Genomic DNA, 576,716 nt, shown 5'->3' with positions numbered 1-576,716 from the left:
TTGGAATTACACTTAGAGAGCTGTTTGCTAAAGGTTCATCAGTACACCATGGCATATGATTTGTTATCTACCTGTATCTCTGTCTTTTCCAAGTTTTATACAACAGACATTATTACTTCCGTAATTTGTAAGTTTTTTTTTTAAAGATTTTTTTTGCTATGGCAAAAAACAAAAAAAGCAATTGGTTGATGTCAAATTCATGACTTTTGAATAATTAAAATTACATTCAAACCATCAGATAATCAATCACTTTCTGGAAATAGTAGGCTATGGTCAAATCTAAATGTTATTATGGGGATGAAAGTTCTCCAGAATCCTTGCACGGACAGCAGCATGTACACAGCTTCAAAAAAGCTTACAAAAAGAAAATTATCAAAATCCCTTTTGCTCCAGCATAAAATATAAAAAACCCAAGGAATTAACGGTCAAATTAAATGAACATAAACATTTAGAATTTAAAAGTCATTAAAGTAACTATTATTTCCTTAGTGTATTCTGTGTTCCAGAGATTCTTCTAGGTGCTGGGGACAAGAGTTAAAAGGACGAGCCTCTGTGTTCAAAGAGCTTACAGCAGCTTTAGCACTATAAGCTAAAGGAAAGGAAAGGAAATCATAAGCAAAACAAAATAACAACCTATGGAATAGGAGAAAATATTTGCAAATAATGAAACTAACAATGGTTTAATTTCCAGAGTATGTCAACAGCTCATACAACCTAATAACAAAAAACAAACAACCCAATCCAAAAATGGGCAGAAGACCTAAATAAGCAATTCTCCAAAGAAGTCATACAAATGGTCAATGAAAAAATGCTCAATATCACTAATTATCAGAGAAATGCAAATCAAAACTACAGTGAGGTATCACCTCACATGAGTCAGAATGGCCACCATTCAAAAGTCCACAAACGATAAATGCTGGAGAGGGTGTGGAGAAAAGGGAATGCTCCTACATTGCTGGTAGGAATGTAGCTTTGTACAGCTGTCATGGAAAACAGTATGGAGATTGTGGGAGCCCATGACTGGGTTAACAAATTGTAACAGACCCCAGCCGCTTGTCTTCTTAAAGAAGAACAACTGTGCTTAGTAACTGCTTTGCAAGCAGGCGCCTGTGCATCTGCACTCTGGTCTCCTTGCCATAAAAAGCAGAGACAATGCCTTGTTTGCATAGTTGAGGTTTTAGATAGCACTCTGCTTGTGGCAAACCAACGACCCAGGCCCTCAGCTATAAACACTGGGCGTGCCTGCTGTTAGATAGTCTTCTATCCCCAAAACAAGGAACTGGCTGGTCTGGTGGTCTGCTTTAACATATCTATAAGAATGTATCTTGTTCCCCTCTTCCCATGACTTCACTAAAGATAAACTGTAGCCGCCCCGCCCCCACCTTGCTCCCTGACTGTGGGAACAAAGGAAGGAGCCTTGGGCTGGAATGGTAAACAAGTTATAAAAAGTTGCACACTCAGAGGTGAGAAGGCTGGTTAGCCAATGATGGGTAAGATCCCCAGACGGGGGCAACCTAAGACAGGCACAGCCACCTGAGTCCAAGAAAAATGTTGTTAAGCAGCTGCTTCTCATACGTTCCACCCTGATAAGCTGTAAGGCTCGCTGGTGCCAACACGAACATGATTTACCAAAACATAAAGGGTCTTCTGACCTTGAGCTGGACACTGCCTGTTAACCATTTCCCTTATCATTCTTCTTTGCTATATAAGACTATGTAACTTTAGAGAAGCCATCAGCTCTCTCCACAAGGTGTTAGTGTGTACATTGATATTGCAACACCAACAATAAACAAAGCTTTGTACTCACTGTGATTTCTACAATCTCTATCCCACCCTGTCTTTCCTTAAATTCCTGCATTCCATCACACAACTGTTAGTGATTTCTCCTTTGATTGTACACAGTAAATGTGGGAGCATTTGAGAGGTTCATGGAGTTGGCTCCCAACTCCCTCTCGCTCTCTTGAGTTTTTCCACAGAGTCTCGAGTAATTCATTCCATCTCAGTGGGACTTCTGTAGGCCAGAACCCACAACTGGTGATGAACTCACAGGAGATTCCTCAAAATACTAAAAATAGACTTATCATATGATCCAGCAACCCCATTCCTGGGCATCTATCTGGAGGGAACTCTAATTTGAAAACACACATGCACCCTACTGTTCACAGCAGCACTATATACAATAGCCAAGACATGGAAGTAACCTCAATGTCCATCGACAGATGACTGGATAAAGAAGCTGTGGTGTATTTATACAACAGAATACTACTCAGCCATAAAAAAAGAATAAAATAATGCCATTTGCAGCAACATGGTTGGACCTAGAGATCATCATTCTAAGTGAAGTAAGCCAGAAATGGGAAGAAAAAATACCATATGATATCACTCATATGTGGAATCTAAAAAAGAGAGAGAAAAAGAAAAAAAGAGGATACTAATGAATTCATCTACAAAACAGAAACATACTCACAGACATAGTAAACAATCTTATGGTTACCAAAGGAAAGGGGTGGGAAGGGATAAATTAGGAGTTTGAGAATTGCAAATGTTAGCCACTATATATAAAAAACAGATTTAAAAAGCCTACCAGATTTCTTCTGTATAGTACAGGGAACTATAATCAGTATCTTTTAATAACTTTTAATGAAAAAGAATATGAAAACAAATATATTTATGTACGTGCAGGACTGGGACACTGTGATGTACACCAGAAACTGACACATTGTAACTGACTGTACTTCAATTAAACAAATAAATAAAATAAAAAAGAAATCCAGTGGGGAAAAAGAAAAGAAGTTATACTTAAGTGGAGAAGACAGAAAAGTAAATAGGCAAGCTCTCTTTCTTTCTAAATCAAGCCATTTTAATACAAATTAGAAAGTGGGGAACAACCTAAGGATATCTGGAATCTTTAAAAAAATCACAAAAATAAAACAAATCATGAATGTCAATTCAAATGAAATATAATTAAAAGAGAGGGTAAAGTACAACAAAACTTTAAGAAGTAATAAAATAGATTCTGAGTGGCAGGACTGTGCAGATATGAATAGTTAACATTTACCTCCCTGCAGCAGCCAAAGCCAGAGCCACTCCCCAGTCCCCCGGCTAGAACTGGCCTGACACAGCACTCCAGGCCTGATTCAGACTTCCAGTGGCACTCAAGATCATTCTGCTCACGTCTGCCACCAATGAATGCCTACGTCACCTTAATAATGTCTCTAAGATATGCTAATTGTTTCCCGGGCCATGGCTCTTCCTGTTACAAGAACTCCTTACAACAGAAATCAACTGAAATGAACGTAAGGATGGACAGACGGATGGACAGGTAGGTAGGTGGACAGACAGACAGGCAGACAGATGGATAGACAGACTTGATTTTTCTTAACCTTACTTTCAAAAAAGAAGATGTATTAAGTCCCACTACCTTTCACCCCACCAAATATCATTCCTGTTTTATCAATGGAGTGGCAGAGAGAGGACAGCCCCCCGAACACCTGAAGGTGGTGTGAGAACATTACATATTTTGCTTCCAGACAAACACTCTGTTAAAAATGGGGCCACAGTTTCCCTAGGAGAGATGTACAGCTGTTCAGTGTGAGCTGAACCCAGTCAGAATGGTATTTAGGATTCTTCCTGGAATTTGAAAAGAAAAGAAAAGGAAAGGAAAGGAAAGAAAAGGAAAGGAAAGGGAAGAAAAGGAAAAAAAAAGAAAAAAGAAATAAGAAGGTGGAGACAGGAGGAAAGAAACATAACTGCTGACGATGGGGGTCAGTATCTAAGACATGTCTCCAGTCTCTATTCCTAATCCCACCTCATTCCCATAAACCACAACCCAGACACCAACAATCTAAGAAAGACAAGGTGGGATTCCCGTGACAGGAATCCACAACAGCAGCAAAAGATTCCTTCATCTTCGCCACCAGCACCTTTACCAGAAAGTTAGCTGATGTGGGACGATCCTTGCTGGTGGGGCGGCAGCCTGGGGAAACAACAGTGTGTGAAGACAGCCAACCCACAAATACAAATCGGAAAGGGTTTTTTTCTGCCTCATTTATTTACTTTTGATACCTCTACTCTAAACAGTTCTAAATGTGAAACTTAAAAAAACTCCAAGATCTCAATTTAAATTCCCTCAATAAGAATCAATTACTTAATCGAACTGAAGTGAAGGGAATTGGACCTGATAACCACCTCGATCCAACAGCAACGACAGCTAACCTTACCGAGCACTGGTCCAATGCCTTGCACCCACCCTTAGTGGAAGACACTATTATTATCCCAGTTTTACAGATAAGAAGAGAGTTTATGTCCAAGGTCTCACAACTTGTAAATGATGAAGCCAGGGTCTGAACTTGGATGGTCTGGCTCAAGAGCCTGAGTTCTTAGCTACTGTACTTCACTGCCTCACAAAAAGTTCACCTACAACCAAATGTTGAGAGGAAAACACCAAACCCCCCCCAAAAACAAAAAAACAAAAACCCCATTTATGTAAGTGAGAATTGTGAATTAATTACCAAGGAACCTTGAGACTTGTCTTCTTTCACTGACTATCCATGCTGGAATATTCCAATCAGAGGAAATCATGAAATCATGGAAGAATGGGGAAGATGTCTTGAAGAGTATCAGGAAATAATTTAAGACTCTCATTGCTTCTGGGATTTATTCATAATATATAACATGGCAAAGAGTATATGCAAACATACGCTTGAAAATTCATGGGTCTGGCTATTTTTTGTGTTTTAGGAGATCCCACATTAAAGAGGTTGGTTTGTTTGTTTGTTTTGGCTTTTGCCTTTTGTTGGTTGAAGAAGAAAAAAACAACAAAGCCTTCTATTACTCACCAAGGCACAGGTCTGGTACCAGTGTTCGTAAGAGAAGCAATACATTTCCCTTTCCACACAATATATTATACGGCAGGGCTTTGGTTTGTACATAAATGCTTCAAAGTACTGTTCTGCTCTGTTCTTTCAGTATACTCGTGGCACCCTAACCTATGTGGAAATAAATCTTAGAATCAAAGCTATAGTCCGGGATAGTCCTAAAGCCAATGTAAGTAAACAGCTGTTATTTCTAAATTACAATATTGTTATTTCTTCTGATGTCATTATATTATCTTGTGAGGTTAATAGCAATGAAAACCCTTTAAACTGGAATTAAATAAAAGGGATTTTAATTATGAGCATATAAGGGTATCTCAGGAATTCTCCCAAACAGGAAGTGCAAGCTGAGCTTCATGCGGCACTGGGAAACAAGGCAGCTTCTTACACAAGCTCTCTTCTTCTGAGACCACACCATCCCTGCTTCTCCTGCTACAACTGGACTCTTTCTGCGTGTTCATCAGCATACCTGGCCAGTGTTCATCAGCATATATGCCCCACCGAGCCCCAAATCTAAATAATTCTCATGGCTCTCAGCTCTATCTTTAGTTTAAACTTTCAAGAGGAAGAACTTGATTATCACAGCATGTAAGTCAGAAGTCCACCAGATACGGCCAAATGGAGTAGGGCCACGTGGAAACCTGGTCACAGCTGTCTATCCTTTAGCTGGGAGGCAGTACTTACGAGAAGCAGGCAAGGGCTGGTTGCATTGCAACCAGCGCTATTTAATGAAGCAAGATTAAGTCTTACTGCATTAACATTCCACTGTTCAAAACCATGGAAACAAACACTGAAACGTAGGCCAAAGGAACCCACAAGAGGATCAACTACAGCGGTTGTTTCCAGAATGACTGTTAAACGCTTTGAAACCTAAGACCACCAGGAAGAGCCCAAACAACGTCTCCTGTACTTTTTCCATCAGCTACTTTACTTCTCAGGTGGCCTACCCTTTCCTACTGTGAGGGGACGAACGAAGACATTCTGTATTCAGACTGAGGGGAGGTTAGGGTTTATCACTCAAAGGAATGGAACTAACTTCCCCCAGAGAAGTTCGTCTGCTATGTGGGAGAATCAGCACTGGGGAAAAGAGAGGACTGAATGTGTATCTTTCCTACAAGCAGCCAAAGCTATCTCGTCACTATGTCAGAAGGCTGTGGGACCACTCAACAGTTCCTGACAATCCCAGACTTTATCAAGTCTGCAGAAAGCAGACATGCAGCAGTGTGCTTATCCAGGCACCAAGGGCAGCTCGACTGTGCGCAGAGCAGGCGCCATGCAGGTCAGGGCATTCATGCAGATGCAGTTTATGCCCCTCTGTAGAATCCTGCTACGACCACACAGTGTGGCTCCAGTGGAGAGAATGCTTCGGGATCATGAATAATAAAACTGTACAGTTACTTCTGACAAAACTAACAGATATCAAATAGATTTGCCAGACAGAACTTCTCAGTTGTGGAGATTTAAAGAGCCTTGATCTTGAAAAGTAGAGATAAGGCTGAAACTCATTCCCAAGTGGGTTCAGCTTGCTTAACTGAGATCCAAAGCAACTATGATGGTCAATTTTATGTGTCAACTTGGCAAGGCTATAGTCCCCAACTATTCAATCAAACATTAATTTACATTTGCTGTGAAGGTATTTATGTAGATGTGGTTAAAGTTCATTATCAGTTGACTTTAAGTGTGAGAGATTATCCTAGATAATCTGGGTGGGCTGGATTCAATTGGTTGAAAGGCTTTAAGAGCAGAGCTGAGTTTTCCCTGATAAAGAAAAAATCCTGCCTGTTGACATAAGCTTCAGTCCATGTATGTAAGGTCCAGCCCCTTCTCGGTGTATCTGCCCTATGGATATCTGACTTGTCCAGCCAGCCCCACAATCACATAAGCCAATTCCTTACAATAAATCCTTTAATATACATCTCCTACTGGTTCTGTTTTTCTGGTTGAACCCTAACTGATCCAACAACTAAATAATCATCACAATAACCCTAAGAGACAGGTACTATTATTAGCCCTGTGTATAAATGAGAAAACATGATACAGAAACATTAAGAAGTTTGCGCAGCGGAACCCAGCTCCTAGTGGGGAAGCTGGATTCTAATTCAGTCAGCCTGATGCTCAGACCAAAGCATCGCACTTTCTATTCCACAGCTTCTCTGAATGATTCTACCAATTTGAGCAAAGCATAAACAGCTAAAAAAGTGTTTTTTAAAAATTCATTTTGGATGGCCCCCAAAAGTTCTCCAAGCTTGATCTGGGAGTATTTTTTGTATTCGTCTGAATTATCCTAAAAGTTCCCCAAACTTGAGCACAGATAGTTCTAATTTCAAATACAGGCTCAAGGTGTGTGCACTGATGTCTTTGCCTCTAATCCAGGTGACCCGACTCCTGAATGCCCTTGGATGGGCCTCTGAAAAGCCTGGGCAAGGGGACCTCCAGAGGCTGTGGATTAGTACAAGATTCCTTTGGAAGTATTGTTTTGGGGCATGAGATAAAAATTACAGAAATGAGTCATGGTTAACAATCTGAGCATTCTAACATAAAAATATGAGGCAAATTGTAAGAAACAATATTCCTATTGGTTACTTCCTTCTGGTTCATTCATAAGCAACACAGGGCAAGGGAAGCTCTTTGAAGAAATTTATACTGGTAAGAATGTCTCTTTTACTGAGGCAATTTGGCAGTATGTATGAAAACTCTTATAATGTTTCTGATCTATTAATTTTGATCTATTAAATCCACTGCTAGGAATTTATCATAAGGAGGTAATCAGGGATGGTCCATTAAAATGCAGGTTTAAGAATCTTATCACAGTATTGTTTATAATACCAAAAATTGAAAATAACCTAAATGTCTGAAAATAGGAAAATAAAGTTTGGCATACCTACGTAATGGAATACCATTAAAAATCATATCATGGGAAATGTTTATAAACTATTGTTTCATGAAAAAGCTTTTATACATTATGTATGTATGTACAGTGTGATCCCAATTATGTCTTCAAAAAATACACCAATTATAAGAGTATTTACTGAAATGGGAAAATGTTCATGATATAATGTTAAATGAAAACAGTAATTTAAAAACAGTATCTTCATGAGCCTTTATGTTAAAATTATAGTATCTTTTTGAAAAGATAAAAACCAGAAAGAAATACATCAAAATATAATAGCAATTAATTATGAGGAGGTGGGATTATATATGATTTTCTTTTCTTTTATATAGTACTTGTTTTTTCCAAATTTTCTATCATGAACATATTCTGCTTTATAATCAGAACAAATGAATATAATTTCACTTAAATTTTTTTTAAATGGTGTTAAAAATAGGAATTCACCATATGGAAAAATTCTGAAGGGTGCAGTTCAGCTTATAATGACTTTTTCTATTTGGACCTTCTCTTTGGAATCTGTAACCAAAAAGAAGCTAATGGGCAAGAAATGGTGATAAACTTTGAGGCCGCTTGTCTTTCCTTGATAGCATCCCCAAACCACCTGCACAAGGCAGGGTGCCAGGGACAATTTTATCTCCAGGAAAGGTTTACAATCGGTGGGATGTTTGTATTTTAGACACAGTGTTACTCTGAAGCATTCAGACAATCGATACTTTCCTTCTATTCTTTCATTTTTCTTAATTACCAAAGGGTACTGATTCTCAATCCTCCTTTCCAAATGGAGAGAGAGTCACACACAAGTCCTTCTTTGGCATGCCTGCTTTATTTTTGCTGCACTTAGAAGTGCTGTCCAAGGGTGGCCAGGCTCACTCTGCATCTCCTGTGCTGCTCTACAAATGGGGTGAGAAGGAAAGTGACAAAAACTTGTCACAGGGCAGAACTGAAAGCTCTGATTTGGTACCTAGAGAACCCCCTCATCAAAAAGGAAGTCCTCAACCTTGAAACTGTATTTTTGGGACCAGGGCTGATTTCTGGTTTAAAGACCGGTTTTATGACATTATGGAAGCTCCTCAAAAACCTAAACCTAAAAACAGAGCTACCATATAATCCAGCAATCCCACCCCTAGGCATGTATCTGGAAAAGATGAAAACTCTAATTTGAAAAGATACATGCATCCCAATGTTCACAGAAGTGCTATTTACAGTAGCCGAGATGAAGAAACAACCCAAGTGTCTGTCAACAGACAACTGGTTTAAGAAGATGTGTTACACACACACACACACACACACACACACACACACACACATATACATATACACACAATGGACTATCAGTCAGCCGTGAAAAGAATGAAATATTACCATTTGCAGCAACATGGATGGACCTACAGAATATCATACTAAGTCAGTGCAACAGAGAAAGACAGATATTATATAATATCACTTATATGTGGAATCTAAAAAATAATACAAATGAATCTCTGTACAAAACAAAACCAGAGTCTTAGACAGAAAACAAGAGTATGGTTACCAGAGGGGAAAGGGAGAAATGGAGGGATAAATTAGGAGTATGGGATTAACAGATACAAACTACTACTAAACATAAAAGAGATAAGCAACGAGGATTTACTGTACAGCTCAGGGAAGTATATTCAATACCTTGTAATATCCTTTACTGGAAAATAATCTGAAATATATATATCTAAATCACTTAAGTGTATACCTGAAACTAACACAATATTGCAAATTAACTCTACTTCAATTAAAAAAAAAAAAAAGAAAGGCTTTATGTATCAAACAAGACTGAATTTTGATCAAAAGCAGTTCACTGTTAACGGTATAACAGGTGCTTAGGTTACCGAGTGACTGTTTAAGCAATTCTGTCCACATTAAGATTCTTACAGGAGTCAGTGCGCTTTTGTCACTTATAGTCCTATTCAATATCTTTGAAGAACAGTGATACATTCTCTGCCAGTAGGGAAAATATATAAATAAAAAATTAAAGTCCAGTTGTGTAAGAATATTGATTAGTCGAGGTAAAATCACAAACTAAGGGCAGACCAAGATCCACAAAGATGTATACAGAGTTCACTCAACTAAAGGCTATTTAATATAGATTGTGCAGAACTGTGTAAATAACTGCTTCTAAACTATACTGTAGAAAAGTAAAGAACTAATATAAAATATAGCCCAAGGGAAAGAGAGAAAAGAATCAGGATGAAAACATCTGAGGGCCAGTATGTCCACATGCTCCCTGGACTGCTGACAGGTGGGTGGCTACCCGTGCCAGTCTTGAGAAAAAGTCACAAACACAGGACCAGCTGCTGTTCCAAAGTTAACTGCCTGCTGATAGTTTAATTTGAAACAACTTCAGAGAAGCCCCCACACGAAATACTATGGTAGTGGTAGGCCAGCTGATAAAACTCTTCAATTACCCAACTGATAGACCATACAAATGCTTCATTTTCATTCCCATCACATTAGGGGGAAATACTAAAGTCACATTTCTTAAAACCATGATAAAATACATATATTCTCTGTAGAATGACATAAAATGTGGGTAATCCTTTCACATCGCCCATTGCAAAAGGATTTTTTCCTACAAAACCTGTATACACTTTAATTTTTCACCTCGTTTACAGCATTACAGAGTCTGTAGCAAAAGTAATGTTTCTCTTACAGCTGAGAAGACATAATGCCAGAAAGTAATTACATACAGGCTATAGTTTATAGAGGTACAGAAATCAAAACATATGGGCAGGGAAACGCCGCAGAGTTACAGTAGCTAAGCCAAGCCCAGCAGAGCGTGACATTTTAATAGACATATTTAGAAAGGAGAAAAGCAAAGACAAGTTACATCTTCTGCTTTTAGCTAATCTATTCAAACCATAATGTGATAATGGTAAAGTGTCATAATAAAATCTTCAGCATCTTTATAAGACCAGCAACAGGGTACCAGTGCAGAAAACCAAGCCCCTTTCAAGTTGTTAATGATAAAGTGGTTGCTCTGAGTTTTAACATCAACTATTAATTCTGAGCGCACTAACCTATGTGCTATAAATATTCTGCATGTTGAGTTCGAGTACTTCCCTGCATGGGTGACATTTCAGGCCACGTTATGGGGACGGGGGTTGAAACAGGCCCTACCAAACCTGCATTGGCACCAAACCACCATGGAGCCATCTGAGATTTGGGAAGAAAAGAGAAATGTAAGGTATATAAAATTTCAAAATTTAATTATGAATGAGAATAGGAGTTCAACAGAAACTCGAGAAAAAAATTTATCTTGGAAGAAGCAATAGAGGTTTCCTCATATATATATATATATATATATATATATATATATATATATATACACACACAAAGATATGAACATAACAGTGTTTTCTGCAGCACCTTTCCTGTGATGCTATCAATAAGCAATTCAAAGGCTACCAATAAAGGACTGATTAAATAAATAGTAATATAACTACACTAGAAAACTCTATGAAGCAGTTAAAAAATATAATGAAGTGTATTTCTAAAATACAAGTGAAAAGAGCAAGTTGGCATAAATATATATATATGAATATATATACACATATACACTACACACACACACACACATATCCCCATTTATTCTAAATATTCCTTGAACATATACTATACATGTGCATAGAAAGCAGTCTAAGATAGACACTGAACCACTAGACTCTTTCATTAAAAGTTGCCTGTGGAATAAAGACAGACACCACATATTTCTGTACTACTAAGAAATGTTTTTATGTTACTCGTTTACTCTTAGGTAACAAAATAAGATAAAAATCCACAGAGCAATAAACAGTGCTTCGAGTAGAGGGAATTACAGGAGAAGACTATGAATAGAGATGAAATGGAAACAGTGTTTGATCATGTTTTTTTCTGAACATTCTTGATTATTTCCTCATTTTTATTTTCCTATTTCAGAAAAAACAATCAAAGGAAATTTCCCTCAATTTTATGTTCATGCCCTGTAAAAACATCACTATTGGTACCAAAGAACTCAAGTTCTTCTTGGAGACCTTTTAAATTAATTATAAAATTTTTCAGGATTTAAAAAAAGTGTAGATAGGCAAAGCCCAAAACTTAGCTTAAGAAATAAAGTGGTATAAATTACATTTAATATCTTGTAATAACCTACAATGAAAAAGAATATATATATGTATAACCAAATCACTATACTGCTTATCAGAAACTAATACAAGATTATAAAGCAACTATATTCAATAAAAAAAAGAAAGCAGTATAGATACACTTCAGGCTCCCTGTGTACACTTTCCTAACCTATTCCTTTGATAGTCAATATCCTAAATTCACAATTTATCAGTTCCACGTGCATTTTTGTATACTTTTACTTAAAAAGTATACGTAGTCATATAAAATACATATACATATATATGTAGCCATAAAATACAATAAAGAACATATTATTCGAGTCTCACCTGTGATAAAGGGAGTGTGCAAACTTTTTCTATGTCTGGAGTTGGCAAACTTTTTCTATAAAGGTCAGATAGTAAATATTTCCAGCTTTGAGGGCCATATGGTTTCTGCTGTCACCAGTCAACTCTGCTGTTGCCATGCGAACGCAGACAGTGTGCAGACAAACAGGCATGGCTGAGATCCCATAAAACTTTATTTACGATAACAGGTGGCAAGCCAGATTTGGCCCATTTGCTGACCTCTACTTTATATAAATGGTATCATACTGAACCTATCTGTCTTCTACAACTTGCATTTTATCATCCAAAACTCTGTTTCTGAGATTCCTCTCTGTTGTCACACATAGCTGTAGTTCCCTTAGTCCGAACAGTGCTACTCTCAACACTCCAGTACACGTTCCTTTGGCACATGAGACAGAATTTCTCCAGGGTGTATGATAGCGGCTGGGTTGTATGGTTATGGGCAATTACTCAGTTAATCTCTGAACAGGATATACCACATTATTCTCACACATACTTGTTACCATCAGTCTTTGAGATTTCTGCACCAACTCAATGGAAGTGAAATGGTGTCTCATTATCACACTGGTCCACATCTTCTTAGTAGCAGCAAGGTCAGGAATCTTTTCAAATTATTAGTTGGCTCCTTAGGTTTCATCTTTCCTGAGCTCCCTGCCCTATTTGTCTTCTTCTTTCTGATGGGCAGTTTATTTATGTTGGACATGCACTGTTGCTGCCATTGTGCCGTGCAGTCATGACTTTTCACATGCTTTTGCTGAGTTCATGTACATACGTTTTAAATTTTCACTTAGTCAAATTTATCAGTCTTTCTCGTTGTGGTTTGTAATTGTTGATCCTTGTTTAGAAACTCATCCCCTACGCGAAATTCATAAAGATATTCTCACGTATTTCTTCAAAATATTTGTTTTACTTTTTATTTTTATGTCTTTAGATTCTACCTTACATAAGAAAATGATTTTTAAAAATATGGGTGATCAGTTGTTCCTGCAACAGTCGTTGACATGTTCACTTTCCCCACTGATCTGTTCTACCACCTCCATCCAGCACACAGTACAGAACTGTGTGTCTCCACCTCTTTGGTGGATTCTCTATTCTGTTTTCTTGACCCATTTCTCTGCTGATAAAACACCGTCTTAATTACTTACAAGAGTCCACCTCCCAGTCTTGATCTTCAAAATTGCCTTGGTTACTTTTGTTCTTCCTTATAAAATTTAAAATCACTTTGTCTAATTCAAAAATATTTGTGATTTTTACCAAACTTTCATTGAACCTTATGACTGGACATCAAAGGGGATTATGCAGGTAGTTTTAAGAAGGCTTTAGGAAGACTAAGATTGAATGTTAATTTTTGAGAAATAGATTCAGGGTCCTCTGTTTTTCTGTCTTTTTTTTTTTTTCCCCGCAGCTGTAAATTATTTCCTTGTAGTAGGCAAAACATTTAAGACAAAGTAGCTGGTTTTTCAGCCCCATAAGTCATGGGGATCTAAGCTGGTGGGGTGGTAAAAACAGCTCCTAACTTTCTGTCACTGGCACTGATTGCCACAGGGCTTACCTTCATTATCTTTAGCTCCTACTTCGCTCTCAATTAGTTTCCCAACTTGCCATCCCATAGTACATTTTTCTAGATGTTATTCATAGCTGTGTCTGGGAAAGGAAGTCACAACTTCAAACAAATGTTTAAAATCCTTTATAGTAAATATCTCACTTGGTGTTTTGTAATGCACTTTAGTTTATCAAAGACTCAGTACAGAAATATGCCTAATTTTGTTTTGACTCACATTTCACAAACTTTTGGGACGCACTAGTGATTTATTTCTTGTATACAAAGTAATTTCCTACAAAAAATGTTCCGTGGGCCATCAATTTGAGAACTGGTATATTTAAACTAATAAGGAAAAGACAAGAAGAATTCAGATATTCTGACTTCTACACTGGTCAATCAGCAATAAGAAAAAAATTTAAAACACCCAACATCAAAGCAAACTGATGAAAAAGCTTAAAAATGCTTACGTGATGTTTTTTCGGTTGGTGTCTTAGTGTTGCCCTATACCTGATAAAACTTTGACTTGACAAGAGTTATACTTTCCTTCTTATTTCAGCACCAAAATGAAAGAATAGGCAGCCGTTCCAGATTTATTCGCCTCTCACTGTGAAAACTATAGAATAGTTTGGCCTTATAAAAACTCAAACAAAAGCAATGCATCCCTCTTATCCTTGCTGGGCGTCGAGCCCATGATCTTGCTGCCAAGTGGCCTGAGGAGAACCAAAACAAGAAAAAAACAAAATTAAGTAAATTTGGTTATATTTTCTTCCTTCTGCCCTGTTGATGCAGCAGGTATTACTCTGCCTGACGCACTGCTGGACAGGTGGGGTGGCCCTGCTCAGCTAAGGCTGGCAGTAGAAGGGCGGGTCACTACCAATCTCAGCAGACACCCTGACAGACAACAATGGCCTTTCCCGGAAAACAGCTCTCCTTTCTCACACGACGTTGCTCCTTGCTGCTGTGGTAACAAACATTCAGTCACAGGCATGCGCGAGCATTTGAGAGTCAGGTTCTTTTCAGTTTGCAAGAGAAAAACATTGGCATTTTCTTTCTCTCTTCGAACTACATTTGGCATTTATTCAACGAACACTTATTTATTATTAAGTGCTTACTGTGGACCAAAAACTGCATGAAGTGCTGGGGTTACTGAGACCAGCAGCACAGTCCTTGAGAACCTGAAAGGTTAAAGACCGAGTGCCACAAGCACTGCCGGAAACAGAACTATGAGGACTGGGATCCTGAGGTCAAAGAGGCTCTCAGAGGTTGGGAATGTAAATCCCAAACAATGGGCACTCTGTGCTCCGTGAAGCTGGAGACTTTTTCTTGTTTTCTATCATATCTGGAGCCTGGATTAGGGTCTCAACAAATAGTTATCGGCTGCTGAATGAGCAAGGGGCTGGAGCCACCTAGAATCATAATTTAGCCACGTGTGAATCTTTTCTATTTCATTCCCAGCACTAGCTCGTCCAGGTTTTCCTTGACAGTGTTCCTTCACAGAATGGCCCATTCCATCCTTGACCAGCTACGCCTGGAAATCCTTCCTTGCACTGTGCAGAAACCCACCCCCTCAAAGTTCCAACCGCAGCTGCATACTCTGCCCTCTAGAACTCCACAGAACACACAGAACCCTTCCCTCCACTGCTTTTTATTTTGAAAATTTCAAGTCTACAGAAAAGTTGAAGGAACAATTAACACCCATATACACTTTTAATCTATTCACCCATTATTAATATTTTCCCATATTTGCTCTGTTTTATCTCTTGCTGTTTTTGTCCCTCATGAATTATTTGAGAGGATGCTACAAACATAAGCCGGTATCACCTCTAATACGTCTGTATACATCTCCTAAGAATAAGGACATTCTCCCACATAACAGCGTTCTTATTATACACCTAAACAAAGTAATATTAATAAAATATTATCTAAAATACAATTTGTATCTGAATTTTCTTAATTATCCCCAAAGTATCTTTTTTTTAATCTGGATTTTAAAATTCCAGATTAAAAAAAAAAATCAGTCTCTTTTAATCTAGAATACTTTCCGAGCCTTTCTGTATTTTTCACGACATCACCTTTTCTGCCAAGACAACCACTGCATAAGCGCTATCTATGTGTATTGCTAATGCGTCATCTGGAGCCACATACTGTCCGGTTGTCTCACGAGTGGGATATATATAAGTTGACCACTTGATTAAGAATGTGATCACCACATATCTTTATTGAAAAGGTGCATTTTTCCCTTTCTAATTAAAAACTTAAATATCATTTTAAGTCAGTATGAATATCTATTCCTCCAACAGTTTTTCTACCCAAGTTTTAGGAGCCACTGATGATCCCTGCCTGAATCAACTATTACACTGAGGATTGTAAAATGATGATTTTGTGATCCTATGATTTCTTCTATGTGGATTTTTAAAAATCCAGTGCATTATCATTCAAAATGTTTTCGCTATTCAAATTGTCCCAGATTTGGCCAGCCTCTTGACGCTGCCCTCTGGGCCTTTATGACATGACCCCAGCAGTCGGTCATTCCCTTCCTTTCTGTCACCAGGCTTACTTGTGCCTCCTCCTTCCTGAGACCTGAAATTAGCCATTCCTCCAGGGATCCCTGGTTCCTCTTAGAGGGGAGGAACATTTAGGAGGAATATTTTTTCTAGTCTCTGCTATATGCCAGCCCTCCAGGTGTCTGAAGCCAGTTATTTCTGTCCCATATTCCTCCCTGACTTCCAAACCAAGGCTAACTCCACCCGGATTCTTACACAAGTCTTCAGTGTTTCCCAGCCTGGCTCTACATCAGAATCACTGGGAGCCTTCTTTAATATACAGATTCTCAGGATCCACTCACTCCATTCTTACTGAATGAGAATCTCTCAGGTAGAGCGTGGGACTGTTTTTGTTTTTTCAAGTTCCCCAATTAATATCAATATTATTATCAATATCAATCAAGTACTTCAATTTTTCAAGGCCTTGTGGGACCAGAATTGGACATAATATCAAAAACATGGTTTAGAGCTATTTTTCTTACACTGCAGACATTATAGTTACTTCAGCATAATTAATCAATGCTGACATTCTGGGGGAGGTAAAGGTAAAGGCATGAAATTTTTGACTTACAATGAATTTATGAAGTATTAAATCCTCAAGATTTTTTCAAACATATTAAGTCACATCTCTCCTATCTCCTATGATCCACTGATCTTTCAGACCTAGGTGTAAGGATTTACATTTGTTCCAATTAACACTCATATTGCATAATTAAGTCGGTATGTCAAGGGTCTTACGGATCCCGATTTTACCATCCTAAGTATTTTTTACCCTTGCAACTTTATGACACTCATAGCATCCTGTCAAAGTCCTCTTCTATTGGTTTTTTCCTATATCTTACACACTTTTCTATAATGTGTTCATAGTTACATAACTGTGTTTGTCAAAACTCATAGACTCATACACCAAAAAGAGTGAATTTTAATGTATGAGAATTACACCTGAAAGAAAAAAATCAGCTTTATATTCCAAATACTCAGCTACATTTTTTTCCCAGATTATGTCTCACTAACTTACTCTGATTGACAATCTCTGCAAAATGTATTGCTATTCTAATTAATCGAGTTTTCATAGATTTTGTATTTTTTTTCATCCCAGGTCAATGTATTCTAAGGTTTGACATCTGAAATGTATCAAGATTTGGTTTACTAGGCCAGTCAACCCAGTGAACACATTGTTACCATTTCATCAGTTCTCACAATCTAAGATGCAAAGAAAAAGTGACAGAATGTAGAATAAGATGGAAATAATATTTAAAAAATTACAATCTTTCACAAAACTGGGTTTCAAAATGGAATACAGGTCTGCCATTCTTGCCTAGGAATAGAAGTTAGACAATTTTCCGCCTATAACTTTGACAAGGATTTTAAAAAATACTCTTCAGTGCTGGTGAGAGCCTTGTGAGATACATTCTCAGACGGCGAGAGTGAGAGGCTGAGACGATATGACATTCCTGGCTATTTGAAAGTGTCTAACACGAACTTAAAGAATTCAATTGGAATACATTTTTCTCAAAAAAAAAAAGTCTAGAAAGAAATTACATCAAAATTTTGGCAACAGCCAGTCATCCTAGCTCATGAAAGACATGCTGTTTTGTCTTGTTTTTAATGCTTTTTCTCTTAAAAAAATAATTTTAAAATTTCTACAATGAGCCCATGTTAGTTTTATAATTAGGAAAAAAGTAGCACACATTTACATAATTACCAATTAAAGAAAAGGAAGGAAAATGAACCAAGGAAGGAAGGAAATAGGGCTAAATAATTTTTTTGTAAAGATATACCTGTCACTGATAGGAATTTTCAAAATAAAATGTCTTCCAGGTAGTCAATAATTTTATAAAGAATTTTTGTTCAGAGAATGAACAGTATTTCCCTTGTGAAGCTTCTCTTGAGTGCTACAGAAGATTCAAATATACAGTATTTCTAAAAGGGATACTTGCACTGCCAAAATATTGGAACAATATTTTCCAAACGAGAGGCTTTATACAGTAATTAAATACTATAAATTCATACCTTGAAGAACGATGCTCTGGTTTATTTCGTTCGTTTCGATCTGTAAAGAGAGAAGACAGTTACATGTCAAAATGCTCTTTAGAAGTCCTAGAAAAGAAATTCTTAAGCACCAGCTGCCATACCATTAGATTCACAAAGGACTGTTCAAAGGTTGCTGTGACTTCCATGTATAAGGCTCTCCTTCAGAGCTGAGAGGATGTGTCTGATAGAGGAGGTAGAAAAGATATAAAGAAGGACAGGCATGTAAAGTTTTTACAGTTTGTGAAAATCATCTACTTAGAAAATATATCATTACATGTATTATTTCATTTTCAAAGATCTTTGCTGTTTAAAACACTTTGCTAAAACCAAAACAAATTTAGCTAAGGAAAGAAAGTAAGGGAACTGAAAAGCCACAAATTACTCAGCTCGAAAAAATCATTCCATGAATCATGGTTGGCAAAAGCTTCTAACAGGATGGGGAGGGGAAAAAAATGAGCAGTCAGCTACAGCAACATCTGCAAATTCACTGAGACCAGGACAGCCTCATCCTTAACTCTCTATCACCCAGAACTTCTCAGAAGTTGGATTTCCATGTTTCACAGATAATTAGGCCTGACGTGCTAACAGTGGTTCTCAACCATGGGCAATTTTGCTCTCTCTCCACGAGGGGACATCTGGCAATGCCTGGAGACATTTTGGTTGTCACAACTGGGGAGGAAGGAGCTACTGGCATCCAGTGGGTAGAGACCAGGGATGCTGCTGCCGTTCCACATGCACCCTGCAACAAAGAATTATCTCACCCAAAATGTCAACAGTGCTGAAGTTAAGAAACCCTGCAATGGGGTAAGAGACAAGAGCATGGCTGCTTGAAGCTCTTAAAAGTGCCTCTTTGGACTGCTGTGAAATGCTGTTAATCAAACTGAAGACTTCTACATACAAGACAAAAGACCACAAAACCCAAAGGCTATCTTTCTTTGACTCTGAGTAATAATTTTTTTTTCAGTACATGCTTATAAACAAATATAAAGTAAAAAGATCTTAGTGCTATGAAAAAAACTAGCAACAGAAAGCAATGTGTAAGCCACAATAAATTCCTATACAATGACATTTTAAAATCCTATGCAATGTTAACAGAGTTTCATTTTCTAAAGTATTTTCTGAATTAATACTAACATGATATAATTTAATGGCAAAACAAAGATTAGACAGGAATTATTTTTTTCTTCTTCTTAATTTTATTGCTGATGGAGCAGCATAAAGATAATGAAAACATTCTCTAAAACGTCTAGAGAGAATTTATGGAAGAAAAGGAATCAGATTTACATGGTTAAATATAAATTCTCTCTGAATGGGTTCATAATAAAAAAGAAATGTCTTTTTAAAACAAAGAGCAGACAGGAAGACACTGTTCTCTGAAACACTAATAAGTAAGAAGAGTCACAATAAAAAATATTTTGCTCTTCAAAACACACAATGTTAATAATATGCTTCTGGTTCCAATTTCTCTACACAGTGACTTAGTGTTACTGCCGCTTTTAAAACTTTCGTTTTAATTTAACTTGGTTTTATCCTTCCCTTAAATAAAAATATGTTTTTTCACTTGTTGAGCACTAAAAATTTTAAGTCAGCAATAAAGAACGCGCATTTTAATCATTTTTTTCAATCGTTCTTCTTCAGCTTTTAGCCTGTTAGTTTTGCTATCAAAAGTTAAGTATAATGTCCCAAAGTAAAGCTAAAAACTAGATGCAGATCAGCTGTCCTCATAACAAAGCAACTCTTACCTGTGGATACAGATGAGCTAAAAGTCTGCCAGTAATACCATTGGATGTGGCTGTGGTCCTAGTTTTGAACAGTTTTCTTTAGGCACATAACAGCGAGTTCCCTTACAAACTTCCCAGTCATACAAGACACAGGAGGAGGGGAGAAACAGAGTCACAGTGCATGTAAACAAGACTCGGCATCTGAGGGCTTCCTTCCAGGGCCTGTTCTGATTGGCAGATGTGCTACGACCAGTCTGCACAGCTGGAATGCGGCCACTCAGGAAGGGAATGGCTCATAGCTCTCCTTCATTCTTGGTTAAAACAGGAAACTACAGTCATTTTAATACTTTCTGCTCTAGTGAAATACAAATGTCTCCCCACTGTCCTTCTCTATTAAGAAGTAATTAAAATCCAAGACAATAACTTGATAATCTGTTGGAGGATAGTTTAAACGTTTCCTCCCAAATTCACTCTTAGGGTTGTATGTGTTACATTTCCATGTAAACATGCACACACAGTGTTTATAACATGTTACTGCTATGACCCATATATTTGATAATTTGAGGGTAAGGGTAAATTACCAATTATTCACAATTTTCCCCGTCCCCTAGCTCCCGGCAATAGAGAGAAAACGAAAATACATGCTTTTGGCTTGATCTTTTTTCTCAAAGTATACAATTAATTGGACTTCACATTGTGCCAGAAGCCATCTTTTAGCTTGAAAACATGGAAATATGTAGTGTGTGTATGTTGTGTATCTGTGTCTACACATACTTTTATATACTTAATTTAAGCAAAGTAATTTTCATGACAGCCGAGACTATTGTGCAATCGTCAAGAAATACATTAGTGGTAATGCTGAATTTCTGGCAAAATAATAAGTAGTTATTTTGGTCCAAAAGCTAAGACTGAACAAAACAAAGCACTGAGGGCTGATTTGGGATCTGGATCTTGCCAACAATAATAAAACATTTGGATTAAAATCCCCTTAAGAAAAATGAGAACAGATCTATAGCAAATATGGAAATTTCATCTTGACTGTATATGGTGCTTTAAGCGTATGGATTCTATTTATTTCAAATCAAGTACTCTTTGGCACATCCCCCCAGTTTTTTTTTTTCAGAGTTTCTTCTAATTTTTAAATAATTAGGAGAGAATAAGCTTGCAAAGGCTTCCCAAATTTTTACATACTTAGAAATCACACAAATAACTTACTAGCCCAAAGTCTCACCATTTCTATGAAGAAAAGAGCTATTAAAAATAAGAATGCCCTAACTCTAAAATTTAGTTGCCAAATGGTGCACATTTGCTGTAAACAATGCACCAACTCCAGGGGCCCACTAAGCAGACCTGATGATTGAGGTCACCCAAAGATCAGCAGGACACTCTCAGTGTGAAGGTCAGCATGGCTGGACGGCTGTGTGAAAGTCTGCTGGTTTTGTAGGTCTGCATCACACATGTGCACAAAGGCACAGAAAGAGGCACAGAGAGAGCTTGCATTCCCTGTCCCTACTCATCCATGTCTCCTGGTTAATAAAGCTGATTGAGGAAATGGAAGAATACCCTGCAAGCAGAACAAAGGCAGAAAGCAGGCAGAACTGGTGCACAGGGTGTTGAGGGCTGTATGTGCGTAAATGTCATGGCGGGGTGGGGGCAGAAGGAGAATCCATGGCACATCGAGGGCACTGAGAAACAGGAGAGCAGCAGGAAGCTACCATGGGTCAGTGACTTTGTGTGAGAACTTCGGAACCTTTCCTTCCCTGACGACTTCTGGTTCCAAGTAATCCAGACATGCACGATTCCAGTGTCTATACAGTTAGGCGGTACACGATCTTTGTAGAAACAGGCCCCTGTTCTCACAGGCTTTTGGGGAGTGGCTAGACAGATTCTACTGACATTATTATTCAGAGTGATTCTGAATCTAATATGACAAACACTTTGAAATGAAGAAGACAAAAATGCAAATGTCATCTTTTTCTTTGATTAAAACTAAAAAGGCCAAGTCATTAGAATCTATTGTAAACCGGGGAGAGGGTATACCTCAAGTTGTAGGGTGCATGCTTAGCATACACGAGGTCCTGGGTTCAATCCCCAGTACCTCCTCTAAAAATAAACAAACCTAATTAACCCCCCCAAAGTAAAAATAAATAAAACTAAAAAAAATAATAATCTATTGTAAGACATTCGGCTTTGAGAATTTGGCTTTGATCACTTAATGGGAAAGAAAAATCACCCCCACTGGGTAGGGACTTATACTACTAACTCAAGTCAACAATGAAAGGTCCTAAATCATTCTCTGAAATTAGTGGGAAGACTCAGTCCATGGGAATCAGTATTTATAGACACCCTCACAACAGAGTAGGAATGTGTCTTGTACCTCATACTGAAGTAGTAAAATCTCTTCTCAGAATGAGTATTACCCATGAATGGATTTCGTATCATACCCCAAAGCATTACTTACATACTCCAGCTTGGGTGTATATACAAATAGTTTATGTTATTCTTTAAAAATGATCAATCCCACACAAATGCTTTATGCCACTCAGTATTAACTAAAAGATCCACACATTCTGAAGAACTCTTTGCAGCAACAATGTCATTACCTCTTTACTTATGATAAGCAGGATAAATAAAACAATGATTCCATCCACTAGAAGACAGAAGATATTCAGGGTTCACAGATCTTACTTTAACGACTCTTTAAATGATAGCAGAACTGGTTCTACTCAAATAGAAAGCGGAAGGAATTTTACATATCTGAGATGAGAGTTTCAGAGGATTTTTTAAAATCTTCAAATGGTTCTTACATGCAGGCAGAGAAAACAGCAAATATGTCGCCTTGAAAAGAACCCAGCATTCGTTTCACAAATCACTGACACCAGCTGATACCTACTCACCTCCTCCTTCCAATTCCATTTCACCACTCTCCTTCAGGTGTGTTTCCAAACTGACTTTTAGCCACTTTTGAGACTCCCACAATGACTAGAATATTTCTTCTTTAAATGGTAGGTTTTCAATAAACATATTTTTGTTGTTAAACTTAAGTAAGAAAGTTACTGTGCTCTCTGTCCAAAACACCCAGAAATGAAAGTCAGCTTCTGAGAGTTACACTACAGGAGAGCAGAGAGGCAGATGAGAGAGACGTTTATGTGAGCGCTGCCTGTGCTTCTGTGGGTACGTGGAAAAGTCTGGTCTACAGTACAGTCAGTGCTGACGCCTTTCATTAATTCTAATTATAAAGGGCCTCAACTCGTTAAAATGCAGCACCCTCATCACAGGGAGGGGGAAATTAGAGAGAGAAGGGAAGTTTTTTCAACACAGGAGTTCTGTTTCATAAAAGAAGCAGACTGTGTCTGGAGTCTGTTTCCTCCACCCCGTGCCCACTGCCTTTCCTGGTATTTTAGGCTCTGATCAGCACTTATCTGGATGGTTGTATCTCACCTGGTTTTCTGGTTCCTGTCTCTTCCCCTCCAATTCAGCCATATTGCTGGACAGATAAGTCCATGCCTCAGAAAAACTACAAATCACCACATGCCACAGACCCTGAGATGATTCCATGAGGTGACGACAGTGCCATCCTCCCTCAGTAACTGCAGTAACACCGTCACGCGTTAGAAGGCCAGCCGTTAACTAGGTGCAGTGACTGGTGCTGCACGGCAGTGGTCATACAGGTTCCTCAGCCTCTCTAAACCTCGGTTATCTCATCTATAAAATGGGGAAGAATCCTATCTTCATAGCGTTTTTGTGAGGATAAATGGATTAAAGGGTATAAAGAACTTAGCTCAGTACCTGGAACACACATTTTACGACTCTTATTCTGTTACCACTGCTCTTATTATTATTATTCATTAATGTCTGGCTCAAGAACCACCTTCTTTGTGAAACCACCCCTGATTCCTCTTTCTCTTCAACATTCTTGTATTTTTTTTTTTATCATTGCTGTAACAAATTCCCTCAAACTTTGTGGCTTAAAACAACAAAAATGTATTATCTTACAGTTCTAGAGGTGAGAAGTCGAAACAGGTGACGACTAGGCTAAAATCAAGGTGTGTGCACAGCTACATTCCTTCTGGAGGCTCAAGGAGAGAATCAGTTTCCTTGCCCTCTCCAGCTTCCCGAGGTCCCTGCATTCCTTGGCTGTGGCCCTTTCCTCCAACAATGCAGCGTCTTTAAATCTGACTCTGACCTCCTCTCCTGCCCTCCTCTTCCACTTTAGAGGGGCCTTATGAATACCCTGGGCTTGACAGGATAATCCAAAACAATGTTATGTCAAGGTCAGGTGATGAGGAATCTTAATTGCTCTTTGCTATTCAGTGTAATGTGTTCACAGGTTCCAGGGGTAGGACATGACTTCTCTGAGTGGAGAGCATTATTCTGCCTACCACATCCTGTCTGAACTCTCATGCTATCTGTACCATTCACTTGACATTTAGCACAGTATTGCATTATTATTTAAAGTTTTAAGCGTGTGCCTATCCCCTTACTAATCACTGATGACGGCAGGACTCTGTCTTAGATTCTGCCTCACAGTCAGCCCTCTGCAAGTGTCTGTTGATAATGGTGATAGCCAATGCCCTCCCATTCCCTTTTCTGACCTGCATCCTTTAGGCTGTAAGTTGGTTCACTGATATATCTGATATTGCTAAAAAAAAAAAAAAGTCTTCCTAAGAATTCCCATACATTTTTATTTTTTATAAACACCTTAGTATTTAAAAGGCACCTTTGCCCTAAAATGACCCACATTTGGTCTATTCTTCTGTCTCAGAGTAGCTCTCACCCAACGGAACTACACACAGGAGAAAAAATTACAGCATACTTGAACTGGAATAAGAATCCGCTATTTAGCAATGGCTAGTATTTCTTTTTAAATAACTCTTCTTTAAAATGGTTCAACTGAATCATTTTGATTTTTTAGTTCAACTCACTATTAAAACAGGCTTTTTATGAGTTGAGTTTTTAGGGTTAGTTTCAGAGATGAAAAATCAGAACCACCACCTATACTGCTCCTTTACACCCCAAAGTGAATTTGGTAGAGACTTTAGGAAGATGGACATTTCATCAGTGCCACTCATGTCCCAGGAGGCGAGGTGATGAGGGAAGCAGAAACAGAAGCAGGCTTAGCGGCAAGGTGTCATCAAACTTCCTTGCTGCTCCCACCTCAAGCTCCCTAGTGATTCTCTTAACAATTACTTTCATAACTCTTCCTGTTACAAAAATCTCACTTCTTTTCAGCAAGTGAAACTTGTGATTTAAGAAGAAATAAAAAGACTTTTTAGTTATATATAAATCTCTATTCCTTCAATTGCCAAATCAAAAATATTAGACCCATATTCAAAATATTAGGCCAATCCTAAAGGTTTTTCTAAAGGAGTCATAATTTCACCTGGAATAAGATATGCTACAAGAAAGGCAGCCTAAAAAGTGACCCAAAAACAGAGACTGCTTTCAGTGTTTTCCCAGTTGTAAAAACCTCTGGGATAGTCTCAAAGTATATTAGTATATTAGCTTAAGAGTATATTAGCTTAAAAGCTCTAAGAAATCTTACAATGAAAACATCAGTTTAAAACTTATGATCACCAAAGGGGAAGGGTGGGGAGGGATAAACTGGGAGTTTAGGATTAGCCGATAACAAACTATGATATACAGAATAGATAAACAACAAGGTCCTACTGTATAGCACAGGGCACTATATTCAATAACTTGTAATAACCTATAATGAAAAAGAATATGAAAAAGAATATATATGTATAACTGAGTCACTGTGCTGCACACCAGAAACTAACACAACATTGTAAATCAATTACACTTCAATTTAAAAAAATTTGTGTAACTTTAACTAGCATTTCTCAAACTAATTTTTTTTTAACTAAACTTGATTTACAATGCTGTACTAGTTTCTGGTGTACAGCATAGTGATTCAGTTACCATATATATATATTCTTTTTCATTATAGGGTATTACAAGATATTGAATATAGTTCCCTGTGCTATACGGTAGGACCTTGTTTATCTATTTTATTTATAGTAGTTTATATCTGCTAATCCCAAACTCCTAATTTATCCCTCTGCCCTTTCTCCTTTGGTAACTATACGTTTGTTTTCTATGTCTGTGAGTCTCTGTTTTGTAAATAAGTTCATTTGTATCATTTTTTTTTTAGATTCAACATGTAAGTGCTATCATGATACTTGTCTTTCTCTTTCTGACTTACTTCACTTAGTATGAGAATCTCTAGTTCATCCATGTTGCTGTAAATGGCATTATTTCATTCCTTTTTATGGTTGACTAGTAGGTCATTGCATACATATACTACATCTCCTTTATCCATTCATCTGTTGGTGGACATTTAGGTTGCTTCCACATCTTAGTTATTGTAAACAGTGCTGCTATAAACACTGGAGTGCATAAACCTATTAGAGTTTTCTCTGGATATATATCCAGGAGTGGGATTGCTGGATCATATGGTCACTCTATTTTTAGTTTTTTAAGGAGTCTCCATACTGTTTTACATAGTGGCTGCACCAAATTACATTCCTACCAACCATGTAGGAGGGTTCCCTTTCTCCACACCCTCTCCAGCATTTACTGTTTGTGAACTTTTTAATGATGGACATTCTGACTGGTGTGGGGTGATACTTCATTGTAGTTTTGATTTGCATTTCTCTGATAATTAGTGATACTGAGCATCTTTTCACGTGCTTGTTGTCCATCTGTATGTCTTCATTGGAGAAATGTCTATTTAGGTTTTCTGCTCATTCTTTCATTGGGTTGTTTTTTTGATTCTGAGTTTTAAGAACTGTTTATATATTCTGGAAGTTAAGCTAGTGTCAGTCATATTGTTTACAGATATTTTCTCCCAGTCCATATTTTCAATTTGTTTATGGTTTCCTTAGCTGTACAAAAGCTTATAAGCTTTATTAGGTCCCATTTGTTTAGTTTTGCTTTTATTTCTATTGCCTTGGGAGACTAATCCAGGAAAACACTGCTATGATTTATGTCAGAGAATGTTTTGTCTATGCTCTCTGCTAGATGTATGGTGTCCTGTCTTATGTTTAAGTCTTTAAGCCATCTTGATTTAATTTTTGTGTATGGAGGGAATGTTCTAACTTAATTGACTTACATGTGGCTATCCAGCTTTCCCAACACCACTTTTCTGATATTTCGTTGTTAGTATAAAGAAATGCAACTGATTTCTGTATATTAATCTTATACCCTGCTACCTTGCTAAATTTGTTTATGAGCGCTAGTGCTTTTGTGTGGAGTCTTTAGGGCTTTCTATATACAGTATCATGTCATCTGCATACATTGATAATTTTACCGCTTCCCTTCCAATTTGGATCCCTTTAATTTCTTTTTCTTGTCTGATTGCTGTGGTGAGGACTTCTAATACTATGTTGAAAAGAAGTGGTGAGAGTGGGCATCCTTCTCCTGTTCCAGATTTTAGAGAGAAGGATTTCAGCTTTTCACCACTGAGTATTATATTGGCTGTGGGTCTATCATAAATAGCTTTTATTATGATGAGGTATGTTCCCTCAGTGCCTACTTTGGTAAGACTTTTCACTATGAATAGATGTTGAATTTTATCAAATGCTTTTTCTGCATCTCTGGACATGAACATGTGGTTTTTGTCCTTTTTTTTTGTTGATGTGGTATATCACATTGACTGATTTGCATATGCTGAACCATCCTTGTGACCCTGGGATGAATCCAACTTGGTAATAGTGCATGATCTTTTTTATGTGTTGTTGGATTTGGTTTGCTAATATTCTGTTGAGAATTTTTGCATCTATATTTATCAAAGATATTGGCCTATAACTTTCTTTTCTGGTAGTGTCTTTGTCTGGTTTTGGTATCAGGGTGATGGTAGGTAGCTTCATAGAATGAGTTTGAGAGTCTTCTCTCTCCTTCAGTCTTTTGGAAGAGTTTGAGAAGGTTTGGTATAAGTTCTTTGTATACTTCCCAAACTAATTTGAGGATGAAACATTTCTCACAAAATCAGACTCAATATCGGTTACCTTAGCATGAACAATTTTATCTCATTTTTACCATCCATTCCCCTGGAAACCAAAGGTCCCTTTACAGAGCTAGTATTTACATCTCCATGTCCAGCACCATGCCTGACATGTAGGTGGCACTTCTCTAATGAACTGAACTCCAACTGATGGAGGGCCAGGTACAGTATCCAAACACAAAAGGGAGCAGGGAGTAACATGAACAAATCTCCTAACCCAATCAGGTCAAACCCTGATCTTTGAAGATTATATTAAATGTGTACTTTCTTTAATCTTATCACAGATTTATCTTTGATTCTGCATTATTTAGGTTAATTAGTGCATCTTAGAATTACAGGTTCCACCCCTCCTACACTGTTGGTGGGAATGTAAATTGGTGCAGCTGTTATGGAGAACAGTATGGAGGTCCCTTGAAAAACTAAAAACAGATTTACCACATGATCAGCAATCCCACTCCTGGGCATGTATCCTAAGAAAACTCTAATTTGAAAACATACATTCATCCCAGTGTTCACAGCAGCACTATTTACAATAGCTAAGGTGTGGAAGCAACCTAAATGCCCACCGACAGATGAATGGATAAAAAAGATGTGGTGTACATAAACAATGGAATATTAGTCAGCCACATGAAGGAATGAAATAATGCTATTTACAGCAACATGGATTAACCTGGAGATTCTCATACTAAGTGAAGTAAGTTAGACAGAGATAGACAAGTATCTTATGATATCACTTATATACGGAATCTAAAAAAATGATACAAATGAACTTATTTACAAAACAGAGACTCACAAACATAGAAAAGAAACATATAGTTACCAAAGGAGAAAGGGCAGAGGGGTAAATTAGGAGTTTGGGGTTGAAATATATAAAATATATAACCAACAGGGGCCTATTATACAGCACAGGGAACTATATTCAATACCTTGTAATAACCTATAATGAAAAAGATCCTGAAAAAGAATACACACACACACACACACACATTTACATAAAAGTGAACCACTTTGCTGTACACCTGAAACTAACACAACACAACACTGTAAATCAACTATACTTCAGTTAAAAAAAAAAAGAATTACAGGTCCCACCAGGGAGGTGAGTGCATGCAGTGCCTCCATGTCTCTACTCCTTGGTCACCCGCATAGTGGGAAGTCATTTGCTATTTCAGGATGACAACCTAGATGCAGGCTAAGAGCAGGAACTCTAGGTCAGACAGGCCTTGTTTTGAGTTCTTGCTCCACTGTTTATTAATTACCTGAATGACCTTAGTAAGAGATATTTAGCCCATGTAAACCTCAGCATCCACATGTCTTAAAGGGGATACGTAGTAGTAGTGCCCACCTTGTCAAGCTGAACAAGGAGTAAATAAACGAATGCACATAGAGGATAGAACGGTTGCTGACCATGATAAACGCTCATAAATGTTTACTATCATGATAATATGAGGGGTACAGAATATTCATAGAGTTCATAATACAGTGGGTAAAATGATCTAAAAGGTTAACTATCCTTTGCTCAGTACAGATTTTTTAATTCTGTAGGATATTTTTTTCTTGCTTATTTATGGTCAAGTGGACAGTCCAAATCTTTCCTTATCCAATGGCTCCAGCCTCTTTCTCTTCCCCTTCCTTTTGAACAGAGGGTTACTATGAAAAATTAATAAATACGATTTTCACTTTTTAAAAATTTTCCCATTGCAGCCTCTGACAGAAGTGATAAATAAGCCCTAAAAGTAAGCAGCAGAAGGGAGAAAGGGAACTAAAAGGCAGACAGAGGTAGTTCCTTCCGGATGGAAACCTGTGCCAACCACAGGGCGCCATCCCTCTCGTCCCTTGAAGTCTTTTCCGTTCCTAGTTCATGCTGAGGGTGTTAAGCCCTCACAGTCATTTTCTGAGACTCAACAACTCTAACATGAATTTCCTGAGTAGGATGAGTCGGTGATTTAAAAAATTAACCAAATACGTTACAAATATCTGCCTCCATATTTTAGAATACAATGGATTTCTTTTACAAGAATCCAGAAAACAAAGATTTAAAGTATTATTTCAGGTGGCAAAAGACAGACAACATCTCTAACCACAGGCTGCTTTTTCAGTTGTTAAGGTAAAAATAAAGATGATTTTTTTACCCTCCGTAAACAGCAAAAGGCCCATTCTTACTGTCTCCTCTTCCTTTACTTCGGCATGAATTTGCAGATGTCACAGTAAAGTTGTACCTTTGTAGAACTGACTGCAAAATGAGCAAACATCAGAGACCACTGTAACCAAGAGTCCATATTTATCTGGGGAAGCAGGAAACAAAGGGAAGACCACATTTTTCCAAATACCAGGCACCTCACTCTGACGTGCAAACCTTTCCTACGTAGTTGAGGATTTTTCTGATCTCAGTCTTCAAACAGATTTTTATCCACAGTGGGGCAGTCTTGGTCTCTAATCTGGAATAATGAAAAACTTTTTTCTTGTAATCAAGAAAAGGTAAAGCCGCCTCCAGGCCTTGCCACGTCACTTTACCTAGGGGCAGAGAAAGCATTCTTCTTGCAAGTTCAAGCCTACCCATCTCCTTCCTCTCCACTTTATTAACAAAGTGCCATCCACACAACCTGCTTCAAAAGGCCACGGAACACAAACCAGGAGAATGCCTAGTGGTCCTGTTCTGCTCTTCAGCCACATGGAATGCCTCTAAAGTGCTCAGTTATGACTCTTCACAGTGCACAGTGCACAGGACCTCTGGGTGAGAGGAACATGTCTGCTTTGAAGCCTTATTTGTTTACCATATTCAGAAATAAAGCTTCTCCTCCACCCACCCCACAAGGCACCCGGTGCCTATCACCTGTCAGCACTTAATCACTTTTTAATCCATGTTATAATTCTCTTTATCTAGGCCTTAATGCTTCCACCACTATAAGCTCCTTTAAGACAGAGCTTTACAATACCCTACACACAGTAGGTAAGTCTAAGGGTTTGTCATTGAATACACCGGTGTGAAACCTCTCCAACACCAATGCAAATTGGACGGCCTTTGTGTTGTGTGTTTTAGAAAGGGCTATGGGGGGGGAGGTTGTTATTGACTAATAGAGAAGAGAGACTGTGCATTACCTAGAAAAGGTGTCAAATAATTTTGATTTGGAATGAAAGTATTTTGAAGTACTACTTCAGAGTCGCAGAATTAGTAAAAAACATATTCATATAATGAAAAATGCACTGTTTAAGGGGGGAGGGGAGGCAATACAATGATCACAAAGAAGCACAGGAAACTGCACAAGGGATTCGCTTCTGTGTCTCCCAGGTCATAAAAAACAGTTGAGATAAATTCAAGAACTGTCTATCAGCATAACACCACCACCACCACCACCACCAATGACAGCTATTATTCATCCAGTGTTTACTGTGTTAGAGGCATTCTTAATACATTCTCATTTAATCTTTACAGAAATCCCATGATGCAAGTCCTTTTTATTTTACTGATGAGAAAACAGAGTCTCAGAGACACTAGTTAATAAAAAGGGAGTATGAATTTTAAACCTGGATCTGAAGAACCCCAAAGTCCCTGCTCCTTCCACTACAGAAGGATAGAGGTCCCACTTGTTTGATGAACTACAGGGTAAATGCACAGAAATGCTGTTCACCACAAGCCATACTTACATTTCAGTATCAGATGGTATGTTGTTGAGAGACTGAATCTGGGGCCTCAGATTCCCTCTCACTGTTTCTGAGGTTTTCTTCAGGCTCCACAAAACATGTAAGCACCCTCTCATAAATTCCAAACAATACAGAAGACTTTGACTTGGGCACCTTATGACAAGATGTCTGCACTGGATAAATAGTCCCAATTCACTACCCAATGCTATCAATAATCTTATGCTACTGACATTAAGTTTATGGGCTCAACAGAGTATGAATATAGGTACATGATGGTAGGGACAATTCATTTAAAAATGAACAGATTGTGAGACAAGCTTGACTTCTGTTTGGAATATTGTTTGTTGTTAATTCCTATACCCTGAGAGTAGAATTTTTAAAAAAGAATATAGTGACCTGAGAGAATGATTATATTTTTATAGGATTTTTGTAGAATAGCAATCTGGATGTTGCTCATTTTCTTTCCAAATATAATTAGCCATCTTTTCATTGCAATGCAAAGCCCACTCTCAATTATTACTAAAACACACAAACATTGGGTGAGGAGGAGGAACTGTAAGATATATTAGCTGCATGCCAGAAATTGGCTTTGGGGCAGCTTATGTGTCATTTATGCAAACCTGACTTTCAGATATCTTGGGTTTGCCTGTTATCACCACACTACTCTATACCCAGACTCATCAACACATGGAGAAATACATTTGTTGGCATCATTCATGGGTTAACTCATGCACCACAGGCAATTAAAAATTAGGTCTGAGAAACAGAGTGATCATTTGGTCAGGGGACACTTCCAGCAATACGGGGATGAAATACAGGACCTCGTCTGCTCTGTCAGAAATGAAAGTAAGGTGTTGTGTGCTTTCTTTCCAGAACGGTGGATGAAACACCAGCAGATGCAGGTGAGTGAGACGGATCTTAGCCACCTTATGGCTCAGTTTGCTCAGGGAGAAATCCCTCTGATCTACATGACTCTGGGGCCAGAGAAAAAAGAATCAAAGATGATGCTGAATGTCTTGGAGGATAAGAGATTAAGGGATAGAGTTGGAATACAACAAAATCTACTTTCAACAAATTCACAGTCTATGTTGAGATGCAAGAACCAACAATTTCTAAATCATGATGCAAGTACAAAAAGTGTGGAAGAACCTTAACATTTTGATTGACATATCCATGAGAATTGTGAGAGTCTGCAAAGTCTTCAACAAAAATACTCGCACAAATCCCCAGACTTCTCTCAAATAACAATTTGATCAAAATCCATGTGTTTCCTGTATATATCTTTGTAGCATGATTTAAGTGCGTTTTTCACCTTTCAGTACAGTTTTATTAGTCATTTGCACAGGCATACTTGCCTTACAGCAGAAATTTAAAAAAAAATCCTGCATCAGCTGACATGCAACTTACTTGGCCTACAGGGTTGCCAGTGAATAATCAAATGGTGAATATTAAATAAATGAATGCCCAAGAGCTACTGAAATATAGAAGTTTAAGGGAAGGTCTAGTTGTGACTAAGAAATTGCCAAAGGCTTCCCAGAGTAGATAGCATTTGATCTGAGCATCATTTTAGGGAGGCAAAATCTGAGCAGTAAAAGGGATGAAGGGCATCTAAATTTAGAAGAATCATATGTACAGAAGCATGAAGGTGCTAAGAACTGAGGGAAAGTGTTGAGTAATCCAGTTGTAGGTAGAGCTCAAAGTGTGAGGAAAATATATTGGGAGATGATATTACAAAATTAATTCAGGATCACTTGAGGCAATTCATGTATGTTATGCCTTAGCATTTGTACTTTTCTGTAGGCAATGGAGGAACGGTAACCTGGTAGGATGCGCCTGGTAGAAGGGTGGAGAATGGAAGCAGAAGGACCACTAACAACAGTACAAACCAGGTTTAAAAGCCTGACATAAGGAAAGAGTAAGAAGAAATGAAAGTGGAGGGTTGAGTGGAAACAGGATTAGGAATGGACACTATGTGTTGAGGGAGAAAGCAAAAGTAGTGAAGTACTACATGGTATACGCTGCCATTAACTGAGGTTAGGAACAAAGCAAGATAAAGCAGCAAGATGAGAGGATGGGCAGGAAGATTTTATGTTTAGGATATATTAAGTTTGAGGCTTCTCAGTGAAAAATCACATAGAAATGTTTACCTGACTCATTCAAGATGGCTGGATAGGTAGTTACATCCACCTTCCCTCCCTCTAAATGCGAAGTGACAATAAAATAGAACTTAAAAATTTGAATGGAACCATAACAACAATAAAACAAACAAACAAAAAGCCAAGAATGTGAGTCATAAATAGATCAGATTACTGAGAAACCAAGGTAAAACAGGGAATTCTCCCCAGGGAGATCCGTCAAAGAATAAAAAGTGGGCCGTGAGCAACCGAGAGGACAGTGAATTTAAACGCTGTGTTCAGATTACCAGATCCAGCTATTCAGCAGTGCCCAGCCCACCCTACACCAATTACACCCAGTAGCCAGTCCATATGAAGTCGGTAATCTGTCTGGGAAGACTTTCAGTGGGGGACTTGGGGCTTGAGAGGGGCAAAGAGTAGAGTTTAAGGTAACTTCAGTTCCAGAAACTGAGATGGAGAAGAAAGACAGGCCCTTGACGCACAATACAGTAAATTACTCTATCTGCAGATACATCTAATGCCTACATGTAAAACACATCCTCATTTTGGCAATTTGGAGCGCCTGAGCTTGCCTTCCTCCTCCTCGACAGGAAAGCCCCCTATTGGTACACTCACTGATACACCCATTGACACAGGCAGTTATATCTTCCAGAAGAAAGTATTTTTGGAGAAACAAACCTACTACCTATACCAGTCAATTCAGTCTTTTATTCATAAACATGTACCTACAACCAATGACAAAAAAATCTACATAAAATCAATAATATAAAATAGGAAGAACAAGATGTACAATCATTCTGGATCAAAGAGAAACAAATTAGGGAATAGAAGAGAATATTTAGGATATTCTAACTGGTATCCTCATAGATGAAAAAGCATATTACATCTATTAAAAAAGAATATTCTGCCATGAAAAAGGAGCAACCAGAGAACAAGAAACAGTTCTTGGAAATTAAATATGATTGTAAATATAAAAATTAAACAGATAGGCTAAAAAACAGAACAGGCACAGCTGAAAACTGAATTTGTAATCTAAAAAATAAGCTGACAGAATTTTTTAAAGCACAAGTCAAAACCACAAAGAGATAAAGATAAAAACTAAGAGCAATGGAGAAAGGATTCAGGAGGTGCATATCATTCCTAAAATTAGCATTTCAAGAAAAGAGAATAGAGAGACTAGAGCAGACAAGGTGCTCAAAAAAATGACAGATGAAAAGTTATCAACAGGAAATAATCTATCATGAGAACTTAGCATATAAAAGCCCAGAAGGATATTTATTTTAGGAACATGCTGTAAAAGTCTGTTAGGAGAAAATCTCTCAAGGAGAAGGATGGACAAAGGTAAGGCAAAAAGATAAGGTTGTTATAGATCTGCTCGTTCAGCTGTAACATTTATTAAGAGGGGTTGCTGGAGGAGAGCTGATGAGCCCAAGAGAACTGCTGGAAACAGAAACCTGCAAATCAGAAGACGAAACAGAGATCATGGGAATAAAACAAAAGTTTAGGCGAGTTCTGTCCATTAGGTATTCAATAAGGAGAAAGTTCTGTGATATGAGACTTCTTAATCACTCTCAGCATTGACCAGATATTACCAAAGCATGAGTAATATGATTTTCAGACTGGGATTTTAAAATTTGTAGATACCGACAGGCATATGCAGAATAGATAAACAAGATTATACTGTATAGCACAGGGAAATATATACAAGATCTTGTGGTAGCTCACAGCAAAAAAAAAATGTGGCAATAAATATATGTATGTTCATGTATAATTGAAAAGTTGTGCTCTACACTGGAATTTGACACAACATTGTGAAATGACTATAACTCAATAAAAATGTTAAAAAATATGATTTTCATATATTTAACTTTAAGAAGTGGCTAAGAATCCACAACAAAATACCAGTTGACACCTACTAGGATGTCTGTAATTGAAAGGAGAGAAATAAGTGTGGAAAAGATGTGAAGAAAATGGAAGCCTCATACACTGCTGGTGCAAATGCAAAATGGTGCAGCCTCTCTAAAAACAGCCCAGCAGTTCCTCAAGAGGTTAAATATAAACTTATCATATGACCTAGAAATTCCACTCCCACTTTTTATTCTTTCCAAGAGAAATGAAAACATATGTCCACACAAAAACTTGTTCACGAATGTTCATCACAGCATTATTCATAATAGCCAAAAAGCAGAAACAACCCCAAAATCCATCAACTGGTGAATAGATAAGTAAAATGTGATCTAGTCACACCATGTGATATTATTCAGCAATAAAAAGGAATGAAGTACTGATATAGGCTACACATGGATGAACCTTGGAAACATTATGTTAAGTAAAGAAGCCAGTCACAAAGAGACCACACAGACAACGATTCCATTTTGTGTGGAATGGTCAGAACAGGCAATCTATAGAAAGAAAGACAGGAAGTAAATTCGTGATTTCCTAAGGCTGGGAAGGATGAGGGGTGAGGGCAAAAGGGTTCAGGGTTTTTTCTTGGGGTGAAGAAAGGCTCCAAAATTGGTGATGGTAATGGCTGCACAATTATGATTATGCTACTAACCCCTGCACTGTACGCTTCAAAGAGGTGAACTGTATGATATGTGAGTTATATCTAATAAAGCTTTTACCAAAGAAAGTTGCTAAGAATAACTGATTAAATGAATGAGTAGTTGAGATTTTTATTTTTAGTATTTATGGAAGTATAAGATCACATGAATTGGGACTCTGAATATCCAAATTTTAAAATTTCAGATTTGCATTTCTCTGGTAATTAGTGATACTGAGCATTTTTTCATGTGCTACTGGCCATTCGTATGTCTTCATTGGAGAATTGCTTGTTTAGGTCTTCTGCCCATTTTGGGGTTGGGTTTTTTTTTTTTTTTCTTATTAAGTTGTGGATTTCTGGTTCAAGAAAAATGCTTATGAAGTTCACACATTGGCCTGACCACCAGATCTATGCCAAACTGAAAAGAATTGATGATAATCAGAGTTGCGCATACTGACTTCCATTCCGTGTGCTATGTGCATCAACCCTAACCCTCACAGCCCTGCAATCTTTCTCATTTTAAAATGTGGAAACTGAAGTTCCCAGAAGGCAAGTAACTTGCCCAGGGTCACAAGACCAGCAAAGGACAGAAATAGGACTGGAACTCAGCTTGGTCTAACCCCAGTCTAATGTTCAAGATGGCTTTTCACAACAGCACACTCCTGATCTATCTTTTTAAATAGTGAAAGTAAAAATATCACATTTTTATTAACAAGTCAGAATTTTGCTTGTAAAAAGGAAAAAATTGCAATGGGATAGAAGGGAGAAGGTGTATTTAGAAAGACAGGGTTTATATGACTTTAAATGCTTCTTCATATCCTTGGGTGACAGTTGATTGGCGAATTAATGACAACATTCTAAGACACAAAGCCTTTGGTATAAAGCTTCAATAATAAAGGGGATTGTATTTAAGTAGGACTATAAGATTCTTAATCTCTAAATATGATACATGGGAAATAAAAAAGATAAACGATCTTTCAATAAAAAGTCATAAGAAAGTCTTTCAGACATGGATTTGGCATTGATAGCAAGTAGTACAACTGATTCAGCTGGAGGAATCAAGGGGGAAAAAGAAGCAGAAGAAATTTCTCAATAATAACTGCAGGCGACAGACACACTGATAATTCCATGGGAATAATTCTGACTATTATACAAACTATAAAAAGATTTAGAGAGAACAAAGTATCTCTACACTTTTCTCCCATTTTCCCAGTAACAGCACTGTAAAGAGGAAAGACCTCTCACTAGTTATCTTTCCTCAGCCTTCACGATGCTAATCAGCAAAGGGCAAATAAAGCTGCAACCAAGAATTTGTATACTTCCTTAGAAACCTATGCCCAAGTATTTATAAGAAAGATCACTTAATATGTAAGTTAAGAGGGTACTCGGTTATGATCAAATAAAAAGTACAATAAATAGCAAATAAAAATGTAAGCCTTTACACTATAAAAGGGAAAAAGAAATGTCTCTTGCTTTCTCTTTTCATAAATACCATTAAGATGTGGGAGTCAAACTGTGTAAGCTGATGTTGTAGACCCTCAAAATGAACATGGGGGTAAGTGAAGTGATTTCCGTCTCTGGTGAGGACAGGCATTCGTATTATGTTGCCCACTGCCAGAAATTAAGTCAGAAATGGAAAAGAGATTAATAAATGGTAATTAATATTGTTATTATTTTTAAAGACTAAAAAGCACGAGGTATTAGATCAATACCATGTGTACCCAAGGGTATTTCCTAAGTCAATGCATCATAACTGTTGGAGAAAAACTGAATATTCAAAAACTCTTAATTTAACACTCCTTTCCTGAGTACTGAGGAAAACTGCCATTGTTTGACATAAGCTTAGGGAAGGCTGAGTAATGTGATTTGAGAATCGCTGCTAAAACAGAGACAAAACCATAAACAAAGATTTTCAAATCTTTGCAAGAACAATAACTGAACAGGGAGTATATCTCCAAATATATCTTCTTCAAAAGTGAGCAGCTCAATGTCAAGGCTCATTTTAGAATTCAGCTTCTAAAGTGTTACATACACTTCAAGGCATCAGCAGGGGCTGACTGCTCAGTGATTTTTGTGGGTTAGTTATTGGTCCCTGAATTTAGAAATTAAGTCACAAAAGCTGATTTGACATTCAACGGTCTAGAGTAAACAAGACATAGACATCTTACTGTGAAGCAACAGAATCTTTTCACATGCTTGAGGATTTTCTTGACTTCAATGACAGAGTGTACATGAGTTTGGGGAACTACACCTTTGGATTTTAGAGAAATTGTTCAAAACCTTACTAGGGCATAGGGGGAAAGCTCAACATCCAAGTTAACCTCAGGAAAGCAGAATTTGCAATAAAGTCAAGAAAGGAAGATGATAAGACTAACTCTAATTGTTTCTTTCTACACCTGAGGATCACAGTAATTACTTTTTCTCAGAATTATCTTAAGAAAAAAAAGGGGGTGGGGGAGGATGAAATCGGCCAAGGAGGTTAAGAGGTACAAAATTCCAGTTATAAAATAATTAAGTCATGGGCATGTAACATACAGCTCAGAGAGCAGAGTCAATAATATTGTAATAACTTTGTATGGTGACAGATGGTTACTAGACTTGGGATTAATTCATAATGTACATAAAGCACTATATTGTATACTTGAAACTAATACAGTATTGTATGTCAGCTTTAATTCAATTAAAAATTTGAAAGGAAATGACAAAAATAAGAACATTAAAATTGAGATTTAAACATAAATCCAAGGTTTATTTGTAAAATGCTGAACTATACCATGTTACAGTGAGAGACTGTAAGATACATATGTCAAGTGAAACATACATTCTGGAAGAGCACGAGGTTTTAACACACATCAGAACCTGGTTGTCTCTTAGTCGTGCCATCCAATTTAAAATAATTAACCTGCACAGAAAACATGTTTTCAATATTGGACTGAAATGTTAACCACATGGCAATGGGTGTGGCTGTCTCCAAAACATAGCCATAGAGAACATGACAGGTAAGAAGGAGCATCTCTATTGTACAGAATTCAAATATGTACAAGAATAATTAAAATGCTATGGAATTTTATCACATCTGACTTTTCTGAGTTAAACTCTTTAAAGTCACTAATGTATTAGTATTAATTCATTCAAGTCTTGAATAAATAGTGTAACAAGATGGAGTTTCCTGTTAATTTGTTTTTTAGGGAAAAGACTCAGGAGGCATCACCATTTGGCAAGATTTCACATGAAGCTCTCTTATAGGAAAAGGGACTCCTCCCTTAGCAGTGTCAAGTCTGCAGCAGAACAAATTCAGGACAGAGATGGGTTCTTTTCTGCTTCCCAGCATTTAGTAGTGATTATACCCAGGGCTCTGCTAGATAATCCTAGGACAGACATACCTGTTCCTTGTAAAACATCATTTTAAAGTTCCTGGTTTGTTCTAGCTGAAAAGTCATCTAAATTCAAATTTAATTGGATGGGTTTGCAATGGCCCAATGCAGGCTATGAGCTTTTCTCTGAGACCTGACCCATTCTCACTTCCTCTAGAGATCAAGAATTGGTATAAAGTTACCTGGAGAAGGAATACTGGAAAGACACATGACTTTAACTGTCTTAGAGGCAAAATAAATAAATAAAATAAAGCTGAAGATACAAAGTTCTTCCCTGGTGGCAATTGTTTTGGTAGATTATTTTTGAACTATTGTTTTTAGGAAAATTTCTCCATCAGATTAAGAAACTAAAGCAAAGATACAAAAGGCAAATACTTAAACATTGGGTAAAGTTTAGTATGAAAATGAAAATGAAAACTCCAGGTATCCATCTAGAGGAGCATGGACAACATTTCTCTCAGAGTTTCAGGTATTTTGGGATAATGTTTGAATTAAGGTTGTGCTTGTAGGCTCTCAATATATGAAGGCTATAAAATCATTATGCTCTATTTTTGGCTTATCACATTACCTAAGATTTTCTTTGCAATGATGATGTTTAATACTGATGCAAGTAGTGCAAAAACTCATGTACCACTGATAGGAATGGGTATGATCTTTCTGGAGAGCAATGTAGGCCTTCATAAAGTTTATGGCTTTTTCTCCAAAATTCTACTCCTTAAAATCTATCTTCAGGAGCAGAGAAGTGAGGGAAATTTCCATACGAAGACATTTATTGCAACTGTTCTTTATAAAAACAAATCCAAGTGGTCAAACAATACTGGAATGACAAAATAAATTTTGACACATTCATAATTTTTTATAAACTATGCAGTTATTATCATATTCAACATTTATTGAATGACAGGTAATAACCTAAGTATTTTATTCACAAGAACCCTATGAAGGAAGTTCCCTTTACTGATGAAGAAAAAAAAAAAAAAGAAATCTGAGTCATGGTGCAGGTCCTCGTTCTGGGATTCCAAACCAGTCCAGCTCCAGGGCCGAAACTAGTCAGCACTCCACTGTATTGCTGTTTTGTACGTTACTTTTCAAATGTGAAACTGAATTCTATTTTATAATTTTTCTTCCAAGGATTTTTGTTTCAATATTCACAGCAAAATTGATCTCTGGTTTTCTTTTAGGAGAAATAGCTTTTCCTTGTTTCAGTATCAATGTTCTCTTCCCTTCATGAAAAGGAATTTGGAGACTTCCCTTCATTTTCTATATTCTGAAACAGTTTAAAATCAAATTGGGATGATTTGTTTCTTGAGGTGGGGTAGATTTTCCTTGTAAACTTGAAGGAGAGCTCTTTAGCAATTTTCTCTATTTCATCAAGAATAAATGTTCCTTTAGATTGTCTGTCTTCTGGGGTCAGCTACACTCACTTACCATGTCATTAAAAAAAATTAACAGCTTTATTGAGGCACAATTTACATGCCACAAAATTTACCTGCTTGAAGTATACAATTCAATGATTTTTAGTAAATTTACAGAGTTGTGCAATAATTATCACAATCATTTTAGAACATTCCCTTCGCCCTGAAAAGATCCCTTATGCCCATTTAGAATCAATCCTGCTGCTATCTCCAGCCCCCCGTATCATTTTAATAGTACAAGTCTATAACCTTAACGTATATAAACAGATGCATCTATTTCATACGGATTAAATAAAACAGTAGAGTCAAACCTTGGGTATATTGCATATAATATGACTATACTATATTAAAAAGTTATTTACTTTTGAAAAAACAATGTGGTGCTATGCACAAATGTTATAATTTTTCTCATAGCTCATTAAAGCTACCTGGTACCTATGGGAAAGAAAGCAGCGTGATTGTTCTCATTTTCTTATCTACAGTACTGACACTTTCATGAACACTTATTCTCAATTGTCTCATTGGCAGCAAGCAGTGGGAAGCAGATACTAAAATACAATCACCCTGCCTCCAGACACATCAGAGACTGACATTCTTCTTTATTTCATGTTAACCATATTTTCTAACAATCAGTTTTACATAATTTTCTTTTTAATTTCTATTTTTCCGCCCTAAAAAAAGTTGGGGGAAAGTCTAGCTTTTTCTAAACTAGACAAAGTGTTTTACCCATAATGTTCAGGAATTTAGTGCTGAGAATTAAGTCCAGCAGACTAGAAGTCCAATATATTTTTCGTTAGCATTGAATAGAGACTTCTTTAACTAGAAAGCATTAGTGTCATTTGATTTGTAATCCTTGCTTCAAAGTTCTCCTCATACAATAGAGAACATTAAATATAAGATTAAACTCAACTTAACAGGAAAATATTTTTACATGTTCAAACATGCATAATCCAGTCAGGAGCATATTTAGAGCTAAGATTAGCAAAACTTATTTGAGCATCAAGAATTTCTTCCAATAATAAAAGTCAACAGAAAACAGACTCTTGGAGAAGTGGAAAGAGCACTGACTTTGGAACCATAAACATGGGTTCAAATCCATCTTCTTCCTCCTGCCTCTCTCCCTTCTTGCCCAGCAGGCTCCCATAAAAACAAAAAACAAAACAAAACAAAATGCAAACAAAACAATTCAGTGGAAATATACTCCCCAAATTTTCTTAAAGTGAATTTATACTGATTTAATTTTTTTTAATTCAGGAACCAAAGTAACTAAATTAAGTTGCTTCCCTGTCAACTTAATATCCTTATTGGCCATCTGTTACTTCCTTATCATCTTCTCCTCAAAGACATAAAGTGAGCCTCAAAGACATTTAAGTGCGTATTACAAGATTGCGCTGAGTTTTAAACAGATGTATACTTACATGAAAGCCCAACTACAAAGCACTTAAGGCTCTGTAAGTATTGTGCTGACAAGTACAAATCCACAACAAAGGTGTCCAAAGCATACACATACTCATGTATATGTTCAGTCTGTACCTAGCCTTTGTCCTCAGCATATGTTCATCATATCCATAAAAGTTAAAATATTTAAATATTTTAAACAAAAGAGAAAAAATTATACTTGGCTCTTCTAGTTTCATACCTAAAAACTTATGTTCAAATGTTTCTCTGAAAAAAGTAGTAGAAAGCTATCAAGTCATCAATAAGAAATGAGACTTTTAACTAGAAGATTATAAAGTTCTATATAGAATAAGCATGAGAAAATTAAAAAGTAGTACTAAATCTATACTACTATATATTAAATATGTACTATTATTGCAGGTCTCTCCTTCCAAAAAAGGTTAAAGTTTAAAGATCTGAAAACCTGATCACTGATATAAAATTTCTTTCCAAGTTAGTCACTGGAAACTCACGCTTAAACTCACAAAATCTGAAATCAATTCCTTATGAGGGTTTACCAAAGAACTTGAAATCTTTGCAAACTTGTTACAAAAAAATAATTTGGAAACATTTTCTGAAACAAAAGAAGAGAAATCAGGTCTGCTCTTTCATTTCGATAACTTCCATTACTCTCCAGCTCTGCCTCTGAGCACTATCCTCTTTAATATTAGTTAAGGCCCTCTCTGTTTTAGCGAAGTCTCAGAATTTGGAGAAGCATTACTATTCCATCCTCTGTATAGGGAAAAAGCGTGAAATATCTTCCTATTTTTCTTATTCCCCAATTACAGTTACTGCCGCCAATTAGTACAGTATTGTTTGGTTGAAATGTTTTCTCCTATTGGTCTTATCAGACCAGCTAAAATGGGGTGGGGGGAGATTATCACCAGTCTGAATGAGTAGGAGGGAAAAGAGGTGCCCTCAATCAGGGGTCTTTTGGGGGTCTTTTTCTGGAGGATGATTTGGCAATACAGACTAGACTTTTTTTCCGTGCAGGTAACTTCAATGAGGCCTAGGCTGACTTTTGTTTCTCAGACTTAAAGGTCAAAGAGGAGGGGCATCACACTTCTTCTTTGGTCAAAGAGCCATGGCTGGCTCATGCACTGGTGTATATTCTCCAGCTGAGTGGAGACTGAGGGTCAGGCCTCTTCCACAAAGGAGGGATCTCTCTGTCAGTCAGCTTCCAGAGGCAGGATTGAGGACCTGCATGGGCCCCAACCTGCATGCTGACTAGCACTTTCTCAAAGCTGTCTCTGAAACAGAGACTGTGACAGATGGTAAAACACACTGTCTTTCCTTCAGTAATTCCACATCAGATCAATTCATGTCACAGCAATTGTACAAGTACACAAGAAGAGTGGTAAAGAATATACATATATATTAGTATAATTTATAATAGCAAAAAATAAAGAAAACCTAAGTGTCCATCAACATGGCCATGATTTTTTTGTGGGGCATGATTTTAAAGTTATGTTACTTCTGTACTGTGTACTGCTATGCAGCTGTTCTAAAAAAAAGTCATCAGATTGGTATATACTGGCATGGGAGTAGGAAAAGTTTGAGTAGGAGAAGTTAAGTTGCATATAGAATACTTCCACTTTTTTCTGTAATATACATATGCACAGATATGTATATACGAACCCCACACAACTACATATGTATAGGCAGAAAGAAAGGGAAAGACAGGAAGTGAGACCTGGAATAATGCTCAAAAACAACCCATAAGTTGCTAGAAGTAGAAAAATGAGAAAAGAACTTTCTATTTTACTTTATACACTTTCCTGTTTAAATTTTCAATAATGGTAAAGAAAAAACAACCATACATTATATCCAGCACGCAGCGAGGAGGGAACCAGGCCTATTAATATTTTAATAACAACTATTAATTCTAAATTTCTTCCCATCTGCCTGCCTGGAAAGAAAGGGCGCTCTGCTCTGGTCACATGTGCCCTAGACCTTACACCGTCTCCCACAAGGGTTTTGTGAACCAAATGGAAAACTGTAGCTGAAAAAAACAGTGGTTCAATTAGATTAATCACCAGCTGAAGATCACTCAACAAAGCCTGCTGACCAATGGATACGTTCCAGCCTCAAGTGGCCCTCCAGCCAGGGTCCTGGTCCTCACTCTTAAGGACTCAGGGAAGAGTGAAAGAAAGGAGAGCCACAGACCTCTGCGTGCCCCTGAGAAGCCTAATATTTAGGACCGTTCCACCATAATCTGCTTTCAGGACTAAATGATCCTTCCTCGGCCTCAGGTGCTACTTCTGTGGACCTCCCTAGCCTTGGGATCACCAATAACTGCACCCTCTCCATGATCTCACTTTTAAGCACCTCACCTTCCTAGCACAAATATCTCTCATACACTCCTTCTAGGAAGAATGCCAATTCCAATATTTTTCAACCCCATTAGGATTTATAATTCACTGATTTTTACCTTGCTTTACTCTCTACACTCCCCGCCCCATTCCTTCCTTTCCAGATTAAGTCCATGATTTATCATTATAATCAGTCCCTTGCCCCCTCCCCCCTCATTACGCACACCTCAGAAATCCTCAACGTGGTTACAGGCCACTTTCTACCCTCTCTGTGCCTCCACCATGTTGTTTAACGCTGCTTGTGAACACACAACTATGCCAATTTCACTTAAAATCAAGTGGATAACTTCTGTGCCCAGCAGTCACACTATTATTTCTCTGGGCCGTTCATCTCCCACACTTAGTTCATTCCTTCTTCTTAAGTCCTCAACACTTCCCTTCCCATACTTAATAGATGACTTCTTACCTAGTTCACTGAGTAAATGAAAACCATCGGCAGAGAACTTCCATCACCACATCTCCCACCAACCGGCATCTGTGCCCACATACTTGCTTTCACCCTTGTAGGAAAGGCCTGTCTGTGCTCCAATCTAAGGATCCTCATCCCCAACTAGTGAGTTGGGCTCAGTCCCCTCCTGTCTGTCAAGGACACCACTTCAGCACTTCTCCCACATTCTCTCCCATATCACCAATTTCTCCCTTCTTTCTGGGTAATCCCATCAGCACACAAACATGATGTAACCTCCCTCATCTTAAAACAAAACAACAAAAACTAAAAACTCTGCACCACCCAGGCTCTTCCACCAGCTATTTCTCTACTTCCTTTAACAGCAAAGCTACTCTTAAAAATTGCCTACACTTGTTGTCTACAATTGTTCTTCTCTTTCTCTTGACTCCATTCTGTGATGCTGAATCCTATGGTCAGTTCTTCATTGTTTGCAGCATTTGGCAGCCAATCACTTCTTCCTCCTTGAAACACTTTCTCTACCTGGCTTCCAGAATATTACAGTTCTCTGCTTTGCTCATTGACATCTTCTCAGTCTCTCACTGGTTTTTGCTTATCTCATCTAAACTTTTATGTGATAAATCCTTAAAACTCGCAGAAGGTTTTATTTATGCTCACTCCCTAGGGAACCTTATCTCATCCCTTGGCTTTGAATACTATGACATTCTGACAACACCCTGATCTAGCCCTTCAGTTTGTGGCAATCTCCTGATTCCAGAATCATATATTCAACTGCCTCATGGACATCTCCAGTTGGACATTTATCGGGTATCTTAAACTTAGAATGCCTGTGAATGAACTTCTTATCTACCTCAAAAACCTGCTCCTCCTACCATGTGCCCCATCTCAGTAAATGGATACACTTTTGGTGGCTCAGGCCAGAAATCTTAAGAGTCACTTTTGACTCCTACCCACAACCAATTCATCAGCAGGTACCACTGGCTCTGCCTTCAAAATGCAACCAGAATCTGCCACTTCTTACCACTTCTATCTCCATGGCCTTGGTCCAAAGCCACCATCACCTCCTACCCAAATTATTATGATAGTTTTCTGACTAATCTCTCCCTGACCATTCTCAACCCATAGCCAGTGGGATCCATTAAAACTTTTAAAGTCAGATCAAAATCTTGCCATTCTACTAAGAATAGAAACCAAAGACCTCAAAATAGCCTACGAGGGCCCGTTCCCTGCCTGACCTCATTTCCTATGGCTGGAGCCCCTTTCCCACTCTGCTCTAGTTTCTGCGTTTCTTAAATGTCCCAAACACACTCCTACTCAGGGACTTTGTAAGCTATCCTCTGTGCTTCAACCCTTTTCCCTCAGTTAACCACCTGACTCATCGCGTCTCTTTCCTCAGATATCTGCTCAAAAACCCCCTTAGTGATGCCTTCCCTGACCATTCTATTTAAAAGTTATGCCCGACCCCAGCATCCCTGTACTGTTTTATTCTTCTCCAAAGAACTAGTCATGATCTGACCTAAAACTAGAATATAAACTTCCTGATGACAGGGCTTTTTCTACACTGTCACTCCTCTGTTAGAACAGTGCCTGGCATGGGCACTGAAAGTAGGATTGCTGAATAAATGAGTGATGTCTCCTGGACTTGGGAGGCTGCTGGAGCATGGAGGCAAAGATTACTAGACAACAAATCAGAAAATCTAAGTTTAAATCTGATTACTAGACTGGGAAATAGAAGCAACCCCTAGCTTTGCTAGTGAACAGTATGATACAACTAGTTATTTAACCTCCAAGGTCCTCAGTTTCTTCACTAATAAAATAGAAATAAAAACATGCTTCCCTCACAGAGTCACCATGTGGATGAAAATGTTATACTGTCAAGCTTCTCTAACTGGTCACTTTGAACTGTTTAGAATCAATTTAACATTTATAGACCCTGGTTTGTTCTCTTTGTAAACTAAAAACTTGAATTCTAACAAATTTTAAACTGTCATTCCCTGTCTAGAGTTTGTAATTGTCTACATTATTAATTATACACATTAGTATCTTAATACTAGTATCTAACTTTTGGGCCTTATGGGTATAATTATCTTTGTTTCTATTCTGAGACCTTATCCATTCTCTTCTAAATAGGGAGAGAAGAGTCTTGATATCTTTGAGATCTTTGGTACTTTTATTTAGCTCTGGAATTGTCTGTCTTACAGCCAATAACCAGACAAAAGTGAGATGGGGTCTCATAGAGGCGGCAAGACAAGCCAGTCTCCTTCATCAGGACATAAAATGTCAATAAAATGTCAAGACAGTCCAAAGGGCATCCAGAGAATGTAGACCCCACCGAAGCACAGATGGAAAGAGTGGTATTTAAGAGAGAAAAGAGGTATTTTCTGTAAATTCTTTTATTTCAAGTTACATAACAAGAAATACAAATACTTCTTTTAAGTTAGTTTAGTTCTTCACAGAAATGACTTAATCATGATTTTAAATGATGGTATCACCATTTAGTGAGAGATAATATAAAAAGCAAGAAATGTTGCTGAGTCCTCTATAAAACCACTTATTATGTTACGTAATGTGCTTTTAACAGTATTGTAACAAACTCATTGAATTAACTGCCAAGGGGAAAAAAGTTCTCTCCTGACAAAAGCATATGGTTCTTATGATCAGAAGACGTGAGCTATGTATGCAGCTCATCTTCCTTCCTTTTTTCTTTTTTGGTGTTGTGGTCTCTTGAAAGCTTTAAGTTAAATTAATTCTTGATTTGAATAATTATAATAATCCCATTCTCGATTTCTGGGTATATAATCTCCCCTTTATTTCTACAGGCCTTCTAATCCTGTTCATTTTTATTGTACCCATGATGTCCGCCTGTGCCAAACAACAGGCATGGAACATTAAAGAGTCTCCAGAACTATTTCATCACTGCCATGTTTTTTAAAATAGCAACAACGTTTGCTCAGCATTTAGGTTATGTGCCTCATCTAAGTTAAAAAGTTCTCAAAGCTAGTCTGTAGGGGTGCCAGGAATGAGGCTCCACATCTTGGACCAGCACCTAGGGCTCCACATTCGGCTTTCAGAGCCACCCAGCCCTCCTGTTTTAAGGACCACAATACCAATTACAAATCAACACCTCTGCAGGGAGTTCCTTCCTCCCTCTGCCTCTCTCAGGCTAGACTGTCAACTCCTCGGAGGAAGGCACCCCTCTCGCCTCATGATTCATGCTCCTTTATAGATCTTGCTCCACGTTTAGCACAATAGCTTGTACACAATAATGATCCAGTAAGTATGTGCTGACTTAGGAAGGCAAAGAACAAATTTTAACAGGTGGAGATTAAAGCAAAAAAGAGAAAGCGAGAAAGCAGAACATATTGGTCAGCTAACTAGCTGGCTTCTTTCCTCTTTTTTATCTTGTCAGTCCTGTAGCTGTTCTAGAGGCCAAGGACTTGGGGCAGCCCTCTGCACGGCCCTTGGGGATCCAAGCTTAGGGACCTGCCCCGACTGGTTCACCCACGGCCAGTGAAGAAGTAGACAGGAGCAACTAGAATAGGCCCCTGAGATGTGGCAGATAGGGCAGAGGGAGGTTCTAGGAGCCTGCCCCCACCCGACGCCAGGGTCACAGTGCACTGAGAGAGCCCTGCTCCTTCCAGGGCCCACCCCCAACCGCGCCTCTTCCCCACCCCCCTGCCCCGCTCCTCCCCCCTCCACCCCCCAGCAGGAACCCCAGGCACCGTGCTCTGCCTGGGCAGCAGGGGGCGCCTCAGGCCCTAGCTCCTCCCCCTGGGTCCTGCAGCTGCACCCTTCGGTATCGGGTCTGGCCAGGGTGAGGACCAGAGGAAAGGAGGGGGTGGAGCTGAGGAATCCATCTAGAAGGAGACGCTGTCCCGCCCCTCTTCTCAGGCTGCTCTCCAGCCAGCCTTTCCCTGAAAGCCTGAGTCCAGAGAGCAGGAGGTGCTGACTCTGAGGACAGAACCATGGGCCCTGCTGGCTGTGTCTTCCTGCTGCCCATTCTGTTGGGGATCTCAGGTGAGCTCTTGGAGCTCAGGAGCCCCGGGGGCGCTGCATAGGGCCGGGGGGGGCCGCCTTGGAATAAGAACCGTCGTGGTATCCCCCACAATCTCCCTTTCCTCTCCCTAGACACAGATGAGGAGGAACCAGAGAACCTCGTGAGTCAAGTAAGGCGCCCCATCCAGGGCCAGCATCCCTGGGTGGACCAAGGGAAGGGAACTGGAGCCAAGGAGGAGAGCTGAGAGGACACCTGTGCAGGAAGTGGCCAGGGAGGGGGCAGGGGGCAGGGCGCAGGTCTCTGGGGCAGGTCTCCCACGCCTTTCTCCTCTTTGCTGGCAGTCTGTGGGCGGTCCACGGTCTTACCTGGCATTGCCTCAGGCATGGAGGCCAACGTGGGGCAGTGGCCCTGGCAGGTCAGCATCTGCAAGGGCTCGTTTCACATCTGTGCGGCCAGCCTCATCTCACAGCGGTGGGTGTTGACCGCCGCAAGCTGCTTCCGGTGAGTGCTGGCCTTGCTTGGGGGAGACCCATCATGGGCATCAGGTGACCTGAGCCCCTAGGCTAAGGTCAAAGAGTTTATCTTGCAGTGCCAGATAAGTATGCTGTGACTTAGAAGTGGGTCCAAGCGGAGAGGGTATAGCTCAAGCTCTAGAATGCATGCTTAGCATACACAAGGTCCTGGGTTCAATCCCTAGTACCTCCCCTAAAAACAAACAAACAAACAAACAAACAAACCTAACCACCTCCCTCCCAAAACAAAATGAAACAAAACAACAACAAAAAAAGAAGAGGGTCCAAATGTTTCCTGCCTGATTCTCAGTTCAACTACTTTTAAGACTTCAGGTAGCTTCATATTTGACAGTCATCTTGACTGAAATGAGTGCCTAAAAGAAGTCTCTATGCAAGGAGACATTCCTCAGGGAGGGCCGCTCCCTTTACAGCATGCCCACATCTTCGTATCACTCCAGATACACAGTCCTGAGCCCTCTTCCCTTTCCCAGGGTGGCCTCATCCATTCTCATGATTTAAAACATCATATATATACTGATAACGTCCACGTTTACATCACTAGTCCCAAACTCTAGTTCTGATGCATTTCCATTTGGATGTTTCACTGGTATCTCAAAGATAATGTGATCAAAAGAGAACTACAATTTTACCACCACCAATATCCCCAAGCCTAATTCTCTTCCTCTCTTCCCATCTCACTCAATAACATAGCCAGTTGCTCAAGCCAGAAATATGAAGCCTCACTTTCTCTCACCATCCATATGCACTGCACACACCAATTCTTTGGTTTTACTTCCAAAATATATATTGACTCTAGCATAACTGTCCTGGACCACTGCAATACCTTCACACACACAACAAAGTCAGAGGTAAGATCATGTCATTCCTTCCTTCAAATCCTCCAGTTGCTGCTGAAGCACCTAGAATAAAACCTGTAAGTCACAAGCTGACAAATATCTGCTCATTTTTCCAACATCATGCCATTCTACTCCAGGTTTATTTAACTCCTAGAAAGCTCTTTCTTATCCTCAGTGCCTTTGCATATGCTATTCCTTCTGCAATGCTTTTCCTTATAGCTCTTCTCACAGCTGACTCCTACCTTGTGGGACTCAGTTGAAAAGTTACCTCTTCAACGAAACTTTCCCTGATCACCAATTTATAGGTTCTCCTCCAATCTTTTACTCTCTACTTTAAAATCCTGTTTGTTTTCTTCATAAAATTCATCACAATTTAAAACTTTTTACTTGTTGACTTGTGTGTTGTCTCTCCCTTCCTCCCTCTCTGTCTGTCTGTCACACTCTCTCTCTCTCTCACACACACACACACACACACACACACACACACACACTTGGTTCTTAAGACCAGACACCCTATGAGGGCCAGATCATGTCTGAGTCTCATTTATATTGTCAGGAGATGCTCAGGACTTACAAGAGGAACAAGTGCTTAGGAAGAGCTAGAGGAGAAATGCCTCCACCAGAACCATGGGCTCCGCTGTGACACTCCATGGCAGAGCCACAAGAAACCCATGGTACCTGTTCTGCTCCTCTTCTTCTCAGGTCCAAGGATACCAGAAAATACAATGTGTTGGTGGGGCCGCTCCAGATCTTTGGTCACCAAGCCTCCAAAACAACGATGATCCCAATAATCATCCAGGATTATTCCCTACCCTGACTTCCCGGGAAGCACATGGAGTACAATCACTGTGGTGGAACTGGCCCCTCCAGTTTCTTTCAGCCCTGTTGTCTTGCCCATCTGCCTCCCATCATCTGCTGTCCAGCTGAAGAACTCGTGCTGGGTGACTGGACGGGGCAATGCTGGGGTATCCCACTGTGAGGATAAGTAGATTTTCTGAGCTTCCTCTACTGACATTCCCACCCTCTACTCTCCATCCCACCCCAAGCACCAGACGTGGTTCTCCTTGACCCTGCAGCCTCCCTTTGCCTCCTTCATATTTCTGCTATGATCTTTGCTTATTTATATCTGCTTTTGCTCTTATTTTGCAATACTACTAAGACCTTAAAAGTGAAAAGGACAGCTTAATGCACTGAGAGAGAGGCGAGTTCTCAGTCCTCCCTCCACACTGGGATAGAGCATGTGAGTAGGTGAACAGAAGCAGATGTGTAGACGGATCCAGGAAAGAGACCGCTCAGCAGGTCCTGAGTCAGACTAGGAGAATAGGGCTTCTTGTATCAACAGACTTGACTCTTTTCAGTATATCAGATCCAACTTTTTATGTTCTATGGCACACAAAAATATGTTCCAAAGCCAAACAACTTAACCCTGTATCTTTCATTATTTAGATTTTCCTGAGTCAAAAGATTCTTCTGTTATTTGTGGTTTCTGAGCAGGAGCAACTGCCCTCAGTCTTGTTCAGACTCAGGGAACTCAGCCTTTAGACTATTTGCCAAACTAGAAATAAGAATGCTGTCTATCATGGGAGCAGAATATCTGAAATTAGAGCTATCCCTGAAAAACAAAGGCATGAAATCTGTATCTGTAGCTGAAAATGGCTTCCTAATTTTTAAAGACAGCTTTGATTCTTTTTGACCTTACCGCTATGAAACCATCTTATACCCTGAAGGAGCTAAAAGTGCCCCTCCTTGATCTCCAGACATACAGTAAATATTATCAGAAAGAAAGCTTGCTGCATGGAGTCAAACCCATCAGTGAAGCCATGATCTGCTCCAGGCTCCCAGTGGGGCAGATGGATCGGTGTATAGTAAGAATCCATCCTATAGGCACTTTTCAGAGCCCTTCCCTTCTCCAGTGTGCTTCCTCCAGGTCTCACAGCTTCAGAGAACCCAGGAGTGGTCCTAACTCCACAGTTCTTGCCTAAACTATTGGAGTCTTTCCCTTTGCCCCATGCATGGTCCAGCCATCTTTCCTCTCTCCCCCAGGGCAGGAGAGGAGATCTCCTGATGTGTAAAGTGGAGGATTTCTGCGTCCTTGCAGGTGTGGCGAGTTGGGGATCATACTGCATCAGGACCAATGAGCCTGGAGTGTATACAAACATCAGTTTCTACAAATCCTGGATTGAGAAGTCAGCCATCTCACATTCTGACCTTTCTGCTACCCCCCGTCCGGACTTCTCCGGGCTCGTCCCTGTTATGCTTCTGCCTCTCATTTTCCTGGGGCTGTGCTAACTGGCTAAGGTCAGTGTGGCCAGGGTGACGTGGCAACTGAGAATGAGGGAAATTCTAGAAGCTGAGGATTTTGAAGAGAGATTGTGACAATTCAGCAAGACAGATGCAGCTCAGCTACCTCTAGGCACAGCCTCCAGGAGCCGAATCTGCTTGTTGCCTTTTCTCCTGCAGGTCAACGTGGAGAGTAAGGTCCCTGGTGTGAATAAAGTTTGGTTGATTCTAACTTATTTCTCATATTCATTCTTTTGATGAAACGGGAGTCAGGACTTGGGGAAATACAGAAGCAAAGAACTTCAGGCTTGAAAGGTATCTGGAAATCACCTGACCCAATCAACCCCTCACATTCTAAAGAAGCAGCAGCTAGGGTCCAGAGAGAGAGTCATTAGTTTGCCTTTGACTGAATTCAAGACGAAAACCATCCAATCTGGGACTAGACTAGGTTCTGAAGAAAACGCAGGGACTCAGCAGATTAGAAGGTTTTAGTTGAAGCACATCAGACAAGAGGAGCCTAGAGCAGTGTGTTAGTTATCTACTGCTGTATAACAAATCATCCCAAAACTTAACAGCTGAAAACAACAGACACACACTCTTGCTCAGTGTCTGTGGGTCAGTAATTAGGGAGGGCTTAGCCAGGCAGTTCCGGCCCAGGGTCTTTCAAGAAGCTGCTGCTGTGAACCACAGTCATCTTAAAGCTCAACGAGAAAAGGATCTGCTTCAAGCTCACTCACACAGGCCTCTCTGCAGGGCTGCCTCAGGGCAGCTGGCTTCACCCAGAGTGAGTGGTTCACGATAAAGTGAGAGAGAACACCCCAAATGGAAACTATAGTCTTTTTATAACCAGATTAATCTTAAACAGACATCTCATTCCTTCTGCTGTATTCTGTTCTTTAGAAGTAAGCTGACAGGCTGTGAATATCAGAAGGCAAGAATCACTGGGGACATCCTAAAGGCTGCCTTCTATAAGTGGAATATGGGAAGGGTCTGGATTGAGGAGCTGGGAGGCTAAAACTGACTGTGTTTAGCAGTCATGGATTAAGCAGAGGCATGGGGGAGTTAAAGCAGAGGTATTGGGGGAGAAAACCTTCTGAGTCTCCTGTTCACCCCACCCACTGAGAGCACTTCATGGTTGTGCTCATAGGTGTACTGGGGTTAGGGAAGGTGTTTATCAGAGAGATTTCCAATTTGCAATATCCTGTGACCAGAGAGGAATCTAGGAACATGTCTCATATGCGTGGCTGATTTATCCTATCCTTTTTCTGAGCCTGTGGTATATAAAGAGCAGTTAAGCACACGGGATCCGACACTGGCCAGCACTGAGTTAATTTATGGATTTCATAAGATACTGATTAAAATTATGCAAGATGCTCTGTATTGCTTGACAAATAACAGTGAAAAATGATTAGAAGGAGTTTTGGCAAGAAGGTGGAATGAACAACAACAAATTGAGTATCTTTTGCTCAAATTTCATTAAATACCAATAAAATCATTATTTGAAAATGAAATTTTTCATTAATAACTGCAAAGATAAAATAATTACATAAAAATAAGTAAATTAAATCTGGACCATTAAAAAGCTTTCCATACATATGAAGAAAATAGTAATAAGAACTTTGAAAAAAATTAATTCCCCAAATGCAAAAATTATACAAAGTATAAGCAGGATTCAAAGAACGATTACAATTTATTCTCAAAGGAATAAGGTTCATGTTAACAAGGTCTCCTGAGAATTTTTTTTTAGATGACAACACTACAGAATTGCAAGCAAAAAAGAAAAGATAAACCCATTAAACATGTGAGATGCTAAGTAAGTGCAAAATGATAAAAGAATATGAACAAAGAAGATGGATCTAGATACCAAAGCCAAGAAATCCAACAAAGAGACAAAAGCAGGTTTTAGAATCATAAAATAAAATAGTTGGAAGGTACCTTACAAGTTATTTGATATACTCTCAGCTCAAGACATAAGTTTGCTTGTTTCACAGACTTGATGGATGATCTTATACTTCTTAATATAGCAGCCCTGGAAAACTAACCAACCAATTAACTAACTAACTTTTGGTACTGGGGGAATGGGAACTAATTCCACTACACAGCACTGTCCCACAATTTGCCCACCAGAATCCTCTAAAACTGAAACTTAACAAGTAAAACATATACATAAAGGGTCAGATGGAATGAGATCACTTTCTGTAGAAAGGACCCCCAAAATGTCAGCAGATACATGCCTTATGTGTTTTAGAAATAAACTAAACTCAGGGGGAAGCTATAGCTCAAGTGATAGAGCACATGCTTAGCATGCATGAGGTCCTGGGTTCAATCCCCAGTACCTCTTCTAAAATAAATAAATAAATGAACCTAATTACCTCCCTCCCCCACCAAAAAAAAAAAAAAAAGAATTAAAATAAATAAATTTTAAAAAAAAGCTAACCTTGAAGCTTTGGGTATAATCTCAAAGCAGCATACCAGGAATGATATCATAACTGGGAAAGCTTCAATATAATCAACAGCATTTGGCACTAATTGAAGAAAATCAGTATTAGGAAGGGGAATGGTTCGCATGGAACCTAAGAAAGCAAAAGCCAGATAACTCTGTGTTCATCAGACCCTAGGCCCTGAAGGGAGAGACTCTGAGTCTGGTGAATGTAAGTTTGGATTTATTTAGAAAAACATGTTCTGTTATGGAGGAGTGCTCTTTCACTCAGTCTTTGCAAAGAAGTGATAGTTCATCCTAGTGAGTGAAATGCTTATGGTATCAAGCCTCTTCCACTCATTCTGATCCCAAGACTCTTCAAACCACCCCCCTACCCACCCACATACTAATTTGGTCTCCCTACTCAATATCAAGATGTGCCCTGGTTGGGAAAAATGAAAATTCCAAATGACAAAAATGAAGAGTCCTTACTGCAAATGAACATTCTCATTCATACACAAGTTCTTAAGTTTCAGTGAGTAAGTCTCTTGACTTTGATCTTTTCTAGGTGTTCTAACAAGAATTTCAGAAGCTAAAAAGCTAAGAGTCCAGAGCCTAGAGTGAGATAACTTGAGCCAAATTAACAGGCCTGCCTAAGTGGATTCTTTGGGTGCCATGATATCTTTATCTCACTTCTAACTAGGGCAGGAATTTGTATTTACTTTATGCCTTCTCTATATCAGTTACTATTCTGGTCACTTTAAAAATTATCCTATTTCGCCCTAACAACTCAAGAAGGTACTATTTATCCTACTTTTACAATTAAAACACACACACACACACACACACAACTGAGGATCAGAGAGCTTAAGTAACTTGCCTAAGATCACACTGCTAATATTAAACAGATTTATCCAGGATTGCCTGACTCAAAAGATTTCTCTCTTTCCACTACACCAAATTACCCCCACTTACTGTTAGAAAGTGCTAATAAAGGTCTTCCTTATAAAATGCCAAAATCACATCTGCCCCTTGGTTCTAGTTATTTGTACCTCTTATAGTTCAATTTCCATTTGTAATTATTTGGGTGCACACAGCTTTACTTCTTCTGAATAGGTAAGACCAGCCTTGAAAAGAGAAATTGCTGTCCTAGACATCTTCATGATCTTCTAATAGCACCTGTTTTGGTGTCTTGCAAACAGAAAGTATCAAATCTTATTTTCTGAATAACAAAATGAGAGCAATAGACTATAGAAAGCCAGGCTGTCAAAACTGAAAGCAAGAATTCATTTAGTATGAGCACAAGTGAATACACATAAAAACATTTTATTTTACTGATCAAAAGAACAGGACCAACTCTTACAAAGGGGGACTAGTTAAAGGGCAGTTGGACCCCAGGCAAGTACGACGGAGCTCAGGGCAGGATCACTCCCTGTGGAGAAGGTGAGTGTGGACAAGGGAAACTATAGATTGGCCAGTAAGGCAAAGAGCGGGAAGAGGAAGGCGGTCTCTGAAAGGCTGTTCAGGCCTCGGCCTTGCATAATAGATGGCAAGTATACAGACTAGTTCCGGGACATACTGGTTAGTGGAACTAAAGCTGAACTAAAAATTTCTTGTCCAAGTTCAAGAACTAAGACTAGACTGGATCTTTTAATGGAGGCATAGGCAATCGACACTGCTGCAAGGTGACAGAAAAGGCAAAGGCCAGGGACTGCTGCATATGTGCTGGAGAAATCAATTATTCTTTAGGAGACTGTTATTCATTTTCCAACATAACAGATTGATCTGATGGACTGAATTGGAAAAGAAACAATGGAATCCATTTGCTCTTCCTGGAACTACAGAGAAAAAGCTACAAAACTTGCATATCTACTGTTGTCCCTGTTTTAATCTCAGGGTGCTCAAGAGAAGATTGCATTCCTAAAGTGGAATCCTTACTCTACAGCAGCGTTCTTAACCAAAGGTGATTCTGCTGCTCAGGGGACATTTGGCAATGTTTGGAAACATTTTTCACTGTCACAATTAGGTGTGGGTGGTACTCCTGCCATCTATTAGGTTAAGGCCAGAGATGCTGCTTAACATCCCACAATGCACAGGACAGCCCCCACAGGAAAGAATCATCTGGCTCAAAACATCAATAGTGCCAAAGATGCCAAATCCTGGTCAACAGGCACCACCAACGTCAATCTAAGCTATCACCAAGATGACCTATTTGCCCAGAATTAAGTTGATACTTAAAACTGGGATATTCAACAGAAACAAAAATAAAACAGCAGCTACTATTTATCATTGTGTGCTGAAAAGCCCGAACCTAAGCTAAGTACTTGCCCTCTATCTCATATAATTCTTAGAGAAATTTTGTGGGGTATTATTATTCCCATTTTGCTGAGATGAAAAGGTTGTAACTAGGCAACAGCCACATGGCATGTAATAAAGCTCTTACCAACACCACGACATTGCCACTTTCCAAACCAATAGTTACTGCATACAGTACAGGTATTTAAAGATTAAACTTTAATGATAACAGGGTAATGATCTGGGAACAGAGAATCTAGTGCCTAGAGACAGAGCATGATGAGAGAAACAGAAAGCCGTTAAGAGCTGTCTTCAGGAAAGTCTCTAGAGTGGACATTAAGCACCTACTCTTTTTTTTTTTTTTGAAGTGTTTTTTATTTATTTTTTTAAACTTATTTTATTTAACTTTTTTATTGAGTTAGTCAGTTTACAATGTTGTGTCAAATTCCAGTGTAGAGCACAATTTTTCAGTTATACATGAACATATATATATTCTTTGTCACTTTTTTTTTTTTTTCGCTGTGAGCTGCCACAAGATCTTATAAAGCACCTACTCTCTTGCTTTCAACTCCTTGGTACTTCCTTATCTTAGAAGAAGCAAGGAAGCATGAAAATGGCAGAACCAACATGTTTCCTGATTGCTAAACCAAAAACAAGAAAATATTTGTAGAGGGATAATGGAAGCAATAGACAAAGATAAATAAATACAGATAAACAGATAAGCAATTCATAATTCAATGTTACATCTGTAAAGAATCTTCCAGATCATCAGCTGATTCCAGTGCCTTCACAGAACAGTAGATGAACACAGGCCACATGGGAAAGGTGATTTATTTAAGGTCATGTAGTCATCCGCATAAAAATGAAAGAATTGCTGTGGAATGAAAACCGGAGTACGTTTCTCCAATATGATACAAGTGATTAGCTTAGATTTAGAGAGGACTCGTAGATTCCAACTCTCTCTTTAAAAATGGACATTTTCTTACATAGCTCAATATCATTATTACACTTATCAAGATAAACAATAATTTCTTCATACTATCTAATATCCAGTTCCTTGATATCAATACATCTATGTCCTTTATTGTATCAAAATGTCTTCTTAGAAATGGCCATCATTCAAAAGTCCACAAATGACAAATGCTGGAGAGGCTGTGGAGAAAGGGGAACCCTCCTACACTGCTGGTGGGAATGCAGGTTGGTACAGCCACTGTGGAAAACAGTATGGAGATTCCTCAAAAGACTAGGATTAGACTTAACATATGACCCAGGAATCCCGCTCCTGGGCATATATTCAGAAGGAACCCTACTTCAAAATGACACCTTCACCCCAGTGTTCATAGCAGCACTATTTACAATAGCTAAGACATGGAGACACCCTAAATGTCCATCAACAGATGACTGGATAAAGAAGCTGTGGTATAGTTATACAATGGAATATTATTCAGCCATAAAAATGACAACATAATGCCATTTGCAGCAACATGGATGTCCCTGGAGAATGCCTTTCTAAGTGAAGTAAGCCAGAAAAGAGAAAGAAAAATACCATATGAGATTGCTCATATGTGGAATCTAAAAAAACAAAAACAAAAAAAGAACATAAATACAAAACAGAAACAGACTCATAGACATAGAATACAAACTTGTGGTTGCCAAGGGGGAGGGGGGTGGGAAGGGACAGACTGGGATTTCAAAACGTAGATTAGATAAACAAGATTATACTGTATAGCACAGGGAAATATATACAAGATCTTGTGGTAGCTCACAGCGAAAAAAAAAATGTGACAATGAATATATATGTATGTTCATGTATAACTGAAAAATTGTGCTCTACACTGGAATTTGACACAAAATTGTAAAATGACTATAACTCAATAAAAAATGTTAAAAAAATTTCTAAAATTTTTTTTAAATAAATAATAAAAATTTGCATAAGCAAAAAAAAAAAGTCTTCTTAGAGTTAATTTGTTAAATCAGGATCCAAACAGGGGCCACACACACTTGTGTCTCTTAAGTGTCTTTTCACCTAGAGGATTTTCCCTCCTTTTGTACCTTCATACCATTGACTTATTATAGAAACCAGGTTAGTTGTTTTATAATATGTCTCACATTCTGGATTTGACTGTTAACTTCTGTGTCTTGTCATTTAACTTATTCCTTTATCCTCTGTATTTACTGTAAGTGGAAGGAGCTTTAGAGATTCCAGTTTCACTTTTTTGGACAAGAATTCTTCACTGGATATTCCTTCCTATTATGTCACATCAGGCTCATGTCTGCCTTATCCCACTTTTCATAATGCTAGGATTGAACAGAGGGTTCAAATGGTGACAGCCTGAGCACTCCATCGACCTTTCAACTAAAACTTTCAACTACTGATAATCATTCCCTGAATCAGTTATCTCAGGAGGAGCTGTATGTATTGCTTTCAAATTCTATCACTCCAACCAATAATTTATTAGCTGAAATTCTTCCCTTATCTACTAAATCCATTTTGTTACTCTGAACTGCACTTTGGACAGGACAAGCAAGATAACTTTAATTCCTTCCTTTTACTTCCAATTTTCACTGTAAGGAGCTCGTCTCTTAGTTACTTTCAATAAAGTTTATTTCCAACTAAATTGGAGCCAAAATCAAAAATATATTTTTATAAAACATTTAAACAAAAAGGAAAAGAAATTCTGTGAATAACTCAACAAACATGTAAACACTGTTCAGTGACTTCAGATTTGTCCAGGGATATAAAAGTCCAAAGGCCTAGGACAATCACAGGACCCTCAGAGGGAGAGGAGTGTCAGGTCAAATTTTTGTTCCTTTGATAAATCAACATAAAGACCTGTTCAGAGCTTTAGTATCTCTGTAAAATGACGACTTTTATTCCAAACATGACTTGAAGGCAAATCTCAAACTGAGGTCTGACTTTTTTAATAGCTATACTGAAGTAAACTGACTAAACAGTTAAAATTGCCTATAAATACAATAAATTAATTGGAATACCAAGTGTGATGTGAATAAGAAACACCAACTGTGATATGAAAAAGAAATACCAATTATGATATGAATAAGGAATCTTTTCTTCAATTAAATGAACAGGACAAAATTGCAGGCTGCAATATTAATTTCAGAAAAAAAATTAAGGTGGAAAGTACTAAGAGCATCATTATATACTGATAAAAAGCACAGTGAGTGATAGGCACATAACCAGAATGAATGTATAAACCATACACACACAAAAATGCCATGCATAAAACAAGAACCATTAAAAATGTACGGGGGAGCAAACATAACTGTAATAGTAGTAGATTTTCGCCCCTGTCAAGCCGTCACAAATGAAGACAGCTAGATCTAAAAAACAAAAATTAGGTAAAAATTCGTAGTTGTGGCAGTCAGGAAACAAGCAGCTGAAGAATTATTTTTTCTCAAGTGTTCACTGCTAAAATCTGAAAAAAGGTATTGCAAGAGGCAAACATCTTACTCTACTGAGATGCAGCCAATCTGGCATCTACCCCACCACAACAGTCCCTGCTGCTTAGCTGGCCATATTTCTGCATCCTCATGATGCGTAAGGGCACTTAACTGCAGACCTTAGTCCACAACTATGAACCTATGGCCTGGTAATAAAAGGTAATCTGTTCAAAGTCTTGGGAATTTGAACTGAAAATAAGGACAAACTTGTGTAGTTTATAGTGGGATAGAATGAACAGGCGTGGAACGTGGTTGAAACACACCAACGGCAGAGGACCAGAGTGGGGATCCAGAACTCCTGCTCTGCGCTGTCAAGCTGTCATGGATCCAGAGCCCCCTTCCAGCTCCAGTCTCTGCTCTGGTCTCCAGGTCTGTCCTACGATAGCCCCAGATGTCCTTGTTACCCTGTTCTCCTTACTGTCCCTCAGATACCTGTATTGGTTTGCTAGGGCTGCCATAACAAAGTCTCATAGACTAGGGGACTTAAAACAGAACTGTATTTTCTCCCAGTTCTAGAGGTGAGACGTCTGAGATCAAGGTGTCAGCATAGTTGATTTCTCCTGAGGGACGTGAGGGAAAGATCTGTCTAGATTTCCTTGGCTTGTAGATAGCCATCTTCTTCCTCTGTATGTGTCTGTGTCCAAACTTCCTCTTCTTGTAAGGACATCAGTCATACTGGATTAAGGCCCACCTAATGACCTTTTTACCTTAATTACCTCTGTAGAGATACTATCTCTAAATATGGTCACATTCTAAGGTAGTCGGGGTTAGGACTGCAACATACAAATTTGGGGTGGGGAGAGACATGTTGCAGCCCATAACAATATCTTTAAAATAATCCCTCTTTAAGCTAGTTTAAGGGAGTCTCTGTTGGAACTGAGTAACTTTAACCAAAACAGCTACAGGTTCTGGTCTTCTATTATTTTTAAAAATTATTCATGTGTTTCTTTCAAACTTCCCAAAATTTTAAGCTGCAAGAGAGCAACAACATGCTTTAACACTTCACTGAATTCTGCCTCCACAGACCTAGTACAGAAAACATAAAAGGCACAGAGAAGAATTCTGTGGCAGATGCTATGCTGCACCGCACAGACCCCTCTTCAGGACTGAAGCTTTCAGTTCCCTAGCAACCAGGGGCGTCTGCTGCTGACAGTTCAAAGCCAAGTCCAAATCCAAGAACTGCGGCCAAAGCCACCTCACCCAAAGCAATGCCTGCTCCATGGAGGGAACCTTCATCCGGTCATTCAGAAGTCCAAGGGCCTGGCCTTCTAGTCTCAGTTGAGGACATCTTCAAAGGGCCACCCCAGCTCAGAGCAACTCGTGGGATTGGCTGAGGCCTCTTCTGCAAATACGTTACATCAGCTCTCTCTCTGCCCTATCCTGCTTCCATCCTCCCTCAAGGGGTTGATCCTAAGACCACTCCCCAATAAACTTCTTGCACACAAATCTGTCATAGAGTCTATTTCCCAGAAAATCTGACTCGCAGTATATTCTATGGCTAAACATTGTAAATAAACACGAGAACAAAAAAAATTGGAAAAAATAAGCCAGGTTACTTTGCTCTTTCCCACTTCTTGCTTTTAAAAAATCTTGCCCTCTTCCGTTTCTCTGCTAGAGAAAGGGTTCTGTTCCTTTCAGTGCCCTCCAACCTGCCTTGGGGAGGCAGCTACTGTACCCACCCCTCCCCACCTCCTCTTGGCTCTGGAGGCAGAAGCTCCAGACACCCTGCTCTCCCTGGACAGCAGGGGGCACCTCAAGCCCCAGCTCCTCCCCCTGGGTCCTCAGCTGCACTTCTCAGGCTGGTCCCTTCAGTGCCTGGCGCAGGGTGAAGACCAAAGAAGAGGAGGGGGGTGAAGCCAAGGAATCCATCTAGGAGATCTAAGAGAAGCAGTCCCGCCCCTCTTCTCCAGCTGCTCCCCAGCAGGTCTCTCCCTGGGAGCCTGAGTCCAGAGAACTGGAAGTGCTGACTCTGAGGACAGGAAAATGGGCCCTGCCGGCTATCTCTTCCTGCTGCCCCTTCTGCTGGGTGAGCCCCTGAGGTGGGGGTGGGGGCAGGGGAGAAGGGAGAGGCATAGGTTTTTTGGCTCAAGAAGTTACCATGTAGAGTAATACAATGCTTCACCCACGGGATGTGACTTTTGAATACGACGCCCCGAGAGAGTCCTGAGACGACCCTCTATGCCAGGCCCCAAGTGTTCCAAGGCTCTTGGATATAGCAAGCAATAAACACAACAAAGATCCCTGCTCTTGTGGGGCTTATAATCAATGCACATATTAAATACACAAATTATAAGGCAGGTTGGAAAGTAATAAACACTGTGACAAGAATGGGGCATCTAGGTGCAGGGACAGTAGGTATTATTTTAAATAGGGTGGTCAAGGAAGGTTTCACTAAGAAGTTATTTGAGCAAAGACATGAAGGAGATGAGTAATTTAGGTAAGAGGACCTAGGAAAAGAGCATTTTAAGCAGAGGGAACTGGAAGTACAAACGCTGTTCAATGATTATAGGAATAAGTTTGTTCATTTATTTTTCTGGCTCACAATGACTTAAAGGCAGGGTAGGCTAGGAGTAGCAAAAAGATGACTGCTAGCAAAAAAGAAAGCTACACAAATACTGCAAAATGCTAGTTTAGTTAAAGAAAACTCAGCAAAAGTAAATAGCTTATAAACCTCAAAATCATGGGAAGGCATTAATGTATTTACAACCTCACACATTTGATATTCCTGATGGCAACCATGAATCATCAAGTAAAAGTTCAATTACATTCCATGTAAGTCACCAAAGAAGAAAGGTATTTATGTATTTATCAAGATTCCCACTAATGTGTAGATATTTATAAAAATTTGGCCTTTAATACCAATCTGAGAAATTTAAATAGGCAAAAAGCCTCTCTGTTCAGTGAGTCTAGATATAAGATGTGTTATTATATATTAATGATATGGTGTATTTGTCTTAGGGTCTTGTCTATCCTTTTCTCTCCAAAAGAAGTCTCTGCAGTCAGGTAAGTGGTCTCCACTTGGGCCCAAGACTGCTGGGTTTGAAACTGGAATAGAATGGAGTGGGGAAGCTAGGGAGGACTCAGGTTGTGGGCATAGATGGGAGTTTGGAGATGATGAGAAGACAAGGATTAGATTAGACTTCCGTATTTGTCTCTTTCCTCTTTCTCCAGTGTGTGGACGACCCGTGTACTCAAGCCGTGTTGTGGGTGGCCAGGACGCTGCTGCCAGGCGCTGGCCTTGGCAGGTCAGTGTGCAAATAGGTGGGACCCACATCTGTGGGGGTTCCCTCGTCAGTGACAGGTGGATACTGACAGCAGCACACTGCATAAGCACGTGAGTTTTGGCTGATGGCTAGCACACAGATACGTTCTCAATAAATATTTGAATGAATTCATGAATGAACCAACAGACAAATGAAACCTAGGTTACCTTGGACTAGGGACAGGGCACAGAGGAAGAAAAAAAATGACGAAGATAGTCATCATATTAGAAGCTTTTCTTACTTTTCACCAAATCACTTCCTAAAGTCAGGGAATTTTGTCTTAAGCTGTTTTGGGTCACAACCACAATCTGTGAGAGCAAGGTACCATGTGGTGAGCTGTCACAGAGCGGACCATGTCAACTTGATGTCTACAGCCAAACAGCTATTGAGGACACAAGAGACCCTCCCTGAGTCAAGTCTTGAGATGACACTGCAGCCCACCTTGATTATAGACTGGTCAGAAGCACCCAGATTCCTGAGCCACGGAAGCTGAAATGTTTGTTGCTTTACGCCTCTAAGCTTTGTGGTAACTTGTTATGCCACAATAGATAACATATATACAGAAATCAAAGTGACACGACTTTTCAATAACAAACTGAAAGTTCAAAGAAAATAGAGTAATAACTTCAAAATGCTGAGAGAATTCCAACTTAGAATTCTACCTGTATTTACAAACTATCAATAAAGTGTGGGATAGAAACAAGACATCTTCAAATATACAAAGCAGCAAAAAAATTTCCTCTCATGCACATTTTCTCAGGAAGCCACAGGAGAATGTGCTTCACCAAAACAAAGTGAGGGAAAACATGGGGTCCAGAAAAAATAGAATACAACATAGAAGAGAAACCCCAAGAAAATCGTAAAGAAAAATGCCAAGATTGGAGTTAGAGAGCAGTGGGCTGAAAAAAAAAAAAAGACAGTACTGATAGAATGCCTAACTGGTATCAACATGTTGAGAGATTTACACTCCGGCAGACAGTTTGGGGAACAAATGATTAGTTAGTGACAGGTACAAAGAAAACTAAAAAAACAAAGAAAGTAAGATCACATTATTAACTCCAGGAGAAAACAAAAAGTTTTACATGAAATCTAATTACAGTACCCAATATAACCCAGTAGTGAGTCATGTTTTCATAGTCACAAGAACATACACATTAAATACTGATCTAGCAAAAAGTTATACTAGGTTAGGAGGATGGTGAAAAGGAACTGGGGGCGGGGGGTTGTCAGCAACTGTTGGTTCAATCCTCACCTTCCACAGCAGGAATACAATATTCTAAAACTGAAAGAAAAAAAAAATAACGGCAATATATAAGGTTTCTTGAAAATACTAGGGAAATGCCAAAATAAAGAGCTAAGAGTTGAAAGCAACTGCCTTTGGATAGCATGGATTGAGGGCAGTAGGGCAGAGAACTTCTGTTATTTATTTTTTGTAAATCTTATTAAATTACTTGACATTTTAAATTATACACAGACACACATATAAAACTTTGGTGATTATATTTTGCTTTAATTTTTATTTAGAAATAAAGGTCTAGTGCTCAGAAATCAAAAGGGAAAATAAAACAATGACTATTCAGCATATAGTTGATGGCTGAACTTATGAAGAATGAGAGAGGTGAATAAGAGAAGCAGAGAAAAACTACAGGACAAAACTCTGGCCATAGACATATAAAAGGAGACCACAGGAACAGAGGACAACAAAAGAAAGAGTGGTCAGGGAGGGAAGGAAGGAGAAAGGAGACAAACCAACCCCATGCCAAGTTGGAAACAGCCTAGTTAATTTCAAGTCTGTTACACTCCTTTCTTGCCTGAAGGCTTAGTGCTACACATAGGCAGCTTGTTTTGACTCAGCACAAAAGCATGCTCCACTTTCTTTCTCTGCCTTCTCTTCCCCTTAGGAAATGGATTCCTTTCTTATATACTGTGTGGCTTGGATCAACTGAAATAGGCAGTTCAAATACAGGTGTGAGGCATCAAGTGTCCCGAATCATCCTCCATCCCAAATACCAGGGTACCACTGGAGACATCGCCTTGTTGAGGCTGCTCTCTAGAGTCACCTACAGTTCTTCCATCATGCCCATCTGCTTGCCCAATGTCAAACAGAAGTGGAAAGTTCCAGACTTCTGCTGGGTGACTGGATGGGGAAAACTGAAAAATGAAGGTGAGAATGGATGGAGAAAGGGGCTGTTTTATATATCGCCTTTGTATACCCACGCCAGAATAGTCACATTCTCGGCATCACATTACTATGGCAAATATTTTCAACAAAACCAAATCAATCTATTGATACTATCTATAAGTCTTCAAATAAAATGTTTATTTATATGTTTATTTACTCTTATATCCTGCCTAGAGTCTAGTATAGCTGCAAGAGCAGATACTCACAATTTAAACACAATCTATCCTCTCTGAAACAGATGTTAAGAAACCTTATTTAAAGTTTGGAAAGAGTCTAGTATTTTTTTTTTAATCTGTTTTTCAAGTGTTGTGTCAACCCTTTCCCAGGATGGAGTAAAGGTAAGCCAGGAAATGATCTGGGAGCAGAAAAATGGGAAAGGAAAAAGTTAGAATACTTCAAAATACACACATCTTAACCAAAATGTATCAGAATTTCTCTTTATTTAGAACATTAGGAAAGCCCCCATGTGGCACATTAGGAAAAACCCAAATAGAATTTGAACTACTCATTATTTTAGATTAACTGTTACCCCCGCCCCCCCAAAAAAAGACTCTTCCATTAGCCAACATGATTGGAAAGTGTATTCTGCTTTTGGACTCCCATTGAGAGATTTCAGTGTATCATGACTGAATGTTGTCCCTGCACCTTTAGGTTGCTTTTCCTTTCATTCCTATTTCTCTCTACAGATTCTGATTACGCTTCCACCCTTCAGGAAGCAAAAATACCCATCATTGAACGCCAGACTTGTGAAAAAATCTACAATCCAGTTGGTTTCTTATTGCCAGAAACAGAGCCGGTCATCCAGGAAAGCATGATTTGTGCTGGTGATCTTAAACAAAAAAAGGATGCTTGCCAGGTTAGGGTTTGCTCTTGAATTTTTTTTAACATGAGATCTTAATTTGGATCCAGTTTCTCCCATCTGTAACTAACAGTGAATTTGGAAATCAGGAGACAAGGGTTCTGACAATAATTCTTGTCTTAACCTGGGTAAGTCACTTAACCTTTATCAATGAATTTAACCTCTTCAACTATTGATCTAGAGTAATGCTTACCACTGGTGTTTGGGTTTTCACAATCTTGTATATTTCTGTAAATATATTAAGAGGTTAATGTAGAACTGCCAACCTTCTCATTGTTTCAAGTAAGAAACATTTCATTGTACACTTAAAAGATGCCATTCCATTGTCTCCTGATCATAACTGTCTGATGGAAAATCAGCCATCATTTGTGTCTTCTTCCACTGAGTGTGATGTGTTGTTTTGCTCTGGCTGCTTTCATTATATTATCCTTCATATTTGATTGTTACAAGTTTGACGGTAATGTGCTAGGCGTGATTTTCTTTGTCTTTATCCCACTTGGAATTCACCGAGTTTTTCTTTAATCTATTATTTTACCTTTCATCAAAACTTCGGAAATTTTCATTCACAATTTCTTCAAATGTTATTCTGCTTCATTTCTCTCTTTTCCTCTTCTTGTTGAAACAGGAAATTTATAAGTTACACCTTTTGGTATTTTCACACTGGGCCCTGATACCCTGTATTTTATTTTTAAAACCTTTTTCTGTTTTTCAAATTGGATACTTTAATTGATATTCACAATCATTGTTTCTTTCAACTGCAATCTACCTTTTACTGTTAAGTTCACCTAGTAAAATTTTTATTTCATGTATTTCACCTTTTAGTTCTAGGATGACCACTTGGGTTTTATTTCCTCCCCATCCTCCACATCTTTCTATTTCTCAGCCAAAACTTCCTATCTGTACTGTATATTCATTATTTAGAAATCACAATGAGACAACTTCACACCCACTAGGATGGCTATAATCAAGATAGGTAATAGTAAGACTTGACAAGGAATGTGGAGAAACTGGATCTTTATACACCTAGTGAGAATGTAAAATGGTGCAGCCACTTTGGAAACCTCAAAAGATTAAGTATAGAGATACAATTTGATCCAGGAATTCTACTCCTAAATACTCACCCAAGAGAAATGATAACATATATCTATATAAAAATTTGTACTTGAAAGTTCATTGCAGCATTATTCATAATAGCCAAAAAGTAAAAATAACCCAAATGTCCATCAATTGATGACTAAGTAAACAAAATACGGTATATCAATTAATGGAATATTATTCAGCCATAATAAGGAATGGAGTACTTATACATGTTATAATATGGATGAACCTTAAAAAGAGTATGCTAAGTGAAAGAAGCTAGACACAAAAAGTTATATATTACATGATTCCATTTATACATAATTTTGATAATATGCAAATCCACAGAGGCAGAAAGCAGATAACTGGCTGGCCTAGGGCTAGAAGGAATGGGAGGTAATGAGGGTGATGGCTAAAGGGTATGAGGTTTCTTTTGGGGGTGATAAAAATGGATTGTGGTGATGGCTGAACAACACTGAATATACTAAAAACCACTGAACTGTACACTTTAAATGGGTAAATTGTACAGTATGTGAATTACATCTCAATAAAGCTGTCACAAAAAGAAACAGCAAGATTGAATCATACCACCAACTACTATCACTTACTTTATATAAGAAAGGATTATTTTAACACTAAAAAAGGCAGTAAGAACCTAAGAATAGAAAAATAAGGACAGTTCATTCAACTGAATAAATTTAACTTAAGTGAAAAACTCTTCTTTCTTTTTAATCACAGACGAATATTTCAAAACTACTGATATATTTAGCTAAGGTCTCTGCTAATTTCAAAGTCTGTGATTCTAAATTTCCATGTCTCCTCCACCGCAGTGGGAAGTTCAGCTCCCTCCAGAGATTTATGGCTCCACAGCTCCACTGCCCCATTCTAGGGAACACTCCACCCCTTGTGACCACTCTCCTCTACCTGGTCTCTTTTCTCTATGTTAATGACCTTTGTTATCTTTTCCTTAGGGTGATTCTGGAGGGCCTCTGTCATGTCAGATTGATAATATATGGATCCAGATAGGACTGACAAGCTGGGGAGTGGGATGCAGTCAATCTTTTCCTGGAGTCTACACCAGTGTGATCTACTATCAACAATGGGTTAACACCGTTATCTCAAGAGCTGAGGTCTTGGCTGCCAACAATCTGGACTTACTTGACTTACTGTCCTCTATTGTACTGCTTTCTCTGGCTCTCCTGGGACCCTCCTATGCCTTTGGGCACATTTCCCTAGGAGAGTAGGCAGTATAGCTGAAACTCCTGGCCAAGTACAGAGCTAGAAAGGGAAGGCACTGAGAATATACCTCAGGGGCAGAGAACTCATAAGGAGGGTCACTGGGAACTCTGGATCACTTCAATAAAATAATTAGAAATAATTTCTTTTTGAGATTCTTGATTCTGGAAGTATGTTTTACTGCTTGGAATGTGAACAGCTGAGAAATAAGGATGCCACTTCAGTGCATGGCATTCTTTGTCCCTGACTATGCATCTTGCAAGGCAGGAAGGATGCTTTCTATGAATAAGCATTTATGGACACAAACTAAATGGCGACAGAAGCAGGCAAGAAAACAAGTATCTGTGAAGGCAAAAGGAAAGGTCCTCAAGAAAGTATATTAAGGGCTCACTTCATGTCCATGGGTTGCATTACGAGTTTCTTGCCAGGTCTGTGTTTTTGTACTTCCTCCACTATCTTATGCTTCTCCTCTGTGGCAAGGTGTCAAATAAGAAATCCATGTATGTAGTTCAGCTCTGTGTATTTCTGAAATTTTTACTTTTTGAAATATCAATGTGATACCACTAAAAATGGGTTAATGCAATAATCTCAAGAGCTGAGGTCTTGCGTTTCAATAATCTGGACCTACCCAGGTTGTTTAATGTCATTTCTATTATAAAGTACCTTAAATGTTTATAAGGAAAAGATTATATCCCTTGCTTAACTAGCATGCTCCTTTTTGTTAAATAATTACATGACCTATTCTATTTCCTCTTCTGCCTAGGCTTCCAGGTGTTCAGAGTTAAGCTCTATACTCGATTTCAGTCATTATCTTTATCCTATAACTATCTGGTATAATTCTACTCATACCCCTTTTTATTTCAATCATCCTTTCTCATTTGAATGAATTTAGTTTCGTTGCATCTGTGTCCTTTATGGTAAGTCGACCTTCAAAAACAATTTTTTGGATAAATACACTTAATAGGAAGTGAGGGTAGGTCTGGAAATTTAAAATCTTTGCTAACCCCCTAACCTCACCTCTCATCTAGACTCCCACTAGAGCCTCCTAACTGCCATTCCGTTTTGTCACTTACACTTATGCTCAACTTCATTTATTCTCCACACAATTCAGACTAGTGTTTTAAAAATAAAGATTTAAAAAATACTTTTCTACCCTTTCCCCTGTGTACAACAGTCCAGAATGAGAACCGAAGTCTCTAAAAGGACCTATGAGGCCCTGCTGGATCTGACCCCAGTCTGCCTCTTCAGCCTCATTCGGCCTCACCCCATCTGCTCTCTGTGCTCTCACTTCCTCAGATACTCCAAGCCTCTTCTAAGCACTGGAATTTTTTTTATCTGCTATTTCCTCTTCCTTACTGCCTTTGCCTACTTAGTTCTTACTGTGCCTTCAGATCTCAACTCACTCTTCACTTTCTCAAGGAAGCTGTCCCTAGCTCTCCTGATGAGAACAAATCCTCCCAATACATATTCTCATAATACTATGGAGCCCTCCTTGATAGGACTCCACATAGCTGTCATTTAACATTCATTTGTGTAACTGTCTAATTAATGTATGTCTGTCTTACTAAAATATAATGAGGTCCATGAGAGTAAGAATTTTAGTTTTTGCCACCAACTATATTCCAGTCCTAATAAATATTTGTGGAATGAATGAATGAAAAACACAGAATCTCTTTGTTTCCCCAACTAAGAACCTGGGCGTTTTTGTTCAGAGATAGCCCAGAGCCCAGTACAGTATCTTACAGAAAGGAGGTTTTCAAATACTAGTTACATAAAAGGATGAAGGGAGGAAAGAATGTTTCAGTGCCATTCTCCTTACCTCTTTCCAGCTATACGGCACAAAGGAACAAACAGTACACAAAGCAGGTAAATTGAAATGTTTCTCAGAGACAACAATTCAAGCTAAGCAAGCTCTGGAATGACATAGAGGGCAAAGCAAAATGGCAGCTGAGAGAAAAGAACAAGAGAGAGAGCAGGGGCAAGAAAGAAAAATGGAGAAGAAAGGACAGACTAAAATCAAGAACTGGAGAATAAACAGGAAGAGAAAACACACAAATGTATGAGCCAGGATAACAGCAAGAGGACATAAAGGTCAAAAGAGTCAAAACACTGCTTCCTGTCATTCCTCCAGACCCTTGGGAAGCAACTGTTCTGCAGCATGGAAATCCGACAAAATTTTTCTCATGAACGAGTTGAAATTTAAAACTTTTGTAGAGACCAGCCCATTCAAATGGAAAGAAAGTGGTATCTAAAGAAGACCACATGACCTCACTGTCCAGATCACTCCTGGCTGGACTTACTAGGGATGAGCACCTGACTTAAGAGCTGCCTAGCGGGTCATGGGGCAGTTGGCCTAGCATCTTATTCAACTGATGCACTAAATACTGGACAACCCAACAGACCCTTCTCCTGGGAAATCTGAACATGGGCCCTAATGGTATGTCAGTATGCAATCAACAGTATTAAGTGCCCACCATGTTCTAGGCACTGTTCTAGGTACTGAAGATACGGCAGCACATGCAACACAACAGAGCCTGTGTTCTAGGAGTTTATATTCCAGTGGTGGAGAGAGACAGTAACCAGATGCAAAATACAGCCCTCCCTCCGTATCCATGTGGGTTTGTCCTAGGACCTCCACGGATACCAAAATCCATGGATGTTCAAGTTCCTTATATAAAATGGCCCCAGTAAGTCGACTCTCCATATCTGTCAGTTCCAATTCAACCAATCCCAGAGATGCAAAAACCCTGGTTACGGAGGGCCAACTGTAAATGTTTATTATACTGTTAAGTACAAGAATGTCTGGTAAAGAAAAATAAAACAAAAGCAGCAGATAAGGTATCAGGGTGGGGGAATTCCACTTTAGATAGGGTGGTCAGGGAAGTATCTCTAAGGAGGTGACATTTAGAGAGGCCTGCATGAAAGAGCGAAGCAAGACAAATACCTGGGAAAGAACATTCCAGGTAGACAGAACAGCCAGTACAAAGGTTCTGAGGTGGGAGGGCACTAGGTGTGTGTGAGTTAGAACAGAGGTCACTACCGGAGTACTGTGAGCAGGGGGATTGGGTGAGAACTGAGAGGGGAGCAGCACCCTGGTAGGCCTCAGTAAGGACTACAAATTGTATTCTCAGTGGGATGAGAGGTCTGAAGGCAGGGTCAAGGAATAGAAGAATAGAAAATCCCACACCACAGCTCATGCGGGTATGCAGAGGCCATGAGGGAATTAGGATGGTAGAGAGCGTAGCTAGGATGGCAGCAGAAATAGACAAGAAGCAGAAATAATGAGACTCAATACAAATGAGCTAACAAGCAAAACACTAGAGGGCTTTGGTACCCAAACATCAGTGAGGAAGGTTTGATTCCATGAGGCTGTGTGCTGTTTCTGGTCTTCTCTGTCCCCTACCCGCACGACCCTTATAATAAGGCCCCATTAACCAAGGTGAAGAAAGGCACAAGCCCAAGTTTTTTTACCATTTACTTTACAAATCATCTAGGACACCTACCTTACTTATTTGCTTTTCCCCTTCTTACCCACAGCAATATTCTTCCCATTCCGTCATCCCATTTCTACTTCAAGGTCTTAATCTGTCCTCTGTACTTGGAAAACCCTTCTCTTATACACCTCAACCCACTTATTTCTGTCTGTTGATTATAAAAGGAGGCAGTGAATATCTGAGAAACACACTGAAAGGACCCAAGGAAATGGTTTTAAAAACTAACAGGGAATGGGTGAAGTATATGGTATGCGAATTATATCTCAATAAAGCCGTTTAAAAAAAAAGAACAGAGATATATGCCCAGGAGAGGGATTGCTGGATCATATGGTAAGTCTATTTTTAGTCTTGAGGAATGTCCAAACTGTTTTCCACAATGGCTGCACCAAACTACATTTCCACCAATACTGTAGGAGGGTTCCCTTTTCTCCACACCCTCTCCAGATTTATCATTCATGGACTTTTGAATGATGGCCATTCTAACTGTTGTGAGGTAATACCTCATTGTAGTTTTCATTTGCACTTCTCTGATAATTAGCAATACTGAGCATTTTTTCATCGCCTATTGGCCACTTGTATGTCTTCACTGGAGAATTGCTTGTTTAGGTCTTCTGCCCATTTTTGGATTGGGTTGTTTGTTTTTTTGTTATTAAGTTGTATGAGCTGTTTATATATTCTGGAAATTAAACCCTTGTCAGTCTCATCTTTTGCAAACACTTTCTCCCATTTCATAGATTGTCATTTAGCTTTGCTTATGGTTTCCTTTGCTGTGCAAAACCTTGTAAGTTTAATTAGGTCTCATTTGATTATTTTTGCTTTTATTTCTATTGCCTGGGTAGACTGTCCTAGGAGAAAGTTGCTGAGATTTATGTCGGATAATGTTTTGCCTATGTTTTCTTCTAAGAAGTTTATAGTGTCTTGTCTTATGTTTAAGTTTATTTTGAGTTTTGAGTGTATTTTTGTGTTTATTTTGAATTTATTTTTGTGTATGGTGTGAGGGAGTATTCTAACTTCATTGATTTACATGCAGCTGTCCAGTTTTCCCAACAGAATTTGCTGGAGAGACTTCTTTATTCCATGTTCTTTCCTCCTTTGTCAAAGATTAATTGACCACAAGTTTGCAGGTTTATTTCTGGGCTCTCTATTCTGTTCCATTGATCCATATGTCTCTTTTTGTACCAATACCATGCTGTTTTGATTACTGTAGTTCCGTAGTACTGTCTGAATCTGGGAGGGTTATTTCTCCAGCTTCATTCTTTTTCTTCAGTGTTGCTTTGGCAATTCTGGGTCTTTTGTGATTCCATGTAAATTTTAGGATTATTTGTTCTAGTTCTGTGAAAAATGTCCTGGGTAATTTGATAGGGATCACATTAAATCTGTAATTACTTTGGGTAGTATGGCCATTTTAATAATATTAATTCTTCCAATCCAAGAGCATGGGATGTCTTTCCATTTCTTGAACCTTAATTCAAAAAGATACACACACCTCAATGTTCACAGCAGCACTATTTACAATACCCAAGACATGGAAACAACTTCAATGTCCATCTACAGACAACTGGATAAAGAAGTTGTGGTATATTTATACAATGGAATACTACTCAGCCATAAAGAAATAATAAAATAATGCCATTTGCAGCAACATGGATGCACCTGGAGATTGTCATTCTAAGTGAAGTAAGACAGAAAGAGAAAGAAAAATACCACATGATATCACTTACATGTGGAACCTGAAAAAATAAAACAAAAAAAGACAAATGAACCTATTTACAAAACAGAAACTGACAGACATAGAAAACAACCTTATGGCTCTGGGGAGGAAAGGGGTGGGAAGGGATAAATTGGAAGTTCGAGATTTGCAGATACTAATATATATATAATAGATAAACAGTAAGTTCATACTGTATAGCACAGGGAACTATATTCAATTTCCTGTAGTAATTTATGGTGAAAAAGAATATGAAAATGAATATATGTATGTTCATGTATGGCTGAAGCATTATGCTGTACACTAGAAATTAACACAACATTGTCAACTGACTATACTTTAATAAAAATACACAGAGAATAAAAAAAACAACAAGAACAACAACAAAGAATTTTTTCTCCCACTTAAACAAAAAACAACTAGTCTGCAGTATATTTAGGGCTTTCTAAAGATCCTCTAAATAATTCTTGTGACAATATTTCAAAAAAGGCTCAAACCAACTATATACATTTTCTATTCCAACTGCTAAAACACAAAACACAAAACTTAACCCAATATATGAATATAGCACCTGGAGGACACATTACTAGAGGACAAAAGAAATCAATAAACATTTGTATTCACAAAACTAAAATGTCACACTTACTGGTAAGGAATTTTGTCCATAACACCACCACTGACCAAATGAGAAGAAATTAACAGGAACATCTTTATACTCTATTTTGGAGCGGGGCTCAACAGCAGTTCTGCCTTAAAAACCTATTTTAATTTGCAGAATTGTTTATTCCTTGGAATATCTGGTTTTAATATGCTCCAATTTTCATTTTCTTGTTTTGAGTAATTTTAATTAAGGTGGGATTTCCTAGGGTCACGTTTAACAAATAAAGCTATATGCTAAGGTTGTTGAAAATCCAATCAGAAAATTTTTTCCTTAAAAGTGAGGAAATATAGTTATTTCCAGATCTTCTATTTACATAACAAATAGACTATTTAGAGTAATCACCCATTTTTTATTTCACTAAATTGTAAAGTCACCCCCCAAATACGGCAATATTATAGAAAAAGGATTCAGAATAACAAAACGTAGATATTATATATTCTTGTATTATTTCAACAACAGGTATTTTATCTTTTCAGATGCTTGGCTTCATTCTAAAGCTATAATATTCTCTATACCAAGCCTGATTATGCTCAGTTTATTTATATACTAGAAATCAGCTGCCTGAGAATTTTGTTAAACATGTTCCTTCTTCAGGAAGGAGAGAAAGGGAAGGAGTCATTCAAAATAAGAAGAGAGTAGATTAATTTTATCCCCTACAATCAGTAAATGAGAGGAAATATTCACTATCATAAGAAGAAAAAAAAGACTGAAATCTTTAATGGGAAATTCAGTTGTTTTTCAGGATAATTACCTCTACTGACTCAAATTCTCTCCCCAGCATCTTCTACCATGCAAGTCTTTACTTCCTATCTCCATGTGGTTGGAATGAAGTGACTGGGGTCTGGTCCCATGGCTCTTTTTACCACTCTTATGACACCTAGCCCACACTGTCTTGTACCATAATTAACTGTGAACACCAAGGCATAAAAAGAATAGGATAGGAAGAGAGCCTAAGGCTCCAAAATGCTAAAGGTATCCTGATTTTAGTGGAAATTAGTGAGAAGAGAACAGATTCTAGACACAGTAGGGTAGTAGAACTGAGATAACATTCAGATTGAATTCGGATGTGATTCAATGGATTGGACGTGGGTGGTGGGAATGAGGGGAGGGATGGCTGGGATAGGAGGATGGAAAAGATAAGGATTTTAAAAGAGAAATCAAGAATGATTTCTAGGTTTTTGGCCTGAGGACGGCCATACTATTAAACAAAATGACAAAGGCTGAAGGAGGAACAGATTTACTGGGCTATCAAATCAAAAGAAAGGCGGAGTAACAGCCCCCAAGGGTGTCCCTGTCTAACCCCAGAACCTGTGAGTATGTTACCTTACCTGGTAAAAGCAACTCTGCACATGTGATTAAGCTAAGTATTTTCAAGATGCGGAGGTTATCCTGGATTATCTGGGTAGGCTTAATATGATCACAAATCTTTTTTAAGAGGAATGCAGGAGAGCTGGAGTCAGAGATGTTTACGAGACTATGCAGAAGACAGAAGAATGGAAGGAGAAGAGAGGAACAAAAAGACTATGCTGCTGGCATTGAGGATGGAGAAAGGGGCCACAAGCCAAGAAATGCAATATACCTCTGACTCCTTTTTATTTTTTTTAGTTTTTTTTGGGGGGGGGTATAATCACTTTATTTATTTACGTATGTATGTATGTATGTATGTATGTATGTATGTATGTATGTATTTATTTAAATGGTGGTACTGGGGATTTGAACCCAGAGCCTCATGCATGCTAAGCATGCTCTCTACCACTGAGCTATACCCTTCCCCCTCCTCTGACTCCTTTTAAAATGTTTATACAAATGTAGTTTTTTTAAACCTGTTTTTTTTCTCTTTAATTAGCTTGCTTTTAAAAATTAGCTTATGATAACAGAAATCTGTGGTTACAACAACTGCAAAGCTTCAGAGTTGAGACTTCTGATCCCTTTTATTAAAAATTCCATGTAAGTAGGCTAGATAAAAAGGAAGGATAGCAGTTGGTTGATCAAAGAAGGTTTGTGTCAATGAATTTTAAATAATGAAAACATTTTGGCCTGAAAAGTTAAAATCATCAGAGTGTCTTCAAAGGCAAGTGTTTGGATTTTAGGAGAAATCGCCTATACTCCTATGACTTCAATGAAGCTATTTTTATTTCTGAAACAGAGAGCTAACATGAAAGACCTAGAGGATATAGTATTTTTAAAAATGCATTTGTTTTACACTCTTTTTGTCCAGAAGCTGCTGAGTTGGTATCATAAAGAAAAATGTTAGCTTAACTTAAAGAGGTCCAATAAATGACTAGTTCCAAAAATGAGTACATTTTAAACTTCTAAAAACAGTTCGCAGAAAAAGTAAAACAAAACCAAAGTGACCAGCCTTTCGTTGGAGCCCATCTGGCTTAGTCAAGCCCTTGGAAGAAGGAGCAATCCACTGAACATCAGGATGGGGGAGCAGAGCATTCTGCCATTGGACCATGCTCAATCCTGCACACAGCCAGCTTTGCACAGTACTTTTCAGCAAGTGTTGAGTCTCTACAAGTGAAAGACATCTACCAAATACTACATGAGTTCATAAAATATGCTCTAGAAAAATCTTTCTAGAAGAAAGATTATGTTATTCCAGCCATGAATGTAAACTAAGTATATACAAGACAGACCTGGGGATACTCAGGAAAAAAAATAAAGGAAAAAAAGGTGCAAGGCCATGCTAAGAAATTTTGAGCTTTAAGGGGAGGATAAAATAAGACACTGAAAGGTTTTAATGCAGAGGAATAAAATGATCAGTTTGCATTTTAGATGAATCACTTTGGTGGTTATGTAGAGAATGGACTAGAGAGAAACAAGCCAGGAGGTAGAGAGGCTAATTAGTTACAAGGCTGTCGTGAATGGTGAGAGATGCCTGGACCAGGATGGTAGCCATGAGGATAGAGAGAAGAGGACTGAGTCAAGGGCTAGGTATGGGATATATTCAATAGACTCTGGTAACTGACTGATTGGATATAAGTAGTCACGGTAAGGGAGAATTTCATCCAGGTTTCTGGCTTGGGCAACCTGAGTTGCATCATTCTGTGAAATATGGAACCTTGGAGAAGATAACTTAGGGATGAGAATTTTAAGTTAAACACATCAAGAGTGTATAAAAAAGAAATTCAAACAGACATTACATTTTTACAATAGTATTTATTAAAGAAGCAAGTTGATAAAATTAGAATATATTCCAAAAGCTCAATGGGCCAACTTCTAGTTACTCATTAGTTGCACAGAGTTCATAAAAGATACAATACACAAAGAATTCTAAAAATAAGTTTTTGCCATTAGTTTCAGTCTGCTCACTCTAGTTAACCTCTGAGAAGGCTGTGGTGGATGATGCTGTTACCAGTGTTTCACAGCCCTCCCTGCAGAAGGATTATCCACCCACTCAAGGTACCAGGTGACTTACAGGACCTCCTACAGAAGGATTATACCCTCCTGCATCACTACATCAAGTTGGCAAAAGAAATGTGAATAGAAGTAATATATGCCACTTCTGAGCCTAAGTTTTAAAAGCTGGCACATGGTTTGTCCACTGCTCTTTTTCCCAGTTAGGGATTGCTCCTCCCGCCAGGATCCCAGAATGAAGAAGACAAGTGAGGCTGAGCTATAGCTCACCAGTTGAATATAAGCATTACATGATACTGAGCTTTACAGATTGTTGGAACCACAGCATTAACAACGAAATATGCCAGACTTGGGATGGATGTAGGTGTCTAACAAACAGCAATGTGTGATTTGTGTTTCCTCTCTTTCAGTTGAATTTTTCTGGCAATCTGACAGCAAAAAAGAAATAGTTAGCCCAAGTATCCAAAACTAAAACAAAGAATTTTTAACTTGAAAGAAAACTTAATAGAGCTAAACAGTAATTATTTCAGGCTCACATGGACTCTGTTGCAACTACTCAATTCTGCAGACATCATACAAAAGCAGCCATGGATAGTATGTAAATGAATGAGCTTGGCTGTGTTCCAACAAAACTTTATTTACAAAAACAGGCAGCGAGCCAGATTGGGTCCACAGGGTTACAGTTTCCAGACCCCTGGCCTTCATATTGTCAATGAGGAAGCTGACACCCAGAGAGATTAAATCAAGGACAGACAGACAGCTGGTTAGTGGCAAGTTTAGCATTAAAATGCAGGTCTTGTGAATGTAATGTTCTAGAATAGGTTCTGCTGGGTCACAAGATGGAGATGAAATACACAGGAAAAAATAAGGCAGAGAATGCTAAGGGTAGGTTTTGATTAGTTAAACAGCTTTCAATGTCATAAGATGGAATAGGTGAATGAATGATAAATTAGCCAGTGTTTCAAAAATGATCTTCAGAGGAAACATAATTTTACACTTCCTACTATCATTTCCTCCAAAACTTTATCATTTCTTTTATCAACAGGACAGCATTTGCTCTGATCACAGTAGTAACCTATCTGAAGGCAAAACAAGTTTTTTTAAAAAAACCACAAAATAAGCAAAAAATACACTAGACCAGCAGGCAATTATTTCATATGGTATTTTAAATTTATTTTCCTTTCTTTTAATTTCCAAAGTAATATTCATTGGAGGAAACTCAATACAGAAGTATATAAAGTGACACACTCAATGCCCTCCTCAATTCCACTCCCCAGTGTTAACATGTGACTGATTTATAACAGAACATTGCAATAAAGCTACTTTCTCTGAGTCATTCTTTCAAAAACAAAGAGGAATATGGGTTCCCCTGGCCAGATACCCTTTGGAAATCATGTTTTAAAAGGCAACAGACAGTTTAGGGGTTGTCTGTGGCCTAGAATTGAGAAAAGCAAGCTGCCTCTGCAGGATTTAAATGGAAGGTCTTGATCCCAGCACTGTAACCAGATGAGTGAGGCTCCTCAAATACCTTGATAATGCTACTGTAGGATACATGAACACTTCAAAAATGCCTAAGAATATCCATACCTTCTCTTTTGGTATTTTACTGGGAAAACTTGGGCCTATTTGCTTATAAAAAGATCAACAATCTCAATCAGTCTTTCCTTTTTTTTAATCTGTACTTGGGTGACATCAGTGACAGTGGGGCAGAATAAAGAACTCCAAAAGTCTGTCCTCCATAAAAGCAATTAAAAACTGGCAGAATCAACTTTTTTGGAACTCTGAAAATTAACCAAAAGTTTGCAACAACCACTTGATGCATTTAAGTACAGTAAAACACTTAAGAAAAACTAGCTGGGTTTTGGTTAGAGTAGTGAGCTTTGTGGCATTTTAACTTACCCTGGTCCCATCCTCCTTTCGCTAGCTCAGTGGTAGCCTTGAAAATAACAGCCTGCTTTCCTGGTACCAGTACCAGTACCAGAGGGTGCAGAACAGACCTCATTCTTCACCAAAGATGACCTAATGTTTATGCCAGTTATAAACGTCTGGTTTTTGAAGTGAAGAAAAAAAAGTGAATGAAGAGCCGTAAGTAGTAAAACTTCCTTCTTTCTTTTGCATGAGCTGTATTCCACTACATATATATGCTGCACCTTCTTTATCCATTCATCTACTGATGTGCACTTAAGATGCTTCCATTATCTTGGCACTTACAAATAATGTTGCTGTTAATAGCAGGGTGTATGTATCTTTTTGAATTAATTCTTATTTTGTGGCTGGTTTTATTTCTTTGATAACTATGTAAGTTTAAAAAGCTAAAGCTCTAAACGTTCTTAGAAACAATGAACAGTATATAAATATGTAAATTTAAAAAATAGGTGCAGCATATTGTGTATATGTATTTACATGCAATATATTGTGTATGTGCAGTCAAATGGTAACAATTCTACCTAATAAAACTGAAAAATGGAATGGGAGGCAAGATGGCGGAGTAGAAGGATGCTTGTAAGTCACCCTCTCCCACAAATACACCAAGATCCACATCTACAGACGCACTCAGCCAACCAGAGCACCTGCGGAACTCCCACAGAACATCGCCCTCTTCAAAAGATAAAGGCGCCAAAAATCTGGTAGGAGAAAAGGAAAAAAGAAAGAACAAAAGGCAAAGCAGCGCGGGACGGGTCCCGCGGGGAGGGAGCGGCAAAGGAGGACTGGCGCTCGCTTGCTGGGTCTCCCCTCTCCAACTGAGAGGCCAGCGGGACGGAGGGGGAGCCTCCGAGACTCGGATCTGTACAGAGCAGCCCTTGTCTGACAGAACTAAGTTAAACGGGCACAGAGCGTCCCCCCGACACCCAGCCTGAGACGCGGGCCGGCAGCGGCGGGCAGGGCCAGGCTGCACAAGCCGGGCGGAGGACGGGGGCGGCTGCACGGAGGCAGCTCCGGGGGACTGCAAGGGGCTGGGCGCCGGGGCTGTGGGTGTACAGGACAGAACAACCTGGGCCCTCCATAAAACAGCAAGGCTGATGTGCTCTCAGGGAAGGGTGCATACCCCCATCTCTGAAAACCCGCGGAAACTTTTCAGGGGAAGAGAGGCGGGGCCCAGGCACAGCCGCCATATTCTCCGGCGCTTAGCACCCAGGCGGGGGCAGGGGCGAAACCTGCATCCGCACCGAAGGGCTCAGCAGCCTCAAGGGCCAGACTGAGACGGGCCTACAGCCCGGGGCAGGTGGGATCCTTCCATCCTGGTCCCTCAGAGAACTTGCTCCACAAAGACAAACAAGGAGCTGGGTCTTGGCTCGGAGCAGGGAGGAGGCTTCCCCTCGGTCTTCCCCGAGCCCACCCGCGGAGCGCTGCCAGGACGGAACGCAGGCCAGGGCGGAGCGCGCAGCCGCACAGAGCAGCGGAGCTACCGGCGGCGCAGGCAGAGGGAGAGCGGCCCCCCCGCCTGTCGGGCAGGAACACAGCCCCTGACCGAGGTGCTGGGAGGGGGCACGACCCGCCCTCCTGCCTGGCCAGTCTGCAACATCTGACTGCGGCATCCGGAGGGGCAGTGACCCGCCTGCCCACAGCAGAGGAGAGCTGCATCTGACCCCGTGTTAGGAGGAGGCGCGATCTGCTTGCCGACAGGTGCTGGGAGCAGCACAGAAGAGGGCGCCAACGGAGGGCCTATGAAAACAAGCTGAGCTTCCAAAACAGGACGAAGACAGAAGGACTTCACATTAAAAGCACACAGACTCCAGGAGAACACCGACAACCCCTTTTTTGTTTTGTTTTGTTTTTTGTTTTTGTTTTTGTTTGTTTTTTGTTTTTTGTTTTGTTCTTAAATCTGTTTTTACCTGTTCTATTTTCAATTACTCTCTTAATTTTTACTTCTTAATTCATTTCTATTTCTCTTGGGTTTTGATGTCCTGTTATTGATTAGACACAGGCTTCAAATACATCTATTCATCTCCCCACCCCTTTTTTTTTCTTTTTTTTTTTAAAGGTTTTAAAAGGACGTCTCAACCCGATTAATACTCTGCTTCAACTCACTCTTCTATTATTCATTATACACTGTTTTCAAACCCTCTTTCTCCCTTCTTTTAAAAATCTTTCTCTCTCTTATTATTTCTTTTTTTTCCTAAGTTCTATTCATAAATAGGCATTAGATAGATAAAATCCTTAAGATCCAAAATAGACAACTGATACTCCATAAACCACAGTGCCAGAGAGGTATGAGCAAGATGAAGAAGCAGAGAAACCTTTCCCAATTAAAAGAACAAGAGGAATCCCCTGAAAGAAAGATCAATGAAATAGACATCGATAGCCTACTAGATCAAGATTTCAAAAAAGGAGTGATCAAATTGCTGAAGGAATTAAAAAAGATACTGCTTAGAGAGATAAAATATGTCAAAAATGAAATTGAAGCTATAAAGAAGAGCCAAGCAGAATGGGTAAACTCATTGACAGAGATGAGGAATGATCTAATAGCTGTGCAAAGCCGACTAGTTAATGCAGAGGAACGAATTAGTGATCTAGAAGACAGGGCAATAGAAAGCACCCATTCAGAAGAACTACAAGATAACCGAATAAAAAATAATGATAATAGCATAACGGACCTATGGGATAATATAAAGCGTCCCAATCTTTGCATAATAGGGGTCCCAGAAGGGGAAGAAGGATCAAAGGGGATTGAAAAGGTTTTTGAAGAAATCATGACTGAAAACTTCCCAAACTTAAAGAAGGAATCAGATATCCAAGTACAGGAAGCTCAGAGGGTCCCAAACAGGAAGAATCCAAATAGACCCACACCAAGACATATCATAATCAAGATGGCCAGAGTCAAGGATAAAGAAATGATTCTAAAGGCAGCAAGAGAAAAGCAAAGAGTGAATTACAAGGGAACCCCCATAAGGCTCTCAGCTGATTTCTCTACACAAACACTACAGGCCAGAAGGGAGTGGCAAGATATATTCAAAGCCCTGAATGAAAAAAAGATGCAGCCTAGGATACTTTATCCAGCAAGGCTATCCTTTAGGATAGAAGGAGAAATAAAGAGTTTCACAGACAAAAAAAAGCTGCAGGAGTTTGGCAACACTAAACCCATGCTAAAAGAAATATTGAAAGGGCTATTCTAAATAGAAAAGCAGCAGGATGCTACAGAAATGAGAAACTCACAACTGGAAAGGCGATAACTCATGAATTACAAATAAAGAAAACACGAAATTATAAAAGAAGACATACAAATCACTGAGAGTGGGAGAGGGAGGCAGGGAAATATAGAATTTTTTTTTCTTTCTCTTTTAAATTTTTTTAACAGTAGAATGGGTTTGAGATCATGTTATTATCAGTTTAATAAAAACAGGTATAGGTTAGTAGATTTACAAAAAAGGGTAACCACAAGTCAAAAATTTACAAGGGAGTCACAAAAATTAAATAAAATCCATGATAATACAAAGGAAAATTACCAAACCACTAAAGGAAGAAGAAAGGAACAAAGAGGATATACCAATTCAACTGCAAAGATAAGTTCAAAATGGCAATAAACACACATCTATCATTAACTACTGTAAATGTTAATGGACTAAATGCTCCAGTCAAAAGACATAGGGTGGCAGACTGGATAATAAAGCAAGAACCTTCAATATGCTGCATACAAGAGATCCACTTTAGGGAGAAGGACACATATAGATTGAGAGTGAAAGGATGGAAAAGACTATTCCATGCAAATGGAAAAGCCAAAAAAGCAGGTGTTGCAGTACTGATTTCAGACAAAATAGATTTTAAAACAAAGGCCATAAAGAAAGATAAAGAGGGACATTTTATAATGATTAAAGGAGTGATACAAGATGAAGACATTACACTCGTTAATATATATGCACCCAATATAGGAGCACCTAAGTACATACAAGAATTACTAACAGAGATAAAGGGCGATATTGATGGGAATACAATCATAGTTGGAGATGTTAACACTGCATTAACATCACTAGACAGATCTTCCAGACAGAAAATAAACAAGGCAACAGAGAAATTAAATACTACAATAGAAAAACTAGATTTGGTGGATATTTTCAGAGCATTACACCCCCCAAAAATAGAATATACATTCTTTTCAAGTGCACATGGAACATTTTCCAGGATCGATCATGTACTTGGACACAAAAGAAACCTCAACAAATTTAAGAAGATAGAAATTATCTCAAGCATCTTTACTGACCACAATGCCATGAAACTGGAAATCAACAACAGAGAAACAAAGGAGAAAAAAAGAAAAGCATGGAGATTAAACAATATGTTATTGAAAAAACAATGGATCAATGAGGAAATCAAAGCTGAAATTAAAAACTACCTTGAGACAAATGATAATGAAAGCACAACCACTCAAAACCTATGGGACACAGCAAAGGCAGTGCTAAGAGGGAAGTTTATAGCGATACAGGCCTTCCTCAAAAAAGAAGAACAATCTCAAATAAACAAGTTAACCCACCACCTGAATCAATTAGAAAAAGAACAACAAAAAGCCCCAAAACGCAGCAGAAGGAAGGAAATAATAAAGATCAGAGAGGAATTAAATACAATAGAGATTAACAAGACCATAGAAAAAATCAACCAAACCAAAAGCTGGTTTTTTGAAAAAGTAAATAAAATCGACAAACCTCTGGCCAAACTCACAAAGAAGAAAAAAGAGAGAGCACAAATTAGCAAAATAAGAAAGGAAAATGGAGAAATTACAACAAACAAAATAGAAATACAGAATATCATACAAGAATATTATGAAAAACTATATGGAACCAAACTGGATAACCTAGAGGAGATGGACAAGTTTCTGGAAACATACTGTCCACCAAAACTGAATCAAGAAGAAACTGAACACTTGAACAATCCGATCACTAGAAAGGAAATAGAAATAGCAATTAAAAACCTCCCTACAAATAAAAGTCCAGGACCGGACGGCTTCACCGGGGAATTCTACCAAACATACAAAGAAGAACTCATACCAGTCCTTCTCAAACTCTTCCAGACGATTGAAAAGGAGGGAATACTCCCAAACTCATTCTATGAAGCCACCATCACCCTGATACCAAAACCAGGCAAAGACACTACAAGAAAAGAGAATTATAGGCCAATATCACTGATGAACATAGACGCCAAAATCCTCACCAAAATTTTAGCAAATAGAATCCAACAACACATAAAAAAGATTATATATCATGACCAAGTGGGGTTCATCCCAGGGACACAAGGCTGGTTCAACATACGCAAATCAATCAATGTAATACATCACATCAACAAGAGAAAGGACAAAAACCACATGATCATCTCAATCGATGCAGAAAAAGCATTTGATAAAATTCAACACCCATTTATGATAAAAACTCTCACCAAAGTGGGTATAGAGGGAACATATCTCAACATAATAAAAGCTATATATGACAAACCTACAGCCAGCATAGTTCTCAACGGTGAAAAACTCAAAAGTTTCCCACTAAAATCTGGGACAAGACAAGGATGCCCACTATCACCACTCCTATTCAACATAGTCCTGGAAGTCCTAGCCACAGAAATCAGGCAAGAGAAAGAAATAAAAGGGATCCAAATTGGAAAAGAAGAGGTAAAAGTATCATTATATGCTGATGACATGTTACTATATATAGAAAACCCTAAAAGGTCCACACAAAAGCTACTAGAGCTGATTGAAGAATTCAGCAAGGTAGCAGGTTACAAAATTAATGTTCAAAAATCAGTTGCCTTTCTTTACACTAACAATAAATCAACAGAAAAAGAAAGTAAAGAAACAATCCCCTTTAAAATAGCACCCAAAATAATAAAATATCTGGGAATAAATCTAACCAAGGAGGTGAAAGAATTATACACAGGAAACTATAAACCATTGATGAAGGAAATTAAAGAAGACTTTAAAAAATGGAAAGATATTCCATGCTCTTGGATTGGAAGAATCAATATTGTTAAAATGGTCACACTGCCCAAGGCAATCTACAGATTTAATGCAATCCCTATCCAATTACCCAGGACATATTTCACAGAACTAGAACAAATCATAATAAAATTTATATGGAACCATCAAAGACCTAGAATTGCTAAAGCATTACTGAAGAGAAAGAAAGAGGCTGGAGGAATAACTCTCCCAGACTTCAGACAATACTATAGAGCTACAGTCATCAAGACAGCATGGTATTGGTACCAAAACAGACATATGGACCAATGGAACAGAATAGAGAGCCCAGAAATGAACCCACAAACCTTTGGTCAACTCATCTTCGACAAAGGAGGCAAGAATATACAATGGAATAAAGACAGTCTCTTCAGCAAATGGTGTTGGGAAAACTGGACAGCAGCATGTAAAACAATGAAGCTAGAACACACCCTTACACCATATACAAAAATCAACTCAAAATGGATTAAAGACTTAAACATAAGACAAGATACAATAAACCTCCTAGAGGAAAACATAGGCAAAACATTATCTGACATACATTTCAAAAATTTTCTCCTAGAAGAAATAAAAGCAAGAATAAACAAATGGGACCTAATGAAACTTACAAGCTTCTGCAGAGCAAAGGAAACCAGAAGTAAAACAAGAAGAAAACCTACGGAATGGGAGAAAATTTTTGCAAGTGAAACCGACAAAGGCTTGATCTCCAAAATATATAAGCAGCTCATACGACTCAATAAGAAAAAAATAAACAACCCAATCCAAAAATGGGCAGAAGACCTAAACAAGCAATTCTCCAAGGAAGACATACAAATGATCAAAAAGCACATGAAAAAATGTTCAATATCACTAATTATCAGAGAAACGCAAATCAAAACTACAATGAGGTATCACCTCACACCAGTCAGAATGGCCGTCATTCAAAAATCCAAAAATGACAAATGCTGGAGAGGCTGTGGAGAAAGGGGAACCCTCCTACACTGCTGGTGGGAATGCAGTTTGGTGCAGCCACTATGGAAAACAGTGTGGAGATTCCTCAAAAGACTAGGAATAGACTTACCATATGACCCAGGAATCCCACTCCTGGGCTTGTATCCAGAAGGAAATCTACTTCAGGATGACACCTGCACTCCAATGTTCATAGCAGCACTATTTACAATAGCCAAAACATGGAAACAGCCTAAATGTCCATCAACAGGTGACTGGATAAAGAAGAGGTGGTATATTTATACAATGGAATACTACTCAGCCATAAAAGCCGACAACATAACGCCATTTGCAGCAACATGGATGCTTCTAGAGAATGTCATTCTAAGTGAAGTAAGCCAGAAAGAGAAAGAAAAATACCATATGAGATCGCTCATATGTGGACTCTAAAGACTCATGGACAGAGAATACAGACTTGTGGTTACCAGGGGGGTAGAGGGTGGGAAGGGATAGACTGGGATTTCAAAATTTTAGAATAGATAAACAAGATTACACTGTATAGCACAGGGAAATATACACAAAATGTTATGATAAATCACAGAGAAAAAGATGTGACAATGAGTGTGTATATGTCCATGAATGACTGCAAAATTGTGCTGAACACTGGAATTTGACACAACATTGTAAAATGATTATAAATCAATAAAAAATGTTAAAAAAAACTGAAAAATGAAATAAGTAAATAAAAAGATGACCTAATGGATGGTAATTAACCACATGAAAAGATGTTCAGCATTGTTATCCACTAAGGAAATGCACATCAAAGCCATAATGAAATATCACTACACATCTATCAGAAAGGCTAAAACAAAAACAAACAAGAAAAACCTGACAGTACCAAGTACTGGTGAGTATGTGGACCAACTGGAACTCTTACCCATTGCTGATGATAATGCAAAATGGTATAAGCACCACTCTGGAAAACAGTGTGGCAGTTTCTTATAAAGTTAAATATACACATATGGTCCAGCAAACAAATACCCTGGTGCTTAAACCAGAGAAATAAAAAACTTATGTTTATGCAAAAAACCTGTATACAAATATTTATAGCACCTTATTCATAAATACTAAAAACTGAAAACAACCTAAACATCCTTCATTCGGGGTAAATGGATAAAAAACTGATGCATTCACGCGATGGAGTACTATTCAGCAGTAACACGGAACAAACTATTGATACACAGAACAACATGAATGAATCTGCACAGCAGCATGCTGGGTGAAATAATTACATTTGTATCATATTCTGGAAAAGGCAAAACTAGAGACATAGAACAACAGTTCAGTGGTTGCCAGGGGTTAAGGGTGTAGAGAAGGTCTGACTGCAAGGGGTAGCACAGGAATTTCAAGAGGATGAAACTGTTCTATATTCTGACTATGGAGGTGGTCACATCAATCTACACCTGTATTTAAGCTCACGGACCTCTGTACCCAAAAGAAGACAACTTTGTTGTATGTAAATTTAAAAATCAAAGGAGAAAAAAAAAAAAGACCTCAGGGGTTCAAGTCCCAGCTCTAGTTCTCTCTGCCCCATTTTTCTTATCTTAAAAACAGAAACCGACTTAATGATTGTTAGATTCCACGAGTTCCTGACATAGGTTAAGCACTAACTCGTGACTGAAAAATAAAATGTTTTATTCAGACGTGCTAAACGGTTGGTACTTTGTAAAAACCTACTGCAGGAGTTAAGAAATCTAGTTTTCAACGAACAAAGCAAAGGATTACAGGACACTGGAATTAAAACCCCCAATTCTTCATTACTTTCATTAAACATTCACTGGAAACCTAGGAGGTGATGAGGTTTACAAAATCCTTGCGCTCAAGTTTTGTCGCAACTGCTACATCACTTTACTGGCTCCGATATTTAATACTAATAGCAAACGCGCTGTAATTAAGGTTTAATACCACATGATTGGTATCACTGTCCCTTTCCTGGGGAGGGTGTCAACGGGCCAGCTCCTCGTCCCCAGGCAGGGCACGTCAGCAGCGCTGGGCCTGGCGCTCGCGTCACCAGCCGGGTCATCCCTCCTCAGAAAGAGCTCTGGCAACGCCCACCCTCCACCCATTCCACACAGACGGGGGGGGGGGGGGGGGGTGTTTTGGCGCTTTTTAAGCAGCAGCTGCTGCTCTGACTAACGGCGCCTCTCATCTTCCCACTCTCTCTCTTTACCTGAAAAGCAGCCTCCTTTCCATGGCCAGACGTCCAAACGCAAACTCGAACTTTCACGTCCGATTCAACTGAGACCCAAGACGGCGGAGCCGTCGGGCCAGGAGTGGTCGCGCGACGCTCAGAGGGAGCAACTGCGGCTGCGCGTGGAGCCTGGGGGCCGCCTCCGGGGGGGGCCACCTCGGGGGGGGGGGGGCCACCTCCGGGGGCCGCCTCCAGGGTGGGGGGGGCCGCCTCCAGGGTGGGGGGGGCCGCCTCCGGGTGGGGGGCCGCCTCCAGGGGGAGGACCTCTGCACTGTCAAGGGTTCCAGGCCCTGCGGGGCTGCTTCACTGCCGCGGCGGCCAAGAACACTCTACAGGGAGGCCGTTAGGAAGGACTCCTGGCGCTGGACTTGACATCCATTTGCTGCCCCCCTAGCCCAGAGCCTGCCGCCAGCTGTACAGAGAGCACCAAGGGGCAAACGTTGAATGTTCTTAAGACCAAAAAGACAACAGGAAAATTTCTTGTGCGTTAGAACATACTGGTTCAGTGAGCCACGGACAGAGTAGAAAGTCACTCTCCATCATTGGGTCCACAAGGATTCGGATTAGAATAAAATGTGATCAAGTGAACAATAAAGACAACATCACATCATTTTTTAAAAAATTCTATTCTATTCTGACAGATACGTATTGAACATATGTGCCAGGCACCCTTCTGAGTTATGGGGCTGTAACAACGAACAAAATAAATTTTCCCTCGTGGAACTCATTCCTGAAAGTGTTCAGGTCACGCATGAAATCTGCCACTTTTACCCGTTCTCCATTCTAAGAAACCTCAGAACACCACCCCAGACCCCAAGTCCCATCTAACAGAAGCAGCCGCAGGTGATTCTCAATTCTTGCGAGCAGGGAGCCAGGTGGGTACCACAAGACCAACCATCCTTCTCCAGGAGAAGGGACCAGGGATGGTCTGGAAAGGTAGCTATCTATAGTATGTCACTGGCCTCTGAGGTCAACCAGCATGAGAACCTGCCCAAAAAGGGTGCTCTGTGCAGGGCTGTGGCTGGCCAACCTACTTGGGTCCTCATTCTTGGGGAGGCTGAGTGTAAGAAAAGCAAAAGAGGGCCAATTATTCAGTAGGTTCAGAAGCCATGGAAGCAGATAGAGGTAAACTGAGTCACAAAAATGGTGTTGTCAGTGACATAAGGAATAACCATCATCTCAACTTGCAAAGGAGTGTTCTCTGCTGTCAGTTTCCTAGAACTGCTCCTATTTCCAAATGACTTCTAAGGCCACTTCCTGTGTCTTCCAACTTACTTGTGTATCCTTATAGTAAGCCTCCCATCAGCTAAGGTTAGCATAACAGGCCTGTATTCCTTGCAATCTGAAAGAACGTAGCTATTATGTACATTGCTTTCCAATTACATCAACAATAGCTCCTTACATCATTCTTTATGTGGAGTCTTTTTAGGCTATGGATCATAGCAGGACTGCATAAAATCTGTGTATAAAATGCACAGTGGATTCCACTTATTTCTTCTGCTTGACTCAAAGGCATCACAGCATGAATTACTTACGATGGAGAAACATTACAGTTCAAATTACAAAGAAAGCGCACTGAAACTGCTCAACATCACGTTTTTTAATAGGACACTAAACCCATGAGTCTCACTCACCTCACACAGAACTTCAAAACTTCAGCTCTCCAACAACTATTCCAAAGTAATTAATCAGGAAATCTGAGGGTGAGGTCACGAGTATACATCTTTTTAAAAACTCCCCAGTCAATTCTGATGTTCAACCAGCACCGAGAACTCTGGCACTGAGGTAGAAGTAACTGAGGGCCCTGTTACTCACAGTGTGGGCCAGGGACCAGTCACAGCAGCATCACCTGGAGCTTGGTAGAAATGCAGAATCTCAGGCTCCACCCAAAACCTGCTAAATCAAGATCTTCATTTTTACAAGCTCACCAGGTGATTTATAGGCATATGAAAGTTTTAGAAGCCCTGTTTAAAGGTTCCATTGCTATAGAAACAGTGAGAAATACCACAAAATGTTTGAAAGTTGAATACCACAAGAAGAAAGAAGAATTAGGAATAGAACAGCATAAAAGATAAAATGTTCGTGATTATTAGGCATTTCACATTATTAAGCATCTAATTAAGAGTAATCAGTATTCAAATACAAGTCTGCACATTTTAAAACTCGCAACACCACTCCTTACTCCAAATGAATTCCACTTACAAACCACACCCTCCACTGGCAGGAGTTATACCTCAACTGAGTAACACAAATCTACCTGATCATCTCCAGCTAGCTTGTCATCTCCACTGACCTAGTGTGTGTTCAGGGTGAGTCCTTGTGAGGAAATAAAGGGGAGTGGTGACTAGACAAGAAACGAGCATTTACATGGGTGGCCCCTGCTGAAGGGCCTTCCAGGTTTTTAGTGAACAGCTCTACTGGTCTCAAAGGACCATTTGGAAGTGGCGATATTTATTGCCAGAAAAACAAATTCTCCACATGTTGTGCAAACATTTTCTGTGCCCCTTGTTCTTGGCTAGCTCTCAGAGAAAAAGCACTTAGCTTTCTTCCAGTATAGCGATTCCTTGATTGATGTCTCTTGAGAAAACAACGCGCCGGTACAATGAAGGCAGCTGTAGCGAAAACAAAACTCCGAATCCTAAGCAGCAGCCCTGGCGTGCTTTATAAGCTCATCCGTGATGCCACTGCTAGTCTGCATGTCTGCTTCAGAGGAAGGACAAAATCACCTCCCTTCACAGCTTCTAGTTATTTATTCCCCAAGAAGGATTCAGACCTGGCACCCAGCCAAACAACAAAATCAGAAAACTGTGTTCAGATTCTACAGATTTCCTTTTCAATGCCCTTAAACTTGTCCAAGGATGACTGTGACTCTCTTCAAGAACCGTACATCACACATGAGAACTTGAAGTTTATAAGCATGTTTTCCATAGTAAACTTGTAGAGAGTAGAATGAATAATTCCCTTTCAAAAGATGCACAAGTGGGGGGAGGGCTATAAGTTATTTGTCCAAGGTCACAGCACAATCAAGTACAAAAGAGCAACAGCAACCTATGTATCCTAAGGTAACCTCACGTTAACAAAATCCACGATAGCCTGGTGGTAGGAGAGAGAAACAAGACCAAGTTAGAATCTTTATCAGTCAGGACTTGCATTTGGCTGCTAGTTACAAAGACCTAAGATAACAGTGGCTGAAATAAGATAGGATTTTTCTCCAATAAAGGAGGAGGCAGGTAATCAAAAACTCATACGATGACTATATCCCATCCACTGAGATTCCATCCACTTTCCTGCTCCACCATTCTCAGTGCATGGCTTCCAACCTCAGGTTAACCTCATGACGCAAGTTGGTTGCCGTGAGATACACACCAGTGTTCCTGGTAGGAGGGGGAAGGAAGGTGATGAGGGCAAAGGGATAGTCTGTGCAGTTAAGTACCCTTTGAAGAAATTTCCTAGAAATGCTGCTCAACAACTTTTACTTGCATCTCATTAGCAGGCTAGGTGAAGCAGTTTCCTAGGCGGGTAGGGACATTGCCACATTCAGCAGTGCCGTTTCACTGACTAAGGAAGACAGGAATGAGTGTTGGGTAGGCAACTACAAGTCTGCCACTAGTGGCTGCCTAGGTACATGGCCCTGGGTAGATTATTCCCCGCTCTAGGCCTCAGATTTCTCATCTGTAAAATTGAAGGAAATCATCACACCTACCTCATGAGATTGCTATGAGGACTAAGTGAGAAAAATGCATGGAAAACAATTAGAATGCTACCGTGGGACCCAGGGCACAATAAATATTAACTCATTGTTATTGTTTGATGATCCCTGTCCAGTGCTTTTCCAAATTCTTCTCAGACACTACTTCCTCTCCATTTCTAAAATTGGAAGGGAATTCGTATTAGTACATGTTGATACTCTAGTGTGATTTGAGTTTTCATCAAAGGTCACCTCGAGCAGGATATGCATTTCATGCCCTTCCTTTCTAATTATGAAGAAAGTATGTGCCAGACTCAGCACACATCAGATATTCTGGACAGAATTAGGGTCGAGGAATTGAGCTTACATTCCCCAAAAGACAGAGTCTAAAAACAATCCCAGTGTAGATGTCTGGAGAGCCTGAAGAAACTAAGGTGAAAGTAAAAATCATCATCATCATCATCATCTTTCGTGTATAGAAGAAAATAAAAAAAATGTATGTAGATATACTATCCTCAAGAAGGTGGATCATAATTCCTCCCTTCTTAAGTGTGGGCTCCACATAGTCCCGTCCTTCACTTCCTGTGGTATGGAAGTGGGGGAGGTGTGCAGGGAGTCACCTGGAAGTAGAGGAACCTGCCAGACACACCTCGGCTAGGTGAGCAAGGTCAACATCAACAGTGATGAATGATGTTCCTGCTGTATACACTTAACATGTGGTAAAAATGGTACCTTACCTCCCAAACACCCATCACTCCAGCCTAAACATGAGGAAAACATCAGACAAATCCCCAAAGAATGACCCTCTACAAACTATCTGGTCAGTACTCCTCGGCGAGGTCAAGGCCCTCGAGAATAAGGAAAATGTGAGAAACCATCCCAGCCAAGAGGAGCCTGAGGAGACAGGACATCTACACGCAATGTGGTGCCCTGCATAGGGTCCTGCAAAGTAAGAAGATGAATTAGGTACAAACTCTGGTGATCTTAATGATAGGGGAATCTGAACGTGGGGTAGACGGGAAACACTGTACTATCGTCACATTTTTTCTGTACATCTAAAACTATCCTAAAAAACAAACTTTATTTTGAAATAGAAAACAATGGTTTACTGCCTGTGCACCTCTTCCCCTCTAGGCACCCATCCCCACCCAAAGGCAAGCTTGGAGCCCCTACGGCTGCTGGGGGACAGGAACCGATGTTCTACCTTCATATAAACAAGGAGCCAGCCTCCTTCCTCTCCAGCCTTAACCCTTTCCCATGCTCTGCAGCTACTAAACATATATTTACCTCTTGAATTTACTTGATAGCATTTTCCTCGTACCTCTGTTCACGTTCAGTATTATAAATCCCCTCAGAACATGTCCCATGCCTCCCACATTTAAAGTGGGGTATCAGTGGCGTGCCTACCTTGAAAGGCAGATCCTTGCAGGGCAACTTAACCTAATGTGACTGCCCTCTCCGGGTGAGGCAATGTCTTGAGCTTGACACCTTTGGCTTTTTCCTACCAATACAGTACTTCATAAGGGGCCTGGAGAACTCCCCCTAGATCTGACCTACACATTGGCAAACTTCTGTAAGCCAAGTTAGAAGTTATTTTTCCTCTCATCTCTTAGAATCATAAAATGTAAAGTTGGAAGTCTCATCCTTTCCATTAATAAGGCAAAAACTAAGGCCCAGAAAGATGTGGTAAACTGCTAGTTGCTGGAGGACAAAGCTAACTGAGAGAGACCCAACTGTTTAGAGGATTAGACTTTAAGTACCATTGAATGGAAAGCTGAAATGATCTGAGGGAAAACAGAATCGCCCCCAGAATGTAAGATGCCAATGCAGTTATAGAAGCACTGGATGAATCGTGTCAAAGTTAAAAAAAAAAAAAAGTAAAAAAATAAAGGGATGCACCCTGGTTAAAAATAGGATGTAGGACCATCAACTTACATTTGATTTGCTGAAACCACTGTGAGCACAACTGCTTATGTTACTAGAATGAGGTTTTCATTTGTGATGTTGAATAAAAGATAAACACCATGACAAGCCATGTTAAAACTGTCTGTGTGGTGCAAGGAATGTCAAATGAAGAACTAGTCTCAGTCTTTGGGGGTCTTGTAAGATTGACAGATTTCAGAAAAATGCATGAACTCCAAAGCAAAGCAACTACATTTGATTAGAAATGGTAAAGCAGTTTTACCCCCCTTTTCTTTGCCAACCTGAAATCCCATAACTGTTCCCAAACAGAGAAAAATGTAGACTCAACCAAGGGTCAGATAATTTAACAATAACAAAAATACACATACATAAATGCTAATTACTTTATAGGTAGTATTTACTACATGCCTAGCCATGTTCTAAAGGTATTACATATACTAATTCACTTAATGCTCAAACCCTAGGCAATAGGTTTTATTAATATTCCCATTTTACAAATAAAGAATGGATGCACAGAGAGGTTAGGTAACTTGTCTCAGGTCACACAGTAAGAGGTGAATCAAGACAGTCTGGTTCTCTCATGCTAAACTCCATTTGATAGTCATCATGGACTACTTCACATTATTATTTATTTCTTTAAAGTATATTTGTCTTATCTTTCCTAATTATACGACATGTTCTTTAAAAGCAGGGAACCAATTTGATGTATTTCCTTGTATTCCCTGTATTTTCTACACCATTTTGCATGCATCATGTTATTATGTTAGTTATCACGAGGTAGGTCTTAAAGAACTCGGTCAGTGCAGGATTTTTAAACAATATGTACATATGTCCACAATTTCTATTGGACTTAACTTTCTCAAAATAGATAAACTTTGTAATCCTAATACAAAAAACTGTAAGATGGTGGCCCAGAAAAAATTAATGCAGTCTTCAAAACTATATAACTTATAACACAGAGCCACAAACTCTGGGCCATATGACCAAGAAACTATAGTTTATGACTTGAAACACCCAATAGAAATAACAGAGGTGCAGCTATATCTGTCTGCGTTACTTTAGATTACGTCTTTTAACACTTCTGAGTCTCACTTTACTCTTTGAAATGGGGATAATAAAAATGTACCCTCTTCCCTCTCAGGTTGATGTAACAATCAAGTCCCATGAGGCTGTGAAAGCCCTTCCTATAGTAGAAAAGCACCAGATGAACATAAAGCATTTCTAAAATGTAACAAGCACCAAGTGGGTACAAATGAGTGGCACATTCGCAGCAACTAACTTTTATCAGTAGCCAGAGGGACAGCTTGGAAAAACATGGCTTTTCAGGCCACGCAGACCTGGATTCAATCCCCAACCTGCCATTTACTAGCTGAGGGATCTGGGGCAAGTGGCTTAAATATTCCTGAGCCTCACTCTTTTCAATTATAAAATAGAGAATATAATGCCTCCCTCATAGGGGATCACATGTAAGAAGTACCTAATTCATAGGGAACACAATGAATTTTATTCTGTGACCTCAGACTTGCAATATCAGTCATTTCCCTTGAAATATATTGGAGAAGTTATACCTGTCCTTCCAGAGTTTACCATAAAGACATCAACAGGTAGAAAGAATAAATGTATTTAGTATTTATTAAACCCTATGAAATGCCTACCACTCTTCCAGGTGACTAAGGGAGCCCTAGAATTTTGTATTCCCTGCCCTTTGGAGAAACAATATAAAAATGCTGCATGTCAGTCATAGGTTCTCAAACTCATTTGAGAATCCGAGGAAAGCGACGGCACCTCTCCTCAAAGAAAGCTACAAAACTTTTAGGAGACAGCACAGAAGATATAGGAGAATATCTTCATGCCCATGGGGTAGGAAATGTCTTCTTAACCAAGGGGGACAGTGAGGGGAAAAGTCACACTAACTATAAAGAAAAAGATTCATAAATATACCTATATTAAAATTAAGAATTTCCACATCAAAAGAAACCATAAACAAAATTTTTAAAATAAACCACAGAGTGGAAGATTTTGCAACACATGCAACCAATGAAAGCTGGGATTCCTGTGCAAATAAAGAGCAACAAAATCAATAAAAAATGATAAGCAAAAGTGGGATATATTCATACAATGAAAAGAAACTTTAGCTGCATATAACAATATGGATAAATCTTACAAACTTAATGTTGAGCAAAAAAAGCAGGACACTAAAGACTATATACAGAATGATTCCATGCATATGAAGTTGTAAAATATGTAAGGCTAAATAATATTGTATAGGGATACACATACGTATGCATATGCATACAGGTAAAACTGCACGGGTAAAATTGTGCATAAAAGCAAGGGGAAAAAAAGTGATTCCCTCATGGGGAAGGAAGAAGCCACGCCTGGGAGGGACTGAAGTTTACTTCTGTGAAAATGATAATATTCTATTGCTCAGCTTGGGCACAAGTTACATGAGTTTTATTTCATAATGTTCAGGTTTTATACACTCTCCTGAATGTACACTGCAAAATTAATCAATGCATTTCCACAAACACACCTCAATTTAGCAGGGAGAGGACTTCACAAACTCCCTCGGGTCCATAAACCCTAAGTTTATGGTGTCAAGCTATGTGAGAGCAAAGAAAAAGAAAATCTTCAGGTTATGAAGCGGTGGAGGAAGGAGGGAGCAGATGAGAACAGGAAACGTGAAAGATTAGAAAGATGTTAAAAAGAAGAAACATTAAGCCTCTGGGTCAGTTCATACTCTCTCACTTGGAGAGAGAACGTCTAGCTTGAACATAACTAACAAATGCCCAAGCTTGGTAAGGAATGCGATGGAGTCTGAAAAACACGGGAACTAATGAGGGGAAAGAGGAGCACAGCCAGCAAAGAAATGTAAACTATTAAATACTGTATCTCAAAAGAAAGAAGACCAACAGCGGCAAGTTTAACCCTCTGCCCACTCCATAAGATCTCCGTCCCTCACCACTTAACGGAGACAGGGTATATTAAACGGTCAGAGACTGCGAACATCAATTTCTGTGTGAAAAAGTATACTATGTCATGTTTCAGCAAAATATTATCACGGAGCCTGGAAAAGCTTCTGCTAGCGTGGGGAATTAAGGAACTGGTGAAAACAAGTTACAAAATGCCATTTCCACCAGCCTTGGAATAAATACACATATTGCAACTAAATGTTAAGTATATATCTGGATCATATCTAGTCTGACCTCTGGTAGACTTCTTCACAGTACAGTCCCTTGCAAAAGAGAGTGAAGCTTTTTGCTGCAGGTAATAGGAGACCAAGGTATGTTTAAATCAGTAATTCAATGAAGGAACATCTTTGTAAAGTTTTTTCATTGTATTCTTGCAAGAAATACTTACTCATGTCTACAAATAAATATGAGAGATTTATTTCATTAGGTCTTGGCTTACACTGAACAAATTTCATTGGTCTTGCCTTATGCGGAACAAAACTATCAAATTATCTTCAAAACAGTTGGTGTTCTTGTGGATAGTCAAATGCTTATTTTGATGGAAAGAGTAATGGGCAAAAGGCATTATTTTTAAAACTGCAAGACCTTACCAAGAGCATCAAATTGACTATTTTTTTCATGTTGCATTCAAACTCTTTCCTTTCATTCCATTTTCTACCCTCCATTGGTTCCCAACAGACCTATTGTCTTTAAATTCTCCAACTTTTTCTTAGGTTAAGGGAGCCACAGAGAAAAGATTGTCCCTGGCTTGATAAGTCGTTCGCTATTCTCCACTTTCTAAAGCGGTGTTAATAAATGTTCACATCTGAATCTGTCTCACTTCTCTATCGCCCTTTTGTTTGTCATCTCCGTAGGTTTGTTCTTCCCTCTTGTTTTCAATAACTGGCTTATCCAGTTGGAACCAAAGGCTGAAGAATTTCCTCTCTACTATGTTTAATTGAAAAGCTGCCCCGGAAAGAAGGAAGGGGTGTGGATTTACACTTATTCACTCTTCCCCTTATGTGCCAAACTATTGATCCGTGCCGCCTTTGTGCACCCCAAAGCACAAGATCATTAAAGTAGTTATAGGCCCAGAAATGATTCTCAGTCCAAAGGATGCGCCTTTTGGAATGAGATATTCTGGACCGGGGGTTGGGGGTGGGGTGGTGAGGTTGCCCACAAAATGACACTAAAGCAAGTTCTGTAGAAAACTGGTGAGCTCAGGCGATGGGGGGTTGGGAGGACTGTCGCAGGTCCGAAGTCCAAGAGGCACCGAACCCCGGCTGGACAATCAGCACGTGGTTCGACCTGGTTGCGAGAGCGCAGGCCGACCTATCGGGAGGGGGTATTCACCAGCCAGATGGCCAGACCCAGCGAACTCTCCACCGGCCTCTGACTCATCCAGAGATAAGTGACCACCCTGGCCACAAGTTCCAAGCCAGCAGCTCTTGGATTTAGTTTCCACGGAAAACGTGTAGTTTAGGCTCCAGGGTCACTAGCGGATAGAGACAGGTTTGAATTTCTTCGGGCTTGGCCCGAAAGTGAGGATGAGGATGGAAAAGCCACTCTCTCTCCCTCTTCGCCTCTGAGAATTGAAGGTGCGGGTGCCCTACGGGCCGGTGAGGGAGCCGCTGGCGTCCGGGGCAGGATCTGCGCGGCTCCGGGGCGCCCACCCCTGGGTCCCCGGGTCCCCGGCCCCCCCGACGCCCTCGCGCTGCCCGCGCCCCTCACCTGCGGCCGAGTGGCCCGAGAGCGCACGGCCCCGGGCGCGGCGCGGGCCCCCGAGCTCGCGGCGCTCGCGCAGCTCTTCGTCCTCGTCCTCCCGCCGCCGGCCCTCAGCCATGGGCGAGCTGCGGGCTCCGGCGCGCCGTCCGCCGGCACCGCTGTCCCGCGCCAGCAGCCTCCGGGCCTGGACCGCGGCCCCGGGGAGGCGGTGGCGGCGGCGGCGGCGGCGGCGGCGGAAGCGGCTACCTCCGCGGCTCCACCTGCAGCCCGCGGGGGAGCGGCGGGGCGCGGGCCGAGCCGGTCTCCCCGCCTCCTCGCGCGCCCCGGCGGCCGCCTTCTCCCCGCTCTCCCTCTCCCACTGTCTCCCCCTTCCTCTTCCCCTTCCCCTTCCCCGCCCCGCGGATTCGGAGCCAGGGATCGGGCGGGCTCCGGCCGGGCCGCGCCTCCTCGGGGAGGGGTTACCGGCCTCTGGGGCCGCCCCGCAGCCGCACACGCTGGAACCACCCGCTCCACCGAAACAAACGTGTACAAGATAAATAAACGGGATAGGAAGGGGGGAAAGAGGAGGCGGCCTGGCCTCTTCCTGCCCTTTCACATTATTCCGGTGTCAACAGGAAACCCATTTGCTTGACACTTAAACAAAAGGAGGAGGAGGAGGAACCTGCCTGTGGCCGGACTTGGGGAGATGGGGCAGCTGGGAGCCGCTGAACTTGGGAACAAACTTGGCTTGGAGTTTGGTGGCGCTTCAGCGTAAATCACAGGCTTTTTTTCTTTCTCCCTCTTCTCACCCTTTTAAATCGAGCCTCTGGGCAGAGCGCAAAGAATTTTTAGGGCAGTGACACTTCTCTGTATGACACTATAATTGTGGAGACATGTCGTTAAACGTTTGTCCAAACCTATAGAATATACAACAGGAAGAGTGAACCCTAATGTAAACTTACTGTAACTCTGGGCGATTATGATGTTTCCATGTAAATTCATCAGTTGTAACAAAGGTGGGGATGTTGATAATAGGGGAGGCTGGGCATGTGCGGGGGCAGGGAAATATGAAAAATCTCAATCTTCACTTGAATTTTGCTGTGAACCTGAAACTGCTCCAAAATACAAAGTCTAATTAAAAAAAAATATTTTTTTTAAATCGAGCCTCTCTGTATTCTAGTTGGTTTAGGGTTAGGAAATGGCCACCAACCCTAGAATAAGATGTATTTAAGTGTCCAGTACCTGATTATTTGTAGACAGGCGATTTGGTGAAGTGCCAAAGCACTGGCTCTGGAACCAGAACCTGTCATTTAAAGCACTTAGCTAAAGCTGAAAGGACTAGGGTAAGAGGGTTGTGATGCCTATCTGTATAGTACACACCTTAGGTTCCGCACTTGCTCATACACACGTTCACGCAGAGAAGGGCAGATTCCGAAATCTCAGAGAAAGGTATCCGAGCAGCAGGCAGAGACATTGCCTGGACATGAAGCCGTAGGAAACTCCCTGGTGGAATGAACAGGCCTTTATCTTCAGCCTCTTGCTCTATTTTTGAGAGCTTGTGAAGGCTCCTAATGTTCAGCATGTAAAAGAGAAAAAGAAAGGGAGAAAGGGGTCACTCAAAATAGAACCGCCTGCCATCCCTGCGAGCGGTCTCTTTGCCTTTTTGATAGCGGTTGTTGCGCCAGAGAAAATCTTTCTGCTTTTAGGTAGATAAGAGCTACCGTCGATTTTGTGGAATTGAGGTCAAATTCACAAGTGAAACCTTATTACTGAATAAGCAGTTAAATAAGTGGACATCTGGAGAACTTGAAGTTAAACTGGAAAGAAAAAAGTTCTGAAACTTCCGGGTCATTTTAAGCGGATTTGTCACGTATCTTTAAGTGAAAGCATATTTGTTACTTACCTTAGAGGATGAGGAATCATTTGGAAGCCCCCACCCTGCTAGCCACACAACTTCACAAAGCTGTTGGGGGTCAACCTCCACTATTCAGATTCTCAGTTTGAAAAGGGTGAAAAGTGTTCCAGACCTCCCATCTGATCCGACCTTTAGGAACTCACACCCTTCATTTGAGGTGTAGACTCAAACTCAGTTTCCGTTCAACAAACACTTATGTAACTATTTACAACAAATACCATACTAAGTACTGCTGAAGATTCAAAAGAAGGAAAGAAATATTTACTCTGGGTAAATGGTAGGTGTTTTCACATAATTTTCTCATTTTAAATGGACAAAACATATTTCCTGTCCTCTAGTGAAAAAGGAGTATCTATCCAGTTTACCACAACGCAAGGCAAAGTTTAGTAACTTCTATAATAAAGACAGACAAGAGTGCCAAGATAATTCAATGGAGAAAGATTTGTCTTCCCAAGTAGATATTCACATCCAAAAGAAAGAATTTGAACTGCTACTTTATGTCATATAAAAGAGTAACTCAAAATGGATCACAACTCTAAGTGTAAGAGCTAGAACTATAAAGCTCTTCAAAGAAAACTTCAAAGTAAATTAAGTTAAAAAGATTTAATCCTTAAATAGAATTAAACTATTGTGACCTTGTGTTAGGCAATAATTTCTTAGAGACCAAAACGTATAAGCGACAAAAGAAAAAATAAATTGGACCTCGCCAAAATTAAAAACTTTTGTATTTCACAGGACATCATCAAAAAGGTAAAAAGACAATCATCAAAATGTGAGAAAATATTTGTAAATCATATATCTGATAAGAGATATTCTGAATGTATAAAGAACTTACAACTCAACAAGAAAAAATTAGCCCAGTTTTTAAAATGATGTTCTCCAAAGAAGATATACAAATCGCCAATAGGAACATGAAAAGATGTTCAACATTATTAGTCATTAGAAACAAGTAAATTAAAACCTCAGTGAGATACCACTTAACATGTGCCAGGATGGCTAAGATAAAAAAGATAGCTGATCATAAGTATTGATAAGGATTTGGAGAAAATTCAACCCTCATATATGGCTGGTGGGAATGTAAAATGGTGCAACCACTTTGGAAAACAGTTTGGCACTTCCTCAAAAAGTTAAACACAGAGTTACCATATAACACAGCAATTCTACTCATAGGTATATACCCAAGAGAAATGAAAACACGTCCACACAAAAACTTGTACATGAATGCTATGACTGACATTATTTATAATAGTCAAAAAGTAGATATAACCAAATATTCATCAGTTGGTGAATGGATAATCAAAATATGACCTATGCACACAATGGAATATTATTTAGCCATAAAAGTGAATGAAGTACTGATACATGCTACAACGTGGATGAACCTTGAAAACATTACACTACATTTAAAAAGCCAGAGACAAAAGACTGCTATGATGTCTGATCCTGTTTATATGAAATGTCCATAACAGGTTAATCTATGGAGACAGGACACAGACTAGGGGTAGTTCTGGGCAGAGGAGAATGGGGAGTTACAATTAATAGGTTATAACATTTCTCTTTGAGTGATGAAAATATTATAAATCAGATATTGGTGATGGTTGTACAACTCTGAATATATTAAAGGATGAATTTTATGGTGTGTAATTGTGTATCAATAAAGCAGTTTTTTTTAAAAAAAACTATAACCCATTCATCATGAAACCAAGAAAACAAAGGGAGAGGACTGCATTCTGAAGTCATGATACTGAACTAGAGAAACCAGACAGGAGCAATAACAATTTAATCGTATGAAAGAAAATGAAAGGTGTGGCCAACTAGCAACTAAACAAATGTGTCAAAACACCCTACCCAGCCAAGTGACACAGCAAGAACCAAACCCATAGAAGGAAAAGGTTAAGAAACTCAGAATGAAAATCCACAGACCAAGAGTAGAACAAGATTTGCCTTTAAAGCTTCAAGGTATTACAGGGTTTTGGGGGTTTTTGTTTGTTTTTTGGTAAGAGGTATTGAAAAATAGCTCCCATTACAAAGGAAAATGTTCTTTTCTTCCCACTTCAGATATACAGCCTGAAACAAAATGATGTGAGAATAAAATATGACAAAAAATAAGAATATACATACATAGTGCAGTGCTTGACAAATTGAAGACAAAATAATATTTATTTAATGACTATGTGCATGCAATTCCTTTTTTTTTCCTACTAAATCACCAGATGGCATGAGTCTCAAATTTTTCAACTTAAATAATAAGTAACTACCTGGGATTAAAAAATTTATAACTGAAGACCTCAAAATAGAAAAAGCAAGGATAGACAGGAGTGTACAGGGGATTTTGAAAGTATAATATCTTCAAAGTTCTGTTTCTTAAAATATCTGAACCAAATAGGACAGAATTTTAAGATTTGTTAAAATAGAATGGTGGGTTCATGAGTGTCTGCTATGTTGTGCTCTTCTCTGTATTGTCTGTGTACTTTTAAATTTTCATTATTTTTTTAAAAAGAAGCAAAAAGCACAGTATAGTAGACTAAAATATCTATCGTTTCTGTTTGTCTAGTGCTCTTCACACCAGGGAATTCTCCCTGTGGTAGATAGCTTGCAAAAATGTCCCCATTTCTTTATCTTTCCCTCTACCTGCACACTTTGTAGTGTAACTTAGCATCTCTTCCAACAAGAGGTGGTTCCCTTCCCCATGAAGTTGGGCTGGCTTTGGGATTTGCTTAGGCCCATAGAATATGGCAGAATTGAATTCCAAGTCTAGACCTCAAGAGGCCTTTTTTGCTTCATTCAGTTTGTTCTATTGGAAGCCTTCCACCACCATGTACACAAATCAAGGTGAGACCAGCAGACAATGAGACAATCTTTGAAGGAAAGACCAGTTGTCCCCATTGAGACACGCCCATAGCCAGCCAACCCCCGAATGTGTGAAAGGACCCAGTCAAGACTGCACAACTGCTTATCTGACCAACAGCTGACTGCAGACACAGAAGTGACCCAGCTAAGACCAAAACTGCTGCCCAGCTGGACTCTGAACTCATAAGCAGTAAGAAATGCTTCATGTTTTATGCCCCTGAGGTTTTGTGATTGGTTGTTATGCAGCATGTGCTGGCTTTGGATACCTGGGGAATCCACTGCTGAAACAGAGGTGCAAAAAGTATATCAGAGCATCACACATCTGAAAGGAACAGGAGAGACAGAAATATTGATCAAGGGGAACTGTCGTACCTCTGTGCAGACCTGACAAAGCCTCTGCTGGTTGGGTGGTGTAAATCGCTGGGCCCTTGAGTCACCACCTTACTTAGTCATTGGCTCAGGCTGCTTGAAAGCTGAGGCAGACACTGAAGGAGCTACTGTTGGCTTACCACATTCCTTGTAATTGGGCAGCAAGAGCTTTCTAGAAGGGAGCGGCACACCTCTGTTTCTGCCACAGTGTGGTCCTTGCACCATGCAAATCCTCTCCGTACACGTTCAGCTCAGGTTACCCTCTGTCACTGCAGTTGGTTCCGAGCCTTCACTAATACTCAGAGCCTCCTTTCTCCACCATCCATTCTCAACTCCTCTTGCCCTCAGCTACCACCTCTGCTGGTCTTGGTGGCATGACCCACATTTTCATTTCTCACCTATCTTAGCCCCAGGAATCACATCCTTCTCAGGCAGGGTTGCTTCACTTGTCTGTTCAACAGTTACGATTGATCAGAGGAGAATCAGGAACCAAGGAGCACCCAGGTGAGTCATCTGAGTTATGTACCTATGCCTCCCTGTTCCCACTGCATGAAATCAACCTTACCTCCCGCTGTTCATCTGAATGAATTACCCCTGCCAAGATAATCACTCTTCTTACCTGCTGGTCCCTGGCCCCAGAGAGCTCAAAGTGCCCCGATGGCAGCCATAGTTTGTAATTCAACTGGACCCTTGCCATGTCCTCTTGTGAGAACATGTCCCCATTGACAATAAGAACCTCTAATACTATACAGCCCAAGAAGCATAACTCAGTAGGTCATTGGGAGTGGTAGTCAGTGGGGCCACTCCTGCTTCTACTCAGTTCCAGATTCATATATTCTTCTGATTAAAGATATACCACCATAAAAAGAAGAATCCCTGATACAATGTGTACTGCATTCTGGAGGATTTAGCCCCATCTTCACAAGGTATTGCCTCCAACTTTGTTCTTCAGCTATGCCGTCTTTCAGCAAAAATATATATATGAATATACATGAAACTAGAGGTAAGAAGCATAATATGTAATATATAAGAGCTTTTTAAATTAAGTACTATTTCATCCATCAAAAACAAATCCATAAAGTATATGAGCATAAAATTCAAATCTCCCAAAATCACATTCATGGAACAAGCGATTATTATTAGTCCCTCTCTTCAAATAAAAATGAAGCCTGTATTGCAAAATCAAGACCAGGGTTCTCAGGAGCTGTAGCTTCAGGTTCAAAATATAATAAAATACATGGAAGTGTCAAAAATGAGAATTAATTTCCTGGTGGAAGAACATTTTTATTCAAACTCTTGACACATCTGCAAAAGAAAAATGTTAGTGGTTTATATATAATGACCTACAGCGTCTAATGTCCTTGGGCCAGGTCAAGCTGTAATCTTTTTCCTTTGCTCCTTCTTTCTCTTTATTCCTGTCCACATTTTGACTTTTCAAAAATATCACCTTTCCCTCCTCTTTCCTTCTTTCTTTCAGTTTGTCTACATTTCTTTCACTTTTTTCTCCTCAGAACTCTCTTTGGTTTTCTTCACTGCTGTGTGCCTCGGTTTTCTCATCTCTAAAACAGGAATAATCATCATCATCACCATCATCATCATCATCAACTATCGCATGAGGGAGCTGTGAAGATTAAAATGAGCTAATACATTATGTTAGGTGGCTGGGGCTAGCATAACAAAGTAACACCGACTGAGAAGTTTAAATAACACAAAGGTGTTGTCTCACAGTTCTGGAGGCTGGAAGTCCAAGATCAACTTGTTGGAAGGGTCAGACTCCCCCTGGAAGCCCTAGGGAAAAATCTTTTCAAGACTTCTTTTCTTATTTTAGGCAGTTCTTTGGCTTGTGCAGCAAAACTTCAGTCTTCACATGGTATTCTCCCTGTGTGCGTGTTCTGTGTCCAAACTTCCCCTTTTTATAAGGACACTAGTCATATTGGATTAGAGGCTCACCCTCCTCCAGTGTGACCTGATCTTAACTAGTTACATCTGCAGCAACTCTATTCCCAGATAAGGTCACATTCTGAGGTCCTGGGGCTTTAACATAGGATTTAGGGGCAGAGAACATACTTCAACTCATAACACATATGTAAAGCACTTAAAAGGATATATTTGCTTTTTAAGTATTTGCTATTATAATTACATGTGTGGAGAACTGTACTGAGGTTGTAACAGTGAATCAGGCACATGTCTGTCACTCAAGGAGCTCATAGCATGATAAGATCCATGGTAGAGGCGATGTAGGGTGACTATTGTCCCAGTTAGCTTGCCCATGACTGGGGGCTGGGGGTGTGGGATGATATTCCTGGGACTTTTAGTGCAAACACCAGGAAGATCCGGGGCAAATCAGGCCAAGTCAGTCACTCTAGATATGAACAAGATGGGAGGATAGAGGATCCAAGAGGAAACAGAAGAGGCAAAGCTTGCACCCCTTCCCCCCAATATCTGTTATCTCCTTGGCATTTGGTAGTCAAGAACAAGATCTACATTCTCCAGTGTCCAATGGCACTAGGCACAGCCATGTGACCAGATTCTGGCCAATGGGAAATGGTGTGCATAACTTTAAAGAAATATATTAAAGGGAAGGGACATGCTCTTCTTCACACCTTGTCTTTGTTGACTAGAATTTGTGAAATAGGAAAGGAGGGCACAGCCATTAAAGAAATGACGTGGTAATTAGCACTAAGATGGCAGAGAATTCAACTCAAAGTAGACCCTGAGGCCCAAGATGGAGGGAAATTTGACTTCCAGTACACCTTGAGCTTCATTATATACTCATTGTAATATGTTAGCATGGTAAATGACACTTCCAAGGCTGACCATAAAAGGTCAAAAAGAGGGCAGTGGCCCCATTCCTGGGGATCCCAGCTCCTTCCTCAAAGTAGTTGGAATAATCCTCCCACTTGTTAGCTTACGAAATCACCAAGCCCATAAAACCTAGCAACACCATGCTTTGTGGCATCTCACTTCCTCTCCTTTGGAAATGGCCTGCACTCTGTCTATGGAGTGTGCACATCTCTGAATAAATCTACTTTTACTCAACTATGGCTCACTCTTGAATTCTTTCTTGCATGAAGCCAAGGACCCTCACTTGATGGGGCATGTCTCAGGGACTCACCGGAGACCTGGGACATGACTATCCTCTTGGGCCCCTATTTTCCTGTATCATTCAGGTGTAATGGCTGGAACTGGATCAGCTGTCTTTAACAACAGATATTAAGGAACTAGAAACCAGGACCCCTGATGATCATGGAGAAGGCATACCTATCAGATCTCATACATCTGGTCTTCATTTACATGAGAAGTAAAGTACTTTTAAAGATATGATTATTTTGGGTTTTCTGTCACACAGTTAGTATAATCCCAACTGTTACAGACATTGAACTCTGTCTTTAACAGTCATGAAAGGAGGTAAGAGGGGAGAAAATAGAAATCCCTCTGAATAGAAGAAACATTATATGTAGAGGCTTGCAAGCAAAAAAGAGTCTAAAATAACTTTTGATTTCACAATAGCGTGAACTAAATATTTGGAAAAGGTATTTCTATTATAAAATACCCCTACAATTCTGCTTCCAATTCCAATGTGTGAGATTTTCCCCATGTGTTTCCCATGTGAGGTGTTTTCTCAGACACCATCTTGTGTCCTACAATTCAACTCAATTCTGATACTACTTGCGTTACCAAACTCAAAGTTGGGTCCACTTGCCAGCGCACAGTAAGGCTGTGGTGAAGGAAAATGTAATGTTTACTGTAAGGCGCTGTATAAGGATTTTGGGACAGCTAGTGCTCAGAAAGCCCAGCTAAACAGAGTACTTTTTGAATCCATAATGTCTTGAAAATTAGTGAAATACGATTACGCAAAATCTGCACTTAAAATTTAGCCAATGTGTGTTGAGCCTCCATTAGGTGCTCTCTGGGGGACACAGAAGTAATTAAGGCAGACACAGCTCCTCATGGCTCCTCCTCACAACTCTATCTCTTTGTCCCCCTCCTTTGCCTGTGTCCTGCATATTCAATCAGACTGCAGCCTCACATGCTTCCCAAGGATCAAGTACATAATATAAATGAGAAAGACAATAGAATCTGGGAAGATGGAGATGAATGAGAGATTTCACATCCATCGAACAGGGGCAGCAGGAACTCAGCAGGGATGTGGGACAAGTATTGCTATGTGTTCTGATTATGAGAGCAGAGCCCAACTGAGTACTCAAATCAACAGTTCACGGAAAGGGATCTTAGGGCCAATGTGAAGAAGTCTATTACCAGATACCCCGTCAAAAGCAGAGCCATGCCAGAAAGGGAAACCACAGGGACAGGGGAGGTATGGTTAGGGACCACAGGAGCTGAACACAGGGATACCCAAACTAGACCCCAGACAAAGCCCTGAGCAATAAATCTAGGTATTGTGTGCAATGGATGCAGAGAAAATGCAGTAAAAAGAAAGGTCAGGGTCTTTGCGTGCAATCATAGGAATGCTGGGTTTGGCCTTGCTAGAGGTGGATTTTATCAGGCAGGGCTTCCTATGAATGTCCGTCCCAGTCTTATCACTCCTGCTTCTCTGCATGGAAGAGCAACTGCACAGGATCACTGGCCGGTCTCTGAACAGGCCCTGACCTGACCCTGGAAAACAGCAATGCCAACGCTCAGCCTTGAGCACCTTCCTGCCCTCTCCAGCTGCAGACATTCTCCACATCTTCCCGGCTCAATTAGAGATGCAACCTTCCCTGGGAAGCATCTCCAGAACCCCCTCCTCTCCCCAGTCTTCATGCTGTTTCTCTTCTGTTTGGCTCCCATACCACTTTCTACCTCCCCTTGTGAACACTTCATATTTGTAGATGCATCCCATTCCCCATATATTATTACCAAGTGCTCTTACCAGGTGCTCTCTATGCCCCAAGAAAATAAAAAATTGTAATATTACTCTATGCTTTATATCTTAATATTACATTTTATTATCTTACATCTTAATAGTCTGTGCCTTTGCTATGAAGTGTGGTCCTTGGACCAGCGGCATCAACATTACTTGATGGCATATTTAAACATAGAATATCAGCTCCACCCCAGACCTACTGAATCAGATTCTGTATATTAATAAGATCCCCACGTGACTCACATGTGGAATTTGAGAAGCACTGTTCTGTGCACTCACAAGCCCAGTCCTCTTGCATTTCAGTGATAAAAATGTCTAACTTTAATCTTTTGATACCATCGCTTGTAGTTTTCTGGTATTATTAATTAGACTAGAAACTCCACCAGAACGGGACCTGTGTCTGCCTGGGTCATGACTGTATTCTTAGTGCCCAAGCTGGGTACTTAGTAGATCCTCAGTAACCAGTTTGGTTAAATAAGTAAACGAGTATTGGCAGAAAACAGTTATTTTAATGGCAACAAGAAAATACGGTAAAATGACAGCCATTGGTTTGCTTTCGTTTAAGTCATACTTTAAAAATATGTCAGATTTGTAGGTATGGGTAATGTTCTTGAATTGTTCTGAATTGAAATTCAATGCTAATGTTTTTCTATTATATTAAAGTCAATGCCAAACGCATTATTAAAAATAACTAGGCAGAAATTAATTTTCATTTTTTCCCCAGAAGAGTACAAGGAGCATTTAGCTCTTTCAGTTTAAAGCATTTGAATGCTTTCAAGGGTATAATAGAGATCAAAGGTAAATTTTTTATTTATTTCTGTTTCTCAAATCAAGAAGCTGTTGGTTGATAGAAGGCAATGCTCCCACAGGTGAGCATTCTAGTCACCTAGGGGAGAAAGGAGAATGTGTCTTGTGTAAAGACCTGGACTCGGTCAATTTTAATTTCATTTCCTGAAGTTTCTCTTCCAATTGGTGTTTATTTGCAAAACTTGTTATGTATGGAATCCTGATTGTGCTTTCCTCTAATTTTGCTTTCAGAAGACAAACATTTTTGCTTATCTTTGCTTATGTAGCCTCTCAATAGCAATTGTCAGAATTCTCCCTCAGCAACAAACCCACCACACTGACCTCAGCCAGACCAAAAATGTCTTACACAGAGCGTGTCTTATTCCGCACACTCTGAAGGGAATGCTCGACTTCAGCAGTTCTTAGAGCTAAATATCATGAGTCAACCAGTGAGAATGGCACACTGTATGACCTTCAGCACTTGGGCTCCGTTTATAGCCTGACTGACCAGCCTCCACTGCCTGCTGCTCCTGTCCCCACCCCTGTGCGTCAGTCATACTCAGCTTGTCACTGTCCCCAACACACCCTTCTCTGTAATGTCTCCACCTTGGGACATGATGTCGCTTCAGCCAGAGTCAGCAAGAATGCAGAGAGAACATGGGCTTTGGGGCAAACCCAGATTCACTTCCTTATCCTGTGATTTTGAGCAAGTTAATTAATTACTCTGAACTATTTACTAACTAGAAAAAGAAGAGATAACAATACATAGGGGTTAGGACGATTGTAAGGACTAAGTGAAAACACAGTAATAGTTAACATTTAATGAGCACTTACTATGTGGCATTATTGTGACAAGTGCCTACATTATCGGAATTAATTCTTTTTGAATTAGAGTTACCTCCAGATATATTCCCAGGAGTGGATCACATGGTAAGTCTACTTTTAGTTTTTTGAGGAATGAATTAATTCTTTTTTTTATCAGCAGGATGCCTACCCTTTTAGTAGTCCTTTCCATACGTGAAGTGACGAGTTTTTTCATATACCTGTCTTAGGAAATTACCTTCTATTGCTCTTGAAATCAAGCAAACATGACATTGATGCAAAGCAGGGGCTCAACGAATGTTTATTTAATGACTGATAGTGTGGAATTATTAATATTTTGGCTATTCTGCACTGTCACCTTCTCTCTCCAAGACTCACGTGTTCATCTACTAAAAATAATACTTACCTTGCAGAGTTATAATATGCCACAAAAAGCCACTTAAATGTATCTTGTTAAGTGAAAGAAGCCAGTTAAAAAAGTCTACATATCATTTGATTCCAATTCTATGACATTCTGGAAAAGGCACAATTACGGAGACAGGAAAAAGATCAGTGGTTTCCAAGGGTTTGAGGGAGGGAGGGAGGATGAGTAGGTGGAGTACAGTGGATTTTTAGGCAAGTGAAACTATTTTGTATGATACAAATGTAACTATTCATCACAACCCGTAGAATGTACAATATTATACATTTGTCAAAACTCATAGGCTGTACAACATACAATGTAAACGCTAATGTAAACTGTCTGAACCGGGTGTTGAAAATAAGCAGGTATTAATCAGGCAAAGAAGAAGGGAGGGTGTAAGAAGAGACGTCCAGGCATGGTCATAATAGTTGTGAACACCATATTCAGGGAATTAGAAGTAGTTACATATTGCTGTGGACAAGGGAAAGGGTCTGTAGGGGACTAGAGGTGAAGCTGGCAAGGTAGAAGAGGTGATACTATGAAGAGCCTTTGTACGTCATGCTGAAGGATCCATAGATGGGGCAGTTGGGATCAATGGAGGATTTTTAGCAGCAGAGTGACCCGGTGGCCAGGAAGGAGATTGAGAAGGGTCAGTATTTTGGATTTAGCTTCCTCCCTTCATTACACCCTTAGTCTCTCTGTAACATCATTGCTACCACTTGGGTATTCTGTTTTGTTTTGTTTTGTGTCTTGGAAAGAGTCTAGGTGCTGGCAGAAGGGGAAGATTTGGAATTGGAGATTTGGGCAGCCAAATGGAGATGATGTGGGGCTTGAAATGGAAGCCGAGAAGATGGATACTTTCTCAAGCTGCTCAGCACCCTCTGAGGCTGCTTTTCTACAACAAACTCCTTCCACTTCCATCCAGTACTTATTGGCTGCATCCTCAGGATATCATCTCCAAAGTTTCAAAGGGGAAGTCATCAAAATATGTAGCGAATACTACTATTGAACATCCCCTTTTCTCAAATATTTTATCAACTGCTCAATGTAGTTAATGTAAAGCTGAGCAGCAAGCAGAAGACCAGGTGTGTAAGAAAAAGGGCATGAGGGCCCTGGTAGAGGAAAATCTCTAAAAAGGTAAGCTGAACAGAATTTCTAGCCTGTAGTCTGGCTCCAGCTTCCATGAAATTGTGTAACAGCCATTACTAGAGAAATCAGTGGACAAGGTCATGAGGGAGACCTGGAAAACACAGGACTTATTCCCGTTGGGACCATTGGCAGGTGGTCTGGGTACAGGACACCTGGAAAGACTGTGGTGGGAGACATGCTTCTAAGTTCACCAAAGCCCACCTCCAGTTCCGGAGAAGGTCAAAGCAGAAACCTTCCCCAGGGTTTAGTGAGCATCTTCAGCTTATCCAGGCTGTACGTTCTAGTGTAGGGTTCAGGGTGGGCAGGTGGGCAGAAATGCCATGAAAACATGGGTAAGGAAATACAAATAACAACCTGGATCAATCTCATCCAGGCATTCCGTTGTCAGATTTTAAAAAAAATAGTACTGTGGCATCGTAGTGATAACCTGCCTCAATTATGTCTTCTCTTTGGAGTCACATTGTTCCAGTTTGTGCTTTTTGCCCCCCATACCTGGTATATAGCTAGCACACATCATCCTGAGGACTCCCGTCATCCATTTCCTTACATGGATTTTCTGTTTTCCTTTAATTCATACCTTCTTCTTTCTTGTTTTACTCTCTGTTTCTTCTTGATTCAGCACATCATCACTTAGCTTCTTGAGAAATGGTGCATAGAAGGTAAACTTTAAGAATTTATGTATATTCTATCTTTTTTCCACTTTTTTTGTGGGGGGTGTGGAATTAGGCTTGGTTGTTTCTTTGTTTGTTTATAGTGGAGATACGGAGGATCGAACCCAGGACCTCATGCATCTAAGCACTCTCTCTACCACTGAGCTATACCCTCCCACTTTCTACCTTTATTCTTGATGGACAAGAATTCTGAGTAAGAAATCATTTTCCTTCAGAATTCTGGAGGCACTGCTCTACTGCCCTCAGAGTTCAGCATTCAGGGTTGTTGAGAAGTCTGATGCCATTCTGATTCCTACTCCTTTGCATGCGCTTTTTCTCTTTCAAAGTTTGGAGAAATTTGTCTTTGTGTCTGGCAATCTAAAATTTCAAGATCATGTGCTTGGTATAAGTCTGTTTCTATTCACTGAGCTGTGTATTTTGTGGGTCTTTTCAATCTGGCAATTTCGGTCCTTCAGTTATCTTTCACGTTGGTATTTCCTCGGATGTTTGGTAAGCCTACTTGCCTGCTTACATTTAAGGGTGGGAGAGCAAAAAACTGATGAGAAGCTCTGGGCTTTGGGAACCTATTGACTATAACTTTACTTAAAGGTGACATGAGTAAGCTCTTTGTTAGGGAATCCCTTCCCCTGCCCCAAATCCCACTATATACCATTACCTTTAGGGATTTTTATTTTCCCTACTTGGGCTAGTCTTTTTCCTTAGAGAAGTCTTCTCCAATCTTCTGTCTGGAGGGTGAGGCTTGATTTCCAGCATATCAGGAATTGGGAGAGGATCTGACCATTTGGTGTGTCTACATAAATTAATCCCTGTTTTCTTGGCAGAGTTCCTAAGCCCTTTCAGCTTTGGGGAAAAAAGTGGATAAATGTCCACTTCTGTTAGGGGAGGTGGAGGTAGGGGGGTCACTCAGTGGAAAAGAGTGTGGGAAAAGGACATAAAAGTAGCACTACTTCTCAAGTGGCTTCCAACCTCCAACCAGTTCCCTAATGTTAGCTCTCTTGCATCTTCACTCCACATCTGAGGGATCTTGCAACACCATAAACTTAGCATTTGGTTTTCTCAGGTCTGCCATGTCCTTTATCACTGCTTTCTAGCCTCCAAAATTCTGTTGCTTTTGCTTCTTCCTCTCTCCCCATCCTAATGAGTTTTCGTGGGTTCTGGAGGAGTCCAAACAGCAGCGTTTGTTTAATCTATCACCTCTACTTGGAACCAACTGTCAAACATTCTAAAAAACTGAAACTCATTTGTCTAATAAATATTGAATGCCTATGATATTCTGGGCACTTGGATAAATGCTGGAGATGAAGTATGATTTATCTGCCATCAAGATGACTGATGCTCCAAGGTAATGGTTTGAGAGAAAAAGGTCTCTTTCTTCTGAAGTCAGGAATTTATTTTTTAGATATTTTTCTCTGCTGGGGTTACATGGGCAGCTTCATAATGGATCCTGATTGCAAACCAAATGTTGAAGCCTTGGATCATTCCTGATGTCACTCATCCATTCCCTTACCCTGGCTGTGTTTCTGCGTGTCTGTAGGTTAATCGGCCTACTACCTAATTCCAAGGACATATGTGATGTCAGGGCTGGTTTGCCTTAAATACCATTCATTCTAAACACTGCAGAAGCCTAGGTCAGATGCCTCAGGCGCTGACTGAAGGATGGGTGTGCAGTTGTCTTAACAGGATCCCTACATGTCCATGATTGTGTTTCTATTCCAAGAGGCACCTTATTCTAGATCTTGTCTTCAAACTTTAGCAATAGACGTCAATGATTACAATAGTTGAAAGAGGCTGGGGGGTGGTATGGCATTCATTTATTCATTCATTTACTTTATTTTATTGAAATATAGCTGATGTACAATATTATGTCAGTTTCAGGTGTACTACTTAATGATTTGACATTTGCCTACGTTATAAAATGATCACCATGATGGGTCTAGGAACCATCTCTCCCCATACAAAGTTATTACAATATTATTACCTGTGTTCCTTATGCTGTATATAACATCCCTGTGGCTTATTTATTTTATAACAAAGGTTTGTACATCCTAATCCCCTTCACCTATTAAGCTGCTGCCTCATTCCCCTCCTCTCTGGCAACCATGCTTTTGTTCTCTGTACCTGTGAGTCTATTTTCATTTTATTTTGTTTGTGGTTTATTTTGCTTTTTAGATTCCACATATGAGTGAGATCATATAGTATTTGTCTTTCTCTGTCCAACTTATCTTGTGTAGCATAATATCTTCTGCATCCATCCATATTGTCATAAATGGCAAGATTTCATTGTTTTATGACTAATATTCCATTGAGTGTATACACCACTTCTTCTTTATCCATTCATCTGTTGATGGACACATAGGTTGTTTCCATATCTTGGTTATTATAAATGATGCTGTGATGAACATAGGGGTACAGATATCTTTTTGAATTAGTGTTTTATAGCCTTTGGATAAACACTCAGACGTGGGATAACTGGATTATTTGGTAGGCGTGTTCTTAATTTTTTAAGGAATCTCCATAATATTTTCCATGGTGGCTGCACTAGTATACATTCCCACCAACAGTGCAGGAGGGTTCCCTTTTCTCCACATCCTCATCAGCACTTGTTATTTGTTGTCTTTTTGATGATTGCCATTCTGACAGATGTGAGGTGGTATCTCATTGTGCTTTTGATTTGCATTTCCCTGATGATTAGTGATATTAAACATCTTTTCATGTGCTGTTGGCTATCTGTAATTTTTCTTTAGAAAAATATCTATTCAGATATTTCTTTCAGATATCTTTCAGATTTCAGATATCTTCTGACGATTTTTTAATCAGATTGGGTTTTTTTGATGTTGAGTTGCATGAGTTCTTTATATATGTTGGATATTAACCCTTCATTGCATATGTTATTTGGGCAAATATTTTCTCCTATTCAGTAAGCTACCTTTTGTTTTGTTGAGAGTTTTCTTTGCTGTGCAGAAGGTTTCTAAGTCTGACGTCATCCTATATGTTTATTTGTGCTTTTGTTTCCTTTGCCTGAGGAGACATACACAAAAAATGCTAAGACTGTTGTCCAAGAGTATACTGCCTATGTTTTCTTCTGGAAGTTTTATGGTTTCAGATCTTACATGTAAGTTTTTAATCCATTCTGAATTAATTTTTGTGCAGGGTGTGAGAAAGTAATCCAGTTAGATTCTTTTGCATGTAGCTGTCCAGTTTTCTCAATACCATTTATTGAAAAGGCTATCCTTTCCCTATTGTATATTTTTGCCTCCTTTATTATAGATTAATTGCCCATATAGATGTGAGCTCATTTCTGGGCTCTCTATTCTGTTACATTGATCTGTGTGTCTATTTTTGTGCCAGTATCATACTGTTTTGATTACTGTAGCTTTGTGGTATAATTTGAAATCAGGGAGCTAGATATCTCCAGCTTTGTTCTTTTCTCAAGATTGCTTGGGCAATTCAGGGTCATTTGCATTTCCATGACAACTATGTAATTATTTGTTCTAGTTCTGTGAAAAATGCTTTTGGCATTTTGATAGACATTGCACTGAATCTGTAGATTATCTTGGGACTTATGGTCATTTTAACAGTATTAATTCTTCCAATCCATAAATATGGAATATCTTTCCATTTGTTTGTGTTGTCTTCAATTTCCTTCATCAATGTCTCATAGTTTTCAGAATACATGTCTTTTATCTCTTTGGTTAGATATATTCCTAGATATTTTATTCTTTGTTATGTACTTGCAAATGGGATTGTTTTCTCAATTTCCCTTTTATTAGTCTATAGAAATGCAAACAGGTTTCTGTTTATTAATTTTGTATCCTACAATTTTACTGAATTCATTTATTTGAATTGTTTTTGATGGCATCTTTAGGATTTCTGTACATAGTACTATATTATCTGCAAAGAATGACAGTTTTACTTTTTTCAAATTTGGATGCTTTTATTTCCTTTTTTTGTCTGATAACTGTGTCTAGGACTTCCAACACTATGTTGAATAAAAGTGGTGAGAGTGGGCATCCTTGTCTTGTTCCTGATCTTAGAGAAAATGCTTTCAGCTTTCCACCACTGAGTATGATGTTAGCTGTAGATTTGTCATATATGGCCTTTAATATGATGAGGTACTTTCCCTCTACCCATTTTATTGAGGATTTTTAAAATAAATGGATGTTGAATGTTGTCAAAAGCTTTTTCTGCATCTATGATCATATGATTTTTATTCCTCAATTTGTTAAAGTAGTATATCATGTTGATCGATTTGCAGATATTGAAACATCCTTGCATCCCTGGGATAAATCCCACTTGATCATGGTTTATGATCTTTTTTAATGTATTGTTAAATTTGGTTTGTTAATATTTTGTTTAGAATTTTTGCATCTATATTAAATGATAATGGCCTGTAATGTTTTTTCTTTTTTTGTAGTGTCTTTGACTAGTTTTCTTATCAGGGTGATGCTGGCCTTGTAGAATGAGTTCAGAAGCAATCCATCCTGTACAACTTTTTTTTGGAATAGTTTGAGAAGAATAGATGTTAAGCCGTCTTTAAATGTTTTGTAGGATTCACATGTGAAGTTCTCTGGTCCTGGACTTTTTGTTTTAGGGGAGGGTTTTTTGTTTTTATTTTTTCTTTTTCTTTTCTTTCTTTCTTTTTCTTTCTCTTTCTGTTTTTTTTTTTTATTATTGATTCTATTTCATTACGGATAATTGGTCTGTTTATATTTTCTATTTCTTCCTGATTCAGTTTTGGAAGATTGTACATCTCTAGGAATTTGTCCATTTTTCTAGCTTGTCCATTTTATTGGCATACAGTTGTTTGTAGGAATCTTTTATAATCTTTTGTTGATTTCTAGTCTCATGGTTCTATGGTCAGAAAAAATTCTTGATATGATTTCAATCTTAAATTTATTGAGACTTATTTTGTGCCCAGCATGTGATCTATCTTGGGGATGTTCCATATGCATTTGAAAAGAATGTGTTTTCTGCTGTTTTGCTACAAGTATTAATAACATTAAAAATAAGATCTTATCTTTGCATAGTATTCAGAGTTTACAAAGTATTGTTACACACACTAGTTCCTCTAAATAGCCTTGAACTATGTTTTCTTTGACTTATCACTGTGTGATTGAAAATTTTTTTTGTAAATTTATTAATGACTAACACAATGAACATGCTTTACCAGCTAGTAACTTCCTAATCTCAGTTTAAAGGTATGGTTTATATTGAAAATCCCTCCCCCTGTCCAACCTCTTGCAATAACAACACCTGAAAAAAATCAGTACCACAAGAACTGTGGCAAACAAGCTACTTGAACCTTAGAAGCAGTACCTTAAGACAGAATTGTAAAATCTCAATGGGGGAAGAAATGCTAAAGATCAGCTAGTTCAAATCTTTGTCTAATCCTGTTCTACATTCAAATATCCTCCCGCTATGGAAAGGCTCTATACTTTCCTGAAAACATTTTGCATTTCCTAGATAAGCAGATTGCTCCCCAGGGCCAGAGGGCAATTTACTGCAGGAGGTAGGAAAATAAGGGTCAGCGGATAAAGAGTTGGAGGAGGAGAGGAATGGAGAGAAATGAGAACTACCTTGGGAAAGAAGAGAGAATAGAGTTTATTTTTTCAAGAGGTGAGGCACTGACCCCTCACCATGGGCCTCACACAAGTGGTGTTGTGCTAGGGAGGACAAAGCTCACCTTCATGGAGTTTACAGCCTAGTAAAGGGGGAGGAACTTTCACATAAAGCAGTTAAACGTGGGGTGTGCCAGTGAGTCACCCCTTGAACTCTAGAATTTGACTAATACAATAAAGAAAAATCTGATGACACTGGACACAGGTACTTTAAAGAGCCCAAAAAGGTCACAGACCAAGTGTGTGATTTGTCTAGAAAAGAATTGGAAATTTTGCTTATCTAAAGAAATAATTTATTAACCAATTGGAGGGGGTTGCAAATTAGCCCCCCCCAAAAGTAACTCTGAGTGGGTCTTAGACTCCTAATCCCATTCTGAGGAAAGACCCAAATTCAGGCTCCAGAATCTCAGTTGGGGCAAGGGTGTCACAGGGGTCTGGAAGTGTCACACCCAGGACAGCCCACCACCCTTCACTGAGAGTCCACTTTTAACAACCTTCTAGATGATACTCCTCTGTGAAGTTCTCCTGAACATAGTCCCCTACGTTCCAGGTAGAGTTAACCACTCCCTCCTCCATCTCCACATTTATTGTGTATGTACCTCTCTTACATCCCTACCATACTTCATGGTATCTATAATGCTCAACTTACACACCTGTCTCTCCTACCATATTGCAAGATGAGGAGCCAGTCCTGGACATTTTTGTGTCCTTGGTCCCTCTGCACAATCAACAGATGCTCAGTGAACATTTTAGTGATAGGATGAATGAGTGAGTGAATGAGTGAATAAATGTATGAATGGATATATGATTGAATAAATGAAAAGGTGCATGAAGAATTGATATGAGCAAAAACTTCAAGCTGACAGAGTATACCCAGGGAACAGTGGCAGGAATGACCTACAAGAGCCATATTTAGAAAGAGTCAAAAGAAAATGGATTAACAGAGTTAGGCTAGATAATGGAGAGCCTTGAGTGCCAAGAAACATTCCTTTGTTTATTCATTCATTTGACAAAAATTTACTGTAAATTCTTTTAGGTAATGTGAATAATATAAAGCTATAGTCTCTAGTCTAAGACAGTACATGGTCAAGGAGGAGAGGATGCCCTCACAAGAGCCACATGATAAGCAAAGGATCACCAGAGGAGAGGCACAACCAAGGAGCCCTAGGACCTCAAGGATCAGTAAGTCACTTCTGGTTGTGCTCGTAGGAAAGCATCTGAGCTGACCTCCAAGGGTAAGAGGACCAGCAGAAGGCATGGCATGATCAAGGAAGCAGAGATGGGACCTTGCAAGGCATGAAAAGGAAACTGATAATAGTTCCCCAAGGCTGAAGCAAATCAGGAAACAGCAGAGTAAGGTAGAAATTAAGATGTAAGGAGAGGTTGAGTGAGATTGTGTAGGGTATTTGTCAGGCTTAGGTGATTACCCTCTATTCCAGAGGAGTTATGGAACGTGTGGTGACTTGCTCTATGTTAGGGCAGGGCTAATTTCCATGAGCGCAGAGAACTGCCAACCTAGCCCTAGATAAAAAGGTGAGTAAATCTTTCTGACAAGCCTACCAAGGTGTTGAAATTTTTTCACTCTATAATTAAGCTTCAAATGCTGAGGTGGTTTCTGAGGTTTTTACATGGTAACTCATTCTCTGAGCTGCCCTTTCATTGCCCCAGATCCTATCATTATCATTGCTAGTGTCCTAGGGCAGACCTCAGCTGAGACAGATAACCACAGCCTGGGAATATGGTGGGTTATCCCCCTCCTAGTTATGATATACTTGATCATGGGGTCAGTGAAATGTTAGCAAAAGTAGCATGGAAACTTTCAGTTTGAATTAACAGAACCTGGCACTTATTAAACCCTCAGTTACTATTAGCCATGCAGAACTATATTCTACTGTGGGAAATATATTTTCTATAGTACTAGAACAGAATCCAAGTGTATTTTTCAGGATTCTATTGGTTGTAAGTGACAGAATGCCAAACCCAGCTTAGTCTCAGCATTAGATTTATTGGATAGATACTGGCTGAAAGAAAAGCCAGGACCAACAGAGGATTCTGGGAAGATGGCAGAGTAGGGAGCACCAGGAATCAGTTTCCCCACTTAGACAATAATTGCACTGATAGAATCTGACTGCTGTAGATATTTTGGAACTCTGGGGCCTATTGAAGGCTTGCAAGTTATAGAGAAAGTTTGGATGGTAAATTGTGGTCAGTCTCAGATCTTAGCACCGTGGCAGCTACCCATCCCCCACTTCTAGTTCCATGGTACAACTGCCTAGCTATGCATGTGTTCTTGGAGCAGTTTTCACATAGCTTCTGGAGCCAGGGTGGTCAAAAAGGACCTTGTCCTTGAAATATCAAGGATCTGTGCTTTGATTGCTAATGCTCTGTCTCATCTCAGAGGTGTAAACAAAGCGGTGGGTGGCCATTGTTTTTTCAGCTCCCCCAGTTGTTGCAAGTCCCTCTCTAACTGAAGTGTCTTGTAGGGAGCTTAAAAAGCTAGTGCCCTTCCCCCTTCATTTTTCTCTTTTCCCCTTTTGAGGAGCAAGACATTAAATGATAGGGAATTCAAGAGCAACTGCTTATTTGAGGGAAGTTAGACAGTCAGTGCACATACTCATGGAAAGGTGTAGGCCTCAGAAAACACCTGAGACGACCTTATGTTTACACCTCAGGCTGATCCTTGGCATGGAGATAGCCTACAACAATTTAAAAACAAAAACAAAAACAAAACACCCAGTAAACTCTGGGGAATGAGGAGAATCTAATTTCCAGAGTTAACACATAACAAATTCAAATGTCCAATTTTCAACAAAACATCATGAGGCACACAAAGAAACAAGGAAGTAAGGCCCGTTTAAAGGAAAAATTAATTAACATAAATTGTTGCTGAAAAAGACCTGAGGAGACTTCAAAACAACTATCTTAAAGATGCTCAAAGAACTAAAGGAAGATGTGGAGAAAGTCAAGAAGTAGTTCTATGAACAGAATGGAAATTTTAAAAGAGATGCAGAACCTAAAAAGAAACCAAAAAGAAATTTTGAAATGGAAAAATGCAGTAACTGAAATAAAAACTTCACTAGAGGGATTCAAAGGCAAAATGGACCAGCCGAAGAAAGCATCAGTGAACCTGAAGAGAGTACAAGGGAAACTATTGCATCTGAGGAAAAGAAAGGAAAAAAAAAATAAAGAAAAATGAATAGAGCATGAGGGACCTATGAGACACCGTCAAGCAGACCAACGTACACACTGAGAGAGTCTTAAAAGGTAGTTCCAGAACGGATTTCAGAAGATCGAGCTGCAGTCTGCTTTAAGCCCCAGGTGGGAGAACTGTGGCCACAGAGGCTCTGAAGAGACATCCAGCACCTTTTCTATTTAGAGGAACACGGGGCAGAGGTGGGGGGCTGAAAAGAGAGTACACTTATTTATTCACACTTGGATGGCACTTGTGACCAGAGAAAATGTCTAATGTCTGTAAACGGAAGCACAGTGAGTGCCGAGAAGATGAAGGACCACACAGCAAACCATCATTCCGCGGGGCTTCTCCTTAAAATGAGAAGAGAGAGAAAAAGGAGCAGAGAGAATATTTGACAAAATGATGACTGAAAACTTCGCAAATTTAATGAAAGACATGAATATAGACATCCAAGAAGTTCAATGAACTTCAGGGTGAACTCAGAGTGACTCACACGTAGACATACCAATGATCAAACTTTTCAAAGACAAAGAATCTTAAAAGTAGCAAGAGAGAAGCAACTAATTACTTATAGGGAATCTTCAACAAGACCATTTCTCATCAGAAACTTTGATGACCAGAAGATAATAAGCTGATATATTCAGAGCACCAAAAGTAAAAAAAAAACAAAAAACAAAAAAACCCTGTCAACCACGAGTCCTACATCTGGCAAAACTGTCCTTCAAAAGTTGGGGAGAAATTAAGACATTCCCTGATAAACAAAAACCCAGGGAGTTAATTACCATTAGATTTTCCTAGAAAGAAATGCTAAAGGGAGTCTTGGGGGTTGATATGAAAGGACACTAGACAACAATTTGCAGCTGTATGAAACTATATAGCTGTCAGTCAAGGTAAACTCAGGGGCAATTATAAAAGCTAGTATTATTATAACAACTGTCTGTCACTCCACTTTTTGTTTTCTACATGACGTAAGAGACTAACACATAAACAAAAATAATTATTAGTCTAAAAGCCAATATTATTTTAATTTTGGCTTGTAACTCCACCTTTTGTTTTCTACATAATTTAGAATACTAATGCATGTAAAGGGATTATTAATTCATGTTTTATGTATACAATATATAAAGAGGCACTTTTATGATATCAACAATTGAAAGGGGTCAGGATGAAGCTGTAAAAGGGCATAGTTTTGTTTATTGCTGAAGTTAAGCCAGTATAAATTCAGTTTAGATTGTTGTAAGTTTGACATGTTTAATATAATCTCCATGATAACCACAAAGAAATAGCGATAGAATGTACAGAAAAGGAAATGAGAACCAATTAAAAGGTTTAATGACAAAAAAATGTAGGAAATGAGGGCAAAAGAGAAATAACATGTGGAAAATAACAGCAAGATGACATAAGTAATTCTCTCCTTGTCAATAATTACTTTGATAGCTTAAATTTTCCAGTTAAAAGACAGAAACTGGCAGAATGATCCAATTCTATGCTGTCTACAGGAGATTCACTTTATGAGAAAATGTCTACAAATCATATCACTGATAAGGGATTAAAATCCAGACTATATAGAGAATACCTACAACTTAACAACAAGAAAAGTAATCAATCTGATTAAAAAATAGGCAAAGGACTTGAACAGATATTTCTCCAAAGAAAATATTCAAATGGCCAATAAGCACATGGAAAAACGCTCAATATTATTAGCCATTAGGAAAATGCAAATCGAACTACAGTGGGATCCACTTCACGCCTATTAGGTGGCTATTATCAAACAAACAGAAAGCAAGTGCTTGTGGGGATGTGGAGAAATTGGAACCCTTGTGCGTGGGAATGTAGGAATGAAAAATGGTGCAGTCACTATCAAAAGCAATATGATGGTTCCTTACAAATAAAGAATTGAATTACCATATGATCCAGCGATTCCACTTCTTGGTATATATCTATACCTTGAAGGCAGGGTCTCAAAGAGAGATTTGTATCCCCATGGTCATAGCAGCATTATTCATAATAGCCCAAAGGTGGAAGCAACCTAACTGTTCATCGATGGATGAATGAACAGGCAAAAATTTGGTATACACACATAATGGAATATTATTCAGCCTTAAAAAGGAAGGAGATTCTGACATTTGCTGCAACATGGATGAACCCTGAGGACATTTTATATTAAATAAAATAAACCAGTCACAAAAGATAAATACTGTGCATTTCCACTTATAGAGAATATTTGGTCATCATATAGTCTATGGAGAGTATACAGATTAGTCCAAGTCATAGACACAGAAGGCAGAATGTTGGTTGCCCAAGTCTGGGAGGAAGGAAGGAATGTGGAGTTATTGTTTAGTGGGTGTTCAATTTCAGTTTTACAAGATGAAAAGAGTTCTGGAAATGAGTGGTGGCAATGGTGGCACAACATTATGAATGTATTTAATACTAGTGAGCTGTACACTTAAAAATAGTTAAGATGGTAAATTTTATGTTACATATATTTTGCCATAATAGAAACAGTTTGGGGAGGAAACATGAAGTACGGACAATGCCACAATATTGGTGAACCTTTAAAACGTTCTGCTAAGTGAAATAAATCAGTCACAAAAGGACAAGTATTGTATGACTCCACTTTTATAAAGTATCTAGAGGAGACGGAAAGTAGGGGAGAGGCTACCAGGGGTAGGGGAATGGGGCAGGATGGGAGTGGAGAGTTATTGCTCAATGTGTGCAGAGTTTCAACTGGGGAAGATGAAAATGTTCTGGAGATGGATGGTAGTAAGGATTGCACAAAAATGTGATTGTATTTAATACCACTCAACTGTATTCATAAAAATGTCTAAAATTATAACTTTTATGTTATATATATTTTACCACACACACCAAAAAAGTTCACTACCTTCTGGGCATGAATCCACTAGGAGTTCCAAGCTAAGAAATTTGCTTAGATCATCTACTCCCAAATTATGGGAGAGAGGCGAGGGCCCCCTGCTAGGGAATTTTATTCCCTAGTGCCTGGCTGGTACCCTTAGTACCCTCCTGGGACAGCTCCTGCCTTGGCTGGGGAGACAGACCCCAAAACAATTTTAAAACAGTGTGAGAGTAGAGTGAGACTGTCTAGAAAAGGCAAAATTCACAGAGCCAGTAAGCAGACTGGTGACTGCCTGGGACTGGGGGAGGGGTCATGGGAAGTGCATGCTAGCGGGTACGGGGTCTCTTTTGGGGGTGATGAAAATGTTCCAAAGTTAGACAGTGGTAAAGTTTGCACAACCTTCAGAATATACTAAAAACCATTGAACTGTACATTCTAAGTGAGTGAATTTTATGGTATGTGAATTATATCTCAGTAAAGCTAGTATTATTATTATTATTTTTTAATTGAAATGTAGTTGATTGACAATGTTAGTTTCAGGTGCACAGCAAAGTGATTCAGTTACACATACACATATATATATTTTTTTCAGATTCTTTCCCACTATATATTATTACAAGAAATTGAATATAATTCCCTGTGCTATACAGTAGGTGCTTTAATAAAGATATTATTAAAAGTTTGTTTTTAATTAAAAAAAAGGAAAGTCAGAACCAAGCAACTCTGGATTCTTGGAGATTATAACTGGGCTCAAGGCCACCAGGACGCCTGTTTATCCTTCATGTCATTCCCCCTCCTGGTGGGGAGCGTGGCTTCTGACAGCCCTGGATTCACCCAACAGACAAGAGTGAGATTCTTCCCCACAGCTCCAGTAGAAAATTCTAGGTTAGGGCTGGAAATGACTTGGCTGGATTCCTGTGTGCATCTGGGGCTAATCCTGAAATGGGGTGGGTGGTGGGAATGGGGCTAGGGCACCATGATCAACTCAACATGGGGCTGAAGAGTGTCCAGAAGGATTGGAGACGAGCATAAGACAAAGACGACAGTTGCTTTGCAAAAGCCAAATGTCTCTTCTAGATGCTCAGTTGATTCTGGCTGGAACTCTGAGAATTTCCTGATTCAAGCTCCAAGGGCTGAAATTTATGATTGGGTTCTGCTCTACTGAGTATGAATTAACTCTGTCCCTACACTTCAGAGTACCTTAATGATGTCTTAATTACTTCTGGGTCACTGACACATGGTCCTTCAAATTGTTTAATTTAAAAGGTGGTCCTTTTTTACCTCTAATATCTGTTTTATCTTGAAAGACCTTTTTTTTTAACTTCCTTAGTTCAGAATAGAAATTTCAATATCTAAGAGCTAAGCTGACACTTTAAAGACACCCACAGTAGCATTTGTGAGGTCTTCCCTGGAGATGAGGCAGTAGCTTGAACGTGACTCACTAGCTGCTGCCAGTGGTAGCTCCTCCAGCCTCTGAACCTGGAGCTGGTGTCCCTCTTGCTGGGTCAGAGATGAAGAGGGAAGAGTGGGGGAGAGTTGCATTGCTCATTCTTAAGCATCCAATGTTACTTGGCTCCTGTTACAGACTGAGTTGTACCTTTGCAAAATTCGTATGTTGTTCTAAGACCCAATATCTCAGAACATGACCTTATTTGGAGAGACGGTTTTTACTGAGGTAATCAAGTTAAGATGAGTTCTTTAGGGTGAACTCTCATCCAATATGACCAGTGTCCTTGTAAGAAGAGGAAATCTGGAGGCAGACCTATGCATAGGGGTAACATCATGTGAAGATGAAGGCAGAGATGGGGTGATGGTTCTACATGCCAAGGAGCACCAAAGGCTGGCCACAAACCACCGGCAGCTGGGGGACAGCATGGAACAGATTCTTCCTCGTGGTCCAGAGAAGGAACCAACTCTGCCGACATCTTGAACTCGGGCTTCTAGTCTTCAAAATAGTCAGGAAATAAATTTCTGTCATTAAAGCCTCCCAGTCTGTGGTACATTGGCAGCCCTAGCAAACAGATTCTTTGAAACAATAGTGTAAACTTAACACTATTAGAGACACGCCTTTTCCCTTGCCTCTTTACCCTGTGAGCATGCCCCTCTCTGCCTAGTTTGGGCCACACACTTTTACCTCCCCCCCCAGCCTTATTCTCCTCGGACCTTGCCTTCTGATCCTTATCTCCCTTTGCCTACCCTGTGACCCCACTGTTCCCAGCCTCTCTGACATCTGTCCTGGGTCCTCCTCTATTACCCTCATGGGTCAAAATCTGACTTGGAAGTGATTGGGCTGCACTTAGGTGTCTTAATGGACTTTCAGTCGGCATACAGAGGAGGAGCTCTTCAAAGGAGCAGAGATGGGATGACATCCCCACAACTGTGAGTGAGAAGGGACCTCATGTCACAGCCATCATCATTCCTTCACAGCAACCCCAGTGGGGTAACCAAAGCCATCTTTCTGGGACTTTTTCCCCCTCTGGGATTATGGATAACTTATTTCTTCTCCTGGCTTTGGGTCCCTTAATATGGGAGTTAAAAAAAAAAAGGTTAAAACATAGTCGAGGCCAGAAAGATCTGAGTTCTAGAGGTAGTTCTGACGTGTTCTGATTGTGTGACCTTGTGGAAGTTCCTCTGTTCTCTGAGCCTTGTCTGTAAAACAGGAATAATAATTTATACCTCGAAGGTATGTTATGAGGATTAAATAAGATAATAATAATCATTCAGAGTTACTGAAAACTAACATTTATGGACCAGATACTATGCTGCATGAACCCCTTCATTAGAAAATGTGTTTAAGTCCTTAGGACAGGATCTGGGTCTACAGTGCAAACTCCTAGTAGGGCCCAGTAGGAGAGACAGGCAGCGTAAGAAACTTTTTTCTTCCTTATTCAGATGTTTTGAATAAAAGCTGAGTATATCAAATAGGCTTGATTAAAAATGACAAATTGCAACAAAATTTAAGGGTCCATTCGATTTTTTTAATACTCTCATTATGCTGTATTTTACATTTCTTGAAATAAAAATGACTCTCAGTTGGAAATATTTCAGTTCTAATGAATTTTTATGTGGTTGTACATTGCCTTGGATTGTGCGTCTGCACGTGTATTCCATTAAGACCTTAATTCAAATAATTCGCTCAGCATTACTCTATATCAGTGCTTCTCAACCAGGGACAGTTCTCCTGCCAGGGAACATTTGGCGATGTCTGGAGACATTTTGGTTGTCGTGACAGGACAGTCCCCAAAACAAAGAATTATTTAGCCCCAAACATTAATAGCATTGAGGCTGAGAGACGCTGCCCTCTCCGTTTCTGTTTCTGTCTCTGTCTCTCTCTCTATATATATTTATATAACAGACTTTAAAAGATTTATATATAATACATAACATATATTATATATATGACATGCAAACATACAGTCATCATAGAAACAGAATGAAAGAGAGCTACACAGTGAAAAAAAAACTTTTCCAAGGAAAATTACTGATGAGATGAGACTGAGATTGAACTGTGTCAATTCTGTCTGTGGAGGCTGGAGATGTCCAGGATGTCAGGTTTCTGAACAAGTCAGCCAACTTTCCAACCCATCTGCCAAGAGCACAGCCCAGTTCTGCCTCAGCCGAGTGACCCATCTGGGAGCCCTGGCCGAGGGAGACAACAGTGTTGTTATCTCCTCATAGAACTGGGCACGACTGCGGAGCAACACACACTAGCATTTTTGTTAGGAGTTGGCAAGTTCACAATTAGCTCAATTGTTTCAGAAAGTGCGCAAATGTGCGATGGCTTCGTGTTGTTAATGTCTGCAGTGTGCGGAGAATAAAAGGATGGCTGGGGGAGGGGGCACACCAGTTTGAATTATTCAAATACATGCAGAATTATACAGCCCTAAAGACTCCATTTCAGAGCCTCCTTCCTGCATCGACATAATGTATTAGATTCTATCAAGTCTTCCAAATAACTCTCTTGCTTTGAGTTGGGAATTGAAAAGAGGTCCATTCATTCATTCGGGCTAACAGGTGATCATTTTTGTTGTTGGCAAAAGGAAAAAAAGATAGAAATGACACAAGACTGGACTGGTAAACGTCCCTCGGTCACCCTGCCACGTCTTTTTTTTTTTTTTTTTTTTACATCGCAGCAGCTCGGAGGCTGTCAGTCTTTCATTGTAAGTCCCACGGTGTCTACAGTCATGCTTAGCCATGGCTGCTATCATTATTTTTCCTTCTAGTATTTTGAGCTAAAATAAATAGTTGGGGATCTATCATCCAATTATCAAAAGACTCACTCTCTGATAAGTTAAGTTCTTGTATCTCCAGAGAGCGATATCAAGTCAGGCCAGCAAGATGCTCTTTTGTGTTGGGTTTCCCAGTCCAGGAGCAAATCAAAGTAGAATAATGATCAGTCCAGGTGATTAATCAACAAATATTCAATGAGTGACCACCGGAACTCAGCACAGAGCTAGGTGCTATGAGATATATAAACATGTGTTACGGATCTACAAATAAGAAGGGAAGTGTAAATTTATAAAGGAAAATAGATATTTGTGGTGAAAGGGTGTTTGGTAGGGAGTGGATCTAAAAACTGTTAGAATTTTGAGCTTTCAAGATAGCATAATCTAGTTAGGGAGACAAATTACACTGATAGCAGAGAATTAATGATTGCTAAAGAGTTTGGTCTTAGTTATCAGTGAAATGTAAATTTATAAAAGGAAAATCTAGATTGGCTTAGGTAAAGGGTTTACTCTATGAAGCAATTTAAAACAAGACAGGATGAATAATTCATATTATAGAGTCAAGCTAAGAAGTCTGAAATTGATACCACACACACACACACACACACACACTGAAGCAACTCTCCTGAGCAAGGGGACGACTGTCAGTCAAGAGCCATAATTGTGCTGGGCACTGTGCCAGGTGCTGGGGGCACCAAGATGCCCAGTGTGCGGTACTTGCTCTGACAGAACTCACAAAGAGGTATTTTAGGAACCGGATTCAGCTGCCATCCATGGGACAGACAGGAGTGGGAAGAGTCCAGAGCCAAACAGACCAGCTACGAGGATGGGCAGGCTGGTGTTGAGGACCTGGGCTACTCTGTTGGTCTGAGGAGAGCAGAGAAAAATGAGTCGGGAAGGCACTAACGTACTTGGAGCCTGGAAAAAGGGAATGAAAGATAGGAACGCTCTAAGGAGGGAGGGACACGGGCTCCGTGAGGCTGCCACCAACTGAAACCGGGCAATTGTGAAGGCAGCTAGTTGGAACGGAGAAGGGTTGAAGATCTTGAAAGTGAGCTAGTGGCAGGACGTACATGTTGGAATAAATAGTGGGAAGAAGGAACTATGTAAGATAGATGAGAATGGATGAATTGTACAGGAACTGAGGACTGAGAGAGACAGAGAGAGAGAAAGAAGCTCAGAGCCTTGTGGGCATCATCCCTGGAATTAGGAGTTGGGAAGGGAGAAGGGACTCAAAAGTCTTTGAAAAGATCAAGAAGAAGTAGGGAAATCAGTGTCACTGGATCTAAGGGAGGAAGGAATTTCAAGGAGTGGGTTGTCAGGGTGGTTAAATGCCACAGAGAGGCCGAAGAGAACGAAAACCAAGATAAAGCCATTCATTGTATAAGGTTGCACTCTATTAAACAGCATATGGGGGTTTTTTTGTTTGTTTTAAAATTAAATGAGAAGTACCAGATATTAATAAGCTCTGAAATAAAACACATATGCATATGAACAATGTCAAAGTTTCAGTGACCAGAAAGGCTGAGATAACAGTACCTTATAATCACATCGCATTTTTCTTTTCTAAGCACCTTCGACCACATTATTTCAACCGATCATTTACAACATTCCTGAGATGATCACAGCCTCAAAGGAATCAAATTTCCGTTTTTTCCATCATTTACTTGCTCAGTTACAGTTTGCATTTGTATAGCTTTCGATAAATAACTCTCCAGCATCTTTGTTGACAGAAAATGAAATATGATGCTAATAAGGATGAAACCCATGGTAACAATACCCAATATTTATATGGCATAAGGTGATTTCACATGTTATTTCATCTTACCATCAACAGTTCTGTGAGATGTGTCATTGTCTCCATTTTATTCGTGTGGCAGCTTTTAAAAGCCCATGTCAAAAACAAATACACTGAACAGAGCTAAGCTAGACCAAATATATGGGCTTTTCATGTTTAATAAACTTAAGCTCCACTAAGAATAATGAAGAAAATCTTATCAGAGAACAAGAAAAAAGAATCTCAACATAGCAGGACACATCAATAAATGTATCCCCTTTCTATGAGCAGACAGAATAGAAAGTTGCATGTCTCATTTGAAAGTCTCAAAGATTTCTGTTCGTTAGAAATTTTGTGGCTGCAATGACAAAACCCACCTCAAACTCATATAGGGAAAAAAGTGGCAGAGGATTTATTGGCTCAGTAGTTGAAAAGTTTAATAAGACTAGAAGTTCAGTCTAAAGGTTCAGACATGGCTGGATCCACGTGCAATTCAAGTTGAAAAAGAAAGTAGCATCAGTACTTGGGTGGGCTGTGCGTGCAGGTACCATGTGAGTGCCCGCGCGCACGTGTATGTGTGTGGTGGCGGGGAATTGGAAGTGACGGTGAGAATCAGCCCTACCTCAACCCCAAGGACTTGGAGCAGTAATTCTCATAAACTGTGAACAGTAGTTCCTGTAAAGAAGGGATTTTTCTTCAGAGGAAAATCAAAGGGTTCCTCGCAGAAGAATGGATAGCTGGGCAGGTAAAACCAGCAAATGTTCCAAATTACTCCCGTCTTCAAATAGTGTTCCACCGGCTCCCTTGATATTGTCACTGTTACTTCTCACTGTTTAAGAATTTGGGACTCAGGAGTTTCTTACAGATACTCTGGGGTCAAAGTTCTTAATGCTAGCTACACATAGAATCACCGGGCGACAAAAAAAAAAAAAAAAAAGAAAGAGAGAGAGAGAAAGAAAGAAAGAAAGAAAGAAAGAAAGAAAGAAAGAAAGAAAGAAAGAAAGAAAGAAAGAAAGAAAGAAAGAAAGAAAGAAAGAAAGAAAGAAAAGAAAAGAAAAGAAAAGAAAAGAAAAGAAAAGAAAAGAAAAGAAAGAGAAAGGAAGGAAGGAAGGAAGGAAGGAAGGAAGAAAGAAAGAAAGAAAGAAAGAAAGAAAGAAAGAAAGAAAGAAAGAAAGAGAAAGGAAGAAAGGAAGGAAGGAAGGAAGGAAGGAAGAAAGAAAGAAAGAAAGAAAGAAAGAAAGAAAGAAAGAAAGAAAGGAAGGAAGGAAGGAAGGAAGGAAGGAAGGAAGGAAGGAAGAAAGAAAGAAAGAAAGAAAGAAAGAAAGAAAGAAAGAAAGAAAGAAAAAAAGAAAGAAAGAAAGAAAGAAAGAAAGAAAGAAAGAAAGAAAGAAAGAAAGAAAGAAAGAAAGAAAGAAAGAAAGAAAGAAAGAAAGAAAATGCATGTGTGAGCCTAACGTCTCAAGTCTGGACCAATGTCTGGACCTCAACACCTCAAGTTTTGTCCACGCAATAAGTGTTTGAAAGGAATAACAAACTGCAGAGTTAATAGCAGGAGATACCAGTTCCTCATCTCATAGCTTTCCTCTCCTCCGTTTCCACCTCCCATGCTATCAGTGAGCACTCTTGAACAGAGTAGGTGCCCCATCGATACTGGCAGAACTGAATACAGTGGAACTGAATGGAGAAAATATACTTTATTATCCATGTTTGTGTGCTTTCCTCCTTTGAACAGACTAGACTCCTACTATCTGTTCGTGATTTACTGTCTCCACGGCAAGAAAAGTGGTGAACAAAATGAGGAGGAGTCACGTTTGTGTTCAGAGACCCTCCAGTCCAAAAGGGGAGAGAGTGATGCATTTATAGGAATTACTGTTTCCAGCTGGGGAAGCTCCCAGCACCAGTCAACCATCACCCCTGTCTTAGGGGATTGAAAGGAATCTAAATCTTAAGGGGATTTAGGAGTTAGGCAGAGAACAGGGAGTCTGGGGTTTGCTCAGCCTGTATAAAGTCCCGTGAGCAAAAGGAAGCCTAGCTCATTTGGAGACTTGCAGCAAGTGGTTCATAGGGCTAGAAGATACTGCCTAAGGGCGGAGTGGCCTGACGGAAGCTGTAGAAAAAGAGTCAGGGATATAAGGGGGAACTTTATTTTCATTCAAGCGCTTAGGGCTCTAAAGAAATGTGTATTACAGACCACAGTCCCACACAGCCTATCATTTTCTGTTTGTGTGCTGAAAAAAAAAATTACAGCTTTAAACTGGATTTTAAAATCAGTTCCCCAAATAAACCAAATGGCCTCCCTAAAACCCCTGCGATTTGGTGCTTTTTTTTTTTTTTTTTTTTTTGATTTGGTGCTCTTGTGCTGCAGTGCCGCGGCTCGGCCACAGGGGTGCAGTGCAGCTCAGCGTACAGTGGGAACCGGCGATGACTGTTGAATGGTCTGGGGGCGGGGTCCCAGGGAACCCCTCCCTAAAGTGGCAAACGCGGTTCTTCTTGAACTAGATGGAGCGGATTACCCCCACTTCTACCCTCTACACGCCCTTCCACTATCATCCATTGCCCTTCCTTGCCAAAAACAAAACCAAAACTCATACATAGTGTGTGTGGAGTACGAAATTGTAAATTGATGGTTCTTACAGGATTTGCTTATCTGCACCCGTATCCCAGAGAACAGTGGACTTGCCTCGTAAAAAAATTCGAAATAACCAAAATGTTCAGTGATCAGGGACTGACTAAACGACTTGTTATGTATTCATACGAAGAAATACAATACGCCCTTTAAAAGATAGGAGAACTGATAATAAGAAAATGTTAAGTGAAAAAAAGCAAAATCCTAACAATACATGGGTTTACATAAGTGTTTATATTGCATATATTTACACAGAATAAACCCCTGGAAGTTACAAGTGATAATCCTTGACGGTAGAATTACTGTTGTTTTTTGTTTTCTTCTTTATAGTGTTTTTAATTTTTTTTGTATATATGTGTTTTTTTATTAATCAGTTTACAATATTGTGTCAATTTCTGGTGTACAGCACAGTGCTTCAGTCATACATGAACATACATACATTCATTTTCATATTCTTTTTCATCATAAGTTACTACAAGATATTGAATATAGTTCCGTATGCTATACAGTATAAACTTATTGTTTATCTATTTTATACATATTAGGTAGTATCTGCAAATCTCAAACTCCCAGTTTATCCCTTCCCACCTCATGCCCCCCTGGTAACCGTAAGTTCATTTTCTATTTCTGTAAGCCTGTTTCTGTTTCGTAAATAAGTTCGTCTGTCCTTTTTTTTTTTTTTTTAATATGGAGCACTTCACAAATTTGTGTCATTCCTGCTAATCTTCTCTACATCGTTCCAATTTTAGTAGATGTGCTGCCGAAGCAAGCACTATAGTGTTTTATATTTTACAAAATGGTGAATATGGATACTTTAATACTTAGAAGAAAATTAATGAGGGAACTTCCAAAACAAATAAGTAAATATCCATCCCACCATATACAAAAGGAGAATTTTATAATTTTATCATGGTTACGTGAGGCTGTGTTGGCTCACGGGAGTGATTCCATGTTTGCTTATTAACATTAATGGGTCTTCCACTGATACAGGCCAAGGACTGAGAAGCCCACTCACAAGTCCTTGAAAGAATAATAAGACATGAGAACATACTAGTAGTGATTACAGATAATTGTTTATTTTCTTCTGAATACTCTTCTGTATTTTTCATGTATAGAAAGCATGTACAGATTTTATTTTAAAATATAAAAAACAATAGCAAGTATAGGCCATAAAATGAAAACAAACACAGTTAAATGAACAGGAATGGAGAAACAAAGATTTTAAGGTTTAATTTCCAGTCATTTAGAGAAAGATCTTCCTTCTCCAGTTTGAAACAGAATCTTAATTTGTCACATGTAATTTGAGGTAGCCATCATTTTTGCATGCTAAAAATGATTATTTTGATAAATACATCTTTTCAATGATAAAACTTTAAAAAATCTAAACTTTAAAACTTTTTAAAAATTACAAAAGCATTATACAATTTTTGTGAAAAACAACTGATAACTTCTTCACTTAGAACTGTAAATATTTTGCTTTAAATTCTTCCAGATATATAAACAGATATTTTAAAACAAAGGAGGAACCTATCATTTTGTGACCTGCTAAATTCACATAACTATATAACCTGAACTTTCCCCCACGTCATTAAATACATGATTTTTGATGCCTGGCCTGCATACTTATCTTAACGTAAGTGTATATCATAATTTACTTAACCACTTTCCTTTTGTTAAATATCTGTTTATTTTCTAGTTTTTTTTCCCCATATACCTTTTATCCAGTCCCCCCAAAGTTAACATCTGACAAAACCATGTCAATACTGAAGCCAGGGAAAATATTGATATAACACAATTAATCTACAGACGTTTCGCACATGTTTTCCAGTTGTCCCTGTAGTGTCCTTTTTTCTCATTAAAGAGCAATCCAAGATTTACATTACATTTAGTTGTCTTGCATCCTTAGTTCCCCCTAGTTTGGAAAATTTCTGCAGTCCTTCTATTTTCTAGTTTTTAGCCACTGAGAATAAGGATGATTTTAATATCTTTGTTCTTGTTTGTATGTGTTTGACCACTTTTCAGTAAAAATTGCTAGAACTGAACTGCTCAGTCAAAAGCGTTTCAGCCATTTGCTAATTGATACATGGAAATGGTGCTCCAATCTGCACGTCCCTCAGTAGCATCTATTTTGACTACTGTGGCGTTATTATTGGTCTTCAAGTCAGGTAGTCTTAGTCATTCAACTTTATTCTTCTTTTTCAAAGTCCTTTTGGCTCTTTCAGGTCTTTTGCATTTCCATATGAATTTTAGAAGCCCTTGTCAATTTCTACCAAGGAAAAATCTGCTGGCATTTTGACTGGGATAGCACTGAATCTAGAAATAAATTTGGGAATAACTGACATAATTTAATTAATTGTAAGTTTATATATTAGTTTTTAAAAATTGATAGATTTTTTTTAAAGAACGGGTTAGTTTGACAGGAAAATTGATCAGAAAGTGCAGAGAGTTCTCACCTACTCTCTCTACTCCCCAGTTTCCCATATTATTTACACTGGGAACTATTGTGGTACATGTGTTACAACTGATGAACCAGTACTGATACATTATTATTAACTAAACTTTATAGCTTATGTTACATATTCACTTTTTGTACATTCTGTAGGTTTTAACAAATATATAATGCCATGTATCCACCATTACAGTATTATACAGATTAGAAGTTATACAGACACAAAATTATACAGATTACTTTCATACTATTGATTTTTGTATATTGATCTTGTATCCTATAACCTTTCTAAACCCACCTGTTAGTTCTAGTGGCTTTTTTGTAGATTCTATTAGATTTTCTAAATAATGACCATATTGTCTGACAGTAAGAGCAGTTTTACTTCTTCCTCTCTAGAACCTGTAGTTCACTGTTGAAAAGAAGTGTTGATCCATGCCTGGCTCCTGATCTTAGCGGGTAATACATTCAGTCTGTCACAGTTAAGTATGACGTTAGTTAGATTTTTCATGGACGCCTTTTATGAGGTTGAGGAAGTTCCTTAGTTTACTGAAAAAATGGATGTTAGATTTTTGTCAAATGCCTTTATGCATCTCATGCTCAGATGATCTTACGATTTTTCTTTTTCAGTTTAATATGGTGAATTACAGTGAATAATTTTCTGATGTTAAGCTACTTCTGCATTCCTGTATTATACCCCACTTGGTCATGATGATGTATTATTAATATTGAATTTTGTTTAGAATTTTTTTGTATGTATATTAATGGGTGATATTGATCTACAGTTTTCTTGTAATGTGTTTGTCCCAATCTGGTGTCAGGAGAATGTTGGCCTCATGGAATTAATCAGAAATTAAATTTAAATTTTCTGGAAATCTATTTACAGTTGGTATTATTTCTTCCTTAAACGTTGGTAGTGTTCACCAGGAAAGCTCTCTAAACCTGGAGTTTTTTTGTGGGGGAAGATTCTTAACTACATATTCAATTTTGGAAATAAATGTATAGGGTTCTTTAAGTTGCCTAGTTCTTCTTGAGTGAGCTTTGATAGTTTGTACCTTTCAAGTTTTTCCTGTCACTTATGCAGTTTCCTCACATGCATGCACTAATCAATACTCTGCTGAAAACTCAGGGGGCCGCTGTACACCTGCAGGGTTCTCTCTCTCTGCAGCTCTTTCTTCTCTGGTACCCTGGCCTGTGACTGCTAAGCGTTTTGGTTTCTTGGACGGTCAGCTCCATCTCAACTCTGGGAGTCCGCTGGGCTGAGTTGAGAGCTCTGTCCCTGCACAGCAGCCCCGACCCCCTCCCAGAGCAGTAAGCTGCGGCAAGCGTGGGCCTCCCCTTCCTTGTTTCCCACCTTCCAGGGGTCATTTTTCTTCATTGTCTGCTGCTCGTTGACTTGAGAACTCTTCTTAAATTTTACCTTTTTCTTTCTTTTGGGGGATTTCAGGTGGGAGAATAAATTGAGTCCCTGTTACTCCATCTTGTGTGGAAACAGAAGCCCCTTACATGTTTTTATATCTTTGTAGCAAAGCTTTTTCATAGTCCAAAATTTCTTAATTTACATTTGGCAGAGGCTACGTACCTTTGAACAGCAATGAATTCCTCAAGAACTGTTTAAAAAAAACCTCTGAGAATCCCCTGTAAGTCTTTATTACTTAATCTGTGAAAGTGCTATAAACTGTAAAGCTCTATAGAGTTATGATGTATTATTATTGTTATATGTTCCATGCTATACAAAACTTTATATATATTTTAGGCTTACATTGTTCTGCTTTCACATAAGATTTAGGAACAACTGAGTAAACAGTATTATGAGATGCTTAATTTTGGTAACTTATCCACTTACATTTAATAAGTATTTCTAGTTTAACCATGAGTCATTACATATGAAGATCCTTGGGGGAGGGTATAGCTTAGTGGCAGAGTGAGCTTAGTATGCAGGAGGTCCTGGGTTCAATCCCCAGTGTCTCTGTTAAAAGTAAAAACAAACAAACAAACAAATCTAATTATCTCCTCCCCATCCCCAAACCATCACCCCAAATTTAAAAAACATGAGAATCCTGGACAGGACTATTTTAAAAGTTTATTTTGGAGAAGGCTTTCTCTTAATATCTTGCCTTTACAAGGTCTAGAACTTTAGGAAATGTTTAAGTGAAAGGAAAGTTAGCAAAAATTATAGTAATTAATGAACATTAAGGACAAAAATTAAAATACCCATTCAGAGCTGCAAACGTAAAACTCTGTCTCTTATCACGGCTTCAATTGACTACCTTCTAGTGAACACTGAAGTCTATCAAGTTCAATTACTTTATAAGTGGCAAAATAATTATAAGTTTCCAAAAATGATGGCAGGAATCTCAGTAAGTGCTTTCGGAGCTTGGAACTCTATTCAGTTTTTAAATTTTTCTCTTTTTTAATATATAACTTGTAATCGTTTAGTGATTAGTTTAGCAATCTCTTTCTTAAAACCTTTTTTCACCCATGGTAAATATTTTAAATGTATCTAATGAATGGTAGGAAGGCTTTCATAAACATATGAAAGTCTGAAGATAAAGGTTAAGCCAGTGGGAAGAATTTCCCTTTGCAGAGAAATGCATTCGCTCATTCCGCCACTGTTCGGCAGAATAATAACAACAAACCAGCCAATCAGCCAAAAAAAAAAAAAAAAAAAAATTAACAACCAACTCTTTCAAGATCACCTCATTAGTATTCTCAGGTAACTGTCTGCAGGCTTTAGAGATAAATGAATTAACTGTGAATCCTTACTTGAGAAAAATTCTCTTTTCTTCATGATGAAAAAGGAAATAAAACTAACCCTTTGATGGGTGAAATTTAATACAATGTGTATTTTAAAAGGGTAAGTTTGCAAGTTGTCATAAACCAAATCAATCAAATGTAGTAAAGGAACTAAGATTCTGAATCAAACCCTCTTCTGTATTTTGATTCATCCTATTTTGATTCATATGGTTACCACGTCCTATCAAATACAGAAACCAGTGAGCCGCATTAATTGGACACCTGACAGCTTTCTGGTAAAGCAGTTACAGACTCTTAACATTAAAATGATCAGGAGATGTCAACTCGATTTGAATAGAACTGCAAGACTGAAGTTTCTTGTAAGAAAAAAATAATTACTGACTGTTGTATCAATTTGGAGACTTCTGGATCCAATGAGAACAAACATGATATATTTCCTTCATGGGAAATGCACCACATTGGGCATGGAGTTTATCCTAATCTTCTGCTTCTTCCAAACATGTCCTGCCGCAACTGTGAGGATGCTGGCCACTGTGAATTATTTTTTAGGAGGGAAATTTTAATCTTTTCCTTTTAAAAAATCAGTCATGCAAATGCTGGAGAGGCTGTGGAGAAAAGGGAACCCTCCTACACTGCTGGTGGGAATGCAGTTTGGTGTAGCCACTGTGGAAAACAGTATGGAAATTCCTCAAAAGACTAGGAATATACTTACCATATGACCCAGTAATCCTGCTCCTGGGCATATATCCAGAAGGAACCCTACTTCAAAAAGACACTGCACCCCAATGTTCATAGCAGCACTATTTACAATAGCCAAGACATGGAGACAGCCTAAATGTCCATTGACAGATGACTGGATAAAGCAGATGTGGTATATTTATACAATGGAATACTACTCAGCCATAAAATCCGACAACATAATGCCATTTGCAGCAACATGGGTGTTCCTGGAGAATGTCATTCTAAGTGAAGTAAGCCAGAAAGAGAAAGAAAAATACCATATGAGGTTGCTCATATGTGGAATCTTAAAAAAAAAAAAAAAGAACATAAATACAATACAGAAACAGACTCATAGACATAGAATACAAACTTGTGGTTGCCAAGGGGGGGTGGTGGGAAGGGATAGACTGGGAGTTCAAAATTTGTAGACACTCATAGGCATATGTAGAGTAGATAAACAAGATTATACAGTATAGCACAGGGAAATATATACAAGATCTTATGGTAGCTCACAGCAAAAAAATTTGACAATGAATATATGTATGTTCATGTATAACTGAAAAATTGTGCTCTACAATGGAATTTGACACAACATTGTAAAATGACTGTAACTCAATAAAAAAATTTTTTTAAAAATCAGTCATGATAGCTCTGTCACATGCTATGGCATGATGAATCTGGAAGACATTATCCTATGTGAGATAAGCCAGACTCAGAAGGATTGATACTGTATGATCCCACTTATATGTGGTTCCTAGAGACATCAAATTCAAAGTAGAATGGAAGTTGCCAGGGAGGTGGGGAGTAGGGGAGTGTTGTTTAACTAATATAGGGTTTAATTTTGCAAGATGAAAAGAGATCTGGTGACCCATTGCATAACAAGGTGAATATACCTCACTCTACTGAACTGTCACGTGACAGTGGTTAGGATGGAAATTTTCATGTCATGTGTATTTTACCACAATTTAGAGTGAAACAAACAAACTTTCAGTGACTTCCCGTTGTTGATAACAGTAACTCCTGGTATTTTTTTTTCATCAAGGCACACATGGAAATGATCACTAGCATACTAGGGTGCATAAACCAAGTCATTCAAGATCAGAGGTGAGCAGCTGAGGTCTGTGGCTGTTTCACACTCCATGTTTGCCAAAAAGGCTGACACTTCAGTAACTCTTTCATAGATTCCTAGTTAGTAATATATAGATATAGATATTTAAATATATAAATTTAAAAAGCAATGTAAATTGACATATATCTAAATATCAGCCTACAGGCAAGGATGCTTTGAGGGGTGCAAACAATTTTGTTGGAACTTTGCTCACCTACCATTTGACCCTGCATCTTATTCAGAAAAGCTCTAATTTACTGATTTTCAGTCAGAAGTAGAACTGCTTTGCAAAATGTTTAGCATCTCTAGTCTGAACCTTTCGGTACATGCCTTCTGATTTATAAAGGAAGAGTTTCTCCAGGGAAATGGTTCTCAGCAGTTGGTCCTACACTGCTTCTCACACTTTTGTGTGATTACCAAGCACTGGATATCTTGTTCAAATGCAGTTTCAGATTCCCTGGGTTTGGGGTGTGCCTTACTCTTTTTTTGCATCTCTAACAATCTCTCTAACATTTTTTGAGTATCAAGGCATTAGGGGATGTTCAGGAATGTGCAGGGGCATTTTTGGTTGTCACACACCTGGGAACACTCCTGGCAACACTCCCTGGTAGGGAGCAGGTATGTTAAGCTTCTTGCGACGTGCAGGAGAGTTCTACACAGTGAAAAATTATTCCACCCCAAATACCAGTAGTTCCCCCTTTAAAGGGAGAAGCAGTGCTCTCAGGCCTGATAGGTTGCATGCCTAGTGTTGCCCTGAATATTTTAGGATAAAACTCACTAAAGTTTTTATGCCACTTAGAATGTGACACTCAAGAAAAGTTTAAACCACAGAAAAGGTTTAAAGGTCCTTCTTTAGGGATTTTTCTTTTGGGTAGGATTAAAAATACCATTAAGATTTTAGCATCTATTTTTCAGGTGCTTAGGCCAGAAGTCAATCTGATTTCTTTTTTCCTTAAGTTTTTTATTTTTTATTTTTGTGGGGGAGTAATTAGGTTTTTATTAATTTATTTATTCTTATTGGAGGTACTGGGGATTGAACCCGGGACCTTGTTCATGCTAGGTATGCACTCTACACTGAGCTATTCTCTCCTCTCAATCTGATTTCAAATCCTGTTTTTAGTTTAAAAAAAAGTATTGAGGAAGCCAGATTTGTCCTCCAAATTTTGTGCAGTTTACACTTTAGTGATACAAGTATAAATGCCGTATATACGGCTGGAGCAGGTGCTTTGAGGTATTTCAGAGAAAACGTGGTTTCTGTGCTTGGTGGAAGCATGTCAGATGGAGATTAGATTCCATCTTCACTGCACCCTTTCCTCTCATTCTCACATTGATTTCTGTTGGGATGCACCAGCCGTTATACTGGGTTCTAGAAATTAACCCGAAATGGTATGGTCTATGTTTCTGAGAGTTTGTGTGATGGTAAGGAAACAGGCTTTAGTCCTAGACAGACTGGCTTCAAATCCTAGCTCAGCCAGATACTTTGTTGTGTGACCTTGAACAAATTACTTAACTAGTTAATTTGCAGCTGTGAAATTGGATAATACTGGTACGTACTTTCTGGGTTTTTATGAGTAATTAATAGATGAAAAACATTTAGAATAATGTCAAGCACATAGCCAGCATTCAATAGATGTTTGTTACTACTAAAATATCCACTTGAGTTTGTTAAGGGGTGTAACCAAGCAGGACCCTATGGGACCTTCCTGGAACAGACTCCACCCCCATGTCCTCTACCTGCCTCTTGTCTGCAGTAAACCTTTAGTCTCCTAGGCTTCCCTGAGTTCCAAAGAGTACATTTAATCTGGGAAGTGAAAAAATGCAGGAAAAAGGAAAACAGTCAAGCAAGACAAAATAATAATAGTTTACCATTAAACAAAGTCAAGGACCTTTAGTTCCTGCTTAAGGACTATAGATAATATTCTATCCTTTGAATTGTTTTACAAATACTGAAACTCCCACCAGGTGGAAGACGTAAACTGTATGCTGCCCACAAGCACGTAGCTCCCAGGCCGGTTGGAACCAGAAGGTTGAGGATGTTGACACTCAATTACCTCACCATCAACCAATCAGAAGAATGCTCATGAGCGGATCACACTCCCCACAATGCCCCTTCCTTAACCCTGTCTTTGAAAGCCTTTCCCTGAAAGCTTTCGAGGAGTTTGGGTCTTTTAAGCACTAGCTGCCTGGACTGCTTGCTGGGTGCCCTGCAACAAAACGCTGCACTTTCCTTCACCACGACCCGGGGTCAGTAGGTTGGCTTCACTGCGCAGGGGCAAGCAGACTCAAGTTTGGTTCGGTAACAGGGTATTAGCATAGGAAGACAAAGGAGCATCATAGTACAAAGAACACTGTGTTGCCTAATAAATGTGAAATTGTGCCAAGATAAATTAATTGGGGTGCTTCTGTACAGCGGGATGCTATTTAGTAGTTTAGCTCAGTGGTTCTCACTTCGGTGTGCATCAGAATCACCTGGAGGGCTTGTAAAACCATAGTTGCTGGGCTCCACCCCCTAAGTTTCGGATTCACTGGGCGAGGGGCAGTGTCTTAAAATTTCTAAGAAGTTCCCAGGTGATGCTGATGCTGCTGATCAGGGACCACATTTTTGAGAATCACTGGTTTGGATTAGGGATTCTCCACCTTGGCACTATTGGCATTTTAGACCAGTAATTCTTTGCTCTGGGGGGCTGTCCTCTGCCTTGTAGGATGTCTAGCCGTTTCTCTGGCTTCTACCTACTTGATGCCAGTAGCACCTCTTCCTTCTTCCCTGTTGTGACAACCCAAAACATCTCCCCAGATGTCCCCTGGGGAGGCAAAATTGCCTCCTGTTAAGAACCACTGGTTTAGAAGAATGAACATGAACCGATTTTAAAAATTAGTCTATAGTTAAAGAACTAGGCTACAAAAAAGACATACAGAAAGTATGCATCCATTAATGGAAAATTTGGAAATACAAATATAGTATATTTTTATAAATACAAATGTATATATTAACAGTATGAAAACTATGGAATGGAAGGACACACAGCAAAATCATGAAAATGTTATTTCTGTGGGGAGAAAGGAAAAGAAATGGGCCTGGGGCTGGGTGTTCTGTCTGTAGTGTTAAGTGTACTGTTTTATTACTTAAATGTATTTAAAAATCAAGAGCTTTTTTTTAAAAAAACCCAATTATTGTTTTAAAATTGTGAGTAATAGGTATGTGGGTATTTATTATACTATTCTCTGTATTTTTCTATATTTAGAACATTGTTTCCGAAGTAAAACACACACACATATTTAGCAAGTGAAGGAATCATCTACATTAATATTTGTTTCTCATGTGCTGGTTGAAGTGTTGGTTTTAGAGTCAGAAAGATTAAAGTTCAAATCCTGATCCCACCACTTCTGACCTCTCTAAACTTCAATTTTCCTATTTATAAGGTGGAGGTGATCATGGTATGACTATTATACAAATTGACTGAAATAATGAATTTACTGTGTTGGGCCAGGTTCTGCAAGAAGCAGGATTAAAGATGTAAGGACTATTTTTTAGATTTCCCCTGAAAGAGAAGATAGAAAGGAAACTGGGAAGGGTGGGGAGAGCCCTCAGACCACAATGCCGGGTCTGACAGGGAGTGAGGTAGAGAAGGAAGGCAGGTTGAGGGGCGCATCCTAGACCACCGTGTGGGCTACGGAAGTTTCGGCAAGGGTGCTGGTTAGTTGCCTGCCAGGGAAGTCAGGAGTCTCTAGGACTGGGGCTGCCTTTGTCTCTCTACCATGCTCAGGCATAGGCTGGAACAGCCCACAAGAAGCTTGGCCCAAGCAGGACATCATTTCAGAGCCCAGTAGCTGAGTCCCAGATCGATGTGGTTGGAGATCTGAGAGGAGCACCTGGGCCACCATAATGCATAGCATTGTACTGAGCACACAGTGAGCACTCAATAAATATGGTGCTATGAACAACAATACTAATATCCTAATAACAATGATGCTCTGTTGAGTTTGCCATGTACTCAGAACATAAATGAGTACCTTTTCCATAGTTTGTTTATCCATTCATCGGTTAATGGATATTTGGGTTGCTTCCACCTTCTGGCTATTGTGAATAATGCTGTTATGACCATGGGTGTACAAAAATCTTCTTGAGATCTTGCTTTCAATTCTTTTGGGTATATGCCCAGAAGTGGAATTGCCAGATTACATGGTAGTTCTATTTTTAATTTTTTGAGGAACCCCTAAACTGTTTTCCACAGCAACTGCACCATTTTACATTCCCACCAACAGTGTACAAGGGTTCCAGTTTCTCCATATCCTTGCCAACACTTGTTATTTCCTGTTTTTGATTTTTTTTAATAATAGCTATCCTAATGAGTGTGAGGTGGTGTCTCATTGTGGTTTTGATTCTCATTTCCCTAATTATTAGTGATGTTGAGCATCTTTTCATGTGCTTGTTGGCCACCATGTGTATATCTTTTTTGGACAAATGTCTAGTGAAGTCCTTTGCTCACGTTTTAATCAGGTTATTTTTCTGTTGTTGAGTTATAGCAGCCCTCTTTATACTCTGGGTATTAACCCTTTATCAGATATATAATTTGCAAATATTTTCTCTCATTCTGTAGTTTGCCTTTCAGTCCATTGATTATGTCCTTTGATGCACAAAAGTTTTAAATTTTGATGTAGTCCAATTTATCTATTTTCACATTTGTTGCCTGTGCTTTTTGTGTCATATCCAAGAAATTATTGCCAAATCCAATGTCATGAAGACTTTCTCCTATTTTTTTACAATGTATTGTTATATGTTAATATATGTGTATTACAAATATGTATATGTACATATTTACATGCACAGATGTATCTATAAATGTGTCTACACTTACACATACATACAGATATCTATATAATGTATGTGTATATATATATTTTAATTTTAATTTTTAATTTTTCTCTTATTTTTTTTAAAAGTTTTAGGTGTTTGATAGGTTTCAAATTAAATTTTTTATAGCCACTGAGGATTTTTGAATAAATGATGTGATGTGAAATAAGGATTTCATAACCAGTAATAACCACACATAGGTGCCTCATACTTATCGTCAGATACTGTGTCTAGTGTTAGTCACATCAAATGTAATCCTTTCTGTAAAAGGACCTTGATCAACTTAACAGTGGTTCTCATCTATGACTGCCGTGGAATTAGGTAATTAGGTGGAGAAGCTGTAAAAAAAGTGGTATCTGGTTCCCACCCCAGAGATCTTTATTTAATTGTTCTGGAATATAGCCTTGGCATTCACTGATAGTCTTAAAGGCTCTCCAGACGATTCTAATATGCAACGAAGGATGAGAACTACTGTGCTAGAGAGATTTCCACCATTTCAAAAGTAAGCAACAGTTCATTGTGTGATGGTCACTGTGTATTTGCTTCACTTAGTATAGTAAAAGACAGCTTGTACAGTTAAGAAAAGGAAAAAGAAGCATGCCTCCCAGTATTTCTAATTCAATGTCTTTCCTTCCCCCAAATTTAGTGATATTAGAGAGTCCAACTTCAAGGATTTATACATTTTTAAAAGAGCTCTTAAATGATTAATGCTAATCATTGCTAGTCTATGCTATTATCTTTATAACTGTATCATATGCCTCTCTGAAAAATAATGGCAATTATTTTATTGTAAAGGCATCATATCCTGACTCCACAAAACGTATTCAAAAAGAAAAATACTTGCAAATGAAATATGCTAAATAACTGTAAACAAGCCTAGAATAAAAAATGGAATTCTTTAGATTGCTGAACTGAATAGCCAGGCTGCAGATAACATCCCTTACTTTTTTTCTAAAGCTACTTAGCTTTGGGTATTTCACTGTTCATCAATTATACATTCACAAATTCTGGGAAAAGAGTTAGGAACAGAAATTCATTGTCAAAGACTGTGGACACAGAGAAGCCTGAAGGGAGGTAAGGGGAATTAGAGGATAAAGGGAGGGATAAGAAGGTTGTGTGTTTTTATGTCCCAGAGTTAAGCACTGATGGCTGAGATTGAGAGAAGCTTAGATCAGGAATTGGTTTTGATAACAGGGCATCATACATGCCTTTCTTTAGGCTAGATCTTATAGTTTTCACTTTGCAAAATCATAGTTAAGCTGCAGGGAGCAAAATCCCATGGCTCTTTAGAATTAGAGGAATGTAAATTAGGTATGATGAAGAGTCGCCCTTTAAATATTTCCCCTGTATTTTACATCAGTGGGTCTCAAACCTCACTGTGCATCAGAATCACCTGGCAGGCTTGTGAAAACACAAATGGCTGAGTGCTAACCCCCAGCGTTTCTGATTGGCCAAAGTATTTCCACTCTAGCAAGTTCACAGTGATGCTGATGCTGCTATGGGAGGGGAGGATGCTCATTTTGTGAAACACTGTTTTACGCTGAGCCCCACCTGGCACACGTGTCTCCAACTAGTCCTCATTCTTGAGTTTTCAGCACATATTTCAAACTGATTTTTTTATTTGATGGAAGGACTGCTTTTTTTTTTATGCTTTCCTTTGATCATTGTTTCAATCTGATAATCTGCTTTTATTTTTCAACTGAATAAAAAGTCCTGCTGAATAACTTCCAGGACTCATATACTTAGATATGAGTCCGGGTTCTAAAGTGAGTTCCTCTGATTCTTCATATGGGTACATTTGATGTATAAACAATAATCCCTTTTCTAACTACAACAGTGAATTTTATTGTCCTGTCACCTTTCCAGAATTTGGATGATCAGAGTTGTGAATCACAGGAGTGGGAATTAAGGTAGGAAATGAGGGCTAACACCACAGAAGGTGTTATGGTTTGAATGCATCCCTCCAAAATACGTTGAAACCTAATCCCCAGTGTGATGGTGTTTGAAGGTGGAGCCTTTGAGAAGTGATTACATCATAAGGGTGAAGCCCTCGTGAATAGGATTAGTGCTCTTATAAAAAAGGCCTGGAGGATCTCTGTCTCTTCCATCATGTGAAGATGTGATGAGAAGTCTGCTACCCAGAAGAAGGCTCTCTCCCAACCACTCTGGCACCTCGATCTCAGAATTTCAGCCTCCAGACCTGTGAGAAATAGATTTCTGTTGTTTTTAAGCCACCCAGTCTGTGGTATTTTGTTGTAGCAGCCCAAGAGGACTAAGACAGAGGAAACCAGATTTCATGAGGATAACCTGTGGATTTCAATTATTCATACAATTTCATTCTATGAATAATCAAGAGTTCACTGTGGGTATAATTTTCTGTTGAAATTTTCTTTTTAAAAGCTCCACATAGCAGCTTAATTATAATCTCTCTCTGCCTACTCAGAGAAAGCTCTTGAAACCGGCTGTAGGTTTCCGAAGCATCTGAGAGTTTAATGTGTCATTTGGTTGCCTGGGACTGAGGATAAAACATCCAGTGTAAAATGTATGTAGTAAAGCATGAAGAGGATGCAATTTGTGAGAAATCCGAAAGATAAATGGCAAGACTGTAAGAACAACTTTTTTCAAAAAAGGTTATTACTGATCAGTTAGAATGGGTAACTCCTGTGAAGAGAGGAAGGGAAAAAAACACCCTCAAATGTCATGAAAGCTTGAAGAATATGTTAACAAAATACTGGACCAACTGATATCAGGAAGGGCGACAAGAAGGGGACCTTTAAAAAATATTTGTGGACCCAGCAGTCATCTTCCCTCAGTGAGAAAGTGAGGACTGGGCTTTGTGGCTATCACGTTAAGAGCTGTGAGCATAAAACAATGAGACATTCTACAAATCACACATAAAAACCAACCTCAGCAGCTTAGCAATTTATATATACCCAGCCCGGGACATGGCGATAATAGCACATACCTAGCTGGGTATTCCTAGTCTATATAAATTCCTGCAAAGCTGTTTGTTGGTTTTTCACTTTTTTTCGGTCCACCTGGGCTATTTCTCATCCCTTGAATATAGCTCTTTAGCTCTAGGTCATTGTTGACATTCTTTTTTATAGGAGATGTTTTCCTTACCAGTCTTGATTTATTAAAAATCTACGAACTCCGGCAAGGTTTTAGTCAAATACTATTCTTCTAAAGTTTTTAAAAAATTGAGGTATAACTGATACATAACATTGTATTAGTTTCAGGTGTACAGCATAATGATTCAATATTTGCATATATCACAAAATGATCACTATATATATATAATGTGTAGTTAACATCCATCACTGTATGTAGTTATAAGTTTTTTTTCTTGTGGTGAGAACTTTTAAGATCTACTCTCTTAGCACTTTCAAATATGCAACACGACATTGTTAAATATCATTACCATGTTGTACATTACATCCCTCGGACTTACAAGGGGGAGTTTGTATCTTTTGACTCCTTTCACTTGTTCCTCCCACCCCCAACCCTTGCCTCTGGCAACTACCAATCTGTTCTTTGTATCCATGAGCTCAGGATTTGTTTTTGTTTTATGTATTCCACATATAAGTGAGAATCATATAGTATTTGTCTTTCTCTGACTTATTTCACTTAGCATAATGCCTCCAAGTTACATTCATGTTGTTGCAAATAGCAAAATTTAATTTTTTATAGATGAATAATATTCCACTGTAGATATACACCACATTTTCTTTATCCATTCATCTATTGATGAACATGTAGTTTGCTTCCGTGTCTTGGCTATTGTAAGTTATGCTGCAGTGAACATGGGAGTGCATATATCTTTTTGAGTTATTGTTTTCATTTTCTTTGGATAAATATCTAGAAGTTGAATCGCTGGATCAATGATAGTTCTATTTTTAATTTTTTGAAGACACTCCATACTATTTTCTGTATTGGCTGAACCAATCTGCATTCCCACCAACAGGGCACAAGGGTTCGCTTTTCTCCACATCCTCTCCAACATTTGTTATTTCTTGTCTGTTTGATAGCCATTCTAAGACGTGTAACGTGATAACTCATTATGCTTTTGATTTGTATTTCTCTGATAATTAGTCATGTTGAGCACCTTTTCATGCACCTATTGGCCAAGTTTAGGTCTTCTTTGGAAAAATGTCTATTCACGTCCTTTGTTCACTTTTTAATTGGGTTGTTTCTTTTTATGCTATTGAGTTGTATGAGTTCTTTATATACTTTGGATATTAACCCTTTATCAGATTTGCAACTATTTTCTCCCATTCAGTAGGTTGCCTTTTCATTTTGTTGATGGTGTCCTTTTCTGAGCAGAAGCTTTTTAGTTTGAGGTAGTCCCACTTGTTTACTTTCGCTTTTGTAGCCTTTGATTTTGGTGTCAAATCTACAAAGTCATTGCCAAGACTGCTGTCAAGGAGCTTACAGTCTATGTTTTCTTCTAGGAGTTTTATGGTTTCAGGTCTTACATTCAAGTCTTTGATCCATTTTTATTTGATTCATTTTCATGTATGGTGTAAGATAATGATGTGGTTTCATTGTTTTTTACGTGACTGTCCAGTTTTCCCAACACCATTTATTGAAAAGACTGTCCTTTACTCATTGTATATTCTTAGCTCCTTTGTCACAAATTAATTGAAGATATTTGTGTGTTTTTTTCCTCTGGGCTGTCTGTTCCATTGGTCTATGTGTGTGTTTTTGTGCTAATACCATACTATTTTGATTACTATAGCTTTATAATATATTTTGAAATCAGGACATGTGATGCCTCCAGCTTTGTTGTTCTTCCTCAAGATTGCTGTGGCTGTTCAGTTTCTTTTGTGGTTTCATTTGAATTTTAGGATTATTTGTTCTATTTCTCTGAAAGATGCCATTGGAATTTTGATAGGGATTGCACTGAGTTTGTAGACTGCTTTGGTAGTGTGGACATTTTAATGATATTTACTCTTTCAATCTGTGAGCACAGAGTTTCTTTCCATTTGTATCTTCTTCAGTTTCTTTCGTCAATGTCTTATAGTTTTCAGTGTACAGGTCTTTCATCTCCTTAGTTGTATTTATCCCTAGATATTTTATTCTTAATGGGATTGTTTTCCTAATTTCTCTCTCTGATAGTTCATCATTAGTGTATAGAAATGCAACAGGTTTTTTTTTTGTATATTGGCTTATATCCTACATCTTTATTAAATTTATTTATTAATTCTAATAGTCTTTTGGTAGAGTCGTTAGGATTTTTTTTACACATAATATCATGTCATTGCAGGTAGTGACAGTTTCACTTCTTCCTTTCCAATTTGTATCCTGGTCCCAGAAAATGTCTTGATGTGTTGCCTCCTCTTCTACTTTTTGGGAAGAGTTTGAGAAGGATTGGTACTAATTCTTCCTTAAATGTTGAATTCATCAGTGAAGCTGTCTGGTCCTGGACTTTTCTCTGTTGGGAGGTTTTTGATTTCTGATTCAATCTCCTTACTGGTAATCTGTTCAGATTTTCTATTTCATCATGATTCAGTCTCAGTAGGTTATATATTTCTAGTAATTTATCATTTCTTCTAGGTGGTCCAATTTGTTGACATATAATTGTTCATAAGAGTCTTATGATGGTTTAAATTTTTCTGGTGTCAGTTGTAATGTCTCCTTTTTCATTTCTGATTTTATTTGAGTCCTCTCTTTTTCTCTTGTTAAGTAAAGGTTTGTAAATTTTGTTTATTTTTTCAAAGAATTAGCTCTGAGTTTCATTGATATTTTCTATTGTGGGTTTTTTTTTTTTTTTTTGGTCTCTATTTCATTTATATCCACTCTGATTTTTGTTATTTCTTTCCTTCTACTAACTTTAAGTTTCATTTGTTCTTCTTTATCTTGTTCCTTGAGGTGTAAAGTTAGGTTGTTTGCAATTTTTCTTATTTCTTACTTAAGCATTTATTGCTATGAGCTTAGAACTACTTTCCTGCATGCTATAAATTTTGGTATATTTCCATTTTCATTTGTCTTAACGTATTTTTTCATTTCTCTTTTGATCTCCTTGTTGACCCATTGGTCATTCAGCAGCATGTTGCTTAATCTCCACATATTTGTGAATTTTCTAGTTTTCGTCTTACATTTCTAGTTTCTAGTTTCATAACATTGTGGTCAGAGAAGATGCTTGATATGATTTCAGTCCTCTTAAATGTATTAAGACTTGTTTTGCGGCCTAACTTACGATCTATTCTGGAGAATGTTCTATGTCCATTTGAAAAGTATGTGTATTCTGTTGCTTTTATGTGGAATGTTTTCTATGTATCTGTTAAATTCGTCTGGCCTAACATGTTGTTTTAGGTTGACGTTTCCTTATTTATTTTCAACTGGATGATCTATCCATTGATGAAAGTGGAGTATTAAAGTCCCCTACTATTATTGTATTGCTATTTCTCCCTTTAGGTCTGTTTATACTTACATTATATGTGTAAGTACTCTTATCTTAGGTGCATAAATATTTACAAATTGTACATTCTCTTTTGGATTGATCTCTTTATCATGATGTAATGCCCTTCTTTACCTCTGACTACTGTCATTGTTTTAAGGTCTATTTTGTCTGATATAAATATAGTTACTCTGCTTTATTTTGGTTTTCATTTCCCTGGAACATCTTTTTTATCCTTTTACTTTCAGTCTATGTGTGTCCTTACATCCGAAGTGAATCTCTTATAGGTAGCATATAGATGGGTCTTGTTTTCTTTATTCATTCAGCCACTCTATGTCTTTTGATTGGGGAATTTAGTCCATTTACCTTTAAGGTAATTCTTCATAGGTAAGTACTTAATGTGATTTTGATAATTGTTTTCCGGTTGTTTTGTTATTCCTCTGTTTCTTTTTCTCTTACTCTCTTTTGTGACTTGATGATTTCCTATAGTGATATACTCAGATTCCTTTTTCTTTATATTTTCTGTATCTACTATAGGTATTTGCTTTGTGGTTGCCATGAGGTTTACAAATAACAACTTATATTTATAACAGTTTATATTAAGTTGATAAACAGCTTAAATTTGGATGCATTCTAAAACTCTGTATTTTTACCTTCCCCTCTGCCTACATTTATGTTTTTAATGACACATTTTACATCTTGTTATTTAAGTAATTACTGTAGTTATAGTCATTTTTACTACTTTTGTCTTTTAACTTTCGTACTAGCTTATACATGATTGATCCACCACCCTTACAACATTAGATTTTTTCTGAATTTTACTATATATTAACCTTTATTAGTGAGATTTATACTTTAATATGTTTTCTTGTTAAATATTTTGGTGCTCTTTCATTTCAGCTTAAAGAAGTCCTTTTATCATTTCTTATAAGGCTGGCCTAGTGGTGATGAACTCCTTTTAACTTTTTCTGCCTGGAAAACTTTAACTCTCCTTCAATTCTGAATGATAATTTGCCCAGGTAGAGTATTCTTGATTGAAAGTTTTTTCCTTTCAGCATTTTGATTATATTGTGCCACTCCTTCAGACCTACAAATTTTCTGCTGAAAAATCTGATAGTCTTATGGGGGTTCCCTTGAATGTAGTAAGTTGTTTTTCCATTGCTGCTTTTAAGATTTTCTCCTTGTCTTTAACTTTTGACATTCTAACCATGATATATCTTGGTATAGGTCTCTTTGGGTTCACCTTATTTGGAACTTTGTGGGCTTCCTGGATCTGGATGTCTATTTCCTTCCCCAGGTTAGGGAACTTTTCAGTCATTATTTATTCAAATAAGTTTTCTGCCCCTTTCTCTCTCTCTTCACCTTCTGAGACCCCTATTATGTAAGTATTGGTGTGCTTGATGTTGTCCCATAAGTACGTTAAGCTATCTTGAATTAATTTCTTTCTTTCTTTCTTTCTTTCTTTCTTTCTTTCTTTCTTTCTTTCTTTCTTTCTTTCTTTCTTTCTTTCTTTCTTCCTTCCTTCCTTCCTTCCTTCCTTCCTTCCTTCCTTTCTCTTTCTTTCTTTCTTTCTTTCTTTCTTTCTTTCTTTCTTTCTTTCTTTCTTTCTTTCTTTCTTTCTTTCTTTCTTTCTTCCTTCCTTCCTTCCTTCCTTCCTTCCTTCCTTCCTTCCTTTCTCTTTCTTTCTTTCTTTCTTTCTTTCTTTCTTTCTTTCTTTCTTTCTTTCTTTCTTTCCTTCTTTCTTTCTTCCTTCCTTCCTTCCTTCCTTCCTTCCTTTCTCTTTCTTTTCTTTCCTTTCTTTCTTTCTTTCTTTCTTTCTTTCTTTCTTTCTTTCTTTCTTTCTTTTTTTCTTTCTTTCTTTCTTTCTTTCTTTCTTTCTTTCTTTCTTTCTTTCTTTCTTTCTTTCTTTCTTTCTTTCTTTCTTTCTTTCTTTCTTTCTTTCTTTCTTTCTTTCTTTCTTTCTTTCTTTCTTTCTTTCTTTCTTTCTTTCTTTCTTTCTTTCTTTCTTTCTTTCTTTCTTTCTTTCTTTCTTTCTTTCTTTCCTGATTGAGTGAGTTCCACTGTCCTGTGGAACTCTTTTCTTCCTCTAGGTTGGCTGTTGAATGTATATAGTGTGGTTTTTAGTTCAGTTACTGTATTCTTCAGCTCTTTGACTTCTATTTGATACTTCCTTATATTATCCATCTCTTTTTTGTAGTTCTCACTGTGTTCATCCATTTTTCTCCTAAGTTCAGTGAGAATCTTTATGATCATTAAGAAGAAAAATCTCTTTATTAGGTAAATCACATCTCCATTTCATTAAGAACTTTTCCTGAGATTATATCTGGTTCTTTTATTTGGAATGTATTCCTGTTTCTTCATTTTTCTTGACTTTCTGTGTTGGTTTCTATGTTTTAGATAAAATAGCCGCTTCTTCAGTCTTGAAGGAGTGACCTTGTGTGGGACATGAACCTTATTGTTCAACACTGCCCTTAGCTATCTAGCTCTTGGTTGTCTCTCAAACCTTTGTGATTGTTCAAGCAACCTACTTTAGTTTTAGTGGCTCCCAGTAGTTGAAGTTGTGCCCAAGGGGAGGTTCTCAATCAATGCCTAGGTTCAGGCTGATTGGAAACCAGACTCTGAGGTTTGTTTTTAAAGTATGCAAATATATACAGTCCTGTGGGACCACATATATATATCCTGCTGGCACCAGAGCTAGGTGATCTAGAGGTGTCCCTTAGTGGTAGCTACAAAATTGGGGCACCAGAGGAAGGTACTTTCTCCTTTCTGGGTGATACCAGTGAGCTGCAGTAGGAAGAAAGAGAGCACAAAGATGCACCTGCTGGCCTCCATCTTTGGAAAGTAACCCAGTAGGTCCTTAGACGTGTGTTAAATTAGATGTCTGCCCCTTAGTCCAATGCTTTAATAATCAAACAAGCTTCTTTCACATAAGATCTGGACACTTCACAATTGGTTGCCTCTCTGCTGGTATATGGGGTGGGTGAGTCTGAATGAACTAGCCCATTTTTAAGAGTTTTTTTCTCAGATCACTGTAGCCTGGCAGGTCTCATGGATGTGAGTCCCATTAGTTTTCAAACTAGATGTTTGGTGGGGTGGCTCATGTGTCTCAGATGCAGGTATTAAAAGTTAAAAGTACCTGATGGGGTTCAAACTCTTAGCTCCCCAGGGAGAAGCTCTGGGTTTTGAGTTCCCTCCTGATTTCGGGTTACCACACCACCATTGGTCTTGAGCCTCTTCTACCCACTTCAGTGTGATTTTTTTCTCATTTGCCTGATGTGTAGGAGTTGCTTGGTAGTTATTGTTTTTCCAGAGGAAATTGTTCATATGTAGCTATAGATTTAGTGTGTCTGAGAGAGGAGGTGAGTTTAGGATCTTCCTTTGTCACTATCCTGAACTGAAATTTTCAAATATGGGTCTTTGAGACCTTCCCAGATAGCACCAGCTAAAATTACTACCCTTTAAAAATGTCCTATAACTCTAATCATATTAAACCTTATTTATAGTGGTTAGGGCTGATAGTTTATTTTCCTTACTGGATTACAATCGTGAAGATGATGCTGTGTTCATTTTTATGACTCCCTCAAGGACTAATGGAATGTTTGGAATTTGGTGGGTTCCTGAACTGTGTGTAAAATATTGAGAGGCAGCAAGGGAAGGAAGAAAATAAATGTATCTATACACACACACACAGTATCTTCCTTATCCTCAAAGCATATAGTTTATAAAGAAATATAGTTGCATTCATATTTCATGCATTAAACCGGAGACTTCAGGTTCTAAATAAGATGGTAAACTAAAAATGGTTGCTGGCTCTCTCTCATGTACAATTCTGGAGATGTCAGAAAGGAAATCTCCACAATCTGGAATAAAAGGGGAAAATTTCAACCTAATGAAGGACAGTAACCAAAAATCTACAGCAAATATCACGTTTATCAGAATCTCTAGATGTGATATTATCTAGGCATGTGTTTGCCATACGTAAATGAAACCCAAACAGCAGTGGTATAAACACACAGGGATTGCTTTTTCCTCATAACAGACAGGAGGTCCGAGGATGGGCAGCACAACCTCATAAAGCATCAGTGGTGCACAGCCTCATAAAGCATCAGTGTTCTAGGTCCCTTCCACCATCCCACACACTCAGCTTTCATTCTCAGCTTCTTAAGGTGCTTTCTGCCCCTCTAGGTAACCACCATCCAGACAGGAGGAAGGGGATGGAGAGAAGGGTAAAGGGATGAGGACCAAGCCAGCTGGGCTTTCTGAAAGCACACACCGGTTTGTCCTCCTAACATCCCATTGGCTTGGACTGTGTTACACAACCACCTTTAGTTGCAAAGGCAGTTGCATATTGTTTCTATAAACAAAATTGGTTTCTGGTAGAAAGCGAAAAATAGAGACTTGAAATTGGATTGACAACGGGTAGTTTCTGCTTTGTATTTGCTTTAGTTTTGAGAAAAACACAGTGATCCACACCATGACCACTACCTTTCAAATTAGTATTTGACGGCTTGGCCATTGCAAAAAGACAAAAAAAAAAAAAAAAGTGACATATCACTGTCATATTTCTGCTACAAACTGCAGAAACTATATCTAGCTGGCTTAAAAGAAAGTAACTTATTAAGCAATATTAGTTACCTTATTGAGTCTATAAAGCTGACCACAGATGCAAATTTGGAGCCTACGCAACTAGGAACAACACCCAAATCCAGATCTGCTCCTCACAACTCTACCAATCTGGGTACTGGGTGTTACTGGGTGTTACGGGGTACTGGCAAAAATTTCTGCCACAAGCCAATCTGTGTCTTCTGCCTCTCTTCTGCAATGACTCCTCATAGAGCTTTATTCTTTACATCAATCTCCCTTTCAAAGTCTGCATTCTAGTTGCACAGGAGTCTGGAAAAAGCAAATTTCTGTCTCTTGTCATGGGAGCTGGGAATTTATCAGGAGAGAAACCTCTTTGAATATCTAGGAAGGATGTTTAAACATGCTAGGTGGCTGGAAAGAGTGATAAATATCTGTTACAACATAGAAGGATGGGAAAGAAAGGGACAAAATTCTCATTTTCAGATGTTTATCTTTTACATAAATACCTCTTCAATTCAATCAATCTTTAGAACTAATAAGAGAGTTCAGCCAGACAGCCAGATATGTGATCAATATATAAAAATTCACTCCTCTTTAACAACAGCAACCAATTAGAAATTTTAACACAAGATATTTTAATAGCAACAAAACCCTATAACATACAGAAATTAAGCTAATAAAGAATACAAAAATACTGGAAATATTGCATGACTCTGTTAAAGGATATTAAAAATACCTAAAAAGCAAAATACCATGATAATAGATAAGATGATTTAACATTTTAAATGTTTAATTCCTCCAAAATTAATCTGTAAATGCAGTATAATTTTTTAAAAATTCCAGAAGGATTTTGGGAGGTAGATCAATAAAATGATTCTGAAATATATTTGGTGAATATCTAAAGGCAATTTTGAAAAATAAACCAAAGCAATTGAAACAGTGTCACAGGATCAAATCTTTAAGCCAAGAGGGCAGAGTAGAAAGTCATGAAACAGGCCTGTATACATACATATGGGAATTTGTTATATGATAGAGAAATAAAATCAGAAGAATTGATGGATTATTTAGTAAATAGTAATGAGAAAATTTTCTCATTGTAAGGAGGAAAATACAATCAGATCCCTATTTTACATAAAAGTAAACTCCAAATGTATTTTTTAAAAATCTAAAGGTCAAATGTAAAATGAAAGAAGAAAATACAGGAGACTATCAGGAAAGGAAAGGATTTCTTTTTTTTTTTCTTCACACTATGACAGTTGTATTTTATTTGTTCAAGGACTCATATTGCAAGCATTAAACCAAGCATGGGCTTTGATTCTGTGAACCCAGATTCAGAGATTTAGGAAGATAAAAGCAAACTGAGCCCCATGTACATGGATGAAAACTAAAGGCTCATGGTTAATTACATTGTAGTTTTTAAGTTTCTACAACCTAGAACTAGAAGCCAGTAGTCATGGGTCCTTTAGATCCTTCTGGATGTCCCATAGGGTGTCTGCACTTTTCTTGTGTTGGGCAACCTCATCATCCTTCAGCTTCTGGTTGATAAAACTGGTTAATCCTCAAGCATTCAGGATACATGGAAAGCTCAGGAAGACTTCATTCTCGATGTCATACATCCCCCTTACCATTGCTGGCACTGGGTGAATCCTGGAGATATTTTTCAACACGGATTCAATACTATCAGCCACACTTAATCTAATAGCCCAGTTGGTGTACCCCTTTAGGTTGATGACTTCATAGGCACTGTTAACCACCATCTTATGCACTCCTTCCAATTTTCACTATCATTGTCCATTCCCATTTCTGGATTCAGTTCCTGGAGAGAAACGGCTGCCACTTTCACCCCACTCCACATAACCACACTTGAGTTGCCATGTTCTCCCAAAATCCATCCATGGCAGCTGCTGGGATGAATGCCAACTTTTTCCGCCATAAGATAACGGAATCTAGTAGAATCCAGACTACACCCATTTTCAATCACACAGTGTTTGGGTAATACAGTTAGTCTCCAGGTAATATATGTGAGAATATCCACTGGGTTAGAAACCACAATTATGATGCAATCAGGACTGTACTTGATGATCTGAGGAATGATGAACTTGAAGACATTAACGTTCCTCTGCACCAGATTGAGACAACTCTCCCCCTCTTGCTGGAGAACTCCTGCAGTCAAAACCACAAACTTGAGATTGGCGGTCACAGAGTAATCTTTATCTGCCACATTTTTTTGGTGTCTGAAGAAACAAGCCCCATGCAGAAGATCCGTCATTTTGCCTTTGTGTTTATCTTCCAAAATATCCACAAGAGCAAGCTCATCAGCCAGAGACTTTCCCAAAATGCTGATGGCACATGCTGTGCCAACTTTCCAGCACCCACTACAGTGATCTTACTGTTGGGGACCATTGCCTCTCCTTCTGCAACTGGTGCGATCAGCTTTTCCTTAAGAGTTGCCATTGTGCACACGGGTGAGAAAATTCTCTAGATGGCTGTAAGGGTGCCACAAAGAAGACAAGGTCAGCAGCATGTGTCTCCTCCAGCACAGGATCTGCAAAGAGCAGGATTTCTTTAATAAGGTTGCAGGTTGGGTCCTCTGGGAAACGGTCTGTAAGATAGAGATTTCACGCGGGAAGTTTATTGGGATATGGGCTCAACACAGATGGAGGAATGAAAGAACCAGGATCCTTCTGAATTGAAACTTGAACTGGGGCAGTCTCAGTCTGATTCCATGAGGAGCTCTGGAGTTGGGACAGCTCTTCTGATTTGGACTGAGTAGACTCAACCTTTATTCTTTGCATAGACTAGTCATTGGATGCAGGCTGTCCCCAAGAAGTGGGCATGACCCTGGGAAAGGCAGCTAGTCAGGGACATTGCCAGAGTTTCCCACCTCCTCCTCTTGGCTATTGGGTACAAATGCTGCTAAGAACATATGTATACAAATATCTCTTTCAGATCCTGCTTTCAATTCTTTTGGATATACACTCAGAAGTGGAATTGCTTGATCATATGGTAGTTCAATTTTTAACTATATGAGAACTTCCTTAATATTTCACACAGTGGCTGTACCATTTTTCATCCCCACCAACAGTGTACAAGGCTTCCAATTTCTTCACATCCTCCCCAACACTTTTATTTTCTGTTTTTGGGATAGTAGCCCTCCTAATGGGTATGAGGTGATATCTCATAGTTTTGACTTGCGTTTTTAAATCCAATTAAAAAAAAATTCTTCCAATCCAAGAGCATGGGATATATTTCCATTTCTTTAAATCACCTTTAATTTCCTTTATCAACATTCTATTTCACTTCTAGTGATTGGACTGTTCAAGTGGTCTATTTCTTCTTGATTCAGTTTTGGTGGATTCTATGTTTCTAGAAACGTGTTCACTTCTTCTTGGTCGTCCAATTTGTTGCCATATAGTTGTTCATAGTATTCTCTCTCTCTCTCTCTCTTTTTTTATTTCTGTGGTGTTGGTTGTAATTTCTCCATTTTCCTTTCTTATTTTATTTATTTGTGTCCTCTCTCTTTTCTTCTTGGTGAGCCTGGCCAGAGGTTTATGTAATTTGTTTACTCTTTCAAAAAACCAGCTCTTGGTTTGATTGATTTTTTTCCTATTGATTTTTTAATCTCTATTTTATTTATTTCCTCCCTGATCTTTATTATTTCTTTCCTTCTGCTTATCCAATTAATTTTTTAAAAGTAAAAATTTTGTCTTTTATAATTGTAAAAGCAATACATGCTCATTGTAGAAAATTTGGAAAATTTAAAAAATCATAGTGAAAAATATCTCAGAATCCTGTTACTTTAAAATAATCAGTGCTAAAATTTTAATAAACTTTGAATAGTTTTGAGAAATAATAATAGTAGTAAGTAATGGCTTGTGCTTAATTTATCAAACAAGTGTTTAGCATAGGAAAATAAAATTTCCATAATTAAAAAAAAACAATGCTAATACTTTGGTTTGTATTTGTGTCTTTCCAGTCTTTTTTCTGTCCATATTTCTGGATGGCTGATGCTAAGCCATACTGCCCCTTCTAGGTGAATGCAACCCTGCACCAGGGTGTGTGGCTTGATAAGCAGGGCACAGCTGGATTTCAAATCTCACTTGTCCCTAGGGCAGGGACACTGTGCAGTGAAGGACTTGTACACATATGTTATAGTTCTGAATATACCTATGGATTTTGTTTTATATATATATTTTTAATAAAATATGAGAGCACACTATTTGGTAAACTATGCTTGGATAGAATATAATTAATTTCAGTTCGTTCCTATTTGTCAGTTAAATTGTTTTCAAAGTTTGGATATTACAAAATCTTGTTGGTATGACAATACTTGTACATAAATCTTTATATTTAGAATTATTTCCTTATGAAAAATTTACTAGAAATTGCCTTGAAAATTAAATTTACTAAGTGCTATTATGTGCCCTAGACTGTACTCAGAAATACATAGATAGAGATATACAATCCTCATTACAGACCAATGATGTAGGTAGGTACTCTGGTTATTGTTTTTGGAGAGAAAGCTGAGGCACAACAGAAATGAATAAGAATACTTAGTTATCTGATCCAGGTCACAAAGCTGGAAAGCAGTAGAAGTGGGTTTTGAACACGTCTGTCAGCTGTATCTGCTGTAGAGCCTGGGCCCTTAACACGCTATGGTGATTCACTTTTAAAGAGAAGACAGATGGATTTGAGAAGAGTTTTAATAATAAATAAGCCTTACATCATCAGTGGAGTAGACCCTGACCACTTGACAATTTCCACAGGAGACAAGACGATTCAAAAAGCAATAGGTTTTTATTAACGTATTTGTTAGAAAGAAGAATTTCTTGACAGGATGATTGGTATTCTAATAGGATATACATGGTTCATTTCTGAGCTCTTCTTAAGAAAAGCAACTTTAGAAGGCAATTTAAATTTAGATTGAATTTGACTACAAATGATAAATCTTCATGTTTTTTTAGTTTAGATTCCAAGTTATCTGGGTCAATGATGGGATTGTGTTGATGTCCTCATCTCAGACGGTTCACTTCCCTAAGATACACCTTAGCTTCTGTTTTTGTTAAACAGAGGGTGATACCCTTTGTCCGCTTCCTTACAGAGATGTTAAGATATTGACTTCAGTCTTCCAAGCTCTGTGAAAGATGAATGTATGCAAGTGCATGCGTTAATGAGATACTGCTCTCTTTTATTCATATAATTCTGGATTTTTGATATTTTAAGTATTTAATAGCTTGAGAAATGTATACAATTTAAGACATAATTACATTTTTAAGTTGGGCTATAGGAGGTAAGATAAAGGAGGAAGTCTTATCTGGCTTCTAAGAAATCTAATTTCAGTACTTACACATATTGTATACACAGCTAAAGAGGGTAAAAATAAATAAAATGAGAAATTAATGAAAAGTACTAGTTAGAAATGGTTGATATTATGTTATTGACATATGCATTCACAACCAATGTGCTTATTTCTAACTTCTTAGCTAATTATTGTAACTTCTAAAGCAGTAGGGTTCAAATCAATTGCTGTTTCCTGGATGCATAATATTAAAAATGCATCTCCAAACCAGAACCCATATCTTGCTGGTGGGAGTGAAAATTGGGATAAGCACTTTGAAAACCTGTTTGGCAGTATTAACTAAATCTTACTGATATACACAGCCTGTCATCCAGCAATTACACTTCTAAGAGAATGTATACTTGCTTATGGCAGAAAACTTGGAAATAGAGAAAAGCACAAAGAAGACAATAAAAATAAACTGTCATCCTAGTATGGAGGTACAACTATTGACATTATTAAGGAAAATCATATTTTACACACTGTTTGGTAGCAGACTTATTTCATATAATAAGGTATTGTGAACATGTTTCCATTTAGTAGATATTCAACAATATTTAAAAAACATGTTATAATATTATAACATGACTAAACCATAACATATAGTACTTATCATAATTCTGTCTTGTTGGATACTTAGGATCTTTCTAACTTTTTCACTACATTTAAATAACATAGGTCAGTGGTAGAGTGCATGCTTAGCATGCACGCGGTCCTGGGTTCAATCCCCAGTAACTTCACTAAAACAAAAAAGTTAAATAACATTGTAATGGACATTCTTATATATACATTTTTAGCAAACATTTGAATATTAGAATAAATTCCTAGAAGTGAAATTTCTGATAAGTTTTAAATATTTAGATATAAATTGCTAAAAATTACTGTATCTTATATTCCTTTCAGCATGGTATGTTATTGTCCAGTATCCAACAATAGGCATAATTATTATTTCTAATCCTTGCCAAATTTATAAATAAAAACAATTGCCTCTTTTTATAGCTTTACTTAATATGGTTGGATTTTTTAAAATATTGGCTTTTTTTTTTAGAATTCTCTGTTCATTTCCTTTGACTATTTTTCTATTCTTACATCTTATTTGTTTGAAAGAATCCTTTATGAGGAATAGCAACCAACATTCTTTCCTTATTTCATGTGTTGTAGTTTTTTTTTAAGCTTTACTACAAACTTTCTATATTTCAAATTTCTTTTCCAAGCCATCAAAACAATAATACTTTGATTTGTTCCCTTGAGGAAGCAGAACTTAGGAGAAACTATCACAGATAGATAGCATTAGGCACCTTTGTTGGACTTCATTTCTTATGTTTTCATTTCATGTCCTTTCTCTCCCATTTTCTTTTCCCTCTTCTTTACTTTTAGGAAAACTATTTCTGCTAAAACAATGACTGTTTCACTCCCAGAGGGCATAATGGGTATATATGAAATTCATATTTGCAGGGGGGGAACTAACATTCTTAAGTGCCTACCAGGTGTCAGGTACTATACCAGACACTTCACTACATTAATTCATGTCATCCTTAAAACAACCCTAATGAAGTAGGTATTACTTCCTTCATTTTATAAGCTGAGGAAATTGAAGATCATTCAAATTACATGTCCTTTCTTTCCTGTCTTCTTCCCTTTGGCCTTCTTTTTTAAATTTAAATTTATTTTTTTTTTAAATTGAAGTACAGTCAGTTACAACGTGTTAATTTCTGGTGTACAGCATAATAGTTCAGTCATACATGTACATACACACATTCATTTTCATATTCTTTTTCAACATAGGTTACTACAAGATATCAAATATAGTTCCCCTGTGCTATACAGTATAAACTTGTTTATCTATTTTATATATAGTAGTTATTATCTGCAAATCTTGAACTCCCAATTTATTCCTCCCCCCCATCCTTGTAACCATAAGTTTGTTTTCTGTGTCTGTGAGTCTGTTTCTGCTTTGTAACTAAGTTCATTTGTCTTTTTTGGTTTTACCTCCAACTTACTCCTTCTGAAGTCTTCACCATCTTTGTTACTGCAATTCTATTCTTCCAGCTGCTCAGGCCAAAAACCTCAGAGTCAGCCTTGTCTCTTTCCTTCACACTCCACAGCTAGTCTGTGAGGAATCCTTGTGGGGTCATCACTGCCAACCCCATCTCCATGGTCCAATTGCTCCACTCTTACTCCTGGATTATTTCAGTAGCCTTGGGATAGGTTTCTGCTTCAGCCTTTACCCCTTACTGTCTACTTTCAACCCAGCAGTGATCCTATTACAGTGTGTCAGAGGATGTCACTTTTCTACACAAAACCCTCCAATGGCTTCCAACTCACTCAGAGTAAAAGCCTCATTTGATCCTTCCTACTCTTACCTCTCCGACTTCTCCTTTCTGCCACCTTGGCCTCTTGGTTGCTCCCAGCACACACAGGCACATTCCTGCCTCGGAGCTTTTGTACGTGCTGTGCTTTCTGCCTCAGAAGTTGCCTGCCCGGATATCTTGTTCCCCAAACTCCTTCAGGCCTTTGCTCAAATATTATGTCCAGAGGCTTTCTTTGATCATCTCTTACTCTTTTCTCCCCCAGTCTAATTTTTCTCCATTGCGTTTCTAATTATATGACAGACCACATATTTTCTTTATCATCTGTCTCTGCCGCCTGGAAGGCTAGGATTTTTATGTTTTTGTTCTCTGCTGTGTCCCCGAGCCTTAGAGGGATGCCTAGCACGCAAAAAACACTCAATAAATATTGGTTGAGTAAATGATCCTCCCACTTCCTAATTGTTAGAACAGGCCAAGGGGACTCGCTGGGCAAAACCTCCCCACTCCTACCCCAGCTTTTTTTTAGGAGCCGCTTGTCTGCACTTGTTATCGGTGGAAGGCTGATAAATCCCAAGAAGTATTCGCAGCAAATGCATTCCTGCTGCCTTCATCAAGTACAGCAGTGGTGGGAGACTTACAGAAGGAAGTGTGAGGTTTGCATCCTCTGATTACCATGGGTGCAAGAGAGAACCTGAAACTAGATATACTTGATTTTGGTTGTCTCCGGGTGGCATTCATCGAGAATGCAAGGAGGAAGATACTTCCTCCAAAGGAGAATCTGATGCCGTGCCAGCAGGGTGCCACCACAGTGGGAGAAGCTCCACATCCGCCTTTGCAAGACATGGTGTGGCCCAACCTGCTCAGATTGAGGCTCAGCTCAAGTTTCAGCCACATCAACTGTAGGGTTCTGAATATGTCAAGAGGGCCTCTAACCAAGAATTTGATTCCTCCTCCGGGATTTAAAGTCCAGAAAGCAGACCTCTGTCTTTGCCACCCAAGAACGGAAGGTGTGTGGGAGGCGGAGGAATGGACTGGGGAGGTGGCGATGCCAGCCTGGCAATGGGCACCGTCTCTGGTGAAGGGCAGCTAGCTGGCCAACCAGCGGACGGGCCGTCCAGGGTCCGAGATCTGGGCTCTGGGAAGGATGGTGAGACAGGGCAGTGCCAAAGGCCCTCACCACTCTCGGGGTGGTGCGGAAATTGATCCCGACGTGCTCTCCCATCTTCCGCGGAGTCCTGAGTTGGGGAAGCTTCCCTTTCGCCCTAGAATTGTCCGAATTAAAGAGCCCTCATTTTCAGGAGGAAAATCGCTAGTGAACTGCACACATATCCTGACGGACAACTCCGATAACGCTGACTCCCCTTGAAAAACAAACCAGCCGCCCCGCCCCGCTCTCCTCCGGGTCCCAGAACCTGGGCACGTTATTAACATCTACGAGGCCTCGTCTCCCCCTGCCCACTTCGGGGAGTTTGCCAGAAGTGCAAGGCGAACGTTTCCATCCCTCAATTCGCCTCTCAGCAGGCTGTAATAACATTTTAGGAAAAAAAGAAACTGTAGTGGGGAAAGGGCGCCGATGGCTGCCGTTAAACCTCTGGGAAGTGAGAAATCTAAAACGTCTCAGTAGGAGTAGATCTAAATTTCAAAGTAGAGTCGTCTGACTTTCTCCACTCAGCAGAACCCAAGAAACGAGCCTTTTAGACGTACTGTAAGGCTGATTTATTTTCTGCGTGTGTGGTGAGAGGAGTAGGGTGAAGGGGCGCAGTGCCGGCGAAAGGCGAACCCCCAAGGGCGAGGTGTCCTCCATTCCGCAGGGTTTAAGTTTCGGTGGAAACTTTCTCTCAGAGACTCCTCCTCCTTCACCTTGGAAACGGGCGCCGGGGCGGCCTTGCAGCGGAGCCCGCCGCCCCGCCCCCTCGCACCGCGCACCTGGCAGCCGCGCGCCCCGGGGGCAGGGGCGGGGCTGAGGGCGAGGCAGAGGGCGGGGGCAGAGGCGGGGCTGGGGGCGGGACGGCGCTGGTGGGGACAGGGGCGGGGGCCGGGCCGGACGCGCGCTCCCCCGGGCCGGCTGGGCAGGTTGGGCCCCGCCCCGGCTCGGGCCCCGCCCGCGTTCCCGAGGGCGCGGGGTAGGGCGGGAGAGACCGGCAGGAGAGGGACGCCCGGGAGCCGCGCGGCTCAGGTACCCGCTGACGCGCCGTCAGAAAGTTGCGCTCGGACCTTCTCCAGCCTCCTACTTTCTTCCCGGGCCCGGCTGTTGAGTTGGAGCCGGGCGGGGAGGAGCCAGGCCGAGACCTGCGAGCGGCCGCCGGCCAGGGCGCGGAGCGGACTGTCGGGACCCGGCGAGGAGCCCGCTGCCCCTTCCTCGAGGTAGCCAGCGCGGGTGGCGGTGCCCAGGACCGCGGCACAAACTTTCTGGATTGTTCCCGGACAGTCCTAGAGAGCCCGGCACCGCGCGGCGAGGAGGAGCCGCGGCCGCTGACAGGTACGTGGTATGCGGATCTGAGATTTGCGCCTGAGGCATTCTTTTATTTTAGGGGTCAAGGGAGGGGTGAGAGAAGTGTCCCTTCCCTGCATTCTCGGACTGCGCGGGAGGAGCAGGAATTGGGATGGGGGCCCCGCTGGGAGTACCTCGAACAAGATCAGTGTGTCAGGCCGAGGCACGGGCGGGAGGAGGTGGCTCCCAGAGCTGTGGAACCGGGCGTTACTTGGTGACTGATCCCGGGGGAGAGCCAGCTTGTTTTGACGGAGGAGGATGGCACCAGGGCCCTCCACCCCTTTCGTTGGTTCCTGGAGCTAGAGAGCCGGGAACCTACGGGAGGAACAGGCCAAGGAGAAGAGATGTGGGGCTCAGTTTTCCCTCTCAGAACCTCTTTTTTACACAAGAGACAGAGGCAATGCCACTCTGAGGTTTGCAGCACTTTTCTGTTGTGAGGACTTACTTGCTGAGTGCCTCTTGCTCAGTGTCATCGAGTTCTCTAATGAAACTGCGTTCGAGTCGTGGTGGTTGTTACTGATGATGATGATGGGGTGTGTGTGGCCGACTCCAATCTTAACAAAGGTCCCTTGTTAATTTCATTTGTGCTAAGGAGTGGAACTAGCTGCTGTTCTATTTCAAGTCTGGCCAGAGCGAGGTGTCGGTGGCAGCGGTAGCCTTGTTTGCTTGGGACTTTGCGAATCACGTGGGCAGGTCTGATGAATTAGCTCAGCTCTGTCCCACCCACTTGGATCCATCCATTCTTAAAAGACCCGGCTTCCACCAGTCAGCAGATGCTGCAGCGTTAGCCATCCAGGTGTGGGGAATATTCCCTGTGGAAGGAAGGACCCTCAAACAGAGGAGAGACAGCTGTGAGGAGTAACAGTAAACAATGAATACCAGTTGTTGCTTCCCTGTGGATTGAACCCACTCCCTGACTTCTCTGGAAGGGTCCTGCTATCAAATTCATCTCATTAGGAAGTCAGCTGCTCTCTGCTAATAGCCATAGCAGCCCTGATGAAATTATGTAGGTCATTGAAAAATAATTCTTGCATAATCACCTTTATCCTGTTGATTAGTGAGAGAAAAGATTTCCTCTCCTTAATGTACCATGCCTGGTTGGCAGCATCACCTGCCTGACCTCAAGTTCACTTGTACACCTGGCACTGGACAGAATGTTTTCCCTGAAACTGCCCAAACCACAACCGAAGTCTGCATTGGGGGAACTTTAGTGGTCTTCTCTGGACAGAAACTGAGCAGGAGATTCAGTCCATTAATTACATTAATGCAGCATACTTGTTGGCTTTAGATAACTTTTCTGATAATTAACGGCTGATTTCTTTTAGTTCCAGTTACTCCCTTTCCACAGAGCTCGTAAGAATTGTGCCTATGCCTGCCTTGAAATAAATAATGTTTGGGGTGCCATTTATCATTTGTCCTGTAGTTTTAGGAACAGGATTAAATTGTGTGGGGCAGGTGGAAACGTCAAGAGAAACTGAGTGTCACTGAACTAGGTTCAGAGAGAGGTTTAGAATGGTCTAATAATCTTGGCCCAACTGCCCAACTAGCTTCCTTCTTACCTCTAAATAGAGACCCTATGGTTGTATCACTTTTAATGTAGGCCTTTGAAGACCATAAATGAAAGGGCTGTTTTAGCACAGTGTCAGTAATGCGTTGCTGGACAGTTCTTCGCAATAACTTACCCTGTTTGGTTCAAAACACTTTCTTTGCAAAGTTATTTCTACCGTGATAGGAAGTCAGTAGATTATCTCTGCAAATCAAAAAGCAGATGTACAAATTATGTAGAAATAGAGAGGTACGTATTAGAAGCAGCAAGGAAGAGTTGCCTGAGGAGTGACTTTTGAAATTATTTCTTGTATTACTTTAAAAATGAAAACATGATAAGGAAGCTTCCTCTCTCTGCAAATATAAAACAGAATTGCTTTCTCTGATCTTTACTTATATGCTTGATCTTTATTCTATGTATATTTGTCTCATAGGGCAATGCATAAGCCCTTTGAAGAGCTGGACCCTCAGATTCTGGCCTTGGGACACAATTTACAGCTATTTCACTCTTATTCTCAGCGACTTCCAACTCTTAGTTTTTAAGCCTACATACGAGAACAGTGCTCAGGAGTGACCAATAACTTCATTTATAGGGATCTCTTAGTGAAGACAATAACAGAAGGTCACACGTTTATAGTGCTTTATGAGCATCAAAGTACTTTCACAGGTACCACATTTGTGCTTTGTGATTTAACCATTTCATAGCTGGTGCTATTATGTTTGGATTACACATGAGGAAAGCAGATGAGATTCAGAGAAAATAAGGAACTTGTAGGTGCATACTTTGTTCCTATATATGGTGGACTCAGACCCCAATGCAGGATTTCTGATTTAGAGGCCAGGCTTTTAATTTTTTCTCTTCTGCATTTTGTGAAGTATTTGGTTGTGAAATGGGATCTTATTTCTCATTTATCAAAATGTGTGCTCACTGGGGACAGGACCTTATATAAACATGTACTTATATACATGTATATATGTGCATGTAATCTTTATATCCTTCCCATTTCAACAGTGTAGCTGCACCCCTGGAGGTGGGATGAGTGAATAAATGCCCCAGTTGTTGAAGGAACTTTTGGTAGGGTCTAAATTGGAGGGGAGGGAATCAGAAAATAGTAATTCAAGTATGTGATTTACAAATATGGAAGTAATTATAGGAAGAAACATCTAAAAGAGTTGAAGGAGCATCTTTTGGGGAATGGAACTCAAGGGTGAGGAAGGGCTAGGCAGGAGTCTGCTGTTTTTGGCCAGATACCTTTTAACCTTATACCATATATTTGATACTATTTATACATATATTATTATTATGTTTTTAGATATCTTTTGGCAAGGATGAAGATTCATTTTCAAAATTTTACAGCCGAAAGGGATCACAGAGATTGTTAATTCCCAGTTTTCTCATTTTGGAGATGAGAAAATTGAGGGATAGGAGTTTAATTGTTTCACCAAGGTCACATGACTGTGGAGACAAACCACTCCCAGCGCAAGTTCACGCCTTTCCCCAGGCAGGTCAAAATTTCCCCCATGCTTGTGATTCCTCAGTTACCTTTCCAGGCACTTCTGTTTTCTCCTTTATCTGGTTTTTATAATGTTTGAAAAGGTTACAGGACTGTGGATTCAAAAGCGGGTAGTTATCTCTAATTCCTTGAGTTTCCATTATGAAAATGCTTCAAATCGTTTCAGAGTTTGCAGGATCTATACTTCTTTTGGAGATTAATTCTGCAGTATTTTAAAATTAGAATTAGAGACACTTGGCAGTTTGTCTGCAACAATTTTCAGGAATTGACAGTGTTCCTCCGTTGAATATGATAACTACTGGAGTTTGGGCTAAACTTTTATCCCTAGAAGCTATTAGTAACGGGAGATGCTAGGGGGCCTTTCCAATATCCATATGTATTGCTTAATTTTGAAGTTCTGAGAATAAGGAAACAACTGTCTTCCAAAGGAGAGGTAGAGGTAGATGATATTTTAGAGCTATAACAGAACAATTTCTAACACCCTGTTTTCCCTTTTCTTTATACATAAGATTTTCTCCTACTTCCCTTCTAATTGTATCACTAACTTAAAATAAAAGTTTATTTTTCTAGATAATGAAAAGATAACTTTCAGGTATAGGATTTAGCATTTTTATATTATTTACTTAATTATGATATGAATCCTATCTGTTCCCTTAGAATAATCATGATATGTAACTTCAAAGCTGAATAAAATTCTTGATTCCATATAGTAATATTTTGAGACACTTTCATCAAAACTGGATAATACTTTCCTATGGTAGAAGCAAATTAAACATAGTTGGTTTAGCCTTGAAGAATTTATTTTTACAGAGAGTTATCTGTATATGTAAATAGATAGCTAAGTTTTGGCCAACAGTAGGTTGATTTTTTTGTATTGTACAGGGAATTTTGTCTGTTTCATGTTTTATCTAAAAACCAAAAACAATGTATTTCTGAAAATGAATATAAAATAAAACATATAAAAAAACTTTATTTTTTCTGATTATACACACAAAACATATTCATATTCAACATTCAAACATTACAGAAATATGTAATGTTGAAAGTTAAAGTGCACTGTAAGCTTGTGTTCTAGAGAAACTGCTGTAAATAGGTATATGTTTCTTCTCCCAAATTTCCCTATACTAAAATATATTTGTTATTGTGATTGTAATGACAAATGGGGTAATATGAAACAACTTTCAACTGGTTTTTATTTTTAACATAGTAACTTAAGAGTGTATGCATGAGCATACATTCAGAGCATTCTGGCAGTATAGTATTGCATCACAGGTTATTTGAACAATTTCCTATTGTTAGAAATTTGGGTTGTTCCTCACTTTTCCACAGTAAGAACAGTGCTTTAGAGAACATCTTTTAAAGTATATCTTTGTTAAGAAAAAATAAAGTATATCTTTGTACATTTGTGTAAGTGTTTTGTGTAGGAAAGTTTTATGAAAGAGTCAGATATGAAAATGTTAAACTTTTCTAGTTTATACTTTTTCCTAATAGTGTCCCTAGATTTTAAATTATATTAATAGCTTTTTTCTTTTTGAATGTATCAGACTGAAGGTAGAAATTATTAATATTTGACCAGACTCTGAAACAAGAGCCCATGGTAACAAAAGGCACTGAGCTTTTAGGTTAAAGCTCATCTCATTTCTTCACATTTCAGGTTTTTGCTTCTAATGTTTTCCCCAAGAGAAGAAAGTAATTGATAACAGCTATAAAAATACCCTGCAGTTGTTGGAGGAGCTGCTAATTATTTTTTATGGAGCATAGTTTTTAAAAAAATTTTTCTTAAGAACACTATTCTAGGACATGCCATTAAGGAGTTCAGTGAACCCTCTCGGTTTTGCAGAGTGCAGAGTGAGTGTATTTTAGCTCTTCATGTATTTAAGTTTACTTCTGTTGAAATGTTGGTCATGGGTCAGTTTTAAGATCTTTACGCCTGTAGAAAGTCCCAGGAATTGATTTCACTCATCTGTGTGTGCAAAATGTGAAATAAGATACTTTGGCAAAATTTCATGACTCAGGCTCCTTGAAACAGGAACATTTCAGGAATTCCTGTGGCAAAGTTTTTTATTGACCATCTTAGAGAGTTGATTAATATTTTCGTTGAGTCCAAGCTCTGTTCAAAACCATTCAATTGGATTATGTTTCATTCCTCAAGATGAGTGTCTTCTGTTTTGTTTGTGTTCATGGAACTTGTACTTGGAGTTCATTCCTGATTTTCTTTGTATTACATCAGAATGAGTATAAAAATATACTAATAAGCATAAGTGTCTGTACACACACACACACATACACGCACAACCTATTTGAATAGACACACGTATGTATATTTATGCATAAGTGATATAAGCCATACTTTAAAAATATAATCATCAGTAGGTCATCTAGCTTGACTACTTTGTGCGTCCTCATAATGAAGATGATGTCTGCCCATATTTATTTTATTAGGAAAAATGGTTCTTGATATTTTTCATATGAAAAATTCCTTAATAAAATAAAATTCCTTAGGAAACAGGGAAACTTCATAGGTTGAATATAGTTCTTGTGTTTTGATTTTTTTGTGTACTGACCTTGCTTTGCTTCAGGAAACACCCGACAACTTGCTGTTTACTTAATGGTGATTGCTGATTTCTTATCAGTTTGATTTAAGTTTGAGCTTTCAGTTTCCTCTTTGTACTTCTCCACTGGGTTACTGTTTAGGACTTTGTGTGTCTGATTCAGAAGGTGGACCCTGCAGTTGCTGTTGATAAATCAGCTTGGAACTTGTGTTTAGGTGTCTGGGGGCTGGTTTTGTTGCCTCCTGCCTTTTGTTCTCTTAAAGTAGCCCTACGTCTTGATCATGTTTTAGGATTAGTTTGCCACCTGGGAGTGGTTATTTCTCTACAGTGAATCACAAAATGAGTCGGTTTGATGAGGCTTCCTGACTCAAGCCTGACTGACTCAACCTGCTGTCCATGAGCTTCTGGCAGGGTAGGCATGCCCGGGGCAAACTCTGAGCTTGGCCTCCTTCCCTACATGGGTAATCTCCACATCTGCATCCTTGTGGCTGTCCTTTGGAATCCTGAGCTTGCTTCTCCATTCCTGATAGGTCTCCATTTGGATCCTGACATCAAAGTAAAATATAGGGAGACAAGAGTAACTCATCTTAATCACCTAGCAGAGAACTTATTTTGGACAGAATCCTAGACATGTTTGTTGTTGATGGTTCACCTCTTACTATCACATGGGCAATTGTAATATTTTTGACCTTGTTTTTGTTTCCAGTTTTTCCTTCTATGATCCATTTTCACGCCATAATCAGTTTGATTTTCTAAAGTATAGCCTTGCTCATGTCACTGATCATGGTCCTTGTTGCCTGCTGGGTAATGATTCAACTCAAGGTGTGATGGTTGAATTTAGGTGCCAAACTGACTGAGCCACAGGGTGCCCAGAGACTTGGTTAAAGATTATTCTGGGTATGTCTGTGAGGGTGTTTCTGGATGAGATTAACGTTTGAATTGGTACAGTGAAGAAAGCAAACTGCCCTCCCACCATGGGTGGGCCTTGTTCAACCTGCTGAAAGCCTGAATTGAACAAAAAGGCTGAGTAAGGGAGAATTCGTGCTCTCTGCCTGTCTTTCAGCTAGGATATCCATCTTCTTTGCCTTTGGCCTTAAACTTGAACTTGCACTTGAACTGTATTACCAGCTGTCCTACTTCTCTGGTTTACCGACTACTGATCTTGGGTTTTCTCAGCCTTCATAATCACATAGGCCAATTCCTTGTCATAAATTCTGTCTCTCTGCCTCTGCTTCTGTCTGTCGTCTCTCTATATATACACAATTCCTTCATATTTATATCTCCTATTGACTCTGTTTGTCCAGAGGTCCCTGACTAATACTCAAGACATCTATGCTCTGGTGCCCCGAGCAGGTCTTCTGCTCTGGCTGCCATGCCGACCTGTTCCTCATTCCTTAGCACACCTACCTGTTCCTCTTTCTCCATCTCTGCTGGGACCAGTCCTTCCTCCTTCCAGTTATATCAGTAATGAGAATTCTTCAAAGCCCAGTTCAGAGCCTGTGTCCTCTGTGAAACCTTTCTTGGTTATCTTTTCCTGTAGCAATTTCTTGGCATCCGAATCTCTGTACTGAAATTTTAGGAATTTAGTCATTTGCTGCCTTCTAGTGTTATCTTTTATACATTTGTGTTTCTTCCCAAACGTATTATAAACTCCATTAGAACTCAGACCAAGCTCTGTACTTCTAAGTCCTCCAGTGTTCTTGGTTTTGCTTCATGTAGTGGAGTGTTTACTGATTTTTTTTTAAGCACTCAGCTCTACCAAGGAAAGGAAGGCAAGTGTGGGGCATGTGTGCCCAGTCCCCCATCTCCAGCCCATGGAAGAAATGTCTAACTCATTTCCCACAGGACCCAGAACTCTTTATCAGTGCAGTGCTCCAGGGAGACTCTGCCAGTTGTTTGGAGTTGTTACTAGAAATGAAACTTATATATCATCCTTGACCTAGAGCCAACTTTTCCTAAGAAAAAATTGAGTCATATTTAAAGTTCTGTTGAATTGGCCCTTTTCTGAGGTGCTGGTTTGCAACTGTTTTTGCTGCCATCTGCTTTGCTCTTGTCTCTTGCAATTTCCATTGCCCTGCCTCGGGCTAAGTCTTTTCATATCTTCCTCTGTAAATATGTTACGGAGCATATTTGTGTCAATAATTTTGAACAAAAGTGAAGGAGATGAAATATGGGAAGCGAGTTGTATGTTCCTAGGCAATTTGGGTTTGTCAAATTTTATGCACATTTCATTCAAGCTCTGTATGATTCTCCCCATTTTCCTGCAATTGAATGTAGTTTTTGAGGCATGTCATTGGAAATCTGACCTCACCGTGCTCTTTGTTGGGTCTTTTAAGCTAAGAATATTGCAAACCCTCTGCACTTTCCATCCTCCCTACCCTGTTCTCCAGCACTTGTCTTCTAACATATTACAGTTTACTTATTTCTTATGTGTGTTGTTTATCATCTGTCTTCCAGAATAAGAACATAAAGCTCCAGGAAGGGCCGGGGTCTTGGCTGGATTAGTTTTGACTGTCTTTGGCTTATGTCCCAAGACGTAGACCAGCGCCTGCCATTCAGTAAATGTGTGTTGAATTGAGTGGGAGTTTGCTGACTTGAAACCATTCACCCTCACATCTCCTTGTTGTCTAGGCTTTCTGATGCATCCTCTGGGACCTCTCTTTCTTTTTTCCTTCTTGTTACTGAAGATCCCTTCTATCTGGATTTTAATTCTTTCAAACCACACAACTACCTCTTCCCTGGGTCTGTGCCTTTGTAATAGCCATGTCAGTAGCAGGGGTAATTTAGAGTCCCTTGACTGTTCATGGTTTACAAGGCAGGATGCCTTGTACCGTCTCATTGGCAGTTTTTCTGAGTCTGTGACAACAATGAATTTTTTAGGGTCTGTCTTTCACCAGAGCATGCAAGTTAGCAGTCTTGTCCCACCAGGGGATGCAGCCATTCATCAGTGTGTGCTGGGCATACCCAGTGCCAAATTGTGTATAAGGAACATGCTTCTTCAACAGCATCTTCTGGCTTTCCAGGAACAATCATTATATTTCCCAGAAGAGTGTGTATATATGATATAAGGTCCTCAGGCAAAGTGGTAAAGATGAGAAAGGGAAAAAAAGAAACAGGCAACCGCCAGCACGTTTATGGAACACTTTTCAGTGGAAAGTGTTTGGCTAGATGCTGAAAAACTATTGTTGCCTCAAAGTTACTTTAATAGCAGGAGTTCCATGTGGACCTGTCCAGCAGGAATTGGAAACACAAGCATGGAACTGAAATAGTTGTCCTGAGGACGCAGATCACGTAGAGATGAGGTGACTTTCAGGTTCTCCGCCAGTAAATTGCTGTTGCTGCCCTCCTGGCCTTTCTCCTTGCTGAGCTACGAAGGTGGAGCCATTTTCTTCCTCAAGGCCTCTGTTCCTGCCTCCAAGCCATGGGAGTGCTCAATAACTATTAGTGTCTAATGATGATGCCGGAATATTCCTCTGAGCAATTGGAGAGCTGAAGTCATGTCACATATTGACAGGTGCTCACAAATCTCCTTTTGCTGTTTTGAATTATCACTGCCAGGGGAGTTGTATACAACTTATTCTGGCAGAGTGGTCTTAAATATTCATTCCTTTTAGCTATTACTTTAAGAGAAATGCCAGCATTTAGTCTTCAGGCTGCCAGGAGCAATTTTGGAGAAACTGTATTATAACTTTTTCAAGATACTTACTTCACGTAGCTCATTTATTTATACATTAATGTATTAATGTTATTTTTAATAGTGGAGGGACATGCACTTTCAGGTTAGTGGAAAGTCAGGGGTGAAGTGGAGGTCTTCAATCATGTGTACTCCCTGGTAAGTTAATTTGCAAGTATTTATTGTTGTGGGAGGCACCATGGGAATGGTGGAAAGAGGATGCAATTTGGGTGCAAATCTGTTTCAAATCCCTGCTTTACTGTTTAGTAAATGTGTGTCTTTGGGCCATTATTTTCCTATGATGAACTTTAGCTTCTTTGTCTTTAAGTGGTGATAATAATGCCTGTCCCAAGAACATGACACGTGCAAACTGCTTAGCAAGGAAGTAATAATCACTACATGGTGGTTGTTACTTATGTACTGAAGCTCTATTAGCACTATTCTAGAGATTGTTTGGGGAGGGTCTTTCAAAAGGTAGGTAAGATATCTGTCTGCAAGGCCATGAAAATGGTGACATATGTATTTGACACACAAAAAATCAGGACAGCATGTGATGAAGTGTTATTTGTACAGAAAGTAAGTACAAGAAACCAGAAAGGTAGAGGTCACTGAGGTCATAGTCTTTAAGAATCATGATGGGGGTTGTTGTATTAGGATTTCTTTGGTTGCAAATGATAGAAATGTAAACTGTACGGAAAGGGGATGTATTGGCTCACGTGGCCAAAGGTATGGGAGAAGTTTTGGTGGAAGCCAAAACTGAAACCTCCTATACCACCAAGACGCCCTGTCTCTTACCCCTACTTCTCTCTGAGTCAGTTTTCTCTCCACAGCTGAGGCATGGCTGGCATGGATCACCCAGAAAGAGCGCCTGACCTTCTTCTTTTAGTCTCCATCTCAAAATCCCAGGAGTGGCTCTGGTTGGCCTCGTTTGGGTGACACCTTTGTCCATGTGGCCAGGGGCACAAATTATTTGGTAATTGGCAACCCCATCTAGAATTACATAGTTAGGATGAGGAAGAGGAATTTGGTCATTCTCAGAAGAAAGGAGGGTGTTGGACGCAGGAGCAGGAGGTGTGTTTACTTTGAGGGGGAAGAGGACAGCTTTAGCTGGTTGCAGGGAGAGAGGCAGGTGTGCAGAACACTGAAACAAAGGCACTGAGTCTAGAATGAGAAAATGGGTTGTATTAGTAAAACAGGATCAGGTAGACTCAGGGTGACTAGTTTGAAGGGGTTGGTTGTGGATTCTGGACTGATCTGATAGGGCATAAATCCTAAGAACCGACATGGAATTGACTTAGTCATGTTGGATCCTGGCTTTTATTCTTTAAAAATTGGTTTCATTTTGTAAGCAGAGTATTTGAATTGGTAATTTGAGGACTAAGTTGAGTGCACTTGAGAAGTTACACTCATTGAGCACAGACAAGGTAGTCTTTGTAGTCAAGAGGCGGATGTCCATCCTGGCAGAACCTTAAAAATTACATGTTATCAAGCATTTATCTTACTTTTCCTATTAAAAAAAAAAACAAACCAACCCTATATTTCAGAGTAACCAGATAGATGGTTTGAACAAAAATTTTATTTTTAGAAGAATTACAGCTAATAAATGCAGAAGGAATGATATAAAGAAAGTATTATCATTTTGTTACCCCGAATGAAATAACAGATCCAGGGAATGATCACCAGTGACTGCTACAACTATTAGGTCGAAGGCTGATGGGGAACTTTATAATTGATGGATCAGGCTAATAACCCCTGAACCCACAGATTAACCCTAACATTACAAAAAGAGAAAGAAGGAGATAATTCGTGCTTCCCAATTTGATGCAGTAGGAAATATACAGAAACCATCTGAAGTTTCTTGCCAAAAAAATGTAATGTGCTTCTTTTTTTAAGTTAATCTCTTTTTATTAAGCAGTTACTCTATTAGTAGCTATTAGCAGGTACTGAAAAGAACAATGTGGGTAGAAGCATAGTGCAAATCACAGCACTATTGTTAGTACCAGGAATATACATGAGAAACCCCATGATTTTCAAAATAAAAGGTGCCTGATTTTCAACTTCCAATCCAAAGATTAGATCAACAAGAGAAAAGCTAAATATATGATTAAGATCACAATTTTTAAAAAAATTTTTTTTTGAAGTATAGTCAGTTTACAATGTTGTGTCAGTTTCTGGTGTACAGCACAATGCTTCAGTCATACATGAACATGCATATATTCGTTTTCATGTTATTTTTCATATAAGTTACTATAAGATCTTGAATATCGTTTCCTGTGCTATACAGTATAAACTTGTTTATCTAGTTTATGTATATTAGCTAGTATCTGCAAATCTCAGACTCCCAGTTTATCCCTTCCCACCCTCTTCTCCCCTCTGGTAACTGTGCGTTTGTTTTCTATGTCTATGAGTCTGTTTCTGTTTTGTAAATAAGTTCATTTGCCTTTTTTTTTTTTTAGATTCCACATATAAGTGATATCGTGTGGTGTTTTTTCTTTCTCTTTCTGGCTTACTTCACTTAGAATGACAGTCTCCAGGTCCATCCATGTTGCTGTAAATGGCATTATTTTATTATTTTTTTATGGCTGAGTAGTTGAATGTGATTCTGATGAAGACTAACTACTGGCTTATATGAAGCACAGGAAACAGAGGACCATGTTAAACAACACCCTGGAGATGACAGCCAAATCCAGAATGTAGAAATTTCTATAGGACAGATTACTCAGTTTGTTCAATTAATAATGGCAAGAAAAACAAAAAAGGAAGAGGAACTATTATTAAGAGACATAACTAGGTTTGGGTCTTGATTTGGCTAAATCAACAAAGTTGTAAATTATGAATATAAAATTATGAGACAATTTAGGAAATTTAACTCTGGATAGGAGGCAAATTAAGGGACTTAAAAAAAGGAATGATAATGGGATTATAATTGAAAAAGAGTCCTTATTTAAAGATACATACTGAAATTTTTTTCAAATTATATATAATATGTTTTCTATGACTGTTATAACAAATTACCACAGACTGGATGGATTAAACAATAAATATTTATTTGCTAGTAGTTCTGGAGGCTAGAGGTCTAAAATCAAGGTGTAGGCAAGGCCATGCTCCCTCAGAGATGCTAGGGGAGAATTCTTGCCTCTTCCAGGTTCTGGAAGCTGTCCTTGGCTTGTGGCTGCATCTCTCCACGCCAACTCACAGGCCCTCTCTTGGGATGTCTGTGTCTAATCCCCCTCTGCCTCTCTCCTATAAGGGTACATGTGATTGTTTTTAGGGCTGACCTGGATAATCCAAGATAAATTCTTCCTTAAGATCTGAAGTTATAGTCACAGTTTTTTTTTTTTTGCTGTAAAAGTAATATTCACAGTTTCTGGGGATTAGGAAGTGATGTATCTTTACAGGCCACTTTTTCTGCTTATCTCAGATATGATACGTGAAATTTACTTTAAAACAATCCAGCAGAGGCAGACAGTGGGAATGGGAGATTCTGGGTGGCTATACATCGTTCATTCTTTTTTTTTTTTGAGTTATAGTCAGTTTACAATGTTGTGTCAATTTCTGGTGTAGAGCACAAGTTTTCAGTCATATGTGAATATACATATATTCATTTTCACATTCTTTTTCACCCTGAGCTACCACAGGATCCTGTATATATTTCCCTGTGCCATACAGTATAAACTTGTTTATTTATTCTATATATACCTGTCAGTATCTACAAATTTCAAACTCCCATTCTGTCCCTTCCCACCCCTCTCCGCCCCTGGCAACCACAAGTTTTACATTGTCCATTCTTGAGCCGAGTCAGGCCTGTTCATGTACTACTCTCTCTACTTTGTATGTGTTGAAAACTTCCAGAATAAAAAGGGGAAACAAACAAACAACAAACAAAAAAGATAAACCAGAATGCCTTAGTAATCAGTTCCTCTCAGAATCTGGAATATCCTGTATTAACCCCTAGTAAGTATAAACCTCCAATTTTTTCTGTTCGTAAAAATTAGTTATGAGATGTCTAACATTCTGGTTAGTCCATCAGGCTTTCACTGCCTTTTCAGACATACTTTGTACTTCTCAAGAAAAAGAAAAGGATGAATGGCCCTTCATTTGAAATTCAGAACTTGTAAGATGGAAGGTGACCTGAGGCTTAGATAAGAACCCCCTTTTCCCTTCCTCACGAAAATACTGGTGAGTGCAGGAGGCGGCCTGGTCGTCTTTGGAAACTCATGGGCCAAGTAACTTATCACAACATCCTTGTCAAGCAGATGGAATCATGAAGGGGTCAACATTTTTACTGGAGGCCTATCTTTCAGGTCTGTTTAACTGTGATCATAAAATGTCCAAGTGAGCTGCAGCTTGGCGCATAGTATCCTCCTTGGAGTAGTTCAGTAGTAATGAATATTTTTTCTGTGAATTACTCTTTTTAATGTTATAAGGCTTGAGATTTTAATTATGAATTCTAATCTGTTTTATTCTGTTTTTCCTTTAAAGTGAAAAATAATGAGATTTTCATGATTTCTCTTCCTCACCCCTGTGCTGGGACGATTTCAAGGCATACATTTCAAAATAACCACACAAGGCATTTCTCAAAGAGCTGTTGTGGCTTGTGTATACAAGTATATTTCTTAAAGTACCATCATATACCCAGTTCCGGCTTAGGTGTATATGTTACAAAGGGTAATGACTGTCGACACTGTTTTAGGCTATTCAAGTTATGTCATGTGTATTTTAGTTCCGTAGTGACTTTTCTTAAGGCAGGAAGCAGAAATTCATATGCAGAGTCTCCGATCAAATAATGCCTGGGTTGTGACTTAAGTTTACCAAAGCAGCATGTTTAAATGTGAATTTAGCCTTTAGAAGCCAGTTTGTTAACATGCCATGGTTTTGTATTCTTTCCTCAGTGACTTTCATACTGAATTTGTTTCTTTTCAAGTTAAAAGCTATATTTTGAAGGGGTGGTATAAACTCTAGTTGTAAAATCTCAAAATTAGGCCATCTTTTTTCCGCTCATGGGATTAGAATTTTGTATGTGTTGTTTGTTGATATATGAGACTACTGAAGCCCGGTTCCCTCCTGTATGTTTGTTCTGAGTGTGGTACCGGTTGGCCTGTATACATCACACACAGGAACATGTGGCCAATTCACTACAAAATTCGACTTTTGTGGTATATGCGTTCATATAGTTTATAAGGCTGACGGCATTTTGAACTTATTATTATATTGCTATGACATGGAAACCCAGGCCTACCAGAAAGATGGTGGGTGTGGACTAGAGGTGGTGTATCATAGCAATGTAGATATAAAAATAACTTTTCCATGTGGATGAAGTCATTGGTGAAGGAATAGATTTAAATCCTTGCAAGCCTCTTGGGCATTCTAGTTGCTTACTAAATGGTTTATTATAAAGCTTGATGGTGATTATTAAATCTCTCAGCCATTGCCCCTTTTTAGAGTTGCAAAATCACCTGATTTATGTACTCTGTAATAAAGGAGAAAGGATGTATAGAAATAATTGAGATAATGGTTTACATTTCACTTGATATAGTATTATGATAATCTGTTCTGCATTTTTTAGTGTATGTTTTTGTGCACAGAAGAACTATTTACTCAGTAATCGTCTTTAAGGTACAGGTTCTTTTATTACCCAGGTATACTTTAATTTTTCAAGAACACACATCTTTACATAAAATGAGATACTTCTTAAGTTTTGTTTTCCTCTTTGCTACTTTTTCTTCTTTATCTTAAAGAAGATAAACCATGATGCAGAAATCTGATTGAAAAAGAACTCTAAGGCTTGCATGATTTTTTTTTGGTTTGCAAATAATTAACAAAAAAGGAATCATTATGCAAAAACAAAGCATTGTCTTTGAGTGAATAACAAATACAAAATACCATCCAAACCTTTACTGATTTTACATCCTTCATGTCTCTCAAATCCGTTCGTTTTCCCTCATCTGTGTTAGCTCCACCCTCTCTTCTAGATCCTTACAGTAGCTTCTTAACTGGTCTTCCTCCTTCTCCTCTGTCCACTCTCTCCAGTGGGTCCTTTGCTCCAGCCTTAGTAATATAAACAATATCGATTTCATGGTGTCATTTTCCTTCTTCTTCCTCCCTTCCATTTGAAAATCCATTTGAGGCTTCCCATCACTCTTTTTTAAAAAATTTTATTTATTTTTTATTGAAGTACAGTCAGTTATGATGTGTCAATCTCTGGTGTACAACACAATATCCCAGTCATGCATATGCATGCGTATATTCGTTTACATATTTTTTTCCACAGAGGTTGTTACAAGATACTGATCATAGTTCCCTGTGCTATACAGAAGAAACTTTTTTAAAATCTATTTTTAAATATAGTGGCTAACATTTGTAAATCTCAAACTCCCAAATTTGTCCCTTCCCACCTCCTTTCCATAAGATTGTTTATTAAGTCTGCAAGTCTGTTTCTGTTTTGTAGATGAATTCCTAGTGTCCATTGTTCTTAAGGTAAGTAAAGATCCTTAATATGTGCCAGGCGCCTGTGGACTCTAGTCCACTACCTTGCCAGCCTCACCTCTGACCCTTCTCTCACCGGCTCTCAGTACTTCAGCACCACAGGCTTTCTTTCATCTCTTCATGTGCCCCCATAGTCTTTAAAAAAGCCACAGAGCCTTTGCACATGCTGTTCACTCTACTTGGAACACCATTCTCCTCCACCCCACCATCTCCGTACCTCTCCCCTTTGCTTAATTTGTTAACTCCTATTTATCTTCAGCTAAAACCACATTTCCTCAAGGAAGCCTTTTTACACTAGTTGGGTCTCTCTTTTATAGGCTTGTTGACATAACTTTCTAGGCCCAAGATGGAGCTATGCCTGTTCAGGGTGTCATATCAACAAACGACACTTGGATGATTTTGGTGTCCCTGGTCCGCTTGACCAGAAGCGTGCTAAGTATACCTAGTCACCAGTCTGCAAACACCAAGTCGGCTCTGGGTCTTCTCACCCCAGACGGGGTTGACTGTGTGGCCCCAGTCAATCATTAATTTTCTGCTTTTCTCTTCTTTGTTCTTTATTCTTCATCCCGTAAAAGTTTCCTGCCTTCTGTCCCATTTTGCCGAAAGGAGACTGTCCCCTTCATGAATTGTTAAAGTTTATTTGTGCCATCTAAATTGTATTATTTAATCATTTTTAATAGGCCTTTGAATCACCATGTATCTTTTTCCCCCCATTGGACTGACTTACTGGCTATAATTTATGTGGTACTATAAACCGTCTTTATGAGTGCAGGTGGTGGACCTGTTTTCGCTCACCATTATCTCCCCAGACTTAGCACAGTACTTAGCACGTATTAGGTGTCCCATAAATATTTGCTGAATGAATGAATAACTTGAGAAAATGGAATCCATATAGCTGTTACCTAATTAAGTGCACACACAGTGCCAATACCAGAGACATCAGAAAGAGTGAAATGTGCCCTTGCAAGAGGTCATCTTTGGAGGCTGGCTCCTTAATCTGTAGCCGCTGTTGTTAGAAAGGGAGTTTGGAACAGTTTTAAAGAGTGGTCTTTGGAAGTAGTTTATGAGCCACATAAGAAAAGCGCTTGTCTTTTTGATTAAAAATAATATCCAGCTTGATGATTCCCTTTATTTTCTAAATGTATTTCTGACTCACAGATATCAAATTCCACTTTCAAAGAACCAAATTTGTCACAGTTGAAAATTTCAAAAGAATGTTAAATAGGTGATGGCAGCCTTAAAAGAGTTGTTCCTAAAACGTTTTGAGCATTGGCGGGCGTTTTTGTAACTTTGAAGGGGCTGCTACTCCCGTGGACGTGCGCGCTGTGCTGTTTCTGTTCGGATCTTTCACGAAGTCGCTCTTCACGCTTTAAGGATGTCTCAGTTGTGCTTCTGGCAACGAGGCAGAGGGAGGCATTTTACTCTCTTAAGTCATTCACTTCATCTCGGTGCTTTCCATCCTCCATGGGCAAAATGCATCTTGCAAAATTTGTTTTTTTCAACCAGGAAGGAATGTACTAGGGAAGTGAATTGACTATTATAAAGTGTTTTAAATTCCTTAGATGTTGAATTCTGTGTTTAGAAAAAGTCCCTGTTAGCGTGAAAGATCACAGAACTGGGACCACATTATTCCACCGAAAAGTATCAGGGATTCTTGCTACATTCTACTATTCAGGATGATTTATTCGATACTTTTATTGATTTTTTTTTTTTTTGGCCACTACCACTTAACCTCTTTTGTGCTAGGTATTGCCCCTTTAACCTCCTGATTTTGGAAGAAAGTTGCTTTGTGTACTCCCTCTTTCTAACACTTTAAATCAGCATTGACTTTAAGGGGGAGTAACTGAATTTAAAATAACACACATACATCTGCACCTTTAAATCTATGAGAATGCTTTTGGATATACTGAACTGGTAACTGCAGCTCTTGAAGATTATCTTCAAGCAGAACATTTGTCACAGATCCATTCAGGTCACCATTAGGACTGTGCTTTTCCTTCGTTCACCTTTGGGGAAGTGCACACAACTCAACGTGGTGTGGGTGCTTTTGGAATAGAAGATGGCACTGCAGGCTAACATTCTGGTGGCAAGCCTTAGCTATGCGGCCAGGAACAAAAGTTCTATTGACTTTTTGTTCTCAAGTGTTCTTGTTTTCACCTGAGCAACAGAGAATTGGCTTTCATTTGCTTTTTGTTTCGTTTACTACTTGCCCGTAAAGGCCTACATTTTCATATGCTTTAGTGTTGGCAGTATTTGCTTATACAAATATATGTATATATTTTTTGCAAATATATTTTTGTACTTCCTTCTGCAAATATTTTCTGTGCCTAGCAATAATACCGAGATTCATGAGAGAACAATCTTTTGAATTTGGTCTTGTAAAGAGTGGTTCTATGCTCATTACCTTCTTTGGCAGGTTACCACTTTTTGTTAAATAAGGCTCTTAGAAAAAGACCTTTTAATGTTTGTGCAGAAGAGTCATCGTGTTCTCTGTCTGTTTGTGTGAATCTCAGTGAATCCTGTCTGTGACCGAGGTCCAACCTCATACGTGACCACTGACACTCATCTGTGTGAGTCCTGGCCAGACACTCCCTACTTCCCAACAAAATTGTCCCCAGAGGGATTTGAATACTGTCAAATGCATTTTGATGTAGATGCACTCACATTAGCATTAAGCCCTTTAGTATTATTGTTATTTATTTATTTATTTTTTACTAAATCATCCAATCTTAAGCTGGGGTCATGTTATTATGTAATATATTTAATGCGTACAGTTCTTGTATTCATCACTGATCATTGTGCTGTTTCCTGTGTGGGCAAGAGAATTACTGTTCTGTGTAAGGTGGTGGGATATTGTGTAGCTGGGCCCAGGGAAGTCTTAAGAATGATGGCAGTAATGCGCTCAAGTCAACTGCGCCCTCTGGGTGAGCACTGAAGTGCTTGTTGTAAGGTCTTGAAAAGTTAATGGAAAATTAATACCTTGTAAACATAATCCTCTACTGTTCAAAATAATGACCCACTCAGGTTCAGGCGGCTTATATTAAAATATTCTAACATGAGTTAGAAACTGGTAAAGAAGGGGTAATAAAGGATTTGGAATGGCTTTTCACTTAGTTGTGAAGTAAACAGGCTACTGTGCGTGAGAGGTCTTCGCAGTCTTTATGGAGGAGGCAACTGCAATGAGCAGAGGTCACGTGGCACGCAGAGTCATGTGGGTGATGAGTGTGGGAGCTGCACCTGGACCCAGATGGCTCCTGTTCTTCCCTCCTCCACAGTGCTGCCTTTCCCTGGACGGAGGGAGGCGTCACGTGTCGCAAGAAATGTACGGTTTCCTCTTTTTGATAAGCTGAGACAAACTGAGTTTTAGGAGATAAAAGCTCAAGTCATTTATTAACTTACTGAACCACGAATTCGGTTTGATAGAAATTTACCAAGGCCCTCCTATGTGTGAAACAGTACTCTGGGTGCCAGAGTAGGATATCAGGATCTCCAGTCGTCAGAGCTTGTAAAATATGTATGAAAATAATTTTCTACAAGCCAGAATTCATTCATTCTGCAGATTTTTTGGCACTGTGGTGTGTCAAGCCTGGGCTAGACCCTGAGGATTGTTCATCTGTTTATTGTTTATTTTGGGGGCGGGTAGGGATGTAATTAGGTTTATTTATGTATCTATTTATTTTTAGAGGAGGTACTAGGGATTGAACCCAGGGCCTCCTGCATGCTAAGCATGTACTTTACCACTTGAACTATACCCTCCCCCTCATTCATCTGTTTATCTTCATCCTAAACTTCTGATCACCACTATGTGCCAGGCACTGTTCTAGATGCTGGGAGGATAGTTGAGAACAGAGCAAGCAAAGCCTGTGTTTTCAGTGAGCGTGCATTCTAGGGGAAGATAGACGAACGGTAAATACATAAGAAAAGACCCATTCTGCAGGGAATTAAGATTGGACTGTGTATGGAGAGATGGCTATGTTAGATTGCAGAGTGATGTAAGATTTGATCCTTGCCCTAGTGGAGACAGAAATGAGGATGGAAACTTAGAAACATCATAATTTTGGCTATTTATTTGAATTTTTTGTTTTTGCACTTTAGTGCTAATAATCTCTTGATCAAACAATACACTGTTGGACTTTCAGCCCTTTACTCTGAGCTCAGTCCCCTATGTTGCTTGAAAAATGGGCTCCTGGGCCATGTTATCTTGACTCCATTGTAGAATTCAGTTTTAATTTGGGACAACTTAAGAAAAAACAGTTTTTGACTTTATTTGCTTTTGGAGTACTATTGGGAAAATTTTCCATCACATCTTGTGATGTGATTATATCTCCTAGAGCAGTTCTTTCACAGTAAATGATAGGAAACAGCTTTGCTTCCCTGGAGAGGTGCAAATGTTTGGTTCTTGTAGGAAACCGTATACCTAATGATATTTACGTTTTCACCTTGGCTGTTAGGAAGCACAGACTCAAATTCTCTGCTTAACTGTAGTAACTGTGTAGGACTCAAATGGGTCTCCGTATTTGAGTTCTATTCTAATATCTCTTATGTCAGCCACAGTCTTCATTTTCGTCTCTAATTCATACTTTCCTTGATCATGATGTTTAAAAAAATATGTAATGGTTCATGAATTGGCATGTCATCCTAGTGCAGGGGCCATGCTAATCTCTGTGTCATTCCAATTTTAGTGTAAAAGCTGCTGAGCTGAGTACTCGTTGGTCATGATTTTTAATTTCCTTCTTTAATATGTGCATTTCTCATAAGCCATCTCAGGTTCTTTGTAGAATTAGATGAGGGCTAAATAAATAATGCCCCTACACTGTTCACTGTATGAACAAGATACACTTAGAATGTTATAGATCAGTACATAAACACAAGGACCCATCATATTTTAAATTTATATGTTCTTTGTTCTCTGTGAACTTTTGTCTTCATTGATAGTTTTTAGGCAATGGTACATATAATCATAGACTGTAAAACTAAATGAAAAATGTTGCAACAGCAAGAGCCAAGTTCATGAGTAAATATTTGCACACTGACTGAGTCCACTCTGCCTCTGATGAGTTATTCATTTCCACGTATATGAATCTTTGCAATAAGAATTGGAATTTTTTTGTTGTTGTTGGTCATTCATAGATTTTAATGGTTGGTCCATTTGGAGACTTGAAGTTGCTATTATTAATGGGCTGGGACTAATCACTGGACCTTGAGCTAACATGATCTAGTAATGCTTTTATTTCCAATCAATGTGTGCATACCCTGCCTCAGAGGACTGTGTAGTGTTCAGTGTTGAGCAATGAGCAGATCACTGGTTAGGTAAAATGAATTGACGTCTTACGACCAATCATTCTTAGATTCTGTCTAAAAAAAGATCTTTAAAAGTTAAAAAAAACGTTATCTTATAGAAGAAATTTTTGTTTTCAGTGACCAGATAAAAAACTGGACTCCTTAAAACAGAAATCTTTTCAATTAAAATAGTGAAATAATTAAAGGGATAGCTGTGCTTTTTGAATTTGCCTTATGTAGCCTCCAGTAGAAATTTCTTCCCCAGTTTTAAACTTAACAAAGTATCACCCATCCCTCAGACAGCCCTGTCAGTTCTTATAAAGTGAGAAGACTGTGAACCTATGCTGATATACATTTAAGTGGTACAGAAAAATTTGTAGAGTTAAATGAATATCAGATGTTTTTAGGAACTTTGTTTTAAAAATAGTAATTCTTAGATAAAAGTCACTTTTGTCTGTTTCAGACTGATGACCTACTTTCTATTTAAATGAAGTGTCAAATGTTGACATCAGAATATCTTTGTGATTCAGTCTGTGTGAGGATAAATGAATTCAGTTAAATAACACAGTGGCGTTTGCTTATTTGAATCCCATCTCATTCCCCCTCCCCGAGAAATAACAGTTATTCTCACAGTGTCAGTCATGCTCCAGGGTCTTGTCTCTGAATACTGCAGGTGTGGAGTTTGCAGTCACGATTGAGCTGAGGCCTGTTCTTCTGCATCATGTTCATGTTAGATTTCATGGTTTTCATTAGAGCTTCTCAGCCCTCCTCAAAACTTACCACTGTTTATTGTAAAATAAAAATCCTTAGGATTTTCATTACATTGAACAGAATCTCCTCTCAGGAACCGTAAGTTGAATTGCTTTTCTGAACAAAAATAGTTGTTCTTTCTCTGAGCCACTGGTTTATTTTTACCCCAGGGACACCGCATCTTATAACAGATCATGTTTCTCTCTACAGGACTGTAGAGAGAGGTCATGTTTCTCTCCACACGGCTGCAGCGAAGCTTTGAGTCCCTGTCCTCCTCCTCTCTTCTCCTCCTCCCCCTTCAATGTCTACAACACCTCAGTTCTGGCTCGCATTCTCCCTTGTGGCTACAGGGATTGGTACACTTATCTAATTCTACTAGCTTTAAAAGCTATTTGAAGACAAGGATTCTATTTTTGTTTATATTCCTTATGGGGCTGTCGCAGTGTCTTGTACCCATTTGGCAGTCGAATAATAGCTGAATTAAGTATTATGAGGTCCCTCAAAAATATGAGGTCCCTCAAAAATATGAGGTCCCTCAAAAATCCATGTTGGGCTGTTTGCAGTGATGAGGGCTAGGAGAAAGAAACACACAGTGTGCCAGTGGAGGTTTTGAACACGCTGAGGATCAGAAGGTTGTATGTTTGAAAATCCTGCACCATGAAACAGGATGCTCCTTAGGGTGAGAAAAGAATGTTGAATGTAGGAACCAACCTACGCTACTTCCCTCTTTGTGTCTTGTCTGAATACACTGCTGTATCAAAGCTGGGAGCCTGGCGTCTCCTTACTTTGCTCCAGTAAGAAAGGTCAATTCTCTTCTGTCATAGAAAAAAGGTAAGGAGTTGGTTGGGAGAGGGACAGTTTAATCAGTGAAGGTTTAGAAGTCACTTTGAGATCTAGGCATACAAGTCATGTAGACACACCTACCGTGTAATGCAGATTACATCAGCTCTAAAATAGTTGTGAGCTGTAGCCAATGGTCCATGTGTTCAGCTTTTATTCTGTATGATTAAATTCCAGTACAATGAAAGAATGTGGACAGATCTATGGAATGAACTGTAATAGTATGTGACATACAGTCAAAACTCTTTAATGGAAAAGTCCACTGAAATAAAAGTGAACCAAGTTAACTGAAAGCCAAAGATCATCAAATTGAGATACATAGTAACATTTTATTTTATAATTAAATTTACAAAATCTGTATTTGGTGTGTTGAGAAAGAGAACCTTTGTTTTATAAAACTTTAAAAATTCACTATATTTTATCTGCTATCACGTTACCATATGTTATTAGTAAGAGTTGTAATTCTAATCTTTCATAAATCTAATCTACAATTTTAAATATCAGATGCTTATAAAAATACTAACCAGAGAAAGAAGTTTTTTTCAGTGTATTTCTCTCTCCCTTTCCCATCTCTGGTGGGGAAACAAAGCATAAAGTTTGTTCAAGTAAAAAAAACAAAACAAAACCCAAAACCCCTACCTTACCCAGAATTTCATTTTTTAAAAACTTTGCTTAGGGTCTTGAAATGGTGTCTTTGAAGTAGTATGTAGTTGAAAACATACCCTTAAGGACCTTTTATTGAATTAATTAAATACCAGTTATTCAGCATAATACTGATTTTATTATATAGTTTCAAATTTTCTTTACTTTTAAAACATGTTTCCTTCAAATGAAGCTTACATGGTTACATTTTTGACATACACATATGATCTAATTCAGCTAGGCCCAAATGAAAACTCTAGATCTAAGTTTCCTAATTAACGATGAAGATTATGCTCTATGAGAGTGTGCATGAGTCACTGAGGGGGTGGTGCGGCATAAAAACCACTCACTCTGGAATCTGCATCACAGGCTTGTTGTGAGGATTAAACGAGTTTATTATTCATGACGAGGATTTAGAAGAGAGTCAAGTGCCATGTTAAGTGTTTGCTATTTTTATTATTGCTATTATATGGCTAAGACATCTTCATCTTTTTTTGTTCAAGTATCCAGCACATAGTAGGTAGCCAGGTAGGGATTCAATAAACATTGTTGAATAAATGAATCTTCAATTGCCTAGTGGACATTTCTATTAATTGATCACTTCTGATTCTCTTCTAAACAGCTCCCTTTCATGGTTTTATTTCTACCAAGGAATCCTTTCATGTTACCAAGAGCAAAATCCTAGCGGAATTGGCAACCATACCTGAGACAGAGCAGGTTGAATGATTTTCAGGGAAATTAAGACAGTCCCTGCCCCCAAGGCTTTAGGTGCAGAAACAGGGACAGAATATTTTCATACAAGGTGGGTGGGCCTGAATCTTCTCAAACAGAACGTTTTGAGCCAGAATTAGAGGTAACTGCTTAACTGCCCAGGAAATTACCAAAGTCACCAAAAATTATTGCTAAAATTGTAGCTTCTGCTGAGTTAGTATTGCTGGGTTAGCAAACTTTCTTTGTCATGCTAGTTCCATTGGAAAGTCCTTGTTGCTTCTAAACGGAGTCCCAGCTCTGCAGCCTGGCATCCAGTGTAACCCTCCAGAAATTTCCAGTTCCGCCCCTCGTCAGATCTCTCCTCAGCTGAGGCCTCTCCCTTCGTGTCTCCTAAAGCATTCCTGTTCCTACTTTAATGTCCCTCTGTTCACACTGTGCTGTGTTCATTATGCAGTCGGGCTTCCTGCATCCTCATTCATCCAAATCTTCTGTCTTCCTTAATCGACTAGAGAGGCTTTTCCACCCTTACTTATGTGAAGCCATCTGTGTCATGTTTTAACGGCTGCTAAATGTTGCATTATTCTTAAGTGTTCCATTTCCATATTTACTGCTTTCCCTACTTTATGATAACCTTTTTGAGGGGAGGGACTGATGGAATAATGCAATTGGGGGTTAGGGGAGGAATCACACATCACAGCTAAAGCAACACCTACTAATTGGAAAAATTAACAATGTAAGTTTATTTTCTAACCTGTGTAGTTTACAAGGGCTTTAGAAAATTCTAAGATCAAGTCCTTCCTATTTTTTTTTTTTGGCATTAAAATGTTCTTTTAAAAAAATTAAGTGATGGTCGTAACACCTAGTAATAGTAATGGCATGAAATGAATGATCTTTACATGGAAAAATAAAAATTGGAGTTGAATTGGTTGTGTATGTCTATATGTAGTTTCACTGGTTTCTGAAATTGCAAAGTCTAGAAAAGACAAGTCTTGCTGACTGCTGATCATGGGAGCATATGTACTCCATCCCTTTAACTTCATCTGGTGGCCATTCTATTCCCTGCTCAGTTGCACAGTTCAGATCTTCCTCATTTTTCGACGGGGTTAATCCCAATAAACCCATCGTAAGTTGAAAATAAGTCGATAATGCTTTTAATACACCTAACCTACCGAACCTCATAGTTTAGCCCGGTCCACTTTAAATGTATTCAGAACATTCACCATAGCCTACAGTTGGGCAAAGTCCAGCATCACAAGAGAGTATGAACTGCCTGTCACTAGCCTGGGACAAGATCAAAATTCAAAATTCCAAGTACGGTTTCTACTAAGTGTCTATCACTTTTGTACCTTTTTTCATAAAGTTGAAATTGTAAGTTGAAGTGCTGTTTTTCAAGGTCTCAGACATTGGCTTAAGATTCTCATGCTGTGATTTGATTCTGTTTATTCAGCTAGGGAATACATGAAAGTTACCTTCCAAACATCCAAAAGTGTTTCCTTCTGTTGCTTGAACTTCAAAAAATATTTTTTTCTTGTTCAGTTCAGATTAATCTAGGCAGTGGCATTCTGTGCCCTTTCTAAGTCAATCAGCTTCATTCATGTCATCAAAGGAGAATTTTTGCATGGCTTTCTAATTTTTCAGGTTGATTGAAAAACTCAGTGAGGATACAAAAGATATTAATTTGTTCTTTTCCTTCTAAATCTTGAACCATTTGTTTTCTTGCTCCATATTGTAAGGCAAGTTAACATTCTCCTTTTTTCCAATTGTTCCACAATTTCAGGCTTTTGTTGAATACACTGTATGTTTACTTTTAGATTTTGACATTTTAATTACTAGGAGTATTTGATCACATGGAATTGTAATGATGTTCAACACCACCACATGACTTCCATTTGCACACAGTGCTGACGGAATGACGGGCGGTGGGTACCCTGGTTGGGTTCTGACAGCCGATTGGTGAAGGAAGAGGCAGGGTGTTCCCATGGTACCACAGACGCATTGTACTGTCTCTTGGTTACTGTGCAGTTTCAAACAGCAGATAGCTGTTGTTTCAGTCAGAGTTCATTGGTTGCAAAGAACAAAAGTCCTCTCAAAGTGACTTAAAGAAGCTAGAAAAAACTTAGATATGTAGGATTTTACAGCCCATTTCAAAGATACGTGTGGCCCTACCAGGGACTATGGAATGGGCAAAAAAGTCAAGAATCATGGTCACATCACGTCCTCTCTAGTTCTGCCTTCCCTGCTTCTCTGTCTCCTCTTTGACATGGGCCAGCATACTGACCTTTTGGTTTTAGGCCCAAATATTTTTCCTAAGTCAGAGTCTCAAAAAGACAATTCGATTGGCTTAATTCAGCCTATGGATCTGTTCCCCTGAATCAGGCAGCTACCCTGGTTCTCGGACTGGTTAGGGCTGGGAGCATTTTACACGGTACAAGCGAGGCAGCCTTCAGCCGGGTCCTGCACCTCCTGCACTGGTTCTTTGTTTCTAACCTATTCTTGCCTATTTTCTATCCTTTTGTCTTTTTGTTCCATATTTTGAGAGATTTCCTCGCTGTTATCTTGGAGTACTTTTACTGAATTTTTATTTTGGTAATCATATTTTCAAAAATATTTTTCAAGTTCTTTATTTTTCTCCAGTCATTTTATTTTCATCTGTCTCATTCTTGTTTAATGTTTGTAATACTTCTTGAATCTCTTTGAGTTGTATTAAAGTTATTTCTTTTTAAAGTGCTCTTCTGTTTCCTGAGTTAATTCTGGTTCTTCTCATTGTCAGTTTTCTCCCCCCTAATGTTACTGATTTTCCTTGTAGGCCTGGTTGCCTCTTCATAATTAAGGAGGAAGAACTGGGGAGAGTTTTCTCTACTATCTTGAAAAGATCTATCTGTAGAGTACTCCCCCCCCACCTCTCCTTTGAGCAGGAATTCTAAACAGCGCTTAGTGTGTATGTGTGTGTGTGGCAGGGATTGGGGATACTAGGTGGGCACCTGGCCAGCTTTGCTTCACCCCAAAAATGCAGAGGAGGATTTACTCTGAGGAACCAGAATTCACCTTGGAAACCTTTATAAGCCATGTCTTATTCCCTGTTGCAAAAATTGGTTGTGTTATTTTAGAGATGAACCCCCAGATGTTTGTCTGTCATTACACTTGGCTGTGCCACCTGTGGGCTCTGTTAGGGGTCAGGGAGGTGGAGTGGTCAGTGTCGTCACTTCACCCCCCTGTTTACTGCTCCGTAGCAGCCTCCCCACTCTGGTACCTGTTGACTCGGAGCCTGGAGCCTCCCTGGGATTCTCTTGAGCAGATTGTCTCCTTGGTGGCCCATGGGTAGTAGCTGTCTCCTCATTGTTTCATCTGTCAGCACCTTCTCATCTCTTGCTTCGTTTTCCAGAAATTTGATGAAATCTCTCATTTATTTAAAGTTCTTTTCCATGACACAACATTGTAAACTGACTATACTTCAATTTTAAAAAAAGGCAGATCATTAGGACTTTATAGGTAGAATGATAGTCATTAACAGTTTTTAAACAGTGAGCTGAGTGGCCTTTATCAGAACTGCAAATGAGAAATATCACCATGATTACATAAGGAAGAATGAATTAGTATGTGTGCATTGGCTTGGGAGTGTTGAGGATGTCAAAAAACTAAAGGGAGTTTCAAGCATAGCAAGCAAAGAAATATAATGTTGCTTAGATAATCTAGAAGTTAGATAATCTAGGGCTATTTAGGAATTGACTTTATAGGGGAACTTTTAGAAGAGAGGAAGACATGATTGAAAATGAAATTTAAGTTTCAGGCCTGGTCAGTTTGGTCAATGCGATCATTTACCTATAATGCCAAGACAGAAGACCGAAGTGGAAGGAAGTTTACAAAAGATGGAGAACTTAGATGAATGGAAGATAATATGTTCAATATGTGTATTAAAAATGTACAAATATGTATTAAATTTGAGGCACCTAGAATACATCCAAGTAGAGCTGTCTTGCAAATACATGAGAATGTTGTAAAAATTCTCTTATCTGAAACAAACAAACAACAAAGTTCTTTTCCAGCAAACTCTTTTTGATCTTACAGAATTCTTCGGTTTTATTTTTCGGTCCATTCACTTCATTTGGGATTCAGGTGGGATGACCAGGCTATCAACCATGTGGAAACTGAAACCTCAAGGTTGTTCTTTTAAAAAATAGCATTTGGCTTTTGGCTTTTGTTTTACTCTTTAAAATGAGAGATAGATCATACATACACACATACATATAAAAGAATATATATCAGTTGTGGGGAGGATATAGCTCAGTGGTAGATCACGTGATTAGCATGCACGAGGTGTTGGGTTCCATCCCCAGTACCTCCATTAAAAAAAAAAAGTATATGTATACTTTAAAGAAAAATAGTAAAATGAACACCGGTGCCTACTACATGGCTTAAGAAATGGAATATCACGTTGTCAGTAATCTTAGAGGTCCCGTGTGTCCATCCTTGATCTCATCTTCTTTATCTCCTCTGCCCACTGTGGTAAACGTTATCCTTCGTTTTTTAAGTCTTTCCCTTGCTTTTTTTTAAAAATGGATTTGTCTTATGTATATTATTCTCTGAACAACATGTTGTTTAATTTTAGCTGCTTTTGCTCTTTGTATAAATGGACTCATATAACTTGGACTCTTTTGTACTTTGCTGTTTTACTCCGAATAGTTTTTGAGATTCATCCATGTTTTTTCATGAAGCTGTGTTTTATTTCTTTTAACGCTATATAGCACTGATTGTAAGAATATACCACATTTAATTCTCTTTCCTGCTGCTGATGGACATTTGTGTTGTCTGTGTAGCTTTTTGCAAGCAAGAGAAAGATTGGTATGACCATAGTTCCTATTGCATATATGTCAGCGTTTCTCTAAATGTATAAACCTAGGAGTGGAATTGCTGGGTCAGAGCATATATACATGTTTAATTTTACTAGTTTATGACAACTCTGTGCCCGAGTGGTTGTACCAGGACACACCACACTGGTGTGTGAAATTGCCTGTGGCTTGATGACACTTAGTGTGATTGGATTTTAAATATTTTTGCCCATTTTGGGGGTGTGCAATCATATCTTACTGTGTTTTTAAAATTGAGATGTACTTTATGTATAGCATAATTTACCTTATTGTGGTTTTAATTTTAATCTTCCTGATTATTAATGAGATGAAAGATATATTATCACATGGATATTAACCTTTCATACTTTCTCTTCTGTGAAAGTTTGCTATGTTCTCCCACTTTTCTCTCATTGATTGGTGGGTGTTCCTTGTATATCCTGAATATATAAGAGTGTATATGTATCTGTAATATGTGATGGAATTTATTTTTTTGTGGGCAGGCCCCATTGCGCCAGGAGGAAGGGCAGAGCTCATGTCCAGTGGTCAGTTTTCTACAAACATGATTACGGCATTTTCTCTTTTCCTCTTTTTAGTTGTGGTTAATCTTTGACAAAATTGAGAAGTAAGTTTTGGCACTTTAAAAAGTTTGGAATCTTTTTTCTGTCCCTCCTCCTAATCTACCCCTATTGTGAAACAATTTTGGTTGAAAAAATATCCTTGATATTCAGTAACGCAGAATGTTTTCTTTGGAGTGCGTGCTGTTCAGGTTGGAGTACACTGCTTATGATGCTTGATGCTCTCAGACCTGTCTCAGTGATATCAGACCTCAGGCTGGCCAGCAGAGGAGTTGGGTGTGGATGCTGATGCAGATCTCTAATGCATTTTTTTAATTGAAGTATAGTTGATTTATAATGTTGTGTTAGTTTCTGTTGTAGAGCATTGTGATTCAATTGTACATATATATATATATATATATATATATATATATATATATATATTCCTTTTCATATTCTTTTTCATTATAGGCTATTACAAGGTGTTGAATATAGTTCCCTTTGCTCTAGAGTAGGACCTTGTTTATCTATTTTATATAGAGTAGTATTTGCAAATCTCCAACTCCCAGTTTATCCCTTCCTATCTCTTTCCCCCCAGGTAACCATAAGTTTGTTTTATGTGTCTGTCTGTTTCTGTTTTATAAGTAAGTTCATTTGTGTCTTTTTTTTTTTTTTTTTTAGATTCTACATCTAACTGATATCATGTGGTATTTTCCTTTCTTTTTCTGGCTTACTTCACTTAGAATGACAATCTGCTGGTCCATCCGTGTTGCTGCAAATGGTATTGTTTTATTTTTTATGGCTGAGTAGTACCAGCCATATATAAATACACCACAGCCATAAATATACACAGCCCTTCTTTATCCAATTATCTGTTGATGGACATTTAGGTTGCTTCCATGTCTTGGCTATTGTAAATTGGCTATTGGCTATTGTAAGTGAACATTGGGGTGCATGTATTTTTTTTGAATTAGAGTTTTCTCTGGATATATGCCCAGGAGTGGGATTGCTACATCATATGGTAAATCTGTTTTTAGTTTTTTAAGGAATCTCCATATTGTTTTATAAAATGGCTGCACCAAACTACATTCCTTCTAACAGTGTAGGAGGGGTCCCCTTTCTTCATACCTTCTCCAGCATTTATTGTTTGTAGACTTTTTAATGATGGCCATTCTGACTGGTGTGAGGTGATATCTCATTGCAGTTTTGATTTGCATTTCTCTGATAATTAGTGATATTGAGAAGTTATTTATTTTCTATTTTTTTAATGGTAGAAATGATATTACTGGGTATCAAAGTTCTCAGAAGAAACCAGTCTTGCTTATACCTTGATCTCATACTTCTAGCTTCCAGAATTGTGAGAAAATTAATTTCTGTTGTTTAAGCCACCCAGTCTGTGAAACTTTGTTATGATAGCCCTAGCAAACTAATATAATACATAACATGAAATTTACCATTTTATCCATTTTTAAGTGTACAGTTTAATGGCATTAAGTACAGTTGTGTTGTTATGCAACCATTATCACCATCCATCTCCAGAGCTTTTGTTGTCTTACAAAATTGAACTCTGTACTCTATTCGATTCTCCCCACCAGCCTCTAGCAACCACCAATCTACTGTCTCTATGACTTTGAATACTCTATATCTCATATATATGAAATCATACAGTGTTTATTTTTATTCTTTTGTGATTGGCATATTTCATTTTGCATAATGTGTCAAGATTCATCCATGTTGTAGCATGTGTCAGAATTTCCTTCCTTTTATGACTGAATAATATTCCATTGTGTGTATATATACCACATTTTATTTATTGAATGGTCATCTGGGTTGCTTTCTTCCTTTGGCTATTGTGAATAATGATGTTATGAACATGGGTATACAAATAATCTAAGATTTTTTTTTCTTTTGGGTATAGATCTAGAAGTGGAACTGGTGGGTCATGTGGTCATTCTACTAATTAATACTTTATTAATTTTTTGAGGCACCACCATACTGTTTTCTATAGCATCTGCACCATTTTACATTCATACCAGCAGTGCACAAGGGTTCCAGTTTCTCCACATCCTCCACCAATATTATTTTCTGTGTTTTTTAATATTAGAAATGATATTACTGAGTATCAGAGCTTTCAGGTATAATGCAGTGCCCTTTTGATTTTGTTGTGGGAAGGAGGTGATAAAATTATCACTGGATTTAGTCAGAGAGTTGATTCTCCAAGGGTTGTGAGGTGGCATTCATATGCCTCTTGATTTCAGGCAGAATACCGTGGCAGCTCACCAGGAAGCACTGAAGTTACTGGTGTGAAAGACTGGCAGCCACTTTTTCCCCTGTTTGGTCCAGGAGCTCAGTTCCTGTAGTAATTTTGGGTCTGCTTGTGTGATGTAGGACCAGCTATGACAAAATGCAAGCATTTCTAACTACAAAGACTCTGTGAAATCGCTCTTTTGCCTAACTAAAGAGACTAGCAAGTTTGTTACTTTTTTTCCCCAGGGCAAATTTTCATTTTCCTAAGTGTTTACAGCTGTGTTTGTTTAAAACACTCTTGTAGCTAACAATTACAGACCTGTGAAGAAAACAGAGAAAGTTAGGCAAATTAGGCCTAAAAAATCTCAGGCAAAGGCTGTAGTAAGACACAGAAGCCTGAGAGAGCATAGGAGCTTCCTCAGGGCATTTTTGAAATCATGAAAGAGTTATATGTTTGACCGTAAATGTTGCATTACAACCGCCTAAAAGATTATGTTCCAAGAGGTTTTGAATATTTACAAATACATCCCTTAACTTCTAGTTTGTGTATGAAAATGGAAAGTTTTTTTGTGGGTGTATTTTTTTTTCTTGCCTTGTCTACTTATGTGGATATCTCTTCCCTCCAACAGCAATTTTTGGTGGCTTACAGCGGGAAAACAAAAATTCTTTACTGTGGTTTGGGACTGACAAAGCCACCTAGTCTCATTGGGAGGTCAAATCCCAATCAACTCCCCCGCACCCCTACCGCCACTTTGCCATTCTAAACTCATTTGTGTACATGATAATTTGACTTGGAAGCAGCTCAGTTTAACAATCACAAGTTAACAGCACTAAGGATTAACAGTAGCATTACCGTACCCAGTACAATTAATTTTACACACACAACTCATATTTTTCTTTGTGCAATTTGTACACCTACTGGTTTGAGAATTCACAGTAAATATAATTAGCACTATTGAAGCTAAAGAACATAATGATGCTTCCTCTATTATTAGCCAGTCCTCAGCGTCACTGTAATAATAGCGCTTTGTCTAAGAACCCTGAAAACTCTGCCAGTGCTTCGCAGGCTGTGTAAATGGAGATAACCATGGCCGTCATTAAAGGCTACAGGTCATCCCCCAGCAGGGATCAGCTACTCCTGCCTCATACCGTTTGCTGATATGGTTCCCTTTGGGATAGTAAAGCTGGATTAGGAGCCCCAGCTAACAACACATGCCCTTGCATGGGAATGATACAAGGAGCAGGAGTTGATTTCATGGCTCTCTTGAGATGTGGCCCCCCCAGGTCTGTTCCCCTTACTTTGGAAGTTCAGAGCTGACTCCGGCAGGAGCCACTTCTTCATTTGGTGCTTTGGGTGTTTTCTGAAGGCCTTCCCATCAGTAGTCCTGATCTGGGTCAGTGGGACCACCCCTCAGTCTGTGTTATTGCACATAATGAAGCACTGCCTCTAAAGGCAGGGAAGCAGAAGGCTTGCTTTACTTTACTGTTAATTAACTGACAAGTTATTTCATTAAGTTTAACAGATAGATATCTGAAGTCTGCTGTGTGTTGGCAGAGCCGTGCTAAGCTCAGTAGAGGTCCATAAAATACATGTAAAACATAGTTCCTATTGAAAGGAGTCTGGCGTGTAAGACGGAAGCAGGGCGCCCAGGAGAACACGACCAGCCAGGCAGAGAGGACTGCGTTGCGTGTTCGGAGCCTGAGTGCTCAGGAACTACAGGGAGGAGACGGAGCACAGGAGGTATGCCAGGGAGAGAGCTGCTTTCTGCACGTTGACTCCCAGTTCCTTAAGGGACTCGGCCTTCTGGCAAATTTACCCTGATCCTTTAATCATAGTTAGGTACAGGACTGCTAAAATATATAAATAAACATTTTTCATCTGATAGTGGAAGTAATAACTTTGAGGAGCAGAAGACTTGGGAAACATACGTATACTACACAAAAGAAAAATGAATCACCTATAATCCGGCTACCTAGACATAGTCACTGTTAACATTGTGTAACATTCCCCCTGCCCCCTCTTTTTTCCTATGTAATTGACTTTAATTATTTTTTTATTTTTTATTTTATTTATTTTTGGGGGGAGGTAATTAGGTTTGTTTATTTATTTATTTTTGGAGGAGGCACCGGGGATTGAACCCAGGACCTTCGTGTATGCTAAGCATGCTCCCTACCACTTGAGCTATACCCTACCCCTGACTTAAATTATTTTTATTTAGATTCTCAAACCAGAGGGTGTATAGATTCCATAAAGAATAAATATGAGTTGGATTCATAGAAGATCATTGTATTGGTTATTGTGATGATAGTTTTGACCTTGCCTACCTTTAATTTTGCAGTTATATTGGGAAGTTTTTGTAAACCTTGAAAAAAGCCATTTGATTTCATTTTAGAGTATTTTAAAGCACATGACCTTATTTTAAAGAGAATGTTTTTAATGGACAGACTTTTGGGAATGATAGAAGAAGATGGAGATTTTCTAATAAAGAGAATTATGGTTGTTTAATTTTATGATAGTAAGAAATCTCTGTAATAGGTTAATATCTTTGTACTCTTACAGTGTTTAGATTTTTTGTTCTTTTTATAGTAGTATTTTTTTCCCAGAAATTATGTATATGAAGAAGGTTTGTGTTTCTTATTTATTAGTTATATCTTCTTATCCTCATGGAAAATTTATGTTATTAAGTTAATTAGTAAAAAAAGTTAGGCTAAGTTAGTAAGAAAAGAAAAATACTGAATGTCAGACAGCTTAATTTTTTGGTATGTGCTAAACTGTTGGTGACTTTAAGACCTTAACATCTGACAGGAACATTTAGAGCAAGAAATTGCTGGGCAGTGGCCTTCACACTTAGGGAAGAGGCTGGCTTTTGAAGTATGTTTTCCAATCTGCCATTATTATATTTGTTCTGTCCATTTTGTGCCAGACTAGGAAAGCTAACAGCGGGATTCCATGTTTTATAAGAACCTCATGAATTCTCCATGTTCTAGAAGGTGTTACTGAATATAAAACTACAAAGTAGAGTTTATTCCTTTTTTCCCCTACCTGTCACTTATGCACCTTTTGACTGATTGAGAGGTTTTAATCTTCTTGGAAATTGGTGACTCCTCGCTGTGGTTTTAAAAAAGGCATTGTTTTTAGTATAATGTGTGGTGGACCTGGTTCTATGGCGTCTTTGTTAAAAAAAAAATCCCTTGGTGCTCTAAGACCTTTTGTTTGAGGGGGGAGGGGTGTCACAAACTCAGGGGCCAGACAGATATATAATGAGAATATAAGATTCTAAGGAGGAGTGGTGAGGACTTTGACAGGCTGTACATTGCTCGCCTCTCCAGTGGCAATAAAACAAAAACACAAAATACATTGTGATGGCCAAACAGAAAGCCCAGGTTTGCGTCGAAGCCTACCAGTTTATGCCTGGTGATGCCTGTGACCCCTGCAGTAATAACAGTGGTATGTAGTAGTACAGTGATAATTAAAACAGCTAACACTTTTTGAGAGCTTACTCTGTGCTGGACGTGTACATTATCTGATTCTGTCTTCACAATAAAGGTAAATAATATTGTTACCCCTATCTTAGAGATAAAACTGAGGCCTAGAGAGGTTTTTTTTTTTGCTCATGTCACAGAGATAGTAAGTAGCAAAGCCAGGTTTGTCTGACTCTGGGCCTTGGGCTCTGTGGTGTGTTTTGATTTTAGGCCACAGAACTTTGAATTGCATTCATTGGGTAGGAAAAAAATTGTCAGTCAATGGCTAAGCTGCTCAGCGTGTGGGCAGCGGCCAGCTTTGTGGCCTTGGAGGAAGGAGTCAGGCCTGGGAGGAAGAGCAGTGTTCTTGGGCCTAGAGAAGAGGAAACCAGGGTCAGGTGCTGCGGTGTGGACGGGCTCTAGAAGAATTCGCAGAGGCTGATGCGGTGAGGCCTCGGGAGGGGATAAAGTCACAGTTGGTACAGAAGATGTGTGTGGGGTGTGCGCAGCCTGTAGGGGTTGGAGGTCAGACCCCGTGGAGGGGCTTGTGATGTGGGTTTTGGCAGACGTGAGTCAGGCCTCCCGGGATATTTTGTACCGTTGGCTTCCTAGCTGGGTACAAGGAAATAGAGCTGAGGAAGAAAGATCTAAAAGGTATCGGTCTGAGACTTAATCCAGGGCTTCCTGTCACAATACACCTTAAAACTAAACGAGGTTTTCGTTGGGTGGAGGGGATTGTTTCTCTCACTGGCTTTTCTTTGGTGGCCGTGGCAGCTCCTCTTCCTGCCTCAGAGGGTGCGTCTCTCTCTGGACCCCTGGCATTTCCCTTGCTAGTTAGTGGAAACCAAGTATCCTCACAAACCTTTGGTTGTTGAGTTAGAACCAGAAACGTCCAGCTGTCACGTAGCACCTCTAAACAGACAAGTCACTGACGCGCTGCTCACTGTAGCTCTCAAAGCCTCTCTGTCTAAGTGCCTTTAACTCAGGGACATGGAATGTAAAGCCCCAGGTATTCCAAACCAGCTACACGTGAACACGAACCCTAGGAAACACCACAGCCTCTGGGAGAGGCCTGTGTCCATAAACCTCACAGAGCCCTAAAGAGAAATTTTTTAAAAGTACACACATATACCACAAAAAACAAATTAAAGGGCTGTATCTTGACCTTTTTTTTCCTTAACAGTGTGAGTATACTACAGAAATACATGAGGAAGTAAGACTGATGAATGGAGTTTGCTTTTTGTAGCCTAAGACTTTTAAATAGATACGGAAGGAGGAGGAAGCAAACTTAGTTACAAGAAACCTAACACTGCTAGAAGGAGGGGTGGGGGGACCAAAAATAGAGCCTGAGCGGGTCCTCGGGAAGCCCTTCTGTTGAATTGTTTGGTTTAAAATGATCGCTTTCCTAGAAGCAACAAGAAAAACTGGTCCAGTTTGTTTTCAGAGTTGGAAGAAGATTCTTAATGTAAGCAGCTCCTGGCTTCACAGTGTTTCCATCTGGAATATCATTTAAGAATTTGGCCAGATCTCAAGTGATTTATGTTTAGTAAATAAGATTATCTTCAGCTTCCTATTGTGAAAGAGCAAATGGTTTGGCTTAGTTGCTGCTTTTCAGCCTCTTTTAATTGCTTGTCAAGGTAATACTGCATTAATCTCCGTTATTTATCTCGGGTCGGGTTTGCAGTGGTTTCTGAAGCAAGAAACCAAAACAGCGGTTGAAGAGAGAATGGCTTAACATGTTAGTACCTTTGTTGTAGAGCTACCAAATCTACAACTTTCTTAAGGTTGTCTTTGGTGATGTGTGTGTGTGTGTGTGTGTGTGTGTGTGTATGTTTGTGTGTAGGATTGGGGATGAGTAGGGGCTTTTACATACACTTGAAATTCAGCTTTTTACATTTTTCCTGTTACAGGACATATGCTCTTAATTTTATGAAACAAATGAAATAAAGGGACTCTCGTGTCAGCTATGTTGAATACTTACAATTTTTTATGTTTTAAGAGTTTACTTTTCTCCCCCCAATATGGGAAGACATTTCTTACTGAAATTATGGATATCAAGTGAAAAATGACATTTCTTTCTGGTGTTTGAGAATACATTATTATGAAAATGTGAATACTGACATACTGTTTTTTTTAAATGAGGATAAAATTGTAATGTTTTAAATTTAAATAGTTTTTATAGGTCCCAGGTTAAATTCTTCTGATTATTAGGTTTGAATGTGTGTGTGAGAGAGGTAAGCATTTTGGCAAAGAAATGATTTTATCCTGCGAGACAAAAAAATATTGAAGTGTTTCTGAGCATAAAATTTAGGAAAGCAGCGCATTATGTAGTTCATATTCACTGTGGATAAAAATAGTTACATCTAGTTAGTGAGTATTCTGCTATAGTAACCTCCCCCAGCACCTCTTCCTGAATCTTGAATTGAAGGTTTCTTCTTAAACTGGTATCTTAATATCTTGAGTTTCATATCTTGCACACAGTGCAAACTAAGCAAAAGATAAAATGTATGGAGGTCACTCTGTCTTTCAGATCCTATCAGCTAATTTGAATCTAATTCTTAGACTGTTCATGATACCTTGGCAGCGAGCCATGTACTTGTCATTTTATCTCATTATAGTTAAGTCTAGTCCTGTCAAGAACAGGTTTACTGGTCTTTTTTAGTTGCCTGCTTAAAATTTTTCATTTCCAAAATCAGCTGAAGAATTTACGACGATGATACTTGTAGACGGAGCTCAGGTCAGAGCTGTGAGCAGGTGAGGAGCTGCCTGGAGGAGGGAGTGCGGAGATGGGTGGTTTGAGGCTGGGGCGGAGGATGGATGGAGTGTTTGTGTCCAGAAGAGCAGAGCAGGGCTGAAATTGGGAGGATGTGTGGAGATGTATGTGACACTGACTAGTACGAACAATTTTCTTTTGTACATTTTGCATTAAAACGTGTCACCTACTCTTCTGGGATTAGGCAGTTGGAAGGTTGAAGAAGAACAGAGGAAGTTGAGGTGTCATCTGGAGGGGACAGAAGGCAGAGGGATGTCCACCCTAAAAGCTAAAAATGATAACAGGAAGGTTCTATATGGGCCCTGCTCAGGGGCAACACTGGGAGAATCTTCCATGTGACAAAGAGCAGGGAAGGCTAAAAAACAATGAAGCGGGGAGACGTGGAAGGAGGAAGAGGTAGGAAGAAGAGGGAAAGGTGACAGGGAAGTCTTTGTCTCCTGGGAAGACATGTGTCGTTGATGAGATAACTTACGTCAGCGCCTCCAGGATGGGAGGGGCAGGTTTCCTGGCAAAGGATCAAGTCAGGCTGACGCAGAGGGTCTGCTGTGCGGTGTGGGACACGCATTCTCACGGCTGTGTGAGAATGGAAATGGAAAAGGATGCAGGGACCAAGTTGGTCTGCAGGGCTGTGTTCTGAGCCACAGCAATGTGTGTGACCTTGGAAGACACTAGCAGTTGGGACTAATGGAATCCATTGGACGGGTCATCTAGTGGAGTCCAGTCAGGCAGCCTAACAGGGCCATCTGTTTTTCTCAAATCATCCCTTACCTGGAGGACTTTGGGAATGGGGTTTACTTTGTAGTTTATTGAGGGCATTGACTGATTAGGAGGGATTTTGGAATTTGTGTCATTCGCCTCCTCCTCCTGCTCCCCCCAGCCCTTTTCCCGGGTGCACTGCGGGTTCATGCTGTTCCCTGACAGAGCCCCATTCGCTGGGAATGTATTTCCTATTCTGAATCTTTCTCAATTTTCTTTCCATCTACCAAAATTTATGCTCACTCTCTGGTGTCTCTAGTCTCTGCAGATAACTGGAGCTAATTTAATGAAAACATTCATTCTCTTGTGTAGGGTTAATATATAACCCGTTTCCTGTTATATATTTGCATTCAAAAGAAGGATTCATGGTATGTTGACTCAAAGAAGTGGTGGCATTTTGGGCAAGTCTTTGGGTAAATATTAAGATGGTGATATTACAGAGGAGTCCTATTATATGCATATTTTACTCACGGGCAGTAAACTTGAACAAAAGAACAAGAAACGACAATTGGAATAGGGTGAGCACAGTGCTGGAGTGAACACCAGAGGGTAGAGATGAGCCAGCAGTTTGTGGGGAGATTTCATTTCCTCTCAGACTGTGGGCATGTGGGTTTAACAGCACGGCTCACAAAATGCAAGCCAAACACTTCATCTGCTGTTTACCTGAAGAGATAATAGTCTTTCCCCAAGGGCAGGAACAACTGGTCATCTTGGACTTGGTGAGAAACAGCATAGTGTTGTATTTTATGAGGAATTTCAGGGACTTTTCAAAGGCAGTTTTGACTGTTTGTAATTGCTGCCTTGAGTTTGACTTTGGGCTCTAACCCAGTTCCCTGTGCCATTAGGTGTGACGTAACAGGATCAGTTGGCTGAGAGTAGGTCTTTCAGGGCCCCTGTGAGCCCCTTGAGATTTGGGACTGTGTGTCATTCATTGTTGCCAAAGGAGCTCAGAGAACATTTTTTTGTTGAATGAAATAAAGAATACATAACACTTCTGCCTAAAGCCTTCTCCACCCAACTGTGTCCCTAGAACAGATATGAGTAGGGACATTCTGACTCTTTGATTTACGGGTGATGGGGCTTCCTGAGTGGTTTAGATTACCTGTTGGAACTGGCTTGCAAGTGATTGACTTTCGGAGAGGAACTTGTCTTCTTACCTCTGGGTGCTGCCCTCGCCAAAGAAGATAGCGTCAGGGATTGGTTGAAAGGACGATGGGTGTGTATGAAACCCCAATGGCTTTGAAGATGCTATTATTATTATTATTATTATTTTTAAATACCGAACCTGTATCTTCCATTCCCTGACGGGGCACCCTAGTCGTTGCAGATGGTTCTGGCATCCCAGGGATGGACGGCTCCCCGCTTAAAAGATTCCTTCTCCTCATTTGCCCCTTGAAAGTGATTTTGAACTTGGAATTATGGGTGACTTCTAAGTTAAAGCATAATAAAAGATATCTCTTTCTCCCCCAAATTACCTTTCCCACCCCAGCCCCCCGTGCTTCATTCTGTTCTTTCAGCTGTGGTCCAGTTGTTGACTGCAGCAGTGATCCCAGTACTGGGTGCACAGCTTACCTGGTAGCTTATAAATATATGTCATAAAGAAAAGTTTAGCCAGTTGAGTAGGTGGCCTTGTTGATAACAGCCTTAAACATGTGGCATCTTGCTCTGTCTCTCATAGCATTACCATGACAGTTAGTGAAAAGACCCTGGTTTCTGCAAGGTGTCTACTGGACAGGGTGAGTTTAAGTAGAGATAATCACCACTGGAGTTTGTTTTTTATATGCGTCCTACAGAGGTTTGGTTGCTGCCTTCAGTGAATTTGGAAGCTCCTGGGTACACCATCCAGACCTTCATACCAGATGTAAATGGGATCTGACTGCTAAGCATTCATTCGGATGCTATTTTTAGTGTTTTGTCAGCCTCCTGGGCCGGTTTGATATTTTTATTTTTGTAATGTGCCACTCAGTCTTTTTTTGTATTAGACTAGAATCGCAGAAATGGAGGGACTCTGAGAGGTAATCAAATCTAGTGTTCCTTAAACTCTTTCTTCCTTCAAAGGGACAGTAAAACCACTCATTTACACCTGTATGTAAATCAGAGGAAAGCTGAATTTCTGGTTCAGAGAGGCATGGAAATGGGAGGCCGAAAGCCTCTCTCCTTTCTCTGCTCCCTTTCCACCCCAGCCCCTGAGGTATTTGGATATAACACCTGGGGCTCGTGGAGCTCGGTTAGAAAACCACAGTTCTGGAGTGATGGATGTTTTGCTAAGACTTAAGTAAATCTTCCTGCCACCAGTTTGCTGTTTATTGCTTCCTGAGAGTAAAAATTGAAAACAGAACAGCTCAGGATTCTTCCTCTGCATTCATCTGTAGTGTGAGTTACCTATAGACACTCACCAGTCATTAAGAAGCTCATTCTGTGTAGTGAATGTTCAGCCCAACCAACGTGCACCGTTAGGTACCACAGGTAAAAGGCTGGCCTGAGGGGGCAGAGGGCATGGCTCAAGTGATAGAGTGCATGCTTAGCACGGATGAGGTCATGGGTTCAATCCCCAGTACCTCCTCTAAAAAAATAAATGTAATTACCTCCTCCCCCCAAGCCAAAAAGAATTAAAAAATAATACAATAATAAACAAAATATTCAAAAAAAAAAGAGAAGCTGACCTGAGTGACAGGTTGTACTGTTTGTTTTAATTTGGTGACGAGTATGGCATCTAAATGAGACTCCGAATATGCCTAAGAAGCTGGGATGTCCTTCATGAGACAGGCTCTAATTGTATAGATCAGTGATTCTCAAAGTGTGGTTCCCTGCCCACCAGCCCCAGCTGCCCCTCAGACTTGTTAGAATGCAAATTCTTGGCCTCTACCCAGACCTGCTGAATCAGGAGCTTTGAGGGTGGAGCCCAGAAATTTGTATTTAACAAGCCTTTTGGATGATTCTGCTGCACATTAAAGACTGAGAACCACTGGTGTTGGAGAACATAGTGACGGTGCCAGGGGTTGGCTTGGGGGTGTTTTAACACTACTTCCCTCCTCCCCCTTCCTATAAGCCCTCTTGTTCTGTTATGGAAAATTGATGTTTTCTCAATCTTATGCGAAGTCCTAAGCAAGTTTATCTTAAAAAAGGAATCTGAAAAGAATATATATATATGTATGTGTATAACTGAATCGCTTTGCTGTACACCTGAAACTAACATTGTGAATCAACTACACTTCAATACAAAATTAAAAAACAAACAAACAAACAAAAAAACCCCAAATACCCTAGCTCTGACGTTCAACTAGATTACTACTCCTTGCTCCCTTTTATGTGGAAATTCTGAAGCGACCACTGAATGTATAGGAACACGATTTCTCAGGTGTGTGTTGGAAGACCACTTGTTTACAAAAGGAAGTGATTTTCTGCTTGACCACCCGGGGCCTCATTTGTCTGCCGAGGTGACTTGGAGTCACCGTGCTTTCAGCTTCACGTCTCCGGTGATGGTCCGAGGGAGGATTTCCTAAATGCAGCACTTATGTGGCCCAGATCATCTTACCCACGTTTGCTATATAAACCTGTTCTTTTTCTCTTGTGACTTCCTGATTAACTAGGCATTCATTCAGCAGCCTGTAGCTGGGGGTTCCTAAGCTGAGATCCAAGAACCAACCCTGATATCAGAAAAATAAGCTTGCTTTGTGCATATGGGTGTGACTTCTTGTGGGTAGAGGGTCCATAGTTTCCAACAGATTCTGGAAAGGATCTGTGTTCTCCCCACCACACCGCCCACCCCAAAGAGGGCTGATTAACTATTGCTTAAGCTACTTTTGGATACAAGTTTTAAGAAATCCTGGTAAGATTTGCAGCCATTTGTGGTCGAAGAGCTTTTATGGGGTTGGCAATCATACTTGGGCTGCCTCGTTGTCTCCTCAGGTGCGCTGGTCTTGTACCTGTGCCTTCATGCTTTTCTATTTCTGGTGATGGGGACAGTTCATACTAGTTGCTGTCAGCAACATGCTTATCCAGTAGGTTCAGGTAGTTTCTTTTAAAAATTCGATCCTTTGAGGTGTATAGAGCAGGAAGATTGTTACCCCTATTTACAGTTGATGACACTGAGGCTGAGAGAAAAGCCTGAGACACTATCACTAGGTTTACCTGTCATCCGAACGTGCTGGACACTGCCACTTGGCTCACGCTTGGGTAACCTCTAAATACACCTGGACAAAGCCTAGAGAAATCTCAAAAGTTCATTGTGGACAAAAGGCCAATTATTCATCTCACACCTAATGTCATTATTCCCTTTCTAAGGGAAATGGATCATGTTAAAATTGTGGCTTTCCTTTTGGCTATTCCTCATTTTAGTGATTTTAAAACAAAATTTCATAATCTCCCCACTTCACAGTCAAATAAAAGCTGGCCCTAGCCCCTCTTCTTTTGTTCTCCAGAAGGATCATAGAAAAATCTTACCCGATCGTATTTTTCAGCATGTTGGTTCATGAGAGGGCAAGTCATTGGCAGCCGGTAGCATCACCTCATTTTCATTAGATTGTTCGTTGGGTTTCAAAGACTAGTGCCCTTGTAACTTACATTATGCAGCCTTAAAATTGCTCATAAAAGTTTGCTGTGGAAGAGCAGCAAATGTAAGGTAAATTGAGAAGGTTAAAGGGAAAACTGTGCTAAGAGCTTCTCATAAATGAATTCTCATCATAAAAAAGCACAGTGATTTCTCCAAGTGACAAATTAACTTGAGATTGTGCTTTGCATTTTTAAGTAATGTGTGGTAGCGTAATTCCATTTGTGTTCAAGCCAGAGGTCAGTGCCTTACTTATTCCACTTGTGCTTTTTGTCTAATAGTGTAGAGAAGAGAGCTGCATATGTGGGTATTAATTTACTTTTATTTTGCAAATGCATCATGTCAGGATTCAGTCAGTACTGAGATTCTAGGGGTTAAGGCAGGCTGGCATTTAGAAGGTGTCTGTGCTGAGGGCTTGGGGCCAGAGCATTTTCCGAAAGGAGTATTCGTGTTTAGAACACTTCTTGTAAAGATTCTTGTGCTGACTTGACTTACGCTTTCACTCCAGTGGGGTCATGGCAAAGGACATCAGGATGTCAGTCATTTATTTCACTTCCCTGGCATTGGCTGGGTAGAAAAGGCATTAGTGAGTGGAGTGGTGGTTCTTTCTGTCAACAAGTCAGAGGTTCGATTAAGAAAATTAACTGCAGTGGGTGCAAGTGACTCCATAAAAATATGCATATTAATGTCATTTGGACTCTTTGGAGGGAGATACAAAAATATCAGTATTAATTTTAGAGTTTGTACATCTGTGATTTGTTGAATAGTAATGAGAATAAAGAGAAAAAGTTTCCTGCCTAGTGAAACTTGACTGATCATGTGAAAACTCTTAATTCTTCAGGCCATGGTGTCAGAATTAGGAGTTTAGACTGGGTTATTAATAATAATATATTTGCCCTCTGTATTCTTCTGCTAAATTGTTTTCTTCTGTCTGTGGCTCATTGCATTTTTGCTTCAGGGTTTTAATTCGTGGGGCGTGTGGGCTGCTGTGGACTTGTCCTTTCATAGGCAGAGCTCAAGGCCAAAGATCACATTTTTACTTGTGTGAGATTTTCTGTTGTTTCGATCTCAGGGGACTCAGTGGGTGCAGGTGCCGAGGAGATTAAGGGAGAGGAGGGTGGGTGCCTGGTCAGGACCTCTGAAGGGTGTACAAGTCAGTCCCGCAGCCCAGGATGGTGGTCTTTACATTTCTTTTTTTTTTTTTTCACATTTTTTTCTCTGTGATTTATCATAACATTTTGTGTATATTTCCCTGTGCTATACTCATGGACAGAGAATACAGACTTGTGGTTACCGGGGGGGCGGGTAGAGGGTGGGAAGGGATAGACTGGGATTTCAAAATTGTAGAATAGATAAACAAGATTACACTGTACATTTCTTAGAATAAGCAGAATAGATGCAAATACTTGAGGCCAGAATGGAGCCTGAAGCAAAGCAGGCCTCTTCATGTTCCCAAAGTTCAAGTTCCTTTTAACTCTAGGTCTCTCCTGGTATCATTCTTTAAAAATAAAAAATTAGTGTATTTTTTTCCATAAAGAAAAAAAAAAACCAAGCACTCTTAATCCATGTTTCCTACGATGAAACCTAGTATTATGGAATCTGTTTGCCTCTAAGCAAAGAAGGTCAATAAGTTTCAATAGTATGTCAGTCAGCTGTCCCAGAAACCACACATAAGTTAATGGGTGTTTTGAGGTTGTGTATTCACTCACCTGTTTGGACAGTTGAGGACTCTGGACATATGTCAGGTTAGGAAATACTTGTTTGATTACATGGTTTATTGTTTATTATAAAACATATTACCCTTATGTTGGAGTCCAGTGACTTATGATCTGACTTTAAAATACTTTTGCCATAATAATTTAAAAAAAGCCCTTTTCCAGCTGTTTGGCTTTTAACATATGTTTAGGCCATGATTTTTTTTTTTTGTTATCTTTTTAATGGAAGTAAAATTTATATAACAAAAGGCCATGAAAATTTTTTGTCAAGAGGATTTAAGAAAGGTTAATTGACTCAACACTTGGTTCATTTATTTGAATTCAGTGGATGATATAAAGCCAGGTCCTTGCCTTGAAGGAGATCCCAGCCTCCTAGGGATAAAAACATAAACAAATATTAATAAAGACATGTACAAGGTGCCCCGTGACTACTAAGGACGTTTACTGCACTTTGTTTTTTGAGCCCACCTCTGAAAGGGCTTTTCCTCTTGCTCTGGTTTTTGTGTGTGTGTGTGTGTGTAGCCAGTTGTCTCACTTCCCTTGTCTTAATGTTTTCTGTTGGGGATTTCATATGGAAGTTAGAATTTTGTCAGCTACTTTGTGCTTCTCAAAATTTCTTGCTTCTAAGACTCAAATACAGAAATGTTAGTGGTGATGCCGGATGTTAGTCCATTTGTAAGAGTTATAAAACTTGCACTTGGTATAAAACTTGATGTGAAAAAGGTACTTTCATCAGCTGGGATTCTGCCAAGCATATTTTTTCCTGTAAGCCTGTGGTAAGACTGTTGGCAATAAACTCCAGATCTGTTTGCTTAACTTAAGCCGGTCCTGTATTGCATATATTTTCATTTTTATTGTATGTTTTACCCCATCTCCTTAAAAAAAAAAAAAAAAAGCAAGCCCCAGCCAAAAGAGTATACGTCCTGTCTTTGCTTTGAAATATCCTGAAACTTCATACCTCATCTTTTTTTGGTGTTGTTACTAAAATCTCTTGCATGTTTGAAGTGATAATAGCAGTGCATTTTCTTTTTATACTTGTAAATGAAGAGTTAAGTGGACAATATTTATAGAGATCTCTAAAATTCTTAGAAGACTAAATGAAATGAAACAGTATTATGCAGGATGAATACAGTATTTTCTTATATTAAACTGAGTTTTATGAAGGGGAATTTTTCTCAGTACTGTTTTTAATTTTAAGACTTTAGTCTCCTTTTTTTATAGTTATACTCATTAGACTCCCTCACTTCCCTATTCTAAGGCATTTCTGAACTGGTACAATTGTCATTTTCTTCTTAAGTTGGCAAAGTATGGTATCTTTTAAATGTTATTTTTAAGAATTCTTCTTTAATGTCTCTTCCTTGGCCCATGAAATGTAAGAATTGACTTCAGTTGACTTCACTTTAATAATCTTGTTTTATTAAAATCTTGTGACATGCTGGTCAAGGGCTAGAACGTAATTTTTTTATGGCCAAATTTTAAACCTTACCTGGAGTTTTATTTTACTTCTCTCTATGTGAATTGCTTAAAGGACAAGCTTATCTGATTACACTTTACAGTTTTACAGAAAGGACTTTTTCCTCCTTTCACTATCTTGACAGCTGAGAAAGTCAAGGCAACAATCAACAGGCTGGTTCAAGAGAGTGAGGATTTGTCCAGTGCACTGGAATTTGCTTCCTCTCCAGTGTGAAAGCTTGTATTTGTGGCATACAAAGTGACGTTGTGTAAAAATGTGAAGGACAGGTGTTTACTCTGGCCCTGACCAAGGTGAGAATTTGAGATGGGAGAGCTGGGCTCTGTCGAGGAGGTGATTTGGAACTAGACCAGTCTGTCAGTTTTGTTACCTATCATTGAAACTGGGGACTAAGTGAAGAAGGAGATTTCAGTTCAAAACTCATAATGTAGCTTTAAAGACTTTTTTCTTTTGGCTGATGTATTTTAAGGAGTTGAATACATTTTTCCATAAATTTTACTGCCTTCTATTTACCTTTGAGCAGAAGCCAACGGAGAAATATTTAGAAGGTTATGAGCAACAATAAAATGAACTGTTAAAAAAACCCTTTTGTGGCATTCTTCAAGTGTGTGCTGGTAGAAAAATTACTGTAATTTGATAGTGAAATGTTGGAAATGATTTTATTTACTATTTAGACATAACATAAACGAGCCTGGCTTTGTAAATGCACAGGTTCAAAACATTTAGTTATGCCTCACTAGCTCAAATTTTCACTCATTATGCTTTACACTGATGGAATTAAATATGACACATTGCATCGTTGGATCAGCCCCACAGTTCTAAAATACAGGGTTTGACTGAATTCTGAAAAAAAGAAATTAAAGAGACTGTTTAATGTCAGAAATGATTTGTGAAATTTTATTTGTAGCATAAAGTTGGTTCAAGGAAGTATCCCAGTGCTAGAAGAAGGAAAGCCCATGAACATGTAATTGTAAATCACCCTCACTGAGACCAAAAATGATTATTAGGCTTTGAAGGAGCGGATAATTTCTCAAAGCCAGGTCCTTGGTGTCTGTACTGGTCATAACATGGCCAGTCCCTGGGAGAGTGCACGTCTAGTACTTGTGTCTGCCAGCACCAGTAGGAGTCATGTGTTCAATGGCCATTCCATCTTGAAGCATCTGGTTTTACCTCCTGGATATCCAAGGACATGTGTGGAGGAAGGTCAGAGCTTCGTGATGCTTGCTGTGAGGCTCTCAGAGAGGAGAGCTGCCTTAATATCATGCCTATATGTTCCAGGGAATTCTTTGGAGGCTGTCTTCTGATTCTCTTGCTTCCTTTGTACAGGGACCATCTACTTTCAGTGGAGTCACTAACTTGCACTCTGGTATGAGGAAGATTTTATGAGCGTTTTCTATGCCCTAAAATCACCATCGTCTGTTTCAGGGTTAAAGGCAGGGTATTGGGAGTTGAACTTGGGTTTCAGCCCTATCTCTGCCAGTATATGGTTTTCCTTAATCTCCTTAAGCCTCACCTTTCCTGTCTATAAAACAGGTGTTCATTCATGCATTCGTTTGTTCATTCAGTCATTTGGCAAATAGTAATTTCTCTCTGCCAGGTCCATTCTTGGTGCTGGGAGGTGAGCAGTGAGCAAAGCAGATGAAACTCCTGTTCTCACGGAGCTTACATGCTCCTGGGGAAAATGGAACATAAATGAATGGAAGTTAGATAAAATATATGTGAGAGAGTGGTGGCTGCTACAAATGAAAACAGAACAGGGTCAGGGGTAGAGTGACAGGATCAGAAGTTGGTTTCTTTCGGGTTTACGTGGGTGAATAGTAGACGGGAAGGCCTCTGTGTGCAGGTGACGTGTCAGCAGGGAGAGGAAGGATACATGAGGATACGTGGGGACAGAACATCTCAGGGCCCAGCAAGTCTGGCAGGCACCGCACAGTCATGGAAGGGGCGGGCAGGGGTTGGGGGTCAGCGAGGAGAGTGGGCATCTGGCGGGTGGGGGTCCACGCAGCCCTGGACGACGCACACCCAATGGGGCTGCTGAGACAGTGGAGGGAGGGGACAGGGCTGACGTGCGTTCTGCACACAGTAAAAGAACAATATGCTGGAACAAATGAGAATGGCTTTAGGAATCCATGAAGGGTTCAGTAGTATGATATTTATTGCAGACATTCATCATCTTATGTTTAATGACATATGATCATTTTTTATTAAAAAAAGGCATCTGATAAAGTTCAATATTGATTATTGATATTTTAAAAACCCTCAAAATATAGTAGGAAAATATCCTTAGCAAAGTATGTCCATCTCAATCTAAAAACCATCTCCGACTTAATAGGAAATTTGAGACCATTCCCATTTCAGTTAGGAGCACAATAAGGTCGACTGTTTTTACTATTTATTAATGGTGTTTTGGAATCACAAGTTAATGGAGTTGGACAACAGAAAGAAAATAAAGTTATAAAAGTACACAAACCAGGAAGGAAGTAAACAGATATTATTTGTAAATAATAGGTAGGCCTATGACTGGAATACCCAAGAGAATCAAGTGAAAAGCTAATTATAAAGAATAAGATAATTTATAAATGTGCCTGGAAACCAAAGTAATGTGTCAACATTCATGGCTTTCATATATACCAACAATTAGTTTGAATGTAGTGGAAGAAAAAACCATTAGCTTGAAAAAGGATAAAATACCTAAGAATAAACTTAAGAAATATGTTTGATGTATATGAAGGCATTTAAAAATGCTCCTGAGGGATACAAAAGAGATGTGAGAAGGCCTGTCATATTCTTGGATATAGAGATGCAAGTTCTCTAAATTAATGTGTATGTTTAATGTAATTCCAGTAAAAATAACAACAGGATGTTTTGGGGGGCTAAACCAACTTATTCTATGTTCACATGGAAAAATAAGTAAGCACGAATAGCTAGGCCAGTTCTGAAAAAGAGATTAAAACATACTGTAAGGCTACAATAATTAAAACATTGATGTTACCAGATACCATGGTTGGTATATTATAAAGATGGCATTTCATAGACTTAACATAGGAACCAGCAATACCACTTCTGAATATGTATCTGGAGGGAACTCTAAGTTGAAAAGACACATGCACCCGTTTTCACAGCAGCACTATTTACAACAGCCAAGACATGGAAGCAACCTAAGTGTCCATCGACAGATGACTAGATAAAGAAATTGTGGTGTATTTTTACAATACTAATCTGCCATAAAAAAGAATAAAATAATGCCATTTGCAGCAACATGGATAGACCTAGAGATAAGTGAAGTAAGCCAGAAAGAGAAAGAAAAATACCATATACTATCACTCATGTGTGATATCTTTAAAAAAAAAGGACACTATGAACTCATCTACAAAACAGAAACGGACTCGCAGACAGTAAACAATCTTATGGTTACCGGGGAAAAGGGGTGGGAAGGGATAAATTTGGGTGTTTGAGATTTACAAATGTTAGCCATTATATATAAAAGTCGATTTTAAAAAAAGTTTTTTTTGTACAGCACAGGGAACTATGTTCCATATCTTGTAATAACCTTTAATGGGAAAAATACAAAAGCAAACATTATTTATGCACATGACTGGGACATTATGCTGTATACGAAATAGAGGCACTGTAATTGACTGTACTTCAAAAAAATTAATTAATTAATTAAAAAAAAAGATGGCATTTCAAGGTAATTAGAGAAAGAAGCCCTGTTCAATAAATAGTAGTGGGGTAACCAGGTGGCCATCTAGGGGGAATGGAAAAAGCTACTTAGAGCAGCACCTCAAATGTTTAGCCAAAATTGATCTATATTAAAGAGAAATTTAACAAATGAAATTGTAGAAGAAAGCATAGGAAGGTTATTTTATAATCTTGGAATACATATGGGCTTTCTAAGTAAGACAGAAAAGAGATTGATGAACTTGATTACATTAAAAACAACCTAACTGAAAAAAGTCCTGCATAAGGAAAGACAAAGAATAAGAGAATTGGGAAAATTTTTTGGTTCTTTTATCACCAACCACTAATTTCCTTAATAAAGAGCTTCTACAGATCTATAAGAAAGTGTCCAACAGCCCAGAAAAATGGACAAAGGATATAAATATTGTAAAGAAAGGGAAATAACAGTGTCTTTTAAAAATATGAAGAAGATGCTTAAGCGCTACTCATTATAAGAGATATGCACACTACAGCTGACCTGCGGTACCATTTATCACTATTAGGCAGGAAAAGATTAAGGAGTTGTATAACCTACTCTGTAAGAGTATGAGTGCAAAACAATAGTCTCTTTAGTGGGCAATTTGACAAAATCTATAGTATGAAAAATCTCGTATCGTTTGACTAGGAACTCCAGTTCTAGAAATTTATCTTAGATACAAATACATTCTTCTAGATAAACATTCATGTGTACTATGAATGTATCCTATATATGCATACCTATTACATGCATTTATGTACAAAAATATTTTTTGTAGTAGTGTTTATAAAATAACTAAAGATTGGAAACAACCAAAATGTTCATCCATGGGAGACTGAATTAATGTGTGGTGTTACAGCTGTATGTTAGAAAACTGCAGTCATAAAAATACCAGTGAATCTCTTTATGCGTCACTTTTGGAAACATTGCCAACATATGTTGTTTGGTGAAAAATACAAGGTAGAGAGCAATGTATGTGATATGTTTATTTGTGTTAAAAATACTTTGCTTGTCTATGAACAAATGCAGAGTCGATGCAGGCTCTGGGGAGTATAACTTGAATTATTTTTAATTGAACAAAAGATTCTTTAAATTTTATAGTGCTTCACCATTTTCGAAAGTTTCACACACATGATTTCATATAATCCCATAATAACTCTTTGTTCCCCTACCCCTATCTTGCCCCTCTTTCTTCCCTCTTCTTACTAGTAACCACTAGTTTGTTCTCTGTATTTGTGAGTCTGCTTTCTTTTTGTTTTATTCACTAGTTTGTTGTATTTTTTAGATTCCACATATAAATGATTGAAGACGACCCCACTCCTTCTCAAAAAAATGTACTAATCACATTACCTTGCACTTAGTATTTATTACTTGGTGGTTATTTTCATTGTAATCACAGGTTTCCTTTATCTCTCAAGTTGATTTTTTAACAGTTGGGTCTGGAGGAGGAAGCTGTTCTCACTATAAATGCTGCTTAGTGGGTGCCCATACTCATGTTATTCATCAAAAATGCTGTATGTGCTTCCTGAAGGATGCTTCTTGGAGGATGTCAGTACAGGCTCTGCAAAGCGATGTCCGATAAGATTGGGAAACGTTGGATTAAACAAAACTAAGCATATTTCTTAGTGATATGCTGCAGCTCACTTATTTGTTTCGTGGTTGAGACCTTCCTAAAGTCATCCAAATTACACTGGATGTCTTGGGTAAAGAAAAGAATGTATGTAATTCATGTAAAATCTCAGGGATTGATTGAATGGAAATTGCAGATTGAAGCTTCTTTTGATTTAACTTTTCCCAAAGCTTAAAAGGTTTTGCTGTTTGGGGGAAGGAATGAAATCTACCTAATGGGTAGAAAGTTGAGGAGTTGGGAGTTTAATGTGGAGAAGATAGCGTCACCGTGGGTTAGGAGATATGGGTTCTACCTCCGTCTTCATGGTTTACCAGCTGTTTAATTTTCAGCAGGTCCCCTAGCTTCCCTGGGCTTCATTTTTATCATCTTTGAAATTCAGGGACTTGGTTTATTTATTTTTAGAATTTATTTGTTTATTTTAATTGAAGTATAGTTGATTTATAGTTGTTTCAGGTGTACAGCAAAGTGATTTAATTATATATGTCTATTATTTTTCATTATAATTATTGCAAGATCTTGAATAAGTTCCCTGTGCTATACAGTAGGTCCTTGTTGTTTATCTATTTTATACATAGTAGTTTGTATCTGTTAATCCCAAACTCCTAATTTATCCCTCCCCACCTTTCCCCTTTGGTAACTATAAGTTTGTTTTCTATGTCTGTAAGTCTGCTTCTGTTTTGTAAATACGTTCATTTGTATTTTTGGTTTTTTTTTTAGATTTTACGTATAGTGACATCATATGATATTTGTCTTTCTCTGATTTACTTCATTTAGTATGATAATCTCTAGGTCCATTGGGATAGGGTTTAGGTCCATCCATTTTTAAGACTCTTGAGTGATTATCAACATGCTTAAATGGAGTCAGTGAAGATTGTGGGCCTACGTAGAGTATTTTATTCTACTCTGCAAGTTTCCACACGTGAGTATAACCTGTCTCAGTTCAGCTCTTTGGAGAATGAAATTATTCAATAATTAGCTCATAGCCAACTCTGTGTATTTGAAAACTTCTTAAATTGTTCAAGACTTGTACTTGATTGATTGATTTGTTAATTACCCTCCAGGAAGGCACTTGATTATAACATGGGTCAATTAATACAGCACTGTGGATAAATCCACAGTTCCTGTATAAACGCCCCTCTGCATTCATTTCACCAATACAGGGAGAAGTCTGTGATGTGGCTGTTAATTATCTTACCCCCTCCCACCCCGCCCACAGCACACACAGTGTTCATTCGGTGGCTTGCTGTGCTTTTTGCGCACTCGCTGCCTATTAGCAGATTTCTGAACTCAGCACAGTAGAAGTCTGAATTCACTGCATTTATGCTATCTGGCAATGAGGTTTAAATTTTGTTCCTCTGTTGAAATTAGGGATGTGACATAGCTCTTGTGCAGAAGGATTATGGGCCTGAAGTTGATTTTATTATGTGGAAGTAGAATGTTTTGTTAGAAGTACTTGCCTGGGCAGAGATTCGAATGTGACTGAATTGTTAACCACCAGCTCCCCCACCCCTTTTTAGAAGGAGACATATTTTGTTTTTAAATGAGATGACAGTGAGAGAATCATCAAGACCCAATGAATTTTAAGAGTCCTTCCTGTTCACTTAAGTTCCATTTAACCTTCCTTTCCATGTGGTTCTGTACATTACCGTCAAGGGACTCAGCTTCCTTTGAAGGTGTTGCTATTGGCGGAATTATGATGGTAAAATATGAGTAGTTCCCAGTAAAGCCCTTACTGATACACAGGGATGCCTGATTACCTAAGTAAAAGTACATGTGTGTGGGCGCCTAAAATGTAGTGTAAGGGGAGAATGTGTGATAATGGACACAAAAATGGGAGAGGAATTTCTCATGAATTAGAGATGTCCTTTCATAATTCAAGAGCCACAGAATGAGAAAAGGCTTGAAATCACCTGAAAAGCATCTGGAAGCAATCTGTAGTTCTTAAGAGGCAGTAGGAGAGCTTGTCCCTTTCCAGTACATGATGATAAAACTATTCATGTGGGATTATGAAGAAGCAGAATTCTGATACTTGTGAAACCTCTTGCAATTAAATGCCCAGAGATTTGGTTATGAATTATATACTGCAAGGTCCCAGGTGCTTAATAATTACTTAGTGAAAAAGGCAGATTTGAAGGTACTGATGAAATTGTAAGGTGAAGAATTTGTTTATTTGCATGGTGAAATGTTATCCTTTGCTTCTCAGGCCTTGTACGCACTCTTCTTGTGCCTGGGGAATTACCACTACTGTGCTCAGGTTTGAAGATTTAGGTCACGTTGAGGTCCCGCCCCCCGACCCGACCATTTTTTTCCATTTCATGAAACATTTGTTATAAGAGAAGGTATTCCATTCCAAGTCTTTGTGGTGTCTATAGGTCAAACTCACACACACACACAAAACCCCTTATGGTGGCTTCTAGGGAAGCATCTTTTAATATACTAGACTACTGCAGAAAAATTATTATATTAATGAGTGCCTCATCAGAGAGAGTGAAAGGCCTGTTTGTTGTACTAGACCCTGGTTTACTTACTCACCTTGGCCCATCTAAAGTTGGGGAAATACTTATAAATAATATCTAAAGTTGGGGAAATACTTATAAATAATACTTACAACTATATCAGAACAAACTGCTTCCTGTTTCTTGCTTTGCAGAAGTGGTTGCGATCCTGTTTAGTTACAACATTGTACTCTTTTTTTTCTCTCCTCTTTACACGATAAATGGCATTTTCCCATTTTATTGAAACTCATTAAAATTTTCTAATGGCTGACAAAATAGTGGTTAAGTAAATTATGTCATTTTGTCAAATTTGTTTATCTCTTCCCCAGTTATTGGGCATTTAAATGGTTTCCATGCTTTAAATATAATATAAGTATAGTATTTATTGTTTTCTTAAAAAGGTTTTTTCTTGGACATTTTCTCTAGCTTCCACCTGTTTTGATCTAGAATAGTGGCTTCTTGCAGTTTGTTTAGCATTTGCATTAGCTTCTGACTTTTATATTCTAAGTGTCTGGAGTAAACCTCTTTGCTCTGTTGTCCAGAACATCTCTACGGAGTGTTCTCTGTACTATTTCTCCCAGAGAGGTTAATTTCCCAGCCTTCTTCAAGCTCATGTTTTTCTGATTGTACAGCAGGGATTAAGTCATGCATTTGTGTTGTGAAACTGATCTTCCCAGATAACCCTGATGATATGAGATGTGTGTCTAAGACCAAAGTGAACTCTGCCCATGAGATGGCAAAAACTGAACTTTCCACTGTCAATCTCTAGATAGGTCAGAGGTGCCAGGGACTATTTTGGGAGTACTGCACATTGAAAAACAAGTAGGTTATGAAAGTTATCTCTGGTCCTCTCCTTGCTCTTTTATATTTCTTTGTCATTATAATATGATGCTGTTGATGCATGGATATGGATTTGTTTTGTTTCACATTTTTTTTTCCTCTTCTGAAAGAACTGTATTATTACTAACCGTCTCTCAGAGGATAGAAGAATTCTTTCTGTTACCCAGTGGGAGTCTCTCATTTTTGGCTAGCATTCATATTTCTAAATAAATATTCACTTTTTGCTTGTAACTTTTTTTAATTGAAGTACAGTCAATTATAATGTGTCAGTGTCTGGTGTACAGCACAATGTCCCAGTCATGTATGTATGTATGTATGTATGTATATACACACACACAAACATACATACATCTATTTGTTTTCATATTGACTTTTTTTTTAATGATAAGTGCAATATGAGAAGAATGCTCCCATTCAATGCACTACAAATGGTGGTAAATTGGAGGAGAGGAAAAACTAGAGAAATTTAGATAGAGTTTTTGTGATTTATTAATGATTGTGGGACTTTTATTTATTCCTTTCTATAGATTTTGGAAGTCTTCTGGGAGTTGCCAGCAGTGCCAAGTGTTGGAGCAGTCTTCTCTGCCCCTCTGATAGACTGAAGTGAGCAGATACAACCCAGCAGAAGGCTGTGCAAGAGAGCAGTCATAGGTAATGTCTTCTTTTCTTCTTACTGGTGACGTGTGTTCAGTAATGGTCAGTAATAAACTTAAAACAAATAAGCCTAATTGAATTGACATATCCAAGTTTCCACTGAAGAAAAACGCACTACCTAAAAGTTGCCAGTTAAGTTTTATTCCGATACCTTACTGAGGACCATCGCCTGGGAGACAGCCTCTCAGACAGCTCTGAGGAACTGCTCCAAAGAGGTACAGGAGGAGACAGGATATATAGGTTTCTCTTTTTGTAATTTATATATGTTTGAAGGCTTATACAGTATGTTGAAAGTTAGTTCTAAGAGTTCTGAATTAATTCTAAGACTCTGAGTTTCAAACAATGGTAGTATTATTAAAATAAGTGATTAGACTTGTAGCTTAAAGAGAAGCATATGCTATTTGTTTGTATGTAAATATTGATATTATTTCTTATAAAAATCAATCAATATGTCAATCTGTCAATATTGTAGGAAGGGTTCCTGTGTGTATCAGGTTGAATAAGATGAGATTTAACTTAATTATTAAAGTGTATGTCTAAGTCTTTGTAATTTTCATCTTATTGAAGGTGTGTTTTGCAGTGTTTCTTAAAGTGTTATTAATGAGTGCTTGTTAAAAATGCACATTAAATCAGGGAGAGGGTATAGCTCACTGGGTAGAGTGTGTGCTTAGCATGCACGAGGTCATGGGTTCAATCTCCAGGACCTCTGTTAAATAAAAAATAATAAATAAACAAACAAACAAACTTAATTACCCCCCTTAAAAAATCAAATTAATAGGCCCCAATCTAGTGTGTCAGAATCCGCATCAGTGTGGTAGAGAGAAGGATTTGGGAATCTGCATTTTACAAGTAAGTACGTCCAAAGATTGACACCCCCAACTCAGTAAAATTGTACTTCTACCTAATCTTTGTATTTTTTGATCAATCACCTTGATTTTTGCTTTGAAAAAAACAGTGTCAGTATTTTTAGTATACTGTTTGGACACAGGGTTATGTTCTCAAGCAGTTTATTATTAGATCAAATTGACAATATAACTGAATAAGCTGTACTTTGAACTCTGTGTCTGGATTCAGAATGGATATATGTTTCCTTGGATGCAAATGGATAAATCTGTTTTTGACATCTGGGTACCAAATACGAAGTTTTATGAAGTGTCTGCTCTTCAGATTTGCTAGTGATTGTACCTCAGGTATCTCACTCAAGTAAAGGGTGAAGAGTAACAGGGTAGGTGTTGGCGGCCCCTGGAATCCGTGCTGCGCTACACTAGCACCCAGTCCAGCACTTTCCAGTAAACATTGTGATGAAAGCTTTGCTGTGCAATTTATGGTTTAAACGAATGAAATCCTTTCTTTATAGCATACTGAGATTTTACAAAGCTCTTTGAATGAAAGGGAATATTAACATCAACTATTAGAGTTTGATAGGATGTTATTTTCATTACCATGTACAGTCTTTAGTACTCCTTCCTGTAGAGTTATTAATTTTACAGAAGGTAAGCTTTGTGTATCAAGTGTGTTATTTTTTAGATATTTCAATTCTACAGACATATTATTCCTTTACTTTAAAAGCTGTACACAATTATATGTTCTCTTAAGAGATAGTGTACTTTGTGTAAAATAAAAAAGTAACTATAGATTTATAAGTTAAGGCTATTACCTTCAGATACTTGTTTCCTTATTCAAATATTTAACTTATTGGTATAAAATATTTTGTTAAGTTTACACCTAAAAATTGTGTTAAAATACACAACAGAAAGCTACCATTTATTGGTATAAAATATTTTATTAAATTTATACCTGAAAATTGTTTTAAAATACATAACACAAAGTTTACCATTTTAACTATTTTCAAGTATATAGTTCAGTATTGTTGAGTATATTCACATTGTTGTGCAAATGATTTCCAGAATGTTTTCATCTTGCAAAAACACTCTACCCATTAAACAGCTCCCCATTTTCCCCTCCCCCAGTCCCTGTTAACCACTATTCTACCTTCTGTCTCTGTGAATTTAACTGTTCTAGATAGCTCATGGAAGTGGAATCATGCAGTATTTGTCTTTTTGTGACTAGCTTATTTCACTTAGAATAGTGTCTTCAAGGTTCATCCATATTGTAGCATGTGTTAGAATTTCCTTCCCTTTTAAGATTGAATGAATGATATTCTATCACACATACACACACATGCACACATCACATTTTATGTATCCATTCATCCACTGATGGATGTTTGGGTTGCTTCAACCTTTTGGCTATTATGAATAATGGTGCTTGTGCATGTATATAAGTATCTGTTTGAATTCCTGCTTTCAGCTATTTTAGGTGTATATCTAGAATTGGAATTGCTGGATCATATGGTAGTTCTACTTTTAATTTTTTGAAGAACCACCATACTGTTTTCCACAGCAGCTACACCATTTTATATTCCTATCAATAGTACACAAGCATTCCAGTTTCTCCACAACCTCAAAAAAACCGTTTTTATTTTAATAGCCATCCTAATATGTGTGAGGTAATAGCTCGTGATTTTGGTTCACATTTCCGTAATGAATAGTGATGTTAAACATCTTTTCATATGCTTATTGGCCATTTGTATACCTGCTTTGGAGAAATGTTTAGTCAAGTCTTTTGCCCATGATTTAATTGGGTCGTTTATCTTTTTGTTGTTAAGTTGTAGGAGTTCTTTATATATTCTGGATATTAATCCTTTATCAGATGTATGGTTTACAAATGCTTTCTCCCATTCCATAGGGTGCCTTTTCACTGTGTTGACTATGTCCTTTGATGCACAGATGTTTTAAATTTTGATGAGTCCAGTTTATTTTTACTTTTGTCGCCTATACTTTTGGTGTCATATCCAAGAAATCATGAAGCATTTCCCCTATGTTTTCTTCTAAGAGTTTTGTAGTTTTAAGTCTTACCTTCGGTCTTTGATTCACTTTGAGTTAATTTTTGTATATGGTGTAAAGTAAGGGTCCCAATTCATTCCTTTGCATGTGGATATCTGGTTTTCCCACCACTGTTAGTTGAAGTGAAGTTTATATTTTTAAAGACAGTTTAGGTTAAAGAAAGGGCAAGCAGACAGTCATAAATGTCTATGTTGTGTCTACGTAGCAATTCCTATGAAGTCTCTTGTTTCTAATTAAGAATGCATTTCAGAAACAAGAAGACGTGGCATAAGATTCACAGCTCACCTTAGAATAATTGTAGGCAGGCATAGAGCCTGTGTTTAAGTTTTATGTTAGTTATTTGGTGGACAGTGACTTCTTGTATTTGGAACTTGATTATGTTAAACTCTCAGAGTTTTGGTCTTCTGGTCGAGGTGTATTTGTGTGTGTGTATGTGTGTATCCTGTTACAGTGTTAATCACAATGAACTCTGGCCAAGGAGAGATCCTCTAACATCTTAGGGGACTTTAGTTTCAAAGCCGTAAGCAAAATCGACATTCTCATGGTAAAGAATAGCCAGTAATAAGTCTTGGGAAGAACTAAAGCCAGCTCAAACTATTCACCTGTCTGTGTAGCAGGAGCTACTTGGAACCTGTTTTGCCTCTTAGTTCTGAAAAGTAGTATGTGTGTTGACAAAATGATATTTACACTGGCTTTGAAAAGGTCAAAAACCAAATATTGTGTCTTTGGAAGTAAGGTTATTTTTTGGAGGACAGAAGGGTGTTGGGAATTGGGTGGCGAGAGGACAAAAGCAAATAAATGTAACAAAGAGGACAGCCTGGGCAAGGATACTTAGAAGGCAGAGGGAGCAGCTTAACTGGGTGTAGGAGTAACACGGATAATGCCCGGATCTAACACTCAGGTGCATTACCTTCTTCGGAGGAAATGACAGCAGATACTAGAGGTAGCACAGCAAGAACCACAGGCAGAGAATGGGCTTGGAAAGGATTGAAAACAATATGATGTAAAATGTGTATGACAGTCTCGAGGAGATGCTGTCAGTAGAATTCATCCGTTACAGATTTTGGATGTGTTCTCAGAACAGTGAGACAAATAGCAAGTAGACAGAGGCAATTACAATTATTCTGAGCTGTTGACAGAATTATGTATCTCAATGCAGTGTTTCAGGGTTAAGAGCTGTCTACCTGAGAAAAGAGTAGCAGTTAGAGCAGTGTTAGAATGCTGTTCTTTCTAATGTAATACTGGAATGTCAGAGTCATGCAGACGTGGGGTGGCGAATGTTTCTCTGTGGCTTCCATGGCTTTGTATGGAACCATTGGGGAACCATTTTCCAAGGTGGTTTTGAATAAAAATCTAGCCTCAAGACTGGCTTGAGCTTAGATTTTCTGAGTAAATAATGAAAAGTTGCCTAAGAATGACTTCTTAGAGTAAAATCAAAATAGCTGCCTCATGCTGTCATTCTGAAATTTGTTCATTCTGCATGTGTCTTTCCATACTTTTTATAGATTTTAAAATCATGACCTGTCTCTACCTTATTTTGTGAATTTCATCTTTTTATTTATTCAGTCATTTTTGTTTCTCATCATGTCCCCTAGCCCCTATCATTTCATTCTAGGGTAGTCTGGATCTTTTCCAGCTTTCTCTGTCTCTTCCAATTGACCAGAATGGCTCATGTGTGAAATTTATATTTTTTCATGTTCTCGAGTTCATTGTCCACATCATTCCTGAAATACCCTCCTGCCTTTTCTTTAAGGGTATGGGCTACATTGAATTGATGTGCTCAGAGAAAAGTCTTTGATGACTAGTCCAGAGGTTCTCAAAGTGTGGTCCCCAGGTGGGCAGCAGCAGCCTCACCTGGACACGTGTTAGAAATGTGAATTCTGGGCTGAATCAGAAACTCCGCGAGTAGAGCTCAAAAATTCATATTTAACAAGTTCTCTGGGTGATTCCACGCTGCATGTGAACGTTTAATAACTGTTCTAGACACTCCTGTTAGCTGTGGGCTGTTGTCCCAGCCATTCATTTTCTCTGGCCCTTGGTCTCCTGATCAGATAGATCAGGGGTTCTCAAATGTTGGTGTGCACATGAATTATCTGGTGAGCTTGTTTAAACAATTTCAGAAAGCAGTACATTCTTCCTAACCTCAAACCCTGAGATTCTGATTCAGTGGTCTTGGATGACTCAGTTATCTGCTTTCCGGGCAAGCTTTCCAAAATAGTTCTCATATCTACGATCTGGACCAGTGGATGTCTCTGAGTTCCCTTTAAGCCTCAAAGTGAGGTGACTTAAAGTGGCTTTTTTAGGTTCAGTAACTGGAAGCTTGGGGGCCAGAACTTTATTTTCACAATTGCAGTTTGGATTTTTTTTTTCCCACAGAAGCCATTATGTTCTGGTTTCTTTCCTTGAAAATATGATTCTTTCTTGCCCACTCAGATTACATGAGATTTTACTGAGGTTTATATCCTCACTGGTAAGGCAATTTGTATGCTGAAAGAGCTTTCTGACTCTTATAAACTTGGAGATTTCATTATGTGGTTCCTCTAGGTAATTTATTTTAAAAAATTAACAATCTTAAATACTGGTTCTTGGGGAATGCTACTTTCTATTGAGATCTCTTTATCCCCACCCTTTATTTCCAGTCTCTAAGCTGGTTCCCTGTGCTGGTTCCCTCATCTCACTGTCATTCATATTTTTGTCTCTTTAACAGAGAAGTATTATTTTTTGAGTCTTCCTCTTGTCTCAGCGGCTGCTCCTTTCTGGTCTTTCTTCCCTCTGTCTACCCTTCATGTGTTGGCATTCCCCAGGAACTGCCCAAGTTCTTTTCTCCATGTCCCACTGCACGCTGTCCCCTCGGGGCCTGCTTCTTCATGTCTGCCTGATCCTTGCTCAGATGTCACCTTAACACCACCCTTTATAAAGCAGCATCTGACTCTCGACTCTCCTCTGAGCACTAGCCCCACATAACTGGCTGCCTCTCGGATGTCCTGCAGGCAGATCAGGTTAACATACCCGAAACTGAATTCATCATTCTTCTCCCCTGAAATCTGTGCTCCCACACCCACCCCGTCATGTCCTCTGTCTTGGAGAATGCCATCACCGTCCCCCTTTACATGGCTGACATTGACCCGGCATCTTCTATGTGCCAGGCTCTTTTCTAAGAACTTCTGTGTAACTCCTCACAAAATCCTTTGGGATAGATTTTATGATTATTCCCATTATAGAGATGCAGAAACTGAAGCACATGAAGCTCAAGATCACAAAACCATTAATTGGTGGAGATGGAATCCCAGAGTATGGAGTCTTAGTCGCCGTGCTCCGCTGCCAGCCTTTCTCAGTACCCCATGCCAGACATCTAGGACTACCCTTCACCTCGTCTCCTGCCCCTGCACATCTGGTTAGTCCTCTCCCGCCCACCTCCTAAACTCTCTTAAAAGCACATTTCTACTTCTCTGCACTTTCAGTGGAGTAAGTATTCTAATCCTGGTCTCTTTCATCTCTTGCCCCTACTGTTCTAATTGGTGTCCTCTTTCCATCTATTTCTGTATATTATTGCGAGGGTATTGTTCTTCCTAGTAGTAAACCGCATCATGACACTTGCCTGCCTTTGCCAGCCCCACCCTCCACGATCCGTCATCTGGTGTTGGGCAAACGCTCTATTATCCACTTCACTATTGAGCAAGCTCCACTCATTTTGAGGAACAGGACGGTTCAGACTTTTGAAGAATCTTGCCATAATGCAGAGAGCTGAAAGAGTCTTTGCTGCTTTTGGTCCTTAATTTCTATTTATTGTAATGAAAGAACAATAAAAAAAATTAAGAGTCTAGTCTGGCTCAGAGAGGGGTGGCATCTCTAATTTTGGCAGCCCCTCAGTGGAGTGCTCTCCCACGGCTGCCCCAGTTCTGTGCTCCAGGTAGTAAACTGCTTGCACTCCCTACAGTGTGTCATGTTCTCTCTCCTTCCTCTGAGCCTTCGCATATGCTCTTCCCTCTTCCTGTATACTCTTCCCTCACTGCCCCATTTGCGTGGCTCACACTACCATCTCCATTTTCAGGTCTCAACTTAGATTTCATTTCACCTGGAAAGCCTTCTCAGATCCCATTTACCTTCCAACCAACAGTTTGGGTTAAGTGCTTCTTCTTATATGCCACTATTGCATACCATTCTTCCCTACCATGCGACTCACTAAACCTTGTTTTAATTGTTCCGTTGTTTCATTTAGGCTGTAAGCCACATCTTATTTATTTCTGTGCTTCTGCCACCCAGCATAGATGTTCAATAGATATTGATTGCATGGAAGAATAAATGGGTATTTAAATGAGCAAATTGATTTTACCCAGTTCCGCCTGCTTCTTACCTTTGTGGAAAAACTCTTGTAGGTGATTTATCAGTTAGGGTTAGGTTCACACATAAGTAACTACCAAAATCAATGGCTTAAACCAATTAGGGGGTTATTTTTCTTCCACACAAAATAAGTCTGGGACTAGGCTCTCCAGGCTTAGTAAACTGGCTCCTTCTGTCTTTCTGCTCCACTCTCCTGGGGCGATCCTTGCCCCTACGTTCTCATCTTAAGATGACCGCCAGAAGTTTAACATCTGTGTGATCTCATTCTGGGACAGAAGGAAAGATGAAAAAAGCAAAAGCGAGCTTACTAGCATTCTGCTTCCTGCCCCCACACCTTTTAGGGGCTCTCCAGAAAGGCCTTCCAAGGATTTCTCCGTATGCTCAATGATGGAACTGTATCACAGTATCACCTCTGGCTGCAAGGAAGGCTGGGAGATACTGTTTTTTGCCTTACTGCAAAATTGGGGTTCTTTTAATAAGGAGGGAGAGGACAGATACTGGGCGGTAACTGGAAGTCTCTACATAGCTTAGGATGATTTCCCTCTTATGTAACCATGGACAATTTTAGTAAGTAATTTGAAAATCAGTATGTCAGTGCTTAAAATATATGTGTGTATATATATATATATATATATATATATATATATATATATATATAATGTGGATTTGAAAGAAGTTTTACCTTTTTTGTTTCTTGCCACTTTACATAAAATTAGCAACCTTTTTGGATATTTTAAGAAAGTTAATTATAGGATTCTGAAAAAAATCTGAATAATTACTTTTATGAATCTTTATTATTTTTTCTAGATATTTGCACTTGTTGATTTAAGAGTATACCTTCTTAAAGTCTCATTGAGAGGTACCCCAGAATCTGCGAGTAGGAGTGTAAATTGCTAGAATATTTGGCAAAAGATTTGATAATAGACATTAAGAAATCTAAAATCTAATTCATAGAATTGGATTCTTTTTTTGGGGGGGGAGAATTTAATGGCTTGGCAAAATACTCATGATGAAATATTGAATGAAAAAAGCAGGAATCAAGATTTAATCCCAAGTCATAAAATTCTTCAAAAAAAAATCCAGTTTTAATAATTGTCCATCATTCCATTATAGGGATGTTCCACATATATTTAATCCTTCTCCTGTTGAACACTTAGCCTGTTCCAAATTTTCACTATTAGAAATATTCTTCAGTAAAAGACTTAGTACATTTTTACATAATTTTATTTAACATTTCTAGGTTTTCATGATAGATTTATAGAAGAATGAACAGAAGAGATTAAAAATGTAGATGACTTATTTATTATCTGTTGCCAAGTCTTTTGCCAGATGTCTATATACACACATGTATTATGCTTCTGACTTTGTAAATATATGAATTTATTGGAAAGTATAGAAAAAAGACTAGAAATAAAGATATTAAAGCTTTAAAAATAATTATCTCTGGTGGTGGTGCTTTGAGTGATTTCTACTGTCTTTATATTTTTGCTACATTTTTTGCAATGACTATGTATTGCTTTAATGATTTAAAATAGTTGAAAATAAAGACTCTGACTTTTATTTTGATGATCAACTATTGCTTTGCAATTTAGAGTGTTGGCATCAAGTGTGAAATTTTAATGTTGATGTTTTAATCAAAGAAGAGTAAGCACATTGCAGATATATCCTATAGGATTTGTAATTTATATATTAGACGTGTTTTCCTGCATTTGTTTTGAGCTGTTTCTCCATTTTTCCTAGTGATTTAGACCTTACCTAATGGAATCTAGTAAATTGAAATAAACAAAAGTTGCTGGGTCTTTTTTTTTTCCCCCCAGTAACATTTGTTGTAACTGTTAAAAACAAGAGCACCACAGAGCTTAAATTCTCACATTCAGTAGCTGGATTGTAGTATAACCTTTAGATAGTCCTGGGGTCATTTTTAGCATGTCATCATTTTGTAACAAACTGACCCTTAAGCAAGATAAGGTGTCCCAGTGACCTGTTTCACATTCATAGACTCCACAGCCAGGAGTAGATTAATTTCAGAGATGCATTCCAGAATGTTGGCTAAGGAGAGAGAGTATGAAAAACATGTTATATATAAACCAAAGTAGTGCCAGTTAAAAAACAACAACAAAAATAAACCTCTGAATCAAAAATATGTAGATTTGGAGAATAGGGCTGAGGATGCAAGGTTTGGGTTATAATTAGATGGTTAGATGTTAGACGGGAAAGGGCAGATTTGCAGAATTTTGAGTAGTTTTCCCCAGGCTATTGAGAATTTGCATACTTTTCTAATGTAAAATCTTATGTGGACTGCCGCAACATTCTGTCTCTCATTCTGTTCTCCCTCATTTGAGAAAATATTGATAGAAAGTTACCAAGACCCAAATCATAGTTTTAAGTAAATTGTATTTTGTTAAATATAATGCCATTTATGTACTGTCTCTGTCTACTTGAAAAGTGGTATTTAGTCTAAAGTAAAGTTTGGCAAACAATGGCCAAATCTGGCCTGCTGCACTTTTTTTTATGATCCACCAGTTAAGAAGAGTTTATAGATTTTTAATGGTTGGAAAAAAAAAAGGAGAATATAATGTATAGAGAGCGTATATGGATCCTTCAAAGCCGAAAATAATTACTATCTGGCCCTTTACAGAAAAAGTTTGCCCACCCTTGGTCTAAAGCAGTGGTTTTCAACCAGAGGCAGTTTTGTCCCCAAGGGACATTTGGCAGTCTTTCAAAGACACTTTTGATGGTCACAACCAAAGGGTTGGGGGTGCTACTGGCAATCAGTAGGTAGAGGCTGGAGATGCTGCTAAACACCTTAAAATGTGCAGAATGGCTTCTCAAGGCAAAGAATTAACCTATTGAAGACGTGGACAATGAGACTTTCCTTGCTCAAATTTTAGTTAGGCTCCTCTGAGCCGCCTCTTGACTAGGCCTCAGGCTTGGCCCCCATCCTGTCTTTGTCCTGCCTATCCCAGTTTTAGCAAGAATTATGCTAGGTCAGTTTAGTGAAAACCTCCCCATTCTTAATATCTGATCACCCTTGATGTCTGATCAAATGCCTTATCCCCACCCTTGATGTCTGATCACCCTGGTGTGTGTTCAGCAAGAATCCTGTTAGATCAGTTTAGTACGAATCCCCCTACCCTTGATGTCATGTCATAGTCAAATTTTCCATCTAATGAACCCCTCACTTTGCTCGTTAGTATAAATTCCCAGCTGTCTTTCGCTATGTTTGGAATTGAGCTTGATCTCTCACCCCTATTGCAGTCGTCTTCTCACCCATTGCAGTAATCCTGAATACTAAAATCTTCCTTACCAGTTACACAAGTTGTCAGAATATTTTTTCTTTAGCAGTATCAATAGTGTAGAGGTTGAGAAACCCCGAGCTAGTATTTGGTATGTGTATGAATGCAGGGACCACCCCTGCCAATGACTCTACAGCAGCCCCTTTCCTGTTTTATAGGGAAGAGGAACCAGCCTGCACAAACATGCTTTAGGGATCTGTTGCCTTCAGGACTTGAAAGAGGCCAGTTGTAGACATATTTTGCCTCAATGACATCTCCAGGGTAAAATAAGGCAATCAGGATGGGTTTGGCCCTGGCTCCTTTCCCTGGGTATCCTTAAGAATGAAATAAGATTTACTCTCTCCAGGGGGATTTCATTATCAACCTTTCTTCCTCCCCAATATTTTTTTTATTGAATTATAATTGACATACAGTATTAGTCTCGGGTGTACAACATAGTGATTCAATATTTTTATACGTTACAGAATGATCACTGAGATAAGTCTAGTTACCATCTGTCACATACAGAGTTATTACAGTATTATTGACTATATTCCCTATGCTGTACTTTACATTTCTATGACTCCCCAATATTCTTCTGTCTGTTGGAATCTTCATTAAAAGATGAGACCTTGCAATCTTCAAAGTAAAATACTAAAAAGCAAATGTATGAACTTGTTAAAACAAGTTTAGACAGTTGTTAATCAGTGAATAGAAGTGATTACTGTGTCTTTCCTGGTTCTCATTTAGAGGTGTGGTTGAAGAGAGCAAGAGTACACATGAGGTCTGAAAATGTGTTTCTGTATTCTACTGTAAAGTTTAAGGAGATTGGATATCTTCATTGGTGAGTGAGAGGCAAGAAAAGGCTAAAAACAAAGAAAAAAGTTCAAAGCTATAACTTGACCTCACCTTTCTTGTGTACCTGAGTCCCAGCTCCCCTTTTCTTTTGCCTGCTTGCTTCCTGAGAACTGGGACCCTGGTACCTATTCTGTCCATGTGGCTTTCCTGTTAACAGAAGCATCCTTCTCTGGGCAGGAACCTCTGGAGCCTGTGTCTTACCTACTGGTCTGAACTCTCTCTTTTTGACATGAAGCCAGACCTGCCCAGTATAAGTCCAGCCTTCTCACTCCAGCTAATGGTTCAGATTCTCCTGTGCCTCTCATTTTCTTTGCCATCCTAATTTTCTGTGACCATGTTATTCCTGATTGGTTCTGATAGAAGACTTCAGAAAGTAAGCCTAGTTACAAAGTGGCCACAGAGTCTTTATGTGTGCCAGTTAGAACTTATCTCTACATTTCTCTCCATTCTCCACCTGGGTTTTAATATTTTCCCTTTTTCTTCTGGAAATCTTTCATTTTGATGATTGGAAGTCACAAAGCAGACCCTGCTACTATTTATATGTCTTTGTTGTCAGATGGAATCTTTGCATAGAGACTTTATGGCCACTGTCAGGTCATTGTTAGAGACTTGTAATTGCCAATATAGAAGTTGTCCAGAGGACATGGGGAAAATTTTAAATTTGTAGGAGAGCATATAGATATTTCTAATGAGCAGCATAGTGGACTTTGGGGCTGCTCTTTATTTTTCTAGGTCCCAAAAGGACCCTTTTAATGTACTAGCAACTCAATAAAAGAAAGCAATCATTAGTTAAGTAACTACGTAGAACCTACTAATTTACTATTCATTGTTAATAAACATAGAAAAAATTTTTTTTTCTTGGATTGGACTAGGAGCAGTCATTGTCTTCAAATAAAATTCTTCCATTAAAAAAAAATTAATGAAGGATTGGAGGAGGGGCAAGATAAGGGTAGAAGATAAGAAGTCCAAACTGTTAGATATATAATAAGCTACAAGAATATATTATACAGCACAAGGATTATAGCCAATATTTTATAATAACTATAAATGGAGTAGAACCTTTAAAATTGTGAATCACTATATTGTACACCTATAACTTATATAATATTGTATGTCAACTATACTTCAATAAAAAATAAGGCTGCTATTATATCCCAAGAAATACTATATAATCTAGGCAGAAGAATACTGATTTTGGACACAGTGCACCTGGGGCAGAATCCTGGCTCTGCCCCCATCACCTCTCTCTGCCTCAGTTTCTTCAGCTATGAAACAGGGAAAATAATGTATACCTACCTCATAGGGTTGTTGTAAGGCCTGTCTCAGTTTGTGTGTGAAGTACTTAAAATAGTGCAGGCCACACTTATAACTGCTATCTAAGCCATAGCTATTGATAGTAGTATTTATTTTAGTCTTGTTGTTAATGACCTAATCTAGAGAAATATATTTTTTGGAAATTCAAGGAAATATGTTCAGACATTTCCAGAAAGAAAAGTCTAAGCACAATTCTTTGGAATACCTTAAATCAGAGAAAGATAAATGTAATAGCTGGCAGTGCTAAATTATATGTTTCTCAAATAGGTTTCTCACCACAGACACACCAGTATATCCCTTTATGTTTATGAAGGTGTTTTTAGCTGACGAAAGTTGCCAAGGCACTGAAAAGTGCCGCTGCCGCCTGGGTTCCTATCCGGGGTGTTGGTTAAAATGGCATTGGGTTGAATAAGGTTTATGTGGAAATACTGATTTGCTGAGGAGCACAGGAATGAAGCTCACTATGGGGTTTAGTTTTGGAGAGGATATCAAAATGCATTGAATTTGACTTTTGGTGACACTAGCAGTCATAAAGGTAATATAAACACCCTCATTTATGTCAGAATAATTTGGCCATTTAGGGAGGAGGCAGTTTTCTTTCATTTTGTTCAATAGACATGAGTTCAGAAGATTTTTAGGATGTACCGAAACACTTCCGAATGAAATGTGCTTTCCCAAAACATCAAAGGAAATTCCTCAGGCTTTATCTTCATATTTTATGACACTCACCTAAACTTTTTTAATGTGCGTGTTTATAATCAGGTGCACCTGTGTCAACATGTGTGTACATATGTATAAAAGAATGTAATTATGGTGTAAAAAACACATTTAGGAAAGAGATTATGGACTTCTTTTTCCAAACAGAAATATAGCTCATTTCTCTGAAGATGGTTCTCTTTAAGCACACCAGAAAATCTGAGTAGCATTCTGCCAGTTGCTTTTTTATAAAGGGATGAAACAGATGCTCTATTGATCCCTGATATGGTTATTTATGTGGCTGGTTTTCTACATGAAGGGAGAAAAGTTTGATTAATTACCATTAACTGTGACATATCCCGTGGGTAATGAATTTTCTGTGTGTGTGTTTTTTTCTCCCCTTTTTGGATAAATTTGTGGCTAAGTTCTGCTAAAGCAGTTTGCCAGAACACTTGGCAGAAAATAAATGCAGCTTCTGTGAAAGCATAGGATGGCAGTGTTGTCAAGTATTTAGGTGGTGCCTGAGCGATGTGGTGTCCTGCCACTGTCTGTCTGCAGGATCTGAATCTGGAGGTCCTTTTCTTGGGAGTTTGTGTCAGGCCCTGGTGGTGTCTGTGCATCCTCCAGCTGGCTACTTAGGCTTGGAGCTGCAACCTGTTGCCATGATCACCGGTGTGAATTTGAAGCCCATCCAAGACTAAACCGGTAGCTGATTTCGCTAACTACCACTCTTGACTCTTGTCACTCAGGGTATCGTTGCTGCTGTTAATTAAATTAGTGCTTCCTCATTTGGGGTAACAATGTAATCTGATGTGCTTCTGCACATTTTTTCTCATTTGATTTCTTTAATACTGTACTGTAGCCAGGCAGGTTTCAATTATGATAAAGTAAGTTCTAGTGACTTGCTCAAGGCCACTAAATAGTATGTGAAACTCAGACCCAGACCTTCTGAGCCCAAGCTGTTGCTCATCCTTCTGTGCCAAATGCTTTTTTATATGTTGTTGGATTTGATTTCCTAATATTTTGTGGAGGATTTTTGTATCTATATTCATAGCAGGTGTTGGCCTATAGTTTTCATTTCTTATAATGTCTTTGGTTTTATTATTAGGGTGATGCTTGTCACATAGAACAGGTTAGAAAGTGTTCTCTTTCCTTCTATCTTCTGGAAGAGATTGTAGAGAATTGGTATAATTTCCTCCTTAAATGTTTGGTAGAATCCACTGGCAAACCCAGTCTGGGCCTGGTGTTTCTGTTTTGGAAGGTAGTTATTGGTTCAGTTTCTTTAATTAATATAGGCTATTAGATGATCTCTTTTTCCTTGTATGAGTGTCGGTATAGTCTGTGTTTCAAGATATTGGTCCATTTTATGTAGGTTATCAAATTTGTGGACCTAGAGTTGTCCATAATATTCCTTTAATACCCTTGTAATGTCCATGGGATCAGTGGTGATGGCCCCTTTTTTCATTTCTAATGCTAATGATTTGTGTCTTCTTTTTTCTTAACGTGGCTAAGAGTTCCTCAGTTTTAGAGATGTTTTCAAAGACAGCTTTTGGTTTCATTGATTTTTTTCTCTATTGATTTTCTTTTTCAATTTCATTGATTTTTACTCCAATTTTTATGATTTTCCCTTCTGCTTACTTCGGATTTAATTTGCTCCTCTTTTTCTAGTTTCCTAAGGTGGAAGCTTATATTATTGATTTGAGATCTTTCTTCTTTTCTAATATATGCATTCAGTGCTATTAATTTTTCTCCAAGCACTGCTTTCTCTGCATTTCACAAATTTTGGTAAGTTGCAGTTTTAGTTTCATTTAAAGAATTTTTAGATTTCCTGTGAGATTTCTTCTTTGACTCGTGTTATTTAGAAATGTTTAATCTCATCATATTATTTTTTTGTTCATGAATACTAGTGTACATTTTCCAAGATACAACTAGAGACAATTGTGCCCACTGATAAAAATTATACACATTGAGCTTCTAATGGTGAAGGAGGGTGGAAAGGGAGGAAGGAAGGAAGCACTGACAACTGAGTTACTCTTTTATTATTTGCTTAACTTTGCTTATCTTCAAAATGGATTTGAAGCTGACAATAAAACATAACGTAATTTTATATAGATAGGAAATTATAAATATATGCATTATTAAAAGGAGAAAATATATGATAAAATGGAGGAAACGGTTGTACCAGAGACCAATTCTCTCCAGTATTGGTGATTTTCCCTTGTCTGCTAATGGAACTAGACATAGATAACTTGAGATTAAGGTTTCTGATAAGTGCCATAATTTCAAATTATTGATTGAAAACTGAGCTGGTAATTTTGTAATGAAAGTTAAAGAATTTATATTAAATATTATTACCCAAATGGTGGGTCATCTCACCACTGCACCGAGGGGGACTGCAGTTTTACTTGTAGACAGGTTGCTTATTTTCCATACATATTGTAACATGACACTCGTTTTTATTTTCCTGTTATTTACAATCCTAATAAAAGATTGTCCTAATAAAAGATTGAGTGGTTAATAGAAATATAGGGAAAAAAGAAAGATAAAATTGTGAAAGTGAAGATAAGGGTATACAGTAAGTTAAAGGCTGCAGAAATGCATTAACAAGGTGTGCCTCTGTTATTGAATGTGGACCATAAATTTCTGTCTGAGCTTCATACAAACAGCTGGCTCAAGTTAAAGGGAGCCACAAGTTGAAACTTCACATTGATTTAAGAGCAGGTATCCTGAGGGAGGCTGCTCCTCCATGAAGCTGGAGTTGGGGTCTGGGTTCATAGTGTTTGCAGACTTCAGCTGCAGGAGTTTTAAGACCTTTACCTCAGTCTCCTGTCATTAGTGTGACTTAGTTTTGTTTACTTTGTCTGTCTTCTCTCTTTTTCTCCCAGCTCAAATACTTGAGAAGGTCTAAAAACCCCCTCTGGAGATTTGGGAGAAGGTGATGTGAGTGGTTTCCCTAAACACCTTGGTGCAATCATTTCAATTTATACAATGTCTTTAAGGTTTAAAGACATACTGTTTATCCAGGAACCTTTTTAGGATTTTAGGCCTGTGAGGACTTACTCCTATGGGTTCTTGTGAAGAGGGCACTGGGTGACAGGGAAGACAGCATTCTTCCAATAGCATCCTTACGACAGCGACAGTAATGATTTTCATACAGCTGATACTTGTGATGCTGCTCAGTTTGAGCCAAGTACATACCATCAGAGTACGGTTTAGTAGAAGTGATTCTTTCAGGAGATAAAGCAGTGAAGTTAAAATATGAAGCTCTGAAGCTTTGAGTTGATCTAGAGATATAATTTAAGCTACAGTAGAAGTTTTTTTTTTCTTTTTAAAATTGATTTAAAGTGCTGAAAAAAAAATCAACTAAGAATTCTATATTTGGCAAAACTGTCCTTTAAAAATTAGGGGGGAGAAATGAATACATTCATAGATAAACAAAAGCTAGGGGGATTCATTGCTAGTAGACCTGCCCTGCAAAAAATGCTAAAGAGAGTCCTTTGGGCTGGAACAGTAGGGATACTAGACAGTAACTCAAAGCCATATGAAGAGGTAAAGAGCACTAATAAAGGTAACCATAGATAAATATAAAATCAATGTCATTGTAATTTTGGTTTGTAACTCCTCTAAGACAAATGTCTGAAACAATAATTATATATCTGTTAATCGGCACACCATATATACAATACAATGTGCGACAGTAACAACCTAAAGCTGGGCTACCGAGCTGGATAGGAATAGATTTAATACATGCTATTGAAGCTAAGTTGGTATCAATTCATACTAGTTTGTTATAAACTTAGAATATTAACTGTAATCCCCAAAGTAACCACTAAAAAAAAAATCAGTATAATATACCACATTAACAGAACAAATGGTAAAAAAATTCACATGATCATCTCAATAGATGCAGAAAGAACATTTAAGAAAATTTAACACTCTTTCATAGCAAAAAGACCCAGAAGACTAGGAATAGAAGAGAGCTTCCTTAACATGACACGTTCTGCCAACAGCAAAAAAAAAGGCAAAGTGGCCTTTGGAAGGGTAACCAGTAATTAGTTACAGGATAGCAAATTCTTCATGTCACCTCCTCTGAATGTTATTTCCTAAAACTAATCTTTTAGTAAGAACCAAGCTGGAGAAATTCTAGGTTATTCTCTTTTTCTGAGCATCTAGAGTTCAGCTGTTTAAAAATTTTTTTTTGAGGTGATGGATTTATTAATTATCTAGATTGTGGTAATCATTTCACAATGTGTATGTATATTAAATAGCACATTGCACACCAGTTAAAAAAATCACATTGTATAAGCTTAAAAAAAGAGACCTCAGTTTGAATCTGCATTTACTAGCTGGGAGACAGAACTTAATCCCTTTAAATAACAGGTTCCTCATTAATAAAACAAAGATAATAAAACTTGTATTTTACTGCAAGCATTAATAAAGAGGAAGGAAGTAAAGTCCTGGCACTGCATAGCTTTGTTCTGCCACTCCCTCAATGTGGGTCCTTGGAGAGATGAACCTCTTTTTTTTTTTTTTTTTTCATTAAGCAAATATTTATTCAATACCAGGCATTGAATTATTAGTGTAGTGAGCAAGACAGATTAAGTCACTTTTCTCATGGAGCCTGAGATTCTTTACAAAGAGATGCATAGTAAATACGATCATTTCAAATACAGATTAATGCTACCTTTTTTGTTTTGTTTTCCTTTTTCAGTTTTATTAGGTAGAATTGTTACAGTTTGCACATATACATTATATTGCATGTAAATACATATATACAATACACTAGACTTTTTTTTAGTTTAAATATATGTGCTAATCATTGTTTCTAAGAACAGATTAGAGCTTTAGCTTTTAAAACTTAGATAATTATCAAAGGAATATAGCCAACCACAAAATCAGAATCAACAGAATGTGGTAATCCAATCATAAAGGACAGTCAGATGTGCTTACACATATTCAAGAAATCAACTAAGTTATAAATAATAAATAGTTCATTTGTGTCCTTAATATTATTATTATTTTTAGATTCCACATTTAAGTGATACCATATGGCATTTTTCTTTCTTTTTCTGGCCAACTTCACTTAATGGCGATCTTCAGGTCCATCCATGTTGCTGCAAATGGCCTTGTTTTATTCTTTTTTTATGGCTGATTAGTGTTCCATTGTATATATGTACCACATCTTCTTTATCCGGTCATCTGTTGATGGACATTTGGGTTGTTTCCATGTCTTGGCTATTGTAAATAGTGCTGCTGTGAACATTGGGTTGGAGGTGTCTTTTTGAATTTTATTTTTCTCCAGATATATGTTTTCTTCTAGGAGTTTTATAGTATCTGGTCTTACATTTAGGTCTTTAATCCATTTTGAGTTTATTTTTGTACATGGTGTTAGAGAATGTTCTAAATTTAGTCTTTTACAGGTATATCTGTTCCCAGGAGTGGGATTGCTGGATCACATGGTAAGTCTGTTTTCAGTTTTTTAAGGAACCTCCATGCTGTCCTCCATAGTGGCTGCACCAATCTACATTCTCACCAACAGTGTGGGAAGGTTCCCTTTTCTCCACACTCTCTCCAGCATCTATCATTTGTAGACTTTTTCAATGATGGTCATTCTGGCTGGTGTGAGGTGATATCTCATTGTAGTTTTGATCTGCATTTCTCTGACAATTAGCAATGCTGAGCATTTTTTTTCATGTGCCTATTGGCCATTTGTATGTTGTCATTGGAGAATTGCTTGTTTAGGTCTTTTGCCCATTTTTGGATTGGGTTGCTTGTTTCTTTGATATTAAGGTATGTGAGCTGTTTGTATATTTTGGAAATTAGTCCCTTGTCAGTTGCATCATTTGCAAATATTTCTCCCATTCTGTAGGTTGTCTTTTCATTTTGTTGATGGTATCCTTAGCTGTGCAAAAGCTTTTAAGTTTAATTAGATCCCATTTGTTTATTTTTGCTTTTATTTCCATTACTCCAGAAGCTGGCTCAAAAAATGTATTGCTGTGATGTATGTCTGTGACTGTTCTGCCTATGTTTTCCTCTAGGAGTTTCATAGTATCTGGTCTTACATTTAGGTCTTTAATCCATTTTGAGTTCATTTTTGTACATGGTGTTAGAGAATGTTCTAATTTTAGTCTTTTACAGGTATAGCTGTTCAAAATTATTGATAAGAATATATCCAGTGTATCATCTGAGTGGGTGGCAGGTTGCTCCCCCTTTCTCAAAATTTATAAGAAGTCTGGGCACCACACCCGAACAGCTGGGAATAGATGGCCACCGCATCTTTGCGTGAAAGAGGTCAGTGGTAGACTACTGATTATGGTAGAGATAGAGGTAGTTAGTGATTATGGCTGCCCTGGATGTTTCTTTCTCATCACTGTTGGTAATAACAGTCCTTTCCATTTGGAGACTTCTTTCCCTTTTCGCCTCATTTTGATAAGGACAGCAATCATGTTGATCTATAACCTCTCCATTCCCTGCTTCCTATTCCTAGCCACAAACGTAAGCATGTGACTGAGGCCTAATTAGAGATTCCCATCTCCTAGGCAACCCCATCTTCCAGGCTCTAGTGATGATGTGATCAGATGAATGTGACTCGTCCCCAGGACTTTTGCGATACAGCAAATGGGCAAGACATTCGTGTCTTTGAGATGTAAGTGCAGGACAAGCGGTAGCCTGGAGTTTATTTCCTGGATCACATGGAAGGCATGCATGAAGCAGAGAGAGGGAGGCCATTAGGCAAAGAGACGCAGAGATACGCAGAGACTCGGTAAGGTGAGTGGTGGGCGAGAGCAAACAAGTTTCCTGACATTGAGTCCTGATCCAGTTTTCTTCTGTTCTAAGTGCTATCTAGCTAGATGAGCTAATATGCCTTCTGTTTTGCCCAAGCAGATTTGAGTTGGCTTTCTGTCACCTGTAAATTCAGACATCTGGATTAACACACTGGGGAAATATCTGAGGCTAGAGGCATGCTTTAAAAAAAATGTTCACTTTAATAATTTGCTTAGTGACCCGCTGAGGCCCCAGTGTCCCATGCTGAAGGACACATTCATGTTATGTCTAACCCAGCTTTTCCAAAGCTTTTATTACTAATTGCTAATCATGACCATAGAGGGAAAAATACCTCACCCCAGAAATGGCTACTGGCCAATTTTAAAACACTGTAGCTTGTTCCTGATAAATGTTTTAGAATAAGTGATTTGCAAAGAATTTTTCTAAAAGATCTTACTCCAATTAAATGCGGGAAGATACATACTTAAAAATATTTGGGAGAAGCACTGAATTGAATGGAATAGCCTTCGAATAGTGGATCTTGAATTGCTTTTGGTGACGCGAATTTGACGTCAGAAGTTGTCTCTCATCTGTTCAGTGTGTAAAAACATAACCATATTATCAGTGTGGCCACACTTACCTTCTGGTTCTCTGTAGTTGCCATTCATACACCCTGGGGACATTCTGATTGTTTTGCCTCCAAAGCAAACCTGAGTGGGATTCTAATAAGTAAGGCTAGAGGATGGGAACTAAGTTGACTGGAAATCTGAGGACAAAGGAGATGAGCCTAGGATCTGCCCAGAAGTAGTCCATGTTGTGGAGGAAGTCTGGCATCGTCACAATAAAATAGGCCGTTGGAACATAGAGTGTCCTGATACACTTGGGGAGAAGCACTGAACTGAACAGAGCCTGGAAGGAATAAGTATACCGAAAGGATCTAGCATTTTTCTATCTGTGGGATTGCAATAGAGTTATAACTTTTACTTATTTCCTCAAAGACAAATAAGGGACAAATACAGAGAAACCAAACGAGCGCAGTCCAATTTCAGAACAAGGATATGAAGTTAATGTAGTAAAACAAATGTTTCAGCATAGCAGCCATTTAAAGTCTCTCACTGTATTGGAAATGTGGGCTGACAGCATCCTTGGAATGACTGCAGGAGGCAGGAAACAACGCATCTCCGGCACTGCCTGCAGCGCACCCGCTGGAGCGTGTTCAGTTGTCCTCGTGTGCTGTGACTGACGACAAAATTGTGTGTCGTTCAAGGCCATTAATAGTAAACTGAGTGTCCACAAACAAAACTCTTCTTCTGTACTTAATGGCTAGCTAGCACTGAATAATTTGGAGTTTCCAAAAATGTGAAACAGTTTGATAATTTTCCGAGCTCTTGACCATCTGCAAACCAGTTTCATTTACTGGGCACTGGATGTTGAGAGAAGCAGTAGTCAGACTTGAAGAAGCTTTGCTAATAAATAAGATTATGCTATACCCAAGGGACTGGTAGTCTGCCGAGGTTTGGCCACTGACTTTGATTTAAATGGGTTTTGCCATATGGCTTTCTCAGAAAGCTAAAGGTCAGATCTCAGGTTCCAGCACATTTGCATTAATATATCATGTTTCCTCAGTGAGGGTAGGCATAAGCTGTATTTTGGGGATAGAATTTGAATGGGGTCATGAGAAATGGGAGAAAGGGATTGATTTGGGTGGTGACTGTGTAGAGAGGGGTGATTTTTTGGACAGGATACTTAATAAATATTCACTGTGATTGTGAGGCTCTACTGAGTTTTCTGTGACCTTTGCTAGGGAAGTATTTCCACTAAATTAAAGACAACCCTTAAGAGAGTGCTGAATTTCAGAATGTAAAATATGAAACCAGTTCTGTAATATGGGAAGAGATTTAGAACTGTGGTAATTATTTCTTATTTACAAACCAACTCTGTCACCTGGGACAGAGGACAAATCCTCCTACTTTTATAAAAGAGAAATCAAATAGGACATTCCCTGGCAAAAACAAAACTTTCATAATCTTCAACAGGGAGTATTTGTTTCTAGCTGAGATTTCCCACCCAAAGTACCGCTGCTCAGCTCAGTGTCCTGTACCACTCTCTGTTTATGCTGTGATAGCTGTATCTAATTTTTAAAAGGAATACAGTAAGGAGTGAGATAGACACTAGAAAATAAGAAAAAAGGTTTTCAAAAGTTTAAATATGTCTAGTATTATTTTGAACCCCAATTCTCCACTTACTAACTTCTTCCTTCTAGTCAGTATATGCATTTTTTAGTATTTGAAAATTATCTAACATGTTTTTACTTTCATATCATTATACATTGTTAAATGGTGTGGCAGATGATCTTAGATCCATGTCATATTTTGTAGGAAATGTTTTCTTGGACTATTGAATGCACAAGGGTCATCTGTGATCTTTTTATTATTCATTTTTGAAGCTGTAAGGGCCTGTAGAAGAGCCCCGCTGGCTCTCTCTGCCCCTCCCCCACCCCCATGAATGTAAACACTTTGAGAACCACAGTTTTGACTCTGGAAGATAGAGATATTCAGAGGGAGAGAGGTGATCAGGAGCCGAAAAGGACAGCATGGGCTAATGCTTACCAAAGAGACTGTGTTATATATTATTTAAACAGTGAAGGTAAATGTTGCTCCTGGAAGCAGAAGTGGTATTGAAATTAGAGCCTCTTTCCTGAGGCATTTCGAGTCTGAAAGGTTCAGGAGGAGAAGACAGAGAATATAGAATGAAAACTGAAGAGGCCCTTTCAAGGTGAAGACAAGGAGGTACTGTGGGAAGGCTGAGCATCCAGGAAGGCCTTACCCAGCAGGTTTATGAAGAGATTTGGACAAGACTCAGACAGGGAACAAGGAAGAGAGTGGAAGTTCTGTAACAGGATTGCATAATTTTATGTGGCTCTGTGCTTTTGAGTAACTCAGTTTTTATTTAAGCTCAGAATATCTCAGAAAAGTGCAACATTTACAATGAACAGTATCCTCTTGGGAATTAAGATCTAGGAAAGAGCAAGGCAGGCACAGAAATTTAGGGGAGAAAGACCCTGGGGACCTGCCTTCATGCACAGGATGGTAACAGTGAGTGTGCTGAGGTCCGATCACTGGCCAGCATTGTCTCCTTGGGTTGTTGGCTCAGGAGTTCTTAGCCTTTTGTCTTGGGGTGGGATCTGGCCTGTCCAAAGGTTCCTCATCAGAATATAGGAGCTGTGAGTAAGTGAATGGCTGTGTGTGGCCCCAGCTGGAGCTGTGGGTGAAAGGATGAGGGGTGAGGTAGAATGGGCTGTCTTCTCCTCGCCCTCTAGGTGAGCAACATCACACTACTGATCCACAGTCATTGGCTGAACTAAGACATCAGCTGTGTACTTGCGTAGATAGGCTCTCAGCATCAAGGTTTGACTTTATCGCTCTTGCAAAGCTTAGAACTTGGGGAGAAACAAAAATTGGTAATTTGAAATTGGAACCCACTTTGAGCCTTGAAATTGGGTAACGCCAGTCCCTCAGGATTGTCTGGACCCTGGCGGGGACAGCCGAACGAACAGGCAGCTCAGAGGTTGGAGCTGCCCACTTCCCTCCCTGCCAGCTCTCATATACTCTCCCCTTTCCCAGCCAGCCTTCCCTAAAAACTACCTACTGTAACTTGGAAGGAACATTTGTTCCAAAACTGCCCCAAGGTAAACCCAAGAAACCCTTAAATAACAGTTTTTCCTCCTTTTGGATTTGGATGAAATTCCTCCCTGCAGGCAGTATTAGGCATTCTTTGGGAAGGGTACAAATAGCCCCTAGCTTGGGGTTCCCCTTGTGCATGTGAATATTTAATGAATATTACGTGAGGACAGTAAATGAGATGGGAAGCAAATTCTTGCAGCCATTGGTACCACTGAAAGCATTTATTAAGCTCTCTACCTTCATGGGGCACTGAGCCAGGGGTAGCACAAAATACAACAGCAGACCTGGCTTCTGCCTTTGGAGACTGAGAGCACCATTTGTGAGCTTATTCTTGTGTGAAATCTACCTCTGTTGTCATTCTCAGCTGACAAACAAGTCAATAGTGGTTGTGGTGAGGAATTAATAACGGTGGCCAATAGAAGGCCAGCATTGAGGTCGACTGCACCCCAGGGCTCCTCCTTTGTTCATTTCATGTTTCTTTCCCATTGAGCTGCTGCAAGTGCTTTTTACAGTTAGTTACTCCTTATGTAGATATAAATACATTTAAAGAGATTTTTTTTTTCCATCCCCACTTTACCTCTCTGTCTTAATGTATTTGTGATCTGGCTTGGAAACCTCAGTTTGGTTAAGGATTGATTTATCTTTCATTTTTAGGGAAGATACCTTTTGGGAGGCCCAAGTATTTTTCTTACAGCTGAAGGTATTAAAGCATGGATGGTCCTGGGCAAGGCTGGGAACTGAAAGAAAAGCTTTCCTTTTCTGTGCCCTGCACATCTCCATTTTCTTAGCTCCCTTGGTCCACATGTGGTGCATTCCCCACCCCTGAGGCCGACAGCATTTTTAAAGACTTTTTATTTTGAAATAATTTTAGATTTACAGAAAAATCACAAAAATAATGTGGCATGTTCCCATATACTCTTCCCCCAGCTTCCCCCAATGTTAACCGCTTAACTTAATGGGTCAGGCATTTGATGCACGATTTCTACTCAGCACCCTTTTAATACCGCTCCTGTGCTGGGGACTTTGCTGTCCTCAGGATCCAGCCATGGCACCATCCTTTTCTCTTACCTTCAAGGAGCTGGAAACCTATTAGTGGGTTTGAGTGACTTAAAGTTTTATCTTCTCAGAAGAATTTTTACATTCTAAGACATTTTTTGGGTAACATCAGTAGTGAGTCCAAGTGTAACGGTTTGTAGTGATCAGTTTTCAGTGGTAGTAGAATTTGGGTGAAAGAGGTTTTTTGAATTGAGGGCCTCTTGAAACCGCTGTTTGTTCATTTATTGAATTTTCTCTTCACTAGCACTTATTGACTGACTGTTCCATATGTGCTAAATACTGTACTTATCTCTGGAGTAACTTGAACTTCAACTTGTAACTCTTACCTTTAAGGAATTTATGATCTGGTGGAAAATATACAGTTGCAAAACAGTATGAAAATGTTATGGTAGAGATATAAACAGGGTGCCTGGAAACACAAGGATAGAGACCCCAAAACTGATCTGACAAATCCTCACTAGGCTGCCCTCACTAGAAGGAGCACTGTCTGGAGACCATGAAATACATACGTGCTGTTCAGTTCAAAATTATAATTAAGATGGTCTAGGTAAATCCAGGGAACTGTCAGTACTTTGTTATTTTACAAATGGATATTACATTGTCCCTCTGTGAAGTGGAGTTAATATATACTTATATTAAATACACCAATGTGCTGATTGTGATTGTCTTCCCAGCCCTTTTTCTGTACATGTTTGCCTCAAAAAAAACTAGAATGCAATCATTTATAGATGCTATCTTGCATCTTGCTTTTTATATTTAACTGTATGTGTGTAGATATGTGTGTGTGTATGTCAATAAGTACACTTTTCACACGTTTTTCGACATTTTACTGTGAAAAATTTTATCACGAAAAATTTCAAATGTAGCAAAGTTGAGGGAATTTGACAGTTAGGACCCAAACCTATCATCTATAGTCTACTGGTAACATTTTTCTATATTTGGTTTATCACATATATATCTCTTTATCATTCTACTTATTAATGTATCTTAATTATTTAATACATCTTGAAGTACATTGCCTATATTAGGAAATATCCTCTAAATAGTTCAGCATACTTATCATTAACTAGAGTCCAATATTTGTTTACAGATTTTTCTTTTGATAAGAACTGGGATTTCAAAATTGTAGAACAGATAAACAAGATTACACTGTATAGCACAGGGAAATATACACAAAATGTTATGATAAATCACAGAGAAAAAAATGTGACAATGAGTGTGTATATGTCCATGTATGACTGAAAAATTGTACTGAACACTGGAATTTGACACAACACTGTAAAATGATTATGAATCAATAAAAATGTAAAAAAAAAAAAGAATTTGTTTTCAATGAGATGCACACATCTTAAATGTATATTTGCTGAGTTTTGACAAGCACGTACACCTGTGTAAATCACACTCCATCATGACATAGACTGTACAACACCATTATCACCCTAGAAAGTTCCCTCATTACCCTTCCAGTTATTCCCCACCCGCTACCCTTCCAGGGGCAACCACTGTGCTAATTTTTTTCACCAGAGATTAGTTTTGCCCATTCTATGGTTTCATCTAAATGGAGTCAAATAATACACATTTGATCCTTAAACAACGTGGGGGTTAGGGGCACTGACCCCCTGCACAATCGAAAATCCAAGTATAACTTTTGACTTCCCCCAAACTTAGTTACTAATAGTCTACTGGTGACTACGAGCCTTACTGATGACACACAATTGATTAACACATGGTTTGCATGTGTATTATATACTGTATAAAGTAAGCTAGAGAAAAGAAAAATGTTACTAAGAAAATCATAAGGAAGAGAAAATATATTTACAATACATACATGTATCTATTGAAACAAATCCTTGTATAAATGGACCCATGCAGTTCAAACCTATATATACTTTCTTCAACGTGGTCCTTCTTTCACTCAGCATAGTGTTTCTGAGATTCATCCAGATTCCTGTATGTTTTAGTAGTTTCATTCCTTTTTATTGCTGCACAGTATTTCTTTGTATGAGTATATCATAGCTTCCCTATTCTTCTATTTATTCATGGACACCTGGAGCATTTCTATTTTTTTGGCTCCTGTGGGAAAACTGCAATGAACATTCTTCTACAAGTCTTTTTGTGGATATATGTGTGTGTGTATTCATATATATGTGTATATATATATATTTCCTGTTTCTTTTGGGTAAATGCCTAGGACTAGAATGGCTTGATCATAGGGTAGGTGTATGTTTCCCTTATAGGAAACTGACAAACCTGCTTCCAAAGTGGTTGTACTTTTTTACATTTCCTCCAGTAATATATTAAATTCCTGTTGCTCAACAGCCTTGAGTTTGTCAGTCTTTTTAATTTTGGTCATTCTGGTTGGTGTGTAGTGATACAATGATATTGAGTACTTTTCATGTGCTTATTGGCCAGTTGCATATCTTCTTTTGTCAAGTGTCTGTTTAAGTATTTGTCAATTTAAAAAATTGGATTGTTTGTCTTTTCTTATTGAGTTGGAGTTTTCTATATATCCAAGTACTAGTCCTTTGTCATCATGTTTTGTAGATTTTTATTCCCAGACAGTGATTTGCTTATTTATTTTCTTAACTGTGTCTTTGATGAGATGCTCTAAATTTCAACAGTCATATTTATTATTATTTTAAAAATATGACTGCTTTCTGTGACTTTACTGAGCCCCAAATCATGATGATAGTCTATATTTCCCAGTATAAGCTTAATGATTTTAGCTTTTATGCATGTATCTGTATCATATCTCTTCAGTTTGTGTGAGTGATGTGAGGTAGAGGTCAAGGTTAATTTTCTCTCCATATAGGTATCCAATTATTCCCACACCATTTGTTGAAAAGAGTTTTCTTTAACTATTGGATTGCTTTGGTGCATTTGTTGAAAATCATTACTGTATATGTGGGGGTCTACTTCTGGGACTTTCTGTTCTGTTCCATTGATCTACTTTATTCTTGTCTTGCACCATTTTAAATAATTGTATGAATGTCTGTAATCATATAGAATCACTTTGCCATTGTTGGGAATTTTGAAGTTTATAATTTCTCAGTGTTAATAACAATATTGTTGCTAGGTGAAATAAGTCAAACAGAGAAAGACAAAAACTATATGATATGACTTATGTGTGGAATCTAAAAAAAATACAACTAACTAGTGAATATAGCAAAAAAGAAACAGACTCACAGATATAGAGAACAAATTAGTGGTTACCAGTGGGGAGAGGGAAGGAGTTGGGCAGTATAGGAGTAGGGAATTGGCAGGTACAAACTATTATGTATGAAATAAGCCACAAGGATATATTGCACAACATGGAATATTTTATAATAACTATAAATGGAGTATAATTTAAAAATTGTGAATCACTGTATTCTACACCTGTAACATATAATATTATACAACAACTATACTTCAATTAAAAACATTATGATGCATATTATTCTGTTGTTGAATCTTCGATTATTTAAGTTGTAAGTGGCAGAATTAATTTATAAACAAAATTCAATGCAGATATGTACAAGTGCAACGCTGCTGTTTACCTTTACATAGTAGATTCTGATGTTTAGTTCTGTGACGAGTGAGAGTGCCTGCTATTGGCCAGAAGGTAGAGTGAGTCCTCTGACCAACAGCCGTGAAGTCCTCATCAGCTTGGAGAAGAAAATTCACTTGCATCTAAATGTCATTTATAGATGGCTTCTATTATATATCATCAACCGAAGTTACTAGAGTAGAGAAGTAGAAAGACTGAAACCTTCAAAAGGACTTTCTTAGAACATACTATTCTCCACGGGTCCCTAAGATGTTGTAAACATGCATTTGCATGCATGTCATGTTATTGAAAATGAGAGGCAGATATTTGACCAGTTGTCTAAAGGCAACCACTCAATTATGGAAACAGAACAGCGGTCATAACTCATGTCCTGTGTACTGTCAGATGTGAGAGGTCATCTGTCTTAAGCTTCTTTGTATGGTAATCAGCAAGGCATTTAGTTGTGTACATGATCCCCAAGGCACTTGTTCTTATTTTATGTGGTTATGTTAAGTAAAAGTGTACTACTATATGAAGTATTTCTACATTCTTAGCTTCTATACTTAATAGTTTATCCACTTACAGGAGCAATTGTGGTGGCTGCCTTAGACATAATTTCCGGTCTTTGTGATGCTTTTCTTGGGGAAGATAGAGTTTTAAGGGAAAAACAGATATTTGGGGTGAATATTTAATTTTTTTCCCATGTTCTCAAAACTTTGAAATCATTGTACATCATAATCTTTTAAGAGGTTTTCTTGTGTTTACAAGAATAAAAATTAATATATGTGGTGGAAAGACTACGGTACTGGAACACTGCCGTTTTCATGAGTTGTTAAGTCCTGCAGTGTGTAATCAAAGTTTAATAGCTGCAGCTTGTATCAAGCTAGATTTTGGCAAAGCGGAAAGACAGAGGACTGTATGTAGAAGAATATCATAGGAATTCTGTGTGTGAATGGGTTCTTCGAAATTTTATACATGCTTTCTCATTTGTCAGTAATTAGAGATTCCCTTTCTGGGCCATGTCAGTTATTTTTAACCAAATATGAACTCTTGTCTGTGTGATGCTCTCGTTAGCAGACCATGGCTTATTATAAATAAATCAGAATCTTTCAGAGGGCTGTCCCCTTTTTCTCTCTTTCTGAGAGATGTCAAGAAAGAGCACAAAAAGTGAGTCAAAGAGTCATTTAGCCTCCATTCTGGCCGCAGTTCTGCTTCAAGCCTTCAGTGCTGATCCTGTCACTGGTTCATTGTGGACACAAGACACAGGGTCCACCCTAACCAAGCCCTATATGGATTAAACTCACCAGTTGGTTTAAGATAGCAGTGTTGGATCTGGCTGCATTGGCCTTAAGGGTTTGAGGTGTGTCCCAGCGTGAATTGCAGGAGTCCTGCACGAACTCAGTCTCTGGTTATTCTTGATGAGAGGCTCTCTCCTTTCTACCAGAACTGGGTGGAGGTCCTCCGTCGTTTTCTGTTCAGGAATCTTCCCGGGGGAAGTCCGTGGAGATTTAACCAGGTTGAGTGAAAGGACGGTCATGGCTGGCTGCTAGGTGACGTACACTCCCTTCAGTATCCAATTTCCAGTCCCCTGCCTGCTCTCCTAATGAGAAATAAGCCAGAAAACGGGACAGAACCAAAACCAAAACCAAAACTAGAAAACAAGTTTAAGACGAATTTCCTCCGTTGGCTCTCTGATCTCGTCACATCCTCCTGTTCCCTGCAACTTTTGATAGCATGTGTTATATTATATAAAATCAATTGATGTGTTTCCCTTTGTTAAAAGAAAATAAGAATTGTGAGATTCATGTGCTCATGTAATTCTAAAGTGGAAGCTTAGAATGAAGAACATTTAGTTTTCCCTCCTTCCCTTGGCGCTGAGATATCTAACATCACCATCAAGGTGTGTGTGTGTATGTGTTTGGTTTGTGCTCAGTTTAGCTGTCTGGCATTTGTGGTTTTCTCAGAGCTGACTCTTGCCGCTAATGAACATGATCATTTATGCAGTATCGCTGTGGTAGAGGCATGTTAAATAATTGATGGGGCATGGCAGGTAGAGAACGGCTAATGTAGTCCTTTTGTTGCTATGGAAATGCATTTGGTTTAAGGGGACTGTTTGTCATTTGGACTGCATGGATCTGGTGCACGTGACACAATTGCCTGTGGTTGAGGCAGTTGGAGGGGAAAATCAACTTAAGAGGAAGTGGCATTTTGAAGCAAATTAATATATACTGTTGTCCCTTGGTATCTGTAGGGGACCAATTCCAGGACCCCCATGGATACCAAAACCCACAGATGCATAAGTCCCTTTTTTTTATAAAATGGCCATGGCACAGTCGACCCTCTGAATCGGGTTCGGCATCGGCAGATGTGACCAGCTGCGGACTGATGATATGGAGGGCTGACTGTGTATCAGGGTATTAGCTGGATCTGGGCTTCACTATGCTGGAGTGGCCTATTCCTTTCTATTAAAAGGCTCATTCTTGGCTAATGCATCAGCAGAGAATGAGGCAAGTGACAGATTTGTTTACTTGCTAACATGGTGAGATTTGATCATTTATTGTATAAAATGTTATTGCATGAGGTTTACCTTCTTCCCTCTATTATCCTAGGAGGGCTGCCTTGAAGGGAAATTAATGCTATATTTATTAGTGTTCCTGAAGGGAAAGGACAACATATTCTCTCTCTTTTATTCTCCATTAAAACAAATTGTTAAGTCCTTAAAGGCAGGGGCTGTATTTATGAATTCTTTCACTAGGTGTTTATTGAGCATTCAGCGGGGTGCTCTTAGGTTTGGGAGTGCAGTGTGAGCAAGGCAGAGAGGACAGTGGCAGGTGGACCACGTCCATGTATTTCTGGTTCCACTTTTAGCACTGTCCCTTGCCTTAGAGAAACCTTTCTCGATAATTGTTTGACAGATTTTTTGGAACAGTTCTTCTCTTCTTTTCCAGTACAATCTATTAATACATGTGTTTTCCTAAAGGTTTATTAGTACCATTTGTCAACAGCCAACCCAAAAGTAAGTGAAAGGTCAAGTGACATGAGCATGTGTCATTCCACTGACCCCTGCCCTGCCTCTCCTTGGCTTAGCCCAGCTTCTCCCTCTGCTGCAATGCCAGCCAAGCCTGCAGCAGCCTCTTTCTGGATAGTCTCCTCAGTTAATATGACATGTTTTATCTTGTTTCTTTGTAACTGTGTAATTTTTCTTGCGTTCTCACCACACCTCTTACGTGTATTGAGGCAGAAAAAAAAGCTAAAAGCTGGTGGTCAAGTCCCAGCATCTTTGTGTTATAGAGAAGAGATCAGGAATTAAAAGATAACTGGTTAATAGAAGAGCCATGACCGATGGTGAAGTGTCCAGACTCTGGGATCCCTTCTCTTGACTCAGTTCTGGGAGGGCCTCACTGTTAGCGTGGAGTAGGAGTCCTGTGACAGTGGGTGATGAACAAGAGAGCTGACTCTATGACCGGCTGCGAGTTTAGGCGTAATGGGTTATGACAGTGGCCAGATAATGTGGAACTAATGGATGCAACACTTTACCGGGTGTTTTCATTTGGCACATCAAGCAGTTGGAAGCCGCTGAAGGCTTTCGTGAAGGAGCTTAATATGAGCAAATTAACACTCGAGGGAAGATGCAAGAGATACTGCTGTGTGTCAGTGCAGCCCGGGGCAGGGAGGACAGCAAGAAACGACCTGGGGAGGGAAGGGTTACCCATCTGACACGAAGAAGCTTGAGGCCCTTTGATTTTGAACTGAGAGGCTGTAATAAATACAGGACAGAAATAGGAATCAAATTCTCAAACAGTATGTCACTCCATCTTTTGTGATCACAGTTGGTTTTCTGACTCTGAATTTTGATGATGGTCTTATTTTCAGTTGCCCAAGTGATCATTCTGGTATTATTTAGCTCTCACTCCACACCTGGGCTGCCCCAGCCCTAGCCCTGACTGAAACAGGCTGAAATTAACAGAAAACCTCCACCAGATTAAATAAAAAGGGAACTTTATGGAAAGGATCCTGGTATCTTAAGGAACCTGGGCTCAGCCTGCCCTCAGAGCAGAATCTGGGATGCCAGCTCAGCACTTTCTTCTGTTTGCTTTCCTTCCCTCGCTGAATTGGCGTTCATTCCGCGTAGCTAACCTGGGCTCTTTGTACCTCCTGCGTCATGTCCCAGTGATTGCAGCAACTGGAGAAATCCATTTAGCATCTCTAGTTCTGATTTAAATTCCGAGGGGAGAAATTTATTGGCTCAGTCCAGTCAGCAAAGGCAGAAGGCAGGGCAGCCAGGCCCACGTGAGGCCAGAATGGCAGCAGATCCGCACCTTGAACTAGAGGTCTTGGGGAGCAGAGAAGGGGACCCTGGCAGATACTCCAAACACGTTGAAAATCCCCGCTTAAAGTTACCCAGTTCCTAAAATGTTATTTGCTCTTTGTGGCATTGATGTTTTAAAGTTTCTTTGTGGCGTAAGGAGGAATTCGATCTATTCAGCCCATTTTATCTACTTCATCATATAAAAATAATGCAGAACCCTAGCTTTTCCTCGAATCTGGTGTTTTGCAGCTCACCTCTGTTATTTTTCATACCCTGCTGGAAAATGAGCTTTTTTGGGGTAACATAGGGAGTGAGAAGTTAAAGGTCTGCAAAGCTTTTAGTATAATGCCTCGGACAATTAAAACGTGGATTTTCATGCATTAAGAAATTTCGTTCATCAGAAACCACGTTTCTCTGGATGATGTTTTTATCCTTCCCAGAGAGGTTTAGAGATGAATAACCTTGAGGTATTCAGGCTGCAGATGGTTTACTAGCTTCAGAGATTCTGATTTTATTTATAGGCTGCAAGAAAACACTCAATGAAGTTTGCTGTGATTCACTGCTTGTCACCTTGAGCTGTTGCCACTGAGTGCCAGGAAGGCACTGAATCCTCTGCTCCGAAACCGCGGAGCTTGGAACAGAATCAAAATGTTATCTCAGGGATTTCTCATAACATATAGAATGGACCCAGGCCAGCGGCTTCAGATCTGAGTTTCTCTGCTCACTCCCACCCCTGTGAGAAGTGAATACTTTGTCAAGACAGCAGCTGCTTTGAGCCTTGTCCTTTTGGTGGCTGAAAGAAAAGCTAACAGGAACAATCCTCCAGCTCAACTGAGTAGTGGTCTAAGGAAAAGTCAATCTAGATAAATTATCCTTTGGCCTGTTGGGGTACCACTGACTCCCTCCCCAGATCTGATTTGTGCAGCAGTACCTGTCTGCTGCCTCTTAAACACACAGCCAACAAGTTTTCTGTGTTATATGCAGATTCGAGAGAAGCCCTGAAGCAGGTAGCTGTGAAATGTACACCGAGGGCGTCTGCTGAAGCCTGTTGTCTGTTCTGTTGAGATACAGAACTCACATATTTCAACCAGAAACATGAAGTGGAACAAATTGGGTTGCACAAAGCCAGATAATAAAATGAATGATAAATGGAAAGGGACCCCAAAGGTGCTCCAGAAAAGCTGGCATGGGACCGGAGGCCTGGCTAGAGGAGGCGGGGGCTGGGAAAGGCTCCGTGTAATGACTCCTGCGTGATTGATGCGGCTGGTTGTTTTGACTGTCATTTTCTAAGTTATGTATTTGGGTAGGGAGAAGAGGGAGGCTTTGGCTGAAGTTCCTTTGTTTTGTTTTGCTGCTTTTGTTTTGAGAGGGCTTGGATTGTTTGCTTTGTTTTTTCATTCCTTAATGAAAACTTACCCCAAAGAGAAAACCAGGAACATCTGTCTTCATTTCAACCTCAAGAAGCGTTAGAGTATTATTTTTCCCCTCTCAACAGAGGCCCCAGTGGTGACAAAGGAGTGAGGGCCTTGGGGCTCGACTCGGTGTTTCACATCATGAAACTTCTTGAAGACATCAAATACCTATCGTAACAGGGGTCCCCTTCCTGACTGTTTTCTTGGCGAGCCTGGATCTCTGAAAGGTACCCTGAGCCTTTCTCTGCCGGATGGATCCTGTCCTTTCTCCCCCTGTCTGTTCAGTGAGGTCCTGCCAATCAGTCTGGTGACTGATTCTCTGCCCCTCTGCCTCTTTCACCGATGAGTGGACATCTTTACCTGCCTTCTCATGGCTTACAAGGAACCTGAGGTCATCGGAAGTTTACTGTTAGATCCTAGGAGAAAGGACCAGCCAGGCTTAAGGAAGGGCAGGGAACTGAACCCCTGGAGGCTGGAATTAGAAGGTGCCTGGGTCCCCACTGGTTCCGGGGGCCTCAGCTGAGGGGTTGGGGACTGCTGTCCTGGGCGTCTGCCCTCGCTGCTAACCCAGCTCCTCTCCCAGTTGCTGTTCTGTCTTGGGGATGGGTGGGCCGCACTCCCTGCTGACAGCTGGCTTCACTTCCTAGTTGAAATCTCCGAAACAATTTGAGTGGCTGAGCGAATTCACCACCGTTGCTGGGATTAAACCGTGTCACAGGTTGATGGCCAGCCTTGGGATTAGTTGCTTTTAGATCATCCTTGGGTCTATCAGATTCTGTTCCGTATAATTAGCAGATCGGGGTGTGTGTGTGTGTGTATTTACAGAAAAGCATTGCCGAGGGCCGCCCCCAAACAGTGGTTGGGAATGTTACCAATTTCCTGTAGAAGGGGCCGTGGGCAGGGCAAGCACCCCAGTGGGGTGAAAAACCCACCCTCAGGTAATGCCCACAAGATACCAGTAAGATGGAGGTTATTATCCCTGTTTTGAAACTGAGAAAATTGGGTCCAAAAGAGGTTAAATACTATGCCTCAAGTTATTGACTAAGGAGGTGAAGGAGCTGGGATTTGAAGCTAGATTTATTTGACTCTGCTGAGCCATAATGCGTTTTTTACTTTTGAGTTCTTCACAGATGAGGCAAGGCACTCGATGGATAGTGCTGGCCCCCTCTTATTCTCTGAGGGGCTGGGGCTGTGTGTTTTTCCCCAGTGCTTTAGAACCAGGGTAGCTTCTCATTTTCCCATCTCATGGAAAAGAGCTTCTAGGAAAGATTGTGAGTTTTCTGTGATGGAAAAGAAATAGTTAAAGCTCAGTGTTTCGAAAGCGGCGCTGTTCTCACTATCACAGCTGCACTAGGTGCTGGGCCGGAAGGGCTCGCAGGCTGAGCAGTCTGCACCTGCGGTCAGGAGCACTAGGGGCAGATGTTTCCATCAGTCCTGCTCTTTTCCCTTCGTGGGTTGGTACCCAGTGCTCTTCCTCATTTAGGGGTTCGTCATTTCTCTCCGGCATGCGGAGCCTAGAGGCCATAACCAGGGCAGCGGCTTGGCAGCCGGCACACAGTAGGCCTGCAGTCTGTGTTCATCAGTTAACTTGTGGCCCCACTGTCTGTCCTCAGGGAGGGGTCCTCCCTATGAATCACTTTTTCCTCACACCACAGCCTTGCCATTTCTCTTTGTTCAAATTTTACCAGCCTTGGGTGAGACAGCAGGTTTTCTGATCTCTGTTTGGGGAATTCTTTGGAATTCTGTTTGGGCTTCTCTAATGGTTCAGCATTCAACATCTGCAGTTCTAACGGTTTTCAATCTTATAAATTACACTTTGGGAAGAGAAGGATGTTTGCAGTTGCCAGCTCCTTCTCTTCCCTACCCCCTGCCGGCTTTGGATGTTACCCATTTGCTGGTAGTGTAGTGATGAGCAGTATAGATCTGGGAGCCAGGCAGATCTGGGTTCGATTCACTGCTCTGACACATCCTGGCTGGGTGACCTCTGGCAAGTTACTCAGTCTCTCTGAGCCCGGATATGTAACAAAGCACTTAGTACAGGCATGGCGCATAGTGATGAGTCAAGAAAAATGAGGTGCTGCTAATATAATTATAACCATAATATGATAATCATGCATTTGATTCTGGGGACTGTCAATGCTTATTATTCCCAAAGGAGGGAGCTCTTAACATTGAGCTGCAGCAACATAGTCATGGGCAGGAGACTGAATGCGTGGTCTTTTTGTTTATATTCTGTTGTCATCCTAGGGTTTGAAGCCTTTCAAGTGTTATAAAGCAAATTTCGTACGAAGATAATTATCATGTTTCTAATGTGGTTGGGAGCTGAGGTGTTTTAATTACTGATGTGCCAGGAACCCTTTCAATAAGGTGAAGTGTGATTTTTTTAAGGCCTTCGTGTACTTGGTCATAATTAGGGACATTTGGAACACTCAGGCGTAATAGCTGCTGATTAGTACACTTTCATTAAGCAATCAGGATTGAATGACCCAGGAGCAGACTTTCAGGGGGTCAGGTTTCCAATTTCGGAGGAGGAGGAGCCAGTCACGCTTTCTCCTCTTCTCTGTTGTTTGTCTCTCCACCAGTTACCTTTACTCACATTTTGTGTCTGTTGAACACAGTGCTGCTCTATGTTTTTCTGAGGCCTTAATTTTTATAGAATCTCTCTGCTGCATTTTCCTCCTCCTTGCCCTGTGAACCAATCTGGCTAAATCCCTGCATTAGAGAATACAATTTTCATATGGCACTGCCTGTTGTGGGTAGGTGGTGGATGTTAAAAGGTGATTGAAGATGGAAATGAAAAAGTTGAAGTTTGTGCCTTGAGAATCAGAAGAAAGAGGGAGAAAGGGAAAGTCAAACACTTGAGACCTTGAAGGGATTGTTGATTTCATATCGAACCTTCGTTTTTTTAAAGACTCTGCGCTCCTTAAGAACAGGGACCGTGTTTGACTTGTTCCATGTTGTATGCCTTGCACTTAGCACAGAAACTGGTGCAGAGTGGAATTTGTTGAGTAAATTTATGGGAAAATGGAGGCCTACTGATACTTACATAAATTACATTGATATCTACAGGGATAGATTCTGGGCCAGAAGCTGGATCTCCAGGGCCCAGTGAGAGATGTGTAAAGAAGGGAATAAGGTTTAAGAAAGGCAAGAATTTTTTAAAAAGCGACAGAGGAATATGTAAGTTAGAAAATGTAAATTTCACTTGGTGGTAACTCACAGAAGGAAATAGAGTGTGTGGATGTGTGGTGTTGCTTAATTCGATGCTGATAGTGGATTGTTTCTCAAAAAGCAGAGGCTGAGCAGCAGCATAACAATTTTGGTATTGTTTGGTCTGTATCTTTCCTTGGCTTTGTCCTTTTATTGCTTAAACTAAGGTGACTTTTCAAGCTCAGTCTCATTATTTTATCCCTTTCCCGCCTTAAGTTTATAGATGCTGTGTTGAGTTACTATTCATTTCAGAACTCTCTCCCTTGCTATTAATTCAGATTATGTAATTTCTAATCCATTTTCATTTTTCTGACCCTTCATACATCAAGCAGATCAAAAGTTCATATGACAAGTATCTTCATCTCACAGGATTTTGAGTTTTAAGCCAGTTCTCCAAACTTGCCCCCTGTTGTGCAGGTTCCATAGACCAGGTAGTGTTCCTTTCCCTACTCCCCTGGCTGCCCCACTGCAGACGTGTCACGGGGGCCTCCTGGGGGAGGATAGGTACAAATACCTTAAGCACTGAGGTGCGTTCAGGTGGCATTATGGGTGGATTCTCCTCCCTTCCACTAGGTAAGGATTCTAACTCCTAAATCAGGTCAGAGAGGCGGCTGGTGGTGGTGGCTTTCTGGGATAGGGGTGGAGTATGTGTGTGTGTGTTTGTGTGTGCACGCTGAGGGTAGGGGGCATATTTCCCTAGAAGTAGGAGACCACATATTGACCATCGGCCTCCTCCCATCCTTCCCTTTTCAGCCCAGGAGCATGTATTTGAGATTGTCAATGTGCAGTTAGTGGAGGTTTCTTTAGAGGACAGAGATGCAAATGACCCGTCTTTCCTTGTTAGAAAGCCCCTGTCAGGGATGTTCTCCTGGATGAATGCAACACTGCTGACTATCCCATGATAACTGTGGCCCCGAAAGGGTGAGGAGAGTTCAGTACAAGCCCCTCGCTATAGGGCTAGAGTACATATATGAGAGAAGCAGCTTAAGGTCCTTTTTTGGTGGGATACAGGATGTATTTCCTTTAGCTCACTGGAACACACATTGTGACTTCTAATTATGTAGGCGTCTAGAAAAATTAGTTTTGAAAATCCCTAAAGTATGCCCATAGACCTGTTTACCAATCTAACTGTAATTATTTATTGATCATGTAGCATGTGGCCAGACCTGACCAGCCCCTGCTCAGATAGAATAGTAAAATGTGGTCCAGGGTTTTTGCACTGTCATTCTGTTTGTGATTTAGATTATTAGGGAAAGCCCATTTACCCTGAAATCAAGACAGATAGCCTCTGGGAGTTCTGAATGGAAATTCACCTGTTTCCTCTGTCATTTTAGAGAAGGTGCCGCACTCGTACCTTCAGCAGTGGATTATGCACAATCAACGGTGATGAATGTACGAGCATGTTTAATTAGTCTTCATGCCCTCTGTCTAATGCAATCAGAAACCTTCGATCAGAGGAGAGATTTATCATCAATCATTCATCATCCTCTGAGGTGGATATAAACCCATTTGCTTTTCGCCTGCAACTTAAAATATCTGCTTTAGAGAATTACTATTTACCCAGGCAGATACCTATAAGCCAAGTATATTTTGAGCGTGTAGACTTAAATATCAAATTGCAGATTGCTCTGATTAAGTGTAATTGCGTGAATTAAGGTGCCTCCTCCAGCCTTCACTCAGTACAGAGAAAACCCACCAACAGACAAGATAGTGTTAGAGAAACAGTATCAGACTGGCATCAAGGAGGCCTGAGTTCTAGGCCTAATTGTGTGAACCCATTTCCTCATTTGTAAAAATAAAAGAGGATTGAAATAACTGGTATTTAAGTCCTCATGATGTCATGTTGAAGTTGTGTTACTTGTAATAGAATACCAGTAGTAAACAACACTTCTGGCCCATTTAACATGTGCTGAGCACTGGGCTGCAGCATTTACCTTAAGCAGGTGCATGAAGCCTGCATCATCTCATTTACTCCCACCTCGCCCCATGAGGTAGTTACTGTGAAAAGGCCACCTGGGTCTTAGCTTTGGAGTTCTTGGTGGGGAGACCAATCTCTCTCTGTAGGATCAAGATTTGGAGATGTCAGACATGAATTCACAGTAATTGTCTAAAGATCATTGAATTGAACAGAGTCCTACAGAGATGATTTTTTGTTTGCCTTAATGGGTCTGACTAAATTCCACAATTAAAGTGAAATTGACAAAGTAAAATTTCTAATTTAACTGACAGCCAGATAATTTCTCTGTTTTGATCTGCTGTGAACATCATTTTCTCTCTCTCTCTCTCTCTCTCTTTTTTTTTAATGAAAAGTGAAATTCTAGAGAGTCCAAGAACAAGTTAAAAACTTCGTTGTTGGTCAGCAATGTCAGTGAGCATGTAGAAACTGCATCACTTTCATTCCTGTACTGATTGTTGGGAGTGTAAGTTGGTACAGCTTTTTGGGAGACCACTGCAGGTATGCATGCCCTTTGAGCCAGGATTTCCACTTCTGGGATTTCAACTGAAAGACAAAAATCAAGGATTTGCTCAAATGTTCAGTTAAAAGATTATCCACTGTTTGTAACTCTGAAACCTAGAAGCAAATGAAATACCTAACCATTAGCAGATTGGTTAAATAAACATATTTAATGTTGAAATGTGTTATTAAAATGGTAGTTATTATTAAGCAAGAAAAAAAACCCAATTTAAACCAGAGAATGTGCTATTTGAGACCATCTTAATATAATCACACCAACTTGCAAATATGTGCACATAGATATTAGTTTAAATGTATAGCTATCTAGGACTTAAATACATAGAAATATATACATATCTAGGACTTAAAATAGTTGTTTTTATCTGGCTGAGTGATATTACCTTTTTTTTTACACATTTGCATTTAAAATATTTTTCTGTAAAGACTCTGCAATTTTTTTTGATAAGAAAAAGAAATTAGTAAAAGCAAACAGTATAAACTTCCTGAAATAGAAGCACCCGCTCAGTCCAAGGGCTAGAAATTGTTCACAAATCTGAATTTGTAAGGACGTGTAATTGTCACAAATATGCACAATTATCATCCTGAGGTCATCCAGTGTGGTTAACTTGCCTTTATTCACATGGATAATTGAAGAGGTCTTTGAGTTCTTTGAATCAGGATTTAGAAGAATTTCACTCTGATTGTACATTATTAGAAATAAATCTTAAAAAGCTAAAAAGAAAAAAAAAGAAAAAACAGGCACTCTCTAGGGATCAGCCTTTTTCCTTCCAATAGCTAAAATTAATACCAGTGACACTTGATCATTGTAGAAATTTAGAATATATAGATATGCCAAAACAAATAAAATCAAACACACACTCACACAAAATCCCACTTTCCAGAAATAAAGCACTATTGACACTTAGGGTTATATCCTTCCAGAATTTACATTATATGTACATATGTGTGTGCATGTGTACGTGTGTGTGTGTTTGTCATCACACACAGACATACATGTATAGTGCCTTGCCACCTGTTTATTTACCAGTAGAAGACAGTCCATCAGACTGTATAGTTAAATGAGCACAGAGACCATGCCTTATTGGGTGTGTCAGAGTTTCCAGTGCCTGGCAGAGTAGGAACTGAATAAATATTCATGGAACAACTGCGTTTATCTTGACTATCTTTCCAGGTCAACTGTTTTACTCCCAAAGATTATTTTGATGGAATCTCATAATGTGGACATACTACATTTAGTTGTTTCTAGTCTTTAGCTATAAAAAAGCACTGCTGAATTAAGCACTCTTCTAACTAAATATTTGACACATCATAAATTATTCATTACAATTAGTAACCTAAAAATTGATTTGTCGGATCAGAGGGTATATATGTGCTTCTCACTTTTGGTAGCATTGCCGAACATCCTCCAGAAAGGTGGTGCCGTTTTACATTCCTAGTGAAAGCAAACAGCGCCTGATTTTGTTACTGAGTCCAAACTCGTTCCGCTCGCTGCAGGAAAGTCCAATAAATCGGGAGACAAGGTGTTGGGGTTAAGGAATAATGACTTTATTTGGAAAGCCAGCAGACCCAGAAGATAGCAGACTAATGTCCTGGAGAGTTATCTTCCCTAAATCAGAATTTAGGCTCCTTTTGTACTAAAAAGGGGGAGGGGGTGTGGTTGGTTGTTGCAGACTTCTAGGTGTCAGAATCCTTTGTTCTTGCAGCTATCTAGGTAGGTCAGGTAATGGTGTCCCTGTAAATCTCCAACAAGACAAATGTTTTCTATTCTGCAACTTTTTATCTTTATATGAATGGGAGTGTTATACCCTTAAAGATAGGAGCCTAGAGAATGGGCTATCCTGTATATTTCAGGCTCTAGGCAACATTCTTTTTACAAAAGGTACAGAACCAACAGTGACTCAGCACCGTAAGCAGAGCACAGGGTTAGAGCCAAAGGAGCAGGTTTAATATGATGTCAGATTTGTTCTTCCCTACTGCAGTTTACCTACACACTTGGAAGCCTGGACCTTTTTTTTTTAAAAAAACCTGAAATTTACATTGAGATAATTGTAAATTCTTGTACTGTTTTAAGAAATAATACAGAGACATTCCTTGTACGCTTTACCCATTTTCCCTTGTGGAATCATTTTTGCAAAAGTCTAGTATAATATCATAACCAGGGTATTGACATTGATAAAATACTCGGATCTCTCCAGTTTTACTTGGTCTCATTCGCGTGTGCTAGTCGTACCATATTAAGTTCCATTTGAGTTTACCACAGGGGTAGGTAGGTTTGTGGGTCCACCGCCGCAGTCAAGACACAGCACTTCCAACACTACAAGGATCCCTCCTGTGGCCCTTTTATAATCATGCGACTTCCCTCCTGCCTTTCTCCTGGCAACTAACCTGCCCTCCAGTCATAAAAATTTGTCATTTTTAAAATGTTATGTAAAAGGAAGCATAGAATATGTTACTATTTGGAATTGGCTTTTTTTCACTCAGCATTATTCCCTGGTCATTTATCCAAGTTGTTACTGGTATCAGTAGTTCATTCCTTGTAGTAACCTATAATGAAAAAGAATATGAAAACGAATACATGTATGTGCATCTATGCCTGAAACATTATGCTCTACACCAGAAATTGACACAACATTGTAAACTGATTACACTTCAATTTAAGAAAAAGTTCATTTTTTAAAATTGCTGAATAGTATTTCATGGTATGGATGGGCCACAATTTGTTTAACCATTTGTCTGTTGAAGGTAATCTGGATGGATTCTAGTTTTTGGCTAGTATAGATTAAGCTGCTATGAGTATTTCTGTACAGGTTTTTGTGTGAACGTAGGTTTCATTTCTCTGAGATAAATTCCCTGTAGGTCAGTTGCTAGGTTATGTATGGTGGTTGCAGATACAGGTTTTTTTTTTTTTGCATTCTTTTTTTTTATTAAAATATAATCACTTTACAATGTTAGGTCAATTGCTGGTGTACAGCATAATGTTTCAGTCATACATATACATACATATATTTGTTTTCATATTCTTTTTCATTAGAGATTACTATAAGATATTGAATATGGCTCCCTGTGCTATAAAGTAGAAACTTGTTGTTTATCTATTTTATACATAGTAGTTAGTATCTGCAAATTTTGAACTACCAATTTATCCCTTCCCACTCCTTAGGTAACCATGTTTGTTTTCTGTCTGTGAGTCTGTGTCCATTTTGTAAATAAGTTCATTTGTGTGTGTGTGTGTGTGTCTCTCTCTCTCTTTTTTTCTTTTTTAGGCTCCACATATTAGTGATATCATGAGGTATTTTTCTTTTTCTTTCTGTCTTACTTCACTTAGAATGATGGCTTCCAGGTCCATCCATGTTGCTTCAAATGGCATTATTTCATTCTTTTTTATGACTGAGTAGTGTTCCACTGTGTGTGTGTGTGTGTGTGTGTGTGTGTGTGTGTATACCACACATACCACAACTTCTTTTTCCAGTCATCTGTTGATGGACATTTAGGTTGTTTCCATGTCTTGGCTATTATAAATAGTGCTGCTGTGAACATTGGGGTGCATTTGTCTTCTTTTCAAATTATACTTTTCTCCAGATATATGCCCAGGAGTGGTATTGTTGGATCATATGATAGGTGTATTTTTAGTTTTTTAAGGACTCTCCATACTGTCCTCCATAATGTTTGTACCACTTTACATTCCCACCAACAGTGTGGGAGGGTTTCATTTTCTCTACACCCTCTCCAGCATTTATTATTTGTAGACTTCTTAATGACAGCCACTGACGGGTGTGAGGTAACACCTCATTATAGTTTTGATTTGCATTTCTCTAACAATTAGTGATGTTGAGCATCTTTTCATATGCCAGTTGGCCATCTAGATGTCTTCTTTGGAGAGGTGTCTACTTGGGTCTTCTACCCATTTTTTGATTATGTTGCTTGTTTTTTGATATTAAGCTGTCTGAGCTGTTTGTTTATTTTGGAAATTGGTCCCTTGTCGATTACACCATTTGCATGCATATCATTTTTAAAGAAACTGTTCTCCAGAGTGGCGTACCACTTTACATTCCCATCAGCAATATATGAATGACCTAGTTTCTCTGCATCCTTGTCAACACTTAGCATTGTCATGGTTTTATTTTTGCTTATTTTGATAGGTGTGTAGTGATACATCATTGTGGTTTTAATTTGTATTTCCCTAATCGTTAATAATGTTGAACATTTTTTCATGTGCTTATTTGCCTTTTGTGTATCCTCTTTGGTGAAATACCTGCTCCTGTCTTTTGCCCATTTTTTAATTAAATTACTTGAGGTTTTTTTTTTTTTTTTAACTGTTGAGTTTTTGAGTGTTCTTTAATATCCTAGAGACTAGTCCTTTGTCAGATATGTGGTTTGTGGATGTTTTTGCCAATCTTTAGTTTGTCTTTTTATTTTCTTCATATAGTCTTTTTTAGAGCAAAAGATTTTTAATTTTGATGAGTTTCAGTTTGTCAGTTTTTCCTTTTACGGATTATGCCTTTGGTTTCAAGTCTCAGAATTCTTTGCCTAGCCAGCATGGACTTTTGACTTGTTCCTAGAGACCCTCTAATCCTGACTCTTCCCTTTCCAGGTTAGTAAGCAGAGGCATGTTTCTTAATCTCTCTCTTCCATTGTCTCATTCATAAAATGGGAATAGGAGTAGAATTCACCTCTTAGGTTGTTGCCAAGGATTAAGCTGTTACATGTAAAGTGTTTGGATCACGACCTTGTCAACACTTAATGATTGTTGTTAATATTTACATCGGAGTGTGATCTCCACTCCTAGACCTACTGAATCAGAATCTGAAGGGTTAGGGCTCCAGGAATCTGCATTACAGCAGGATTCCTACATGGTTCTTATGAAGGCTTATTTTGTTTTTCAGAGGAGGTACTGGGGATTGAACCCAGAACCTCGTGCATGCTAAGCACTTGCTTTACCTCTGAACTCTACCCGACCCACCAAGGCTTAAGTTTTTGAACAGTCACTTAGGCTGTCAGTCATTTCTGTTTCTCCATGGTAAGTGAATTCTCTGGTCTTCTTTAGGGATGTAGTTGGGGCTTCTGCCAAGACAAATGCCTTCTCCCTAAGAGCCCTTTTAGTGTTGCCAGAGACTCACCAGTGTTTCTGTGGAGTCAAGTTATGGTAGAAGTTTATATCCAGCTGATTCAGTGGCATACTTATTGGGGTCAGGCAGGTGTGAGACCATAGGGAGTGCTGGAGTCTGTGGTAAACTGGAGCATGGATAGCAACCGTACCTAAAGATCTCCAAATGAAGACAATAGTAATAAAAACATAAATCTGGTATGGATTCAGTTTTAACGGTGTTGCAAAGGTCTGGGGCAGTGTTTTTGTGGAGGTGTGAGTGATGTGGGAGACTCTGTTTGCCATCCTGGGTGTCAGTTTTCTTGTAAATAGGCGGCTCAAGGCCAGTATTTTTTTTTTTTAACTGGCTTGTCTACTACAGATTATCATCCAGTGCAAATACTGGAAATTAAACTCCGGAGATACCCTTAGGCCGTATAGATAGCAGCACATGCTTCCTTTCACAAAAAGAATGACTGGAGGACTTCTCCCACAAGGGATGCTGCAGAAAGACCGAGACGTCCCTCCCAGAGAGACTTCACTGAAGTTCCCTCTAAACTGACATGACTTTGCCTGGAGATATTGTTTTAAGCTAGAAGCCAGCCCTTAAAACCACCACTGGCTTCTTCTCGTAGGTAACAGGAGTTCTCTTCACCAACCTAAGTGGTTCCCCACATCGCCAGTTCCTTCCGTTCTCTTTGGAGAGTGCACTGATTTCTCCACACCCTGCTGTCCGGTTGGCCAATTCCACGGTTCTCTCTCTCTCTCTCTCTCTCTCTCCGTCCAAACTTCTCCCACCGCTGAGTTGTGTGCATTGTTACAGTAATTATACACTTCCATCAAGTAACATATAATCTGATGAAATATGTGAGTGAAAAGGAAGTTGTTTGTTTCTAGGAACCTGAGTTCTTTGCAAAGACTAAATAAAGGCAAGTTGCTGTAAGACATTGCTGTCAAACTGGATATGGAAGAGATAACTCTAAAAGACTGTGAAGATGTTGAAAATATGGAATGATTCTACACTTTGATTTACACTGAGATTTTTCCTCAGCTTCAAGTGGCCAAACTGGAAATTGTATATTAGACATCACGAGTGTGGTTTGTGCAAGGAAGACAGCGTTAAGCTTCAATCAGTAGGCCTGTACCTGTAGAAATAGCTCTGGCCTGTGTGAAAATGTTGGCAAATAAATTTGCTTTTTTATGGCTCATGATGAAGTAAGGTGTTTAAAATGTGTGTATATGTCATTGTTAGTGATTCCCTGCCTTAAATGACGTTTTCTATGAACCTGTGAACAAGCATGTCAGGTACTGTAGCTGTCCCACCCCACAGGGCTGTGTGCTGACCACTGAGGGGCTGGCTGAGATGGGTCCACAGTCAAGTTGGGGCTGCAGCCAAGTGAGGGAGAGAGTTCTCTTTTCAGAGAAAACAGTGCCTTAAAAGCAAATTATTTATATGTATCTTTAAAAAACTCTTACTGAAATTTGAAATTTGGCTCTTTTATTTTATACCATAGCTCTATCTAGATTTCCAAATACTCAAATATCAGTAATTGTACATTTGGTAAAATCAACATTTTGTTTTCTTTTCCTGTGAAAAATTTCTCATAGGAATGATGCCTCTGATTTAATGTAAAGTGCTACAAAGTGATTCCTTTTTCAAGTTCAAGGGTATTCAGAATACAGCATAGCGGTAAAATTGGGTATAATAAATTATCCTTACTCCAGACATGAACTGATAACTTGTTTTCTGTAGGATCTTAGTGGTAAAAATAAGAAGTCTAGAAAATCAGAAATATCAACCACCTGCTTACATGGCTGACTCTCTGCTGTGCTCCCACTGTACCCTCCGGGTGTGTCCTGCTTTCTCACACCAGGCAGGCTGCCCAGGTGCTCAGGTCAACTCAGCTGACCTGCGGCTCCAGGAGTGCCAGCCTCTGCGGCTCTCTGGGCCAGGGATCCTTCTAAGCAGTGATGTTGAAGGTAGAACAGGCAAGACAATTTAGATGAATAACTACTTAATTTTTTCCTTATATTGACTTTGGTCTGAGTCCACGAGAGAGACACAGTTGAACAACACCTTCCTTGAAGAAGAAAATTTGCTTTTTGGGTACTCCCTAATGGGCACCAGGGAGGCAGCTGCCCTCGTCATCTGCAGACTATTAGATGAAGCTACTGTTGTCTCTTTTTGTTTCTCTAGGTCATTTATCTCTTACCTTCAAGGGTTTTTTTTTTTTTTTTTTTTTTTGCACACCGAACTGGTATTTAGACCTTCGCTTGCCGTGGCAGCCAAAGACTACAGAGAGGTAATCACTTATAACCTGTGCCTGGGGTGGGCCCAGGAATATTTGTTGAATGAATGAATGACTTTGCCTTTGTTTCAACAGACATGGCTTGCATTTGCTGATAACTCCAAACGAAGACAGGCATTATCCATTAGGTTATTAAAGCATTAAGTTGAGGGTGGGAATGTTAATGCAGGCATAATGCAGTCCAATTGCCTGGCCTGAGCTGGTAATTGGACTTCAGCCACAGCACAGACGTTTTTGCAGTCCTTTATGATTCTTCTTTTCCACCATGAGAGCTCATTCTTTTGAGGCTCATGTCTGTGTCATCACCATCCAATAATATTCATTAAGCTCCTACATGCTGAGTACCACCGGGTTCGTCCCTTTTAATGAGTGTGAACGTTTAAGTTGAAGGATAGGCTTTTATGCGACACCACTTTGTCCTGGAAGGACTAATCTGTGAGTACATATGATTTTGGCTCGCTGTTTCCTCAGTTCAGTAAGCTAATTAGATTAATCACATATTTTTGTTGGCAGGCTCTGGCTGCCACTTTAAAAGAAGGGGTAAATCAGCTTGTCTTTGTGCGGGGAGATGTTATCAGACCTGGGCTCTTTGTCAGTATCAGCCATTAGTGGGTTCTCTATCTTGATTTTGTAAATAGCCACTTCCTTTCCACAAAAGATGTTTAGGCTCTATGATTTCCTGCTTATCAGTTCTGTCACTTACTGTGGTAGCCCTTTTCAGTCATCCTTGCTTACATAGAATATAGTGTGTGATGCCTTTTTGTGTGCTACTATTGGTTAGTTTTTTTTAATGCTTTACAAATACATGAATAATCACACTAAACATTTCACAGAATTTATAGCAATCAAAATAAAAGGGAATGTTCCTTGCCTGGCCCTCAATGGGTTGTGAGATCTGACAGGGTTCTCCCGCCTTTTTTTTTTGGCTCCCAGGGTTGAGTGTTTGAGTTCTTTTCATTTTCCCTTCGAAGTGTTTCGATTGGCCGGCTCTCCTTCTCTCCGTGCTGTCACCTGGCTCAGTCCCTCACCGCCACACCAGCTGCTTTGTCTGTTATCTCTCCATCTCTCAGCCTCTTTTAGCCTCCTTCCCTGGTTATCTGCCACACTCACTTCATCATATTCCTCTTTTGTCCGGTAACCAGAAGAGAGCAGATTTGCTCAGAAATCTTTACTAGCTCCCAACTGCCTAACGCCCTGGAGCTCAGCTCCCTGCCTGGCTTCCACGATCCAGTTCCATGCCCTATGTTGGGTTGGGCTGGTTCCTGAACTCTTGGAAAGTCGTCCTCTGCTCGGGGTCAGCTTGTTGACTGCTTCCTGCAGGATGGTGCTGGGGTTAAGAGCGTGTGCACTGGGGTGGAATTAGCTTGGGATCGTATGCTGGTTCAGCCACTTATCTGGGGCAGCTAACCTCTCTGGGCCTCATATTTCTCATCTATAAATTGGGCATAATGATGGTCCTCCCCTCAGAGAGGTATGAAGTGTGAGTTGTGTATGCTTCTGACACGTAGTAAGAATTCAGCAAAAGGTTGAGCTATTAATGTGTTATGCTTATGTGGTCTAAAACACTCTTCTAATAGTTACGTTAGTACTTATATAATGCTTCCTACGTGTCCAGCACTTGCTTACATGAATTTGTTTAATCCTCACAAGAACTCTATGAGGAAAGAATTGATACCAGTCCCATCTCACAGATGAGAAAACTGAGGCTGAGAGAGTTTGAGTGACTTGCCTAAGCTCACACAATTGGTAAGTGGCAGGGCTAGAATCTGAACCTAGGAAATCCAGCTCTAGAATTAGTGCTCTTAAGCACTGTTCTATAAACCTAAATTCTACTTGTGAGCCCCCTCCAGGAATCTCTTTGACTACATACCCCATAGTGAAGCCTCTCTGTCTGAATCCCTAGTGATTGTAGTCAGCAGAATAAATTTGTAGTTCCTTAAATCCTCATTGTTTTCTATTTTCAGTATTGAATATATACTAAAAATTCCTTTGATTACAAAGTTATTGCATGCTAAAATGGAGAATCTGGCATATGGAAACATCAAAGAAGAACATAAAATACACCTGGAGATAACTGCTATTCACATGTTATCTGTTCTCCTACTCTTATTTTTAAATATACATCTGCACATGACAATATAGGACATATATACACAGTATACTTATGGTCATGCAATGGATATAATTTTGTATCCTGCCTTTCTTGCTTAACATTATAGTGTGAGCATTTGCTTGTGTCATTATATATTCTAGGTTACCATTATAATGAGTGCAAACAATTTAATTATTTACTATGTCTATGGTGGACATATTATTTACTCCCAATTTTTAAATGACTAACAAATATTTCTACAATTAAATGGGTCACAGGACATGGCTTTAAAAAAGATTTCTGGTATGTAGGCAAAATTGCCTACATACCAGATTGTGCCAATTTATTTCTTCCACTGTAATAAAACAGTGTTTGATTGAAGCTGCAGGTGTTTCACTGTCCTTGTTGACTACTTGGTGACTGTTCTTGTTGACCAATGACTTTTTGATTAGATAATGTGATAGATGATCTAGGGCAAGGATTATGGTTCAAATTGCACTGAACACAAAGTACTTTTAGTAATGAGCACATGGTGTTCCATGAGTACTTACTTAGTTGATTTTTTGGTAGAGATGTGGTGAGCTTTGTAGAGTTCTAGGGTTTAGGAACTGGAGGAGGCTGTACAAACTATTTACTATAGCCCCATGTTTTGAAGATAAAGAAAGTGAAACACAGAGAGGTTAAGTAACTTGTCCAAGTTCATACAACTGGTTAGGAGCAGAATGAGTATTAGATTTCTGGTTTTCAGACTCATTGATTTTTCTCTATATGTCACACTGTTTTTCATTTACCTTAATGACACATCCAGCATCACTCCATCTGGCTTCTCAGACATGGCTGACCAAATTTGGAGGTGCTGCTTATGACCATAGAACAAAGCAATCAATGCTTGCCTCTCTTTGGAACTCAGCTAAAGGATTCCAATTAGTCTTATCAGACAGTCCAGCTTTATCACCATTTCATTCCTCCTTTCCCTACTTAGAGCCTCCCAGGTGCCCGTGTTTAACTCAGGTGAAATGGAAGATGTGTGAAGATGGGGACCTGAAATGTGGCCTGTCCCTGGCAGACAGAGGCCTCAGACTCTGGGAGGTGGCTTAGCATGCTTTGTACTTGGAAATAGGCTTCCTTCAGGGATATGAGCTTTGGTGCTAGTTGCAGCATCTGGCTGGGTGGCCTTCCTTTTCTTCTTCCACGATGTTGAGAAAGGCTGTGCCATGGCATGGAGCTAATCCACGGACACCTGCTCAGCCTGACTGCACCATACTCCAGAAGCCAGCCCTGGAGCCTTCACCTGAGTGCAGCTTTCTTCCACAGGGTCGCAAGTGTGCAAGTCCTTACTGCCCTCATTCTTCGTGCATTTCTCTCAAGAGCACTTGGTTTCCCAGGAAAGTCTGGGTAGGATGGGTCACTCTTTCTATATATCAATATTGTGGGATAAAATGCAAACACAATGAATTTTTGCAGTTCAAATCTTTTTTTTTTTTGATATTGTGATGATTGAGCTATAAAAAGGCTAGCAGCTTCAAGGCTGGAAACACACGTTAAATTCATATCTCACCTTTATTGCCAATAATTTTGACTAAAATTACCAAGGTAAAATGTTTCCTTACTTTCTTAGTCTCAGAATAACCTACCTTTATCACCCTGTTCTTAACAAAGAACAAAGAATGTTATTGAAATGATGGCAAGGATTATTTTGCTAGATTAAAATTTTCCTATAAAAATAATCAAAAAAGAAACCTGCTTTGAAAGCCTCTTGCCTTTGGGGAAAGGTGAATGTCTTAATGCTGTTTAATATGCTTCTGAATGAGAAGCTCAGAAAAGGAACTTTTTAAAGATGATTGTGTCCCATTTATCTTTTAGAAATATGCTATGTTTTTTTTTTTTTCTTATCTCTTCTACAGTTTTGAAATCCCAGTCTATCCCTATGGTTTTTTAAACATTGTTGAAATGACAGGTAAAAGTGGGCTTAAATTTTTGGCACAGCAACCTGTTTTCCCTTTCTTTTACTTATTCATTTGTTTATTCATTAACTTACTCAACAGATATTTCTTAAGGGCCTACTGTGTGATGTGCACTGTGTAAGGCATCGGGGGATATAGCAGTGAACAAATATAAACTTTGCTTTCATGGAGTTTAGAAAAGTCTGGTGGGCAAAAAGTCCAATGCTTCTGGCAAGCCTTCCTAGTAGTGGAGGCGTGTCAGCCGAGACCCGAGGAGTGAGAAGAAATCTTAAGACAATGTCTACTATGAATAGATCTGGAGGTGCCTCGGGAAAGTGGGGACAGACATACAGCATGTTAACAAAGGAGGCCATGGAAATCCTCAGGTTTAACTGCAGACTCTCTATCTCAGAAACAAAACCCATCTGCTGTTATTTCAGAACCTAAGTGTTGTTTCTCCAGGTGGCCAGGCCTCCTTGGCCGGGGGAGGTTCGAAGTCTCAGGTTGCAGTCACAGTGGCATTCTTTTTTTTTTTTAATTGAAGTATCTCAATTACAATGTGTCAATTTCTGGTGTACAGCACAATGTCCCAGTCATGCATATACATACATATATTTGTTTTCATATTCTTTTTCATTGAAGGTTATTACAAGATATTGAACATAGTTCTCTGTGCTATTTTGAAGAAACATTTTTAAAAATCTATTTTTATATACAGTGACTAACATTTGTAAATCTCAAACTCCCAAATTTATCCCTTTCACACCCTCTTTCCCCAGTAACCATAAGATTGTTTACTATGTCTGTGAGTCTGTTACTGTTTTGTAGATGAGTTTATAATGTTCTTTTTCTTTTTTTGGATTCCACATAAGAGTGATATCATATGACATTTTTCTTTCTCTTTCTGGCTTACTTAGAACGATGATCTCTAGGTCCATCAATGTTGCTGCAAATGGCATTATTTTATTCTTTTTTTTTTTTTAAAGGCTGAATAGTATTGCATTGTATAAATATACCACAACTTCTTTATCCAGGCAGTGACATTCTTTTTGGTTCTCACTTTATCAACTCCAGCAGCTCCAGCTGCTCTGTGCCTGGCCAGTTGTTCCTTTAGTTTGAAAACCACATAGCATTTCTTTCTTTAGGTTGGCAGTTCTGATTGAAGTGGATTATTCCCACTCAGAAACCAGGAGAAGATAGTTGTGACATGCTTTGTGTAGTGATGCTATAGACTGGCTATATCTTGTCCCCTGAAGAGTTGTCATAAAGGGCTGCAAGCCATCGATTGGTTGCATTGTATGTTGTGTGAGAAGGGGCAGGACTACCACAGATCCAGGGCTGGACATGCAGTAGAAAGAAGGGCTCTAGGAAGCAGTCAGTACGCACGTCTCCACTTTAGGGTGAAAACAGTGGCTCTCAGAGAAAAGGTCCCCTTTGGAGCAGGCCATGGACACACAGAAAGAAGCCTAAAAGTTCAAGATCATCTAGTTAATGTACTTTGAACTGTTAGACACTTTTCCCCCTCAACAAGATCTTCTGTGGAAATCTAGAATATAAATCTGATAAAAGCCATGAATTGACATCTTAGAGAATTTTAATATTCATTCTTTTTAAATGCCTGAAACACTGCTTTTCCCAAAAGTTCCTAGGTCCTGGCAGGCACAGACTGAAAAATAGCTCATAGTAATAGCTCACTTTTATTAGTGTTTACAGTGAGAGACACTGCCGAGCACTCACTTGCACAGTCGCGTCCAGTCTCCCTGGCAGCTCTGTGAGGTAGGCACCACTGTCATCATCTCTGCTTTACAGACTTAGAGAGGTTTAAGGTCCTGCCCAAGGTCACACAGCTAGTAAGTGATGGGAGTTGGACTTGAACCTGGGTCTCCTGGACTCACCAGCCAAAGCCCTCAATCATCACGACCTTTCTGAGGTCACATTTGTGGTCAGTGCCAGTGCCAGGATTGGGACCCAGGAATCCTGATCCCTGATCCAGTGTTCTTTGTGTGGACCGTAGTGACAGCTGCTTTGGAAATATCAGCTTGATAGTTCATATCTGAGCTAGTTTTCTGGAGAGACAGTTCCCTTAAAACAAAATGTGGTTATAGGACACATGTCCTTCTTTTCAAATGGCTGAAGACTAGTTTATTTGAAAGGGAGCGAGCACGTGTTGAAACAGAGGGAGAAAATCTCTCCTTCCTTTTCTCTCCACCCTTACTCTTTCTGCTGTTTTCAGGGAACTTGAAAAGTTTTAAAAGAGTTTATTTTTGAAAGAAAAAAGTTAGTAGCTGGGTTAATTTATTTGTCTTATTCTTTAGGCTGTTGGTATATGTGTATGTATTTAAAATTATTCAAATTGCCTACCAGTCTAACGTAACAGATAAGTGTTTTTAAAATGGTAATCTAAGCACATAGAGTTAAAAACCACTTTTGGTGTTAATTTTTAATATTGGTTTAGGAATCATTCAGTGTTATAAAACACTGAATATTGGAAAACGTTGATTTAAATAATTTAAGCAGCCTTGGTGTATTGTTTTTATTAGTTTGCCCAGCCAAAGTGATGTTCTTTCTCTGTTTGAAAGCTTGTGACATTTTAAAGAACTCTTATTTTTAAAAAAATCTTTTCTTCTAAGTGTCTTTCATAACCTTAGATAGGTAGGTAGTTTCTCAGAGCTGACTGGCAGTGGTGGTGTTTGCTGCAGGTCATCCTGGGCTGCAGACGCTGAGGTGAGATACTGCATGCAGGAGTTCTTTAGGATATGCTCTTTGAATCTATACTGTGGGGAGAGAAGGAGGCAGCACTGAGCAGAGAGAGATGGCAGAGGGCTGCAGTGAAGTCTCCACGAAGGCCTGGGCTGACCCTGCAGAGGGCTCTGGAGCTGTCCTGACTTGAGGGGCAAGGAGTCACATCCTCTCTTTATTCCGGCATGGGTGTGGGCTGCCTTCATGGGGAGGGTGTAATCTTAGACGAAGTGGCTGTCTTCAGCAGAGAGTGATTTCTAGAGAGGCTGACAGCTAACAGCACTCCTAGCAGCTGGGAGAATAAATCTCTAGGTCCTGGAGAGACTGGGTGGATGCCACAGCATCCAGTACAGTGCTGTTAACCCTTCAAATTCAGTAAAAGGGTAGGAGAGTGTAGAGAGAGGGTCGTCAGATAATCTTTGTGTGATGAGTAGGGTTTTAAGATAGATGGGGAGTGGTACAAGAAACAATCTGTCAACAAATCCAGTTTTCCTGTATGTGTGTGTATGTGTTAAGACAGTTTGATGCATAAGCCTGTAAAAACAGAACCACTGTTAAAATACAATTTACCTAATTCATGGTGTGATTTATTCTAGTATTAAATTCCAAATCTGGCTAAGTCACAGATTCTTAAATTGCTCACAGAGGAATATGCCTTGTGTTATAACTATCTGAGGAAAAGTCTAGGACCATGCTGCATGGGGAAGATGAGCATGGTTACAGAAATTTTATAAAACAAGGAGCCAAACTGCAGAATCAGATCCACAGGGAGGATTTCATGTAAGAAATAATGACCTGAATTTTTATTTAAAATAGCGCATGATTTTATATTTCATAAACAATTACAGAAAAACACGTGCAGTTACATTTTAATTTGCTAATTTAAATTATATACAGAAAGTTACCATAGATATATAACTGAATTTATGAGCTTTCCCCCACAATATTGATCAGTATCTACCATATGAAAAGGAAAATACAGTAATATTTGGGATCAGCATTTTGGGTAATGCATCTTGCAATAGATTTGAACATCTCCACTCTCTTAGAACTAAAGTGATGAATCAGGATATATTAAATGGCTCATGTTTGTGTTTTATTTCTTTTTTTAACTAATAGGATAATCAGTTTTATTAATCTTTCTAACATGCATTGGAATTGCTAACCAGTTGGATTTTATTTGTGTCGCTAGACCTTATGTAAGCAGGGAAATTTCACAGCATCTCCACTGGCTGAAGTTTTCTAGACTCTTGGATACGTAGTGTGACTAGCTGACTCGTGGTCCCAGCTTCTTCAAGCCACTGTTTTTTGCCTAGCCCCAAACTTTTAACCTCCCTGAAATTTGAATTTGTGATAGGTACAAATTCTCTTTTGTGGACCTTATGGTAAAACAAATAAACAAATGGAGATACTTCATTAGGGCCTGGAATGCAGGGAATCACATCATATTTTCATTTCATATTTCTACCGTGCTTCTCATTTGCTTAGGTGACCTGCTTCCCTGGGTCACCCTCAGATATATTCCTGTACTGTCATGGTATCAGTGAAGGAGCCTGGCCTTGGTGAAGCCCATCCCCATTCCCTCTCCTGACCACGGCTGCACATTTACTCTTCCTCCCTCCCATCTGGTCTTCCTAGTTCTCGCAGCCCTCCTGACTCAGCTTCTTGTTAATGCCACTATTCACTTTTCTCTAAGCTTCAGTTTCTTCATCTGTAAAATGAGTATGACATTCCCTGCCTCACTGGGTGGTTGTGAGAATTAAACAGGCAGTTTAATGTGGTGCCTGGCAAGGAGTACCCAATAAGTGGCATCCCTTCCCACTGGGGGCTATTACTGTTACCTGACATGACAGGACCCCACCCCCACCCCCACCAGTAAGCCGCTTATTCCCTGAGGCCTGGGACTGGATTTTATTCACATGCTCAACATGGCATATCTTGGGCAGCAGACAATGCTTATTGAATCACCTATGAATAATATAAGATGTGATTCCCTACCCTCAAGGAGACTAGAGTCTGGTTCTGAAAGAACTATAATACAAAGCAAAAACTACATTACCATAGGGAGATAAGAAAATGTAGATTTTCTTTCTTGTCCTTCTTAGGATGTGTTTGAGCCTATATGATTACCAGTCTAAAGCAAATAGATACAATAATGGGTTAACATAATGGAAAACAGGTTAACCACAAATCAAAAGCATACAATAGAGTCACAAAAACCAAAAAGGAAAGAAACCAAGCTAATACAAAAGAAAATTATCAAACCACAAAAGGAAAAAAAAAAAAGAAAAAGAAAGGAACAAAGAAGAAATACAAAATCAACTGGAAAACAAAGTTTAAAATGGCAACAAACACACATCTGTCAATAATTACCGTAAATGTCAATGGACTAAATGTCCCAATCAAAAGACACAGAGTGGCAGATTGGATAATAAAACAAGAACCTACAATATGCTGCCTACAAGAGACTCACTTTGGAGTGAAGGACACACACAGATTGAAAGTGAGAGGAAAAAGATGTTTCATGCAAATAGAAAAGACAAGAAAGTGGGGGTAGCAATCCTCATATCAGATAAAATAGACTTTAAAACAAAGGCCATAAAGAAAGATAAAGAAGGACACTATATAATGATAAAATAGGAGCAATACAAGATGAGGATATTATACTTGTTAACATATATGCACCCAATATAGGAACACTTATATTAATAAATACATAAAACAAATACCTTCAGACATAAAAGGAGAAACTGATGGGAAACAGTAATAGTAGGGGACTTTAACACCCCATTAACATCATTGGACAGGTTTTCCAGACAGAAAATCAATAAGGCAACAGAGATACTGACACAATAGAACAGTTAGACTTAGTTGATATTTTCAGGACATGACATCCCCCCAAAACAGGATATACATTATTTTCAGGTACATATGGAACATTCTCTGGGATAGACAACATACTCGGGCACAGAAGAACCCTCAGCAAACTTAAGAGGATAGAAATTATTTCAAGCATCTTTTCTGACCACAATGGCATGAAACTAGAAATCAGCCACAGAAAGAAAAATGAGAAAAAAATGACTGCGTGGAGACTAAACAACATGCTACTGAAAAAACCAATGAGTCAATTATGAAATCAAAGAAGAAATTAAAAAATACCTTGAGACAAATGACAATAAAAACACAGTGACACAAAATCTATAGGATGCAGCAAACACAGTTCTAAGAGAGAAGTTCAAAACAAGAGCCTTCCTCAAAGAACAAGAGCTATCTCAAATAAACAACCTAACCTACCATCTAAAAGAACTGGAAGAACAAACAAAACCTAAAGTCAGCAGAAGGAAATAAATAATAAAGATAAGGGAGGAAAAAAGTAAAAGAGATTTAAAAAACAATGGAAAAAAATCAATCAAACCAAGAGCTGGTATTTTGAAAGAGCAAACAAATTAGACAAACCCTTTGGCCAGGCTTACCAAGAAGAAAAGAGAAAGGACACAAGTAAATAAAGTAAGAAAGGAAAATGGAGAAATTAGAACCAACACCACAGAAATAGAAAAAAACCATAAGAGAATACTATGAACAATGATATGGCAACAAATTGGACAACTAGCAGAAAGAGAAAAGTTTCTAGAAACATGCAGTCCACCAAAACTGAATCAAGAAGAAACAGATCATTGGAACAGACCAATCACTAGAAGTGAAACAGAATCAGCAATAAAAAGCCTCCCTGCAAGCAAAAGTTCAGTACCAGATGGTTTCACTAGAAAATTCTACCGAACATACACAGAAGAACTCATACTGATCTTTCTCAAACTCTTCCAAAAAATTGAAGAGGAGGGAACACTCCCAGACACATTCTATGAAGCCACCATTACCCTGATACCAAAGTCAAACAAAGACACTACCAAAAAAGAAAATTACTGGCTAATATCGTTGATGAATATAGATGCAAAAATCCTCAACAAAATATTAGCAGATACAGTCCAACAACACATAAAAAAGATCATACACTACAATCGAGTTGGATTCATCCTAGGGTGATAAGGATGGTTCAACATATGCAAATCAATCAACGTTTGACACCTCAACAGAAGAAAGGATAAAAATCACATGATCATCTCAATAGATGCAGAAAAAGAATTTGATAAAATTCAACACCCTCTTATGATAAAAACTCTTACCAAAGTGGGTATAGAGGAAACATATAGCAACATAATAAAAGCAATTTATGAAAAACCCACAGTCAACATAATATTCAACAGTGAAATGTTAAAAGCTTTCCCACTAAAATTTGGAATAAGACAAGGATGTCCACTCTCACCACTTGTATTCAACATAGTATTGGAAGTCCTAGCCACAGCAATCAGACAAGGAAAGGAAATAAAAAGGATGCAAATTGGAAGAGAAGAGATAAAATTGTCACTATGTGCAGATGTCATGACACTGTACATAGAAGACCCTAAAGGCCCACACAAAAACTGCTAGAGCCAATAAAAGAATTCTGCAAGGTAGCAGGATACAAGATTAACATACAGAAATCAGTGGCATTTCTTTACACTAACAATGAAATACCAGCAAAGGACAGTAAAGAAACAATTCTTTTTAAAATTGCATCCCCAAAAGTAAAATATTTAGGAATAAACATAACCAAGGAGGTGAAAGACTTATACATGGAGAACTACAAAACATTGATTAAGGAAATTAAAGGTGATTTAAAGAAATTAAAACCTATCCCATGTGCTTGGATTGGAAGAATCAATATTGTTAAAATGGCCATACTGTCCAAAGCAATCTACAGATTTAATGTGATCCCTATCAAATTACCCAGAACATTTTTCACAGAATTAGAACAAATAATCCTAAAATTTATATGAAACCACAAAACATGCAGAATTGCCAAAGCAACACTGAAGAAAAAGAACAGAGCCGGAGAAATAACCCTCCCAGACTTCATATAATACTACAGAGCTACAGTAATCTAAACAGCAGCTGTATTGGCACAAAAATAGAGATATGGGTCAATGGGACAGAATAGAGAGCCTAGAAATAAACCCACAGACTTATGGTCAATTAATCTTCAACAAAGGAGGCAAGAATATACAATGGAGAAAACACAGTCTCTTTGGCAAGTGGTGCTGGGAAAACTGGATAGCAGCATGTAAATCAATGAAGTTAGAACACTCTCCCATACCATACACAAAAATAAACTCAAAATGGCTTAAAGACTTAAACATAAGACAAGACACTATAAACCTAGAAGAAAACATAGGCAAAACATTTTGGGACATAAATCTTAGTAATGTTCTCCTTGGGCAGTCTACTCAGGCAATAAGAATAAAAGCAAAACTAAACAAATGTAACCTAGTTAAACTTACAACTTTTTGCACAGCAAAGGAAACCATAAACAAAACGAAAAGACAACTCAAGGAATGGGATAAAATATTTGCAAATGATGTGACTGACAAAGGTTTAATTTCCAGAATATATAAACAGCTCATACAACTTAATAATGAAAGAAACAAACAACCCAAGGCAAAACTGGACAGAAGACCTAAGCAAACATTTATCCAGTGAAGACATACAAATGGCCAATAGTCACAGGAAAAAATGCTCAATATTGCTAATTATCAGAGAAATGCAAGTCAAAACTACAATGAAGTGTATTACCTCAAACCAGTCAGCATGGCTATTATTGAAAAGTTCACAAGTAATAAATACTGGAGACGGTGCGGAGAAAAGGGAACCCTCCTCCACTGTTGATAGGAATGTAGTTGGGTGCAGCCATTATGGAAAAAAGTATGGAGATTGCTCAAAAACCTAAAAATTAACTTACCATATGATCCAGCAACCCCACTTCTGGGCATATATCTGGAGGGAACTCTAATTTGAAAAGATACATGCCCCGATGCCCCCCAGTGTTCATAGCAGCACAGTTTACAATAGCCAAGACATAGAAACAACCTAATGTCCATTGACAGATGACTGGATAAAGAAGTTGTGGTATATTTATACAATGAAATACTACTCAGCAATAAAAAAGAATGAAATAATGCCGTTTGCAGCAACATGGATGGACCTGGAGATCGTCAGTCTAAGTAAAGTAAGGCAGAAAGAGAAAGAAAAATACCACATGATATCACTTATATATGGAATCTTAAAAAAAAATACAGAAATGAACTTACTTACAAAACAAAAACAGACTCACAGACAGAGAAAACAAACATATGGTTTCCAGGAGGGGAAGTGGGTAGGAAGGGATAAATTGGGAGTTTGAGATTTCCAGATACTAACTACTATATTTAAAATAGATAAACAACAGTTTTATAGTATATTGGACAGGGAACTATATTCAATTATCTTGTAGTAACCTATAATGAAAAAGAATATATAAAGAAATATATGTATGTATATGTATGACTGAAACATGCTGTATACCAGAAATTGACATAATATTGTAAACTGACTATACTTCAATAAAACAAGGAAATATTATACTGGACGTGTTATATTTCTGCTTTGAATTCTACCTCTCAGTTTTTAATGACAACTTATTCTTTTATGTGGCAAGAATGGACAGAGTGTTCTTTTTCATCCCAAGCAGATGGAATTAAATCTGAGGGCATCTGTTAAGTGCATCTAAGTCCTTTCTACACTTTTGCAAATATTTACTATACATCTCTCTCTATCATTGTTTGTACCAGATGTGCTGTTATGCTGAACATGTGCTAATTTCATGTGCTTGGTTGTAGTTAGCATGTAGATAATTTGAACATGTTTGCTTGTTAAAAATTTTCATGTCATTATATAGCTATTCTGTTTAATGGCTTTGAAAGATTCTTTCTCTGGAGAGAGCCAAACCAGAATGAATTATTTGTAATCGCCTTCTTTTGGCTGGCATGTTCTGCATTCTGTGTTGTGTCCTCTCAGTCATATCAGCCAGATTTAGGAGAGAAATCACAGGGGGCTCTGTTCAGACAGTTACTTGTATGATTCCCCCAGAGGCACTGGCTCTTTGATCTCCTACTAGTGTAGTTCTTCTGATCTTTTATTCTGGGAGGTGTTTGTATCTCTGTATGATAGATGTTTCACTGACCAAAGTAAATGGAAGAAAATTTTCTCCAGCCTTTAAATGTATTGCTTCCTTGTTCTTTCAAAAAACACACTTTTCTTGGGTAAGAACATTTCAGAGGTGTTTGGCATCAAATCAACAGAATTGTGGCCTTTAATGGAATTTGAAGCACTGAAAGTGGTTTGATTGGTGAGAATCTATTTTTATTTCTTTCTCCTTGACTGTACTCCCTTTTCACAGTAAGGAAACAAGCCTCCTCCTAGTCCTCTTTTTTTTTTTTTTTTGGAAACAGGAGTATGTGATTTCACTGAATTTTGTGCTTTGGCTCTTATTGTCACTTTCTCCCTTGAAGGAGAGGAAAAACTCCCAACTGTGTGCAGAGTAAATTAAATTATGAGGAAAATAGTCTGTGAAGTGAAACAAGATGAACTGAGGTTTTGGAACTGAATCTAAGCGTTGCCATGATGTTGTAGATAGACTAACCATCATTCAGAAACATATTAGTCATTGTGATACACTGTTGTTTTGACTAATTACCCTGTAGGCTGGCTGGCAGACTGAATTGCTCAAGTCAGCTAGTAATTTTGATCAAATCAACGAGTAATTATAGTTTTGTGCAGGCAACAAATATAGAATACTGATTATGTTAGACTAAAGAAGATGTTATTGTGATATAATCATGTAAAATATTTAACTCTAGCATTAGAGCAGTCCTTTACCTTTTTCTTGCTTTAGGGCGTAAGTTCTCAGAATACAGGATAGAAAAAGGTGGTGGCAACTTTTTCGAGAGGATAATTTTATTCTCTCAATGATCAATATAGAAACATGTGAAAGGTCCTCTGGTGCTAAGGTAAAACCTTATATTTTAAATGTACTTTAATTATCATAAGCATATTTTTGGAAGCCCTCAGGACCAAATATGGTCAGATTTAAAGCTTAACATTCTCTTTAGATTTCTCACAGAAAGAACCTAGACATGAACAATTCGTATGACAGAGCCAGAAGTTACTGTTGTCAATTTCCCTGTCAGTTTATTAGCTAAACACTAGAATTAGCATAACCAGGTCTACCTGAAAGCCAAATACTTAGTGTATTTGTTTGCTTTCCATTCTGTCAGTATCCTTTCCCTCACTTTCTAGGAATCTTTTTCCAGAGTTTGCTGTTTATTACCGAATTGCTAATTGGCAATGTTTGTATGCTCTATTTGTGGGTGTAAATTTAAAATATTTTGGAAACAGAGACATGTTTACTTAATGGGAAAAAAAAATCTGTCTTTAATTTTATTTGAATTGTCTCCTGGATGGTTTGCCTATATTAGATTCCTTTTCCATGAAAGCAGGAAATAGAATTTACTTGGAACTTAGTGCAAATTTGCTGTATAATTAATATTTGTGAAGCTCCTCTAGGGTAGTTATTCTGATGGAAGCTCCACTGTTGTGTAGTAACCTCATCCAGTGTGTATATCCTTGACCTCCCAAAAAAATCAGAGAAAGAGAGGGCAGTAGCTTAAAGGATTCAGATACTTGTGAGTTTATTCTTGGGGAATTGTAGGTGTACATACCTGCTGTTTCCTTATGGGTCTCTCTCTCTCCCTGCCTCTTATAGTGTAAGTATCTCACTGTGCTGAAAGTCACTCTTGCATTTGAAGATACACGTTATTGTTTGTACAACCTGACCCCAAATGCCTACTGCTTTGTTGGATACCCAGCTATTTCTTCAGCTTAATGAGAAAATGTCTGTTGGTTTCCAACAAGTGCCTTGCTAAGGGGTGTTCAGGAGTCATGTCTTGTCTTATGCCCTGATATTGGAACCTGTTCTCCAGATAAGTTCCATTCCAGTAGTATCGACTCAGATGATTAATTTTTGGTAATCCTGCAGGGCATAGAATGGGAATGAATTATTATGCATATATATGTTAATATTATGTAACATTATTCTTGCCGAAAGAGGAACGACCAGATTCCTCCTTTACTTCCCTACCTCTTCACAGATCCTTTAATTTTAAGTGGTTAATTAAAGTGCAGATGCTTTTCCGGGGAAAGTAGGAACCATTGTCTACTCTTCTTGCTCATAGTTTTCTACCTGAAGCACCAACTCTAGGGAGAAATAGTGCCAAATGCAAAATTTATCTGAAACAAAAGTCAGTTTAAAACATTGACTTTGATTTTTCTTTTCTTGCTTTTGCTTTCTTTTCCTTTCCTCTCTGTGCAAAACACATTGATACCCACATATAAATTTAGTAGAGAAGAGTTTTAATTAAAGAAGTACAGATAGCCTGAAACCATTTTCAAGTCTGTGCCAGTCACTCTAGGGGCAAGTGTAGATAAATTGCAGCGGAATTTGGGAGAGTTGCAATCTACCCAGGTGTTTCTGGAGGCTTATAGATAAATTAATGCCTTCTTTCCCATGAGGACAGCCTCTGCAGGTCTCCTTACGGGGCTGGCAGCCATCCAGTCAATAAGCCACCCTTGCTGAGACAGAGGAACTGCTTAATGTAAGTCATTTCAGTTTTTACTTTTATTGCTTGGAAAGGCATCCCAGTAAGCCAAATGCTGGACCCCTAAGCAGAAATTAAGAACCTCCATTATCCTTTGTTAATTGCACATTACACATGGTTCTATTGTGGAGTCTCTGAAAAGGTAGCAACTAAAGATTAGTATTTTCATCTGTGTGCAGAGCTAGACTTGTGTGTGTTTGTGTACATGGACGTGGATGCATTTCTGTGCATGAGAAGGCGGGGAGAGAGAGAGAGAGAAAATGCACTTGTCAGTGAGATAAAGCACTTCTCCTTTCTCAGGTAACGAGTCTCTTACCAGTTCTGTTTGAAGTCCACAGAATGATTTTGTGGCAAAATCAGGCTTCAGAGCAGTGAGACCTGATGGTAATGAGTACAATATTTTTTAAACAAAGTTAAAGAAACCTATTTACAGGTGCATAATGATCTTTAGTTTTCAGGGCAAATGTCAGTTTGAAAGAATAGGTTTTGTACAAATGGAAAAAAAATCCTATAATAAAGCCAAATAATTTTAAAAAGTGGTAGTGGGTAGTGGTGACACTGCTCAAGCATAACTACAGCAAATTGCAGTGCTGGACGCTTTTTTGGATATAAGAAATCTTCACTGTGAGCTATATTTACTTTGACTGATTTTGGTTTTTCTTTAAAAAAAAGTCCTTACAAATTACTGAGATCCTTACAGACCCCTGGGAAGCCCAGGGTTCCTCTGACTACATATGGAGAAACATGCATCTAGACTGACCAATATTTTGACAGAACGTTAACCTTCCAGATTCCTAGAGCTGTGAATGTCATTAGCTGAAGGTAAACTGCCTACATTTAATTCAATAAATAGTATTGCACAATAATATTAAAATAAGCATTTTAAAAAAAGTGGTCCTTAAAAATAAGAGTACCACTCTTCTGAATTCTTCACGCTTTCCTAGTATGTCATTTTCATCTGTGTTTCTCCCATTGGCAGTTACCAACTTATAGGCTACAGATGGAGTTGGTTTTCCTTTGCTTGTTTTCTATTAAATGCTTTTCAAGCCTTTTGTGGTCATTATAATTGATTCAAATAGCATATTACATTAATGTAATCTTTTATCCGTACTCATATCCACCAGGCTGTATGGCCATTGTGCAGGCTTTTCCCTTTCCCAGAGAGACGAAGAAGAGGCTTCAAGTGCCCTGTAATTGCTACACTTGAGCTGGGCTTAGGTACTTTCCTTTTGTTTAGGATGTTCTTTTGCTTTTATTTTGTTAAATTAAAAAAATGTTTTCACTAAGTAGTTCATCATCATGGACCAAATTCAGAAAGTGAAGATTTAGGGACACAGTAAAAAGCAAGTTGCCCTGCCTCCCTGTTCCTAGCCACCCTGTGCCCCTCTGCTGAGGCAGCCAGCTCAAAGTCCTTGTGTGACTTCACATAGATGGGCTATGCTTTTACAAGCACACAGAGCAACACATTCCTTTCTTTCCTTACACAACTGGTGATGTAATATACTTGCTGTTCTGTACATATCCTGGCAGCCTTTCCATATCAGTACATGCAGAGCTGCATCCTTTTTTTAAATTAAAATAATTTTTTATTGAAGTAAAGTTGATGTACAATATTATGTAAGTTACAGGTGTACAATATAGTGATTCACAATTTTTTAAAGATCCTACTCCATTTATACTTATTATAAAATATTAGCTATATTCCCTGTGCTGTACAATATATCCTTGTAGCTTATTTTTTTAATATTTTTCTAATCTGATTTTTTTAACATTTTTTATTGATTTATAATCATTTTACAATGTTGTGTCAAATTCCAGTGTTCAGCTCAATTTTTCAGTCATTCATGGACATATACACACTCATTGTCACGTTTTTTTTTCTGTGATTTATCATAACATTTTATGTATATTTCCCTGTGCTATACAGTGTAATCTTGTTTATCTATTCTACAATTTTGAAATCCCAGTCTATCCCTTCCCACCCTCTACCCCCCTGGTAACCACAAGTCTGTATTCTCTGTCCATGAGTCTTTAGATTCCACATATGAGCGATCTCATATGGTATTTTTCTTTCTCTTTCTGGCTTACTTCACTTAGAATGACATTCTCTAGGAGCATCCATGTTGCTGCAAATGGCGTTATGTTGTCGGTTTTTATGGCTGAGTAGTATTCCATTGTATAAATATACCACCTCTTCTTTATCCAGTCACCTGTTGATGGACATTTAGGCTGTTTCCATGTTTTGGCTATTGTAAATAGTGCTGCTATGAACATTGGAGTGCAGGTGTCATCCTGAAGTAGATTTCCTTCTGGATACAAGCCCAGGAGTGGGATTCCTGGGTCATATGGTAAGTCTATTCCTAGTCTTTTGAGGAATCTCCACACTGTTTTCCATAGTGGCTGCACCAAACTGCATTCCCACCAGCAGTGTAGGAGGGTTCCCCTTTCTCCACAGCCTCTCCAGCATTTGTCATTTTTGGATTTTTGAATGACGGCCATTCTGACTGGTGTGAGGTGATACCTCATTGTAGTTTTGATTTGCATTTCTCTGATAATTAGTGATACTGGGCATTTTTTCATGTGCTTTTTGATCATTTGTATGTCTTCCTTGGAGAATTGCTTGTTTAGGTCTTCTGCCCATTTTTGGATTGGGTTGTTTATTTTTTTCTTATTGAGTCGTATGAGCTGCTTATATATTTTGGAGATCAAGCCTTTGTCGGTTTCACTTGCAAAAATTTTCTCCCATTCCGTAGGTTTTCTTCTGGTTTTACTTCTGGTTTCCTTTGCTCTGCAGAAGCTTGTAAGTTTCATTAGGTCCCATTTGTTTATTCTTGCTTTTATTTCTTCTAGGAGAAAATTTTTGAAATGTATGTCAGATAATGTTTTGCCTATGTTTTCCTCTAGGAGGTTTATTGTATCTTGTCTTATGTTTAAGTCTTTAATCCATTTTGAGTTAATTTTTGTATATGGTGTAAGGGTGTGTTCTAGCTTCATTGTTTTACATGCTGCTGTCCAGTTTTCCCAACACCATTTGCTGAAGAGACTGTCTTTATTCCATTGTATATTCTTGCCTCCTTTGTCGAAGATGAGTTGACCAAAGGTTTGTGGGTTCATTTCTGGGCTCTCTATTCTGTTCCATTGGTCCATATGTCTGTTTTGGTACCAATACCATGCTGTCTTGATGACTGTAGCTCTGTAGTATTGTCTGAAGTCTGTGAGAGTTATTCCTCCAGCCTCTTTCTTTCTCTTCAGTAATGCTTTAGCAATTCTAGGTCTTTGATGGTTCCATATAAATTTTATTATGATTTGTTCTAGTTCTGTGAAATATGTCCTGGGTAATTGGATAGGGATTGCATTAAATCTGTAGATTGCCTTGGGCAGTGTGACCATTTTAACAATATTGATTCTTCCAATCCAAGAGCATGGAATATCTTTCCATTTTTTAAAGTCTTCTTTAATTTCCTTCATCAATGGTTTATAGTTTTCTGTGTATAATTCTTCCGCCTCCTTGGTTAGATTTATTCCCAGATATTTTATTACTTTGGGTGCTATTTTAAAGGGGATTGTTTCTTTACTTTCTTTTTCTGTTGATTTATCGTTAGTGTAAAGAAATGCAACTGATTTTTGAACGTTAATTTTGTAACCTGCTACCTTGCTGAATTCTTCAATCAGCTCTAGTAGCTTTTGTGTGGACCTTTTAGGGTTTTCTATATATAGTAACATGTCATCAGCATATAATGACACTTTTACCTCTTCTTTTCCAATTTGGATCCCTTTTATTTCTTTCTCTTGCCTGATTGCTGTGGCTAGGACTTCCAGGACTATGTTGAATAGGAGTGGTGATAGTGGGCATCCTTGTCTTGTCCCAGATTTTAGTGGGAAGCTTTTGAGTTTTTCACCGTTGAGAACTATGCTGGCTGTAGGTTTGTCATATATAGCTTTTATTATGTTGAGATATGTTCCCTCTATACCCACTTTGGCGAGAGTTTTTATCATAAATGGGTGTTGAATTTTATCAAATGCTTTTTCTGCATCGATTGAGATGATCATGTGGTTTTTGTCCCTTCTCTTGTTGATGTGATGTATTACATTGATTGATTTGCATATGTTGAACCAGCTTTGTGTCCCTGGGATGAACCCGACTTGGTCATGATGTATAATCTTTTTTATGTGTTGTTGGATTCTATTTGCTAAAATTTTGGTGAGGATTTTGGCGTCTATGTTCATCAGTGATATTGGCCTATAATTCTCTTTTTTTGTAGTGTCTTTGCCTGGTTTTGGTATCAGGGTGATGGCTTCATAGAATGAGTTTGGGAGTATTCCCTCCTTTTCAATCGTCTGGAAGAGTTTGAGAGGGACTGGTATGAGTTCTTCTTTGTATGTTTGGTAGAATTCCCCGGTGAAGCCGTCCGGTCCTGGACTTTTATTTGTAGGGAGGTTTTTAATTGCTATTTCTATTTCCTTTCTAGTGATCGGATTGTTCAAGTGTTCAGTTTCTTCTTGATTCAGTTTTGGTGGACAGTATGTTTCCAGAAACTTGTCCATCTCCTCTAGGTTATCCAGTTTGGTTCCATATAGTTTTTCATAATATTCTTGTATGATATTCTGTATTTCTATTTTGTTTGTTGTAATTTCTCCATTTTCCTTTCTTATTTTGCTAATTTGTGCTCTCTCTTTTTTCTTCTTTGTGAGTTTGACCAGAGGTTTGTCGATTTTATTTACTTTTTCAAAAAACCAGCTTTTGGTTTGGTTGATTTTTTCTATGGTCTTGTTAATCTCTATTGTATTTAATTCCTCTCTGATCTTTATTATTTCCTTCCTTCTGCTGCGTTTTGGGGCTTTTTGTTGTTCTTTTTCTAATTGATTCAGGTGGTGGGTTAACTTGTTTATTTGAGATTGTTCTTCTTTTTTGAGGAAGGCCTGTATCGCTATAAACTTCCCTCTTAGCACTGCCTTTGCTGTGTCCCATAGGTTTTGAGTGGTTGTGCTTTCATTATCATTTGTCTCAATGTAGTTTTTAATTTCAGCTTTGATTTCCTCATTGATCCATTGTTTTTTCAATAACATATTGTTTAATCTCCATGCTTTTCTTTTTTTCTCCTTTGTTTCTCTGTTGTTGATTTCCAGTTTCATGGCACTGTGGTCAGTAAAGATGCTTGAGATAATTTCTATCTTCTTAAATTTGTTGAGGTTTCTTTTGTGTCCAAGTACATGATCGATCCTGGAAAATGTTCCATGTGCACTTGAAAAGAATGTATATTCTATTTTTTGGGGGTGTAATGCTCTGAAAATATCCACCAAATCTAGTTTTTCTATTGTCGTATTTAATTTCTCTGTTGCCTTGTTTATTTTCTGTCTGGAAGATCTGTCTAGTGATGTTAATGCAGTGTTAAAATCTCCAACTATGATTGTATTCCCATCAATATCGCCCTTTATCTCTGTTAGTAATTCTTGTATGTACTTAGGTGCTCCTATATTGGGTGCATATATATTAACGAGTGTAATGTCTTCATCTTGTATCACTCCTTTAATCATTATAAAATGTCCCTCTTTATCTTTCTTTATGGCCTTTGTTTTAAAGTCTATTTTGTCTGAAATCAGTACTGCAACACCTGCTTTTTTGGCTTTTCCATTTGCATGGAATATCCTTTTCCATCCTTTCACTCTCAATCTATATGTGTCCTTCTCCCTAAAGTGGGTCTCTTGTATGCAGCATATTGAAGGTTCTTGCTTTATTATCCAGTCTGCCACCCTATGTCTTTTGACTGGAGCATTTAGTCCATTAACATTTACAGTAGTTAATGATAGATGTGTGTTTATTGCCATTTTGAACTTCTCTTTGCAGTTGAATTGGTATATCCTCTTTGTTCCTTTCTTCTTCCTTTTGTGGTTTGGTAATTTTCCTTTGTATTATCATGGATTTTATTTAATTTTTGTGACTCCCTTGTAAATTTTTGACTTGTGGTTACCCTTTTTTGTAAATCTATTAACCTATACCTGTTTTTATTAAACTGATAATAACATGATCTCAAACCCATCCTACTGTTAAAAAAAATTTAAAAGAGAAAGAAAAAAAAATTCTATTATTTCCCTGCCTCCCTCTCCCACTCTCAGTGATTTGTATGTCTTCTTTTATAATTTCGTGTTTTCTTTATTTGTAATTCATGAGTTATCGCCTTTCCAGTTGTGAGTTTCTCATTTCTGTAGCATCCTGCTGCTTTTCTATTTAGAATAGCCCTTTCAATGTTTCTTTTAGCATGGGTTTAGTGTTGCCAAACTCCTGCAGCTTTTTTTTGTCTGTGAAACTCTTTATTTCTCCTTCTATCCTAAAGGATAGCCTTGCTGGATAAAGTATCCTAGGCTGCATCTTTTTTTCATTCAGGGCTTTGAATATATCTTGCCACTCCCTTCTGGCCTGTAGTGTTTGTGTAGAGAAATCAGCTGAGAGCCTTATGGGGGTTCCCTTGTAATTCACTCTTTGCTTTTCTCTTGCTGCCTTTAGAATCATTTCTTTATCCTTGACTCTGGCCATCTTGATTATGATATGTCTTGGTGTGGGTCTATTTGGATTCTTCCTGTTTGGGACCCTCTGAGCTTCCTGTACTTGGATATCTGATTCCTTCTTTAAGTTTGGGAAGTTTTCAGTCATGATTTCTTCAAAAACCTTTTCAATCCCCTTTGATCCTTCTTCCCCTTCTGGGACCCCTATTATGCAAAGATTGGAACGCTTTATATTATCCCATAGGTCCGTTATGCTATTATCATTATTTTTTATTCGCTTATCTTGTAGTTCTTCTGAATGGGTGCTTTCTATTGCCCTGTCTTCTAGATCACTAATTCGTTCCTCTGCATTAACTAGTCGGCTTTGCACAGCTATTAGATCATTCCTCATCTCTGTCAATGAGTTTACCCATTCTGCTTGGCTCTTCTTTATAGCTTCAATTTCATTTTTGACATATTTTATCTCTCTAAGCAGTATCTCTTTTAATTCCGTCAGCAATTTGATCACTCCTTTTTTGAAATCTTGATCTAGTAGGCTATCAATGTCTATTTCATTGATCTTTCTTTCAGGGGATTCCTCTTCTTCTTTTAATTGGGAAAGTTTCTCTGCTTCTTCATCTTGCTCATACCTCTCTGGCACTGTGGTTTATGGAGTATCAGTTGTCTATTTTGGATCTTAAGGATTTTATCTATCTAATGCCTATTTATGAATAGAACTTAGGAAAAAAAAAGAAAGAAATAATAAGAGAGAGAGAAAGATTTTTAAAAGAAGGGAGAAAGAGGGTTTGAAAACAGTGTATAATGAATAATAGAAGAGCGAGTTGAAGCAGAGTATTAATCGGGTTGAGACGTCCTTTTAAAACCTTTAAAAAAAAAAAGAAAAAGAAAAAAAAGGGGTGGGGAGATGAATAGATGTATTTGAAGCCTGTGTCTAATCAATAACAGGACATCAAAACCCAAGAGAAATAGAAATGAATTAAGAAGTAAAAATTAAGAGAGTAATTGAAAATAGAACAGGTAAAAACAGATTTAAGAACAAAACAAAAAACAAACAAAAAAACAAAAACAAAAAACAAAACAAAACAAAAAAAAGGGGTTGTCGGTGTTCTCCTGGAGTCTGTGTGCTTTTAATGTGAAGTCCTTCTGTCTTCGTCCTGTTTTGGAAGCTCAGCTTGTTTTCATAGGCCCTCCATTGGCGCCCTCTTCTGTGCCGCTCTCCCTCTGCCTGCGCTGCTGGTAGCTCTGCTGCTCTGTGTGGCTGCGCGCTCCGCCCTGGCCGGCGCTCCGCCCTGGCCGCGCTCCGCGGGTGGGCGCGGGGAAGACTGAGGGGCAGCATTGTCCCTGCTGGGAGCCAAGACCCAGCTCCTTGTTTGTCTTTGTGGAGCAAGTTCTCTGAGGGAGCAGGATGTAAGGATCCCACCGGCCCCGGGCTGTAGGCCCGTCTCAGTCTGGCCCTTGAGGCTGCTGAGCCCTTCTGTGCGGATGCAGGTTTCGCCCCCGCCCCCACCTGGATGCTCAGCGCAGGAGAATATGGCGGCTCTGCCTGGGCCCTGCCTCTCTTCCCCTGAAAAGTTTCTGCAGGTTTTCAGAGATGGGGGTATGCACCCTTCCCCCGAGAGCACATCAACCTTGCTGTTTTATGGAGGGCCCAGGTTGTTCTGTCCTGTACACCCACAGCCACGGCGCCCAGCCCCTTGCAGTCCCCCGGAGCTGCCTCCGTGCAGCCGCCCCCGTCCTCCGCCCGGCTTGTGCAGCCTGGCCCTGCCCGCCGCTGCTGGCCGGCGTCTCAGGCTGGGTGTCGGGGGGACGCTCTGTGCCCGTTTAACTTAGTTCTGTCAGACAAGGGCTGCTCTGTACAGATCCGAGTCTCGGAGGCTCCCCCTCCGTCCCGCTGGCCTTTCAGCTGGAGAGGGGAGACCCAGCAAGCGAGCGCCAGTCCTCCTTTGCCGCTCCCTCCCCGCGGGACCCGTCCCGCGCTGCTTTGCCTTTTGTTCTTTCTTTTTTCCTTTTCTCCTACCAGATTTTTGGCGTCTTTATCTTTTGAAGAGGGCGATGTTCTGTGGGAGTTCCGCAGGTGCTCTGGTTGGCTGAGTGAGTCTGTAGATGTGGATCTTGGTGTATTTGTGGGAGAGGGTGACTTATAAGCATCCTTCTACTCCGCCATCTTGCCTCTTCTCCTCCTTGTAGCTTATTTTATACCTAATAGTTTGTACCTTTTAATTCTCCACCTCTGTATTGCCCCTTCCCCTTCCTTCTCCCCATTGGTAACCTCTAATTGTTCTCTGTATCTGTGTTTGCTTCTTTTTTTTGGTTGTATTCACTAGTTTCTTGTATTTATAAGATGCCACATAAAAGTGATACCATACAGTATTTGTTTTTCTCTGTCTGACTTCCTTCCATTAGCATAATATCCTCCAAGTCTATTCATGTTCCTGCAAATGGCAAAATTTCATACTTTTTAATGGCTGAGTAGTATTCCACTGTGTGTGTGTGTGTGTGTGTGTGTGTGTGTGCGCGTGCGCGCGCACAAACCATATGTTTATTCATTCATCTGTTGATGGACACTTTGGTTGCTTCCTTATCTTGGCTGTTGTAAATTGTGCTGCTGTGAATGTTGGGGTGCATGTATCCTTTTGAATTAGTGTTTTTGTTTTTATTCGAATGTGTACCCAGGAGTGGAATGCTGGGTTATATAGTAGTTTAATTTTAGTTTTTTGAGAAACCTCCGTACTGTTTTCCACAGTGCACCAATTTATATTCCCACTAACAGTGTATGAGGGTTCCCTTTTCTCGACAACCTTGCCAACATTTGTTATTTGTGTTCTGTTTGATGATAGCCATTCTGACAGGTGTGGGGTGACAATCTCATTGTAGTCTTGATTTGCATTTCCCTGATGATTGTCAGTGTTGAGCATCTTTTCATGTGCCTGTTGGCCATCTGCAGTTCCTCTGTAAAAATGTCTCTTCAGTTCTTCTGCTCATTTTTTAATTGGATTGTTTGTGTTTTTTGATGTGGAGTTGTAGGAGCTGTTAATATTTGTTGGACATTAACCCCTTATTGATCATATAATTTGCAAATATTTTTTCCCATTCTGTAGGTTGACTTTGTTTTGTTAATGGTTTCCTTTGCTGTGGAAAAGCTTTTAAGTTTAATTAGGTCCCATTTGTTTATTTTTGTTTTTATTTCCTTTGCTCTAGGAAACAGATCCAAAAAATATTACTACGATTTATGTCAAAGAGTGCTCTGCTTATGTTTCCTCTAGGAGTTTTATGGTTTCCAGTCTTGCACTTAGTTCTTATATCCATTTTGACTTTATTTTTGTATATAGTGTTACAGAATGTTCTAATTTCATTCTTTTATGTGTAACTGTCCAGTTTTCCTACTACCACCTATTGAAGAAACTTTTTTCTCCATTGTATATTCTTGCCACCTTTATTATAGAGTAATACCATAAGTATGTGGTTTTATTTCTGGGCTCTCTATCCTGTTTCATTGATCTGTGTGTGTTTTTGTGCCAGTACCATACTATTATGATGTCTGTAGCTTTGAAATATAGTCTAAAGTCAGGGAGCATGATTCCTCCAAATCTGCTCTTCTTTCCCAAGATTGTTTTGGCTCTTTGGGGTCTTTTTTGTTGCCATACAAATAAAAAATCATTTGTTCTAGTTCTGTGAAAAATGTCATTCGTATTTTGATCGAGATTGCATTGAATCTGTAGATTGCCTTGAGTACTATGGTCAGTTTTAACAATCTTAATTATTAATTTTTCCAATCCAAGAACACAGCATATCTTTCCATCTGTTTATGTTGTCCTCAATTTCTTTGATCAGTGTCTTATAGTTTTTTGGGTACAGGTCTTTTACCTCCTTAGGTAGGTTTATTCCTAGGTATTTTGTTCTTTTTGATGCAGTGGTAAATGGGACTGTTTCCTTAATTCTTCTTTCTGGTAGTTCACTCTTAGTGTACAGAAATGCATCAGATTTCTATGTATTAATTTTGTATCCTGCAACTTTACTGACTTCATTGATGAGCTCTAGTAATTTTGTGGTGGTGTCTTTATGATTCCTGTGTATAGTATCATGTCATTGGCAAACAGTGACAGTTTTACTTCTTCCTTTCCAATTTGGATTCTGTTTATTTCTTTTTCTTGTCTGATTGCTGTGGCTAGGACTTCTAATAGTATGTTGAAAAAAAGTGGCATATGTGGGCATCTTTATCTTATTCCTGGTCTTAGAGAAAATGCTTTTAGCTTTCTGCTGTTGAGTGTGATGTTAGCTGTGGGTTTGTCATACATGACCTTTATTATGTTGAAGTATGTTCCCTCTGTGCCTACTTTCTGGGGGAGTTTTTAATCATAAACGGATGTTGAATTTTATCAAAAGCTTTTTCTGTAGCTGTTGAGATGATCATATGGTTTTTATTCTTCAATTTGTTAATGTGGTGTATCACATTGATTGGAATGTAGATATTTAAAAATTCATGCATCCTTAGGGTAAATCCCACTTGATCATAGTGTAAGATCCTTTAAACGTATTGTTGGATTCAGTTTGCAAATATTTGTTGAGGATTTTTGCATCTATGTTCATCAGTGATACTGATCTGTAATTTTCTTTTTTTCTTTTTTTTTTTAATCTTTTTGTCTGGTTTGGTATCAGGGTGATGCTGGCCTCATAGAACGAGCTTTGAAGTGTTCATCCTTCTGCAACTGTTTGGAATATTGTGAGAAGGAGAGTGTTAACTCTTCTCTAAATGTTTGTTAGAATTCCCCCTGTGAAGCCATCTGGTCCTGGACTTTGTTGGGAGTTTTTAAATTACTAATTCAATTTCATTACTGGTAATTGGTTTGTTCATATTATCTATTTCTTCCTGGTTCAGTCATTTGAGATTATACCTTTCTAAGAATTTGTTCATTTCTTCTTGGTTTTCCATTTTATTGACATATAGTTGTTCATGGTAGTATTTTTATAGACATTTTTATTTCTGTGTTGTCAGTTGTAACTCCTTTTTCAGTTCTAATTTTATTGCTTTGGGCCCTCTCCCTTTTTTTCTTGATGAATCTGGCTAAGGTTTATCAACTCTGTTTACCTTTGCTAAGAACTATCTTTTTGTTTTTTTTTTAATTATTTTTTATTAAAGTATAGTTGATTTGCAGTGTTTCAGGTATATAGCAAAGAGATACAGGTTTATATACATATATTCTTTTTCAGATTCTTTTTTATTACAGGTTATTGCAAGATATTGAATATAGTTCTCTGTGCTATCCAGTAGATCTTTGTTGTTTATCTATTTTATATATGGTAGTGTGTTTCTATTAATCCTAAATCCTTAATTTATCCCTCTGCCCCTTTTTCCCCTTTGGTAACCATACATTTATTTTATATGTTTGTGTGTCTATTTCTGTTCTGTAAATAAGTTCATTTGTATGATTTTTTAGATTCCACATATTAAGTGATATCATATGATATTTGTCTTTCTCTGTCTGACTTACTTCACCTAGTATGATAATCTCTAGGTCCACCCATGTTGCTGTAAATGGCATTATTTCATTCTTTTTATGGACGAGTATATATATAGATATGTATATATATATCTATATATATATCTATATATATATATAGATATATATATAGATATGTATATAGATACATACACACTCCATCTTCTTTATCCATTCATTTGTCAGTGGACATTAGGCTGCTTTCATGTGTTGACTATTGTAAATAGTGTTGCTATGAACATTGGGGTGCATGTATCTTTTAAAATTAGTTTCCATCTTTTTGGGATTGCTGGATCATATGGTGACTCTATCTTTAGGTTTTTAAGGACCCCCTATACTGTTCTTCACAGTTGCTGCACAATTTACATTCCCACCAACAGTGTAGGAGGGTTCCTTTTTCTTAACACCCTCTCCCACATTTATTATTTGTAAACTTTTTGATGATGACCATTCTGACTGGTCTGAGGTGATCCTTCTTTGTGGTTTTGATTTGCAATTCTCTAATAATTGGTGATGTTGAGCATCTTTTCACATCCAGGTTGGAGTATATGCCTATGTGTCTTTGGAGAAATGTCTATTTCAGTCTTCAGCCCATTTTTTAATTTTTCAAAATGTTGAGCTGTATAAGCTGTTTGTATATTTTAGAAAGTAAGTCCTTGTTGGTCACCTCATTTGCAAATATTTTCTCCTATTCTGTAGGTTGTCTTTTTGTTTTGTTTATGGTTTCCTTTGCTGTGCAAATCTTCTACATTTAATTAATTAACTCCCATTTGTTTATTTTTGTTTTTGGTTCTATTGCTCTAGGAGACAAATCCAAAAAATGTTGCTGTGATTTATGTCAGACTGTATTCTGTCCATGTTTTCCTCTAGGAGTTCTAGAGTATCTGGTCTTACATTTAGGTCTTTAATATGTTTTGAGTTTATTTCTGTATATGGTGTTAGAGAATGTTTTAATTTCATTCTTTTACATGTAACTGTCCAATTTTCCCAGCACCACATTTTGAAGAGACTGTCTTTTCTTCATTGTATCTTCTTGCCTCCTTTATCATAGATTAATTGACCGTAAGTAAATGGATTCATTTCTGGGCTTTCTGTCCTTTGATCTTTTCTGTTGTTTTTAGTCTCTATTTCATTTATTTGTGCTCTGATCTTTATGATTTTTTTCCTTCTGTTAACTTTGGGTTTTGTTTGTTCTTCTTCAAATCCCTTTAGATGTAAGGTTAGGTTGTTTATTTGAGATTTTTCTTGTTTCCCGAGGTAAGCTTGTGTTGCTGTAAACTTCCATCTTAGAACTACTTTTGCTGTGTCCCATAGGTTTTAGGTTGTTGTGTTTTTATTTTCATTTGCCTCTAGGTATTTTTTTATTTCCTCTTTGATTTCTTCAGTGATCCATTGGTTTTTTAGTAGCATATTGTTTAGCCTCTGTGTGTTTGTGTTTTTTGCAGGTTTTTCTTTTAGTTGATTTCTAGTCTCATAGCATGGTAGTTAGAAAAAGTGCTTGATATGATTTCAGTTTTCTTAGATTTACTGAGGCTTGTTTTGTGATGTAGCCTGTGATGTATCCTGGAGAATGTTCCATGTGCTCTTGAAAAGAATGTGTATTCTGCTGCTTTCAGATAGAATACTTTTGTATATATATCTATTAAATCCATTTGGTCTAATGTGTCATTTAAGGCCAGTGTTTCCTTATTGATTTTCTGTCTGAATGATCTCTCCACTGATGTAAGTGGGATGTTAAAGTCTCCTACTGTTATTGTGTTACTGTTTATTTTTCCTTTTATGCTTGTTAATATTTGCTTTGCATATTTAGGTGCTCCTATGTTGGGTGTGTACATATTTACAGTTGTTTTACCTTCTTCTTGGATAGATCCCTTGATCATTTTGTAGGTTGTTTGACTCTTGTAACAGTCTTTATTTTAAAGTCAAATTAGTCTTATATAAATATTGCTATTCTGGCTTTCATTTGACTTTCATTTGTATAGAATACCTTTTTGTATCCCATCACTTTCAGTCTGTGTGTGTCTTTAGATCTGAATTGAGTCTCTTGTGGGCAGCATATATATGCGTCTTATTTTTGTATTCATTCAGCTAATCTGTGTCTTTTGATTGGAGCATTTAGTCCATTTACATTCAATGTAATTATTGATGTGTACGTTCTTTTTGCCGTTTTGTGATTTGTTTTGGGGTTGTTCTATAAATCTTTTCTTTCCTTATTCTTTTGTTCTCTTGTGATTTGATCACAATTTAGTGTTATGATTCTTTTCTTCTTTTTTGCATGTGTATCTATTATAGATTTTTTTTGTTTGTGGTTACCATGTGGTTTTTATATAGCAATCTATGTATACACCTGATTGTTTCAAATTGCTGATCTCTTAAATTTAAATCCACTTAAAAAACACTGTCTTACTCTCCTCCCCTCACAATTACTGTTTTTGAATAATATTTTACATCTAATTGTTTTGTGTGTCCCTTAGCTGCTTATTGTGGACATAGAGGATTTTACTACTTTTGTCTTTTAAACTTCCTTTTAGCTTTGTGCATGGGTGGTTTCCTAGTTTTACTATGTATTTGCCTTTACTGGTGAGCTTTTTTGTTTTGTAATTTTTTTGTTTCTCTCTGTGGTCTTTTCTTTTTCAGCTAGAGAAGTTCCTGTAATATTTGTTGTAAAGCTGGTTTGCTGGTGCTGAATTCTTTTAGCTTTTGCTTGTCACTAAAGCTTTTGATCTCTCCATGAAATCTGGAGGAGAGCCTTGCTGGGTAGAGTAGTCTTCATTGTAGATTTTTCTCATTTCTCATTTTTCTCATTTCAGTTACAGTGTATCTTGGTGTATTCCTCTTTGGGTTAATCCTGTGTGGTACTCTCTGCACTTCCTGGACTTGGGTGACTGTTTTCTTTCCCATGTTATGGAAGTTTTCAGCTATTATGTCTTTAAATATGTTCTCAGCCACTTTCTCTCCCTCTTCTTCTGGGATCCCTATAGTGCAAATATTAGTACACTTGTTGTTGTCCCAAAGGTCTCTTAAACTGTCCTCATTTCTTTCCATTGTTTTTTCTTTTTTCTGTTCTGCGACAGTGATTTCCACTACTCTGCCTTCCAGTTCACTGATCAGTTTCTCTTTATCATTTGGTATATTGTTGATTTCCTTCTAGTGTATTTTTCATTTCACTTCTTGTATTATTGTCTCTGTATGGTTGTTCTTTATATTTTCTAACAATGTTAAAAACTTCTAACTTCTCACTCTGCATCCGTTCTTCTCCCAAGTTCTTTGATCATTTTTATAGTTATTACCCTGAACTCTTTCTTGTGTAAATTGCCTATCTCCACTTCACTTAATTCTTATTCTGGGGTTTTATCTTGTTCCTTTGTCTGAAATGTGTCCCTCTTCCACCTCATTTTGTCTAAGTTACTCTTTGTATTTTACTGTATCTGGTAGGTTAGTTATGTTTCCCAACCTTGGAGAAGTGACCTTATGTAGGAGATGTCCTATGCAATCCCAGCAGTGCACACCCCTCTTGTCACCTGTATGCTCTAGAGGTTCCCCCTATGGGAGTCATGTGTGTCCTTCTGTTATGGTAGGTTGACTGTGTGGGCATTCTGGTTGGCTTGCTTGGTCCTGAGCCTGGTTAATTGCCAGACCTTGCTTTGTGTGGAGACTGCCAGCAACTCATTGGTGGGGCCTGGTCACAAGGTGGCTGAATGCAGAACCCCAGAGGATAGTGCTGGCTCACTGATTGGTGGAGTTAGGATCCGAAGACTTGAGGGCTATTGGCCACCCACTGGTGGGTGAATCCAGGTTTTGGGGTTAGTACCAGATTACTGGTAAGGAGAACCAGGTACCGGAGTCTGGCTGCAGGGTCCAGGGATCCCAGAACTGGTGTCAGTTTGCTGGTGGTGGCAGGGGGCAGTTCCTGAAACAATTGGATTTGGTGTCTAGGCCCAGCTGGTCCCAGGGCGGGTCTGGCCTGTGTTGGGCTGGCTGGATCTGCAAGCCATGGATTTGTGGTTTTCTTCAGGCTGGTGTCTGCCCCCTGGTGGGTGGAGCTGGGTTCTTTTCCTCTGGTGGGTAGGACCATTTCTAGAGGTGTGTCTAGATGTGAGTGGGCTCAGGAAGTCTTTAGGCAGCCTATCAGCTGATGTGTGGGGCTCTGTCCCCTCCCAGTTAGTTGCTTAGCCTGAGGCGTCCCAGCACTGGGCCTGCAGGCTGTTGGATGGGGCCAGATCTTGTCATTGATGAGCCAGAGCGAGGACTCCATAATGGTGCCTACCAATGCCACTGTCCATGCAGCAGAGGGGGCTCCCAAGAATGGCTGCCTCCACTGTTTCTGTCTCCAGGGTGAGCTGCAGTTGCCACCTGCCTCTCCAGGAGACTCTCCAAGACCAGCAGGTAGGTCTGGCTCAGGCTCCTACCAAATTACTGCTTTTGCCTTGGGTCCACGTGTGTGTGAGGTTTTGTATGCACTCTTTAAAAGTGAAGTCTCTATTTCCTCTAGTCTTTTGGGATTCCTGAAATTAAGCCTTGCTGGCTTTCAAAGCCAAATACTCTGGGACTCGTCTTCCTGGTGCAGGAACCCCGGGCTGGGGAGCCCCATGTGGGGCTCAGAACTCTCCTGTGGGAGAACTTGTGCAGTATTAATTATTCTCCAGTTTGTGCATCACCCACCCTGGGGTGTTACTGATTATATCTGAGTCTGCCCCTTCTACCCATCTCATTGTGGTCCCTTCTTTAAGTCTTTAATTGTAGAAGATCTTTCCTGGTAGGTTTCAGTATTTTTCATTGATGGTTGCTCTAAAAATAGTTGTCATTTCAGTGTGCTCATAAGAGGAGGTGAACTCAGGGTCTTTCTGTTCTGCCATCTTGGCTGATTTGTTGTATCCTTTTTAAAATTGTGACATAGTGTTCCATTATACAGAAGTGCCATGATTTATATAACCAGACCATTATTGATGGATATTTGGGATCTTTCCATTTGTTTACCATCTAAACAGTGCTGCAAAAGGTATCACTGTAGTTAGAGAAATGCTTAGTGGTTAAGAGAATATACCTGCACAAGGTGCCAGGATGTCTGTGTGACCTTGGTGAGGCCAGGTCCTTTACCTCTTCCTACCTCAGTTTCCTTGTCTGTGGAAGAGGGGAATATAGTTCACAGGATTGGTCAGATTTAATGAGTTAATGGTGAGATGTCTTTAGAAAAGTACCTGGCACAGAAAAGTACTCAGTAAGTGTCAACTCTTTGCTATTATTCAGTTTGTCATTTTGTCAGGTGAAAGTGTGTTTGTAGGATAAATGCCTTGAAGTGGTTTTGCTGATCGAATTCAGTTTTGAAGACTGTTGCCAAATTGCTCTTTGCAGGTAGAACAGCAGTTTATGTTCTCACCTGAGTGTATGAGATGGATGCATTTTTACTTCTCCGAAGTCACCTCTTGAGATACATAAACCTGTCCATTGAGGGTGTACTACTGAGGCCCATGTAGTTGTTGGCCAAGAGGGAGACATTTCAAGTTGAATTTTTCTTCCCCCTGAAAGTTTTCAGTGATTCTAGATCTTGCTCTTTATTTTATCAGTGTGACATCTTGTTGATAAACTGATCATGGCAGTAATATCACTCCTCCAAACCAGTAAGTTTTTATTATGAACTTCTAGGGTCTTTTACCTACTCCTGGATGAGAAAATGTAGTCTTTTAAATCTTGGTACAACAGTGGTATTATTTTTTAGATTATAATATTTACAAGTAAGGAAGTCTTTCATTATCTTTATACTCATTAAAAGTAAAAAAGTGTGGAATTAGAACTTCTTGGTCTTAGATTGCTTGGGCGTAAGTGCTAATATTATTCCACCTACCTGAGGTCAAGACACATGTATCGGGTCACACAAGCACCAGTGATTTACTCCGTTTCTGTCATATTTATAGTGCACGGAAGGCACCCAGACTCTTCACAGTCCATTTTCATAGACTGATGAAGATAGATGCTTTGGACCATGTTCTACAAGCCTGTTGCTAACATTATAATAAATGCTAATGAGAGGGAGGACATAGCCCAAGTGGTAGAGTTCATGCCTAGTGTGCACAGGGTCCTGGGTTCAATCCCCAGTACCTCCTCTAAAAATAAATATATGAACCTAATTACCACCCTCCCAAAAATAATAATAATAAATTTTTTAAATGAAATAAATGCTAATCACTTTATACCTATGATGTCACACTTCGTGGTGTTTTGAGTAGGAGTGGAAGTATCTAGCCAGCCATGAAATTTGTGAGGCACTGAGGCCTGAACTGATTATTATTCAAGAACATGGGTACTCATAGGCTGGAGCAACCCCCAAACTGCTGAAACAGAGCTTTTTGTTATCACTGAAGTCACAAAAATTCCATGACTGTCTCTTCAGTATTACCTTTAGAATTTGAACTGGCTGTTAGTCTCTGTTCTGGAACTCTTCATGGTTGTACCATGAAGGCATCTTTAAAGTGGTTTTAAAACTTTTTGGAAGGGGGCCAATTTGTGGACCCTTTTTAGAATTGGCTGAAGACTATTGCCACCTCTCTCCAGAAAAATATTCCCACAATTTATGAGATTCATGAATATGATATATGGGATTTTTTATTGTTACTATATTCATTGCACTGAGTACATCTTAAACCAGGCATGGGTGAAGGACATTTTTGAAAAGGAGATTTTTTCCATGTTGCTATTCCAAAAGGTAATTATCACATAATCTTAATTATGCTGCAGATTGCATATCTGAAAATTTTCACATAAAGGCATCTGAAAGACTATATTGGTAGAGAACTAATTCTGATTGATAGAGCGGGGAAGACAAGTATTAGACTAATCAGCATAACTTCCCAAAGGTACCTGCTTTTCCAGGGAAAGTGACAAGACATGTTGGTTCGACTGGTATTTTTTTTCCCCAGAAACATTTCTTGAGAAGAACTTCATTAGTATGAGAGGGTTCTTCTTGGAGAAAGATTCAGAGCATCGACCTCAAATCTCTGCTGTAAAATACTATCCCCTGGAAGTTGTCCAGTAATCTTATTTCTGAATTCACCTTAGCTGCATTTTAGGGTTTTATGGTAGATAACTGACTTGTCCTTTAATAGTTTTCAGCAAAATAGTGATGCTAAAGGATGGTGCATATCACCTAGATTATAGTGACTGATTGAATTATTGGTCCAGTTTTCACGTTTCAACAAATCTCTCCAATGTGTGTAAGAGACTTTCCTGTTCAGTCACCAATGGGCTGATGTCTCAACACTTGCTCTAACTTTCAAAAGCTATACTTTTTACATTCCAGATCCTTGCCACTAGGGGTCTAGTTTCTTAAACAGCCTTGACAGTGAAGTCCCATAACAAATTTTAAGGATGAATTTGAATATTAATTTTAACTTTTCTTCTTCATTTATCCTGCTTATCAGTTACTTGCATGGCACATGTGGCAGCTTGTTCTAGTGACATTAAGACCTAAAACATGGTGGAATCAAGTTCATGGCATTATTAACAGTTTTCCGCAATCTTGTTATTATTTTGAAGCATACAGTTACCAAAGCCTGAAATTATTTGGAATGCACATATCGCAAGACTTTTCTTTGTGTACACTCTGTGTTCACTGGTGACCTGCAACCTGGGGCAACAAAACGGTGTGCTTTACTGAAATGGTGGACAGTGAACAATGAATGGGCTAGAGTCACACTGTGACAAGTTGAGGGAGTCTCAGGACAAGGTTCAGGAGAGTCGGGGGCTATGAGATGCTTGCTCTGTTTTCCACTGCCCAGCATTGCCATGTGGTGTGACAGCAAGAGAGGAAAGGAAACTGGGCCAAAGGATTAGAGCAGAGGGAGGATTTAGTCGTAATAGGCTTTTATTAGGCTCTGAGTAGAGGTTGTCTGAGGTAGTCTGACCCAAAATGAATTCCTCCCACTGCTATTAGTTATAATTGAGGGCACAAGGTTCCCCTCTCTTCAGGTTTTCCCAATATTTGAAGAATCTTCACCCTGAGATGGAATTTTATATGATAAACACATTTACAGTAATAGACTCTTTGTATTTAATAGCAGCCAATTCAGAGCATTCTGAAGTGTATTCTAAAACAATGAGTTTTTCTACAGGAAAAAACAAAGAAACCAACGACAAGTTATATTTGAGATGGCTGACTTCTGTGTTGTGTTCTATAAGTGAAATATGCTTTAATCTTAAAAAGAATCCCTTTTACAACTGGAATTCGTCCAGAGATTTTGGTAGAATGGCCATTATCCTCCTGTGATGGTTATCTGATTACCCCTCCCCAGTTAGTGTAACAGTTGTAGTAAAGTATGTAAAATGATGACTTTTGAGCTGGGAGAGGTCTATGAAATAATCGTTTAGTCCTAACTCCTTCCCTAAGCGAGGTTCCAAACCAAGAGTCAGTCTCTCGCTGGTTAGAGCTGGAGCCGGAGCCCTGGGCCCTGTCTCTCAGATCAAAGCTTAAGTCCCCCGAGGAGGAGGTTAACTTTTCTGACTTCCATGTTTGGAGAACTGGTCTAAAAACTCTCAGCCCCAATGCTTTGTTCCCTACTTAAATCCATCTAAACTCTCTGACCATTTCCACAAACCAACCAGAGGAATATCAGGAGAAACAGAGAAGGAAAGATGGGAAGGGAGCCTTGCTGTGTCTTTCTTTCAAGTTCAAGATTTGGTGACTCACTATGAAAAGGCTTCTCTTTTATCTCTAGACCCCTCCTACCTGTGCTCTTGCCCTCATCTTTCTTCAGCTTCTTGCGCCATCAAAATCCTCTTTATTTTGTACCTTCAAATTATCCATGTTTGTTGATTTCTCCTCATTACACCTGCAAATATGATCGCTTTTCCCTTAATAAAAATGTTCCCTTGGCTGTGTCTCCTCTTAAGGTGGCCGCCCATTTCTTTCCCATCAGGAATTTTTTATGACCCATTATTAGAGGATATTATGTTTAAATACGTTAAAGACTTGAAGATATGATGAGATAATATAATGTGTGAGATAATATAGAATGAACTGCCAAAAAGTATACATTGTTAAGTTCAGTGTGATAGTGAAAGGGGGCTATATTAAAATACAATCATTGATAGTCCCAGGAAAAATATAATTTTTCACACATTTATAGTGTGTATTGTTTTGTAGTTTTTGAAAGAGTCTGAAATTAGAGAAGATGTCTGTCTATTTGGGAATGAGGTCGAAGGAATTTTTACATTAGAAAGAGATATGATCTAGATGACTGGAGTCTAAGCTTTCATGATTATACGGAATATTTTATAATTCTGTGATATGGAAGCATATGCTTTTGCTTTTTCCATAGTCAAATAAAAGAGATCCTATCCTTTTGGAAAAAAGCAAAGAAAAACACGTAATTCTTACATCAGTTGTCTTATCTTAAAAACAGTTAATAGACTTTTTCTTTCCTTATTGATGGAAAATATTTCTGCATATAATATTAACAAGATATATAAATGTGACTCCTCAGTAACGTCTTTGGGGAGAACACGGTCCTCAGTTCTGTCTGCAGCATAGAATGTGTGATAGCTCAGTCGTACTTGTATTTTGATAGCTCATCTCTTTCCCCGCAAGTCCAAAAACCTCAATAACTACACCACAATACCACACACAACCACTCTTGGAAAAGAGCCCTTTGGGTATTTTTGGTTGGTGGTGGTTTGTTTGAAGAAAGGAAAACATCACTCATTAGGGGCCAGATGATCTCTAGAGCCCTCTCCAGGTGTGGCATTCGAGTCGAAGTGCCATGTGTGTATTTATGGGATGAACAGGCTGCGTGTGTGCCAAGAACAGCAAGCTTTCCCTCGGCGGTCCCCAGCGTCGGATGCCCCCATCCAGAGACAGCAGAGGGCAGGAATGGGGACCGGCCAGCGATGGCTCGTGACACAGGCACACAGTCTAGCGCGCGCAGCCTCTCTTACCTGCGCACAGCCTTTTGCTTAGTTTTGTCCTTCTGTCTCCCTCACTTGGGACTTTCAGCTGTTGCCTGGGAGCTAAATAAAAAGCTTGGAATTAGAAAAAGAAAAGGTTAATAACAGGAAAATGCAGAAATACATTGAAAACGTTAGTGCTTGAGGCAATGCATCCTTACACATCACTTGTAAACATGGAGCTGTCTCTTCCTTGCAGTTTTTTTTTTTTTACTTTTTTTTAATTGAAGTATAGTCAGTTACAATGTTTCAGTTTCTGGTGTACAGCACAATGTCCCAGTCGTGCATATACATACATATGTTTGTTTTCATATTCTTTTTCATTAAAGGTTATTCCTTGCAGTTTTGTGTTGCCTGGGGACATGCCAGGGCTTTAACCCTCTACTCTGGGAGTGAGAGAGAGGCAGAGTGGAAATAGCCAGCTGGCCTATTGGGGATTAGGTGGTGTTTTCATCAGCAGGGTCTCCTGGCGTAGCCTTTCCCTTCCCACACAGGGCTTCCTGCACCTGCCTCATCCCCCTCCTTTCTCTCCCAAGTTTAGATTTTTCAGGCATCCGTATGAATGGGTTAAGCGTCAACCGAGTGAGATGTGCTCTTTTCAGAGAAGATTACCGAAGGGCCTAGGGCCAAGGAGTATAGCCAGGAGAAAGGAGAATATAGTTTTCTAGGAAGAGCGCTGGACTGGGAATCAAGAGACATTCTGTTTCCATCAAAACCACGTTGTAAGTTTACAGCCTGGCCTGCAATATTTATCCTGTCTGCGCTGCGGTCTCACTGTCTGAAAAGATTGCATGTGAAGTCCCTTTGAGAACTAACTCACAGGGATCTTAGAGAGCATGTCTCTATTTTTGATTCAGAGGCAATTGTCATGATTTATGTTCCCTTCATCCCTTTGAGGAAGAATCTCAGAATCCTGGAGCTGGAAGGAATCTCGGAGAGTCTTCTACATTTTCAACCTCCAGGATAAACCAGAACACTCTGATTTTCCTAGTTATTATCATGACGCCATCTGAATAAGAGACCTTGACATTTCCAAAAAAATACAGTGTTTAGGACAAGAAAGTTGAATCAGAGCTTGTTTTCTCTCTTAAAACAGAGTTGCATACTGGGTTATTGTCTATAAGGGCTACCTGCCAACCAGGGTGAGGTGAAGAGAGTGGCGGTAGGATTAGAGGGAGTGTGTGTGTGTGTGTGTGTGTGTGTGTGTGTGAGAGAGAGAGAGAGAGAGAGAGTGAGAGAGAGAGACTGGGAGCACACATCCTGCATGCATGGGCGGTCACTCCTGATTTTTAGAGCACCAGATGGGCCTAGTGAAACATACCTCAGTGGCAGAGGGCCATGGTTAGCAGTAGACAATGTCTTATTGAAAGGAACACGTTTGTATTATTAAGAATTATACATTGGGGAGTTCACCAATTTATGTACTAAGACATAGTCTTGGAAGATACACGTGAGCTGTTCCCCTCAGGTGTGTGTTTTGTGCAGTCCTTCTAACAGGCCTTAATTTTTTCTACATATCTTAATCCTCCTGCATTCTCCTTAAGAATGTTTCTCTCCTCAAAATTATTCATTCTTACCAGTTTTCTATTCTTATTGTCCTAAAATTTATTTTAAAGATCCTTCAGTGTTGATTGGTTAGCCTTCTACCCCATTCCCCGAACAGAAGTACTGACTTTGAATATTCCTTTAGCTGTTTCCCAGTGTTTAATTCCACTTCCACAAAGAACATGACCCAGATGTCTAACATGAATCGTCCCCTTAAGTCCCCTTTCTCACATTTTATTGTTCGTAGGAGGAAGAGCTGATCAGTGTTCTCCCTGTAACGTCCTTTATATTACTCAGTTGAAAATAGCCTCTTTATTTTAATTATTTTTTAATCTTTTGGCACTGCAGGTCTAGAAATTTTATCATGGGTTTTGTTTCCTAGTGCTCTGGTAATGATGTTCTGATTACTTTTCTCTGAACTCTCTCAAGTCTGTACACTAAAAAAATATATAGTGTTTTGAGCCATACCCAGTCCTTTTCTGAACTGATGAAACCAGTGGGATGATACTGCTGTCTTAACTGTTCTTGTTAGTGACTTACCACCACAAGACTGGATCACATTCCCTGCACACTCTGTGACCTCAGTATCCTTTTTCTCCCCACTGGCTCTGTTGTAGTCAGGTTTTCTTCTTATTTTATCCACATACCTCATTTTTCATGTATAAACGTGCTGCTACCTTGTTTTCACACCAAGGAAGCACTATCTTGTTTTTGATAGATCATTTATATATGATTTGTCAAGGTTACTAGGAATTCTATTATCTTTCAGGAAAGCTAGGAGCCTTAACTTAGTTTGTAGCCCCAAAGTGACTGAGAATGCTTTTAATTCCATTATGACAGTCATTAATTAAAAAAAATTTACTATTATTGGACCCAGGAGTCTGGGTGCTGTGTTAAAACTCCCCTACGTCACATCAAGCTGTTGATTTCTGTCACTATTAACGAATGGTTTTCCTATTTCTGGGTGTTTTTAAATTCCATCAACATTGATCTCATAGCTTATTGTTTATCAAAACTAGATCTGAATGATTTAGAATAATAATCTAGGGGGCTGTGGTTGGTAGTGGAGAGAATCCAGCCAACAATTGCTTACTTTATGCATGTAGCTTTTGCAGCATCATTATTTTATATTTTTAGAAGAAAAGTGAGAGAAAATAGAAGAAAGCCTTTAGATTGAGTATAAATGTCTATTTTGTAGATATTTTGTTCAGTGTTGGACTTTGAGAATGTCTGTACTTTGATTTTGATTTAATAGTCCATATCCTATTTAATACACAAACATAATTAGATACATCTTTTGTTACTGTCATTACAGGTTTTGGAAGGTGACAATGAAATGTGAAGAAGTTACATTTCTACTGTGATACTTGAAAGTTAGTGACCGCTTACCAAATTTTCGTGAAAATTAAATATGACTTAGAAGCACTTGGCTTATGAAGGCTTATGATGTCATCGGTTGCGACAGAAGGCAAACTCCAGCAGGCTGTGAGCCTGCAGGGAGTTGACCCAGAAACGTGCATGATTGTATTTAAAAACCACTGGACGCAGGTAAAGTATGAGTTCCACCTTCTCTGCTGGTTAGGGAGCCCTCGGGGTCTCTGTTGCACTGAACCCGGGTTCCCCACCTGCGTGACAGGTAACTCGGCTTCTGGAAATATAGGAAGGAAAACCCTTTCAGGTAGGAAGAAAAGCACATTTCTTTACTTGCTTTCCTAGAATAGGTAGTTGGTTAAAACCCTTGGTTTTCACAAGAGCAATTAGGGAACATGCAAGTTCCTCAGATATTTTTAGCAGAATAGCAGTTAGCTGTCAAGTGCCTTGTAAACTCACTTTGCAATATACTTGATCATGATCACATCCTCTCTTTCCTTTCTCCCTGCTGATTTCCATTCAGTCCCTGGACTCTAACAATACTAAAATACATATTTATTAAATGTTTACCATGTGTTTTGCTGAATACTTCAAATGCCTTATATCATTTAACCTTCTCCCCAAACCCACAAGGCAGTTACTTTTAGCTTCCTGATTGTACAGACGAGGAAGTGGAGAATTGTAGAGGTTAAATAACTTGCCTGAGATTATACAACTGGTGAGCTTCTAATCAAGTACGTAGACCCTGGTCCTGTGACTTCAAGACCAGTGTATTTGACCTCTGTGCTCTACCATTTTCCGGGCTGGTGGTCCCTTTGTGTAATTTAAGGAAAGAAGATGCCTGAAAGGATCTGAATTCATTACAAAGCTGATTATAAAAGCTTTTTTTTTTTTTGGTTATTCATTTTGACTTCTCTATGACTCTCCTCTGATCTGTTTGTATAGATAATTAAGGGTAGAATGTTCAGGAAATTTACCAGCTCACCCCTTTCCTCAGGGAGTTTACAAGCAGTAAAATAAATAAAATTGAGATTCTTTACTACTTGTCCAACATTACACTCCCCAGGTGAGCTGGTAAGTGGCTATTTATGTGACAGTTTTTTAATGGCTACCCAGTGCCTTCCTGTGGCCGGAAACAGCACATGGGTTAAAGCACTGAGCCTGTAAGTCACAGCAATTATAGGGGACACAGTTTAGATCAAAAACAAAATCAGTTCTCTCTTTGGGTCATTTATACTTTGCAGCTTCTTGTCATTATCCAGTGTAAAGATTCTAAGATTTTTTTATGCATTTCCCACTTTCTGATTTTTTTACTGTTGTAATCATAATGAGTTTGCTCTGGATATTGAGAACACATCTTCTTTAGCAAAAGGAAGAAAGTAATTCAGGAGTTTTCCAGATAATTAGAGTAATTACCTTCGGCTTCACACTTTAGCTGATACATGGCCCCCTCCATTTAATGCAGAGGAATATTGAGTTGAGGATAAGGATGTTTGTCAGAGGAAATGGGGTTTAGTTATTAAACACTTCCTCTTTAAAGTGGGTACCCTCTTGGTCTTACTGTTGTCTCAGCCATTTCTTTGGCCAAGTTTCTTACCTCTTTAGTCTTGACTTTTCCTTTTAGATAAATCTAGAAAATGCCCCTAGTCTCTCTCAATTTCCAAAGGCTCTTGAGGGCTTTTCTGTTTACCTTTGTGAATAAAAATACTGATTGAAGAAATTCATGTGGATGTCATAGTTATTACAGTCATCCCTTGATATCCGTGGGAGATTGGTTCCAGGACACCAGCAGATACCAAAATCTGAAGATGCTCAAGTCCCTTATATAAAATTATATTTGCATATAACCTACACACATCCACACATCCTCCAGATCATCTTTAGATTACTTATAATACCTAATACAGTGTAAATGCTTTGTAAATAGTTGTCAGTGTGCAACAAATTCAAGTTACACTTTTTGGAAACTTTCTGGAATTTTTTCCTGAATATTTTCGATCCGAGATTGGTTGAATTTGCAGATGTAGAATGCAAGGATACAGAGGGCTGACTGAATTGTTGAATGGAGATTTACTGAGCCCAAACTTCAGCTACATCATTGTGGGCATCACGTGTAGGACATAGAAATGTATAAGCCTTGGCCTGGGCTTTTAAGGAATGTATAAGCTAATTTGGAAGACAGTGTGAAATACATTGTTATAAAATGAGTAATACTGATTATGGGAATTAAGTCAAGGAAAGGGACTATTATGGATGGAGAATGGCCTGTGAAATGGAGGAAGTGAGATTTTGTGAGCTTGCCTGTGGGAAAAGAAGGGTTTGATGACAGAAAGGAAAAGAATGTCTTAGAGAAGGGCTATTGGGAACGAATGCTCAGCTTTGGCTTTTTTGGGTGGTTAAAAAAAAAAGGTGAAGTCAGGGCAGGGCAGAGATATGGGACTGAGTATGAGACCTTCAGTTGAAGGGAATACATGTTACCTATTCACTGTTTTGGGGGCTTCATATAGTAGCATTTTGCTGTGAGTTTATTCAGACCAGGAGCCAGTGGAGAGCAGTTGCTGAGGACTGGGAAATGAGCGAAAATCTGACATAAACTCCTGTGGCTAGTCTGACTGTAGCCCCTGGGGTTCCCCTGAGGCAGCCCAAGAAAACCTGTAAGGCTGGTAAAAAAAAGGTGGCATAGACAGAATTGGGTATTTCCATTGGCTGGCAAGCATGATGCTGTTTCAAATGCTGAGTTAGGGAAAAGAAGGCAACAAAGGTCAGTGGTATCCAGAGTTCTGTTTGTTAGGATGCTTCAGTACAAATTTCAGCATAATTAACATGTTTGACAGGTTCCGTTCTACTGTTTACTAGTGGCTTCTATTCCAGACCTTGAGTGGAAGTCAGGGTATCCACTTGTCCACCCACACTTTGCAGTCAGTCAGGGACACCTAGTTATACAACCAACCATCATCCAAGGCGGTTCACGTTTCAGGGGGGTCACTGGGGAGAGACGTTGAGTGGCCCAATGGTGCACTTGAGTTTCCAGACTGGTCCCTGAGTCCAGGGCTCTCATGACATCCTCAGAATAGTTCTATTGTGGACATCCAGGAAGAGTTGCCTTCCTAATAGTGATACTGGAGAATCCAGGCTGTTGGAAGTAGCCTCTGGCCCATGCTTCCTCTCATCTTCTGAGATGCCATCTTGTGCCAGAGCAGTGAACCTACATCCCGGATCTGCCTGGGGCGTTCCGGTGTTTGGACATTTCAGTGGCATCTGGCCACCTACAGGCCAAGTTGGCTTGTATGTCCTGGCCTTTTTCACTCCTCATTTAATCTCCAGAAATGCAAAATTACTTGGAGTTCCTGGCCACCCCCTCTCCCGGCCACACCTGTCATGCAATTAAATGCCTCTCTGCCTCAGGCACTTCCTCTTCTTTCAGCCTGGACTATCCCTCTGCCTGGCTAATGGCTCTCCTGCCACAGGACTCATCTGTGGCATTATTTCCTCCAAGAAACCTTCTCTGCCCCCTTTTATACCACAACTCTGGGCTCCAGCAGCATCTTGTGTGTCCTTTCACTGTTACAATAGCCACCTTTTGTTAAAATTACATGTATGGGTATCTTCCTCCCAGTCTCATTACAAGCTCCTCACGATCAGAGACCATTTACCTGTAGGTCACCAAATCTCCAGTACCAAGAGTATTGTAGGCATATTGTAGACGTTCAAGAAATTGTCGAACTGAAAGGCAGGAAATGTGACGTATCACTTTAGAAAAGGTAAGAGCCTAGGAAAACAGAATTGAACATACGCTAATATTAAAACGTTCTATAATTTGCTACCAGTAAGATCTTTAGACTTGCATTTAATGATCAGTGGTCTGGAGAAGAGAGACAGAGTATGTGTGTTTAATTTTTATAGCAGTCTGTAAGAACAGTTTGTCGTCTAGTGGACTGTTTTTATTTCTTGCCTTTGCTTCTTCTGAATGAAAGAGAGAGCAAGAAATACGAAGCATTGGTCCAGCAGATAATGAACTATCCAACTATATTACCATGTCAGTTACACCCCATCCGCCCCGCCACACACACACTAGTTATTCTTAATGACACGTTCGTACTTTGTGGTGCTTCTTGGCCCTTGCTCTGTCCAGTCTCTATTCTCTCCTTTCATGTATTGAATCAATATTAGTTATATACTAAATGATGTCTGCTCTTAAAGCCAGGAGAACAAAGGTAAAAAAAAAATCAAATGGACATGCACATCTCTGTATACTTCTTAATAGTGCAAACTTCTTACCACCCTCAGCCTCCAAAAAATAGGCTGTTATACAATTTTTTAAGCTAAGAACATTTCAGAGCTCAGATAATGTAATGGTGATGGATAAAGAAATGCTAGTGGATTTAGTAGCCTTTTTCTTCTTGGAGGAGACAGGGATGGGAAAAAGATGGAATCATCTAGATTAATTAATTCAGTCAGATGTCTTCCCATAAATAGTGAAAAGCAGATGATATGTTTTAAGTGTGGTAACTTGTATAGAGCTCCGAGTAGCCAAGCTCCATTAAAGAAGCCTAGAGCTCTTATACAGGGATTTGAGATTATCATTCTAACCTGTTTCCTGTGAAACTCATTCTTTTGCTCTGTCCAGGTTCACTCTTTTGGTCTGTGCCTTGTCATAGACTAAATGACAGAGAGAAATTACGTGAAGTCTCTGAGATATGAAAGCTTGGAAAGTAGTAGAGAACTCTGATTAATCTTCTCAATATCTTAATAAAGTGATGTTAATAGTGTGACATTTAAAAAATTTGTCACTCTTCTCAACTTTCCAGGTAGCTCCCAACTTGACAGTAGAAAGTAAAGCAGAATGAGAGCTGTGCTCCTTTAGAGGACCAGGGCGTCAGCTTGTGCCTCTGTTAAGACTCTCAAGTGGTCGGACGTGTTGAAACGTCAGCAACTCTCCCACCACAGGCTCGGTGATGAGTCTGTTTTTGCTGTGGTTGGAATTACTGTGTTCTCTGGAATATTATTACATAGATCATTACTCTTAAATCTTTTCTCTAATACTTAAATAAAAAAATATATATATATACACACACACACAAACCTAAATTAAGGGTTAGTTTACTGTGCTATTTTATTGACTGATGCTCCCACCGTGCTTCTGTATTCCAGTAATTACTAGACTACTTTGGTCCCAAGGAGATAAGGCTTGTAGGTAGAGCTTCCGTGTTATTCTAATTCCAGATTTAGATACATCTCTGGAGGTCAGGACTGGAGTTGACATTAACCAGCTTGTGCAAGTACACATATGTTATAAGGCTGTTATCTTAATGTAAAAAGAAATGACTCCATAAAGGTCTGCCATGGGAATAGGTGTGTAAGAAATACCCGAAATTGAAAGACACATTAAGTAACAAGGAGTGGTTGGAAACTTACTTTTGTTGTAGTTCATTTGGTACATTAAGTGGAATTTGGCTTAGGATCACTAAATCTTGTCCTCCTTCTGTGTGATGGAAAACGTTGCTTAGTAACTTGGGTTTTTCCACCCTGCCACTAAAAATCAGCATTCCAAAGGATTTGAAAGTTCTGGGCTGCACTCATGCGACTTTCTTGAAATAACGAGGCTCTAACCGAAGAAGCGCAAATAGTCATCTGTTGATAACTGCCTATAGATAAGACATAGAACAGAAGTTTCAGTGCAAGCTGTGCTCTAGCCAAGAAGCTTCTCAGGCATTCCCTGTCAGGATGGGAACCAGGCCCAGGGCGTGGGCCCCCAGAACCCACTTGTAAAAGCAGGTCGTGGACGTGTCTGCCTGGAAGGGAAAGGGAGGTGGCCTGGGAGGGTGCTGACACTTAAGGAGGGAGGTGAAGGACAAGTGGCAACACAGTGCATAATCAGCCCTTTGCTGATGTGGATTCCATGACTCACCGGCCTTGGTTGTAACACACCCATCTTCCAGGCAGTAAAACCGCCCAGCCAGGGCTGGGAATGAGCAAAGGGCTCCATTCCAGATGATCAGCAAACCTTACATCTCCGTGGGTTATTATAGCTCTGTTCTCGGGTTTCTCCATGCATTAACCCAGAAGGCAGTGTAGAGGAGCTGCTGCTATAAAGGGGTAGAGAGATGCTTCAGTTTAAAAGCTGCCAAATGAACTTATCTACAAAACAGAAACAGACTCACAGACACAGAGAACAAACTTATGGTTACCAGGGGGTAAAGGGGATGGGAAAGATAAATAGGGAATTCAAAAATTGCACCTCTTGGGGAGTGATGGAAATGTAAGCTATCTTGATTGTGGTGGTGGTTTCATTTGTGTATTATGCATCTATCAAAATTCATCAAGTTGTACATCTGAAATACGTGTAACTTACTATACGGGAACCATACCACAATAAAAGTGTTAAAAATAAAATAAAATAAAATAAAATAAAATAAAATAAAATAAAATAAAATAAAATAAAATAAGATCAAATCAAATCAAATCAAATCAAATCAAATCAAATCTACTAAATAGCTTGCAATAGCTTGAGATAAAAATCTCAGCTTTCTTTTTTAGGTTTCTCACAGCTCCCCCAAGAGTAGGTCTGTCTGCCAAAGAATGCATTGGAATAAATAATATAAATGAAGATTAATTCAATGAGAAAAATGTAACTAGTGATCATGTAAATAGTTTTGCTCTTTCTTACATATATACACTTAGATAAGTAATAATATTTACATGTATGCATATAGTAAACACAATATGCAATGTAAAATTTATATTGCTTAGGAATTTCTGAGAATTATTCATTGTTTTTAACTCAGTGTTTTGGTCCTTTTTTAAGACAGTAGTACAAATTACTTTGGTTTTACTTTTATTTATATTATGAAATTAGAACAATTTATAGGGAAGAAGAACTAATTAGCCTTAAGATCTCATTTATATCTTTTCATACTCACTTCTAGTCATTCATCTGTTTGTCAGTATGTTTAGTTTTTAAGTTAAATTATTTCATGTATATATTGGCATGCAGTATGATTCACTTAGTGTTTATTTTTAATAGTTTTAGTGTATGGTGAACATTATGTGGTGTATAACAGTGATTATAATTCTCTTATTCTTGACCATTTGGGTTAATAATATTTTTATTTTTCATTATTGAAAATATCATTGGTGTGAACAGTTTTAAACAAATTATTTCGAAGTTGTTTCCTTGGGGCATTTTCGAGTGAGTGTAACAAGTCAAAGGGCAGGAACAGTATTATAGCTTTTGTTACGTATTGCCAGATTGTTTTCCGGAAAGACTGAGCTAATTTGCCAAGCCACTATCAGCGTATAATACACAATCCCAATTTTAGGCAGTTTAGACAGTGTGAGCACACATGAGAAATATAATTACATTTCTGCCCCGAGGCTTAGTTGTATGGATAGCTCTCAAAAGTAAACTCAATACGTGGACTTTGACATTATAGAACTGATAAAGTGTATAGTTAATTTGTTCTTCAGAACGTGGGGCCTTGAAGTTAGGGCTTTGGGGCTGGAGAGCGTGCTGTGCTGAGGTGGAGCCCCCTTTTGGACAAGTGTGGTACTGAGCTCCCTCAAGGCCAGAGCAAAGGGAAGGGAGGACAGCAGTTCCCAGCATTTCTGCCACTGAGGTCATCAGGCCTGCAGGGAGTCTTGGAGGGTGGGGGAGAGTCGGGGGACTCTGGAGTCCGACTGCAGTGAAGGAGGGGGATGGCTAGTGGGTAGACCCCGGCCCTTGGTCATTGAGTCATGTACCTCCTGGGTATCTGCTAACAAAGCCCCTCCTGGTTGAAAATGTCAACTCAAGGGTGTTGGGGTGAGTTTTTTCTGATGGTATTTTAAATTTTATAATGGAAATCGATGGAGTTTAGAGATTCTGTGGAAACCTGTTTTTTCATAAGGATATATTAGCCTAGTCTATAAAAGTTCCTTTGCCCTGCTTCTGACAGAGGAAGAACTTGGACTTTTCCCTGAGAAATATATTTCCCTCATTGCTCGTGCACGCTGACATAGCATGGTCCCTTTGCCAGCCTCTGCAGTGACTTGCAAAAATTCTATAACCCAAATACCAGAATGCGTAACAGCATGTCCTAGAACTGGGCTGGGAGGGGACTGCAGAAGTTAAACATATTCCATACAGCATGCAGTTCAGACAGGCAAAAAGGAACAAGTTAAAGTCGTTGATGGAATGTTTGATTGTCTAAAAATTAATGTGGGTATACATTTTAAAGGAAGTAAATTGAATGGATATTATCATAGAAATTCCAAGTCATAAAGTTAAATGGAGGTTGAGAGATAGAATTGTTTTAATTTTTAGGTCCCAAAGTAGAAATTCAGTCTTGATGGGCAGAGGAGGTAGGAAGCATTCAAAATGCCAGTGGTGGTAAGGGAGAGACACACTGGGGCTGTTATGTGACCTAATTAGGGCTTTATTTATTTATTTATTTATTTATTTATTTATTTATTTATTTATACTGTTAATTGAATTTTTTCTTTTTTGGTGGTAAGATGCATATAACAAAGTTTGCCATCTCAGTCATTTATAAGTATATAATTCAATGGCATTAACTTAAATTCACAATATTATGTAACCTTTGCTCCTATTTCCAAAACTTTTTCATCATCCCAAACAGAAACCCCGTGCTTTAGGGATTTATTTTGTAATTGGTTATCTCAGATTTTTTTCCCCTCCTGGCTTAAAGGAATGCACAGTTCAGATTCTTCATTTTTAGAATTTCCACATATGCTGTACGTTGTTCTGCTAGATATGTGTTGTGTTTGTCAGTTTCCTTTCATCCTTCCTGACGATGCTTGGTTGAAGAGGCTGCCAATCCAAGCAGAGGAGGGAGGGTTATTGTTCTGTTGAGGGCATGTGTTCTATTGCTGAAATCTCCAAATCAGCTCTATTTGTAGGAGGACTCCAGTAGTCTTACTTATGCAATGTATTTGAAAATTAAAGAGCACTATTATATTCTTGACAGTTTAGAAGAGAATTTAAGAACTTGTCATTACTTTGAACACAAAGACGGTGACTATTTTTCCATGTTTCTTTTCAGTCTTTTTTCAGTTGCATGATTTTGGCATAGTTGATAATAATGGATCTGACTTGATACAGGTGACTTCTTTTTTTATCTAACATATCACTTACAGTTTTTTATTTTGCTCAGTAGTCTTCATAATAATGAGCCCAGGAATGCATGTAGCCTGATTTACATAACCACACTACTTTATTTGACATTTAGGTTGCCAGCGTTTGTAACTACTGTAAATGAACATCTTCAGACATCATCTTTCTGTGGTTTAACCCCTTCATTTTATTCTCATGAGAGAAACACAATGCTCACATACATCTTGTTGGGGGCTGTGGCTCTCGCATTTATTTCCATGAAGACTTGGTACAGTTAGTGGTGGTGTGTTTTTGTAGTGACAATAAGTGTCAGATGGATGACAAATGCTTGGTTTGGTTACAGGTTGTGAAAATTTTAGAGAAACACGACCCCTTGAAGAACACCCAGGCAAAATATGGGTCCATCCCTCCAGATGAGGCCAGTGCTGTGCAGAATTATGTAGAACACATGCTCTTCTTGCTGATTGAAGAGCAAGCCAAGGATGCTGCCATGGGGCCAATCCTGGAACTTGTGGTCTCTGAGAACATTATGGAAAAACTCTTCCTCTGGAGCTTGAGGCGGGAGTTTACGGATGAGACGAAGATGGAGCAGCTGAAGATGTATGAGATGTTGGTCACCCAGGCGCACCAGCCTCTGCTGCGCCACAAGCCCATTCTGAGGCCCCTGATGATGCTGCTGAGCTCTTGTTCCGGAACAACCACCCCCACTGTGGAGGGGAAGCTGGTCGTCCTGCTCAGCCAGCTCTGTTCTATTCTTGCCAAAGATCCATCCATTCTGGAGCTCTTCTTCCACACTAGTGAGGACCAGGGGGCAGCCAACTTCCTCATCTTCTCCCTTCTAATCCCCTTTATTCACCGGGAGGGGGCAGTGGGCCAGCAGGCCCGGGATGCTTTGCTCTTCATCATGTCTCTCTCTGCTGAGAACAGCATGGTGGCCCGTCACATTGTGGACAACACCTACTTTTGTCCGGTAAGTCCTTCTTGTTGGCTTGTTTCCCACTCTCTCTCCGGCTAATGATAAAAACTTTTTTTTAATTCCTTTTTTTTGCAGCAAGCTGTCCTGGGCACCTTCTATGAAAAAATGGTTAGAGGAAATCTTTCGGAGGGAGCGGAGGAGTCTAAGTTGAGATGCTGTTTGGCTGAGCAGTGTCAGCTCAGAAGAAGCCAACAGAGGGAACTACATGGGTTACCATTTCTGAGTTCATTCCTGTTAGGTTAGGACCTGTTTTAGTTTTTCTCTAAGAGCATATCCTGAACGATGGGTAAAACCTGCACTTTTGATATTCTTAGCTTTTCAGGTTAATTTTGTGTCAATACGTCGTGGTATATGGTGAGACCCTTCACAGCTGGTTTCTCAAATTAATTTGTTTCCCAGCAAGATAATGGTCATAATTTCAGATCCAAAGCACTGATTTTATTTTAAGAAGTAAATACATGTTTACAGTTTGAGGTAGAAAGAAATACTCTACTCTGTATAGTTTCTTCATCGTTGGTTTGGTGAGAAATAAAGCGTCAGGTCTTTTGCAAATGCTGGAGTGGCCAGGCCCAGACATAGTTCTAGAAGAGAGTGGAAGCTCTCTGAGACTCTTAAGGTGCCACAGGGCTCTGATTATTTTCTGGTGTTAGTGTCGTCTTTGGAAGGGGGATTTAAATGACAGGTTATAGATTTATATCTTTTTCTGGTTTGTCGGATGTTGGGCCACAGCTATTTTAATTTTTCACAACTCAGTGAACATTTCCAGTTTGTTTCCATTGTCTGTTCTTTTTATCAATCATCGCATTATGTTTCCTTATAAACCATATTTCCTTAAATATGCCTGACTCTGTTGAAATAGTGTGTAAGACCATGAGTGAGTTTTGTTGGAACAGGCTAGGCAAGTTGCCATAAGTAGATTAGATTTCTTGTTAATTAACACTATGTGGGTAGTTCTTGACCTGGGGCAAGGGCATTTCAAGGGCATTTTGAAATATCTGTGGTGTGTGTTTGGTTGTCAAGGGACATGGGGTGGCCTGGGAGGGAGGTCAGCTGGCATTTAGTGTGCAGGGACCAGGGGTGTTTAATGGCCAGTAGTTTGAGCGCACACAGTAAGGAACTGACCTGCCCCAAATGCTAATAGCAATCCTAGTGAGTAACGTACTGTATTTTGCTTTGAGGCTCAAAAGCAGTAATCTTCTTTATTTACTAAATTCCTGTTTTTACTAATAAACCAGGGTCACCTAGCGTTTGGTGAATATTTATTTCAAGGGAAACACATGAGTAAAAATTTTGAAATAAAAAATTTCAGTTAAGCTCAGGGTCACCTGCGTCTCTTATCTTCTGGCTTCTGACCGATGGAATAAGAAGTTGTACAAAGATTGAGAGTCCAATGGGCAGTGAAGAACCGATTCCATTCATCTGTGCCAATATATTAAATCTCCCTTCCTTATCTTCTTCAACAGTGCAGAGTTTTTCATAAACTCTCCTTAAAGAATATATCTTAAGGTGAAAATATAACTTCTCACCCTGAATCCAAGCACCTTTGGAATACGGTGCTGTATTAGTTTTCTATTGCCACTGTAACAAGTTACCAAAAACTCTCGTGGCTTTAAACAACACAAATTATTAGTTTACAGTCGTATTGTCTTACTGTAGGTTAGAAGCCCAGCAGGTCTCACTGGGCTAAAATCAAGATGTCAGCAGGACTTGTCTTCTTTCTGGAGGCTCTCGTGGTGAGTCTATCTCCCTGCCTTCTCGGGCTCCAGGAGGCCACCTGCTTTCCTTAGCTCACGGCCCCCTCCTCCATTTTCACAGTCAGCAGTGTCACATCTCTCTGACCATCCTTCTGCAGTCACGCCTCCCTCTCCAACTTTTAAGGACCCTTGTGATTACATCGGGCTTACCTGCATCTTTCAGGACAATCTCTCTATTTAGACAGCTGATTAGCACCCTTAATTCCATCTGCAGCCTTGATTCCCCTTTGTTGTGTAACCTGATCTGTTCACAGGCTCAGGGATTAGGAGGTAGACAGCTTTGGGGGGACCATTACTCTGCCCACCACCATTGCTATATACATTCAGCTTGGAGAGCTCTTGAAGAAGTTTGAGAACATAGCATAATCAGAATGCTTGTAGAAGTTTAATCTGACTACGTAAGTTTGGGAGATGCTGAGGAAGTAGGGACACACATTAGGGTCTAGAAACGAGTGGTGGGAATGAGAAAGAAAAAGAGAAGCTGGGTCTGAGAAGTGATGTGAAGGGAGAAGCTAATTAGACAATGACCTTTTCCATGAGGAGCTGGGCAGAGGTTTGAGTTTGGACGTATTTGAAATATCTTGAGGTGGTTCTGCTGTTAAAGAAGGAGTGCTGGTATTGAGACAAATCAGCAAAATATTCAGGTGGTTCACTGGTCGATATGTACAGGGCCGTTGTAAAAGTTACCATTTACAAAAGCAATACAATTCTAAGATATTTTGAATAAACCTACAAAATATGTAAAAGGCCTTTACAGGGGAATTTATAAAACTTTATTGAAACGCATATAAGAAGACTGAAATAAATGGAAAGCCCTGTAGTTCGTAGGTATTGTGTAGGTAACACTTTTCCTGCAAATCAATCTGTACAGCTAATGCAATTTATGTTTTCAACTTTTTATTATGAAAAAAGAGCAAAATTGAGAAAACTTGGAAGAATACCAAAATGAACACCATATACACACCACTTGCATTCAACATTGTTGATATGTTGTCGTGCTTTGGTATATTTCTCATCTATGCATTTTAATTTTTGCTGTGCCATTTGAAATTAAGTTATAGACATTTAAAGTTGTTACAGACATTTAATACTCTAGTATGTATCTCATGCAAATAAGGATATACACCTACATAATCACAATACCATTACTATTATACCTAAGAAAACTATATAATAATTTCATAATATGATCTAATATCCAGTTTCCCAATTATGCCCAAAATGACTTTTACAGATTTTTTTTCCAAAGTGGAATTCAATATAAGATACATTTCTTTTTTTTTTAATGTTTTAAAATTTTATTTTATGGAGGGGGAGGTAATTAGCTTTATTTATTTATTTATTTAATGGAGATACTGAGGATTGAACCCAGGACCTTGTGCATGCTAGGCATGCGCTCTACCACTGAGCTATACCCTCCCGCCACAAGATACATTTCTAACTGTCATGTGCCTTTAGTCTCTTCATCTGTAACAGCCTGCCACTTTTTTCTCTCATGACAGTGACTTTTTAAGAGATGGGCCATTGTCTGTAGAATGTTCCACATTCGGGCTTTGTCTCTTGTGTAGCTTGACTTGTTCCATCACTCATATTTCCTGCAGATTGGAAGTTAGGTCTAAGTGCTTCATTAAATTCAGATTGGATACTTTTGGCACGAGTGGTTTACAGTTGATGCTGTAGGCTTCTTACTGCTTTGCATCAAGCAGCACGTGTTAGGTCGTCCCACCACTGGTCATGCTTTGCTTGATCCCTTGGTTGGTTAAGGTGGTGACCCCTAAATACCTCCATTGTAGAGGTAAAATTTCCCCCTTGTTAATTCTAATATTTAATTTGTGAGGTGTTAATGGGACTTAAAATCCCAATAGGGTTTTTCAAGGAATGTGACAAATTGATGCTAAAAGTAGCTGAGATGATTATGAGTAATGGTAACAATAATGCATTTGTCAAGTACTTACGTTATGCCAGATACTGTTCTTATGTATTTATATATATTAATTCATCTACTCACAACCATAGATACAAGTGTTACTCCCTTTTTGTAGATGAAGAAATTCAGGCACAGAGACCTTAAGTAACATACAAGACTGCGTGGCTAGTAAGAGAGAGAGTCAGGATTTGAACTTGGGCAGTCTGACTCAAGCACCCATGTGCTTAGCCACTGCCTTATACATATGTAATGAAATATAAAATATCAAGACTTCCTATAAAGCACAAATCATAATGAAAAGATTGGAGTTAAGAACAAAAACACAGATTAGGGGAAGATATTTGCAAAACATTTAACAAGTACTCAAAATAGACAAAAATATTTGTCATACTATACATTAATAAGAAAATGATGAAACCGTCTATTAGATAAATGGGCAAAGGGTATGAATGGACAATTCACAGAAGACACCCAAAGCTGATAATTATGTGAAAATATGCTTGTCTTCCTTAGTATCAGGCAATACAAATTGAATCCACAGTGAGACACCAGATAATGCTCCTCAGAGTGGCTAACCCTTAGACATCTAATAAAACGAAGTGCTGTCAAGGGGGTGGAGAAACAGGTACTCTTGAGAATATAAATGGTACAATAACTCAGGAAAGCAATATGGCAATATTTAATAAAACTGGATATTTGCATCCCATGTGATCCTGCACCTTCACTGCTAGGTACCTGCACTTGGGAAATCCGGCACATGTTTACAAGGATGCATGCACAAAGGTATTCACTAGTGATTTGAGGAAGAGAAAGAAATATATTAAGGGAAAGATGAATAAACTGGTTTATTCTGTGTCAATGGAGTATTACTCAGCATTCAAAATGAGTGAATCATGGAGCAACATTCCACTGTATGTATGTACATATATGTATACCACATCTTCTTGATCCATTCATCTGTTGATAGACACTTGGGTTATTTCCGTATCTTGGCTGTTAGAAATAATACCTCTGTGAACATTGGGGTGCATGTATCTTTTTAAATGAGTGTTTTTGTTTTCTTTGGATAAAAATGGAATGTTACTCAGCCATAAAAAAGAATGAAATTTTGCCATTTGGGATAGCATTGAATGGACCTGGAGCCTATTATGCTTAGTGAAATAAGTCAGATAGAAAAAGACAAGCACTGCATGTTTTCACTTATATGTAGAATCAAAAAGATAAAACCAGTGAACAAATATGACAAAACAGAAATAGAGTCACAGATACAGAGAAGAAACTAGTGGTTGTCAAAGGGAATAAGAGTGGAGGGAGGGGCAATATAGGTGAAGGGGATTAAGAGGTGCAGACTATCAGGTATAAAACACCTAAGTCACAAGGCTCTAATGTGCAGCACAGGGAACAGAGTCAGTATTTTATAATGACTTTGAATGGAGTGTAGTCTATACAAAAATCTATGTTGAGTTATGTGAAAACTAAAATAATATTGTAAGTCAGCTATATTTCAATAAAAAATAAATCCATCACACTTATTAGCACATAACTGCATCTACAGGTATGAACACCAATAAATATAAAAATAAGTTGAGTTAAAAAAAGTAAGTTGCAAAAGATTATATGTGTTAGTTCACCGCTGTGGCTACTTTTGGAGGCAAATGAAGGAGAAGGGGCTGTCTTGGGATTGGAGTAGGGTTTAGCTCTGTTTGTAATGTTTTGTTTTGTTTTTTTAAAAAATAAAGAGCACTCTGGAGAAATTATGCCCAAATATTAAAAATCTGTTAAATCTTGGTGATGGTTTTCTATTCTATTATGTTTTATATGTTTGTAGTACTTCATACTTTTAAAACTTAAATGTATTAGGACTAGAAGGGAACATGTTTTTAATGTTTAGATTTCCACTTATTACGTTTTAAGCAGGTTTCACAGAGTAATTGTTGCTTTTATAAAGACACATTTTAAAATACTTATAGTTCCTTGAAATTGGAGGAAAAACATCTCCAGCTGACCTTATTTGCTACAATGGAACACAGAGCTTCATTGTGTTAAGTTGCCCCTCAGGATAGATCCCATAATCTCATTTGTACCCAGTTTTCTATAATTACATCTGACAACATAATTAAAAAGAAGAGTCCTCTTTATGTTGAAGATAAAAGCATACTCTATTAACCATCCAGCTAAGGACCACAGTTGACAAAAAGCTTTCCCTAATTAGTATGATTGTCAAAGTGTGTTAGCATCAGGCTTTGGGAAGACTAATAACTCCTTCAGGAAACTGGACCACTTTTGCAAACTTCTGTTCTCGTGGCTGATAGGAGGAGCTTGCTGGTTCCGCTGCCTCCTGTCTCAAGATGGGCTTTCCCAAGAAAAGGAGGAGGGAACAATTTAGTGCCAGCAAATGGTTGGGGACTATATGACCCTATCTTCTTTTGATTTTTTTTTAAGCCAGTATTGATGATTAAGCCCTTGTCACTTGTTACACATGAGCAAGAGTAGAAAACAGCCTATATATACATTAGGAAATGCAAATTGAAATGAGCAACCTTTAGGTATACAGCTGCAGGTAGAACATTATTTATCCCATATCTAAAATTTATGAGGCTTTTTATTTTGGCAAGGTGTCACAAATGGTCTCCACCAGGTGTTTTGCTGCTAGCTTCAGACTAAAGCCATCTGTTCAAAATCTTTTTGTTTTTGCTGAAATTAACTGGGTACTATTAGATGTTTAAAGTTAAAGATGGACCTTTCCTGACTTGCTCACTGCTCTGTGCACGTTGCCTTTCTTCCGTCCACTGGGAACATTGCTGTGTGTAAACCATGATGCTCAGCTCTTCACACGCAGTGTTTCCTTTAATCCTTGCAACAGCGCAAAAAAGAAACTGAACTTTAGAGGACTTAAGTAACTGCCTGTAAATGGCAGGGTCAGGTTCAAAACCATGTTAGTCTGATACTGAAATCCATGGTCTTGATAGCTACCATGCTAAACTGCTGTCAGGGAAGTGGTTTGCTTTTTGAATTGTCTGTTATCCTTATGGGTTTATATGGTGATTAGTTTTTTTTAAGACTCTTGAAAAAAGATACATTAAAAATATTGGATTAATACTTAATGTGTTGGGAATAAATATAATGTTTTACAATTAGTTTCTTTTCCATTTTTAAAATTGAAGTATAGTTAGTTTACAATGTTGTGTCAATGTCTGGTATACAGCACAATACTTCAATCACATAGGAACATACATATATTCATCTTCATATTCTTTTTCACCGTATGTTACTACAAGGTATTGAATATAGTTCCCTGTGCTATACAGTATGAACTTGTTGTTTATCTATTTTATGTATATTAGTATCTACAATTCTAGAACTCTCAATTTATCCCTCCCCCCCACCCTTCCCAACAATCACTTTTTCGTGGTCAGGATCAATAAAAAGCTAAAATAGTAGATGAGCATTTTTTAAAATCAGCCGTTGAATGTCTATGTATTTTTTTAAATTTTCAAGTTAAAAATGAAGCTTAAGAATCAATAGATGGTTCCATTAAACTCTTGGAAAAATTATTGACAAGAGCTGTTGTTGCCCCTCCTTTTCCCTCATCCTGTTGCCACGGCACCCTGCACATCTCTTTGTGCAGTAATCATCTTTCTTGTGTTTATTAGTTTACCAGCTGTCTTCCCCATCTCACCTGTCTGACTTGTTCAGTGCTCTTTCCGCAGCACCGGCTGGCTGTAGAGTGCCTGGCCTGTAGTGTTCTAGAAGTATATATGGAAGGAATCTGACTCTGAGCAAGGTCTTGGAAAGGATGATGTAAAAATTTAGCAGGAAAGATTTGGAATCTTGCTCTTAAGACCACATAGTACTCTTCATCCTGCGGGATACCTTCTCCCGTGTTCCTCTGCTGCTCTGAAGGCTATAGCGGAGACGTTCTCTGGCTCCACTTCTGGTAGCGAGAACATGGCAGGGCTCCATGTCCAGCTGGACCATCCCTCTGTCCAGGCAGGCTTCTGTTCGCCTCTCAGCCATGCCCTCTTTTTAAAAAGTGACTATTAGGTATGTGCTGTTTTTAATTACTGTCACTGATGTATGTAATTTGAAAATTAATGTTGCTGTAATTATATTGATATACTGAATAGTTATTCCCAGCTTTTTAGTCAGACAAATTAAGCCTGTCTTTATGAATTCATCTTCAAAGCCTCAAAGTGGTTAAGGAATCAGGAGTATGCGGAATTAAAGCCTTTGTTCTGTGGTTAATTTAGCATGAGTTAGCAAACATAATTGATTTTCAAAATGTGGCATCAAGATTAGATTTCCCTTCAAGGAGAACTTTTGGTCTCTGTTCTCTCTTGCCAGAGGTTTCTAATTTATAACAGGCAACTCACCGGGGTCACAGTTACAAAACTGTAATGAAAGTGATTTGTTTGGGTATGTTGAAGTTAAAGGAGTTAAATACTTTAAATAGGAGACATTCTCCTTTGGGACCACAGATGCCCTGACTTTGTAAAAGAAATAAGTGCACTATCTGGTTTACTGTTGTACGTCCTGTACTTAACATAGTTCCGGGCCTTAAGGTGCTCAGTGATTTTTTTTTTTAATGTAAGTGAATAAATGAGTGAATAAAGGTCCCTAGGAAACAGAACAGAGAAATGTATATAATCTTTTGATTTCTCCAATATTGTTCATCTCTTTTTCTTACTGCCTCATACTCCACTGTGGGCCCTGATTCCATATCCCTGCCCAGACTCCCTCCCAGGGTGCCACCTGGTTTCCCTGCACTAGGACCTCCAGGTGCTCAGTCCCTGGGCCTGTCCTCTGTGCTTGAGCTGGGCGTCTTACTCATGGGAAGCATCACCAGCCTCTGACATTCGACATACCTGCCTGTGCTGGACAAGTCATCCGCACCTCCAGTGTGGACTGGAGTGAATGAGTCAGGCCATGCAAGGTGGAGAAGACGGCTGAGAAACTAATAAACGCAGGGAAGAGAGTCACTCCACAGGGGACACAGAGGATGCTGGGGGAAGAAGACAGGGGAAAAGGAGAGACAGCCGTTTGTAGATAATGTTTCCAAGTTCAGCATACCTTCTGACTTTCTGTCTTTGATGCCAAGCAGTACGGATTATTTTGTTATCTCATGTGTCTCAACCTCCCTTCCCTTCTCTCTCTGGTCTGCACAGCTTGAGGTACCATCTACACGGCACCTCCTGATCACCATCTCCAGGCTGGTCCCTCTCCTGAGCGTTAGCCCCACATGCTGTCTGCTGGGCTGTCCACTGGGTCCCCGAGCTCTTTATTCTGTGCTCCAAGACCCTGCAGGATCTGCCTCCTGCTTACCTTGCCAGGCTCCTTCCACCTCTAGTTCTCCACCCCCATAGTACTGCCTTCTCTTATTCCTGGAAGATGCCATCTTCTCTGTCTCCTTTGAGCTTTTGTACATCTGCTGCAAGGAGTAGTTTTCCCTCCAGCACTCTTTTTCTGGCTAACTCCTATTTATTCTTCAGCAGCTTGGATATCACTTCTGAGAACATTTCCTGCTCCGAACACTCCAAGTCTGGCGTAAGGGCTTTTTGTAACATCCACAGAGACATATATTTTCTGTCATGTAGTCTGAGCATTTTTCCACTCTTATAATTGCTTGTTGATCTCTTATTAGACACTGAGATCAGTGAACACTTTGCTGTTTCTTTTCTGGGCCTAACTCAGGAGTGAATGTTTTCTTGAATGTTTCTATCCCATTGAGTCCCTCATCACCTCAGGGCTTACCCTTGAGCAACACCTTCTCTCGATCACTTCCTGGCTTCTGTTCTGGGCCATTTCTGTCCATCCTTTGCACATCTGCCAGGTCAGGGTCCCTAAGGTGCTGTTTGGCTAGCATCACTTCCCAGCACTGCGAAATTCATTGTTTTCCTTGGTCATATTCTGCACAAGTGCCTAAAACCAACAGATGTTCAGCATGGTGTTCCTTTTCTCCATTTCTATCTCTTTAAGGCATCACTATTTTCTTAATCTTGATGAATCTTAATCCTGGTGAAGCTGAGTAACAGGACAGTTTGGAGTTCTCACTCACCCTCCCTTCCTGAGCATAAACGCTGGCAGTGTCGTTTAGGAACAGAGCACTGAGGGAGGAGGAAAACCTCATGAGCTTCGGGTTAATACTGGATGGATAGATATTGCAGTTACATCACCCTGGCATCCACTTTACAGGTGATACTGAGCTCTCTTTGCCCCTCTTTCTCCTGCTGCTGCTCCTTCAGTTTAGACCCCCTTTTGTTCTGTTTGAACTACTGACATCACATCTAACTGACCCTCAGTTCTTTCTTCTTGCTATAATTTGTGGAGATGAGATTAAAGTCCTTTCTAAACTGTACCCATGCACGTATCCATCATGACTTTAACATGTCAGCAGGAATCTTTGTCCTGAAGCTACTTGTGGTTCTCCTGTGAGATCTTCTGTCCGGTACTGCCTCAGTCCAGGGCATCCTCCCGTGGACAGGAGTGTGGGCCACCCCTGCATTTGCACTCAGCGTGTTGTAATATAACGCGTTCCTTATGGGTTTGCCCCTCTCTTCAACACCTTGAGGGCAGGAATCATGTTTTTTCCTCTTGCATGTGTCTCTCTTACTCCCTACGCCCCAACCCAGCATACACCTGGCGCGGAAGAGATCAGCAATGCACAGCATCTGCATATGGATTAGCCAAAGACCTCTGGGGCTTCTGGTCCCCCTGCTGGAGTTGTCCTTCCCTCCTGCCTCCACCTGTGGAGTCCTCCCAGCTAGCTGCTGTCGCCAAATGCTTATACTACCTTGCTACCTAAAGGACAGTCTCTGGCCCAGCAGCAGTGAAATCACCTGGAAGTTGTTAGTTGCAGGTTAAGAACTTGGGGAAAGAGCTTATTACATTTTTATTTCCGAACACAGGTGCTTGCAACTGGGCTCAGTGGTCTCTACTCTTCCCTGCCTACGAAGCTAGAAGAGAAAGGCGAGGAATGGCACTGCCTCCTGAAAGACGACTGGCTCCTGCTGCCACCCCTCGTCCAGTTCATGAACTCCCTGGAGTTCTGCAATGCCGTCATTCAGGTACCGGGCAGTGAGGGGACCCCGTGTCGTGGTCCATCCAGAATGCAAGCAACCTGAAGGATCCGCTTATAAGCATCCCTTTTCTTACCTGAATAAATGTTTATGGAATACTGACGCTTTGCTTTAAGCACACTGAATGTCCTTGAACGAGGGAAAATGTTGTTAGTTGATAGGTTTCCGAGAAGTTTTAATTGAGAAAAAAAATGAGTAGATTTTCTTTATCTTCCTTATAAAAAGTGTTAATTCTGTTTTGATTATCCACTTAACCATCAAAAAGAAGTCCAATGCCTGATTCATTAAATAGATATTTTTAGGCTTGTGTGTACTTCAGATTATACCACTTTTACTTCAAGGTCTTCTTGGGAGTCTACAAAGGAAAACACTTTATTTTGCTTAATGGTGCATACTACACAAAGAATATTGTTATCCCAATTGAATTTAGAAGAAGTTAAGCATCATCTTAGCAACACAAATTTAATTTGCTTTGAAATTGGCCCGCTTCGGGGAAAAAAGAACCACTGAACTCTAGTATATTTGGCTTCTTGATTAGATTTTTACCTTCAGATTTCTTGTTACTGTTTTCAATAAAAACCAAATTTTATATATATTTAAGGGCATAGTAGGTTTTCATCAAAAATGTTTTATTTCTATATAGCACAAATATTTCCTTAATATTGGATTTATTAAGAAATTGAATTTTCTTTATGGTGATTGTAAGATGAAAAATGTTAGTTATAATCTGTTTATCTACCAAATAAAGAAATAGCTTCTGGAAGAAAATGCAAGTAAATTACTTTAGTTCCCATCTCATTTTTATTGCTAAGTCAAAGGAAATTTTATTTATGTATAAGATAAATGGATTACGTCTTGTTATTTTTTTTTCCTTTAGTATTGCATCCTATCAACATTTTCTTGCAGAAGTATGTGGAAATAAAAAAGATGGAACTATTAGTTTCTTCCCAAATGTACACACAAAGAGAGATTATCAGTAATTTAAAGATCTAGCCTCTCTTCTCTAGAAATTGCTTTTTACTTTATTGTTTGCCTTTATAATTTTTTTTTTTAAGAAAGAGAAGTAAAGCTAACAGGCATGGACAGAGAAATGACACATTTCATAACACATTTTGAGATGGAGGCCAGTGTGTTTGGGGGAACTAGTGAAAAGATTACAGTTGGCCCCCTGTATTTGCAAGTGCTGTACCTGTCGGGTCAACCAACAGAGGATCTGAAAAAATTAAAAAAAAAAAAAAAGCTCTAAAAGGCAAACTTGAATCTGCTGTGCACCAGCAACAATTTACATAGCATTTACATTGTTTACAACTATTTACATTGTACAAAGTATTAGAAGTAATTTGGAGATGATTGAAGGTATATGGGAAGATGTATGCAGATTATGTGCAAATACTATGCCATTTTATATAAGAGACTTAAGCATTTGCAGATTTTGGTATCCTGGTGGAGTGGGGGCATCCTTGCACTAGTTCCCCACAGATACCCAGGGACGATTGTACATATAAAAGATATTAGTAAGGGTTATCTGGAATAAATATATTTTGAAAAATAAATATAGGAAGTATCATACCGCTGATGATGTTTTCTGCTTTTGAAAAGTATCTGTCTTTTATGAAAAGTTTCTAAATGCCTTCCTCCCCAATATAAATGATTATCAGGAAATGTATTTTAAAGTAAGAATTTTTTTTTCTGCTAGCAAAATGAATGTATTTAAATGTCCATTTTGACAATTCTTTTTTTTTTGTTTGTTTGTTTTAATTAGTCACAAGTAGGGATAGGACAGAGATGAAGTTATGGAGCAAAAATTATACTTTCCAGTTTGCTGATTTTAATTTATGAGTCCATATGTATATCCGATCTATTTATTAGCTGTTTTTTCAAATAGAAACTTAAAATTTTCAAGTCCAAGCTGTTTATACTGGAATAAACCATCTGGAAAAATTATATGGCAGTTTGAAGTCTGATTTATTCTTAACCATGGAATAAATGGCCAAAATTTGGCTTTCCTGTTTGAATTCAGGATATACACAGAAGTATTTGTTTTTAAGAAGACCTAAAAATTGAACTCTTTGTCTTTTTCACGACTACTTGTTTCTCCCTTAGGTGGCTCACCCCTTGATTCGTAATCAGCTTGTCAGTTACATTTACAATGGATTCTTGGTCCCAGTCTTGGCTCCTGCTCTCCATAAGGTCAGTGATTGGCTGCTGTAATCTTTTCTCTGTTCGTAGTACAACCGATGGAAGCCAAGGAAGGCGAACACAGTATGGTTGACTTGATGGTGACTTGAGCCTTATTTCCCTTCTCCTTCCATCCGTATTCCTTACCAATAGCAAACACAGGTCCTCATGATGTTGACAGCCTAAGTCTGATGGGATCCCTTGATGTCATAGACTAGGGCCTTGTCAATGTCAAGTTAAGGCAGTCTAAACAAGGACTGGCAACTAGACTGGCTCTTGCGTCTACTTGGGTTCATAGGTAGTGGCTACTTGGGGCTCTCTGTTGTGCCATCCTCTGAGCTTAACAAGTCTGTCAAAGCGAGCACATGGTTTGCTGAGGACATGGAGAGGGGGCACTGGTAGCACCAGTGCTATGGAGTTGCCATCTGCTTAATAGAACATAATTTTTTATTACAACAGTTTTATGACAGCAAAAATTAAAGTGAAGCCAAGTTAAGGTCCCATCAAAGGCTGGCTGTCTCATTAGCATCACTCTGAGTTCCTCATGATACGCTCATTTTGTATAATAAATCAACTGATATCTTTTCTGTTGTGAGCTATCAGGAGACATCCATGGACCTGGAATTCTAATTTTAAGGAGTTTTCTTTTTCACTAAGAAAAGAGACATATATAGTGTTTAGTTCAGAGGATGTTTGTCTAGTTATTGGAGTTTCCAGCCCTGGTGGGGAGAGAAGCGAGGAGCAACGTATCACATGCCTTTTGATGGAACGCCCACCTTTGTGTATCTGGAAGTTCCATTTCCATGGGCTCCCGTCTTACAGAATCCAGGAGTACCTGATGACGGCAGCTTTGAAGCCTGGCTGTACCTCTGATGGCAGTTCTGGTTCAGAGCAGCAGGTCTCGATGGAAGATGTCCACCTCTTACCATCAGTGCCTTTTGAGCAGAGTGGTGATAATTCCCAAAACAAACAGGGCACTTGGCCTGACTAGGAGTTTTGTGTTACTTCACGGTTCAGGAGGTAATCTTGGATGTGGTTTGAACATCAGAATATTGAGGGTTCCCACAGAAGGGCTATGTCTTTGAAAATAAATTTGTCTTAGAAAATATGGGACATATCTTTGGAAAAGACAAACCTTGTATTTGTTTCCACAGAAGGGCTATGTCTTTGAAAATAAATTTGTCTTAGAAAATATGGGACATATCTTTGGAAAAGACAAACCTTGTATTTGTTTCCAGGTGGTCCTTCTGTTAGTACCTTGCTGTTCTGGAGGTGGGGTGGGCGTCTCGTACTGAAGTTCCCTAAGCCTCTCTGCAGGGAGGAATTTTCCTAGCGCCCCGGAAATTCTTTGGGAGTAATTATCCATGTGCACTTTCGCATATTTAGGCTTTTTTCCTCATTGATTCCCATCCTTTTTCCCACTGACCGGCTGATAGAAAATAATTCCCCAAGTTGTTATATGATAGCAATAATGGCGATTATAATTAGTTTGGGATATTTTATGTTATTGTAACTAGCATACTTTGATGTTACAGATACTAATGATGATGCTTTATCCATAATTGAGGATAAAGTGCTCCTCGGAGAGCTGCTGTGAGGCTCTGACTGGTCACTGGGTACTTCTCCTTCCTAGCACTTACCACAAGTGAAAGTAAATCATGAAATGTTCAGTACCTTGTTCAGTGTCTCCACAAGGCTTTGCCTGCTTCTTGGGAGGGGAGAGTTCACACCTGTTTTATTCACTGGGGAATCTCCAGCGCCAGACAAAGTACCTTAGACTTAGAGGGCTGAATAAGCAGCACACATATGGAATGATGCTTGTTAAAGTGCCAGGCAGGGTGTTTGCACTCAGTACAGTCCCAGCCAGTGGTTCATGGAGAAAAATAACAGCACTTTACGTATATTAACTAATATTGTTCCTTAATTATGCCTATAATAAAAACATGAGATTTAAGGAGGGGAGGGTATTGCTCAGTGGTAGAGTGTATGCCTCCATCAAAAATAAATAAATAAACTTATTTATCACACCCCCAAAAAAACCCAAATAAAATAATCCTATTTTAAAAAGTCATGAAGTTATTATAAATACATGGTTACTGTGGTAAAAAACAGCCAATACTGAATATATAAAATGCAAAGTGAACATTACTATATCAGATTTGAATTTCCACTCCCTAATTAAGATTCCTTAACTTTTATCCATTGCAGACCATTTCTCCCCAGGGCTATTTAGCAACTGAGGAGAATATTTCCTTCTTAATTTATTTTTCTCCCTGCTCTTCATTTTTTATTGTTTGTCTTTTTATCACTTTGAATTAAAAGGTTTAGGAAGGCGCAGGGCAGCAGGGGAATGCGGACAGCTTCTCCTCTGGCTCCTGGCTCCCTGAGTGGTCGATGAACAGACGAGCCTTTCATGAGTGGCAGGACAGGAGCTCAGAGGCAGAGGAGGGAAGAAGCCCAGGCTCTGGTGTTTCTTGAGGAGTTCCCATTGGGAGCAGACACATCCTGTATCCTCGCCTCGGACATGGGAAGGGATGTCCGGAAGTCTCAGGTCTATTGTAGGGGCTCCTGCCCGTATTTTTCACATTCTGTGTCCCTTGCCTTGAGCCTCGTTTCATACCCTAAATAAGTTTCCTTTGTGTACTATCTCAGCCCCAATTTATGCCTAACATTTTAGTTACCTGCTGTCAGTGGAGGCCTTTTGCAGAGGTGAACTTACTCCCTCTGCATCTCATAAATAATATAAATAAATTCAGACTTAAAATTTTTCCCACATCACAATCAGTACTCCTAGACAGTATTTCTTGGCATTTCTTAACCAGAAGTGAAGCCATTACTAAGGGTTGGTAATAAACGGTGGGGAGTGGGCAGGTCCTGGCAAGTGCAGACTGTCTCCACCTTTCTTCTCCCCACTCTGTGTTCTTTCTTTGCAAGGCATGTGCTGTCTTCATCCCACACCATGGGATGGCCGATCATTCCTCTGTGCTAGTACAAAGGAGTAGTGGTGTTTTTAAAAGGGTTGCTTAGTTTTCTGTAGTGTGGCTGTATGGGTCCACGTCCCTTGTGCATAACTCAAAAATTGGAAAAGCTCTGAAAACTGAATGTGTTTTTATAATTCATATGGTGGTCCAGTCTAACCTTTGCTAAACTCATTTGGTGGCAAACCCATGCCTGAACTGCCTCAAGGCTATTTGTTTTTATAGTACTTGTGTTAATATTTATACATTTCATGAAAGAAATATTAATGCATTTGATTATAGAGTTCTACCTCAGACCTGCTGGTTTGTTAAGTCAAATGTGGCAGATGTACATCGTACTTTCTGAAAAGTTTTGAGTTCCAAAGTACACATGATCTCCAGGGTTTTGGATAAGGGACTGGAAGCCTCTTTTGGACATTTAGGGAAGGACACATTTTTGGAGATAGGTGCAAATTATACTTGGCAAAAATAATATTAAAGAAAATGATACCGTGTTAATATCGGTCATGTAGGAATTAGATCTGGCCACAGATCTGGACATCACATTGTATAAAACTGGTTATTTATGACTATAGGTTAATGGTACAGCCCTTCTTCAGCAAGAACTAGTTTTAATGTCTGTATGTTTAATTTATCAATGCTAAATTTTCAAGGCTGAATATTTATTGGTGTGGTTGTATTAGTCTGGGTCCTCAGAGAAGAGGATGCCAAGATAGGACTCAACATGAGAGAGAAAGTAGGAAATGAGGTGGGGAAGGCTGGGGGCGCTGTCCACCTGCAGTGCCGATCTGACCCCGAATGCAGGGGCGGGGAGAGGCTGGCTGAGAGTGTCTGGGCTCTCTGGGTAATCTGAGATAGACCTGCCAGGGAGGACGGCTTCTCCAGAAACAGGTCTGCCTTAGCATCCCTTGGTACAAGCTGCCAGTCTGGACACCGGAGCAGTGTCACTTCCACTGTATTTTATTGTCCGTGGTAGTCACAGAGCCCCCCAGCTTTCAAGGGGAGAGGACACAGCCCCCACCTCTTGGTGTTAGGAGTGTCAAAGGATTTGTGCCCATATTCTGGGCAGGTTTACCTTGATTACTACCCCAGGACTGAATGTGTGCAGATGGTCAGAGAGCTGTATGGAGAGGACCACCTGAGAAGAGCCAGAGACCTCAGCCGTGGGTCACAGCTGATCAGAGAGGGAGTCAGGGGAATAAACAGCCAAACGTCACTCTCCTCTCTTCCTCCCATCTCCTGCCAGGCTCCCATTGGTTGAACCCAGATGGAATCCCTGTGGCAGGGGAAGCGTGGAGAAGAAGTGGGTGAACCAGGGCTCAGAGCAAGGAGGGAAAGATGGACAGAAGACGCAGAGGGGCAGGCGGGAGATGCCAGCACACTTCTGTGCTCATATCAGCCTTGCAGAGTGTTCCCTAGCGGGGAGAGAAGGCCCCTGTAAGAGCGTACTGGGGTCTTGTGCTTAAGTAAGTTGTGGCTTAAATTTTTCTAGAAACATGTAAGAAAGTATAGTTTATAGTAACTGCCTAGTTCTATCTACCGATCCTTATCCTCTGGAACCTAAGACATAGTTAGGTGTTCATGTGACAGGCAGATACCTAACAACAGATGAGACATGAACAAAGAACTATCTCAAGCCCAGGTAACCATCACCAAGTCAAGCTTATTACGTGGATTCACACAGAGGCAGGGTGTGCAGCGGAAGAGTTCTAGACTGAGTCAGAAGGTCTGGGTTCTGGTCCTGGCTCTTGTATTTACTGCTGTGTGACCTTGTGCAAAGCTTTTAACCTCCCTGAGTCTCATTTTCCTCAGCTGCACAGTGGGGATCGTAATACTCCTCTTTCATCATCTGAGCGCATTCTGAAGACAATATACTGTTACATGCAAAGATATTATCTTACTTAATCCAGGACAAATTCTGCCCTCTGATATGGGGTCAGAGGATAATGCTGTTTGTTCGAAGACCATTTAGTGAGTGTGCACCAGGTGCAAAGCACACTCCCAGACCCTGTGGGGAGATGGACGGGGAACGGGCTGAGAAACCCTCTCGTCTCCATGGAGTTTCTGATCTGGGACCCAGGAGACTGATAGGCCAGCCACAGACTTGAAGCAAGATAGACGAAGATAAGTGGTGGAAGAGAGAAAGAAGCGAGGGATGTGCAGCGACTCAGAGGAGTGAGTAGTTAGGGAGAGTCAGTCGGTGCTGAGCCTTGATGGTGAGCCGGTGGGGGAAGGACAAAAAAAATGTGCTGACCCTGAACTCTGGGGGAGAGCATGGTGTCCTGTATATTTTAGGTGATCAATAAATATTTGAGGATGATGATAATAATAGTGGAAGAAAGCCCCCAGGTAGAGAGATGCACCCTCCTATACTTTTTTTTGAATGTTGTGATCAGGCTGAGGGGCTGCAGACAAGAACAGAAGTGGAGCAGGCTGATTGGGTTTGTCACCAGCTTAGAGGAATCTTTCCAGGTGTGTCATGTAGGAGACCAGCAGACAGGTGGCAGTAGCAGCCAAAGGTGGCTTCATTGCTGCCGTGGCCCCAGAAGGGTTGGAAGAAGGGACAGGGTTGCATTAATAGCACCATCATATTGTTTCTGTCCAGCGTCTTGTGAACCAGGCTGGTCTGTTTTGTGGGTTATTTTGGCTTCTTTGTTTGGAGCCCATGAGGAGATTAGAGCAGAAGTCTGGGGCTGTCTGTGGTAGTTGGAGACCTTGAGGGGAGTGCACTGAAGAAGTAAAGGATGAATGATGGAAGGAAAAATAACACACCATCCTTTTTTGCAGGCAGCTCACAGGCGTTAGCCGTAATAACTGTGACCTCAGAGAAAGCCTGTTCCTTTTGGTTTTTTGTGAAGAGCAGCCGGCTGTGTTTCACTCAGCAAATTATTCCATACAAGTACGCTTGGAGAAACAGGAGCAAAAAAAGCTACCAAAAAACCTGATTTTTCCCACCATCTCGTGTGCTAAAACCATGCTTGAACAACATACACGCACACAGTCATTTCCCCCATTCCCTTACAGGCGTGCACACGCAGGCTTCTCATAAGCCACTGTGGAGCCCATTTGTTTTACAGACCCGTCTTCCGAACACACACATACATATTCATGATCTGTATCCTGTGAGCTCAATAATTCACGGCTTAGTGACTGAGGTTGATGGATTGAAGTTTTGGGGGGATTAGAGAAGATGGAAATTTTGAGAGGCTGGGAGCAGCCGCACTTGTGAGTTGCGCACTTCGTGTGTCTGTGTGTGGGGTGGGCTGGGACCCCTTTTAGAGCCCAGTGGGGCTCTCACTCGCTGGGGACGTTTTTGACTTTCTTGCCCAGTGAAACAGGAGACTGAAGATTTTAAGAGCAACTAAGTACCATCTTCATACAAGCACCATTAATGACTATCGACAAGCTATAATTGCGTGCTGCATGTATGCTGAGCCCTTACGCCTGGGTTTTCAGTCTCCTGTGAGGAGTGGGCAGAGCAGCCTGTCACTTAACTGTCACTGATGTCCATCCTTCTTCGTGCATCTCTAGTCTGGGAGGTGGTGGAGGGGCTTGGGGTGGCAGGAGGGTAGATATGAGCCCTCCTGCTCGCACTTCTGGCTGACTTCTTGTTGCAATTTTGGATGCCCAGCAAGTTGGTGCTATTCCTCACTCTGCTGCCATCGGCGTCACTTCTTGAAGACAAACGCCTTGATGTTTTGTGTCTGGTTTCCAGTAATGCTGTAAAATTGCATTGACCAGGTCATTCCTTTCAGTGGCAGATTGGAAGAAAGAGGAATCAGGATGCCATCTTGGCCCTAGACTTTCAAGATCTTATTTTTCAACTTTGATGTCTCTTTGCTAAATCTTTTATAGTTTTCCTGTGAGTCATGGAGCTTCACGCTAGACTCCTTGGGGTGAACTATACCAAAAACTGTACTGGGGTAGTGTTTTGGTTTCTACATTTCATACTTTTATTTATGCATTTCAGTCATTTGCTTTTTAAAATGCATTCTCTGTGTTATTAACCCAACTGTCCAGTTACCCAGTTACCAAAGGCTCTCAAAGATAATCCTACCTTTTTAATTTTATTTGTTTATTTTTTTTGCTGGCTCCTTATCCTCTTCCTGTAATGACGTTGAGCTGTACTTATGTACATGGAACTTTGCTTCTCAGCACTCCTGGAGTGAACCAGCACTTGAAATGATTCTCTTCTCACTGCACGGACAGCATACCTTTGCGCCCACCTGGGCCTGCAGGTGGCTGGTCTGTGTGCAGTGAAGGGGCCTCAGGGATGTCCAGGAGAAATGAAGTCCTTGGGAGCTGCTACTCTTGCCGCACAGCCTCTGAGGTGGGCTCCAGTGGGTTCTGGGCAGGGAGGTGTCCCCTCAGGGCCAGATGGCAGCTGGAGCAGTGGGAAGGCTTGAAGCATCTAATGGCATCTTAGTCCCACCCAGGTGCATCTGAGGGATGGCAGTGGCCTGGCCCAAGCAATAATTCTGCCTTGTCAGTCAGCCTGGACTTCACAGAGCGTTCTGTGGAAGCAGAGAGGCCAAATGTGATGATCACTATAGTCTGTCGTCAGGAAAGGCAATTGAATGAGGTAATTAAAAGGCCCAGTCCTGTTGCGGGCCTGCAGCTGTGTGACATGGATTGGCAGTCCACTGTTAAACTTGGATTGAAGAAAAATCATACTCAGCAGGCCAGCTCCAGACATCCTAAATTAATAATTGCTCTATCCAAGGAGAGCCGTTATTAAGTAGACCTAGAAGTTTTCAGTGACAGTTATAAGAGGCTTTGACGTGGACATATTTGATTTATTAATTGAAAACTGAAAGTGTGTGTCATCTAATACATTCTGTTAATGCACTGTATTTGATTAGTATAATTTGGGGAAGCAGTCTAGCTTAATATTTGGAAAAATGGCTTTTGAGGTTAGAGAGACCTTAGTTTGAGTTCTGGGGCTTTACTGTTTAACTAGCAATGTGATTGTGGCAAGCACCTTCATCTCTGTGTGTGTGTGTGTGTGTGTGTATAATCTATGGATAATAATACCTGCCTCGTTGGGTTCTTGTGAAGAATAAATGAGATACTGCATTTAATGTGCTTGTTGTCTCTGGCACTTAGTACCGAATACATATTACCTATTAGCCAGCTGAATCTCTAAATGAAACATCCTTCCCGTGACATTGTATGTTACTGGACAGTGAATTTTTTTGTGTTTACCATTTTTTGCACTGTTTTGATTTTAGATAATAAGCTTATTGTTCCTTAACACATTTGTACATTATTTAATAGACTGCTGTCTTTAGATTTACTCTCTTCTTATTTGCCTCAGTTGTTCACAGAGTTATTTTCCTATTTGTTCTAATTCTCAGTGCCAGAGGTTCTCAGACTTGAACGTGCAGGGGCAGTTCCCTGGGAACTTCTTACAGGCAAACTCCCGAGTGCTGGGGATGTGAGTTTCGGAGGTCGGGTTGAGGCCCAGGAGTTTGCACTTCAGCCAACACCCAGATGCTCCAAGGACCACACTCGGGTGACACACTGACCTGTGACCTTCTGCTGATGCCTTGATTATTGATGCTTTTTTATTGAACTAGGATTCGGAAGACATGGGTTCTAGTTTTCTGTGTGATTGCAAGGGTCTTAACTCAGCTAAGGGTTCAGTTTTCTGATGTAGTAATAGTCCTACCCTGTCAGCATCCCAAGACTGTGGTGAGCATCAGACAAGCAAGTGGATTAACAACACTTTGGGAAGCTGTGAAGCCTCTTCCAAATGAGCAAGGTATTCAAACAGGGGTGAGATCTTCCCTTTCCCCGTCTGGAGCTGTTTTAGCCGTCTAAGCAGGTAACGTAGGTCCAAGTACTTTGCATAATTTAAGGACTTAGTAGTAGCATTCTCCAAAGGTGAGTCGTGCAAGGAGATTGTAGGGTTCTAAGAGTGTGTTTCTGCCCGTGAGGTGTATAGAGTGTTTGACTGAGGTACGTGGTTCAGGACGCTGTACGAGCATCATATTTGTTACCCTGAAATCAGCTCTGCTCTCCCGTGTGATGCTACTAGGATATGTGGACAGTGATGTTAGTATCATAAAAATGCCTTTCAGATGGAAATCTTGTCAGCCTGAATGGGAACACTAGCCACTCACCGATGTCACGTATGTCACAGAATATTACAGGGCATCACCATTCCACTGCTGCTGGTCCTCCCAGGTGCCTTGGTGCTGTGGGCAGAAGGGAAAAAAGTCCCTTGAAATAAAGAGGGGATGGGCAGACTTTCTCTGGTTGACCGTTGACCATAACTTCTTCACTTCCCATATTCTGGGTTGATGATGCATACAGTTGTTTAGATCCATATGCAAACATACTTTTCTCCTTATCAACATACAGAAAAGCCTCAGAGAGTCCATGGTTTATCCCAGAGCTATCATTTGTGGACCAACTATGGAACAAAATACAATGTCTAGTATTTATTGTGGAAAGCACCTGAGAATGTGGAAACAGATTATAATAGAAGCTCTTGGAACATTCGCTTTTTTTTTCCCCTAAAGAAAATCTTGTAATTCATATCTAAGGTGTTGTGCTGAGTTTCTAGCCTACTTAAGCACTATGTCTTTGGAAATTTTGTAGACACAGAGGTTCCAGGTAAGGCAGCTGGTGTGTATGTAGCTGAGGCCTGGGCGTATCGTTATGTGAATGAAAATCCAAATCTTTCCTCTTATTTTTCATATTCACAGGCCAAATAGTGAACTAACTAACTGGCCATAGGATTCAGGAGGTCATCACCTTGGTGTCGACAGCTTCGTGGAGGCTTGTGGGGCATCCCTGTCTCTGTAATGCTGATTCTGATACTCTGCCAAAACAAATAAAAATGAAAACCAAAAAGCATCGGCTTGAGTAGGTAGACTTCAGATAGAGAGCAAAGAGGAAGCCAGATTTATTCATTCATTGACTTAAACCTAGAGGTAGTGGTATCTAGTGAATAAGGTCTTTGCAAAGGGTTTGATACAATGTGGACTTTAGAGTCAGACTGCTAGGGCTGATATCTCAGCTCTGCCACTTGCTAGCTGTGTGCCCTTGGGCAGAATCTTTAACCTCTCTGAACCATTTTCCTCATTTTCATTTGTAAAATGAGGTTGGTAATGGTGGTGCATACCTTTTAGGCGTTGTGGGGATTAAATAACTTTAAAGTGACACCAGGCACAGAGTAAGTGCTATGTTTATGTTAACTCTGTTGTAACTCTTTCTATATATATTATGTACTTGTTGGAAATCATAATTTTACATGACCCAACAGTGCTTTCATTGATTGGTAATACTATACTATAATACTGTTATTATTGTCTGTATTAATAAAAAACTTGGCATATTGCCAGGAGGAGATAGGTGAAGAACTGGAGACTTCAAGGTCCTGGAGAAGTAACTCAGATGAGACTTGGTGGAGCCCAGCTATATGAATGTTTCCTAGGCCAGTCCCAAACCTCCCCCCTCCCTCCCCTCTCCAGAGACTCACTTCTCCAGCTGTCCCAGACCCTTTGCTGTATACCGGGTGTGAATTAGCCCTCTAGTTAAATACATATGCTTATGTCTTTCCTGTATTTGAGCTGCCTTTCTCCTACACCTATACTTATCCCAATCTTTCTCATCCTCCAGTGTCCAGACCACATGCCCCCTTCCTCTGGAAGTCTTTCTGATCAAGCCAGAAGGAGGCAATCACTCCTCACTTCTCTTGAGTTTGGCCGCTGTCACTTGCATGGTATTAAAGATCCCCTTGTGTGGTCACTCTGGGTTTAATATGTCTTACCTGTCCTGCCAGGAGGTGGATGCAATGAGGGTAGAGACCATCCACGTGTATTTATCCATCCCTTCCTTGAACCCATATGATGGCAACATGTCCAGCACCCTCTGCCTGTGCACAGTAGGTAGTGGGCTGTTTTCTGAATAAATAAGTAAACACGTGAATGTGAATACGGTGAGTAGGTGGGGGTATAGTGTGTGGAGCAACTGTGAAGGAGTGAGAGGAGAAAGCTGAGGAGAGGTTGAATAGTTCCAATCTGTTGGGGTCAAGTCAGGCTGGTGAACTGATGTGTGGCTGACAGCGAGCCCTCTGGGGTGGCGTGGAGGGGACGAGAAGTGGGGAGCCTGAGGGAAGGGCTGTTTAGGATTGGCTGGAGGTGGCTTTTGCTGAAAGCAAGACAGCGCTCATTTGTTGTGGAGGTCCAAAAGGGAAATGACCCAACCTGAGACAGGTATTTCAGGAAAAATATAAAGGAGGATATGGATATCTTAGAGAAGTAGAAGGAAAATGAACAAAAAATATTACTGAAGAATTAGTGATGGCTCTAAGATTCATGTTTGAAATGTGCTCTCCACACTTAGAAATGAAATTATACGAGTGGGCCAGCTTTTCTTTATTGTTTTTGTCTTTTGTGGGGTTTTTTTTGTATACACATATTTTTTATTGAAGTATAGTCATTTTACAATGTTGTGTCAGTTTCTGGTGTACAGCATAATGTTTCAGTCATACGTGAACATACATATATTTGTTTCATATTCTTTTTCACCATAAGTTACTACAAGAATTGAATTATTGAATATAGTTCCCTGTGCTATACAGTATAAACTTGTTATTTATCTATTTTATATATATTAGTATATGCAAATCTTGAACTCCTGATTCATCCCTTCCCACCCTCTTTATTATTCTTGGCTTGAAGCTTTGGCTACGAGAGATCAAGTCGAAAATAATTGATGGTATATCATTGCCATGGTTATCAAGGCATCAAACTATCTGAGTCAGAATGTATGATATTTACATTTGGGTTAAATGCTTTAATAGAGCCAGTGGGTTTAGCTGTGCAGTTTTTTCTTAGATCGTTGAAGTTGAGAACTTTGCAGTCGGTTTGAGTTCAGTTTCGTGGAGGAGTGATGTGTGGAGCAGAGGTGAGGGACTCATTCAAAGTCTCCCTGTCCTCATTCCCTGCCACTGTTAGCCCCATACTTGGCACCCAGTAGGCGCTCTATAATTGTTTTTCAGTAAATAAATTAATAAGATCTCAGTTTTTCAGTAAGTGAATTAATAACTAATTTAAAACAAATTTCAGACTGGATGGATTTCACGAAACATATCCTTTGTATTTAAAGTTCTTGCCAAATCTAAAGTGGAGAGATTAAATTGAAAATGGAAACGGAATACATTATGCACATTCATAGGATTTTAGTACTAGACAGGATTTAGTACTAGACATAGTTCCAGAGATTGTCTAGTCCCAGATCCTCATTTTTCAGATAATGACCCTGAGGACTGGAGAGGTCCGGTGACTCGCTCAGGCTCGCACAGCTGATTACAGAGCCCAGGTCTCCAGGTCTTGAGGCTTCAATGTCATCTCTTTCTATTGCTCCCCTCGAAGTAAATCTGAATTTCATGATTCCTTCCGTGGCATAAGTTAACTCTTGGGCTTCTAATGCAGAATTTAGAAAAAAAAATTTCCTTATGCTTTTGTTAATTTCAAAATAGAATGATTTCTTAGACAGCACACCCCCTTCCCACCCAGGTTCCTGTGAAGCGCAGGGGCTGCTTGGTTGCGCCCATATTCATTTTTTGATGTCCTGCTTGAGTTTCTCCTCCTGGGAATTCTGTTCCAAAAGGAGAGCTTGCACCATCTAGTGGAGCTAAAAAGAGGCTCTTGGGTTTAATTTTTTGGTGGCCCTGTTTTAAAAGAAGAAAGGAATAGGACTGCCACACCCAGCTTTAAAACCCTGCTTCTTAATTGCAAATACATCTCCGATGGATGCGTTCTAGCTTCAAAAAAGAAGAAGAAAGGAACAGTATTTTTACTTCATTAACCTGCAGATCTCACATGGAACCCTTTGTTCCTACCATGAAAGTGAGGGTGGCAGCACAGAGCAATGGTTGGGTCACTTTGTACCTCACCATGCTAGAAACGGGGCACGTGAGAGACGAGGCTGTTGGTTCTTTCCTGGTAGAAGGAAGGTAAGAAAGTGGGTAGTCTGACAACTTGTTTTTGTATCCAGCGTTTAGATTCTTTTACTCGTTAATGCAAAACATTAACTCTTCTGGCATGAGTCTTCCATAATAGTTGGGAATTAGTTAAATCCTGCTATTATTCCTAGGAAAGCCATAAGTACTCATTTGGGCAATTAACTTTTTCAATCATGTGCAGTATTCTGCTGCCCAGTTGGATAAATGAAGTTTTGGGAAGCTTCCAAATGACTCCTTTGTTTCCTTCAATAGAGATTTAAATCTTTTCTCAAGCTCTACAAAATACTTATCTTGTGTGGTAGGTGGCAGAAGATAGTGTGTCAAGCAGCATGACTTGATGACTGAGTGGGCAACACAGGGCGGGGGATTTCACACTGACGATGCCTTTAAGTGCTCGTTACCTTCTGGGCCTGAATTTTCTTCGGAAAGAATGTCATTGTTCATCTTTATATTTACAGAGTACTTACTGCTCAGCAAAATCCAGGTTTGTTTCTTTATCTTCTTTCTTTTTTTTCGTTTGTTATTGCATCAGCTGAAATCTCTTACATGGCTCATCACCTGTGTGGGGCAGGCATCCTTTGTGATAGTGGTTCTCTTGCTGGTGCACAGCAGAATCAACAAGGGAAGCCTGGCCCCACCCCTGGAGAGTCTGATTTACCTGGATCCAGGTGGGGTGTGAGCAGGCGTATTTTTAAAAAGCTCCCCAGGTGATTCTAACATGGCACCAGGGTTCAGAAGCACTGCTGGATGATAATTCTTGAAAGTGTATTGTGAATCATTGGATTCCAAATCAGGTTTGAACACTGGAGACCCGTATTTGAAAACCACTATTCTTTTTGGGACCTGAAGTTTGTACTGTATTGTGATGGGAGCAAGGAAGTTATCCTGTGGCTGAATGACTCCATGCATCCATCTCTAGTTGGTGCTGGTGGAATCAGTCCTGAATGCATGATCCAGGTCTGAGGAACCGAGTACTTACAGGGCTAGCCAGGAGCAGTGAGGCCAGGAGTTATGCTTTTGGGACTGGTGGGTTTAATGTATTATTATAGTTGTCCTCAGCTGAGGGCATTGCTTCTCTGTTGTTGGCATTTGTCCCAGTGACAGTAGGAAAGTTGATATTGCATATTAAATTTTTTTCCTTTTGTTGGTTTTAAGAACTTTTTTTTTTTTATCTTGTTGGCTTAGTGATGAATTTCACCTCTTTCTGTGGTGGGCCAGTGAGTTCTTTGGAGAAGCTATTTTCTGAAGTCCTAATCTGTCTCTGGGAGCAGCTTATTTCTGAGAAGTGGAGCTGAATTGGTTGGAGGAGGGGTCGGGCCATAAAAGGGCAGGGATGGGTGTAAATCTTCCAAAATGCCATAACTTGAACTCTTACAGTGAGAAACAGCGCCTTTGACCTTAATTAGTCCACCCAGTTGATGCAGCTATTCAGTTTCGAAGTGTTTCTGCTCTGTTTTCAGAGGACAGGGGGATGAGAATATCAAAGAATTGTTAGAATTCTTGTCTTGGCTTCTCTAAGGCAATACTATTGTATAAAGAATGTGAAATTTGGTATCAGGCAGACTTGATCTCTCCTGAATCTGGTCTCTGCCACTTACTGTGTACTTTGCTGGGCAAGTTTGTGAGCATCTGTAAGATGAGAACCCTAATACCTACCTTTCTTAGGCCAAGGGAAATTAATTCAGATAATGAATGTGAAGACCCTAACACGATGCTTGGCACAGAGCTGGGACTCCAGAAATGGTAGCTGCTTCTGGAATTGCTATTAATAATAGTAATAATTAATGATAATGATAATAATAAGCAGCTGTTTTCCCCTCCTTCGGACATGGTGCCTGAGGTGTAAGTAGTGTCATGGCTCTCGTGTCCAGTTGTCCCCCTGGTGGGCTGAGGATGGGGATGGCAAAGTGATGTTGACAGGAGTCCCGGCTGGGAAAGTTGTCCTCAGAATGTTCATCTTCACATAACCAACATGTTATAATTTAAACTTTTTCCCATTTTTTAAATTGAAGTATAGACAGTTTACAATGTTGTATCAGTTTCTGGTGTACAGCATAATATTTCAGTCATACACATACATGCATATATTTGTTTTCATATTCTTTCATTAGAGGTTACTGCAAGATATTGAATATCATTCCCTGTGCTATACAGTACAAACTTGCTGTTTATCTACTTTGTATGTAGGAGTTAGTATCTGCAAATCTCAAACTCTCAATTTATCCCTTTCCAGCCCCTTTCCCTCTTGGTAACCATAAGTTTGTTTTCTGTGGCTGTGAGTCTATTTCTGTTTTGTAAATAAATTCGTTTGTGTCTTTTTTTAGATTCCACATTTAAGTGATATCATATGGTATTTTTCTTTCTCTTTTTGTTTTACTTTACTTAGGATGATGATCTCCAGGTCCATCCATGTTGCTGCAAATGGCATTATTTTATTCTTTTTTATGGCTGAGTCATATTCCATTGTATATATATATACCACATTTTTTTATCCAGTCATCTGTCATAATTTAATCTATGTTAATCCCTTAAAATGTAGCTTCTCCCTAGAAGAGTTAAAATCACTGATCACTCGTCTTGTGTATGTCCTGCTCATTTACCTCAGAGGAGATAGACTACAGATTTTTATTTAAACAATGTAGAGGTGGAGTTAGTAGGGAAGAAGGGAAAATGTGATTTGTGGGGATTAGTTCAGTATGTCATACCTGGTCTTTGCTACCACAGGGTGGTGTGGGCTGTGGACATACAGAAAGAGTTGGGCCAATGGGAAGCCAAGATAGGCGATGCCAGGACACAGGACTGGAGGGTAGTGGGGGCCCAAATTCAGCAGCCATCTGCCGTGAATTGCTGTCATAAGTTTGTCTTGGTACCACCTTGGTCATTTGCTGTAAGTCGGCAGTGTCTGGAGGAGAGCACTGTTTCACTGCAGCCCTGAGCCTAGAGTAGAAAGCATTTGTATGCATCCCTGTAAACTGAATCTGCATAGCTGGGGGACCTGTAATTCAGGTTCAGCAAAGTCAGTCCAGACCAGTTGGGTGTAAAGGGCTTTCTTCCCCATCTGAGCTCTGACAAGTTGAGGAAAAGTGAATGAGGCAGCTGGAGGACCTTTATTAGCAATAAAACTGATGCTGGAGAATAGGGTTGATACCTGTGGGTAAGATACCCTGATACTGAGCCCCAGAATTAGACAGACTCTCCCAGATGCAGAGAAGAATGCATACTTCCTGCTGGCAGCCTGGCTCCCAGAAGAAAAAAGAGAGAGGAAGGGACAGGCTCATCACAATGACGGTTAGCCCCCACCCCGCCCCAGGGGAAGAGTTACTGAAGGAGGCAGAGAGTGGCTGGAAGTACTCTGGAGGAAAGCCTGTGTAGGGGGGAGCATTAAGATTGAGACATTGTTTTTCTCTAGCAGGTCTTCAAAAATCCAACCTTTTAAAATTCTAGCAAATTTGGAAGCTGTAAATCATATTAAAAACAAAACAAAAACAAGTAGGGGTGGTTTAAATGTCCTTCCCATGCTCAAGGTCCTATAACCTGACCCAGTTACCTGCAGAAGAGGATCCAGTTTCCTTCACTTGTTTTTGAAAACCCGTCCGAATCGTACCCCATCCTACTGATCAACCCTCCTTCTCCCATGATTTTTAGATGCAAATCTCAAGTCAGAGCGTGACCTCATGGACCTCTGTTCTTATTATAGTGTTCCTGCTGGATATTTCTTTCTACTTCCTGTCAGTCTGTCCAAGATATGTTCATCTGTTAAGTCCCAGGACAGTCCCCACATTGGGCCAGCGCCTCCCACTTCAGCACACACTGCTTTCTCTCACTTTTAAACTGCTGCTGCACTTTCCCCCAGGGACCACGCAGTTTAGCACTTGGCTCATGGTGTGAATCTTACCAGCCGGCTGCTGTCAGGACCACGAGGGACAGGGTGTTTCTCATACTTCTTTTATGTGTCCTCAGCTGCTCGCATATTGTACACATGGAAAGCACTCAATCAATACGCAGTTGGTTAAATAAATGTATCAAAAGGCTGCGGCTCGCACCCTTATCACTGCACTAGGACAGAGCTGTGTGCTGGTTATGCTGGAAGATAAAATGACCAAGGCGAAGGATTGAAATTTGCTCTTATTTCATGCTGTTGACATGGAATCCAAGAATCTCCAATTTTGGGAACTGAGAGGATAAATCATCTAGTTCAACCCCATTTATTTATTTATTTATTTACAGCTGAAAACACTGAGGCTCATGCTTTGAAAGGAGGTATTCAGAGTCTATGAGCTGAATATTTGTGAGAGGAATAGAGGATATGAAATAGATGATGTTTCAATTCTTCAACATTAGATTATCCAGGGTTATGTGACAGCTTTATATATACATTAGGGATTCCTCTGAGTGTTCCAGAGTGCTTTTCTAATATCTTATAGAACCTCACTTCTTGATGTTCTCCCCAAAATCTGTGGAGGAAGGCGCTTCTCCCAGAAGCTATCACCACGTGTCATCATTGACCTTCGTTGACACGTGTGAACGCCCTGCGTGGGATTTCACGGCAGGCCACAGGTACCGCGCTCATTGTGCGGCCACAGAAGCTGATTTCCTGGAAGATTACTTGTCTTGCCCAAGGTGCCAGATACTAAGGATTAAAATGCAAGTGTTTTGTATTCCCACGCAATCCATTTTCAACTAGCCCGTGATGACTTTTTCTTTCTCAAATTATTATCTCTAGACTCTGAAAATTCTGGCTTAGAAAGGGAGCACATATTTGATTTCCTGCTCAGCAAAGAGAAAGAACAGTTAACACAAGTACTAAGCCACCCCTGGTAGAAGGTTAGGAACCCAGTCTGGAGCCAGGACAGCCTGGCTTTGCCAAGTGCGGAGAGAGGATGCGGCCATAGTTTTAAAAAGTTTCAAAAAGACTGTTCTCATGTTTTGGAGGATTATTTGGAGAATGGGTTATGAAATTGATCTTGATGCTACATTTCTGCTTCATCATGGACTGCAAATGTTAGCTGGTCTTCTCTTAGTAGAAAACATTCATTTATATTTTGATTGCCCAGTATATGCGAGACACTCTTCTAAATGCTGGCGGTGAGATCTCTTTAACAATTTACTTGCAGAGCAAATCATCTTATTTTCAAAGAAAGCACTATCAGTTTGCATAAGATTTAGCTGTAGATAACAGAAAACTCTCTTTAATAATCTTTCCCTATTCCATACACCGATTCCATTTACACCTCACTGGCCAAGACTATACAGCCACACCTAGACGCAAAGGAAGAAGGGAAATGTAGTTTTTCAGCTATAAAGTTAGGGTTTATTCCCGAGGAAGAGAGGGAGACTGAGTATTGGCGGACATGTAAAAGTGCCTACCACAAATACCTCAAGATTTCTTACTTGTTAACAAAGTGTTGTTTCTGTTGATGATACGTTTCTGTTATTGTGATTCCTGGAAATGCACCAGCCGGGCAGGGACAGGTGAGTGCAGGTTGTCCATAGCACAGGGATGCCCTGCTGAGGGACAGATGGGGGAGATGAAGTGCACATCCTGCTTGACCGTGTGCCCTCGCGTGGGGCCGTGTCTGCCCACAGCAAGGGCACCTTGATCTCATCGGCAGAAGAGATCTGCCTTTTGGCTCTGGCCGAGCCATCCACTTGCCAGACTGTGGCCCCAGGGGGCCCTTTTACTACTTTGCAGACATGCCCTATACAGGTTGGTTTTGGCTCAGAGGCTGGGTCCCAGGTAGCCTAGAGGTGGCATTAAACATGTGATCCAAGATATACCTGGTTCTGCCCCTTTTCCTAGGACAGCTCTTCTCACCTAGATTTGCTACTTTAAAAATTACAGAAATTAGTAAGCAACAAGGACACACTGTATAGCTCAGAGAATTATACCCGTTATCTTGGAATAACCTATAATGGAATATAATCTGCAAAAATACTGAGTCAATATGCTGTATACCTGAAACTAACACAACACTGTAAATCAACTACATTTCAGTAGGAAAAATTATAGAAGTTAGGAGGCCAACCTGTACTCACTGTCTTCACACACACACACACACACACAGTACGTTTTTTAGAGTTTCAACAGGTCCCAGGTACTGTGAAGTCCCCTTATCTCTGACCTCCCTGTATTAACTTCATGACACCTCTCTCCAGTCACAGGACAGGAAAATTAGGGTTATCAATTACGCTTATATTTATTTTTTGATTTGAAATGGAAAATTAGATTTCTTTCTTTCTTTTTAATTTCAACAAGTGCATGAAGGAGATAATGCAATACAAAAGGATTCAGTCTTAAGCATCAGTTATGAAAAGATAGGAAGGGTCCCACCCACTCTACACAGAGAAATGCAAAAAAAAATAACTCACACAAAACCCCGCCTTATCTAGGGCAGCCAGGTGGTGTTCGTCTTGGAAACCAGTGTGCAGAGAGGAGGGAGAATCTCATCTGGAAGTTGGTGTAAACCTTTTACTCTTTCTCTGCACGCTCCTCAGAGATCATTAAAAATTTATCAGCAAGAAATGCCCTACACGTTTTTCTTCAGGTAGTTGTAAGAAAACCAAAAAGCAAGGAAAACAGAAAGGGAGTTTATAGTCTGCTTCTTTTACTTTCTTGGTGTAATTTTCTTTTGTCCCATGCCAACTTTTAAAAAATTATGTATTATATTTATTCATTTCCTTATTCTAAAACTGATATAGTTACATGGTTTAGAAATTAAGAAAGATTCGCTCAACAGACTCTTCCAATAAAATGTGGAAGATTTCTTAATAGCATAGAAAGTTGTTCCTTGTAAACATTTGCATTTGCACACCAGCTTTTTTAAAGGGCCCGCTCTCCCTTCATTTTTGTGTCTGACTTGTGTTTCAGGTGAGACAGAAGAATTCTGGCAGGTTGCCCCTCCCTGTGCCTTCCCCTGTGATTATGTAGTGCCTGCGAATGAGCAGGTTTGGGACAACAGAGAAAGATGACCAGAAAGACTAGAATTATTGAATTTGTTGGGGCAATCACCTGCGTGTTTTCCCAGTCTTCTACTGTGTTGAGATCTTCCTGTCTCTCATGGAAAATAAGCCAGGAGTGAAATCTGTCCTTTATCATCAGAACTTGCCTTTGTTATAGTTTTGGTCTATACAGTCTAGGAAAACCGTCTGTACATAAAATTCCATCTCCGAACAATATGTGGGACCCAGCAGGCGGATTGGATGGGGGTGGGGCTGGCAGGCATTAGATGCCACCATCTTTTCATTATTATTAGTGTTAGTATTAGTATTAGCATTTTAATGGAAGTCTAGGGGATTGAACCCAGGACCTTGTGCATGCTAAGCACACACTCTACCTCTGAGCTATACCCTCCCCTCACCACTGTCTCATATTTGTTCTTAAATACTTCATTCTAAAGAAGCTGCTGGTTGAGACTGGCCCATGAACCATTTCCCCTCTACCATTGGGTTTAATGTCAGTCTCATCAGAATTCAATACTATTGTCTTGTTAACCAAGAAGAGAAATTAGGGGGAAGCCTGAGGAAGCATTTCCTTTTTCCCAATGGATCACTTTTCTCAGTTGCCGTAATCAAGAGCATGGCATGAGTCAGGCTCTGTATTTTCAATGACATGTTACTCACTCTTAAAGGAAGATTTCCTCTGCTGTTCACGTATCATCAAATTAGTCTAACTACCTTGCTAATGAAGGGATCCCCAACATGGGCTGTGAAAACCACATGTTTTTCTTGTTAGTAACAGGGCAGCTGATTTCCCTCGTGACACCTTTGTTGAATATCCCTTCGGTACCTGCCAGTATACCAGGCGTTTTGAGAATTCGTACTCTAGGTCAGACAACAGTGGTTTCCGCAGTAAGTTTGCCATCTTCAAGGATGGATAAATGCATTAAGCAAACTGAGAAAGGGGATGGACCTAGCTTAGAAAAGAGGAAGCTGAGAGGTTTAATAAGAATTCCAGAACAGGGAGGAAGGATGAGTTTGAGGGGACAGCATTTCTCCATCACCACTTCTTAACGTGAGGGCAAGGTAAGGCACGCTTTGAATTACTGCAGGTGGAATCTTCCTTTACAACGCGAAATGCTTTCTGATTGGAGGGACTCGCTGAGCTGTGTTGCCAGAGGGAGCTATGTGGTCCCTGTCTGACTGGGTTTTTGGCTGCCCAGCAGCAGACCTCTAAGCTTGCTCTTCCTGTGTCCGATAATTCTGTTAGCTACCCCGGGCTCCTTCCTATAAGTACGTTTTCTGCTTGGGTCAACTCAGTTCTTAGGAGACGGTGTGGACTCAGAGAGCTGAAACAGTATGCTGAGAGTATATAGGTGCTCAAAAACTGATTGCTGATATTGTTTTCATTTTTATGATCCTTCTTGCAACTCAGAAGAATCTTTCTGGGATAATTCGTAAGCAGGAAAGGGTTGGAGCAAATGATCTTTGGAATAATCTTCAGATCTTTGCTTCTGAGCTAAAAAGTGTTTCATCCCAGAGTTTCCCTGTTAATTATGACATCAGAGCCATACTATGAAATACCTTTCTTCTGTGATATTTGGAGCATTTCAATAACTAAATTCTACAGGATGTGGTTTAAATATAATGGATCATCTATTAAATTATACTCTGATAAGTTACATTATAATGAAGTAGTAGGTACAATTAATACGTGCAGAGAATAGGAGGAAAGGCTTTAGAAATAATTTGCTGACTTCTCCAGGGAGAAGTTTATCACGGGCAAGAGGAAGTTTATTCTACTTAATTAGTCAATGAATTAATATTTAATTGATTTAATTAATTATTATGTTTAATGTATTACAGTTACACGGAGGAAATGCTGGGGGGAAGAGACAGAGACTGGCTTTATTTTAAACATCTTTTCCTTAAAATATGTCGCTGAAGTCATTATAGCCATCATTTTAATTTCCTCCTTCCTCAGATATTTTAGGAATAAACAGGCACACTTGCTGACTTTGGATGTCACCTCCATTCCTGCCTCTGGCTGTGGTGTCAATGAAGTGAGTGCCTGGAGGTCGAGAAGCAGAAGGGGGCCCAGAGGGAGGGAGCATGAACTTCAGACTCTTTTCAGACTTGGAATAATTGAACGTTTTCTGTCCTGAATTTTTGGCTGAAATTTTGGCTGAATTTTGGCTGAAACAGTGGGGCCACTCCCTTCTGTACTTGAATGTTCTTTGCACTCTGTCCTTGGAGGGAAGAAGATGGTTGTGAGGAGTCCATCCAGCAGCTGCCCTGGGCTGCCCTCCAGTGGACACGCCTCCCGCCTGCTCATTATCTTGTCTCTCTCTGGCAGCAGCGAGCAGTGTCTTAGCCTGTGTTCCCTGGAAAGACCCCGTCATACCTGTTTCATGCGATCCAGCCTCATCTTCCCTTCTCCACTGCTGCTTTCAGTGGGCAGGGTACAGCTGGTTGCATGGTTTCTTGGTCTCCAGTTGGAGCCCCCTGGGGCTGAGGGCTCACAGAGGACCCAGATGAACTGTGGTTGGCTAGTTTTCTCCTCTATACCGAAGGAAAAGCCAAGGAAGGGTGGCTTCTAACTTGGAGACGGTGCAGCAGTCACCTGATCCCACTTCCTGCCACCTGCCTGGGCGACAGATGGTAGGACCCATCTGTTTGTTCCAGTGTGACTGGATCTCTCTCACACACACACACACACACACACAAAAACCAGTTAGCAGGTGGGAAATGTATTTTTCAGGACACACCATAAACCTGCCATTACAGGGAGGATTCTGGTGCCAGTTTAGATGCAAATGGAATTGCCCAACTAGAGCTGATTACAGAAATGTCAGGATGTCTATGTGCTCAGTTTCACTCCTACGCTGCGCATCATGTTAACGTGCTGCTGTGATTGTGGGCATGATGGTTGGGCTCGGTTCTTGCCTGCACTTTTGAGGGAGCTTTGACTTGATAGAAGTGGAATGTGGCACACGGTGTCCACTCCTCCCTTCCTGTCACCTCCTTGTTGAAAGAAAACAGAATCTCGATTTTGTTCATTTCTGAGAAACTTGACATTTTAATTTAAAAAATAAAAATGCACTCTTGGAGCTCTTAGGCTAAGATAAAAAGGGGTAGATTGACCTGAAATTCAGTTTCCATCCTGTTCAGAGAACGGATCTCAACTATCCACGCAGTTCGGCCACATTCAGCCCCTGCTGGGTGATAGCCTGGTGTCTGGGGAGCTGGTGGGAAGGGGTGGCAGGCAGGGGTGTGAACTGGTGTGGTTATTGCTGTGCTGTTTTAGTGCTTTTCAGATTTTTTTTTTTTACAATTGATAGCACAGCATCAGATGTTTTTGACTGTGATGCGCAGCCAGAAATTTATTTTATGCATTTGCATGTGCGTATTTTTTAGTGACTATAGCACACGGTACATGCATGTGTAATATATTGTATTATGTAGAGTGTGAACAAAATGTGTATATAAAAGTTTCACAAAACGGTACTCACTTTTCCTCCATGCAGTATATGTGAATACTTTCTATTTGAATCTGGCCTAAACCATTAGTGAACCAGTAAATTGATTTTACTACCTACTTTTGGGTCTCAAACTATAGTTTGAAAAACACCAGTTTAAGGGCTTGGTGAAGGGCACTAGGCGTGGAGGAGAACTCAGGTCAAGGCTGGTGGAGGTGGAGAAGGTGGGCGAAGGAAGAGATTTCGAAGAATAGACTAAATTGGACTCGACAGCGGTAAGAGTAAGTCCCTGAGTCAGGGCTCCCTTCTAGGGCCTGGGCTGAAAGCGAGCACATCACAGTGCCCAAGCAGACAGTTTGGGTTCATGGTTGAACTCACCTTGTCAAGGATAATGACTTGGTTGTGGGAACTGAGTTTTCCTTAGTCGTTGCAGCCATTGCGGTCTACCTTTAGGAAGAAGCCCCTTTCCCAGGCTTTAATATCCTTAAACGTTATTATTGTGTATTACGTGGTAGTAAGGTAGAACCTCACTTACTATTTCTACTAGAATCTCGGTGTAGATGTGTGGCTACCTGCAACTCTTTTAGAACAAGGTCTGTAAATGCTGATACTCAGCTATAAGGCAGAAGGTCTTACTTACATCAGCAGCCGATTGTCCTTCATAATTGAGCCATGAAGAGCAGGTGACTCTCCCGTGTTGCCAGTACATGCTCTCTGGGGCGTCAGTGGAAGCCTCAGTTCTGTATTTTGCACAAGCCGCTTTCCCCTGGTGGTTCATTTCATCATTAGCTTTCATGTGATCACACTAAGGCTCTGGTCTCATCCTTGTTAAGGAGGTTGCCTATTTGGGAAATTACAGGAAGTTTCTGAAAAGTAAGATAATGGGGTGGGAGAAGATTTTCTGGGATAAAAGGCTTCTGAGGGCTCTGAGAATATGGAGGAGGGAAGAGATGGCAAGAGAAGGGAACTAGGTTCTCTTGGTCCGGGTATTAGTTTAAGGTGAGTGTGACCTCGATTTATGAAGACTTTGCAACTTGACGCTTAATAGGAATTGGGTTTTTAATATTTATAGCACGTTATGTAAATGCTGCCCTTCCAAGTGCTTTCTTAAATCCTCTTAGCTTATAAATGACAGCTTTGATTTTTTAAAAAAAAAAGTCTTTTCATTTATCCAGCCTAAGAGTAGTAAACAATAGATGCTTAATGCCTTCCTTTCATGCCAGCCCCCAAAGACTGAGACTTCTATTCTAAAGAGTTTATTGCTGTGCTTTTGAGCTTATTAAGGTCACGCATAACTTAACGGGGGGGGGGGGGCTGATGCTGCGTCATTGGTGCAGAGGCAGCTTCTGGAATTCCGCATGACAGTAAGCTCAGCATGCTCAGTAGGTAAGCTGAAAATACAGTATGGCAGAAACTACACGCGTGGCCCATTTGGAATGATTAGTGCTATTTTTTTTTCTAGTGATCAAGATTATTAGGGAATTCGATTTTTGCCTAAATGGTTTGGGGCTAAGTTTCTGCTTGCTATAGGACCCTGACGTTGCAGTTGTGCAATGGGCGTGAGCTGATGGAACTACACGTTTGGTGGTGTGTGAGTCCTTTCCCCCTTAGCCATACTGGGTGAAATCAGTTATTTTATACGTTTTATTAAAAAAAAAAAAAGAAGTTCCCACTCTCTGGGGCCTTCAGAGCACATGGAAAGAAGAGAAAGGAATTAAAAACTTAAGCTCAGCCCTGGCCAGTGTGGATTGCTAGGTCCTTGGGGGCTGTCATTTACTCAGGAAATGTTTATTAAGTGCCTTCTGTGTGCCAGGTTGTGAACTTTGCCCTGGATGATACAGAAAGAGACATAGCTTGTGTCCTAGGACAGCCTGGGACCAGCGAACACGGGAAAACACAGGGAGAGAAGGGGTTTGTTTCTGAGGCAGGGCAGCCCAGGAGATGCGCTCTTCTCAGGGTGATTAATCTGCCAGGAGGATGATGCTTACCTGTTTCCCTCGCTGTTTTTGGGCCACAGAGAACCCTTTAAGTTGGTCAGATGATACAGGGGTGTGTTGAGAGTTTGAGGGTTCATGAGATTGGCGCTGAGCTGGCAAGGGAAGGGCAGCGCTCAGGCCGCTCAGGGTACTGCTGGTGACCTGTCAGTAATTCTGAGTGGTTTCAGATGTGCTGTAGAGACCTTGCTTAGAATAAAGAAAACAGACAGAACTGATTTGGTGGTATCTTATCTATGTGGAATCATCTATCTAGAACATCCCAAAGAACCAAGAAATTTATAAAACTAAGCCTTTTTTTTGCACAGATACATCCACACAAGGCCTATGTATGCTTGTGTAGCAGGTTTGGAGATCTGGTTTCTAAACTGATTTGTGGATTTTGAAAGCAGAAGAGAAGAAGAGGAATGTAATTTAAAAGGAACATCCCAGGAACAGTATGATAAAGGGACAGTTAACACTTTTAAAGGGAGGAAGAAAGAAGATGGAAAACTGGAAAAGAAAAGATGAAGATGTAATCACTCAAAAATGATCACCATCTGTTTCGTGTAGCATCAAGTGTATGAGACTCATGGCAGGGGAAATTTTTAGAAATTCTAAGATTTCTCGTACAGGGTTGGAATCTGAAATGTTGAACTGTTTCCGTGTGATCTTCATGCAGTCCTGTTTGAGTCTTTCTGTATTAGACAGTCAGGCAATTGATGTCAGTAAGGCAGTTGACGACCTGTATTCTGCTCTTAGGAAGACAAAGAAACATATATAAGCTCTTAAACTGTTCCTAATAAAACGTTTAAAAATTAAAATTTTGATGCTTTTAGCATCAAATCCTCAGCTCTTTGAAAAACTTGACTTTTTCAAGAGTTCTGTTTCCTGAAAGATTGATGTTTTACTGCATGGAAAAATCACACCACATAGAAAATGGTCATTTGTATTATTAAAAAAGTCAGTTATTTCATAAGCAGTAAACACTTTATAAATAATACTTTACATATATTATTCAGTTATAAAAATTTGACTTGACACTTTCCAGAAACATATCTGAATATCTGCAACTTTGTGTCTGTATCTCTCATTTGCTATTTCTTATTTTATTATTTTGTTTGCTAGATCATATGTGTAACCCATCTTCCTGGACAGAAAATATGTTCTAGTGTTTCTAGCTCCTTGTACGTAGCAGGTCCCCATAAAGGTTTATTGAATGACTAATAATGAAACAAGTCATACTGAGTTTTCTAATTAATCCTTTGCTGACCATGGAAATACTTTCTATTATCTTTTCTTTCCCCTTTATGATCACACCCTAAAATCTTTATGGTATTCGAACTGCATCTGCTGATTGGAGTTGTTGGAGCACTTGAATTGCCTCTTTATGCCGTTGCGTTTCCCCTTATGACTTAAAGGGCGGAAACAGCACGAGGTATTGTGGAATGTGACTAGGTTATGGGCTTCAGATGAAGCTCTGAAGTGTGTGCTCGGGACAGGCATGTTCTTACCTTGATGAAGTCACTGCAGTGAGGCCGGGGGCTGTAGGGGAGAGGGGAGGCGTGTATCACAGCATCGGGAGGCTGCTTACCTGTGCACACTGTTATTGGTCCCAGGTGACTGTGGAGGAGGTCATGACCACAACTGCATATCTGGACCTTTTCCTGCGGAGCATCTCTGAGCCAGCTCTACTTGAGATCTTCCTCCGTTTTATCCTGTTGCACCAGCACGAGAACGTCCACATCCTAGATACTCTCACGAGCAGAATCAACACCCCATTTCGGGTAAGGAGTGCCCCATAGGAAGGGGATTTATAACTCAGAACAGGTTTCAGGAGAGTTTGTTTTGGGGAATAAAAATGAATATTCTCTTTCTCTCCTCCTCCTGTCCCCCTCTTTATTTCTTTCAGCTGTTACTTTTTCTATTTTGGAAGAGAGGAACTAGATAATTTGTTTCGCTCTCAGTAGCTCTTCTATCAGGGAGGTGGCACTTACTGCCTTTCTCAGGATATTTTTCTCAATTTGTCTGGATTGACACATTCTTCTGTAGAACCAGCAGAATGTGCTTCTGAGGAGTCAAGGTGGCTGGGCTTAAGTGCAGGTAAAGCCAAGGAACTGAAGTGTATCAAGTCTGGGTATTAGAGATTTTATTTCTGTCCACAAATGTTTTGAAATGCATGTCTGGGCAGTTGTGAATTTAGATAATCATTCTTTAGCTTGAAGCTCTGATTAACTTTTATACCATTAGTGTAATCCTTTGCAATCCCCTCCTCAAAGGCTGTCTCAACTTAATTGCAATTATTGTTTTAAAAGCAAAGGTATATCTAAAGAAAATGAAAATACTAATTTGAAAAGATACATACGCTGCAATGTTCATAGCAGAAGTATTTACAATAGCCAGGATATGGATGCAACCTAAGTGTCCATTAACAGATGAATGGATAAAGAAGTGTGTTTGCCTGTACACACACACACACACACACACACACAAACACACAATGGAATATTAGCCATTTGCAGCAACATGGATGAAACTAGAAGGTATTATGCTTAGTGAAGTAAGTTAGAGAAAGTAAGAAGGACAAATACTGTACGTTACCACTTATATCTGGAATCTATCACTTATATCTGGAATCTAAAAAATAAAATGAATGAATATGACAAAAGAAATAGACTCACAGATATAGAGAACAAACTGGTAGTTAACCAGTGGGGACAGGGAAGAGAGGAGGCAAGCTGGGGGTAGGAGAGTCAGAGGTACAAACCACTATGTATAAAATAAGTAAGCTACAAGGAAATATTGTACAGCACAGGGAACATAGCCAATATTTTATAATAACTTTAAATGGAGTATATAATCTATGAAAATATTTAAATGCTCAATTGTACACCTGAAACTAATATAATATTATAAAGCAACTATACTGGGGAAAAAAAGCTCCATTAAAATGCAAAAAAAAGAGAACAAAGGGATAATTAACAGTGTTATTGAGTTTGTAACATATCTAGATGTAATGTGTATAACAGTAATAGCACAAAGGGGGTGGTAAGAAGGAAAAGAGCTCTGTTAGGAGTAGTATTTCTGTTTTTCACTGCAGTTAATTTAGTATAAATCTGAAGTTGAATCTGATAAGATGTATCTGGTAAGGCCTAGAGCAACCACTAATAACTCAAAATTAATATAGTGAAAAAAATCATTAAAGGAATTTAAACATTACAGTGGGGGAAATATTCATTTAATGTAAAAGAAGACAGTAAAATAGGAACAGGGGAACAAAAGAGACATCAGACATCTAGAAAACAAAAAGTAAAATGACAGACATAAATCCAATTATAATGATAATATTAAATGTAAATAGATTAAAAATTCAATCAAAAGGCTGAGACTGACAAGACTAGATAAAAATACAGGGTCCAACTATATGCTGCCACCTGGAGATAAACTTTAGATTCAGTGATAACAGTAGATGGAATGTTAAGATGTTAAAAGATAGGTTATGCAAACAGCAACCAAAACAAAGCTGGAATGGCTATACCAATAAGCCACAAAATAGGCTTTAAAACAAGACCTGTTACTAGAGGGAAAGAGGGACATTTTATAATGATAAAGGTTAACTCATCAGGAAGATACAGCAATTATGAATATATATGCATCTAAAAACAGAGCCCCCAAATTTATAAAGCAAAAAACTGATGGAATTTAAGGAAGAAATAGAAGATACAGCAATAGTTATTGGCTATTTCAACACTTTATTTTCCATAACAGATAGAACAACTAGGCAGAAGATGAACAAAGAAATAGGAGACTTGAACAACACTATAAACAAACTAGATTTAACAGAGGTCTATAAAACACCCACCCAACAGCAGCAGAAGACACATTCTCCTTGAGTGCACATGGAGCAAACACTCTCCAAGGCAGACCGTATGATAAGCCATAAAACAAACCTGAATAATTTAAAGGGATTGAAATCATTCAAAGTGTGTTTATTGACCACAGTAGATTGAAATGAATGCTTATTAATAGAAAGAAAATTCACAGATACATAGAAATTAAGCAATACTTCTAAATAACCAATGGATCAAAGAAGAAGTCTCAAGGGAAATGAGAATATACTTTGAGATAAATGAGAATGAAGACAAAACATGTCAAAACTTATTGGATGCAGTATAGCACTGCTTAGAGGAAAATATACAGCTGTAAACACCTACATGAAAAAAGAAGAAAGGGCCATCATTAAAAAGTTCACAAATGATAAATGCTGGAGAGGGTGTGGAGAGGAGGGAACCCTCCTACACTGTTGGTGGGAATGTAGTTTGGTGCAGCCATTATGGAAAACAGTATAGAGATTCCTTAAAAAACTAAAAATAGACTTACCATATGATCCAGCAATCCCAGTCCTGGGTATATATCCAGGGGAACTCTAATTCAAAAAGATACATACACCCCAATATTCCAGCATCACTATTTACAATAGCCAAGACATGGAAGCAACCCAAATGTCCATCAACAGATGACTGGATAAAGAAGATATGGTATATTTATCCAATGGAATACTACTCAGCCATAAAAAAGAATGAAATAATGCCATTTGCAGCAGCATGGATGGACCTGGACATTGTCATCCTAAGTGAAGTAAGCCAGAAAGAGAAAGAAAAATACCATATGAAATCACTCATATGTGGATTCAAAAAAAAAAAGACAAAAATGAACTTATTTACAAAACAAATAGGCTCACAGACATAGAAAATAAACTTATGATTACCAGGAGGGAAAGGGAGTGGAAAGGATAAATTGGGAGTTTGAGATTTGCAGATACTAACTACTATATATAAAATAGATAAACAACAAGTTTCTACTGTATAGTACAGATATTCAATATCTTATAGTAACCTATAATGGAAAAGAATATATGTATGTATATGTATGACTGAGATATTATGCTGTACACCAGAAACTGACACAACGTTGTAAACTGACTACTTCAATTAAAGAAAAAAAGAAGCAAGATCTCAGGGCAGTAACCTAACCTTGCACTGTAAAACACTTGAAAAGGAAGAGCAAACTCAAACCAAGCAGGAAGAAGGGATTAATAAGGATTAGAGCAGATATTAATGAAATGGAGACTAGAAAAACAACAGAACTGACAAAACTGAGAGAAGAACAACAAAACTGAAAGTTGGTTTTTTGACCCTCCTAGGCTGCTGGTGAGAATGTAAACTGGTGCAGCCACTGTGGAAAACGGTGTGGCGGTTTCTGAAAAAACTGGAAATAGAACTGTCGTACAACCCTGCAGTTCCACTCTGGGGTATATATCTGAAACAAAACAAAAATAAAAAACATTAATTCAAAAAGGTGAATGCATCCCAGTGTTTATAGCAGCACTATTTACAGTTGTCAGATATAGAAGGAACCTAAGTGTCCATCAACAGGAGACTGGATAAAGAAGATGTGGTATATATACAATGGAATACTACTCAACCATAAAAAGAATGAAATTTTGCAATTTGTAGCAACGTGGATGGACTTGGAGGATGTTATGCTAAATGAAGTAAATCAGACAGAGAAAGACAAATACTGTATGATATTACTTATATGTGGAATCTAGAAAATACAACAAACTGGTTAATAGAACAGAAAAGAAACAGACTCACAGATGGAGAGAAGGAACTAGTGGTTACCAGTAGGGGGCAGGAAGTAGAGGGGGCAAATTAAGAGTAAGGGGAAAAAAAAGAATATTATGGGATTATTTGAAATCATGTGTGTGAAACTTGTGAAAATTGTAAAGCACTATAGAATTTAAAGAAAACTTTCATTCAGTAAAAATAAATAAACAAACAAAAAAACCCTAAGAAGTAAAAAGTTGGTTCTTGGAAAAGACTGACAACATTGACAAACTTTTAGCTAAGACTACCAAGAAAAAAATTGAGAAGACTCAAATTACTAAAATTCAGAATGAAAGAGAAAATATTACTATGACTTTACAGAACTAAAAAGGATTACAAAGGAATACTATGAACAACTGTATGCCAAAATATTGGATAACTTAGATAAAACAGGCAAATTTTAGAAAGGCACAAACTTCTGAAACTGATTCGAGAAGAAATCAAAAATCTATGAACAAGTAAAAACTTCTGTATTTCAAAGGACACCATTAAGAAATTGAAAAGACAATGCACAAAATGGGAGGAAATCTTTGCAAGTCATGTTTCTGATAAGATGCTTGCATGCAGAATAATGAACTCCTACGACTCACTAATAAGAAGACAGATATAGTGATTTGCTGGGGTTACTATGGCAACATATAGAAAGGACTCAGACTGGGGAAGGGAGATGTTGAGTGGTAATTCTGGGAGACAGAGAAGAAAGATTTCCTAGGGGAAGTGATACCTAGGGTCAGCCTTTGAGAATAAGTTGGGGTTATCCTGTGGAGGAGACAGTGAAACACATACCAGGCAAAGGAACAGCATGTGCAAAGGCGTGGAGTGAATGGGTTGAAGGATGTTGCTTCTGCCTCACTACAAGGCGTGACCTGTCCTGTGCACAAGAGATGTTTTGGGGCACACCAAGTGCAGCTCTTCTCTCCAACACCATGGATTTCTCTGACGAGGCTGTAAACCCTGCCTAGAAGACAGACTAGCACTTACTCTCCTGTACAAAAGATGAGAGCCTAAATTACTTGAGTGGCTTGTTAGAAGGATAAAAGCTTACTCCCAAAAGGGCATGGTGATTTTATAATGCCCTTTTGGGAACCTTCTCTGTTGGGCTGTTTCTCTCTCCTTTTTGGAAATCCGAGATTGCAAGAATTCTTGCAATTTTTAATGACCTTCTTAGACAAGTACATCGTCACACCCTCAGCACTACAGGAAATGGAACCAAGGAGAATGTTTGCCTCAAAGCCAAAGAGACAAGCCAAGGGGAGCTGGGGCTTGGGGCTGAGGACTCTGGAGAGAGCTGGCCAGGGTGTATGCAGTTTTCTGTTAGCTCTGTCTGCAAATAATCAATTTCACATTGAAGACAACTTAGGAAAACAAATGACATAGGGGATTGTGTGTGTGTGTTGGGGAGTGGTAGGTGGCATATTTATTTGGATCTTTGAAAGTTGGAAGTATGAACGTAGGCGTCTTGTAGGAGGGTAATTCTGTGTAATGGCATAATTCCAGGCGTATGCTGTCGAATCAAATCCTGTAGAATTGATGGCCTGAATATATACATTCTCTCTGGCAGCGGTGTGGGTTTTTTTTTTTAATCAAAATTGCTTTTTTAAAAAGGCCATTTTATTTGTAATTCTGATTTATTTGCCTTCTGTGGGAAGGAGAGCTATCCTTCTAATATCTGAAATATCGTATGTGTTTGTTTATTGCTTCCCAGCTTTGTGTGGTGTCCCTGGCATTATTTAGAACTCTCATCGGTTTACATTGTGAAGATGTGATGTTACAGCTAGTTCTAAGGTGAGTTGCCATCTTTTATTCCTTTTAAAGAAAAACTCTATATTAATATTGTTGTTATATTTTTCTTTGGTAACATAAGCTAAGTAAGGCAGTGCTTCTAAGAAAGAAAATCATCAAGAAGTCAGTTTCACTTCTGTATTATTTCTCAAGGTTAATTTTAGTTTTACTTTAAAAGTTTTTTTGGGGGGCCAAATGCATGATATTAAAAATATGCTCCTGGAAGGATTAAATAGAATGTTTGGAAACTTTCAGAAGTATTGTGAAAGCTCTTGTGATCTGTAGCTGAGTGTCTTTCTCCAGAAGCTCATTTTTGGGCAACTCGTTATTGAAAACAACTTTCCTAAGTGTGAAATGTCGTGGATGTGTAATTTCTGTGCCTCTTGCGTGCGTGATGGTGCACCTACAGTATGCACTGTCTGACCTGTGAATGTTTCAATTGAACTCAGTAAACATTTAATGAGTACTTTCCGTATACAATTCAGAAGAGAAGAAGGCACAGAGTGGATGGATTGAAAAGGGCTTGTATGTATACCAGGTGGAAAAGGTACACTCTTCCCAAGTATGGGTGGGCAAGGTGTCACGGAGTGGCTGGTGGCTGAAGACGGGTATCCGGAGTAAGGATGGACTGCTATCAAGACGTTGTTAGTTTGGTCGTTTGGCAGGAGACTCAGGGACATCAAATCCTGCCTTGGCCCAGCAGTGCCTCTCTTCTCAGGGTCCCCTAGGGAAGCATCTACTTTTGTGAAGGGAGAGAGAGCTGATAAGGGTTTGTCTGCCCACACTCCCCTCTGGTGATGTGGAAGCAGAAAGGAAAAAGCCAGCCAGGTCCTTGGCACGCGAGTCTCCACCCCCTCTTTCCTTGTTGGGCTTTGCGATCCTGCCTCTGACCCCTTCTTGGGCGGAAGGGCAGGAGGAGCTGAGGGCAGGGCAAGAGGAGGAGACTTGGGCTGTCCCTGGTCTCCACTGGGGTCTAGACCTGATGTGAGGAGAATCATTGTGGAGACGGCATTCCCACGGAGTAGCCGTGGAAAAGTTGGAGGGCGGCCAAGTGAGATCCTGGGAACAGCAGCGGAGGCATCACCCAGGAGCATGTTAGGGATGCACCTGCTGGCCTTCTCCCCTGTGTGCTGATCAGAAACCCTGGGGGTGGGTGGGGTCCAGCAAGTCGTGTTTTAACAGACTCTCTGGGGGTTTCTGATGGTGGCTAAGTCTGAGAACCTCTGTTTTGAGGAAGGGTGCAGTGCATGGTGCCCTGCAGAAGGGGGCAATAACAGTGCTGGGGTTGGGGTGAGGTGGTGGTGGCACGAGGGTGGGGGCCTCACGGAGTTATCGTTTCAGGGGAGAGTATCGCCCATTAATTTTTTTAGTGTAAAGAGAGGTTTGGGACATTTTAGGGATTTAGATCAGGTCATCAGTAGCTAATCTTAGGGCATTAGCAAAGAACAAATCCGATCATAAAGAAACACCCTGGGTAGTAGGGGGAGAGCGTTATTTATCTGTCCTAAAAGGATTACGTTAGCTTCCCTTCAAGTCTCTACTGATATGACAGAATGCGTTAGCAGGGCCTGGAGGAAATGCATCTGAGCAACTTGTTAAAGCCTTTTTGACTGCCAAAAACCAGACTTTGCCTCCAACAAGGGTAAATCCTGATTATATCTCAATGTGAAATTCTTGAATGCCGCTTCTTTGATGGCCTAGAGAACAGCTGTCTTTTCGGTGTCCCTGGAGCCCGGCCCTGCTTGGGGACGCAGAGCATCCCGGCTCTGGGTCACTGGGTGAGACTGAGCCCAGGTGGTGGAAGCTTCTGTTCAGTGACCTGTATGACGTGAACTCTGATCACCCTCATCCACTCCTAAAGCTGTGCTTGTGTACAAACTGTCTTTGGAGGTTGTATTAAAGCTTCTTTTGAGACCCAGACCTGTACCTTACAAAGGTGAAGAAATCAGCTTGTGGTTGAAATATTCACATGTCCATGTCAAGGCTTGTCGTTCCCAGGGCGAGTGAGGACGAGTCATTTCCCGGAAAGTGCCCAGAGGGCGCGTTGTCACAGGTTCTGAGTGGAGTTGTGGAAAGGGTGCCGGGCATAGCCACCTGGTCCTGAATTTCTTCTCTGTTTCCTTAATGAGAATGCTGATGATACTGTGATAATAGGAGCTACCCTTTATTTAATACTTTCTGTATTTCTAATCCTACTGCACATCCCTGAGGGATCTGTGAAAAGCAAGTGCGAGGACAGACGCAAAAGTTGGCACATGGGAGACACAGAGGAAACCTCTGTTCCTGGTCTGTGTCCTCTGAACTGCTGATCTCCCCCGGCCCCACATTTAACAGTTATTTTTAATTGTAGTAAAATACACAAAACCTAAAATCTGCCATCTTAACCATATGGTTCAGTGGCATTAAATGCATTCACATTGTTGTACAGCCACGACCACCATCGGTCTCCAGAGCTGTTTTCTCTTTTTAGAAGAAACACTCTGTCCCCGTTAAACAACAGGTCCCCATTTCTCCCACCCTCAGCTCCTGGCAGCCACAATTCTTTCTGTCTTTCTGGCTTTGACTGGGCTAGGTCCCTCATGTAAGCAGACTCATACAGTATTTGTCTTTTTGTGCCAGACTTACTTCACTTGGCACATTGTCTTCCAGGTTCATCCATGTTGTGTCATGTGTCAGAATTTCCTTCCTTTTTAAGGCTGTATAATTTTACAGTGTTTATTCCACATTTTGTTTATCCATTTATCTACTGATGGACATTTTGCGTTGCTTTCCTTTTCGGCTGTCGTGAATATCGCTGCTGTGAACAGGGGTGTACAGATATCTTTCCTCAAGACCCTGCTCTCAATTCTTTTATGTATGTACCCAGAAGTGGAATTGCTGGATCATATGGTAATTCTATCTAATTTTTTTTTTTGTTTTCCATAACAGCCTGCACATTTTGCGTGCCCACCAATAGTGCACGGGATTCCAGTTTCTCCATAGCCCCTCCAAATAGTTGTTATTTTCTGTTAAAACAAAAATGGCATTTTGATAATCAAGCAAAAATGACAGGCAGATTTGAAGAACCAGCTGGGGGTTTTAGAAGTAAGAACTGTAATTATTAAAATGAAAAATGAGTAGGGTAAACAACATTTAAGCTATAGATTAAGAGAGAATGAATGAACTAGAAGACAGATTTGAAAGTTACTACTAAGTTTGCGGCAGTAAGTAATAAGGAGATTTAAAAATATGAGGACGAAGCTGTGAACAATGGTGACTGGAATGATAAGATGTAACGTATGCAGTTAGAGCCTCTTGACCTGTTCTGGTTTTGGAATTTGTATCTCACAAGGGTTTTTGGAGGATCAACTGTGGTAATATCTGTGAAAATGTCTTGAGACACTGTAATATACCATACAAATTTAAAGGAGGGGAATTTTCTAGAAAATGCATTTTAAACTGTAGTAGTCCCCTGTACCCACAGTTTTGCTTTCCAATGTTTCCCATGGTCAACTGTGGTCTAAAAATATTAAATGGAAAATTCCAGTAATAAACAATTCATAAGTTTTAAATTGCGCACTGTTCTGAGTAGGGTGGTAGAATCTTACACCATCCCCCAAACAGTGACATCGTCATGGCTCAGTGGTCCAGGCTCACCTTCAGCAGGTGGCCCTCCTTCTGACAGTATGTTGGAAGATCAGAATAGCCTAACCCTGCATCACCACACCTACATCACTCACCTCACTTCAGCTCATCAGGTAGGCATTTTATCATCTCCCATCATCACAAGAAGGAGGATGAGGACACTACAATAAGATATTTTGAGAGAGAGAGAGAAACTACATTCACAGAACTTTTTTTTTTACAGTTTATTATTAGAATTGTTCTGTCTTATTACCAGCTATTGTTCATCTCTTACTGAGCCTAATGTATAAGTTAAGCTTTATCATAGGTTTGTATGTATAAGAAAAATGCAACATATATAGGGTTCGGTACTGTCCACGGTTTCAGGTATCACTGGGGGTCTTGGAATGTATCCCCCACAGATAAGAAGGGATAAGAAGGGAGTTACTGTAATGAAAACAATGTTTTTTTTCTGCTTTAGAATCTGTACCAAAAGCAAAGACAATGAAAAGTCCTTATTTTACTAGTCATTTCAATTTTATTTTAAGGAACACAAAAAATAGATTTATAATCTGTCTTTTTGTTGTTACCACTGTAGCCATTGAAATGTACATGACAGACTTGTAGATCTGCGAGGCAGTAGAGCCATGAAGGTTACATGAATCCTTCTAATGAAGTTATTTGTTACATGATAAGTAATACCTGCATCCATTTTTGTTGCAACCCAAATATCTTAATTATTGACATTGCAAAACAATAATCCATTTGTTACTGATCTGTTTATTTCCTTTAGCAAAATATTAGAAAGGTAAGTTGAAATAAGGAATCCCAAAAGAGAGGCTATTTAAGCAAGCAGAAAACCAAGGAGAGGTTGTCCACCTTCAGGGATGTGACACACGTTAGACCAAAGGCCGGCAGGAAATGCTGACAAGCAGTGAAGGGACACATCACCCCCATGTTCTTGGCACTTCTCAGTTTGGGCAACATTTAATTGCTTAATACTCTGAATGCCTATTTCTGAACATTCTGGTTGAGGTTTTTTTTCCAGAAGGGCCGGTCCTTTGTCAGGCTTGTAAACTGCATTGCCTGCTGTATTCAGATAGAGGCTGCTTTGCTTGAAGAGAAGCTGCGCAAGCACTTCAGAAACATTTCCATTTTGCATGGGTGTTAGGTGTCTAGAGGAGAAGGGGAAAAAAAAAAATCAGCCTAGGGTAAGACGAATAGGAGAAATATGGCCAGGATGTCTTTGTGAAACTAACAAGCATTTGAAATTCACTAAGGTTGCTTTTGAGATTTTTGCCTTTTGGTGCATTGATGATAACATCTCATAAGAAGCACTCTGTTTACATCCTCGGACTTCACGGCTTTGTTTGTTTTTATTGTCATTGTAGCAATAGACAATACATGTCCCTTGTTATTGATTGGTTGTTACTGAATTGTTTCGAAAGAGATAATGATTTCTTTTAATGAGTGATATCCAGGAAAACAGAAAACAGATCCAGGGTTCCAGAGGGTTGGGGAAATCATGAAAAAAGGGCGGACAATGTGGGCAATATTTTTTTTTCCTGCTATATTGCGGGATGGTGTTGAGTAAGCTGGATCTCTCAAATCAGTCATTTACTAGTCTCTGATCATTTTTTACTGCAGTCTGAATTTAAACAATATCCCCAAACAAAGCAAGTGTAGTTTAAATGTAGTTTGATGACAGATATCTATACTGAATTCCTAAGTGATTTTTCTGCTATTCAGCCACTTCATTTCGATACTTGACACTTGGGGAGCTTCTGATTTTATTCTGTTTCTCATCTTTCCCAGTAAATGACGGAAAGACAGAGTGACCATGTATGGTTTTCCTGCTCTCCCCCAGGACAGTCCTTCATTATAAAGGCACAGCAGTAGGAGAGCTGCTTCGAATACAGGGTGTTATTCATTTGAGCTGACTCTCCAATTTCCAATTTTATAGAAAGAACTACCTCCTTCAACCTATGGAGATCTCCCTTTATTCGACTTACTCCAAAGAAAATTCTTAGTTTCTACTGAAGGCGTGTATTTGCAAAGTTGCAAATTTCCAGTAACTCTTTATTCTAATACAGTTTCAAGCTACCCACTGGTGATACTTGATAAATAGCTTTATTAGGTTTGATCCAGTGTTTTTTTTTTTTTAGTACTTCAAACAAAGAGTAGAAATCTATGTATATCGGCTTAAATCATGAAATAGGCTTGGGTTGGGCTATAAGTAGTCGTTGAGTTCCTGCAGTATATAAAAGCATCAAAGCAGTTTATTTCTTAAATAATTAATAATCAGAATAAGGATACAATAAATCTTGTGCGATCTGAATTTCTTTGGGCCTTACCAGTTTATGAGAACAGGAGGGTTCATGTCAACACCCACAGGATAGGTTTCCCTGCCTCTCAACCCTGCCCCTCATCTAAGACCTTGGCATCAGCCATCACTTCTGGGGAGGTCCCAAGGGAGGGGTCTTACATGCGTTGGCAGACAACCCTGTCCCCCACCACGGCTACTGTAGCACCTCGGCCGTGGCCTCCTCATCTGCTGAGCTCCCTGGGTTGGAGCCCTCCCCTCTCCTGAGAGCACATGGGGCCTGCAGTGTTGGAGAGGCACTGCTTTTCCTCGTGTCTTCAAGGCGAGAGCGGTGCTGGGTTCAGATTGGTGGGAGAAGCATCATTCTTGGTCAACAAAACATCTCTTCCCCCAGAAATCCTTGTGAAAAGAGCTCCTTCATTTTCTACCTCCAGCATCTGTTTCTTCTCCCGTAGGGCTCAGGTCCATGTTCCCAAAGCTGGGCCAGGAGTTAGAACAGAACTGCTCTGTTTCCCAGACTGCCCTCCTCTGTCCTTCCTTCTTTTTCTTATAAGCTTTGACTTTCACGCAGCTGAACATAGGAAAACAGACGCCACCACATAAGACTTGCGGGTGTGCCTGGATCTTAGTGATAGCAGTTTTGGCTCAGGTGTGTATGTGTGTGTTGTCTGTGGGGAGGGGAGACTAGGACCCCTTACCTGCTACATAGTTAGGTTTGGGCTGATTGAAGCACAGTTTGATTTTTTTCGTTTGTTTTTGAAAATCGAAGGTTAAGTGCAAATTTATCATTTTATCCTTTGAAAGTTATTAAGGCCTTTGAGTGTAAAATGCTATGAAGAAAATGAAATCTCTTCTCTGCCTGGACTCAGGCACTCTCAGTCTGTCAGTCATTCATGTAAACAGGTTTTCCTCTTTCAGACGAACAGGAGCTGCAGGAGGAACAGGAGCTTAATGTTTACTGGCCCCAAACATACCCTGGAAGTTGTACTTTTATCTGTTTCACTGAATCCTTAATCATAGCTTGTATTCCTTTGTACTGCCTCTTTCTCAAAACCTAAACACAGAAACAAAAACATTCTGGTTTATTGAAGATTGTGGTTGTTCACATACAGGCTCAGGGTCTCTGGAACTGGCTCCTGCACAGACATGGGACACTTGGCTCTGGCCGTGAGACCTTCCAGTTTGTTCCATCTTTGTTTAAGTAAACAGCATGGTCTTTCTCCCTGTTAAGAAAGAAAGCTATTTAAAGGCACTTTGTTCTACCCACAAAGCCTGTGTTGTGCTCCAAGTGTGTCAGAAACAGTTGCCCGGGTTTTCTTCTTTCCAGCTTCATACTGATACCAAGAGGCTCTGATCACCAACCAAAAGCGTTTTGTGTGAAATGGGGCCCAGCGCTCCCCAGTGAGTCCTTGGCCACTATCGTACTCTGATTTGTAATAAGAACTATACGCTTAGTCTTCTCCCTGTTTCTTTTTCCACCCATCCCCTGATATCCGGGGAGGGGAGACGGGCTAGAGGTTGAATGAATCGCCAGTGGCCAATGATTCAGTCATCCATGACTCCGTAATGAAACCTCCGTAAAAACCCACAAAGACTGGGTTTGGAGAGCCTCAGGGCTGGAGGACACATGGAGACGCGCCCATGGAGGGCATGGACGCTCCGCGTCCTGTCCCATGTACCTTGCCCGGTGCATCTTGCCATCTGGTTGTTCCTGAGTTATATCCTTTTATGATAAAGCAGTGATCTAGTCAGTAAAATGTTTCTGAGTTCTGTAGGCCACTCTAGCAAAGTCATTGAACCCAAGGCAATGGTCGTTAGAACCTCTGATTTATAGTCGATTGGTCAGGAGCGCAAGTGACAACTTGGACTTGTATTGGCATCTGAAGTGTGTTGTGTGTTGAGGGTTGGGGATGGGCAGTCTTGTAGGACTGAACCCTTGACCTGTGTGTGGGGTGGGCTGCTCTCTCTGGTAGATGTTGTCGGAATTTAGTTGGAAAGAAGGACACCTTGCTTGGTGGTGTGGGGACCACCCCCTACCACTTACACACACCCCCATTGGAACTGGTGAGAGATCACCCATGAGAATACAAGAGGAGATTTGCACTATGATGGGTTCTTTGCCTTTTTCTGCCACTGTTGTCGTTTGGTACCCACTCTGAGCCAGAATTTCTGAGGTTATGAGACAAAACTATTGGAGGAGGCGCTGGCTCTGGTAGCACATTATATTGAGAAGGCAGACACAGACATAATTGTGATACTGGTAACAGTGTCTTAGGAGAGGGCTGTGAGCATCGTGGGAGGCAGAGAGCAGCTCTGTGTTGGAGTAGGAAGCCTAGAAGCCTTCCTGGAAAAGGTGACACAGAAGCTAGACTTTGTAGGGTGACCAGGCATTTGTCAGGCAAGGGAAGCGGAAGGCACACTGCAGGGGGAGGTGGCATTGGGTGCACAGGCTCAGAGGCACAGAGGGATGGCAGAGCTTTGGAGAGATGGGGCTGCGTGTGGAGATTGAAGTGTGAAGGCCCTTACAGAAGGGAGAAGCCCTTGACAAGTTTTCACAGAAGAGTGAGCCCTCAGGGCTGGCAGGATGCATGAGTGAGGTGGGGAGAAGATGAGCCACCCTGGCTGTGACTGGTCCTGGCTGTGGCTCAGGTAGTGGCTGGCTGGGAACAGACCGCACAGACACCGACGCCGGCCCTCTGTCGTTCCAGGTATCTGATCCCTTGCAATCACATGATGCTGAGTCAGCGGTGGGCCGTGAAGGAGAGAGACTGTTACTCCGTTTCTGCGGCCAAGCTGCTTGCCTTGACCCCCGTCTGCTGCTCCAGCGGGATCACCTTGACACTTGGGAACCAGGAGAGGGATTATATTCTCTGGTCAAAGTGCACACATGATAATCCAGGTAGGAGGACCTCTCTGGTACTGATCATCTTTAAACGAAAGGGTGCCAAGTTCCATCGCGCTCTCTCTCTCTCTAGGTAGACGCAGAATGATGCAGGGGGTCCCATTTCTTTTATGACTCACTAATTGGGGGTCCTCTTCTGCTTCGTAGAGAGTCATAGACACTTGCGATCAGTGTTCATTGACGTGCCCAGTTCTCACCTCGTCAGTGAGACCTTTATTTTAACTAGGCTTTCTAGGGGTCTCCTCAAAGTCCAAATATGATACGAAAACATGTACTTGATTGTCTCCTTAGACAAAATGAGGTGGGGGGTGTGGAGGTGGCTAGGGCTCAGATAGAATTCGCCCTTATTTTAATTTCCAAAGTTACCCATTTATGGATGCTTGCCTGCCCATAATATATCATTCTAAAACGTGAAATTTGTGATATGGCAACAGTATTGTTACCCTAGAGCAGGTTCTTGTCTCTCTCAGTAGAGAATTCAAGAGTGAGCCACAGTAAAGTGAAAGCAAGTTTATTTAGAGAGATACACACTCCATAGACAGTGCAGTCTGTCTTAGAAGGGAGAGCAGCCCTGCGAAAACCACATTTTATATTAAAGTGAAAGTAGATTTATTCAGAGGGATGCACACTCCATGCACAGAGTGTAGGCTGTCTCAGAAGGCCAGAGAGATGGCCCCAGGGTATGGGGTTGTCTCGGAAAGCAAGAGTGGGTTCTGAGGTTTTTATGGGTTGGGTAATTTCATAGGCAAGTGGGAGGATTATTCCAACTACTTTGGGGAAGGGGCAGAGATTTTCAGGAGTTGCCCCCCTCCTGGCCTTTTACGGTCAGGAACTATCATGGTGACTGTCGTGTGTCATTTAGCAGCTAATGTATTACAATGAGCCTATAATGAGGCTCGAGTTCTGCTGGAAGTGAATCTTCCGCCATCTTGGCCTAGTTGGTTCTAATCAGTTTATGTCGTATCTTCAATAGCTGTGTTGTTTTTTTAATGGTTGTGCCCTGCCCTCTTCCCTCCTGTCTCAAGATATGATTCATTTGATTGACCTCGTGAGGGCTTTTCATAATTACTCTGATGTGCCAGGAGTCATGGTGCCCATGTGGTTGTTGTTTGCCAGCTGTAGTAGTTGATCTCGTACAAGTAAAATTTAAATGGCGACCTGTGTCAGCTTTGGTCCTCCCTCCACAGGCAGCTGTAGCAAGGAGGCATTTGTGTGTCTTTGGTGGTCAGGAGGCTGCTTCAGTTCAGGAAGATTCTGTCTGTCCTGTGACCACTAGGAAATGGTCCAGGCCCAGTGTTGACTCCAGGTTTCCCATCTATATTTTGATAGCCCCCCTAACAATGTCATTTTGTCCACCCAGCTGTAGTCCTCTTAGATAACAGATGTTGTCTAAGAGTGGGCTGCTTGACTAAGAAAATGTCAGCATTTGTGACATAAATGTAATTTTTGGAAATTAGGGTTGTCTTACTGGTTCTTGGTTTTTAAATAAAGATACAGTGCATCGTGTAAATTAGTAATTTACACAGCAGTATAACAAGTTATATATTAAATATATTTTCCTGTTAGGGGAACTAGTATAGGTATCTTATATTTTCCTACCCAGTAATTACTTTTAAAAACATATTTAAGAAATTGATATCTTTTTTATTTACTAAAGAAGTTGTTTTAAGAATGATTCTATGGCTGACCTTTAAAAAGAGTTCAGATTTCAAGTTAAACATATGATGGTTGAGTGCCTGCAACTTGCCACGTCCCTTCTCTGTGTTATCACATTTAATCTTTTGAAGATAGCCATAGTCTCAATTTACAGAAATAGGCTCAGAGAGAGGCACTGACTGGTTCAAGGTTACCTACAGCTGGTAGTAGGTTCTCTGATTCCAGATCCCATGTTCTTCCCGCTCTCCTCCCTCTGAGGTTGCTTTCTGGTGGATAAATGTCCCCATGGTGGTTATGTGGATAAGGAGGTGGGTAGATAGACAGTTTAATTGTGCAGTGGTTAAGAGCTGAATCTCAGCTCTGCTACTGCCTTAGGCAAGTTATTTGATCTTTCTAAGCTTTTCTCCTCATCTGTAAAATAGTACCTTCCTCAAACAGTTGTTCCAGGGATGGGTGATGTAGGACATACAAAGCTGTTAGAAAATTGCCTGGTTTGTAGTAAGTGGTAAATAAATATTATCAGTAGTCAAAGTGGATAAGAGAGAGACTTTTAACAGTAGAGCTGTAAAAAATGAATTGTGTCTACCCTAGTGACATGAAAATATGTATTCTCAAAGGTTCAGTCTGAAGGGAGTCTGAAGGGACAAAAGGCTTGAAAGGTGTGGCATCGAACAAAATAAGGAGAGAGGTTGACATGAGACAGCTTCTGCTTGACTTGTGGCTCTGCCCCCGACCCATTGGGTGATCTTCGTCTCTGAGCCTCAGTTTCTTCAACTGTAAATGGAGAAAATAGTATCTCCCTATACTGTCGTTGTGAGGATTAAATTAGGGAACATTCATAAAGCACCTGTCAGGTAGTAGATGTTCAGGAAATGGTATAGTTTATATTTTCCCTTGTCTGAGTCCTTTTTCTTTTTCTAAAGGAAAATGTAAACTTAAATATGGATGTTTTCACAGCTATTTCAGTTACATGGTTGAGAACTTTTTACATCAAAGGTAGTCAGTATAATTCTTAGGTTAAAAGGGTTATTTTGGTAGTGAATATGACTTTATTGTAAGACACCATTTGGTACAATATGTACAACATCTCAGGAGTTCCTAGGAAGGTGGAATGAGTTAAACTTTTTGAAAACCCCAGGGTTTTCTAAAACACATCTCTTCTCCAAATTCATGGATTATATAGGCTTTCCAGTTTAGAGTGAGAGTAAAATTCTTTTTAATTATTACCTACTCTGTGCCAGGTACCATATTCGATATATTACCTAATAAGTTAATCCTCTCAGCAACTTGAGAGGTTGCCATTGTTGGCTTTTATTGCTCTCTCTCTCTCTTTCAATGGAGGCACTGGGGATTGAACCCAGGACCTTGTGCATGCTAAGCATGTGCGCTGCCACTGAGCTACACCCTCTCCTCTCACCCATCAAAAACTGATACCAAGTAACAGACTTCTGCTGGCAATAGCCAGTATCTGACCAGCCAGATTGGGTCTATATGTTTGTGAAGGTAGAGTTTCTGTTCTCAACTTTCCTTCTAAATGTCTAACCACTTAAAAAAAACATTATTTGGATATCATTTAATCAGAAATTATTAGAACCAAAGCAGCTGGTGGGACAGAGCCTTGGCAGCCCCGTGTGTCTCATTCCCGTCCACTGCTGGGTCCCCCCCTCCTCGTGAGCGTCAGAAGGGGGCCGGTTCTGACTTGTGTGTCTCCCGGGCCAGGGCCCACGGAGCAGCCGCTGCCCGAGGCCTTCCCGCCGTCGGCCTGCATCGTGGAGTACGGCAAAGCCCTGGACATCAGCTACCTGCAGTACCTGTGGGAGGCCCACACCAACATCCTCCGCTGCATGCGGGACTGCCACGTGTGGTCCGCCCTGTACGACGGGGACTCCCCCGACCCCGAGGCGCTTTGCCTGAGTCTGCCGGCTCCGTCCGAGGAGAGGGCTCCGAGCTCCGCCCACGCCGTGCTCGGGCTCCCGCAGCCACGCCCCCGGAAGATGGGGCCCCCGCGGGCTCCCGGAAAGGAGAAGAGCCACACGGAGCTGGAGTGGGACGACAGCTACGACACTGGGATCTCCTCGGGGGCGGATGCGGGCTCCCCGGGGCCCTACGAGGATGCGGAGAGCTCGGGCCCCCCCGCCCCGGTCGACCCCCCCAGACATATCCAGGAGATGAAGAAGAACGCCATCCTGCTCTTCAAAGGCGCCTACATCGAGGAGTCCGACTTTCAGGATGACGTGATGGTGTACAGGCTGTGTGCCGAGAAGGACGCGGAGGACACCAGGAGCTCACGGGAGGACCCTGAGGGACCCCCAACCCCAGCCCAGACCGCAGTCCAGAGCCCGCCTGTGAACAACGGCCCCCTGCCCGGCCCTCAGCCAGAGTCAGAGTCAGAGTCAGAGTCAGAGGAGGAACAGAATAGGGATGATTCGGACGAGGTTCACAGTGTGTCCAGGGAACCGGAACCAGAGAAAGAGCCCGAAGTTGCCCTAGAACCGGACTCCGAGGTAGCAGCCCCCACCTCCAGGGCTGAGCAGGGTGCGCACCCGACGGTGACTAACCCCGAGGGTGAAGACTTCATTGCCCAGTATGACCAGATCATTAAGGAACTGGATTCTGGCACCGAGGGCTTTTTGGAGCAGAGTTTCTCCACACCTGATCCCTTGCCTCTCACAAAAGAGCCTGATGGGGAGGGAGAGGAGAGCAAAGGAGGAGAGGAGGAGGGAGAGGAGGAAGGGAGGAAGGAGCCGGAAGAGGAGGAGGAGGATGACTTCGAGGCTTTCATATCTGAGACTCCTGCCGCAGAGACCCAGCCGTCCCCATTTGGGGCCAGAGATGAAGCTGCCTTTGCCAGTCAGCGTCCTGCGAGGACTCAGAGCACGCCGTTTACAGGTGACACTCTTAATTGCTTTGTGGTTTCTGCTTTTGAAAGTACTTGTACGTATTGTACCAGAAGAGTAAGGTAGGTAAAGGTAAGAAGCATGATCACTTTACCTAACAGAGGGGTGAAGCTATTGTAAGGAGCAGGGAGGGGTGGTTTCATTTTTCAAAAAATTTCATTCACTCGCAATGATTGTCTTGGTTGTTTTTTTTTTCCCTAGCAAATTAGAGGTTAAATTTTGCTGCTGAGTAACTTCCCTTGGTATGTCTTTGATAAAACCATAGGACTGATTAAGCCACACAGAAAAGGCTGTCTCAGTATTTAATAGCCTTATTTCCTTTAGTCTAATTTATATTTTTCTCAGCATTTGTTTTTATGCATATTTAAAAAAAATTTACAATTTCTGCCACTGAAATGTGTGCTTTATGAGGACACGGGGGTTGGCTTATTCTTGGCTGTCTTCTAGACCTGAACAGTGGACAGAGTACATAGTAGGTGCTCAGAACACCTTGAATCAGTGTAGCTGTGTACACACATCAGAGGGAGGCCATTGGGGTTAGTAGTGTCTTTGCCTGGGAGCTCATTTCAGTTAATCACAAAATCTTCATACAAAAGTAAATAGAGTGGACCTACATAAACTCATCACTGTACCACAGGATGAGTGTGTTCCCATGATATACCCCTAACAGCAGGGAGAAATCATGGAAGAGGCAGAGGGACAGGAGAGGGTATCAGGTAAATGGATTGGTGTGAGGAATTATGGTAGAATTTTCATTAAATTATTAGCTAAGTAAAATTGTTACTGAACTGAGGTTCGGTTGCTTGCCACTGAAAAGCCAGTTCTTGAGAGACAAGTATTGGTAGGAAAGGAAAGATTGCATTATTCAAGGGGCTGGCAGCCTGGGGCGAAGATGGACTCATGTTCAAAAGTCAACTGCCCCCCGGGTGAACAGAGGGCAAGCGCTTTTAAAGGAGAGTGTCAAGGGGGCATAGGTGGAGGGAGGGCTACATGCAGAACAGCACAGTCAGCTCTGACAATCATCTTAAAATTAGACATGCGGAGGTCTGATCAGGGTCATCTTGATTGTTTTAAGTACAGTTAATCTTCAGTTCCAGGGTCGGTTTGTTCCCATCTCTTTGAGGCCAGTTCTCGAGATTGTGTCATGGCTACAGTCTGGTCAGCATGCAGTTAACTTCTTCCACCTGGTGGGGTTTCAGTCTCTGTAAAACAGCTGAAAGGACATGGCTCAGAATATTATCAACAGCCCTTGAGGAGGAACTAAAGGCCCTTGACTCTGTTTAATGGCTAAACTCTTATTATTTTTGTCTTGCTTGACTGTATTCCTTTACTTTTGTATTTTGTCGTTTCTCTGATTAAATTTATTCTTCAGCTAAAGTTTTTCTACAGACGAGAGGCAAGTGGAGGACATGGTGGGTGGTGGTGGGGTTTTTCCTGGGAAGGCCCCACAGGATCCTGCTCCATCACAAAATCTGAACCTGCAAATCATGGTACACGGGGACCTGGCACAGAGGAGGTTCCTCAGGCTCAGGGACATCTGGGGTGGGACCCTTGAATGGTTTTCAGTTAGAGGAAAGGTCCCTGAAGGAGCTGGCATCTCAGAGGGACAGACTGGTCTTGGGGTCTGGCCTGTGGAAGAATGCTGGCTCTGGCCCTTCCTGCCATGTGGCCTTGGTGCCCTAACCCTGGGACGACTAAATGTGATGCTCAGGTGGGGTGGGGGCTGTGTCATCACTGTTATCACAGGCAGCCCGCAGCAGCCTCAGCTGAGGCCTGTCCTTCCCTGGCCGGCAGGGAGCAGCTTGGTGGGGAGAGACCACGCCCCTACCTCCCTGGGGTCACCCAAAATACATGAAATTATAGCACTTCCAGGTCAGCTGGCAGGTGTAACATCATTTCAAGGAGCTCTTCCACCCTCCTCCAACATTTATTACTCTGTTTGCTGGTGCCTGAAAATTTATTTAAACAGGGAGAAAGCTTTTAATTCCACAATGAAAAGGCTTGAGGTTCTAGCAGAGATAACAGTTCAGTGCAAATGGATTTTAATTAATTTTCAATCAGTCGTATGATATCACTTATATGTGGAATCTAAAAAAATAAGACAAATGAACTTATTAACAAAACAGAAATGGACTCCTAGACATAGAAAACAAACTTACAGTTACCAGCTGGGAAAGGGGGTGGGAAGGGATAAATTGGGAATTCGAGATTTGCAGATACTAACTACTATATATAATAGATAAACAACAAGTTCATACTGTATATATAGTACAGGGAACTATATTGAATATCTTATAGTAACTTACGGTGAAAAAGAATATGAAAATGAATATATGTATTTCCATGTATGACTGAAGCATTGTGCTGTACACCAGAAATTGACACATTATAAACTGACTATACTTCAAAAGTAAAAAAAAAAAAAATATATATATATATATATATATATATATAAATTCAATCAGTCAATCATAAGTACAAAGGGTCAAATAATCTGGCTTTTCCTAATTGCTATGGGAAGAGGGAAGGGAGGCACTGAAGGCAGGGCAGAGAGCTTAGTGGGAGGGAAGGGGACAGAAGTGACCCAGCTCAGCCCCAGTTCTGCCCCCGGGGTTACTCTCACCTAGCAGGAGTCCCAGCTTTGTCTGCAGTGTTCTCCAGGACATCAGGGCTACCCACCGCTAATGAAGATTGTTCTTTAGAATGCCAGCTTGCTTATAAAGGAGCTTCATCCCTGGGAAATATGTAAATTGAGGAAACAAAGTATAGCTTAGGGGGAAAAAAAAAGTGAATACACCGCTTGTTCAATAGCATCAATATTTTGAATGATACACCTGAGAACAAAACAATCTGAGTTTTCTGACACATATAGGTAATTTTAGCTAAAGCCTCTCCTTTTTCCTCCTTTGAAACTTGTATATGGCTTCAGGAAACGTACTTTCTCCTTCCATGTATCCAAGCTTTGTAGTTTCTGAATTTCTGAATCTGTTCTGCAGCCTTTGGCTTAACTCACCTCTCTCCATGGCATCCTGATTTCCGCTGAAATGAATCTGCTTCTCAGCAAAGTCAAAGCATCCCATTTCATTGATCTAATTAATTGTATTTATTCATGGATTCAGCAATCTTTTATTGATCTCCAAATGTTTGGCAGGTTCTGTGCCAGTTACCAAGGACACAAAAATGAAGGGACCTGTAGACTTTCAGAGGAGACGTAAACAAAGAACAGTACTCTCTTCGTGAGAGATGTGTAGCAGTCATTGTATCTGCATTTTTGGGGAGCTCAGTGGGAGGGGTTGGGGTGGGAAAGACTTCACAGAGGAGGAACAGAGTGACCAGAAGCCTCTGGGTAAAAGTGGCGGAGGATGACAGTCCAGGCGGAGGAAATGACAAGTGAAGACAAAGGAGCCTGACAGCTCCTGGACGTGATGGGCACGGATCATGGGAGGCAGAGAGGAAGCCACAAAGCTAGTTGATGCCAGCTCATGGCGGCCCTCGGGCCAAGCTGAGGAATGGTGGTCTTGTGCTCCCGGCACTGAAGATGCCTTCAAAGTATTAGAGTTGGTGAATGATGTGACCAGATCTGTATTTGGAAAGGAAAAAGCTAGCTTGGAGAGCATGGAGAGAGCACTGGGGAGAGGTTGGCACCAGGAAGAGCAAAGTAAGAGACACGTCATCGTGTCCGAATTGAGAATGCGCCAGTAATAATGCCCCTGGGAACATTTTCACAGCTGTGCTCACACGGATGTGCCAAGATGTGTACACAGAGGTGTTCACTGCACCATTATTTGTAATAGAAAATGGCCAGGAGTAACCTAAGTGTCCACCAGGAGGGGACTGCTTTTGCTAATGCAATACCCATGGCAACCGAATATCTTGTGAATGAGTGACACAGCTCTGTGTGTGCTGCTGTGGGGTGTCTCTGGGATATAAGGTGCAGTGGAAAACCAGGGGGCTGAATGGTGTTTAGACAAGGTTGTCATCTTGTCATTTGTTTAAAAAATAGTGTTGTTTTTTTTTTACACCAGGAGATCGACACATGCACAACACACACGCGCGCACACACACACACACGCGCGCGCACACACACACACACACACACACACCCACCCCAGGATTCAAGACAGTGCATTGGTTGAGAATATGGGAGCTGGAAACAGATGGCCTGAATTAAAATTGTGACACCTTCATGTACCACCTGTGCACTGGGCATTCTGTGTCATCTTTAAAGGGGGGTAAATAATAAGCACACTTTGTAGGTTGTGAATATTTAAGCTCACTGGTACATGGAAAGTGCGTAGAACACTGCCTGGCACATAACGTGATTAATAAATGTTTTCAAGGATAAATCAGTTATTAGTTTATGATAGGCATAGAAGTTTATTAGTTTTATTATACACGTATTTCTGGAAGAATACACTTGGATCTGTTAACAGGGGTTGCCTCCAGGCAGGAGGCCTGTTCTTTATAATTCCGGTACTGTTGGAAGAAAAAAAAATTAATCATTTTAATCTTTAAAACAGAAACTGTTTCTAAGTCCAACAGTTGGCAGAGGTGGTGGCAGAGGTGCTGGTTTGCCTTCGGGAGACGGTTCCAGGGTGGAAGCGATGGGGCGGGGCCAGGGCAGGGCCAAGCCAGGGGCGGGGCCAGGGCGGGGCATAGTGGCGGCTCCTCCCACATCTGGGAAACTCGGGGTTGGGGGTGTTACACTGAGGAGAGAAGGCAACGACAGGGAGGGGTGGTGGACACAGTGTTAGTCGTTCTGAAAATTCAGTATTTTACAGGTGGGGAATTTATGTGTCTTCCTAGAGGAAGGGGGGAAAAGCTATCTCATCTCCCATACACACTATGGCTTTCTGAACTATAGCTGAGTTTTCTCATTTTCAGCTGCTTGCCAGGCTCTCCTAGCAACTGCTTTTTGCTAAGCAGGTTTTTTTTTTTTTTAACTGCTAGAAATCAACTAAAAATAAAATAGGAACTTGTAAAGGTTTAATATATGTCTCTTATTGCACATGCCTAAGAAATTGTAATTAATGTCGTTAGTGGATTACAATGACAGTCTGCTGATCTTGACCTACTAGCCTGTCGTTCAGGTGAGACAGTTATGACACCTCCTCTCCGCAGGGCGCGGGGTTCAGGCTGGGTTTTTCCCTCACTCACAGCAGCGATGGACCATAGATGCTCTCCGCGGCCACCGCATGGTTCAGCGGTCGTGTTTGTAGGATAGCCGGAGGAGGCCAAGTATAGTGAAGGGAAGTTGAGCGCTCATATTAAGGAGATCTGTTTTATAGGAGGTGCTTCCCTCCCAAGTGTCACTTAATTCACCTGTCTTTGCTCTTCTGGAAGGAAAGAAATGCTGAGCCCTACAGGACTGTGGGGGAGTGGTGAGAGGGGATGGGAAAAGACTGGGTGCGGGCTTGAGTGAGGACAGCAGCCTTCTCCTTGTAGATCTTCCTGGAGGGCTAGAATTAAGAAGAGCTACCTACCGGCAACATTTCTGGGGTTCTGGATGGGATCTCATCAAATTGCTTTCAGAGTGGGGTTCCAATCTAGAGTTTCTGGATGTGTTTGGCAAACTCTCCCACTTTTGTTCTGTAAGCAGGGGCTCCCCAGAGGCTTTCTGCTCAAGAGTTCATTGACCTCCTGTGTCATGGAAAGTGACTCAGGAGCTCAGCCCCCTCCCAAGGATGGGGAAGTGGGGGCTAATCTCAACATACAGGCGAGAGTCTCTTCTATTTCGAGGCCTGGTAGAGTCCTCCTCCACATTCCTTGTACTGGGAACATTGCTATTACCCCCTGCTCCTTGCCTGCCTGGGTAAGAGGCTTAGTTAGTCCCTTTCCTCACAGACCTCTTGTTTCTGTTTCTTTCTTTCTTTTTTTTAATTGAAGTATAGTCAGTTACAATGTGTTAGTTTCTGGTGTACAGCACAATATCCTAGTCATGCATATATATATATATATATACATATATTCATTTTCTTATTATTTTTCATTAAAGGTTATTATCAGATATTGAATATAGTTCCTTGTGCTATACAGAAGAAATCTGTTTTATTTTGTTTTTTAAACTATGACTGTTTCTTGTAGAGGATTTATCCTCTTACACCTCGTGAGGAAATGTGTCTTTGTTAAACTCTTATTAATGTTGGTGAAATCTTCATAAGGCATGTTTATTCATCAAGGGTTATGTGCTTTTGTTATAAATATGCCATGGTTTAGTGGCATCATCAATAGCTCCAGTGGGGAAAAGAGAAAATTCTCATTGATTTTGCTTAATGGACCACTTTTATGGTGAAAATGGGAAACATCTTCAAGTAATTTTTTAAACGCAGGATTTATTTTCTTGATTTTCTCTGTCTTCAGTGAACTCAAACATAAAGCATATTATTCTTCTAGTGACCCAATTTAGTCAAAGCTGCTTTTTGCCTAATTTTCTTTCTTTCTTTTTTTTTTTTTTTTTTTACAAACTGCTTTTATAGTCATAGGGAGTTCCCTTAAGGAAGCTACTACACGCCAAACTATAGCTCCCCAAACCGAGTCCCTTTCCCCTCTCTCCTGTCCCCTCTCCTCTCTCCCTTGTACCTGAAAATGAAGCATGACCCTAAAGTTATGGCCATGCTGCGTTCACTCCTCACTTTTCTTTTGATTCTTCCATGTTGTGACATTAATGAGACAGAATCTTTCTCATGGTACTTATTGGGGACAGACAATCCCTGTTCACAAAGCTATTGTTTGGTAAACACAGTTGGTGTGTGTTTGCTATTTAATAAGACGAAGGTTTTTTTTTTTTTTCACTAAGACTTCTGAAGGGCTCTAATGTTTGCATGAAGCCCTACAGGACGCAGCATCACAGGACGATGAATGGCATGTCTTTGAGCACTGGCAGCCCCAAGAAATACAGAAATAGTGTGGAAAGTATATTTTGACTTTAAAAATTATTTGTCATCTGTTTTTTTCAAGGTCTATGATAATTTTCAAAGGATTGAAACTGCTCCCAGCATCAGAATGCTAGCTCCCATGCACGTGTTCCTGCTTTCTTTTTGTGGCGGTGGTCGGGATTGGAGGCAGGAGAAGACCTGGCCGCATTTGCCGCCTTTGTATTTGATTTGCACCTGGTGGGCCAGTGGGGGCTCCCGTGGCTCCTTGGTTTTGGGGGAGAGATGTCCCGTGCGCCCAGCCAGCCCTGAAGCCTCGTGTCCTTCCACAGGCCCGTTCATCAGTGTGGTCCTCTCCAAGCTGGAGAACATGCTGGACAACTCCTTGCACGTAAACTTGCTGCTTATTGGCATCATCACTCAGCTGGCCAGCTACCCGCAGCCCCTCCTGCGCTCCTTTCTGCTCAACACCAACATGGTCTTCCAGCCCAGCGTCCGCTCCCTTTACCAGGTACCCCCTGCTGCCTGAGATGCGGCTGAGCCGACTCCTCCCCTCCTCCCCCCGCCCCTGTCACGCTGCTGTTGTCCAAAAACCCTCTGTTCTAATCCATTTGCTCCCCTTCCCTGTCCCGTTACGCTGGGGGTGGTGTTGATGATTCTAGAAAAACCGCAAAGCTCTGTTTAGTTTGATGTCCCGAGAGTGCCCTCCCAAGAACACCCCGGCAGTGAGGAACCTGCAGGGGCAGAGGCTGTGCCTGGCAGATGTGTTGGTAACGGCGGGCGGAATTCTGTTGTGAAGCATTAACGACATTAGTGCTGGTTTTGACAGGTCCTCGCATCTGTGAAAAACAAGATCGAGCAGTTTGCTTCCGTGGAGAGAGACTTCCCAGGCCTCCTCATCCAAGCCCAGCAGTACCTGCTCTTCCGCGTGGACGTGTCCGACCCGAGCCCCGAGGCACTGACCAAAGGTCCGCCGGGTTCCTCCCCTGTGTCTCTCCATCACCCGCTCCTCCGGTTCCCCAGCTTCTCGACTTGGGGTCGCAGGTGCTGCACCAGCTCCTGGATCCTAAAAGCAATGAATAGATTTCCATTTTTACCCAACAGGGAGGTACCTCTTCTGAGTGTCCTTAAACCAAAAGGCAGGTCTGCCCTGACCGCACCTGGCCTGGTCCCCGTTTGGAGGGCCTAGCAGGGCATTTGTTTTCGTAACTCAGAGTAGTTGTGAGAAGGAGCGACGTGGGGTTATTGACAGGCTAGTAGAAATAACTTAGTGCATATGGGCCAGAAAGCAGTGTTACGTGCACACCCTGAGCCATTTTTTGGCCAGTCCTACCCCGAGGAGGACATCCATTCTCTTTATTATGTTTCCAGAGACTCTCAGGCCTCAAGTAAATGTGCTTTAGGGCTGTAGAAGGTAGAAAGCATTCGTCTGGACCGGGAGTAGTAAAGTTTATATGCACCTTGAGCCTCTGGAGAGCACCCTTCCAGCTGCTCCAGGGCCCTGGCCGAGCGGTTGGTGGGGAGGGCGGCGTGGGGGGAGCAGAGCCACCAGGCCTTGCTGAAGGTCAGCTTGCACAGATGTGACGGCAGTTGTCTTTGGAGCTGTGGCTTTGGCCTTGGCAAGTGCAGACCAGGGGATGGCCCCTATCGCCCTGGCTTTTGCTTCTCTCCCCCAGGACAAGTCAGGCTTCTTCGTGGCGGGTGAGCCGTGGAGGGAGCGGGGCTCTCAGTCCTGGGCTAAAGCATGTGACCGGAAACGATGCGGAGCGCGAGGCAGAAAGTTCACTCGGGCAGCTTTGACGCTTCGAGGGCTTGACCTTGCCTCTGTGTAGCTGTTTGATCTTGGTCACTTTGCATCTCTGGGCCTCATGTTCTTCAGCTCTTAAGTGAAGGGTTTTCCCTCCATCTCTGGAGCCCTTTCTGGCTGTAGGACTCTGGGCGTGACGGGCCTAAGGGCACTGCAAGGCAGACTTTGAAAGAAACGGGGGCCTTCTGTCTCTGGGGAAATGCAGGGGCTGCTTTGAGCATTGACCCTGGAGAAGAGGGAGGGAGACCACCTCCATGTCTGTGGGAAGGTGGCCTGCGGGCCCCATGTGGCCTCTCCTAGCAGTGTGGACAGCTGGCCTGTTGGCTGTGTCCCTCCTGAGCAGGGGGCCATGCTGCCGAGACTCACCCCATGGGAGGATATGCATCAGTTAGCATTTGTACAAAATAAACCACCACAGAAACTCCAGGGTTCAAAACAAAGCCATCACTTGGGCTTGTGAATCTGTGTGGTCGCCCTGGTGACCTGCTGGTCCCGGCCACGAGGCTGATGTTGGCGGGATTGGCTCGTGGGCTGCCATCAGCGGGTGGCCTTCCTCACGTCGGTGGCTGCGGGCCAGGGCGATGGGGATGACAGGGCCTGTGTTTCTCATCATCCAGCAGGTTAGTCCTGGCTTGTCAGCTTCATGGCTGTAGGATTGCAGGAGCACACAGAATCTCTTGGAGCTGTTGCTTGGAACCCCACAAGGTCGATTCCTCTGCATTCTGTTGGCTGAGCCCAGAGCAAACCCCCACCTCTCAATGTAAAGAGTTGCAGGGACTTACGGCCATTTCTGCAGTGTCTTCAAGTTGCACTCCAGGCTTGGTCTTCATTTGTATTTTGCAATTTGTAAAGTGCTTTCCCAATTTTTATTTTCGAACAGCATTGTGCACGGCATTGTGCAGTGGGCACCGGAGAGGTGCCATTAGCTTCATTTTTTTAAAGGATTTTTTTATTTATTCATTTTTAATTTTTTTAATGGAGGTGCTGGGGATTGAACCAGGACCTCACGCATGCTAAGCATGTGCTCTACCGCTGAGCTATACCCTCCTCCTGCCCCTGTTGGCTTCATTTTCATAAGCAGGAAGCTGAAATTAGAGGCCCAGGGTGGTCAGCCAGGATCACAGAGCTCAGGGGCCTGGTTTGAGGATCCGAGGACACATACCCTGGCCAGCCCCCTGGACCCACACCATCTGGGTGAGGGTGGGGGGCGCTCACACTGTGTGCTCTGTCCTGTGCTTCAGGCTGTGTGATGACTGTGGCTGCCAGATATGTGTCTGGGGACCTTGTTCCCACCACATAGGTTGTCAGATTGGGCAGCACTGGTGGATGGTTTCTAAGGTCTGTGACGTCCCAGGGGTGCAGACTTGTAGGCAGCTTCTCTCGGGATAGAAGACTTCCTTTGATGGAGTTTTCCAGATTAACCTCCTCACTTCTTTCAGGTTAGCAAAGTGACTCCCTCCCCTCAACTTTAAAATTCTCTAAACTCGCAGAACATCAAAGGTTTCTGTCCCCTTGGACAGAGCTCACTCCCAAAGCATCGTGTGGGATGTGATCGCCTCTCAATGAGTTGAATCTGGCGGCCTCATTCTCACCGGGACACAGGACAGTGAATGACCAGAGCCCTGTCACAGGCCGTGTCCTGGGGGCCCAGAGTCTCTGTGCAGTGCCGCATCTAACACCGGGGAACGGATGTCTCTCCTGACCTCTCATGTCTTTGCAGTCATCTTGAAAACCCTTTGTGCGGCTTTGCGGACCCAGGGCAGCGTTTTGGGAGATGGCTCCCGATTCTGACACTGATGCATACCTCCCCGCCTCCCCTCCTCTCCTGCAGACACCGTGCCTGCTCGTGGGGTCCCTTTACGCTGGGCGTAGCTCAGGGGCCCACAGCTGGGGCTGCTCCCTCGCCCAGGCCCTCCGCCCGCGGCCTCCCGGCAGCCCTGGTGCAGGACAGGCCTCCTCACTAATGCCTCAGGCAGGGGTCAGAGTCCCTGAGACTCCTCACTTCCTGTGCCCCCCGCCACGCTGTCACTGCTGACACTGTTGGTCTCTGAGGCTCGGCCCCTCGCCAGGCTTTTCGTTTTCCTCTCGAGTACTTTCCATGTGGTATTTACTTTCAGTATTCAGAGTCCTTTCACTGATCTCTGGTTCTGGAAGGGGGTTGGGAAGGCATTATCCCCATTTTACAGAAAAGGAAGCTGAGTCACATGGTTAGCTGGTTGCCAGGTGGGGGCTGTGGCTTGGGGCTGCTGGTTTTTAGAGCTCAGTGGTGCTTTGCGACTCACAGAAGGCCAGCCCCCTGCTGACGGAACGGAACCACTGTGGGGTGTCCGTGCCACTCCTCCAGCTCCCTCACTGGGTGGCACCTGCCTTCATTCATTAGTGGACAATTTTAGTTCCTGGACTCAACTGGGTAAATGAGCTTGAGCAATGACACTTTAAAAATTCATAGATCAAGCTGGATAAATGACCCACAAAAGCCCTCTTGGGGGAAAGAGACGAATTTGAAACGGGAAGATGGAGATGAAATGAACCTGCTCCGGGGAGATCAGGTGTCGGGAAGACCTGACGTGGGTTGCTTCCTCCCCTTGTTCATTCAGCAAGTGCTTATTAGTCTCCCCTGTGAATCAGGAAGTGCGCTGGGGGCCACGAAGGACACATCATGTAGGGGCTCAGCTCTCAGAAACCTCAAGGCCTAGCTGAGGAGAAAGAACCTAAACCACAAGGCAAGGCTGAAGGGCACTGCAGCCCTGGTCGGGAAGTAAACGAGTGGGGGCTGGAGCAGGGGACCACTTCCTGGGCAGGAAGTCGAGGTGCTTTGTGAAGTCAGCGGCAGCTGAATTGATGGTGATATGATGGTTGACACCTTGTGTCGTGATACCTATTGACTCATTTAATCCCTAACAACTGTGAGCTTTTGACAGATGAGGACATGGAAGCAGAGAGGTAGAGCAAATTGCCTGTCGTCACTCCGCCAGTAAGTGGCAGAGTCTGTGCTCTTAGCTACTGCACTGGTCCCTTCAAGCCTGGTGAGGTTTAGGTGTGCAGAGCCGTGGGGAAGGCATGCTGGGGGTGGGGACCCGGTGTGAGCAGTGTGCGTCTCAGTCTGGGGCTTGTGCCCATGGTGTCCCGTTCCCCACCATATCCAGGCCAGCTTCCCTGGTGAGCCTCATGGGACCCTTTGGAGAGCTGAGTGGCTGGAGGGCTGGGGTGGGGTTCTGAGGCACGGTCCTCAAGACTGGCAGTGTCCTCGAGGATGTCAACACTTTTGTCCTCACTCTGTTGTCAGGACATCTTGTGAGTTTCTGCTGAAAGGTGGCAGCAGATTCTCCACGTTTCCAGTTAATTATGGCACGAACTGTGATAAGCTCTAATCTAAAAGGATATTTAAAGCAGTAAAGTGGAGGACTTTTTTTTTTTTAACATTGAAGACTATACTAGTGAGATGTGGAAAGAACTATAAATGTCAAGAATTTTTAGTACTGTAGTTAACGACACTCTGAGAGGAGTGTTAAAAAACGGGGCTGAATTCTAAAAAGCAGCCAAAGTAATGAAGAGCTGGAATATAATGATTTATAAGGAGTAATGAGTCTGTTTGAGTTGGGGGCAGAAGGCATAAATAATTCCTATAAATATAAAGGCCAGAGATGCTGAGGAATTAAACAGTTGGGAAAGTCAAACTGTTTTAATTGGTAGAACTATTTAGATGTGAAAATGCAAATCACTTGAACATGTTGAAGTTTGGGCTCATATGGTCTTAGGCTTACATTAGACCTGAGACTGAGCTCGAAAGCCCTGGAAAGTTTCCTCAAGTGGAAGGTCCAAGCCACTCGCTGCCACCAGACGCCCACGGTTAAGAGAAGTTCCTGGTCTGGTCTCACTGGCACCCAGCTTCCTGTCCATCATCCCCAACGTTTAAGAGGCAAATTCCATTCTGTTCTCCACAAAGGCTGGAGGTGCCAGCCAGAAGCAGCTGGGGGTGGCCAGGAGGCCCCAGAGGCTGGAGCCCGGGCCAGATGTGTAGCCCAGTCTGCCTTCTGCAGCTCTGCCGGGCAGTCAGGGCTTAGCTGGCCAAGGCAGGATGGGCTCCCCGACAACGGGAGCTGGGGAGCAGGTGGAGGCCCTGGACACCCCTAAATAACACGCTGAGCTGAGTCTTCACTTGTGGACGCAGCGGCAGGAGATGCCTTTTTTTCCGTCTCGCCGCCAGACCCCCATGTCCTAGGCATGGAGGGTTCTTGATAAACATATTCCTGCCACAGTTTCTGCGTGAAGTTCCTCATACAGAACTTGGGATCAAAGTCTCAGGTCACAGGCCCTGCGCTGGAGCTGAGCCACAGGGCAGATCTGCAGACGGAGCGGGGTGAGGGCGGGCGGGGCCGTGTCCTCAGCCCGCGGGCTGTGTGGCTGCCGGACCCGAGACCAGCCCCTCCATCCTCCCTGCCCCTGTGCAGCACACACGCCCCACTAAGAGGCCGACGGGAGGGGCTCTACAGGGTCACCAAGACTGGCTTCTTTCTGGTTTCAGATCCCATTCAGGACGCCTCCAGGACAGGAGGTGGCAAGAACTTTCTGGATGGCCCCCCGAGAGTGCTTCAGCCCTTCCTGACACACAGAACCAGGGTGGCCGGGGCGCCCCCGAGCCTGCCGCCGCCGGTGAGGAACGCCATGCTGGCCGCCGCCCTCTTCCCCGAGTTCCTGAAGGAGCTGGCGGCCTTGGCCCAGGAGCACTCCATCCTGTGCTGCAGGGTCCTGGGCGACCTGGAGGACTCCTGCTGTTAGCTATTTTTTTTAAGAGATTCTTGTTTTTTAAGGTTTTAGTATCTCGACTGAATGTTAAATGCAAAGCTGCTTACAAAACTTTCTACTTGGAGACTTCCTGACGATACTTGATTGGTGGGGAGGGGGTTTCCTGGGCATCTCCTCTCTCGCCAGCCGGGTCTTCCCACCTCCTGTCCCTAGAATGTACGTCTCAGAAGCAGGGTGCTCCTTTGGCAGGTCTTGGCTGCTGTCCCTCCTCAGAGGTTTTGGTCCTTCTCTCATCCCTCTGAGTCACTCAGTTTGCAGCTGAGGCCACACCAGGCGCATCCTGGGGCTCGGTGATGTCTGGAAGTGCCTGTGAAGAAGGCACGCCTGCTCCAGTGGCCTGCTGCCTTCTGGCTTCCGTTTTATAAAAGGGAAGAATGAAGATGGAGCGCCTCCTGTCTCCATCACAGGCACAGATCGTACGTCCCTTTGCATTTTACTTCCAAGACTTGTATTCCGCCCACCATGTGTTGCCTTATGGTGCGGGCTCGTCCACCGGTCCTAGCGCTCTGCCTGGGAAGTCAGATGCAGCTGGAGAGAATTTGGAACGCAGGGAAATGTTCTTGTTGCTTGAGAGCTTTCTGTACTCAGAACATCACTACCTAAACACTGAAAATAGCCTTATCTTAGTCAGATTTGCACAAAATGAAATATATCTATGCAAACCCTACTTTGGTTTTAAGGACTTTGATCGATCTGATGAAGAAAGCATGGTGTCATATGCTTATGTGAGAAGACAACCATCATTATTTTTTAAAGTGTTTTATGGAAAACAGACAATTATTTGTTAAACTATTTCATAGTGGGGTTTTCTGGGGGCGTTTGGAGTGGGGAAAGGGATAGAGGTAAACAATACAATCTGTACAAACATCAGTAATTATTTTAAATTCTCTGCTTTTTCTAATATGTTGCACTTTGTAGAGAAACAGGAACTGTGCAGCCACTCTGGGGACAGGGATGTCAAGGAAACAGGTCGCAGGGAGCGCTGCCAAGCCGAGTGCCTGCTGGGGACGCGCTCCGCGCGGGAACGCTGCCTCCTGAGTAACGGGGCTCATTAGGAGGCCCCACCGTGATGTATTAGCGCCTCTGCCGCCCTGCAGCCTGCTCCAAGGGCATAATTATACTGAGGGCCACAGTCTCCTTAGGCCACCGAGAGGGGGAAACACACAAAATAATTGTGGGATAAAAAAAGACCATAAACAACTGATACGTGTGGATTTCGGATGCCACTTGTCTCTCTCGTGGGCAGGTGAGAAGCACAGAACTGGGATGAGCCTGCCTGTTGAGGGGACCTGGAAGCCCCCGCTGTCCCTGCTCTCTGTGGGCAGCGTTGCTGAGCCCCGGGGGCAGCCGCAGGTCTGCTGGTTGGGCCTCAGGAGCACAGGTTTGGTTTTCATCAGGACCTAGTGCAGGAGGGACATGGAGGAAAGAACCGTAGCCGAGACGCTGCGGAGCAGAGGCTGCCTTTTGTGCGTCAGGGATCTGGAGGCAGCTTTGTAAGGAGAGGGAGCGAGCCAGCGCCTGGATCGGAGCCCTGGGGGACCTGGCCGGGGCTGGGCGGCTCTCGGGAGGCAGCCTCGCAGTGTTTCTGAGTCTCAGCAAGAAGCCAAATGTTCCAGTGCGCTGTACCTTTCTGACTTCAAGTTTGTCTGCCTTCAAAATTGGTTTGCCAGGCCGTGGTGCAGCAGCCAGGACGCATGGGGCCCGGGGACCAGCCTGCCCTCAGCTTCCCCGGCGCCCGCCTGTATTTGCACAAATCTGTCGGAAATGAGGTTGGTGTAAGGAAGCGATCGGGAGAGGGGAGCAGAAAGATGGAGCTTCAGCTGCAATTGATTATCCTCCAACTTTGTTTCACACAAGTACTTACCTCCCTGTTTGGACTTCCCAGGTATATAAGATGCTGAAGTCACATCTGGAAGCTGTGTTCTTCAGCTTTCTGGTCTGATTCACACGTCCCTCCACTATTTGGTGACAGTGTTGATTCTTCTTCTTGAGTCCATGTTGCTTTACTTAGAACAGCGAAGTCCCCTTTGTGGAAGGTGCCCTTAGGGAAAAGTATGTTTTCGAAGTAGGTACTGAAGTAGACTTGCTGTAAGGACAGAGTTGTCCAGGGTGAGAGGCAGGAAAATGAACTCCTGAGGTGGGGTGCAGGCAGCTGACTCAATGCTAACCCTCTGGAACTGGACACTGGTTCAGGTTTCCAAATGCGCTGCCGCCCTCTGCCAGAGGACTGTGTCCAGGGCTTTTCAGAATGGGGAATACACAATCGGGAACCAGTGAACGCACGCAGTCGAGGGAAACAGCCGGGCAGGTTAGGTGGGGACGGGTTGGGGGCGGTGTGGTCCTGCCAGACGAGAAACAGCAGAAACCTGAAGCTGAAAGGAGAGCAGCAAGTCCCGGGGGGCTGGAGGGATGGACGTGGATCCAGGCAGATGAGAAGACCCCGTACAGCAGGTGGGTGGTGACGGGAATTCCGTGGTGGGTAAAATCATGGTAATGAAGTAGAATATTCTAGTCACAAATGGGTGATGCCCTTGGAAAAATCTTTTGTAATGAGTTGGGGGGAAATACTGAGTGATACTTGGCATGCTTTACAACGTCCAAGGGTGTGGCCACTTTTCCACGTGACAGACTCACGTGTAAGACGCTGCGCTATTGGTTGGAGGGGACACAGTGCAGCCCCTGAGGCTGGCGTCACTGTCTCAAGCCTGATGGTCCTGGGCAGTGAGGGTGAGTCAAGGGTTCCTGGAACATCCATCTTTAACCTTGATTCCTAATTCAGGGTCTGAGGTCAGGTTCTAGGAGTGAATTTTGTGGTTCAGGGTATATGAGAGCACTGGGATACTTGAAATTGATTTTTGGAAATGACCAAGTAAATGTTTTTAAAATTTTAAAGAGATTCCAGGTTGAGTTTAGTCTAAAATACAATTTCATGGAGTAAATTAGTTTCCCAGACATGAAATGGGAGTGCTGGAGTAACCAATCAGAGCTGTGACTGTATTAACAGATACTGCCTAACCCTGGTATTTAGAGGAATTATGAAGTGGTCCCCATTTTACTTAGTCTTATTTTGGAAAATACTTTGACTTGCTGGGGGTTTGGAATCGATGTCTCCGTCATGTTTAGGGATGAGGTATTCAGTTCTTCTGCGGGTCTTGAGGGGTCCTTTTTCCTCAACAAGTGGTTTCTGTTTAGATCTGATGTAGTTACTGATTTTTCAGTCCATTAAGACATCCTGGGGCCAGGGTGTTGTCAGAGAGCACCCTCTTTGGAGCAGAGTCTAGAGCTGGACGTGTGCATGTTTGGGCTGCCTGTTCAATTGGGGCAGCTCGTGGTATGAGGGGTTGAAAGTCGTTTTTGCTGTCTCGGAATCAGCTTGGTTGCAGCAGTCAATGCTGGTGGATTTTCAGATGGGTTTAGAGGTTTAGGGTTGCGGATGGGCTGCCTGCTCTGAATGTATCAGGGTGTCTAGACTGCCTTCCTGTGGGAAGTGCTGCCCTGGGGTGGGGGGTGGGGACGTGTTGCTGGTGTGATGCTGAATGTCCACAGCGCCCACAGCTCCCATGGAGGGGTGGGCGGTTCAGCATAATTGCTCATCACCAGCCTGTGTTTACCGAGATGGCTGTCAGCCCTGCCGTTCTCATGCAGCTTCACCGCAGGACACTTAGTACCGTGCGTGCCGCTGGGAGTCGCCGGCCGGGCCGGTGCAGTCCGTGGCTCCCATGCGTCTCGGGCAGCTCTGCAGCGTAAGCTCCTCCTAGACACGGCAGCCTCTGCGGCTGAGGCCACATCTGCTGTCAGTCATTAGGAAGATGTTCTCACTTCAACCATGTAAACCACACAGCACTGATTCTCCATCAAAGCGCAGCTTAAAACAGGCCACAGGCAGACTAGTTTATACTCCATTCTTAAATCATGTCATGGAGGAAACATTTTAAGAGAATGGAGTTGACTTTTTTCCCTTTCTTTGAATGACCATCATAAACCTAAGGCTTTGGAAAGAGCTCTTGGAAGACTAAGCGGTTTTCGGGATAATTTTGCCGTGTTCAGGTGTTCATTTGGCCAGTACTTGCTTTGGAGGACAGATTATCCTGGCAGCTCATTAACTGGACAAACAGGGCTTGAGGGAAAGGTTTCTGGTGATGTTCTGTAGGGACCAGAAGGACAGGAACGAAGCTCTTCGGCTTCTGCATGAGGCACCCAGGGCAGGGCCTGATTTGAGCGGGAGGCCCCTCCCTGCCCAGCTGTCATTGTAGATTTTGCTCCTGTCTCACAGCTCGTGAGTAAATCTGACCCACTGTCACCCACACAAGCACTGGGGACAAGTCTAGAAAAGGCCCAGCTATAAGGCTCCATTCTGCCCCGCAGCTGTTTAACAAGAGAGAATTTGGTGTTGACAATGCTACTTAGACGATCTTTGCTAAGCTGTCTGACTATGGGAGACAGCGAGGGTGGACCACCAACCAGACGTTTGCCATCTCACCATCAAGTGTCCACTCTGTTCACAGATAACCCACCAGTGCATTTGTCTAAAATCCACTGAAGAGGCACGGCCACCATTTCCATGCTGCTTTTGTTAGTGGGTGGATAACAGGGCCTTTCAGATAGACTTAGTGGCTTCTTCCAAATACTATGTGGAATCCTTGAACAGATGCAGCTACGTTGAGTAGACATGAAAAGGACAGCACAGTTTGTGGGTCATGGCCATACGCTATGTACTGAATTAACCAACCAACTCTAGGAGGGTGTTTACTTTAAAAAAAAATTGATAGCCTTCTTCCAGATTAGTGATAATTACAAAAACAGGGGGCGTGGGAGGAGCCCAGCAAAAACACCCTTGATGTAAATGATGGTGAGTTTTTTCCCTAAAAGATGGGAACAGACGTTCACCTTGATGTACGAGCCTGGACCGAATCAAGAAGCTCCGTCCTAGACCCAGACATCTGGAACTTAAAAGCCTCGTGGTTGGCGGCACCCACTTCTCACACTCGTATAAGGGGCTCCTCGTCCATTGATTTTGTTTTGTAAACTTTTACAAAAACTTACTCTATGCTGGAAGCATGCTGGGTGTTAAGGCTGCCACTCCATCCCTCCCAGCAGAACCATCCAACCCCTCAGCCGACCTCCTGCTCAAGCAACACCACACACGGTCTGAGCCTGACCACGCGGAGCTGGTCCGGGCTCCCCTGGGGAGCACCAGTTTCCAGCACGTCCCCTCCCAGCCTGCAGGTGCGTGGATTCCAGTGACAGATGACAGCGGCTTCACCTGTGGTGCCAACTCATCCATTTTAAGGAGATTTCCCCAGAAAAGCAGAGAACCAGACTAAATTCACACTCGTGCAACAATGTATTGTAATTTGTATTTCACTGAGGCCTGTTTACAAGCAGAGTGACCCTCTGTGACTTTCTTAGGGTGTTGTATGAACATACAGTTTGACTATCCGGTCAGGTTCCAAGTCAGATATCTGAGCTGTGCTTTGATCCCCTCCGGCTGCCCCCACCTTTCTTTCTATTAGCAGTTACAACACAATCTGATTTCTAGGATTTCAGAAGCGGGCATTCAGGACGGCAGGTAGTTGTCAACAAGAGCTGGATGACGGCATTATGAAGATCAAGGACTTAAAGCTTTTCTTTATTAACTGAGGTGACATTGGTTTATAACATAAATTTCACATATGCAACACTGTATTTTGACTTCGGGATACACTACAGTGTGCTCACCACCAAAGGCTGAGTTTCCATCTGCTGCCATACGGCTGACCCCTTTACCCGTTTTGTCCCCAGCGGTGGCACTTTTCTTGGGGAGTGATCCGTCCCTAACACAGTTTACACTGGACAGAATATTGTGGCAAATGGTCATCTAGCTGCCCCCCCCCCAGCCCCCATTTACGTAGGCCTTGATTTAAAGTCTGGAAAGATTGTCCAGGGCCTTCTGTAAGGTCTGATGACCAAGAAGGCAGACTTTGGTGAAAACAGAGTTTGTGAAACAAAACTGAACCTCATCACTTCTTACAAAACCATTCTCCCGCCAGATCCCAGTCTCAGACCGCCTTCACCCGTTTGTAACTGAGAGTCACGGCACAAGGAGATGGAACTCACTCTGCCTTCTCTCTCAAAAAGGGGTTTGAGGAAAATATTTTACTTTTAGGCCCAGTAGTTTTGAGCATTGCAACAGAATGTGTGAGGGGCACATGGCTTCCTGGGCGATGTAACGTATTCTCTTAACACTTCTAAGGCACGAATCTTTTTAAAAGTCAAATAAAAAAAAAAAAAAACCAAAAAAACCTTACCTCTTCATGCTTGTCAAAAAGAAACCACACAACAAGGTTCCTTCCTGGCCGTGCTCTTCCGGCTGGGTAGGAGGGACACGGCTCTCATCAATCCTAGTCAGGGAAGTCCGAGCGTCGTCTGCAGCCCAGGAGCCAAGAAGGCCTACCTCGCTATGTCCCCAGCTGCCACTGGAGCGCCATCCGTGATGGAAATGTTTGTACTCTTAGCACAAGAGAGTATTCACTGCAAATCAGGGCCTCCAAAGATTTTGTTCTCTTAGGTCACAATTTGACATGTGCTTTAAAAAGAAACAAACCATCCGCAAAACTGGGCTTCAGGCGTTGTTGAGTCTGAGGTAACAAAAGCAGGCAGTGAACAAAGGGGCACCCTGGTGCGACAGACAGAAATAGTATTATTGTCATGAGAACAGGGGTGAGGGCAACCCAGCCTTTGTGGACTTAAACTGTTAACTGCACCACGGTTACTGTTAAAGGTCAAGATTTTGACATACTAGTTTTATCATCATCTTTTCAGGCAAAACAAATAAGTTTAATGTTAACAGCTTTTTTTTTTCCTTTTTCTGGTCTGAGGGTTGGGAGGGGGGTTGTCAACTGCACAATCTTTGACATGTAAGTTAATTTTTTATGTGATACTTCAGTATATATTTTATTCATTAAATTTACTTGAAAACTCCTGTTGTCTTTTTTACCCAAAAAAAAAAAAATCATTTATTCTCAGACCTCTGCCTTCGGGAATCCCTGGGGAGCTGAACGGGCACCATCACTTTTACTCTGTGTGGGTGAGCACCACCCACTCCCGGTACCAAGACTAATGCCCTCCCTCCGCGCCCTCAAGGAGAGCTCCACAAACAAATGTGTGATTTCTTCTTCATTAACCTATTTTTAGGTTTAAATTACTGCATCCAGATCACAGTCTCTTCACCACCCCTCACCCCCACCACAATGTCTGGCCCTTAGGATGTGCTTAAATATATTTGTTGAGGAGGCTGCAGAATGAAATGTTCCCTGAGGCTGGTGACCGTATCTGGAACAGCGTGTCTCAACGAGCGCAGTGTCACTAAGCACTAGAACGTGCTCTGTCTTAGCCGTGGTTGCACCTCACGGAGCCATCCTGATGTCAGTGGAGCAACAGCCAGAGGCCTGGTCTTCTGTGGAGGCAGCACTTCGGCGCAGGTGTGGCGTCAACTCTTGGGGTGGCACTGTCCTCCCTCAGGCCAGGGGTCTGGCCATCACCCCGACAGCTGCCTCTCCAGGACATCCTTGATCGCAGTGGGGTCTGCTCGGCCCAGAGTCGCTTTTCGGACCAACCCAATTAGTTTGTTTATCGCTCTGGGGTTTCCTTTCTTTAGATCCATCACCTTTGAAGACAGAAACCGTCTTAGAGGAGAAAAGAAACTCTTGTCTGAAAATCCTAAATCAGGTTCACGTTCACTGAAACTTACATTCAGTTACTTTTTTTCTCTGAGACTTAGATACAGAATGAGAAAAGACAAGGGGAAGGCGTGAACTTCGGGGGAGGTTTCTGGGCTCCTGGCACAGGAGATATTTGCTACCTTGCCTTCTTATTAAAAGGGACTGAGGATGGTGACATATCACACTGAGAAGCTGGCATGCAGGATGCCCCTCCTGGGCGATAATGAGCCCCCTCACTAATCCTCCAGTGGGGTTCAGCAGGCTCCCCCCCAACTCCTGGCTGAGAAGCTCATTTACTAGCAGACAGACCCACAAAAGGCCAGCTCTCGGGAGCATCTGGGTGTGGGAGTGGGAGTAGGGGTGCCCGGTGGGCAGGACGGGATGCGGGGCAGGGGCATGGAGTGCCTGTCAAACAGCCACCGCGTCAGGGCCTCCCGCCCGACCTCCTGCTCTGCTGTGTCCAGATGGGCAAAAGCGTCTCCGAGTATCTGCACTCGGCACTGCAGAACAAGTCTGAAACTAAAAGAGTGTCTTTATCAGTCACTCCAGATGAGGCAGGAAGATGGAGATTGCCGGGCCCCAGCGCAAGCTCATTTTCCTTATCGAGAGCTCTTTACAGAGCTGTTAGTGTCTCCCGCAAGCTGATGGGTGGGTGGTATCATTCTGAAAGGGAGGCTAGCCATTTTTCCCCACTGAAAAACATCTCTGGACAGTGTGATTAGACTCAAGGAGGGAGGGGTGCTCCTCATTTTTACCTTTTCTGCTTTGTTCTATGCTCAGAACACAAAATGACTTGATTTTCAGCTATGTTCCTGTCAAGGATTTTCTCCATAATTTACAAATAATTTTCCCTTCTGCCTTTCTTCCCACCTCTCAAGGGCATGAAACTGAAGTGTTTCCCTCTTTCCCCTCTCTGCAGCCCTGCCTGCTGCTTTAGGATAGAGAGGTCCTCCTATAAAGCAGAGCGCCCCAACCCTGGGATAGGACGCAGGCCTGGGAGGTGCAAACTTGCTAACACCCCCTTTAACCTAGACTCCGTGAGACTGAACTCTGGGGTGGATTTTCCTTCCAGGAAAAGCTGTTCTTTTCCAGTATTCACCTAATTTCATCTCTTCACCTTAGCTAAAAACTGACAAAAATAATTGGGGATTATGGACCATTATTAGGAGGAGCCTCTGGGCTCGGGAGGGCGGAGCCGCTCCGGCCGCGAAGCCCCGCCCCCCACCCCGCCCGCGGTGCTGGGTACCACTTGAGGGTGGGCCTCCATCGTGGCGCGGCAGAGCTGCTCCAGCGCCTCGTCATCCCGCATCAGCTCCAGCTGCTTTTCTGCCACGATCTGGGCTGGAGTCTTCCCTTCGCTCCTCCACAGCTCCTCAAACACCTACGGCCAGAGGGGGAGGAGTCAGCTCTTTCGCCGGCTCCATCTGCCGGGGCAGCAGAGCGGGAGCCCCAGCTGTGCGCAGACCCACCCCGAGCCCCACGTGCTGAGCTGCTCCCTCGGAGCACGAGGCTGCCAGCGGAGACGGATGGTCCTCCCCACTCACTGACTCAACTGGCACAGAAGGGAGGGGCAGGGAGGTGTGAGGACATGATTACTCGCAGGGCCCCTGCTGACATGACGTCCACTGAATTAATTAATTGAGGAGACATTTTGGTGAAGGATGCAGGAGGTGACCAATGCACTTAGATGAAGTCATGACACTCAGCCTGCTGGGAAAAGTGATTTTAGTGGGGCGCGAGAGTGGCCTGTAAAGAGGATACAAAACGCAAAATAACTAAAAACATCAATCACAATCCACAGGGGCCCCAGGCTTCCCATATCTACCCTCTAAGTGGCCCTGGACCTGAATCTGACTACACTAATCCTCAATTAACAGTGTGGGTATTTTTCTACTAAAAACAACAACAACAACAACAACAACAACAACAAACTTAATAAAGGTGGAAAAAAGGAAGACAGTTTTAGGGGTTCCGCAGGGCAGCTGTCCTCACTCCTCCTGTCTGTCCAGTGTGGGCCGGAAGGGAGGGTTCCTGCTAGCCTCTGCAGCTCCTCCTCCATCTCAGTCCATCCCAACCAGCAGTCAGTACCTGCACTACGACATTGCTGGCCAAGTACTGGCCAGCAGGAGTCACCTGGCCTGGGGAACAGGCCATAAGGCTTCAGCTCAGCTGCCGGAGGCCCACAGTGACCCTGGCCCAGAGGCATTCCTCTGAAAGCTTCCCCCGCCCCCAGGGCGCCCCCTGGCTGCACACAGAAAAACTTGTTGCTTTTTTAAAGAAAAATACAGAACACAGGTGCCTCCAACTCAACTCCTCAAATGTTTATTCAGCCGATGATGAGTAAGGCACCCAGGAGACAGGGCACACAAGCAGGTAAGAACTCTCCCTGCTCTCCACAAGCTCACGGATGGCATGTCAGTAGCAAGGGGACCGGGGCACAGAACAGTCTGTAATGCAGACTGGACCCCGGGAGCCAACAAGTCTAAAGGGCTTCTCTTTCCCCAATACAGATACATTTGCTTCTCTTGAATTAAGACCTAGAATTTAAAAACACTGTTCCTAATTGTAAAAGTTAACACGTCACTCTAGAAAATGAGTAAATATAGCATAGACAAAGAGAAATCACGGGATTCCCATGCGCTAGAGAGAACCCATGTTAGTATTTTGGTGTTTTCCCTTCCCATCGGTTTCTGTTTTGTAACGTAGTTGTGATCGCAGCACATAAACAGTTTGTAACCTGCTTCCGTTTCACTTATTACAGAAGCACTTTCTTATATTAATACAAAAAATAATCTTAATATCCATCAAATGTACTCATCATAGTTTAATAAAATGACCCCTACTGGCAGGTATTTAGACTTCGACCAGTGTTTATTTTGTTCCTCTGCAAGGTCTCCTAAAAAAGTTCCTAGTGGAAAATGTTCAACATCCAGGAAGAGAGAGTAGAGATTTCAAGAGAGGTCCAGATCTCTGGCTCATAACAAATCACCTGCAAGGACTTGCTGATAAAGAATCTGTGCAGCCAGGGAACTATATTCAACACCTCATAATGGCCTATAATGAAAAGGAATATGAAAGGGAAGATATATATATATCTCTCAATCACTATGCTGTACACCAGAAACTAACATAAGATTATAAACTGACTATACTTCAATAATAATAATAATAATGAAGAATCTGTGCAGCAACTCTTTACAGGAAAGCCTGGCAGACGAGGACACTGCTGGTGGCCCGGGCCTGCGAGCCGGCGGGCCTGGCAGTCATGTGGCTGACAGTGCAGAGCAGAGCCGAGCTGACCGCTCAGGGGTCAGCTGCCTGGCACCCAGCATAGCTGGGACCCAACAGGCCCAAACACTGGTTGGATCTGCCTGAGCCAAAATAACCAGAACAGAGGCGAGGTGAGACAGCTAAGGCATCACGGCCAAGCCACACCACTCAGCAGGACAAGCAGGACGGCGCTGGGACGGATGCTTTTACATGCAGAGGCTGGCTGCTCCCTGAGAGGGGCTGTTTAGGGTTAGGGGACCAAGGAGTGACGCTAGGGAAGCAAACGTCAGCAGCCTCCAGGGACAAATGCCTGGTGGCGGGAGTGTCCTCTATTCCCGGAGTTAGGATGACCAGCTTATTAACTTCCCAAATTAGTCAAGTGCTGTCACAGCCCAGCCCCAGCCCCTGGCCCCTGGGCTGACACAGAGGATTCCAGCACCCAACCCTCCGCTTATTCCTATTTAAGACACAGATCGTGCACTCCTGGCTGGAACCCAGCAGGGTGGCAGCCAGTGAAGGGGGCCAGCTGTCTCCAGGCCAGGCTCTGCAGGCTCCTCTGGCCCCCTTGCAGCAAACACAATGTGGCACAGATCCTCAGCTCTGTCTGCCTTCAAAGCCCCACCCCGGGAAGTGCTATGCACCTGCAATGGTTTCTGGCCCAGCTTGCAGCCACCCACCCAAGACAGACCTATAACAAAGGGTTCCTGGTGCAGTGCTGGTCATGTGTGCTAATGAGTGGCTGCCAAGAGTGGGGGGGCAATGCAAGCAGGGACCCCTGGTTGAGGCGGGAAGCCCCAAGGAAAAAACAGGCAGGGACCCCAAGCAGGGCCACTACTCTCGTGCTGGCACCATCCAGTTCCCTGGCCCAGAGGCTCTATCTCACTTTTTGCTTCTGAAACAGCTTACTTACCCCTAAAATTCTATTGGTTCCCTGAGCTCACTTCCGATTGGTTATTTCCTTCACTCCTGATTGGTTATTACTCTCACTTCTGATTGGTCCACTTCCCTAACTTCTGATTGGTCCATTTGTAGTACTTCATTTGCATGGAGCTCACTGATTGGTTATTTCTCTCACTCCTGATTGGTCCATTCCCCTCACTCCTGATTGGTTATTTCTCTCACCCCTGATCGGTCTATTTTTACAAAGCTTGTTCCTGGTTGGTCAACTTCTGTTATACTTTATTTGCATATGATGTTGCAAAGTGTAAAACAGGCAGCCTATAAAGGCCTGTGTAAACCTACAGCCGGGGTCCAGAGCTTGGAGTGTTAACTGCTCTGGGCCTGCTGGCCTAATAAACTTGAGTTCTCCAACTCTCCGAGTGCTGCTTGGTCTCTCGCCTGGATGGAGGTTGCTGTCACAACTGAGCTGTAACACCGCGCTGTAACACATTTTTCTGCAACATGGTCACACTTCGACCATGGGAGCCGGCTCTGACATGTGGGGCGGAAACTCAGCCTTTGGTTCCTGGTGACTAAATTCACACACCCTCTTAACTACTACTACTGCCCATCGCTTTCTCTAGCTGAAGTGATTTTTAAAGCATCTGGAAAGAAGTACGAAAGGAAAGCATTAGACTTCTGGCCTGTCCCTGTTCCAGGGCTTTCGGGGTCAGAGTGCAGGGGGGAAAAGACTCATTCCAGAGACAGGGCAGGAAGAGGGTGGTGACAATGACAGAGAGGGGGTCCTCTTAGAAGACAGTCTGGCAGGTCCTCAAAATACTCAAAATGCAATTACCAGATGACCTAGAAATTCTGTTCCTATAGGTATATCCCCAAGACATTTGAAAACACAGGCACAAACAAAAATCTGTACATACATGTTCACAGTCAACATAACTCGTAAGAGCCCAAACGGGGAAACCACACAGCTGCCCATTACTGATGAATGACAGACAGAACATGGTTAGGTCCACACGGTGGAGTATTCTTCAGCCATAAAAGGCAGGAAGTGCCGACACTTGTTACAACAGATGGACTCTGAAAACACAATCTCAGGTGAAAGAAGCCAGACACAAGATGCCACATGCTGTATGAGTCCATTTAAATTAAAAGTCCAGAACAGACAAGTCCATAGACAAAAACAGATTACTGGTTGCCTAGGATGCAGGGTTAATCAGGAGATGCAGGGTTTGTTTCCTAGAGTGATGAAGATGCTCTGGAATTACACAGTGGTGATGGTTGTACAACTTTGTGACTATCCTAAAAACCAATGAACCATATACTTCATGAAAAAAAAAAACCCCTAAAAAACAGTACACTAAAACCTCTTATTTTCGAAAATCTTCATTCCTCTAACCTCCCATCTGCCTATCCCATCAACCAGTCCCTCTAACACAATGTATTCATGGAAAGATGCCTGGGACAACGCTCAGTCAGTATTAATGGCAGTTATTCTGAGGTCGTAGTATCTGAAAATCTTTGTATTTTTCTGCATTACTTAAGTTCTTTATAATAAACAAATAGCATTTTTCCACCAGAAAATTGGTGATTTTTTTAAAAACAGAAAACAAGGTAGAAAAATCAAAAAGCAACCCCCCCGAGACAACGGCATATGAGGGAGATTGCCTCATGTGACAGACATTTAATACCCTGCTAAACAGACTTTTATGTCGGTTCTCTGACTGCCTCACAGAAGCCAGGATTCACTGCTTTAAACATGCTGGCAGTTGACAGAACCCAAAAGCATCTCTATCCGTATCTGAACCCGGCTGTCAGCATCTCCAGTCTCTTCCCACAGAACCCGTCAGACTCGCCGCACTAGGTTCTCTTTGGTGGGGCGGATGTGTGGGAGGGGGAAGGTTTTTTCCCTTTTTGGTTTCAAATGCTACGATCTGTCTGCTCTTATGCGTGTATATATAGTTCCCTTCTGCCCTCAGGCCATCTAATCTTTCTGCTACTGCTGAGCACTGTCATAAACATTTGTATTCCCCTGACACCCAGGCAGCCAAAACCCTCTCCTAAGCGCGGTGCGACCCGCACTTCCCAGCCTCACTTGGTGATGGGTAAACAAAGCCTTTATTAGTTCCCGGCTCCAGTTTCCCAGCACAGAGCCGGGTGGCTGCTCCATGGTGCCTTGTAATTAGCCCAAAGCAGCCACTTTTCCAAAGCCTCGCTTTGTAACCTGCCACTGCTGTCGACGTGTATAAATATTAAATGCAAAAGGCACCATTAAAATAACATTAAGTTTCTGGCTGAAGCATTGACAGCTGCGACATCAGAAGTTGAGATCAGGCAGCTGCCTTGGTGTTCCTCATCCTTCTGGGTGCTTACTTGTCAGGGTCTTCTGAATCCCGGGCATCCTGCGCCCACCGGAGACTGTCAGGTGGAGGTGGAGATGAGGCGGGAGGCCGCCTTTGATGATGATGCTTTTTTTCTGAGTTTTCACACACTGAGCATGCGTGTAAATTTTTATCTAGGTGCGAGGCAGGCTGTCTGACCTCACCCTCCTGGCTGGAAGACTGACTTTCAGGGGCGACCACATGCCAAGATGAACGTGCCCCTGGATGGGAGAGGGAGGATGAGGGCTGGGGACAGGGCACGGGGGGAGAGTGCACAGTCTGAAGCTCCCAGGAGCTGCAGGGCCCCACCTTTCACATAAATGTTTGGGAGACAGTCCAGGCAAAGCCAAACAATAACTCCTCCCTCTGGTTAGCGCAGATGAGAAGCAAATTACCCGTGCCAGACGCTTCTGGCAGTGGACACACATACCTGCTTAGCTGCGGACGAAGAGATGGCCTTCCTCTCCACCAGGTTGAGCAGCTCCGCCAGGGCAGAAGGGGTGACAGGACTGGCAGCCCCCAAAAGGAGAGAAGGAACATTTCCATTTCACTCTGTTGGCCTCCACATTTAGTGCCACTCAAAATCAAAGCACTTGACTTTGTAGGTTTGAATAATTAAACCCCAGCCCAGGAATGAAAGGAAAGGCCAACTGGGCTCTATTTTATTTATATATCTGGTATTCTAGGATATAACACATTTCTGTGACTAGTGTTGTTTTTCTTTATTTCACCACAGACAATAACCGCTGTTTGGCAGAAGTTGTAGCAACAGACAACTGCTCAGTTTAATTAGTCAAAAAAAAGGAGGTGGCTGCAAAATTCATGAACCACGATGAGAAAAGAAAAGAAAAGAAAAAATCCAGTAATTAAATATTGTCAACTAAAAGATCAGCCTAAAAATTACTTCAAACAAAACAGCAAACAAAGCCACTTTTCTGAGTGTTTTCTGGCAAATATAAATTTTTCAATTGGAAGAGCTTTTCTTGTAGGGACGCAATGAGTACCAGCCACGTGCTTACCGGCCTCACGGGCGGCCACACTCGGTCCTGTCCTGCAGCCTCTCGGCAGCTTTCTGGATTCAGAAGGGCCCAGACTCCATTATATCTACACGTCTAGGAAGTGACTTACTTGCCAAGATCTCATGATATACAAGGCCAAAGGGCAACCAAACACATAAAGTGTCATCAGGTCACACTCAGGGCAAGAGCTGGGGTGAATGTTGAGGATTACTGAGAACACAAGCCTGAATTACAGACTATTTCTTGTAAAATAGATGGTTCTGATACTTTTAAACACATACAGCAATAGGCTAATGAAACGCTGTCTATCTGAGGTCACGAGGGGGTGAGCTTCAAACAGACTGCCAACGACTCACAGCACAGAAGGCTCTGTGGAAACGAAATCTTCGGAGATGCTCCTAATGCCACTTGAAAACCCCTTCTCTTTAAGTCTCACTTCCATCATTCACTATTCACTTCTTTGTAAGCTCTCAGACAATAAAAAGGAAACGACCGCTTCGCCCCTTATGCCCATTTCCCGGAATTCCAAACCAGCCGCGTGCAAGCTCACCAGGTCCGACCGACCGGACTCTGACTCAGGTCCAGTGAAGCCTCGCGGGGCTGCTCACGTGGGACGGCAGCCCATCGTCCTTCAAGTGTCTGTTCATCCCCAAGTGTGGATAAAAGGTAATTCCCAGAGGAAACCGGCTTTGGAGAGTGTCTGGCGGCACTAAGTTGGTATTTGGAGCGGCTGTGAGCCACCCTGATGAACTCTCATCAGGATGAGGCCAGAGGGCTGGGGGGTAAACGGGAACCCCTCTCCAACCTCCCGCCCTTACCGACAAGTAATAAAGAATCCAGGTTGTTTTAAAAATTCGGGTTTCTTGGATGTTCTACAATCCTAGTCAACACAAAGGCCAATTAGAGCGCAGACCGTGGGCAGAACCTGTACTAAGCACTGGGTTGAACTAGATTTCTCGAGCCTGCGAAAGGAAGGGTCCTTGCTCCCACAGGAACGATGATAAAGGGCTGTGGGGACAGAAATAGAACACAGCGTAGCTAAAAATACTTGGCCTTTCATCCGGCGACCTTAATTCACTATAAAGTATCTCCACCGACCTCGCAGCTTGTGGGATTTCTCAATCACTCTTTTGTAGCCACTGTGTGCGACACACAGTAGGGCAGCAGTATCCGTGTCGTGGACTTCTCCCCCGCCCCTCGGGACTTCTCTCCCCCGACCCAACAAGGACGGCTGGTCTCCTGCACCAACTCATTCCAGCCGTGCCAGGGCCAACCTTGAGTAAGACAGTGACATAGATCAGGACCAGTCACCCTGACCTGGAGAGGCCCCCTCATAGTTAAACAGGCCACGTGGTATGGAGCATAACGGGAGAGAGGCCTAAGCTACGCATGTGCTGCTGTCAGATCATACTGGTTTCTGGACAGTGAGTGTCTCCACCACAGAAGAACCTGACATGGAAGCCGTAGGCTCCGTGTGCTGGTCTCCAATCCTGAGCCCGGTACATCCACAGATGCAGGGACGTGGGGTCTGTCAGGCCTTCTGGCTTCCCCCAGTCCCTCAGAGCCCTTTTAGGATCACAGCTCCATCTCCAGCTTGGGTTCTGGGAGCAGACACCTGACACCTCGACAGCCATGCTGGTATCCATGAAACACGCAGCCCGTCTCAATCCCCAGGCTCACCTGAGGCCTAAAGTCCACGGGACACGAGACGCTGGCGGAGGAAGACAGGCATGGACATCCAGGTGGCTCATGCTGCTCAGTAATCCTTCTGGTCAACTCGCTAGTTTCCTGACACCCCTACCTGGTGCCCCCACCCAAGCAACGGTCTTAGTCTCTTTCCCACCCCCCGCCCCCTTCTCAGCAGATCCTCACCTCCCACATCACCAGGACACCAGGACACCAGTGAGACAAGGCTCAGAATTTTCCGGGGTGCCCTCCTCCTCCTCCCTCACACAACCCCTCCGCCCATGCGCCAGACCTCATCACTTTCCACCCCACTTTCCTCTCTCCTCTCTGCTACTCAGGTACCCATTTCCTCTCTCCTGCGGCTTTAATCCCACACCTTCACAAACGCTCAGGGCTTCCCTCTCTTGAAAATGCCTTCCAGTGAGCTTGCGGTCACTTACTTCTGCCTGGTTTCTTACCTTATTTTTACCAACAGAGAGCATCAGTGGCTGCCATCTGCCTTCGCAAGCACACGTCGCTTGGACTCCAACCCTATCCCTCCACGGAAGCTGTTCTCTTAAAAACTCGCCTCCCCTCACTTATGGCCAAACGTCACAGCGTCCCCAGCCTGCCGCACCCTGACTCCTGGGCAGACTAAACATATGTGAAAATCCCTCCTCCTGGGCCTCGGGTTCCCTTCCTCCTCCCTGACTGCCCTCTTCCGTGTCCTCCTGCTCACAAGGAGGGGCCCAGGGCTCTGCCTCAGTCTGACAGAGAAGAAAAGCACCCCTGTCCCCCAGGCTGCCCCCCCCACCGGTCAGGGCCTGCCCCCCCCCCCCACCGGTCAGCTGCCCCACAGAGGGCCCGGCCCCAACAGGCTCTAAGCCTGGGGTTGGCAAACTTCTGGAAGGCGCCCAAGAGTAAGTATTTAAGGCTCTGTGGGACTCACCTGGTCTCAGTCACATGGTCTTTGTTTTGACTCATATGAGAGGTAATAACCATCCTCAGCTCACAGGCTGGATACAAAGAGGCTTACGGCAGGGACTTCTGACAGGCTCCCGGCCCCTGCCTCCCGCGCCCCTTCCTGGATGCTGCCCCATCCCTCACACGCTGGACTGACCCTCCTGTCAGCACCAGTGCCTTCTCGGCTGAAAAGCCTCCCCTGGTTTCCTAGCACCTCAGTTGCCACGGCTACCCTGCAGGTCTGGGTAAACAGCTGGAGTGCACAACTGGACAGCTGCCCTTGCCTGATCTTACCAGGAAATGCCTGCTCGGGAAATCTGTTATTTCCACTTTCTTAAGTAAATCAAACCTGTTATGAATAGTTATTTATGCGTTATTAATCAAAGGCCAACTTCCAAAGCAATACACTTGAAACAATCAAAGTGCCAAGTTCAACTAGAGCTTTCCGGGTCGGACTCTTTAAACATCATTCTTTCGGGCAGTTTCCAAAGATGAATGCTCATTTGCAAAATCAGTTCCTGCCGACGTGATCTCTGGAGGGCTCCCAGCCTGGTGTCATCACGGGAACACTGCTAGCTTCGTGGCTACTGCTGTTCTCTGCTTTGGAAACGTGAGCCCCGGCGCCGAGGCCGCTCTCTGGCTACGTGCCCTCCCCGGTGAGGCTGGTGGACACACGCAGCCCAGCCAGCGCTGCTCTGAGCTGTGGAGCCGGGGGATCTGCCACAGCTTTGTTCTGGATCCTCAGTTCCTGCTCCACAAAAACTGTAAGAACCATTGCTCAGCCTCCTCCTTACTTGACTTGGAACAACCAAGTACACTTTTATTGAGCGTTTGTTTGCCCTTGGGTTCTTAAAACACTAGTGCTTATGAACTGTTTGGATAAATACTGGGGGCTCGAATTCAACTCCAAGTTCAACCCCAGCTCCTCTAGAAGCTCCCCAAACGGTTGTTAAGCAAACCTCTAACTTCACAGATCAACATAGGAAGAAACTGATCTGAAAAGTCAGGAGACTGGCTTCCAGCCTGAGCAGGTGGGCACCTCACCCCCAGGGCCTGGATCTCCTCCTCTGCTAAAGGCCAGAGCCCAACCAGAAGGCATCTCAGGTGTCCGCCGAGACTGAGATTCAGTGACTCAAGTGACATCACAGCCGACAAAGTGGAAAAACTTATTTAAAGCTAAGATTGACCTCTCCTGCAAAAGCTCAAACCACTCTGCCTCCCGCTGGGACCATCCACTGTGTCCCCCACCACACTAGAACCTGCGGCTCATTCCGTCCTTCTCGACACTTCCCTTTTCTCTGGCTTCTGTGACCCCCACGCTCCTGGTTCTCCCCTTCCTCTGCCCACACTCGGTGGTTAAAGTCCAAGGGTGTCTCGGGCCCCTTCCGCAGCTGCCGGTCGCACTGTTTCCTCCCCGACTGCTCTCATCTGCTCCCATGGCTTCTTGCACCATCTACTTGCCGCCGAGTCCATGATCCACATACATGGGCTGTGCGCTGCCTTCACCCCCAAGACTCTGACGCGCGCTGGTCCCTGTGCCTGGAGCGCTCGGACCCCCGTGGCCTGCCTGGCCCCACTCACCCTTCACACAGGGCGCAGCTCAGCTGCTCCCGCCCCTTCTCAGGGAACTCGGCTCACTGCTTCACAGTCACCAGCCTCTAGACTGGCAGCTCCAAGAGCAGGGACCACATCTGTCTTTGGGACTGGTTTCCCCATATTCGGCACAGAACTTGGCATGGGGCAGAGTCTAAACTAACCCACTCTTGGATTTACACCTCCGAGACAGATGTCTCTCATCAGCTGCCATGGGTCACCCCATGAGGGGGACGTCTGTCCCACAGGCAGCTCAAACCCAGGGTGTCCAAAAGGAACACAGTGTCCTCCACACCCCGTCCCCCTTCCCTCACCCCCAGCCATGCTGAAAGGCGCTGCCCCCATCTTGCTCCACAGCCCATGCCTGGGACCTGGAGTCATGCAGGTGTGAAATCACTGCCCTTACCTTGGTCACCTCACTCAGTGATGCCACCACACTTGGGCACAGGGCGTTTCTCATGGGTGCTCCTGTAAGAGGGGCCCAACCAGGCTTCCCACCTCTGGTCCATCTTCCATCCCACCCCCTAGAGGGAAACTCAAGTGAGCTGTGCTCTCAGGTATTCGAGGGCTGCTAACAAAGGCAGGTGAAGCCACCAGGTGGCCCTCTCCCATCTCTGAAGTTCCCTCCCTCCCTCCTGAGGCCCCCGGAGCTTCTGGGTCTTCTGAGCCTCCCACGCCTGCTGGTCTCCGAGCGTCAAGGTCCACGACTGACGATCGCGTCCCTGCTCTGGACGCCCTGCCTCTCCCAGCCCTCGGCAACTCCCACTAGTCCCTCAGGGCTCGGCTTCTGAGGAACCTCGCTCTCCCTTCTCAGGGAGAGCCTGGCTGACCCCCCGCCTCGGTGCAGCCCCCCTTTCTGCGCATTCGCAGCAGCCTGTGCGCACCTGCGGCCCAACAGCGCCAGCCGAATGCCTGAGGCGCCTTTCTGCTTCTTCCGGGTTTGTATCCCGCACCCGCTTGTCCACTCCCTGCCTTACACACCTTCAGGCCTTCAGGCCCTCAGCCCAGCATGGAATAAAGGACAGCATGGAGGGTCAGAGGTTTGAATAAATGACCTTTCAGATGCGATGGCGGACAGCTTTAGGATTTGGGATTCACAGGGGACATCTGTGTCTTGTCAGGGGATCCTGAGGACAGCAGCCCTGCGCTATCTCAAGTGCTTCTGGACAGAGTTCATCACAAAGGGAGACCAGCCCCCAGACCCACCCTCCCACCCACGCCGTCCCCACTCACCTCTCACTAACAGCAAGGTTCTGCTGCTTTAAAAAACCCAGAAAAGTGTTGAGGACCCAACTAGTCACTTTTTTTGGCTCTGCCCTAGTTTCTTTCATCACATTTTGGAAGAACTCCAGTAGGCCAACTTCATTCTGTAAAGGAAAAAAAAATTATATAAAACTTCTAAAAACTGAAAGATCAGCATTCTGAAGGCAAATATGAAACTGTCACCCTCTGCCTCCTCTGAGACGTCGACTGGTACTTCCCCAAACACAGAGCTGTCACCAGAAAATTCCGATCACTTTCAGTAAACAGCAAGAATCCTACTTCACGCTGTCGCCGTACATTTACAGAGCGTTTTGTCAGAGGAATGAACACGCTGCAGAGCCTGGACTTTGTGGGCCCGAGGACGGTGGAACTCGCCACCCTCCAAGCTCAGTGTCAGCCCTGCGTCCCCTACAACCGTTACTCCCGAGCTGCACGCCCGGCCGAGTTTACTGCCCGGCCTCTCTGTAGGCCTGTCTTCTGCTGCAGGTCCTGGCGATCGCTAGAATAAGAAGGCAGGAAAGGAGCAAATCAAGAAACAACAAACAGAACATTCTACTTCTGCAAAACCAAAAGTAGATCATAACTGTATCCATCTTCACATCAGCCCCAGAGGTGACAGAAGTGGTTTTCACATGTTTCCAAAACGAGGAAGAACATAGACAGGTGATCTATTGAGACCACTAACCGGAGGAGGGAGCCGCCAGGCCGCTGAGCTGACCCTGAGCCTCATCTTGCTCCATGAAAACCGTCAGCTGGGTTGGCTCACCAAGGAGAGGTGTCTGAAGACGCCTCTACCGTTCCTGCTCTATGGACCGCCGTCTCCAAGAGTCAGGGGCCGCGGGCCCCATTCTGTGACTAGAGCTTCGTCAGTGCTGCGTCACTGCAGCTGCCTGGTTAGTCTGGGTGGAGGGACTCTCCCATCTCTACGTGGACTTTAAAAAAAAATCACACGGGAACGCTCACCCTTTATCATATGTTCACCCTTAAATATGAGAATTGCCACAATTCTGCGTAAGAGGAAACCCATGGCACCCAACAGTTTACACACAGTGGCTAACCACCAGCTCTCATGGATTTGGCAGAACCGAGAAATTCAGCTAAGCCCACCCTCTGTTATTCAATAAGGAAAATAAAAACATGTTCCAGCAGGTAGGGGAGGCTGGAGTTTCCAAATGCAGAGGGACCACGTTCTAAGCAGCAGATTTGCCCTACCTGCTGACATTCAAATCAAGTTGACTTTCCTTGAAATATTCCTTTTTCACTTTTTACTGCAGGTAAGGCTCTCACCCTCACCACTTCCAGAGACCCTTCATTAACCAAGAGATCTTTCAGGAAAGTTACAATATGGGGAAGAAGACCTACTGACAAAGGGCTGTCAAAGCTGCACGGCTGCAGAGGCTGTAACACACACACAGGCACGCAGCTGCTGAAGGAGACAGTCCATAATTAAAAAAAAAAACCTACGTGCCCCCGATAACAGACGCAGCCTCCAGTGACAAGCCTGCTGAACGATCTCGTCATCTCCTGAACCTCTTCAAGCCGATGCCATCATTCTGTTCATGCTAAACCAGGGCAAAGGCCACCACAGCAGCCAAAGCTTGTCTACAGATAAAGGCAAATCCAGGCGGCACAAAGACAAAGTTCTGCTTAACTTAGGGAAAAGTACTCAGACTTCCACAATGGCACACAAACCACCGGGGAGGTAGGAAAAACCACGATCCGGCCCAAATCAGACGAGCAGAGCTCCCTTTGCTCTAACCCAGCCAGGCTGGCCCGCTGGTGAAAAGAGCTGTCAGGGGGAGGACTCCGCCTGGCCAAGGAAAGGCTTTCTAAATCCACCTAGAAATACTGCACTTGAACTCCCAGGCCTGGCTGAGTTGCCGAGACGTGATGAATATCTATTCCTCTACCCTTGGGTGGTTTTTGTATTGGATGGATAACACGGCCAGTCAGACTTCGGTTTGTCTTCTCATGTCAGTGCTGTGATGAAGCCTCTCCGGGCTGGCGCTGTACTTCACTGGGGGCTCCGTGGTTTCAGTACGCAACGTGCGGCGGGCGGGCGAGGCTGTGATTGTGACGGGGTGAGCTGTCGGCGGCGGGGCTGGGGGAGGCTGAGCTGCTGCCACCCAGAGATGACGGATCGATGGAACGTCACGTGTGGGCTGCCTGCTCTGGCTCTTTAGATCCGAAGCCCGCTTCTCAGGAAAAAAAAAACACACAGCATTCTAGGTAAGGCCTTCTTCGTTTTTCTGAGATTGGTGAATGCTAATAAGCTTGGCACAAATCTCTGAAGTCCCTGGTGGACAGGGCAGGGTAGCTATCGAGTTTTCTCAGGACACTGTGGACCAGTCATTCTCCTATGTGAAAACTGTATTACGGGCAATGCAGAAAGGCCACTGCATTAGGGGACCCTTCTCAGAGGAAACCAGCCAGCACTAATCTTCCACACATCAGATAGAGCTGAGACTTCAGCTACAGCGGCCAAGTCTCCCGGTCAGCTGCAGCTCTGACTGTTCCCTCAGAGCGAGCCAAAGCAGCATGGACACCAGCCTGTCTTCTCTATAATACCAGACACACTTCACAGCTCTGAGACCGTAGAGCATCCTTTTCACATTTTAATCAGATTTCCCAAAGCATTCGATTACACCCAGAGCCAATGCCAGGCCAGCCTCTCAGACGTTGACAGGAAACCTCTGCTGCCAGCGGGTCTGTCGGCTGATCACTGTGTCGTCGCTGGGGTGAGACAAGGCAGAGGGGTCACCTGCCTTCCCTGAGGCTCTGGGAAGAATCCGATTCCCCCTGCATTGGAGCCTGCAAGCCAGGTGCCCCGAAGCTGACTTGTACGTTCTACCTTCAGAGATGACAAATGCTGGAAGGCTGTCCTGTTGGAATGGGATGAAGGCTGACTTCTCAACTGCCATTCCTGTTCTAAGCCACATGCCCTGGGAACCCGACGATAGGGCAGAATGCGGCTGGACTATATTTAGAAGTAGAGCGGAACTGGACAGACACAGCTGCCTGGTGGCAGAGTCAGGGAAGAAAAAGGCCACGGAGCACACGTTGTGGAACAGCTGGTTGTGTGGCCGGGGGTGACCCGGCGGCTACGGGGACCCCGGCTTTATTGCCTGAAGACCTGCTACCTGAAGATGAGCAGCCAGCCCTGCGGGGGGCTGCACGTGGCTGCGGCTGCTGTGGGTGGCGTTCATAATGGCCTCACCAGCAACAGTAATGGGTGCCAGCACTGTCCTAAGTGCATTCTCTGCATTAACTCCTTTAATCCCAACACCAACTATCAGCCAAGGAACCAGCGGAATCGTCTTTCACGGATGAGGACACGCTGAGGTCGCACAGCAAGAGAGCAGTAGAGCTGGGGCTCAGACCTCTGTGGCCTGTGCTCTTAGACTCCGTGTTGTGCTGCCTCTGATGAAGACAGGTCACATTCCCTCCTGGGGCCTGGCACTGAGCTCCCACTGGGCCGGGCACGACGTAAAGCAACCAGCTTATCCAAAGAATGCACCTTCCCACCACTTCCATTATTTTATCTGATAGCTGCCAGCTGTTCAAAGGTTCCTAACATATTAAAAAGTGTCGCAAGGGCCCTCAGCAATTAGCTTAGAAACAAGGAGGAGAAAACGGCAAGCATGGGTTCTGCCGTTGCCAGGGCACACCTAGACCATGTGGCACTCTCTGCTGTGGCTTGCCACATAGCTGCTCCCAGACCAGGAAGGAGGACGGTGGGGCCGCCCCCACCCCACACTACAGGGCTCCCAGGGGACAGGAGCCCTCCCACATGTCCTGTGGAGTCGTTTTGCCGAGGGAGGCGCCTGCAGGACCAGCACCACCTGCCGCCTGGGAGGAGGGCCTGGCACCTGCCTGTCAGGGGCTCCGTGGTTCCCCGTCATTCCTGTGACGCTCGTCACTCTGACAAACTGAGAGAGACAGAACGCAGGCCCAACAACTTGGTGAAAATGTCCCTGAAAATCACATCAGATGCTAGAGTTAGGGTAGAAACGGAAATTAAGGAAGGCGGCCCCAGGAGAGTGGTGGGTCTAGGGCAGAAACCAAGGGCAGATGAAGGACTGGGGTGTTCGGTGTAGGGGGGAGAGCGGGCCTGGGTCTACGATGTGAATGGGACCTGCTTTTTACAGAAGCAGGGAGTGGCTGTGAAATCTCTTAGCGAGTGAGGGGGGTAAAAAAAAAGCAGCACCCAGAAGAGTCGTCAGCGGGGAAAAACAAAAGGTGGTGAATTGGGGTGTGAGGCCAGCACAGGAAACATCACTCTCCACTTGGGTGTGTCAGCAAGAAGTCGGAACCCTGACCCACCACTGCCACTTTCAAGAACATCTGCAGAAGCTCCGAAATTGACTGAAACACCGAGTGTGCGACCTCTAGTCTGTCTCAGGAGTGCATGATTCGAGAAGTCTATAGTTCTATTTTGGTCCCACAATTTCCACCTCTAGGTCAGGTTCCCGGAGGGCTTGGGAGCCCCTAAAATCTGAGTGAAACTCTGGTCTCAGCAATTTCACCTGTGCTCTGTTCCCAGCAAAGCCGGGAAGTACACATATCTGAGCTGGGCTCAGGGTACCGGCTCCGCTCAGGGAAATGGGTTTACATTCTCTGTGATGCAGCCACTCTAGAAGAGACATTGAGGGGAAACCAACTTAGGAGTGGGACTTTCCCTGGATAATCAAAATTCAAATAATTCAGGTAATAAAAGTTGACAGCAGACAGGCATAATCAAAGCCTCCACAAGAATGGGACACAGAGAGCATGCTGTCAAGAAATCAATTCTGAAGACAATCACATTTTAATGAGCCTAACGCCATGGTTGTCTAGCGGTCCTGGCAGGGAGGGGGCCTGTGTCACTCAATAGCGGCTTTCTGTTAACTGTCCCCAAAAGGAAGCCATCCCACAGACAGGAAGGGAGGCTTCCAGATGGGCTGGGAACACAGCCCCGTGGAGTCCCCATGGCTAGGGTTCAGGATGCACTCCTCCTGGTGCACAGGTCCCTGAGGGGCAGACGGCTCTGAACCCAGACGATCCTCACCTCTGAAAGCACCCCCCCTGGCATTCACACCTGAGTCAAATGAACGGGGGGTTTTGCAGGGGTCAAGTCAGAAGACACGTCTTTTGATTTAGCTTTCCCAGAACAAAATACTGGTTATTTTTCCAGTGCAGAGACTGTGAAAGCATCCTTAAGCTGGCAAGCACTGGGTGCAATTTTATAAAATGAAGAATAAAATCAATTTTGAAAATTGCATGGAGCTGAAATATGGTGACGAGGGTGATCGAATGGATTTTCCTCTGGCTGCAGTTAGACGGTGCGTCGTCCTTTGCTCCTCGGTAAGTCAGGGCAGTCTAAAACCAGTCAATAAGGCTTCAGATGCTTTTTTAAACTACTAGCTTTAAAGCAGCATTACCTATGGGATACACAGCTATTTATCACAGGGAATTATTTCCTAGGCAATTCATCCAGATAGAAAACCAGGCCATTTCCAGCTAACGAGAGACTCAAAGCAAAACTCTTGAAAAACAATCCATTTGACAACCAACCACAGTCATGACATACTTTGTTTCTTTGTTCCCTAGAGACACCTTAACCTTTTCCATGATGTCAGAAACAAAAGATTATGACTTTAAATGGGGAATAACCAGCTGCGGGAATGAAGTTGTTCAAACAAGACCACACGCCTTGAGGTTGCACACACAGGCAGACGCGTGCGGCAGCAAGGCACTGCCCTGGAGGGTCTCAGTCACGTCTCCCGACAGTCTCGCTGGGGCCGTGTCGGGTTTTCCTTAAGATCCTGCCTCGCACGGCTCTTGATGTGTTAGCAGCTGCCCGGTGCTCTTTTCCGTGCCAGCCTGTTCCCAGCAATCTGCTTGGCTGTACTGAGATTTTTTCGATTCACTGAAGATGCCCTGTGCCTGTCACCTTCGGGGTAACTGACTCACACCCCTCCTCCTTCCTCTGGGGAGGGGACAGCTGTGGGCACGTTCGCTGGGCCCTTCCAGCTCCTAAGTGTCAGAGGTGAGGTCTGGGACCCAGAGCGTCTGTCTCTCAATCACTGACCCGCAGGGCTACTCAGAAGAGTTACCAACAACCCGGAAAAGATAAAGCTCTTACATCTGACAGCAGGACCGGGCGCTGTGATGAGCACCGCGGGCTCTCGGGAAGCACTGATCTGGGGCCGCTCTGCCCTTCCTCCACTGGAATCTTTCTGCCAGTCACGCTGTGAGCTCACATGTGTCCCTTACCAAGTGCATGACGTTAGATACTGGGCAGAACCATCCCACAGAATCCACAACCCACCCCCGCCCCACCCTGCGCGGAGGCCCTTCTCAATGACTCAGCCAGAAGGGGCCAAGGACCAATGGCAGAAAGTCTAAGAATCAAAGTAAGTAAAACTGCAGAGGAGAGCCTACATTTCTTTTCGGACTTAAATTTTCTACTTAGAAAATAAACATAATTTCTGCGCTTCATTGGAGTTGATTGATTTTCACTAAGTATAGTAGCCAGCACTTTGTGTTTATTTATAGGACAGTCTGGCATCTTAAAAACCTAAAGGGTGGGCAAAAGTTTAAAAGGAACTGATGTTCTATGACCGTGCTTCATGAAGCATCAGTGGGGCCAGATAAAGCATTCATATCAACAATTGTAAACACTCTGTTTTCTCTATTAAGTGAGCCAAATAGCAATGAACTTGAAACATTATTTCTGTTTGGGCTTATGGCACATGACACATGCCAGCAGGCAGGAGAGCTTAGAAAAGTCTGGGCCCTGAACTCAGCTTCCCCACAGGCCTGACGAAGTCACTCAGCATCTGACACTTACCCACAGAGGTGACGTTTCCTCCCCGGGAGGATGGGGAGGTGGACGGTACCGACCTCGAGGATGCTGGGAGCACGGATGAGAAGGTGGTCCGCCATGAACTGCAGAGACTGCTGTCAGCCAACAGCCTCTACTCCGGGCTGCTTGTCAGGCCAGTGACTGCAATTCGTTTGTGTTCTGAGTTCAGTAAAGCTGAGTTTAAGAAGAGATCCCCCACAGAAATCACCTGGGTTATCAGCTAAGGAAAATGCACATGTGTATAATCTAGACCATTCTAATAATTACTCCTGGATACACTGGCTCAGAAAAGGACCTGCTAGGCTATTAGAGTCTCTCCTACTTCAGAATTCTAACGCCGAGATCTCAGCTTCTGGATTTCTATTCCTTGATCCTTACAAATGAGGTCAGAAATCAAGGGAGTTTGACACAAGGTAGGGAAGAAAGGTTAGCTAAGTAGGTTGAAATTTCACGTGGGGCAAGGTACTTTTTATGAGGCCAGACGAAAAAACAGTAATACGGGTTTATCTCTTGGGAGGGGATTCTCAGGAGGGTTTAAGAGACAAAATCAGAACGTAGAGTTGATTTAATGTCCTAAAGAAACCAGTTCAGAAGACAAGAGTCAGAGAGACCGAGGGACCTGTGGCCGGCCACTGCACGTGGAGTGGCTGAGGGGCAAATATCAGCCTTCTTTCCCGGAGCTCAGGGACCCACACGCCACCCCCTGACTTGCTGGCCTGTCAAAAGGGTTCATGTGGTCAATGGTTTATGTATCCAACCTTCGGAAACAGGGACGCTTAATAGGATTGCTGCTTCTCCCAGGACCTCCCTATGCACCATGATAGTGCCCTGTTCATCTGCTTGTCTGTCCAGCCATTCACGGATGCCTCCTGTGTGCCAGACATTGTGTCGGGTGATAAGATACACCCACATCAGAGCTCTGTAAATACCAAGAAGAAATGATCAATTCGCAATCAGTGCTGTAAGATGACAGGATAAGTTAAAGGCTAGAGTTGAGTTTTAAAGTTTTTGTTGTTGGTGGGTGAGGCCTGTGTGGGGGTGGGTATGTGCATCATGTTTAATTAATGAGCGATCCGGAAGCAGAAGCATGGAGTCAGAGCTCTGCAGAGCACACCTCCACCACAGCTACTGATTTAATGAACACTCCTGGGCACTCTTTAAATTGAAAGATGGTTCATTAGATTTGTGCATCTGCCCTTCTTGGCAATCTGTTGTGTTTCTGATGAAGGCAGGAGAAAACACGGACACACTGTTATGAGTATGTTATGAGTAACTCAGCTTCCAGTGATTACCCAAGTCATCAGGAGCTCAGGATGGTGAATTTCAGGAAAACGTCTGAATCATTCTCTGTCTATTCCTATCAAGTTCGCTTCTCACCTGTCTTGAGAATTTCTAGTACTAGACATTACATATATTGAAAAAAAAAAAAAACCCAAACTAATCACCTAATACATTATTTGCAAGCTGTAAAAATAAGCATATTTTTAATACATCGAAAGAGTAAGTCCCTACAAAACTGGCTCAAAACCACCCTCTTCTTGAGTTTTTTCCCCCTGTTGTCCCATCAAGGTAATCATTACCTCCTCTGGGCTCCCAGCCTACGTTGTATATTGCAGCCTGCCCCGGAGTTGGTTAGCTGCAGTGCCACACACACACACACACACACACACACACACACGCACGCTCTTAGAAAGCAAAGAAAACATTAAAAAAAAACAAAACAACTTTGTCCCTATCTCAGTACCTGCTACATAGGAGATGCTAATAAAAGTGCTGAAATGAATAGATCAAAAAGAAGTTCCCCTAAACAGGGCCTTAAACTATGAAAAGTGAGACCCACTCATCACTTGCCACCTTCAGCAAACATTTATTCAAGGCCTCCGAGGCTGTGGCACCTGAAAGACAGAGGCGTGGGGCCCGGGCACAGATACAGACGTGTCTCTGCCGCAGGGGCTTCCTGCCGGGGCAGGTGAGGGCACCGTCTGCGGCGGCAGAGGCTCGGTCTGGGTCCTCCCATCCGTTATAGAATTCGGCAAACATGTTACTAAATGCAGGACTGGAATTTAGGCTTTAGTGTTTAGTCTGAAGTTTATTTCAAGTGGGCTGGAAATTCAAGATGGTGGGGAAGATGTGTGAGGCTAAAACTCAGTTTTGTTAAATCAACTTAGGAAAAATTGGTGAGTTTTAAGAGGTTTCAGGTTAAAAGGTGCTCTGAACAAGATGCAGACTAACTGACTCACGAAGACGAACTGACTCACACAAAGATTTGGCTTAATGCGCTTAATTAGCACTGTTGATGAGCTAATCTGCCGAGTGACAAAGCGAGAGGATGAAACAGTCCTTGTGTTCAAGGCACTGAACAAAATACATTAATTAATAAATAATTAAAATACAGCCGATGTAATTGCCACAGAGGTGTGAGTACGAGACAACAGCAGTCCAGAGGAGGCAGCGATCAACTCCAACGATGAGAAAATAACCCACTGTGTCCAATCCCGGTGGTGAGAGCCTTCATGTGCAGCTTGTACGGAACACCTTTTAACCTGAAGCCTCTTAGGACTTGTGTGTTTTTCTGAAGTCGATTTACCAAAACCGAGTTTTGGATACTCTCTGGATACTTTTCAGATTAGCTGATTAACAGATGATACAGAAAGACTCATTCATTCAACATTCGCTGGCCTGTGTTGGACCAGAAACAGCAGGGTGTTGTTACTGAAGTGGGTAAGTCTGCACACAAGTATGAATCCCCTGATATCCCTATGTGTTATTATGGGTCAATTAAAATGCAAAGCTCTGGCGTTCCCAGCGATTCACGTGCTGCCCACGATGAGTGCAGCGGACACCCTGCCCCGAGAGACGCAGCAGGACCTGCCACTTCCTCCCTGACAGGCAGGAAGGCATCCGTGATGGAATGCCACTTCATGGCATCTGTGTCGCTTTAACGTTGCCGTGACAAAGGGAAACTACAAAGTCCCAGCAGCCCTGGGAGGATGGAAAATCCCTGACAGATCTGCGCGGTGTCAGATTCTCTTCAGAAGCATTCTCAAGCCTCAGGACCGACACTTCTGGTCCGAGTTTTTGGCATTTTGTGTGGAATGTTTCCCTCTACAAGCAGTAATACAACTGGCTGGCTTTTTGAGAGCCCAGCTTCCTGCCAGACCCTGTCATGGTTCAATACTGCCAGACATCTGGAAAGCCTATACATTGATTTTCCTTTGTCTCCCAGATGCACAGGGAAACATTCATCCGTTATAGCTGGACCGTCTTCAAGACGCCTCCCCGGCAGTGGTGGGTGACTGTTCACTTCTATACACAAGAATTGACTGACAGGAGACGCCATGTCTCGTTTTCTGAGGCGCACTAATCATAAGGGCTGGTGAGCCAAGGTCACCACATCTCGTTCTGCAGTACAACTGAAGCCGTCGGGACGCTCCACCCGCAGCCCCCTGCAGAGCATCCCCAGCTGCCAAGCTCACTGCAGCCTCCTGATCGATACCCACCAGCAAGGCGAAGCTGTGCTCTGGCAGCATCCCGTACCGTTGCACCAGTTTCTCCCGGGTTACGCTGGGCAGCTCAGGGAGCTGCTCCCGGATCTGGTCAATGTTGATCACCTGCTGCGGGTCTGCGCCAGCAGGCAGGGACGCCGAGTCATAGAGCAGCAGCGGGGGCAGGTTGGGCTCCGGCATGAACCTGGGCGGAGAGAGGAGACGGCCTGCCTCTGAGTACTTGGTTTGCTTAGAGGGAACACACCTGTCATCAACATGGAGGTTTGTGTCTAGAAGCCATGCGACTTGTAAAAATTTTCTAACCCCAAATATCAAGTCTCCTGGTTTCCTAGGAACTAGCCCCTGTACGGGTATAAAGTACAGTCAAAACAATCTAACCCCCCACTCTCCATGTTTCCAAACTAGCGCTGAGTGAAAAAGGCGCAAGACAGGGTTGAAGCTGTGCTGTGATCTATAGTTGTGGATAAAGTACATATTCACAAAGACACAGGCGGGAAGAAACAGGACCAACTTGAGAACAGTTTTTAGGAAGAAAGATGATGTCCTTCATTTTTATATTTTCAAAATTTCTAGCAATCTTTGAGGAATAAATGAAAAGTCAGAGAAAAAGAAAAAGAAAAAATGGATTTTGCCTAAACATAATACAGACACGAGGGGAGAGGGAGGGTGGGAGGGGTAGAGCCCAGGAGATTTTCAGGGCAGTGAACTGTTCTGTGTGACACTGTAACGGTGGGGACATGCCATTACACATCTGTCAAGACCCACAGAATGTACAACATAAAGAGCAAACCCTCATGTAAAGTACGGACTTTAGTTAATAGTAAGGTATCAGTACCGGCTCATCAATTTTAACAAACGTTACCACACTACACACTAACGCAAGATGTCATCGGGGGAATCTGTGTGTGTGTGTGAGGCGGAGGAAGTTTATGGCATAAAACAAGGAGTTTATGGGAACCGTAATTTCCACTCAATTCTGCTGTAAACCTACAACTGCTCTAAAAAAGTCAATTAACTTTTTTAAAAGCGTGGAAGCCGCACCACTACATATACTCTTATGAAACAAAGATGACCTTCCCTTTGTTCTATTCCAGCATCTAACGTTTCTCTCAGCCCATACTTGTCAAAGGGCTTATGCAGAAGCAGGATAATGCAGAATAAATGGCAGCTCCAAGGCAATAGATCAGACGTGCAGGCGACCTATCACCTCGACGCCAAATCTGTGCTATGAATCAGTCTGACTTCTGAAGGCAAGAGGAAACCAAAGGGAGGCTTCCTGAATCCCATCTATTCACCTGGGGGATTGAGCTGAAGCCATCGGCTGAGCTAAAAGCCAAACTCCATGCTCAGTGAGAAAGTGGCAAAAACAGAGTAGGGGCAACACTGGAGAACAAGAATGTTTTGGGAAGAAGAGACTGAACCTAGAAGATCACAGTAACAGCAAGGGTGACTTTGACGGACACACGAGGGGAGTCCCCGAGGTGACATTCACCCTGAGGGTTTATGAGCTGCTTCTTCCCCACATCCCAGTGCTACGTCTGTTCCTCATCAACAGCAATGGCTACTCTGACATCTCCCTGCACGCTGCATAGGAAAGGTGGGCCAATCTCCATAACTCTGTTGCTTAAATCTTCAATTTCTGCAGCATGCTAAACTCAACACAGGCAAGAAATGAAAGGTTCAATTGCTCTTAAGCTATCCTTATTATTTGCTTTACTTCTGGACCTCATATTAAGTCTGATTTGTTAAATTTATCAATCACATAGCATCACCTGAGGTTTGAAGGGAACTGCCATTAACATAAACATCTCTTTTTTCTATCTTCTCACAGACTTTCAGTGTGTTACTGAGTTTGTCACTGAATATGAAGTAAGAAGAGCCCAGGCCCCACCCGCAGCTGCCATCCTCTGGGCTTAACTGCAACAACTCTGACACAGAGGTGAGTGAACAGTGTTTTCTAACTGTTGAATTATGTCAAGTAAGGTGCTCCAAGGATACCAAGTCCAAGAAATATTCTTTCTCTCAGTATACACATAAAATAGGAAGTCTAGATTTTCCATCATGCAACCACAAAAAGGGGTTCCTAGGATCATCACGTTGGTCTGCAAGTGGATCTGAAATGAGCCCCAACCCCGAATGCAGAACGGTATTTTGACAAGAGGAGTAATCACCTGTAGTCTTGTTTTCCTTCTTTGTCTCTCATCGGCATGGTGCACCTATGACAGTTAAATCAGAAAACGTTAAAAAAAAAAAAAAAAAAAAGGCTGCATGTAGCATTGGCAAGTGCATATGCAGACAGGGATTCCCCAATCAGTAGACGACAGGAGATTCCAGCATCTTGGCCTTTCTTGGGAGACATTTATATGAATACATTTCAGCAATAATACTAAAGAAAGAAATGTTTAGCATGATAATTTAAAAAGAAAATAAATTATTTCAATGTTTCTAACATTTAACAGCTCAAACTCCAAGCTTCTGAACATTTCTTCTCAGTCTTCTGCTAAGTGTATAAAACCCTTAAAATTTAGAGTCAGAAAATGAGACTCGGAGTTATCCAAACAGAAGAAGGCACTTCTACAACCAGCTCTGAGCTTCCCTCCACCTCTAGCTTAAAATGGCAGAGCTTAGGACCGATAGAATTTAAGGAAGTAAAAACTCTTGGTGCAAAGGATATAAACTGGAAGCTGGGGAAGGGCCAGGACCTGTGACTGAGCAGGTCTGGTTCGGTCAGGTGAAACTCTCACCAGCCCTATAGGGTGTATCACATCCCCGTACAGCATTTTCCTAACTTCACTAATGAGGAAAGCAAAGTGCAGAGAAGCTAAGTACCTTCTCCAAGGTGACTGCGGTGAACCCAGGCTGGAGCCCCATCTACCTGTGTTCAAGATGCTGTCAATGAGAACTCACCCCAGCTTGTAATCGAACGAACGCGTTTCATTCAGAATTTCACCTCCATTCTCCAGTTCACTGATTTGCCTCTGAATTTCATAGTCTAAAAAAAAAATAGTAGTTTAGTATCATATTTTGAGTCCTTCCACCCAGTTCAGCAATAATTAGAAATCTTTCAATCCTTATGTCAAAAAATAATCAAGGGAGTTGCTTATAGTCATTCCTCCCACACATGCCATGTTCTCTTCTTGCTGTCAGGATAATAGTGCTGGGAAGGGCCTTTTAGGAAGTCCTGCTCCCTCACTTTTTGAGAAAACACAGGTTCAGAGAGATTAAGTGACCAGTACAGATTACACAGCTCGGCAGGAGAAGGGCTAGGACCAAAATGCAGGCCAAGTGACTCCAGATTTCGGATTGCTGTTTATCAGGAGTTCTTATCCTGGGATCCATGGATGGGCTTCAAGGGGTTCTGGTACCTCCTGAAATCATACATAAAATGCAGGTGTGTGCATATGTACACCTTCTTGGAGGGAGGGTCCAGAATTTTCATTATATTCTCAAAGGGATCTATGGTCCCAAATGATTAACAGCCCCTGCTCTACGCCACACTCCCTCCCACCAAACAGGGCAAAGCTGGTCATCCAAACAAGCTGAGCTTCACTATGAAAACAGCTTCAGCCTCCAGCCACCTGAACTCCCCACCCAGCGGACATCACCTTCCCTGACCCAAATCCAAACCCTTTTCTGAGCTGATAAAAAGCAGCAACACCAAGATGGTGGCAAAAGGCCTGATGGAGGGAGAAAAACTGGGTGGAAAAGTTACAGGCTTGGAGAAGTAAGCCCCTAACACAAAGCTCCGGGCCTTCCAGTCTGAGTCTGACCACAGGGAGAATCTGCCTCAGACCATTTGTTGCTCCAAAGGCTCCCTCATAGGACAACAGAGGGTTAGGGCAGGGTCTCCTTCATTACTCATTAGGCGTGAGTCTACCTAAAACCCTGCTGTTTGTCTTTTTAGGTTACCGTCACCTCTCAGAATAATGACTTCCAGAACACTCACCACCTACACGGTGAAGTGGATCTTCCTTCCATCGGCTCCAAGCTTTTCCCTCACAAACCTGAGCTGTAAGGGTTCTTCCTGACCCAAACCTTTCACGGCTTCAGAAATACAGACTGTGTCTCCTTTTAGAGACAGAAGAGACCACCCTGTTTAGTCTACCTTCATATGGGCAACTTCCCTGCCTGTGAGTCATCCCTTTGACCTTTTAATGCCTTCTTCCTGAAAATTCGTGGACTCAAGAGTGTCTTCGCTGAGGCTAGTTGATCATTTTAGGTTCAACAGAATAAGGTTTTATACCAGACTAGAAAATCTTTCCCGTGGTATCATTAACACCCAGGAACCTACTAACCCTTCGGCTGTGACGACACCCTCACCTGCCCCGTGTTCAGTGCACCCTGAAGGCTGCTCTTTAAACTCCACCTCTTCCCTTGTCTCTCTTCCTCTCTAGATACCTCTGGCTTAAAAAAAAAACAAACTATTTTTTTCCTTCTAGTTTTATTGAGATATAAATGACATACAGTACTGTATCTTTTTTTTTTTTTTTTGGAGGGGAGAAGTAATTCAGTTGTTTATTTATTCATTTCTTTAATGGAGGTACTGGGGATTGAACCTAGGACCTCATGCATGCTAAGCACGTGCTCTACCCTCCCCACCCACACCAGATAACTCTGGTTTTACAGAATATTTTCATTCCTCGGAGATGTCCTCCCCTCACAGTCAGTCATCAACTTCTTTGGTACTGCCCCAGATGTTTATCTTGCTCAACTGTTCTAATTTTTAGTATACATCCATCACCACTGAAATATCCACAGCATGTGCTCCAGCAAGACCAATACTTGATTACATAGGCCCAAGAAACCAATTAGTTAAAACAATAAAAAGCAGAAAAACATACTGACCAACTGGGTCAAACTGGGGCCAACCTGTAAGGAACAAATATGACTCTGAAGTTCAGGCTGCTCAAGAGTGCGGTACCTGGAACAACTGAGCTGCAGAATTCTGCAGATCCTCCCATAGGGGTGGAGTCTATTTCCCCTCCCCTTGAATCTGCTTTGAATGGAATGTGCTGGAAGAGACACTGTGCAAGTTCTAGAGCTGAGGACTCAAGAGGTCTTGGGGCATCTGCCTTCACCCTCCTGGGAAGCCCCCTCTGTCACTTAAGAAGACCCAAGCGAGGTAAGGGAATGAAGAAAATCATGTGACGCAGAGAAACCCAGCAGATGTCCAGCAGCAAGGCCCCAACACGTGAGCGAGGTCATTTTGAACCCTTCATCTCAATTGAGCTGTTGACTCCCCACATCCACAGTAATGAGCTGCAGCAGGACCAGCAGCGAAACCACCCAACCCACAGAACTAAATCTGAAATATTACCATGTAAGCCATTAAGTTGGGGGAGAGGTGCTTGTTACACAGCAACAGATAACTGATACAAAGAGGCACATGATTAGTAACAGCTGACATTCACCTATTGCTCTGGCCAAGAACCTGGCACTGTTGAGATTCTTCACTTCTGTTCGAACACCCAAAGGCTCCCCAGGGTGATGTACAGATATATTGGCATCCACTCTCAACTGGCCCTCTGGAAGGAGAGAAAAAAGACAACTCATTAGAAATTCTCTGAGGCAGCACAGTCTTTTTAAGGCAAGAGAGTGTCCAGGTGGAATATCTAACTCTAGATGCTGTCTAATTACAGAGGCCTAACTTCAGAGAGGTATGGCTGGTCCTGAAGTACATGGCTGGTACTTCTGTCCACTTATGAGGACAGTCCTATGGCATCTGAGAGGTGTGCTGGTACGTGTGTTTGTATATTTCTGTGCAGTTGTGCACCCGCAGAAGACAGGAGAAATTCTGGACATACCAGCTGGGGAAATCTCATTTTTTGTGTGCCAAATAAGAAAAACAACACTATAAAAATGGAGGTTTACTCTGCAGTTTTATTCTGAAGTTTTTTTTTCAAAGTGTCAGAGCTGGGTTGGGAGGAAGGCCTCAGAAATGATTGTCTGATAACCCTATGCTGCTCTCCATTGGAATGTGGATTTCCAACAGCGATTCCAGGAGATTTATAAGAGAGTCCTTGAGAATTTACAGCTTAAGGGTAAGAGCCAGAAACCTGGGCTTTTCCCCTCCTCCTCCCGCCAGGTACTGTAATAATCTCTTCCTTCTGCAAACAAGACTCTGGATCCTTCCTGACGTGGTAAGGAGCTGCTGCAGCAGATGGACAGAGGTGTTATGACGGGGACGGCCTGTGGGGGGCCCCGGAGGACATTCTCTGACCCTGAAAGTCCCTGCAGACTGGGAGCAGTAGCCCCTGAGGAAGCAGGTGGTTTGTGGAGAGGACTAAGAGGCTTTCGAGGAGGAGAGGGAGGCGAAATCCCAAGACACACAGAGAGATAAAGACAAGAAATAATCACATTTCACACCCTGCAAAGGGAAGCTGAACTCTCTATTCTCCAATTTCATTTACAATATTTAAAATAGAACAAAAGGGGAAGACAAAATGTTGGGATTTTTATGGATTTTATTTTCTTAGGCAAGTCTTTAAACTGAAAAAGAATCTGCCAAATCGGAATGTTCTGATGGGCTGAATAACAAAATTCACTTCCCAGGGTTTCAGAGCAAAAGCATATTAAAGTAATACAAGAGTATAAATCAATTCCAAGCCAAGAAAAAGAGACCCTTGGAACTGGTCTCTGTCTCTCCCAGTCTGCAGCTCTGACAGCCACCCACGCAGACAGGCAAGGGAAAGGTGCCATTCAGTCCAGAAATGACTGGGTCTGCAGCACAGACCTCTCAACATTTTTACAAAATCCTGTAGCCCCTTCTGGACAATGTGTGCTTCCCCGAATCTCAGAAGTCCCAACGACTCCTGATGCCATCAGATCCTCAGGCGAGGAACCCTGATTATCCCCCGCTTCTCTGTTCTCTTTGCCCTTGGCAGTCACACTGATTAGATCCAGGCAGTTCCTCCCCCAACACCCCTCAGGCCTGTCACTTCCTCTCCATTCCCACCACTGCCACCCTTGCCTGAGGACTCGGAACTTCAGGTCTGGGTTATCTTGCATCCTGACCCTGGGCGCAGCGAACCCTCCTCATCCAGACACCCCCAGTGTGGCTGCGGTTTTCATCATCTGGGTGCCTGCCTGTGGGCACAGCCAGCTCCCACTGATCAAATATCTCCTCTGCCTGGTACTCAACAGCCCTCATCTGTCTTGGCTGAATCGCCCGCATTTTCCGCTGCCCATTCCATGAGAAAGCCCCCTCCAAACAGGGGGGCTCCTGCGTGCCAGTCCCCATCTACTTGCTGGATTCCATGCGCTTTCATCAGCACTCTTACCGTCCCTTCTTTACCTCTGCTCATCCTTCAGGGTCCCACTGAGTGTTGCCACCTTCTCCTGGAAAGCCCCAGCATCGAGCCAGCCTCCACTGGTGACTCTGAGTTATCAGAATACATGCAATCAGGGGCACAGAATTTAGCACCTGACTGCAGTCTATTCTGAATTGATCTTATCTTTAGGGCCAGAATGGGAGGCCCTTGAGACAGAGGTCCAAATTTAACATCACCAGCCTTCTTGCCTTCTCCAGGACATCACTCCTTCAGCTACCTCCTCTCTCCCACACCAGTCATTAACCCTCTTCCTCAGCATCCCCTCAACACATGCACGTACACATACACACGCAACAGCAGTTCTCATTATCCCTTGAATCCAATTCTCTCTCCATCATTCAGCTTTCTTTTTCCTTTCTCTGCTTTCTTTTTCAGCAAATCCTCTCAAACAAGTATTGTTTGTTGACATATTATCTCCATGATCTAACCTCCCATTTGCTCTTAAACCCACTAGGGCCTGGCTTCTGTCCCCATCTCTCCGAAAAGGCCTTGTCAAAATCACCAACAACCCCTGGACCCAGGACATGCTATGTTTTCACCCTGCTGGACACCTCAGTGCCATGTGACGCACCAGCCCACCCTTCCTTCCTGAAATATCACCCCCTCTCAGCTTCTGTGACCTAGTGTCTGCCGACCTCCTGGACACTATTTCCGTGTCACCTGCTGGTGCTTTTCCCCAACCAAACTCAGGACTGTCTTCTTTACTTGCACTCTCTCTGTAAGGGTGTATGGTTTTTAGCACTATCTATGTGCTGTTAACTCCTAAATTTCTCTCTTCAGCTCAGAACCCCCTACTCTGAGTCCACACTGATCTCTGATGTCTGTTTCATCTCCACCTGGAGGTGTCACAGGCATTTCAGTTCCCAAAATTAAAGAATTTGCAGCAGCCCCCACCCCCCGCCACAGCCATTCTTGTCCCCATCTCCCCAGTTTCAGTAAATAGCACCACCAACTAGTTCCTCAAGCTTCCCGGATTTCTTCCTGCCTCTTGCCTTCTACACCAATCTGTAAACAAATCCTGTGATTTCTAAAAACCACCCAGAATCTACCCATCTTGATTACTCCATCTTCACAGACACCAGCCCCGTCCACAGTAGCATTGTCCTCCATCTGAATGATCACCAAAGCTTCTTAACTGGTCTCTCTGCTTCTACTCTTATCCTTCTGAAATCCACCTTCCACAGAGCAACCAGAGTGGTTTTCTAAAACATTAAAACATCAGACTATGGTTCCTGTGCTTAAATGCCCTTCCATGACCTCCCTCTGCACTTGGGATGAAATCCAAACTTCTTGTCATTGTCGGTAATGTCAGCATCTTTTTGGTCTTACCTGACGCCATGCTCCCCTGCACAATGTGCTTTCCCTCCGGGGGCCTCCTGCTACCTCTGTGTACCCCCAAGCACATCCTAAGCCTCTTTTCACCTTGGGGACTCGGCCTGAGCTGTTTCCTTGGAGGCTCAGACTCCAGCTCCACGCTGGCAGGGGCCCTGAGTCACTGCAGAGGCTTCACCTTCCGATGGTGCTCTTCATCATGGGGCCCTTTACTTCCTTAAAGCACTTATGACTGTAACTATTTGGTTCCACTTGTTAATGCATGTGTCCCCCTCATGAGTACAAGCTCGAGGCAGCACGGGCCACGTCTCTTTCATGGCTCCCTTCAGAACCTGGAGCCGGCTCCGGCATGTGGTGACTGTTCGATAAATTAATGCCCTGGTATCTTCCTAAGAGATGAGTTAGCAGATGCCTTACTGTCTCGTGGTGGGTTCCTGACAAGTTCTAAAGTTTGATCTGAACAGGACTATATCTACTGGGATCATCGGAAAGGCCCAGTCAGCTCAAAGGAAAACTTCCAACGTCTGCTGAGCTCTGCCCAATCAAATCTCAACACTTGGGAGGTAAACTTTTTTGAGCACAGAAAACCCTGAACTGAACATCACCTGCTTTTAAAGATGAAACCACCTTTCACAATTTAGAATTTTAATTTGGAAAAGGAATAAAAGCATGAGTTTCAGTCTCTCCCAGAGAAGACCGTATTCCATAGACGTCTGAGAGGGCGCATTTAGCGTCCCGCAGTGCTGCGTGCGCAAGAAGGTTCACCTGCCTGGATTCACATATAGTATAACACAGTATCAAACATTAGCAAAAGGCATTTTAGACAGTGAAGACAAAAATACCTTTTAAACAAATTAAGTTAAATTGCCTCAAGTCCACAAAAGCCTCACCAGTCAGTTTGCTTCAGTGCATTCTGCAACCCCGAGGGAGGGCCTGCATTCCCTCTTCATGAGACGTTATCAAGCTCAGTTTCCACCCTCGAGAAGTAGAGATTTGTAACAGCAAAATGAAAAAACTGTACCACTGAGCGTAGTGATATGGTGTGGTTATTTTTTTTTTTCTAAAGCACACTCACACATCAGAAATATAACATCAGGACAGAAAACTGTTTCTGTAAACAGCAGGGGCCTGAGAGGCTGGTGAGAAAGCATGTAAAGCTGTCTCATTCTGATCCCTGAATACTTTCCAGAACTTAACAGGGCTCGACAGAAAAGAAAATAAATAATGTGGCCACATTTTATTCAACATATTTCACAAAGCTTATTCATCCAAAATGCGTGGTGATTTTGTAAAAATAAAACCACTTATCATTGTTAATAAAAGCACCTGACACTCCATGAGCACGGGCTGTCTGCCAGGGCCTGTGACACGACTCACGTACATGATCACGTTTGTTCCCTACAATGCCGCTTTCACAACAAAGCCACTCAGACACCCTTCAGGCAACTCACACTTCATGTTTCCAGGGTGGAACTCCAGGTTTTCTCCCCCAAGGCCATCCCTCCTTCACTCTCCCCACCCAGCGGCCCAGCTGGGATGACTTGGATGCCTTCCTCTCTTCTTTGATTTCTTCCTTTCCCTTTGCAGACACAATTATTTAAGGCCTCATTCTGCAAGTGCGGAAAGGGAGGCTCAGGGAAGCCAAACACCTTGCTGGGGTTTCTACAGCTAGAAATGGCAGGACAAGTTTCCAGCCTGAGTCTGGGACCGCAGTGCCCCCAGCAGACACCGTGCCCACGCTCTGCTCTCCCAGCTCTCAGGGTTGTTATCTCTGGCAGCCGTGACACTGTCGTGTTGGCACTAGGAAGCCCAGCGACGCAGAACTTAAAGGAAGGGCTTCTTGAGCTAGACACACCTGGGCTCCATTCCCAGCTCGATCACTTCCTGGGAGCCTCGGGCAAATAGTCCAACCTCTCTAAGCCTGAGTCCTCACCTCTACACAGGCAGTTATACCCATCCCTCATGAACATCATCAAGTTTAAAGGAGATGACAGATTAATTTAAAAAAAAATTTTAGTGAGCTGATGACCACATGCTCAGTGTTCACAATGGCAGATATTATGACCTTTGAAACATTTCATGTATCTCCTTGGTACACATTCGAACTAAAAGGCTGCTTGGAGGGTCTCAACAGGGGCAAACGTCCACCGGGAAGGAACCCAGGCTGAGCTAGTCACTGCTCACTAGCAAAACTATCAGGAACTCACTGAATCACAACCCCTGGCACTTTAAGCATCATTCCAAAAGCAGGCTGGGGGTCCCCAGGTGCTCTCCAGGGCGCGCCCGGGTCCCAGAATGCAGTCTCCACTGCCGTCGTGGTGGCCCTACAGTGGGGGAACAGAAGGATGGGCAAGGGGTCTGGGCTGATAAAATGCTGATGGCACAGAAAGCTGGACCCCCGTGGACTCTAGGCAGACCCTTGCTTCCCAGCACTTCGGAACAACTGGAGCCACGCGGCTGCCGTGCTGGGGGCCAAGCTGCTGGGTCTGGATTGAAAAGCAACAGAGAGTGTCCAACAAACAAGACTGAATGAACCCGCTCAGCTGCCACTGACTGGTGAGTTCTAGCCACTGTGGTTTATCTCATGGCAAGGACCCAGGTGGGGCTAGTTCTCAGCTAATGGTGGCCTGTTAATTATTCCATAGGTTCGGTGGGAATCAGTTATTCTGAGGAAGAATGGAATAACTTTTCTAAAGCAACAGAGACTCAACACTTAGTGCACATGCAGATAACCATCCAACCTGTGGGTAAAAAAGCCCCGCGAGCCAGAAACTTAAGCTGGAGCGTTCTCCTCCTCTAAAACAGAGCCTCGTTTCTACAAAGCAAACTTGCAGGCCACTAACCTTTACGCCACTCAAATGCACATGGCTGTTTTTTCAACCTTCAGCTTAAAGAAGATAGCAAACAAGCAAGTTCTGTCTCCAGGTTCAACCTGCACCAGGACTCTGATGTTACAATCTGTTGCCTGTACGACGTCCTGTGTGACAAGTGTGGTATGATAAATTCCAAAGTCCCTTTGCAAATGTGACAAAATGGTTGGTAAATAGTATCATAAACTGACAGGGAGCTGACTCATCACCATCAATGGTATTTGCTGGGAACCCCACGACCACCTGCAACGGTTAATTTTATGTGTCAACTTGACTGGGCCAAGGGGTGCCCTGATATTTGGTTGGATATTATTCTGGGTGTGTCTGTGAGGGATTAACATTTGAATACACAGATTGAGCAAAGCAGGCTGCTTTCTCATTATAAGTGAGCCTCATTCAATCCACTGAAAACCTGAACAGGGCAAAAGGTGAAATGGGGGGAATTCGCTGTCTCAGCCCCACTGCCTCCGATCTGTCTTCTTCGGCGCTGGGCTCTGGCTCAGCCTGGAATCTACATCCTCTCCTGGTTCTCAGATCCTCAGACTCAGGTTGGAACTATACATTTGACCCTTCTGCAGCTTGCTGACTGCAGACCTTAGGATTTCTCAGGCTCCACAATCATATGAGCCAATTCCTTATAATCAGTCTCTTTACATCTGACACACACACGTACACACACAGTCTGTTCTGTTTCTCTGGAAGACCCCGTGTCCTGAGCTATGGCTTAACAACTGTAGATGAGGAATCTGGACCCTTTTTCCACTCTGTCAGGAGTGCTCTGCAAGTGGTAGTTTTTTTAAAAGCCCCTCCCTGGGAACAGAAAATATGGGAAAACCACGGGAGAGATGAGCATTCAGGGACGTAAGGGCCGGCAAAGCTGTGCTAGGAAGGGGCCGTGAAGAAACTGAGTCTGACTAAAACTTGTCATCTTTATATCCGATCTGTAAACACGTCAAATATTAGTTTGCTTGGTCCCAAGTTTGCACCTTGTTTCTTTTGTTTATTTTCATTCCCTATTACATTTCTACTGAACTTAAGACTTTTATCTCACAGTTCATGTTTTGTGAAGTCATAACCTTGGTTTGCAGACGAAATAATTTGGCTTCAGCTGTACCTGGATGAAAAGTCTATATATGAAGGAAAAGAAAGAGACCCAAAGGAAAAGGACCAGCTAGCAACTAAGCACTGCCCGCACAGAACTCATGAACTGACAGCTTCTCTGGGTAAACACTGTGCCTCCTCTCTGAGGACCACGAAGCTGCTCAAACACATTGTTTTATTAATTCTCACAACATTCTGATGCAAAAAGCCAGGAGAAAGCCTCTAGTCTCTCAACGCCTAATCTCACAGTCTTGGGCTTGGCGCCTCGGCACTGCCGCTGCTGGTGTGTTTAGTTGTGGTTGGGAGTTCAGAGAAGAATCCAAGGAAACTCTGAAGGGAAAAAAAGAAAAGCCCCTGAGGGAGAAAAGGCTGAGAAAAGGATGCAAATCACCCGATGGGGGAACCACATTCCAGGGAGAAGAGCTCCTGGGAGCAGAAAGGGTGAAGGGAGGGGTGGAGGGGGGCCGCGCCCCTGGGGCTTCTACCTGCCATGATGGCCCGACTGGTCCCCAGGGCTTGAAGAATCAGCTGCAGCTCCCTGACGGCCGCGGCCGCCTCTTCTCCACAGGACATGTCGGGCTCCAGGACCACTTCCAGCAGGCCGACCCCTGCCAGGGAGAGGCAGAGTCAGCCTGACTGGAGCCTCCCATCTGAGCCACACATCAATCAGGCTGACAACCCTGCGTCACTGACGGGCTCTCAAAGTGGCTTCCAGCCTCTCAGTCGTTTCTGCCTTCACCTGTGGGTCTTTAAATTTGGGTCTTTTCTTTTCCTGTCTGCTTCAGCTATCAAGCTGCTGGGTCCGTGACAAGGCGGCTCTGTTAGGCTCACCTGAGGGCTGAGTTATCAGCGAGCCCACAGCAGCCACAGCTGAAGCCGTGCTCTTGAACTGGCTATTGCCAGCACTGGGACCCTCATCTCCACCCGTCAGGCTCCCTAGGCCTGTTTCCTCCATTGGCTTGGGAAAACCTTGAGGGGAGGAGAGGAGGCAGGAAGGGAAATGGAAAACTCTGCACGCCTACCTGCCCTATTCAAATCCACGAGCGTCTGGGACCGCAGGTCATCGTGGAGACTCTTGCCGCTGTCTTGCTCCAGCTGGATCTGCCGGACCCTCACTGTCCTGGCGACCGCCTGACCCCGCTTCTTCCCCACGCAGACGCTGTATGCCAAGCTCCCGTCCACAGCAATGGGGAGCCTCTGCTGGGTGATCTGGTAGCCCGCCTGCACGCGAACACGGGTCACAGGGTCAAGAGTCAGTAAAGAAAAGCTGTGGACCAGTTTACCATTCCTCTCATTGTCACAAAACTCTAGGCTTACTTAAAAAGGCAACACAGCAAGAAAAAGAGGAAAAAGGAAAAGAAGAAGGAGAATTAATTGACGTGCTGGGGTCATACCTTAGCCTGGCCTCTTCCCTACCTAGCCCCATTTTGGGGAATAACAGCAATATCACTCTCTAAGAAAGTGCCATACTGCTTCCACGTAGCTCATTAGCTACGCCCTGCATCTGATTCCTGGGCTCCTGACAGGCCCCCCTCACTGGGAACTGCTGGCTTAGCATCTCCCATCTCCTCTCAGGACAGCCGACAGCAGTGGCTCGTGCTGGGCAGCTTGTTTTGCTCCTGCTCTTCAGCTAACCAGTCACGTCAGCTGCCCTCCCTGACCCCACTTCGCTTGTTCCTCTAGCCAGAAAATGCGGTGACACTCACACTCGGCTAACAGAAAACACGGAGTACTAAAATACTGATGGATGGTGCAAGGACTCCCTCACCACCCTCTAAATGGAGGAAGAGTGACTTTCAAAGGCACACGTGCACCAGTACGCACTGAAGAGAGGGTGGGTCAGAGTGGAGAACAGGAGGAGAGCAGACACACGGCGTCCCCATACACTGTTCTCAGTGCTTCATGCCGTCTAACCCTCACGACAACCCTAGGAGAGAGGTGCAAGGCACGGAGGGGTTAAGAGCCCTTGCCCAAAGCCACGGAGCTTTTAAGTACTAATGTCAGGGCTTGAACTCAGCTGGTCTGGCTCCAGGGTCCGGGCTCCTGGCCACTCAGCAGGTATTGTTCAAACGTGAACGGCATTGAAATCACCTGGCCGGATGGTCAGAACACAGACCATCTGGCCCCACCTGAAGAGCCTCCAGTTCTGCAGGTCTGGGGAGGCGCCCAGGAGTGTTTGTTTCTCCCGCGGTCCTAGGAGATGCTGATGCTCGTGGCCTGCGGCACACACTCTGAGAACCAACGCATTCCGCCACCTTACTCTCAGGGCTGAGACAGGAAGTCTCAATTTGTAAAAATTAAAGTGTGAGGACAGTTGCCAAATAAAATACAGATGCTCAGTCAAACTAGAATAATTTGAGTAAACTGTTTACTTAGATAAAAACGGGTACTTTTTTAGTATAAGTGTGTCCCATGTGCTATTTGGCGACACTAACTGCAGAGGATCTGAGCTGCCTGGGCCAGAGAGACCAGGACGCAGGAATCATCAGGACATCTCACTCTAGTCTCACACTGCTAAGTCTCCCACCTTAACCAAACTGCTCATCACTCTCAAAAGGTGAAAAAAATGCAGTTGAATTCTCTCCACCCTCCCAAGCAGGAGAATTTGCTAAAAGGCTGGCAGCCCGGGGGAAAAAGCAACAGCAACTGGAGGGAACTCAGGCTCTCAGTGTATTTTGTGTTGAATTCCACCTCTGCCCTCACCCCCTGAAAACAGCTCACCCCTGTCTTCAGTTCAAGGAGAATCACATGGAGAAACAGTATCACTACTGTGTTCCTACATCTGAAGAAGGGCCACGCTTGCCATCAGAGGCTCAGAATGCATGAAACATTATTTTGGGAAACCCACTCAACATTACAGTTTTGGTTCAGTTCAGTATTATGAAAAATTGGCTCTAGTTCACACTGGCTTCTCTTAAAGGAGAAAACTTTCTAGTGTTAAGGAAAGAGTGGGTTAATACAGGGTTCGCTGCTCGGCCAATTACTGTTGTTTGCCCAGGCTTCTGGTTCGTGATTCTGCTCACTCTTGTCCACTTACATGGTCCCTGGGAGATGACAGGAGTATCTCCAAAGGAGACAGTCCTATTACTGGGAGCTGCCACTTAAAAGGAAGGCCGCTCTCGCTGTCTCCAGAGCCACCGATGCACTGACCCCTGCATCAGCCACAGAGGCAGCTTCTGCCCTAACAGGCAATTAGCACCACACGCCACGGCAGGGCTGAGCCTGGGAACGTGGGTGGCTCCTACTCCCCGTTCAATTACGAGCCAGCCACCAGAAGCATGAGGCTGGGCCAGGAGTCGGCAATCAGGACCACGGCATCCAATCTAGGAAACGTCAGGGGGCACGGGCTTCATCAGGGCCGGGCAGAGTCCCCCATCGGGCAGGCTGGATGGAACTCCAGCTGAAGACACGAGCACACGGCCCTCCTCTGGCTGCAAACCCCCGGCTCCGAGGACCTGCCACGGGCGGACGGCAGAGCGTACTTACCGGGAGGTCTGCGTAGAAGTAGTGCTTCCTGTCAAACAAGGACTTCTTGTTTATGCGGCAGTCCAGGGCCAGGCCGGTCATCACGGCTGCTTCCACGCACCTCCTGTTGAGCACCTGTGGGGACAGAGCCTCAGCCTGAACACATGCGCCTCCCACCCTCGGGTATCTCCCTGAATAGTCAATCTGGCCCTCCGACAGGCGTTCTCTCTGGTTGTGTGGGCAGCTCCAGCTCACAAGCCGACTCAGTGTGTCTAGAATTGGGGAAAGTTTATTTAAAAAAGAAGATGCATAAGGCACCACATCTCACTGGGCACTTAATGAACCCCCCCCATCAGGGGTCCTTTCCTCCGATACCCAACATCAGTGTTAACAGGGAAGGTCCCAAAATAGCTCAGCAGAGTGGTTATTATACAGAATAAACTTAATCTCACTCCCTCCCCAAGCAGCACGAGGAGCCGGTCAGAACCCACGAGAGGCAATGATCCTGAGAGGAGGATCCGAGAAGCAGCTCTCCAAACAACCTCGGGGAGCTTGGGAAATGCTGTGACAGAGAAAAGATGAACTTCTGGAAACTACAGGGCTGCAGCCACCTCCTCAAGGGTGGGGAAATGCCCCGTGCCTGCCTCCTGCTTTCAGTCCAGGCCTGGCCGGCTCCCTAAAAGTGGGAGCTGGGTGTGCCCCACCCCGGGCTCTCCCCACACTGCTGGTCCCCCCAGGGGCTCCCAGGGCTCAGGAGTTCCTTCTGATGCCCCACCCCGCTTTCAGAAGCAAATGACCAAGAAAGGGCTAGCAAACTTTCTAGTCCCAAAGGATGTAAAAAGCTTTTAAGAACTTTGGGTGGGTGGGAGATTGGAATAAGACAGGCAACTAGATATAAGGAAAAAGAGCATTAAATTCTGGGGTCACACAGGTCCAAACCCCACTTCTGCCATGTACATGGACAGCTGTGGGACTGGAAGCCTCCGTTTCCACAACTTTGAGCAGGGATTTAATATCCACTTTGCAGAGTGGATAAAGTAACAGCTAGAATCTATAGCAGGGATGCAGTAAATAGTTTATTTTCCCCACTCTGCTTTGGGGAAAGTTTTGAGGACATCGTGCTTGCTGATGAAACAGATTTCTATTTTTTATTAGAATATTTATGATGTTCTTTAGTATATTTAGTATGTTATTATCTATATAGGGCTTTCCAATTACGCTTTTTCACAACCACCATTTCATTTCAGCCGCACAGCAACCCTGTAAAAAAGGAATTTGTATCATTCCAATATGTCAGAAAAAGAGAGAACTAAGACCCAGAGGGACGAAGAGACCACACCTCAGAGCAGGCAAACGATGAAACCAGCTTGAAAGTCCAAACGTGCCCTCGTCCAGAGGGTGACAAACAGATTCCCTGTGGTTCAGGGACTGGCCCTCCAGGCATCTGGACACAGGTGTGACTTGCTGATCAAACAGGCAGATTTTAAAAACAAATCTGTACGAGAAAATGTAAGCGGCACCTCTACTTACTGCAACACACAACCCCTGAAAGAAAGTGCCAACAGCAGATCTCCCTCCTAATAACAGCATCACATGCCTGGCTCTGGAAGCCAGGTTACAAGACGGAGCCACCTCACAGCTTCTATTTGGAGCTCTGTATTCTGGGCCAGATAATATTGTCAGCTCGGCAGTCATAACGGTTTTCATGAAAAGATGTGTGTACGGGGGGCGGGGGGAAAAGGATGCCCTGATTATCGATGTTTTCACTTGCTAATGTTTGACATTTTACTGAACAGTTGTTACTGCAAATCCAAATAAAGCTGGTGGGGAATACTGCCAAATCCAAGATGGATGATCCGAGCTGGATCAACGTGCACCTGAAGGCGAAGCTGGTGTCTGGGCCCGAGCCCCGCGCCCCCTGGGCTGGGCCACTTGTAAACTGGCCGACTTGCTGTCTGTCCAGTTTCTGCCTCAGCACTTGATTGAACTGTTTTCTAACCACCTCTTCCTCTCTCATCTCTGTCTAGTCTGCCCTTTTGGGGTCCACCTGCTTCCTCCAACTAAACATGAAGAGAACCCAGGTCTGTTTTGCTTATTTCTGAGTGCACTTTGCTAATAATCGCCCTGTGCCTGGTGCTGTGAGGGAGTGAAGAGCTGTGAGCGGTCACAGGCTCTCCCTGCACCTGCATGCACACGAGGGCTCGGGCACTCGATAAACCATCAATTTCCAAAGAATAAGAATGCAGTGAAACACACAAACATTACAGCAATATTGAATACACTTTAATCTTTTTTTGATGATTTAGAAGGCTTGGAGTACTTCAGGGCCAGAATTATAAGCATCCATCATCACCACACCACAGTTGCACAGAGGGGCTAGTAAATAGAGTTCCAGTTAAAAGAATGCCAAGAAAAAATAATTTATTAGGATCCTAGTTGAGCTGCTTATGACAGATGGAGGGCCAGGTCAGCGTGTTCTGGGGAGAGGATGCAGAATTGGAAAATTCAACTTCGGCTGTCTTTATTCCAGAAAGTGTCTTAAATGTCTATAAAGTCAGGGCTTTAGGATGCAGAGGGCTCTGTTGCTGGTCTCTGTAAATGTGTGGTGGGGACAAGGAACTGCTGGCCTGACTTACATCCTTTTCAAGTTCATTTTCCGCATGAGGAAGATCTTGCTAAAAACGCAAGTCTTACAGCATTCTGTTGCCTCAAATCATTCAACGCCACCCACCCACTGTCCACATGATAAAGGCGAAGCTCTTACACGACCTAGCATCTGCCTCCATCTTCAGTTCCATCTCTCATCACCCCCAACATCCTCCGACACAGGGTCTGGTCCTCCTGTACAAACCAGGCTGACTGCTAACTTCCCCTGTTCCTGGCCATTCACCCTCCACTGAGATGTCACCAAACCTGTGCAACTTTCCTTACCATTCTCCCTAGGCACCTCTCTGACCTTCTCCACACTGCCACTTGCGCTCATATCAGGGTGGATTAGATGTGTTTACATACATTTCCACAAGACTAAGTTTCATGAGAATGGGAACTGTCTGTTCACCGTTGGATCTCCGGAGCCTCAGACAGACTAAAAGGCAGTGCTGCTCAATCAATCAGTGATGAACGCAAGTGAGGAGGGAGGTGATGGATATCAAGGGAGAGTCTCAGAGAGGCGGTGATGCCTGAAGGTGTTACCTGCCACCTGCTGGCCTCCAAACTCATTTCCAGAAGTGCCCTGAAGTGACTACCAATCACAAAAGATATGATCAAAGAGATAACTCAAAAACTTGAAAGTCTAACTTGTCCTGAAGAAGCATGTTCTGGAATTTTCTTTGCAATTAACATAAAGTGACTACAAAAGATCTCAGGGTTAACCACAGCAGCTTTCATGCGGAAGGAAAGCAATGCTCCTTGGAACTCACAAAAGCAGAACTCTCTCAACTGAGCCTTGGGATACCTCACTCTGGCTTCAGGAACCATGAACAGAAAGTACTGTGTATCGCGCTGTGTCAGGGGATGTGTGACGCACATCACACACATGTGCCATTTAACCCCCTCAGTGATCCTAGCGTGGATACTACTGTGATCCTCAGAGAGATTAAGTAACTTGGCCAAAATGACACATACAGTAAGTGACAGAGCCAAGAAGTCTGACCCCCAGAACCCGGGCTCTCAACTATATTCTTATCTTAAACCTTCAAAGAATAAAATGCATGAGTGTTAGCTATAAAGATTACTAACTCTGATCAGCTGATTTTTCAGCAGACACTCTGCAGGCCAGAAGCGAGCGGCATGATACATTTAAAGTGACGAAAGAGAAAAACCTACAACCGAGAATACTCTACCCAGCAAGGCTCTCACTCAGATTTGTTGGAGAAATCAAAAGCTTCACAGATAAGCAAAAGCTGAAAGAATTCAGTACCCCCAAGCCAGCTTTAAAACAAAAGCTAAAGGAGCTTCTCTAGGTGGAAAAGTAAAGGCCACAGATATAAGCAAGAGAATTACAAAAAGGGAAACCTCAACAGTAAAGGCAAACATATAGTAAGGGTGGGAAATCATCCACACACAAACTAATACGGAGGTTCAAAGACAAAAGTAGTAAAGATCATTTGTATCCACAATAAGCAGTTAAACGATATACAAAACAACTAGATGCAAAAAATGGTATCAAAACCAGTAATCCTGAGGGGAGGCAAGTACGAGTGCAGGGCATCTAAAATGCATTTGAAATTAAGAGATCAGCCACTTAAAACAATCATATATATACACAGGCTTCTACACCAAAACCTCATGGTAACTGCAAACCAAAAATCTATAATAGACATACATACGAAAAAGAAAGAGGAATCCAAATGTAATGCTATAGTCATCAAATCACAAGAGAACAAAAAGAAGAAAGGGGAAAAAAAGACTTACAAAAACAAATCCAAAACAACAAAACAGCAATAAAAACATACGTATCAATAATTACCTTAACTGTAAATGGATTAAATGCTCCAACCAAAAGACACAGACTGGCTGAATGGATACAAAAACAAGACCCATGAACATGCTGCCTACAAGAGACCCACTTTAGAGCTAGAGGCTGAAAGTGAGGCGATGGAAAAAGGTATTCTATACAAATGGAAACCAAAAGAAAGCTGGAGTAGAAATGCTTATATCAGACAAAAGACTTTAAAATAAAGAGTGTTACAAGAGACAAAGACGGACATTACATAATGCTCAAGGGATCAATCCAAGAAGAAGATGTAACAACTGTAAATGTACATGCACCCAACACAGGAGCACCTCAATATATAAGGCAACTGTTAACAGACATAAAAGGAGAAATCAACAGTAACACAATAATAGTGGGGGACCTAAACACCCCACTTACACCAATGGACAGATCACCTAGACAGAAAATCAATAAGGAAACATAGGCCTTAAATGACACATTAGACCAGATGGACTTAACTGATATTTATAGAGCATTCCATCCAAAAGCAGCAGAATACACATTCTCCTCAAGTGCACGTGGAACATTCTTCGGGATAAATCACATGCTGGCCCACAAGGCAAGGCAAGCCTCAGTAAATTTAAGAAAATTGAAATCATATCAAGCATCTTTTCTGACCACAACACTATGAGGTTAGAAATCAACTACAAGAAAAAAACTGCAAAACCCACAAACACACGGAGGCCAACCAATACGCTAGTGAACAACCAGTGGATTACTGAAGAAACCAAAGAGGAAATAAAAAAAATACTTACAGAAAAATGAAAATGAAAACACAATGATCCAAAACCTCTGGGACATAGCAAAAATCGTTCTGAGAGGGAAGTTTACAGCAATACAAGCTTATCTCAGGAAACAAGAACAATCTCAAATAAACAACCTAGCCTGACACCTAAAACAATTAAAGAAAGAACAAAAACCCAAAGTTAGTCGAAGGGAAGAAATCATAAAGATTAGAGCAGAGATAAATGAAATAGAGACTAAAAAACAATTGAGAAGATTGATTAAACTAAAAGCTGGTTCTTTGAAAAGATAAGCAAAATCATCAAAAAAAAAAGCAGGGGGCGGGGAGAGGGTCTCAAATTAATAAAATCAGAAATGGAAAAGGAGAAGTTACAATCAACACCACAAAAATACAAGGGATCATAAGAGGCTACCATGAGCAACTATATATTAACAAAAAGGACAACCTAGGAGAAATGGACAATTTCTTAGAAAGGTACAATTTGTTAAGACTGAACCAGGAAGAAATAGAAAATATGAATAGACCAATTACCAATAATGAAATTGAATCAGTAATTTAAAAACTCCCAACAAACCAAAGTCCAGAACCAGATGGCTTCACAGGCAAATTCTACCAACAATTTGGAGAGTAGTTACCTATCCTTCTGAAATTATTCCAAAACATTGCAGGAGGAACACTTCTGAACTCATTCTATGAGGCCACCATCACCCTGATACCAAAACCAGACAAAGATATCACAAAGAAAGAAAATGACAGGCCAATATCACTTATGAACATAGATGCAAAAATTCTCAACAAAATACTAGCAAATCGACTCCAACAATGCATTAAAAGGATCATACACCATGATCAAGTGGGATTTATCCCAGGGATGCAAGGATTTTTCAATATCTGCAAATCAGTCAACATGATATATACCACATTAACAACTTGAGGAATAAAAGCTATATGACCATCTCAATAGATGCAGAAGAAGCTTTTCATAAAATTCAACATCCATTTATGATTAAAAACTCTCTAAAAAGTGGGCAGAGAACATACCTCAACATAATAAAGGTCATATATGACAAACCCACAGCTAACATCATACTCAATGGTGAAAAGCTGGAAGCATCTCCTCTAAGATCAGGAACAAGACAAGGATGCCCATTCTCACCATTCTTATTCAACATAGTTTTGGAAGTCCTAGCCACGGCAATTAGAGAAGAAAAAGAAATAAAAGGAATCCAAATTGGAAAAGAAGAAGTAAATCTGTCACTGTTTGCAGATGACATGATATTATACATAGATAATCCTAAAGACACTACCAGAAAACTACCAGAGCTCATCAATGAATTCTGTAAAGTTGCAGTATACAAAATTAATACACAGAAATTAGTTGCATTTCTGTACACTAACAAAGAAACATCAGAAAAAGAAATTAAGGAAATAATCCCAGTTACCATCACATCAAAAGGAACAAAACACCTAGGGATAAACCTACCTAAGGAGGCAAAAGGACCTGTACTCTGAAAACTATGAGACACTGATGGAAGAAACTGAGGATGACACAAAGAGATGGAAAGATATACTGTGTCCTTGGACTGGAAGAATAAATATTGCTAAAATAGCCATACTTCTACCAAGGCAATATACAGATTCAATGCAATCCCTATCAAATTACCAGCAATATTTTTCACAGAACTGTAACAAAAAAATGTTAAAATTTGTATGGAAACACAAAAGACCCCAAATAGCCAAAACAATCTTGAGAAAGGAGAATGGAGCTGGGGGACTCATGCTCCCCAACCTTGGACAATAGTACAAAGCTACAGTAATCAAAACAGTATGGTACTGGCACAGAAAGACACATAGATCAATGGAACAGCACAGAAAGTCCAGAAATAAACCCATGCATTTATGGTCAATTAATCTATGACAAAGGAGGCAAGAATACACAATGAAGAAAAGACAGTCTCTTCAATAAGTGGTGCTGGGAAAACTGGACAGCTACCCATAAAAGAATGAAATTAGAACATTCTCTAACACCACATACAAAAATAAACGCAACATGGATTAAAGACCTAAATGTAAGACAGGATACTATAAAACTCCTAGAGGAAAACATAGGCATAGGCGGAACACTCCTTGACATAAATTGCAGCAATACTTTTTTCAAACCAGATCCTAGAGTAATAGAAATAAAAGCAAAAATAAACAAATGGGACCTAATTAAACTTAAAAGCTTTTGCACATCAACAAAGCAAAAAGACAATCTACAGAATGGAAGAAAATATTTACAAATTATGTGACAGACAGGGGACTAAGTTCCAAAATATACAAACAGCTCATACAGCTTAATATTTAAAAAAACAAGCAACCCAGTCAAAAAGTGGGCAGAAGATAAACAGACATTTCTCCAAAGAAGACATCCAGATGGTCAACATGCACATGAAAAGATGCTCAATTTTCCTAATTATTAGAGAAATGCAAATTAAAACTACAATGAGGTAGATCACCTCAAATAAGTCAGAATGGCCATCATTAAAAAGTCTACAAATTATAAATGCTGGAGAGGGTGTGGAGAAGAGGGTACCCTCCTACACTGCTGATGGGAATGTAAATTGGTGCAGCCACTATAAAGGACAGTATGGAGGTTCCTTAAAAAACTAAAAACAGTTACCATATGATCCAGCAATCCCATTTCTGGGCATACATATGGAGAAAAATATAATTCGAAAAGACACATGCACCCCAATATTCCAGCAGCACTATTTACAATAGCCAAGACATGGAAACAACCTAAATGTCCATCAACAGATGACTGGATAAAGACAATATGGTATGTATGTGTGTGTGTATGTGTATATATATACACACACACTGACAGACACGATGGAATACTACTTGGCCATAAAAAGAATAAAATAATGCTATTTGCAGCCACATGGATGGACCTAGAGATTATCATATTAAGTGAAGTAAGCCAGACAGAGAAAGACAAATACCATATGATATTGCTTATATGCGGAATCTAAAAAAAAAAAGATACAAATTTTATTTATAATGCAGAAACAGACTCAGGGACACAGAACAAACTATGGGTACCAGGAGAGAAAGGTGGAGGAGGGATAGATTAGGAGTTTTGGATTAACAGATACACATTACTATATATAAAAAAGATAAACAACAAGGACCTACTGTATAGGGAACTATACTCAATTTCTTGTGATGAGCTATAATGGAAAAGAATCCGAAAATAGCTGGGTATATATATGTATGTATATGTATAACTGAATTACTTTGCTGTGCACCTGATACTAACATTGTAAATCTTCTACATGTCAATAAAAAATAAGAATTAAAGAAAAAAGATTACTAACACTGGGACATAACTCTGGAGCAGTGGCTCAAACCAAATCCCATGGTAGAGTTTAAGGCAGATCCTGTTTCTGACATTTTCTCCTTGCCAGTTTCTGTCTGCATAGGTTTGATTTCAGACGTTGAGCTCTAAGAGGGCAAGCATCATGTTCATTTAACTGTTTACAATGCTCAGCACACAGGCTCTGGCATGTGAAGGGTTCACTAACGAGCAGACCTATAGGTTTTCTCAATTAGCAGGGGATGTTTTACTGCTCAACTTCTGAAACCTTCAGATGTAAGTACCTGTGAAACAATTTATCGAATAAGTGAAGAGCTAATTCTTTTATTTAATTGGAAGATAAGAAAGGTATGAAAGGCAAAGGGAGATGAGACAGCCAATAAATTTCATGACTAGCAGAGAGAGGGACTGGGCAGATCATGGCCAGAAAAAGGATATGGGGCAGTGGGTAGTGACTGGTTTTAAAAAGAAGCACTTGTTTGGCTTGTTTGCAAAATATAAGTAGTGCTGCAACCAGAACGGGGGGGTGGGGGGGCAGAAATACATTTGGAGTGCAAGGCAGTATAAATAACCCAGGAATGTCATGAGACCTCGAAGGACACGTTGTGACCCCGATATGAGAAGCAGTCTTCTAGTTTCAAAGCTTATGTAGCCTAACCAAACAAACATTTCCTCATCTCTGAGTAAACGATCATTTACTGCCAACTCCCAATACATCCTCCCCCACTGCCCCCCAAAAAATCAAGTTATACACATTCTACTTCCTTAGTATGTCTTGATTTTTTTCCCCTCTTCCCAAATGCTCCGATCTGATTCAGGCCTCCACTCAAACATCCCTCCTACAACCAAGACTTCTGCACAAACCACCACCTGGCCAGGTTTCTACATCTCCACCCTCTAATCTCTCCTCCACACCCAATTCAAGAGCAACCTTTCTAAGGGATAAATCTGTTCATGTAATTCCCCTGCTTAAAATTCCTCTCCACTCCTCCCCATCACCAAAAGGATACACTACAGGCGCTTGGTGGAGTCTTCAATGCTCTTCGTGATTCAGCCCCTGATTACCTCTCTAGCTTCCTCTTCTTCCACTGCCCCTGACCCAACAGGCTCTCACACAGTGGCGCACATGACATGCTTCGGTACAAACAGCTGCCTCTGCTGCTCATGCACTTGAGCAAGACCTCCGCACCTTGCAAGACTCCTGGCTGTCCCACCAGCACCCCAGTGCAGGTACTCCTCCTCCTCAGCTCCAGTGTATGCTGGAGAAGCACCGTCTCCCCAGCCAGACTGAGCCCCCTGAGGGCAGTCAGGTCATTTTATCTTCTTTGCCCCATTACCTGAAAGCAACACCAAGCTGATTAAACATTAACTGAGCTAATGAATAATTTATCATTCCCTTTATCAACATCCCAAACTCCATAAGCTAGAAATGAAAGCAAAATTGTTCTATAAAATATATGTCAGGAAAAAGAAACCACTCTTAGCATGTAAAATAAGACAGATTTAATACAGAGACTATTACACTGATGACAGAAGAGCCGAGAAGTCAAAGAGGCAACTTAGAAGATTCTCAACAGCAGGAAGACACTCCTGCCCCAGGGCCAGAGGGAAGGGTGGGGAGAAGCAGTGGGACTGGCACCAGGGCAGGGGTGCCAGAGGATGCTGGAAACATGATGGACCTGTCTTCCAGGAGCAGGAGCCATGAATGAGATCCATCCAAAACTAGAGATGCTGCCAGAGGAAGAGGGAAGGAGAAGGAGAAATACCCTATTGCTTCTTTCCTCCCACCGCCAGTCTTTCTTCAGAGCCTCCTGTTGGCCTCACCAGCCACAGACCAGCTGAGGGGGGTGGGACTGGGGGACACTGGGAATGGCAGCCTGTGGGAGCAGCCCCTGCCCGTGATGCTGGAAAGAGCAGGGGAATGGGGAGGCGAGGATCTGAGGAATGCTGGCCATGACCACGCAGCAAATCACATCCATTTTTTTTTTTAACTGAAGTCATAGTCTATAATGAAATTCCAACCATTTTTATACTCACTTCTGTGATCTTTTCTTTTGATAAATATCTAATTGATAAAATGCTGCCACTCTCAAGTCTGCCCAATCAACATAAAAATGAAAATTTTGTGGACTCCTTTTTCACATACTCAGAGCCAAGATTTATGAAATGCTACTAATTTCTAAGGAGCATCTGTGATAACTCAACTCGGGTTGGACTGAACTCTAAGGCTACATTAACTATTAGGAAAGGATTTGCTGAGCAAATTATAGAATGAAGAAGACTGCATAGCTTACTTAAGTCAATAAAACATTCCCTAGGACTTTAGCATATTTATGTGAAATTCTACTAATTACAAATAAATCTATTCACAAAAGTCAGAAACCTCAGAAACCTATGCCAGGAAGTACTTTGTGACATACTTCAAAGGAATAAAATTGCAGGTCTTTCAAAATAGGCTGTAATTCACGCCATTTCTCTCCTCTTCCTACTTAACCCTCAACTGGTGAGCCCATGATGATATGATACCTAAAGTTAGTCCAGTAGGTGCCAGGACCTCCTTAAAAAATGAGGCAGCATGACCAGACTAGTGTACCCCCCTAAAATCCAGTCAGCAATTCCTCTGGAGCTTGAAAACAAGACTACAAGGCGATGTTTTACAAAAAGCCCAAATGGCAACTATTCTATGAACCTAATGCTATATATGACAAATCTGATGATTAAGATATAGCATGGTAAATGCTTCAATTTATGGACAGAAAGTAATTAAGATTTATTAAGTAAAAATATGGCAGTAAAACGGGCCTTTATGTTACTGCTAACCGTAAATTTGTCTCTAAGCATGAACTCCCTCTGATTCATATTCAAAGCAAAAGTTACCACACAGATAAATTTTCATTATGGTAAAGAAAGCTGTTCCCCCATCTCCTCACCCCAACATCCTTCTCACCACTGAGCTCTTTTATCATCACCCAAAACAAATACCAACACTTTCAGCTTTGATGACTGAGCTTGCTGCAACTGCTCAGTTAAGATACTTTTTTTTAAAGTGGAATTTTACCATGAAAAGTTACCAGCTTTACACAAATATTAAATATTTATATAGATATACCCACATAGATATATATGTTCTTTACACCTGAACATAGGCACTGCCTGGGGAAAAAGGGAAAGTGAATACAACAATTTCTCTTTTTTTAAATCTTTCACAGAAGGAAAAAAAAAAATCAAATATCCATTCCACAGGAGACAATTCTTGTTCACAGAAAGGAGGTGTGGTCTGGCGGCTTCAGCTGTCCTTCAGCTCCAGGGTTCTCTCCTCTCAGCCCTCCTGCACCGATTCCACTCCCTGGACTGGTCAGGATCAAAGGCAAGGATACTTCCTTGGTCCAAGGTGCCGGAAGGCCCATCCTCCTCGTCTGGGATTCCATCCTCCTCCTGCCTGCGCTTACCCGGCCAGGTCAGGCAGCCTAGGGCTGCAGCCCACACTCACCACGGGAAAGCTGTGAGTGGAGAGGGCAGCCTAAACCAGCGTGGCCCTCGACACTGGAGCAATCTCCCCTGCTTTTCCAAGGACCTCTGGAATACTAACCCGACATTCATCCCTGGGCTTGGAGGGAGAAGAAGGAAGGGCTCCAGGCCTGCCGTGGGCCCTGGTGAAAAGAATTCTCACACGACACAGCCGGGCATGCCTGGACTTCACTTGGGGCTGGAGGTCAATCCCGTGACTACAGTGGTCCTCTCTGAAGCCTCATCCTTGTGCAGTTAGCTAGGTTAGAGAGGGAGGTTTGAGAACGGCTGGCAGCCAGTAAAAAATGAGACAGGGTGTACAGGTGAACTGGTTCCTCGTTTCCACAACATTCCCCACAGTTACTAATTTGGCATGACTCACTGGCAATTAACCTGATGTTGAGAAGACTTTTACTGACTGACAGACAGGAGCAAAACTGAGTAGGAAAGACCTGGGCCTAAATCTTATCTCTACTCATTGGCTGTGTGACCTCACACAAATCATCTAACCTGTCTCAGCCTCGCTTTCCTTATCTGTTAGGGGAAAAAATAGCTACCTTGCAGGATTGTTCTGAGTTAAATAAAATTACTCGACATATGGTAGACATTTAGTAAATACCAGTATCAGAATGGAAGTGTTACCAAATGCAAAATGCCCAAATCAGTTTAATCTTTCCTACGCAAGCTTCTCTAGGAAGCAAGGGAATCTAATGAGAAAAGGTCTCGACAGCTCCACAGATCCATTAGTCTGGATTTACAGTCCAAAGTAAGGCACAACAGATGCTGAAATTATGTATTATGTCAACACAGTATTTCCCCCTTAAATGATAACCAACACCTTTTTGTGATAATTAGTGTGTCATTTGCAGTGGAATAGAAATCATACTTCTTAATGTCTCAACAAGTTTATATTACTTCATTTTCTCTGTTTTATCATGAAGCAAAATTTTCCTGGATAAATTTTAAGCTTGCCTGTGCCTGGAAAAAGCTCCCATTCTTAAGGGAAAGAAACTACCTCCTGACAAGTTGAACTGTCACAGACCAGTTAATTGAGGCAATGTTTACCACCGTCTCGTTGCCCACAACACATTCGTGATTTCCTGTCTTCTCAGACAGCAGCTACTTTTGAAATTCAAAGAGAGTCTGTGGAAAAGCGATGTATGAAGGCATGGAGTAGGCACGGGGATCAAACTTTAAAAAAACCTTATTCTTTTTGAATAAAGCTTTGGGATGGGGCCAGGATCTTTCATGGAGAAATATTTCCCCCTAACTTTAACTCTGAATATTTGTCTCTCTTGTTTATAGCATTTAAGAAAAGTATATTGATATTAAAAAGGCTAACGCATACAAAATCCACTCATTTTAGATAACTGTCCCCATACTGAAGCTGCCAACTCTTCTCTAACCTATCCTAAAATTTATCTGTCTACACTTAGACAGATTCAATGGAAGGATAAACTTTTCATATTACTGAAACCTCAAGAGTCATCACTGAGAGTGAAAAGAAACATTAACATCATGAGTGAAAAGCTCTAATGATCCAGAATGAGATCTACTTTTATCTTTATATAAAAGGTTAGTACTAAGCTGAAAGCTCTGGCAATTGCTGAGAAGCAAAGCAACTGGCTTGAACCAACCAAACTCTAAGAAATGCCAGCTAGGTCCTCACATTGGTGTGGACGGGGAATGTGGTGGAACAAGACCTGTGAACAGCAGGAGCAATTCCGAGAGACATATGTCATTCCATCAAAAGTGAACCAGCTCTGTCCATCAGTCCCAGGAATGCCCTGAGGGGAGAGCATTTGGAAGAGTCTATCAGGACCCAGACTTTTAGGAAGAAAAAAACATCCTGAGTTTTATGTACCCAACAGGTATATAGCATCTTGTTAGAGGCTTCATGGCAAGCCATGAAATCATGGGGGCTAAAAGGAAAAAGAAAAAGGCCAAATTTTCATAGGGCAAAACTCCTATTTCCTTAGTTATGTTCACTTCAAGAGTGGATAATAAAAGAACTGGCCTGAACAGGTACGTGAAAAGATGCTCAAATAACTAATTATTTGAGAAATGCAAATCAAAACTACAATGAGGTATCACCTCACATAAGTCAGAATGGCCATCATTAAAAAGTCTACAAATAATAAATGCTGGGAAGGGTGTGGAGAAAAGGGAATCCTCCTACATTGTTGATAGGAATATAATTTGGTGCTGCCACTATGGAAAACAGTACGGAGATTCCTTTAAAAACTAAAAATAGACTTACCATATTATCCACCAATCCCACTCCTGGGCATCTATCCAGAGAAAACTCTAACTGGAAAAGATACATGCACCCCAATGTTCATAGCAGCACTATTTATAATAGCCAAGACATGGAAACAGCTTAAATGTCCATCACCAGATGAATGGATAAAGTATATATACCCAAGGGAATATTATTCGGCCATAAAAAAGAATGAAATAATGCCATTTGCAGCAACATGGATGGACCTAGAGATTGTCATACTAAGTGAAGTAAGTCAGACAGAGAAAGACAAATATCATGTGATATCACTTATATGTGGAATAAAAAAAAGATACAAATGAACTTATTTACAACAGAAACAGACTAACAGACAGAGAACAAACTTATGGTTACCACAGGGGAAGGAGGGAGGGATAAATTAGGAGTTTGGAATTAACATATATAAAATAGATAAACAACAAGGGCCTACTGTATAGCACAGGGAACTCTATTCAATATCTTGTAATAACCTATAATAGAAAAGAATCTGAAAAAAATAGATTTATATGTATATATGCATAACTGAATCCCTGTGCTATAGACCTGAAACACTGAAAATTAACCATACTTCAATTAAAAATGGAAGAAAAAAAAAAAGAACTGGCCTGGACTTTAAAAAGAAAAAGGTCAATGTCATGAAAGGAAGAAAAAGAAAAGGAAAGAGGGAGGAAAAGAGGAAAGGAGGGTGGGGATAGAAAGAAAGGGAAAGGGAAAGGGAAAGGGAAAAGAAAGAAAAAATGAGACTAAAAAGTCACAAGAACTAAATGCAATGTCTGATCTCTGACAGGATCCTGAGTTGGGGAGAAGAAAATAAAAAGTGGGTATGAACTTGGATGAGAGTATTGTATCCATGTCAGCTTTCTTGAGACCGACAATTACAACAGCCATTGATATCAGGATGTTTTTGTTCCCAGGAAAGATGCTGAAACATCTGGGGATGAAGGGCCATGATGTCCGCAACTGACTCTCAAATGGCTCACCCAATCTAGGCGCAGGTCGGATGTTCAGTGTACTTTCAGCTTTTCTATCACTTTGAATTTTTTCAAAATAAAATGTCTGGGGGAAGGAGACAGGAGTAGATCATTCTCCTACCTAAGAGGACGGTGAGACGTTACAAGCTGTCAGTGGGGGAGAGAGCCAAAGGAGGCTGGAGCTATTTAAACTGAGGCTAACTTGTAAACCACACATGTGTCTCGAGGCTCCCATTCACTGTTGCTGCAAATCAGCTGTAGAAAAGAAAACATTCTATATACAATGTCTACCTACACCTTCCCGTGCCAAAATTAAGTGGTGGACACATCATACCTTGTGGAGATAGTGAAGAACAGTACAAGCCTTTTAGCAGTACTGCGTATTTCACTTTGTATGTGATAAATCCATTACAGGGAGCTCTGCACTGTCTATATATGTGTATAAATCCTGCATGTAGACAATATATATACATAATCAAGAACATGAAAGGAAGAGGTGTTCTTTCAGCTAGAAGGAAAATAACTTTCCCCAGCTACGTCCTTTCTAGTTGAAAATACTTTGAGCTTCCTCCGAAGTTGTATATGTATCTTATTTGCTGTTAATGCTTCCATTCTGTTGCCTCACTGTGTAGACATACCTGTAAGTTCTCAACGTGTGCTTCTCTGAAAGACATCTATGATGGAGAACTTCACATTGTCATTTATGCTCTTGTGATCTGTGCCATTTTAAATGCCGAACCCTACTGGCCGCTATAAAATGGAAGTACTATCTGTATTTATATTTTAATGATGCAAAGTTAAGAATATGAGTACCATAATAATACCAAGTAATATTCACATGCCACTTGAGAGTTATAAAGTGCTTTCACGTACATTAACTTCTCTGCCTAGAAGGAAAAATGGAAGAGAACAAGCAACACGTAAATAAGAGAGCCAGCTAGCTGTGATAAGTAAACAAAGGTTATGAGTGACGACAGCCATCTGAAATGTTTACAACCAGTTATAAAGGAAAAATTTCCTGTTGTGTTTTGTCGGAAATGAACACAATTAGCAAATACCGCAGAAGGGAATGCGGTCTGGTGCTTTATTCTGGTGCTAAGAATGGGAATCAGGCAACTCTCACTTCTATTTTTAACTGGGCTCCTGACGTCCTTGTGTCCTTGGGCAAGTCAAAAAGGCCCTCAATTTCTTCTCCTATCAATTGGGGTTGGAGCCTCTGACCTTGCTCACTGGGGTGGCCTATGAGTCGGCAAACATCACTGAAAATTCAAGATGCTGCTGACAATCACATATGACTGCCTGGCTGCATCTCCTGAGAAAGCTGCAGAGCGTGACAAAGACCCTTGATTGATTACGCATCTGGCTTTTACACTCGTGAAAGGAGACTCATGCATCAAAATGTGGAATAGAGGACTTTTAAGGCTCCTGGGAACACCAACGTTTTCTGATTCCCATTTACCCTCCCTGCCCCAGCTCCAGGCTTTATCATAAGGATGCAACCAGTGGTGGAAGGCTGCTAGCAAGAACCCTCTGCCACATGTAACAGAATGCTCTTCAGAGGAGCCCAGCCTGACGAGGTAAATGATGCCAGCATCACCAAGCCTACGCTTGTCGTATCTGGGATGCCAAAGGCAAATAACTCCCTCACCTTGCCAAGATTTTAAAAAGAGCTGAGGAAAAAAATCCCCCAAGATGCTGCAGTGTGGAGAACCACCAATACTAAATGTGAAGCTGAAAAGACATCTAAAAATGACCAAGTAACAAAGATCCATCCTGGCAGCCACAGATGACAAGTGGCTAAGCCTGTGGCGTGGAGAAAGAATTCCACAGGACCCACCCCAAACCCGTGTCTCACTTCTACTCGCAGAGGCAATGCAGACACAGTAACACTGGCCTGTGCTTTTGAGGGCAGACCCGGGCATCCTCTCCTCCCCTGTCCCCACGTTTCTATGTAGCTGGGTTTTATTCTCTACTCCATATTCTTTTGTCCTCCCAAAGAGGAGTGACTTTTCTGACTAGCAACTTTGGGAAAAGAAACTGAACACACGGGGTCGGCTCCTTATGGCTGAGCATTTTTATTCTAGGCCTCTAGTATGACTCAGCAGGACAAAGCCTGCCTGAGCTCTTTCTGATCAGCATGCGTACCGAGATAGTATGTTCAGGTCTTCTCTGGCCACGTGATAAGCTTTCTGCCAGTGAAAGGCCTATGGTTTGGGAGAGCTGATTTCAACTTAGGTAGGAAGTACTAGAAGCCATTTGGATAGATCACGGTGCATTTTGTGATCGAGCTATTATCGGTGATAAAGCTGACACGTTCACCTCCCTCTGTCTGAATTCTAGGCTGACTTCTCACTTGGTTCTGACTCAAGAGGGGAAAGGAGTATTATTTTTATGGACTCCCTAGAACCGTACAATACCTTCCTGGAAGCTCTTTTCTAATTCTCATTAAACTTGCCTGAAAACCCCCACAGCATCACCAGTGACTCCATGGAGCAGAAGAAACCAGAGAACACCAGCTGCCGTGGCCAGGCATGCATTTCCTGCGAGGGGAGAGCTTTTACAGGTCTGCTGCAATTTTTTTAAGGTCTGGAACTGTCCATGGAAGAAAAATGAATGGTACCCAGCTGCATGATTTCAGGCTGCATTTTGATTACAGGCTTCCCGCATAAATCACCAGAACGAAGCCTGCATGAGCTGCTTGAATGGCAGAGACAAAAACTGTGTCACAGAACACTGTTAGGTAATTTTTTTTAACTACTATATATTTATATCAACAAAAGACCTCTAAGCTTGTGGACTCCCGGGCATCTTCGGTAATGTGTTCGTATTTCATTTTCTACACATTCCCACCTCGTTTCCTAGTATTGCCGACTTCTGGGAGCAGCAGTGTAACAAATTCATTTTAACAGTTAAGAGTTCTCGGTATAGCACTATCTCCTCCAACAAGAGCTTGGTGTCACTGTGCTCAATCTCTCAGCCAGGTGCATATTCTGAGGGGAAAATAAAGCTGCATAAGGGGATGTGAAAATGGGAGAATAGGCTTTTCTAAACACAGTTGTGATGGCTTCTTGCTCAGGAATGAATCTCTGGGGAAAGGACCGTGTACCTGGAGCCATCCCCTTACTGCGAAGGGAGCACATGGCTGCATCAGTGAGTCACTTGGGGAGAAGGCCAGACACGGTCCCACAGGTTCCCTGAGGCCGGGATGGAGGAAAAGCAAGCCCTCAGCTTCCTCAAAGGCTCCCCCCCGCCATAGCCAGCTGTTCCTCCTAATTCTACTGTCTTGCTTTTTGTGGTTCCTTGAGAGGAACGAAGATGGCATCACCATTTCTACACAAACTGGGAGGGAACAATTCACTACGGATGAACTGTTTTTGGAAAATGACTACTTTTAAAGGCTGGGTGAGAGTGTGTATCCCTGCACCACTAGGGGGAATTTCAAAAGAGCTCAGTCACTTGATCTGTGTCTGTGACAAGACGAGCTGGGATGTGCACAGACCTCAGCCCCAACTGTAATCAGAAGGGAAGGATATCTTGGTGGCAGAGGAGAGGAAGCCAGAGAGAAATGTAAAGATGCCTCTCCTGCCTGATTTGAAGTCTGAGTCATCCATATTCGTGCCCTTGCTGCAGCCCCAGCTATATGACCACACCCTCTGTCCCCTCCTGCAAAGTCTCAATCTTAGTAAAGTCTTAGCCCAGACTTAGGTTAAAACAAAAGATTCTGCCGTAAGAACTGATTGTCACAATCTGCTCTCAGGCAAACCTGGGGTTCAAATGTACCAATTCTGTGGTCCAGGAACACCCCAGGTAAGAGATAAACATGAAAAATGGCCCTGACTTAGACCTAGGGTATCTGGCAAAAGCCAAAGAAAAAGCTCTTTGGGGAGACTCGCTCTCAACCAGGAGACAGGATTCCCACTAACATACCCTATGGTATCACGTATATGTGGAATCTAAAAAAAAGACACAAATGAACTTATTCACAAAACAGAAACAGACGCACAGACACAGAAAACAAACTCATGGTTACCGGGAGAGGAAAGAGGATGGGAAAGGATAAAATAGGAGTAAAAGATTTGCAGATACTAACTATGATATAGAAAATAGATGAACAAGTTTGTACTGTACGGCACAGGGAACTATATTCAGTACCTTGTAGTAACCTATAATGAAAAAGAATATATTTGTATGTATATGACTGAAACATGATGCTGTACACCAGAAACTGACACAATATTGTAAACTGGCTATACTTCAATTAAAACAAAGGATTCCCACTAACAAAACACTGTTAAACATGACTTCATAATCCAAAATGACAAAATGCCCAAGAAGATCATCTACCATTAGCCAGAATCAGCAGACACATAAAAAGCAGAACAAGACAGCCCAAGCACTTGAGGCAACAGAATTTCTGAACACAGACTCTAAAATAAGTAATTTAAAATTACCAAAGAAATAAAGAACTGAATACAAGAAAAAGGAGTAAGATACTTTCAAAAAGACAAGAGATTTAAAAGAGAAAAAGAGAATTTCTATTACAAAAGTTACTTTCAGTGCAATGAAAAAAACTCCATGGACATATTAAGGAGCAGAGCAAAGGAAAATTAGTGAACTGGAAGAAAGTGTAGAGAAAATATTCCAGAATCAAACACAGAGAAAAGTCCCTAAAAGAATTTTCCATCATGGCCACTGTTTGCATGGTGAGATGTACAGCCGGTCTGCTCAGAGTCAGAGCTGCTCTCTTAGCAGTGGATCTAGAGAAATCCAGTGCCCGGGGCACTGAACCAGTAGCTTCTTAGGTTACATCTCCTTTCACCCATTCCTTCCTCTGAAGCAGCACCCTTTTCCTCTTTTCTCTCTCCCCAGATTGAGATCTCTCACCAAGTGGGCACTGTAATAAACAGTGCGTGCAATCGGTGTCAAAAGTCAGTGCCTCTGTGCAAAAGCATGTGGACGTACACCTATAAACATATCACATGTACATCCATTAATGGTATTCATTTTTTAAAAATATACACATACCTTCAAAATAATAGCACCTCCATAAACTGGACTTGCAGCAATTACAGTAGGACAGAATTACGGAAGAACAGAGACTGGGAGGTGAATATTCAACTGACATCAGAAACATGAGTTCTAATCTGTTTGGGACATTAAGTAACTGCATGATCATTGGGCAAGTCACAACAGCAGTTCTCTCATCTAAGCTAAAATTAAAAGGACTAAACTGAATGATTTCCAGGATTGCTTCCCACTCAGTTCTCACACTGTTGCTAACTTCAGGAAGCTGACTAGTTTCTTACCATTCACGTACTTTATTTTGTAGGTCAGGTCACTGCTCAGAGCCTGTTCTTTCATTGAGAAAGATGGTAATCTGGCTTTCTGGGCTACAGCAGATCAGAAGTAGTAACTGAGCAGTGAAAAATGAGCAAGAAGAGGTTCCCAGGATCAAATCTACTGACAGTAGCTTAACAATGGAGGTGAGGGGAAGGTGACTGCAATAACAAGGGAAAAGACTGTAATATGAAACCTAAAAAGAATGCCTATCTTTAGCCATTTATTGTAGGATCAGATAATGTTACACACCTCAACAGACCTTGGAGGCACCATTATATTACAACAGCATGTTGCTGATAAGCTTGAGTAATCAAGAAAAGGTTAGTTCATGTTCAGTATACCCTATTTAAAAGCAGAAAAGTATAAAATGCTTTTTAGAAAGATTCCCATAAAGAAGTTTAAAAACATCAAAAAGATCCTAGATACCTGGAAAATTCTTTCATGTGGACTCATGTGTGTGCACATAAATGTATGCAATTACATAGAGAAATACTTACTATGGGTGTTATATACATGTTCTGTGCAAGGCACTGCCAAGTGGCCCAAGAAAGAACCACAAACTGCTCTTTAGAACCTCATAATCCAACACAGAAAACCCTATAAACAACATATATAAAGGATGGTCAATCAACTGTATGAAATATACATTGATAAAACATAGAAGCACCGGTGTTCACAGTCAGAGTTCATCTGGGGATACTGCATGTGAGACTGGCAGAGGGGTGGGGGAAAGGAGAATGGTTGTGCAGGAGCCTTTCAACAACCCACTGGATGCTGGAAAAAGATCCCTGGCTGGGAAGGAGTCAAATGCTTCCATGAGGGGAGGTGAGGTCATACTGCTACTGGACGTGAAGGTCCATCACTGTCATGAGTCATCTGAGTCCATGGGAGACATCCAGTTAATGACGTCAGAGGGCAAGTCTGGACCATCAGAAGAGTTTAAGAGCTGCTTATTAGCTTTCGCACAGCAAAGGAAACCACAAAAAGAAAAGACAATCTATGGACTGGAAGAAAATTTTTGCAAACGACATGACTGACAAGGGCTTAACTTCAGAATATATAAACAGCTCATATGACTCAAAAACAAAAGAACAAACAACTCAATCAAAAAAGTGGGCAGACTGTACACCAGAAACTAACACAACATTGTAAATCAACTATACTTCAAAAAAAAAAAGAAGAGTCTAAGAGCTGAAAGGCAACCTCTCCACATCCGTGTGCATGAGCTCACAGCCACACCTCCTCTGTAGACGCAAGGGTCCCGGGGCAGAACACCGCAACCCGGAACACCCGGCTGCACTAAGGAATGAAGGAAAACTGTAAGAGTGGCTCAGAGAGAGGCAAGATCAGCGTCTGAGAACACAACGTAATTATAAGTTGTACAGATTACACTAAAGCAAATCATTGAAATGGAAAAACATTTTAACAGAAAACCATCACACTTTGTCTTCTTAGTCAAATAACTCAACATCATCTAAGTGTGAATGGACAGAGAGGTAAATACAGATCTGATTATAAATGTATGCATTTAAACACTTTTCCCAAATGCTCTTTTCTTGAATTTTTATTTCGTTTAGAGGTTTTGAGTTAAAAACAACTTTCATAATTACACTTAGAATTAAGGGTCAGAAAAGCGCTTCGGCCCAATGCCATCCAGAACTAGTTAAGTATTTCTAAATCCATCAGGGCCTTCAAAACAAAAGTTATTACCCATATCTGCTATGTTCAGAGAGCTAGACGACTGCAGATTCACCCAACTTTAAGTAAATCTGCCATAAGAAATTTTAAAAATAAATTAATCTCAAAGTATCTTATAAAAGCATCCATATTATCATTTCTCTAAAGGGCAGGGTCCCTCTCAGAGCGATGTGCATAGACGTTCACGAAGGAGCCTCCGGCATGAAACACAGTAACTGCATTGTCTGCCAGTCCCCAGGGGACAGGCATCCCATCAGATTTATTCACATCAGATCTGCCTCCCTCTTCACTCCCCTTCGGCTCTGCTAATAGTAGTAACACTGGTGAATAAAAGAAAGTTTTGTAAAATGGGGTGAACAACGTCCTAGCTCCAGTTTTCATGCCCCAGTGGCCAGGGCCCATCTCAGACACCTTTGATACGGAAAACCCCAAATGCTTTTCCAGACGGGCCGATCCTGAGAAAAGGGGAGAATATTCTTGCATACGTGTGTGGAAAGGGCTCCAGCAGCCCTCGACCCAGCACTGGAAGCAAGAGACAGTCATAGTTACTAGGGGTTCCGTGTTCAAGAGCTTTCAAACAAGCAAAGCAGGAGCAGAGTTACCAGTTTCTAATTCATGGAACGGGGCTCAACCTGATCATCAGGAGCCCTTACCCCAGGGCCACAGCTGAGCCACCCACCAGCCGGCATCAGCAGAGCGACAAAGTCCTCTTCGCTTTCTCCTGCACAGGGACTGACAGCAGGAGTGGGCAAGCACTTCAAATAACAGAGTGAGTGAGTGAGTGAGCGAGTGAGTGTGTGTGTGTGTGTGTGTCTGTCTGTCTGTGTGTGTGTCTGTGTGTGAGCAAGTGGTTTGCACATGCATAAATTTGACATAAACTTGATGCCTTGCTGAAATCTCGCCCTTACTGGAAACATGAGCAAATTATGAAACAGAGTTGTAAATCTCACTACATTTTATAAAACAAATCTATTTTCTTTTCCCTTTTCCCATCCATTTCACATCTCACATACACAAAATTAGGAGTAGAGAATTGGAATGGCATTGATAAATAGTAAATAACTGACTCTAAGCAAATAACCTAAGATTCTGTCTATAATTCTGTAGACAAATATTTATTTAATAAATTTAGGATGACTCTGTACCAGAGTAAGAGGCTTTATGAGGTCAAGGTAATGAGTGAGGCGGAATGCCTGCTAATAAAAACAAAGATGCTGTCCTTAGTTTAGCTGTAATCCTGCCTACAAGAAGGAAAATAGGCTGAATGACCTTTTCAGTCTCAAGATTTATGATGGGATTCCACATAAGTCTAACATTAAAGGTAAAACAAGAAGATAAAATGCCTGTAGTCCTAAGAAACATTCAGAACAAGAGTCACTAATCAAAATGGGGAGGTGGGGGGAGGTTGCAACTACTGGCGAGGACAGTAGCCTAAGGGATACAGAGCTGAGGGCACAGACATGCTGAGACGGGGGTGGAGATGGGGGTGAGGGCTAGTATTATGTCTCTACACACAGACATTTACACACAAGTGAAATTTCTAACCACATGCAGCCAAGCTCGAAAGCAAGAAAGGAACTCTCCTGGGGCTCACGGCAGAAGTGGGAGTTTACATCCAGGGGTAACTGTGAGATGCAGGACGGCAAAGGGGTTAAGAGCATGAACTTGGACTACAGGGTTTGAATCTGGCTTCTCCATTTGTTTTCTAACTGGGATAATGGCAGGAACTGCCTCCTAGAGTTTACCAGTTAAAGTAAGTTAACGCACATAAAGAAGGCACTCAGCAAATGTGAGTGGATTTTACTGTTACTGTCAACCAGGCTGAAGAGACACCAGACGCTGGCGATTCAGAGCACGCCAGGAGCTGAAGTCAAGGCTGGGAGTCCACTGGGGCAGGGAAGGCTGGGAGCCACAGAGTCCTGGTCCAGCCAGAAAATCTTCCGCCACCCACTGAGGAGTTGATAAGGAAGACACCACTCACCTCGGGGTGCAGGTAAAAAGGGAGTCCTGAGCAATCAGAGGCCCTGTTCCTGGCATGGATGTGGGGCTTGAAGGGTGGCCCCATCCAGGCTGGGCTCTGCTGGGGGCTGTTAAATGAACGGAGGAACTGTTCGTTCAATAAAGCCCGATGGGCCCTGACGAGCCACCATGAACTCATCCTGGAGACACCACCACTTCCAGGGGCAAGTCTGCGGGGTAGGGGAATCACACTGAAGGAATCAGTACAGAGCAGAATAAATAAAAACAAACCCACACCAGGACACAGGATTCTGGCTGAAGCTATCAGAGAGGAAAGACAGATTTCCTACAAAGGATGCAGACTCCTGGTCGGCAGTAATAGATGCCTGAGGACAATGGAACCATGTCTTCGAAGGGTCGGGGTGGGGGTGGCGGGGAAAAACAGTCAGCCTGGAATTCGAGACTATCACACAAGAGCCAGGGAGAAACAGGGACGACTGGAGGCACAGAAGAGCTGAGAGAGGGGATGGCTCAGAGACCCAGAACGCAAGAGACGTTGACAGAGGCGGGAAAGAGCACCAAACAGGAGAGCGAGATGCAAGAGACAGTGTTTGCTAGAGAAGGAAAAATCAGATGGGAGCTTCCTCAACCTTCCATGACCCTACCCAAAAGTACCTTCAGCCATGGGTGGAAGGGGCCACCTTCTCTGAGAGCCATCTTTCTCCCTGTGCTCCAAGGACAGCTCTTGTTTTCTTAGGAGCCTGATACTATCAAGAAGTTCCTCTCCGAGATATGTCACTCCTTTAAAACTAGACTTCAATTGTTTAAGAAAATATTACTGGCATATATTTTGAAGTAATTTATAATGAAAAACCGCAGTTCCCACCACCCTCCCCCGCCAGATCTGAACCACCTGCAGATCTTCTGAGATGTCATGTCTGGTATTTATCTTCCTATTTTTAAATAAAATGCTGTGCGAGGGGACCTTCGGAAAATCCATCACTTTCTGGCCAAGGCTCCTGGCCCTTTGCCACATGACAATCTTTCCTGAATCTGGGGAAAAGACAGACTTGACAAACTGTCCCAATGACCCCATGTTCTTGTCCTTAGAACCTGGAGCCACAAGACTTGGCCCATTCCAGGCCCAAGAGATAATTTATGTAAGTTCCAAGGTGAGAAGTTTTTGATACTTTTATATCTTATTCTGTCCCATAGAATTTACCCATGCTTGCTGCTTTATCACATCACTCAAGAACAAAATAAGCCACTCTTAAGTACAACCCCATGATGACCTGGACAACACTGAAGTCACAAAGTCAGGCTGGTAGGGAGATAGGTCATCTCACCCATGGGGGAAGCAGAAAGTCCCACCACATGCTTGAACTTGGGTGTGAAAGATCTGGAACGTGAATAAGTCTATTTCCCGGAAGAGCAGGGAAAGGGTGGGAGTTACAGGTGGGCGGATGGGTGCAATTCTGTCACATTTGGATTCTAGGAACAAAAAAAGAGAAATTTCTCCAGCAGGAGGCTGAGAAACCAGCAGAGGTAATATATGATTATTACTTAATATTTTTATATAGAAATTTTTAAAACTTCTTCGAAAAATCTTTTGACTAATACTCTGTCTCTGGAAGGCTCTAAATCTTTCACTCGTTCGTTGTCTTATTTAAAAATTTTTTTAAAAATGAAAGAAATAATAACAGCCAAAAAGCAAAAACAAAAAGCAATCAATCAACTTAGGGCCTGAAATAGTGGCCTCCCATAATCTGTGGCCAAAAATGTTCCTAGAGTATATTCTTACATTACTTTTTTCTCACTTTATCAACTTAGGACATGACTTCCAATTATGGTAGATAGGAATTTAGTTCTTATACTTGCCAATATCCCAATTACACTTGTCAAATGAATGCTTGGTGTTTCTATTATTATTATGTAAATATGTTTCTCCACTGAGCTGTTAAGTATATACTCCATTACATTTCCCTTCCTGAACGTTTTGTTTTTTTCCTGGAGTTGATAAGTCTTTCATTTTATCATTTGCTTCCTTTTTTTTTTTTCTTACTGCCTATTGCTTATTAGTCTCACAAACTCCAGTTTCTATGTAAAAATCTCATCTACACAAGCATTCGATATCTGCTGTTTCCACCCCACCTCCCTTTTATTCTTGAAACCTCTCTGTTCCGGCACCACCTCCTCCTCTCCACCAAGTCCTCTGGGTCAGTTGCACAGCCCACAGTCCCAAACCTCTCTGTGACTCCAGTAGGTTCCCATATAATGAAAGGACAATTTTTTTTTTCTGAGAAACTGCCTGTTTGAAAATATCATTATTCTACCGCCACATTTAATTTCTAGTGCTAGATACAGAAGTCTACGTTAGAATGATTTCCTCCCCTCTAAGATTTTTAAAGGCAGGTTCCATTGTCTCCCAGCTTTAAGTGCTGCTTTTAGACGTCCGCAGTGCCTTTCTGATTCCCCGTCCTCTGCATGTGACTTTTCTTTTCTTCTCTGTTACGTTCTGGTATCTTATCTTTATCCCTGGATGCGTTCCTGCACTTCAGGATGACGGGCCTGCATGGGAGGCTATTTTTATTCCTTGAACCAGGTCGCTGGCAGGCCCTTCTGATTTGGAGACTCATGTCCCCCAGTTCTGGGAAGTTAATCTGTGTTACTTGCTTGATAGTCTCCTCTTACCTATGTTCTCTCTTCTGGAACTCCTATTAATCAGATGTTGGACATACTGGATTGATACTCTAATTCTCTAATTTTTCCCCCGGTTGTTCAATTCACTGTATGTGTGTTATACTTTCTGGAAGATTTTCTTGATTTTTATCTTTTGACTCTTCTGGGGTTTTCTTTTCCCCACGCCATAGTTTTAATTTCTAAGAGCTTTTGTTCTGATTATTTGTTTTTAAAAAGTAGTATCGTGTTCTTGTTGCAAGGATGCAGCTACTTTTTCTTATCTCTCTGAGGATATTTAAAAAAGCTTTTAATTTTTAAAGTATTCTTTTATCCTATGCATTATCTGCTACCTGTTATTTCTTTCAATTTTCTTGTTATTTTGGGCTCTGTCCATCATGTAGGAAAATTTCTTCAAATGTCTGGTGACGTGGGCTATTGATTAATATTTTAAAGTTAGGTACTAAAATGCTGATTACAAGTTCTATTTAAATGTCCAGGGCTTACTGATTGGTGGCCTTCATTCTGGGACAATCAGGTGGCCAGGCAGTTTTTTTATTGAGATCTCCCCAAATGTCAATATCAGAAGTTCCTCCCTCTAGGAACGTATCATCTCCAAACAAGTGCCCATGGATTCCTGCTTAGGAGAGGCAAGGAAGAGAAGAGATGGCACCAGGTCATGTGAGCACCTCAAACAGGGCAGGGAAAGGACTGGGCAGGCCCTGGGGTTCAGAGTACAGACAACGTCTGACACTAGTGCCTCTTGCTCTGCCTCGGGCCCCAGGGGGAGTGCGTCCCCAGCTGAATTTCTCCCCAAACTATAGATTCCTGTTGGGGTAGGGCAGGGGACCACCCCGGGTCTACCTGCTCTGTATTCAGTCTCTGAATTAATCCTCTTCTTGCCACCAGCCCCAGCCTCCCACAATACCCACCGATCTCACATTCAGACCCCTCCTGGGTTGCGTAGGGCACACCATCTCATTTCTCACTAGTGTCTCTTTCTGCAGGCTTTCAGTCCCTCTCTTGGGTTAACTGAACTCCATTCTTTTAAGTCAGGCCTTCCTCCATCTACCATCTCTCATACACTCTGGTCTCCTATCTCACCCTCTTTTGGGTTTAGAACTTTTGAATCCTTTCACTATCATTTTAGTGGGGTTCTCTGGGGTGGGGAGAGACACAGACTAAAATGTATGTGTTCACTCTGCCATACTAATCAAAAGCTCCTTTAACTGCCCCTCTGTCAGTATCTCTTTCTCATCACCATTAAAAAAATTTTATTTTACTGCAGTAAAAACACTCAATCTAAGATCTACCCTCTTAACACACTTTTAAGTGGATGATGCATTATTGTTGGCTGTAACTCACGAGCACTTAAACACTCTCAAGTTTCTCCAATATGAAGGAAAAGGGAAATAATAAAAAAGATTCCCCATCTCCTCACCTACTGCCTTCCCTTTTCCCCCTAATCAAACTTCTTGACATAGTTGCCTACACTCTTATCCCTTCTTCAACATCCCCAAGTCTCCATCTTCTGCCACCTCCCTTCTCCCCCCATCACTCACTGAAACCCATCTTGCAAAGAGACCCTACCACTGACAAATCCAGTGGCCACTTCCTGGTCCTCACCTCACTTGAATCTCAGTAAGGTCAACACCACTGTTCTCTCTTCTTCTCAGAACATGCTGTTTCTTAAGTTTTGGGCCCTGTACTCTCCTTACATCTTCCTATCTCTTTGCAAATGGGAAGCACACTCCTTAGCGGAGCTTATCTGGTACAGACTATGCTTTCCATGCCAGCCTCACCTCTTGCCACACCATGTTCAACTTCTACACTACCATGCATGGAACTTCTCCAGTTCCGAGAGCAAGCCATGTTCTGTTTTTCTTCTGGTCTTTGTACATCTCATTCACTTTTATTTGGCCAATTTTGCAAGTATGCTATATCTTTGAAGGCCACTCCTACAGGCTCCCAGAGCACCTTGTATTTCCACTCCCAACGTGTTCACTGAAACCCACTGCAGTTGCCTGCTGACCAGTCCAAGCTCCCCGAAGACAAGACCCACATCTTCTACCGTGTTCAAAGCTGTGTCACTAGAACCTGTATGATGGTTAGTGCATGGTATGCATCCAAAAAACGTCAGTTGCACAAATGAATAAAGACACAGCTGAGAGGAGGGGAGAATCAAATGCCAACAGAAAGGCACATTTTATCACATTATCTCTTTAATGGGCCAGCAGAGGAAATGAATTTGGTCTATAAAAGAAGACTTTACACTATAACTTAAACTCTTTTGATGGCTCTTTCCTAAATTCTTATCAGTGTATGTGACCAATGGTCATGATACTTCGTACAGAAATATCCAAATGCGGAGTCAGAATAACAGAGTATCAATATACCATCTTCACAGGACAACTGTCTAAATGTTTCAGATTATTAAAAATCTGTATATAGGTAAATCATAGGCTTTTGAAGTGCTATGGGAATGACAATGTTTTATTCAGGTAGCTTTGGTATAATTTGGGTCACATACTCAAAGCTGGTATTTTAAAGACAGAAATATTTCTGAAAAGAATCAGATTAGCTCTGTTGAGAGAATAACCCATTAAGCTGCTCAAAGCATGAGTGTGGTGGGCTCTGAAGAGGAAAAACAAATCCCAGCTCAAGCAAAACGGGATTTCTAGCTTTTGACTGTATTTTAATTAATGAAAGCCAAGCTCTCAACGCTCCAGCATCCCAAGCGCCTTCCCTGTCACGCTGACATGCTTATCACTGGGCAAGGACCTTCTTCCTTGGCGCATAGCAAGACGTCTTCCAAAGCATGCTGACATTCAGTTATTTTGTTTTGTTTTTTGTTTTTGGAGGGGAGGTGATTAGGTTTATTTATTTATTTATTTTTACTGGAGGTACTGGGGATTGAACCCAGGACCTTGTGCCTGCTAGGCATGCACTTTACCACTGAGCTATACCCTCCCCCTTCAGTTATTTTGAACTGTCTCTAACATTTGACCCCATTTAGCCACAACTGAAGAGCCTATTTATAGAAAACATGTCTGTCTGCGAACAGATGTTTTAAATGTGAACTATGACAAACACCTTGCTAGAGACTACATTCCCAGCTGGAGAAACCTAGAAACAACTCAGAAGTTATGTCTAGTCTCTTGATAATGAAGCACCGTGTGGAAAAAAACGTTTCCAGCTCAGATGGAAGAAAGGAGAGGTGTTGTGATGAATTGCTTTCCATTCACTTGTCTGAAATAGAGGTTACTTTACTTCTACTCTGAGTCTCTGCCCACAGAAGAATTCATACATTTATAACTGAAAAATTGCCTCTTATCAAACATAAACAATCTTTCCATAAACAGATGCTCTAAGCCAGAGGGAGGAAGGGCGGGTCAGACACCTTTATACTTGTCTTCCCCCAGAAAGACCCAACAATAAATCAAAGGGGACCCTATATATGATCTGCAGGAACAGAAGTCCTCCATGACAAAAAGCACACATAAGGAAAAAGTTCCAAGACAGAGACACTGCCCCAGTACAACCAAAGCCTGTGCACAGCAGGCATGTTGAAGGCACTGCCTGTGATCTTGTACTCCGGGCAGTGACTCTGGAAAAAGTAAACCTCCGCCCCCGCCCCCCTGCCAGTGCTCCGTTCAACCACTTTTCACCTGTATTAAATGTTAGAGAATGGAACTGACCCAGGACAATGTCACCCCCTGCCACCTCCAATCACTACATACACACATTCCCTGCAAGGACGGCAGGAAACCCCGCACCCAGTTGATACTATATGTCCTGGACAGACTATGGGCCAGTTATTAGCCCAGATATTCATCTTGCTCCTTGTACCCTTTTCTTCAAAATTCAGCCGTCTATTTGAAAATATATGCTACAAGTCTTGTTCATGAGTACACTGTAGTCATTCCTTGGGTTTCAGTGAAAATAAGTAGATAAATGGGTAGTTAACTCAAAGCATGATGCGACTGACTTTTTTCTCCATTACTGACTACTTCTTAATTTTTGGAAACCCCAGTCATTGCTGACCTTATACTGTAATATCATGTGATTGATGCTGCTTCCTTTTACTAGACTCGTCCTCTGCCTCCATTTACCCGCCTGGCTCCAACCTGACTTCTCAGATAGCTCAGATATCACCTCTTACAACAATCCTTCCTCATCCAAATATTCCCCCTCCCCAGTTCCTCACAACAGTCCTTCTCTTACTGGATTAGGTGTCCCTTCTCAGGGTTCCAAAACCATACTCTGCACCTGACCTTCCTGGGAGCAATCCCACAGTACTCTCCTTGTATATAAGACACATCTCCCCAGCTTGTCTTTAAACTCCTCAAAGGCAAAGAGCATTGCTCATCTTTATGCTTCAGTTCAAGGTACACACCAGACACTCTGGCATTTATTCTAAAATGTGTATGAAATGAGAGAATGAATGTATGAATACATGGATGATGTTCAGACTTAGAATTATAAAGACGGGTCTTTGGAAAACATTAGGCCATCCTACATCATCCAAAATTCCCTAAACAAGCATTTCCTAGGAGATGATGATGTTCAATAAAACACGAATATCTTCTAATGAAAAAAGCACTAAATAAAAAACTTACCGGCAGAGTTCCAGGCAGAGATGCATCAAAAAAGGATACCAGAGAATTTGGAGGTGCTGCGAAGTGGACTTGAGATCCAGAGAAAAGTTTAGAGTTGGAGGAAATCTGGGCATGAATTTCCAAACCTACCACAGCTGCCCATTCACGGTCACTAAAAAGAAAGACATAGCAGTGAAGTAGTTAATCTGCCAGCATGCAGGAATTTCTCCAAGCCTAAACCACAAATGTTAATTTCCCACTAGTGATTTTTTAATGATTTATCTTTATCATTATTATTATCATTATTATTTTTATTATATTTATTATCATTATCACTATTATTTTTTGGTAGGGGGAGGTAATTAGGTTTACTTATTTATTTATTCTTAGAGGAGGTACTGGGGATTGAACCTAGAATCTCATGCATGCTAAGCATGCTCTCTACTGATTGAGCTATACTCTTCCCCTCATTAGTGTTTTTAACTTATTAAAATTTTATATCCCTACATTTTAAAAAAGTCCTATTGTTTTGCTGACTAAATCAAAAGCAGTTCATAATGAACACCTACAAGACTGGCAAAACAAAATTCATCTACAACATGGCATGAGGCGAGTTCAGTGTACAAACAAGAAGGTGACAGAAAGGAACAATTTGGCATCATAAAACTATTTAGAAATGGGTATCAGGTGGCGACTCCTTGGCTGACTTTAATGAGAAGCAGCATTTTCTAAATTAACTGTCCTTTATCAATTAATCACTCAGTAAATGAAGAAAGCCGATCCTGTGAACCTTTTTAGAACTAACATAAACATCAAGACTTTACTACTTCAGAAATAATGGTAAATAAATAGTCGCACATCTCATTATCTAAAAAAGAAGGGTAATTCTCAGTCGTGTTTTGAATTCATTTTCTAACAACGGTTTGCAAGTGAAGTAACCAGAGTGACACGGATGTGATAGATCACTACCAAATGATACTCTTCCTGAGAATTTTGTGCAAAGAAAAACATTAGGCCATGACATGTGGTTTTTTTTTCCCCCTTTGGTTCCCCAAATCACTTTAAACTCCTGAGATCTAGTGTCAGGTTCCTTTGCTTGTTTTACACTTGACTGCTATCAATCCTAAGACGCTGCAATAATGCAGCTTAAATGCTACAATAATCTCTTATCTGGCCACTCCTACTCTGTTGAGTCTGTATGAACATTCCATACATGGGTCTCTCCAGGTTCCTGTAAGTGTGCTTATTCCTTCTGAAACCCATGTATCCTGGGCAATCTGTAGATGGTCTAGTGTACACATACTCTGGGTACTGTCTGTCCCTACCTGCTCTTCCCCCAAACAATTTTCTATATTATCCAAATGTTTGTTTACATGTATTTAGCTTTGTTTCAATCATGTCAACACATGAAGTTCTATACAGTATTGATAGATTCTTCCTTTCTAAAGTTTGGAAGCACAACCTGTAATTGAGAGGAATTACACGAAGAACTTATCAGAAATCCTGCATTCACTAAAACCTTATTCAATGTACTTCTGCAGTTTCATTACATGAGAGAAAAGACTTTCCACTTACAGTGAGATAATTAAATTTGTGAAAAGAATAGAAACAATGTTTCTGGGCATTTTCCCTCTGTTCCTCCAACAGAAAAGTAAAAATAATGGCAACCTCACTATCTCAAAGGAAAAACTGAATTAGACACGTGCCTTATGTTTCTGTGCTTAAAAAGAAAAAAATTAAAAAGAAAAGAAACTAGGTCTTATACAGTGAAAAATAAACAGCTGTTCAGAGGCTACTGAGCAAAATAAGCAAAACTGTCTACATGACCACACGGAACATCTCTTGTAATGGCTGCATCCTCCTAGTTTAGACACATGTTCAAAATGAATCGCTTCCACAGACAGACGGTGTTTTCTGACTAGTCATATTAAGCAATCACCATCCAAAGCTTGTTGGTAAGGCTCCCTTTTTACCTTTAAAACACTGCTGGCCCATGGTAGCGCTAAATAAATGTCAGCTAAATAAGACCCTGATTCACCGACCCCGCTACTGGTGCTACTAGTAAGGTGACTGAATCTACTTTTCTATCTGTGCTGCTTTTGATTCAAGAAAACACGTATTTTACATTCGCGAATTTCCCAAATATGCCTATCTACATGAAGAGAGTAGTTTATGTGTGGGGGCGGGGCTGACAGAGGGCCAGTTCCGTGCTTTCATTTAGGTTTCAGGGTTGCAAGTTATAGCCCAACACCTTCCCACCCATCAAAACGTCTAGACTGTGGGTTGGGCTGTAGTGGCCATCATCTCCCCAGTCCCGCGGTTCCATCTCACATTTAAGTGGTTAATAATGGTACGAAACAGTATACCCTTTCCTCGGCTCCTGGGCCGTGATGAGGGACTGCTGAGCCACTGAGCTCTGTCCCCTTTTCCCGCTGGACGTGGATGCAGTCGGAACCCCTCTTCTGTGGTAAGAACAGCCGCCAGTCCGGGCGAAAGCCCAACGCCTTCCAGGACACAACCAACGCAGCACGGGCGCCGCCATTGCCCCTCCACACTCCTGGTCAGGTGACACAGCTTCCCTCTGCCGCGAGGCTCTCTGGGAAGCGTAGTTCAGGAAATGGATAAAACGTGCTAGGCTCCGACCGGAAGACTACTATTCCCGGGGAGCACTGCGACTCGCAGGCTGCCGGAACCCGGACGGCGAGGGAGGGAGGGACAAATGGGAGAGAGGGTGGGAGGGTTTCTGGGTTGGAAGGTGTGACTCCTCCTAGCGGGGAGCTGGGGAGGTTTGTAGCTGTGAGCACGTGTGTAGAGTTCGCGTGAGAGCAAGTGGTGCCGGAGATCGGGAGCTGAGAAACCTGGCCAGGATTTTATACCCTACTTAATTTTTCAAGCTGACGTAAATGACCTTGACATCTCCGCGACGATTTCCTGAATCCCAAACTCACGCAGTTATTTTTTTCTGTACATTTCCACTTCACACACCAATTTGTGCATTAATGCATTAAATACTTACTTGTGTGCCTGCTGTGTGCCAGACACTGCTCTTAAAAACTGAGGATTCATCAGTGAGCAAGACAGTTACGGCCGCTGTGCTCATAGAGCTTACGTTCCTGGCAGACGAGACATACAGAAAATTTAACAAAAAATAGGATATTTTCATATAGGTAAAAAGAGCTATATTTCAGCAGAGGTGCTTGGAGACAAACAACCTAGACTGAACCTTCAGGTATGTTTTAACTTACTATTTTTGTTCTTGGCCAGTATTTGAAACACTTTGTACATACAGGAGGAAGCCTTGATAGCAGATATGGTCATCCCAGGGGACTTTTGTTTGTTTTCCTGCTTCAAAACTCCTTCCCTTCTTGAAAATTCCCACCGATTTCTTGCATTTGAACACAATTTAGAATAGCTATTCAACCATTCTTTATAATACCGCCCTATTTTAATACTCCACATAGTGCTTCTGACTATCTGATACTTATCTTCTGTCTCCACAAGCTCCTTGAGAAGGGGGAATTTGTCTGCCCTATTCAATGCAGTATTACCAGAGTACGAAGTAGTCCCCTCAAAAATACTTGTTCAGTGAAGAATGCATTTGACAAGGGTTGGAGTGGATGCCCTTTGGAGCAGTCATTGTGTAGGAGAAAGATAATGCTGTGTAGGAGGCAGAGAGAAATTGACCTCTGTGAAATAGATTTGGGAGGTAAGACAGGGACTTGGTGATGGATTGGATAGGTGGTAGAAGACTAGGTGGGGTCAAGTAACTCCTGAATTTCTGGCTCCTACAACTGAATGGCTGATGAAGTTCTTCACTGAGATAAGGAAACTAGAAAACATGTTGGTTTGCAGGAAAATATGACTTTTGTTGCCTTGGAGACATACAAGAGGAGAAGTCAAAGAAGTATCATTGATGCCTAATTCTGAGTATGGAGCAGGGGGAAAGCTGCATACTCTGCATACTTCACACTGATAGATTTGCAGTTATTGATCAAGAACCTGTTGATTAGACATCTGTAACTATGGTCTATTTCCATTAATACTCGTGTGCAGTTTTAATATTATGCAATTTAATCCTTCCATGTAGGCAATTTTACTTTCCTTAAAATTGTCATTATCTATTTTTTCTATCTCCTTTTTTCATCCATGATCGCTGATCCAAATTGCTATGTCAGAAGTATTTTCACATGACCCAAAATGAAAATGAGAGAAATGACAGCGATGGCAAAGCAGAAATGGAGATTTGTTCCAAAATGTATCTCGAACCATTGCCCTTTCTATCAGGTTCAGATCACTCTTTAGATCCTTTGTTAGTATCTCTCCCCTGAATGTCTGTCTTTCCCACCTTTACTCTAGGTAAGCTGGCTTTCTCTTTCTTATTTAGCTCCTCAGGTTTACCTGCTCCAGCCTGTGGGTCAGAGGAATTGCCTCCGATCACAACGTGGTTCCACCTTTGATGGGACTACAGAGGATAGGAGAATCCTATATCTCGGAAGTGAGCACGGGCATCCTTTAGCCAAAAGGAGAGGGCGATCCTTGCTACCTTACCACTGCTGATCAGCCTACTTAGGAGGCAACTAACTCCCCAGTGTGGTTAGGGATGTTTTGAAAGCCACTGTGAGAGAGCAACATACCTAATGAAAATCCTCATTTCATGGGCAAAATGTACTATAATGGAAACTCATCTTTGCTTATGAAGCAGTATTATGCCGTGATTGCATATCCCACCCCACCAGTAGAGGGAGAGAAAATCCAATATATGTAGGTGGATTTGCTTTCTTTCACAAATGGAAAACTTCCAGTTGGATGTGTATTACGTAGTCCTTTCAAAATCCCACAAGAGCTCATGGCTTTCTCCTCCCACAAGGTTATCATTTCTGGAAATGCCCATTGGCTTCCTCGTGCTGGGTCTGGTGTCTAGGAGTGAGTTGTTTTCCCTCCTGCCTTCCTCCTTAGCTAGTCAGAGGCTCCCACCAAACCTTCTACCATGAAACCGTTTCTCCTGCCACCCTGCCGCATGCCAAATTCGCTGTCTGTCAGAGCTCTTACTGACAGCTCTCTAGCTAAGAGAGCTATTTTGGTTCTACCGAAAACGTAGCTGTCACCTGAAAGACACAGAGATTTTCATTTTCAAGAAGCTCAGAAGGTTGCAGGTCAGGGTTTCTAGCAAAAACATTTTCTTAGGGAGAGTTTCTCAGCTCTTATTTTCTTCACATAATTGACACAGTACAAATAAAGTTAGAACAGCTTTTTAAAAAGATATGTAAGCCAGAACAGAGTTTCAAGTTGTTACTTCTAAATGGCAGTAGTTAGGAAGTGTATCTAAAATAACATGCTTGGTTTTGTTTAGTATTCTTCACAGAATCTTTGAATGTCAGAGTTGGAACAGACAGGCTTACCTCAGTGTTTGACTCAGAATCCCTAGGTATCTATATAAACATGTCGATTTCTGAACACAAATCATTTCCCCACCTCACCCCACATCTGAGTTGTATTTAATTGTAATCACTTTCTTTCTTATCCTTTTCACTCGTTTGAGTTGGAGGCAATGATGAGAAAACATGGTATTCCAGGGTTTATAACTTCTTCAGTATCATGGGTGCAATATGAGAGAATGACACAAATGGCTCTAAGTTTCCATTTTTTTAAATAAAGTAAATGATTTTAAACATTGAAATTTCAAGTAAAATTAAAAGGAGATAGTATCCATTCTTCATTCTGATAATGTGTCATGGCAATGTATCTCAACATTGATTTATATACAATTTTGAATCTTAAAATTATGTTAACTAACCTACCTAGTCTTTGATTAACTACTTTTGTTTTGTAGAAACAAAGGCAGTGCTTTAAGGACATTTAGCAGACTAATAAAGAAAATGCTCCTTAGAGCTGAATAGGCTGGTTATCTGAGTATTTCTTAACACAGCTGTGAGTTTAGTTCCTCTGTGTGACTGATAGTTTCTATCAGTTCTGTGGCTGTAGCGCCCGGCCTGCTGCCTCGAATGTTATACCCTGTGGGGAGGGAGGAAAGTCAATATCTAAAAAAGGAAAAAGGTCCACTGAAGATGATGTGCATATGACAAAAACAGACAGCAGCATTTTCATGTAGGAAAAACCTTGGCACTAGAGGAAGCCCTGTTTTTGAAAAAGCATTCTGAAAACATAAAGTTCCTTTTTAGAAAAACCACAGTGTAAGACCCCAGTCAAGTGTCATTGGGGAAGAAGAAAGACTGGGAACAGGTGCATGCCGGGCAATCAGGAGAACAGGATTCATTTCCTTTTATTTTACCATCAAGTCTCGATACTGATAAAATACTGATGTGGAGGGAACAATTGCTTTTTCTAGAAGATTGCTTTGAGGCAGAGAAATCTATAGCTTTTTATTCCTTCTAAAGCAGGGAAATAGAGCGCCCTGTCCAATGTCTTTGTAGAGATGAAGTGCCGGCTGGGGAAGACGAGGCCACGCCCTTCCTTCTTCTGTATGGTCTCAGGGGATGGCTTCTGTTTTCCCAGGCCTTTTCTTTGCTGAAAATCGGACTAATCCTGGAAGCAATCAGGAATGATGTGTAAGAGAGAAGCCCCACCTCTTCACATCCCCATGACTCAGCTTACTTCAAAGAATATACTTCTGAGTTGCAAGTAATGGGCAGTAGACCATGTTGGACAATGCGTGCCTGTAAGCTGTGTGGCCAGATCCCTGCTGTTCACTAAGAAGCTCTCCCTTTTGTGCTTTAGGATTGGGTATTTGGCCTTCAAAGTGACAGATCTTGTGTACACACACACACACACAACTACGCCGTATCTTATTTCAAGATGATGCACGGATAATGATTAAGAGCTTTTAGGTTTCAAAATAGATAATGTTTTTGTATATCAGAGGGTTCGCTTGATTTTAAGTTTAAAGATTATGAGAAGTACCAGCATGACGTTAAAGAACTACGCCACCAAGATACGAGAGCTCCGATGACGCTTTTCCGTCCGTGGATGAACTCCCACTTGAGGACTGAAGGGAAGGTGTATCAGAGTCCACCAGGGTGGTACAGAAGAGAGCAGACAGGCTTATCTTGCACATCCTGGTAGATAATCGGTGTCATTACCTGCAACTATCTGAACTGGATCTCTGTATCTAGGCTGCCCTTGAACCAAGAATGGATGGGCTGCACAGAGTAATAAAGGCTGAAATCTCGGTGGCAGAGCCTTCAGGGCTCCCCACAGTTTAACGTATGGCCATTGAGAGGAAATTTAGTGCTCCATCAAGAGGGACCAGATTGAATTAAAACCAAGCGGCTCAATCCAAACACATTAGCAATCAAATGATATAACTCCTGAGATAAATGCAAAGAGAGAGACAGAAAAACATTCCCAGCGATCCGTGAATACTGATTAGGGAGGAAAAGACCAGCACAGACATTATTCATATCTCCTCAGAGTCTGAGTCTAGTTTCGAATTTACGAATCAGATTTGATAACTTGACTCAACAGTAATTTCAAGTTGTTGTTGATTCTACACTTAGACCAGCTTTGCTGCTAAAAAGGCATTTTCTCCCCTTTTACATATAGTAAAAATGAAAAGAAATGATGCTAATAATGGGACTGGCTATTGTGTTTTTCAAAAGACAAGAGAGAGTAAGATTATATAGAAGTGCCACACTGGCAAACAACAAGGACTCATCTAGCCTCACATTCGATCTGTATTCATTCTCTGAAGCCATTAGCTTTATTTTGGCTGCCCTGGTACATTGGTAAAGGATCTCTGGGAAACATTTTGCAGTGATTCAGAGCCCATGACTCCTCAAATTTTATATAGATTTATTAAATAAACGCGTTACCTCCCACTCGCCACCCTGAAACTCACAGAGTCTCATGAGACGTTCTCACAGTTTATGAGGGTCAGTTTGACATTGTACAGTCTCAGAATTTAGTGTCCATAGCAGATGTCAAAAATGAGGAATCTGGAGTTTAGAGGGGAAAATTATTCACCTTGCTTAGTTCTCTAGACCAGTGACCATTTCAGCTGCCTGGGGACTTTCTCCTGGGATCTGTGACCAGAGGACATCAGCAGCTATGTGACAGCCTTCCTCATAGCAAGTCTGGAAACGGGAATGGTAGCTCACCTCCCCAAGGAAGACCCAGGCTACTTTGCTATTTGCCTACATTGTTCATTATCTCTTTCTAGAAACGCCAGCTACACTTCCCTCTGCCCTACTCTTCCCTTTGCCCAACGGAGATCTAAGGTGCCACTATTTCCAAGTGATGGTGTCCCTTTGCGTTGGTTCTGTTGTGTAGTGAGTCCCATGAACTGTGCTTCTCACTGTGAAGTCAATAGTTGTTGTCCACAGAGTTGAAAAATAAAGCTGAAAAATGTGTTTTTTGTTGGATTTCTGTGGCACCATTGAATCAAATGTTGGGTCAACTCTTTCTTCTTTTGAAAAATGCTGTTGTTTATTTTCAATTGTCAAGAAACAACAAGCTTGGAAGAGGTCACTTTCACTCTGTCTGCAATGTCGTGTGGCAAGACGGGCCAAATTACAGAAAATCAATTAGTTGCTGTTACAGGAGTCATGTATCTGAGGTCCTGTTCTGGCTCTGGTTACCATGGCTAATGTCTGCTCCCCTCCAGAGCAATTCTTAGGAGAAAACCACCCAAACGTTGTTTCTTGAGAGCAAAAACCAAGTAAGACCTAGGCATTCAATCTTTGCTAATCAAGATGGAGGCAGAAATAACCACTTTTCTTCCGATACTTTTAAATCACATACTTTTGAAAGAGCAATTAACATTTGGTTTCTGATGCCTAAAATTTCCAAATCCTTCAGCTTCTGTATCATGCTATCTGTGCCTTCTGACGTAAGGGAAAGGCTATCATGTTTCCCGGGCATGTGGTTTCACCCAAGTCTCATCTATGTCGAGAATTCTTCTCTGTTTTCCCCTGATACAAAATCAACTAACAAGTTCAACTGGAAAAATATATTTAGGCCTAAAGTGTTCATTATTTCATAAGGTTATTTTTTCATTGATTTACATTTGAATATGCCTTTCTGCCAAGATGAACATTGCCTCAAAATTTTCCTTGCTTTTCTCTTTTACGTATTTTTAAAGGAATATTTAGTGTCAAAGATTCACTGTGGGGTCAGATAGCTGTTTATTTTAGACCTAGGGAAACCAAAGAGATCTAAAAACAGGAGCTCCAAACATACATATTTAAAGGTAAACAACATGAATAGCTGATTTCAGAATGTTAGTAATTCCATTTCCCCTGCTGGAGAAGGAGGCAGCCATAATCAATGAACTCTTCGAGTGACATTGACGTGCACTTGAAATAAAGCACAGAAGAGTTGTTTTACAGAGTTGTTAAGCAACATAAAACTTGTAGGAGGCCAAGTTCTAACTCCTGTGTTATCTAGAGCCTGTAATGAATTTTTCAAAATCAAAACACCTTTAAAAATAGCCTTGTGTATTGAATTCCAGCACGATGCTGCTTTTTGTAGAGCCATTCCTATAAAATGCAAGTTTATTTATAGATTGCAAGTGACTCAAAGATGTTGCAGTATCAAAGGAAATGACACTCTCAAGTCTTCGTTCAGGGTTCCTTGGGGCTCCCTCAGAATGCTCAGTGCGCTAAGAGGATCACTTTTAGTTTTCAGAAGCAAAAGGAATTTCATAAATTAAAATGGTTGGTCAGATGGAATTTCCTGATTAATATTTTAATGTTTGGTGTTAAACATAATAATGAAAGGAAGAGTTCTGAGAGTAAGCCCAATTAACATTTCATAAAATTGATTGTTCTAGGTACAGCTTACCCTTTATCTTTATGGTTTCCGCCCACTGTCTTCCTGGGCAACCTGACTACCTTGAAGAATGGAGTACAGCCAACTAATGTCCCTCTTTCCTTCGCTCCTTCCTTTGCTTCTTCACTCAGCTTCCTGCTTCCATTTCTCCCCATGTCTATTCATTGAATCCTGACTAGGCTACAGACACCGTTCCAGGGCTTACTTTGTCCTGTTCTCTATGGATTTTGGTAGAAAGAATGTTTTTAACAGTCTGTAATTGTAAGTGACTGCTGCTGGAAGGTGTCACTCTTGTTGTGCAAGAGACTCTTCACAGACCAGCTTAGAGTTTTATAGAAACTAGTCTTTGTGAAGTTGAAAGCAAAGGTGCACATTCTCCCTATATTTTCTTTATTTTTAGCTCTATTGAGGCATAATTGACAAATAAAATGATAAGATATTTAAAGTGTACACCATAATGACTGATATACATATACCTTGTGAGAGGATTCCCACAGTCAAGTTAATTAGCACACTCATCACCTCACGTATTTACCTTTTTTGCGGGGGCGGTGAGAATATTTAAATTCTACACTCAGCAAATTTCAGTTGCACTATACAGTGTTATCAACTATGGTTGACAGTTGGTAGTTACTAGGTTATACTTTACATCCTCAGACTTTATTCATCTTATGACTGAAGGTTTGTACCCTTTTACCAACTTCATCTATTTCCTCCACCTCCCAGCTCCTGGCAACCACATCTCTACTCTGTTTCTTTGTGTTCAGTTCTTCTCCTTCTCCTTCCCCTTCCCCTTCCCTTTCTTCCTCCTCCTCTCCTCCTCCTTCTTCTTTTCTTTTAAGATTCCACATGTAAGTGATACCGTGCAGTGTCTGTCTTTCTCTGTCTGGCTTATATCACTTAGCATGTGCCCTTCAGTTTCATCCATGTTGTCACAAATGATACGGTTTCCTTCTTTTTTAAGCCTGAATAATAATATTCCATTTAATAGTATTCATGTGTTAAATTATCTATCTATCTACCACATTTTCCTTATCCACTCATCTGTCGATGACCACTTAAGTTGTTTCCATACCTTGGCTACTGTGTGTTGCAATAAACATAGTCGTACAGATATCTTTTCAAGATAATGATTTTGTTTCCTTCGGATATGTACCCAAAGTGGAATTACTGGATCATATGTTAGCCCTATTTTTAATTTCTCAAGGAGCCTCCACTTCCCTATAGCTGTTGGATGTTCCCACTAGCATCCAAGATAAACATATTCATTTAGACATGTGGGTATTGCAGAAAACAAATTTTTCAAAAAGAGAATCTGTCATACTAGATGGAGATTTTTGAGTACAAGGACCAAATCTCTCATGTTGCATGTCCTTTCAGTTCTTAGAACTATGTTAGCTATATTGGCCACCATCTCTCCACTGATCCTGGAAATTATTTCCCCTTCCCCACCTACACTATCCACATGACTATGTTAGGGATTGCCAGGTTGAGCTAGGACTCCATGCCAGGGTTGGTTACACAATTTTGGTGGTCCAGTGCAAAATTAAAATGCAGAATCCATTGTGCAAACATTATTAAGAATTTCTGGGTGGCAACAGCAGAGCATTAAACAAGCATGAGATCCTTCCAAGCACAGGTCCCTGTGCCACCACACAGGTTGCAAGTCCGTGAAGCCAGACCGACTATACACACACAAAGAACATGGCTTATTGGGTCATGGAGGAAGGGACTATCTGACCCAAATAAGACAAATTGGAGCCCTTTTCTGGTCCATTTGTTTGTACCAAAGCTAAGAAAAGAAGTTTGTCCTCCTTGGGTAAAACGGAGGACCTATCAGCAGTCTTGTTTCCAGCCACAAAAAGAAAGCCATGGATATGCTGAACCCACATCCCTCCATTCTGTCTCCAGCATATGCCAGGGAATTTTGTTTGTACATGCAAATTTGTGCAAATATCATCTAAGGTCCTGATAGACTTCTCAGTGCCTGCATCCCTGCAACTTACTATGTACTAGCCTTGAGCATCAGGAGGCTGGATCAGATGACCTCTTGAGCATTTGCGAGATCTGTTATTCTCTGGATCTACCATCAGATACTACAAGACTGACTTCATGCATAGCCACGCTAAGTAGGAACACAGCAGAGTGCACGATCACTCATTTTTCTCAACCAAGGTTCATAGAACAGTCATTTGCTTAGAACTTGGTAGTGTAGTGACCACTGAGATTAAAAAAAAAAAAAAAACAAAACCTGTCGCTTTGAGGCTGGCCATCACCCAAGGCAATTTTTTACCAAGGTGACTTAGTGCTTCCTGAGAGGAAAATCACTAAGCAAAGAAGACCTCGTACCCCAGGGAACCTCTGTCTCCACGGTTTCAGTCACTCTCCTTTTCCCAGCAGTACAACTCCAAGGAATTTTCTCAAAGAGGATTCACAAAAACACTAGTAAATGAATCAAGATTGGCTCCTAGCAGACCTCTTAACTGGCATTCCACTGGGAGCTAGTTTTAAGGGGCGACTTTAGGGACAGGCATAGTCATTTTCTTTGGACTGACGTCTGAGCTTTGGTGTTTTCTGAGTTTTTTTCTATCACCATATTAGACTTATCAAGGTAAGAACCAAGGATCAAGATTAAATAAAGGCCATACATGAAGTTTAAACTGAACAAGTGGTTACTTCCCAAAACACACACAGAACTTAGGGGAAATTTAGCCAGATTTATTGTGTTATCTCAACTATTTTAAAATAAAAATATATAGAGATTGAAATCTGTGCCAACAAGATATAAGTAATTCCTCAAATATACCTGATATGTAGGGTCCTAGATTTTGAAGAGCTTGTTGCAGGATAACATTTAAGCAAGGTTTCATTCCTAGGAAGACTGTTTTGTTTGCATCACCTCTCTGTACATTTATAGCTGAGGATGCTGGCTCCCAGCATGGTGAAAACTTGTGTTTTCATCGTGTGTCTTAAAATCCCCCAGACCTTTTTTTTCTTAATCATGGCTGGGTGAATACCCAGAGCCCTGCTTCTGTGCACCGCCTGAGAGGTGAGAGATTGATACGTGTCATAATGATGACTTGCTCTTACATTAATATTTTTGCTTCTTTCCATTGAATACAATTTAGCTTTTTATCCCCTCAGGAAAAACAGAATAAAGCAAAAGTGAGAGCCAGAGGACTTGAAGTGAACTGAAGCCTGCAAAGACAGTCCCAGAGGGAAGGCTCTTCTACAAATGTCCAGAAGATTATGTCCATATGTCTTTCTGGAACTTTTGCCAAGAGAGTCACAGGATCAAAATGACTCCTTCACAGCCATTATGTGGTGTCACATCTTGGAGAGCCAAAGGAATAAATTCCAGACGTGCAGAACACATATCCCTTCAGCCTCTCTCAGGCAGGCTGTCAACTCCACAGCACTCATGCACAAATCAAAAAGGGCCGCTGGAGCCTTAAGACTTCCTGCGAACCTCTTCCTTACTGTCTGCGTCTCTGATGCAGTGGAGTGGAAAGCCTGCAGCCAGACCTTTGTCCTTCACCCTGCATTCTCCCACGCAGGCACGCCAGACTAGGGAAAAGAGGGTAAGAGAGGGAGTAGGAACAGAGGGGAGAGATTTTGACAGAAAGAAGCCTCTCGTAGAGGACCTACCACAAAAACTGTGACTGGTGCTGCCTGTGCTTTAACGGGGCAGAAAAGCATCCTCCAAATGCCCCGCCTCCCCCACCTCCTCCTCCAAGCTCTCTTTCTCTTCTTCCCTAAGGTCTGTCCTCCACAGCCGAACGCTTCTGAGTGTTTTCACTCTTAGAAACAGGATGATTCCTGTCAAACCACAGCTTAAACTTTTCAGAAGAGCTCTTGAGCTTTCATTTCTGTAACCGAGATCAGCAGTCTGTCATGTACAGTGGCATTTCCAGCTGACTGCTGGAAATCTCCGCCTGTAAGCCCTGCCGGCACCTTGAAATCAACACGTCCACCATCTCAGCGTCTTCCCTCCAGAACGTGATGTTCCGTCCCTGGACTTGTTTTTTTTTTTTTTTTTTTTTTTCCTGTTAATAAGAAACCACTCCCTCAGTCGTTCTGGCTACAAACATTGAAATTATATGTGGATCTTGCCTTTCTTGTACTGTTACGGGCGTTTGGTGATCACCAGGTTTCTGGTGTGGGTGACCCAGTACAGCTGATGCCTCCACAGAAAAATAAGTGGAGGTATGGGAGAGGATACCAAGTGCGGCTTGGGGTGTGTGGAGTTTGAGGTGTCAGTGAGACATCTCAGTGAATGTGTGCAGGGCTAGTGGAAAATACCAGTCTAAAAACTAAGAAGTCTGGTCTAGAAATATAAATATGGGAATCACAAGAAGTTAAGTGGGAGTTCAGACCATGAGAGTGTTGGAGTTACCTGGGGTGGGGGTGAATAGTGAGATTTCAAAGTCTAAAAGTTTCCCAAACATATAGATAAGTTTATGTGTATGCGTATGTATATATAAATGTATGTGTACATGTATATGTAGTCCTGAGAGCAAACGTGAGGTTTTTGTATCAGAGGCAGAGTTTTAATAGTCACACGGGTTCCTCACAACCCACTGTCCCCTTTCAGGGCGGTGTGATAGCCAGATGTCACCCTGCGTGTGCAAAAGGTTTCTTGCATTATAGAAGAGGAACTCCAGAATTTATTAATCTGGGAACCAGTCACAAAGATTTCCTTGTATGTTTTCCTCTGGGCATTTTATAGCTTTTGGTTTAACATTTTGGGTTGACTTTCATGTCTGGCGTAAGGTATGGCTCAAAGTTCTTTTTCTTTTTTTAAAAATGAGTATTTAATTGTTTCAGCACCAATTGTGGAAAAGACTGTCATCTCTCTACTGCACTGCCTTTGCACCACTGTTTAAAAAAAAATCAGTTGTTCATGTATATGTGGATCTATTTCTGGACTATTTTGTTCTGTTGATTTATTGGCTATCTTTACACGTGTATAACCCTGGGTTGATTATTATAGACTCATAATAAATCTTGAAATTGGTTAATGTTAGCTGTCCAACATCGTTCTTCTTTTTCAAAGTTGTTTTGACTACTCTAAGTCCTTTGTCTTTCCACATACATTTTAGAATCAGTTTGTCAATCTCTACAAAAAAAGTTGCCGGGACTTTGAGATTGCGTCGAGTCTATAGATTAAGTTGGGAAGAGCTGACACTTCACAATATTGAATCTTGTTTAATTTATTTAGTTCTTCTTTGATTTCTCTCAGCAATGTTTTATAGTTTTCAGTGTATATATCTGGCACAATTTTGTCAGATTTATCCCTAAGTATGTTATATTTGGTGCTATTATAAATGATGCTGTTTTTAAATTTGAATTTCCTTTTTTTACATTTAAATTTTTCCATTTTAAAATTGAGGTGTAATTAACTTATAATACTATGTTACTTTCAGGAGTATAAATAGTTATTCAATATTTTTATGTATTACAAAATGATCACCATGCCATAATTACCATCCATCACCATACAAAGTTATCACAATATTATTGACTATATTCCCTATGCTGTACATTACATCCCTGTGACTTACTTATTTTGTAAACAGAAATTTGGACCTCTTAATCTCCCTCACCTATTTCCCTTATCCTCCTAACCCCCTCCCCTCTGGAAACCACCAATTGTTCTCTGTATCAATGAGTCTGTTTCTGTTTTGTTGTTTGTTCATTTGTTTTGTTTTTTAGATTCTGCATATAAGTGAAATCATATAATATTTGTCTTTCTTTGTCTTACTTCACTTAGCATAGGTCTATCCATGGTGTTGCAGGTTTTCATTCTTTTTTATAGCTGAGTAATATTCCATCTTCTTTATCCACTCATCTATCAGTGGAACTTAACTTGCTTCTGTATCTTGGCTGTTGTAATTCATGCTACAATGAACATAGGGGTGCATATATCTTCTCAAATTAGTGTTTTTGCTTTCTTCAGAAAAATACTCAGAAGTGGAATTGCTGGATCATATGGTAGTTCTATTTTTAATTTTTTGAGGAAACTCCACACTGTTTTCCATAGTGGCTGCACCAATTAACATTCCCATCAATACTGCATGAGGGTTTTCTTTACTCCATATTCTTGTCAATACTTGTTATTTTGTTGTCTTCTTGAAAATAACCTTTCTGACAGGAGTGAGGTGCTCACTGTGGTTTTGATTTGCATTTCTCTGACAATTAGTGATGTTGAACATCTTTTCATGTGCTTATTGGCCATTTCAATGTCTCCTTTGGAAAAATGTCTATTCACTTCCTCTGTCCAGTTTTTAATCAGGTTGTTTGTTTTTTGGTGTTGAGTTTTGTGAGTTCTGTATATATTTTGGATATTAACACCTTATTGAAAATACTATTTACAAATATCTTCTCCCATTCAGCAAGCTGCCTTTTCATTTTGTTGATAGTTTCCTTTGCTGTACAAAAGCTTTTTAGTTTGGTGTACTCCCATTTGTTCATGTTGATTGATTTGCAGATATTGAACCATCAGTGCATCCCTGGGGTGAATCCCACTTGACCACCGTGTGTGACCCTTTTTGTGTATTGTTGAATTTGGTTTGCTAATATTTTGTTGAGAATTTTTTGCATCTATGTTTAGTGATAGTGACCTATAATTTTCTTTTTTTGTGGTGTTTTTCCCCCCTTTACTTTAAAGATATTATTCCAATGTCTTGTCACTTCCATTGTGTCTGATAAGAAGTCTTCTACAATCCTTACTATTCTTCTGTATGCACGTCTTTTTCCCTCTGGCTGATTTTAAGGTTTTTGTTTTATCATTGGCTTTAAGCAATTTTATTGGGATGTGATTTGTGTTTGAGATTTGTTTAGCTTCTTAGATCTGCGTATATATAGGTTTTACCAGATATGGAAAAATTTCAGCCATTATTTCTTCAAATATATATTTCATCCATCTCTTCCTTCCCCCTCCTTTTCTTCAAGGACTCCCATTTCATAGGCCTTAGGCTTCTTAAAGATATCTCATAGCTTACTGAGGGTTTTTTCATTTTTAAATTTCATTTTTCTCTGTGCACTTGTATGTAGTTTCTATTACTATATCTTCAAATCAGGTATCTTTTTTTATGCTGTATAATGTTTCATCTGCCGTAAGTCCCATGCAGTATATTTTTTGTCTCAGACGTCTGTTTAGCAACGCGGTCTGTGAAGGTATGAGCATCATTCATCTGGTGGATATTCTGGGTCCTAAAGAAGTTTGCCAAGGTGGGCATTTGGCAGTTCTTTTCTCCATACATTTGCTGACCATCCTTTCTTTACATTTTAATTTTTATCCAAGGTACACATATGTAGTTTAATAAGTCAGATACATGCTTAAAGTATATGGATTACCTAGAATTAGTTTCAGCTGCATTTAATAGAAACCCCCAAGTAACAGTGTCTCAAATATATAAGGCTTATTTTTTTATAGTAAAAGCTGTTTAGGTGCTAGAGAGTCCAGGGCCTGTTTGGCAATTCCTGATGTTATCAGAAACATAAGCTCCTTCTAGCTTTCTGCTTCTCTGTCCTTAATCACAATAAGCTCCAGCCATTCACGCCTGCATTCTAGGAAGCAGACAGGAAAAAGGGAAGGATAAAAGCTAGATGAGACCCACCAGCTTCTGCTTACATCTCATTGGCCAGAATGAACATTGCAGCAGCTAGGTGCAATAGTGACAGAGAAACCTGGGGCTTTATCTTAACATACTGCTCTCCTGAATAAAATTGGGATCCTTTTATCAAGGAAAAAGAGAAGAATGGTATGCAACAACATTTCTGTCGTAGTTTCTAAGAAAAACCATCCACCCTCTGTGCCATCTTCCTTCTTGTTCGGATTCCCACGTCCTATTTAGAGGGAACTATTTTCAACTCTTTCATCTGTTTCTCCTAATTTGACTTTCATATTCAGACAAAAACAACAACATTGTTCTGCTAATCATTTTCTTCTCTTAAATAGTATCTATTTATTTTACTGTGGAAAATGAGACGTTTACCTCTCTTGCACCCTCGTGCCTATACTGTTCCCAGTTTCCTTCACCCATTCCTCCTAATTTTGTTCACTCAGTACTTAAGGTTTATATTATTATGACCATGTTATTAGGAGTCAAAGCTGGGTTATGTAGTATATTGTAGTTACATATTTTAAAAATTTTAAATTTTTACCAAATTATGTTTTCCTTTGCTTAGATTTGTAGGTTCCCAATTTATCCATAAGCTTTTAATTTCCATATAAGTTGCATCTCAGTACAGCCAAATATAAAATTGTCGATCAGTTTCATCTTTGTTTTAGAGGCAGGCTTCTGGAGCCCTCTGCTCCCTGTTGTTCCAGTCTGGGCCGGCTGCTCCCTGGTCCTGATACACAGCTGTCTCCCTGAATAACCCTATCGCCTTTATCATCCTGGGGATCCCCTTCACTTCATGAATGTGTTGGATCTACTGTTTCCTTGTTCCCATTCTGTGTCTTCTTTCTTGGTTTATTTCCTTGTTTTGGGAAGGCACATCTTCTTGTAGCTTCTTGAGAAAGGACACATTGGCAGTAAATATTTTTGAGATGTGTATTTGACAGCATCTTTGTTTGAACCCCATACTTAACTGACCATTTGGATGGGCTTAAAACCCTAGCTGGAAATCATTTCCCCCAGAATTTTTTTTCTTCCCCGCTTAGACTTTTTAAAGGCATCGCTCTATTCTAGTTTTCAATGCTGCTATTGAGAAGTGTGGTGCCATTTGCTTCTCAGCCTTTGTATGTCCCCTGTTTTTTTCCCCGCCTCTGGTTGATTTTTGGATCTTCTCTTTATTCCTAGTGTTCTGAAATTTCAAACCATTGCCTCTTTATGTGGGTCTTTTTTCATCTCTTGAATTGGACATTCCATTGACGATCTCAATCTGGAAATTTATGTCTTTCAGTTCTGGATAAAAATTTTGAATTATTTGGCTGGCAGTCCCCCTCTGTCTGTTATCTCTTCCCACGGCTCCTACCATTCAGATATTGGGCCTCCTGCATTGATCATCTTCTGTCTCAATAGCTTTGCTGTTGTGCATTTATGCTCTGTTTATGTACTTGCTGTCATTTTTGTATCATTTCAAGAAGAAGTAATGGTAAATACAAGCATCCAGGCCTCTGTAGTTAACTCTAGTTCTAGTTCGAGGGTTCTAACCCTCTGTCTCTTTTCAGGTATCTTTATCGCAGGTAAGGGGGATATTGCAGAAATCCGTGTGGTCTCTCTGAGATGAGGGCCAGATTTCCTTTTGCTGGTCCGATTCTCCCACCTATCAGACTTGGCTTCAGGATGTTTACACAAAGTAGAAACAAAGGCCAGTGAACGAAAGTAGAACAGGACCCGGTACAAGCCCCTTGGGCGTGTTATTTACTCTCTCTCGTAAGGTTTATTCATTCCAGAAATGAGGGACAGCAGGGCCCACCTTTTACAGCTCAGGGTTGTTGTGATAATCAAATGAAGGCATGTAAGTGAACATTACTGGAAAGATACATAGTGCTGTATTAGTGTGAAAGATGGTAATGCTCAGGAAGGAACACAGGCCCTCCTAATGAGCATTTAATTAAAATTTGTGGTTGCTATTTTTGACCAGGGAAAACTAAAGAGAGCAAGAATAGAAAAAGCAAGACTCAGGTAAGACACTCTTCAAGGTCAGTAGAAGGCCAGGTCACAGAGGAAGCTCTGAGCTGCGGATGGAGCAGAGGCAGACAGACACACAGACAGACTGAGTTCACACTCAGATTTCAGAACTTGTTGGGCCATCCGCGGTGTCTTTGCAAAACGAGGGAAATAACGCCTACTTGGCCGTGTTGCTATATGGAACAGACTTACAGAGATAAAAATACGTGTAAAGCCCCTGGCACGTAGCTGGCATTCAAAACACGATAGCAGTTTTCAGTGGTTAGGGGTTTGCTGGTTCTGGAACCAGGTGTGTGTTCCGTCACATCTTACCATTTATGAATTGTGTGATTTGAGGCAAGTACTCAACTGCTATGGGCCTGTTTGTTCATCTGTAAGATGGGATAGCAGCAGTAGCCACCCTACAGGGTGGTTGTGAATATTAAGCACAACCTACAGTCAGTGAAAAGTGTCTAGAATGGGGCCCTGCCACATAATCACCCCTCAGTGAATACGGGCTACTATTATTGTTATTAGCTGCTGAGCAACAAAGCAGCTCTTTCAACCATGCATTGAGTCCTCATTTGGAGACCAAATAAAGTCACAGATGGAACTTAATTTGTGTGCTAAAATAAATTTGCACATAATAAATAAATAGAGATGACTTGTTTTGGTACCAGGTGGCTCATTATCTAAAGGGCCTTTAGTCCTGTGTCCCTGGTCCCCTAGGGAGGGAGCCAGGGGGGAATGGAGTGAGAGCATTTGAAGACATTCTGATGTCAGGGCTTTGGGCCAAGTCCTGATTCTGTCCTGAAAAGTGGAAGCCTGAAACTGGGAGACAGCAAGGGGCAGAGGGATGAATGATCTCCCAGACAGAATTTCTGACTTCATGGGCCTCCATGAATCCTTCATGTATCACGGCCTTTCCATTTGATGCAAAACTGAGAATTTATAGAACGTATTGAACTTGGCCCTCCTGACTTCAAATATTCCAATACTCATTGCTTACTTCCACCAATGACTAGACCCGCTGTGGAGACCTCTTAAGCCACGCTCCAGCCCCGACTGTACCTGGCTTGCCTTTGACTCTAGGCTGCCTCTGCCCTGCGGATGCCAGCTTCATGCCCTGACATGGTTCCAAATGATAAGGATGGCAGCATGGCCCAAGAGCTCAGTCAGTAAGTGTTGACGAAGTAATCAGCAGGGGGGTAACACAGTGAATACTTCTGTGATCGTATCATCACATATATATGATACGTGAAGGTAACATGCAGCTTATACTTTAAAGGTAATACTAGTGTATGCTGCCCTCCCCTAGGCTTACCTACTTGCACTGTAGTGGTTTAGGGTTTTCCTCTAAAAGAGGTGTGCTTGTATGTAAAACCTCCCAAAGGCAGGGGACTTATTTTTCTCATCTATGATACTTGAGGAACGGATGAATGAATGAATCTCTCCATTCCACAAATATGTGTTGAGCTCCAAACAGTGACCTGGTGATACAGCAGAGCTCAGGACAGACAAGGTCTATGATCTCATGGAGCTTCCATTTTTATAGGCGGAGACAAGTCATGAATGAATGAACGAACAAGGTAGTTTCACATAGTGAATGCAATGAACCCTGCATAAATTCCATCAGTGTGAATTTCTCTTATAAGGAAAATGTAGTGTGAAATTTGGCCCCGAGTGCCTCCTCCGTGCAACAGATCTCTACAGAGGGAAGAAGTGTAGACTGCGAGAATTTATCTAAATTACTAAACTGTAATGATCTGGTCCTCCAAATGAGACAAGCAGCAGTCTTGCATAAATGTTTCAGCTTGGCCTGCAATTTACTAATCGGAGGCTGGAGGTGACTTGCCATAAAACTACGCAGGCTTTTAACTGATGGGTTTACAGAAGGTTCAGCTGCAAAACTGTGCCCTGTAATTGGAAGTTTAAAGGCACAAATCGCAGATCATTTAAATAAAAAGCTCAATATTCCTTCCACGTCTCCCCCTTCTAAAAGTTGAAGCAAAGCATCCCTGTCAGAAATAATCTGATATAGGCCTGTAACTCCCAGGGTAGGAAAAAACTGACCATTATTGACGACTAAGACCTTACCCACAGCACTTTTAACTTCTAAGTGTGTATAAGAAAAGACGTCTTTCTTAAAAACACGGTAAATGGATTTTGAGAATACCACCCTACATGTCTACACAATGAAAGGAAAACAAACTTAATTAGCCTAGACCAAATTTCACCCTTTGATACACACAGATAACTGCCGCTGAGATAACTATATAAAAGCCAAGGCTGTGTTTGGATCTCAGAGTAACGTGTGTTTTTCCAAGAGCAGAAGTTGTTCTCTGTCACGTATCCATATACAGTGCTTGTATGTACACTTAGTGTTTCTGTGTGTCTATCCACTGCCTGTGAAGGGAAGGGATTTGAGAACTGAATGACTGGTTAAGAGGGCTAAGAGTGTAAGTACTCACCTTCCTTCTTGTTAAACGATCTCTACTTGTGGCTTACATTTCCGGGGTTCGTGTGCGCGCGCACAGACTCCTCTGGAGCTTCTCTTCTGATCCTCTGTGATTAGTTGGTAGTCTCTGGGATAAATAGGAGATGGGACCATGAAACAGAAGTGTCACCAACCAGGGGACATCCTGCAGTGCTTCCCTCCACGCACATTGCCTGGTCTTCTTTCTGACCTCCGTCCTATTGACAGGGGAGCCAAGAAGAGGGCAGGGGACCGCAGGAAGGGCTACTGCTTTTCTTTCAGAGCCATATGCCTCATGTTTAATGCAAACCTTCTGAATCTTGAAACGAAAAGCATCAATACTGTGGGGAGGGGTGTGCCTTTAAGTTTGTATGAAGTCAAAGTCTATAATATGATAACAATAAATGATATATTTCATTCTAGGCATCCATGAAAATAGCGAGAATAAATTATTCCAAAGAGATCATTCCTTCGAAAAGAGCTATTATATAATTGGTACTCTTGCCCTTAATGTTTCACTTAGATTTATGGTCAGAACGTTATCAGAACACATTTATCCATGCAAGATACTTCCTGAGAATTTCAATTATTATTTACTCTGTTATATACATCCATGTGCATTTATGAAGCCAGAGGGATCACGTGCATGCAAATTGACAGACAGACGAAAACATCACGCTCCATCTTCTGCAGTGCAATCGTCTTTGACAGGCTAATTTCTAGTAGGTGCCCAGTCACTTGGTTTCACAGCTTAGCTATTCATCGTCAGACAGGGTGTCTGTGTTTGCTCCGTACACTTCCAGTTTGCAGGAGGGTGCCAGACTGGCATCCTGTCTCGTGACTCGATGACAACCCCCATTAATAGCACATCCAGTGGTACTAACATCCAATCCCTCTCAGCTGGGGGGAGTCTGGCAGTTAGTGCCAGTCTGAGGAACCACACGGGCTGGGGCGAAAATATGTCAGCTCATGCAAAAGAGGGCGACTGTGAATTCACACCCTCTGAGTGCATGCGGAATTGCAGAAGGGGAGCTTTGAAACAAAAACGGCGAGGGAGGATCATGGGAAAAGACTCTTATGGTGTCTGCCATCCTCACTTTGTGAAATCTGGGGTGAAACAAAATCACTATTGTTTCCCTTGGTGGGGACCATGCCATGGCTCTATGCTCTATTTATCCCGCAACACATTGCTAGTTCTTAATGATTATCATTATCATTATTAATGATGGTAATAATTGACAACATGGTAGATAACTTGAAAGGAGCTAGTTTCCTGGAGGAAAAAAAAAATAAGTCACTGTAATAATGGCTCTTTTACACAGTAATAAATAGCACATTTGTGTCTTGGTATTTGAAATTATGTCTTTGTTTGCTGAGGCCGGAGGGCATAGGGTGCAATTTTGAAATCCAATAATTGAGCAAATGAATTAGCATTAGGAAAAGGGTGCATGTTAATCAAAATCAGCCATTTGGACTTTGGGGCCTTAATTGCATCTACATTTTCTGTTTCCTTCTTTCTTTCTGATGTCAGTTATTTCTGGAATTGTAGTGCCTTCTCCAAAAGAGGAGAAGAATGTTGCTTATTGGGAGCTGAGATTTTAGGCTATGCCTCATAAAAGGATGTTTTCTGAAGGAAATACCATTTAATAGGGGTAAAGCCTGAAATGCAAATATACCAGAAGGGAAGTCTGAGAAGGGCCCGGGGAGCTGCTGATTCTCGCAGCTTCTCTCCCTGACTTTAATCCGTCAAGAGTAGGAGAGAGTAGGCAGACCTGGTAACCAGTCTCTGAAAAACAGAAGGTTAATATGTTTCTTCAGAAGACTTGCCAAAGATACTGCTCAATAGTCCGATTGAGAAAAACGTGTGTGTCTTTCTACCTGGACTTGGAAAAGTTTCCCTGCATTGACCTGCAAGGTAAGTCATGTCAATTAAACTGGAATTAGGGAAAAAAAAAGCACTTCCTGCAACGTGAAACAAGAGCTCAGGCTTTCCCCCCCCTACTCTTTCTGTGATTTACAGCGACATCTAATATTGGAATAAAAACTCAAAGATGATCTATGGAGCTCCATGTACACTTCTTTTAGAAATGGTCTAGCACGAAGGAGTACTTGTGCCTGAACTCATATGTTTGCAAAGATGGCAGAGTTGATTTTACCTTGAAATCCCCCCTGGAATTCCAAATACACATTCTCTGGGATATGCATTTATCCTCAGAATCTGGTAGAAAAAGATAGGAATCCATTTCCACTAAGAAATCCTTTCTTGAACTATCAGCTCAGCAGATAAAGTATCAGCTTGGTGGAAGTAATAATAATAAAGATGATAATATCTCATTGAGAACAGATTGAGCCACATTTCATCCTCTTTTTCCCACCGAGCATCATGGCCGTCTTGTAGCACATCTCCAGATGATGAATTTTCATTGCTCCCTGATGTCGCGTTTCCTGGGGCTCCTCCACTTAAGTCCCTAAAGCAACTCACGCAGACTTGGAGAATCATTGTTCCATCTCCTGTTCTCAAGATTCGTCATAAATTCCTCATGTCTTTTGCCTATATGATTGGAAACGGTTTTGCCCTACACTTTGAGACTGAGTTCCATCTTGGAACTCAAGTCCACTGTAGGCCTGGCTTCCTCTTGGAGCCATGAAACAGGTTCTGTGGATGGAAAAATCTCTTTTCTAGGTTTCCTGCATTGTTCTGGCTGAGCTGGCAACTTAATGCAGCTGCTGCCTCTAGTCACCTCTGCCCCACTCAAAGGAGACAGGGCGTCCCACTTTCTATGGAGGGTCTTTGCTCCTTTCGCTATGTTTCCCAGTACTATGTGAATGCCCTGTTTTAGCACTCCTCACACGGTGCTCTTAGTCCCAGATCAAGGAGGGGAGGGTACTCAGAGGTGGAGCGCATGCTTAGCATGCACGAGGTCTTGGGTTCAATCCCCAGTATCTCTGTTTAAAAAACCATTTTTTTAAATAAATAAATAAATAAATAAATAAATAAATAAATAAATAAACCCAATCACCACCCCCATTAAAAAGAAAAAGAAACAAAATAGAAAAAGAAAAACAAAAAGAAAAAAGAAGAAGAAGAAGAAAAGAAGTCCTGGGTCAGAGTGTCAGCAGGGTTGATTCCTGCAGGAGTTTCTGAGGGAGAATCGATTCCATGCCTCTCTCCCAGGTCCTGGTGGTGACCTGCAATCTTTGGTCCTCCTTGGCTTATGGCAGCATATTCCAGTCTCTGTTTACTCCTCTGCATGGTGTCCTCCCCTAAATGTGTCTGTGTCTCTTAACTTCTTATAAGGACACTAGTCCTATCGGATTAGGGCCCACCCTACTCTTGTATGACCTCATCTTGACTTGTGCAGGGGAGGAGAAATACTTTTCCCTCTACCCTTCTGAGTTCTTAGCTGAGACCCCTGTAATAGAAGACAGGTGAAGAAGAGAAAAACAAAAGATGTTTATTAACATGTATACCTCATGTATAAATGGGAGACACTCAGGGGAAAATGAGTAACTCCCTGAGGTGGCTTAGAATTTGGGCTTAAATACCATCTTGATGGGGAAAGGGGAAGGGGGATGTAGGCCTCTTAGGGGAGAGGAAATGATTCTTGGGAAGGATGAATGAGCCCTTGGAAGAATAGATAGATGATGTGATAGTTCCTGATTGAGTTTGTCTGGATGTGGTGTCCAATTCCAGTGTCTTCTCCTGTGATGAGTCAACCTTCCCTGATTCATGGAATGCCCAAGGAGGGGATTTATGATAATTGAGTTCCTCTTGGAGGATCTGTCTTTAGCCAGTTCAGGGAAGATCAGAGAAAGCCTCTCCTCACATTTGCTGTACTCAATTGCCTGCAATTCAATATGCCAACGTGGCATCTTTCAAGATGGCCTGTCCTGAACGCGCACAGTCACGTTTATATGTGGTGGTGTGCTCTGCTCTCCTTCACCTGATTACAATTGCAATGACCTTGTTCCCAAACAAGGTCCCATTCTGAGGTACCAGTAGTTAGGACTTCAACATATTCTGGGGGACACAGTTCAACTCACAGCAGTGTTACAACCTTTATGCTGTCACCTTTTCCTACTGCACTGTGAGCCCCTAGAGGACACTTCTGTGTCTGCTGTGTATGTCCCAGCACCTGATACACCACAGTCCTCAATAAAGGATGCTTAATGAATGAATAAGCAAACGTGTCTCCACAATTATGGGGTTGGGAGGTGGAGAAATGTTGGTACTTGATAGAAAAGAGCCCCCGTCTCTTGCCTGGGTGTCTAGAATTCTCTGTTCTGCAGCATATTGACCGGAGTGCCTACAAACACTACAGCTTCACTTTGTAAAACTAGTTTCACTATTTCAACAAACCTTACAGAGATGGTGCGTGTTTCCACAGCAAGGCTGCACCGGCTAACCAAAATGTCAGGTTTCTTTGCTCTTGACTCAGAATTCCTATTTGGTGGGAACTGAGAGCCACTCAGAGACTTCTCTGCCCGATGGCATCGCAGGGCCCATGCGCAGGAGCCAAGTTCTAAGTCGGGTGGTGTCTTCCAGAGCCCCGAACAGAAGGTGGGAGCCAAAGCCCACTCTTGTCCTTGGTGCTGCGTTCACGTACTCAGCCCCCGCAGCGGCCGCCCTTGTCTGGTTCAGAGCTTCTCTACAGCCCCTCTCTCCATCTCTCTTCTTCCTCCCTGCTCCCATCTTCCCCAGGCTTCTGTTGTTTCTGTTCTTTAACTTCCCCTGCCTGACATCCTCCTCTTACCTAACAACAAACCTCACCAGTCTTAGGGAGAAAGGGATAGCTTCTCACCACAACAGTGGAGCCCTACGGCTGGCCCTTCCTAAAGTGGCTATTAGAGGACTTTGGAAAATCCTCTCCATCCAAATGCCTGGTTGGTAAAGCTATTGTTTGGCTGCCTAATCCTATTTTGCAGGTTACAATTGACTACCAGCTTTCTCCTTTCTCTTTGTTACTTCTTGGGCAAATTCTAATCTCCCCTGTGGCAGATGGACACTGTGGGCCTGCTAGTACAAAAGCAAACAGGAAAAGCTAATTAAATAACTTTCAAAATATCACTTCTAATATACTAAGTAATTACAAGTTACTCAGTGAGAAATGCCAAAGAAGACGTCAACCGGGGCATGACACAGAGAGAGTGAAGTCGGTGAGGAGAGCACGGAGGGCTTTCCAGCCCATCAAACAGCCTTGAAGGGATGTAGGAATTCAGAGTATGCTGCTCCAAAATATGCCACTCTGGTATAAGGATTATTTTGAGCGAAAGGCAATTTGGGGGAAAAAAATTAAAAAGCAGACAAGAAAAACTCTCAGTCCTCCCGCTCTCTACCAGGGAAGGGGAAGAGGACTGTTAATCACCGGAGACAACTCTATAGACTCTTAGCAACCCAGAGGTGGCAGCGCCAGAGAAATACACAGGGCAAACCTCGCCGGGACAGCCCTTCTCTTCCATTATTTTCCGCCATATATTTACCTTCCCACAGTCTGCTTCCGCTAAACGCCTACAGCCCTTTTACTTCGTCTGGTCACTTCGCTACAAAATTTATTGTTCTTTCACTAAGATGCTGTCTAAGCCCAAGTTCTAGCCATCCCTTTGAGTTACTTATCGCTGAGTACTCTTCTGTGTATATGTAACGCCCACGTGAATAAGCTTCTGTTTGTTTTTCCCTTGTTAGTCTGTTTTTTTTTTGTCAGTCTAATTTGCAATCTAGTCAATGAACCTAAGATGGATTTTTTTAAAAAAGGGTTTTGTCCTCCTCTACAAAGGAAAATAACTTAGGGGAAGGGACCCAGGAGATCGTGCTGTGGTCTTCATTAAGGCACAGACCACGTTTCACCACTGCCTTGACCAGTTAGTCACTTAATTTTACTCTACGATTTCCCCCATTTGTTTCAGATGGACAAGCATGTTCCTCAGGAGCCTTGGCCAAAGCTTGTGACTCTCTCATCTACCCTTATCCGGTGATTTTTATTTGTATTTTTAATGTTTTAAGAACCTGTCATTTTCATGAAGGAGACTGGAGGAGGGAGGAGGAAAACCCAGAGGTTTTTCTGATGCTGTGGCTGTTCACTGGAATCACTTTGAGAGCTTAAAAAAATTAATATTTATATTTATATTTGTATACACACACATATACATGTCAGGATGTAAGAGTTTGTTATTGCTTAAGCTCTGGATTCTGGGACAGCACTGATCAGGTACTGAATTCTGGGAGAATTCCTTTTGTATTTCTGAACTTAAGTTGGATCCATGATACTTCTATTCTGGGTGTTGGTGTTGTGGACGAGAAGTTCTTGTCTTGTCACAGAAAGAATTCAGAAACAAGACACGGAGGTCAAGAAAGCAAAGCAAGGATTTATTAGGGATAGATAGAATGCTCTCAAGGAAAGAGCCTGCAGACCCAGGCGGGTCGCTGCCCCGAGTTTCCTTGACAAGCTCGTTATAAGGGTGTAAAAATGAACGGGCAGAATATTCATTGGTGGGGAGGGGTTTGGGGTCATCTTTCCTGGTATTCATCCCAGCTCCACATTCCCAGGTGGGGAGGAGGGATTTTTTTTGTCTTTACAATCGGGAAATTGGATGAGGTCATAATGAACAAAAGGTTACATTTGGATGGAGGTCATAATGATTGAAAGGTTATATTAGGATGGTGGGGATTCCTGTCCTGTCCCACCCTTCTGCCTCCAGGACACTTATCAACCCAGAAGGTATGGTCTTTTATCATTCCGGAAGATTCTGTTTTTCTTGGTCTGTCCAAGGACCCCCACTGTTCACAAGATGCATGGTTTTCTGCCATTTGGCCCATGTCCCCCTTTCTCTGCTCATATCTAGCTACTTGCCTTCTCTTACACTGGTATTGGCATGTGTTTGGGTGACATTTCTCAGCCTCCGGCACACTTCTCTTCCCAAACCTTGGCGTCACATATTTGACTTTAGTGTGAGCCTGTGCTGCACCATTAGACAGCTGGGGACCGCTGTGTTGGGACCTGCAATGTCATCCCACCCAGTGTCATGGACACCTGAGTGAGAACTGATGCCAAGACCACCACATGCACAGTGCATGTCTTGTTACAGCCAGAAGGTTTGGGGCTGTGTGTGAGGGCTCAAGTTCAGAGCACTTCTCTCTATGAGACGCTAGAACTATCTAATGATATCTGCTCTCTCTATGGTTTTTGGCAACATAACACTTATATTTCCATTTTGCCCATGAGTGATAGAATTAAGAATAAGATCATTCCTTGGAATTCTACAGCCTGCTTTTATTCTGATCTCTCCAAATTAACAGACCAGATTCACTTACGTTCACTTGTGGCCCTTGAGAGTTTGACATCATGGAGACTGGGATTTGAGTCCTTATTGACGGGTAGGTGAGAAAGAGCCCAACAGGAGCTAAGGATAAGAAAATACCTAGCAGGGGGGCTGCAGGCGCTAAAGGACGTGTGGATTTTCTGAACTGTCAGCTTGATTGTTCATTAGTTTCTTCTCTTGTTTACTGGTTAAAAAGACACTTACTGCACACCATTCAGTTGGATAAGCTCTGTGGGTGCCTGGCTCATTGTAGGTGGCCTCCAATATTTGTGGAGAGAGTAGATTAGAAAACGGTTTGTAGAAGGAGCTTCTCATGATTTGCCCTGACCTGCTCCTTGGGTCCTAGACTTCCTGACCCATCACCTCTGTAATGACTGTGGCTCAGAGGCTCCTGCTTCCTCATTTCTCCAGCTGCCTGTTTTCCTTCTCTACTTGCTGGGATGGACATCTTTTCTGTCTCACTTCTACATCCTCTCCACGTAAGCCTTTGACTTGTCAATCATGATATTCCCATTTATAAATCCATTTTTATAGCTCTTCATCTGCTAGGAAAAATTGAGGTTAACTTCAATATTGTTTGTACCTGAATTATGCTCTGCTTTCCCATTTGTATCTTAATTTTCTATATACTTTGTTTTTGCTTTTTGCCTGGTTTCTATTCCTTCTCCATTTTTCCCCAGCTGCTATCTTCTTGTTCATACATAGATCAGGATTAAGAATGAGAGGTAGTGAAAAACTCTATTTTAGAGAAAAATTGTGATAAAGATATCCATACATAACTAAGGGCATTTTTTATTTTTATTAATTCTGACTTATGCTCTGCATTTTGCTAAGGTGATAAAAAGAAGCAACTGAAACCAACTCTGTTGTTATTAGGGTCCTGGTCAGCCCCTTGGCTGCCCTGGCAAGGGCCTAGCATATAGGAGGTCCTTCATAAATGCTTACTTAATGACCAGAAAGAAGACAGAGAGGCTTTTTAAAACTCGAATTATTCAATGGGAAGATTGTAATGGAAATGGGGGAAAAGATTGAAATGGAAATGAGATTTTGGAGTTCTCTGTGAATCTTGTTTCTCATTCCTGCCTTTTCCCATCAGCATTGATCATTGAAAATTGACTGCATTTAATTTCAAATTTATTAATTGCTATACAATTTATTTTTTCTGAAAAATCAGTGTAGTTTGGCTACTTAGCAAATCAATTTGTTCAATTAATTTTCAAACTTTGGACTCATTTTTATCTTAGAAGCCTGTTTTATACTTTTGAATGTTTCAAATAAATTACCCCTCTAAAACTACTGGAAAGTTAATAGTAAAACTTAATGTAACAAAAAAAAAATCTCAATTCGTGGAACCCAATTTTCCAGAGATATAGGCTTTATTAAATGAAAATCACTTCCAATCTGTAGTGTAAAATCTGCCTTCCACTCAAGGCGATGGCCAAAGCATCCGTATTAGTGTCTCAGGAAATTTTCCTTCAGTGAATCGACCTTTAAACACCCTCCATTACATGCATTAGTTGGGATTTCTGTTCCCTGAGCTTATTCATTTCATGTAGTTTTCCTGTTCTCAACCTCTTTTCTCCTCACACCATCAGATCGGAGATTTACTGCGCCACTTAAGTTTCCCAGTTACCTTCCCCTTCCTCAGTTTACAAGAACCACTCAGGTTTTCTCTAGAGATGTCTTTTTCTTCTCAAGTTCTCTTTTCTTCTTTTGTAGGTTAGGCATTTGTTGATGTATTTCCTTGGCGGTCAGCATTTGTTACCCGTGAAAATGCCGACACCTGCAAGTTTCTTCCTAGGTGTCACAACATTTCCAGAGAACAATGGGCTGATTTCCATATTTATAGAATATTATTTTTAATGGAAGTGCCCTTGACCCTGACCTGTTCTGTAAAAATGAAATTTTGTTTTATTTTCTCTCATTTTTGTGCCAGGTCTTGAACCCAATATTTTTTATAGTTGAAAGCAATGTTTTCTAGCTTTTCTCCTCCCTCTGATTCATACTGGCAGTTTTTACTTGGATCTTCAGTTAATTTTAGCATAAACTTAACATAACAAAGTGTAATCAGTTGGCTGTGAGATTGCCACGGGTGTCTGTGGATTTTTAACTGTACAATCAATGAGTTTACTTCAGGTTGTGTGTCCCAGTGTGAAAGATGAACTCATTGCTTAGAAGCCTGGAATTTGCCTATTTGATGGCAGTAGTTACTTATAAATAGATGAAATAGTTACTTAAAATGATGAAAGAGGGGTGAGGGTATAGCTCAGTGGTAGAATGCATGCTTAGCATGCACGAGGTCCTGGGTTCAATTCCCAGTACTTCCATTAAAAAATAAATAAATATATAAAAACCTAATTATCACCCCCACACACACACACACACAAACAACAACAACAAAAAAACCACATCAAAAAATGATGAAAGAAATAGGGAGAACTCATCAGGGGCAGAGATGGAGAATCCATTGCAGACTCGAGTTTGCCCTTACATAATGACTATTAAAGAACTTAATGCAATGTTTTCCAGTATCCAGCAATGAGCCACATCTTAAGCCAGATTTTTTTTTTAAATATTGCAGTGAAATTTGAGTATCTGTCCCTTTTCCTCACTTTCTACAACCCAGGAAAGGAGAACTTAATAACAGTTTAATACAACAGATTTTCTTCATCCCCTGCTGCTGAAGGTGAGATGTCAGATCTGCATCATCATTCACTGAGATTTTTAGCTCTCAAGAACCAGTGGTTGTGTCTTCATTTCTTCCACGTCCACCTCTCCAAATGTTAAAAATTCTGTATGCATTTGAAAATGGGTGTCTACACCAGCTATGGGAAAAAGAAAATAAGCAAGCAATTCTCTGCCTGAAGTTTCAACGTGAACATTGGTCTCGGGCATCTGCAGCCCCCATGGCAGCCCCTGGCTGGTCCTAACTGCTCTGCCTCCCAGACCAAAATCTTGGCCACATTCCAGTTGGCCCCAATTTGATGCAAGGTCAGTTCCGAGGACAAAAGACAAGTGAGTGTGCTGCACACCATTTTCTTGTTCCAAAAGTGAACTATTTTCAAGGAGGTCACACTGCCCCTCTTCAAACCACTGCAGTTTCCCTGAAGTTCCTTAATGGGAGTGTGTCATTGTCACTAGACAGTGTCACATATTGGGGCTCCAGATAGCTGTTAGTCAACACTAGATCCCAATGAGTGACTTTTTAGTGTTCCTTTTCTCAGGTTTAAATTGTGCCTCTTTCTTCTGCTTAGCACCACGGGCATTTAATGGATTTTCAATACCAACTCAATAACCTGGTATCTCCAGTGAAAATGTACGAATATATTTATCTGAAAGTTGCATTCTTATAGAGAACTAATCCCTTTGGGTTTACTTGTAAGAGTGACTTATTTTGCAGAAAGCCAGAGGCACACTTGGAGGGGAAGGGGTGGTAAGTAGGACATCCTGGGGGAACCCTTTGCAGGCTGGGATGGCCCCATGTACCAGGCCGACTGGAGGTTCTGAGGCTAAGCAAACAAGAATCCAGTGCTTGCTCAAGCCTAGAATCAGAAGGGCCAGTACGCTTGAGTGTTTTAGATAAGACTCTGTGTTTTCAACCCTGCATCTCTGTAGAGAGAATTTCCCAGTGTTCCTCTTGATGGTCTTCTAAAGTGATTTATGACACTACAGAGAGACACTTGTCTGAAATGGGGTCACTTGCAGATTAATTATGATGGCAAAAATAGCATGCCCACATCTGTTGGAAATTAAAGGTTGTTGGAATAAGGAGTTCATAAAATTGTCCATTCAGATCCCCCCTTTTTGAACAAAAACAAGTCAACAACAACAACACACACACACACACACACAGAAAAAAGATTGGAGGGAAATGCATTGAAATATTCATCATGCTAATCTAAAACAGTAGCATCTTATTTTCCTTTTTTGTACTAATATGTACAAACTTTCTATAAAGGGCATACAATAAAATTATTAAAAAATAAACATCATTTTTGTCTTTTAACACTGCACTTTGTTTTGAGGGCATTAAAAAAGAAAAAAATTAATAACAGTTCCCAGAATCCCAGGAAATTAAATGAGATCAGAAGCACAGAGTCAGAAGGGAAGCTGTAACAGGTCAGTCAAATGTCCCGCCCCCTCCCCAAAGCCCCAGTGTGTGGAGTGGCCATGACAACTAACTGCGGTTCAGATAACAAACCAAGGGGAGGGAGAGAGGCTTTTATCCGAATTGTCAGCTTTAGCCTTGAAATAGAGCGCAAGTGGTTTTAACAGCCAAATCACATCTTTGCGAACAATGTCACAAAGATAGAAAAGGAGCATTATATTTTTTATCTCATAGATGTCCTGAATAAAGTACACTTGGTTTCAATTTCATCTTGATAGCGCATCACAGATCACAGTGACAGCCTCGCTGGAAAGCCGCCGATACTGGGTTCAGCTGGGTTTTTTTCCACTCTGCCTGGAGAAACTCTGCATTTTCATTAGCCCAGATCTATTACCGTTACTGACCATTGCACAACGTCTTCTTGGTTTTGATGGATTTCTTAGCACAGGGACTAGAATGTCCTGGCCTCTGGAGTATGCAGGTGGGACGTGCAGACGTTAGCAAGGATCCTATCAGATAAACACACGTGGTATCACCTACCATCTGCCACAGCATATGCTGAAAAGACATGGTTTACAAACTAAGTAGACAGTAAAACTCTGGTTTCCTTGGCCCACGTGATCTCCAGTACTAGACTTGAGCTATATTTTCAAAGGCATCAGGGACCAAGACAAGTGACCTTCCGTGGGTCTCCAGCACTGGGACATATCATTTAATGGAAGGGCCGAGTAACCTGGAAGATGGAATACAGCTGTTCAGAAAGAATGCTGTCCTCTCCCTTCTTCTTGGTCAGAGCAGATCAGTGAGCATCTAATTTAAAGACCTCATGGAAGGTCACATTGCCATTAATCTTTGGTTGATCTTGGAGTTTATAGGGCTGGGTCCTATTCAGTTTGGGACTTTATCTTCTTAACTAGGAATGGAAGAAATAGAAGAAAGTCAGGGATAGGGCCACCCCACTCCTGAGCAGGAAGCTGTACAAAAGTGGGCATCAGACAAAAGACAAGAACACAGAAGTGAACAGGAGTGGTCTCTGTGGAGTTCATGCTTGTCAGGAGTGTGGCTCAGTATCTCTTTGGATCTTGGTGCCTCGAGGGCCCTGGGGAGCCCTGACACAGGCAGAGAGGGAGGAGACAAACAGAGAAGAGCAGAGGAAGCAAGGAGGAAGTAACTTCGTATGCCTCTCTACTCGGACTGGGAATTGTTGAGCATAGAAGTGGTACCCTGTGGCTCTGTTGGTCACAGCTCCCAGCACCGGGAGGGGTCAGCCTGACCCCCTCCAATGTGTCCATATAGTGATGTGATGCCTTGTGTTGACTCGGGAACCTTTGAATTCTAATGGGGTTCTTAATCTTCCAAAATAATCCAGACTTCTGAACTATCCTTCAAAAATGTGAATGCCAGCAAGTGTTTGATGGGTGAAGGGTGATGTAAATACTGCTGTCCTGGACCTGGTTGGAAGAGGATCACAGATACTTAAAGTGGCCATATGGATCTTTAAGAGTGGCTCAATTCTATTGTTTCTATCCTATTTTATATAGCTTTAAAATATATTCAGAATCCGACCACGTCATACCATCCACATGGCTGCTACCTTGGTCCAAAGATAGTGGCCAGCCTCTCTTATTTACATCAATGCCACCACTTCCTAACTGGTCTCCCTGCTTCTGACTTTTCCCTCACTTCCATGCCCTACCCACCAACAGCTATTCTCTACAAAGTAGCCAGAATGACGCTTTGAAGACATTGACCATGTGTCACTACCCTGCTCCATGGTTCTCCTCCCTGGGGGACAAGCCAGAGTCACTACAGAATGTGGCCCACAGTACTTCCCTGATCTTATCCACTGGTCTCCCCTCGCTCACTCTGTCCCAGTCACATGCCAGGCATGCTTCCACCTCAGGATCTTTGCACTTGCAGTTTTCTGTGGTTGGAAGGCTCGTCTCCTGGATACTGGCAAATCCATCAAGTCTTGGCTTAAATGTTTCCTTCTCAGTGAAGCCAATTCTATTTAGAAGTGCACCCCACCCTTCCCTCCCTGGCACGTTCCCACTTGATTTTTCTTGAGAGCACTTAATAATTATCACCTTCAAAATCTATAACTTATTTATTTTGTTTACTGTCTGTGCCTCCCTCTCCCCACCCCCTAGAATAGAAGCCTCATTGAGGCAGGGGTTTAAAATCCACTTGTTCATGACTGCATCCTCAGTACCTGGAATGATATTTCACACATAGTAGGTGCTCCAAAGCATTTGTGAATTGAATTTGCTGCCTTTTTCTAGAAGTCTTGTGGGCAGTTTCCTTGTGTACAGTTTTATATATTTGAAAGGTCATGTCTGATTGGAAGAAGAGACGCGTTTGTAAAATGTTATACACATGATCTGGAGGCTGCTGGGCAGCAGATCTATAAAATGGGTTGTAAGTGACAGACGAATGCCCTGTGGGTAGAAATCAACACTGTGAGAACCTGCTAGGTCCTCTGTTAAAGTGAAATTGCAGCTCGTTGGCTGAAGAAAGTGTATCTGTCTTAGCTTTTTCTAGGTTGTGTCTGTTGCATGGAAAATGTCATTTTCCCCCCAATGGTTCTTTGGAAAAAACCACTTTTGATTGCCCTAAATGGTTTGAAAACTAAATAAAATTAAAAAATATAAGAGGCATATTTGATTCCAGATCTCTCTAAGTCCATCTGTATACTTATTTATTTCGCATGAGGTTTGTTTCATCAGAAACTTGGACATCAGTGATGAAGGCTTATTGGCTCGAGTTTGGTCGTGCAGTTGAGTAATAACTTCAGAGGCCTTTCAAGGATTTTACCCGATACTTTTGCTGATCTTGTTCACATAGATCAGTCCTATTGGCTAAAAAGCCGTAATTATTCTTTTGACTTTTCTTTGTGAATTAATATTGCCATTGAAAATAACATCCCCGAAGACAGAGCAAGGTAATACTCATTTTTTAAAAAAAGCTATTGTATTATGTTTACCTGGCCATTAAGTGTATTTTGTCTCAAAGTGCTGTTGGGCGGCAAAATATTGTCTCACAGAATGATTGTAATTTAAACATGAAAACCACTAGGTTTTCTTTTCTTCTTTGCTTTGGTTTTGCTGGCTGTGTGATTTTTGGGGAGCTCCTTCTGTAAACATATACAAAATGAATAACAGTAAATGAATTACAGAGGTATAATTCCACTGAGGGCTGTGGAAACAGCTTTTCGCCTTGAGAGCCAAGCTCGTACACTCGGTGTCGGTTCAGAATTGCCAGACAGAATTATAGCTCCGTTCCTCGGGGTTTGCTTGTTGTTAATTTTATGGAGGACATAAAAGCTAATGTAAAGCATCTGTCCCATCCTTGACCCCTTTAAGAAACCTGTATCCGTGGCAGCTGATAATAGGTAGGAGGAGGTGGAAGCTCTGAATCCTCGTAGGGCATTTCAAGAAAAAGAAATGCCTGCCTGTTGAATAGCTCTTTGACATTAAATCTGACTGCTGATGAGATTGGGGTAAATTTCAGTCTATTCAGTTAACGTCTGTATGGAGTTCATACTGTGTGGCGGGGCATGCTCTAGGTGCTGGGGTTACAACAGTAAACAAATCAGGCAAGAAACCCTCGTTCTCTCTTGGAGCTTACTTATACTACAAACAAGTAGAATATAAAATACGTTACATGTGACAAGTCATTTCATACTAAATTGGCTAGGGAAAGACAGTTGAGAGGGGAATAGGGCCTTTAGGGCTGGGAGCAGGGTTGCTCTTTTAAATAGAATGAATAAGAAAGACCTCGCTGATAGGGTAGTGTTTGAGCAGAGACCCAAATGAGGCCTGGGAACAAGACCTGATGCAGATCTTGGAGGAAGAGCCTTCTAGGTGGCGAGGCAAGTCTGTGCAAAGGCCCTGAGGCAGGTGGCTTGGCAGAGGAACCAGTGCAGTGAGAGTAACTAAAGCTGAGTAGGTGAGGAAGGGAGATGATATCCTGTAAGATTCAGAGGACCGCATCCTATATGGCTTTCAAGGGCGAGGGAAGGTCTCGGGATCCTCTGAGTGGATTGGGAATATGTTGAGTTTTGAGCAGAGAAATGATTATTCAAGGGGATCATTCTGGCTGCTTCACAGAAAACAATCATGGGGCAAGAATTTAATAGGAGAGCAGCTGTGGGGCTGCTAAGAAAACCCAGGCATGAAATGAGAGTGGTTTGGAGGAAGGTGGCCGGCGGACGTGATAAGACAGAGTCTACCTTTGTTTGGGTGCTGAAGGAATAGGCCACAGGACTGGCTGCGAGGTTGGATGTGGTGTCACTCACGGGCCCACTGCCCTAGAGTTGCTGCCAAGGTGCACAGAGATTTTTGTGACTCCTGCCCTCTCCTGCTCCGGCTCTAATGATGACACCTCGTCACAACACCGTGGGTCATATTTGGGGTTTGCATCTGCCTTGGCTGGTTTTTGCCCTGGGCACTTGTATAGCATTTGCTCGCACACAGGAACCTTATTTTGCTGCCCTTCTGTTTTCTGAAACTCAACTTCTCGCTGCCCTTGCCAGGACTGCCCGCAGATGCCCAGCCATTCTCTTGGAGCCGAGAACAAGAAGCGTCTGCATTCCCACACCACCACCTCATTGTGTCGACAATTCCTCCACCAGAGTCTCAGATTCTGAGACCAGATGTCTCCTTCTTTCCAACTCTGCTCCAAGCCTTAATTGCTTCATGGTAGACTGATGTTATGATGTTCATACTGGCGTTTTTGTTTTCTTGCTTCCAGAAAGTGAACCGCCAGCAGCAAGAATTATCATTGTCCAGCTCCATTTTCATCATCCCACAGTCCCTTTCAGATTCCCATCTTGGCTTCCAGTTCTTTCTACCCTGATCTCCTCAAATAAATTTAAATTGTTTAGCATTTTTTTTTGATAAACGTTTCCACCACATCCTTTTCATCGTCTGTATGTATGTATATAATTTTTGATTCACTCTGGCAAACTATTTTGAGAACTGTGAGCAAATCAAGCAAACATAAGGTCTGAACTGTGGAGAGGTTTCCCCCATTTCCGTGCTCTGGTCGCACCTGCCGAGCACTGGAGAACTGACCATCCTAACAGTCATTGTACTAATGAATACCACTGGGAGGGGTAACTCATTATCTGTGAATCTTTGTTTTTCTTCTTGGTGTACGTTAATTAATTGGCATGTAAGTCATTTATGCAATGCACCAAATATTTCTATTCTCCTGATACACAAAAGAGGATTGTACTTCCTGGCCTCTTTTTGGTTGGATGGGGCAATGGGATTAATTCTGGCCAATGACTTGAGGATGGAAGTAATATTTATAATTTCTGAGCCAGTGCATGTAATTGCCAGGAAAAGACTCCAGAACCTTCATTCCCTTTTGGGATGTTGGCCTAGATCACTGAAGGTGGGAGGAACAGAGCCCTCTGGCAACCTGTGATGAACGGTCAACAAGACTGAATTACTCTGTTTTGGCCACTGCAATTTGAGGGTTGTTTATTATCAGAGCATCACCTCACCCACCCTGTCTGATGTATTAAGATCATCTCTCCGGTGATAGTTATCTGAGAACCAGATCTCAGGCAAATGAGGGTTTGGTTAGATGTAAAGGACAAACCGAAGTTAGATGCTGGTCATGGGGTTCCAAGAATGATGGTACCAAAAAGGGGAATAAGGTTGCATATGGAGGAAGTAGAGGGACCCTGAAGGCAAAAATGGAGCGATCTCTAGGGTTTCTCTAAGGTTGGTGACAGGAAAAAGATTTAGTGATCTCTGCCTAACACATGCCTCATGCCAGATGCCTTGCAGCTGGTGTCCTGGTCAGGAGGGAACTCCTGTTACATGGGATGACAAGAAGGCAAGGTCTCCATCTCACCACCTCTGGAGAGGCTGGCTGCCACCACCAGTTCACTCCGGTCCACACTGATCATTCAGATCATGGACAACAACTGGGAGGAGACACTGCAGGGTCAGGAGAACTCAGCACAGCCCAATGCTGTGTAAGTATCACGGCGTGTCCAAGGAATGATTTCTAGCTTCCTGTAGATACCATTAGTGAAACTGCAATATCTGTTTCTAGGAACGCCTTTGCCAGGATCATTGTTACCTGGTTTGAACTTTGAGGGGAGGAGGAGGGAGAAGTGGGTGCCCTCTGCCTCCCTCCTTACCGTGTGAAGCCTGGAAAAGGAGCCTGCTGTTTAGAAATTTGCTTTGTTTTTAACTGGCGAGAGAAGGCTGATGAGAACTTCTCCTTGTGTTATGATTTTGTGACTGTGTGAAGTCAATCTGCGAGCAGTTTCGGCTCTCCTGAGCTGTCAGTGACTGGGAGGCTTCAACTCCGATGAAAACCATGACTGAAAAAAATTACCATCATCCAGGGACAGGCAGGAAGAAAAAGCCAGCATAATACTGACGAGAAGGTAACTGTGAAGAGGCTATTATATTTAGCGCCTTATTTCAGCACAGAGAAATCTCCTCAGGGTTGCTGTTGATAGAACCATTGCCTTGTTAATGGATGTGGTGGGGCTTTGACACCTGGGGGAGAAAGAGGTAAGAGGTGTGGCCACCTGGAGTAATGTGTTCGCTAGAAGTTCTGCTGGTGGCAGTGAATAGAAGCCATAGCTGCGTTCTCTGCTCTGAACCAGTGTGGTTAAGAGACCAGCAGGGAACAGGACTCTAGGTTTTAGTTCAACAATCCAGCAAGTCCGGCGAACTGATGGAACCCCATCCAGCACCTCCCCTGAAGCCTCCCTCCGCGGAGTCCTCAAAAACATCCTTTGTTGTCCCTTTTGCCACCAGAGCCATCCTCTGTCCCCAGATCACCCAGAACATTTCTTTGCTCCTGCTCTACCCTGACTCTGGCCTCCGTGTAACACCACATCCTCTGGTCTCATTGACTTGGGGCCTTTCTAGGTGACTCCAGCTACTTGGTAAGCTCATCTGAGCTAAATTGTTAACGTTGCTAATGATTTAAGGTGTTAGTCCTTCCAGCTCATCTATTTGCATCTTAACAGGGACCTTTCAGCTTGCAGCCAAAGGTGTTACTACTTAGAATCTAGGGCACACAACCGAAGGCTGCTGGGGCGGGGGTGGCATTTGGGAACATGAATCTGTTTGGGGGACACTTTAATCACACCAGGTAAGTAGTGCATTCCTTCGCCCAGCCGTGCAGTTTTGCAACGCAGCCTCCTATTTGCATTCCGGGACTCTGCATCGCCCCAGTTCTTAGAATCAGATAAACGCCACATCTTTTAACCACCTTTTCTTTTATTGAAGTCCTTCACACTGCACTGCTTGCTGGCCTTCTCTCTCCTGGCCTTACTGTAAGTGGGTTCCTCACAATACGTTTGAATACATTTTAGGGACGCACAGAAACCTGTCATTTAAATAATATAGGTAGTCCTGTGTCACAGTTCCATGTGACTGAGAAACAGGAGTGACTCTGAAAGGGCAGGAAACTAACAAAATGGCCTCCCTGATGCTAAAGCTATTTGCTGATTCATTCTTTTTTAAAAAAAAATTTTTATTGAGTTACAGTCATTTTACAATGTTGTGTCAAATTCCAGTGTAGAGCACAATTTTTCAGGTATACATTGAACATACATATATTCATTGTCACACTTTTTTTTCACTGTGAGCTACCACAAGATCTGCTGATTCATTCTGATTTAAAATTCTTACAACTTGTTTTTCCCTGTTCTCTGACAAACCCCCACCTCTGCTTCACTTGCTCAACTGCTTTTGTGCTAAACAGCCCCCAACCCTCCTGTTACACTCTCCACTCCCTAAACATTCTCTACCCAGAATAGCTTGTCCTTTAACCCAGAAGCTGGATTCCGGGAAGTGGTCACAGGCTGACAGCCTCAGAAGAATGAACAGACCCTCCTGAGTTTCTCCATAATGGCATGACGTTTCTTGGATTCATCAAGATTAAGAGAAATACAGCACCCAGAAAACACCCCGACTGTTGTCGCCTTCCCGTTCCATCAGGTTTTTCAATAAAACCTCAGGATCCCAACCCCAAGACGGATTCACGGTCTCTGAGGCATCAGCCTGCTGTGATGCCCTTTCCCTGGCAAAGCAACAAAGCTGTTCTTCCCTAATTCTCCCAAAACTCTGCCTCCGAGTCTCAATTTGGCTATCGGGGCACAGAGGCTGGTTTTTTGGCAACAACTCCCCTGCTAGACTGGGAAGTGCCTCTGAGAAACAGAGCTGCTCTTTTGGAATAAAAATTTTGTCTAAGGACCCTCTCTATTTACCAACTATAGGTATAATTAAGGTGAAACTTGGTTTTCACTTAGCATGGAAAGGACCCTGGGTGTGGTTTAGTCACGCGCACACACACACGGGATACTTCCTATGGTTAAGTCATTTTATGTTAAAAGCAAAGGGCTCTGTGGTAAGTGGAGGGAAAATTGACAATAAGTATCAAAAGTCACAGACAAAGAGAACAAATTAGTGGTTACCAGTGGGGAGAGGGAAGTCGGGAGGGCAGGATAGGGGCAGGGGATTAAGAGGTACAAACTATTATGTATAAAATAAATAAGCTGCAAGGATGTACTGTACAATGCAGGGAATATAGCCAGTATTTTGTAGTAACTATTAATGGATAGTTAAAAACTGTGAATCATTATTCACCTGTAATTTATGTAATATTGTACATCAACTATACATCAACAAAATTTTTTATAAAGTACCAGAAGTCTTAAAATGTGCATATTCTTTGATTCAGCAGTTCTAAATCTGAAATTTATCCTAAGATATTAGAGGTGTTCATAAAGAATTATGCACAAGAACATATGAGGATATTAATCAGAGCACTTTTAATAGCAAAATACCAGAAATAATTCACATAACAATGGAGGATTAATGAATGGCTATAGTATTTATAAACTAGGGAACTAAAAATTAGCCATTAAAATTCCTATCTTGGGAAAATAATTGCATGGTAAAATGCTCACAATATATTTTTGGGTTAAAAATGTAGTTACGGTGTTGGGAAAACTGGACAGCAGCATGTAAAACAATGAAGCTAGAACACACCCTTACACCATATACAAAAATCAACTTAAAATGGATTAAAGACTTAAACATAAGACAAGATACAATAAACCTCCTAGAGGAAAACATAGGCAAAACATTATCTGACATACATTTCAAAAATTTTCTCCTAGAAGAAATAAAAGCAAGAATAAACAAATGGGACCTAATGAAACTTACAAGCTTCTGCAGAGCAAAGGAAACCAGAAATAAAACAAGAAGAAAACCTATGGAATGGGAGAAAACTTTTGCAAGTGAAACCGACAAAGGCTTGATCTCCAAAATATATAAGCAGCTCATACGACTCAATAAGAAAAAAATAAACAATCCAATCCAAAAATGGGTAGAAGACCTAAACAAGCACTTCTCCAAGGAAGACATACAAATGATCAAAAAGCACATGAAAAAATGCTCAATATCACTAATTATCAGAAAAATGCAAATCAAAACTACAATGAGGTATCACCTCACACCAGTCAGAATGGCCGTCATTCAAAAATCCAAAAATGACAAATGCTGGAGAGGCTGTGGAGAAAGGGGAACCCTCCTACACTACTGGTAGGAATGCAGTTTGGTGCAGCCACTATGGAAAACAGTGTGGAGATTCCTCAAAAGACTAGGAATAGACTTACCATATGACCCAGGAATCGACTTACCATATGACCCAGGAATCCCACTCCTGGGCTTGTATCCAGAAGGAAATCTACTTCAGGATGACACCTGCACTCCAATGTTCATAGCAGCACTATTTACAATAGCCAAAACATGGAAACAGCCTAAATGTCCATCAACAGGTGACTGGATAAAGAAGAGGTGGTATATTTATACAATGGAATACTACTCAGCCATAAAAACCGACAACATAACGCCATTTACAGCAACATGGATGCTCCTAGAGAATGTCATTCTAAGTGAAGTAAGCCAGAAAGAGAAAGAAAAATACCATATGAGATCGCTCATATGTGGAATCTAAAGACTCATGGACAGAGAATACAGACTTGTGGTTACCAGGGGGGTAGAGGGTGGGAAGGGATAGACTGGGATTTCAAAATTGTAGAATAGATAAACAAGATTACATTGTATAGCACAGGGAAATATACACAAAATGTTATGATAAATCACAGAGAAAAAAATGTGACAATGAGTGTGTATATGTCCATGAATGACTGCAAAATTGTGCTGAACACTGGAATTTGACACAACATTGTAAAATGATTATAAATCAATAAAAATGTTAAAAAATGTAGTTTATAAGAGATGGTGAGTTTAATCTAAGTTTTGTAAAATGTATGTAATATAGGTATGGAACTATGTCCTATATTTACTTTTAGAAGCAAATATACTAAAATGTTTTTATCTGAGTGCTTCTATGAGTGATTTAAAATTTCTTCTTTATATTTCAAATTGTCAGTGAGAGTTATTACTCTTATAATCAGAAAAGGATGATTTAAATAACAAGGATTTACTTTTATAATCAGAAAAGGGTTGTTTAAATAACAAGGATTTACTGTATAGCACAAAGAACTATATTCAATATCTTGCAATAAACTATAATGGAAAAGAACAAAAAAAGATACATACATGTAAGTGTAGCCAAATCACTTTGATGTCTACCTGAAGCTAACACAATATTGTAAATCAATTATACTTCAATTTTAAAAAAATTTTAAAAAGAATGATCAAAGAAGATAAAACTGATTTATTCAAAAATTCAACACAGAAAACCTACCAAGGTATTAAGTAACATGTAAGAAGGCTTGGAAAACTATGAGGAGCCTAACAAAGGTTGTTGGGACCGTGTGAGAGAACTCTGGTTTTGGAGTCCAGCAAAACTGGGTTGGATCCCTAGTTCTGCCTCTAAACTTGTGGTGTATTATTTAACCTAAGCTTTAATTTGCACTTCTGGACAAGGGGAACAATAAAACCCATCTTCTGGAGTTATCTTGAGGATTAATGAGGTGCATTCAAAAACAGTAGTTATTATTTTTCATGGCACAGTGTTACCAGGGGTCCTTCCCAATCCCCTCCGCCTCGTCCCTCTTAGTCTCCTATGACAGTCACACTGGCCCTCTTTGCTATCTCATTTATACTCACTAGCCATCGTTGTATTATATCCGTTGTATTATTATTTAGCCATAACAAAGCTAACAAATCAGGTGATGACCGCCATTGAAAAGATGGCCTGTTTTACTCAGAGATCCCAAAAGGAGGGGCATGCCATGCTATGGGGGCCACATGGGAGAGTGCCAGGGTTAATCTGGGGGAGGGGAGCTTGGGTGAGAGTTTTATTGTGGTTTCTGTGTGAAGGAACAGGCAAGGCAGGGAAAGTAGACTTAGAATTAGCTAGTTTGAATGATTTCAGAGAGCTCTGGGGCAAAGGCGCTGTCCCTAGTTGTCTGGAACCTGGCTTGGGGTGAATAGTGGCCCAGAATATAAACACCCTATAAAGGAGGTGGTTGAGGTATGGGATCTGGATGGGATGATTTGCATATGAAAAGCGTGGGGCCCTTTATTATCTCTAGGAGTTGGCTGTCCCAGGGAAGGGCAGTCCTTCTAGGGGCAGCATCAAAAATGACGAATAAACAAGATAGGACTAATATAGGATAGGTTGGGGCAAATTAGTGATTTTACCTTTTATCCCCTCTGTAAGGAAAAGGCTCAGAGCCTTGGCATATCACACAACCTTTGCCAACCTCTGTTCTACAGAATCGTAATTGTATTTGCTTTTTGACTGTCCATTCCTGTGTAACAAACCATGCCCCCAGCGTAGTGGCCAAAAACAACCACTTTCCTTGCTTATGATTCTGCCATTAGGGCTAAGCTTGACCAGGTGGTTATTTTGCTGGTCTCACCAATGGTCACTCACATGACTACATTTCGGCTCTCCAGGCAGATCTGGGCTGGCTCAGCTGGGATACTGGCATGGCTGGGTCTCTCTCTTTCTGGACTCTCTCTCCCCCTCTTTCTCTCTCTGTCCTTGAGGGCTCAGGGACTCACCTTTTTCCAAATGATCTCTCCAGCAGAGAAGCCAGACATCTTACACAGCACTTCAGGGCTCCCAAGAATGCAGAAGTAAGAGTTTCCAGGTTTCATAGGGCTTAGCCCTGAAACAGGAGCAGCATCTCTTCCCCAACATTCTCTTGGTGGAAGCAAGTCACAGACCTAGCTCGGATTCAGTGGGAGGGAAGCTCACACGGCATGAATTCCAGGACGTGTGTGTATCAGGAAGAGTATTCTTTGGGTCCATCAATGTAACGGACCGTCAAGGGAGGTGAGGCAGAACATTCATTCTAGCAACCCTTTCAGAGCCCCTGAGACGGGGAAAGAAAGAGAATCTTAGAGCCATGTCGCCCAAACCAGTGAGGACACTGTCATGCTGTTGATTCCCATCCACAGGGGCTGCGTGAACGTTCTGGGCTTCCTCCTAAAGAAGTGACAAGATAAGGAACCATAATTGCTTTGTAGAGAAAAAAGCCTTGAAAAGGTAGGGGCCAATTTTCAATGAGAAGACCTGAGAGAATGAGATTCTGTTCTATTTTTAGACAAAGTGTACTAGGTCACTACTGATCAAAGAGTCACTGGGAAGACTTGATGTGCAGACCAGACAGCCACTGGTTTGAAGTCTCATCAGCCAGTGAAAGAATGTTTCTTTTGCTTTACAGGCTTTTAATAGAAGAAAGTGTTTTGTAAAACTGAATAATTTCTCTTTAAAGAAATAAAAGGAATCCTGGGAAGCAGTAAGATCCATGAATCTTGCTAAATGCCAAGTTTCCACCCCGATTTTACTTTTTCTCAAAGAAAACAAAAAATCACCTACCTACCATTGTTGCTCTAAACCCCTGGGTTGGAATTTAGACTCTAGGGGTAGTTTGCTCAGCTGAGGTCTCTGAGCCTTTGTCATGTAAACGGATCTGCTTTCTAAAGTGCCTGGAACCAGCTCAGACTCTCCCAACACAGCGCCCCTAACGGCAGAGGGGAAGAACGCATGCCTGGGCTCTGTCTAGTTCTAAATGCACCTGCAAACAGGTTTATTTGATATCTCTTTTTAATCTTTAACATTTATGCTAATTTTCCCTTCTCCATAATACATTCATAGTTGTTTTAAAATGAATTTGCTAAAGCATTCTCTCTCATTACTTATCCCAGGGCTGGCCAAGGGTATCTCTTCCCTTCTCTGGTTTCCTTCTAGTTACTCGACAATCATTCATTTTGTTTCAGGTTTGATTGTTATTTGGCAAAGATTAAATTTTTCCCCTTGACCTCCATGGGAAGAGTATACATTCTTGCCTCCATATTTTTCAATAAGTTCTGAATTCTGCTCTAAATTTATCCCACCCTGCGTAGTCTCCCTCAGTTTTTAGGGTAAACTTTAGAGTTCTCTATCTTTATAGCTACTCTCCCATCATTGTTTTGTAGTTCTTTCTATTCAATCTCCTATTTCGAATGTGATTTCTGTCTACTGATTGGATCCATGCTCAGAAGGCTTCCATGACTCCATCCTCATCAGTTTTTCTTTTACTTTACTAATTACTAATTTTTAGCTTCTTTGATAATTTCCCCTGCCTCGTTCATCCCCTAATCAGCTATATATCCAGGTTTCTGTTTTCAGCCCTTTCCATAGTTTTCCTGGCTAATCTTACCCACTCCCATGAATTCTGTTATCAATTCTGTTTTTCTGATTATTCCTCACATTTTATCTATAAAGAGCGCAATCCCTTTATTTGAGGGCTGGACGCCTATTTTTATCAGCTCACTGGACATCTCCATGCGAAGGCCCTATGTCACTTCAAATTTAAGTGGATTCATTGTATCCTCCACAAAATCTGCTTCTCCTCCTGTCTCCCAGTCTTAACAGCACTATCCCTTCAGTTAGCCACGTTCGGAACATTGAAGTTATCTGTGACACCGCCTCCTCATTTCCCAAGCCTGGTTACCAAAATCCTGTTGACTCAAACTCTAAAACATACCAAAAAACCCCTCTGTTTCTCTCTAGTCCAGGGTCACACCATCTCTTGCTTGGGCTTTTTCTTAGTTAGCTTGGGCTGCTACAACAAAATACCAATGATTGGGTGGCTTAAACAACAGACATTTATTTATTATAGTTTCAGAGGTTAGGAAGCCCAAGATGAAGGTACCAGTGGATTTGATTCTTGGTGAGGGCCCCTTCCCAGCTTGCAGATGGCTTTCTCCCTGCTGCATCCTTAGATGGTGGAGAGAGCGCTCTGGTGTCTTTTCTTCTACTCACATGGGTACTTGTTCCATCCTACAGGCTCCACCCTCATGAACTCATCTAAACCTAATTACCTCCCAAAGGCCCCACCTCCTAATATAAGCCCTTTGAGGGGTAGGGTTTCAACATACGAATTGGAGGGGACACATTCAGTGCACAGCAGGCTTTTCCACTGATGTCCTAATTGGTCCCCGGACTTTCAGTCTCTCCACCCCTTTTCTACGCAGCTTCCAGGTGCATCTTTGTACAATGCAGAAATGGCACGTCACTCCCTCGTGCGACGCTTTCCAATACTCTCTGTACTATTTAGCCATGGCATTTGCAGGAGGTCAGACTCAGGTCCCAACCCTTTCATTTAACTCCATTTCCAATAACCCCTCCTTTTCCCCACCCTCCCTTCCTTGCTTCCCTTGCTAATACTCTTTCTTCTGCCCTCATCTGCTTGGCAAGGCAAACACTACATGCTTTCTGATCCAGCTCAAATGTGATGGCTTTTGTGATGCCTCCTCCCCAGGCAGAATTAATCACTCCTTTGTCTGCTATTTATAGGTCAGTGGTTCTTGATGCTGGCTACATGTTAGAATCACCTGGTTCTCCAAAGGAGTTATATGTATATATAAAGTAAGAAATTCATTCACACAATTATAGAGCCTGACCAGTCCCAAGATCTGCGGTTAACAAGCTGGAGACCCAGGAGGCGCCAATGGTGTAGTTCCAATCTCAAGGTCAGCAGATTAAAGACCCAGAAAGAGTTGATGCTTCAGTTCAAGTTCAAAAAACAAAAAACAAAAAACAAAAAATAATGTCTCAGCATGAAGGCTACCCGGCTGGAGGAATTCCCTCTTATTCAAAGGAGGATCAGACTTTTTGTTTTATTCAAAAAATACAGAAATAGCAGAATGATGTTTGATCAACTATCCAGGTGGCCCAGTCATGTTAATAAATAAAATTAATCAGCACCCCTGGGGAACTATTAAAATATACTACTATGTCTGGCCCCATCTCAGGGGTTCTGACTTCATTGGCGAGGGGTAGAATCTGGGCATCAGTATATTTTAAACTTTCTCCTGCAGCCAGAGGGGAAAAGCCAGGTAAATTACTCATATATTTGCCTCTAATAAATGGTAGGATCTTTGAGGACAGGGTATGGCCTTCCCCTACCTCACAGCCTGCCTCCATGGCAGGTAGCAGCAAATGCTGAACTGAAGCTTCGTGTTTAATTGAATCACACTGTAGCATAACTCTTCTAGGTTGAATAGTGTCCCCCCCCAAAACTATTTGGGATCTCCCAAATCCAAGTGATGTTGTGAGTCTCTCGAACAATTTTTCTAGAAAGGACCATCTGAACTGGTCTCACTTTGCAAACCAGCCAGAGGTCCACTAGAAATGAACAAGCAGGCACTTGACTTACAAGTTATCCTTTCTTCTGCAGAGCCTGATCAACCCAGGATTCAGTCATCAGATCACATTTCTGGGTCTGTGAAATTCAGGATGAGTCCATGGGCTTGGGTGCCCCTGTCAAGGTCACTGAGAGGCACGGCTTGCTCAGCCATCTGCCCCGCACCCCGTGAAGTCTCTTCAAATTAAACACCACACCCTGTGGTAAAATTGTTCCTACTCTATAAATAGCCAACTTGGCTTGAGTTGCACTGAAAATGCTACAGAGGAAGGGTGTCAGAGAGAAGAAAAAGGAAAGGCCACAGACTCAAGGGCAAATTTCTTGGTTGGATGACTCCAGTCTCTAAGGAATCCAAGAGCTCTCTGTGTAAAGGAGGTGTCCCTGGTGGGCTCTCCCCTGACAGCTCTTGTGACTTTCCGTTCTACGCTCTCATCCACTCAAGGGAATGTTTCCCTTTTCCTTCCGCGTTTTCTTTTTTCATGCTTGGCTTTATTTGGGGTCAGGAAATGGCTACGAGGTTAACTTAAGTACACAGGCCCCTCTCTGTGGCCTTGTGTACACTTAAATTTCAATCACATCATGATGGAATTAAAACAGAAACTGGCCACAGGCAACACATGGTTATTGGTGCTCTCTGCAGCCATGTTGTTATAGTATCATAATATAATTTTATGACCGTCTGGTCTACAATTTTATAGGGCTGCTGCAAACCTCACATCTGCTCCCAGAATTGGGGGGCTGGAGCCTCCCAACTTCCCTCTCCTGTTTCTGTACTATTTTCTCTGATTTTCTGCCCCAGCCCTGACCCAGGGCTCCCTCCTCCTGCTAGCCGACTCCTTGTGGCCGTCACCACTCCAGGATCAGTCCATTTCTGCCAAAGCTTCTCAGCCTGTTTTGTTTTTTTCTTTTTTGGGGGGTGGGGTGGGGAAGTAATTAGATTTGTTTATTTATTTTTAGAGGAGGTACTGGGGACTGAACCCAGGGCTTCATGCATGCTAAGCATGCGCTCTACCACTTGAGCTATACCCTCCCCCTTGACCTTTGTGTGTGTGTGTGTGTGTGTTTTTAAATTGAAGTATGCCAGTTTACAATGTTGTGTCAATTTCTGGTGTACAGCACGATGCTCAGTCATACATGAGGTATACATGTATTCGTTTTCATATTCTTTTTCACCTTAAGCTACTACAAGATATCGAGTATAGTTCCCTGTGTTGTACAGTATGAACTTGTTTTAATCTCTGCCTTTTGCTGATTGCCTACTGCCCCCACTGCTCACGTTCCTCCTGCCCTAGCTGATGCCCTGCCCTCCGTGCCCCTCCCCAACCCACCCTCAGTGTCAGCCATGTGCCAGCCTTTAAATCCAGTTCCTCCCTTGTGCCCCGCGGTGTCAAGTCAGACAGAAAGGCTGTGCTTAGCGGCAGGGATTCTCGGCAACACGGAGAGGTTCACCTGGTTCCGGATCCTTCCATCTCTGGGAAAGCTGCACATCATACTGGTAGACTGCGGCATCTTTGGGTGCAAGGTGGGTGCGGGATACAGAGAACCCCAGGGTGGAAATGCTCCTGAACTCATCCTTCTCAGAGGCTGGGTGTTTTTTGTTTTTGTTTTTGTTTTTTGTTTATTTTTAAATCTCTGCTCCTTTCAATAGAAGATGAGGCTTCAGCATCTGGGATGACTTCAAGGTTAACTTCCATGTCTGTATAATATGCTATGTGCTTATTTCTCGCTGTCCATGGTTCCCTGGGGGTTAACAAAGCAGGTCGGAAAGGCCGCACATTAGGAGTGCACTAGATGGCTTGGCTTGCTCTTACTGCCCTTGACCCGGGTCACCCCACCTCGGGACTATTGGAGCATGTCTGTAAGATGTTGCTTCTCCAAGTGAGGTCTGAGGCAGAGCTTGTTAGAAATACAGACTCTCAGGCTCCACCCCAGAGCGGCTGAATCAGAATCTCATTTTAACAGGATCCCCACCCAGGTGGTTCAGCCTGAAGGACGGTGGTCCCCGGGGCCAGGTTCCAGTGTGTTCCAGCTAAGCTGTTACACTCAGGTGCGTGCTGTCACTGGGGCAGGAGGAGCCGGCCCATCGCCCGTGGTGCCATGGCAGGCAAGCCCTCGAGAATGTTCGCGGGCTAAGTGCATTTACAGGTTATCAGTGTGTCAGCACAACAACCTCTTTATGGGGATCGTTTAATTAATGTTAATTGCTCTTGGCCTGTCGTGTGACTTGGGCAGGATTTACGGAAAATCACCATAATCTAAAACCCTATAAAAGAGTCATTGCTTTTAGAGGCCTTGTAATTCATGCCTGGAGACACCTTCTGATCCTTGATGAATCACCTGGATGTATAAATACTGCCTGTATTTGCATAATTCTCAGAGGCATCCAGACACTTCATTCTGAGGGGGGAAGTGTGCATCCAGGTGGAGACCAATACTCCTCATACTTACTGAGTGGCAGTTGGTGAGTTTGCTTTATCAAGAGAGATGTTGTATCTTGTTTTGCTACCCAATTCTGTGCATTCATGGATCACATAAATTTCATTGTTGTTGTTGTTGCCTCCAGCCCCATGAATGTCCAAAGTTGTTTCCACCTCGCTGTGATACCCACCCCTCCTCTCTTGGTGCCCTGCAGGTCCCGGAGAGAAAGGAGCTTGAAATAAAAGTTATGGAGACAGGGGATGGTCCATGGGGAGCCGAGGTACCATTAGGAGATGCTTGTTGACTGCTTTCCCACGGCAGGCATCTCTGAGACCACCACTGACAAGTCAGAGGGAGAGAGCGTTGGACTGGAGACTCACCTGCCTGTGCCAGCCCCACACCTGAGATCACAACCATTTGGGTAAAGAACATGTTTGTTTTTCAACATTGACCTGTGGCCTCCTTGCCCCCTTTCTCACTGCCCTTCCTTGACTTCTTTCTTAATCTCTCTATTCCCTTTCATTTGAAAGGTATGTAGGTGTCTTTAGGACTAATTCATACTCTGCCTCAATCATCTTCAACCGTAATTTATTTCCTACACTTATTACCCTCCTGGGAGAAGTGGGGCCTCTGAAATGTTCACTCTGAGCTTGGAAACCCATTTTTCAGTTTCTGTTTCCTCACAGTGAATCTTGTCTTACTTCAACCTTGGAGACAATCTCTGGCGTGGTTCTGAGAATGTCTTTATCCTTGTGCATTCCCCAAACACAGAGTGGCATGGCCTTGCTCAAGACAAGACCAAATCCTACCCATCTTCCCTGAGTCAGGCTTATTTATTGTTAATTTTTTTTTTTACACTTGCTATTTCTTCCAAGCTCACTACAATTCTGTGACGTAAGTCGGGCAGGTATAATGCCGACATCACAGATCAAGGAACAAGGTCAGGGAGGCTTTTTCAGGAAGCAGAGCTCAGCTGGGATGAAGGCCCTGTTCCAGGCTGTCGTGGGGACCCAGGGCCACCTTGGCACAGTCCATCCAGGTCCTCTGCAGGCCCCTGCTTTCAGGCATCGTGGTCGCAGCAGCACTGTGCCCTCCGGCCACCCTCGTGAAGGCTCCTCTGCTGTGTGGTGGAGGCCCTCCATCTACGCAGGGGGGACCGAGGTCAGAAACCTCACTGAGCATAGGACACGCCCTCCTGAGCTTGGTTTGCCACCTGCCGTGAGCACGGGCCCCCCCATATGTCAGCACCTCGGCTCCCCATAAATCTACGGGAGTTCTTCTGTGACCCGCCTGTGGTGGGAAGGCTCTGCCCCTGTGGCAGGTCTCCGAGGCTGTGTAGGGCTCAGCCTGGGAGCCGTGACCCATTTTTCTACACTGAGCAGGCAAATGCCATCTGCTGGCTCTCTCGCCTAGATGATTCAAATTCTCCCAAACCCAGTTCCACTGTCACTTGTCATTTGTTCTGCATCCCAGCTTTGCCTCGTCTGCTAATCTGAAGATCTGAATTTCTGTCATTTCACTCCTTGCAATCTGCCGATGAATTGACAGAGATTCAATGATTCCCAGAAAAGAGAGAAGATGCCCCCTTCCCTCCCTTATTAGTGAGCCCAGGGCTGGGGGACACAAAGCTGGCCACGCCTAGATGATTCCTGGCCCAGGAGCAGACATGCCAAAAGGCTCATCCTCCAGTGAAACAAAACAAAATGGACAAGAAGCTTATAGTACTGAATATTAGCTCCCTTCCATACCACACTAGGACTAAGCTCCCGCGGAGTTTTGATAGTCTTGTTTGCTGATAGATCCCCGGAACCAGAAGAGTGCCTGGCACTGTTGGGGCTCAGTATGTAGTGAATTGAGTTTCAGTCTGCATTATTGGCCCCGGTTCTCATCCTTCCCTTATTTGCATCTTTGCTGTGAGACTAGGCAGCTCGTCTAGGGGAGGAGATTATCTCCCTGCTGCTTTGCTTTGGGTGGGGCCGCGTGGCTTGCTTTGACTGATGGCAGGGGCTGGGGAAGTAAGGGACAGTGTATGAGTTTTCAGTCGAGGCCCGTAAGAGCTGCTGCACAATTCAGAACTCTCTTTTGAGTTCTCTTACTGCCCTGAGAAAAGCAGGTACTGGCTAGGCCCCTGGTCTAAGGAAGGTGAGAGACAGCAGTCGAGGTCTAGACCTGCAGACTTGCAGTGTAGACTGGACTGTCCCAGCCTAACCTTGACTGTCTTAGCTCACCCCACCACACCACAATGGGTGAGTGGGTGCAGCCAAGTTCAACAGAGCTGCTGCAGTTGAGCCAGCCCACTGTCAGATGAATAAACTATGATATTGCTATTTTAAGCCAAGGAAATTTGGGGTGATTTGTCACACAGCATTATTGTAAAAATAGCCAATTGATACCTCTGTCTGCTATCTGGTTTCTTTCGGAGCCTGGACGTCTAAGGTATTATTTAACCTCATGGTTGTTCTAAAACCAGGGGTTGGCAGATTGGTCCACAGAGGCTCAGATGGTGACTATTCCAGGCTTTGGGGGCCCACATATGGTCTCTGTTGCATGCTTGTCTTCCTTCCTTTCTTCCTTCCTTCCCTCCTTCCTTCCTTCTGTCCTTCCCAGGCACATTTTTTAAGAGGGCCTCTAGCTGATGAAAGGAGCTCTGTGAATCACTGAATCTGTCAGTTCATTTGTAGGTTGCAAATAGTAGAATGACAGAAATTCAGATCTCCAGATTAGCAGATATTGCAAAGCTGGGACACAGAACAAAGTGATGGTGAAAATGAGTTTAAGAGAATTTGAATCATTTGCGCTGGAACTTTCATTTGTACCCTGGCTCTGGCCCCCTTTTAATTTGAAGGATATTAAGAACTGACTTCAGGATCCCTCTAGTCCTTTTCAGCATTTAAAATTTAAAAAAAAATTAATTTATTATTTTAAAAAATAGGTTCATTTGAGTACTAATCAGCCGTTAAAAAGAACAAAATTTTGCCATTTGCAGCAATACAGACTTGGAGGGCACTATGCTGTGCAAAACAAGTCAGACAGAGAAAGACAAATACTGTACAATATGACTTATATGTGAAATCTAGAAAAGATAACAAACTAGTGAATACAACAAAAAAGCAGACTTACAGATATAGGGGACAGACTAGTGATTACCAGAGAGTGTGGGGAGGGGCACTACAGGGGTGGGGGAGTGGGAGGTAAGACAGCCTCAAGGATGTACTGTACAACACGGGCAATAGAACAGATATTTTTAATAACTGTAAATGGAGTGTAACCTTTAAAAATTGTACAAAAATTTTAAAAAAGTAAAAAACGTATTCAATTAAATGGTGCAAAAGCCAAAAGGTACAAGATGGTATATAGTGAAAATTAAGTCACCCACTCACTCTTGTCCCCTTTGTCCTCTAATTCCCCTCGGTGGAGGCAACTACTGTGACAAATTTCCAGTACATCCTTCATGGGATCTTCTTTACCCATAGAGGCATATATGAGTATATAGTTTTTCTTTTTAAACACAAATGAGAGCATGGTCTACATGCGTACATGGGAGAGCATCCAATATCAGAGCATCCCGTTTTTGAATGAAAGTGTAGCATAAATTGAAAGAGTTTGGACTTGAATTATGCAAGATGTGGCAAAACCTGAGCTTCAATAAAAGTGAAAACTTCTCAAGAATTTTGTCCTTAGTTTACCCTAAGCAGCAGTCAATAACTTTGGCCCACTGGCTAAATATGGCCCACCTTTGTTTTCATAATTCCTGTGAGCTAACAATGATGTTTACTTTTTGAAAAAAAATCAAAAGAAGAAGAATATTTCATGTCACATGAAAATGATATGAAATTCCAATCTCAGTGTTTATAAATAAAATTTTATTGGGACACAGCCACACTCAGCCATTAATGTATTGTGTAGAGTTGCCTTTGTGTTACAATGGCAGAGCTGAGAGTCCAAGAACCATAAAGTTTAAAATATTTACTGTCTGAATATTTGCAGAAAAAGTTGGCTGACCCCTGACCTAATCACAAATATAGTTCAACTCTTTGATCATTTAAAATATGGTGATGGGTATATATGGTCAGCACATATTTTCCTTGTGAGAATTAAAGAATTCCCCAAGGTGTTTCACTGGGAGAAACTCGAATCTTTTGACTGGGCTGAATCTACTGTAATTTTAAATCAAAAAGGAAACAGATTCATCTTATTTGAAATCCAAAAGCCAAGGTACAATAGTTATCAAAAATTATTTAAAATTTCAGTTAAAACCAGACTTGTAATGGATTGGAGTGAATAACTTCCTAACCTTTCTTGTAAGCATGTTCTTAATGTAGAAATTAGCTGTACATTAGCAAATAAAATATGAAAGAGAGTTTGTCCAAAAGGGAACTGACTTCTGGTTCTTTTCATTCTCAGAGATGAATCAGACAGAACAGCAAATGGCCTTTTTCGTGTCTGGAGCTGAATAGAATTTTCCAGAGACAGTAAATCCTTATTCATGTGTTATTTAGGAAGGTATTATGGCTAACAGTGTTTTTGCTCTTAAGATTTAAAAATGAAAATATAGTATATATAAGAGTTCCCCCCCTTTTTTTGCAAGAGTAATATTAGTATTGTATATATTTATAGTTACTTGCATTATTCAAGAGTCTTAAGGTGATCTCTCAACTTAAGTAAGCATCAGAAGCTTTTAGAAAGCCAAAGGAAAAGCAAAAATCACTTCAATCATGAGGAAAGTTAATGTTTCAGATATTTCAGATCCTGTATTTATTCTGATGATGGAGAAAAGCAGTAAACTAAGAAGAAAAATTAGCCAACAGGTAATGCACAAGAAATATAGCTAGAAAAGAGATATCTCTGACCAGCCCCACTCATTTTTGACTAGTCTTTCAGAACTGGATATAGGAGTGGCAGGTGGAAATTGGGAACAGTAAGGATTATAGATAAGAAAGGAAAAAGAGTAGAGTATGCTCTGGAAAGCTATCCATCTGTGAACTTAAGAGCTGTCACGTATGAATTGTTTCCTAGAGGCTGCAATACTCAATATTCGATGTGATGTGAAGTTATGGGGGAGCAGCCATGTCAGTGTACTTGTTCTGTAGGAAAAGAAATTGAGGAACAGAGAGATTACTCTATCTAACTTAGTGCTCAAAGCTGAAACCATTATCAGACATTTCAAAATGGTTAACCAGTGATTCAGGTTTCTTCCTCAATCATGAACTGATGGTCGCCTATGTTCAAAGCACTGATCCAGGCATAGTAGGGCCCAAAGATGTGTGAAACAAGGCCCTTGCCTGCGTGGAACCTATAAATTAGCGAAGACACAATCCAAGGCACTAGGTCACACTTGGTAACATCATCTGAATGAGCCTAAGAAAGGCTTGTATCAGTTAGGCACAGGATAAGCTTCAGTAAATAAAAGAGGAGCATCTCCTACTGGGAGTCAAATGCAAAATGAAGAGTGGGGCATATAGGTCTGGTTCTAAGAGGTAGTGGGGTAAGCCCCTCTCTCCCCTGTTTTTATTAGAAAACTCACTTGGCTTGAATGAACCTCCCCTCAGGAAGGGTCGGGGGGCTATACTGATGGGCTCAGGAGGATATGGCAATTTTTATAGATAGTTTCTCTTTTTAATCTTTGATCTAATTGGAATTTATTTTGGTGAATGGTAGATTTGTTTTTTCTGCCAAATAACAGATCATCTTAGCACCATTTATTGAAGAATGGAGTGTTTCCTTTTTCCTACTGATTTGTGAAAATATTCAGTCACCATTTACTGAAGGCTGTGTCAGGAGCTTTGATATATTTTGTAAGGACTTGTGCATCTTCTAGGTGACTCGGGGTCTGAAGTTCCTTCCTTGGTATGGTAAATTCTCGAGCTTTTGAGTCTTGCTGGGAAAGTGAGCTTGCCTTGACTTCAAAACTTGAAAATGCCAAGAGCTTACTTTCCCACACTCCTCTGCACTTAGGTGAGATGTGAGCATATGTTGAGGCTCAACCAATCAATGGATCCATTCAGGCTTCACAACTGGATTTATTGATCCCAAGAAAGTTGACTGAACAAAGGCCATTCTGATGTGTTATGTCAACAGTTCCTAATTTCCAGGAGCACATAGGGCAGGGCTCACTGTGACAGCCAAGTGTTCAGTGGTGGGGCTGGGAGTCTCCACATGCTCCTTGGTGCCAGGAATTTCTGCCATCCCGGCTGCCACCCAGTCTTCCATGATCCTTCCTTCCCCCATGTCTGGCTCCCAACCTTTTGTAAGCAACATAATAGCCTTGAATAAATTCCTCTTCGGCCTGTTAGACAGAGTGTGTCTTTGTTGCTTGGAACTGAAAATCTTGATTGATACATGCAGGATAGCATTTGATTCTCAAGTCCTCACACCACCCTCTGCTTTTTTTGGGGGGGGGGGCAAGGGAGGTAATTAGGTTTACTTATTTTTATTTATTTATTTTTTTAAGAGGAGGTGCCGGGGATTGAACCCAGGACCACATGCATGCTATACATGTGCTCTACTACTTAAGCTATACCCTTCCCCAAATCCTCACACCTTTTAAGATACATATCATCACCCCTATTAGATTTAGGTAATTTGTATTCAGTAAGAGTATTAACTTGCTTAAGGGCACCCAGGTAGGAAGCAGTAGATCTGGAATTCAAATCCAGCTTACACCACAGATGTTCTCTCTCTCTTTATATTATATGTGGCAGAAACTGTATATTGTTTTCTGGGTCCATGCTCCATTGGTCTGGCCATTTATTCTTGTGCTGGTACCACACTGTTTTGTTGATTGCAGCTTTGTCATAAGTTTTAAAATCTAGTATAGCAAGTTCTCTTTTATTCTTTTAAATATTCTTCTTACCCCTTCCTGAATGTTTATTTTTCTAGATGAGAAATTTGGCAATATTGTAAAGTTGTTCCAAAATCCCAGAGGGGTAAATTAGCAGATGTAATTTCAGATGCTTCATCTCTTGTGGAGTAGTGGGAACCCTCGTACACAGTTGTGGGAATGTAAATTGGTGCAGCCACTATGAAAAACAGTATGGCATTTCCTTCAAAAACTAAAAAGAGAGTTACTATATAATCCAGTAATTTCACTCCTGGGTATATATCTGGAAAAAAAAGAAAACTCTAATTTGAAAAGACACATGCACCCCAATGTTCACAGCAGCACTATTTACACTAGCCAAGACATGGAAGCAACCCAAGTGACCATCAACAGACAATTGGCTTAAGAAGATGTGGTATATAAATACAGTGGAATATTACTCAGCCATAAAAAGAATGAAATATTGCCATTTGCAGCAATATGAATAGACTTAGAGAATATTATGCTAAGTGAGTGAAATAAGTCAGACAGAGAAAGACAAATAGTATAGAGTATATCACTTACATGTGGAATCTAAAAAATAATACAAATAAATCTATATACAAAACAGAAACAGATTCACGGACATAGAAAACCACACTTGTGGTTACTAAAGTAGGACGAGGGACAAATTAAGAGTATGGGATATGAACTACTAAACACAAAATAGATAAGCAACAAGGATTTAATGTATAGTACAGGGAATTATACCCATATCTTGTAATAACCCACAGTGGAATATAATCTGCAAAAAAAAAAAAACCCAGAATCACTATGCTGTACACCTGAAACTAACTATACTCAAACACAAAAAAAGATGCTTCATCTTTAATATTATTTTTACATAACGAGGTTATGTGAGGTATTCGTAGCTCCCGTATGTGCATGTACACGCACACCCACGCTCACACCCACAAATATGTACTTATGTGAAAATTTTGGGTTCCTATATAAAGACTTTTTGTTTGTTAGCTTCAGCATATCTGAAAATTCTCCAGACACAGAAACTGTAGCAGGGTTGGCCTGAGACGCTCCTTCACATTCAGGCTGCTGACAGACTGGAAGTTGTCCCTAATAGGAGAAGAGCAGTGAGGAGGAAAATAATTTGTCACAGGTTTTATTATTTTTTTTAATTTTTAAAAAATAATTGGCATTTTTGTTTGTTTTATTTTATTATTATTATTTTTAATGGAAGTACTGGGGATTGAACCCAGGACCTCCTGCATGGTAAGCATGCACTCTACTGCTGAGCTATACCCTAACCCCTAGCTTTATTTATTTATTTTTTTATATTGCTTTGTTCCTGTGAAAAGCAGCATGGTTCACTTTGAGTCTCCCATTTTTTTTTCCCTCTAAGCATAATTTTGATGCTGTGGGAATTCTCACCAAGCAACTTTCTGCAGATAAGTCCTGGGAGAATATCTGATTTGTGTTTGCACGTAATTTTCCTGGTATGGATCCTAGGTAATAGAAAGGCTAAATAATATCCACAATCCTCGAAAAGTTTCTTCAATTATGGAGCTGTTGAATCGCTGTTAAGACCCGATGGAACTGATAGTCCCTGCCTGGTCCAATAAACCAAAAGGGTAATTTCCACCTCTTTAAGTGGATTTGGATTTGATACATATATATTTATCACAAGTTAATGAAAATCTGTGCTTCTGATCCAGGAGGATACCCGGCTCTCCCTTCTCTCTTGCCGAGAAACATTCAAGTAAAAACGTCCTTGTGAGAATTCCCCATAGGAAACTCCATGCATCTGCTCAGATTAAAAAGGCATCAACTTACTTATTTCCTCTAATAGAGAGGGACTTCTCTGAACACCGAGTTCCCTCCTGGAAGGCCAGTGGCTTAGTTCTGAGATGCCAGAAGATTGGAGTGATGCTCTTAATAGTAGATTTGGGCATGTACAAATGCCGATAACCACATGTAAACTGTGCTGCAGGGCTCAGCTGCCTTTGTTGGAGGCACAGACTTGGTGATTCCAGGAAATTTCTGAGGCTCTGCACATTTCTTCCAGATTCAGAGTTACTCTTTGATATCACAATTCGCATAGGTATTTCTAGCCTGTCTCAGTTGGCCTAGTGGATAACGTCAGGAATGGAGCTCGGCTTGTAGCAAGCTGGAGAGCTAACTTCTTCTTCAGAAATTAAATTAGGAGTAGCCATAGTCCCTCCTATCTCTGAAAGCTGGGCTGCATAATAAAGTGGAACTGAATGCTGTGCCCGGGAAATTTATGCCGCATTTGCAGCGACATTTCCAATAAAAAAAAATTGAATTGATGAGCAGAGAGTTAATCATGTTGTAACTGTATATAATCTCATGAACCAGTCTCCCCCGGAGTAATAATGAACAATGAGTAGGTCCTGGGCTACCCGGGCATGTTTTCTGGCTTGACTTTCCATCAGCAAGAACCAGGCAGCCAGGCACACGGCTTCCAAGGAGAGCCACTTAAGAAACTGGATTTGCCGGTAAAAATGCCTGCACTTTCAGTCTGTCCAGATTTGGAAGAGATTTAGCTGCTTTTCTAGCTAAAGTTGTGGTGACAATGATTGCAAATGAATTCCTCATCCGGGCACATTCTGAAAGGTCAGTTCTGGGCATCCATAAAAGAAAAAAAAAACTCATAAGTTAACCGAAGGGACAAAATGGTAGTTATTCTAGTACTGTTATCTTTAAGCAGTAGCTGGTAAGCCCGGGCTATTAGGTATTAATGGTTTTTTCTCTATAGCAGTGAAAAAAAAACTTGCTTTAGTTCCAGAGAAAGCCAGTTTGACTGTTCATCCAAACAAATTAAAAATACATATTTGATCTCCTTTCAGCTTTCTGAAATTCCAATACTGAGTACTTTGTAACCAGTATGCATGCGAGTCCTCTGGTGATTGTAAGTTCTGCTATTAATATGGATACACAGCACCTTAAAAATCAGCTCACAGTGCAATCTGCTATTGTGTTTTACGTGAATGACTCATGACTGCAAGTTTAAATGGTCACTACAGAGAAAGCTCATCAGAGATTTTTAATGATGTCCCTTTTCCAGGTCAAGTGTCAAAATAATTCTTCCAGTTAATTTTTCTAGAATCACCCCATTTTCTTCCTCCCTTAAGTGAAGAGTTAACCATTAGTCAAGGACTAATGCAACAGTCTGAAGTTTTTACTGACAAAAACCTGCCTCACTCTGGTCTCAACTTTAAATTTAAATCCCAGATTTAAAATATTGACATTCAAGTGGCCAAGGATGTTGCTCACAAAAGTTAGAAGAAAGTCCAAGTGACTACAGGGTGTTTACTTCATAAGTAAATCACATTTGGTGGTGTCACGGTTTTAATGGGAGACAAGTACTGGTGTAACATTATGGTTCTCCAAGCATGGTGAGTGTTCTCAGAGGTTTCTGTCTCTCAGGGGTGGAAAGAAGTCATTTCATATCAAACATGTGTTATAGTTATGAGAACTGTCCTGGGTTCTGAAAGTTAAGGAGTATCCAAATGTTGGCAGCTTACTAAGGCAATGCAAACTGGTCAGCCCCGGAAGAAGCGATTCACAAAAGGAAATGGAATGTACTCATTCATCCTAGATGCTGAAGACCCCAGAACAGCCATTGGGAGCTCTATTAAAGCTTGTTATTTATGTTATCCCTCTGGGTCTTTAAAAAGCTATGGAACCCCTTAGATCTGTGCTGTCCAATATAGTTGCCCTAGCAACATGTGGCTATTTAAATTTAAGCTAATTAAAAATTCTACAAAATTAAAAATTCAGCTCCTCGGTTGCCTTAGCCCCATTTCAAGCTCTCTATATCCACCTGTGGCTATCCTTTTGGACAGTGCAGATACTGAACTTTTTCATCATTGCAGAAAGTTAGATTGGATGGTGCTGCCTTAAATGCAAAAAGAAAAAAAAGAAATATATATGGAGAAGTTACAATCCAGTAGGCATCCTATTTGATCTAGATTCTTCTCATTTCATGGTGAAGAAGCTTCACCCCAGAGAGCTTAAATCACTTGCTCAAGTCATGTAACTGATAAGGAGCAGAGTTAGGACTCTAATCACTTCCTCTTGACTCCAAGCCCAGGGCCATTTCCAATCCATGGCCAAGCAATGGCTCGTCCATTTATCTGTCTAACACGAACTTAATGATAGAGAGACGATAGATCCTAGTGATTATTACAGGACGACAGGTAAAAACCAGTGCTTAGCAAACTGGTCCCTCTACTTACTGAGGACCTGTGCTAGCCACTGGGGCTATAAGCTTTGGAGGATGAGTACATTTCTTGGCTTTATAGCACTTAGAGCCTAGTGGGGGAATCAAACCTTAAATATATAATCAAAAACTAATTATCAGCCACGATTGTGATAAGTATCAAAGAGGAGAGCCCATCTGTTTTGGGAGAGGCTTCCAAATCCCATTAAATAACAACAACAATAATAATTAGCAATAAAGCTGCAGTTTCCAATGCCTGTGAAGTTCAAATTAGGAAGATAAATCTGTGATACTGTGGGCCTCCTGATGGATGCGTCCACTGTAATCTTTATGCCTAGGAAACAGAGAGATCTATTTCATTCAAGGTCATGCTGGGTTAGCACGACCAACTTCAATTTCACCCGATTCTCCTTGGGTGGAAGGAGTTTTGAAACGAGGAGCTGAGATCGGCTAATTTGTCAACATTACAAAGCAGGAGGCTTATCCTCGTAACTCTTCTCCCTCATCCAGCCTTCCCGGCGGCAGCAGCTGACATATGAACCTCGCAGATGAAGATGCCATAGGCTGGCTATTTCTCGACCACACTGCTGAGGGTCAGAGAGTGGGAAAATGTTTCTTCTTAGCCATTTCTTTGTCATTTTTAACGGGTTTAAACTCAAATACTCATAAAAGGAGACTGAGAGCCAATATGCTGTACTATCAAATTGAAAAGGCTAGGAAAAAAATCCAAAGCCATAAAATGTGATCATTTTGAGTATTTTATTCCTTTTAACACTGCTCTATTAGTTTCAATAAAAGGACAACAGAACATCCATCACACCATAACCTGACATGCTTATTATGCCAATACGATTAGTTTTTGCAAAACACTCATGTACTGATTATAGGTTATAGAAAAATTGATTTCACAGAAACAGAGAAATTAGAATTGGAAACATTCTATTAGGTCACTAGCTACATCCCCTGAGACTAGTGTAGGATTGATCCCTAGTTCACAGGGTATTATCTGATGCAACCCTCTACCAGGTTTGATAGGCTGGCAATAGGTACCACTCAAAATTATACCAATCCATCTGAGAAATAAAATTCTAGAAAATAAGCATTTGCTGAGCACTAATTTTACTTTGGTGGATACATTTTTAATATACTAGTGTTTATAGCCTCTCATCTTCTAGGAGACAAGGGTAAGAACACTGCATCCCAGGTTGGCATTACAATCAAATAGTGAATTTGCATATCTTAAGTTGCAAAAACTTCCCCAGACATAATTTCCCATCAGATTCCTACAAAACGCAGTATGAATTTTTGATTCTTACGAAGGGCTTATTTTTTTTTTGTACAAGAAATTGAGCCCTATACCTCAAACAAGTGCCTGCAATTAAACACTTGGCTGGACTGACATTTTATTCCTTTGGGGCAGTGAGTTCTAAGCCATGACTCTCCGAGAGACATTTGCAAAGAAGTAGCAAGTGAACTCTGGGCTGGAGGGTTGGGGGAGGGCTGCAGCAAGGGAACAAGCTGGTGTTACAGAACCTCTATCTCTTCTTTCTTCCTCCTTTCTTCTTAGCAGTGACTCAGAGAGGGAAAAAAGGGAGGAGACAGAGATGGCTTCACCAGCAAAATATACATTAAATGCAAGCAGTCTATATACTTCTGGGATCTCCTGGGTCAAATGAATGGGATTGCTCCTCTCCACGTTGACAAATACTATTCAGGAATTCTCTTCCCCTTTAAAACCATCCTTGAAGTTAGTTTTCACCTGAATTCATTTATTAAAGATGGAGAAAAGTGCACCATGTGAGATTTTTTTCAGTTCTGCTAAGTGTTCCCTTCACCCCTTGCTCCTTCATGGAGATAGCGAAGCGGAATGTTGGATGTGGCTAGGTCGGTGGGGCCGGGAGGGGAGTCAAGGCTGTGTGTGTGGAAAAGGCAGAGAGGAAAGCACAGAAATGCAGCCTTCAGCTCAATAATGCTTAGTTTCACTTGTTGTTCACATTCTCATGCCCCTGTTCGGAAGCCCAGATGAAATTCTTGTTTGTTTAGGATGCAGCTGATGAGTATTATGTCTGGAGAGTGTCCCAGAGAAGGTCTTATGCATCTTTTATACACCTGCATGCTAAATGAGCAAGAACGCCCAGGTGCTGAGTAAGACTTATGAATTTGTGGTAAATTATGCAAACAAGTAATTTTGCTTGTCCAGAGAGTAGTGCTAGCAATGGGATAGTTTTCCTAAACTCTCCGTAATTTAGGAGAATGCCAATAGAAAGGCGGTCAAAGAGCGATGAGACCTTATGGCTCAGCACAGTGTATCTGCTTTGACAGGGGCCAGTCACAGAGAAGGAGGCTTGCCCACCGGGGACTCTTACCTGAGGCAGAAGCCAGTAAAACTGTGTCAGGAGGTTCAAAAAGGCAGGGACCTTAGCCATGTTAACCTCCGGATGGCAGTGGTAAAGACAGCTTTATCCAGAGGATCCGAGGCTGTGCCAACATGAAAATGATGAAACAAGGCTGAAGAGAGACAGGGAGCTGCACTCTTGGGGTCAAACAGACTTTCCGTAGCGATCGAGGGTCTATCCTTAATGCTCAAAGTGTGCTCTGGGAACCAGCAGAATCAGCATGACCTAGGAATTTGTTGTACCTGCAGAGTGCTGGGCCCCACCCCAGACCTACTGAGTCAGAAGCTGTACTTTAACAAAACGCCAGGTGATGTGAAAGCATGCTACATTTGAGAGGCACTAGTATGTGCGGCTGGCTTCCTAGTGGTTTTCCACCCTAGCAGCATGGACCAGCCAAGAAGGGACACGGATTGTCCAGCCCGGTGCTCAGTTGGTCTCATTTTCATCTCAGCAAAAGCCACTCATTCTCTTCATGAGTACACACATTCCTTTTTTTGTTTGTTTTCTCTGCACCCACTGTGTCCTCCGGCAACTGTTCCTTCCTAATGGCGTGGGATTCTGGGAATTGGCAAGGCTGTCCCTGGGAAGGCTGGGCACCTGACCGAGGCTGGCCAGGAACAACTTCCTTCTGGGGGTTGATATTGAGAGAGAGGACTCTTCTGAGATGATAAGGTGTGAAGACAGTATTGGCTTGGGGACTGGCAGGGCTCTCTTGCTACCACATGTAGAGGGAATCTGTCTGAGAATGAAACCAGTGGAGCAGGCAGATCAGACAGTTGGAGGGAGAGAAATTATTTGAGCCAATACATCCTCAATTTAGCTTCAAGCAGTTTTAGGTTGGTTTTCTGTCTTTTGTAACTAAGAGAAGGATTCTGGTCAATGTATTCCTGAAACTGGATTATTAATTTTTCCAAAATGGGAACTTTTACATCTGACTGAGGGAATAAATTCATTGTAAAGTTCACAACCTATAATTTGACCACTTTGTGAGTAAGGTTGCATGAGTGTATGTGTTAAGTATAATCTGAGAAAAATTAAATGTAGAAGGTTTAAAACTTTTAGGCAACCATGTGCCCTAAATACTGGTCATCTGTGTAATTGCAGCAGGCTGTATTTATTTTCTAGATTTAGAGGCAATACTGATTAAAATTAATATTCAAATTTATGCCAACTAACATGCAAATCAGCACAGCTTTGGTGCTTTAAAAAACAAGACGGTAGGATTGCAGCCCTGGTGTTTCAATGGTGCTGAGGCTTTGATGAAAGAAGACAAAGAAGCCTAGAATGCAGATGAAACATGTTCCCTTGGAATACCCAATGCGAATGGGAATTTATGGCTCTGTAAACTGTTTTATAAAGGAAAACAATCTCTCAATTTAATATAGCAGTTTAACCATTCATTAATTTACTAGATGCAAACACTGAAAATTTTCAGAAATTTGATGCCACCCATAAATACAATCTACAACTGTGAAAGACAAGAAAATATGTACTTTTACTCCTGCCAAATGTCAATATTCAAATCTATAATTATTTGTTCCAATTGAAACACTGAAGTCTGCCTCTCTTCTATGACCAATTAATACCCACTATTGGATATGTATTTCACTATTATGTATCTAGTTCAATGTTAGGTAAGGTGTGTGTATATGTATTTTAAAATTATCAGGATTAGGTTACTTACAAATAGCAGAAACTTGAAAAGTGACAGCTTAAATAAAGTGGAAATTTTTTTCTTTCTTAGGCAGAAGAAGTCTGAAGGTGGACAGTCCAGAGCTGGTATGGTACTGATATAATTATTGAGAACTAAAGATTTCTTCCAGCTTTCCAAAGCATATTGCCTAGGATGTGACCCAATCCTCTAGGTTCAAGAAGGCTGCTGAGTCTCTAGCCATCACATCCAGTTTCCCAGCAGCAGGATGGAAGAAAAGAGAAAGAAGGATTTGCCCCCTCTCTTTTAAGAAAACTTACTGCAAGATCCACAAAGTATATCTGCATATGTATTATTGATCAGAACTTAGTCTTGTGCCACACCTAACTATGAGGGAGGCTGAGAAAATGTGGTCTTTTATCTGGGAAACCATGTGTCCAGGTAAAAATAATTATTCTGTTAATTTGAGAGAGAAGCCAAAAAAAAAAAAGGTACTTCAAAGTCAACTGTCAAACTCTGCTCCAAATATTAAAAATAATTTTATTTATTGATTTATTGTGCTTCCCCTGTAAGAAGCTAGCTCCATAAAGGCAAGAGCTTCATTTTGTTTGTGTTTGTATCCTTAATGTTTTTCTGATTTGTCTTTCCTGATTTTTTTCTATCAATTTAAGAACCTTGTTCAATAAGTGTTGAGAAGAATAAAGAAGCTCCATCCAGATTTGGTGAGAGAGAGTGCTATGATCAACTAATAATGTCTGCATTGCTTCAATCAACTGATAATGTCTGCAGTGGCCACTCCATATGTGCCAGGCTTAAAGTATTCCCACCAACCCCTAGTTTTCAACTAAATTGTTTTGAAATGTACGGCTGCTGTGCTCTAATTTAAATCTATGTGCCAAAGGCCTTATTCAATATTTGTTATTTAAAATGATTTATTCTGAGTAGAGAGTATTCTCTGCAACTTTTCCCCCCTTATATAGAAGTCTCTTGTGCAGTTGTAAATTTTCCAGGTTTCCAGAGAGTTGCTAAAAGAATTACACGCAAATTCCAAGTTACACTTAGTTGGCAAATTCTAACTAGAAAGTTGCTGGGAAAGGGGAGTTTTGCTGTTCTTTAAAGAATCAAATGAGAAAAACAGGTCAGGAGTTTTATGCTGTCAGAGTAGAGGTGCAATTCCATGGCATGGTCATCTTCTGATTCACCAAGAAGGCAAAAGGGGCCTGGAGGAGTGATAAGGACTTTCCAAGTTCAACACAAATGCTAGAAAGAAAAGCTCAGGCTTTCTCCTTATTTAGCTCCAACACTCTAAGCATGGGGACAAGAAGACCAGAGTTAAATTAAACTGCAATTAAAAATAGCTAAGACTATTGAGTAATGTACCAAATTGCATCTGAAAAATTTTGTCTTTAAAAAGCTGTCAGTATAGCAAACTTCTTTTCCTGCCCCACACAACACATTTTCTCATCAGCAATGGTGACAAGATGGTGACTTAACGTGGCTGTGATTCTGAGGGAGTGAATTACGTAATACTCCATAAAGGTAAGTCAGAAGTTCAAGGATGGAGTTTGAAAAGCCCCCTGGATGACCGTTCTGCACTTCTCCTGGGGCACTTGTCCCTCTTTCTACCACTTTCCCCTTGTGAGTCAAGAATTACTGCCTTATTGGAATGACCTGATTTCTTATTTAATTATTTTGTTGCTGTTTAGCGATTTCCATGGAGAATGGCCTATTTGTAAATAATATCTGAAAATTCCGTGTCTTAGTTAGGGTTCCTTCAAAAGCAGAATGTGAGAGTCTTCACAGCAGGTATTTTATTAAGGAGATGGTCCCAGGAAGCAGGAGTGAGCAAACAGGGAGACTGAGACAGGGGAGAAGAAAAAGCCTATAGATGAGTGTTACTGAGGTTACAGTATGGGCAGTAAGGGCTTGATTCTGTCAGAACCTCTAGCCAAGTGTACCTATGTGTCCCAGGATTGTTCCCTGAAGAATGGAAGATTGTAGCTCTTATCTACTGGTTCCCATTCCTACTGACTGCAGGTTGCTCCAGGGGTATTAACAAACTTTATCCCCTGCCACTCCCAGGATGCACAAGAGCGACCCATGGCATCCGAGAACCTGCCCAGCAGAAAAGCCCATGGGACGGACACTGACAGGGAAAGGTGAGTCTGAGATTACTCAGGGATGTCCCTGCAGCCACAGCTGAAGTCAGAGGTAGACGGAGGGGGAATGACGTAGGTGGGGATGGTGTCACAGGTGTCTGCTCTGGCCCCTGGTTGTGATCTGGGACTCAGTCAATGCTCAGCAGTTTGAGATATAGACTCGATGGTCGTCATCGGTGCATTTGATTGTGCACTCTAACTGAAGATACACTTTAGAATCGGAGATAACCCAAAGTGCCAAAGTGCAGACTAACATCACAGCTACCATCTTACTCATCTACAGGTGTCATTTAAGCCCCCAGATTCTCTTCTCCCTCTTCCTGCTGTTTGATTTTCAAATTCCTGTTGTGTAAGCTACTATCTCTACTCAGGGATGGGGTTGAAAAGGCAAGATGGTGAAAATAGAACCTGTCAAATGTTGTCACTTGTTAGGAACTCTTCTAAAAGTCCTTCGGAAATAAGAGGCGGAGATTGTGGGCTAACATGAGATTTGGGGATTACGTATGATTTTAATTTCTCCACGCTAGCCAATTTCTGTAGTTAATTGGGACATGACTCATAACCCTGAATAATCGGAACAGAACACAGAAAAAAATGTATCAACTGCTTATTAGTGTTGAGGCTGCATTTCCTGTGAGAAGTGGGAATGGTGGCCAAAGGGTCTGCAGGCAGCGGGGCACGGTGAAGACTGCAAAGGCTTTGGGAACCTGAGTCTGCCCCGGGCTAGCATGAATCCACACTGAGCCTCAGTTTTCTCAACTAGATGAGGAGAGCTCTCGTTGCTTCCTTGCAGGACTGTTGCGAGGAGAGGATTAATCATTATTATGTAAAGTGTTTGCATATCAAATCTACATGGTTAACAGTTACTAAACAAATGAAAAATCTAGGTTCCATTTTGTATCCCACTTTGACTTAGTTTCTGGGCAAAGCTGACATTTACTGAAACAAATTGCTTTGACTCATTTAGACTAAGTATTGGAAAGTAAAATTAGAACATGGGTTTATTTTGAGCTGAAAATAGGTGCCAAGAGGCCAGCACACTCGCCCTTTTAGCCATCCCAACAAGGAGCAATCTCTCAGTGAGCAGAACAACTGCTCCCCACCGGCAGCAGTAAGAGGTCCCATGGCACTCCCCTCTCCTATGGCCACTGCCCAGGTTCTGGACACGGGAGATGAGAGGCAGGAGCGGGATGGACCTTTGGCTGGTCCTTTATCATCCCCTGCTGCTTGGATCCATCATAGGGGAGAATCTGGTTCAGTCTGCAGCCCAAGGTAGACCTCTCCCAGGAGCAACAGGGCACTGGTGCTCTCATCTGGGGTTAGACAAAGACTTTACAAGAGAGACACAGGCATGCCTAGATTTAAAGGGAATGTATGTCTGGATCCTCAACGTTCGTATGTACTCTTTCTAAAACTGAACAGAGGAGCTCTGATAACAAGACTGTTTCTCCCTTCCACATTCCCTTCCCTAGTCTTCCTTTTTCTTTAGAGATGCATTTATCTCTCATCTAACCCGAGTCACACTATGATGCATTGCCCAGGATGTAAAAACCCTTACAGTGCCGAACAGAGGGTTAGAAATACGTTTTTTTTGAAATACAATACATTTTTAAAGGACCTTTTCTTTCCCATACTGCAGATATCACCAAAGAAACATTCTCTGTGGAGGAGATTCCCCATGACTTTTGATAAGGCAAAGTGAAGGAGAGTCTCATTCCATGGCAAGGTTGGGAGTGTTATCTGTCTACCTGTGGTGGATGGTGGTCATAGCAACATGTCTTATCATGTTTATTTGGATTAATCAATGAAATGAGATCTATTCTGACAGACAGTAACCCTGGTTTGGCTGATTGATTTGACAACAAAGACTGTTTATATGGCAGATGTTTTTTATTACTGAATGAGTTTAATGTATAGCTCCAAAGTTGTGTTAAAATATATTTGAAGCATGTGATAATTTTAACGCATTTAACAAAAATATTATATTGGAAAAGGCCTAATGAAATAAGCAAGAACTGATTTTTCCAATCTTTTATGTATCAGTTAAACAAGGTGCCCTTAAGTGAAAGAATAAAATGTGTAAATGATTGTCATTTGATAAGGCTTGGTAGACACATTGTGATATACATCTCAGCATTTAAGAGAGAGGATGGTTGACTGGGTAAAAATCCTTTTTGAAACTTGGGTGGGTTTCAACTCTTTGCTTTCAATAAAATTGAAGGAAGATCTAATCGAGTTGTCAGCTCTCAGACATTAAAAATAATTTGTGGTGATAGATCTCTTTTTTATTTTTGATGTAAGAATCAGAAAGAATTCAAAGAAATTAGGAGTGCCTCTAAAAACGATTTGCTTTCCACGCGTGCCCATCTATGTGTTTATGTGAGCAAAGTATCTCGGCAATTACATTTTAAAACAAGAGTAAGTGGAAATAGAATTGTTGCTGAAGTCGTCTTTTTCTAGCAAAAAGTAATGTTTATTCATGGAGCGCCAGCTAATTGAAAAGAGAAGCTTCCTCCCTCCCATTGAAAGATGCAATTTTAATAACATTTGAATTTTATATTTAATAATTATTTATTAGGATTTGCGATATATCGCTATTTTATTGCCAAGAAGTTTACATCAGGGTGAAAATCCATGGGCGACATAGAATGAAAATAAAAGTTCAAAGGCAAAAAGGAATGATGTAAAATTTTGCAACAGTAAATATGATACATAATTTAAATGTTAACTTTAAAATGTGTTGAGGGGGTACATTAGTTAGCAAAAATTTTAATAGAGGACAGGCAAGCAAAAATAGCCCACTACTGCACAGAGGAGCTGCCTGCGGTCCTTCGGAAGATGATGGTCTTTGCTGGCACGGGTAGAGGGGCCAAGGGCCTCTTGGGGATTCTCTCTGGTGACTGGTTTCATGGGATTTTGATCTGTAGTCTAGTCTTCCTTTAAGTGTGACTTGAAATTATAGATTCATACTGGAAGCAGCCCTGTCCCTTAACCTGAAATAGGTCTCCTCTGCCATTTCAGACCCTCTCTGGCTCATATCTGTACCATCCTACATACTATCTTCCTCTCTGAAGTTACCCTTGATGTATATTTCTCTTGTGTGGGTACCCACACTACCACTTTAATCAAGCCTCTGAAGCAGTTATTTTGCTCACTCATTCATTCCATAAATAAGAATGTTCATTCATTCATTCATTCCATAAGTACATATGTTAATTCATTAATTCATTCCATAAGTACATAGGTGCCAGGCATTGTGTAAGGTGCTGGAGATGCCATTGTGAACAAAACAATCACGGACCCTAGCCTCGTGGAGTTGATACCTCAGTGGAGGTAGATGAACAATATAAAAGGAAATAACTATGTAAATAGATGATTACAGATCATAATAAGTACTATGAGTGAAAAGAACATGGTGTTAATGACAAGACAAACAGTGAGTACTTAATTTTAATTGAAAAAACTGGGCAAATCTCTTTGAGGCGGTAACAGTTAAGCTGAAATCAAAAGACTAAGAAGCATCCTGCCAACATAAAAAGTAGTGTTCCCCATTCTAACTGGAAAAAACACATATATGGAAAGGCCCAGAGGCAAGGAGCCTGGCCTCTTAGGAACATTAGAAGGTTAGTGTGGCTGGAACACATGTGTGTGGGAGAAAGGGGCTACTGATGGGAGAGTTGCTAGTGACGTAATAGGAAGAATAAAAACATGGCCAAAACATGTAAGGGAGCTCAGCTTTTGTTCTGAGTACCGTGGAAACCCAGTGAAAGTCTTCTAGCAAGTTTGGCTTGTTTTTTAAAGGTAATTTTGGCTGCTGCTTGCAGATTGGATTGGAGTGGGGCAAGATGGAAACAGGGAAATGATTTAGGAAGTGTATCAGCCAGAATAGGCTAGGTTATGCAGTAACAAGCAATCCCTAAGTCCCTGTGGCTTGTATCAACAAAACTTAATCTTTCACTCATGCTACATAGCCATTGCAGGTCAGCTGGGAGCTCTGTTCCATATCCACTCACTCCAGGATCTGGGCAGCCACCATCGTGAACACTGATGGTCACTATAGCAGGAAAGGGGACATAGTGATCCATGTATTGGCTCTAAAAGACTTCTGCCTAGATGTGTCACTCTAGCACTTCTACCCGTATTTTATTGTCCAAATCAAGTTGTATGGTCACCCCTGAGTTCAACTGAGGGGAATGTAACCCCTTGAGGGAGGGGCACTGCAGGAAAAGAAAATGAAAAATTTGGTGACAGTAATACAGTGTCCTTCAGGAGGCCATCACTGCAGTCCAAAGAGGAGATGATGATAGCTTTGATGGGGGTGATGCTGATATAGACAGAGACAAATGGACAGATTTGAGGTTATTCCTGGAGTTCCTTTTTGGATGTGATGATGGCTTGAATGTGTTGGGTTTTTGTTTGGTCCTCCTCATTTGACTGCAAGCCCATGAAGCAAGCCAAACATATCTCCTGGGCCAAACACGAAAAGGTTTGCTGAATGAATGAGTGGGATTCCACAAATCAAAGATTTGCCTCCTGGATGCACCATGGCTCAGAATTTCCCACGAATGGGCTGAACCTGTTATGTAAAGAGAGGGAGGAGGGGATTCCAACAATCATGTGCCCATAAGAGAAAGCCTTACTCAGGTTTTCTTGCCAGACTATGAGGGAAATTGATTTAAGAAATCCTCCTTTGTGCCGCAGTGCTTTCATGGGAAGGATCTGACTTAGAACCCAAATATCCTGCTCTATGTGGCTCCATTCCCTCTTGGGTTTTAAATTTCTTTCATTTCTTGTCAGTTTCAGATCTCTTCACATCCCAGGATAGAATGAAAGAGTGAGCATCTGCAGCAGTGTCTTTGGAGAAAATAGATTCTAGATAGAGCCAATAAATCCAGCACAGAGAGTCACTCCCTGAAACAAAGAGAATGGCTGGTAGAGGGGAAAAAAAAAATCCTGCAGAAAACAAACCTTCAAAAACACCATCAGGAAGTCTGCCCGCCACACTCCTGGCAGCCCACAGCAGGGCGCTGCTCACCCGTTGCCCTGGACTCCTCCTTGAACTCAGCCGGGGTGGGATGCTGGGTGAGAAAAATGACCGGCCATTTCTCTAACAAGCAGGATGCTGAGGGTCCAGCGTGCAGACGCAGAAGGTCCACATCTCAAAGATAAGGCCAATCTCCCCTTGTCTGGTCCAGGCCGAGCAGGTGGTGGGTGTCAGGGGGAGCTGTTGGCTGCCTGAGGCGCTGAGGTTCAGTGTGGCCGCCTTCACCTCCATCGAGGTGGATTTCACCGTCTCTAGTCAGCGCAGATTGCCAACACAGGAGTGCCTGCTGCTGAAAAGTGCTTATATCCGCTTCTCAGTGCCATCTCTATTACTCCAGGGGACCAGGTTCTTCTTCAGACCTGCTTAGTAGAACCCCCTTTCGAGTTCATCTCTGGTTCTCATCACATTCTTATCCACTTAGTTCAACATCAGGGGTGATGGGTGAGGGTACAGAAAGGAGGGTATTTACAGATCGTCACTACTGGTATCACCATTCTTTTCTCCCCGCCACGGCCCTCCTCGTGTCATCCATGGCCATCCTGCAGCCTCTGTCACTGTCTCCCAACTGCTGTGCGGCACCGAAGGAGCTAGGCTTGGCGTAACCACTGAGGAGAGAAAGATGCTGCTGCTTTTGCCTATGAGGGCATCCATGGAGGAGACTGCCTGGGAGGAGAGAGGAGGCAGACATGGTCCACATGATGTAGGAGCTCTGAGTCCTCCAAAGGCCACTGCAGTTCAGGGTCACAGGCACCATCAGCGACTCAGCTTCAGAGCAGGAACGGCTCTAGGTTTAGCCCCCCAGGTCTTCGAGCCTCACTTTGCAAACAAACTGGTAGCAATCTTATGCATAACAGATCAAGTAGCTGTCTGGATGGTTTGATTTCAGATGGGGCAGCTCCGATCTAAAAATAATTTCCCTCGGTTTATCTTTAGAGACTGAAATGCCACCATTTGTGGTTTGTTCCTTACAAGTAAGTGGTTCCTTCCTCCCTAGGTCTCTCATAAGAGGTGAATCTTCCTCAGAGGAAAAACTCAAGTCACACACACAGATTCCAGTAAATGAATGAGTTCTCCATCAAATGCCTCAGGCTTGGAGCAGGAACACAAAAGAAGAGAATGGGGGTATCTGAGGGAGGCAGGAGCCTGAAACAAGTGGAAATTAAGAAGAGACGGGAGGTGGAGTCTGGAGATCTTGGGTAACAGTAACAGGTAGAGGATTACCCAGGCCATGCAGGGGCACTTCGGACAGTGCAGAGCTGGAGTGCTGCCCCAGCTTGGCCCCTCAGAGTGGAAGGGATCTGGGGCCCTAGGAGAGAGCAGCAGAGCTTTGCATATACACTGTGCTGATTTCTCAAATTGTTTGGACCTTGACCTGCATGGGTAGATCTAGTGAGACAGGAGGGAAGGGAGGAGGACACAGGAACTAAAAGAATGACACAGCCATTAAGGATAGGACATAAACTGGTTACAGCCAACTAAGCCCAAGATGGCAGAAGATTCAACTTCCAGTAGACCTGAGCCTCATTATGTGCTCATCGTAATGCATTAACTGCTAAATGACACACGCATAACAATTCCCACATATAAGGCTGATGGTAAATTCCACATATAAGGCTGATGGTAAAAGGCTAAAAAGTGGTGGTGGGGGCAACTCCTAGAAATCCCCTCTCCTTCTCCCAAATAGTTGGACTAATCCTCCCACTTGTTAGCCTATGAAATTATCCAGCCCATAAAAACTAACAACCCAGTGCCCTGGGGCCTCTTGCCTTCTGAGACAGCCCGTACTCTGTCTATGCAGTGTGTATCTCCCTGAATAAACTTTTTACTCTACTTCAGCTAATTCTTGAATCCTTTCCTGTGAGAAGCCAAGGACTCTCACATGCGGGGGCATCCCAGGGACTCACCCAAGATGTGGGACATGACCATCTTCTCATACCTGTTTCTCTGCAACACTAGCACAGATCCAAGTAATTGATCTTTTTTCCAACTCTTTTTTTTTATTGAAGTATAGTTGGTTTACAATGTTGTGTCAATTTCTGGTGTACAGCATAATGTTTCAGTCATACGTATATGTACATATATTTGTTTTCATATTTTTTCACTATAGGTTACTACAAGATATTGAATATAGTTCCTTGTGCTACACAGTATAAACTTGTTGTTTATCTATTTTATATATAGTAGTTAGTCTGCAAATTTCAAAATCCCTATTTATCCCTTTCCACTCCCTTTATCCATGGTAACCATAGTTTGTTCCCTGTGTCTGTGGATTTGTTTCTGTTTTGTAAAGAAGTTCATTTGTGTCTTTTTTTTCTTTTTCAGATTCCACATATAAGTCATATCATATAGTTTTTTTCTTTCTCTTTCTGCCTAACTTCACTTAGAATGATGATTTCCAGGTCCATCCATGTTGCTGCAAATGGTATTATTTCATTCTTTTTTATGGCTGAGTAGTACTCCATTGCATAAATATATCACAACTTCTTTATCTAGTCATCTGTAGATGGATATTAAGTTGTCTCCATATCTTGGCTATTGTATATAGTGCTGCTGTGAACATTGGGGTGCATGTGTCTTTTTGAATTATATTTTTCTTCAGATACTTGGCCAGGAGTGGGATTGCTGGATCACATGGTAAGTTCATTTTTAGTTTTTTAAGGAATCTCCATGTTGTCCTCCATGGTGGTTACACCAATTTACTTTCCCATCAGCACTGTAGGAGAGTTTCCTCTTCTCCACACCCTCTCCAGCATTTATTATTTGTAGACTCCTTAATGATGGCCATTCTGAATGGTGTGAGGTGATACCTCATTGTAGTTCTGATTTGCATTTCTCTAACAATTAGTGATGTTGAGCATATTTTCATGTGCCTCTTGGCCATCTGGATGTCTTCTTTGGAGAGATGTTTATTTAGGTCTTCTGCCCATTTTTTGATTGGGTTGCTTATTTTTTGATATTAAGCTGTATGAGCTGGTTGTATATTTTGGAAATTAGTCCCTTGTCAGAAGCATCATTTGCAAATATTTTCTCCCATTCCATAAGTTGTCTTTTCATTTTGTTGATGGTGTCCTTATCTGTGCAAAAACTTTTAAGTTTAATTAGGTCCCATTTGTTTTTGCTTTTATTTTCATTACTCTAGGAGGTTGTTTGAAAAAAATATTGCTGTGATTTATGTCAAAAGGTATCCTGCCTAAGTTTTCCTCTAGGAATTTCATATTATCTGGTCTTTCCAGTAACTGAACTTAAGCAGTAAGGGCTCGTACTGGGAGTCAGTACTGTCCATCTACCTGGAAAACATAGCACAGGGAAGACACAGTAAGAGAGGGAGCAGCGGGGGCTCTAAGGTTCCAGCCTGGCCAGGGAGTCTTGTGCTCAGCTCATTCCCAAATGCACATCCAGGTCCCCGTTTGCCAGCAATCACAAGTTCAGAGAGCCGAGAGAGCCACGTGCCTCCACAACTCAGCCTGCCTCACCCGCCATCTGTTCGTCTGAATGGGCAACCCTCGCAGGGAGGCCTCTTGGCCAGAAACCAGGGCCTGATTCTCCCTCTGTGGCTGCAGAGTGCATGCAGAGGGTGCTAGCGCTTGCCCTGAATCATAATCTGGGGCAGCAGATGTTGTCTGCTTATTCTGGGCAGGGTACAGACATGACCAAGGAAGCCGGGGTCCAGCCACCTCCGGGCTCTCTGAGAGGCCCTGAGCTAGCTGCCAGGTGCAAGATCAGTTGGATCTGATGGTTGGAGCTATAATCCCCGAGCGCAGTCTGCTGCTTTATGTAGAGGCCATCGAATGCGGTGTTTTCCTGTATTCATATGGTAAGTTTAAAGTCAGCATTCTGCTGGGGTGAAAAATAAACAACTCCATTTTCCGGAATAATTCCCTGCCTTGAGCTATCACCACTATACCTTAATTATTTGTGATACATCCAAAAGGAGTGGGATTCAAGCGACAGGCCAATCAGCAACTTCCTCCATCATCATCAGACCTAGGGGGGCAGCACACTACTGTGCAGTGACAGGCAGACAGCTACACGGTACCATGAGCCAATAAATGCAGAACCCAGACGTTCCTCCACTCCGTCTCCCCTCCCCAGCTCAGCACCCCATGCATAGCAAGTACTCGTTAATGAGTTCATCACTGGGGTCGACTCTGAGCAGGGCTGACTTCTCAAGCCCCAGTCCCAGGAAAAGCAGGAGGAATCTTTCCACTCACTGACCTCAGATGAACATTTGATAAACTGTTGATTCCTTTGGTTATTTATGAGTTATGACACGCATATAAATGAGCATATATTTATGAGCTGATAGTTGGTACTAATGTTACATTTTTATCTCTAAAAAACACGCATTTCATTCTACAGGCAGCTAACCTGGGTTAAAAATGAGGTCTGGAATGTTGTTCGAACTTGTGTTCCTAAATGCCTTTCTGCCCCATGCAAGAACACTTCTGACCACAGGCTCTCGTTTTGCCAAGCTCATCAAACCACCTCCCTTTATGGGGGTGGGGGGAACGGAGGCCCAGAGCAGCAGGCACCATGTGCATTGTCACCCAGCATGAGATGGTGAGGAGAACCCGTCTCCTGGATTCCCCGCCATCCAGGGGCACTCTCTCTCTGCTTTGCTCCAAAGGACTGGTGTTTCTAAGAGCCTCCCAAGCCAGAGAAGGATTTTTTTGTCATTCTCTTTAGAGCATGCTGTAATAAACAATCTGCATTCACTCTTCTCTGCAATTCCATATGGAAATTACCAGCCATCCTGTGTTATTCTGTAGCTGTATCATGCTGGCTTCTTATTATATTGAAATGTTTCCATTAAGTATATTGGACTCGTAGAGTATTTATTTTAAACAGGCCTCTAGGAGATGAGATAGTTCCTAGATTAGGTCAGACATTTAAAATTAGGACAAAGATCCCAGGTAAACCTGCAAAGCAGGCCAGCAAGCTTGGTGTGCAGGTGCAGAAACTCATTACCACGTGTCAATAGATTCATGAGTACACTAGCCACTGATTATAGACTAAATGAGTAATATTTCTAATACAAATATCTCCTCGGGTCCACAAGTATGTATGTCACACCTTTGGGGCCAAATGTGTTTTGGAAGTCAGATATTTCACGTTTTAGAAGTCAGGAAACAGGATGTATCTACCATGTATTTATAACATTCCCAGCCAAGTCTGGGCAGTACCCTATAACCAAGCACTTTCATAGGTCTGCAATTAAATATGGAAATGTTCACTACTAATGGGATAAAGAAAGACTATAAATAGCTTCATAGTTCAATTGGGGTTTTTTTTTGCCTCCAAAATTAGTTTGTCAGAAACATCCCCCCCGTCAAAAAAAATAAACCAAACCCCAAACCAACCCTATTTTTATTGTTTTAAGAAGTTCGGGATTATGGATAAAGGGACTGTAGATCTATCTTAATTTAAATATATGAATATATTAATCAATAAGATCATTTTATTAAACAAGTTTCAGTATTTAATGTACGCTTCTACCATTATATACTTTTCAATCAATGGCTAGATACAAAAATGACCACAAATATCATGTCAAAATTCACAAAATTTTAAGGGCTCCTGACTGTCCTTGGTGGAGTCCACTCCCAACTTGGCCCTGGAGCCCACACCGCACGGGACCACCTCCCTCCCCAGGACACAGCCACGCCTGAGGGGTGGGAGGACCAGCCAGGACCTAACCAGGACCTGGTTAGGAAAGGCTTTATCCCTTAGGGTAGGGATTCCAGTCTTACTAAGTAGAAGGACTGCTTTTTAATTGTAGAAGCTCCGGAGCTAGATGTCTGGTCTAACATCCTTGTGCTGCTGTTTACCTCTTGGGAGACCTCAGCCGAGTCATTTTCCCTCTTTGTACTTCAGCATCCTCCTCTGTTGTAAGTGGGAGTAATAGTAGCTCTTATCTCATAGGAATAATGTGAGGACTAAATAAGTGAATTCAAGAAACTCTTAGAGGGGTGCCAGGCACATGGTAACCTCTCCATACACGTTAGCTATTATTATTACTATTATTATCATTATCACTCTTAGCTGGCATGTCTACAGTGGGCAGAATAGCACCGCCCCCTCAAAGATGTCCACACCCTAATCTCCATACCCTATGACAGAATGTACTGGAAAGTACCCCAGAATAGGAGCTGGTAGATGTGATTAAGTTTGGGACCTTTAGATGAAGAGATTATTTTGGATTACCCAAGTGTTCCCAGCCTAATCACATGAATCCTTAGAATGGGAAAACCTTTCCTGGCTGCAGTAAGAAAACCAGTTGCGATGTGACAACTGAAGCAGAGGCAGAGAGAAGTTACATCGCTGGCTTTGAAGATGAAGGAAGGGGCCACCAGCAAAATGTGGGAGATTCACAGAATTAAAGATGATTGTGCCACCCAAGGAATGAAGTTCTAACACCTGTTCCAAGATGGATGAACTCTGAAAGCATGCTATGTGAAAGAAGACAAACACAAAAGGACACATGTTGTAAGATTCCACATGCATGAAATGTCTAGAATAGGTAAATCCATAGGGACTGAAAGGAAATTGGTGGTTGCAAGGGGCTGGTATGAGGAGAGAATGGGGAGAGACTGCTCAAAGAGTAGGGTATGTTCTCTTGAGAGGTGGGTAGGGAGAGAGATGGAAGGGAGAGAGAAAGAGAGAGAGAGGGAGAGATATTTACTAGCACTACCCAAAAATCAAAGAGGAACGACTTTGTGCTACAAGCATCACAAAGTGAGAACCACAAAAAGAAAAAGATGATGCTATTGGAGCTGAGCTGAGTAGGGCTTCTAATCCCACATCACCTGCCCCCAAGGCCCCAAAGCCATGGAGAGGAGAGATGGACTATTAATGAAATCCTGAGGACTCTCATTACTATGCTCCAGCTTCAAGAGAACCAGGCTGAGGGGAGGGCAAGTGAGTAAGCAACTCCAGGAAAATGCTAGGAAAAGTCCTTGAGAGAAGAGGCTCCAGTGCTGACCTTGGGGCTTTGTCTGAGGCAGGAAGGGCTTCCAGGTCAGTGCGTTGAACTGCAGGAACAAGCTGAAGCCCAGAGGGGTGCCCTACACCCTTGGTTAGATGGACCAGCTTCTGTTAAAGATAGTTAGCTGCATCTGAGAAAGAAGTGAAACTCTGGGCCCCAAACAAGGACCCCACCCAGACACAGCTGAATTGTGCCCCTTCCTCATCCCCACATCATTAAGCTACAGAAAGGGGGCTTGAAAATAACATCCAGTCCTCAAGCTGCAGATCTGAGCGAAGATAAAAGGTTCTATATAAGGCAGGGAGGATGTCAAGGAAAATTCACCTGCACTGTATTTATTGAAGCAATAGACAGTCAGAATTGCTCATATTAGGCATAAATAAGATAAAAAGAAATGGCATAGTCACTGTAAAAACACACAAAAGGGAAAAATACACATTAAAGATAGGTGAACAATCCTGTCTGGAAGAACTCAAAAGCAAAATAGCAAAAATGTTTCCTTGTAAGCACATGGCACTGTACAAGAACGTAATAAAAACATGGATTAAATAAAAGATCAAAATAACATGACAAAAACACAAAATGAGATGGAATGAGATATTGAAGACCTAAAGGGACAAAATAAAATTTCAAGTAACTCTTAGAAATAGAAAAAGATAGTACAAGTAGCTAAAAATCATATTAATGACAAGACTTGAAATAATCACAGCAAGTGCAGAGGAAAAAATGAAAAGATGAGTATAAAGATCTTTGATATCATTGACAAGAACCCAACAAGTGAAACAGAAAAAAATATGGAAAAACATAATACAGGAAAATTTTCATGAACTGAGGGAGGAACTGAATCAGCCCTCTGAAAGATCAGTGCATGCTACTCAAAACTGATACAGAATGAACAGCATTGAGTCATAAAATGATAAATCTATTCAACTTCAAAGATAAAGCATTCTTCAGGCATACAGCAGAAAAAGTGGAAGAGGGAAATAACCAGGGGGTTCAGCCTTCTCTCCATAGTTTCCAATGCCAGAGAACAGTAGGGCAATGTCTACAGAGGAAAAGCATTGTGAGCTAGAATATTTCTATCCGGTCAAATTGTCATTTATGCTTAAAAGCAACAAGGAGAGCATCCTAAAGCATGACAGAGCTCAGGGAATAAAGCATCAATAAACCTTCTTTTAAAAAAATTTTCATTATCTTTTCATTTTTGTATTCTTTTTTCATTATAGATTACTAGAAGATATTGAATATAGTTCCCTGCACTATACAGCATAAACTTGTTGCTTACCTATATATAGTAGTTAGTATCTGCAAATCTCAAACTTTCAATTTATCCCTTCCCACTCCCTTCCCCCTGGTAACTGTAAGTTTGTTTTCTGTATCTGTGAGTCTATTTCTGTTTTATACATAAGTTCACTTGTGCCTTTTTTTTTAGATTCCACATATAAATGATATCATATGGTATTTTTCTTTCTCTTTCTGGTGTACTTCATTTAGAATGACAGTTCATCCACATTGCTGCAAATGGAATTACTTTATTCCTTTTTATAGCTGAATAGTATTCCATTATATAAATATACCACAGCTTCTTTATCATTCATGTGTCGATGGACATTTAGGCTTTTCCATGCCTTAACTATTGTAAATAGTGTTGCTATGAACACTGGGGTGCATGTGTCTTTTTGAATTAGAGTTCCTTCTGGACATATGCCCAGGAGTGGGATTGCTGGATTATATGGTAAGTCTATTTTTACTCTTTTGAAGACTTTCCATACTATTTTCCATAATGGCTGCACCAAACTACATTCCCACCAACAGTGTAGGAGGGATCCCTTTTCTCCACAGCTTCTCCAGCATTTATCATTTGTGGACTTTTGAATGATGGCCATTCTGACTGGTGTGAAGTGATACCTCATTATAGTTTTGATTTGCATTTCTCTGATAATTAGTAATATTGAGTACTTTTTCATGTGCCTATTGGCCATTTGTATTTCTTCACTGGAGAATTGCTTGTTTAGGTCTGCCATTTTTGGATTGGGTTGTTTGGTTTTTTTTGTTGTTGTTAAGTTGTGTGAGCTGTTTATATATTCTAGAAATAAAGCCCTTGTCAGTCTCATCTTTTGCACATATGTTCTGCCATTCCGCAGGTTGTGTTTTGTTTTGCTTTTGGTTTCCTTTACTTTGCAAAAGCTTGTAAGTTTAATTAGGTCCCATTTGTTTATTCTTGCTTTTATTTCTATTGCCTGGGTAGACTGCCCTAGGGGAACATTGCTAAGATTTATGTCAGGTAACCTTTTGTCTATGTTTGCTTCTAAGAAGTTTATAGTGTCTTGTCAGTCAACCTTCTTGAAGAACGCCCTACAAGACACAGCCTCTGAAGCCAGACCACTTGGGTTTGAATCTTGGCTTGGCCACTTACTGCTTGTACTGTTTGGGCAAGCTACTTTTTGTGCCTCAGTTTCCTCATGTGTAAAGTGTGGATAATAATAGCCACCATTTGATTGGATTGTTTCTGCAGATTTAATGAATCAACATATATACAGTGCTTGGAATACTGCCTGATGCATAGTGAAAGCTACACATACCATGTTTGCTATAATCAATGTTATGTATCATTGAGATGAAGAATAGCAAAATAACCACTGGTGAGGACTGAATTTGAATTTAAATACAGAGCCAAGATTACACAAAAACAGCAACGCCTGAGGGAAGAAAGGCTACAGAACAGGGTGTAAATATACAAGTCTTGACTAAGCAGACAAAATAAAAGCTTCTCAAAAATCTGGAGGTGGGATGAGGAAAGATAGGAGGAAGTCTTAGCATGCTGGCCACTTTACCGTTTCTAGCAAAATCTTTCCATCCGGACTGTCTAAAATGGAAAAAGTTAGTTAATGACATTCATGGTCTTTATTCTTATCCTTAGAGCAATCTCTTATGAATGAGGAAAGATCTATGAATTTCAGTCTTTCTTTTATTTTCTCTTCAGTTTCTTTTGCCTTCTATTAAATTCATGTAGAATTAATTGTTTTATTTTTAAAGGAACTATAACATGACTCCATTATTATGAGATGGTGCTTGTCCATCAGCCATTCCTCCATCTGAATATAGCTGGTCTACAGAGATGTCTTGAGCTGATGTTTGGTATATATTAACACTGGCTATTGTTGGGTAATAGAACTTGAAGAATGCATTGTGTTTCTGATACATTTCTTGGATTCTTATAATATGAATGTAGAAAGCCAGTGAAGTTATGGTTTTAAAGTACATCAATTAAACAACCAACTACATAAATGAATCAAACATTTCACAACTCTGTAAGGAATGACTCATGTCTGTTCAAACACATTTTGTTCTTGAGAGATTCTATGTATAATCAAAATGAATCTTTTCATATTTTGTCAACTATCTTCCACTCTATTACTTAAGCATTAGGGAACAGTTTTGTCTTGTCAACACCCAGCTGGAAATAAAAGTTTGTATGTGATGAAAAATTAGTGGCTGTGGGTTGTGGCATGATTCATAGGAACATGATTTCTCATGTCAGTGAGAAATGATCTCCACCAAGTAGGCTGGGCTTTCCTACAATGTCGAGCAAGGAGGTAGGGCTTATGGGAGGGAGCCATGGGCAACTGCTTATTTCTCTGCCACTCACACAACTATGATCATGACGCTTTCCTTTGACTAAAGATAATGCTGTTGACCTGCAAAGGACCTGTCGTAGAGCCTGGGGTCTTGTGTTCCGTAGTTGGCTGGTCCTCTGAGCTGCCCAGGCCATGTTTGCTGTTCCTCCCCTTCACTCCCATTGCAACTTGATTGCTCCTACTTACGCTTTATGGAAAGAGTCGGCCTGTCCCCCACAAGGCTGTGAGCTCCTTGAGGGCAGAAACTGTGTCTTGTTCCCTCCTCCGCTCTAGCTCCTGTGCCTGGCAGAGCCTGTCTTGGGGTGGGTGCTTGGTGAGTATTTGGTGAATGGATGAATATTGAATGAGTTATGCATCCTTCTCGCCCTGTGCCTTCTGTCATCTGATACATACCTGTGTGAGAGCAAATGGTTGAGCTAAAGGAATCTGTCTTCTTCTCACAAGATCATGTGAAACTGAAAACCCTGAACAGAATCAGCCCAGTTACCAAGTTCACCACTGGATGTAGGCATGGTCTCCTACTACCTAAATGAATTTCTCTTTTTTTTAGAGGCAAGAAAGAAACCCAAGAAGGGTTAATTAAAGAGCAGTCAGCCTGAAATCACCCCACAAGAGACTTCAGAAACCAGTAGAATAACACTTAGCCAGGTATTGTTACCTTGGAACCAAGGGTACCAACTTGAGGTGCACTTCATGCTGTCCCAATCCTAGAAGCCCTGGGTCTCCCTCAAGACCTTGTACCAGCCATTAGGGAGGAACTTGAAGCTTAATTGCTTGCAGAGTTACCTCAGCAAATAGCAACAGTCATATCAGATAAAGAACTATTTTGATTTCTTTAATTCCATTAGATGTGGATTTGGCCCTTTCAAAGAACAGGGTGCTTAAGTCCCAGTAGGTCAGATCACAAACCGTCTTGGGTTGAGTGTGGTTGAATTAACTGGAGCAGCTCAGTGAAACAGGGATTTGGAGGAGAAAAGGGCTTGCTGCTCCACCTTAGTATGAAGCAAGAGATGCAGCAAATGAGATCAACGCCCAGGAGATGCCCAGAAATTGAGCAGTACCCCCAAGAGTGCTACTTCTCCGTGGCCATCAGACAGCATTTTCTTCCCAATATTTAGACCACAATGCAGACAGTATTTTCCGGTAAATGGCAATAAATAAAAAAAAAAAAAGAGGGAGGTGCGGTGCAGAAAGAAAAGGAACTCCAGAGAAATTATGAAAAATTACTCAGGCCTTACAGGCCCTCAGGGTTAGAGCTCTGCGGAACCTCAAAGCCCAAATGGGCTCCACTCTGCTGAGCCCACAACGCCGGGCAGGACACCTTCTTCCTTCCACCTTCATCCAGGCCTGCATCCCCCGCCACCTGTCTCCCAGGGCCAATGCATTTACTTCAAAAGTGTTTCTGATTCAATTTCTCCCTGCAGTGAATGGCACAGGGAGACTTACCCCTCATTTTAGTTAGGCTGCTTAGAATCCCATCAGCTTATCAGCATTAGAAAAAAAAAAAAGAAAGAAAAAAGAAAGAAAAAAAGGAAAAAAGAAAAGAAAAGAAGAAAAGAAAAAAAGGGAAGGAAAAGAAAAGAAAAGAAAAAAGAAAAGAAAAGAAAAGGAAAGAAAAGAAAAGAAAAGGAAAGAAAAGGAAAGAAAAAGGCTCTGAAGAGGTCCATCTAGAGAGAGATTTAACCTCCTTTACAGTGTCTCTCTGCAACCACTCCTCTCCGGCCCCGAGAACTCACAGGTGACCATGCCCAGAGCCTCAGTCACCAAGAAACCCTCCCTCCGGATGCTGAGTTGCGACACAGGCCAGATACCACTAATGGGCATGTCCAGTACACCCATCAGTGGACTGAAAAACCAGGGAGCCATTTGTGTATATTCTAGGGACAACATGCAGTCATCATTTTCCTTCACAAGGAAGAGACTAACGGAGGAGTGGACCGAGTTAGGGGAACAAGCCGAGTGAGCCCTGGGGGACTTGAAACAGGCCTGCGCTCACTAACCCGGGCGTGGGGGGCTCCGGGGAGGCCCTCCCCGGGCGGGAGGTGTGCTGGTGGGAGCTGCCGTCAAGGGGGGCCTGGAGACAGCCTGCACGTCATCTTCAAAGCAGCCCTCGTGGAAAGAGAAATCTATAAATAGTCTTTTTCTTTCCAAAGATGAAATAGGTTCAAGGCAGCTGATCAGAGACATTCTTTTTTCTCACAATCAGTCCATCATGAGCATTTGGTCTTTGAGGGAACTGATACCTGAATATTTATCAAACGAAACATGTGACCACCGCAAGCCCTCTACTCTCCTGCAAGTCACCTTGCTCTAAATTGTCTATGCAGCGGCCAGGGTGTGTTAATTCAGGTCCAGCTCTCCACGACACCCACATTTCATCAGCCTCACATTTCACCAGTTTAGGGGCTCTGGCTTCTTGAAGAGTTACCTTAGCGTCTCACCTAATTTAGCTCACCACCCACACTTCCTCGTTGGCTCTAGCTCAGACTCTCAGCTCACCCGGAGAAAACCTGATTTCAGTTCTCATAATGGATACTTACTGTTTTTCTGATCTCTATTCATACTGTTACATTAGGGCTGGCCACATACCTACAGTAGGACTCATTCAGCCCGCGCCTACGAGGGCCAGGGTGGTCATACCGCCGAGCTGAGCCAGTCCGAGTCTCCTCCCTGGAACCTGGACTTGGATGACAGCGTTTGGGGTCCATAACACATGAACTTAAAGGATTCTCTATAACTGTGTTTTTCTGCTATGTGAACCAGAAAAGCAAAGGAAGCAAGTTACAGAGAGGAAAAGAAGAATGTAGCAGAAATAAAAAGAAGAGGAGGAAACAGAGATGTGGAGATAATCTGGTTTGGTCGTTCTTTGGCCCAGCCACATTCCTCAGTTCAACTTAGCTGGACCCAGTGGATCCCAGAATTCTCTATATAAGATTCTTCTTTTCCTCCAAGCACTGCAGCAGGAGCATTACCGTGGTAGATTAGATTGTCCGGCATGGTCCCAGAGATGGCCATTGGCATTTTCGTAAAATGTCCTAGTTTGCCTTAGAACGCATGTAACAGCAGCAATCAATATTCATGAAGCATCTGTTTACAGTATAGACTTGATTTACTGATGGTTACACTGAGGCTCAGTGAGGTTAAGCAAGTTGGCTCAGGTGGGACAACTAGCAGGTAAGTGACTGAGCTAGGATTCCAGAACTCTTACTTGTTCTGCTCTGTGTAGATGAAGCTTCACGGAAGGGTTATCTACCCGGTGGTAGCCTGGTCATCACAATCAACCAGTCTCCACTCGAGAACTGCTTAATTAGAGATCTGGAGTGGGGAAGGTAGCAAGGTATGTTTTTATAACATTTTTTAAAGTTAAAAGTTTAAAAGAACAACACACATATATTTAACAACAATAACAAAAAATGTACTAAGTACCTATATATCAGAATTAGGTTTGGCTACAATTAAAAAATAACACTAATCATGCAGTTTAAATAACATAGAAGTTTATTTTTCTCCCTAGAGGTAGGCAGTCAAGACCTAGTATCAAAGACACAGGCCCCTTCTAGAATGGTTCCCACAAGCAAGCTTACCTCATGGACACAACATAGCTGTTGCAGCTCCAGCCATTATATTCATATTCCAAGCAGTAGGAAGGAGGATGGACCAAGGGCAGAAGAGTATGCCTTCTTTAAAGAGTAAACTTCCTTCAAAGGGTTTTCCAAGAAGCTCTACCCCATGACTTCTACTTAGACCTCTTTAAACACTTCGGTTGACAACAGAGCCTGCAGATGTAGTTTTAAAGCTGGTACATGTGCTGGGCCTGACAACACAGGGACTGTTCCTAAGTAAGAAGGGGAAAATGGATGCTAGGTGAGAAACGGGCAGCATTAGCCACAGCCCATTATGTGCCAGGCACTTTTCTTGGTCGTGAGGATGTAACAGTGAGAAGACAAAGTCCCTGGCAGCTCTTAGGGTTCTATTCCAGTAGGGAGATAGCTGATAAATAAGCAAGAAATAAATATTATAATTTTAAGCAGTGATGGGTAAAGGTGGAGATTTTTAAATAGGGCCAAAAGAGGGGATGGTCTTTCTGAGTGGGTGACATTTGAGCAGAGACCTGATTGATGTGAGGAACGTGGGAAGAGTGATCTGGGTAGAGGCTACAGCACCCACCAACCTCGGAGCAGGGTGACACGATGAGCACTCCGGTGAGAACCACTGATCCAAAACCTTTAAGAATCTGGAATAGCCTGTTCAGATGAAGTGACAAAACGATCTCGTTACATTAACTGGAGGGAACAGTGTTAGCGATATTCCATGAGTGATGTTTTATTTATTCACACGGTTCATTTTCTTATCAATAGGGTAGGTGTTGACATTGCAAATTATTACTATTAATCTCATCGGGGAAATTGTAACAGCTATCTCCTGCTTCCTCAAAGTGCTGCATGGGATATATTTAGAAGGTAAAAGTGAATTATTGACGTACATTAAATATCAGCATAGTATGGGTACTTCCAGCTGCATTTCAAGGCTTTTCATCGTGTTGGTATAATTGTGGATTCATCCCTGTCCCTAAAAGCGCTGTATGAGATACACTTATTTTTCAAATTCAAGTGAATTTAAGTCCAAAAATACCCTCTTACGAATATTTTAATGTATCCCTTTTCTTGAGAGGTAGTATGTTCCCTAAGAGTATTTGTCCTTGCTTTTCACTTCTCTTACCTTGAGTTAGTGCCTGTTGTGATTGTGTTCTGGGGGCCAGCAAAGTTTTCTATTGACTTTATCCATATATCATTTATGATTTTAGTGATTTCAATCAAATTTCCATTTCAAGCTTTGTTGTCATCTGCACTCATCATCTTTTAAAATCTCTTCTTGTGTGCCAGAACCCCCTCCCCTCTATGCTATGTGCTCAGTCTTTTTCACTGCCTCTTTCTAGATTTGTGATATCTTTCTTGATAAAGTAGCCTTCAGTTTTCATGTTATGTAATATTACATTGACCAAGCAAGACCATGGCAGAAAATCATGAACCAATGCTTTGCCTCCTGCTGCACCTTTAAAAAAAACTAATGGAGGTTCTAGGGATTGAACCCAGGACCTTGCGCATGCTAAGCATGTGCTCTACCGCTCAGCTATACCCTTCCCTCTTTCCCAGCTGTCCCTTTAAATCTGCTGCATAGGCTTTGTTCTTCTCTCACATCTGAATGAAAAATCAGGCAGGTTTTCTGGTCACCCAGTAATACAAGCTCCTCCAATCAATAATGTAAAAGTCCAGTCCCTTGTATCAGATCATACTTTGAACTTGGTTCAGTATGAAGTTTTCTTTTCCTCCCCTGATGGTGACCTGTTGCAGGTGGAAGCTGGCAGAAGGGGAAGGAGATGTGTTCTTTCTTCCCCTTGTGCTTTTCCCATCTCCCTCCTCCATCCTGTTAGCGGTGATTTCTGACCCCTCATGGTGGAGCACAGGGAGCCAGGAGAGAACGCTGGTCAGAAAAGTTTTTCCTTACCTGGGGCTATAGTGATCCGGGTGTTGCCCTCTCTGGGTCTGGGAAGTGTTGAAAGCCGAGTCTTGTTCTCATCTCTATTTTATGGGTTGTTTTTTCACATCTCCGTCACTGGAGACCTCCTTCTCCCCTGGAGATCACTGTTACAGGCAATACACTTGCCTCCAGCTCCTTGTTGCTCCTCCTCCACTTCCTGCCATTTGGCCTTATCTCTCAACCTACCTCTGTTGCTGTCTGTCCAGCTCTCCAGGCGGCCTTCTTGGATGAGGCGATGCTTGCTCTACTTCTGACGCATAGAAAGCCGTTATGTATCTTTTGCGCTGACAAACTGAGGACAAATCTCCCAACACAGCCTCTTCTCCTTGACTTGTGTGTCTTGAAACTCTTACTGTTGATGCTTCTCAGGTGGGGGTCAGACACAGTTTCATGTGTCCCATCACCACAAGGGACACGGATCATGCCCTCAGTGTGTTCCTATTGAAGGCTCATCGGTAATGTCAACACGAGGGGCTGACATCCCAGTCCTACCTCTAAGGAGAGGACCTGGAACCTTCTCTAAAAAGAATCTCTCCACCTCCACCCTCTCCTTTCCTGACTGCTCCAATCTCTTATATAGGCTACAGGTGCATGGGCACCTCAGGGCAGAAGCTGGTTTTCAACCCCTCCTCCACCTCTTTTTTTTTTTTTTCAAACTTTTAATTTTGACTAGGAGGAGTCAGTGGTAGAGTGCATGCTTAGCATGCATGAAGTCCTGGGTTCAATCCCCAGTGCCTCCATTAAATAAAATAATAATAAATAAATAAACCTAATTACCTCCCCCCCCAAACAACAAAATTTATTTTGAAATAATTATAGATTCACAGGAAGTTGCAAAGAAATGCACTGGGAGATTCCATGCAACCTTCACCTTCAATGTTAACATCTTGCATGACTGTAAAGCAACAGAATAGCCAGGAAACTGACATGGGTACAATCTGCAGTGCTTATTCAGATTTCACCAGCTATGCATGCACTCGATTGTGTGTGTGTTTGTGTGTGTGTGTGTTTCAAACTCTGTGCAATTTTATCACATGTGTAGTCCCATATAACCACCACAATTGCAAATACAACCACCCCCTTCCCGTGAGGCTCTGTCAAGATACCCCTGTATAACACACCCCTTTCTTCTGTTATCCGCAATCCAGAAACCACTCATCTGTTTTGCATCTCTATAATTGTGTTCTCTCATGGGATCATTCAGTGTGCATCTTTTTGAGAATGCCAGCCATCTCTGTTTTGCAAGTCTTAAAAAATGTACTGGTCTTACTTTGGAACAGAGGATATTGTTTTGCTGCTTCAGCTAAGATGGAAGTAAGAAGAGTCTTATTTTCACATCCGGTTACAAATAGTTTAGTTCACGTTTGAACGTATCTTCTATTTTGCATCTTTCTGATGATACAGCGTTTCATTCATTTAACAAATATTTATGGAGTGCCTGCCGTGGGATTGCCTTTGATGCTATTTTTCTGCATTAGGCTTAATGTTCTCGGGAAAGCAAGTAACCCCAAGGTCTCCTCTTGGCTTTATGGTAAGTTCCTAGGCTATTGTTCTCCAAGTTTTGGTGTTTAAGGTGCTTTAAACTGAACTGACCAGCACTGAAATTCCTGTATCACTTTCTGCTTAGCCTCAAAAAGTCATTATCCCATTGACTCACCATTTCACGTCTTAGAATGTCTTGCAGTCATCTACAGCCACGAAAGTTTCACTGTGTACCCTGTTCTTCAAATCTCTTCATAAAATTACTCACCGAGATCAGCCCCTCTTGATCTCTGAGAGCTCTTACTTTTTGCAAAAAAATGACACTTTTTTCTTTTATTACCTGGTTTTCCTGTGTTAGAACTCAATTCTTCATCCGTTTCAAATTGTCCCTTAATCCTATGGTGACTCAACTGTTCTTTACTTGCCCACGGTAAGTTTTTGGTGCAGGTGTTTGTCAAAAGCAATTCCAAAGTCTGCAAAATGACTCTGTCCTCTTTTCCCACGTGACCTCAGAGAATGCCAATAATCAGACGGCTTCCTCATACAGAACCCATCATGCCTCTGCCTCTGTGGATGGTGCTGATTTGAGCTTTTTGCAATTCCTACCTTATTTAGGGATTCCACTAGCTTGGTATGTCAGGAAGGGAGAAACAGCCAGTGGGTGCTTTCCCAGAGTGCCCTCTGGAGACTCAGAATAAGTCTGACACGGGCAACCTGACAGTTCTGTATCTAACACAGCAGCTGTTGCAACAATGGGTCTCACGTCACGGTCGACAGTGCCACAAGCCTGCCCATGAATTCATTCGAAATCTTTAGGTGAATCACATCCTGTCTGGGTGATTTATTGATATGTGTTTGGCCAGTTAGGACTAGAACATTCTGTGCACTTACTACAATGTTACTGGTGCTCTGACCTGTCCATTTCAAGGGCACATATCTTCCCTGGCAGAGGACACGGCAAGGCAGTGGGACAATTTCTCTTCTATTTTCTTTTTCATTCCTTGCTGCATTCCATTGATGCCTTCACCTTCTTGGGTTTTATTTTTGACATTCTTCAGGGTTTCTTGCAAGGTATTCTTTTATGAATCATAGAATTTCAGAAATCAAAGGAACGTAAAAATGTAATTTGGTCCAAATTCCCCAGCATAAAGACGAAAAACTACATTGGAAAGAAGTTATGTGACTGGCTCTGACCCATTTAATGGCTTACACTTCCTTTCTAGTTACATGTGCTTATTTTTTGCTATTTATGTTCATATGAAATTTTGAAAAACATAGGTTTCCTTTTTGGCCTTAAAATGCTTTCCTTTTGTAAACTTCCCCAGTTCTATGAAGAGAAGGTGTCTGATCTGGGCTTTTGTGTGCCCAGATGGCTGCTGGTTCATTTCATTCTGCTGCCTGGGAGCCAGAGGACCCCTCCCCAGTTGCCTTGTAGGATCTCAAGGGAGCAACCCCCCCGCCCAGCCCTGCCCAGTTATGGAATCCCTCTGTCTGACATTTCCTACAGCATCTGCTTGACATCCTCTGATGGCTTGTTCACTTTTCCACAGCTGGAAATTCCTGGCTCCAGTGTGCTCCTTCTATAAAACCACCTGCTTTCCCAAGGCTGCTTTCTCAGAGCATCTCCTTTACGCTCACTATTGGGAGATCTGAGACAGGACATGTGCAGGGTTTAGGTGGTGGGATGAGACGGGAAGCCCTTGCCTTTCTTCCTGGAGGATGTGAAGCCAGCCAGCTTCCTTGGACTCATCATCCTGCTGCCTTATTTTTACAGCTAAAACGAGGCAGATTGTCCCCTCCCCAACCCTTCTGATCACTGCACGCGCGTTTAGTACCATCAGGGAGTTTTCTATCTGCATCTGGTCCACGTGGATGTTTCCAGTCCTGTGGTGTTCCCAGCGGCCGTCATCAGCCACCCCGCACTGGGCTGGGAGCCTCCTGCTTTCTCTCTCTGCCTTTCATCCATTTTGTCCCGTCCCTGCTGGTGCTGGCAGTACATGCAGGGGTCCCTGAGGCAGGACCTGAGTTGTCTGCTTCTCCTGTATTCCAGCCGCGGAGCACACGGCAGGGCCTCACCAGAGGATGTATCCTGCCAGGGTCTCTCAGTCTCCACCCTGGCCCCCTGGTCTACGTATGAGTCATGCAAGAGCCAGAGAGAACTTCAAAAAGTGTACACCCGTCCTGTGTCACTCCTCTGCCCAATGCCTTCTCCCTCACATGGTGGCTGCCCCATCCCACTTGCCGTGTGATGGAATGAATCACTGGCCCCGTTTTCCTGTCCCTGAGACATGGAAACAGGATAGCCATGTCCTGCCACAGCCTGGCCTTGGCAGTGGAGTCCTCCTGCCCTGTGACTTTGACGTGGTCATGTGATGTGCTCTGGCCGGGGGATGGGAGTGGACCTCCACCATCACCGGCACAAGGACGGACCCCAGGACCTGGTGCTGCAAGCAGCCTGGGCCCCAGAAGGACACACCTGGAGGAGCTGCCCTGGCCGACCCCTAGATGTGCAGCGAGAAACAGGTGTTCACTGCTGGGTACCTCTCAACTCGGGTAGCTGCCACACCACAGCTTGTGGTCCCCAGTGTCCTCTCCAGTGACCCTTCTGGACACTTGCCCCAATTCCCGCTAGCTCCACTGGCCTCAGGGCCTTGCATTTGCCAGGGCTTCTGCTTCCAAAGTACTTTCTTCAACTCTCTGATGGGATCTCTGGAGGTGACGGATGCGGTGAAGCAGGGTAAGGGGGCAGCGAGCCTGGCAGGTGCAGGAGGAGGCTGTTTGCCATGGGGTGGCCTGAGGGGGGACTTTGGAGTGGAGAGTGAAGGAGAGGAGGGAAGCGGCCACGCCCAGGTCCGTCCAGCAAGCAGCATCTCCTCCACACTCTGCCCTTCCTCCTGCCTTGGGGACTTGGCACAGCTCCTCTCTTCCCTGGGGAAGTCCCTTCTCACTCCTTGTCCTGCTCACACCTCCGTTCTTCTCACCTGAGGCCACATCCTTTCCAGGCTCCACAGCTTCGCAGGAGGCTGACATCTGCCGAGGCAGATGGCCCTGTGTTCTAGTGGCAACCTCAGCTTTCCAGGTGTTTGTTGGAGAGAACCATCTTGAGTTTATAGCCACCTGGTATTATAACAAGTTAGGCTGAGATAAATGATATTTACGAAGAATTTTAAAAACGTATTCAATCTACCATTGTTCTAGCTTTTCTGAAAACGAATTGTGGGTCCAGCCAGGTTGGTAGGAGCTGGCGACAGGGGCGTCAGGTTAACCTCCCACCCGCCACTCTGCTAGAGTTGAATTGTGATGCCACTGGCCAGCGCTGAAAGTTCATAGATGACACATGATGTGGCCTAAAGCCTTCCGACTCAATATGTGATCTGAGGACCAGCAGCAGAGTAGCCTTAACAACACAGGAGAGCCCATTAGACGTGCAGCATCTCAGCTCCACCCTAGACAGTCTGCATTGGCTCCTCCCATGACCCGTGCGCACCTCACAGTCTGAGAAGAACCCCTCAATTCCTTGTTTGTGACATCACTCAGAATCCATCTGCTTTGCAGCTAAATTCCTGTTTAGTTAGTCCTGAGACAAATCACTCTTCTGAGCAGTCTATTTGCTTTGTTTTTTGGGGTTTTTTAGTTTTTATTTTTGCAGACACTGTAAATTGTGTACACTTTCTTTTTCCCTGGTGGTTGTTAAATCTTTATCTGCCTCGCATAGTGACTGGTATGGCATGTTGAAGCATTTGATGCACAAGTGTATTAACCCCATATTCCTAGAAATAAAAGAACTTCCAAAGCCTGCAATAGAGTGGCAGGCTCATTTCAGTGGCACCCGGGTAGCGGAGAAATTGGAAAGTGGCTTTTCTTGTCACCAAGCCTGGGAACATGCGCCTGCAGTCTGAGTAGGTGCTGATGGTGGGAGAGGAGAGGTGGCTTCCACTCTGGAGGATGAGGAGGAAGCCCGGAGTTTTCAGGGGTTGCCTTTCACACAACCAGAAGCTCTGCACATCACACAGGGACCCCTGTGCACCCTGCTTCGCGTGCGCAGTTGGGTCTTCAGTATTGTCAGTTGAATAATGATGATGTCAAGCCATGGCACCGTGGGCGTCCGGGTGGGCCTGCCCCACCCTGAAGGCCGGGCTGTGGCCCTGGCGTCCTTTCTCCTCCGGGCCACTCGGGGCCTCTGGACTGCCGGGCACGGGAATGTCTCTCACTGCTTTCTGGGAGGGAGAATGTTCCAGGCCCCAACTCCCTCCCAAACCACAGCCCCCCTTGGTGTCTCGCTTCTTTTCTGCAGGGTCTTGAGGGGGAGGGAAGGTAGCGGAGCTGGGTGAGGCCCTAGTAGCTCCACCTGCAAGAGGGTGGAAGCAGGTCAGTTCTCCCTCCCATTTCCAGAAATCAGCGCCAGCCTGCTGGAGGAGGGTCGGTGGCTAGGACAAAGGTATGATTGGCAGACCTGTACCAGCCTCCTGCCCTGTATGGGCTGGTGCCTCTGAAGTGCCAGTAACATCACTCACCTGTTTACTGGGTCCCGCTGGCCACGCGGAGACAGGCCTGCAGAAATCATAACTAGCAAGTGTGTGTGTGTGCGTGCACACACATACATATTTGTTGTGTGTATATATATGTATATAATCCCCCATTCACCCCGAAACTCAAGTCTGCTTTATATCTCGTATATATAAGATACTAAAATGCAGCTTTTCAGTGATTTTTATGTAAGAAAGTAGGGAAGTGACTGAGATGGGGGCCAGGGCAGCTATGATCGAAAACCAGGTTCCCCACCTACACGTGGCCCTGGGGGTTAAAGAGCAGGTGCAGATAACCTGGCACCTTCCAGGCCTGGTCGCTCAGCAGTAAATACAGCCAAACAGTGACATGCGCTTCTCTACAAGGGATGCGCCGCACCCTCCCAGCCTCACCTGCATCTGAAAAGCACGCCTTTGTCTTCTCGCACGAGAAATCAGGGGGTGAGGTTCTGGAGTCTGCAAGCAGACTCACTGATGGAGTCTGTACAAGATGAGACCCAGGTCTCCTTGTCAAGACTGGGTTACCCTGGGACACTTTTTGGCGGCTCTGCCCACTTCACCCATTAGGAGCTACTCCCAGATCTCCTTCCGCAGAGGTGGCTGCAAATTTGGAGCCTCCAGACGTCCGCACACGTCTTAGATTACTCTTGCCAACGCACATTGCCTTATGTTTATTTGAGTTAAGTTTCATCTGCCTTCAGGCTGTGCAATCCCCCAAAGTGTTCAAATGCATCTGGAGTTTCCTGCAAATCTCCTTAGTTTTTATTAGCCAAAACAATTTAGAGCCAGCTGAAACCTCCAGGAAGAGATTAAACGACACTTATGTGACAATGGCTCACATAATCTCCGGCCAGGTAGAAGCGGCAGGGATGACTAAGGTGCCGGGGAGAACGGCGCTCATGTCATCTTGTGCCTCTGCAGATCTCTCGGCCTTGGAGAGGTGCCAGGGAGCCCTTTGTGGTGCTGGTTTCTGCAAGTGGAATAGGTAGATGTCTGTGCTTCAGGCGGGCTTGGAAGCCCCCCTTGCTGGGAGCGTGGGGGAGGCGTGTTACCTAAGGCCTGTTCTGTCTGAGCGAGTTGGTTATCAGAGAAGAGGGAGCAGAAAGTGAGCCTGTGAGGAGAAGGAAGCCGGGGTGGCAGCCTGCTCAGAGATGTAAAAATACCAGCAATGTGTAACCAAGGGAGAGAGGAGGGGAAGCAGGCGTGGGGCTCCAAGGACTTACCCAAAGAGGCAAAGCCATGAACTTGGCTGAACCTGAGAGCTGGGAGTGAGGGGCCAGGCAAGGATGGCCCCTCTTGACCTGGGAAAGACAGCAATGGACAGCCCAGACTGATGGGAGAGGGAAGACAGGAGCTGTTTGCAAAACCCAGATCTCCCTGGGCTCGGCAGGCGCCAGGCTTCTCTGTGTGGGCAGCGTCAGAGCGCATCCCAGACCGTCTCAACCAGCTAAGCTTGACAGCTCCAAGCTGTTCCACAGACAGTGGGTGTGAACCCAAAATCGTTTCAGCTTTATACTGTTCTTTATTTTAAAAAAAATGAAATATTGAAAAAGCACCAGACCCAAAGGAGTCCTTGTTCTTTGGACCAGTTACCAGTGCAGGTATTGGGCCAGTTGAAGACACAAGTCTGGGTAAGTCGGAAAAGGTGGGTTGTAGGTGCCCCTTCCCTCGCGGCAGCATTCTTGGAAGAGCTTCTTTCCTTCTGACTCAAGGTTTTGCACCATTTTTCTGTGCCATTTTTAAAAACAGAGACCAGTGGCACACAGCCCCTTTTCTGGACAAGTCTTTTCTCGTTTGTTTCCAAGCTGGGTTCTTCGATTGCAACTGTCTGGAACAGCTCACGTCTAGCAGTTGGACCTTGACAAAGCTTAGGCACCAACGAGAGAAAGCAATCATCACCCTCAACTGCCTTGCTGGTAAAGCACACCCTGACTCCCATCTGATGTGTCAGGGGTCTTGCTTCATATTTCCTGTGGTTGTGGGGAAGATCTACTGTTGAGAATGAGAAACCGAGACCATCAGTGTTTAGGGGATTGAAGGAAGAACTGTGGCCTGGGTTAATCTGGCTGGCACTCTGGGTCAACCAGGTGGCCGGGAAGTGGGTCCAGGAGAGAGACTTGGGCAAATGCTCACCTGCTCCATGGCTTTCCTTCTTCTTCTCCTTCCTCTCCTCCTCCTCCCCTTCCCTCCCCCTTATTCTTGCTCCTCCTCCCTCTTCTTCCTCTTCTTCTTCTACATGCTGAGGGGCTGTACTAGTTTGCTAGGATTGCAGTAGCAAAATATCATAGACCGGGGGCTCAAACAACAAGGATTGATCTTCTCCAAGTTCTGGAGGCCAGAAGGCTGAGAGCAAGGTGCCTCCGGGGTTGGTTCTTTCTGGGGGCCCTGAGGGAAGGATCTGTTCCAGGCCTCTCTCCTCGGTTTGTAGATGGTCATCTTCCCCCTGTGTCTTCACAGTGTCTCTTCCCTTAGTAGGTGCCTGTGTTCAAATTTCCTCTTCTTATAAGGACACCAGTGATACTGGCTTAGGGCCCATCCTAATGACCTCATTTAGCCTTAATTAAAGACCCTGTCTCCAATATGGTCATATTCTGAGGCACATGTGAGTGTTTGGGGGAGATACTATTCAGCCCATACCAGTGGCCCCCCCAAAATTTTCTTTCCCGTCTAGTTATGAGGAACACCTATTTGAAGAAGCAAATATGACAGCCCAAGGTAGTTCTAAAGGACAAATTCTGACTCCTTGTCCTCCAGTAGTTAATTATTGGCTGAGTGACAGTCAGATTTCCTTTGCTTCAGTGAATATGAGGAGACGTAGAGGCTGGCTCATACCCCGTGGGTTTGCCAGGTTCTGGACCAAACCCCCAGCGATGTCTCAGGGCTGTTGACAATTCCTAGCATATAAGTTTCCCAGGGGCTTGGCATATACATGGCCAAGTCATGTTGAAAGTAGACCAGGTTTCCATGCATTGAGGTCTCATAACATGGGACTGTGCATCAGGGCACCAGTCAGGGACAGAGGGTCATTTTGAAATCTTGCACAAAGCTACTTATTGCTCTGAGTCATACATTCAATATAAGTGGCGGGTGGGACGGATCTAGACAAACAACCTGGAACCAATCCCACAGCCTGGGTCAGAGGAAGGGAATGGTGCTGGAACCCCTCTGACCCAGGGGCCCATCCCCATGGGCTGACCTTAGAAATGATGGTCAATGTCACCTGAAGACAGGAATGCTCAGAGCCCTGCCCTTGGAGCGTGGGCAGTTTTGCCATGCGTGCTGCACCACCAGCCCTGGCTGGCTTGGCGTCTGGCTGAACACTGAGAGAAGGAGCACCATGGGGGTTGCTCTGAGTGGGGCATCTATTTCTCTAGCAAGACTGTCAGCAGCACCAAGCCCTCAGCCAGCCACAGACCCAAGGCTGACCCTGGCCCATGGTGAGAGAATCCAGTCTTGAGGGGGTGTCTGAGCTCCTGGTGGGTGCCAGCAGGTAAGTGGCAAGGGGAACTGGTTCATGAGAATGTGAAGGTGACCCTTTGGGATCCTTGAGAAGGAAAATCCAGGAAAAGACAGTTCTCATAGCATATCTGGTCAGGTAGGGCCTTTGGCCAACTTAATTTGGATTTAAGAAGAAATTGTGATTTTCTTTGAACTGGCAGCTGGGATGATGTGAGAGATACGGATTGCAGGGATGAAGGGGGGTGAGAGGCGGAGGGACAGAAGGGCACAGGCCTTGCATAAGGAGAGCACAACGTGTGTAAACATGAACACGCCCTCCACGTCTGGGGAGCCTCGAGCACAAACCTAATTTTAACTACAGATAAGAAGACATTTCTACATCACTTTACCGTTTACCAAGAGTCTTCACGGAGTTTATCTCATTGTATCTTCACAATGATCCTAGGAAATATTAACATTTCATATTAATCTTTTCCAAGAGAGGAAACTGAGGCTCAGAGATGTTCAGTAACTTGCCAAGTTCACAGAACCAGTAAGCGATGGGTTTAAGATTCTTTTTGTTTGTTTTGTATGCTTTTTTTTTAATGGGGGAAGGTAATTAGGTTTGCTTGTTTGTTTGTTTATTTAATGGAGGTACTGGGAACTGAACCCAGGACTTCATGCAGGCTAAGCATATGTTCTACCATTGAGCTATATCCTTCCTCCTCATTTAAAAAAAATTTTTTTACAATACTTTACAGTTTACAAAACACCAGCAGCACACTGTCTCATTTAGTTCTTAAAACAATCTTATGAATTAGATTATATTTATAAGGTTTTAGTCACTTATTCAATATTTTTGGACAGGGGAGGTAATTAGGTTTATTTATTTTTTTAGCAGAGGTACTGGGGATGAACCCAGGACCTCATGCATGCTAGACATGCACTCCACCACTGAGCTAGACCCTCCTCTCTGGTTTAGGATTCTAACCTTGGTGTCTGACTCCAGACCTCACCTGCTTGACCACAGTGGCTGTGAGGCTCCTGGCATGGTTGTACCATGGGACGTGGCAGTGGGGCACCCTGACAAGAATGCGGGTTTTCTCTCTGACATCATTTGGAATTACTAGTTGGATGGTAACACGAAGCAGACCAACTTTTAGTTTGTTCCGTCTTTGCAAAATCTCTACAGACAATTCACCCCCTTATTCCTTGTAGCCAGGGCAAACCTCTCCCTCTGCCTTTCTTGGGGACCCCATGGCGATGACCCTTACTATTGGGCTCCAGACTGCCCATGGCAAGGCTTTGACAATAGAACACCTGTGTTTGTAGCCAGTGGCTTCCCAGAGCCTCGAGCAGAAACAATAGGTGGCCTGCTCTGGGTTTCAGGAGGGAAGTACAGACCTTTTCAGAAGGTATTTCACACTGGGGGTGAGTAGCTTCGTCCCACTGGTGCTAGAGAGACCTCTGCTCTTCCAACTAGGAAGAGAACCTGGGCCAGAGGCAAGAAAAGCCTGACTCTGCGGTGGCTCAGGCCAAATTCCCTCCGCAGAGAAGCAGAAGTTTCAGACTCAGCCCGGAGACAGCACAGCAGGGAGAGCAGAGATGGAGATGTGGCGTAGGCGGCAAGATTGACAGGCACATCCCTGAGGGCCATCAACCAGAATTTCCACCTGCGCTGGATATAGGCAAGAAATAGACACACAGACTGTAAGATTGGCATTTTCTGCACGTTTGATTAAAAACCAACAGCATTTTCTTAAGTGAAGTTACAGTTTCTGTGATAACCTTCCTCTCACGCTCCTTTGAAAAACAACCTTAAAGCAAGATCATTAGTCAGGTAACTATGCAAATGTCTGTGTTTACCCAGGTGCCACAGCAAGAAGTGCAAAATATTTTCATTCCTTGACTCTCAGGGTGAATTCTATTAGGAGGAACAGCTGGAGTCTGGCATTCCAGGCAGATACAGTACCAGCAAGTCGTCGGGGCTTAGCTGGAATTTCCTACCCGGTTTCGGAGTTACAAGACCTTCTGGGCACAGTCGGGGTGTGCAGATTACAGACAAGTGCTCAGCTGACCTGAACCTCCTGCATGGCCATTCACCTGGGGACACTACCCAGGGGCACTGACCGTCATGCCACAGTCCAAACTGCCCTCCTTAAATGTCTGACTACTCGGGGACCAGTTTAATTTCTCTTGATGTGGGAATATCTTTTTGTTTTTGTAAATAACAAAGAATTACACTGTTAATACATGTTCCTTGTAAACCCAAAGTCCGACAATACAGAATTAAATAAAATAAACAATGAAAGTCCCCCCTTACCCTGTCTTCTGGTGATCTCACTGCCTCCCCATCCGTGATCACTGTGGATAGTTGGGGGAGAATTCATCCTGAACTTTTTCATGTGTTGTCACATCCATATTCTACATATAGACATAGGTAACACGTGTATGTATGAATGTGTATCAGTGGGGCCCTACTATATACTTACGTTGTTCAGTGACTTGCTTTTTCCAATGGAGAATTTTCCACGTCAGTTCATATAGCTCTACTTTACTCTTTTAATCGATGTGTACTATTTAATCTTTCCCCTAATATGGACGTTTAGATTATGGGAAGGTTATACCAAAGTAGTCCATCCTCCTTTCACCCTTATATTGGCCCCAATCGTTTACAATTCTCAGAAAGGCTAGATCTGGAGCCACTGCCTTCTGGCAATTTGAGACGTGCAGGAAACTATCCCAGGCTCTTCTCTAGAGTCTCCCCCAAATCACGGCTCCCCTGAAGCCTGGAAATTTTAACCTTCATGTTTTCATCCTTTGGTTTGTGTGTGTGTGTGTGTGTGTGTGTGTGTGTGTGTTTTGTTCTCTACCACCAAGATCATCTTCTAAAACGTAGAGAAGCTGAGGGGAGAAGGGGGTAGGGACACAAGTTAACTCTTAATAAGAGTTCCTGTGCCCCTGAGACCAGAGGGCTTTACAAAGTGTAGACAATTCACACACAAGGTGATACTGTTATTCTTTTTTTTTAATTGAAATACAGCCGGTTTACAATGTTGTGTCAGTTTCTCGTGTACAGCATCATGTTTCAGTCATACAGATACATACATATATTCCTTTTCGTTATCAATTACTACAAGATATTTAACATAGTTCCTTGTGCTCTACAGTAGAACCTTGTTGTTCATCTGTTTTATGTATAGTTGTTAGTATCTGCAAATCCCAACTTCCCAAATTATCTCTTCCCACCTGTGTTGCTGTTATTCATGTACAGCACTTCATAAACCATGTCATGCGGGTCACACCACTTCCATCCCGAACCTTCATGTCCAGGCTGTTTTCTCTAGGAGGTGTGAAGAGATCTAGAAGTTTGAAGAGGATGGAGTGGGTTGGAGAGGCACTGAAAGAGGATAGGGAGGAAAGCAAGAAAATGATGAAGACCTGAGATGCTGACAGCTCACATTACCCAGCTCACGGTGTTGCCTGGGGCTGACCCCGCTATCAGCCAGCATCTTTGCCTGCTGACTGGGCTTGAAAGTTAAAATTGGGTTCTTGTGGATGCTGGCCAATGACTTCCTTGCCATGGAAGTGATTGCTTTTTTGCTGGGTTTGCAAGATGTGAATTCATTCTTTTTTAATATCAGTAATACACAGTAAAGAGCTTAATCCAATTTACAAAGAAATAGGATCAGACAAGCCTTGAGAATACAATGTGCCTTTATGGCTCTAAGACATTAGTGCAGGAGAAGAGTGTCACCGAAGCAAGGAAATACCTTCCCTCACTACCAGCCTTCCTCATCAGGATCAGCGCACAGGAGTGACAGGACTGTGAGGCGTTTGGAGTTTTAGGGGTGCCTTTGGAACCTTCATTACTGTGATGCAAGAAAATTGGAACCGACTTACCCAGCAAGGCGCCATATTAATGTGTTGTTATTCATATATGTAAATGAGGCTTCTGACCCCCTCCCAGGAGAGAATCTATTTTAAAGTTGTTGTTCATGTAGAGAGCATTCTGAACCATCACCACTGCCTTTCTAATCTTTTGTAAGCAGTGATGCTCGTTTGCTAGATGTGGGACCCTGGCCAGAGGTATCCTCTGCCTGGACCGTGTGAAGGATGTGGCTCAGTGTCTCCATGGGCTTGTTTTGTGGGCAGGGATTGATAGGGAGGTAAGGCTGGGAGTGGATGGGACCCCTGCCCATGAAGCTGCC

At 41.2% G+C, this 576,716-nt stretch overlaps 4 protein-coding genes, 1 long non-coding RNA gene and 3 pseudogenes across 25 annotated transcripts in view; 3 read left to right on the top strand and 5 right to left on the bottom strand.

The window, feature by feature from the left end:
- SH3D19 (SH3 domain containing 19) overlaps positions 1-100,860 on the bottom strand; it is a 163,578-nt gene extending 62,718 nt beyond the window's left edge. For 3 of the 15 annotated variants that reach the window (XM_072975785.1, XM_072975796.1, XM_072975786.1), the window contains exons 1-2: positions 100,481-100,860; positions 18,342-18,381 (exon numbers count right to left, since the gene is read on the bottom strand). In XM_072975785.1, coding sequence (XP_072831886.1) covers positions 18,342-18,381; positions 100,481-100,592 — 152 coding nt within the window. In that variant the 5' untranslated portion in view covers positions 100,593-100,860. Of the gene's footprint in view, positions 1-18,341; positions 18,382-18,463; positions 18,544-20,104; positions 20,228-22,980; positions 23,240-90,166; positions 90,276-100,480 lie in introns of those variants that run through there. The other 12 variants (XM_072975803.1, XM_072975815.1, XM_072975822.1 and 9 more) reach the window with 10 other exon arrangements.
- On the top strand, positions 49,380-69,861 carry PRSS48 (serine protease 48). Its single transcript, XM_072972411.1, has 5 exons — positions 49,380-49,431; positions 64,408-64,570; positions 66,401-66,663; positions 67,368-67,537; positions 69,589-69,861. Exons 1-5 carry the CDS (start codon positions 49,380-49,382, stop codon positions 69,859-69,861), a joined length of 921 nt encoding a protein of 306 aa, XP_072828512.1.
- Positions 100,861-135,263: 34,403 nt separating the features above from the next.
- Positions 135,264-135,355, bottom strand: LOC116276745 (U6 spliceosomal RNA; annotated as a pseudogene).
- Positions 135,356-159,034: 23,679 nt separating this feature from the next.
- Positions 159,035-159,903, bottom strand: LOC140699929 (L-lactate dehydrogenase B chain-like; annotated as a pseudogene).
- A 7,240-nt stretch (positions 159,904-167,143) lies between these two features.
- On the top strand, positions 167,144-395,238 carry FHIP1A (FHF complex subunit HOOK interacting protein 1A). 6 transcript variants are annotated; one of them, XM_072975671.1, is made up of 15 exons: positions 167,145-167,575; positions 223,144-223,267; positions 242,081-242,119; positions 242,799-242,951; positions 311,628-311,860; positions 321,139-321,765; positions 332,358-332,516; positions 334,632-334,718; positions 361,671-361,838; positions 367,426-367,505; positions 376,137-376,327; positions 379,706-380,875; positions 388,088-388,266; positions 388,585-388,723; positions 394,088-395,238. In XM_072975671.1, exons 5-15 carry the CDS (start codon positions 311,756-311,758, stop codon positions 394,339-394,341), a joined length of 3,159 nt encoding a protein of 1,052 aa, XP_072831772.1. In that variant the 5' UTR covers positions 167,145-167,575; positions 223,144-223,267; positions 242,081-242,119; positions 242,799-242,951; positions 311,628-311,755; the 3' UTR covers positions 394,342-395,238. The 6 variants fall into 6 exon arrangements, with proteins under 6 accessions (XP_031548453.2, XP_072831772.1, XP_072831779.1 ...); XM_072975678.1 differs by lacking the exon at positions 242,799-242,951; XM_072975688.1 differs by lacking the exon at positions 242,799-242,951 and having other exon boundaries at positions 242,071-242,119.
- On the bottom strand, positions 187,960-188,058 carry LOC116276876 (U6 spliceosomal RNA; annotated as a pseudogene).
- A 6,272-nt stretch (positions 395,239-401,510) lies between the features above and the next one.
- On the bottom strand, positions 401,511-475,771 carry GATB (glutamyl-tRNA amidotransferase subunit B). 2 transcript variants are annotated; one of them, XM_072975726.1, is made up of 13 exons: positions 475,569-475,771; positions 473,224-473,374; positions 441,593-441,706; positions 439,129-439,327; positions 438,592-438,714; positions 430,884-430,997; positions 428,380-428,464; positions 427,644-427,688; positions 425,467-425,656; positions 415,090-415,223; positions 409,047-409,125; positions 403,315-403,449; positions 401,511-402,013 (listed from the first exon to the last, which is right to left on the bottom strand). In XM_072975726.1, exons 1-13 carry the CDS (start codon positions 475,742-475,744, stop codon positions 401,885-401,887), a joined length of 1,674 nt encoding a protein of 557 aa, XP_072831827.1. In that variant the 5' UTR covers positions 475,745-475,771; the 3' UTR covers positions 401,511-401,884. The 2 variants fall into 2 exon arrangements, with proteins under 2 accessions (XP_072831827.1, XP_072831831.1); XM_072975730.1 differs by lacking the exon at positions 438,592-438,714 and having other exon boundaries at positions 475,569-475,768.
- A 48,785-nt stretch (positions 475,772-524,556) lies between these two features.
- Positions 524,557-540,559, top strand: LOC140699925 (uncharacterized). The gene is made up of 4 exons (XR_012078161.1): positions 524,557-524,634; positions 524,806-525,012; positions 539,789-539,823; positions 540,367-540,559. It is a non-coding gene; the product is annotated as an uncharacterized lncRNA (long non-coding RNA).
- The last annotated feature ends 36,157 nt before the right edge of the window (positions 540,560-576,716 follow it).

Source organism: Vicugna pacos, chromosome 2 (genome assembly GCF_048564905.1).
Source record: "Vicugna pacos chromosome 2, VicPac4, whole genome shotgun sequence".
NCBI classification, from domain to species: domain Eukaryota; kingdom Metazoa; phylum Chordata; class Mammalia; order Artiodactyla; family Camelidae; genus Vicugna; species Vicugna pacos.
The sequence above is the reverse complement of the archived record's forward strand: the minus strand, read 5'-3'. Positions and strand labels throughout refer to the sequence as shown.

What these genes read in the sequence shown, in the direction of transcription:
- GATB (XM_072975726.1), bottom strand. Translation starts at nt 475,744, where the DNA reads ATGGCGGCGCCCGTGCTGCGTTGGTTGTGTCCTGGAAGGCGTTGGGCT. An exon ending in GCCCAGGAGCCGAGGAAAGG is followed by an intron (nt 473,375 to 475,568) that starts GTATACTGTTTC and finishes CTTTCTTTTTAG; the next exon opens with TGACCGTGAATGGGCAGCTG. An exon ending in CGTGGATTTGAATAGGGCAG is followed by an intron (nt 438,715 to 439,128) that starts GTAGGCGTGCAG and finishes TCTCCCTGGCAG; the next exon opens with GGGTCGGCCTGCTGGAAGTG.
- FHIP1A (XM_031692593.2), top strand. Translation starts at nt 311,756, where the DNA reads ATGATGTCATCGGTTGCGACAGAAGGCAAACTCCAGCAGGCTGTGAGC. An exon ending in GTGCACACATGATAATCCAG is followed by an intron (nt 376,328 to 379,705) that starts GTAGGAGGACCT and finishes CTCCCGGGCCAG; the next exon opens with GGCCCACGGAGCAGCCGCTG. An exon ending in CCCCGAGGCACTGACCAAAG is followed by an intron (nt 388,724 to 394,087) that starts GTCCGCCGGGTT and finishes TTCTGGTTTCAG; the next exon opens with ATCCCATTCAGGACGCCTCC.
- PRSS48 (XM_072972411.1), top strand. Translation starts at nt 49,380, where the DNA reads ATGGGCCCTGCTGGCTGTGTCTTCCTGCTGCCCATTCTGTTGGGGATC. An exon ending in CATTCTGTTGGGGATCTCAG is followed by an intron (nt 49,432 to 64,407) that starts GTGAGCTCTTGG and finishes CTCTTTCTCCAG; the next exon opens with TGTGTGGACGACCCGTGTAC. An exon ending in GCAGCACACTGCATAAGCAC is followed by an intron (nt 64,571 to 66,400) that starts GTGAGTTTTGGC and finishes TCTTCCCCTTAG; the next exon opens with GAAATGGATTCCTTTCTTAT.